The sequence below is a fragment of the Mesoplodon mirus genome (assembly GCF_964341445.2).
Source record: "Mesoplodon mirus genome assembly, chromosome: 10".
NCBI lineage: Eukaryota > Metazoa > Chordata > Mammalia > Artiodactyla > Ziphiidae > Mesoplodon > Mesoplodon mirus.
Window position 1 is genome coordinate 8981641 of NC_138986.1, and position 499241 is coordinate 9480881.

Consider the following 499241-nt stretch of genomic DNA (forward strand, 5'->3'; position numbering starts at 1 on the left):
TCACACTTATCCTCAGTTATTTTTCTTCCAACATTAATTGAGCTCTCAGTGTGGGCCGGGCACACCTCTCAGCTCTAGAAACATGAGGTGAATACATGGGCAAGTCCCTGTCCTCCTGGGACTAGCCTTCTAGTGGAGGACACAGCCAGCGAATGAAGACTAACCAAATAATTACACAGTCATCACTGTGATGGGAAAGGAAGCGGATGGGTGCTGTGAGGTGTCTGTGACCAAGGGAGGGGAACCATGTATTCTGGGGCTCAGAGGAAGCTGGTCTGACCATCAGCCATCCGGCACAGGACACTCCTCCGCGTTCACCTCCAGGCTCCCCTCCTCTGAGCGCGCTGCTGTGTGGCGAGCTCCCTCGTTAAGCTCTGAAGGGAACATGTATCAGGGGAGGCCTGTATCAGCCTGAGCGTGAGTTCGTCCTCTGGCAGCTTCAACCCATTGGGCCCATTATTCCATTCTCAGGTCGTCCCCCCAGCTGTCCACTCAGGTTCATGCTCTCCAGTGAGGATAACCGGTAATTGCTGAGCACCTGCAAAGCCTAAGCCCTGAGCCAATGAATTCTCTTAACAACTTGATGACTTATCAGTGGTCATTGTCCTCATTTATAGCTAGGAAACTGAGGCCTGAAGACGTTACCTGATTCTCTCAGGAACCACTGATAAGAACCCAGCATGACCTGACCCCATTATGGGACCTCCAATGTTGGTGTATCATGCACTGATGAATGTGACAGGGATACAGTGACCAGATGAGGTCGGATGCAAATGGGCCGCCAGCTGCAGTCTCTCTAACCACAGAGACACTCAGATGCTAATGGACCACCATCTGTAGTCCCTAACCACAGAGACACTCAGCCCACATTTATCAACTCTGTTCTTATTTTAAAATCTTCTAAAATCCAGTTATGCTATGTCCACAGTATTCCCCAGTAATTTCATTTAATTGGGAAATTTGACCCATGGGTAAATGAGGATATATGTATTTGAAACCCTGCCTTGCTTCAGAAAGGATCAAGATGTTAGAAATAAGATTGGCCTGACACCACGTATTCTTAGAAAAACGCTGCTTATACCTAATGTTCACTTCATTTTCTAAGGGCCAACAAACCATCCTTTTAAATAATTTCCTTCTAGAACAGGACCAAAGTCAAGCCCACCAGTCTGCAGCTTGCTGACTTCCACTCACAGCTGTTTTTTGGAGTTGACCACAACAACTCAAGAGGCCCATCTGCAAATGCTGTGATACCCCAGGAAATCAGCTGTCTGTTCCAAGAGACGTGAACTCACTTCCCAATTCAGCAACTGACATTCGTCTAGCATTTTGTAGATACACTCTCGTGATTTCCTTGCCTATCTTATTAATAATAATCAGTAATGGCTAACACTGAGGACTCATGCTCCAGCTGAGCACTGAGTTAAGAAACAGAAACAGCTTATTCCAGTTCCCCCAGCCTACTGTCTTACCTGGGGCTGCCACAACAAAATGCAGAGCGAGTGGCTTACGCGATAGAAGTCCATTTCCTCACAGTTCTAGAGGCTAAAAGTCCAAGATCCAGGTTCTGGCCAATTTAGTTTCTGGTGAGGGCTCTCTTCCTGGCTTGCAGACAGCCACCCTCCTGCTGCATCCTCACCTGGCCTTGCCCTGGTGTGTGCTGGAGGGAAGAGAAAGAGCACGAGCTCTCCTGTCTCTTCTCACAAGGGCATAACCCTATCAGATCAGGGCCCACACTTACAATCTCACTGAACCGTAATTACTTCCTTGCTCCTAATACAGCCACGCTGGGGGTTACAACTTCAACATATGGACTCTGAGGGGATACAAACATTTGTTCCATAACCCTCCTAAGTGGAAGATTTCTTGAAAAGAAAAACTGACGTACATAGTACAGTGAATATGGAAGAATTCAGTGTCAACAACTCTAATTGCCTACTCTTTCTTCCAAGGCAGGAAAATCTCAGTCTTGACTTTCCCTTAAGCATGATGACAGTTGATGACAGTTCACGTTAGCAACATCTCTTGGCCTGTGGTTTTGACAGCTCCTGGACAGTCATGTGCTGCTGACTCAGCTTCCCTGCGATAAGCAGAGGCACTTCCGTGAGCGGCTCCGTTCTCTCCCCACGCTGCCTTCCCAGGACCACCACACCCCCATCATTTGAAGGAGGGCTCGCGCCTTCCCAGCCCACTTGTTGCATCACACGTGGGAACTTACTTCTCATTGTCTTATCTGCTCCTGAGAACTGATCATTAGAAGCAAGGGTCTATAGCAATCCCACTTACTGGGCATATACCCAGAGAAAACCATAATTCAAAAAGAGTCATGCACCCCAACGTTCATTGCAGCACTATTTACAATAGCCACGTCATGGAAGCAACCTACATGCCCATCGACTGACAAATGGATAAAGAAGATGTGGTACCTATATACAATGGAATATTACTCAGCCATAAAAAGGAACGAAACTGGGTCATTTGTAGAGCCGTGGATGAATCTAGAGACTGTCATTCCGAGTGAAGTAAGTCAGAAAGAGAAAAACAAATATTGTATATTAACACATATATGTGGAACCTAGAAAAATGGTACAGATGAACCGGTTTGCAGGGCAGACATTGAGACACAGATGTGGGGAACAAATGTATGGACACCAAGGGGGGAAAGCGGCGGGGCCGTGGGGGTGGTGGTGGTGGGATGAATTGGGAGATTGGGATTTACATATATACACTAATATGTATAAAATGGATAACTAATGAGAACCTGCTGTATAAAAGAATAAATAAAATAAAATTCAAAACATAAATAAATGGCAAAAAAAAAAAAAGAAGCAAGGGTCTAACTCTTATTGGCTCAACTGCTTTCCCTTGCTCATCAGTTCAGTAACGCCAGGATCACAGACGTTCTGCCCAGCACTTACTGACAATATAAGCTATTGCTTTTGCTTTCTTATCATTGTACGTGTTCCCATTATTTATTGTTGCATGACAAACTGCCCGGACATGTAGTAACTGTTGTAGTTATCTATTGCCACATAACAGATTACCCCAGGACTTTGTGGCTTGAAACAGCACGTATTATCTCTCAGTTTCTGGGGGTCGGGAATCTGGGTGCAGCTTAACTGGGTCCTTTGGCTCAGGCTCACTCACAGGCTGCAGACAAGGTGTCAGCCAGGGCTGAAGTTTCCTCAAGGCTCAGCTGGGGAAGGATCTGCCTCCAGGCTCACGTTATGGTTGCTGGCAGCACCTGGAGGTCCCACACAGTTCCTTGCCACGTGAGGCAGTGTACAACACGGTAGCTTTGCTTCCTCTGAGTGAGCATGTGAGGAGGACCAGAGAGAGTGAGAGCTCCATGGAAGTCAGTCCTTTGTCACCTAACCTCACAAGCCAGATCCCCTCCCTTTTGCTCCATCCTTTCCTTTGGAAGCAGATCACAGGTCCGCCCCACACTCAAGGGGTGGGGATCATGCAAGGGTGTGAATACCAGGACGTGGGGGTCAGTGGGAGCCATTGTAGACGGCTTGAAACAGCAGTTGGTTATCTCTCATGGTCTGTGTGTTGACTGAGCTCGGCTGGGCAGTTCTTGCTGGGGGTCTCTCTCGAGAATGCAGTCAGATGACATCTGGGGCTGCAGTCACGTGAAGGCTCAACTGTGTGGGACATTCAGAATGGCGTCTCCACTCTGGCGGAGGCATGTCTGGTGCTTCAGCTGGGATGGCTGGAAAGCTGGGGGCTGGCCAGACAGTCTTCCCTCCATGTGGCTTCTCCACACGGCTCGTTTGGGCTTCCTCACAATCTCAGGCAAGTCGGACTTCACACACGGTAGCTGGTTTCTCCTGGGACAGATGCTCTAAGACACGTAAGCAGAAGCTGCAGGGCTGCAATGATCTACCCTCAGGCGTCATTCAGCATCTCTACCACCACATTCTATTGGTAAAAAGAGAGCCAGAGCCAGCCCAGATCCAAGAGCAAAGGACAACAAAAGAGCATGAATCCTGGGAGGAGGGGCTCTTTGGGGTACCAGCTTTGGAGACTCGCTACCACAGTCTTGAAGTCCACAGACGAACATTTTTGCTTCATCTCTTTTCTTCATCTCCAAAGGTAAGATAACTATGCACAGAACTTCTGGAGTCACTTTTCAGTTTCCGACTGTGCTAAAGAGTTTACATTTATATTACCTCATTCTATCCTCTAAGCAACCATTCAAACAAACACACTCTTCTGCCGCCGTACCTGTTGGTACTTGCGATACTGAAGACTCGTGAGTCTGCGGGTGCCCAGCCCTGCTCTCACACACAGCTCAGCACAACCCTTACTCAGCGCCCCCAGGTGCTCCTATTCACCAGGAATTAGTGTCCGAACACCACACCCTTCTCTGCCTTTGGTAGTTTGAGAGTTTTAAGTATCAGTCCCAATTTGTTAAAGTGAAACGTGTCTTTTATTCTCGACCTCTGAGCAGTGCCATCCCACCACCATCTCCTGTGACTTCACTTTGCTGACCTTTATTTGTCCTCAGCTTTCCAGGGCCTGGCACCCAGCCTGGTACAGAAAGAAAACCGACACATGTACTGAACAAATGACCCCACTGGATTTGTGAGACGACTGGTAATACACCAGTGTGCCTTCTAATAGTTTAGAGAATGGGGTGCACCTTCCCATGGAAGGAAAGGGAAGGGGGTTACAGGGCAGTGAATGTATCCCTTGGAGGCAGATGTCTTCCGGCTTGAACAAATTGCTGGTCCTGGTTTTCCTGAGACTTTCCCGGGTTTAGTACTGAAAGTCGCCTGTCTGGGGACCCCTGAGTCCCAGGCAACCCAGGACAGTTGGTCACCCTACTTCCAGCCCGTAATTTTTTCTGAATGACTGGGCAATTATCTTAAGGTTTAAAGAACGTCTTAGCTTGGATCCCTCAAAAACAGACCCTGAGGCCAAAGTTTCCATGTTAACTTTGTGGGGAGCAGGTTCAGTCTCTGGGAAACAGGGAGGGGAGAGGATGAAGGGCTGCAGGGACACGGGAGGGTAAATTCAGGGAAGCGCGAGCTGCCCACAGCTTCCCGACCAGCACAGCTGGCGGCTCGGTCGTCCAGGATAGCTCGAGAGGGACACACAGACACCACCAGGGTAGCTCCGGAAAGGCGGACAGAAACTACCACGTCGGGAAGGAATCTGTTGGCTCTGTCCTGCCATCTGTCTCCCACGGGTCAGAGTCTGACCTACACACCCGGGTTATGTTCTGGGCCCCCACAAGTGGCCACCGGGGAGCCAGGGCCTGTGGGCACCAGTCCAGTCAGTGTGGGATGAACCAGCCTCCCTGCCAGTCAGCTCCCAGGGCTCCCTAGTCTGTGCGGTGGAGGAGGCATAGGGCTGGGAACCACATGAGCATTCACAGGATGGCCCAGGTGAGGAAGCGAGGTACGGGGCCACAGTGGCGGGGGGATGGGTGGATATTGGGCAGGGCCCGGCAGATCTGGGGACCTGTCAATGGGATCCAGTACGAAGAGGTGGCGAAGGCTGCGCTGTTGCAGATATTGGGGAAATGAGCAGCCTGCGAAAACCTAGCAGGATTGGGGGGCTTTGTTGAGGCCCCAGCTAAGGCCCACAACCTCATTTTTTTTTTTTTTTTTTTTTTTTTTGGCCACTCCAAGATGCAGGCGGAATCTTAGTTCCCCGACCAGGGATTGAACCCGTGCCCCCTGCAGTGGAAGTGCGGAGTCTTAACCACTGGACCGCCAGGGCAGTCCCCCGTGATCTCATATTAATGGTGACTTCCCTTAATGCCTGCCCGGTAGCGGTTTCCTCCTGCAACTGAGCAATGTAAGCACAGAGAAGAGATTTGGGTATTGACCAAAGACTGGGGGCTCCCAGGCAGCTGAGACAAAAGGACAGAGAAGCAAAGTAGTTTAGGACAATGGGCCTCAAAATTTGCTGAAGTCAAAATCACTTGGGGGAGCTTTAAAAAGTCCTAGTGCCCAGGCATCAGTCATTTTTAAGGCTCTCTAAAGGATTCCAATGTACAGCAAATTTGATAACCAGGGGTTTGGGGCATTGGGAAGACAGATTAAAAAGATGGATCTATGCTGAATCAGTTTCAGCTCCTTCTTGAGATCCAGTTTCATTTTTGCTCTTTGGTTTTGTAAATTCTCTCTGTATCTTTGTAATAAATTCCTTCCTTTTGGCTGAAATTAATACTTGTAACCAATAATATTAAACGCTACAGTACCATATCTCTATAAAGTGACAATTCATGCCTCTCAGTGTCCCTGACATTGCTCTCAACAAGGAGAACTGCAGCCAGGTTATCATTCTTATTTCAGCAAAAGGAACGGTAGTTGAGTTTGCATGTCACCCTGAACAAGCTGAAGATGGCCCACTGTTGGGAGAATGCCCGGTCTGGAGCTCCTGGATCATTCACCCCTGGGCCATAGGCATGCTTGTCCTTTCCAAATTGACTTTTAAGTAATCGTTGTTGGCCTGAATGTGAACTCGAGGGCTCTCTTCACTCAAGAGCATGGGGTTACACCTCAGAAACACTGCCGTCATCACACTGGACAGATCAACCAGGGGAGGCTGTAATCATCTTCACGTAGAAACATAATCCCATTTTCAGGTCCTCAGGGACTTGATGGTTAGATTTCAACATGACTTTGTTAGCTGCACTGCCCCACAAACAAATACAGTTAATGGGCGCTCTCCCAGCCACGTGGGTGAATTAAGAAGAACTGAATGTGCACAGCGGTCCCGGCTTGCAGCAGCATTGTTTCCAGGTTTGCTTTGGTCCCGTCATTCCCTAGGAGACAGAGGGGGCGGGCAATGCCTCACTCGCCCACGTTCCCCCCATTCTGGGCACAGCACATTTGGGGGGCCTGGCTCACCCCCAGAAAGCCAGGCTTCCAGCAGGGAACCACCCACCACCCAAGCCACGTCCTACACACCGAACCAAGCTGCTCAAGGAAGGGCCATGATTGCAAGGTAGGGTAAATGCTGAGTGAGCAGTCCCAGGCATGCATGGGGCCATCCAGATGCAGGTCGGGGGTCACTGGCCTACAGAAATCCTCTGCTTTGCCTTTGAATATACAGAACAAGGGGATTTATCCTGACTTCCTAGGTGCGGCCTAAGCCACACAGCTCAAGTCGATATGGAGAAGTTGAGGGAGAGGGATGTAGAAGGAACGCTGGTATGGAAAAGTCCAAGTGGGCGTGGCAGTGCCCTGCAGTCCCGCCCAGGGAACCCCGAGCATAAAGCTGTGGCTTCCGAAAATCCCGCCTCCTGGTGCGTTTCCTTAAGAGACGTGCCAGAGAGAAGAGCATCCTCAGGTGAAAGGCAGACCGTTCACACATTTCTTTCATTGCTGTTTAGATTCCAATTAGTTATTTTTTCTTAAGTTATGGGAGCAGGTAAGGTATTAACAAAAGATTTCATTTCAGGATAGGGAAGGAAGTGCTACAAACTAGTTGCTATTAAAGAAAGGGCCTTGAGGGGTTTTGCCTTGTGGGGATTCTCCCTTGAGAACCACGGCCCAAAGGCCACGGGACTGTTCTTATTGAATGCAGAGCAGGGACAGGACTAGGGAAAGAGAATGAGCGCGCTGGAAGAAGGAGGGAGGAGCATTCCAGAGTGGGGAGGCGCAAGCGTGTGTGTGCCCCAGTCACCTCTGCTGCCGACCCCGGCCGTGACAGCCCAGCTCACGCACACGGGACTCCCAGTGGACAGCGCATCTACAGAGCCTGGGGCCCTGCCTTCTCTGGCTCGACCTGGAGTCTCTCCTGGCAGACTGGTCACTTGCAGGCTGACTCTCACTTCTAGGGTGACGAGCTGGCTCGATTTTCCTGGGACTGAGGGGTTTCCTAGGATATTGGACTTTCAGGGCTAAAGCCAGGACAGTTTGGTCTCCCTACCTCTAACCCAACAGCTCCTGGGCAGGCTGGGTTCCTCCCATACTAGAGGCCTGGGCCAGAGCTGTGTCCTCTGCCCACATCCCACACCCTCCTCTGCCCCAGCGCACACACGTACACATACCACACACACATACACACACACACACACACACACACACACACACACCCCTTTCCCAGCCTGAAACTGATAAACCTCAGGCAGTTCGGGTGACACAGAGAAGACTGTAGACACCTCTGCTGGGGAGACTGTCACTGGGCCACCCCCTTCAGACCCACAGCTGTCTTGGTTTTAGAGCTGGGAGGAATCTGAGATGATTCCACAAGATGCACAGACCTGATGCCAAGATGGCAGCAATGGATCCAAGTCAGGATTCAGTCCTCCTGACAGTTGTTCATCAAACATTCCGCTGCTAGTTTAGAAAGTATTTGCAGAGAGGAACCTAGATCCACAGCCCTCTGTCAATCGTGCCCCTCACAAAAGACTCAGAAGTCCTAACCCCCAGTGCCTGTGAAGGTGGCCTTTTCTCAAATGGGGTCTTTGCAGATGATCAAGGTAAGATGAGGTCAGAGTGGGTCCTGGTCCAACACGGCTGGTGTCCTTATAATGAAGGGAAATTTGGATGCGAGACAGACATGAAGAGAAGGAAGACGATGTGAAGACAGACAGCCATCTATGAGCCAAGGGACACGCAGGGCCACCAGAATCTAGGAGAAAGGCCTGGAACGGGTCCTCCCTCCCAGCCCTCAGAAGAAACAAACCTGCCGGCATCTTGATATCAGAATTCTGGCCTCCAGAACTGTGAGACCATAAATGTCTGTTGTTTAAGCCCCCTAGTTTGTGGTATTTTGTCACGGTGGCCCTGGAAACTCATCCAGAGCCCCAGCTTTCATCTTTCAGGCACAAGGCATGCTTCACGCTTTGGATGTCCTGCCCAGCTTGGAGGCCTGTTCTCATCTGGCAAATGATGCTCTTTCTGCTGTAAGAGCTGAGTCATCACTGCAGCCAAAGAAAGGCTGGGGCCCCAGAGAACGGCTGGGCTGCTCACGCCTGCTCTGCTTCCTAGGGAATGAGTACCTTTCTCGTTTCTTCTTGGTTCAGAGCAAGATGTAGCATTAAAGGAAAAAGCACGGAACAACCCTGTCGCGTGGGCCATAGCCCAGCTCACGTTAAGATACACATACAAATAATGAAGCTGGGGTGAACCACCAGGAAGAGCTCTGATAAGCACACAGCACCTCCGTTGTTGAATTCTAGATGCAGTACAAATACAAGCAGCCCGTTCAAGGCATTTTGGACTTCCCTTAAGCACAGAGTTGTGCCACCTGGACACACCAAGTGATGAATGAACAAAGCACCATGAAATGGGACTGGTGGGTATTGTGGGTCCAAGGAGGCGACCACTCCCCTGGGGAGTGTGTTTCAAGCCTGGGCCTAATTATACCTCAGCATGCCTCAGTGATGGGGACACAGTAGACAAATGTTCAGCAGAGAAGTGCCAGCTAAGAAAGTGAGAAGTAAGGAACAGGGTGCATACACAGCACAGGGATAAGGCTGCACACCACCCAGCAAGCTGCCCCTCTCTCAGGCCTCCTGGGGTTGTACTCAAAGCACCTGATGGAAACCTGTACTCTGTAGAAAGGAATCATTTTTCCAATATTAAAGAAAAGGGTGCTTAGCCCTGCAGCTAAGAAGGTACCCTTATGAGTTTGGAAAGCCATAACCAAGGTGCAGAGCCTAAGGGTGAGGGACAAAATGGCAGTGATATGACAGTGGGAGACGTCGCCCAGGGCTGGCTAGGGAGAGACGGGTTGGTGCAGCTGTGTCAGGATCCCCTCGCTGGGACACAGCCCCAGGGCCTTCATGCATCAGGTGTCAGCCAGGATCCTGGTGATGCTTAAAAGAAGAGCATCAGTGCAGTGTTTACCAGACGAACTGCCCGACCCATCTCTTAGTTTTAATGTTTTAATTGGCATTTCCCTGTTTCCAGAGTTGGAGCATTTCTTCACATGCCTTTTGGGTTTCCTAATCCGTACACTCTCTGTTCTGATGTTTTGCCCATTTTTGGATATTCTGCCATGTCGTGGTGGTGGTGATGGTGTAGGATTTCTTCATATATTCTAAATAGAAGTTCCAGGGACTTCCCTGGTGGCCAGTGCTTAAGACTCCATGCTCCTGATGCAGGGGGCCTGGGTTCGATCCCTGGTCAGGGAACTAGATCCCTCATGCCACAACTAAGAGCCCACATGCCGCAACTAAAAGAGCCCGCATGCTGCAACTAAAGATCCCACACGCCGCAACTAGAGATCCCACATGCCACAACTAAGACCTGGCGTAGCCAAGTAAATAAATAAATATTTTAATAAATAACTACTAACAAACTAAGTAAATAGTGGCTCCATATAAAGAATAGACCTTGAGAAAGAGAAATTTTTAAAAAATCCCATTTATTATTGCATCAAAAAGAATAAAATAGGGGCTTCCCTGGTGGTGCAGTGGTTAAGAGTCCGCCTGCCGATGCAGGGGACACGGGTTCGTGCCCCGGTCCGGGAAGATCCCACATGCCACGGAGCGGCTGGGCCCGTGAGCCATGGCCGCTGAGCCTGCGCGTCCAGAGCCTGTGCTCCGCAACGGGAGAGGCCACAACAGTGAGAGGCCCGCGTATCGCAAAAAAAAAAAGAAGAAAAAAAAAAGACGAAAATAGGGCTTCCCTGGTGGCGCAGTGGTTGAGAGTCCGCTTGCCGATGCACGGGACACAGGTTCGTGCCCTGGTCCAGGAAGATCCCACATGCCGCAGAGCGGCTGGGCCCATGAGCCATGGCCGTTGAGCCTGCGCGTCCGGAGCCTGTGCTCTGCAACGGGAGAGGCCACAACAGCGAGAGGCCCACATACCACAAAAAAAAAAAAAAAAGAATAAAATACCTAGGAATAAACCATTCTAAGAAGGCAAAAGGCCTGTACTCTGAAAACGATAAGACATTGATGAAAGAAATCGAAGATGACACAAACAGATGGAGAGATACACCATGCTCTTGGATTGGAAGAATCAATATTGTCAAAATGACTATATTACCCAAGGCAATCTACAGATTCAATGCAACCCCTATCAAATTACCAGTGGCATTTTTCACAGAACTAGAACAAAAATTCTTAGAATTTGCATGGAGACACAAAAGACCCCGAATAGCCAAAGCAATCTTGAGAAAGAAAAACGGAGCTGGAGGAATCAGGCTCCTTGACTGCATTAACTAAATATTTTCTAATGTAGTTTAATAATTTTCCACTATATATTTTTAGTTAATTTCCTATGTTATATTGAGTGGTTGCTCTAGGGCAACCAATGCCCAGCAGGTTCTTCTCAGTTTTACTGGGAGCTCACATGGGACTCTTCAGTTAATCATTTCTACCTTTAAAAACTAGGGCAGGGCTTCCCTGGTGGCGCAGTGGTTGAGAGTCTGCCTGCCGATGCAGGGGACACGGGTTCATGCCCCGGTCCGGGAAGATCCCACATGCCACGGAGCGGCTGGGCCCATGAGCCATGGCCACTGAGCCTGCACGTCCGGAGCCTGTGCTCCGCAACGGGAGAGGCCACAACAGTGAGAGGCCCACATACCACAAAAAAAAAAAAAAAACTAGGGCAAAATATGGCTGCTTGTAATTAGTGGAACCTCTTCTGTTTGCTCATTCATGTTTTTCATGCAGCAGTTATCAGTTGAGCACCCATTATGAGATGGACTTTGTATCAGGTGCTCATAACATAGAGATGGGTAAGATGTGGTCCTGCCTTCATGGCGTTTGCAAGGCCCTGGGAGAGGTAGATGATGAGAGGTGATCCCAATATGGTGGGTATGAGCTGTTACAGAATGCTGGAAGAGTATAAGAAGTGGGAACTGCCCAGACTGGACCGGGCAATGGGGTAGGGAGAGACTAGGGCCACAGTGAAAGGAGGTGCAGGTTGTCTACTGCTCAAAGACACCAGCCAAGGGGCCAGGTGAAACCCAGCTTATACAACCAAGATGGACTTGAGACCGTGTCAGCCTGCAGCGTAAGAGTCATAATGAGAGGCTTTAGGAAGGAGATTGCACCTGAGTTCGGCCTTAAGGGATAAGTAGAAGTGATCCAACCGTAGGAGAAGAAGGGCAGAGTGAGAAGAAAGAGCTAAGGTAGAACACGAGCCTGCTCCCAGTTTAAATGGGAGGGTTTTGGAAAGCCTGTGACTCAGTACCATCAGGCATCGGGGCATCTGTTAAAATGCAGATTCCTAGGACACATGTCTTTACTAATTCAGAATCCCTGGGGGGTAGGACCTAGGAATCCTCATTTATTAAACAAGTTCCATGGTAGCTCTTAGACACATTAAAGTTTGAGAGCCCCTGACCTAACCCAGCACCTTAGAATTTAGCTTCATGCTGCCTTTGCTGTTATACTGACCCTGGGTTGCCCTAATAAGACTCCTCATACATTTTTTTTTCAGACCAAGTTCTCAAAATGGGGCTTCTACTTTATTCCTTTTTCTTTCCCACCTTTGGATCCAGCTCTAATAACTGGAATTTTGTTTTATTCTCTTTGCTTGAGACCCTGACTTGGAAACCTTCTAGTAGCTCCAGGCCTTTGTAAATGGAGGTAGAAATGTCAAAAGCTTTGCAACTCAAAATGTGGTCCACAGACAGGCAGCATTGGCATCACCTGAGAGCTTGCTGGAAATGCAGAATCTCAGCCCAGAGCCTGAATCAGAATCTGCACTGAACAAGGCCCCTGGGTACGTCCTAGTTGGAAGAATGAAAGAAGATAATACAGGCTTTGTTCATGTCAGCCCTCTCTTCTATGAAGACTGGAGTCCTTTCTTTGAGACTCAGCCCAGGAGGGTGGGAACCATCAGGGACGCAGGCCTCATGCCTTTCCTGCTGCCAGACACACCACGGGGCCTCCAAACCCAACCTTTTCCTGGTCGTCAGCCTGTGGTCTCTCCCATGCTCCATAGAACCTGCCCTCTGACCACTGGATTGGACTTTCTATCAGCACCCAGCAGTTCTAATTCCACACCCCAGTCCCCCCTACTCCCCCAGCATACCCAAGCTGACCACAACTGAATGTTCCATCCTAAGAATCAGTGCTCTGTTGGGGGCTGTATAGATCTTTTTTTCTGAGTAATTTTAAATCTGAAATCGTCTATCGCAGTGGTTAGAGACGAGGACTGTGAGGGCATACAGACTTGAGTTTGAATTCTGGCCATAAAAAGTAACCTTGGACAAGTTACTTGGTCTTCTAGACCTAACGGGGTTGTTGGGAAAATTATATAAGATGATACATATAACCTCTTAGCCCAGGGCTTGATACATAGTGAGTCTACAATAGCAGGGTAGCAATTTTAATATCTGACAATATATAGTTCAAGGGACAAAGAAGGGCATTGTAGACTAGCAAAAGGGACAACAGGGCAAGAAGAGATGTCCATTATAAACATATATGTACCCAACAATACAGCCTCAAAATACATCATCCTCTGGTTGTGGGATTAGAGGAATAGCTAATGAGACGATGACAGACTCAAGATTAGAAATGGTGCCCAAAGGCTGAAGGGGGGAAAAAACGGTGAATGCAGTCTTGGGCCATGTGAATAGAAACCCCATGTCTGGATCAAGGGAGGCGTGATACTCCTCTTTCTGTGCAGGGCAGACCATCGCTCAGAGGGATGGGTTCTGGATGCCATGCATTAAGTGGGGCTGTGACAACCCAGGACATTACTTCCCCCTCCCAGTCCACATTCCCTTTCTTATGGTAACATCATCTCCTTTTTTAAAAAACTAATTAATTAATTAATTAATTTTTGGCTGCACTGGGTCTTCGCTGCTGCACGTGGGCTTTCTCTAGTTGCAGTGAGCGGGGGCTACTCTTCATTGCAGTGCGCGGGCTTCTCATTGTGGTGGCTTCTCTTGTTGTGGAGCACAGGCTCTAGGTGCACGGGCTTCAGTAGTTGTGGCATTCAGGCTCAGTAGTTGTGGTGCACGGGTTTAGTTGCTCCACGGCATGTGGGATCTTCCCACACTAGGGCTTGAACCTGTGTCCCCTGCATTGGCAGGTGGATTCTTAACCACTGCGCCACCAGGGAAGCCCCGTTTAGTGCTGCTAATCATAGTGCCATGGTCTTGGGGAAAAGTAGGGTCCATTCTGAGCTCAAACAGTAAACAGAGACTCTGCCTAAGAAGCTTTGAGGGGTTTCTCTGGTGGCGCAGTAGTTGGGAGTCCACCTGCCAACACAGGGGATATGGGTTTGAGCCCTGGTTCGGGAAGATCCCACATGCCACAGAGCAACTAAGCCCGTGCACCACAACTACTGAGCCTGCACTCTAGAGCCTGTGAGCCACAACTACTGAAGCCCACACGCCTAGAGCCTGTGCTCCGCAACAAGAGAAGCCACCGCGATGAGAAGCCCGCACACCGCAACAAAGGTTAGCCCCGCTCGCCACAACTAGAGAAAGCCCACGGGCAGCAACGAAGACCCAATGCAGCCAAAAATAAATAAATAAATTTATAAAAAATAAAATTAAGAAAAAAGCTTTGAGACCATGTAGAGGACAAGGTGCAAGAGGCGAACATGAGAGAAGGGCATGTCTGGAGCCCCTGGAGGGACAAAAGAGCTCTAAAAGACAGTCCCACCTCCAGGCGGCAAATCCTTCAGGATCACACAGTGAGGGCCTGAAAGGGGCCACTGGATTTGAAGCTTCGAGGTCACCAGGGACCTGGGCAAGAGCAGCGCCAGGACGGGTGTGGCGCGTTCCAGGGTTTCCAGGCAGATCAAGAAAGAGACAGGACCACAAGGTGGCAGTGCTGCACAACAAGCTTTGTCGGGTGACACTTGGACAGGTTGAACGCAGGGAGGTCCCTCTCAGCAGGAGGACCCGCCTCCCCCAGACAGCGGTCAGGGCCACTACTCAGAGGAGGAGAGGGCAGGGAACCCCCAGAGGAGAGGGGATCAGAGAGGGGGCTTGTGTGTTCGGGTGGCGTTGCTCAGCAGCAGGGTGGGGAGACGGGGGTCAGACGACTCCCAAGGGAAACCATGATTCAGGGTCTTTTTTTTTTTTTTGTGGTACGCGGGCCTCTCACTGTTGTGGCCTCTCCCGTTGCGGAGCACAGGCTCTGGACGCGCAGGCTCAGCGGCCATGGCTTACGGGCCCAGCCGCTCCACGGCATGTGGGATCTTCCCGGACCGGGGCACGAACCCGTGTCCCCTGCATCGGCAGGCGGACTCTCAACCACTGTGCCACCAGGGAAGCCCTCAGGGTCTTTTTATAGCCACAGGGTTTGTCATACCAATGGCTATATCTATGGCTAGCAGATGTTGGTGCAGTTTCACAGGTGTGCAAAGCAGGGACTCTGAATGGCTAAAAATATGCTTCTTTGGGCTATATTTAAAATAATTGTGAGAATTTGATTTGGGTGCCAGTGGGAGGGAGTTAGGCATCTTCTATGAAATAAGTGAAAAAGGAAACAACATGGGAGCCAACGTGCTGGGACCATCTTTAATCCATTTATAGAAAAACACGGTGGGTGGGGGCAGAAGCCAGGCCAACATATGCTGGAGGAGAAGACGTGGTTGCTTCCAAAGGAGGCCGGGCTGAGGGGAGTCTGCTTGTTTAAGCAGATGGGAAGGACTCGGAGTGGAACGGAGGCAGGCCTGAGCACGACGGGGGATAACTGACGGGGGAAGACCCTCGAGCAGGGAGAGGGGAGCCTGGGGAAGAGCAGCGGTCGTGGGGATGGAGTGCTGGTCGGGGGGCTGCACGGAGACACGCGGGGGGTGCCCGGGGGTAGCTGACCTGCCCTGGCGTCCGCCACCGGCCCCTCACACATGTGTTTGCTCCGGTCTGTGGCCCGTGGCCCACCTGGGGCCTGCATCTTGTCCCAGATAGAAAACAACAGTGCCAGCCTCGCCATTGAGCCAGATTTGTACCCAATTCTAAGTTCTCAAGCATGTAAGCTTAATGAAATGATTTTTCTATCTTTGAAATGATGGAGACAGAGAAGCTTTTTTTTTTTTTTTTTTTTTTTTTTGCCAATGCACTGTGTGGCTTGTGGGATCTTAGCTCCCCAACCAGGGACTGAACCCATGCCCTTGGCCATGAAAACACAAAGTCTTAACCACTGGACCACTGGGGAGTTCCCCAGAGAAGCTGGTTCTAATAACACAGTCTCATCAAGGACACTTATTATTTCCTCCCATCAAAAAAGAAACAAAAACAGAGAGAGACATCAATACTCAATAGTCACAGAGTTGCTCCAGGAAGCTGAAAACAAGGAGAAAGTCAGCCTGCTGAAACATTTACATTCACATCAGTACCAATGGGACAGGGTGGAGACACGCAAGTTTGCCTTAAATAGAAAGAAAAATGGTTCTCAGGCCTTTAAACCTGACTGCAGCCTGCCCAGATGTATTGATTCAACAAGGAAGGTTGGTCAGCCTAGGAGCATGGTAAAGGGAGAATCAGCCAGCGTAATGGTTGACAGCAGCCACTGAGTTTGTGTAGGGGAGAGGGAGCCTTGACTAACAACTCCCAATACTCCTGTCCGATGGCAAGTCCGTCCCATTGAGGAGACGGGTACGCCAGGCTCTCTCAGCCTGATGCTCATAAACCTTCCCCTCACGCACATGGGTTCTCCATCCCGGCTGAGAATCAGCCCAGGCCAATTAAGTCAGAGTCCTTGATGGTGGGGCCTGGGCCTCTGTATCTTTAAAAGCTCCCCCAGATGATTACAATGTGTGGCCATCATTGAGAAGCCCTGATCTGACTAGTTCCCCTGGCTCTGACTCCATGCCCACCATTGCCTGTGTTCTCATGGGTCTGCATCGGCCAGTTAAACTGGCATTCTGATTCTGCACATTAATCCAGAGCTTGGTTAATGTGAAGGCTTCACTGAAAGCTGGTTTTCTCTCAATGTGCTGGCGAAATTAAGCCAGCAGGACTGAGGGTCAGCCCCAGAGCCCTGATGAATCCACTGACATGATGAAATGTTGCTTCCAGAAGCCTCGTGGGTGAGGACACCCTGGGGCATCACCTCACTGGTCAAGAAAACTCAAGTCCAACTTGCTCGCTCCTATATATATATATATATATATATATATATATATATATATTTTCGGTACGCGGGCCTCTCACTGCGGTGGCCTCTCCCATTGTGGAGCACAGGCTCCGGACGCGCAGGCTCAGCGGCCATGGCTCACGGGCCTAGCGGCTCCGCGGCATGTGGGATCCTCCCGGACCGGGGCACGAGCCCGTGTCCCCTGCATCGGCAGGCAGACTCCCAACCGCTGCGCCACCAGGGAAGCCCTCGCTCCTATATTTTACACAGATAAAGTAATAACCCAGGAAACAAAGGATGGATCCTCAAAATGGCCAAACACAAATTCTCTGAGCGCCGAGCTCTAAAGGATCACATCCATTATCCTTCATGTTTCTTTAGCCCTTTATCCTGTATGTCATGGACATAGTTGATCGCCTACCCAGCATCCATTCCCCACATCTTCCTCCGAACAGAACCCCAGTTGGGTCTGGCTATTTACCCCTCCTCCCTTGAAGACCTATGCCTTAGGAGAGCTGGCTCCCCCTCAGCTCCTGGGGCACTCTGCTTTTCTTAAGTCTAATGCCATCCTCTTCGCCAGCCTGTGTTCAAGAAAGGACAAGTGGCCCGATCTAGTCAGTGAGACACAGGAGCTGGTGTTGTTTAAAGCTTTCTAATGAAGCATAACACACACACAGCAAAGTACACGTCATGTGTACAGCTTGATAACTGTTCACAGACTGAGTATCCCTGTGGAACCACCACCAGAAAACCCTCTTCTACCCCCTTCCAGTCACTGTCCCCTCAAGGATAACCACTATCCTGATTTCCAACAGTGTAGAGTCATTTTACCCGTTTCATACTTCTTTATATAAATGGAATCAAACAGTGTGTATTCTTTGTTTCTGGCCTCTTTTGCTTGCATTAGGTGTGTGTGAGATTCACTCTTGTGTGTAGTTGCTAGTTGTTTACTTTTATTGTTGTATCCTACTCCATTATGGAACAAGCCAAATTTATCCATTCTACTGTTGATGAGTATTTGGCCGCCTTCCAGTTCAGGAGTATTACAAATTGCACTGCTATGAACATTTTAGTGCATGTCCATTGACAGACATGTGTACGCATGTCTGTAGAGTACATACCTAAGAGGAGTTGCTGGGCCAAAAGACATGTGTATGCTCAATGTTAGTAGATACTGCAAACTATTTTCCACGGTGATTGTACTAATCTGCCCCCTGTCTGCAGTGCGGGAAAGTTCCATGTCCTTGTTAACACATGTCTGTCTTCATTGGTACCATTTGGTGGGGATATAGAAGAGGTTCTAGGAGTTTTGCTGTGGGCTTCAAGTTGATCCTCCTCTTTTAGAGAGCTGTAGAAAGCCAGCCAGTTCTCCCCATGAATATGAATGAGAAGAAATAGCCCAAAGGATTACTAGGGGCCAAGCACAGCCAATTGCTACCAAGTAAAAAAAGAGAGGACTTGGTGACATCATTAAGCTGCTGGATCAACAACTCAATCCTCTTGCTTATTGTTTAGGCCTGTTGCTTTGGTTTTTCCATTGTCTGTATTGGAAAGCATCTGTAGTGTTACCTTCAAATAGCACTTGAGTCTCACAACATCCTTGCTTCATTTTTCTGATGAACCAATCCTCAGTGAAATTCAGTAGTGTTGGGATTTCAGATGCCCAGCTTCCTGTTTTATCACCCACACCATGCATTGCCCCCTTTCCTAGCAGGCAATACAACTGTCGTCTCCCATTTTGTGAAAATGACTGTGAGTCCTTTGACGACACGGCTGCCATTTTTCAGTGATACCAAGTTATGTAGCTAAGATGCAGATAGACAGACCACCTAATGGAGGGGCCAACCATCTTTTGAAAACAGAGCATTAGCAGCTGTCTCCTTTCTATGCCCTGTTATGAGGAAACTGTCAGCTACATGAAGTGAATCCTTGGTCTTCCAGGGAAGAATGGACTGGTGACTTTTCGTCATAAATCACTAATGAGGAAATGAAGATGGTGAGAAGAGCAGGAGCAAAAGTTATAGTAGCAAGTTCATCCTCCAGCTAGACACACGCAGGGGCTGTGACTACCAGCTTCCCAACTTAGAAACCCAAGAGTATTTCACCTAGGTTTGTAAAGGTACACTCCACTGATATAGAAATTCAAGGGAGCAGTGGAAGATAGTTCAGTGACCTGAAACACCTCCTCACTATAAAACAGTCTTTGTGATTCAGCCTAACCGCTCTGCCGACTGACACACAAGATTGTAAAGCACTCTGCAGTTAACTTATTCTCAGGCCAGGGGGAGGGGGCAGAAATCAACACTGTTCCCTTCCATCCATAGTGGTGAATTCAGGGTCTTCAAGATCCAACTCAATGAATGAAGTTGCTCCTGGAGCAAAGATTCAAATGCTTGAGTAGGACGGGCAACCAAACTGCTCGTGTCACTTCCCCACTTAAACCCTCTGATGGCTTCACTTTGGAATTCTAATGAAACCCGTATATTCCTTAGTCTTCAAGGCGCTACGTGACTTGGCCCTGCCTCTCTCTGACCATTGTGCTCCAAACATGCTGGTCTTCTGCCTGTTCCTTGACCATACCGTGTTTTTATGGCCTCAAGGGGCTTTGCACTTCCTCTTCCTCTTCTGGAACTTGCCTCCCCAGATCACTGTCTAGTGGGCAACTCATTCTTCCCCTCTCAGATTTGACCTTCTCAAAAGGCCTTCCTTGACCGCCTTCTCTGGAGTAGCACCCCATCACTCTATCATGTCACCTGGGTTATTCTCTTGCTAACACCCACTGCAGTCTGTACTCACGTGTCAATTACCTATAAGCCCCATGACACCAGGGACCCGTACTGCCAGGTCTCCTTGGGGGCTGGATTAGCTAGATCGTGAGGCTCATCTAAATGCTACTCCATATGATCTTGAGATCACCTGTTTCAAGATGGGCTTTCCCGCTCAGTAATTTTGTAACAAATATATTGGTCAGCAATATGTTGCTGATTAGCCCCTGGGAAGCCATTAGGCTTTTGAAAAAAATCTGATGATAAGCGTGATACATGTTCTTGTGAGTACGTACACACATAGGATTTTTAGTCTAGGATGGACTGTACAAAAATGACTACTACCACTTCAAAGATAGCTGTGCAACACACCTGCCATCCTTAAGCACGGGGTGAGTGAATCGTCCCTAGAACCCTCACCTTAAACAAACCTTCTGGTTCAAGCTTCCCATTTTACTGATGAGGAAGCTTGAAGTGCAGAGTTAGCAATTAAGTTTCTCAGGGTCATAGAGCTAGGTAGTAACAAAGTCAATCTAGGCTCCAGTCTCCAGACTCCTGCAGGGTCCTTTCCTCACACCGCAACACAGCAGATAAGTCCAGCCATTGGCAACGGATACACTTTCCCATCAGAACAGCAAAACGCAGGGGGGAAGCTGCGGGTGCCCTGCCCGCAGGCAAGGGACTGCAGGTCCTCACAGCTCTCCCTCTGGCTGCAGAAGAGGGAGACAGAGAGGAACGAAGACAAGCCCAAACCAACAGCTCCTTGGGGTGCTGACACACGGCTTCCCCCAGCATCTTCCCCTTGGTGCCGCTCAGCCCTGAGGCCATCTGCCCCCAATCCTCAGCAGCAGCCCAGCCTCAGAGATTCCCACCGAAGCCCAGGGGCCTGAGTACCTCAGGGGAGAGGCCAAGGCCCTCGCTGCCCACGCTCGAGGGCGAGTGGTGTCTGCCCAAACCAGGTCTCAGCAAGGCCTGAGCGAAGAGCGCGGCGCGGTAGGCATGGGGGGTGAGGGTGGAGGGGGTGACAGGAAGGGAAGGGAGAGAGAGGGAGGAGCAAAGCAGGGACTGAAGCCCCGCGGGTCCCTGTCTCAGGATTTGAGAACCTCGGCTCAGCTTTCCAGGGAATGGAAAACAGCTCTTCGCCTCGGCTCCCTGGATCTGTCCTTGACCCTCGGCGTCCGAGCCAGAGCGCAGCAGCCAAGCCCCGCCGGCCTGCCGCCCCCTCCCCGCCCCTCCCCGGGGCTCCGCGCCCGCCTGGAGGAGAGGGCGGCCGAGGGCAGGACCCCGCCCGGCCCGGGAGCGCAGGCAGGCCGGTAGCGCAGGCCGGGTCGGGCCGGGCCGGGCCAAGCGCGGCGTGGGCGGGGCTGCTTTCCAAAGCCGGGCTCTGCTGCCGCCCGCCCCGCAGTCCGGCCCGCCCCTACCTGTAGTAGCGGTCATCTCTGAAAGGTGTGAGGTCCTCCTTCAGCTCCCGGTACGCCTCCTGGAGCCGCTTGCACAGGTGCTTGAGCTCGCTGCAGAGCGGGGGCTCGAAGGCGGGGTACTCGGCATCCATGCCCGCGCCGCGCCCGCCGGAGCCGGACGCCGCCGTCCTCGCGAGCCCCGGCGTCCCCTTCTCCCGCCGCTCCGCCCTTTGTACGGCTTCCTTCGCACCCTCTCTCTTGCCAGCTGCGGGGATCGGGGCTACCGGCGGGGCGGGACCGAGGGGGAGGTGCGAGGGGGCGCGGAGGAAGGGGGCGCCCGGCGCGCTCAGGGCGCCAGCGCTACGACGCTGGGAGGCGGCCCCAGGGAGGGTGGGGATGGAGGTCCCCGCCCCGCCGAGGGGGGGCCTGAGGAGGGGAGGGCGCCGCGCCCATCAGCCGCCGCCCAGCGAGCGGGGAGGAGAGGGCGGGCTGGGGGTGGCGGAGCCCAGCACAAGGTTGTCTGCAGCCCAGGACAAAAATGCGAAGGGCCGCCCTTGCTACTGCTCCTGTTGGGAAAGGGAAGAAACTGGACAGGGGAACAGAAAGGAAAATGGGGCTTGGGGACGGACCGAGAGCCCTCTCTCGCTGGGAAGGTCAAAGGCTGGCGCGGGGTCTCGCGTTCAGCACCACGGACAGCTCCCGGAATGCTTTTCCTTCTTCCTGGGTTCCCCTTGACCTGATGCAAAAACATTTTAAACGACACCCATTACGGTTATATCTTAATGAATATCTTTTAATGATAAAGGAATGTGTCCAAATGAGATGCCTTTTCCCATACGTTCTATAGCCACCGAAAATAAAAAATAAAGTCTGGGCAAAGGAGTTTCATCCATCCTCTCTACAAAGCTCAACACAAGTGTGTCAGATGAAACTCACAAGTCAACACCTCCTCCATGGGACTACTTATCCAAAGATGGTGTCACCTCCTCTTGTGAATTTCCCCAATAACAGGTGGAGAAACAGTTGTTCCAGATGATGTCAGTGTGCTTCCACATGAATTCAGGACAGGTTTCCATGCGAGGTTGGTTGTGTATGCAGTAGAGGAGCCTTTACAAATGTATGTTTTGGGGGTCCAACTTACCCTATTGAATCTAAATTATAGAATATGGTTCGCAGGAATCTGTATTTTTCAAAGCTCCTCAGGTGAGTCTAATGATCACTCACGTTTAGATAGTCTCAGGATTCCTGTATGTCCTGCTACTTTTACCTATGTTCTAATTTCACCCACTCTTCCTTGCTCTTTGTTTTTTATCATCATGTTTTATTTCCTCCCTCCCCGTGCATTTTGGAGCAACTTTTTTGTCGGCTGGCCAAGCTGTCCACTCAGGTCTTGCAAATATTCCTGTAACTTCTGATCATCCTGCACTGTGCACAGTTAGGTTTTAGTCCTAATTCAATAATGTGAGCATTGTATTTAACCATCTCAGGAGGACAAAGAATGGAGCTAAGATAAGATCTTTCAGGACACACACATGCAGATTTGTTTTCTGTAATGTGGTAGAGATTATGAGACCAGCATATGCCATATTTCAATTATTTTATGACTGGCTACAGAGAGCTTATCACTAGGGGAAATATTAACTAACCTCAGAGATATCCCAGAGCACTTAAAAATTCTCCAGGAATCCTCCTCTAGCTTCTCCAGCCTAAGCTTCGACCCCCGCCCCGACTTTGAACTACTGTAGCCCCTAGAGGACAATGCAAGTCTTCTGGCTCTAGCACCGTGGGGTACTCATCTACCTCGTTACTTCTTTTACCACAAAGAGCTGGAAATGCTAGATAAAATAGCACACATACGCAGGTGCGTGTACATATGTAACAACTGCGTAAAATGTTACACACACTTGAGCCAGGTAGTATACTGTAATTTTTTTCCCTCTTCTGTACATGTCCTCTAGAATTAATAATTATATTTTACTGCTTAGTTTTCTATGTACTGATTTTTATTTCAACCTCAGGTCCCCAAACAATTGTCTAATTAATTCCCCTCTTAAGCTATTCAGGCACAAGATGCATTCTATCAGTTTCATCTTTGCAAAATCTCATCTTGGCCTTCTGACCAGCCGTGAACTGGTTGTCCTGTGCCTGGTGCATAGCTGTCATCTAAGCCATCTCTTTACCATCAACCTGGGAATTCTCTCCCCTCTGTTCTTTGGATCCAATGTCTCTCTCTTTATTGGAGGAACATATCTTCTAGAAGACATCTGAGAAAGGAGCCATGGAATGCAATTTTTTGAGGTCTTAAATGTAGAAAAATGTCATTCGTTTACCCTTACACTTTCTTGATAGTGTAGCTAGGGACAGAACTCTAGGTTGGAAATAATTTTCCCTCTAAATTTTGAAGGCATTTCTCCATTGTCTCTCAGATTCCAATGCTTCTACTGAGAAGTCTGAAGCCATGAGAAATCCTGATCCTTTTTATATCATTTTTTTTTCTCACTGAAAGCATATAGAAGCTTCATTTTGTCCATAGTATGATGACATTTCAAGATTATGTGGGGCTGTTCTTATCCATTGGACTGGACTTTTAGAGCGATTTTTCCCGCTAGCAATCCAAGTACTTCAGTTTGGGGAAATTTTCTTGATTGTTTCCTTGATAATGTTCTTCCCTCTGTTTTCTTTATTCTTTCTTTCTGAACTCCTATTAGTTGGAAGTGGTCATGCCGAACTGTTCCTCTAATTTCTTTACCAGTTTTCATTTCTTTTTCTATTTATTCTGCTTTTATTCAACATTGTATTCCAATCTTTCTGTTAAGATTTTTGTTTCTATCAATACTATGATCCTTTTAATTTCTAAGAGCTTTGATTAGTTCACTATTACTTCTTAAAGAACATCCTATTCTTGTTTCATGGATGCAATGTCTTCCCTCCTTCCCTCTACTCTCCTCCCTCCTCCTCCTCCCCTTCTTCTTCTTTCTTCGCCTTCTCCTTCTCCTTCTTATCTTTCTCTCTCTCTCCCTCCTTCTCTCTCAATATTAATGACAGGTTAAAAATATGTCCTTCCCCTTTTATAATCCACTTTCTCCAAGTTGCTCTTTACTCCTTGGTTGTGTCTCTATCTTTCATATCAGAAGTTTTCTTCAGATGTCCAGTGATTTGGTTTAAGGCTCCCATTTAAGAGTGGAACACTAACATGTTTGGAAGCTGTGTGTGTGTGTGTGTGTGTGTGTGTGTATTTATGGAGGGAGGGGGCTTTGCTGTACATAATATGGCTGAGCTATTTCCTTGACGAACTCCTGCTGTCATTATGGTTAGGTCTTTCCTCTGAGATTGGAATCCGAAGGGCACCCTTTTGGACTGTGACTGCACAACTTCTCCCACCAAGGAACAGAATCCATTTCCTCTTACCTTGAATCTGGGCTGGGTCTGTAATTTGCTTGGACAAGTAAAATGAGTTGTGAGTTACACTGAATGTCTTCTGGCTGTAGGCTCAAGAAGTGCTGTACCTTCTGTTTTCAGCCTCTTGAAAGCCGGCCTGTGTATGCCAGTCTGAGCTTTCCTGCTGGAGAGAACCTGTGGAGAGAGACCTAGAAGATGTGAACTACAGAGAGAAGAACTGAGATGCTCCTGCTAACAGCCAGCACCAGCTGCCAGACGTGTGAGCAAGGCCATCTTGAACGTTCCAGCCCCAGCCCAGCTCTCAACTCAAGGCAGCCACATGAGTAACACCAATGACCAACATATGGAACAGAAGAAATGCCCACCTGAGCCCAGACAGAATCATGACAAAATCATGATACGCTGATGTTTTGAGATACTTCATTTTGCCACAACAGAAAACTAACACAATCAATCCTGTTTTGTAGAGAAGGATTCTTTCATTTCTTACTGGAAGGTGAAGGTCTGGTTGCCAGTATTCTGGGGGCAGAATGGAGGAGGAAGGATGGGAAAGGTCCTTATGCATTTGATGTTCATATTTACTTCATCCCCCTTGTTTTGGCAATCAATTGCTGTGCTGCAAAATTAGTGGCTTAAAATAACAGTCATGTATTTACTCACAATATTGCAGTCTGAGCAAAGCTTAGCAAAGACAGTTTGTGCTTGTTCCATATGACATCAGCCAGGGTGGCTCCTCCAGCTGGAGGATCCAGTTCCATGATGGCTCACTCACATGGCTGGTCATCTGATGCTGGGAGCTCAGCTGAGCTGCTGGCAAAGGGCCTGACTCTCTTCCATGTAGGCCTCTCCATGAAGCTGCTTGGGCTTCCTCACAGTATGGCAGTAGGTTCTCAGAAGGAGATAGTGTAGGCAGACAGGGCTTCTTAATGCCAGTGCTTGGAAGTCCCAGGACAGCACTTTCTTTGTATCCTACAGGTTGAAGCAGTAGAGACCCAGCCCAGATTAATGGAATTAACAGGACTCAACCTCTTGATGGGAGCTGCTTCAAGCCCATATAGGGAGGAGGGGAACTGTTTGGGGCTATCTTTGAAGGTTAGCTTCTATACCCCTGTTTTCAGCACAGTTTCCCTGCCTGTGATTTTGCCCAGTATGTCCCAGTCCAGATACTCTCAATTTCATAGTCTCTAGGGAATCAACCTCTAGTTTCCCACCAATGTTGGGGAGTGGAAGTTGCCTACTGGCACAGAGTGGAGATAGATTTGGGAATTTAACTGCTTATCAGATGTTCAATCTATCTTCCTGTTTTTTTTTAATTGAGGTATAACATACATAACATTATGCAATTTTAAGTGAATACATTATCCAACTTTTACATATATATTCATCCATGTAACCACTAAGAACATGAAGATACAGGACATTTCCAACCCCCCAGAAGGCTCTGTCTTGTCTTTTCCCTGCCACTTCCTCTACCAGTGGTAACCACTATTCTGGCTTTTATCATTATAAATATATTTTGCCTATTTTTGAATATTATATAGAATCATACAGTATGCATTCTTCTGTTTCACTTTTGTTAGCTGAATATTATGTTCTATTTTTAAATGTTTTTTCATGCAGTGTTTTGTGGTTTTGGTTTCTTTGTTTTTGCTATACAGCATGCCAGCGTATAGGTACAGTGTAATTTATCCGTTTTTGGTCATTCTGATTATGAACTTTCTTGTATTTTGGGGGGAGGGGCATAAGCACTCATTTTACTTCGGTTTATACCTAGTGAAATCACTGGATTATAGATTACACATATATTTGGCTTTAGTAGATACGGTCAAACTGTTTTCCAAAGTGATTGTGACATTTTACATTCCCACCAACAATGTGTAGGAGTTCCAGTTGCACCACGTCCTTACTACTCTCAATTTCGAGTTTTTTACTTGCAGCCATTCTAGTGGTCTGTAGTGAGCCATCATGATTTTTGCCCCATCTTCACTCTCACTTTTTTTTGTTGTTGTTGGCCGCGTTGGGTCTTCGTTGCTGCACGCGGGCTTTCTCTAGTTGCCGCGAGTGGGGGCTACTCTTCGTTGTGGTGCGTGGGCTTCTTATTGCGGTGGCTTCTCTTGTTGTGGAGCACAGGCTCTAGGCTCTCGGGTTCAGCAGTTGTGGCTCATGGGCTCTAGAGCGCAGGCTCAGTAGTTGTGACGCACGGGCTTAGTTGCTCCGCGGCATGTGGGATCTTCCTGGACCAGGGCTCAAACCCATGTCCCCTGCATTGGCAGGCGGATTCCTAACCACTGTGCCACCAGGGAAGCCCCTTCACTCTCATTTCTAAAGAAGGTGATTCTGCCGCTGGTTCCCAAAATGCTTGAGGAATCTATGGTGCAGATTGGGTTGTTTTCTGGCTTTCCTCATTGCAGGCTAAGTATATAAGGCTTTCCATATCTGCTCATTGGCTTTATGATTTGCAAAATTTTGTTGTTATTATCTTCTCCCCCATTCTCCCTGTCCTTGAGGGTGTATTAATTTTTTTAAAAATCCCTTTACTGTTGTTTTAGTGGAGTTTCAGGGGTTTTGTGGGGTTTTAGCAAAAGTAATGTATGTTCAATCCTCCACCTTCATTTTCTGGACCACGTCTTATTAACAGTGTTATGCTGGTGCTCAGCTCAGATAGGTACTTAATACATGTTTGTTGAATGCCCTCAAATTATCCCTTCTACACTTTCACTTGTTAAAAGGACCATTATCTTATTGTGATGCTCTTATGCAACTGCAAGAAAGCAAGAATGTTCATTCAATTGCGGCTAAGAGCACAGGTTCTAATCAGAAAGATGAGTGACTATACCACTTTTTTAGTAATGTGAGTTTGGGCTGAATACTTACTATCTCTAAGTTTTGGTCCCTTTCATGTGTACAAAAAGGATGATAATGCAGGCTGCCTCATGAGTCTGTGGGAAAGATTATGTAGAGCACGTAATACACGCCTGGTCCACAGTAAATTCTCAGTAATGGGTTAACACCCCTGGAGCATTTACATATTTCCTCCCCCCAAGAGTACTGATATCCATTCTTTCTCATTATAGAAACTTATGTAACAAACAGAAGCTTAGCTAAGAAAATGAAAATCATCCATGTATTCACCACTGACAATCACTGTAAACATTTTGATATACTTCTCTTACAATACGTGTAATACATTAAATTACTGTCCAAGTCCCTTTAGTGATTGCCCCAATGTTCAATTTTTTTTTTTTTTTTTTTGGCCAAGCCATGAGGCTTGCGGGATCTTGGTTCCCGGACCTGGGCCTTCAGTGAAAGCGCAGAGTCCTCACCACTGGGCCGCCAGGGAATTCCCCCAATGTTCAATTTTTAAAGATCAAGATGTTAATGAGATTTTGAAAAGATCTGAAGCCAGCAACTTTTTATACCTTTTCTAAGTGAAATACATTGTTCATGTACACGAAATTTGACTGAATATACAGTTTGTAAATCTTTGTTTTTGATGCCTCTTTAAAAGGTGTTGGTAGCAAAAGAGGAGAAATACCCCTTAAAGTTAACCCTTTGCATCCCTGTCTTTTGAAATATGAAACCATGAGACCTCAGAGTGAACTGCATTTCATACAGGGTTCCTTACGGTTACTGGCTTGTTTATTTGTGGATTAGATTTTAAAGGGCATTGTTTCTTCTGAGAACATAAGAGACTCTGCAAAGAATCATCAAATCAAAAATACCCTTCAGGGCTTCCCTGGTGGCGCAGTGGTTGAGAGTCCGCCTGCCGATGCAGGGGACACTGGTTCGTGCCCCGGTCCGGGAAGCTCTCACATGCCGCGGAGCGGCTGGGCCCGTGAGCCATGGCCGCTGAGCCTGCGCATCCGGAGCCTGTGCTCCGCAGCAGGAGAGGCCACAACAGTGAGAGGCCCGCGTACCGCAAAAAAAAAACCCCAAAAACAAAAAACTCTTCAGATCATTTTCATCCTCTGAGTGAAATACAATAAAGGAAAGCCATAAGAAAGTCCAGCTAGAAGATGAGATGAGGAGGACTATAAATATGCTCGGTATAGTTTATTACTGCACAAGCACAAAGAGCAACGCGCACTCCTTTCTCTGCTCCTCTAAGAAACCACACAGTACGTTTCTTGTTTTTCTGGCTCTTAGTTGAGATATTCCCTGGATACACTGTTAAGGGTAGTTTTTTTTTAATTTATTCATTTATTTAATTTTGGCTGCGTTGGGTCTTCGCTGCTGCACGCGGGCTTTCTCTAGTTGTGGCTAGTGGTGGCTTCTTTTGTTGCGGAGCACAGGCTCTAGGCGCGCGGGCTTCAGTAGTTGTGGCTCGCGGGCTCTAGAGCGCAGGCTCAGGCGTTGTGGCGCACGGGCCTAGTTGCTCCGCGGCATGTGGGATCTTCCTGGACCAGGGCTCAAACCCGCGTCCCCTGCACTGGCAGGCAGATTCTTAACCATGTGCCACCAGGGAAGCCCCAGTGGTAGTTTTATTACCAACAACTATCATAATAGACCCATTTCCTAGTGTGTGCTAGACACTGTGGTAAGCATGTGACGGCACTGTCTCACTCAGTTATCTCAACAGTTTTATGAGGTGGTGCATGAGGTTCTCCAAAGAAATAGAAACAACAGGAACCAACAGAATATATATATTTATTATGAGGAATTGGCTCATGTGATTATGGAGGCTGAGAACTCCCACAACTGCCTTCTGCAAGCTGGAGACCTGGGAAAGCTGCTGGTGTAATTCCAGTCCAAGTCCAAAGGCCTTAGAACCAGGAAAGCCTATGGTTTAAGTCCCAGTCTGAGGACCACAGAAGATGAGAGGCCCCAGCTCAAACAGTGAGGCAGATAAAAAGGGGGTAAATTCCTTCTTCCTCTGACTTTTGTCCTATTCAAGCCCTCAGTGGGTTGAATGATACCCACCTACGTTGGGAAGGGGGCAATTTACTTTACCGAGTCCACCAATTCAAGGGCTAATCTCATCCAGAAACATTCTCATAGACACACTCAGAAATAATGTTTGATATGGGCACCCGATGGCCAGTCGACCTGACACATAAAATTAACTGTCATAGGTGGCTACTTTTATTATTGACATTTTGAAGTAACCGAAGCTTAGAGGGATTGAGTATCTGCTCATAATTCCACAGCAAGTAATAGGAGCTGTATTTGATCCCAGATGTGTCTGACTGCAGAGATTTCACTTTTACTCAATACGTGGTACAGCCTCTACTGAGGCACCCCACTGGAGACCAGTTGTATTTGGAGAATGAGCTACTGCAGTTCCATTAAGAAACAGCTCTGTTTCCCTGATTTCATATAGCACCATCACACACCCCATTGAAGATACACCCTATATTTAAGGACAAGTGAGGCTGAAATGTTTAGAGTCCTGTTACAGTTGTGATGGTAATGATCATGCATACATATTCCTCTGCCGATCTCATGCCAGTGCCTCCCACTGGCCAAACAAACCTGATAGGAAGCCAGGGATCGAGGTTGCTGAGTGATGCAGTCCATCGGTGTCGGTCGCCTGGGACTCAGAACTAGACAGAGAAGGCACAGGATCTGGGCAGGAGAGCAAAGACAGTCACTAGCACATGCTGCTTCTAGACCTTTCCTCCAAGGTCAGTGAGCGCTCGATGGTAGAGACTAAATATGACTGACAAGGATAAAATCCAGCCCCGGGACCAGCTTTGGCTCAGACGGAAGGTCGGTAGCTGAGCCAGGACAGCACTGAGAGGTCACGGGGACAGCTATGTTTCCATTTCTTGAATGTTTTTGGTTTTTATGTTAATTAAAATCTGTTCTTATCTTTGTATTCTTTTCTTTTTTTAAATTTCTGTTATTTTTCCAATGTCCGAAGATGTATATTTTGCTAATTTTCAGTTTTTGTTCTTATGTAAAAATAAGCATTTAAGGCTACAAATGTAACTCCAAGTACCGTGTTCATGGCATTTCATTTACGATTCATTTTCATACAGTTCTTCTCTAGTCTCTGGATTACTTAGAATGCATTTCAAAATTTCAAATATCTGGACAATTTTGTCTCTTTATATTGATTTATACCTTAAGTGCATTGTGTTCCAGAAACATAGTCTATACGGTGCTGATTCTTTGAATTTTGTCGATACTTGCTTTATGGTCTCCTATGCGATCAATTTTTATAAATGTTCCACTTTAGTTTCAAAAGACTTTGTACGCTCTAGTTGTTGGGTGCCAAGTTTTACTTCTGTCCGTGAGCCTAGGCTTTGAGTGTTAGATCCATCTACAATGAAAAGAACTGTATTGTAAGCTCCCGCCACAGTGGTGAAGCTGTCAATGAATCCCTGTAGTTCCATCCATTTTTGCTTTATATATATCTTGAGGCTATTTAAAAACTTTCATTATGGAAATTTTCACACATACTCAAAAGGAGTCTAGTTTAATGAATTCCCTTACTCACTCCCCATCCACGTATCCATCGTCTCTCGCCCAGCCTGAGTTACCAGTGCCATTCTTGTTTCATCTGATCTCCCTACCATTTTTGCTGTTGGGATATATTAAAGCAAATCCCTGATACAACGTTTCTACTTCAGTGTTTTTCTCTCATAAGGACTTACAGCATATAAACAAAGTGTGTTGCACCTATGAGGAAAGAATTGCTTGACCCTAGCGAGCTGAACCTACGTGGTTTTCAGGTTTTCGTTTGAGAAGCTGACCCCTTCTCTAGTTCAGTCTTTCCTCGTAAACAGAGTCAAGGTGCGGCAGCTGCAGTGATGTCCTGTATTCAGTGGGTGCTCAGTAAGTGTTTGTGGCAACTACTTACCCACTGAGATCTTTAGGAATGGTCTTGGGAAGTGTGGCTTGCTCAACAGCTAGCAATCCTCAAGGGTAACATACTTTGGAAAGGCCCCAAAGTCTTGATGTTATCCTTGTCCTTTTCCTGTCATGCTGAGCACTTGGTAGAGGCTAAGCGGGACTCTTGGCAGTTTTGGGAAATGGGAGTATTAGGGTAAAAGTGCTGACTCTTTCAAATGCTACCTTTAGGCAAATCAGGCTTGCAGCCAAACTTTTCAATTTACACTGGAATTTTGCTGGATGAGAATTTTGCTTAGGATGAGTGGTCTCACAGATGGGTCTTAGATATGTCCTGTTTATTACAGAGATTTTACGTATACTGAACACCCACCCTGTTCCAGGTACTTTACAAGGCACTGGGCACTCTCATGGGGTCCGCAGTGTAGACAGGACATGAACTGTTATATATTCATCCTAACCCACATGTGAGTACAATGGGACATGTGCTCTGAAGGAACTTAACAAAATACTTGATCTAGAATAGAGCAAGGGAAGGCTTCACTGCAAACCTGGTCTTGAAAGAGCTCTGAAGGGTGAGCTGAGTTAAAGGGGAAGCTGGGTGGGTAAGGGAAGCCGTGGCAGGCAGTGAGATGAGCTTGGGCAAGGGCGTGGTGAGAAGCGTGCGGAGAGGTACTGGGCTCCAGAACACAGAGCTGAGGCTGGAAGAGTAGTCAGAGCAGGTGAGGGGTTTGGTGTTTATCCTAATGATAAGGATGGTGATGCAACATTCCGAGCACTTCACATTGCTCACTCATTTAATCCTCAAAACTACCCTATCCAGTGGGCACTATATTATCTTCTTTCTGCAGGTGGGGAAACAGATCCAGAGCTGCTGTGTAATCTTGCCCTGTTACCCAGCTAGTGGGCAACACACCCAAGCAGGCTGGATCTAGAGCTGATGCCTCTCACCACCACGCCTGACCACCGTTAGGGGATTTTAAGCTGAGAAATGATATAAAAACAGGGATTAAAAAAAAATCACCCTGGTTACTGAGTTCAGAGTGGTCCAGGGGAAGAAGAAGCCAGAAGACCAGTTAGGAGGCTCCAGAAGTCTAGGTGGAAGGTCACGAGGGCTTCAGCAGGGTCGAGGCTGCAGAGGTGGAGTAGTGGGAGGGCTCCAGAGCCCTGGGAGGAGAGGTGGATGGGACCTGGTGGTGTACCACCGTGGGAGGAGGAAGACAGGAGTGCACCAGGCTGGCTGCACAGCTGGGAGCCCTTCTACTGGTTCCAGAACACTAAGGCCTTGGGTGGAGGGGATGAGCTGACCTGGGAGAGGAGGGATTCAGCAGGGTCTCGCTGGGACCGCGCACTCTGTGAGGCAGGACTGGGCTTCTCTTATTCACCCTGGGATTTCCTGTCTCAACAGGAATCATGGTGACTGGCACATAGTAGGCACTTCATTAATATTTGCTGAATTAATGGAGGAAAAAAAATCTATGTCTTGAACCCACCAGCTGAATAACTTCTGGTGAAGCACTTAGCCTCCTTAGGTTCAACAACCCCTACATTGCCATGCGATCTGAGGCCGGGCTTGCTCTGTACTCTGAAAAACAACGCACACAAGTGACGTGCTGGAGTCGGCTCTTACTGGCTCGTGATGGTTCTATTTTCAGGAATCTGGGGAACTTATTGTTAAACCCAGTCATTTATTAAACATTAAGTTGCTACTTACTGCGCATTTCTTTCTAACTCCCACATTCGACGACACGTTGGTTGCTTGAAATTGGCTCTGGTGGGAATATTTACACCATGAAAATCAGCAAAAAGCCATAAATCAGGAATTAACTTGGTTTTGTTTATTGCTTCAAGGCTAAGCTCTAGACTTAAGAAAGTCATAGAGACAATGTTGATAATGCAGTTTAACTTGAAAAAGTTATCATGTCAGTAGCCATTACACTGTGAATAGCACCAAAAAATTGAGGAAATTTTCTGCCAGTATTCAGAAATTATGATCCTATTTATCACAGAAATTGCTCATGTCATTAATGTCCGGGTAAAGTTCTGGCGACGCACTGAGCACACATCTTTGTTGTTTCACGTTTGTCTTGCTCATAAATGTAAATGAAGGCATCAACCAACATTCATGTCAGAACTACACTCGTTTGTCAGCTGTAACCATAGGTTGGCTATGGATACAAGTGTTTGGCAAAAATCCACAGAAGCATTCCGTGAGATGCAAATGGCTATACGGAATTATAATAGAGCGTTGTACATTTTATTATTTGTAATTGTGTGCTATGCATTCTTTATATTGTGGCAATTTACAATGCTTATGTAGGTATATTTATGCATTCAGGATTTTGTTCGTGTCTGGAGACTCGGCTGTTAAACATTTGCCAGCAGGTCAGTGCACTCAACCCTGAGCTGAAAGTACTCTTCTCTGAGAGAGGGTAACTCGAAGGAGACAAGGCCCAAGCGCCAGAGGACCTGCAGGGGCAGAGGGGGAGGTAACCCTGCTGGTCCAGCAGCAGGACATGGGCAGGCTGGATGATTTAAAAAGGAGTATATGGAAAAGTCGGAGTTCTGATAAAGCTGTTGATACTGACAGTTTATACGTACCACCCCTTCTACTGAGAGGCTTGCAGGGATGGTGAGTCAATCAGTAGTGAAATTCTCCATGAATTTCTGAGGACACGCTGGCTTTAATATTCATGCGCTGCTGAGCTCTCTCGAAGTTGCTACGCCTCCCCACTCTCCACCTGCCACCCCTGTGGGATTCAGAATCCATCTTCCTCCCCAGGGTGGTATTACTATTTAAAGGCGGGAGAATTCTTAGTCAAACATTTCAGAAGCAGGTGGCCTGGTGATGAGCAGCACAGCCCTGCTTCGGGAGAGCACAGCTTCCCTAACTAACCTCTGTCAGTGAAGAGAATCGCTGCCCCAACCCTGCCACAGAAAACACGAAGCTTTCAAGAACTCACGGTGAGTACTGCAGGGGCTGTTTTCGTGTTCCTTGGGGGTGAATCAAGGCAATAAAATAAAACTGAGGTTTGTGATAAAATGTGACTGTAACTAGGCTATGATCTGCAGGGTATTTCCTAATTACCTTCCTCACGTAACCTCCAGTGGCTCCCAAGATGTTTATCCCCTTATGATGATTTCCGAATGTGCCTATAGGCCAGCATGCCATTTCCATGCTTGCGTGATCAAATTAGAAACTGCGCAAGATGCATCCTGCATGTTTTCTGGACAGCATTTCTTACGTACTTAAAAATATAATTGTGCAATTGTAAGGTATTTTTATTCATGTAAGTTAGTTTACTGTTCATTGGGGGTAGGTTGATTTCATTCTCATGATAAAATTCAGGAAAACTGGAAATATGCTTTCTTAAACTGAGAGACCGAATAGATAAATCAACAGCGGCCAGACCACATACAAACACTCTGACCTGCCTGCAACCTGCAGTAAGCACCCCAGAAGCCTGTCTGCCCGAAGTCAGACTTACAGGAAGTCACACTGCCCTCTCCAGCTACAATCCCGGAACCCCAACCATCACCCCTGTGACAACTGGCCCCAAACAGTCAGAACTTGACTAATAACTGACAGTTCCCCTAATTTTTGTCCCTGCTTCTAACTTAGGACCAGCCAGAGAAAGCCAATATGCACCCCTAACCAATCACGGATCCCAGGCTTCTAGTCAGCCGCCTCCAGCTTCCCCGCAGCCTTCATCAGGACACACCTGAAGCTGTCCCTTTCTTCACTAAGAAGCTTTCCCACTCCTCTGCCTGCCTTTGAGTCCCTGCCAATCTCAGCGATGGTGGCTGACTCCCTTGCTCCAGCAAGCTCTGAATAAGTAGGCTTTGCTTGTCACCATTTGGTCGGTCTTTACTTCCATAAAAGTGAGACAACAAGGAACTTCCAGATCATCTTGAGGCAACCCTGACTCCTGGGCTGTCTCCCTGGAATCAAGGGGCACAATTCAGTATCTCCCTAGTGGCCCTTTCGGGGCCCTCAGCACCAGGCCTCCCCTAGGGAGGTCCTCACCAGGGGCTTGGGACTCTCCCAGGAACACACAGTGAGGCCCAGACCCCCTCCCACTTAGGCCATCCCCAGGTGGCCACCAGCTGTCCCCCTCCCATTTAGGTAGGGCCCAGGTGGATGCCAGCCTTCAGGGGCCCCTAGGGGACATGATTTGCTCTTTCAGATCAGATGAATATTCTCAGCCCTTGGCTTGTTTTTGGCAATTGAAGTGACAAGAAGTCTTTTTGTAAGAGTTTAGAAGAGACATTTACTGTTGTAAATCACCTACACAGCCAGCTGAAGTTCTATTTATGACCGCATTTCTGGATATGAACTCCCAACCCCTGGAGAGCACAGACCTTAGGGTGTAATGTACTGGCTTCAACCCAGATGAATGCTTGGTTGACCCTAAGTGGTTCTCTTCTCTAAACTGAGTGAAAGATGATGTCTAGGGCCCCCGGTGAAACTAGAGAACAGAAATCTGGAAATACCAATTAGGGACAGAAGATGAGGTAGGTCAGAATGAGTCTGACGTCCTCAATCTCAGCTACCTTAGGAAAGACTGTATTTGTCTGAGTTAGAACTGCAAACTCAACAAGCTAAATATTTGCATCTTGGTGGGCTGTAATGGGCAAGGGCTCATTTCTGTTTCCAACAGCTCTGCAGAAACAAAACAACACTCTGCACATTTGCAGCTCAGCAAACACACTTCACACTTGAACAAGGGTCTCTTGCCTACTTGAGCAGAAGCCAAGTAGATCTTTTATTCTAGCAGAAGAGGGAGAAAAGAAACCTGCCTTAAGTTTTCAGTAAAATTCACAAAAGCACAGAATTCTGAACTCGGGAAGAATTCGGAGAGCGTCCACTCCAATTTCCCTAATCCTACCTACTCCTTGGGCCATTGGTCCTACAAGACGCTCCCTTAAAATAGGATTCTGAGGGCAAAAGAGTTCGGTATTTCCTCCTCTTGGTGGCCCACCATGCACAACACATTAGCATACTGATGTTTCTAGAAAATCCTACAGTAAAGGAACATGTTTTCCTTTCATCAGTGTGTACAATTACTGGGGAAGTATGGCCCACGCCTGGGGAATACTGACTTAGTCCCGTCTCCTCGTCTATTAGTTAGGTTATGCAATCTGGTGACAGACCCAGGATAAGCTCCTTCATCCCCCAGCTTGCAGAGCAGGGCCCCTCACCCTACGCCACGCTGCCTCTCCACAAGGCCTGGGACAGTGACACACCCAACCAGGTATTCTCACTGATCTAGAACCCGTTCACAGATAATACAGTCTTGTCACTACTCATTGAAAGAGTGCTGTGACCCAGCCTTTACCAAGGACTTTCCATTCAAGTCTGGTCTCAGTTATAACTCTGCCATCCAAGGGTGCACATAGGCATTCGTTAAGGACATGAATATTTTGTAAGTGGTAAATGAAATCTGAATTGTTTCCAAGAAAAATGCCTGGGTTTTAATGCTGGAATCCTGCTGATTGGCCCCATCCCTTACCTGTAACCTTGGAGCTCCAAAGTTGCACGGCATGGAGCCTCTCCCAGTGGAGCCGGCCAGGCACCAGGTCTGGGCAGGGCTGAAGCGTTTAGGAGCCCAGGCCCCTGGGAGAGCACTTCACTGCTTCTGTGACAAGAGGGAACAAAGCCTGGAACACTTCATAGCACAAAGCAGCCTAAAGGAGACCTCTGTGTAGGAAGGTTTGGGTCAGGCCCCTGCCTCTTCTACCTCATGCAGCTCTTTGTCTGGCCCACGTGGGAGGTTTGAAGATCAACTCTTTTCTCCCCTTAGGAGGGTGGCTGGTGTGGAAAATTCTGGGCGTACTGTCCTTTCTGGTTCTTCTCTTTGGGCAGAGTCCCTTTCTCCCACACCCAAGCAGGTCTTTCTACTAGCAGCTCTGATGAAAAGTCAGCTGTCCTGCAGAGTGGCTTCTCTTTGAATTTTAACTCACTGAGTTTCTTGTCACTTCTGAGACGTCCTGGTCAGGGGTCTGGACAAGATGAACCTGGGTCTTTGGAGCATCACATCCCTCTTGGGAAGCTGACCATCAAGGAGAAAGTAAGTGAAGGGCAAATGTTGAGGACAGCTCTCAGCCTCGCCCTGGGCTCTGGGTCTGGGCATCATTTCCCCGGGGAGGGCGGCTTTCCACCGCCGGGGCTTGGAGGCGGGGAGGTGTCAGTGCTGTTGTTCTCTGTCATTTATGAAGCTTCACAGGAGCCCTTTTCAAAGAGGAGTGGTGATTTGGCTGCTCTGAGATTTGCTCCTGGCTTTCTCTCAACACTGCCTGGCTTGGAGCCAAGTCACTTAGGAATTTCTACCTGATTTCCCCATCTCTAAACTGGGACCAAACCTTCCCACAAAGGGCTGTGAAGAGGGATTTATGATGCCACGAGGGCGTACTTTCCCACTGTGGTTTGCAAAACTTGCTGTTTTTATGGGGTTGCGTTGTTGGTGTCATTTTTACCTTTGCTTTGGTTTTGGGTACTAATACACAGCCAGACAGCCTTGGGTTGCACCAGTTAGACAGGAGACCTTTAGCTACCTAAAGTTAGCTGAGTCTCTACAGTGCACTGAGAATTAAAAAAAAAAGTACCAGGCTCCAAATAAAAGTCTCTTGGTACGGATGCACTTGTATCTGGCTAGTTTTAAAAAATTATTATGCTTTCAAGTACAGGTTTACCAGTTCTTCTTTCCACACAGATCACATTTTTCAAGCATGAACTTGAGAGACCAACATCATGAAAACACAACATTAAGCGACAGGCTGGCGTGCCCCGTGCTGCAATCCCCGTGGAGGGCAGGTCGCTGCAGGGACCCCATCAGAAGGAGGAGTGTCACCGTCACTGCTTCTAGCCGCTGGCGGGCAGAATCCACCCAGTGAGTTACACGCCAGGAACCAAGCAGGTTTGGGGAATGTGACGCTCTCAAGAGGTGGGTGTGATCTAGTCTGAGGGCTTTCTGGGGACACTGGCGAAGAAACCTGGCCGATCCCCTCAAAGTCTGTTGCACTCACTCTCTCCGCCTCCCAGGAGTTCAGTACCTGCCAGGAGGTATGGGTGTTGGAAAAGAGGATGCTTATGAACTCATCCCATGGGAGGGGAGCCCTGAAGCAAGGGTGAGACCCACTGGGGTGGAGCTCATGGGAACAGAAGGAAACAGAAGGGCTAGCGGAGAGGAGGCCAACGCCACGTGGCTAAGCCGGGGCAGAAATCCTGAGGGTTCAGCAAATCCAACGTTCTGCAGTTTTTAGAGCAACTAGCCTCCTCCGTTGGCTTGGGATCCGGGTCAACAAATGAACCCTTTGGCATTGACGGGACCTTCTCCCACGCTGCTGGACACCAATCCTCGGCTGGGGCTGGTTATTCTAACGGAATGAGTGGAGACAATCTCTTCCTGTCAGAGAAATGTTTTCTCTTATGATTTAAAACCAAGGAGTCAAGCTTCAGGACTGGCAAGAAACCATAATCCCGGGACTTAAGAGCCTCCTGTGGTCAGTACAGGCTCTTGAGGGATGTGTGACCGGGACTCACAGGACCCCGGGGGGCTCCAGCACAGAAAGAAATGAGTCACTCGAGGACAATCCTGCTTACAGCGGGAATCCATCACACGCTTGTGTCTCAAGCACTGTGGTGTCTGGGTCACTCACCTTACCAGGAGAGAAAGAAAAAGTAACACTGGTAAAGCCCAGGTTTCCGTGATACCAGACGTGAAAAGAACAGGATTCAAGGATGCAAGGATTTCTCCTCTTGCAACAGGGACTGCACCACTACTGGGTCGATGCAACACTGTGACAGGCGGTTCATGGCGGGCCCTCAAGGTGACACCTAGGGAGGGAGGCAGGCAACACCGAATTAATCCACGTGAAAGGAGAAACCACAAGACCGTCTGAACAAGCTGGAGGCCCAACTAAAAAAACACGCAGCGACCCCTGGTTCCCCGCACACACACGGGAATGGTGTCAGGACTGGCCACCTCTTCCTACTTTGAAGAAGAGTGGAAGAGAACTCGTGAGCTTCTCTCTGCACCCTGACGGCTGAAGACGGGGTAAATGACTAAGGTAACCGGCTTGACTAAGAGAAGGCAACTTGATCAGCAGTTTGAGATACTGCTATGCGGCCAGCCTTTAATATCCAAACTCCCCCCATTTTTTTTTGGTGGGGGAGGGCAGAGGAGGGAAGGAGCATATGCAGTGAAAATGCTGCATCATCATGGGACTTAGAAAGTGCCTTCAACAGAGCAAGAGCTAAATGGCACATGGGCTACCGGAATTTCGGATTAATCAACCAAAGGCACAGATATTTCACATGGCAAAGACAAAAATGGTACGCAAAGTGTGTGCACGCTGTCCTGAAGGTGGCTGAGGTTTAAGAAATTCCTCAGGCTTATTTATCCTTAAGATAAACTCAATTAAGTTCTCTGCTATAGTTTTATAATTTCCCACAGAGCTTTCACTTTGCCTCAACAGCAAGGTTTCAAGGAACAAGGCTTGAAACTGCACTGAAAGCTCCCATCCCTGTGCAAGGGAAGCTTCAAGAGAGTGGCTTTAAGGTCACCTAAAGCACAGAGAACGCACTCCCTATAGAGGGAAGCAATGTGGAAAGCAGGAAACTAAGAAAAGGGAAAGCAGAAGGGATGAGGTATAACTATTTTCACACCTGACTCAGTTTCCTGCTGGGGTCCTGCTTCTGTGCTGGTGTACCTGTTATCACTTGAAGCTATCGTTCTAACAGGAACTTCAAGCAGATTGAAGAAATGAGCCCATTCTTCACGTGGATGGTTTCACCTTCCTTAGTGGATTGAGCAACTCTTTCTAAGATACACAAAGAAACAAATCCACACAGACCTGCTCCTTCAGGATGCCTGGGTGAGTTAACTGTTCTATCTTCTGACAACTCAAGAAAGAGCTGTCGACAGGGTGAGCTCCCCTGCTGAGGGGCGAGGGTGGCCCACCTCCACTGCCTCTTTTCAAGGGGGATGACTAAGTGTAAGTGGTTCAGAGCTCATCACAGGCAAGTCATTACGAAACACCAGAGTGAGAAGCTGGGAATAAACTAGGCCTATTCATTAATGTGACCTAGAAATCTTCAATTCTATTTCAGGATCATTTTTTTTTTGTCTATGGAATCCAGGAATCATTTCAACCTCTCAATGCTTCAATTTTCTTCTGAAAGGAAAGGAAGGCAAAAGGTAACCACTTTATAGTAGAGTTTGGAGATTTACCTGTGCATTCTTGAAAAACTGCAATGCAGTCTCCATGAGGCAGTCATTTCTCTTCTACAATGAGTTTTGGGGACCAGGATGTGAGAGCTAAATTGATTCCCTCTTAACACTACCGGGAAAAGAATACTGAACAGCAGAATAAAAATAGAATGCATCCTTTTCAAAATAAGTCTGTAGAAGGAAAGGGATTTGCCAAGTTTTCTTACTTAAAAAATAAATCACTTCTGGAGACACCAACTCACACTGAACAGCCCCAAAGCTGACCTTGGGGCTGGGCTGGTGGAGAAGGTAACCCCACTCCTATACATGGTCCTTAGCACCAACCAACACAGCCTGGCTGTTAGGGTCTTGGTCCCTTGATTTTGGGGGGAGGGGAGGAGGGGGCTTGTTCCCGATCAGGTTTCCCTGCTACCTGATTTAAGTGATGAAGATACAAGGAATGTTAACTTGAAGTTCACAGACTTTCACAGTAAAACGAGATATATTTAGATTCTCATACGAACTTCGGGTTAGCTTCGTATGGTTATTCCTGTTTAAAGCACAGATTCATAGTCCTATGATTATTTTAAAACTTAATTAATGGTAAGAATTTCTTAGAGATGATAGTAGTTTTTGGTTCTCTTTCTCCCAAAGCCTGAGTGACTTCATGTCTATTTTTGATCTCTGAAAAAAACAAGCGGGGGTTCTGTAAATGCACATGGGAACTACGGTGTGTACAGATGCGCCTCCCATGACCCCCAGTCCCTGCCTCCCTCCCATGGTCAGAGGGAGTTCTAGGCTGGAGCAAGGAGGTGCACTAAGACCCATTAGTAATAACAACAATTAACAGTTATATTAGCACTTGTACTGGAACTGCTCAAAACCCGGTTTTATTAAGTTTGCTACAAATTAAAAAAGGTGTCGATGGGTCTAGCACCTCAGATCTTGTAGGTGCTATGACAGAAGCACCGTGAATCGGATCCTCTTTTTCTTGGATGGATCATGAACATTTGTGTAATCAGAATACACTGAATGATATGGACCAAAGTTCAATGTTTCTACCATGACAGCGTTCACTGCAGCACTGTTTACAATAGCCAGGACATGGACGCAAACTAAATGTCCATCGCCAGAGGAATGGGTAAAGACGACGTGGTACACTCAGGGAGATCAGCTTGGTGCTTTGTGACCACCTAGAGGGGTGGGATAGGGAGGGAGGGAGGGAGGGAGACGCAAGAGGCAGGGAACAACAACAACAGAAAAGGATGTGGTACATATATACAATGGAATATCACTCAGCCATAAAAAGGAACGAAATTGGGTCATTTGGAGAGACGTGGCTGGACCTAGAGACTGTCATACAGAGTGAAGTAAGTCAGAAAGAGAAAAACAAATACCGTATATTAACGCACATATGTGGAATCTAAAAAAATGGCATAGATGATCTTAGCAGAAATAGAGACACAGATGGGTCCTCTTTGAAAAAGCAAGGAAAAATAAAACAGAAACAAACACAAACTCAAACCAACTCATCAGGAAAACAGCACAACCTCTGACCTCTCAGAAAGAGCAATGATGATAAAGATCTCAGGTGTCAAAGCAACCCCTGGCAGTAACCCAGGGATCGGAGAAGCAGCTAGAGGGTGGGTCATGCCAATGGAGAGCGGTGATTTCTTCTCAAAGGGCTCAAGACCGCATCTGAATTCTGCACACAAGTAACTGATTTTTTTTTTGATCTGTAAAATTTTATTAAGCAATAGATGACAACTCTTACAACTTCAAATCATCAGGAAAAAATTAAGGAGATTAATCCATCTCAGTAATAAAGACAGAAAATACTTCGGACATACCACGCCATTTTGAATGCAAACCATTAATGCCTTCTAGAATACCTCCTGCACAATCTAATACACAAAATACATAAGAAGAGAGGAAATAAGGGTGAGCTCATTAGAATGCAAATCAGAAATCTCAACAGATCTTGCTTGGAAAGTAAAACAAAGCAGGATGCTGAGTTTAAAAGCAAACCAACCTGAGAGGGGTCAGGCACACACAGCAGCGTGCCCCTCCCGAGGCAGGGACAAGAACATGCTGGTGGTCTGGGTTGGTCTGGGACCTGTGCACCTGCAACGCACACTTACAGTTGGGGGGGGGGAAGGAAAAAGAAAATGCCAGTAGTAATAAACTCAGAAATCATATCAAATGTACAGTGCCAAAATAATGCATTTATAAACAAATGCAAAAACAATACCCCTTTGGTAAATAATACAGTGCCTTTTTCAGTCAAACGCATAACCCATGCTTTTCTACAGCACGAAAAAAATTTTATCTACAATAAACGAGATCCTAGAACCGCCCCACTCCCCTTTAAAAGAACATATAAACAGAAAATACAGGTACAAGTAAAGTTACAAGAAAATTGCACAAAGCCAAAGAAATGAAAACCACAACCTTTCAGAGCTTCATCAGCCAGAGACAAGGAAATACACATAAGGTGAAGAGTTTTGAGTTGTGTGCTATAACAAAATTCCAGGAACTCAAACAACATTTGGACACATTTTGTTTCAGCTAAATTTGCTCACAACCACTGACTTGGCCAAACGATAGATGGCCCACATGGGGACACAACGGGTTCCTTCTCGAGAAAACCTTCTGAACACAAAGCTCGTGCTACACTGCACAGCACACTCAAGAACTCAAGCCAGCCTAGGCATATACTCCTTTGTTCTTTTTTCAACTCACTCTTCAGGGCAAAGTGGTGACTTACTTTAGGGCTGTTCTCTGGGGTGTCCACCAAGCAGGGCACACTCATGGGGAGGCTTCTCTGTCTTACCTGGAATCGGTGTTTTTGTATAATTTTACAAGAAAAACATGATTCCAAATGCATTCGTTTCTAGAGGTGAACCTTCCAAAGATATTATTTTAAATGCACTGGTTTACATTCAGTAGGTAGCTCATTAATACAGGGAAAAAAATATTTCTCTACAAAGGGCAATGTTTTGAAACCGTCCTTCCAAGTTTGTAAAATGGAATTGATGAAACCGTTACATTTCGGGCCCTCAAGCCATTCGAGCTGGTCGACAGGAGTTTAGAAAATTGTCCAGGCCGTCCTTTCTTTTACAGACAGACAAATGGAGGCCCACGGTCACCCTCCAGCTTTGTGGCAGAGCCGGCTTGATCCCGGGGTCTCCTGACTTTCGTCTATGATTACACGTCTTCCCACGCCCTCGTGGGGCACTCGATGAGGAAGCAACAGCCGTGGATGAAAACACTGCAAACCCTCTGACCTATCCTGCCACGAGAGCTCTTTTCCTGCCTTCTTGGTACCGGTTTTTCTTAGGATATACATACGTTCAATGGGTATGCTATACTCAAAGCTGTGCCTTTGGTTTGATGAGGTAAAACCAAATTTAAAACTGGTTCTCATGTTTAACATACTGCTTCCCTCAAAAAGGCATGGCTTCTGTATGTGGTTGGCTATTTACTGGGCTAATGTTTTTAACTTTAGAGATTCACTGAGGTATCTTAATATTCATAAGTTGCTATTAATGAACACTAAATATGTAGAATTCTGCTGCTTAAAGTACTGACTTTGGTAGCATTTAATAAATTGAGACTGACCGAATGGAAGCAATTTTTAAAGTAAGTGAAAACGTCACCATTAAGTGAAAAGACATGCGTCGCCACGGCTGCAGACGCCTGTCTGACTGGACTGGGGACTACGTCTTCCTTCAGGCCGGGGCCGCAGAGCTGGGCGACCGCCGCTCATCCAGAGGCGGATCCAAGATGGAGGCCTTTGTTCCCAGGTGGGGAAAAGGTCCTTTGGGGAGTGAGCTAAGAATTTAGTAAGTTTAGTTAATTATTTGTGACACATACTCACTTTCTCTTCACACATGCATCTGTAGTCTTCATTCCAAGGATTTCCCTCTGTATTTTGCTCTTATTAAGAAAAGTTCTAAAATGTGGTCTTTACATGTCAAAAACCAGTCAGAACTTGAAGAACTGAAACTTACCACTATAATTCCTTTTTTGTGCTACCCTCATTCTCTTAAGTCTCATTTCATTTCACCTTTTAGTTTCATTAAAAAGAAAGTTTTCAACAGAAGGGGAAATAATATTTTAGGATACGTTATCTCAAATAAATCTCCTTTTATATAATTGATACCACAAAATGAAAAAAAAAAGAATTGCTTTTAAAGGATTAATAGGAATTTTTCCCAATTAGAAAAAGTTACAAATTGTCCAGTAAAAAAACCTTCTATCGGGCTTCCCTGGTGGCGCAGTGGTTGAGAGTCCGCCTGCCGATGCAGGGGATATGGGTTCGTGCCCCAGTCTGGGAAGATCCCACATGCCGCAGAGCGGCTGGGCCCGTGAGCCATGGCCGCTGAGCCTGCACTTCCGGAGCCTGTGCTCCGCAACGGGAGAGGCCGCAACAGTGAGAGGCCCGCGGACAGCAAAAAAAAAAAACAACAAAAAAAAAACAAAAAAAACCCCTTCTATCATATCCTTTTTATTTCTTGCAGCAAAATATACTGCCACCAAATAAGTCATTACAAACATACTATTTTTCTAAATAAATAATAAAGTGGGCATAACTCACCAGAACACAGTAACAAAATAATTCCTACGAACACTATGAAAGCAAGATAAATAATTAACTTTTGGACAATAAAACAGGGGAACTGCATTTAAATTATTTAGAAATAGGCTATAACCATTATTGCACAGCTGATAATAAGCACTGAAACATCATGTTAAGCTACAGAAACTCATATAAAAGAATTATATAATTCTGAATACATTGCTAAATTCTTTCTGGAAAAATTTACCCACCAAAGAATCCGGTTCAATATTTTAAAATATAAAATGGGAAGCTCTCGTATTAGCTGGGAGATGTCCTTCACCATATTTGAAACCTCACCTGTGTTTCTTCTGGGTCTGAAGAAAATGGTAAGTGATGTCATCTTGCATTGGGCCTGTTTCTTTTCTAATTTTTAAACTAAAACAGAAGATTAAAAACAAAAAAAAAATTTTTTTTAAAAATACGTTTCTGCAGTATCTTCCACCTGTTTGTTTTCAAACAAAATCCAAATTTAGGACCCTAAACTGGTAGACAGTTCTTGTGTTCCTGCCCTAAACAACATCACAGATCAGTAACTGAAAACTATGAACTGGGTCTCATTATCAGGGCTGAATATTGCCCTCTGTGGAGGGGGAGGTGGGAAAAGATAATCTCTGGATTTTTTGTTGTTGTTGTTGAAATTAACAAAGAATAGTCAACCAACTACATTAAGTACTTGCAACTTTAACCACGTTCTCCCAGTGGTTTATCTCCTCAGTAAACAGTCTGTACAGTTAATAAACTTTTTTTTTTCTAGAAAAGCTTGTGGGGCTCTTGTCAAAAGAGTTGATTATAACTCTTACTTTTCATACCCTGGCAAATGCCTAACATTTCTTTTGCTACATTTCTAATCTGTTGGAAAACATCTCTAGCCACTGAGTTTTAATATAGCCCCAAAGAGGAAAGGAGTGCTTTCACATCAGTGTTGTCAGCATTTTTAGAAAGAGCAAGTACAGAACAGTGTTACGTGATGCGGAAGACACCGTCTCTGGCACGGTTCCCAGGTTCAAAAATGAGAGGGGAGAGGGAGTGAAGCCCACTTCTCAGCAGCAGGTCTCTTAACGAGCCACCACCGCAGCCCAGAAAATTGCTGCCCCACACCACACTACTCAGGGATCTTTCTCCCGAAGTCAAGCAGACTGAATGATCACTGAACCAACGGAATTTTGACATATTAGGAAGCCAGTGGAGGCTTCAGTGTAAACCTCCTCTGAAGAGGAGCGTGGCCCCTGTACTGCGTCAAGTCACACGACATGAGCCACCCACGTGAACACCTGCAGGAGATCCTTCCTCGCCCGTCATCCTTTCCCTACGAGCTCACGAGCAAATCGTATTTATACCTGGTAATAGCACCCCCGTAAAAAGCCTACTTTTATTAGTCAAACACAGTGCATTTGCCAAAATACCCCTCATTAATCAAGTCACCTCTGGGGGAATAACATAACATGTGAACTGAAGGTCCCCCCGCAAGAGAACCTGTACCTTCAGGACTTTTTGGTTGTTTTCCTTAACAAGTGTTTGTATTTACACTAGCAGTCACGTTGGAGGAGTAGTAAAAGCTAGACGTCGTGCGGGACGAAAACAATGCGCACCCCTAGTCTAGAAGGGCAGCGGGCGAGAAGGCAGTCTCACCCTCCTTCTGAAGGGCCCCTTGTCCCGTCGCCAACATAAGCAAACCCAGTAGGACATTCCCACGGCGACCTGAACACCACCAGGTAGGTGCCTTGCACCCTTTGCTTGCAGACACCGCTCTCCTGTATTTTACTTTCGTCTAAAAAAATGAGAAGAAAAAAAAAATAAAGGATAATAAAAACCCAAACAAACAACAACGAAAGGTCAGTGCCCTCCCCTGGGCCTGACAGACGTTTCCAGTTTTGCCCTCGTCTTCTGGTCCCCCAGGCACCAGGCCGTGCAGGCTCCTCCAGCGTCTGCGATCAGACCGCTTTCTCCTCCCCACACCAGTCTCTTCACTTGAGGCGCTGGGTCACGTTGGCCAGGGCGACCGCAAAGGCCTGCACAGCGGAGAAGGGGTTCTGGAAGTCCAGGATGTATGCGTTGCCGTCAATCCGTCCAAACTGCATCACCTGGGGCGAGGGTGGGGCGGCGAAGCAAAGACGTTAGAGGAAAACCTCCTTGCGGCTCCTGACAGAAGCAGACAGCGCGGCCTGTGAGATATTTCTGCCAACAAAAGCGACTCTGAAAAGCTTATCAATCTAACTATGAGTTTGTCAGAAATAAACAGATGGAGGAACGTGTTAAATCGTGCACTGGGGAGGCCACAGGCAAAATTCAGAGCGTGGAAAGCTCCTCGGGTCAAAGGAAGTGGTTTCTCCACCAAGAAACAGAAGGAGAAAGAAAAAGTAGAGAAAAAAATCTACAGGCTAAAAGAGGCTTAAGAGAACCACCACCTGTGATCTGTCAGATGTCACACTGCTCAGAGAGGGACCAAGCAGAGCACACGTGGTCCCCCCTTGCACTCCACCTCCTGCACCTGCTTTCCTGTCACCCCAGTGCTTACTGTGACCACACTGTATCATGTTATTATATGATGTTACACATATTTAATTGTTCATGGTCTTTCTTCCATTTTTGTAAACTCCAGGAGGACAGAGATCTCCCTCTGTTTTCCTCAGTGCTCTGAATTTCAGCACTCAGAACTGGGGTTCCCAAACTCTCTGTAAAGGGCTGATGATAAAACATTTTAGACTTTGTAGGTCACATGGACTTTGCCACAGCTACTGAACCTCTGTTGCAGGGCAAAAGCAGCGCAGACAGTACTGAAATAATGGGCAAGGCTGTGTTCCAATAAAACTTTATTTATATAACAAGGCTGCAGGCTGGATGGGCCTGTAGGCCGTGATTTCCCAACTCCTGGCCAAGAGGACTGCCAGGCATAGAGCAAGAGCAAGTGCTCAATAATCATTTCTTGAGCGAATTAATGACGTTAAATATGAGCGGTGAAGGGAATTCCCGGGATGGTGGAGAAGGGTAGCCCCAGAACGACAGCTATGCAGTGGGACCACAGCAACAATTCCAGGTTGGCGCAGGAAGAACTGACAGACTACGCAAAGTGCTCAAGTGCACCAAGAGGAGATGGATGTTCTGCCAGAGGACTGGGGAAGGGCTTAATAACAGAAACGCAGAAAGACAAGCAAATGAAAACTGGGTAATTTTTACGTCTCGGGTAAAAAGCCTACACGATAAAAAAGAAACTGTAATTAAACCCTAACACATGGCTCAGAAATGAACCACCTTCAGTGGCACGACGAGGGGACCAACGACTACTGATTTACCTGCGAAAAGGGGGGAAGGGAAAGTTCATATGTCGGGGGGCGTTGGGGTGAAGAAAATGAACCCTCATGGTGCTCAGGAAGAAGTCAGTACATGATGCCCCAAACTGAAAACTCAAGAGACAGAAGTAGGAATGTGTTCTTCACAAGTACGGTGGCAAACACCAGAAGCAGCACACAGAGTCAGCTGTTAGAGCTGCCCTCTGGAGCAGCTGTGGGCAGTGGGCAGGTGCCTGCTATTTCCCGCATGGGTCTCACAGAACCATCTGACTTCAAAAAATCAGGACATGTGTTACTTTGGGGAGAAATAAAGAAAAGAGAGCAACAGGCATGCTGAAAATTACAAGCCCGACCGGCCCCAGCTAAGAGTCATCAGCCGTTTCCCACATTTCCCATCTGGCCTTCTGAAAAACGCTCCCCAAGGCCAAAGTCCAGAGACCTGTCAGGACCAGAAAGCGGCACTCTGGCCACACCCCAGCACATGGCTTCTTACCTGCCGCCCCTCCAGCTCGATCTGGAAGTTCTTTGCCGACTCCTGGGTCACCCGCCCCCCGAAGTCCAGCTGGTACACCTGGGTGGCCTCGTTCCAGAGAGGCTGCTTGTTGGCCATGACGTACACGAAGCCCTGGCTGCCCAGCCGCCCGTCCTCCTTCTCGCTGGCTTTCCGGCACTTGAACTCCTCCAGCTCGCTGGCCGCCCTCAGGCTCCTCTTGCTCTTCCAGCCCTTCTTGCTGCCCTGGCTCTGGTTCATCAGCTCGTCCCCGCTGATGAACAGCTCCGGCTCGCTCTCCGAACTGTCCTGGAACTCATTTGTCTTATTCAACTTCTTCGACTTCACCTGGTCTTTCTGACTCTTCACTTTCTTCTTCTCTCTCCCCAGGCGGGGGCTGGAGATCAGGGAATTAAAATCACTCAAAGTCCGAGCCTCCTTCTTCACTTTGCCTTCAGTGATGGCCTGAACGTTTCCCTCCTCGGCCCGGCTGTCCAGCCGCTTCCGGTTCTTCTTTCCGAACTTCTCCGTCCGCTGGGGGACTGGGCTCTCCGTCAGGGAGAGGACTTCCTGGAAGTTGTCTGCGGTCTCTACCATCACCTCAGTACCCAGGTGGGTTTGGAGGTCCGTGGGCGGCGGGGACACGAGGGGCTTCTCCACCACCAAGTGCGCCTTGGGGGGGAGAGCGCCCTGGGGGCTCTGCACGGGCGGGCACGCGCTGTAGGAATTCCAGGGGTGCAAGGCGATGGGTGGCAGTTGGAAACTCGAGCAGGCGCTGCTTCCCGGGTACATGGGGGGCAGGGGGCAGTAGGGGAGGCCGGGCGGGTAGGCCGTTTGAAGAACCACCGCGGACTCCTGTTGTGCAAACTGTGCTGGGGCCAGAGCGTCTTTCGGGGAGCAGGGAGCCTGCACCCCCGTCAAAGGGGAGGTGTTATAGCCTCCCGGATAGGGCACTCCCGTGCCATAGCCCGTCTGGAAAGTGGCTGAAGGGCTGGCGGGAGGCTTGGGGGAGACGAAGGGCACTCGGGACACATCCAGGTGCTGGCTCTGACCTACCATCAGAGGGGGCAGCTTCAGGGGGTTGGGCACCGCGGTCTGTGCTGTCCTCTCCTGAGGAACCCAAACATCCTCCCCCAGCACGGGGTCCCACTGGTAGGGGGGTGGCCGCTTCACGGCCACGGCGGCTTCGCTCAGCGCGGGGTGCCTCAGCGGCTTCTCGGCCTGACAGTGCTGGGCCAGCGCCTCGTCCTCGGTGAAGGCCGAGTTGACGTAGTCGGCGCGCTCGCGGGCGCCCTCGCCCGCGCTCAGGAGGCTGTAGGACGACTGGGAGGTCAGCGGGGAGGTGCTGGCCGCGTGCGCCAGGCCGGCGCCCGGCTGCGCCCCCGCGCCCGGCTCCGGCCTCCCCGCCACGCCCGCGCCGCTGCACTGGCTGCAGGTGTACAGGGCGGGCGGGGGCCGTGCCGGGAACTGCGCCGCGCCCTTGGGCCTGGGCGGGTGCGGCGGCGGCCGCGGGGGCTCGGCCAGCGGCGCCGCCCTGAGCGCCGCCTCGCGGTTGTTCCTGCGTAGCGTGGCGTGGATGAGGCCGCCGTCGGGTCTCTGCCCCGCGCCGCGGCCGGGGGCGCCCAGCGGGCAGGCGAGGTCCGGGTAGGGGGGCGGGTCCCCCGGGGGGATGGAGTAGCGCGGGACCGTCAGGCGGTTCAGGGTGGCGCTGGTGCAGGGCTGCGGGACCTTCTTCTCGGTGGCGGTGAGCCTCAGCGTGGCCGAGCTGCCCGGGCCCGGGAGCGCGTAGGCGTTCTGGGAGCAGAGCATGCGCGTCCGGGGCCGGCACACCTCCTCCACGTTGCCGCTGCTGTCGAAGGTGGTGATCCTCTCGTAGCCCAGGGGCGGCTGGTAGTGCGCCGCCGTGGGGTAGGGCGAGAAGTCGCCCTTCTTCAAGCACGTGTCCAGCGGGGGCGGCGGGGGCGGCGGCGGGGGCGGCGCCGCGGTGGTGGGGGCCGCGGGGATGGTTCCCGGGTAGGGGGGTGGGGGGTTCATCTTGGCCACCTGGACCTCCTGGGGGGCGCTGAACACCACCGCGTCCCCCTCGGTGGCCAACTGGGGCACCGGCCGCAGGGCCTTGGCTGGCTTCTGCAGGTGCTCGTGGTCTCGGTCCCCGTGGTCCAGCACAGACAGCTGGATGGCCCCCTGTGCTGGCGGTGGCAGGGACAGCTGAGGCGGGTTGGGGATGACGCGGCTTATCTCCACGCCCCCGAAGATCACCTGGCCAGGGCTGGAGTAGCGGCTGGCCACGGGGTACTGGGCGGCGCTGTCGCTTGCGTGCTCGGCTGCGCCCACGGCTGCGGTCTGATTGGTCAGGACGTCCAGCTGCACATTCTGGTTGGCCAGCAGGGACTGCACCAGCCCGATGCTCTGCGTGGGGGACATCGCTTGAGCCGAGCTGTGGATGGGGGCGATGGGGATGTTCACGGTGCAAGGTGGGTTGTTCTCGGGCACACCAGATGCTCCTGTCACTGAAAGGAAATTAGAAAGATGAACTGCTTACAAACAAAACACTGCCATGAAACTGGGTCAGAAGAAGCAACACATCTCTACTCATCCAGTCCTTCTGCATACAGAATGCAGTCGCTACAGAGGAAAGTGTTTGCTTAGGGAAAGCTGGACAGTTCACACAAGTTACACAACACTTCCCTAAATGTTTCTAGAAGGACACACGGGCAATCCCGATGGGTTCTTCAGGGCAGCCTGCAGTCGTCTGTAAGCTAAGGGCACTGCCAGAGCTTTTCAATAAATACCTCTGAACCTGCTGAATTTGGTACCATGTACCTGAATGGCACCATGGCAAACGATTAAGTGTTTAAAAGATGCTTTTAACTTGTGATATTCATAAAAAGCCCACTCTTTTGTGCAAGAAGAGGGCCCTGGTACAGTATGAAACTCCACTGAGGACTCAGTGCCTAGGCTTCTTTTGAGTGGATTCATCCAGGGTCACGGACTGGTTAGTGTGGGAAGTGTCATGCAGCAGGTGTGTGTCTGGAGATTTGTACAGCAATTAAGTTTCTGTAAATAGAACCATGTGAAATGCAGTAGAGAAACCAATGAAAAGACTCTTCTAGCAAATCTGCATATGAGGGGAAGGGTCATTTCCTAATTTAGCTGCTTTTTAGCATTTCAAATGGTATATAAGGTGAGCCCCATTGAATAAACCCTGTAAATATATCCTATCTGTACACAGTAGGGATTTAATAAAGTGTATATTTGAGCGATGATCTGCAGACCACGTGCACATGCTCAGAGCCACTGTCTGAACTGCCCTGTCTGAAGTGCTCACCGAGCATGGCAAGCTGACTCACGTGGGCCTCTAAGTGCTGTGTGGCAACTAGTATCCGAGCAGGAAATAGAATTTAACAGGCTAACTGCAGAGGCTGGCTGACCTTTCACCAGAACTTCAGAATGAAACCAGCTGGTTCATGAAAAGCTAAGCCCGCCCTCAGCGCCTGCAACAGACTCTCCCCTTCCCGGGGGTCCTCTCGTGAGAGGTAACTATCTCCTGCCTGCACGAATCTGGGCCCTGTCCCAAGTTTTCTACTATTCCTGTTCAGCTTCCTCTTCCAGATGTTCTCTCCTCGGTATGGAACACTGACGGCAGGTGTCTTCCCCGCTGAACGAGACGAGAGTCTCTGTCGCGTCAGGAAGCACTGAGTTTAAACTCTGAGACCAAACGTTCCCTCCTCCACAGGGAACCACAGACGATAACAACAGCTGAGCGTTAGAGAGAGCTCTATCAGTCACGTTCTGGGAGAACGGAAGGTGATAAGGAGAAAGTGTAAAAGATACTCCCAGATCCAAGGCTGTGAACTAGCAGGGCACAGGCTACACGCTGAAGGGTGTTCAGCCTCACCAAACCGCAGGCTAACACGGTCGCAAGACCGTGCCCATCAGGACTGCGTGAGTCCAGAACACCTGCTCCACCCGTGAGGAGAGGTAAACCGTCAGAGGACCAAAGGCGGCTACTGTCAGAAAGCACAGTCATTTTACAGGTAAAAACCTGGGCTGAGAGAAGGCAGACAACTCCCTCACGTTCAGAGCCTGAGCTGGGATCAGTGTCCAGCCCAGCCCATCCCATGGCGAGACTAGAGCCCCTCTGCTTGAGAATGACCAGGTACAGGAAAAGTCAGCGGCACATGCAGGGTTCCTCTGGCTCAGAAACCAGAGACTTTCAGAACCGTGCTTGGTTTTAAGTAGAGGAATCTCTGTGTTTATAAAATTGTTGCAGGTGGACATTTTTTGAGAATAGTCACAGACAATAATTGGGAGACTAATTAGAATTCATTCTAGTCTGTTAATCGAAATAGGACCCCCTGACTAGAAAGCACTTAAATTAACCTAAGATGCTATAGATACTTCAAAATCTGTAAACTGGGATTTTAAAACCTTGTACCAGATTTTACTTTTAACTCACACCGGGCTTCTATTCTATGCATGGAGACCTGCACTGCACTTAAGAGAGAGATGTTGAAATGCACAGGTTTCCTGCCCGGGAGACGGGGCAGGTTTGAGAAACCGGGCTTCGTGGGCACAGGGTCATCTGCGTGACGTCATTCTCTAAGCAGGGACTGAGAGGACGAGGGCCGGCCTAGGGTCCGTGAGACAGGGTTTCGCTTCTGATTTCTGACTGGTCCCGTTAACTTCTCTTTATCCAGGCACGGGACTGGGAGGCTCACCGTGAGGGTGAGACGAGGCGGTGGCAGCGCTCACAGCCACCTCCGCCTCAAGCGTCCTTTTTGCTCTGGCAGCTCCTCTCCTCCCCGGACTAGTGACAGTATGTGGCCTTTCTGCCGTGACACCTCACGTGCCTTCCACCCTTACTGGGGCAGCAGGCACGGGCTGACGTGCGGTCATCCCCAACTTACTGCCGCTCTGCCCCCAACACGACCCGCCAAGAGAGGGTGTGGGCTCGTGACAAACCAGCTGACGTGCGTGAACACACCTGGTAAATCATCTTCATCTTCACTGAAAACATTTGCGTTGAAGACAGGTAAATTAACAAAGTCCATGGAAATCTTCCGAACCTCCGGGAGATAGATGGTCATCTGCCGCGGCTGGAGATGCAGGAGGCTGGTTTTGTAGATTACTGGTGGGGAGGAGGAGGAAAGCACAGTCAACAGAGACACGGCAGAGGACAGCCAGGGCGCCAGCAGCGTCCCTCACGGGGAGAGAGATGGGGCTGCGGTGTCCCTGCGCTCAGAAGACAGATCTGTGCGGGCGGGCTGAGAGCCTGAGGGCAGCTGCGCGCGTCTCCCCCTGGCGCTCGACCCGCCACCCCGGACACAGTGCATATTCGGTGACAACAAATTCTCGGTCTAGCCCGGCCACTCTGCCAGTGGTTTGTCTACAGAACCACACATTTCAAATGTTAAAAACTTACACTCTTTTTTTGGAATGAGCTGGGTATGATAAATATATTTTTAAAAAATCTCACTTGCAGTCAGAAGGATAATTTAGTGAAAATAGTTGTGATAACCAGAGTGCCGAGCTCAGGGGTATCTCGGGCAATCAAGGAGCTGTTTGAAGGCAACTATGACAGAAGGGATGACGTGTCTCAGGTAGGAATAAAATGCTGCTTTTATTCAGGACTGAATTCTTATCTTACTGACTTTCTATTTCAATTTCATGACCAGGATAGACACGGGGAACTGCCACATGCTTTCTTTAAATACTAAGGTTTACTTTGATTAATGGGGACATTTAAGAGAAGGCCTAGACTGCAACTAAAATATTTAGAGACAAAATAAGCTGAAAAAAATAATGAATCTGAATTTAAGTTTCATGGTAGATTAGAATCAGGATGAAATTGCCCCGTCAACTTTCTGTTTATACTCTTTCCTGTGACATATGCAGAGGTGCTTTAATTATTACTATTTTAAGTTTTGTGTTAAGATAAGCCAAACCCTATCTCCACAGCTGTCACCTCCAACAGCCTGGTGGCTGACTGGCCAGCAGCCCCAGGGCGCAGTAGACTTTCTTTTTTGAAGCACCTCTGTAAAGTGCGTACTTGGACTGGCGTGGGCTAAGATGATTTTTCCAACCCAGCAGTCCTTACAGGTCTTTTTCATCTCCCTTGCCCACAGAAGAGAATATGAATTTCGGCTTAAAAACTCTGGATGGCCATATAGCTTAAGAATTAATGCATTAAAGTGCTATTCTTTGTCATTCAGATTGACAAAGAGAAATAAAATTAAAAATCTCAGGAGGGATTAAGAAATAACATCAGTTGTCTCCAGAGGGGAGGAAAAAAAAACTAGGTGGCTGGGGGTGAGGACGAGACAGCTTAACTATACTCCTTTAAATCTTTTGAATTTATTCCATATTTTTAAAATTAAGAAATGTAAAAAATTAAAAATAGAAAATTTCACAGGCCAGATCATTCTAATAGAAACAAATTATTATCCAATTATCCAATATAAAGTAACCAACAGCACTCACTTTTTTTTTTTCTTTTAATAACCACAGGCCAGGCCATACAGACGTCTTGCTTTCCATCCACCCTGGTAAGCTTACCAGAGTATTTAATAGGGTGCCCATATGTAATATACTTTCTAAAATCCAAGAGTTAATTCCTTCTCTCTAGTAGAATCAAATGGAAAATTCTCTTCGCTTGACGTATGGTACTAGCTAAAACCCTCTTTTTTAAAAGGTCAGTGACTAGGACAGTGATTTCACCGCTGTCATACAGAAGGCTTTGGTCCCGGGCACTCAGACTCCTCACACTGCAGCAGCACGGGCCTCAGAAGCACTCACGGGCCCTCCCATCTTAAGGTCTCGTTGATCTGCTCGTGGACCCACTCAACGTCCAAGAAATAGGGCAGGCAGAATGAAAAGATCCAGTAAGTAAATTCTCACTTTCATTCTTTTTTCAATGTTTATAGTCAGCAGATGGCTAAGTTCTCAGCTTACTGACATGGGGATGATCACAACCCTCACACAGTGGTATCAGAACCCCCGTGTACACCAGGAGCACACTGCTGAATTACTGAAGAACAGGCTTTTGTGGTCTTCAGAGGGTGTCCAGGTTGTGGAAGATACCCTAAGAGATTTCTTTGCATTATGTACAGGGATGGTCTACTCTTATTTCCTAAGTCAGTTTTATATTTTACCTTTATTCCTCCTCTTCTTTAAGCTGAGTAACTTCAAAAAGAAAAATCCACCTGCAGCTCTACCTAATAAGCCTCTGAAGATACATACACAGCAACATATCTTTTAACGTCTGCTTTGCAAGAATCATTTATTTTAAAGGATCTGTGTTTGAGACAGCTCTAATAGGCAGATTCAGAATTTAAAAAACATTTTTTTTAGTAGGCTACACAGAGCACATTCAAGATGGGGCCACCAGCCGTAGGCTGGCCAAGGCGGCCTTCTGGAGAGGTGTGTGCATGTCAAATGATCAGGCCACCCCACAAGGTGGGGGACAACACAGCCGCTCAGCCCATACAGGGCTGTGCCATCAGGAGGAAGCCACTTGGAAAAGGACCTCTGTCGTTTCCCTCCCTCACTGTCCCAGAGTAAGCGGCACGTTAGTGCTACTCACCCAAGTCGGGCACCGAGGAGGACGCGCACTCCGGGTTCTTGCCCAGCCCTGTCCTCCGCTGGTTCCATTTTCCCCGAGGTCTCAAGCTTCCAACAGACAGGATATTTATCTGGTACTTCGAAATGAAGTCTACAAAGACTTACCACTAAGAACTGTACTAACAGTCAGCCAACGTGTTCTAATAGCCTCCAATGCTCTCTTCTCGACTTTCTTCAGAAGTTTCTTTTGCCTCAAGAACCTAAAGACACTGGTACCGAAATCTGCCCACGGTAAAAGGCCAGAAATCAAAATAACCAGAAACCTATCAGAGCTTTTGGTTATGTCTGTCATTTTTATCGTCAGGGCTTATAGAAAACAATGAAAGCGCCGCTGGCACACACACACACAAACCAATTAGAGCAATAATTCTAACGTTTACAAAATCATGGTGCTAACTTGGAGGGTAAACTTTGGAGGTAAAGTACATGCTGATCTTTTGGTGTCATAAGAGCTCGTGTTTTACTTTAGGCCACTGGAGGTCGAAATTGATTTCTCAGCCTGAGTTCCGACTGGGATGCATGCAGTACTTACCTGCACCGAGGTTGGTTGGCAGGAAAGCAGCCAAGCCCACGATCTTAAATTTGGTTCCCCAGATATTAGACGTGACCTGAGCAAGATAGTTGTGCTGTGGGGAGGAAAAAAAGAAGAAAAACCACCATCTCTTTCCATATTTTCTATCAATCACTTAAGAAGTAAGAATGCCAACACTTTTTGCTTAAAAAGTCACTGGTGGGCACTGACATAGATATTCATTCTCTGTATCATTCCACCGTTTTCAATACCAGACGCCGACTACAGCATGCCAGGCCCTGTTTTTAAGTGGTGGCTCACGGGCTGTGATTCTCGGGTCTGGGAGTGAGGGGCGGATGGTGTCCCAGTGTGCCCGTGTGCGGGTAGCTTAGAAAGGTCACAGAAGTGACGTGGGCACATTTTTCTTCACCTCTCCTTTTGCCTCAGTCACTGATCTATTACACAAGGTACCAAGCTCTGACTCCATTCTTAGCCTTGATATTTCTCCCAGAAATATCAGTTGCATTGATACCACTGTCCTGAGACCACCCAATTGTTTTTTCATTCAATTAAATTTCAAAAAACTTAAAAAGTTATTACTGTGCTCAAACCACACATATGTGTAGGGTGTGTGTGTACGCATGTGCAAGGGCAATAATAAAGACGAGTAAAATCTAGCTCCTCAAGAAAAGGGAACCCTCCAACACTGTTGGTAGAAATGCAAACTGGTGCAGCCACTGTGGGAAACAGTATGGAGGTTGCTCAAAAAACTAAAAATAGAACTACCATATGATTCAGCAATTCTATTTCTGGGTATTGTTCTGAAAATGAAACTCCCAAGACACTAATTTGAAAAGATATGTGCACCCCAAAGTTCATAGCAGTATTATTTAAAATAATCAAGATGTGGAAGCAACCTAATTACCCATCAATAGATGAATGGATAAAGAAGCTGTGGTATACACACATACACACGCACACACACACACTGGAATATGACTCAGCCATAACACAGAATGAAATCTTGCCATTTGTAACAACATGGATAGACCTAGAGGGTATATGCTAAGTGAAATAAGACAGAGAAAGGCAAATACTGTATGATTTCACTTATATGTGGACTGTAAAAAACAAACCAAATGAACAAATACAACAAAACAGAAACAGACTCATGGAGAACAAACAGGTGGTTGCCAGAGGGGAGGGTGGGGGGATGAGTGAAACAGGTGAGGGAGATTAAGAGCTACAATTCCAGTTACAAAATAAATAAATCACAGGGATGAAATGTACAGCATGGAGACTACAGTCAATAATATTGTAGTAACTTTGTATGGTGACAGTAACTAGATTTATCATAGTGACCATTTTGAAATGTATAAAAGTATCAAATCACTACATTGTACACCTGGAACTAACATAGTGTTGTAGGTCAATTACACTTAAACCTCCCCCCGCCCCCCCCCCCACACATACACACACAAGAGAGCTCATAAGCTAATGGAGGAGATCAGGCTTGTAATTATTTGCAGACAGAGAGTCACTGAGCAATGTTATAAGGGAGCTGTAAACAACATGCTTTGGGGTTACTCTGGCTGAGTCCCGGAAGGAAGGCTTCGGCATGGAGGTGAACTTATGTCTGGAAGCGTCAAGGCAGAAACAAGGGGGAGGAGACGAGAGGATGGGCCCGTCGACCCGGAGATGGAGACGCAGGCAGAACAAAGGCACAAAGGTGGGAAGCGGCCAGTCAACAATATGGGGCTGCGGCCCCCGGGGTGAGGGGGGCCAGGAGGGAGACAGGCAGGCCAGACTGAGGGGCCGCAGCCGGGGCTGGGCTCCCGCAGACACTGGGAGTCACCGAGGGGTCAGGAGCGGTTTGAGGGAGCAGAGGTGGACATGAGGATATGTCTCGAGCAGAGCTGCCTGGGAGAAGGTTCTCGTGGCAGCAGCAGGGATGCCCGAGGTGGGAGGGAGGCCCAGCGGGATGAAGGGGTGGCAGGGGCACCGAGGGGGCAACCAGGGCTCTTCTCCAGGGCGCCCGGGTCGGGCACTGCCGTCCCAGGCACGGAGACGGTCCCGAGGGCTGAGCCGCAGTCATGTACGCACGAGGAGGGGCGCGTGGCGGGGCTCAAGACACTACCTGAGCGATGTCTTCAAAGGGAAACTCCCTCCGCGTCAGGCTGGGCGAGCCGATGGACGGCTTGCGCATGGGCAGGCGAGGGGACCGGGATATCTCCTGAGCCGCACGCGACAGCTTGGGGGACTTCCGGGCCTCAAGGTTGATCCTGCAGAGAGGAGGCCACGGGTCAGGCGCCCACCGGCGCTCCCGGCCCCTCCTCACTTTCTAGCAGCCCCCCCCGTGGTGTCACTCTCTCAGAGGCTGGGACCTTAATTTAATCAAGTCCCTCCCACCTGCTTTTGCCCTGCGGACATGAGGAAAGAAGGCCGAGTCGTATATCAAACAGCACATGTTTAAAGTACACTGCGCTTAGATGAAGCGATTCATTTGTAAGGAACCCCTGAGAATTAACGTTCACTTCCTATTGACGAAGAGTATGTTTAGAAATGCCTTCTGCCGGGGGTTTACAAAATTAGTCCTGGGGAAAATGGTGGGTGGGAAGAGTTATTCCTCACCTTAAGACCACAATGATTTCACAGCTCCTAATACATAACGTTTGGGATTCAACAGACTTATCTAGCATTTCACCACCTGCAATATTTAAATTAGATCCGTAGATCTAAAGTTTGTCTTCACTTCCTATGCTTATGACATGGGGAACATACGTGTTTAATGCCAATCTACCCCGAAGAGAGTATTATAAAAATGAACATGGTAAGGTTGATGGCGTTCTATGAAGGAAAACCATTGAGCCTCACATATACTGCTTGAGAGCTTGACAAGATATCTAGGGCTGAGGGGGACAGAGCTGGTTACATCTCCGCGCGAGGACAACCAGCCTGGCTGCTGTGTGTAGGGGACTCAACGCTGGGAAGGACGGAAGGAAGGAGGACCAGCTCTGGAGACTGCCACACCCAGGAACTTCAAATGGACATTTACACATGAGGGATTTGACTACTTATGTGTTAAATGGCCTCTCTGCTTAAGCAATGGGAAAAGCAGAAACACTGCAGAAGTGTAGGAAAGTTCATAATCTAATTTGCAAATTAACAAGCTTAGAATAAAGATGAAAAAAGAAATCAATCAGGTTGCTAGAGCAAATGGATATCTACATGGGAAAAAAACCCAAACATTTACCCCTGACTCATATATACACAAAAATTAATCTGTGGTATAAAATTAATCTGAGAGCGAAATGTGAAAGCTAAAACTTTACAAAGCATCCCGAAGAGAACAGAAGAATGTCTTCATGACCTTAGGGGAGACAAAGATTTCCTAAACAGGACAAAAAAAAAAAAAAGCACTAATCATAAAAGAAGAAATTCAGATATTAGATTATATGATAATCCATATATCTGCCAAAGGACTCATAGTTAGAAAACACAAAAGAAGATACCCAAATGGCCAAGAAACATATGAAAACTTGCTCAGCATCATTAATCACCGGAGATAACTAGGATTAAACTATTGGGTTGGCCACAAAGTTTGTTCGGGTTTCCATAAGATCATATGGAAAAACCCAAATGAATTTTTTGGCCAACCCAATACAACCAAATACCACTTCCCACCCACCAGAATGCATACAATTTTTTAAGTGACCTTCAACTGCAGGTAAGAATGGAAGCAGTGAGAACTCTCATACACTGCTGGTGGGAATTCAAAATGGTACAGGCACCTAGGAATACTGTTTGGCAGTTTCCCATGAAGTTAAACATATGTCTACCCCATGGCCCTGCAACTCCCCTCCTAAGTATATACCTGGGGTAAACAAGTGCATATGTCCCCAGAAAGTCTTGTATAAGAACGTCTACAGTGGTTTTTATTCATAATAGCTCCAAACTGGAAACTACCAAATATCCATCAATTGGTAAATGGAATACATTATAGTATATTCGTAACAAGGGAATTTCATAGAGCAAAAAAGAGAAACTGTTGATATATGCAACGACATGCATGAATCAAAATCATTATGTTGAGCAAAAAAGCCAAAAAAAAAAAAAAGAGCATGTATTGTTTGACGTCATCTATAGGAAGTTCAAGAACAAGCAAAACCAACCTACGGCAACAGAATTCAGAACGGCGATTACTCTAGGGACCAGGTATCAAACAGGAAGGGCCCAGGGAACTCTCCAGGGTGAGGGAAACCTCATCTTCAACTGGGTGGTGGATACATTGGTTTATCAACTACACCGTGCTTATGTGTTTAAGATCGGGCGGGAATCTATCTATGTGAATTATACCTTGGTTTTGCACAGCATCACACAGGGATCTTAGTGAAGATCTGGTCCACCCTTTAACTTCCATAGATAAGGAAGGTGGTGTCCACGTCAGGGAGCCAGGATAGGGCACGTGGGGTTCTTATCTACAACACCATAGGCCCTTCCACCTCCTCTCAGCTTTCTGCCACTCCTTAGGACAAACTTTAGGATCTAATTTTTCTTAGTTCACTATTTCTTCCCTATTACAGAATTATAGGCATGTAATTTTGCACTTTCTTTAACACATTACATACACTGTAAAAACATTTTTCTTACCTTTCTCAAACTGGAAGGTAAAACAAGCTCCCTGGCTATGGCCACCCCATGCCACCCACCATTGGTGCTAACCACCCCTGGAAGTTCTGCGGGTTTAGCAGACTTCCTCCTGGATGTCTTTTTCTATCCCAAAGGCAAGGATGAAGGAAGCTGTGGTTACTGCAGGCAGATCTTCCAGATGAAAGGCGACGACGCCCTCTGGCTGTGCTCTTCAGCTGCTGGTTTCAGTGGGACCTTCGGAGACACAAAAAAGGGAGCGCACCCCTAAAGACCGAAATTACCTTGGGAGTTTGGGTGATTTGCTAGCTCGGGAGATTTTGGGAGACTTCTTGGCAGCCCAGTCATCACTCAGTTCAATGTCACTGGAGTCTGAGCAGTTGCAGCTGTCAATCATCGTGGAAATCAAGCTGTTTCCATAGATTTCATCTGGTAAGACACCAACCAGCAAAATTTAGGGGAGTAATGTCAATTAGACCCTAACAATGGTCATTACTAGAAACCAGAGGACAGACTGACTAACAGCCATCAGTTTAAGTCTAGAGGTTGAAACAGAAAGGAGCAGGACATTGTTTTCCATCTACCTTTTTATGCTCTTACATCTCCTAAGCAAAAGTAGGCACTTACTTCTACTGCTGTCAAAACGGGCATGAATTTTAATGCCTCTGGATCATACAAAACAGTCTGGCCCTGTTTACTGTGCGGAAGGCTGGAGCCAAAACGGCTGTGCTGTTGTACCTCATGACACACCAGGCAGCCATCTGGGGCCACACAGTCTTGCGGCTGCCCCGGAACCCATGCCAAGCAAGGGGTTTGCTGACTCAGTGACTCCCCTGAGGGCCTGCTGCTGACCTGGGACCTAGGAAGACCCCTGTTGGTTCCAGGCCTGCTCTGGGCTAAGACCCACGTCGGGTCTGTTTCAGGGACTCCCAGAAGTTTACGTCTGGATGCCAGGTGGTCTTGGAAGTGCCACAAGGTTGCCGGTGGGCCTTGGCTTTTCCACCTGCCCGAGCTGCTGGCTTGCTTCGAGCAATGGCTGGAAGGAGACCCATGCAGTAGAACATTCGGCGGTAGCTGTGGGCTCCGCTGAGGTGCCTGTATGGGGGCCAGTTGGCCATCAGGCAGAAGATGATGTGCACAGACCAGGCTGTCATGAAACCGCAGAGTAGATGAAGTCACGTTTAACATCCTCCCCAAATCCCTTCTCCTTTGCTGCCTTCCTCACCCCCTCACGCCCCTCACCCCACAAAACCCAGCTCTGCCCTCACTGGAAATACCCCGTTCTTCAGAATCACTTTGCTGACAAAGCCTCATCCCTCCAGGCTCCAAGAGCCTTGCCAGGTAATAGAAAAAGGCGCATGAACTAATTTATAGAACGTGAGTGATCAGATCGTTCAAAAGGGCTGTTTATACTGGAAAGGAAGAGTCTGTTAATCCAAACTCGGCGCTAAGTTTCTGAGCATGTGGAGATGACATCTGTGAACAGGGGCCTCTCTGAGGCCACAGGAGGCAAAGCAGAACAACTCGGCAGGGAGGCTGCTGACGCCCAGCCCGTCACTACCTCACCCCCTTAAACTGCTGCCTGAATCAGGAGGCACAGCTCTGGCACCCAGCAAGCCACAGTGCTGTGCATCTGAGTTCCACCACGCCCCGAGCGGTGCTTTCTATAACTTCCTTTATAATTAATCGCAAATTATTCCTGGATCAAAGGAAGTGTGGCCATGATTCAAACAGGCATGTGAGCTCACAGAACACTTTCACGTGTTCATGAGCACAGAGCCAGTCCACAGACCTGAGCAAGTTCAGTAACACAACTCAACACTGCCCTACACTTGTTAACCACTGCTATATACCATACCATTTGCTCGTTTCCTTCACTGAAGTCTTAGTCTGTTTGGGCTGCTGTAATAGAATACCACATACTGTGTGCCTTATAAACAACAGAAATTACTGTCTTGCAGTTTTAGAGGCTGGAAGTCCAAGGTCAGGGTACCAACATGGCTGGGTTCTGGTCATGCCCTCTTCGGGACTATACACTGCTGACTTCTCACCGTGTCCTCACGTGGCAGAAGGGGCCAGGGATCCTCCTGCAGGCTCTTTTATAAGGCACTAATCTCATGATTATAAAGGCTCTGCCCTCATGACCTAATCACCTCCCAAAGGCCCCATCTCCTAATACCATCTCACTGGGTGTCAGAATTTCAACACCTGAATCCTTTTTTGGATGGGGGCACAAACATTCGTAACTACTTTATTAGCTGTCTCCCTAGTGTGTAATTTCGCCATAAAAAATAATGAAAAATGAAAGGGGAACATTAGAAAGGACATAATAAAACATGAGAAGTGAGTAACAAAATTATAAAGACTTTATTGTGAAATACAAAATATGTGAATGCATTTAAGATGTGTATTGATTCATGGCAACACTGTGCAAATAACTGATTTTATTTTGTACGTTGTACCTAAGCACTTGTCTTCCAGGTCTTTTGTTCATAAGTTTTTTTTTTTTTTTTGCTTGTTTATTTGTCTCATTTGACACTGCACTTTTTTTTTTCTTGCCAAATTCTTCCTTCATTAACAGAGATACGTTGGGACTTCCCTGGCGGTCCAGTGGTTAAGAACCCACCCTTCCACTGCAGAGGGCACAGGTTCAATCCTTGGTAGGGGAACTAAGATCCCGCATGCGGCATGGTGCGGCCAAAAAAAAAAAAAAAAAAGAGAGAGAGAAACCGGTTTCCAAATACTAGACTGCGTATTTGTGGCTGAGCTTTGTGTTGCGCTGGGAAAGCCCCTACACTGTTGTTCGTGTTCTCGGCATACGGTCCCATGTCCGCTGATAGATGTTCCAAAGTTCTACGAGAAACATGGGTTCAGCTCTGCACCTTTGAGGCCCTCGGCTTCCTTCTCCTCCAATGTAGTGTGTTTCAAAACAAGAAACCAACTCTCAGGGCAAATCATCGTCATCTGTCAGCCCAATAAAGCCATCAGTAACGTCGCTAACTGGCAGAAATGCTAGTACATTTCAACCAGCCGAAACCAAACTGTCAAACCAAAGTGTCAATCAGTTATTTTATTTTTCACAGCAAAGGTGTCTACGGCAAGAGGTTTGTGGCAAAAACGCCGGGCATGGGCTTAAACAACAGAAATTTATTTTCTCAGTTTGGGAGGCTGGAAGTCCAAGATAAAGGTGCCTGCAAGGTCAGGTTCTGGTGACAGCTCTCTTCCTTTCTTGCCGATGGTCCCCTCTGTACTGTGTCCTCACAAGGACTTTCCTCAGTGCGTGCATGTAGTGGCGGGGGGGAGAGAAAGAGAGAGATATCTCTTCTTTCCCTTCGTCTTACAAGGCCACCAGTCTCACTGGATCAGGGGCCCACACTTACAACAGCCTCGTTCAACCTTACTTACCCCTAAGAGCCCAAACTCCAGAGTCCACAGCATCCCACCCCTGCTGCCCCGCTCAGATTCATGGCAAGCTCCCATGCAAAATACACTCATCCCATCCAAACAGCCCCCAAAGTCTTATTACCTCATACCAGTATCAACACTCTTATCTAAAGCCCAAGGTCTCATGTAAATATCATCTAAATCAGATGTGGGTGGAACTCAAGGTACAATTCACACTGAGGCAAAATCCCTTTCCGGCTGTGAACCAGTGAAAGCAGACAAGTTATGCACATCCAAAATACAGTTGTGGGACAGGCACAGGAGAGGGATTCCTATTCCAAAAGGGAGGAGAAAAAGGAAAGAAAGAAAGGGTGATGGGTCCTAAGCAAGTCCAAAACCTAGTAAGGGGAATTCCATTAGATCTTAAGTCTCAAGAAAAATCCCCTTTGGTTCAATACTCTGTGTCACCTCCGTGGTACGCTGGGCTGGGGTTCAAGGCTCTGGGCTGAGGCCGTCTTGCCTGCTGAGACCGAGGCAGTGGCCCTGCTGACCTCTGAATCGCCGCTGGGGTCATTTTCCCTCTTGAAGAACAGAGTACGTTCCTACAAACAGCTCTCATCCCATCCTGGCGAATCCAAGATGTCCAACAGCCTGCCTTCATCTCGTCCTGGGTGGAAAGGCTGAGAATTTTCCAGATCTTCAAGTTCTGGTTCCTTTGTACTTAACAATTCCTTCTTCAATTCGTCTTCCCCTTTCTCGTTTTATTCTAAGCAGTCTGGACGAGCCAAGCCACTCCTTCCAAACCACTTAGAAATCTCCTGGGGTAAAGATCCAGTTTCACCGGCTGGCAAGTTCTGTCTTCCACAAAACACCAGCACACACTTCAGCCGTGCTCCCTGACGCTTTGTAACGAGTCACTTTCCTCCGGTTTCCAGTAACAGGCTCCCCACTCTGCGCAGCCTTTACCAGAGCTTGCCCTCACTTCCGTATTTCCAAGGTGTCCCTCAGAACTCCTCCAGCCTCCACCCAGGACCCAGCGCCAAAGCTGCTTCCACATCTTCGGGTATCTGTTCCAGCAGCACCCCACTTCTCAGTACTACAGTCTGTATTAGTCAGGGTTCTCCACACACGTACAGGAAAAGGGAGCGAGAGGAGGGGAAGTGGCTTGTGTGGTAATGTTGGCTGAGAAGTCCCAAGGTCAGGGGGCCAGCACGGCCGTGTCCTTGGCTTGCAGACCCACAGCTTCTCACTATGTGCTCCCATGGCCTCTCCTTGGTGTGTGCACATGCCGGGGGTGGAGGGGAGCGTGCGCACGAGAGAGAGAGAGAGAGAGAGAGAGAGAGAGAGAGAGAGCTCTCCCTCCTCATCTTCTTAGAAAGCTATCAATCCTATCGGATTAGGAGCCCACCGTTATGACAGCGTTAACTACCTCCTAAAAGCCCTGTCTCCAAAATACAGTAACACTGGGTTAGGGCTTGAACAAGTGAATTTGGGGGGCACACAGTTCAGTCCATCACAAGCTCTAAGGATTCCTTTTGAGAACTGGTGGATTTTTGCTAAAAAAATTATTGGGATTCATGTTATCTATTATAAAAACATACCGCGGTAATTTTGAGGAACACATCTGTTAAGTTGCTTGGAGAACATCTACAACAGTGGATCACAAACGTTAGAACATAACAATCACCTGCACATCCATTAATTTGCAGATTTCTAGGCTTCCCTCCAGACCCGCTGAGTTAATCTAAGGGGCAAGCCCAGGAATCTGTATTTAAGTAAGTATTCCAGGTGACTTACAGGGAGGCGGCCCATGGACCACATGTGAGAAACAATGATGTGGAGGTTTGAAAGAGTTAATCCGCTTCTCACGATGAGAAACTCCTGGCTTCTCCTTGTCAGGGAGCTTTTCCTCCTCTGCACCCGTTTACAGTCACCATTCAGCTGGCAATTAGTCATATTCTGCCTGTGACACATCTTCTATTTTTGTCTCAAGGTATTTAAATCTTGACTTTTTAAATGAACTTTTCGAGTGTTGTCTTGCCGTCCAAAAGGGATTATAAACTCCTTGAAAGCAGAGACGCCCTGGCGTTGCTTCACAGCTACAGGAGATTCAAGGACCGTGTACAAAGTAGGCACCAAACACACCTTATTGAATCACTTTGCTTTACAACTTTTAACTTCTTTTAACTACAAAAATAAAACACCTCCTCCCCCCAACCCCAGCTTCTGTCCTGTTCTTCAGCAGGGAATTCATGCACCCGGGGAACAGAAGCAAGCTCTGCACTCAAGTTCCCCTGAAGATGTCACCTGAGCATAGGCTCTATGAAGTCACGTGCCCGGGAGGACCCCAGGAGGCAAGAGCAACCGTGAGAAGCCGGGACGTGTGTGCCGCTCAGCCCTGCTTCACACGTCCCCTCGTCAGCCACGCTCATCGTCAACATCCGTCTTTTTTCCCGTCCCCTGAAACACATCTTCCTTCCAAGTTCATGTCCACTGCTCGCCTGCTTTCCTCACTTTGCCTCCTGCCTCCACGGCCTCCTCACCAGCCTCGACTCCTTCTAATTGCTCTCCCTGCTCCTGAAGACAAAGGAACTGACTAAGGTAAGTACGGCTGTACTGCTTTCAATGTTATACAGTAACATTGGTAGCAGAATGTTGCCACAGATGCTGAGTGAATAAAGAAAAGAAGACAGAGGTGGATTGACGATATAAAACACTAGAGGGGCAAGGAGGCTGAGAAAGCCCACTGCACTGTGACACTAGGATGACTCTAGTCGTCCCACGACCTGTGGCTCTGGGGACATAATGAGGGGCAGAGCCCAGTCTAATGGGCGGGAGCATGAGTGGGAGACGGGAAGTGGAGAGAATAATGATGAACTAATGGAAACAAACCCAATTCAGCTCGTGTCATTTCAAGGTCAGGTGCGTGCCAGGCCCTGGGGGTACCACGATGACTCAGTTCCCTCCCCGCAGGCCCCCGGGATTCGGGGGCCAGACGGAGCCCCGGTGTGACAACCACCGCGGGCCCTGAGGGACACGGCGACGGGCAAGACTCCACAGGGAGGCGGCAGCACCTTCGGGCCGGCAGGTCTTGCTGGTGGGGACACGCAGGCCATGCCAGTCACCAGGTGGGGGCCCCGGGCTAGCACACACGGCACCAACACAAAGAACACCGTTCCTCCCGGAGGCTCCCAGAGGGACGTACGCAGAGAGCACCTGGACACGCCCCCGAGTCATGAGAACCAGTCTAGGAGGGTTTCTGGAAGGCAGGGGTGGTTCCTCCCCTGAGGCTCCCAGAGGGAAGTACGCAGAGAGCACCTGGACACGCCCCCGAGTCATGAGGACCAGTCTAGGAGGGTTTCTGGAAGGCAGGGGTGGTTCCTCCCCTGAGGCTCCCAGAGGGAAGTACGCAGAGAGCACCTGGACACGCCCCCGAGTCATGAGGACCAGTCTAGGAGGGTTTCTGGAAGGCAGGGGTGGTTCCTCCCCCGAGGCTCCCAGAGGGAAGTACGCAGAGAGCACCTGGACACGCCCCCGAGTCATGAGGACCAGTCTAGGAGGGTTTCTGGAAGGCAGGGGTGGTTCCTCCCGGAGGCTCCCAGAGGGACGTACGCAGAGAGCACCTGGACACGCCCCCGAGTCATGAGAACCAGTCTAGGAGGGTTTCTGGAAGGCAGGGGTGGTTCCTCCCCTGAGGCTCCCAGAGGGAAGTACGCAGAGAGCACCTGGACACGCCCCCGAGTCATGAGGACCAGTCTAGGAGGGTTTCTGGAAGGCAGGGGTGGTTCCTCCCCCGAGGCTCCCAGAGGGAAGTACGCAGAGAGCACCTGGACACGCCCCCGAGTCATGAGGACCAGTCTAGGAGGGTTTCTGGAAGGCAGGGGTGGTTCCTCCCCCGAGGCTCCCAGAGGGAAGTACGCAGAGAGCACCTGGACACACCCCCGAGTCATGAGGACCAGTCTAGGAGGGTTTCTGGAAGGCAGGGGTGGTTCCTCCCCTGAGGCTCCCAGAGGGAAGTACGCAGAGAGCACCTGGACACACCCCCGAGTCATGAGGACCAGTCTAGGAGGGTTTCTGGAAGGCAGGGGTGGTTCCTCCCCTGAGGCTCCCAGAGGGAAGTACGCAGAGAGCACCTGGACACACCCCCGAGTCATGAGGACCAGTCTAGGAGGGTTTCTGGAAGGCAGGGGTGGTTCCTCCCCTGAGGCTCCCAGAGGGAAGTACGCAGAGAGCACCTGGACACGCCCCCGAGTCATGAGGACCAGTCTAGGAGGGTTTCTGGAAGGCAGGGGTGGTTCCTCCCCCGAGGCTCCCAGAGGGAAGTACGCAGAGAGCACCTGGACACGCCCCCGAGTCATGAGGACCAGTCTAGGAGGGTTTCTGGAAGGCAGGGGTGGTTCCTCCCCCGAGGCTCCCAGAGGGAAGTACGCAGAGAGCACCTGGACACACCCCCGAGTCATGAGGACCAGTCTAGGAGGGTTTCTGGAAGGCAGGGGTGGTTCCTCCCCCGAGGCTCCCAGAGGGACGTACGCAGAGAGCACCTGGACACGCCCCCGAGTCATGAGGACCAGTCTAGGAGGGTTTCTGGAAGGCAGGGGTGGTTCCTCCCCTGAGGCTCCCAGAGGGAAGTAAGCAGAGAGCACCTGGACACGCCCCCGAGTCATGAGGACCAGTCTAGGAGGGTTTCTGGAAGGCAGGGGTGGTTCCTCCCCCGAGGCTCCCAGAGGGAAGTACGCAGAGAGCACCTGGACACGCCCCCGAGTCATGAGGACCAGTCTAGGAGGGTTTCTGGAAGGCAGGGGTGGTTCCTCCCCCGAGGCTCCCAGAGGGACGTACGCAGAGAGCACCTGGACACGCCCCCGAGTCATGAGGACCAGTCTAGGAGGGTTTCTGGAAGGCAGGGGTGGTTCCTCCCCTGAGGCTCCCAGAGGGAAGTAAGCAGAGAGCACCTGGACACGCCCCCGAGTCATGAGGACCAGTCTAGGAGGGTTTCTGGAAGGCAGGGGTGGTTCCTCCCCCGAGGCTCCCAGAGGGAAGTACGCAGAGAGCACCTGGACACGCCCCCGAGTCATGAGGACCAGTCTAGGAGGGTTTCTGGAAGGCAGGGGTGGTTCCTCCCCCGAGGCTCCCAGAGGGACGTACGCAGAGAGCACCTGGACACGCCCCCGAGTCATGAGGACCAGTCTAGGAGGGTTTCTGGAAGGCAGGGGTGGTTCCTCCCCCGAGGCTCCCAGAGGGACGTACGCAGAGAGCACCTGGACACACCCCCGAGTCATGAGGACCAGTCTAGGAGGGTTTCTGGAAGGCAGGGGTGGTTCCTCCCCCGAGGCTCCCAGAGGGACGTACGCAGAGAGCACCTGGACACACCCCCGAGTCATGAGGACCAGTCTAGGAGGGTTTCTGGAAGGCAGGGGTGGTTCACCGTGCCAAAATCTCTATGGGTGAACAGGCAGCTTTCCTTGGAGGTCGGCTAAAAGGCAGTTAACGGTGGATTAGAGAGAAGCAGAAGCCAGGTGCTGGCGGGAGGCTGGGGGGCGGCTGAAGGTCTGACAACCCCAGCTCTATCGTTCCCTCTGGGGGGCGGAGACATCACCTCACTACTACTTTCCGACGGCCTCCACAGCACACCCTTCGTGTGAACACCTGATGAGTAAGCGACAGAGGAAGTCACCATTCCCAGAAGGCCTATGCCAGCTTCCCCGGACTGGAGCCCGCGCTGCCTCTACAGCCCCGGCCACACGGAAGCGTACAAAACGCTGTTAAAAACCCATCAGAAAGCACATTAAGAGAGTCATTAACTTTAACGGGATTTTGGAAATGGAGCAGCTTCAGGGATGCTCCTGGCCAGCCCAGACAGGCTCACGTTTCATCCACAGGCTCCCCCTCCGCACAGCTCGCCAGGAAGGCTATTCCACAACCACACCCGACAGGGCTTCAGTGCCTCTGGGGGAGGGGGCCCCACCTGATCTGCCATCTGTCCGCGGGTCCATGATGACGAACTCGGGCCGCAACTTGCTGATGCGCCGCCCCTTGAGGATGGGCACAAGCCCGCCCAGGTGCTCCAGGTAGAGCGTGTAGCAGGGGCCGCCGACCTCGGGGTCGTCCTCTGTGCGCTTCATGGTGCAGTGCAGACGCTCGCTGCCGGTCGACGGGTAGCTGACGAAGTCTCGCATGTTGCTGGGGTCTGGAATTGGGGGCTGGAGGCAGGACACAGAAGGAAGACAGTGTGGGCACCACGGGTACTCTGCACCGGCTGCAGCTCAGGAAGGGTTTACTATGTGCCGTGAAACAGGGACTCGCAGCGCTGGGTGTGTGTCAGAATGCCAGTGGTTAGGACTCGGCGCTTTCACTGCTGGGGCCCAGGTTCAATCCCTGGTCAGGGAACTGAGATCCCACAAGCCGCATGGTATGACCAAAGAAAAAAAAAGAATCTCCTGGGGGCTTTTAAAAAATACCTAAGCCAGGATCCCACCTCAGACAATGAAAATGGAATCTCCAGGGGATAAGCCTGGGCATGTGCATTTTCTAAAAACTCCCCCAAGTGATTTCAATGTGCAGCCAGGGTTGAGAATCACTATTGCAAAACCAAGATTGTAAACCAACTAGAAAAAAAGCATCATAACAGGTTCTAAAACTCTGATGTTTCAGAAAAAACACTCCCACTGAGAACACACTAGTTTCTGGGTTACAACCCGTATAAAGGACAGCTGACAGCGAGTGCCGGCGGGGTCAGCTTCCTCAGCACAGTGGTGAGAAAGCAGGCCCGAGGACTGAACTGGGCTCAATCCTGATCACTCTCCTAACTATCGATGGACCGAGTTACCTGACTGCTAGGAACACGTTTCCCGCTGTCTCAAGTGGCAACAATGGCGGCATCTGCCCGCAAGTCAGGACTGAACGGACGGACTGACCGTCGGGAGGCCACAGCAGTCAGGCTCGGGACACTGCCTTTACCACAAGAAAGCTCACATCCATCACACAAGGCGAGTCCCCCATGGACACTAACGCTAGGGACAGACAGCACACGAGGAGGACCACGGCAGAACGCTGGGGAGCCGCACGACTTCTGTGGTCCTGCTCTGGGCCTCTCGCCCGTCTCCCTGCCTCCGCCCTCCTCCCGGCGGTCCTTCCGGGGCAGGCAGGCAGGCAGGCAGCAGGGTGAAGAAGGAGGAGGCGGCAGGCTTTACCTTGATGGTGGGGATGAAGGCAGTGGAGAGGTAGGAGCAAAGGCGGGGGGGCAGGGTCAGCTTGCTGACGTCCTTGTCCTCTCGCAGGGCGCTGGCAATGGCCTGCTGGCACAGCAGCTGCAGGCTGGACACCCGGTGCTCCACACGTACCACGTACAGGGCCGGTCCTGACGCCATCAGCAGCCGAGAGTCCCGGTGTCCCCAGCAGATGGAGATGATAGGGCGCTGCCGGGAAGGAAAGGGAGACTATGTGTAAACTTTTGCTCTTGTGAAAAGCAAAGAAAGATCACGCTCTCTGTGTCAAGCAAAATAAAATGATCTAACAGATTTTTAGAATGTTGGTTTTAAAAAGCACAATCGAGGATATTAAATCCTACATTATAAAAAGTCGGTATTTTCAGGCTTTCCCTGGTGGTGCAGTGGTTAAGGATCCACCTGCCAATGCAGGGCACACAGGTTCGAGCCCTGATCTGGGAAGATCCCACATGCCGTGGAGCAACTAAGCCCGTGCGCCACAACTACTGAGCCTGCGCTCTAGAACCCGCGAGCCACAACTACTGAGCCCGTACGCCCAGAGCCCGTGCTCCACAACAAGAGAAGCCACCGCAATGAGAAGCCCGCGCACTGCAACGAAGAGCAGCCCCCGCTTGCCGCAACTAGAGAAAGCCCGTGCGCAGCAACAAAGATCCAACGCAGCCAAAAATAAAATTAATTAATTAAGGAAAAAAAAAAGTCAGTATTTTCATTGAAAAGTAGTTAGATCCCAAGGCCGGAGCACAAAGCACCGGAATAGTGTTACCAAGTTCTTTTACATGTATTATCTCATTTAATTTGGTGACATAAAACCTAACTTAGCTCCATATAATGACATCTCTGCCAGGAGATGCAAACAGCCTGGGGTACACAGTAACCCGTATTCCTTACTGAGGCTCTGGCTACCTGGATCCTCAGGTAACAGGGGTAGTTTCCAAGGCTTGCAGAGGTAGGGAGGAGGTAGACCAGATGGCCCTTCCCTTCTGTCCCTATAAGGAATGTTTCAGAGTCAGATCAACATTGGATTTGAGTCACAAGCTCATGACCCAGGGAATAATACAAGTCTTGTACTTTCTCATGAGTAAAAAGGGGGCTGTGAGGATTAAAGGAGATGAAAGAAATCAGAGTGCTTCTGGGACTCATCACAGGCGATAACCCACAGATATTCTATCACTGTTATTCTCAGCCATCCTTGAGCTGACGGAGCAGGAAAGGGGAGAGAGAGGGACACAGTTCCTGTGGCAGCTGCTCTAGGGGTTTGTGGCCATTATTTGCTTTGAAGAGGCAGGCTGGAATCCAAATATGCAAGTTAGAAACTGGTTGCACTGGAAAAAAAAATCCAAAGCTCAGGGGTGCCATCTAGGAAAGATCAACCAAGGAAGAAAGAAAGAGGTGGAGGGTTGTGATGGAGAAGCAGCAGAGAATTTGTTCATTCTGATCCAGACAGATGGAGTTCTCATTTAATGAAGCCTTGAGGGGTTTCGAAGATCAGAAGTGGGGATACCAGATCTTTTATACAAAACAGGAAGAGAACTTTCACAACACTTTAGTGACAAGCATTAAGATAAAAGAAACACATGAAGACACTTGCTTGAAATAGCCTCCAGGGTCAGCTAATTCTGGCTTCGAATTCAAAACAAAAATGCAAGGCTGAAGATAACTCATCTTTCATTTCCATCATGGCGAGGCCGGGCAGCCGATGGGTAGGACCACAGCCGCAGTCCCCTGGAGGAGGATCATAGGGCCTGGAGCTCAGTCTGGGGGCTTCAGAGTACTTCCAAGAAGGGCCTCTTTATAAAAGGATCCCTCACAGGGGGTAGACCCCACAGAGGAAACTGTTAGGTTAGAGCAAGACATCATCACTGCCGAAGACACGGCAGACGACACATAAAAAATATACGAAGAGGGCTTCCCTGGTGCCACAGTGGTTGAGAGTCCGCCTGCCGATGCAGGGGATGCGGGTTCGTGCCCCGGTCCGGGAAGATCCCACATGCCGCGGAGCGGCTGGGCCCGTGAGCCATGGCCGCTGAGCCTGTGCATCCAGAGCCTGTGCTCCGCAACGGGAGAGGCCACAACAGTGAGAGGCCCGCGTACCACACACACACAATATATATACACGAAGAGAGCTTCTTCAGTATGACCAACCCCCATAAGTGCAGTTTAGGACAAAGCTCTATTGGTAGCATAATCATGCTTGATCTTAAAGCTGTAAACCGCCCTGGCCAACCCCCAAGTCTCCAAAGATAATATTTACAACCTACAGCTCAAATAATGAAGAACCGTTTCCAATTAGCACAATCTGACTTGGTTGGAACAGGCTGCAAAAATACCAGACACTTCTTTCTTCCAATTTTCCATGAGTTTTGAATCCATCTACCTGATGTCCCACTGGTCACAATGCAAGAACATATATGTTCATCCTCTCTTCCCCTCCCTCCTCCTGGTTTGCTTTTCATAGTAATTACCTCTGTGTTAACAGCTTATTACATGTTTTGGGAGGGTCTTCTATAAGATTATCATTATGATAAGTATGTTATCTCATAGCTTTGTAAAAAGGAATTAAACCATTTTATAGACTTTCAAGTCTATAAACAGATAAAAATCCTATCTGTTATAATTACTGGTATAATCACTATCCATCTTAACAAAAATTAACAATCAGGTCTTAAAAACTTACTACATTCCAGTAGCACATTAAGGTATCTTAATAAGCACCCATACTATCTCATTTAATCCTCTCAACTCTGCCACACAGGCATCATTATTCCCAGTGAACATATGTGGAAACTGAGACTAAGAGAGCTACGTAACTCACAGCTGATCAACAGGAGAGCACATTCTCACCCATCCCCCACCCCCACTGCTTATGCTCATCTTACTACAACGCGCTGCCTCTCTGTCAATCACAAATACAGTCATGAACCCAGATTCTCCCCACAGTTCTCCCCTTAATCCGCTTGGTCAAGGCTATTTTACTCAGAAACAGACCCAACAACGGATGTGTAGAAAAGGCAAACAGACAAGAGGAGAAACGAGCTGCATAAACCACAAGTGTTTCACAATTTGTATGGAAACACAAAAGACCCCGAATAGCCAAAGCAATCTTGAGAACGAAAAATGGAGCTGGAGGAATCAGGCTCCCTGACTTCAGACTGTACTACAAAGCTACAGTAATCAAGACAGTATGGTACTGGCACAAAAACAGAAAGATAGATCAATGGAACAGGATAGAAAGCCCAGAGATAAACCCACGGACATATGGTCACCTTATCTTTGATAAAGGAGGCAGGAATGTACAGTGGAGAAAGGACAGTCTCTTCAATAAGTGGTGCTGGGAAAACTGGATAGGGACATGTAAAAGTATGAGATTAGATCACTCCCTAACACCATACACAAAAATAACCTCAAAATGGATTAAAGACCTAAATGTAAGGCCAGACACTATCAAACTCTTAGAGGAAAACATAGGCAGAACACTCTATGACATAAATCACAGCAAGATCCTTTTTGACCCACCTCCTAGAGAAATGGAAATAAAGACAAAAATAAACACATGGGACCTAATGAAACTTCAAAGCTTTTGCACAGCAAAGGAAACCATAAACAAGACCAAAAGACAACCCTCAGAATGGGAGAAAATATTTGTAAATGAAGCAACTGACAAAGGATTAATCTCCAAAATTTATAAGCAGCTCATGCAGCTCAATAACAAAAAAACAAACAACCCAATCCAAAAATGGGCAGAAGACCTAAATAGACATTTCTCCACAGAAGATATACAGACTGCCAACAAACACATGAAAGGATGCTCAACATCATCAATCATTAGAGAAATGTAAATCAAAACTACAATGAGATATCATCTCACACCAGTCAGAATGGCCATCATCAAAAAATCTAGAAACAATAAATGCTGGAGAGGGTGTGGAGAAAAGGGAACACTCTTGCACTGCTGGTGGGAATGTGAATTGGTACAGCCACTATGGAGAACAGTATGGAGGTTCCTTAAAAAACTACAAATAGAACTACCATATGACCCAGCAATCCCACTACTGGACATATACCCTGAGAAAACCATAATTCAAAAAGAGACATGTACCAAAATGTTCATAGCAGCCCTATTTACAATAGCCCGGAGATGGAAACAACCTAAGTGTCCATCATCGGATGAATGGGTAAAGAAGATGTGGCACATATATACAATGGAATATTACTCAGCCATAAAAAGAAACGAAATTGAGCTATTTGTAATGAGGTGGATGGACCTAGAGTCTGTCATACAGAGTGAAGTAAGTCAGAAAGAGAAAGACAAATACTCTATGCTGACACATATATATGGAATTTAAGAAAAAAAAATGTCATGAAGAACATAGGGGTAAGACAGGAATAAAGACACAGACCTACTAGAGAATGGACTTGAGGATATGGGGAGGGGGAAGGGTAAGCTGTGACAAAATGAAAGAGCGGCATGGACATATATACACTACCAAACGTAAGGTAGATAGCTAGTGGGAAGCAGCCGCATAGCACAGGGAGATCAGCTTGGTGCTTTGTGACCGCCTGGAGGGGTGGGATAGGGAGGGTGGGAGGGAGACGCAAAAGGGAGGGGATATGGGAACATATGTATATGTATAACTGATTAAATTTGTTATAAAGCAAAAAATAAAAAAAAATAAAAAATAAAATTGTGGATATAAAATGAATCTTCAAAAATCAATAACCTTTGCTTATACTAGTGCCAGACAGCTTAAAAATAAAAAGTCAGGGAAAAATGCTATTTGCAATAATAATATAAAATGTTAAATTCCTGCACATTCATTTAACTTGAGATGCACAATGCTTAAAGAAAATTGTAAAACTCTGTTAAGAGAAATAAAGAAAATTTGAATAAAAAACTACAAGTGGACAATGACCGGAATAACTCATTATGGCAGAAAAGAGCCCCCAGGTCACGTGGGCCTGCAGTGCTGCCGGGTGAGCGTGAAGCAGCAGGAGGCGGAGGAAGGGCTGTGCCCTCCACACCCGGCATCGCGACATGAGGAAAACTGAGAATTCTCAGCAAGGAGGAGTGAAGGGACTGAAAACTAGAAGCGGGAACAAAGACCTGGAATGATTGGCCTGGAGAAGGGATGCCCGCAGGGTCTCAAAGGACCTGTTATCTGGAGCAAGGTGACCAGGAAACCCCCTTTTCTAAGAGCAGGACAAGAGCACTACCACTAGGAATTTATAGTACAGTCTAGTATGGTACAGCATTCACTTACTTGCCCAAGTCAGTGATGATTTATTTATTTCAGCAAAGGGGGAAATCACACTCATTTAATTTATTTTTACAGCATATGCCCCACGTAAGATAATAAAGGAGCGAAATAAATACTGGTGCCTTTTCCATAATAAATCTTAAAGCTGTATTAGAAAAGTAAGGAAAAATTTACAACTAGTGAAAGCTGATGCTCTTGTCTGAAGATTCTGAGGTATCACTGACATGGGGAAATTGACTGTCATAGTTACCACTGAGTCTGAGGCCAGGAAGTAGGGCCATGACCTCTCAGGATCCCTGTAAGTCCCGTAAGCCCGTAGGAAGTCCTACTACCTGGGATCCAATGCACAGCATGGTGATTACAGTTAACAATACTGTACAGATACTTAGAAGTTACTAAGAGAGAAGATCTTATATGTTCTCACCACAGAAAAGAAATGGTAATTAGGTGACATGAGGGAGCTGAGAGCCGACTTCACGGCAGTAATCACACCGTCACATATACGTATAGCAAATCCAGACGCTGTAGACCTCAAACTTACAAAGTGTCCATATCAAATATATCGTAATAAAACTGGAAATAAATAAACAAGAAAATTAACACACATAACAAAATCCTTTTATACCTTGTTTATACTTGTATAGTTTTTTACACGTCATCTTACTTTTTACAAGTCTCACTTCGTGCTGGTGCTCATCTTCCTGTTCTGTTTACTGGCGATCCAGCCTGCAAAGCCCTCAGTACAAGCATGCTGTTTTCTCAGAAAGGACAGGAATCAAGGCGGTGGTAAACACACGTGCCCGCAGACACAGGGTAGGGGCGTCCCGATTCAGCGGCCCCGGCCCCTGGGACCCGCCGCTGCAGGTAGAACAGGAATCCCCTGCTCGCTGCCCCCGGCAGAGCGCGTCCAAGCGCATCTTCCCCAGGCACGTCCCACCCACCAGGATGAGCTGCAGCGGAAGAGAACCGTGTCCAACATTCTCTTCCAGCGAACCTGGGAACACGCGAGGGTGCACACAGACGCGACCTCCGCAGATGAATGTTTTTGTTTTTGAACAGCTGCCATCTGCTGGGGAGAAACTCAGTTGTAAATGTGTGGACTTCATCGCTTTCTCAAATTGCACAAAATGACTATTTTTAGAACCGATGGCTAGAACTTAATTTGTGTAGGTATTCGGCACGTAAATCTAAGGCAAAAGGGTAAGACAACGAGCTGCATTTCGGGGAGTATCCATGTGGCGGGAACCTGGTGCTTTGGTGAGTTTGCTGGCCCGATGCCAGGTGTCCCTGGGCCGGAGAGGTACGGGAGGAGCGGCCAATGGACAGTCAGGCTGTCCCTCTCTCTGTGTCAGACGCCAGCCACTTACGAGGAAAGCAGGTCAGTCTGCTCACCCTACTTCCTCTGCCACAGCATCATGGAAGGTTAACGGCCTGTTTCAACCCCTTACGGCACGCGAAGAGACGCTGAATACCTCGCGACCTCATCTCCTGCTGCTACACGATCCGTGCCGTGCATCCGTCCGATCACGTACTCGCCTTCTGAGCTGTCAATCGGTCAGTCAGTAAATCCCTGTCAAATGTGTGTAGTGGGCCAGACACATGCTGGCCGTTTGGGGATTGACACGGAATAAAAGAAGCTCCCTGCCTTCACAGAGCTGATGCTCCGAGGAGGGAGGGGGAGAGAGAAGTGCCTCAGGCTCTGTGACAGGGACGGACTAGCTGATGGTGTCAGCCAGTGAAGAATGCTACGAGGTAACAACAGTAGGATACGGGGGGCTAGAGACAGAACAACTGGATCGTGTCAGACTGGGGAGCAGAGAAAGCTTCCGTGCAGGAAGTTTCAGCAGAGGCCTGAGATGAGCGAGTCGGTGACGCCTGTGGCCGGACTTGAAAGCTTCCTCACCACACCACCGTTTCTGTGTGCAGCAGTGCGCTGCGTGAAGTCCTCGAAAAATTTAAAAGGGAATAAAAAGCAGGGTGTCCTTTCCATGTTAAAGATAAGCTATTCAAGCAGGATTAGAGTCAAGAGACAACAAAAGGGTCAAACCAGCCACACTGGCCCAAGAGAGAGAAAAAGAGGCCATCCGGGTACGCAGCTGCTGGCTGATGGAGCCCCGGGATGAGGAGTGAGACCCCGGGAATGTCAGAGGGGTCTCCTGTCTCCCAATAGCTTTCCCTTCTTTCTGAGCTCCCCTAGGAAGAAGGTGGGGATCTCTGTCTTAGAGGAAATGCACTTCAAGTGTTTCACAGCCCCTGGTAGAAGGGGGTGTTTAATGTTTGTACAGGCGAGTACACAGGAGGAAAGCCTTCCAGCAGAGTTCACTTTTAAACAGACCAAGGTGGTGACTGTTCACCGTAAAACTGTGTTGGCTGGAGCCGTGGGCAATTTTGAATATTAAGTTACAATGATCTGGCCACCAACTAAGCTGCAGTAATAAAAGCTAGCTCAGGATTCAGTCGCCCAAATCTCCGGTTTGGAAGAACATGCCGTTCTTGTATTTTATAAGCAAACAGCCCAGAAGGGACTTTCTCAGCTCCTTACAGCAAACAATGGGAAAAGCACACCTATGGCAGCTTTGAGAGAACAGGTACGATTAATTCTCAACAAAAAAAAGGCAAACATAGTTTTGCTAACGAGTTCTCCTTCAAGAGCACGGAAGTCTATGACCGTAAATGCGCTCTCTCACTTGATTTTTCGGTTCCCACACTTACCATCTTCCTCTTTTAATTTTTTACCCAAATATCTTACATCAACACCTGAACCTTACAGAATATAAGGCAACTCCACCAACTTGCCTTTAATGCAAAAAAAGTTCATAAAGCTAAAACACACACACAAACCAACCAACCCACCCAAAAAACCCAACCCTCCAACCAAATAAAAAACACAAAGACCTGAATTACTGAAGCCTGTGAACTTCAGTCAGTGGTGCTAACCCTCAAAATCTGTGGTCAGAGGATCAGATATGCAATTACATGTAGATGGTTACAGATAGTACCTAGTGTGATCGACTCTAGACTTTTAAATTACGACAGGAAGGAAAAGAAAATAAATTACAGTGTATTTCCTTCTAGGAGCTTCGGCCACAGGCATTGCTGTTATGAGTAACTCAGGAGAATCAGTTTTAAAGTGAGGCTGCCGCAAGTTCGTGCTGGGCAACGGCTTTGTACGCGATAACCTACAATCTCATTAACCTGGAAATAAATTATCCAATCTAAACTGCATTTAGTTCTTTTTATAAACAGCCCAATAAATTGCCTAACTTCCTTCCTGCTATAAAAATGTTCCTGCCTTTGGACAACTTGAATAGCATAGTACAGACAACATGTGATTCTAGAATCATCACAGACAACAGTTAAGTTGGTGCTACACATATAATCAGTATTGTACTTGTTTTTAATAGCATCATTATTTAACTTTATATTATTGAGGCGATTTTTCCAATGGTTAAAACAGACCCTCAAGTGAAAAAAGAGTCAACAATTTATTAAAATGCTGAGACACTGTGTGAATATCTTTCTCCAAAGGAAGGTGAGCCAAGCCCCTCTTATCCCTGAGCCTCAAATGGTTTAAATTCAGGACCTATGTTAATTTTATGGGATAGTTGATGAGAACTTCTGCAATGGTTAAGGCCCTCGAGCTTCTACTACATTCTAAGCACAGTGAAGGTCAGAAAAATGAACAAACCGTGGTCTTTGACTTTAAGAAAACAAGGCAAATAAATAGAAAAGTGTAATACATGCCAGAGGTATTAAGCAATGCCCTGGCAGTAGGGTAACAATTACTGTGAAAACAAGGTAATCTCTCCTTCAATCCCAACTCCATAGGGACTCCAGTATCTGCGTTCATTTTGCCACACACCGTGGCCTCATGCTAATGGCCCCAACCCTGCTCCACTTTAGCTCTTCCTGGGCTCGCCTCATCACCTAGAACTACTTCACTTCTAAAACAGGAATCTGCACTTCCTATCCAAGCGCAGCTTCCCATCCTGTGTTTATCACTCCTTCCTGAACATGCCTTACTACGACTTTATATTACCTGCCAGTCTCAGGTCACAGAGCAGATGCGACCCACCAAGGTTCCCTGGCTGCCCATTTCTCTACCATCCTTCGCAGTTCCCTGAATTCCTCCCAGTTTTGGTCTCTCTGCTACACGAATCTCTCCAATTCCTCATTTCAGGCAGCCTGTACCACTTCTGCCTCTCGGGGTTGCAGAGGCGGCCTGGGCAACGTTGACTCTCACTTTAAAACCACACTGTCCTGCTCTGGCCAGGGCCTGATTTCAGCTTGTTACCTTGAAGGGCTCCCGCATCATGGTCTATGGACTAGCACCCAGAGCTTTGAGCTCAGGGCCAGCTGCATAGGAGCCCCTCAAAATATGTTTGCTGGGTGCTTGAACAAATGAACAAACAAATACGCTTATCTGCCCGCAGAAGATATTACACTGTCAAAAGATACACTTAAATCCTATAACAACTCAGCAACAAAAAAACCTAGCAATCCAATTAGGAAATGGGCAAGGGTCTCGAATGGACCTTTTCCCAAGGAAGATATACAGATGGCCAACAGGTACAGGAAAAGATGCTCAACGTAACTAATCTTCAGGGATATACAAATCAAAACCACAATGGGATAACACCTCATACCCGTTTGGACGGCCATCATCAGAAACCCAGAGAATAACGAGTGCTGGCGAGGACGCGGAGAGGCTGGAATCTTTGTGCACTGCTGCTGTGAACGTAAGAAGGTGCAGCCGCCGTGAAACAGTATGGCAGCTCTTGAAAACGTCAGACACAGAATTACCATATAACCTAGCAATTCGACTTCTGGGCATTTATCCAAAAGAACTGAAAGCAGCAACTCAAAGAGATATTCGTATATCCCTGTTCGCAGCAGCATTATTCATAACAGCCAAAAGCTGGAAGGAAACCAAACATCCACTGATGGATGAATGGATAAACAAGATGTAGTGTACACATACAATGGCATATTATTCAGCCTTAAAAAGGAATGAAATTCTGACACAGGCTACGATGTGGATGAACCTCGAGGACATTATGCTAAGGGAAGTCAGCCAGACACAAAGAGACAAACACTGTATGGTTCCACTTATATGAGGTACGTAGAACAGTCAAATTCATAGAAACAAGAAGGTATAGACAGTTTCGGTTCTGCAAGATGAAAAAATTCTGGAGATTGGTTACAAAATAATGTAATACACTTAAAAATGGTTAAGACAGTAAATTTTATGTTATGTGTATTTTACTACAATTAAAAAAACATACATTGGGGCTTCCCTGGTGGCGCAGTGGTTGAGAGTACGCCTGCCGATGCAGGGGACACGGGTTTGTGCCCCGGTCCGGGAGGATCCCACATGCCGCGGAGCGGCTGGGCCCGTGAGCCATGGCCGCTGAGCCTGCGCGTCCGGAGCCTGTGCTCCACAACGGGAGAGGCCACAACAGTGAGAGGCCCACGTACCGCAAAAAAAAAGATACATTTAAATAATTAATGCCTGCACCTAATTACAAATTTCCCCAAATCTGGTATACCTGTCTCTCTGATGAGCTGGGTAAGGTTAGGACATAAGTCCCTAGTTTATTATCACCCCCATCAACCGTCAACTCACTCTCAGATTACACTCCACTCCACTCCACTGTAGTGGAATTCTGCCTCCACCGTAACTGATCCAGGCCAGAAATGAGGCGGTCTAATACTTTCTGGGAAATAAAAACTAGTAGAAAGGGGCCCACATGTGCACACTTTCTTAAACACCTTTAAGCTTTTTTACTTTCTGTTTAACAATAATTTAGTTTAACTGTAGAAGTACATTACTGGCATAACAAACAAAATCAGAGTAAATAAATGTAAATTCAGCATTTACTTCTCTGCAAGTTTCTGATTTTTACTTCAGAATGATGATAAACACCAGCTCACTCTGCTCACTCACTGTGCACTCGTTTGGGAATGGAAATGGGTGTATTTTGGTTAACAGGCAAAAACTTCTTTTTCCCTTACTTCTTCTGGTCTATACCCCATAATTTAATTCAGGTCAACAAAAGATTAAAATCTGTCAAAGGTAACCACAGTGAGTAGAATCAGCTCACGAGCATTTAATGGAGGCTGGGTGCAAACTAACACACCAGAGGCACAGCCGGCTGTCTGGCACACATCCTCACCTGCACAGGCGTGTCCAGTGTAAAGATGTGCTCCCCGCGAACATTGTAGAACTTGACCATGGCACCCTTCAGAAGAGGGCCATTGGGAAGGTCGCTGAGCTGGGTCGGGCGCTCCATGCCAGCGACTGCCAGGAGGTCTCCCTGCGTGCACCACTGGGCCACCACCTCTGAAATCAGAAAGAGGAAAATGGTCAGCACGAGGGTGGGACCCTTGCTTTCCTGCAAAGATGCTCTGGCTTGGTCAGAGTCTGAATTCATGTCTGAACTATTTTTCCTTGAAAGATAACAGAGTGTGCACCCCAAGATATGTCACATTGGCATGAGAATTACGTAGAGCTGAAGGCAATGGAGAAGAAGCAGATAGAAGAAAAGCTCTCTCCCTTCCCCCTACTTGCCTGAAAGCAGGACATAAATCTGTGAGGGTGTCTACCCGTCCCCCACCCGGAAGGGCAGAAATGAACCGCTGGTGGCAACTCTAGACCACTATCAACACCAGGGGACTCTGCATAACAGACTTCACTAACTGGCCTTTATCTTCCGTTAGCTCCCCCTTATATTTACCTTCCCACAATTTGCTGTCCTAGAAACTTCAAGTCTTCTCCTTGTCTTGTCACTTCTCCAAAAAAATGTACTGTTCTTTTGTTAACATGCTATCTAAACCCTTTGAGCTACTCATCTCTGTGCTTCCACAGGTAAACACAGTGCACGTGTTGTTAAACTTCTGTGTGTTTTTCTCTGGTCAATCAGTTTTTTGTCAGTCTAACTTACAGGGCCTGGTCTGAGAGCCTAAGATGGGTAGAGGGGAAATAGCCTTTCCCCCCGCTCCCCGCTACATCCTCAAGAAAGAGGAAAGTCACAGTAAAGGGTAAAAACCCCAAGTGAGGTGAACCAATTTACAGTTCACTGTGTGAAAAACAGAATTCCCCGAAGTTGGGATACTCAGCAGATTTTTCTTCAAGGCAGAACTTCCTCAGCAAACATCAGCGAGGCAAAATCCCCCCAACCCCACGAATCTGCAATGAAAATGGAGTTGACAGGGGTGGCAAAGAGGGCTGGCCATGGAGACCACGAGGGGCCCAGCACTGTAAGTTCTTGTGCACATGACACAGATTACAGTGTTGGTGACAAGCTGGGGAATACCAGGAGTCACCTTTCTTCACTTGCAAAGTTCTCTGATGATGTTTCTTCAAGACAGTAAAAAGGAAATACTAGACCCTTTTGGTCTACAGATCTTCCTTGGCTTACAACAGGGTTACGTCTGGATAAACCCATTGTAAATTGGAAATGCATTTAATACACCTAACCTTCCGGACATCATAGCTTAGCCTCACCCACCTTAAATGTGCTCAGAATGCCTACATTAGCCTACAGTTGGGCAAAACCATCTAACACAAAGCCTATTTTATAATAAGTGTTGAATATCTCACATAATTCACTGAATACTGTACCAAAAGTGAAAAACAACGTGTCCAGGTACAGAGTGGTTTTAAGTGTATCGGTTTTTGACCCTCGTGATCGCGGGCTGCCTGGGAGCTGCACTCGCTGCCGCTGCCCAGCATCATGAGAGAGGATGGGGTTGCATATCACTAGCCTGGGAAAAGATCCAAATTCCAAATTCAAAATACTGTTTCTACCAAACGCATATCGCTTTTGCACCGTCATAAAGTTGAAAAACCCCAGGTTGAACCACAGTAAGTCAGGGACCGTCTGCACCTTGCGAGTCAAAGGACCGACGTGTCCGTGATGGGACAGGTTACCGTAGATGGAAGAAGCTGTGGCAAGCCATCTTTGACAGCACCTGGCGACCTCTTCCCAATATTTACTAACATATCCCATAAAGTGGTGGACAAAAATAAATAAATTTTCAAAAAACGACTGCTGTCCATACCACACGTAAGACTGAAATATTCTGAAACCAAGACAGGAGAAACTGCCTACATGCAGCACCTACTGGATGACACCAATTTACTGAAACGTCACCTAACTTTCTGAAATTGGGAAGACAGTGCAAAAGCATCTCGCGTCATGAGGGCATAAATGATTGAAAACATTTTGAGATTGGACTGAGATTGCTAGTTAGGTCATCACAAGAATGCTAAATTTGCCTGTATTTTTAGGATAAAACTCAAGTCAAGAGCTTTCACATTTGGGAGGGGTACTTTGGGTCGCCTCCCCAAGTCACCTCACCTTCATGTTCCCATTCCTCTCATGCCCATTGTGGGAATGTGTTAGAAGGGTTGCTCCAATATAATTTAGTTTGATAGAGAACAAAAGAATACATCCAAGGAATAAAAAATAAAGTTTCCATAGGCAGTTTCCAAGATGGTGAAAAATTTGAAAAACTCACCCTACAAAGAATACAAAGGAACTGAGTGGTAATTATGATATTTTCAGTCCCGATCAGACACTTGGTAGAGAACGAAGTTCAGGACGGCAGAACTAGAGGCAGGTACTGATGCAACTAATAAACATGGTTAAAAGGTTTAAAAACAGAATTTTAGAAGAACAAAAGTAGAGCCTGGATCACTAAATATATGAGAGAATTTATGATGACTACCTTTTTGTTTTAGCTCCATGAAAGACAGAAAATTCAGAAAAGAATTTACAGAAAAGTCCAAGGAATTTAAGTTCATCATCATCGTAAAAAGAAAATTACTCAGCTCCTAACGGGTCCATTTGTGATAATAAAGGAGGACGTCTACATGTCCCTCTGGAATTTATAGGCTAAATAATTCCTTACAATTATAGTTTTGAAACAGCAAATGGGACACTTAAACGAGGGAGTTTAACTTGTTTCCAAGAATATCCAATAGTTCTGAAACAGAATTAAGTGCTTGTGGGGTGTGCAGGCAGGTACGATGCATTCCCGCCAATCAACAGTTAAGTATGTGGACTTGATTCTACGTATCCCAGGCATTCCTGAACAATTCAGACAAGAAGCAACATGGCCAGGGCTCTGGTCTGATGGCCAGTTTCGAAGGACAGCATCAAGCTGAACTGAAGGTTCCGGTTTGCCTCCCCACCGCCGGGCCCCGCAATGGCTCCCATTCAGATTACAGCAGGTCCCTTAACCTCGAGGACCAGAAGTAGCCCTGGAATTTCTAAACTGCACCATTCAACCCTGAAGAGACAGAACTGTTTTTTCCAAAGAACTCATCAGAGGCACACGACTCAGAGCCCTGCGAATGCTTACGGACGCCTATCTTCCCGACACAGCAATTCCTTAACGTCCCTCGGGAAGGCATCAGCCCCTGACCGCTGACCTTCACACCGAGGCCTCGGCTGTCGTGTGTCACCTGCTGCCGCTGGCACGGCAGCTGCTGCCGCCCAACACCCGCAGTGCTGGCTGGAGGCAAGCGGCCCACACCCGAGAGGGTCACTCCTGCCGTGGGGCGAGAAGCGCAGGTGAAGACGAAGGGGACTGTCAGGAATCCCTCCTCCAGGTGAGACTAGAAAGGAATCGACTTGTCAGCTAAGCAGAGGAGTGAACAGACTCCATTAAGCCCGGAAGAGGCCACTGCAGAGGCCGGGGGTCAACAGGCCTGGCTGTGACGCCCAGCTCGGAAGGCTGGCCGCTCGGGCTGATCCGTACCTTTCAGCCCCGACTGGATGACAGTAGGAGACAAGTCGTCATAGCTGTTCATCAAGCTGATGTCTCCTGAGGTGAAGCTGACGGTGAGCAGCGGCTTGATGTTCTGTACTGGGGTGGGATACGCCGCCGGACCATCTGCGGGGACAGAAGCGCCGAGTGAAAACGAGGCAACGAGCACGTGACCAGAATCCAGGCCCGCGTGCTGCAATCCTGCGGGGGGGCCTCGAAACTACCCCACAGTGCAGATCAGACTCTGGGCTGGGACATTACCAAGTGAGGCAACGCTGCACAGCACTCAGGAACTACACAAAGCCCCCTGGAATGAGAGGCGCTGGGGACCGCAGCCCCGAGGGCACCGAGCAGGGCTCCCTGGGCTCTGCATGCCGTGCTGAGAGCATGCGTGCAGAGTTTATTACGGCTTTACATGTTTCTGATGATGTGCAAACATAAATTATTTTAATGTCACGTAACGTATAAGGATGGTGGGAAGAGGGATGAAAACATTTTCTTAATCCTGGTCCAAGGTACAGAGAAAAGCTGCCTTTCAACACTGAACACACTTTCACTGAACATTATAGGAAGTGAGCAGCCACCATGAGCTCTCTGCTTTTACCGGAAGAGACCCAAGGTCGGATGTGGCTCACACCCAGTGCACAGCCAGCAGAAAGGAACTCTGCTTTGTGCGTGCGAGGAGACTGTGCATTAAGGAAGGAGCCGTGAGGGATGATGCTCTGTTTTCTCCCACCCAGGGCGGGCCAGCCTGACGTCTGCTCGCTCACCGTGCTCAGCCCTGCCTGTGGAGGATCCCCAGTTATGACTCTCCTTTGCTTCACTTTTAAGATGCTGCAGGTACCCACCTCTGTGCTCAAATTCCCTAGGCCACCAAGAAACACCCTGCTCTATCTGAAAGGCAAATCCCAGTCATCCTCCAAACTGGCCCTCTGCTTCTGAAGAGGGTGACAGGTTAGAGTAGTAGCCAGGAACTGCGTTCTGCTCTTAGACTTACTCTGGACTTGCTTTATCAACTTGGTCTCTGGATCTTGTTTCTTCCCCTAATAAATATGGATAAGCAAATATGCATTCAATCTAGCAAAGTTCTGTTTTAAAAGGATGCTGAGTCCAATGCTGAAAGACACTGGCTTCATCACCACGAGGTGGAGGAAGGATGAGCACTTCGCTCAAGGCTGGGGCCCCACGAGGTGATGGATTTCCAGGAGTGAAGAACGCTCTCCCGCCCGAGACCCACCAATCCTGAAACACTACCGCCAATCTACACTTTTTTCACAGGGTCTGAAACAATCTTTCATTACCGGTCTGAACACTGCCTTCTCCCTAACTGCATGAATGGCTATGTATATGTGTACGTCTCTGGGAAGCATGACACTTTATCACGTCTGGGACAAGAGGGAGAAGACTCCAAGTACCAGTGAGGGCAGATGCTGATGGGGGAGAAAGTTAAAAATACTCTCCCTGGACCAGCCCTTCACAGGCTGAACATGCCCACAGTCACAGGGAAGGGTAGAAACTGTCCAGCGGGTGCCTTTAGCCCATTAAGGGCACTCAGCCAGCAGTGTGAGCACAGCTGCCCGGAAGTCCCGCGGCAGGTGACCACGGGAGTCTTTTCCTTCCACTATTCATAACATATTCTCCTTTTAAAAAAAGAGTTTGGAGCAGGGGATGGGACACTGGGGAAGAGCCAGAGCCCTGAGTGGGCCAGCGCTGAGGGCTGACATCGGTGATGGCCAGCGTCGACACCAAAGGCTTCTGCTTTGGGGGCTAAGACACACTGCAAGGGGTGAAGGAAGCTGGAACCTGGAATTATCCCCACCAAGGGTCTGAAACAATCTTTCATTACTGGTCCAAATGTTAAAAAACTCCGACGTCATCTACTCTAATCTAACGTCACTGTGAGGCTTGGGGGCGGGGGGTGAGCGCGGCAGGTTCACCTGAACTGAGGAAGCGCAGACCTTCTGCCTGAAATAAAAAAGACAGGGGCATGGATACCAGCCCAGTGTACTGGCCTTCACTACGGGCAGAGCTAATCCTTTCCCCACACAACTAAAGCTAGGGGCTTTAATAACGTTAGGGATTTGAAACACCACAGATTAGGGTATAAGAACAGCACAGCATTTTTCATCTTCAGCTCTCTCTCACTAAGCAGCTAAGTCCCACGACACCCCAGGGACAGGGAAATGGCCATAAGTCTTGTTTTATATCCAGAAAAACCTAAGCCAATGGAGCTTCATCAACCTGACCAGTGATTCTGCAAAAAGGGATGGCAGAGAGAAGACGGTCCAACCAAGAACAGAGATTAGGCCAGTTCTGCCTTGCACTTCCATTGAGAACCCTGCCCAGTAGGTTAGGGAGCCGTGCGCACGGCGGGCCTGTTCCTTCCCCTGCGGATGGGTTCATTCTCCTTCCACACTCTTGTCCCCACAGAGCCCGCGAGCTACCTTGGGGCGGGGAGTAGTCATCGGAGTCGGTGTCACTCTCACTGCTGTCCTCCACTAGGAAGGCGGGGTAGTTCCAAGACATGCTGAGGATGCCGTCTGACTCGTGCAGGAGGACGTGGGCCAGCATCCTGCCATGGCAGTCCATGACGATCACCTGCCCGTCAGCCGTGCCAAACAGCACCTGCAACCAAGGACCAGGACTCGTGATGGACGGGGAGAAAGGTCTGTGGTTTCTGGCAAACCTCACCACCTTGACTTGTCCACCAAGACTAAAGAAAGAGACCAGGTAAGCAACCGAGGAAATACACAAAGCAGGAAGTGGCAGAAACCTAGCTGGCTATTACTGGAAGAATTTTAGTCCTCTATTAGTGAAATGTGACTAATGCTACAATAAATATATTCCTTATGTTATGTGGATGTTTTCAAACACCAGCAAAAGCACTGTTTCACCTTTTGTGGGTTGTTTTTCTTTGTTTTGTTTTTTTGGTTGAAGGAGGAGGGCTAAGAAGAGAATAATATTCTCTTATTTTTCTTAAAAAAAAAAAGCAGCAGCAGAGTTTCATTGTTAAAAATCTCTTAAAGAAAAACTTTAAGTGTATGTAAGCATGTTTGTCTCAGGTTCTATTTCACTGAGACTAATAATGGTGTTGATGTATTTAAGTAATAAGGTTATAATGAATTCGTGGTATTAATACATTCATTAAGTGCTTACTTTGGGCCAAGCACTGTTCTAACCAGTTTACCTCATCAACTGTCAAAACAATCCTGGGAGGTAAGTGCCAGCACTGCTGTCATGGAGCTGAGACAGGCCTGACGCCTTGTGTGCTGAGGGCCGCTCCTAGGGCCCCCCCCAGTCACCCGGCCTGCAGGCAGACACACGGCCAGGGCTAAAGCACAAGCAGGCAGAGGGAGACTGGACGGTGGTGGACGCCCTCCATCAGAGCGGCAGAGGAGCTGCTCGTGGCTGCTCAAAAGCCCCCCCGACGGGTGTCATCCCACTGGATGACCCCGAGGGGACCCTTGGGGCCTGGGAAGCAGGACCTCCCTGAGGAGTACACCTGTTATCTCCTGCTCTGTGTGCTAGGCTCTGCAGTTTCTGTGTCTGCCGGCATTGAAATCTTTGTATCTTTTTTGTCTAATGACATCTGTCTATCCACCAACAACTTATTGGGAGAACCATACCAGGATCTACACAAAGGGAAAGTTATTTAAGACTTCCAGGTCCATACTTCTTTTTGCTTTTTAGATTTTGACACTGAGCTCCTTGAGGGCCAAGACCGTCCACAGCTGTACCCCTGGCACCTAACAGAGCTTTAGGTACAGTGGGCACTCAATAAGTATTTACGGTTACATGAGTGAATTAAAGTCAGTGACAATCAAAAGGCAATTATCCTGATGATTACGAGAGATTAATTGCAAGGGAAGATGTATTTCATTTCAGCAGTAATATGCTCACAGAATTTAGAGCTGTTTTAGATAAACCAATTGTCCATCAAATATTCCTTTGGGGCTCCCCTGGTGGCGCAGTGGTTGAGAGTCCGCCTGCCAATGCAGGGGACACGGGTTCGTGCCCCGGTCTGGGAAGATCCCACATGCCACAGAGCGGCTAGGCCCTTGAGCCATGGCCACTGAGCCTGCGCGTCTGGAGCCTGTGCTCCTCAACGGGAGAGGCCACAACGGTGAGAGGCCTGTGTACCGCAAAAAAAAAAAAAAAAAAATCCTTTAAACACGATCTACATTTTTAATGATTGTAAACTTAAATAAAAAAGAAGCTAAAACAGTTTTCCCCCAAGGCCAGTGATGAATCATCATCGAACGCTGCTTAAAGGAAAAAACAGATAAGACGTAATAGGAACACAGTAAAAATCATTTTAGAAAAAGCTGAATTCTTGGCTGCCAACAGAGAAAATAAACAGTATCCACCAGCATGTCCACAAAGACCTCATGCGACACGGGCTGAGAGAGGCAGACACTGGAGCGGTGGGTCAGAGCCACTGAAGCCCTGGCAGAGGCAGACGCTGAATATGCTTCCTGAGCAGTCTGCAGTGAAGATAAATATGGAACGTGACCTCCTGTAACTTCAACTGAAATGTACAATTTACATATTTCAGAAGAAGAAGACGTGTGGGAACCCCACTGTAAGGCAACATCCCAGGACGCAGGCTTTCCTCTCCCCTTTCCGCATCCTCACCCGTTCGTTCAAGCACGTCTGAAGTGCAGCCCTGTACCACGGTGTACGTGAAGGGGTTATTTCATCACCTGTGACTCTGGTTCTCCTAGACGTAGCTCGTTAGCAGGCAAGAGCAAACAATTATTCTTCTCAAGTGCCAGGATTACAACGTATCAACCCCACACAAGTTCCCAGACCCCTCCTGTTATGGCTCCCACAGTCTCCACTGGCACCATCACCACTATCCTCATATCTTACCGTGTGATTATTTGATTGGTCTGACTCCCATGCTAGACTGTAAGCTTTTGAGGACATGGACTATGTCTGCTCTGATCGCTGCAACCTCCTCAGGGCCTGTCATATCAGATGACACATGGCAGGGTTTGTGAAGGGAAGGAGGAAATGAAGCATCTTTTGAGTAACACTCACATTTTTCCATTTTGGAGAAGAACAGACACCATCTAATTCCTGAATAAAGGCCTGGTGGCTTAATGAGTTTTCAGTGTTCAACATCACAGTAAAGCAAAAGAGGACAAAGAAAACCAGCCTCCAAATCCCCCATCATTAATCGACTCCGACTACATCTCTCTTGAGAGATAATGCACTGTTAAGAGCAGAGAGAAGGAAAAAGGCAACCCTAACAGTCGGGTTGTCAAGCAGTGACGGAGGAAGTTACTCTGTTTTGGAACAAGTGTGTCAGATAACTGAAGAACACTGATATGACATAAAATCAGATTTTCAAAAATCTCCTCTATTACAAGTTCTTTTCATGCTTATTCATTTCCAGTAAGATAAAGCTTCTATGAGCCAAGGACTTCAAGGGAACAAGACAGAAAAGTCTAATACTAATAAATACACACACTGGCAAACGCATCCGTCTCTGCAGCTTCCACCCCGATTCTGGTGCTCTGGACGGAATGGTGCCGGCTCCTCTTTCCCAGGCTCTGTCTCCTCTTTTAGGCTTGGCCCCAGACCTCCTCCCCTTTCTAGGAGGCCAGAGTCACATCCACAGCCTCAAGGACCCCATTCAGGGCTGGCTTCCTGCCCAGGCCATTCCCCTAAGCTCCAGACTCACAGGTCCAACTGCCTGCCCGCCGCCTACCCCTGGATGTGTCAAAGGCCAGGCCCTTCGGAATCAACATGTCCCAGATGAGATTCATAACCTCACCCATCCCCTGACCCACACACACAGCAGGTCCTCTGCCAGCAAAGACTGTGGCTTTATCTCCAGTGTCCAGTACGGTGTCTGATACGTTACAGGTGCTCAGACGAGGCTTTTGGGACCCGCTACACAGAATTAACCTCACTCTAACCATGGCTCCCACAACACTCTGTTTTTGCATGTCTGTCTTTCCCATTAAACCATGAGGTTCTTGAGGGCAGGTCTGCACCCCCAGGTTCTCCCATGCTGCCTGTCACAAGCGGATGCTCAGTGACTATCAGCAAACAAATTTCTGCCCAAAGCTTTGGCCTTTGCCCAAATTTTCCTACAAATGAAGCAACAACTTCTTTCCTTTCTTCTTTAAACTAAACCAGTGCTTAAATCCTCCCATAAAATTGGCCTCCAAAACACTTTCAGTTATGGATGATATAAATTTCTGTCTCATATTTTTCCTGCTGTTTTCTCTACTGGACTGCAGGCTTCACAGAGGGGCAGGGACAATGCTCCCTCTGTAATGGGTACACTAAGAACCAAAGAAGGTGGTAGAAACCTGCTAGTCCTCAGGCCACACCAGTTCAACGGCGGTCCCTCAGGGATAGGGGACACTATTGCAGGGCAGTGTTTAGTATCAATGCAATGTTTAAAAAATTGTGGTATCCACATATAATCTCTCCATTTAAATGTACTCCATTCTAAACTATTTTTAGATGTAATTATTTTAAAATGTAACACAATTATCACCAGCAGTTAAAAACGAACCAAGCCACAGACCAAAGGAGGTAGGAAGAAGACAGCAAATCATTCAAAAGATTTATGTTTTGAAACCAGTGATGACATATATCACCAGTGATTTTACCTTTGGAGACTGGTACGCATCTAAATTCTCGAATAAAGACCATATTAGGAGATTTCAACTATAAAAATATGTATTCTACAACTGTTCACCTTTTTTGTAGTAGAATTTAACCAGTAGCATTGGAACTAGCTACAAAAGGAATTGACTTTGCCTCATTTATTTTCTTTTGTGATTTAAAGCTGGGGGAGACGATAACAAAGTGATTACAAATGCCTACTACAGGTAGGCCTTATTTTATTATACTTTGCAGATACTGTGTTTTTTATAAATTAAAGGTCTGTGGCTACCCTGTGCCAAGCAAGTGCCAGTTTCCCAATAGGATTTGCTCACTTTGTGTATCTGTGTCATATTTTGGTAATTCTCACAGTATTTCAAACTTTTTCATTATTATATTTTTTAGAGTGATCTGTGATCAGTGACCTTTGAGGTTACTATTGTAATTATTTTGGGGCATCACAAACCATGTCCATATAAGATGGCAAACGTAACTGATTATTTAAATGGCAACAAAGGATCTAGAATATGACATAAACTTAGTTGATAAAGCAGGGTTTGAGAGAACTGACTCTGACTTTGACAGAAGTTCTACTGTGCGTAGAATGCTATCAAACAGCACTGCATGCTACAGAGACATGGTTCATGAAGGAAGAGTCATGATGGGGCAGACGTCACTGCTGTGTCACGTTAAGAACTGCCACGGCCACCCCAGCCTTAGCAGCCACCACCTGACCAGCCAGCAGCCACCAACACGGAGACAAGGCCGTCCACCAGCCAAAAGGTTACGACTCACGCAGAGGATCGTTAGCATTTTTTAGCAATAAAGTCTTTTTAGGGCTTCCCTGGTGGCCCAGTGGTTGAGAATCTGCCTGCCAATGCAGGGGACACGGGTTCGAGCCCTGGTCTGGGAAGATCCCACCTGCCGCGGAGCAACTGGGCCCGTGAGCCACAACTACAGAGCCTGCGCATCTGGAGCTTGTGCTCCGCAACGAGAGGCCACGACAGTGAGAGAGGCCCACGCACCGCAATGAAGAGTGGCCCCCGCTTGCCGCAACTAGAGAAAGCCCTTGCACAGAAATGAAGACCCAACACAGCCAAAAATAAAAATTAATTAATTAATTAAAAAAAAAGTTTTTTAAAATTAGGGTATGTACATTGTTCTTTTAGACATAATGCTATTGCACACTTAACAGACCACGGTATAGTGTAAACGTAAGTTTTATATGCACTGGGAAACCTAAAAATTTGTGTGACTCACTTTATTGCAGTGGTCTGGAACCAAGCCCACAACATCCCTGAGATACGCCTGCAGTAACTTCAGCTCCGTTGGTGGCAAACGTCTAAATGCACTACTGTGGAGGGAGGAGTGACGGGACAGGCTGTGATGTCCCTTTGCTCTTTAGAAGGAACCTTCTGTCCTGAGATGCCACCAAAGTAAAACTTTTGTTTTGAAAAGACCTCCCTGTTGGGTTTCAGAACACTAGCTTGTAAATGTGCTTCAAGGCCAGATTTGAGTATTTTGCAACTAAGGAAATAGTCACTGAAATCAGACAGTTGTAAAGGACAGAACTGCTCAGCTGATTAACAGAGTATTTCCTGGTTCAAAAAAAAAGATAAAATATAATTTCACAATTGACTATAACATGCATTTCTAAAACGGACACTTTAAGACTTATTCTGATAAATATGGGAAAGAAATCTCACCCAAAATATCTATAATAAAAATTTGTATCTTTGGTCTAAACATGTAATTTTGAAGTCATTTCATCTCCTCACTGCAGAATAACAGCTTATAAACTAACCCATAAAGATGAGAGACTATGCTAAGTTCAAAGATTTTCAGAGAAGGAGATATTCTATCTGCCTCAGGTACTGAATTTAATGTTAGATAATTCCCATTGCTAGAACATTCTCCCCCAAATCTTTCAGGCTCCATTTTAAAGTTTATTCACCCTTTTAAGACACCTACACATGATTTCTGGGGGTGTGTGGGGGGAATAGAATGACTAGAGGACTAATTTAAAAACAGGATACCTTCAGAAGGATACACAGGTAACTGGAAACACCAATTACCTCTGGGGAACAGAAGTGGGTGGCTTGAGGATAGTGGGGAAAATGGAACTTTTCATCATATATCCTTTTGAACATTTAGAATTATATACCATGTGAATATACTATTAAAATATATTTACTACACAGGGAATGAGGTAGAGAGAAAAGTTTCAGGAACACAGCTCCATATCAGATCTCTGGAGTGGGGTGAAAACACCCAGGCCACTCACCACGTGGTCCTTGGATTGGGAAGGAGGTGCTAGGTGACGCTGAAGTCTGCTTAACCTGTTTGGTGAAGACAGTCTTAAATCTTCTGGGGACAACATCCTTTCCTTTGCAAAGAACTCAGAACTGGGAGTTGGCTGGCTAGGGGTCTGGCTCTATTTTGACTCCTAAATACTTATGTAACTTCGAATTGATCATTTACCTTCCTGAGTATTTGTTCTCCTCTGTCATCTAAAAAAGGTATATTAGATGAGCTCTCAAATCCTCTCCTGTTTCAAAATGCTCCATATCTTTGAAACACGTCTAAATATATTTCTCATTATACGGAAATAGTAATCTCCTCCTGTGGCTACTAATAAACTTCTTCAACGAAAGGGCTCAGAGGAAAGGGCTCAGATTTCCTGGTCTGAGGAGAGTGACAGTCTTCTGACTCAATGGTAGCTGTCAGGGTACACGGTGATGAGGGCAGTGAAGCCGGACACTAGTCAAGGAGGTAAGGACAGATGTTTACCCAGTAACGACTCCTGCAGTAAGGAGCTGAACTCAGCTTCCACTAGTGCAGACGTGACTGGGCATCTTAAAGGGAGAAGGAGAGCGCGGCGAGGGAGGCGGGGGCTACAGCAGAGCCAGGGAAGAGGAAATTTTACCAGAAGTGGGAGGTGGGGACTGTCAATGTCATTAGGCCATCTGGGTTCTGCTAGTTAAGGTCCAGAGACTGGGAGACAGGGGCCCTACTTTCAGGTGCTGTAATTCTTTTGGCAGCCTCGGGCTTTCCCAGGTGAGAACATCGGGAGGCTGGAGTTGTCATCTTTAGCTACACAGCCTTGCGTGGACAGAAACTATGCTAGTGTTTGTTCAAGACAGAGAGAGAGAGAGAACGAAACACTTGTGATGCGAATCTAGTTGGACAGGCCACGGTTGAGGCCCAGTCGAGAAGAGGCTTCGGTGGGGCCTGCCTAGAATTTAGTCAGGAGCGTGTCTGTCACTCTCAGTGACACACATCGCCTCCCTCTAAAATGACACCAGGATGTATTCAGTGCCAATGGCAGGGCTGTCAGAGCAGCAAGGCATCCGAGGTTTAGGAATGCCAAAGGGAACCCTGGGAAGCTCAATCCTGTAGTGCAGCCGTCCGGACAAAGATCGCCATTCTTGCAAGGGCTCTGCGTCAGAACCAAGGCCACTGCCATGCCGTGGTATTAATATAAGCATATGAAGAAAATATAACACTAAACTGACAAGAAATGGACTTTAAAATAATTTAGACTACCAATTAAAAAAAATACATATCTTTTTAAAAAAACTGTGGTAAGAATACTTAATACGAGATCTACACTCATAAATTTTTAAGTGTACAATACAGTTTTAAGTGTACAATCTCATTCACCATAGGCAAAACGCTGTGCAAAAGGTCTCTAGAACTTGTTAATCTCGCATAACTGAAACTTTATAGCAACTGAACTGCAATTCCCTGTTCTCCCCTCCCTCCAGCCCTGGGCAACCACAATTTTACTCTCTGCTTCTATGCGTTTGATTATTTTAGATACCTCATATACATGAGATCATGAAGTATTTGGACTTTAGTGACTGGATCATTTCACTTCGCATAATGTCCTCAAGGTTTTTTCATATATTATTTACCCTTCCTTTTTAAGACAGTATTTCATTGTATGTGTATATTTCATTGTAAGAATATATGACATTTTCTTTATCTTTTCATTCACTGATGGACATTTAGGTTGTTTCCACATCTTGGCTATGGTGAACAATGCTGCAGTGAACATGGCTGTGCAAATACCTCTTTGAGACCCTGTTTTCAATTCTTTTGAATACACAGCCACAAGCGGGATTGCTGGGTCATATGGTAGTTCTATTTTTAATTTTTTGAGGAACTTCCGTATCTGCAACATTTTACATTCTCACTACAGTGTACAAGGGTTCCAGTTCCTCCACATCCTTGCCAACACATTTTTTTCTTTTTTTAAATAACAGCCATCCTAACAGGTATAAGGTGATATCGGACAGTGGTTTCGATTTGTATTTCCTGATGATTAGTCATGTTGAGCATCTTTCATATACTTGTTGGTCAATGTAAGTATTCTTTGGAGAGACGACTATTCAAGTCCTCTGCCCATTTTTTATTCTGGCTTTTCTCTTTTGTTTTTTTATACTTTATTAATTTTTCATTATTTTTAATTTTTTTTGCTATTGAGTGGAAGGAGTTCTTTATATATTTTGGATACTACTTACCACATATATGGTTTGCAAATATTTTCTCCCATTCCACAGGTCACCTTTTCACTCTGTTAATTGTTTTCTACGCTGTGCAGAAACTTCTTAGTTTGGTATAGCCCTACTTCGCTAATTTTGCTTTTGCGGCCTATGCTTTTGGGATCATATCCAAGAAATCATTGCCAAGACCAATGTCATGAAGTGTCCCTTATGTCTTCTTCTAGGAGTTTTACAGTGTCAGATCTTGTGTTTAAATCTTTAATCCATTTTTTAGTTGATTTCTGTATATGGTATAAGGGTCCAATTTTATCCTTTTGCATGTGGATATCCAGTTTCCTAGAACCATGTATTGAAGAGACTACCCTTTCTTCATTGTATATTCCTGGCACCCTTGCTGAAGATCAGTTGACTACATATGGGTTAAATTTCTGTTCCACTGGTCTCTATGCCATTCGTGTTTATGCCAGTACCATAGTGTTATATTTGGTATAGCATTGTAATGTATTTTGAAATCAGGAAGTGTGATTCCTTCAGCTTTGTTCTTTTTCACAACATTGTTTTGGTTAGTCCAGGACCTTTGTGGCTTCATCTGAATTTTAGAATTTTCTCCCTATCTCTGTATAAAATGCCATTGGGATTTTGATAAGGATTGCACTGAATCTGTAAATAGATTTGAGCAGTATGGACACCTTAACCATAATAAGTCTTCCCGTCCATGAACACGGGATGTCTTTCCATTTATTGGTGTCATCTTTAATTTCTTTCCTCAATGTTTGATAGTTTTCAGTGTACAAGTCTTTCACCTCCTTGATCTAGTTTATTCCTAAGTATTTGATTCCATTGGATGCAATTGTAAATGGATTGTTTTCTTCATTTCCTTTTCAGATACTTCATTGCTAGTATATAAAAATGCAACTGATTTCTGTACACTGATTTTTGGATCCTGCAGTTTTACTGAATTCATTTATTCTAACAGGTTTTTTGTGTATGTGTAGTCTTTAGGGTTTTCTACATATAAAACTATGTCATGACTTCTATTTGAATGCCTTTTCTTTGTTTTTCTCGCCTAACTTCCCTAAGACTTCTAGTATTTTGTCAAATAAAAGTAAAGAGAGCAGGTATCATCTTGTTCCTGATTGCAGAGCAAAAGTTTTCAGTTTTTCACCACTGAGTATGATATTAGCTGTGGAATTTTCATGTATGGTCTTCATTATGTGGAATTAATTTCCTTCTATTCCTCGTTTAGAGTTTTCTTATCCTGAAATGGTGTTGGATTTTGTCAAATGCTCTTTTTCTGCATCTACTGAGAACATGGTTCTTATCCTATATTCTGTTAATGTGGTGTATCACATTAATTGACTTATATGTTGAACATCCTTGCATCCCAGGGATAAATCCCACTTGACTGTTGTGTAAGATCCTTTTAATGTGCTGTTTAATTCAGTTTGCTAGTATTTTGTGGAAGATTTTTGCGTCTATGTTCATCAGGGATATTGGTCTGTAATTTTCGTTTCTTATAGTGTCTTTGTCCGGCTTTGGTACCAGGGTGATGGTGGCCAGATACTATAAAACTCTTAGAGGAACACATAGGCAGAACCCTCCTTGACATAAGGAGAATAATCACAGAAATATCTTTTTCGATTCATCTCCCAGAGTGATGGAATAAAAACAAAAATAAACAAATAAAATAAAAAATAAACTCAAAAGCTTTTGCGCAGTAAAGGAAACCACAAACGAAACAAAAAGACAACCCACAGAATGGGAGAAAATATTCACAAATGATGCTACCAACAAGGGATTAGTCTCCAAAATTTACAAACAGCGCATGCAGCTCAATATCCAAAAAACAAACAACCCAGTCAAAAAATGGGCAGAAGACCTAAATAGACATTTCTTCAAAGAAAACATACAGATGGTCAAGAGGCACATGAAAAGATGCTCAGCATCGCTAATCATTAGAGAAATGCAAATCAGAACTACAATGAGGTATCACTTCACACCAGTCAGAATGGCTATCATCAAAAAATCTACAAACAATAAATGCTGGAGAGGGTATGGAGAAAGGGAACCCCCCCTACACTGTTGGTGGGAATGTAAATCGGTACAGCCCCTATGGAGAACAGTATGGAGGTTCCTTAAAAAACTAAAAATAGAGCTACCATATGATCCAGCAATCCCATTCTTGGGCATGTTCTCTGGAGAAAAACATGGTTTGAAAGGATACATGCACCTCAATGTTCATTGCAGCACCCTTTGCAATAGCCAAGACTGAAAAAAAAAAGATACAAATGAACTTATTTACAAAATAGAAACAGACTCACAGACTTAGATAATGAACTTATGGTTACCAGCACCGAAGGGTGGTGGTGGGTGGGGGGAGGGAAAGATTGTGAGTTTGGGATTGACATGTAGACACTGCTATGTTAAAAAAAAATTAAGAAAAAAATTAAGTTCATTAAAGTAAAAAAAAAAATTCTTTTTACCCAGTTTTGTTTCTTTCCTCACATAAAAATAGCAAACAGTATGTGACACGCTATACTATGTATACAATTATTATTCAAATAAAACTGATATGGTATTTAAAATGAAAAAAGTAAACACGTCTGTTAGGTCCACTTGGTTTACAGTGTTGTTAAAGCTCACTGTTTCTCTACGGATTTTCTGTCTGGTTGTTCTATCCAGTATTGAGAGTGGAGTAGTGAAGTCTCCTACCATTACTGTATTGCTGTCCATTTCTCCTTTCAGTTCTGTCAATGTTTGTTTTACATAATAATTTAGTATTTTATATGTTTAGGTGCTCTAATGTTGTACGCATATGTTTATAATTGTTATTTCTCACTGGTTAATTGACCCTTTTGTCTTTATGTTTTTCCTTATCTCTTGTGACAGATCTTGACTCAACGTCTATTTTGTCTGATATAATTATAGTCACCCTTGTTCTCTTTGGTTATCGTTTGCATGGAATATCTTTTGCCATCCCTTCACTTTCATCCTAGATACGATCTTAAATCTAAAGTGAGCCTCCTATAGGCAGCATATAGTTGTATCTTGTTTGTTTTCATCCATTCAACTACTTTGTGTCTTTTTATCAGGGAGCTTAATCTATTTACATTTAGAGTAATTATTGATAGGGAAGGACTTATTACTGCCAGTTTGTTAACTGTTTTCTGTCAGTCTTTTAGTTCTTCGGCCCCTCGTTTCCTCTCTTGTTGTCTTCCTTTGTGTTTCATTGATTTTTTTGTATTCATATGCTTTGATTCCTTTCTCTTTTTCTTTTGCGTATCTTCTATAGGTATTTTCTTTGGTTACTATGGGGCTTACATAAAAGAAATGATAGTTACTCTACCTTTAATTCTCCCCTCCCACTGCATTTTATGTTACTGATGTCACAATTTATATATTTTTTATATTGTGCATCCACTGGCATAGTTTTATAATTATAGTTATTTTTAATAGTTGTCTTTTAACTTTTATTATACTTAAAAGTGATATATCCATCACCATTACAGTAACAAAATAGTCTGTATTTGTCTATACCTTTATTAGTGAGTTTTGTACTTTCATACTGTTGTTTATCATCCTTCCATGTCAAGTTAAAGAACCCCCTTTAGCATTTCTTGTAAGGTAGGTCTAGTGGTGATGAACTACCTCAACTTTTGTGGGTCTGGGAAAGCCTTTGTCTCTCCATCACTTGTCAAGTACAGTTTTGCAAGGTATAGCATTCTTAATCGGCAGGTTTTTTTTCATTCAGCACTTTGAATATATAGTCACACCCCCTCCTGGACTGAAAGTGTTATGGTGGTTTCCTTACATGAGACAAGTTGCTTTTTTTCTGGCTGATTTCAAAATTCTCTTTGCCTTTGGACTTTTGACAATTAGATTATAACGTATCTCAGTGTGGATTTCTGAGTTCATCTTATTGGGGATCCATGAGGAGCCCTGAACCTGGATGTCCATTTCATTCCCCAGATTTGGGAAGTTTTCAGCCACTATTTCTTTGAATAAACAGTCTGCCCCTCTCTCTCTCTTTTCTTCTGAGACTGCCATAATACATATATTGGTCCATGTGATGGTATCCCACAAGTCCCTCAAGCTTTCTTCATGCTCTCACTCTTTTTTCCTCCTCTGACTTGATAATTTCCAATGACCCATCTTCAAGTTTCCTGATTATTTCCACTGCTTCATCTAATCTGCTGCTGAAACCCTCCAGTGTATTCTTCATTTCAGTTGTTGTACACCTCAGCTACTTAATTTCTAATTTTTAAAAAACATCTGAAAGCCTCGCTTGGTTCATGCTTTATTCTCTTGAACTCACTGAGCATCTTTATGACTGCTGTTTAGAATTCTCTGTCAGATAAATTATATATCTCCATTTCCTTGGGGTCAGTTTCTGGAGATTTATCTTGCTAGTCCAAACCACTGTCTTTGTTCTTAGTGGCCCCAAGGTGTATAGAGTATGCTGGGTCAGTGCTCTAATTCAGAAGCCAGCCCCTTGGGCAGCCCTCAGGAAATCTGAATATTGGATACATGGTACAACTCTCCCCACCCCCCAGCCCACCACCCAAAGTAGAAGCTGGAATCTGGGTTTTTTTTTTCACCAGCTCACTCTGTGTTGGGCCAGGAGGAGGGGCTGTGTTGAGTGATAGTTCAAACTGCCACCTCCGTTCTCAGTGGCCCCGGTGTTCAATCAGCCCTTTGAGACAGGTGAGACAGAAGCCAGTGGCTTAGGCTACACCCAGGAAAAAAAAAACAGAATATCAGATGTACGACCCAGTTCTTTCCTTCTCTTCCCAGGGAGAAGCTGGGAGTTTTCTCCCAATCATATGGCACTTTGCCAGGGGTAGTGATTATGGCAAGAGGGTATCTCAAATTTTCCTAACAATTCTGATGTGGCTGGTTTCACACACACTTGGGGTGCAGAAGCCTCTCAACTGGTTTCTGGATTTCTCACAAAGGGAACTGGTCTGTGTATTATTGATTTGGTGTGACTGTTGAAGAAAGGAGGGTCCAGAGCTTGCTATTGTGCCATTCTGCTAACATCACGGCTGCCCAACATAGTCTTTAAAGGGTGTATTTAATAACAGCCATTGTACACAAATAAGTGCCTCCCATCTTTCATTCTTAACCTAAATTGCCAAATGTAAATTTCAAGGAAGATTTTCTATTTAGCATATTTTATAATTTACCTAGACTGAGTGTTCTATATAGTGATCCAACAGTCATCTGAGTCTGGAGATAACGAAGAGCAATTTAATTTTTTTTTTTTTTTTTTTTTTTTTTTTTTTTTTTTTCCTTTTTGCGGTATGCGGGCCTCTCACTGTTGTGGCCTCTCCCGTTGCGGAGCACAGGCTCCGGATGCGCAGGCCCAGCGGCCATGGCTCACGGGCCCAGCCGCTCCGCGGCATATGGGATCCTCCCAGACCGGGGCACGAACCCGTATCCCCTGCAACGGCAGGCGGACTCTCAACCACTGCGCCACCAGGGAGGCCCTAATTTTTAAATGACTTAATTGCCAATGTCACTCAACCAAAACAGCGCAAAACAGTACAAACAGTAGTCTCACCTGTTTTTGCTAAAGAAATCTATTTTCTCCTATGAAGAGCTTAACAGAATATCCAGAACACACACGTACAAACAAAATCCAAAAAAATTTAAACGGTATTCACAGTAGTATAAAGAGAGCCATAATGGGTGGGAGGCCATCTCCTGATTCCCTTTCCTGAGTATGTTTCCATTATTTTTCCATAATTGTTACTCACATCCTCCTTGCCTATTTTGGCAAGAAGCATTCCTATATATGTTCAGTTCAAGGCTTTAAATAAAGATGAGCTTCCCTTGTGCAGTACTTTTTTAGTACATGCACCACTAAAAAGTCATGGGAAAATCTAATGGGAAGAGAGGGAAGAGAATCACTTTTCCCACTGGTTTAGATTAAATCTGATTTCAAAGCTATGTTTCCACAAGCCACTACGCAGGAGCCCTACTCCACAGGTCCTTTAACCTACTTACAGTTCCCTTGCGACTGAGGGTCTTCAGAATAAGAATGGTTCGCTGAGTTGTTACTCTAGTGAGTTTGTGGATTAAAAATAATAATAGTAATAAATAATTTGAGTACAAGAGCTTGTGTAAGAGATTTCCATGTTCTTCTCTCACCGTGTTAGCACAATGGCTTTCCAGTCTTTCCAGGGAAGCTAAGACCTATACAGTTCCTGTAATTACTACCTAAGAGGACTAGATGCGGTCTCACTGGAGGAGGTGGGAGCAGCACTGTGGGGGGCAGTCGGCTGAGTCACTCCAAAACCCAGCACTTACACAGGCCGCAGAGCAGAATATTTTCTTATGGTGAAGAAAAAACTCCTTGCAAATAACAAACTGTGACTTCTTTTTATTTTGGTTTTGTTAAGTCTGATTTTTTTTCTATCAACGATCGGGCCTCATCTATGAGAAAGTCATTTCCTGTATGTCAAATATCAGTAAATTACTTTTCATTTATAAAACTATGATGGCAACATCACATTTTTAGCTGAGAAAGTAAAGATTTACATTGCTTTTTAAAGTTTCCTTTATAAACCATTTCCTATCTTACAGTGCAAGACAAAGAAAAACTTCAGAATGAACACCCATCTTCTTGATGTAACAGATGCCCTCCTCCATTAGCCATGGCTAATCCAAGCCCCAGACAAATCATTTACTTTAATCTGACAAGACCTTCTTCAAAGTAAAGATAAGAGGTGGTATGACAGATAACAGCACTGTGGTTATGGAAGGAAATCCCACATTTTGAAGAGATTTATATTGAAATAAGTATGGGTGAAAGGACATGCTATCTGGGATTTGTCTTAAATATAGCACAGAAAAAAAAGAATAAAGGGATAAAACAGCAAATGTGGTAAAATATCTGGGTTCTTTATTTATTTTTGACGTTACTGAATTTTTTATAATCAAAGTTTTAGAATTTATAAAATTAAAAAACCCTACAGAATCATTTATTACTTAAAATACTTGGAGGGAGCCAGCAAATCTACTTGAGCTCTATGTTGGTACTTCATAACCTTATATTTCAGAATTAAATGAATAATTACTCTTTTCAACCGACGAATGTGTTAAAGCTTTAAGCGTATATTAGTACCATAACAGTTCCTTTTTCACCAATTCATATCTCTGGAAAGATGCTGTATAGTAATGATTTAAATTTTTTTATTTTTAAAATTATCTGAACTAAATGAATTAATCCTGCACTGAAATGTCCCCTTTAACGATCCTGCTACACCACTCCAGTCCTGACTCCAAATGAGACATAAAGGTCGTGTTTCTTACGAAGCGTGTACGTAAACACAGCTGTCATGTCATAGATGTCACAGAGGCACAAAGGGTACTTGTAGTGATTTTTCCTGTTGTTGTCGTCCACGTCACGGCACCGACTGCATTTGAAGCTGTAAAACCGCCGGTGGATCACCGATCACATCAGCAGACACCAGATACTGCATCAGGAGGGACCACAGTTTGTGAAAAACTTACTGTCAGCCAATGAGAGGAGGCTTGGAATCTACCATTCGTATCCAAAAGCAAAAAGAATAAACCTCTCTTCCTCGGTTAAAAACAACAAAAACAATGAAACAACACACCGGGATGGAGGCCAGAGGAGAAGAGTTCACCCCGCTCCCACGTGCGTGTGCTAAGACTTGAAAACTGGAAAGCCTTCTCTTGGGGCTGTTTAAGACGTACCAACCCCAGACCCCTTCTAGTTTATTTGAAATCATGGCTTGAAGTGTCTAAGAAAATATTAAGTCTATTTAAGTATTGAAGGCTTCCTCTGAAAAAGGTTTTAGTACGTAGTACCAGGTTTTAAGCTTTAGTATATAAACAAACATTACCTCTACTCGTGGAAAACTAAAGTCTGGACATTTAGCAAAAAGATGTATTAGGTAAAGAATTCCCATTTCACACCAAACTGCCTTCTAAACGAGGGCAATTTCTACAGAATATTCTTTTAAATAGGAAAGATTTCCTTACGTGGATACTTTAAGTATAATTATGATTACAAAAACTCAGTTCACCTACATTTTAAAATCTAGTATATAAAGTGAAGAATACCTGTATTTCTTTAGGGCTATTAACATCAGTAGCAAACACTTAAATATTCCAGCTATGTGACAAATGTTTGTTTCCTAACAGAACATTCCAAACGAGAAACCACTGGTTATTCATTATAATTGAAGGTCAAGCATAATATGTGTCTACTGAAATAATCGGTTTCACTTGTAAGACTGTGTCTGTAAATCCTTTGGAGCAGAAAATTTGTTTTCATAGTCTACTTCTCTCTCTTCTATTGTACAGGACCGTTCTCCTGTTTTTGAAGTTCATCATCATCACACAATAACCTCTGCTGTATAATTTAATCATAGTTTGTATCTGTCGTTGCCTGGATAAACTCTACAAAGTAATTATCAGTACTTCCAAATTTTACGAAGAAGAAGTATTTGCCTTTATGATTTTTAAAAATATTGACCTGTGTCCTCATTAAAGGAAAAGAGCCTTAAAGTGTCCCTCCTATGGCTACAGACTTCCTGAATGTAATTCCAGGATGTTCTTCATGAATTTTTATCGGGAATGATGTCACCAAGCTGGTGAAATTGTCGTTCCTGACTTTGCTCCCCTGCACCAGAAGAATAACTAATAACTGTTCACCATACCACTGAGAGAATCCTAGTGAGGCTAAGTACCCCCCTGCACCATGGAGACCAAGGTCTGCAATATGGTAACAGTGGTGCATAATTCACTTACAACTAAAGTTAAAAAAATGAATATACGCCATAGGCACACTGGGGAAAGAGGAGAATTTCAGAATATTGACACTGAAAAGTCTGTTGGCTCAGGATAAAAAAATTCTCATTACTGTGAAGAAGAGATGGAAGAGAGGGAAAAAGAGGGGTCAGATATGACACAGGAAGAAAAAAGGAAAAAACTCTTAGGGCGGGGTGGTCTGTGAAGACGTCATCAATCCTAACCCGCTGTCCTCAGGCGGCACTGCAGGGACACCATGCCAGGAAATGGAAACATGTAATCTTGCAAAGGCCTTCATCCAAGGAAACCACGCGGATTTTCTTGGTACTATATCCTAATAGCTAATAATTGTCACGGAGTTGAATTTTCTATACCGTGAATCAAGATGAAGCTGACAATTCATATTCAGAAACTGTTTTTGGATTTGAGTAGGAAGAAGAATCCAGCGATTAGGATCCTCACTCAAACTGCTTTCTAAAGGAGGGATAACCACACAGCCTAAAAAATTAAGAAAAAAACCAACAACGCCCCACCCCACCCCTCAATCCAACCAGCCTTAACTAATGAAAGATTCCACACAAGTGCCAGGAGATGTGAAAAACCAAAAATTAGGCTTTTCTGTATGAAACAGTTATGAATGAAAAACGAATGCTGGGCCCTCCCCGGACAGCCTATGTGGGGCAAACCAAGAATTCCTCTCATGACTGTGTGGCACCTGAGGACGGGAGGAAATATGGCAATTCCTTAGGCGAGGATAAGGACTTAATCACCACCAGGCGGGGGGGGGAGGCCGGCGCTCCTAGAGAAGGCGCTCTTCCCGCACTCACTGCATGACTGTACTACCGCCGCACAGGGAACAATGAGGCGTGGCCCCTGCCCTCACATCTGGTAAGAAAGGAAATATGCAACCAACAGTTACAACACAACGTGGAAAATGTTACGAAATGTGCTCTTGGGATACAGGAGGTGCTCCTGGAACACTCCAGAGAGTCTAATTAGCTCTGCCTGGGCTGGAGTGGAGGAAGGTGGCAGGGAGCAGACTGGACAGAGGAGGTGATGTTTGAGTCGACCCTTCAAGGATGACTGGAAATTGACTGGACAGACAAGGGGCAAGGGCAGAAGGAACAGCACGCTCAAAAGTAGGAAAGCAGGGGCTTCCCTGGTGGCGCAGTGGTTGAGAGTCCGCCTGCCGATGCAGGGGACACGGGTTCGTGCCCCGGTCCGGGAGGATCCCACATGCCACGGAGCGGCTGGGCCCGTGAGCCATGGCCACTGAGCCTGCACGTCCGGAGCCAGTGCTCCACAGTGGGAGAGGCCACAACAGTGAGAGGCCCGCGTACAACAACAACAAAAAAAAAAAAGAAAAGAAAAGAAAAAGTAGGAAAGCAATGTGAGCTTATGAAATCAAACCAGTCCACTAGGGCGAGTGTGAACGGGAGAGCGGGGGCAGAGAGAAGCCTAGAAAGGTACGAGGGGTTGCCTGATGGCTGAACACCTTCCCGAACCCCACTCAATTGAGGGTAATGAGCGTGAAACTCTAACAGAGAACTGGAGAGAAGAGGTCAGTGGAGAGAAGAGGTCAGCAGACAGAGAAGTCAACACTTAGAAGCTGACAGCACATGGGCACGTGGTAAGTGACAGAGTAGACCAGAGCGAGCTGAAGCCCAAAGCTACATCAGGAAACACAAGAGTAAGCTGACTACGGTCACCTCCCCGGAGTGGACTGGTTGGAAGTCTTGAAAAGGAATGGTTAGCCCCCCGCATCTCCTCTCCTACCCAGGCAGGCGGGTATGCATCTTACTCTCTATGAAGGGGCTGAACAGAAGGCCAGACACAGCTCAGGGGCCTAGAGTGAAAAACCCAGCAACTAAATGCTAAAAGCGAGCCCACTTCAGCCACCGGGTAAGGCCCACAGGCAGCCAGCCTCCAACACTGACACGGTCAGGAAGAAGATTGCTCAAAGACAGACTCTGATGTCCAGATGGGTCTTCCAAGTAGAAGGACAGGTCCACTAATTACCCCATTCCACAGGTTTCCAGGTACTTTTTAGTACCTCTTAAATATGAGCAGACAACCAAGGATCACCAGACATTTGAGAAAAGCATCTAATATGAAAAAGAGAAGCCAAAACAAAACCAGAAAGAACCTGGAGGAGAAAGACAATGAAGAATACAAAAGAATATTTCAAAACTTCAAATCAGGGCTTCCCTGGTGGCGCAGTGGTTGAGAGTCCGCCTGCCGATGCAGGGGACACGGATTCGTGCCCCGGTCCAGGAGGATCCCACATGCTGCGGAGCGGCTGGGCCCGTGAGCCATGGCCGCTGAGTCTGCGCGTCCAGAGCCTGTGCTCCGCAATGGGAGAGGCCACAGCGGTGAGCGTACCGCAAAAAAACAAACAAACAAACAAAAAAAACACTTCAAATCAATATCCTCACGTTGTTTTGTTCTCCATGAGATAAGAATAAAATGATTTTTTAAAAGAACAATCAGAAAAAAAAACAAAAAGAGCTCCTAATCATTAAAAATGTGATAGCGTTAATTTTTTAAAAGTCAAAGAAAACTTGGAGGATATAGCTCAGGATATCACCCAGAAAACAAGATTAGGCAAAGAAAAGAAACAGGGAGAGAAAAGATATTAAAATCAAAGCATCAACCTAAAAGAACGTCATCTGAATAATAAGATTTCCAGAAAGAGAAAAGGAAATATCACAGAACTAAGACAAGTCCTTGGAGGCGAAGGAGAAGTTGGAAAATGACCACCATGTCCCAGCCAAACAGGTGAGAGAGACAAAGCACAGCATCTTGAAACATACAACACCCTGAAGACACGTTCCACCAACATGAGGGGACAAACCACAAAACTAAAGGTGCTCGTCCCAGAAACAGGAGGGATGAGGGAACGGGCGCTCAGGATGCCAGGTGTGCTGCAGGCCAAGGGCAACCGGTCCAGGCCGGAGCAGGCGGCTGAGGGCCCAGGGAGGGGCAGCGCCAGGGAACACGTGAGTCGGATGCACCACTTGGGGTGGGGGAGCATTTCAGAGGAGATTTTCCATTTTTTTGGAGAGCAGAGGGATTAGTTTGTGATTGGTACACAGAAAACTAAGGAAATAAATAAAGCAACTTTACTAATTCTGGAAAAAGCAAAAGACTGCATGAGGAAGGCAGTGCTATCCTGGTTCTTCTGTGTACGAGTCGTGCCTTCAGCGAGAAGACAGAGCACACTGGGAGGATGGGAGGTGGGGGGCAGGCAGCCGTGGAAGGGGCCTTCGGAGAGAGCCAAGTCCTCATCTCCCACGTGCAAAGTCAGCAGAGAATACCTGAGTCCAAAAAATGATCAAGATCTGGTACATAAGCCCGTAACTCAGAAATGCGGAGGGAAACACAAGCAAAGTGCTGGCCACAGGGAGCAGGGATCTGGGAGCGGGAGGGGCGGCGCACGGAGCTGAAAGGTGCTTGTGTTTTGTGGTTTTTAAAAAACATTCATTATAAACCCAGTAGTACTATTTGACTTGTAAAAACTACAGCTCTTTAATAAAAATTAGTAAAAATAAATAGGAAAGGAAGTTAGAGAGGAAGCAGACTGTGCAGAGAGGGAGCAGATTCCCATCCCAACATCCCACCTAAAACTAACGGAAGTGGGGCTGCCCCGGGCTCTGCTGGCTGCTCTCCGCCCCCTCCTCCCCGGGCGGAGGCCACCCCCAGCCCCAGGAAGGCAGATGCACACAGCTCCGTGAGGAATGCGCGCCGTGTGCAAGCCACTGCGGGAGCCAAGGGGAACCTTCGGGTAACTTCGACGAGCTGAAGAGCCACTCACTCCCTCACTGGACATGAACCAGGAAAAAGGCGGCCCAGTTGGCAGAAGCAGCCATCAGACACGACAGAAGGAAGCAGCCAAGGGCCGAAGCTGCAGAAGAGGAGCGGTGGGAAGAACCTCGGAGCCCCCAGGTCACCCAGCCCTACTCCAGAATTCTAGGTACGTGGAGCCGTACCTACCTTCACTGACGTTAGCCTGAGCACAGTCAGCTGCCACTTTTAAATACAAACAAATCAATTCCCGGCCCTAAAGTATTTAGGAAGTGGAGTCAATAGGGTTTAGTGACTAAGTAGAGGGCGCAGCTAAGGAAGAGGGAAAGTCAAGCACAGCTCCCAGTCGGGGGTGTAAGTGATCAGCAATTAGAGGAGCGGGGCAGGGATGAGGACGGACCAGAGAGTGCGGAGCCCACGGGATTCCAGTGGGGTCTGAGGGCAGCCAGGGCTCAGGGTGAAGGACCAGAGGGAGACATGAGCATAGCACAGAGCTGGGGAGCCTGAGGTGCACACGTGGCAGTGGAAGAAATCGCCCCAAGGACAGGAAAAAAGGGGGAAGGCCAAGGTTGGAAGCCCAGAAAGCGTGGAAGGAGCACGGGAGCCTGAGGTGGCAGTGCCAGCACAGGGCAGCTGGGGAAGGTTTCCAGGAGCGGGCGAGGGGCGGCACTGGGAAGGGGAAGACGAGGCTGGGACAGGGGCTGGATCTGGCCAGCAGCGACCAGAGAGCACGAAGGCTGGACGTGTGGACTGGGGCCGAAGGGGCCGAGCAGTGGGGCAGCAGCCAAGGGAAGCCGCGGGCTGCTTGGAGGACAGCCTTCACCCGAGGCAGGAGCCCAGAGAGAAGATGCTCCAAGACTCCGGGGACCCAGGGGGCAGGCAACCTGAGTAGAAAGTGTGGGGAAGTGGCAAGAAAGGCCGGCAGGCCAGGACTGGGTTTAGTGGGAAGGACCACTGGCTCGGGGAGGGAGGCTGCAAACGCCGGGCCTGAATGAGTCCTGTTTGATCAGGGGCTGCACTGACTGTGTGCAAACAGGAGTCGCTAACGTGCCTCACGTGCACATGGCTTTGACGCCCGAGATCCCTTAAAATGAATCCAAACACGGCTGGCGCACCCAGACCATGCACGTGCCTCTCGTGGGAGCTGTGACAGAGAAGCGGCAACTGGGACAAAAATGGGACAAGGCCAGCAGCCTGAGAAGTCCTTTGCAGAGCCCCTGGTCCCCACCGCAGAGGGATGCTTCTGGGAGCCGCCTTCTTGGAGTTCTCCCTGGAAGGGCAGAAGGGAAAGGAGGGAGAGTTTTCTTCTTGTGCTCAGAACTTTAACCACAAAATCCTTCTCCATCTAACCTAAGTTCATCAGATGTAAGTCTGAGGCTTTTTCCTCTGTTCTGCTCCTGTGGACACGGATCCACCAGCTGCTCACCGTCCTCCTGGGACAGCAGTGCCAACTCCTAGACACATGCTGGTGGAAACACGTCTCAAGTTCTCCACAGCCAGCTGAAAGGCTGTGACAGTGAACTGATACTCAGCTAAGACTCAAAGCAAGCTGGATGCATATCTGTAAATGTTCATGTCTGAAGAGGCACAGTGTTCACCCAGACCCCCCAGAAAAAATGAGGAAAATATATGACAAACAGGAAAGTGGCTAGATTTCAAACTCACTGCTTGTAAAACTGTACTGCTTACATTTTGAAGAGTTAACAGGAAGCAGCCTGAAATCCCATTACGATCAGAACTGTCTCAAGATGTGAGGAGGCGTCCTGGAGGCTGTTTTACTCTACATCAAGGGCAGAAGGTTCTCCAGGAGAAGAGAAGAGATGTAGTCGGCTTCTTGCAGCCCACACCTGAGACTGTCCCAATGTCAGAGCTCAGGGCATTAATTACATTACAAACGTTATACTGTCTTCACACTCTTTTCTCATCAATACTTTTCAAACTAAGCAAAAGATACGAAAGAATGACAGAGACGGAGGGAGGAATGTCTCAGTTCAAACATGACCCATAGAGCGTCCCACACACCTCTTCCCTGTGTTAAATTCCTCCAAGGTCTGCAATCTTTTTTTAAAGGCAATGAATGGAGCACTTTCCTCAAATGAAATCCCACCTGCTGGCCCTCAATACAGAACCATAAAAACAGCCATCCAGACAGAGGTGTGGGCCAGGAGCCCAACCATCTGCAGAGTTGCTCTGGGGTCCTGCCGACAGGCCTAGGGAACCCAGTCGCAGCTGCAGCCCACCTTGCTTCCGTCCCCCGCTCGACACCATGCTGTCTGCCACCTGGGCAACCATGTTGGACGCAGCACAAGGCGCTTGTGGGCCTGCCTCCTCCAGTGGCCCAAGGCCCGCAAAGGCAGGTGCTGAATCTCACACACTGTGTCCCCAGCCTCTCTGGGTCCCATGCCTGTCACACTCCAGGTGTGCAGTCTGCTGGGGACACTGGCCAGCACAACTCAGGGGGGACTGTGACATGAGCCTCACAGTTCCATCACTCCAGGTGAGGGAAGAATGTGAAGCCGAGACTTCCTCTGACACATTCTTAACTGCGTTCGCATGTGTTCCCTCATCTGATCATTACAAAAGCCCTGGGAATTAGGCAGGAAATAATTCACACCCCTTGTCACAGAGGAGGAAACTGAAGCAGGGAGAGGTTAAGTGTGTGTGCAAGGTCACTCACTGGGCCACGGCACGCATCTCTGAGCAGACTGCAGGGGCAGTAAAATCCTACAAAACTAAAATGCTGTAACAAATAAATCCAAGTGCTTCACACAGAAACACACATGTGCGACTGGATACTAAGATGCCTTTGGGGGATGGGGAGGGAAGAAACTCAAGAGCTGAGACTACTACCTCTGTAATTCTCAGAATACTGATTTTGAGAAGAGAAAAAAGTACGGAGCATTTTTACTTGAAAAAAAATGGAAACATGAAATATATAGTGACAAGAAGTAAACAATTCATTAAAAAAAAGAAAAACAAAAAAGGTTCCCCCCAAAAGTTATGGTTTCATATTATACCATTCGATTTTACCAAAATGAAACTGAAATCTCGAGTATAAAATGTTCTGGCATTTTATGGATTCTCCTGTACTTGGAAAACACAAGTTTTACATTTATAAAGGTTTTAACTAACTAGTCAACCCTTATATTAAAAAATGAATTATCAATATATAATTTTATTAGGTTATTATACATCATTTTATCATGAACGTAAAATAGGCGCCTTAAAGACAAACTTGAAATTAGGTTTTAAAAATGACCCAGAGGCTCACCATAAAATAACCACCTACATGCGGCATTTTGATTAATTTCCTTCCAGTTAGTTTGACAATGTGGGTAGTTTCCTTCAGTTGTTTTATGATGTGGTAATCACACCACATACACCATTTCGTATCCTGGTTTTTCTCCTTAACATTATATCATAAGAGCTCTTTCAGATTATTACATCATCTTTATAACCACGATCTCTAATTTCCTGAACCACTATATGATCCTTTAAGTGGTTATACACCACAGTTTACTTAACCAGTCTTCTATTTTCGTACTAGTAGGCTGTTGCCAAATTTTTACTATCATAAATAATGCTTTAACGACCACAACTTTTATTTTCTTCCCATTTTGTCTCTTTTAGATAAATTCCTAAAGCATATTACCAGGTCAAAGCAGATGATAATTTTTTAGACTTGCTTAAAAATTGTATCAAATCTTTGCTACCCTAAAGATCGAATGCATATTATTACCAGCAATGAATGAAAATACTTATTTGATTAAACCGTTACGAATGATCAATAAAATCATCGGTATCATTTTCTTTGTTAATAAGTGAAAATATACCCTCTCACTATGCTATTTCGCATTTTTTCCCTGAGAGTACATACTTTCCCACCATGATTACTGACTAGTTGAACTTTTGTGAACGATTTATGTCCATTATCCATTTATCAATTGGCTATTTATGTAGATTTTAAAGTAAATTTGTATGAGTATTTTCTATAATTAAACTGTTAACTCAGTATTCACAGTATCGGTGGGGAATGTTATTTCCCCAATCTATTAACACATGAAATTTTGGTATTAATTTTTACCTGGACAAGCTCAGTGTTCTTTCCCTTTGTCATTCTTTACCAGCCTTTGAGCCAGCTCTCATCCCCACCTCCCCCCCGCATTAGTACTGAACACTTTTCCCCCACAGCTCACGTAGTTTTAACATAACACATCACGTTCAAGAGGCGTTCGTTACCTGTTGGTCATCGGGCGTCCATATGCCACATGTGATTTGACTTTCCAAGTTGATCTCAGATGACCAGTGTCTTTGTCCACTGACAGAACCAACCAGGACAAACCCATCTCGATACGAAATAAGTGCTTGAGTCCCATCGTGGCTCCACGTGAAATCACTCACCTTTGGGACACACAGATAAAGGGAGTCAATTTGTAATCTGAAAGGGAAAGGACTTTTATCAAAGACTAGACGTAGTCCTTACCTTAGCCTTTGGCGAAGATCGAGATGGCCTTAAAGAGACAATATAATATGTTGTTGCATGTATTTTAACAGTAATGCATAAAACACATTACTTGAAAAGCATATGCCAGCGTGGAGGTGCTAAGTGCTTCACACGTGGTAATTCATTAAGCCCGTGGTACTACCTCCCACAGCGGGGAGAAGTACCTTCTCCTTGGTCTCACAGAGCTGGCGAGGGGCAGAACCAAGAATGATCAAGGGTTGTGCGGCGCCAGCATCCTTGCTTTTAGACACTGTTCTACGGCCTGCCCCTTACAGTACTAATTCTCCATCAGTGTCTCGTGGTCACTTATCAAGATAGTAAAGCTCTCAGTTTCTGATTATATACGTTTCTCAGTCTTGCTAACAACATTCCCACAATCAAAATGAGAAATAATCTCTAACCGGAACACATTACTTATACTTGGGTGTTGAGTTCTATCAAATGCACTTATTGCATTTATTCCAAGGACCACATGTTTTTCCTCGTTTAATCTATTACTGCAGCAAATTACTTCCATGGATTTCCCAGTTTTGTGCCATCCTTATATACCTAGAAGAAGCCCAACTTCGAGGTCAAGTATTGTCCTTTACACATACAGTTGAAGTTGATTACGTGTTTGGGATTTTCACATCTGTATTCACGAGTGAGGCAAACTTGTGATTTCATTTTTTATAACATCTTTGTTTGAATTTATCAGGGTTAATGCTGACCTCTCAGAATGAGTTAGAGGGTAGTCCCTTTTCTTCCACGGCCAGGAAGAATTTGTATAAACTGGGCCGAACTGTTGCTTCAAAGTTTGGTGGAACATGCCTGTGAAACCATCTGGCTTTGCACTTTTTTGTGGGATGATTTTTAATCATTGCTTCAATTTATTTAATAGTGTTAGCAGCAGGCAAGCTTCTCTTTTTACTTCTTCTTGAGTCAGTTCTATTAAAATATTTTTTTAGGAATTTGTCCAGTTCATGTAAGTTCTCAAAACTGTTGGCAAGTAGTTGTTAATACTACTTATTATCCTTTTAAATATCACCTTTAGTGAGCTATAATTTACACGCAATAAATAAAGTTCCCCTTGGCAGTCAATTCCCTGTCCTCGCCCTGGGTCTGAGGCAACCAGTGACCCAACTTCTGTAACTAGATGCTTATTCTAGGAATTTCGCATGAATAGAACCACCCAGTATGTTCACTTTTCTTTATGATCGCTTCTACTCAGTATAATAATTTTGAGAGTATTCTGGTTTCTTGTGTGCATCAGTAGTTCACTCCTTTTTATAGATGAGTAATATTCCGTGGCATAAATATACCATAATTTATTCATCTCCCCAAAGGGTTGGGCATTTGGGCTGTTTCCAGTATTTGCTTATTACAAAATTGCTATGAGTATTCACGTGCAAGACTTTTTGTAGGCACGTGCTTTCATTTTTCTTGAGTAAATACCTAGGAATGGAATTAACTGCTGGGTCATATGGTAAGTGTATGTTTAAATGCATAAGAAATTACCAAGCTTTTCCAAAGTGGCTAAACCATTTCACATTCCCATCAACAATATATGTGAGTAGGTCCACACCTCACCAGCACTCGGCGTTGCCAGTCTTTTTTATTCTAGCTATCCTAGTAGGTGTGTAGTGGTAGCACACAGGACGCTGTGCTTTTAATTTGCGTTTCCCCAATGACGAATATGCTGAGCATCATTTCATGTGTTTACTGATCATATGCACATCATCTTTTGGAACCTTTCTATTCACATCCCTTGCCATATATATCTACTTGTATATCCGTTCACGTTCACCTATTCATTATATACGTAAATACACACACACATACACATATGTATACAGATATATAGAAGTTTCCGACCTTCTTATTGTGTTGTAAAAATTCTAGATACTATCCTTTATCAGAACATGTGCTGCAAATGATTTCTCCCATTCTGTAACTTGCCTTTTCATTTGCTTAAGGATATCTTTCAAAAAGTAAGTTTTAAATTTTGATCAAGTCCAATATCAAGTTCTTTCTCTTACGTTTCATGCTTTTTGTATCCAGTCCAAGAAATCTTTACCTAACCCAAGATGGCAAACCCAAACTTGCCAGAAGAAGTGTACAGCTTTTTACATTTATGTCTATGATTCATTTAATTTTTGCACAGGGTGTATGGTAAGAATCAAGGTTCTACTTTTTAAATTTTAAATGCAGATATTCAATTGCTTCTGCACCATTTGTCAAAAAGACTATTCTCTGGATGTCAAATAGACTTATCGTGGTGATCATTTCCCAGTAGATACAAATTTTTTTTGTTGTACACCTGAAACCAGTATGTTATATGTCAATTATACCTCAATTAAAAAAAAATGATTCTTCCCCCACTGAATTACCTAGGTATCTTTTATTTACCTTTGACTACCTTGTAATCTCTACCTTATCTACAGTTATGCTCAACTTTTCATTCATAAAATTATTTTAGGTTTCATCTTTCTTCTCTTACTCAAGGCTTGCCAGCAGTTTGTCTACTTCATTAATTTTTTGCCAAAGAACAAATTTTTGAATATGTTGATCTCCTCTATTGTATAATTTTTTCGCTATTGCATTAATTTCTACTTTTATTTAAATTATATTTTCTTTCTCCTTTTACTGGATTTACTCTGTTCATTTGATCAGAGTTTTATTCCTTTCTAATATACATAAATTAAGGATATATATTCTCTTTTTAAAAAAAAATAGTTTATTTATTTATTTATTTATCTTCGGCTGCATGGGGTCTTCATTGCTGCATGCAGGCTTTCTCTAGTTACGGCGAGCGGGGGCTACTCTTCGTTGCGGTGCGCGGGCTTCTCACTGCGGTGGCTTCTCTTGTTGCGGAGCATGGGCTCTAGGCACGTGGGCTTCAGTAGTTGTGGCTCGTGGGCTCTAGAGCTCAGGCTCAGCAGTTGTGGTGCACAGGCTTAGTTGCTCTGCGGCATGTGGGATCTTCTCGGAGCAGGGCTCGACCCCATGTCCCCTGCACTGCCAGGCGGATTCTTAACCACTGTGACACTAGGGAAGACCCTAGGATATATATTTTCTTATATCACCACTTTAATCCTGTCTCACAAGTTTTGATATGTAGACAGTCCGTTATCATTCAGATCTAAGATTTTATAAATGTCCATTAAATTTGTTCTTTAACCCATGAACTATTTAAAAATGCATTTAAAAATGACCAAATATCCAAATATTTGGTCAGCAATTTTTTTTCTTTTCTTTTTTTTCTGGCCATGCTGCATGGCTTCTGGGATCTTAGTACCCTGACCAGGGACTGAACCTGGGCCCCGGCAGTGAAAGGGCTGAGTCCTAACCACTGGACCGCCAGGGAATTCCCACCAATTTCTTAAATTTATGATTTGTTATTAACTTCTAACCCATTCAGAAATCATGGTCCATAATCATGAGAGTTACCAATGGAAATTTGTTTAGGTTTTATGAATGCCCTAAAACACAGGCTGGCAAACTATGGCCAGTGGGCCAAATCTATTTGCCACCTATTTTTGTACAGTCCACAAACTATGGTTTTAAATGGTTAGGAAAAAATTTCAAGAAGAATGATACTTTGTTGTATGTGAAATTATATAAAATTCAAATTTTAGCATCCATAAATAAACTTTTTAACTTTATCAACATAAAGTTTTCTGGTTTTCTTTTCTTTCTTGTTAGTACTTATGTAATATCCTCAATTTTCACTCCTAGTCCACAAAGCCTAAAATATGTACTATCTTGCCCCTTCACAGAAAAAGTCTGTGAAACCTCAGAACATGATCAATTTTTGTAAACATTCTGTGTGTGTCTGAGAAAAATGTATGTTCTCTACTTGGTGGATTCAGTAACTACAAGTGTCCATTAGGTCAAGCTTGTTAACTGTGTTGCTCAGATCTTCTATATCTTTGCTGATTTTTTTTGTTGTTGAAACTTCTCGGTATATCAATGAATTTATCAGTTTTTACTTTCAGTTCTGGCAATTTCCTTCATATATTTTGATGCTATTATTAATAAGTGCATACATATTTAAAGTATCATCTTGGTAAACTACAGCTTTTATCACTATGTGGTAGCACTCTATAAATGAAACATTACTTTCTATCTTTAACTCTATTTTATCTGAAAGTAACAGTTGCTACTTCAGCTTTCTTTTTCCCTGGATATTTGCTCAATATATCTTTTTCACCTTTTTTCTTTAAACTTGTATATATCCTTAAGTTTTAGGTGTGGCTCCTAATAGCATATAGCTATGTTTTTAAAAACGTAATCTGTCAAGCATCATCTTGATCGGTGAAGTCAGTCCATTTACATTTATTCTAATTATTGTCATATTTGGTCCTGTTTCTATCACCTTAATTTACTTTTTCAGTTTGTACTACCTTTTAAATCTTTTCTAACTTAAAAAAATGGATTATCTATCATCTTCACTGTTGCTTATACTTGGAAATGTTCACCTTCATTGAATTTGTAATGTTACTGGACTTTTCACACTTCAGGTAGTAATAAAACAAATGAACAAACACCAAAAGCACATGAACTTCTTGCTGTTTTCCCAGCAGGGGTTATAGGTTATCAGTGGTCAGCACGTCCCCCTCATGACAATGGCATGGGTGTGTGAGACAGCTCCTGGACAGCTGTTCTGAAGGTAGTGGAAAAAGCTGTTTGTTTTTCAACTCGGAATCTTGGTTTCTCTGACCTTATGTTTCAACCAGTTACGTTACCTAGTTTTTCTTAAGAACTGAAAAGATTTTTTTTTTTTACAGACAATACATTAATTCTGCAATAAACTGTAAAAGTCCTTTCACTTTGCAAAGATAATGCTACTTATTTACATGGGTTTTAACTTATTTATCTTTGTGCTAAAGGAAGAACATCTTACTAGAGCGCGAAAACGTATAGCCAGTGACAAGATGCTTCTCCAAGGCACCACCCATCTTACAGTCACAAAAAATGATAAGAGGATGTTTACATGATCTAATTGTGTTTATTAAATTAGGTTGGCATAGAGTGATAAGACTACACCAAAATTGGAAAAACAAAACCCGGGGAACTGAGTCCCTAGTGCTGTTAAGGAAATAAGCAGAAAGCCCTCTGCTGTGGTCTGTCCGATGCGAGGGGCCGTGGCACTCCTGCCCCACATTCAGGGCTCTCTCGACATGACTGACCAAAGCTGAGGAGCAGCCTGGACGGCCCGCCGCCCAAGACAGCCTTTCCTCTGACGGTCCGAGGCCTGTGCCTGGCACAGCCGGCCTGTGACCAATGCTATGAAATAATGCAGGCACTGTTCCAGACTCAGTTTTGAAATAAGGGACTCATAATCATTTCCTGAAAAAAAGAGTGTTAAAGATTCACTTGGCTTCTGCCAAATGTCTGATTACTTCATGACAATGAAAGGCATGCTATATAACAAAGATCACCTGTCACCTCTTCCACAGAGTATCACTTCAAGGACGCTCCTCCTCCAGGCACAGAACTGTCCCTCCTGCCCCCAGACACGGCTCCCGGCGCACGGACCCTCCGCCCCCTCCACCAGTGAGCCATCCTCACCGGCGCGTGACGCTTCTCATACAAGACACGACTCCAACACAATTAAAAGCAGCCATATCTCCCCCAAATGCAAGTGCTTAACGATAACAATTGCTCAATGGATTCTGAGGTCTGTAGAATCAGAGTGGCAAACAGCAAAGCTATATGAAGATCTGGATCAGATCACAAGATACAGTGATTACTCTGGTCGAACCTGAAAGGAACAGGCTTTTGGGAGATTCTAGGTGCTTCCAGATGTTCTATGGTCCATGTAAGCTCATTCACTTCCAGGTCTGAATTCATCCATTCTTGTTTCTAACACTCTTTTTTTTTTTGCGCCAAACTCTCAATGGAAAGAAAGGCTGAGGGTATATGGCGGTGGCGGAGGCCACACGGCTCTGACATGGAGGTGACAGATGTCTCCCTCCTCAGAGGAGCTGCCGTCAGCAGGAGACGGTGGGGCAGCACCACCAGACTGGGGGGCCGGACTCGCCCATGGCAGCGCAGCCTGCGCTCTCTGGACGGACCATGAGTACATGCATTTCTGCTAACGAGAAAACAGCGTATTGCCTGGGAACGAGACAGAGTTCCCGACTCAAGCCTGGGTTCAAATTCTGGCTTTACAAACCACGAACTAATTCCCTGGGTGAGTTACTCCACCTCCCTGAGCTGGGGTTTTTCTTCCATTAACTGAGAGTAACAACAGCTTCCCAACAGGGCTCCTGTGCAGGTGAGGGACGACACCTGGAAAAGGCCAGCACTGAGTGCCATTCTGTACGAGGAACACTCTGTGAGACCTCTTGCCGGCCAAGGTCTGAAGGCATGTCTCCCGTGATCACTGGGCCTTGCTAGGGCAAGGCTTCACTCTGGTGGTGGGGGGACAAGGGCACTGTAAAGACCCTCATGGGCAAGTTCAGAAGCGCCTCTGCTTCACGGGAAGCTGTCAACAGCTGCTGCCTCAAGGCCTGAAGCTGCTCTTTGGTGATGACATTGTGGCAACGACGTAAGGGCAGGTACGCCCTGTGGTTGGCGGCTATGGGTGCTGGCACCTCATAAGTGCTTCAGGCACCATCACAACTTGTGGGGACAACCATCACGTGCAGACAGTGTCACAGCATTTTCCACATTTAATCTGTTTTTTTTGGTGGGGGGCCATACCACGCAGCTTGCAGGATCTCAGTTCCCTGACCGGGGACTGAACCCGAGCCATGGTAGCAAAAGCCTGGAATCCTAACCACTGGGCTACCAGGGAACTCCCTTCCGTGTGTAATCTTCTGTAATTCTCCCAAGTGATCCGTGGAGGCAGGCACCATTAAACTCCCTGTGTACAGATGAGGAAACTGAGGCACAGAAGTAAAGTATGTCTTACTGAAGCGTCTTGGACTGAGATGCTGACTCCAGAGCTCACGCTCTTGACCACAGTGTCCACCTTCTAGGTGACGTGAACTTCTTATGGGCATGGAGGTTTCCACATCTGTGGCTCAATTTCAAGGTTAGTTACTAGTGACGGTGTAGGCGGCACCTCTTCCTTTTTCCACTCACGGCGGAATATAGGAAACCAGTAAGGCCTTACCAGAGCCAGTCAAAATTATTACACTGACCCTACCAAATAAATAAACTCACACAAAACAGTATGTTCTGTTTGCACCCAGAGGTAGGTTTGCCTTCTGTGATGACATCTTACAAAGTTCCTCAGCCTAACAGTAACTGCTAGTAAGAGCTTCATTCCCTGCAATTTTATGTCCCCTCACCGGTCTGCATCTTTCGAAGTTGGAGAGCTCGTAGCTTATTTAAGCAACAGATGGGAGGAGAGAGGGTGAGAATTCATTTCCTTAGGAATGTATAGAAAGGCAGTCACAGGGGAACCACCCCGGAGAGGCAAACAGACTAAGAAACCCCTTGTCAATAAAGGTTCCCCCAGCACTCGGGCCTGTCAAATCCTTGGCACGGGACCCGTGTCCTTAAACACACGAGACAGGAGCTCCACGCAGCCGTCCTCGCAGGGAGGGAGAGCCAGGGCCATACCATCAGCCACAGGAACCCACGAAGTGGTTTTTAAAATAGCACAGCTCGGCAGGGTGTCCCTGGAGCAACTGTTTTCCTCAGAGCAGCGACAAATTGGTACCAGAAAGGGAGAGCTGAGCGATGACAACAGGTGGCCCCGCTAATTGAAACCTGACCAAAGGGAGTGTTCAAAACTTGGCTTGGGGAGTAGGCTGTGAGAACGGTCATGTGGAGCTCCCCGTGAGAGAACTAGGAAGATGACAACATGGGAAAATACCTTCCACAGGGCAGCAAAGAAGCGCTACGCCAGGAGCGCTTCATTAAATCGGAATTTAACAGGTAATCACAACACTGAGTGGTGAAAAACGACTTCACAGGTTTAATTAAAGCTTAAGACCTGGAGTGTTCTCACAACAGCCGCCGCAGAGTGGAAGAGAAGGAAGGATGATCCTTCCCTCGCTCTAGTGATGTACTCAACGGGCAGCACGAGAAGCAGGATGCTGGTCTCATTCACTTGCCCTCTGCCCTTCCCTGGAGGAGTGTCCTGCCCGCTCACCTGGGCCCCTCGGTCGTTGACCAGCTCCACAGACCACCGCCCTTCGTACTGGATCCACACGAATATCCCGCCATCCGCGTCGCACGTGGCCAGCTTCTGGTACGGCTCGTTCCACCTCACCAACACGACCTAGGAAACGAGCAAGAAGACATTTACTGCAGAGAAGGAGCCCGTGGGCCGCGATCACGTCTACGAAGTTATCAGACCCAGAACTAACTAGAACGCACGGACAAAGGCAAGGACTCAGGGAGGATCGGGGTGGGGAGTCCAGCAGAGAGGACACACGGCAGCGCCTCAGGGGACCAGGCCCACGTGACATGGCCTCCTGACAAACAGCAGCCACCTGGGCAAACCACGAACCACAGTGCTGCAGCGCCCGTCGCCGTGACCACAGAGCGGGCCCAGAGCCCACCCGTACCCGGCCCTGCCTCCACAGTGCCAGGCTCGCTCGCCTGAGGGCCCTGGGCGGCGGGGAAACGATTTCCTCGAAACCTGTGTGTACCTGAGTCAGGGCACTATTTGCTTGGTACAGATGGAAGAAAGGGTGCGGCCTACTTAATCTCATTTTCTCCCAAAGTGAAATTTTCTGTACCTTTGCCAGGCTACATTATTTCCAAGTAGTTCAGCATCTAAGCATGCCAATTTGGAAAAAAATACACAGTTGAAATATCTAAGCTGTTCAGGATTTATCACAGAGGAAATATGAAGAAATTATAAGCTTCGAAATGGATGAGTATGAGAACTTAATTTTTAAATTTGAAAAATCCTGAACATGGACCATCATTTTCAACTTTCTCAACTACCACTCGTTCACGTAAAAGGTGGCCGCTGGTAGGTGGTCTGTGGGATGAGCCCTCACAGAGTCCAGTAAAACCTGCAAGGGCACAGGGCTATGACGTGGTCCCAGGAGGCACAAAACCAGTGCTGGGCTCCCCACAGGGAATGCTTCTGAAGGTCACCTGGCCCGCCCGCGCTGGTGACCGTGATCGTTTCCTTCATTCAGCTCGTACTCATCAGATCCACGCTGCATGCTGCCGCATGACCAACGCAGAGGTGGAGAAGACGGGGCCTGCCCTCGGCAAGCGCAAAGTCCAGCTGGGAGCCAGAACAGCCATGGATACGTGGACACGTACGGATGTATGTCAGTCAAGTGAGGGCCGTTAGTAACTAGCAAGAGCACCCCTGCTGCTCATACGATGCGAACCCCGTCCCCTCCCAGGATTTCGTGCCTCATAAGCTAACAGCCCTCGTGAATACGGGGCACCGGTGCATATGGTCCCCAAGTTCCACTTATGTTCTAAACCACTGACTCCATGCGGCTGAGGCCAAGGACAGACCGTCACGGGCCTCCAAAAGCACAGCTTCCTCCTCACGTCCACCTGCGTCCAAACCACAGACCGACACAGAAGCCCTGCCCCTTCTCAAAGTTGTACCATGGGCACCAGAGAGCCAGGAGAGGCCTCCCAGCCTTGATCCACCACACTTGGTGGTATCAGCATTTGCTGCAAGATGCATACTAAAATCCTCAAATTGTCCAAGAGGAAATTACTACCCACTTAAAATGTAAGGATACTGTAGCTCTTTTTAAAACTGGGCATCAAGAGCTGAAAGGCTGAAATCTTTTGAGACCTGGCAGTTGTTGGCCAAATCTAAGCTAGTCAATGGCCCGCCTGCAAAACGGATGCAAGTTCCACGGATGTGGACACGCCAGCTGCCGGCAGCCCCACCTAGCTTTTGTCCGTCCACTGGGACTGCCTGTCCCTCTCTGGTCACTGCTCTGCAGGTGCCATGCTCACACCACCTGCTATAACCACAGGTTTACGTGCACCCTCCTCCCCCTGAGCTGGGCCACCGGAGGAAAAGGGCAGAGGCATGTTCACCCCTGAACAATGACACACAGGAATGCTGAGCATATCAGGCCAAACAGCCACACGTAAGTTACGATTCTCATTCAGTTATGCTTTGAAAACTACTTCAAGTAGGTTACTTTCGACTCCCAAAGGCATTTTAACAAGAGCTAATACTGAAAGACTGCCTATTACAAACCGTTAGGTTGTGAGGATAGAAAGTTAGGAAATCTTTGTCCCTGTGGAGTTCAGTTCACTAAACAGACATAATATCCTGCTCTATATGCAAGTACAGAGTTGTGAACATACACAGGAGGGGGCCTCAAAACAGGCGGACGGGAGGGCAACAAATCCAGATTCATTTTTTTAAAGTCTAGCTTTAAAAATTCTGTATTTAAATTACTGATCTAATTTAAAAAAATAGTAAAACCAACACAATAAAAGTCTTTAAATGCACCGCACAGAATGTGTCATAAAATTTAGAATTTCCAAGTAGCCAATAAAAGCCAATTTCATAAACTTCTTTCGGACCCAACAACAATCGGCCTGAGCAGTGCCGCCCACGATGTGCTGCAGTTTGGTCCCTAAAGACACCTGCATCGCCTAAGCCCAGAATCACTAATGCACTTCAGGATGGCTACAAGAGGGCGGAATATGACAAAAGAGAACATTTATTTCCTAAGTTAAATACAGTGAACATTCATCTACTATGACCTTCCTTATAAAATAATATTTGATGACAAGGCGTCACATTTCAGAGAACAGAGGTTTGTCACATTTTCTATACTTTGTCTTTTTCCTTTAACAACCATCGCCACACATGATCGCATATTTAGTTATTATCAGTAACAAAACCTCTCTTCTTCATGAAGACAGCCTGCAAGTCGCAGCATGACACAAACACAAAAGAGCAGAGGCAAAAAAATATTTTAAAGTTATTTCTAACGTTAAAAATGTCTTGGTCTTAGGACAACATAGGAGTAGTTGTTGGAGAAACGAAGAGTTCACAGACTCAGTGTCATCTTTTCGTAATTCTTGATCCGTTGAGATGCAGCAGTAAACAGAAGAGCAGTCCCCATACACACACTTCTTGGCTGTGAGTATAACCGGTATAACTGAATATAGGTGGGTTGCTCCCCTAAATTAGAGAGAGAAATCTTTCCAGTGATCCTTGGTTTAAAAATAAAGTTAAACTGCGATGTTGTTTCCCTGGCTTAGTTTTCTCATTTCCGCTCTTGTCTGCGATTCGGAGCTGCTGTCTTATCTCCCGGCCGCTTATTTCCTGTTCTGCGAATCCCTCCAGTCTGCCTGGCAATGTCAGGACATACCAGAGTGCTGAGGAATTACCAAGCAGGGGCCAGCTGGGTTCTCAGTTGCCCAGATGACGTGGCAGGGTGCTCAGCAGCTGCCCAGGCATTCTAAGGCAGAGCTTTCCTTCCCTTTTAAAGGAAAATGGGGCTCCTGTTTGCTTTGGGCACAAAAGAACTTCAGCATTTAACATGTTAGCTGAAGTATGTGTTCCTCTACAGGCAGAGGCTAAGCCAAGTTTTGACCCAGGTCTTTGATTATTCCCCCAAAATGCCAGCCTGTCACCCTCTCCAATGTAAGGTTTCTATCATTTTATAGCTATTCTTATCAATAAATACTTATTAAGTACAATTAACGGTAGAGAAATCTACACTAAAAATACAGTGCAGGTCTGCTGAAGGCCTATTTGGGCTGTACTCTAATGCCCTCAATAAGTCACTTCACCTCCTACTTCTAGAACTATTTTTAGGCAGAACAAAACTCTAGTGCCAGTTAATCCAAGGCACCAGTTCATCCAAGAATGTTCATCGTTTGAGGCAGGAACCCTTCAAATGGTGTTGTTAGATATAATTTCTATTTTATAGATATATACAGGAAACCGCCGCAGTGAACAAGCAGTATCACCAATGTTCAGAAATATTTCCCTCAACCCTAAAAGAATGTAATTTGGATACATGCTAAATACAAACAGTTCAAGTTATAAATCCCTGTAAGTGATTATTACCACTGAGTTCTTCTTATTCTGTAATTTATTAAGCGAAACAGCACTAACTTCACTTGTACAAGAAAAACAAAATGAGTGCCAACTGAATTTTACATACATTCAGTTCTTTTGTAACAAAGAACCAAAAGCACCCTGAAACAGAGGCTGGAAGAAATTCAATGTGGACAACGGCTTCATGCCCACCAGCATGACGGTCCCGTGAGGTCCAGAGCTCAGCCCCGGCTGCACCGCTCACCAGCTGCATGGCCTTGGGCACCCTGTTGACCCGCTTGGGTCCCTTTTCCTCATCTGCAACGGGGGTAACAGCAGCAATCCTTCTAGAGCTATTGTGAAAACTATGATGAGAAAGGACCTTAGAGCAGCACCAGGCACACAGCAATGTCCCCCTACCCAATTCTGGTGCACACATTCATGCCCTGCACACCATCTCTGGTTCTCACCAGCCTGACGATTTCTTTGCATCCGTATTCCTGAAGCCCAGTACGACGCCAGGCACACAGCAGCACTCCACAAATCTTTCTAACTTAAAATATTCCTGAAGGACGATTAACCATATTTCTTTAGAATTTTACACTGTTCTCTTTCAACACTAAGATGTGTAAAACTAGTCCAAGTGAGATTTGGGGCAGGGCGGGGGGGCGTCAACAGTTGTACTGAGACAAAACTGACATACCATACAACCCATCTAAAAAGTAAAACTCAGTGGTTTTTGTATCATTTATAGAGCTGTGCGATCATCACAGTAAATTTTAGAACATCTTCATCAGCCTCCAATACTCCCTTCAGCCCTAGACAATCACTGATCTTCTGTCGGTTCATATTTGCCTATTCTGGACACTGCATATAAATGCAATCATACAATATGTGGCCTTTTGTGCCTGGCTTCTTTCACTCGGCATAATGTTTTCAAGGTTTATCCATGTTGGAGCATGTGCCAGAACTTACTTCCTTTATATGGTCAAATAATATTCCACTGTATGGATATACCACATTTTGTTTATCCATTCAGTTGATAAATATCTGGGTTGTTTCCACCTTTTGGCTATTATGAATAATACTGCTATGAACATTTGTGTATGAGTTTTTATTTTCTTGGGTATATGCCTAGGAGTGGAGTTGCTGAGTCAAATGATAATTCTACATTTAACTTTTTGAGGAACTGCCAGATTGTCTTCCAAAGTGGCTGCTCCAGGGCCTCCCTGGTGGCGCGGTGGTTGAGAGTCCGCCTGCCGATGCAGGGGATACGGGTTCGTGCCCCGGTCTGGGAGGATCCCATATGCCGCGGAGCAGCTGGGCCCGTGAGCCATGGCCGCTGAGCCTGCGCGTCCGGAGCCTGTGCTCCGCAACGGGAGAGGCCGCAACAGTGAGAGGCCCGCGTACAGCAAAAAAAAAAAAAAAAAAAAAAAAAAAAAAAAAAAAAAAACTATCACAAAGTGGCTGCTCCAATGTACATTCCCAGCAACAATGTATGAGGTTCCAGTTTCTTCACATTCTCTCCAACACTTGCTATTATGTCTTTTTGATTATAGCCATCCTAGTGGGTGTGAAGTGGTTTTGATTTGCATTTCCCTGATGGCTAATGGTTTTGAGCATCTTTGCAAGTGCTTACTGGGAATTTGTTTACCTTTTTTGAAGAAATGTCTATTCAGATCCTGTGCCCCTTTTTAATTGGGTTGCCTTTTTTATTAGTGAGTTGCAAGAGTTTCTCTTCCTAAGCCTTTTGAAACACTCTGTTTGAGGGAAACTTTAGCTTTTATTTCCACATAATCTAATATATTTCTCTCATTTACATGTTCACAGATCCAGTCTTCATTCATTCATTCATTCATTCAATTCAATATGCTGATAAGAACTCCATGAAGGAAATGGTTCAGGGACAATAAAGGAATTCAGAAAACATGGGACTATGGTTTTCTAAGCCCTAGGCCAGGGACCGGGGTGCTGCTACGTGGCTCTAAACCTGAATCTGAATTTGTCTGGGGGTGATTTCCGCAGTCCTGGCTCCCCAAGACGCTTCTCAGGAAACTCACAGCTACACACTCCTTCCTGATGTTTCCCAAACCTTCTTGTTGGAAAATAATACATCTTCTTTCCGGGGAGAGTTTATATTATCAGGCAGGACTGAGTTAGGGAAAAAAGAACTCTATCAAGTCTCCTGATACGAATGCAAGATTACCGTGCCTAGCCTTCTCATCTACTAGGTGGCAGCGAGAGTCTTCCACTAAAGCAATATATAAAATGCACTGAATGGCTTCATCCAGAAGTACAGTCTGTAGGAAACCCAACAGTCAGTACCTGCATCTCCTGGCCATCTTCTGACGTGTGCATATCTCAAAACCAGTGCACTGAACACTCCCTGTGACTCCCACTTGCATCCTCCTCTGTCCCATCTCCGCTGCCACCTCCCAAGCAGAATTTTACTGGAAAGTATGTTCAGTCACAAACACTGTTCCCCGAGGTTACAGACCACCTTACCAGGGCAAAGCATGTGTTCTCCGTCGTCACCTCCCACTTATTCTCGCACAAATACCCTTGGTATAGACAACGGTTACTGGCTTTAGCCAACTGAGAGCTGACACGACCACGCAGTCTCACAGATGAGGATGGGGGCAGCCAGCGTGAGGTCACGCAGAACGCTCGAGGTAGGTCCGCTCCAGGCCAGAGCCCCAGTCTCCTCGCTCCAGTCCAGGGCACTTGGTCTCCGCAACCAAACCGGCCCGGGGCCATCAATCCCTCAGTGCCACCAAGGCGCTGCTCACGGGACACACACAGATAGAGCAGACGCCCTGCCCTCAAGGAGCGCCTGGGGGAGCTTGGAGAAGCTGCCTCACGTCTTCTTTCTTACTCCTGCTGTCAGACTTCTGTGATTCAGAAATATTCTGAAAAACAGCTGTACCGACAAACTCTAATTCTGACAGAAGAAAACAAAAATCATATACTAAAGAGAAATAAACTAAAACGTTAGCGGTGGTGAAGTAAAGGGATTTTCATCAGAATTTTTCTACGTTTTCTGATTTTCCCACAATGAATGTATTTCCAGCTTCACCTATTTCTGTAGCAAGGAATTTGAACACTTTCTTTTCACAATAATAATAATAAATCAAGAGCCTGAAAGTCATTTTCACATACATTAGCTTATTTAATCTTCACAGATATCTTAGGAGGAGGTATTACCGTTATTCTAACCTCCCATTTCACAGATTTAAAAAGTGGAGCTGAGAGAAGGTACAAATATTTCCATAGCCTTTTTTAAAAAACTTAAAAAAGAGTTTTCACAATATTTATGGCAGATATAACAGTTTAAAGAAAAATTCACCTGAAGTATTGTCCTCATTCTGCAAAAATAAAATAAAATAAAATTAAAAATTAAAAAATTAAAAAAAGGAAAGGGAAAGGAAAAGAAAGACAAAGGCCGCACGTCCACTATTTTCACAGTAGGAAGAGCACATCTTTGTGTTGTTCAGCCTTCCAGTCTGGTGAGCCTGACTGGAAGCAAACAAAGAGAACTCAGGTGCCAACAGCTGTAAATAAAGCAGATTACCTGAAGCACCAAAAGAGTAGAATCAGGCAGGCACAAATTAGAAATTAAAATATTCTGAATAAAAAGCATTAATCAGCAAAGGTCACTAATTTCTTAAAGTCATTACTGTCTGTTAGCAAATGATACTTTGTCCGCCTTGGATTTAGATCTGATTGTTCTGTGGGGGTAGCAGGGATCCCAGCTAAAACCAAGATCTTCACGTGGACCGCACCAGAGGTATGCAGTGGTAATTGAAGCCAACAAATACGTTAGGGTCCACTATATAACTCATACATTTTATTTCTTCTTGAATTTCTTAAAATCTCTTCCCAGTCTCTAAAATAAAAACAGAAAAGCGTAAACTGAACTGTCAACCCACCACGTTCACGGGGTTTAGACTTCCGAGAAAGCATCATCGATCCTTTTTTAGTCGTCTTAACTTGTTATCGCAGCCCCTGCTAAATCAAATTTATAATTCAAAATGTTCCATTCTAAAACCAGGGAGTTAACCTCCTATATCTGTAAGGAAATGGATAGACTACAAAACACATCTGATTCTCAAAAGGGCCTGACACCTGGAGCAGGCATTATCATCTTCACTTCATAGAAAAGGAAACTGAGGTTCAGGGAGGTTCACTTGCCCCAAGTACCCAACGGGCAAGAGGCGGAGCTCAGGGGCCGGGAACCAGGCACCTCCATTCCTAGTCCAGTGTGTTTTCCTACCTATCGATACAAAGTGAAGTAAGGCAGAATCATGTCATGATCCTATTGGGGGGGGGCGGGGAGGAAAACACCTATTCACCCTGGGAAACCTACTGTATTTGTGAAGGAGGCTCCATTTGTTTTTTAATTAGAAAGCTGTAGTCTCTAGTCTAGAATTTTTGACTATCCAAAATGAGCTATGAAAAATATTGAGAAAACTAGAAAAAAATCTTGGGGCAGAACCAGGAGACACAAGCTCAAATTATAAGCCCAATGTTTACTGTGAAAGAGAACTTTCTAACAAGGAGCACGGCCAATCACTGGAAGGGGCTGTCTTCAAAAGGCACCTGGAACACTGGAAAGGGTTTCAAAAAGAGGCCGGACAGCCAACTGCCAAGGGTACCTGGAAGCAACTCATCTAACCAGTTGTGTGTGTCTGGGGGTGCTTCTGGATTAGAACTAGAGGACCTCCACATCACCATCCATCCAACTCCAAGATGACAAAATCAAAATTAAACGCGGCCTTAGTATCAGTGATGCTATGGCTATTTGAATTAAAAATTTATATATTAAATATTATAGTAATCTTGTCAACCAGGTGTGTACTTTAGTCGTTTACATTTAATCTAGCAGATTAATTTTCCAGATGCTCCTCTTCAATTCTCAGAGCAGTTAAGACAGCAGGATTCTCAACATCCTGCTCTTTAAAACCGCTACCTCTCAGGCACCACCTCTGATCGGTAGCCAAGTCTGCCAGGCTACCAACTGAAGACAGAACCTCAGCTCATCTCCCAACAAGCTGACTCTCAGCCCAGCCTAAAGCACGCCGCTCAGCTCCAAGGGAGCAGGGCGGAGCCGGAACCGAGAAGCCCTTCTCACTGACAACAGAAAACCCAAGTTCCACTCTGGTCTCTCACACCCTGCATCTTCATTTTGTCTGAGAAAGTAAATTGGCCTAGACCATTTCTAAAGATACTTCCAGCTCTAATATTTTGAAACATTGGATTCTATTTGGTCAAGTACTAAGCAAATACAGCCTAGTCACTCCTAAGTACAATATCCTGCAAAACTTAAACACATTTACCACCCAAGAAAAAAAATCTAGCACGTGGATCATGACATAACACCTGGTAGGAGGGTGGGTAGCTGATGGGAGTTGAGTGAATGTGTTACAATAATTCAATTCAGAGTTAGGAGCTAAATAAAAATTTCCTCCTAAGCACTCATAATTTTAAAAACCTGAGAGATGTTACTTTTTAGGTAATTAGTTCAAGAGTTACATACAGATTGAGTTCTATGTATAGTGATAGTTAATTTTATGTGTCAAATTGATTGGGCCCCTTTTGGATTTCGGAGGCAACGTGCTCCTAACCTGGATGTGATACTCTGGCCTATCTACCTAGTGACCCGAAAAGCTGCCGATTTTGAGTGGGGCCCAGAACAAGAGGAGGCTCCTCACGGGTCAGGCCACCATGGGAGCTGTTCTCCGCTCGGGTCACGTGATCCGGCAGGTCCAGTGGTGCCTGAAGCACCAGCGGCAGAAAGGGAGGCTGTTTGGAGCCTCTGGTGGATGAATCTCAGCGCACGCCCTGAGGGTTTAGGAGCAAAGCCCTGCCGTCCTCCACAGACAACCACTCTCCTTTTGAGAAACAGCTCTTGGCCTGACACAGACTGAATGCTTAACCACGGACCAAAAAGTCACCATGCGACCTGAGCTGCCCATCAGGACCTGGGTGTTACCTGGAAGGAATGTGATTGGAAAACTGGTGACAAAGAAATCTGGGGAAGAAGTATGTGGCTAGACCTCTATGAATGGGCAAAAAAGGTGAAGATGTTTGTGTCCCATGTGAATGCTCGCCAAAGGGTGACCTCACCAAAGCGTGACCTCAGCAGAAGAGGATCCAAATCAACACGTGGAGAGAATAATCCATTCTATGGATCGGTATCCACCCGTCATTGCCCAGCGGGCTCGTGAACAAAGGGGCCACGGCGGCAGGGATGGAGGTGACACATGGGCTGGGCAACGTGGACGTCACGCACCAAGGCCGACCTGGCTACGGCCACCGCCGAGTGCCCAACCTGCCAGCAGCAGAGATCAGCACTGAGCCCGGCATCACACCCTTCCCCGCGGCCATCAGCCAGCGACCTGGCGGCAGGCTGATCACACTGGACCACTTCCATCGTGGAAGGGGCAGTGTCCTGTCCTGACTGCAACAGACCCTCTGGGTATGGATTTGGCGTCCAATTACGTGGAGCCAGTTCTCCCATAGCCGGTATACACAGGTCCAGGAATCCAGGGGTGGAAATGGGCACCACTACTACCCCAGGCGACCCGCTAGCAAAATGTGTGCCTGCTGTCCCCACAGCCCGACGCTCCGCTGGCCTAGAGGGCTGAGTTCCACAGGGAGGAATGCTTCCACCTGGAGACACTGCGCTGGAATTAACTCCGCCACCCAGCTACCGTGAGCTCCTCATGCCTCGGAGTCGACAGGCAAAGCAGGGGGCTCCTGCGCGGGCCGGGGTGACTGCCCTGACCCCTACTCCACGCTGGAGGCAGGGAGGAGTATGTCCTACTGTTTCCGTTTCTCGGGAGAACCCCAATCAACACACTGCCTGACGTTAGAATTGCAAAGATTTTTTGTTTTAAATTTCTGATTGCTCCGCATTTGGTGCAACATTAAAGCATTAAGTTAAAATATCTTACAATTTTTCTCAAATATTCATGTACGATTTTCCCTGTTCATCTTCCTTCTAGTCGTGTAAATATACGCTAAGTAAAATTCAGACATTACAGAAGTGTGTAAGTAGAAAAGGAACATTCCTTGAGACGCTGTACTTCTGAAACCACTGTCTTAACTACTGGGCGCACATTCCTTCAGATTCACACTTTCCCTTCGCTGGTGACCAGACCTGCACGACTCCTTAATCCAAGTCACTGTGGGTCTGTCCTCCTCTTTCTAACAGCTAAGTTCCTCACATCGCCTCACAACAATTCCATTTCCTGTCATCATCTCTGCACACACTAGTATCTTGTTTTCGAGCAATTTCTCACTTCTGAACTCTGTATTTAAACTGAACCACAAAATCATGGGCAGAGGGAACACCCAGCGTCCCCCTCTTGTTCCCACATCACAAGACCCTGGGGCCCGGGAAGAGCAGCTCCTTAAGACAGCCCGTGTTAACCAGCCAGGACTTCCTGCAGGAAAGTGAGGAGCCACCCCTCGATGACACCACTGACTGATCTTCACCACAGTCCTTGGATTGTCCTCCTAAAGGACTGTCCCACCAGAGAGCTCCTCGGGGCTCCTGGAACTGACACAGTTTTCAGTTAGATGAGAGACGGCCACAGGGAAGAGCTTCCCAACGTTCTCAACTGGCAGCAGTGTGAGGGCACGAGGCAGCCCTGCTGATGGCTCAGCCTGGGGGCACAGAGGGACCAGAGCGCACGTGAGGACTGGCTTCACCACATGCGAGCCACAGCTGAGCTGACCGCCCGTGGGGAGCTCTTCCTGCCCGAGTACCCGGTGCCCCTGCTTTGCCGCGCCCCCCACCCCCGTTCTCAGTTACTCCACACGTTGCCGAATCCCCAGTGCGGCGTGTACCACACTGGGCCGTAACCTTCGGTATCTCAGTGCCAGGCACCGTCCCAACCCCGAGCGTAGTGCCTGATTGTTGTGTGGACTGAATTGAAGTGAAAAAGCAGAGAGCTCACAGATGGAATCACAGATTGGTGTTTTGTTTTGTTATTGAAATATAGTTGACTTACAATGTTGTGCTAGTTTCAGGTATACAGCAAAGTGATTCAGTTATATTCTTCTCCCTTATAGGTTATTACAAAATACTGAGTATAGTTCCCTGTGCTATAGTGTAGGTCCTTGTTGGTTATCCATTTTATATATAGGAGTGTGTATATGTTAATCCCAAATTCCTAATTTATCCCTCCCCCCATTTTTTCCTTTTAATCAGTTGGCAGTTAGCATTGACCATGGTTATTCTTTCAAAATTATAATATTTGTATCACAAAAATTGAGTAAAGAATGGATGTCTGTGAGAAAACAGAAACGAAGATGGTGCAGTTCTGTACAGAAAACCATAGTCATATTAAAATTAGCTGAACTTTCTCTTACTTCTCAGTTAAAGGGAGGGAGACCAGTAATTTAAAAATTATTGTTGGAGAATCCTTGGTTGCACTGCACTGTACATTTGGTTGCATTTCAATTTTTTAAAGCATGGTTATTAGGAAGACAATACCATATGGAAGGTATGAATCATCTATGGGAGGTCAACTCAGAACTAGTTTTAGGCGATGTTTGTGCTTTTGAAGCTCAAAGCAGCACCAAAGAATTCTAATTAACTTGTCCTCATAACATCCCTGGGAAACGTCACAACTTTCTCAGAAGTCGGGGAGCATTTTCACATAAGACAACATATATCAAAGTTTTATCTAAGACCTTTCCATGACTTATCTATAAGCCAGCACGAAGATTCAGGCTCTTAAAAATCAGTCCAGAATACCACACTGCTTTTGAGTGATTAATTTCAACCACATTGAGGTATAGATTGAACCACTTTTACAAAAACCAGATGGTCATTGAGAATTATGAAGAAGTCATATCCATCTAAGAAAGAAAAAAGAAACAAACAAAAGAACAGAGAAAGGAGGTGTAGTCTCCACCTACTAGGGTGATTCCAGAGAACAGTAAAAGTTAGAAGACAGCACTCTACGCGAGACAAGTGAGAAAGTCAGGCTCAGGTAAGCTACAGACCGGGTGATGAGTCTCTAAGTTGCGGAGAGCTGACTATCTGCTGACTGCTTGGAAGGCCCCGCCCAGACCCTCTGACCAAGGCTCCACCACACACGGGTCCCTTCAGCGCCTCCAAATGAAAGGGCCCAGCACAGCTCCATCTCTGGCACTCACCACTGTCTGACATATTCTGTTTACTTCTTTTTTTAAGTATTTTAAAATTAATTAATTAATTAATTAATTGGCTGCTTTGGGTCTGTTGCTGCATGTGGGCTTTCTCTAGTTGCGGCGAGCGGGGGCTACTCTTTGTTGTGGTGCATGGGCTTCTCACTGCGGTGGCTTCTCTTGTTGCAGAGCACGGGCTCTAGGCGCACGGGTTTCAGTAGTTGTGGCACACGGGCTCAATAGTTGTGGCTCACGGGCTCTAGAGCACAGGATCAGTAGTTGTGGCACACGGGCTTAGCTGCTCCGCAGCATGTGGGATCTTCCCAGACCAGGGATCGAACCTGTGTCCCCTGCATTGGCAGGCGGATTCTTAACCACTGTGCCACCAGGGAAGTCCCTCTTCTGTTTACTTATTGGGTTGTGGGACACTTTACACTTACAACCCAGAACATGTGCAACAGATGAAAGTAAGCAGCATAGGCAAACATTCACTGCATTCTATGCGAACAACTGGTCAGCCTGAACTACACCTACCTGCCGGTTTTCTCTTCTCAATTGAAAGGCCTTACTGAGACCTTATTTTCTGCTTACTTATTTCAATACACAGCTGAGAACACCATGTTGTCCCATCGAAGACTCCATGTTAAGAAATGAAATGTCATTATTCTCTTAAGTTATATGATACACAAATACACAAAATAAACACAACTTATAGGAGGGAAAAACCCAGCTGAGTTTCTTAGCAAATTGTTTTATGACTCTTTCACACTTTGAAAGGCTAGAAATGAAATTCTGTGTTACCAAAACTATTACCAGGATGATTTACGTCATTTCCAACCATGCAATTATTAACAAAAAGTACTGGGGTGGCTAGCCTATAGAATTAATAGGCAAATGACAGTGGGCTTACACCCCAATTAAAATGTACAAGACATAGTAAAGGACCCTGAGGCACTTCTTACACTTAGCGGGCATTTGCCCCATGCCAGACACCATGCTGGAGCCTGAGAGACAGCCGAGGCTGGCACTTGGCTCACACGCCCGAGAGGCTCTCAGGACAGGGAGACAGGCAGGTAAGTAACTGTACAACCATGGGCTAAGCAAGGTGCCAGAAACACTGTGCAGAGAGAACGCGTGGGGAGGCTTCCTTAGCCACAGATCCCTGCAGGAAAGACATTCTCAGGTGTCTCCAAACCCCCAGGGCCAGGGGCGGTTAGCATTCCCTGCTAAAACACTAATTATCTAGAATTCCTTCAACAAGCAAGAGACTTCCCTTCTGCCCAGTACTCCCTTTCAGAATGAAAACCGGGGTGGGCTTTTTGACAGCTACAAACAAAAAATTATAATTATATATTCCCTAATATATTTAGCATTTAAGATTTCCCCTTCAAAATATTTCTCAGTGTTAATTTTCTGTGCAAATGTGCTTCTGCAGTATAACCTCCCATTCATTGGATCTCAGTCAATAGCCTGAAATACCTGAAATGTACTTTCAATCCTTTTTAAACCTAAATTCCGCTTTAGCAACTCGTAATTTGCATTTAGCTCTATGTTCCTATTTATTAAAGCTCAACTTTTTTCCATCTTGCTGAAAGATCCACTGCTCTACACATTTCTGGAGAAAACGTTCTTTGTGAAGGGAATCATCAAAGGCAACGGTGGCCAAAGAATTCAGCCACTATTTTACTAACCTGTAAAAACAAGAGTCAATTCTACTCCATCGTGAGTACTGTTCACCAAAAATGGGACACACGCCTTGCCAGCCTCTGGGTGAGTCACACAATCTCCCTGAGCCTCAGTCTGCACATCTATAAACAGAGGCATCAGCACCTAACTGACAGGACTGCTGCAAGAGTCATCTGGAGAGCAGAATAATTACCATTCATTCTGGACTCACCAGCTGCTTGGTCCTTCACACACAGCACCTCATTTAATCCTCATGCCAAAGCACTATTGGGTATGGAGGACCATCCCCACCGCAAAGATGAGGAAACTGCGGTTTAGAGGTGCTCAGCAGTTTGTCCCAAATCTCGCAGCAACTGGGAAGAGAGCCAGGGATAACCCTGGTCAGTCAGACCCCAAAGCCTGTCTTAACCTCTAAACTGCCCTCCTTCCTGTTAGAGACGATGCAAGTACAACCCGGGGGCCAGTGCCCAGACAGAACAAGCCCCATAAACAGCATCCACATTAGTGGCTGCTATTAAGTAGCACATTGTTTTTTAACGTTGGTGAGAAATCCTCAGCCAGGAGAGCGGCCTGGGCACCATATCCCACCCTGTGTTCTCGTGATCAGACCAACCCAAGTGGTTCCCTTCCTTTCAAGTCCCCAAGTGCACACGTGCCCCAGCCTGGATCACATCACCTGCACTCGCTCGTTCCCTCCCATCTGCTCTGCAATCCCACCCAACATTCCTCAGGGAGAAAACACGCAGCCCCGGAAGCTGATCTGCGCCCTCTGCCCCATTTCTCTGCTGCTGCAGGGGTGAAGCTGGACCCCGTGCTGAGTCTGGCTCGGCTTGCCCCACGCCACCTACTCTCTCTCTCCTGAGAGCCTTTTCAGTAAACTGTTCAAACAAGAATCCCCATCTCAGGCTCTGCTTCAAGGGCACCCAGCTCACCAAAGACGCTCTGTTAAGTCTGGAAAAATGAGACTGATGAGAAACTTGGTGTTACCACGGCCAGTGGTTCTCAAAGTCTAGTCCCAGGTTCACCAACACAGAACAACCTGGGAACCTGTGAGAAATGCAAATTCTTAGGCTGCCACAAACCAAGTGAATCAGAAATTCTGGGGTGGGGCCCACCATCTGTGTCTTGGCAAGCCCTCCAGGAGATTCCAATGAAACCAGTTTGGGAGCTTATATGCGCCGCGAATGCAGGGCAGCAGTGATACCCGTTTAGTGGAAGATGCTTCCGCTCCAGGTGCTGCAAAAGCAAACCCAGCTCCTACCAGATGCCCCAGGGAGGGCGCTCCCGAGAGGTCTGAGCAGCAGGAAGACACACACACGCAGGAGGAAGGCAACAGGGAGAGAGGTCCTTTGTACATATTCGGTACATATTTATTTCTTCAGCAGAAGCCAGAAAGGCAAGATTCACTGTGTAAAACTTTTGGTAAGAGCAAGGGATTGACTTGGAAAAGGGAGGCCATTTGTAGAGTTACACTTTATATAAAGTCAAGAGAAATCTGAGCCTTTACATTTGTGAGGCTGAAACTTACTGCTGTCCTGTGGAACCCTGACTGACTGTCCTGGGGAGACTGCAGAGTCACATCACGGACACCCGACCATTTTGAACATGAGGTCATTTTTCAAGAGGACAGAAACCATCATCGACCAAAGGCTGTAGTGAAGAATAGTACACTGCCATTACAAGGTACAGAGAGCTGTGGTCTTGACTAGGACACGGCAATCACTGAGTGCCACTGCCACCCGAGGAAGCCTCCACGTCTGAGGACCGGATCAGAGCTCCAACAGGCAGACCCTGTAACCTCCTCCAACTGACCTGGCAGCTTAGCACAGGTGCCCCAAGGTGTACACAAGGCAATCCACCGGGAGGCGGGGAGAAAATACTTTTCCTTGTAACTATTTGAAGTTAAAGTAAACAAAATGTTATCAATATTTAACATATGAACTATAGTGGGGCCCTCTAGTCCCAAACCCGGAAAGGTTACCCAGGTCAGGTACGACAGGCCAGGCCCCAGAGGAGGAGGGGAAGCTGTGCGGCGCTGTTGCCGCCCTAGGTACGCGCACAGACGCACACCCAGGGCTGCGTTTCTGAGTGTGCACCCAGCTTACCTAAGCCAACCTCACAAAGAGGACGACCAGTTTTAAAAAGACATTGCCAAGAAAACGAAGGTGAAGATAAAACGAATTATGCAAGCACAAGGGAAAACAAGAAAATGGTAGGACTGACATCTTTCCTACTGTCAGAATGGGTTCTTCACCAGTGACAAAAGTACAAGGCTGATCCAGACAGACCTGACAAGACATGGCCTGCATGTGTGTATTAAACCTATATAAATGTTAAATATGTATATATGTATAAACATACATATATTTCAAATTATCAAGAAAGAAATTACCAAGATGACCGTTGTAGATATTGATTTACAAGGACAACTGTGAATCACCAGAGGACCTTCTAGGCACTGTACCTTCAGACATTAACGACGGAATGAATCTATCAGATTGGCAAGACATTTAAAGTTACTACTTACTTCACTGACATCGCATGCGTTCACAATTTCTCTTTTGTGTTTATAAGGTGCACACTTTTTATTGGTATAGTAGCATATAATATGTAAGTAAATATGCCATCTACTGGAGTACGTGCTTTTTTTTTTTTTAACTGATGGGGATTGGAGGTGCTTGTTCAAGGAAAGTTTGTAGCTCATGCTAAGGTATAAAAAATACCTTAACATTATTTCACGTCAGTAAATTTTAAAAAGGTTTATAGATAAAATTCTTTAATTTGATAAACTTTATCAAAATGGTAACTCTGTAAAATGATAACATCGTTAAATTTCATGTTTATCAGTAAACACTTTATCTTGTTAAATGTGATTTGTAGCATACAGTTCTGAGGTTAACAGACTGTTAAGCAATGGCTATAAAATGCTAGCACCTTCTCTTCTGAGTACTGGAATCTGAAAGCCCGGTCAGAATTACCCCAAGTGTCAGAACATCAGCGACCCCAGGCCCAGGGAATTAGCATCTGCATGTCAACAGGCATCTCACATGCGTGTTTAAGTCCGCGAGGCAGCGCCCTACAGGACTAAACGTCCACATCGCCAGCTCTGTGGTCACATAAGATGCTGGGACACCCACTCAGCATCCGGAAAAACCACCCAGGTGAAAGCTGCTAATAAAGGAGCACATTTAAGCCCACAAGGTCATTCCTTGCCAAGCATCAACCCTTCCTGTCTTTTCTCCTTTCTCCTGTTACTTCAGCAGTCCAAGGACAAACTGCCAGCCTTTCAGATTCCCAGCAAACTAAGGATTACTCTGAACAGCTCCCAAACTGAGGCAGAGGAAGACATCTTTTTCAAAAGTGAACACTGGTGCCCGTGAGAGAAAGGTGCCAGCAAAGGCTCACACCCACACCTGCACACACCTACACACACACATCGAGGGTGTTCTCTACTTAGAAACCCCGACTGACAGGTGGATGGTAGAAACTGCCAGACTCATGAACACACGGCCACCACTCAGATGCAGCCACAGCAACGACCTGTGTTACCAAAACAGAACATACCAGTCACTGAGAGGTCACGATGGCTTTGTAATTTTGTTAAGGCATTTAAAAGTAAGAAAACTCGGGCTTCCCTGGTGGCACAGTGGTTGGGAGTCCGCCTGCCGATGCAGGGGACATGGGTTCGTGCCCCGGTCCGGGAAGATCCCACATGCCGCAGAGCGGCTGGGCCCGTGAGCCATGGCCGCTGAGCCTGTGCGTCCGGAGCCTGTGCTCCGCAACGGGAGAGGCCACAGCAGTGAGAGGCCCGCGTACTGCAAAAAAAAAAAAAAAAAAGTAAGAAAACTCATAATGGAGAAGAATCTGAAAAAATATATATAGAGAGAACTGAATCACTTTGCTGTATACCTGAAACTAACAACACTGTAAATCAACTATACTCCAATTAAAGAAAACTCAACATCAGCTGTACACTAATGGAAAATGGTTTTGCAGAGTCTACACAGGCGGTTTCACGAGTGAAAAGTGTTTTGCTTGGGGTGTGGGCAGCATATTAAACTGTGGCTACAGCTGCCCCTCAGCGAAAGGCACTCTTCCTACGCAGGACGGGGGCAGCGTCATTTGCATAATGTGGGTCAGCGCTGCAGGAATCACCGTCTGGCCTCGTGGTGAAGAGGCAGCCCTCAAGAGCCTCGGGGGCCAGGCACTGGGCCGACCACCACTGGAGCTGAGGATGCCGGCGCCGGGTCCCCGCGGTCACACTGGGGTCGTGAGCTGCCATCCAGGAGAGAAGCCTGCCTGCCGTGAGCCTGGTTTGGAGAAGTGGTGAAAGCTTCCCCACATGTGGTGTTTACCAGGGGTAACTGGTTGACTTCCCAGATCAGATGGACTAAGGACGTCACGCTCCACAGGGCCAGCCGCTCTAGGACCTGGTGAGGAAGGTGGGAAGCCTTTGGCTGTGCGTCCGGGCACTAGCTACCTGTTAGGTCATCACCCTGATGGGGTTCAGGACACACTTCCCCAACACATGCACACGCTGGCATGCTGGATATTTTACATGGAAGGAATCTGAGAAACGGCAGGAGCGGGAAGGGCTCGGACCTTGCCCTCATCCTTCTCCCCTGAAGCAGGTCACTGACCCTCATGTGAGAGGTGGCCTCCCTGTGCCCCGAGGGAAGGAGCACCATCGTCTCCGAAGATGGAGGGACGTGAGAGGACTGGACGGACAAGCCTCGCTAAGCTCCCCCAGTTCCCTGCACTCAGCCTCAGCCCTGCTGTCCTTTCATGTTCCCACCGCTTCCCAGTCCGCGTCAAACCCAGCACGAAACACTCAGGCTTAACCACACCTTCACGGCTCGTTTCCTCAGGAAGGCTCTCGTGCCATGTAACGCTTATATTAAATAAATGTGTACACTTTGCTCTTGCTCATCTGTCTTTTAGTTAAGAGGCCCAGCTGAGAAGGTAAGACGGGTAGAGAGATTTATACGCCCCCTCGACCCACGAGACTGCTGGAGCCCGAGGCAGGAAGGCCCGTGCGAACCTAACGCTGGGTGGTTTTCTGGGACTGGATCTGCCCTCGCCACCCTGCAGAACATCTGTTATCTATCTTTCTAACTCTATTTTGACTTTCAAAGTTTCACGACATATGAAAAAATAGGAGGTCATCAGTATACTTCATACACCAAAATGAACCTATTCTCAATAAGCTAGGAGGCTAGGATTGCCAACCTAACAGAAGTAGTATTACAGTTCCACCTGGGCCCAGGGACAGGTGAACTGGTTCTGCAGGTGAGGACAAGGGCCAAGGCCACAAATCAATCAAGAGGGGGCCGCGTCTTGCTGCAATAACAAATAATGCCCCGAATCTCACAGGCTTAAAATCGCACAGGTTTCTTTCTTGGTTATGCTTCACACCCGTGAGGGTGAGTCCGAGATTGCTCCACACTGTCTTCACCGGGGGACCTGGGCTGATGGAGCTTCTAGTGCCTGTTCCATCGTCACCGGCACTGCAGGGAAAGGGGCTGTGGAGAATCAAGCAGGCCTTTTCAAGGTTCTGCACGTATTTCATTGGCCAAGGTGAATGAACTGAAAACACCTAACTTGAAGGGAAGGAGAAGTGCAATCCTGCACGTCCCTGGAGAAGTCAGGGCACCGGCGTGGGGACCGCAGCCAGGTTCCAAGAGGCACTTCTGACTCTGACCTGGTTACTCTGAGACTCAAGCGCCCACCGTCAAGGCAAACGTTTCCATAAAGGCTGTCAAACAACAGCATCCTTGCTCCCAGGTTCTCCTAGGACCGCTTCCTGAACGTCCCTCCAGCTGCTCTCCACGTGGCTGTCAGCTGCTAACACCTGAAGTTCATCTTATTGTTGAAAATCCCTCTTGCAGAGCAAACGCATCCAAGCCACATCAGTTAATCCCATCATGGCCCATTTTCCTCAATCCCTGGTTAATGTCCTGTGAAGCTGAAGCCTTACCACACCTCCAGCTGCCCTCCCACAGATTAGACAGAAAGCAGGCTCGGCCAGTTTCTCCAGGGTTCTGGTTGCCTCGGCTTAAGAAAAAGGCATGTACATTTCTTGTAGGGAAGTTAAAACAAGTAAGTTAAAAAAAAAACCTCTCCCACTTATGACTACTTAAGTGAAACATCTTAAGTTATATCACAACGTTTGTGTATGTGTATAAAGAAAAGCCATCTAGGAGATGGGATTATAAAAGTTTTTTTTTTTTTTTTTTTTTGCGGTACGCGGGCCTCTCACTGTTGTGGCCTCTCCCGTTGCGGAGCACAGGCTCCGGACGCGCAGGCTCAGCGGCCACGGCTCACGGGCCCAGCCGCTCCACGACACATGGGATCTTCCCGGACCGGGGCACGAACCCGTGTCCCCTGCGTCGGCAGGCGGACTCTCAACCACTGCGCCACCAGGGAAGCCCTGACTCTGCCTTTTTAAAGTATTGCACCTGATGTAAAGAAAGCAACGTTGACTACCACAGTACTTACTTGACTTGTAAAACTGGACCTCTGTCTCAAAGAAGGCATATGCAGAGCTAAGCTTTCTGTAAAGGTTTCTTCATAGTCTGACCGAATTGCCTAAAAGTAAGGATAATTTTTGCCAAGAACATGCAAGTGATGAAGTCAGCATGAGGGCAAGACAAAAGGGAGGAAAGAAGCAGAGCTCTGCTCTTGACACGACAGCTGTGACGGGACGGGCTGGAGGGAGAGGCACTACCGCGAACAGCGGTGACAACAGCAGCTACGTTCGCCAGGGCCGACACCCCGCTCGGCTCTCTGCTAACAGCATGACATGCATTTCCTCACCGAACTCTGAGCACTACTTCACCAGGGAGAACTACTTTTATCCAGACTTTCTGTGACGAGAAAACGGAGGCGCAGGAAGACCTGCTTTGCTCAAGGTCTCAGCTGCTGCAGGCCGGGCCACGCTGTGAAGTCGGGGATCTGAGTCAAGGGCCAGCTCTGTATACCTCACCCGCGTCACACTTCAGATCAACTCCAGGAGGACGGAGCAGAGAACGGAAATATCAAACAACAGCACATTCAGCGTAAAACAGAATTGTACAGGTGTAACATCTTTGAAAACTGACAATTTTCTAAGCTTTGAAGCAACAGAAGAAAAATCAAAGAAAAACAGGAGACTCAACTATAGAAACACCCACATGCTCCTGTCAGGTCTGAGTGGACACCCCACTTCTGTGTGTCCAGCAACTCCTCATCCACCCCGTGTGCTGGTGCCAGGACTGCCCATCATTGTGTCTTCCTGCCAGTTGGCTGGGACGACCAGGACTCAGGCCGCCAACCAGGGCTTCCAGGCGGCTGCTGATGTCACAGCTCCAGGGGTAGAGGGTCTACTTTTCACCAGGTGCTATGAGCCATTGAGGTCATGGAAGCTGGGGGCTATCAGAAACCACCTCCTGTGGAAGAAGCTGATGAGTGAATACAATCAACACATGGAGAAAGCAGAGCTGAAGACACCACCTGATGTGTGGACCGATAGACATCCAAGCCAGACCAACCCAGGGCATTTCAGTCATAAGAGGCAATAAATTCTGTGTTTGGGGCTAGTTAAAGTCAGACTTAGGCAACTGGCAACCAAAAAAGATATAACTAATGCTAACTGAGATTGCTAAATTAGTAACTTTAAAAGGTTAAAACAAACTAGGAAAAATGTGTCTATCAAATACAATAAAGGATTAAGAACAGAAAATGCTAAATAAATAAATAACAGGAAATGCTCAGTTTCCCTAGTGAGCAAAGAAATGCAAATGTAAACAGATAGATACAGTGGTAGTGTGGGACGGTGGATGACTTACCCTTTGTCATCCAATCCCGACACACCCCCTTCCTTATCTGCCTCTGCTGATTTCCAAGGCTCCCCCTGACCTCCCCTGTAGTCAGGACTGGTCATATATCATAGCTCTGGCCAATGAGATGTGAGCGGAAAGCAGCCGAAGCCACCCTACCCTGCTTTCTCTTGCCTTATACTCTAATGCGGTGGAGCAAACTGCAGCAGTCATCTTATGGCCATGAGGAAAAGGCTAAGAGAATGGCAGAGATGCTGCTTCAGGCTTTTAAAAAAAACCAGCAGCAGCCACTTGCCTCTGGGCTTTCTATTATGTGATTCAAAATCCTATTTCTATAAGCTACAGTCAGGCATATGTTGTTACTTCATTCAACGTATTACTGAGTGCCCACCACATTCCAGGCACTATCCTAGGCGCTAGGAATACAGAGTGAGCAAAGCAGAAAGGGCCTGGCCTTGTGGAGCTTCCTTACAGCCCAGAGGAAAGCACATCTAAGCCCTACAGACAGCATTAAGCATCTATTCTTAAGCAAAACTAACAACCACCACAAAAGGTCACTGTGAACTACAACATCCAAGGCTGGTAAAGTCACAATAAAACTACCATCGGACTCCAAGACAGCCTGGTTCACACTGGAAAGCAAGCAGACCACGTGCATCAAAGTAGCCCACTCTCACTCCTAGCTCGTTCTCCTTAACCCAAGGATTCCATGTTTTTCACACCACGTATGGAAATACATTTGGAAGCCCCTGCCATTCAGTATTTCTGGTCTATTTTAAATTTTATCTTAGGGGAAACATGTAGTTGCTAAAAGAATATTTTTTTAAATACTTACCAAATTTGCTTCTTTATATTTAAATTTCCTCAACAAACCCTCATAAAGTATAGCCGATTCTAAACTGTTGCTAATGATTATTTGGCTTCCATCACAGCTCCCTGTGATCCTCTCCTGTGGGCATGATGAACTTTAAAAATGCAATTATTATAAGGAAACAGAAAATAAAAGCTAAAGACCTTGCTGTATACAAGGGCTGTATTTGTTATTCAATTTGCCAAGATATATCCATATTATTCCATTTCATAATAAAACACTTCCTTATGGTTTTTATTTTAAATTTTACAAAAGGAAATAAATACCAACTCTCATCCCCTACCTGCCCCCCAGACATAAATACATCCACAAACACTATACTATCTAAAGAAAGAAACCCGTACAATACTAAAGTTGTCTCCACGCTGCTATTTATTATTTCAAGTATTTCCATTTTATTCCTATTTTAAAATAAACATAGTACCCATACATAATAAAATAAATGTGCTAGTTGATGGAAATTCTTCACTCGAGTTTTTAATTTCCACAAAACCATTCCATAAACAGTGTGCTTCTTTCTATCATCTGACTTTTCAATTACTTGGTACACAGGCTGCGATCTTCTTAGATCTTCTGTTTGCTCCCTTTCCTGCTGTGATTTGATTTTCCCATCTGTTGCGCATAGTAACAACTTCTCCGTATCTAGGAAACTGTCACATAAACACCCTATAGATGTTCTCTAAAGACACTTCCAGTTACAAAATGTATCTGATGAAATGAAGTATAAAGATTGATAGGCCAAACAGAAGGGGTCAACCTTCTATTCAAATGAGGTTGAACACTTTGCAGGGTAAAGTTAACTGGAGAAAGAAGTCAACAGTACAATAATGTTTGTAGACAGTTGCAGCTAGGAGTCCTTACTGCAGTAACTGACAAATTGGAATCAGATTGTTATTTTTTTTAACTTGAAGATGTTAACAAATCAATAAGGAGAAAACAACCTAAACATCCACCAATACGTGGCTGAATAGTTAAATAAATAATGGCCAATCCATTCATTTGAATAACAATCTTTTTCTCTTTTTTTTTTCCTTTCTTTTTTTTTTAAAAAGTGTACTGATAAGAAAAGAAGTTCACATATAGTTACACAGAGAAAAAAGCAAGTTGCTGATCAGGTGTACCGTGATTCAACTCTGTTTTACAAAAACCCATGGACATGTTACGTGTCTTTCTGCCTATTCTTTTTTTTTTTTTTTTTTTTTGCGGTATGCGGGCCTCTCACTGTTGTGGCCTCTCCCGTTGCGGAGCACAGGCTCCGGACGCGCAGGCTCAGCGGCCATGGCTCACGGGCCCAGCCGCTCCGCGGCATTTGGGATCTTCCCGGACCGGGGCACGAACCCGTGTCCCCTGCATCGGCAGGCGGACTCTCAACCACTGCGCCACCAGGGAAGCCCTCTGCCTATTCTTGAATGCACAAAAAAATTCATGAAGAATACCAAACTGCTATCAATAGCTGCTTCCCCAGATACTGGAGAGCGTATTTCACTTCATGTATTTCTTTATTTCTCACTATGCAAATGAGTGACTTATGTTCTAAACATGTTTTAACACTATTCAAACCAAATAAAACTACCTAGCCTGGTTGCTTAGTCACGTGCACATCAATTTTTGTTCAACAACCTGAACTGGGCTATACTCTCCAACAGATACCCTAACCTTAAACCAAAGGCTCTTCCCATACTTGAGGTGTGAGGGGTACCACTGGGCTCTGGCCATCTTCTGGCCAAATCCATACTTATTAATAATAGAAATTTCATCAAAAGCATTGTTTGCCAACTCCAAGGAAAGAGGCACACCACACGATTCATATGGCCCTTTATAGCATTTTGCGATTAATTATATTAATTAAAACCTAAGAAATAATTTGTACAATACAATCCCCAAATCCACCACTATTGCTCTCCATTCAAAACATGTATTTTTATGTATATGGTAAGAAGTACAGGGGAAAACATGCTGTCTCACTTCTACCCTCAGCGAAAAGTTGCCTTTTACTGATTTCAGTTGTAGGTTTTAGTGAGAAAATTAAATCCTTTGCCTATTAAGACACTTTCAGCAAAACCTACCATAGCTGGCAAAACTATGACACTGTTTACTTTGGTCTCATGTATCTCCTTGAAACATGAATCAGCAAACACACATCATCCTGAGTTGGGACATTCCTCCTCAAACCTCAGATAAGGATCAGAGATCCTGAACCTGAACAGAGCGACAACAGACCTGTGCTCCTCTCGGTAAATACTGACAGCCACCATGGAAACGGCCCCGAGGTGGGAAGTGTCACCTTTGCTATCACCACAGAACTCAGAACAACTGTGATCCAGTCTAGTCTAGTCTGTGCTTTATAGTTCTTAGTAAGATTTCAGTTGTGACACTAACCATAATTTACAGAGTTAATTTACTTTTGACCATAATTTACAGAGTTCACTTTGATTACTTCAGGAAGATATTTTTTAATTTAAACTAAAAAAATTTGGGGGGCAGAAAAACTGTACCTTTTTTTTTTTTTTTTTTTTGGCAGTACGCGGGCCTCTCACTGTTGTGGCCTCTCCTGTTGCGGAGCACAGGCTCCGGACGTGCAGGCTCAGAGGCCATGGCTCACGGACCCAGCCGCTCCGCGGCATGTGGGATCTTCCCGGACCGGGGCACGAACCTGCGTCCCCTGCATTGGCAGGCGGACTCTCAACCACTGCACCAGCAGGGAAGCCAGAAAAACTGTACCTTTGATGGGGGCTTTCTTTGATTCATTAGAAAAGGAGTATATTATTTTTCTCTAAGAATCTTACATGACAGATGAGACCAAAGTTTATTACCAGTCTTCTATATAAACAAAATTTCAAGGTTTATTATTTGCTAGTTAAGCAGAGAAATTACTAAGTCCTATGACATATGAATTGGATGGAATTGGGCAATCTGCTAGAACAGATAGAAAACAGAAAATATGTGATTATTTATATTTACTCTAGCTAAACCATTTGAGATACCTGAATCTCTTAAAGCAGCAATTTTCTCTAAGCAACTATGTTATATGCACTAAAATAAGACAGCAGAACTGATTACAGAATTCAGTTTGGGGGGCTTCCCTGGTGGCGCAGTGGTTAAGAATCCGCTTGCCAATGCAGGGGACACGGGGTCGAGCCCTGCTCCGGGAAGATCCCACATGCCACGGAGCAACTAAGCCCGTGTGCCACAACTACTGAGCCTGCACTCTAGAGCCCGCGAGCCACAACTACTGAGCCCACGTGTCACAACTACTGAGCCTGCGTGCCACAACTACTGAGCCTGCACCCTAGAGCCTGTGAGCTACAACTACTGAAGGCCGTGCGCCTAGAGCCCATGCGCCGCAACGAGATGCTACCACAGTGAGAAGCCCACGCACCACAACGAAGAGTAGCCCCCGCTCGCCACAACTAGAGAAAGCCCATGCACAGCAACGAAGACCCAATGCAGCCAAAAATAAATAAATAAATAAATAAATAAATAAATTTTTTAAAATTCACTTTTGGGAGGAATGAGTTAGAGTTGCTCACATGCACATTCATGAATATGATTTAACTATGAAAACTAAGTTGAATTTGCAAAGATTCAATGAAGGCAGGTCACTTAGAAAGATTTCAGTTGAACTGAAGGTGATGCGACTGTCAAAAATCAGAGACAATAATCTAGAGAGAGCGCCCACTGTGAGCCTTCCCTTCCAAGTGGCTTTCGTTCTGCTCACAATAAACGGCTGTAAACATTACACCAAACATTCAAACTTTAAACAGGTGAATTGTATGGTATGTGAATTAAAAAGAAAGAAGCCTGTGTGTGTGTGCATGTGTGTGTGTGTGTGTCTGTCTGTCTGTCTCAGGGTAAATGGGGAGGGGGGTAAGAAAGATAACCTGAAATCCCATCAGTATCTTTCTTGAGTAAAACATTGGCAGTGTGGTATTTCATGGCAAGTAGCACATGCCTTGGACAGTGGAAAAACCATCATGGAATCCATGTAGCGAACACATGGAAAAACTATTTACTGGTTAATTTGCTGCTCAGAAATTATGCTTTAAGTTAAAGTAAAACGTTTAAAGTAAAATGCATCATTTTTTAATCGACTCCTTATCTTACCCAACTTTTCTCTCTCTCTCTTTTTTCTCTTTTGGATTAACCAACCACCTGCCAGTCTCAATCCCTTCAAATAAGGACATCTACCAAGGCATGCTACGTTGGAGAACATCTTGAAGCTTTAAGATACATGTGTAACTGGCGGGTGCTCATTTAATATATAAGGCATATAGCAATTTTGATGTCCTACATGAGAAGTGATCTTCAAATTTCAATTTGCACTTTGGTATAATACAATGAACTTGCATTAAAAGCTTTAATTGACAACTATACAAACAGCTCCACATTTATTATGCGGCAGCATGATTCCCTCTCTGCTTTAGCCCCTACCTGCTCTCCCAACTGTACTGTACAGTTTCTTCCTGATTTTATCCTCTGCTTTTACAACATTTTCCTATTTTGATTACCTTCTCCAAATTTTCCCTAACCTGTTTATTTCTGTAATCACTTTGAGATGAGAGAAACAAACAGAAAATAAACTAATTCTTCCTCAATTTTCAAAGTTTTAAAAAACAGGTAACACTGTGTGCTGGATCCAATTCTAAGTACTTTCCAAGCTTTAACTCATTTAGTCCCCTTGACAACCCTATGAGACAGGAATGATAACTGTCCCCATTTTGCAAATAAAGATATAGAAAACAGAGACGTTTAGGAATTTGCCCAAGGTCATTCAGCTAATAAATGGTTACGTCAGATTTCTACTCCAGGCAGTCTGGCTTATGTCTGTGTGCTTAGATACCGCCTTTCTGAATAGGGACTGTCCTATCTGAACTTTGTAGCTATATTAACCTGTAGTCAAGGAATTAAGGGCTCCTTCTTATGCATGAAATAAGTTACGTCTGTAATATGTTATTTTGTTTTAAAAAAGAACTTTATATGCATTAAATTAGTAAAAAGATGGGTTTACTCCACTGTGTCTCTTAGCACCTATGAACACCTTATGCAGGTGTTGTTCTCTTGAAAGAGGGCTAGAGTACAAATCTCTTAGTAAATTTCACTGCGTCACCATGAAAGATTGGATGTTCTCCAAATTATATCTAATTAATGTTTTACTTTGTTAAATTTTGAAAATTCACTGCTTTATTAAGGTCTGAGCACTGATATTCCAAATTTATTATTGTAATTCAGAAATAAAACTTACAATTAATAGGGGCAGTGATATGACAATTGTGGCTAAGATTACATAAAATAATGTCTGGGGTGAATATTTCAGCTAGCCAACTGCAATCTTTATAATCAACATATTATACAGAGTATCTGTGAGCTTTCCTTCACCAATGTAAACTGAACTACATGGCACCATATTTGTTGGCAAGACGATTATGGGGAAGAAGGGAGAATCAAAATTAACACTGAATAAGGAACTTTACGTACCAAGCACTATAGTAAATGATACATATAATGTATAAATTATAATGTATATTTACATAGTGTATATATAATTATATGGGTGTACATATGTAGATACAATATATGTATATATGATATATGTGCATATTAGCTTAATCCTCACAACTCCTTGAGGCGGAGGTATCACCATTTCACAGAACAATCTGAGGTTAAAAGCTTACTCAGGTGACACATTTACTAAACTGAAAGGCAGGATTTGAAGCCAGAGTCTGCTGATCCCAGATCCCATGCTCTTTCTGCCACGTGGCATTGCTTGTTTTGATGGCATTGCTTGTTTTGACCAAAACCATCCCTTGTGGGCTATCATGTATAGTACAACCTAATTAAAGGTGAACTGGAAGCCCTAACTGCACAGGTGAGAGATAATAGCAGCCAGAGGCAACAGAAAGTCAGCAAGAACGGCCTTGGAATGTTTGCCTATAATGAACTGTCGTCATAAAATCATAAGCCCCTGATAATTTTACCAAGATCACCATTTTAGTGGGCGATGGAAGTGGAAGGCCAGTAGGTGCTCATGCACATTTTCTATTTTTCTTGGTAATTACTGAGTGACCTACTGAAATACGGCCTACATTCACAACAGCACCTCCTGAGGCAGGTGAGGGCATCTGCTTTCCAGATGAAAGCATCCATTTGTTTATTGTCGTCAACGGGCTCTTAACCCAATTAAAAGCCTAACTTTGGGGCTGGGTACTGGGAGATATAATCTGGAATTAATTTCAGAATTCCTAAAGCTACTGCTGGGAAGTTTTCCAAGCAGATCGTTTGATATTGCAGTCTCTTCATGTTAAACACTCTCCAAACATTTATAAGGTGAGCCCTTGACTACGTTCCAAAGCAATAAGGCCCGGGATGTCTTGCTCCTAGAGTCCTTCAGCGACAACCAACAAGGGCACATTCAGGTCCGATGCCAGATGGCTACGGAGTCAACTGCTCATCCTAGTTGGGGTGACAATGTCACTTTACCCCATCTTAGTCAGCCAGCTAATGGCCTGTCAAACAATTAAAATGCATGGCCTGAAGAAAGGATCAACCACTGCCAACTAAGGAGAAGATAGAAAGGTAAGAGCTAAACAAGCATATAGTTCTTATACTAAAAGTCACATTTTCAAAATTAAATTACTTCGTCATAATGTCTACTACATTCAGGGAATGAAAGAATTGGCTTCACATGCTAGTGTTCAGAATATTTGAGGTAATTTATTTTAAAGAAAGAATACTACAGTCATACAGAAGGTTAGGACAGAGCTCACGAACTTCACCAAAGTCTCCCCACCAACCCTACCAACCAGACTCAGCCGTCACTGCTAGACCCACCTCCTCTGTCCACAAGTCTTGTGATAGATAACGTTTGGTGCCGCAGTATGGATCCTCATCCATTTACTCCCTGCCAAATCCAGATATTTCTTTGCTCTCATTTTCTTCCAAAGCCTTATCCAAGCCACATCCAACTCCTACGAGACAGTCACCCCCTTTGGAACTCTTTAGAAGGGGGTTCACCGAGTGTGCTCATCTAGTCAGCCCTGCAGATCAGAACAAAGTCCCTTTGATGGTCCACAGTTCCCACCCTGACCCCACCCTCACCCCGTCCCAGTACATCCATGGGCCACGTTCCCAGGTTTTCACTCAAGCTCCACCTGCGCACTCAGGATGGCCAGGCTGTGCTCTCCTGGGTCCCTCGGGCCTTCCAAGTCCAGCTCAGCGCACACTCCTGGCTGGTGTGGGTTACTCAGTATCTGTCCATCCTATAATGCTAATGGTCCATTTCTTTTCACCTTTATAAGGTGCATCTCCAGACTAGTTGCCCACAGCCTTGAAAACAGGCACTACCCCAACCCAAACGATGTAAATCCACACCTTGGTAAAAATAGCTGAAATATGTATAAAATTGCTGTGTGTGCCACGTTTACTTGAATCGTTCCATTACAATACTCACAAGAGTACGCAGAAGTCAATATAATCATTCCCGTGTTACAGGCAGGGAACGGGATACAAGATTTCACAGACTTCACCAAGCCGTGTTCTCATCATCACTGGCACCTGCTGAACGCACCCCGGGAGGTGGTGTTACTCTGAACAGGAGTAAGGCCGGGGTGGGGGTGGGGGGGCGCCCAGGTCTGAAGTCACAGGACTGGGTCTGAATCTAGCTTCTACACCTTAAAGGCCATGGGACTTTGAGGCAGGTGTTGAGCAGAATGGTCCAGGGCAAGATGGGTTCTATTTAGTCCCAGACCCAACAAACTGTGCCAAACTGCTCCAGCAAATACTTCTCACGACGCACTGGGGGCTCAATCAGCTGTGTGACCTTGATTCTTCTCATTCCACTTTCAGCACCGCCCCCTCTGCCTCTGAGGACCTCCTTTTTGATTTCCCAAGATTAATGGTATTTATTACGGTATTTGACTCACTTATGTGAAAAGGACATTGCTCTAATTAATGTGTCAATCTTTGCTGTAATGACACCTCAACTTCTCACACAAATGCCAGAGTTCCTCTCCAAAGTCTCAAGGCACACACAGGGGCGCAGTCAATGATGGAACTTCCATTCATCCAGGCCTCCCTGGTGGCATGTCCTGCACCACAGTACAGAAATGGCTCATCTCATCCTCACTGCGGGCCTCTGAGGTAGAGCTTATCTGTTCATCAACATCGGAGGTAAGAACCTAGCTCAGGGCTTCCCTGGTGGCACAGTGGTTGGGAGTCCGCCTGCCGACGCAGGGGACGTGGGTTCGTGCCCCGGTCCGGGAGGATCCCACATGCCGGCTGGGCCCGTGAGCCACGGCTGCTGAGCCTGCGCGTCCGGAGCCTGTGCTCTGCAGCGGGAGAGGCCACAACAGTGAGAGGCCTGCACACCGCAAAAAAAAAAAAAAAAAAAAAAAAAAAAAAAAAAAAACCTAGCTCAGAGATTCATTGTAATTCCACCAAAAAGAAACTAGTAAGGAATGGCAGACCAAGGATTCAACTCCCAGTCTGCTGGGCTCCAAAGCTCTTTCTCACCCATTCTACCGCCTGGAGGAATATGGCAAACGGAGAGGGGAAAAAAGAGGGATCCTGTCATCCTCGTGCAGGGAGAGGTCTACCGTGCTGAAGGGACAGGGGAAGGCCCCAGAACTTCACAGGGCACTGAAACCTCCACTTCTCAAGGTTCAGTGGGCACAGGAGGCCACGGACAGAGTCCCAGACTAAACAGATAGAGAGAAAATGCCCAAGCCGCAGAGCAGCCAGTCAGCCAGATGCAGCCTCAGAAATCTGTTTCTGAAAGTTTTGCTCCTGACCGTCAGTTCAGTACCAAAGAGTACGCTGACGCCTCCGGAGGCTTCTGAAGAACACGGGAGACGGCACCCAGGTATCAGGCCAGAGCGACGCACCCACCGCCATCGCTGCCTCCTGCCGCTGCTCTTCCAGCTGGCACGTGTGGCCCTAAGTGTCCACTATGCCGACACCAGAGATAAAAAAGCGCCTACCTGAAAAGGGTTTCCTGTCTGGGGAGGAAGACAAAATAATCGCGTTGCACGTAATGAAATGACAAATCCAAGCAAACACAGATTATTGATATTAAGAGAGAATTCATTCTACTTGGAGTTTCATGAAGAAAAGTTAAATATTCATAATTTGAGCTTTTAGAAAGATAAATGAAACTCTACTATTGTCATTATTAAAGAATAAGTATGCCTGAATTGGTCTTGGTAGCAGTTTACATCTTCAGCTCAGAATGCAGGGTTCGTCCCACACAGCAAGTCACAAATTCAGTCACGTTACCCCCGCGTTGTACAATATGCCCCGCGGCTCTAATGAACATCGAGTCCGTAGCAGAAGAAGAAAGTAGGAAGCAGCGCCCTACATTTGGAATACGGGTCAACAATCAATTATCCACAATTCTGAGCTCTAGAAATCTCTGAAAATCCGATGTTTTTCACTAACTCATTTGATGATAAAACCTAAGCTGACTTATTACTTGACCACAAATCATGTTCTGAACTGGCACATGGCTCAGTTAGGCCTTTATTCATCCATTTAGGGAGCTGTGCTGAAATACTATGTTTGGTTACAGTGTTACCCAGCCCTGCGAGGAATCTTTCACACTCTACGGTATGTGCGTCCGATACCTTCTAAAATTCAAAATATTCAGAATTCAAGAACAGAGTCTCAGATAAAATTATGGTGCTGTATTTGCTTTCAGAAGCATAGAGGAAGTAAGAAATCAAAGAAACACTACTTTTCACCGGCAAGTAAAAAGTACCTATCTTCCTGCCTGCAGACATTCCCCCAAATCACTAAGAATCAGAGCAAAACTTACAAACGAGTCACAGTGTGCCACACTCTGGTCAGGAAACCCTCTCCGGCTCCGCCCCCACCCCCAACCCCACCCCGCCCCGCCGTTACAGGGCTCTGAAAGGCCCTCCACCTGGCACACCCAGTGGGCCACTGCCTGGGCCGCATCCATCTTCCTCACCAGACAAGAGCACAGCTGTCGTTGTCGTCTTTCTGTCTGGGGCCCAGCAGAGTGCCTGGGCTCTTACCCAACAGAAATTCATCTGTGTAGCCCCTGAGTCACCCCAACTCTAGATACAAACCACCCTTACCGAGCTGCCCTGCCCTCAGCAATGCTGAGCAACACCTGGGCCGCCGTGTTCCTCCTGGCACCCTGCTTTGCTTGAAAACTGTGAGATAGAACCAAAACTGAGCTATTTAAGGCCTGGCTGCTGAACACAGAAAGGCCGTTTGGGGGCTGAGAAACATCTGTTCAGCACAACTGTTTCCTAACTCTACGTTATTGCCAAAGCAAGGGGATGTGTGGTCCGGAAGGTGGTGAGGGGCTGTGCAGAGCCTGTACCCTCTGTGAGGGTCTCGTAAGTGTGCTCCATTCTCACCAGATCACAGTTTTCATATATAAGATAGAGTAAAATTAAAAACTATCGGCTGGGACTTCCCTGGCAGTCCAGTGGTTAAGACTGCGAACTCCCAATGCAAGGGGCGCAGGTTCGATCCCTGGTCTGGGAACTAAGATACCCCATGCCACAGGGCATGGCCAAAAATAAAAACAATTAATTAAAAAATAAAAGGGCTTCCCAGGTGGCGCAGTGGTTGAGAGTCTGCCTGCCGATGCAGGGGACACGGGTTCGTGCCCCGGTCCGGGAAGATCCCACATGCCGCAGAGCGGCTGGGCCCATGAGCCAGGGCCGCTGAGCCTGCGCATCCGGAGCCTGTGATCCGCGACGGGAGAGGTCACAACAGTGAGAGGCCCGCGTACCGCAAAAAAAAAATAAATAAAATAAAATAAAAATAAAAAACTGTCTGCTGACAAGACCTTAAGGTAAACAAAACCAGGAAGCTTGTCCTTTTTAATCTTCACACTCCTCTTAAGATCAAGGAGGTATGTGTAAATCCTCCCTATCTTTAAGGTTTTAAATCATAACTATCACCAAGTCCTGTTCACTTTTCTTTTAAATAACTCTCGAATCTCCTGCTCTCCACTCCTACTGCCACCACCCTAACCCAGTCCCTAATCATCTATTACAGCACCCCTAGGTGATCTCATCCAATCTAGTGGGGTTTTTTTTTTAAAGTGGCTTTAAATACCAGTTATACAGAACTAACCCCCAATTTTTATCTGCAGCCTGAATCTCCTCCCTGAATTCCAGATTCCTTTATGAACCTGCCCACCTGACATCACTGCTTGGATTGATAGCCAAGGCATCTCAAGCTGAAGCTCAAAGCATTAAGTCCTGAATTCTTACCCCAAATGTGGTACTCAATCTTTACTACCCCAGTAAATGGCAACTCTATCCTTCCAACTGATCAGGCCAGAAAGCTTTGAGTCCTCTATCTCACGCCTCAAATGTGATTCGTTGGCAAATCCTGTCACTTCTACCAGAATCCACTCTCACCATCATCACATGTGCCACCAGCCTGTCTCTCTCCTAGGAGACTCCTGCAGCCCTCACTATCTCCCTGTTCCACTCCAGTCCTCCTACGGCCTCTAGACAGCACTCAGATTTCTGCCCTCCTCCCTTTTAGGGCAAAATCGTTCTCATGGCTCCTCCTGTCACCCTGGGAAGATGATTCCATAAAGCTCTCTCTTGCCCCCTGATTTTTCCAGGTCCAAATTTCCAGTTAAATACAAGTTCGGTTGTGCTTGGATAAGCCACTGTCACCTCTAACTCAACATTTCCAAACTGAACTTATCCTTCCCCCCAGAACCGGGTCCCCCACCCCAATCACTCAATGTTTATATATGACATCACCATATCCTAAGGTAGAAACCCTACAGTTACTCAGGTCTCAATGCACTGGAATGTATTTCTGTCATAACACTTGGGGCAGATTATAAAAATGGTCACAATTCATCCTCTTCCCCTTTGCACTGTGACTCTGCAGCTACTCCACCCATCAGGAGTCAGAACCTAGTCTCCATCCCTTGAACCAGGCTTGCTCTGTGACTGTGGCCAACAGAAGGCCGCAGAAGAGAGGATGTGCCAGTCCCAGGTCTAGGCCTCAGAAGACCCTGCACACTTCTGCTTTCTCTCTCTTGGAATCCTGCCCAGTTGCCATGAAAGAAAGCCCAGGCCAACCTGGATGCCTGCTGGATGAAGAAGGACGTGTGGCCTGGTTGCCCCTGTCATTCCACAGGACAGCCTACCAACCCGCAGAGCAGAGCTAGCTAGCTGACTGGTGGCTGGCCGCAGATGCGTGGCTAGTGTGGCTAGTCTGGCCGAGCACAGAAGAGCCGCCTCGCTCAGCCCAGCCAACCGCTTACGCACAGAAGCTTGTTCTAAATAAACAGCTGTTGTTTTCAATACTTTGTTTTGAAACGCTTTGTTATGCTACAATAAATAACCATTATAGAACTTAATTTGATGCATTAAAACGGAACATATTAACACGTCCTAGCTCACAGAAGGCCCTCAATAGATGTGTGTCGCATTCCCAAATGTGGTTACCTGGAGGTTGGCCTCCCGCTCCATTTGGCTCTTCAAAGGCGCAGGTCCCATCATGTTTTCTCTCTGTGTTCTCAGCACCCAACACGGTGTACAGCACAAGTGCAGAGGCTCAAGATATAGGCTAAATGAATGTCAAGTGACGATCTGAAAAATGTGCACTTCCAGGGTGAATTCCTTTCACATTTAAAACAACAGAAAACCTTACAATTAAACGTAGGCAAGCTACTTAACTTTTCTAAGCATCTGTTTCCTCATCAATTAAAAAAAAAAGAGGAGATAAGAGTACCCTCCTCACATAAGAATTCTGAGTTTAAATTCAATAATTCACGTTATATCCTTAGCATAATACCTGGCACATGAAAAGTCATATGTATGTGTATTAATGTTACGCACTTGCTTTTCTCTTTTCAAGTGAACTATAAGTTACTTAGTAACAGTGATGTTACTTTGTGCTTTTTTTTATTCCCATCCTGCATAACACAGCTGAGCATGGAGTAGACACTGATAAATACTTCAGCAACAGATTGACTTCAAACTCTACACAAGAAGCTCAAATGGCTTCCCACTGCCTATTAAAATTTCAACTACTCTCATGCAGCAGCAATAAAAAAAATCCTACTACCTCTTCCATCCCATACTATATAATATCACATACTCTCTCATTAGAAAGGCATTCAGATGTGAGCAACAGAAACCTCAGAAACAGTGTCTCAGACAAACAGGAGTTTTTCTCTTCCATGAAACAGAAGCCTGGAGGCAAACAGGTGTTGTCACTTGTCCGGGGCTGTCTAAAGTTCCTACAATGAACTGAATGTGTGCCCCCCCAAAAATCACATACTGGAATCCTAACCCCTAAAGACATGGTATTAGGAGGTGGGGCCTTTGGGAGATGACTAGGCCATGAAAGTAGAACTTCATGAATGGGATTTGTGCCCTTATTAAAAGGACCCCCAAAAAACGCACCCCAAAGAACCTCACCCCCCCAGGGGCTTCCCTGGTGGCTCAGTGGTTAAGAATCCACCTGCCAGTGCAGGGGACATGGGTTCGAGCCCTGGTCCGGGAAGATCCCACATGCTGCGGAGCCACTAAGCCTGTGCGCCCCAACTACTGAGCCTGCGCTCTACAGCCCGCGAGCCAGAACTACTGAGCCCACGTGCCGCAACTACTGAAGCCTGCGTGCCTAGGGCCCGTGCCCCGCAACAAAGAGAAGCCACCGCAATGAGAAGCCTGTGCACCACAATGAAGAATAGCCCCTGCTCGCTGCAACTAGAGAAAGCCCATGTGCGGCAATGAAGACCCAATGCAGCCATACAAATAAATAAAATTAAAAAAAAAAAAAAAGAACCTCACCCACTTTCTGCCAAGTGAGGTTACAAGAAGTTGGTAGTCTACAACTTGGAAGAGGAGGGTGACCAGAACCCAACCATGCTGGCACACAGATCTCATACCTCCAGCCTTCAGAACTGTGACAAATAAACTTCTGTTATTTATAAGCCACCCAGTCTATGGTACTTTGTTACAGCACCCGAAACGACAGACAGTGCCAGAGCCAACCACTCTGATTCCCTTGGCCCTTCCCTCATGGTCACAAGATGGCTGCCACAGCTCCTGGCATAACAACCACATCCGGCAGGGTAAACATGAGGCAGTGACAGTCATGTCTGCTTCTGTTACATGGAAAACAAAGGTTTTCCCAGGGCTTCCAGCCAACTCCTCCATATGTCTCACTGACATCCCACAAGAGAGGCCGAGAAAGTGAACAGGCTCTGTGGTTGTGACAGGTTGCATTTCCCAAAGATGGCCACACTAATATACCCCATTCCACATGCTCTCCTTAAACAGACACTGAAACTCCCCCTTTGAGACACAGGATCCAAGTTCCTTCCTCTTGAATCTGGGTGGGGTTCTGTGACAGAGCAGGTGATGCCGGTGACTGTCAAGGCTAAGTCAGAGGCGGTGATACAGCCTCCACCTGGACTTCCCCTTTTCCTGGACGTATGTCTCTGGGGCCCTGAGGCTCTGTGTGAATAGTCGGGCTGAAGAGACCATGCAGACAGACCCCCCCAAGGTGGGGGGCTGAGGAGGGCTTTCCAGATGACCACAGCCCAAGCCCCTCACCACTGGACTGAGGCCTCCCATCAGACCCTGATTCAGAACTGCCTGACGGGGCTGCTCCTGAGTGCTGGATTCACAGAAACTGTGATAGATTATACACGATTACTACTGTTTTAAGCCCCTGAGTTTTGGGGTGATTTGTTATGCATCAGTGCAGACAACTAAAACAGTGGGGGGCAGGCAATAAAAAAGGGGCTTAGGAAAGGGCGCTGTCCTTCCAGCTGCAGCCCTCACTTCCCCAGATCCCGTAGCTACTTCTGGCCTCCGTGCCTCTGCTCTTGCCTCACCTGGAGCTGCAGCCCCAGCCAGCACAAGCAGACACGGCCTCACATCCTCAGGACAGGGCCCCACCTCACACTTCCACAGTGATCTCTCTGTCCATAACAGACATTTTAAAAATTTAATTACATTCAGTCACATTCTTTTTCCCCATTATACTGGCTTCTTGGATCTAGTAGGAGTTCTGGTTCATGGAGATGCCAACGTATAACTGCACTATGTACATTCGTTTACTCCTTACCAGGTAAGGAGTAGAAGTTTAATAAGTTCTTGCTGAATGAAATTGAGCATCCTGTGTTTCACGCTATGCCCAGTGTCTCTCCACCGCTTAGTGCTGGGCTGTGTGTCCTCTTCTTCTCCCACCCTCCCTTCTCCACACTCCTCAGCTCCTTTCAGTTGTCCCGTTATCTTGGAACTGTGGGCCTGTCTCCTCACCAAACCACTTCGTTACTAAGGGAATGACCGTACTGTATTCCGCTTTTTATTCCCAGCACCAAATGCTGACATACGGCAGGTATTCAACAAACATTTGATGAGTGGAGGAAAAAGGAACACATACTGAATTGCTAACAACTAATAAAAAAGGAAGGGCTTAAATTTTAAAAAATAACCCTCCCATTTAATTGCTTAAATTATGACTGAGAACCTGACTTTTTTTTAAACACTTAGTTTAGGTAAGCATAGCAAGGCTACTACTTTAAGGACAGAAATAAAACCCTGATAACTCTATAAACACACCAAGAAGCATCCTTAATAAGCTACTTTGGGAAAATGTTACATTTCAGACCTATTTTAAAACAAAAATATAATGAGTCCTAGGAGGTAACACTCGTGAATAAATTCACTGCTTTAGAGCTGAAACCTGGAACTCATAATGACGGCTGGGACAGTATGATGTTTCCTACACTCATATTAGTATTGTTGGAATGGGCAATGCACCCTATAAACAACTTTAACCACTTCTAAGAAATTGAGTGAAACCGTAAATATTTGGAGTTATATGGAGAACTTAAGGGATAAACCCTGTCACCTAAGGCAGCAGCAGGCTGAAAGCCAGACTCCTGACCTCCTCCTTGGTCCGTGTGACAGCTCCCATGATAGAATCCAAAATTGGAGAACGGATCCTAAAAGACTAACAAGGTAGTATCTTCTCTGAATTTCGTAATTCTTCTCCCATTTCTTTCCATTTTTGGAAAATCAATGTAAACCACAAAATACCACTCATATTTGCAATACATCCACACTACCAGTTCATTCCTGGAAAATGTCTACTCTTTACTTCTAATCAGCGTTTGCATCTAAGCAGGCCTCTGCATTGTTATGTTATTAATAGTATCCTAATGGCACTATTAAAACAAGTCCAGAAACAGTCTGTGCAACCAAGATTCCCAAGCAGCAGGATGTGTCAGCCCAGAGATTCACAGTTTGCAGGTGTGAAGTATCTCACAGAAGAAAGGAAAAGAAGCCTTTCTCATGGTCCTCTCTGAACAACTGCACAGGCTGTTCTCCTCCAGTAAGATCGCTTGGTTTTTCCACCCACATGGAACCTACCTAGTCTTTGAGGACCAGTTTGGTCCTCAATCCCTCTCTCCAGGGACTGGAACACAGTAGGGGCTCAATAAACATCTGATGAATGCATCAACATGAAAAATAACTTTAAAACACATGCCACAGTACTTGGCAGTTGGTAAATAATTATCAGGAATAAATCCTAAAGAAAAATCTGTGTGGCCTGAGAAAGTTAAAGGCAGCTTCTTGGAGGAATTAACCACTCAGGAACCTGGGGATGCCATAACCTGTTTATTCCAAATGTCCTTTCCTTGAAAAGCATGAATTTCATTAAGAAGGTATTACCAAGAGGAGATGAACTCCATAACTGTAAGTAGAACCAACCAAACTGTTTTTCAAGAAGTCCCCATACCGTCCAGCTGGGCGCGGCGTTTAAGTCTGGCTCAAGGGTAAAGCCTTCAGGACAAAGGACGGCTTCTTCAGCGCTCCCCTTGGCTTTCTCAACGTGTCGCTCATCAAAGGGACCGTCCACTTGGGAGGCGAGACAGGAGGTGGTGAACAGCGTCAGTGCCCACACCTGCTAACTGGGTGCCTGGAGCAGGTCACCTCACCACCCCGTGCCCTGGCTCCCCTGCACCTGCCTCGGAGGCTGCTAAGAGGACTCAGTAGGTTAGTGTATGCAGAGCATTTCGCACAGTGCCTGGGACACAGTGAGAGCTGTGTACGTATAAACCATTACTCCTGTTGTAACTCCTCTTACCACTGTGGACAGATTCTACGCTTGCTTCAAAGAACTCCGTCTTTAAGAACCTGACTTACCATTTAGTTATGGTCAAGCTCCCACCCTACTCTACTCACTACCTATTTGAATCTTCAGGTTCTTTCCCTCTGAGCAGTTCTTTCTCTCGGGCAAGCTGACCAGACCTTGCTCACTATTAGTGGTGCCTGCTGGCGGAGTGCTAGCAACAGTTTCCATTATTACTGCGTGAAAATAATCTAAATATCAGCTTGATTTCCTGGTTCCTTATATTTATGCCTAATGTTTTCTGACTGATCTGCTATATGCTATGTGCTACTTTTTCAGAATGTGAAAGCAGTGAAGCAGCAAAAACAAAACCATATACTGTGTATGTTATATTTGCTGGTAACAAAAAAGATGACACTTCAGAAATACGGTGTCGGGGATGAGATAATCACATAAAAGCCCTAAGCGGAAAAAAGGTCAAGATTATTGCAGATAGGGGCCATGAGCTCCCTATGCATTAGAAACATTTTTATTTTAAAAATCAGGTTAGCTGGAGGGTATAAAATGCTTGTCATTTCAGGGTTCATTTCTATCATTACGAACAATGATCAATCATTACTGAAGCACTCCAGGGCCTTTGCAATTATCTCACTCTACTCAAATTCTCAAAATAGAAACTGATTTTAATTCTATTTAATCCTCTAAAAATATGCCACACGGCACTTTTAGGAGAGTACTGAGATGTCAGAAAACTAACAATGATATTTCTGCTATTATATAATCCAATGAGTTCTGTGGTTCAATGCTAACAACCTAAAACAACACATTTCCATCCCTATAGTCGCTTGTTCTGATTTTTCTGCCTTGGAGGACCTGGTAGTCAAAATCATCATGACGTCATGAGGTGCTGTCTTCCGGAGACCTGATCAGTCTTTGACATTCATTATTGTTGAGTTCCTGTTTTTTTTTTTTTTTTAAGTCACCCAACATAGCTTTCTTTTTTTTTTTAAAGAGCAGCAGATAGAATGGAATTGTATCTTTTTAAATTCGAAAACAACAGGGAATTCAAATCAACTCTGAAACCTGAGCAGAGCTAGTGTTTCCCGGCTGCGATACCCCAAAGAGACCTGTGTTTTATCTTGACACAGTGTTTGGCCTTGAGCAGACGCAGAGTGTACCTGTGCCAGACCTGCGAGCTAAGTCCCTGTTAGAGTCTCTCGTGCAGCCTCCACTCCACCTCAGAGCAAGTTAGTAGTAAAATGTGACTAAATATTCCAAAATGACCAACGTGCCAGGCACCACACTTCGTATTAATAGATACGTGTCATTTAATCAACCAGTGATCCTGAAATTCAAATGCTATTCCACTGTACCAGCTGGGATTTTGTTTTCTCACATATGTGACAAGAAACTAACTAAAGCCAGAACGTGAATTTATTGGCCTGAGTACGTGAAGAGCCTAGTCATCAGCTGGGGCAGAACGAGCTGCCGGGGTCGCCTGATCCCACCTGTGGCGCCAGGCTCCATGCTTTCCTCCTTGTCGGCTTTATCTTTGGTTCTTAGGGCTAGAATGTAGATGACTGCTATTCCAAACCTCACACCTTTTGTTCAGTCAAGTCCAGTGGGGAAGAACAAGAATTTCATCCTTGGATGTGCTAACAAAAGTCTCTCTACCTCTCACTGACTATGTCAAGGTCATGACCCAATTCCTGAGCCAATCACCGTAGATGGGGGAACCATAAAGCCTAGCTCCAGGTCATGGAACCACCTGCAGCTGCATTGGAACCCTAGCAAGAACCCCAGTAGGGGTGCCATAAAGGGTGCATGGATACTAGATGTCAAAAACAACAGATGTCTACTATATTCTCCTTTCCCCTCTTCTGAGAAAACTGAGCCTTGAAGATAAATTAATTCCCTAAGATAAGAGCTATTATCTGACTCCACCAAGTCTTGTTACCAAGCACAAATTACCACAACTAGAGGCAACCATGGTTACCATTTTCTTGCATAATATCTTCTGAAGATAGTCTATGCATATAGAAGTATACATGTATGACTTTCCAAAACCAAACTACAGCAACATCTGCTCTGTACTTTGCTTTAAAAAACATACTCAGCTCCCACCTTTGAAAGTCTCAAGTGAAGCTGTCCCGACACAAGATGCAACAGAGTTATCCACCCAGGTGGTCTCACTCCACTCCTGCCCTGGCCTCCTATGGCAGAGGCCAACTTGGAGCCTCTTAATATTGTCTCCTCCCTTGTAAAATGACATTTCATCACAAGCCATTATAACAAAATAAAAGCTGCACAAAATAAGAGTTACCTTGAGGATAAAATCATGGCCTTTCAAAGAAGCTCTATTTGTATTCTTAAAATTGATTCTAATAAGATATAAAGGGAGACATTTCTTGCAATCTGGCACCATTACCTCCTACAGTGGCTCTCTGGCACTGTAAACTTCTAAAAAGTCCCTTCAAAACAGATAAAACTACATCACAGCACGATTATGATTACACAGAGGCCAAGAAGCATATGATATTGATTCTTTACACCATACTGAGTGAATAAGTAATCTGCTAAATACTGTACAAATACTGCAAAGATAAAAACGTATTTAAAATTTAACTTTTTGCGGGCTTCCCTGGTGGCGCAGTGGTTGAGAGTCTGCCTGCCGATGCAGGGGACATGGGTTCGTGCCCTGGTCCGGGAGGATCCCACATGCCGCGGAGCAGCTGGGCCCGTGAGCCATGGCCGCTGAGCCTGCGCGACCGGAGCCTGTGCTCCGCAACGGGAGAGGCCGCAACAGTGAGAGGCCCGCGTACCGCCAAAAAAAAAAAAAAATTTTAACTATTTGCTTGTCCCACAAGAGGCAACTGTATAATTTTTATATACTTAAAAAAAGAGATTGTGTGCATATACGTTTTAATGAAAATGGTACTGACATACACACTATGCCCTAGTCATGCACCCTGAAGTTGTTTTTATAATGGTGATGTGAGGATCTATTCCTCTTTGGGGACCAAGGCTCTGTACTCAGAAAACTGAAAGGAATTAACTGGCCAACCCAGGGGCTGAAGCAATACTCTGCTCTCTCCAACAGAGTGTTTTAACCAAATGGGCTAATTATTAGCCCAATTCACAAATGCCATTAAAGACTATTAGGGATGGGTTTCTGATATGCTTTCAACATAAGACAAAAGGCATATAGGATACTGTTTAAAAGGGCTAAGAACACTACACTGAATCTAGCAGTTAAACTAAAGAGTACAACTCAAAAAAAACCAAACAAACAAGAGTACAACTCAATTCTGTTATTAACCATTTTAGCATTAATGATCATAACTTCTCATGCAAAAAATTCTAATCATTTTATATAGATAGGTTTTTACTTTACAGACAAACTAACCAAGAGGCAATAGAATTTCCAACAAAGGAAATTCATGGATAGCTCAAAGTTCCACTTGAGATCTGACAGGTCACTTCTGATGCCAGTTTTGAGGTCCCGATGTTCAGGTAGCACTGGTGTGTGTCAAAAAAGGTGGGGGCCATGTGAGAAGTCGGCCTGGGCATCAGGTCACAGCAGCACCACTCTCTCCTCCTGGGCTCCACTCAGGAGCCCATTTCTCCCCTCTGTTCTAACTACTTCCTTGCCTTTCTTCCTAATTAATGGCAGGCCCTCACCCCATTCTTCTCGTAGCACCTGGTTCCCTAAAAACTGCAGTCATCTGCAATTCTTTCTTCTGCTTAGATGGTTAGCAATAGAAGAATCACTGAGAACCACTGGACTGGGATCAAATTTACATTTCCTCAGCACTTCTGCTTGCCAAATTTAATATGCTATTTGTAAAAGTTTAAAACTATTAGGTCTAATTTTTAAATTTAACCATAAATGGTTAAAGACTATTTTTTATTAAAGTGGAGGGGGGTTTTGGTTTGTGTTTGGCCTTCTTGTAGGTCTATTTTTTAAAATAGATTCTACACTTCCAGTTTTAAACAAATACCATATGGTTGCTTCCTTGCTAAGTTATTTATTTTTCGAAAAATGTTAACTGCAATTTTGGCAGTTTTTCATTAAACATTATTCTTAAAACATAAACAAACAGCTCTACCAATCCTCCATCAAGAGAAAGACTTCAGAAGCTTGTACAAAAGTAAATGCCGCCTCCTTCTGACTGACAATGACCCCCAATTAATTAAAGGTAATTAATTGCATTTAATTACCTTAAATGTAAATGGATTAAATGCCCCAACCAAAAAGTCACAGACTGGCTGGATGGATACAAAAACAAGACCGATATATATGCTGTCTACAAGAGACCCACTTCAGACCTAGAGACACATACAGACTGAAAGTGAAGGGATGGAAAAAGATATTCCATGCAAATGGAAATCAAAAGAAAGCTAGAGTAGCAATACTCGTATCAGATAAAATAGACTTTAAAATAAAGACAATATATTACAAGAGACAAAGAAGGACACTACATAATGATCAAAGGACCAATCCAAGAAGAAGGTAAAACAATTATAAATGTTTATGCACCCAACAGAGGAGCACCTCAATACACAAGGCAAATGCTAACAACCATGAAAGGAGAAATCGACAGTAACACAATAATAGTAGGGGACTTTAACACCCCACTTACACCAATGGATAGATTATCCAAACAGAAAATAAATAAGGAAACACAAGCTTTAACTGACACAATAGATCAGATAGATCTAATTGATATTTATAGAACATTCCACCCCAAACTGCTAGAATACACTTTCTTCTCAAGCGCACACGGAACATTCTCCAGGAAAGATCACATCTTGGGTCACAAATCAAGCCTCGGAAAATTTAAGAAAATGGAAACCGTATCAATCATCTTTTCTGACTACAACGCTATGAGACTGGAAATCAGTTACAGGAAAAAAAAACCTGTAAAAAACACAAATACACAGAGGCTAAACAGTGCACTACTAAATAACCAAGAGATCACTGAAGAAATCAAAGAAGAAATAAAAAAATACATAGAAACGAATGACAACGAAAACACAAGGACCCAAAACCTATGGGACGCAGCAAAAGCAGTTCTAAGAGGGAAGTTTACAGCAATTCAATCTCACCTTAAGAAACAAGAAAAAATCTCAAATAAACAATCTAACCACCCCCCCCCAAAAAAAAAACCTAACCCTACACTTAAAACAACTAGAGAAAGAAGAACAAAGAAAACCCAAAGTCAGTAGAAGAAAAGAAATCATAAAGATCAGAGCAGAAATAAATGAAATAGAAACAAAGAAAACAATAGCAAAGATCAATAGAACTAAAAGCTGGTTCCTTGAGAAGATAAACAAAATTGATAAATCCTTAGCCAGACTCATCAAGGAAAAAAGGGAGAGGACGCAAATCAATAAAATTAAAAATGAAAAAGGAGAAATCACAACTGACACTGCAGAAATACAAAGGATTATAAGAGACTACTACAAACAACTATATGCCAATAAACTGGACACCCATGAAGAAATGGACAAATTCTTGGAAAGGTACAATTTTCCAACACTGAACCAGGAAGAATTAGAAACTATAAACAGACCTATCACAAGTAATGAAATTGAAACTGTAATTAAAAATCTTCCAACAAACAAAAGTCCAGGACCAAAATGGCTTCACAGCCGAATTCTATCAAACATTTAGAGAAGAGCTAACACCAATCCTTCCCAAACTCTTCCAAAAAATTGCAGAGGGAGAAACACTCCCAACTTCGTTCTATGAAGCCACCATCATCCTGATACCAAAACCAGAACAAGATATCACAAAAAAACAGAAAATCATAGAACAATATCACTGATGAACACAGATGCAAAAATCCCGAACAAAATACTAGCAAACAGGGCTTCCCTGGTGGTGCAATGGTTGAGAATCTGCCTGCCAATGCAGGGACACGGGTTCGGGCCCTGGTCTGGGAAGATCGACATGCCGCAGAGCAACAAAGCCCGTGAGCCACAGCTACTGAGCTTGCACGTCTGGAGCTTGTGCTCCGCAACAAGAGAGGCCGCGACAGTGAGAGGCCCACGCACCGCAATGAAGAGTGGCTCCCGCTCGCCGCAACTAGAGAAAGCCCTCGCACAGAAACGAAGACCCAACACAGCCAAAAAATAAATAAATAAATAAATAAAAATTTAAAAAATAAAATACTAGCAAACAGAATCCAACAACACATTAAAAGGATCATACACCATGATCAAGTGGGGTTTATCCCAGGGATACAAGGATTCTTCAATATATGCAAATCAATCAATGTGATATACCACATTAACAAATTAAGGAATAAAAACCACATAATCATAGAATTACCATATGATCCAGCAATCCCACTACTGGGAATATACCCAGACAAAACCATAATTCAAAAAGATACATGCACCCCAATGTTCACTGCAACACTATTTACAACAGCCAGGTCATGGAAGCAACCTAAATGCCCACAGACAGACAAATGGATAAAGAAGATGTGGTACACATATACAATGGAATAGTACTCAGCCATAAAAAGGAACGAAATTGGGTCATTTGTAGAGACGTGAATGGATCTAGAGACTGTCATACAGAGTAAAGTAAGTCAGAAGAGAAAAACAAATATCGTATATTAACGCATATATGTAGGACTTAGAAAAATGGTACAGATGAACCGGTTTGCAGGGCAGAAATAGAGACACAGATGTAGAGAACAAACGTATGGACACCAAGGGGGGAAAGTGGTGGAGGGGGGTGGTGGTGTTGGTGTCGGGATGAATTGGGAGACTGGGATTGACATATATGTATACCAATATGTATAAAATAGATAACTAATAAGAACCTGCAGTATAAATAAATAAATAAAGATAAAATTCAAAAAAACCCATATGATCATCTCAACAGATGCAGAAAAAGCTTTTGACAAAATTCAACACCCATTTATGATAAAAACTCTCCAGAAAATGGGCACAGAGGGAACGTACCTCAATATACTAAAGGCCACAGATGACAAACTCACAGCCAACATCATTCTCAATGGTGAAAAACTGAAACCATTTCCTCTAAGATCAGGAAGAAGACAAGGTTGCCCACTCTCACTGCTATTATTCAACATAGTTTTGACAGTTTTAGCCACAGCAATCAGAGAAGAAAAAGAAATAAAAGGAATCTAAATCGGAAAACAAGAAGTAAGACTGTCATTGTTTGCAGATGACATGATACTATACATAGAGAATCCTAAACATGCTACCAGAAAACTACTAGAGCTAATCAATGAATGTGGTAAAGTAGCAGGATACAAAATTAATGCACAGAAATCTCTTGCATTCCTATACACTAATGATGAAAAATCTGAAAGAGAAATTAAGGAAACACTCCCATTTACCACTGCAACAAAAAGAATAAAATACCTAGGAACAAACCTGCTTAAGGGGGTGAAAGACTTGTACTCAGAAAACTATAAAACACCGGTGAAAGAAATCAAAGGTGACATAAACAGATGGAGAAATATATCATGTTCTTGGATTGGAAGAATCAATATTGTGAAAATGACTATACTACCCAAAGCAACCTTCAGATTCAATGCAACCACTATCAAACTACCAATGGCATTCTTCACAGAATTAGAACAAATAATCTTACCATTCGTATGGAAACACAAAAGACCCCAAATAGCCAAAGCACTCTTGAGAAAGAAAAATGGATCTGGAGGAATCAGCCTCCCTGACTTCAAACTACACCACAAAGCTACAGTAATCAAGACAGTACGGTACTGGCACAAAAACAAATATAGATCAATGGTACAAGACAGAATGCCCAGAGATAAACCCACACACATATGGGCACCTAATTTATGACAAGGGAGGCAAGAACATACAATGCAGAAAGGACAGCCTCTTCAATAAGTCGTGTGGGACAGCTACATGTAAAAGAATGAAATTAGAAGACTCCCTAACACCATACACAAAAATAAACTCGAGGGGCTTCCCTGGTGGTGCAGTGGTTGAGAGTCTGCCTGCCGATGCAGGGGACACGGGTTCGTGCCCCAATCCGGGAAGATCCCACATGCCGCAGAGCAGCTGGGCCCATGAGCCATGGCCGCTGAACCTGTGCGTCCAGAGCCTGTGCTCCCCAACTGGAGAGGCCACAACAGCGAGAGGCCCGCGTACCACCAAAAAATAAAAAAATAAATAAATAAATAAACTCCAAATGGATTAAAGACCTAAATGGACACTATAAAACAGAGAAAAAGACAGGAAAAACACTCTTTGACATAAAGCACAGCAAGATCTTTTTTGACCCACCTCCTAGAGTAATGGAAATAAAAACAAAAATAAACAAATGGGACTTAATTAAACTTAAAAGCTTTTGCAAAGCAAAGGAAACCATAAACAAGACAAAAAGACAGCCCTCAGAATAGGAGAAAAAATTTGCAAATGCAGCAACAGACAAAGGATTAATCTCCAAAATATACAAACGGCTCATGCAGCTCAATACCAAAAAAACAAACAATCCAGTTAAAAAAATGGGCAGAAGACCTAAACAGGCATTTCACCAAGGAAGACATACCGATGGCCAAGAGGCACATGAAAAGATGCTCAACATCACTAATTATTAGAGAAATGCAAATCAAAACTACAATGAGGTATCACCTCACGCCAGTCAGAATGGCCATTATCAAAAAAGCTAGAAACAATTAATGCTGGAGAGGGTGTGGTGAAAAGGGAACCCTCTTGCACTGTTGGTGGGAATGTAAATTGATACAGCCACTATGGAAAATAGTATGGAGGTTCCATAAAAAACTAAACAGAACTAGCATATGACCCAGCAATCCCACTACTGGGCATACACCCTGAGAAAACCATAATTCAAAAAGAGACATGTACCAAAATGTTCATTGCAGCACTATTTACAATAGCCAGGTCATGGAAGCAACCTAAGTGTCCATCAACAGATGAATGGATAAAGAAGATGTGGCACATATATACAATGGAATATTACTCAGCCATAAAAAGAAACGAAATTGAGTTATCTGTAATGAGGTGGATGGACCCAGAGTCTGTCATACAGAGTGAAGTAAGTCAGAAAGAGAAAAACAAATACCGTATGCTAACGCAGATATATGGAATCTAAAAACAAACAAAAAAAAATGGTACTGATGAACCTAGTTGCAGGGCAGGAACAAAGAGGGAGACATAGAGAATGGACTTGAGGACATGGGGTGGGAGGGGGAACCTGGGGCGAAACGAGAGTGGCATGGACATATACACACTACCGAGTGTAAAACAGTCAGCTAGTGGGAAGCAGCAGCATAGTACAGGGAGATTGGCTCGGTGCTTTGCCATGACCTGGGAGGGTGGGAGGGAGGCTCAAGAGGGAGGGGATATGGGGACATGTGTATGCATATGCCTGATTCACTTTGTTGTACAACAGAAACTAACACAGTATTGTGAAGCAATTATACTCCGATGAAGATCTAGTTAAAAAAGAAAAAAAAAAAGACTGACAAATATTCAACCATCAGAAAAAGATACTCCTGACAAAATGAAAACTTGGCAAACTGAAAAGGACTCTAATATAAATGTGTTCAAACCTTCAAAGAGATACAGAAGAAAAATAACCCCCCCAAATTTTTGGAACCAAAATCAGTCAGATAATGGATCTAGAGATAGATTTGAAAACAAAAGTCTATTGGAAATCCTGGAAATGAAAAAAAAAACAAAAAGGTCTTGATTAAAAACTCAGTAGATGGGTGAAACTCAACACCAGGCACAAAGAGAAAACTAGCAAACTGAAGTTTGCTCAGAGTGGAGAAAAAGAGATAAAGTACATACAGAGAAGTTAAGTAACACAATAGGGAGACAGGGAAACACATCTAACAGTATTTCCAGAAATAAAGCTGGAAGGAATGGTGGGAAGCAGTGTTAGAAATAATGCCAAAAATTTTCCAGAATTGAAGACATGAATCTTGATACTGAAAGCCCACAGCGAGTGCCAAGCAGACTGGATAAAAATAAATCTCCTAGATGAATTATAGTGAGGCTGAAAAACATCAAGGAAAAAAAGGAATCTTGAAAAACAGATTGAAAAACAGTGGGGAAAAAAATAAAGAGTTAAAAGAGTGATAATTAGACTGGCAGCAGACTTCTCAATAACAACAATAAATTCTATGTAGAAAGCAATAAATTCACATTTTCAGTTTTGAGGGAAAACCATTGTTAACCTAGAATCTATAAGGAGGAAGAGTGAGAGTGAAATAAAGACTTTTTTTCTGAAACATGAAGACTCAGTTTACCTTCTACAGACAGTTACTATAAAAACTAATGAAGAATATACATTCAACAAAAATAATTTTAAAAACTGAAAGGTAATACAAGAAGCTAAGAGAGAAAATAAAAGATTTATTTTAGGTTTCATAACTAATTAATGGCTGAGACAAATAAGAACCCTGGTACGTTGACTGCCAGTTTAGTATTATTTCCTCTCAACTCATTTTTTTTGCCTCTTAATTTTTCAGTTCTAAAAACCCCAAGTTGACAGCTCCTAAATATGAGCAAAATACTTTTCACAACATTTAGATTTTTATTTCTCCTTTCTAAATTTAAAAACTTCCCTGGAGTATAATCATAAGGAGGAGGAATTCCAGAAGAAGTTATTTACTAGTCATTTAACTTACTCTGCATTTCCTTGGTCAAATTACCTGGCCCTTAACAATTCATTCCATTTCCTCTATATTTAACACAAAATCATGATTTTTTTCACCTAATTTTAAAATGTGAAGTTTTGATAAATAGTTCATAATTGTCTTTGATTTGTATGCAAATGAAGAGAAATTCTGTCTATGTTGCATGTTCCTTTTAATATGACCCTAATTATTTTGCTATTTTAATATGCTTTTTTTTTTTTTTTTTGCAGTACGTGGGCCTCTCACTGCTGTGGCCTCTCCCATTGTGGAGCACAGGCTCAGTGGCCATGGCTCACGGGCCCAGCTGCTCCGCAGCATGTGGGGTCTTCCCAGACCGGGGCACGAACCCGTGTCCCCTGCAACAGCAGGCAGACTCTCAACCACTGCGCCACCAGGGAAGCCCTAATATGCATTTATTAAAGTGGGTTTTGCAAATACCAACTGTGTACTGACTTAATGAAAACAAAACACATGTGACTATCATATCCTTAATTCAAAGCGAAATAGGAGTTGAAATAACAATAGATAAAAATCTAGCTGGCACTCTAGGTGAATAAAAAAATAGATGCCCTCAAAGACGTAACAGGACTTCACATAGAAACATCGGTTCCTGTGCGCAACCCTTGGTACATTCACACTCTCCCTAATAAAGTCATCCCACAGGGCTTCCCTGGTGGCGCAGTGGTTGAGAGTCCGCCTGCCGATGCGGGGGACACGGGTTCGTGCCCCGGGCCGGGAGGATCACACATGCAGTGGAGCGGCTGGGCCCGTGAGCCATGGCCGCTGAGCCTGCGCGTCCGGAGCCTGTGCTCCGCAACGGGAGAGGCCGCAACAGTGAGAGGCCCGCGAACCGCAAAAAAAAAAATAAAATAAAATAAAGTCATCCCACAATCTCCACATCTGGACCCCAGAGCAACTGTCGGCCTATTTTAGGCTCTGTAAATCATTCGTAACCTTGTACAGACAGCCAGCAAGAGGAGGGTCAATAGTTTTTCATGTGATAAAACAGGCAATAAAGGGAGTATTAATTTCAGAAGTGTAGAGCTGGAAAACACACCCTGACCCTAATACAGAGACTGTGACTTTGAGTCTGACTTGAAGGTTCACTTCAAGACCCTTTCTGTGTACCGGCTCAGTGCAGATATAGACAATCTTCAACCCCAGGCAACGAGACCTCAGAGAAGTGTAAAAACAATTATGAAAATCCCTCAGTGTTGGCAAGTCAGGCCTGGGCAGACACCAAGTGCTGTCCGTCTGCCTTGCTGTTAGTGACTGCAACAGCATCAGACCGCACGGGAACAAGCTCGGTGCTTCCTATAAAGGATCACTTGGCAGGACACACTGGAAGCCAGTCTGTGGTCAGAGTCAGTACAAACAACCAGAAGAGTGTGTGTTCATATCCCTGGGCAAGAGCTGGTGCTACTCAACCGCTATTTTTAGACACAGGACAGTTATGCAACAGCACTATTTCAATGATGCTACGGGACCTTCTCTGTGGAATCCAATAAAACTAATCTCAAACCGATCTTTCAACTACCAGAGAAGTTTTCAAAGCTGCAGAGCTTGAGTATTCTCGAGGCAAAACCAATAAGCTACCTAAACCTTTCATGTTGATGACTGGGAAATGCTCTAAGCCATAAGGAGAGGTAGATGGAACAGACAGACTCACCTGTAAGTTAACCTCTACAATTAGGAGGAAGTTGGTAGTATTTGGAGGAGTACACACTCTTTGTTAGAAAGAAAAGGTGCAATGGAAGTGGTGAGAGAGAGCAGCTCTCCATGTGCCACGAGACTTCCCTTCAGGGAGAAAAACTCACACTTTACTCCATACATTTATACAGCATCCAGGTTTCTACAGTGAGAATGTACACGTATTAATTTCAAAAAGAAAATAAGCCACTTGCACCTCTAAAAGTCAAAAACACTTAAAAAGCTAACAGATTTGAGGAACAAGCTATAAGACAGGGATTCACTTCTAATTAAATGAAATATAACACGAATCCACCATTTCAGGAAAAACTAAGGAAAAGCCAAACAGTCTGGCACGTTGATCAAATAGGCTTTTAAGGTTCTCTTTCAGGGACGCATCTCTCTCAATGCTAAGGATCGACATATGCTATTTCTAAACAGTGAAAAACACTCTACTCATAGGTTTTTAAAAGAAAAAAACGTCATGAAACAAACTACAATTAAACACCGCTCTGTTCAAGCCATCAGTGGGTGTGGACACACCCCTGGCAGCAACACTTCTCTGCTCCCAACTCCAACAGCCCCAACTCATTGAGAGGGAAAGGCAAGACCAAGGACGAGGAGAGGGAAACTGGAACGGCGCTGCTGCAGGGCGCCTGGACCCGCCAGAAGTGACTGCATATCAACTTTAAGTATACTGTGACAAATCCAGAAATGAACGTTATAATCCTTAGAGCAACCGTTAAAAAACCCCCAAATATACAGCAAAGAAACAACCGAAAACCACAAGTTAAAAGAACATAGGAAAAAAATTTGGTTAACACAAAAGGCGACAGGAAAGGAGGATCAGAAGAATCGAAAAAGGAAAAAAGGAGGTAAAGACAAATAGAAAAAAAGCAAAATAGCAGCCCTAAGTCCGACTGTACCAATAATTTCATGAAATGTAATTCTGCAACATAAATGCAGTCACGGGCTAATTTCTGATGGGAAAATGACAACATGGGCTGCATCTTTTGCTAGACTTCTTTATCGCGGAGGGAGTCACTTGCTCAGAGTCTATTTGACCTGCTAAGAGCCTGTGAGAGAGTAATCTTATACTCTTCCATCTCCCAGCATTCAGTAAATGTATGAGCAGCAAATATCTGTCCAATAAACATTACTGGATTTCTTTCTTCCCCCTCTACCTAATGTTCTGGTTATTGCTACTCACTCATTTTGTAATAGGACCCAATTCTTCATAAATGTCACATCTTGGTTGCTGCCACTGCAGGCCAACCATATTTTTAAATCAATCTTCTACATCACTCAGAAAAATAGCATCAACTTGGAAGAATGATTCTTAAGGCACATGCTATATAATAAGAATCCTCTTGGGCAGACACTAATAATCTCATTAGAGGCTGCAAACCCAGAAGAAGGTGAATTGAGGGTCTGTCAGTTCTTGCAGGTTTCTGTTTCCCTCGGACCCTGCCAAGCACTCCAAGATGGACAAATGGACACCAAGAATGACAAGGGTGCACAGGAGCAAAACGCAGAGATGCACCCTGACCGGCATGAAGACTGTAATTCCTGTTATGTATGATTACCCTAACCTCACACTTTTTGAGGAAAAGGGGGCAGGGCACAAAAAAGCTTCAATTGCTTTAGTTTACCAAAATCACAACGGTAACTTTAACCCTTAGTCCAGTGGAGCCAAATAATCAGCGAGTCCCCAGGGCCAGATGAAATGAAGCAAAGGACAAGAACTGAATAGAAACCAAAAGGTAATCTGTCGGGGTCAGGCCCACAGAGAAGTTCATCACATAATAAGCAAAAGTATAAACCTTCTGTGCCAAGGTCTATTTAACTAAGAAGACAGGACAAATTCTGGGCATTTAAAACTTTTTAACTTACCAGTTAAAGATCGTCTTATCTGCCTTTGATATACCTACGAAGGAACAGAGCAATAATTACCAAAGAAAGATGTTGTTCCTTTTAAAAGAAGAGGGAGTATCGCCCCCACTTCCATGGGCATGCACCTCCTCTGTAAACAGTGAGACGCCCATTTTCTCTCAGTTTAGTTCTAGGTAAATGAGGGAGGGGAGGGCGGATGGCACAAAGCTACACAAATAAAAACAATAAACTGGGGCAGAATCTTCCTATGAAAAGCTATGTTATAACACAAGCACACCACACCTTACCCCTAAGTTAACATCAGAGCAGCTGAACTGAAGAGAAACGTGCACGTATGAACCCAGCTCCGACAACTTAGACCAGCACCTGCTTCCAGCCCGGCCAGGCCCTCCCAGGCCCCAGCCAACACCAGCTGCCTGTCTCCTCACATCCCTTGCAAGGGCCATGGGCTGGCATCACTTGTTTTCCATTCTTCAATTAGGGAACCCCTTCATTGCCTATCAAGACCCAGCTCAAATGTCCTGCTTTTGAAAGTGTTCTCTGACATCGTCAGAGATGATGCCTCAGTTATCACAGTGCTTTAGTCCTTCACTTACTCTAGAATTTTTCATGGTTTGTATATTACTAGCCTACAAGCATGTCTTCTACTGTCAAGTAAGAGCCCTGTGAGTACAGAACCATTTCTCATACAGGCCTTTTTTTTTTAAACATCTTTATTGGAGTATAATTGCTTTACAATGGTGCGTTAGTTTCTGCTTTATAACAAAGTGAATCAGTTATACATATACATATGTCCCCATATCTCTTCCCTCTTGCGTCTCCCTCCCTCCCACCCTCCCTATCCCACCCTTCTAGGTGGTCACAAAGCACAGAGCTGATCTCCCTGTGCTATGTGGCTGCTTCCCACTAGCTATCTACCTTACGTTTGGTAGTGTATATATGTCCATGCCACTCTCTCACTTTGTCACAGCTTACCCTTCCCCCTCCCCATATCCTCAAGTGCATTCTCTAGTAGGTCTGTGACATAAATCACAGCAAGATCCTTTTTGACCCACCTCCTAGAGAAATGGAAATAAAAACAAAAATAAACAAATGGGACCTAATGAAACTTAAAAGCTTTTGCACAGCAAAGGAAACCATAAACAAGACCAAAAGACAACCCTCAGAATGGGAGAAAATATTTGCAAATGAAGCAACTGACACAGGATTAATCTCCAAAATTTACAAGCAGCTCATGCAGCTCAATAACAAAAAAACAAACAACCCAATCCAAAAATGGGCAGAAGACCTAAATAGACATTTCTCCAAAGAAGATATACAGATTGCCAACAAACACATGAAAGAATGCTCAACATCACTAATCATTAGAGAAACACAGGCTTTTTTATACCCTTTGCTAAGGACGTGTTGACTAGCCTTACAGAGGACACCTGTTTTACTGCAAGAACCAGTAAGTTCATTTGTTATTCCTTGTTAGAATGACACTGAGAAAGGCTTCACCCTCAAGTTCTCTATGTAAAACAGATGCTAACTGCCTAATAAGTAAGGCATAAGTCCATGTGAGTCAGCAAGTTTTTCCCAAATGGACCAACTCAATTAAATAAAGCGACATCATCACGAGGATTGATGGATTCGGATTTTTTAAATTAATAAAATACCTTCGTAAGGCAAGAGCAGAGCATTCTGAGCACAATTCTGACACAGTGATGACAAAGCACACTTAACATTTACACAAAGAATCACTTTTGCCCCAAAGAAGACTTCATACAGCTCTATCATTATCTTATTTAAACAGAGTCTTTAGTTTAAAAAATTGTCGGAGTTTCTCAGACACAATCGCTCTCTGCTCCCCCACCTGCACCTGCGCCCCCCCATGCTGTTCTGAGGAGGAGACTCTGAGAAACAGGTCTTTGGGTGGCATAGGAAAGGCGGAAAGGCTGAAAGGCTGAAAGTCAAGGTCTTCTCTGGACTTACAGCAACATGAAAAACTAACATTTGCGTGGCGCTTTAAATTTTTCAAAGCATTTTGCTTAAACCCTCTTATTTAATGCCCAGGGCATTCCAATGTGGTGGGCGGGACAGACATAATCACGACCCAGCTCCCAGAGGTGGACACTAGATGCAGAAGGTGAAGTGATATGCCCAACCTCACCTCCTTACTTACATTGGATCTTTAGAAACCCATGCTTTCTGAATTTAGCACATAACTGAGGTCCTAAGTTTTACAAAGAAATCAAGAGGTTAGAGTCCAGTAAGCAGCAAAGGTGGACGTGAAAGCTCTCCTCCTTGCTTCACCCAACAAACTCAGCAACTGGAAAAGGCCAGGCACGTGGGAGTCCCTGGTAAAACTGGGCCATGCAGCGCTCACAGCAGGGCAGGGCCAGGCCTCGAACCAGAGAAACATTTTTGGTTCCAGAAAACATTTCCTTTTCTGGGCACAGGATCACAGAGAAAGGTGGAGCTCTCCTGCCAGTAAAGACAACAGCAGAAACCACAGCACTTTCTCCACTAAGCTAATGGAATTGCTGGCATCTGGGGTCCTGTGAGCTTGTTGTGGTCATTGCTACACAGGATCTCAGAGGTGCTTTATACACCAACATGGGTCCTGGGAAAGAGAATGTTCTCAGGGTGGTCCTCCAACCAGAAGCTAAGGTTTGCATTTCAAATGTCTGTTAGAAGACAGCACAAGTGACTCTCGCCTGATGGCTCAGATGTAAGCCTGACATAAGCCTTCTGCCAATTCTGCCAGGGAACACCAACTGCTACTCCTTCAGCCTATTTTCATTAAAGAAAGCATATTCTTGGGGCATGAGGGGTAGTGTTGAAGGTGGTCAAAATGAACGTAAGTTCTGGGAGATCTGATGCACAGCATGGTAACTATAGTTAAAAGCACCACAGCACAGGGAGATCAGCTCAGTGCTTTGTGACCACCTAGACGGGTGGGATAGGGAGGGTGAGAGGGAGACGCAAGAGGGAGGGGATATGGGGATATATGTATGTACATGGCTGATTCACTTTGTTGTACTACAGAAACTAATACACTATTGTGAAGCAATTATACTCCAATAAAGATGTATTAAAAAACAAAAACTGTGTTGTACGTTTGGAAGTTGTTAAGTGAGCAGATCTTAGAAGTTCTCACCACCAAAAAAAACCCTGTAACTAAGTGAGGTGAACGAAGTGTTCGTTAATCTTATTGTCATGATCATTTCACAATATATACATGAAACCAGTACATTATATACCTTAAACTCAATATACATGTCAATTATATCTCAATAAAGCTGGGGGTCGGGGGAGAACATACTCTCCTCAGGCAAAAGGCTCTCATTTCTAGTCAAACAAAACCTTTATTCGGGGCTTCCCTGGTGGCGCAGTGGTTGAGAGTCTGCCTGTCGATGCAGGGGACGCGGGTTCGTGCCCCGGTCCGGGAAGATCCCACATGCCGTGGAGCGGCTGGGCCCGTGAGCCATGGCCGCTGAGCCTGCGCGTCCGGAGCCTGTGCTCCGCAACGGGAGAGGCCACAGCGGTGAGAGGCCCGCGTACCGCAAAAAAACAAAACAAAACAAAACAAAAAACACCTTTATTCGGAGAGGCACAAAGTCAATTACAAACACGACCCCTACCAGTCTCACGTCCAGTGCGTGGTGGTTACAGATGGGGAGGGGGCAAAGGGCCCAGGACACGTCCTCCTGGACGGCGCCGGGGGCTGCAGACGGAGACGACCTTCTGCAGCACATAAGGCAATGCCCCTTAGGAACCAGATTAAAGGGAATGTTAATCTGGCTACCTAGTCGCCTTTTGTCTTAGCGAGAGAAACCTGTGTTTCTTTAGGGCTGGGCACGGCTGGAGAAACGACAGCCCGTCCAGTCCGAACCCCGGCAGTTTCTAATCTGCAGGCTTAATTCCTCTCAGCAGCCCTGTGCTCCTCCGGGGTCACGTCCCACTCCCACTTCCTAGGCAGCTATTCCAAAGCTGCTCCACGCCCCTTCAGCCAGCTTCTCCACCCTGCTCCCCAAGAGGAAACGGGTCCATCTGCATCCAACCTCCCCTCTCCTAATGTACCCCACCCATTCACTCAGCCCCCAGACAACCACTGACCTGCCTTCTGACACTACAGATTGGATCTGTCTCTGCTACACTTTCACGCAAATGGAATCACGCACTATACATGCAGTTATCTGTGTCTGGCTTCTTTCACTCAGTATAATGTTCCTGAGATTCATCCATGATGTTGTGTGTATAAATTTGAACCTGAATTTTTAATACATATCCTACCTGATCCTCAAATGCAACATGTCCCAAAATGAAGTCTACACTGTTTATCTCAGTCAATCACATCCATTTATAAATTTGGGAGTCATCCTGGGTCCCACCCTACTTGCCATCCACATCAAACCTGTCAGCAACCCCGTAATCTGATCTCCCCCATTCTTTCAAATGTGCCCTCTTCATTCCCACTGCCCTGGCCTGAGCACGCCTTCATGCCTAGGTCGCTGCAGCAGCCCAAAGTCCCAGCTCCCAGTGCCTCTCCCCCTGCAATTCAGAACCTACGCTGCACAAGCAGAGTCTGCGTAAACGCAAATGCTTCCATCCTTCAGCTGCATCCCACCATCAACGGCACGACGTGATCCCTCACTCGGGACCTTGGGCAGACTCTCAACCACTGCGCCACCAGGGAAGCCCGACACCATGGCTATTCTGAGGTCAGATAATTCCCTCACTCGGTACACAAGGTCCCACCCCGTCCGCTTCCTCTCATGCTACGCTGACCCTTGGACAAATAAATGAGTCTCCTCACAGACCTCTGTTTACCCTTCGAAACTGCTTACAGTTCATCTGGTCTGAACCGTCCCCTGAAGAATTCCCTCACCGTCTCCTCACAGCTTCCAACACCTTGTACACACCTCTACCCAACTACTTCACTGTATGGGAATTTTTACTTATATGTGACAATGAGCATCTTGAGGACAAATATTTTATCCTTCATTCACACTTGACGACAAGTGGCCTCAACAATTATTGGGGGTTTTTTTTAATAAGCCGTGAAACAAGAAAAAACTGACACTCTACTAAGCCTGCCCGTTAGACACACTCCAGATCTGTCAGAGGACAGAGTTTTGTACCTGTTCCCAGTGATACCAGTCAGCGAACATGGTAACAGAAAATGTCGGTACCAGAGCGCGAACCCACGGCCGCACTCGCTCAGTGATGCAGTTGGACGTTCTCCAGATGCCTCAGAGAGGAACTAAAACACGTTAAGACACATAAAAGGTACTCACACTGTAGCTGCCGGCCTCCCTAGTTCACTCGTTCCTTCTGCCAACTAACAATTATTAAATCCCTTTTCCCGAGAAGAAGTGCAAATACTGGGGGAAATGAAGACATAATCATCTAATAAAATCCCTAATATACAGTGGTTGTATAATTACCCCCCAAATTCCAGAGGTGCTCCTTAGCAAAGAGTGGTGGTGGAGAACCCTGATGGGCATTCAGGGTAAGGACACAGCATCTTCTGGGTCAACGGAAATGCTCCCTGAAGATTCCGGAGCCTATTCCCACAGCGACCACTGCAGCTACTTCAGAGAGGATGTTGTTCTCTGACATCTTTAACAAGCGCCCACATTAACAAACACACACAAAAAAACAAACAAAAAACACTTGAGAGAATCTCAAAGTCAAAGGCTTTACTTGGGAGGTTTTTACTGTTAGAGAATTCATAGTATTTCAACCTCCAGGAAAAAAAAGAAATGGTAGGGACTTTAAGAGTGATCTATTCTCAGAGATCTAAACTTTAAAGACAGGAGATACAAGTAGTACTGTATTTGAAGATATCAACTAACAAGCAATCCAGCAATTTAACACTCTCATTACCTGTCTCTCCACAAACAGCACCCAATAAAAGAGATGTCTGAACTAATTAAAGAAGATGTAAACTTATAGCTGGAAGTTGGAAAGGCATTTTCAGGTAGAGTAAAAAAAAGAACACGTTGAGAATTTTACTACGCAGACTGCTTTCAATTTATGAAGAGCACGTACTAAAATATATATACATACTGAATATGTTTATTGTTCTATGGCTCCAAATTTTTGAGAAATTATACATAGCTATAGGACCGAAATGAAATTGTAAAGCAATTATAATTTGCAGTAAGAGCAATTTGGGGGAATTACCTTAAAGTAGGACATAAGCAATCTATTTAAAGAAAATTATAAAACTCTAATGGGAGATAAAGACAAATGGAGAGATACTGGAGGATTCTAACTGGAATTCTAAATACAGCAATGGAGACATGGCCCCATTTAATACACAGGTTTAAAGCATTATCAAACGCGATGAAAACTACCGGCAGAGCCACAGGAGGTGGGAATGACAGGAGCAGACGCATTACTGGAGCCAAGCCGTCTGGGAGGCAGACAGACCACACACCACAGATCAACATCAATCCCATGTAACGATTTCTGGCTGGCTCATCCTTACTTGGGTTTGGGTTTTTTTTCATAACTAGAACCTGCTCTCTGCAGCCCTGACGATCATGAATTTTCTTAAAATGACACTAAAATTTGTCAGAAAAATTAAGTTGGCACAAATACAAAAGAACATTTTGAAAGGAAAAATATCTTATTTGCCTTTCCTTTGTTATTTAAATCATGATAAATACTTAGAAGGGATTTACGTATCTATTTTAACTGTAAAACAAAGTTAAATGTGATTGTTAAAGATATGAAGGGTGTGATTAAAGATAAAATCTTTTTTTAATTTAAAAACTATTTTACGGACCTCCCTGGTGACACAGTGGTTAAGAATCCGCGTGCCAATGCAGGGAACACAGGTTTGAGCCCTGGTCCAGGAAGATCCCACATGCCGCGGAGCAGCTGGGCCCACGTGTCACAACTACTGAGCCTGCGCCTTAGAGCCCGCAAGCCACAACTACCGAAGCCCGTAAGCCACAACTACTGAAGCCCGTGTGCCACAACTACTGAGCCCACGTGCCACAACTACTAAAGCCCACACACCTAGAGCCCATGCTCCACAACAAGAGAAGCCACCGCAGTAGAAGCCAGCGCACTGCAACAAAGAGTGGCCCCCGCTCAACGCAATTAGAGAAACCCACGTGCAGCAGCAAAGACCCAATGCAGCCATAAATAAATAAATAATATTTTAAATAAAGAAAAATTAAATTAAAATAAAAATATTTTAATGGGTGGAGAAAAGTAATAAAATACAACATACAAAAATTCACTATGTCTGAAAAGTTAAAGAATCAATATTAGTCCATATAGATGGCAAGTTGATATTATTTTTAAATTTCAACCTAATTAATAAATGAAAATATAAAACCAAAACCCATAATATACTACTTTACCCCTTAGTTATCCAAAAAAAAAAAAAAACATTATGCCTCCATATGATCTAGAACTTCTAGACTCCAGAAGTCTTAAAAAAAAATCTGGTGTTCATCATTTTGCCAATCCTTTTGGAAAAAAATCTTGGAATATACAACAAAAATTTTAAATTACTCAAGTCATTAATCTTATTAATCTCACTTTTGAAACTGTATCTCCAGAAACTAATCCCAAAGGAATTTCTACAAAGAGTGTGTTAACACTATTTACTCTAAGGAAAACTTGAAAATATTTTTTAAATGCACCCAACGAGGAAATGATTAAACGAATCGCAGTACAGCCATATGAAAAGATGTTACTTAACTATCACAAATGACAAAATTCAGTTGGGCCAACGCAAACAATCCCTGAATTACACGGGGTAGCTAAGTCTGGGGGACCCTAAATACCACACTAGGTCACAGTTATAAAGGAGAGCACATCTACCAAGAGTTCTTCCTAGGAAACGCCACCAACACTTCCTCATCTCCTAAGAACACGACACGTGTGACCATAAGCTGTAAATGAAACAACACAGTTTTCAGCAGCCTTACTGTGACAGCTGTGACAGCGGCCTTACTCTCACTGCTACTGGTTCCCCCGAGCAGGCTGCTGAGCCTTCTCCACGCAGAAGCTGAAACTCACTAAGTCGTGCTCAGCCTGGGCCCCAAGAACAGACCCGACACGGCGCTGAAAAAGTAGGTGCAAATGCCAGCGTGAGCACATCTGGGTCCATGGGGCTGAGCAGCAGGCCAAGACAGTGACAGAACCGGCCTAAGCAAGCATCTGTTCTTCACCTCACTCTCAGGAGCCTGAATAAGTGCAAGCATGTGTGGCTCGGTACCAGAGAATGAGTCCATACCCCTGAGTTCTGTGACAGGCCCCAGACACGGTGAAAGACCACAACATAAAGTCATGCATATAGCCAGCCTTCCCAAATGACACTTGAGACATTTATATTCAGGGTTATGCTGTTTAAATGACCAAGTGTTAGAAACAGCATCTCAGCAGGGAAAGGGGCCCTAAGTTTACTGTATAAAACATAAACGTTTAAATGAGAGCAAATCAAGAACACCCAAGTATGAGTTTGCATTTGATGAGATAAACAATTTAGAGAACACTTCTAGATTCTTAATCAGGGAGGTAATATAATACAAACGTTCTGTCAGAAAAATCTAATCGTAATAGGCAAGAAAGCTAGAGAAGGGATAACTCATGACTCAGTGGTCAGGACAGGCCTCTCTGAGGAAGCAACCTTAAACAAGGTGGAACCTAAGTGCAAGACAGCACTAAGCAGGCAGGCGGCGGACGTGGCTCAGCTCGGCCCCAGGGCTGTAGAGGGAGGTCAGCGGCAGGACTGCACCTCAGGGAGGCAGGAGGAAGCAGGCGCTAAACAGGCAGATGGGTGACGGGATCACCTAATGCTCAGAAATGTGATTCTGGCCGCGTGTGGACTAAAGGGACGTCCGGAGGAGAAGCAAGTGAGCAGCTACGTCAGCGCAGTTCCGGAAGGGTTAGCAGCAGAACGAGAAGAAGTGACTGGATTAGGAATGTATGCACAACATTTCAGATTTCTATATTTATAGCTATGTATATGTTAATGGATCATGCATTACTTTTTAAATAAGAAAGTTCCCATATATATGAAATATGCAGATCTCTATTTTTCAATTATAATGCAATAAAATGCAATGAACTAAAAAACTATACTTAAGATAATATTTCTTTAATGATTCAAAAGACACTTTGGAATATTGTAATGCCTTAGGATCATATGATCAATATCAACTACCCTTGCAGGGCAGGAGAATAGGATTTCCAATTTGTTAAAAGCTATATAAACTATATTTTATTGTAATGGCTTATTTCAGAAAAAAGTAAAACAAAAAATTATTTGCCAGAAGGAAAAAAAAAAAAAAACCCTGACATTTTTACATTCTGGAATTTCATAATAAACTTTATCCTGCACGTCTGCTACAGCTATGGTCATATTTTACATCCAAATTTTGATATGCACACATTAAGGTTAAAGTTCAATGTCAAGTTAGCACATAGCAAAGATCAGAGAATTATGAATTATAATGATTCCAGTCATGAGGGAAGAGCAGAAATGTAAGCCCGATTTCTATTTTAGGAAAGAAGTAGCTGAAGGGGGTTTGCTTTAGCAAAAGCTGAAACTCTAGACCAATCTTAAATCATTAAATACTCTGCCTAGGACTTCCCTGGTGGCACAGTGGTTAAGAATCCGCCTGCCAATGAAGGGGACACGGGTTCGAGCCCTGCTCCGGGAAGATCTCACATGCTGTGGAGCAACTAAGCCCGTGCGCCACAACTACTGAGCCTGAGCTCTAGAGCCCACGAGCCACAACTACTGAAGCCCATGTGCCTAGAGCCCGTGCTCCGCAACAAGAGAAGCCACTACAACGAGAAGCCCATGCACTGCAAAGAAGAGTAGCCCCCGCTCGCCGCAACTAGAGAAAGCCCATGCACAGCAACAAAGACCCAACGCAGCCACATAAATAAATAAATTAATTAAATAAAAATACTGCCTAAATGAACCTTTAGAACCCAAAATATTGGACCTTTTAGTACTAAAAGAAGCCCAGGTATGAAATTACACATGCTTTTTATATTCGGAAAGCTAAACAAAAGTGATAGGAATGATTCACATACTTAATTTTATCATGATTTTCTCTATGTACTTCATTTTATTACTATTTTCATTTGAAGTCAAACTACCTGTCCTGACAGACTAAAAAAAGAAAGAAAAAGAAAAAAGGAAGCCAGTGAAGAGCCTTTAGTCTTTTCTTCATCATGCTCCCCCTCCCAGCATTAACTTGACTTGTGTTTTGTTTGGTTAGAAACACAACAAAAAGAAAAAGCATACGTACAATGATTTAACCAGGTAAAGTTTGGAGAAGCTAGATCACATCATTTCGGACCCAGTTTCCATCAGAATCTGACTTCTATTCTAGCTCAACCCCTTGACAGGAACCACAGCAAACCTCACCTTTGGAGTCAGAGCTCCTCCCGCCTTCACAGACAAAGCATAAAGCTCAAACTCCCTCACAAACAGCTCCAAGGTAAGCACAGCTATATGAGCGCAACCTACGCACTCCTCCTAGGTCAGCTGTGTGTGGGCCTCAGGCCATCACAGAGAAACTCCCTGTCCCGCTGCTTCCCCTGCTGCAGCGGGTCCATCTTCCCCCATCACCTGGGGCTGGTCTGGAGGAAGTGGGCCTGGCAGCAGACACGTGGTTTTATGCGTTTGCACAGCAAACCACCAGATTGATGATTTTATCAGATGACAATTGTGAAGAAGTATCCCCCAATTTAAGTTTTGGTCCCAAAACATACTGCTTATTTTTCATCCCACTGTTCACTACAGGAAGCCTAGCGGTTACCATTTATTGAGCATCTTCTCAGGGTCAAACACTATACCGGATACTTTATACATGAGATAAATATACACAGTCCTATTTAATCCTCACAAGAGCCCAATAGGCTTTTCAAATCCCTGCTTCGTAGCTAAGGAATCAGGGTAGACTACACAGCTAGTACAGGACAGAACCAAGAGTTGCTGCAAGGTCCATCTGACTCCAGATCCTAAGTTCTTTATACCACGGTGTCATTCATCCAACCCTTCAAAAGGTCAGCATTATGGGCAACTGAGCACAGGGACTTGCACTTTCACTGAGGAGTATCAAATACAAAATCTAAAATATGTATTATATAATTCGTTATTTCATTATTCTAGAAACCCTACACGCTTAAGATACCAAGCTGGCTATGCAGTTACTTCCCTGAATGAATCAGCCGTACAGAGCTATTTTCCTCCACTGACAATCCAGGCTATATGAACAAAACACTAGTTTTTCAGGATTCAGATCTAAAGTGTACAAACGAACCACAAAGGTAAGATGTGAGGCTCATGGTGATGTAAACTCTGTAAATTAATGTTTTCAAAGTGCAGCAGTCTCTCTACGTGTTTGCAAAACAGAGCCAGCCTTGGGCTTCCCTGGTGGCGCAGTGGTTGAGAGTCCGCCTGCCGATGCAGGGGACAAGGGTTCGTGCCCGGTCCGGGAAGATCCCACATGCCGCGGAGCGGCTGGGCCCGTGAGCCATGGCCGCTGAGCCTGCGCGTCCGGAGCCTGCGCTCCGCAACGGGAGAGGCCACAACAGTGAGAGGCCGGCGTACCGCAAAAAAAAAAAAAACCGAAACAGGCAGCCTTAAAATTCCTTAACTCTCCCGGCTGACTGTGTGCCGTCTCCAGCAGCTCAGCCACCCCTCAAAGGCTCTAACTCAGACAATGCAAACCAGAGGAGCCCGACGCGCACACACCCCTGGACACGACAGAAGACAAGGAGTCCTACGCCTACCGAGTGGCACGATTAGCGATGGGTGACCACAGAGTCACCAAGCGCTCAAGTGGGAGGCCCTCAGAACGGACACCACGTATCCTGGTGATGAAAGAAAGAAGGCAGGTCCTGAGGAGGAACTCCCAAGGAAAGGTCAGAGGCAGGAGCAGGACAGCACATCCACAGGAAGCGCAGGCCCAGTGCTGTTGCGGTGGATGGTTTGGGGAATGAGTCCAGGCTACCTCCCTTCCCGCCTGAGGCTGTGTGCGTGCCTTCGCCTGCCCCGACTTGCCCCACATGCACACACACAGGAGTGGGGAAGGACACTCAGAAACTCAGGGACAAACTTAAGAAAATACAACTAAATTAATGGGGCCTTAATTCAGTAAACATGATCTGTACTCACTAGTTATGAGTAGCCCTAACACTACTATTCGAGGTTTGCTGAATATAATGGCTAAATAAATATAAAGCAATTCTGATAAACGCCCTTCCCGGAAAAATAACATTTTCACTAGTCACCAAATTACCAAAGTTACAGTACACACCACCAAATGAAATTACACATCTCTGAGCATGCCTGCTAGTGGCCACTGAAGCAGCGTCTTGCGGGGGACCGCCAGAGAACAAGCAGCTGCCCCCAGGCACCAGGTCAGACCACACTCCTGCTTCTGTCCTCACGGTGAGCTCCACTCAGTGCCCAGGAGCAGATGGACCTCAAATGCACTCAACGGGCCACTGGACTGACGTTCCCTGAACTCTGCAATCCTCTCAGGAAGTCCTCCAGGTGAGTGTAAGGATGCTCGCCCAGCTGAGCTCTGGGTCCCCTCTCAGGAAGTCCTCCAGCTGAACATGGGGAATGCTCGCCCACCCAGGAATGCTTCCACCTGCATGAGAAGAGCAATCCTCAGGGGCTCCACAGAGGGCAGGCAGCAGACGAGGTGAGACAGGGCTCCCCCAGCCAGGAGGAACCTTGGTCATAATCACGGCCGACCTCAAAGCCATGCTGTCCATGACATGTTCTGTGATCACCCCTCCACCCCCCAAAGTCCCCTCTGCCATCACAGGGGCAGTGATTCAGGTCCCTGTGCAGACCTCACGGTGCAGCCCACTTGCCTCTCTCTGACTAAAGGTGCAACATAGGTGGCTGACCCACTATCACAATACTGAACCAGCCCTTATTCAATGGAAACATAGGATGTTCACCGTTGCAGGGAACGCGGGATGAGAGGTCACTGCCCCGGCAGCCTGGGAGCAGTTCACGGTTCAGCCAGTCCTCTTCCAGCAGAGACCTGGCTGAAGAGAAAGAGCCGACAGGCACTGACTCAACCGGTTTGCTGCCCGAGAATGTCCAAAACAAGGTTAACTGCCATGTTCCTTCACCATATTATGCGTCCTTAAAACATGTAATTTTAAGGGTGCGTTTTTGACTGTTGTTATTTGTTACACTTTAAAGTAAGATTTACACTGCCGTGTTCCTGCCGGGCGCACCCACGGCAGCCTGTGTTTCCCTTCTCAGAGCGCCACCGCCCTTTACAGTCATTGCTGTTGAAATTCCGTCTCCCTCCACTAGGCTGTAAGGTAGACAGTGGTTACTGCTGACTCCATTCCCTCCCTGCTTCTAGGGCAGAGCCTGGATTTCCCCCCTGGGACCACTATTCCCTACTCTCAGCCGTCGTGCTAGAGATGGGACAACTCTCTCCATCTGGCTCAGGCCTGGCCAATCGGAGCATTGCCTCACTTTGGCCACAGCGACTGGTTCAGGTTTGGGCACATGAGTAAGTCCACGTTAGTAAGAGTCAAACCCAACGTTTCACTGGGGAAGAGCGGTCTCTCTTTTTCATCAGAGTGAGAACTAGGAGATTATTAGCTTAGGTTGCCAAGGGCAACCATGTCGAATGAGCCTGCCTGCGAAGCCCACATAGAAGCAGAGAGATGGAGAGTCACCAGGTCCCGATGGCTCAAGCCACTATTCACACCTGATTATCTCTTGGATGTTCTTAGTCCCATGAGCCAGCACATTCTTTTCACTAATTGCTTAAGCCAATACGAGTAGGTTTTCTGTGCCTCCAACCAAACATATAATAATTAATAAAACCTATGTTCATCCTGTTCACCCCTATCACCACAGCAGTTAGTATGGCAGCTAGCACACAGAAGATGCTTAATATTTTTTCAAATGAGCTGAATAAAAACCTAGTGTCAAAATATTTCACATGGGTATTTTTTATATATATAATTTATTATTTTTTTCTTTCCTCTCTCTCTTTTTTCTTTTTAGCCACACCGCACAGCTTACGGAATCTCAGTTCCCCAACCAGGGATTGATGCCGGGTCACAGCAGTGAAAGCCTGGAATCCTAACCACTATGCCACCAGGGAACTCCCTACATGGGCATTTTTACCTTTTAAAATGTCAACAGTAAAACAACTGCCACAATTCACTTTCACTAGGAAAAGAAAAAAAAGAAAAGTTGACTTTACAGACATAATCCACACTGGAAAAGAAGCCTTCCAGTTACAGTAATTACTATAAATCCATGGAACTTAAAAGAATTTTATATTACACAAAACTCTTGGCATTTCCTTCCTGATTAAGCTAACTCTATGATAACCACTGACTGTTGTATGGCAACATGAATTGTTTTGTACCTTTGATCATTACAAAAGGAACATGGGCTACCTCAAGTGAACATCTGGCTCTGGGTCACAACTTTGAAAATATAATTGGCTTTTTTTTCCACATAAGAGAAATAAGATAGCTGCTCAACAATAGGGCCAAATGTTCTTAATAAATGTCATTCCAACTGGGAATGGATTTTCTTTTTAATAATTAAATTCTCCATTCTTCAGACATGAAGGAAATCCCATTTTACAAGTGAAACAGCAGAATATAAGCTGGGGGGCAGGGGGAACTAATACTGAATGTGGTTTCAGTATAAATTCATTACCATATTGTTTTTCAAGGCACTAGGATGGATCTGCAAGGATCAAGCAACACTTTCACCCAACCTTTCTGCACCCAACAATGAACTTTCATGATCGCCGGCCATAATTACGAAAGGGTACAACGTAGGACCGTGAAACAAAGACAGCTTACTGGTCTATATGGTAATAAACCTGAAACATTAAGGCCTACCTCAATGTTACTAAGCCCCGAGAATTGATTATCCTTCTAAAACTAAGCCACACCAAGAAGAAATACACTATTTACCTTTTAGTTTAAGGTGCTAACGCCAAGTCCCCATTCCCATGGAGCTTACACTCAAACAGAAATGACAAAATGTCAAGTACCAATCTACTTATCTGACCAATACTCTTAAGACCAAGAATGTTCAAAAAGAAAATTTTAGAAAGAAGTGAATGGTTAAAAAAAAAAAAAAAGACGAAGACTCAAAAGTGCTTAGCAGTTTGGGGACTATATTACAAGCAGGAAATAAAAGACACTAGAAGAATTTAGAACCTTGGAGCTGGGAAGGTTCTTGAAGACCACCTGATTTTAAGATAAAGAAAATTAAAAGAAAGTACCGGCCGACAGTCATACATCAGTGACTGTCAGCAGAACAGAACCCAGGACTCCCTCCCACTGGTTCCATCCATCATGGATCACACGGGCAGTTTCAGACACCAGGGCTCAGCATCTACTCATTGCTGCTTCCTGGCCCCCGTTTTCATACTTCACTGTAAGAAAACGAATCACTACAACATTATTTTCACTTATTCAGTAACAGAGGGAACCTGCCCTCTCCCAGCCTCTGGACTGCTGGGAGCTCATTTGCTGAGGCGGCCTTTCACACAAATCTCTCCAGAGAAAGGGATGTGAGGACTGATTTCTGCACCCGCCCACCCAGAGGTAATCACCATCCTAAGCCTCTGCTCAGTGGGGGTCACGAAGGATGGCTAAGAAATGTCATGGCCTGTAACTGCTCTCCAGATGACCTCGGCACTATGCTAAGACAAACACAGCTCTAAGACGTCGATAAGACTTGGCAAGATGCTCTAGGAAATCAGGAAATAACCTTAAACGAAAGGACCCAGTTAACAAACAAGAATCTCAGAAACGAGTGGATTGGTCTTAGGGACTAACTCAAAATAGATGAAGAATACAAAGAGTTTAAAAAATGAGTTACATTCTCAATTCTGTCACTGACTGAAATTCTAACTTGACCTGAATGGTTCTCTCTGTTCTTTAGTTTATCTGTTTGCAGAAGCAGTTCAAAACCCAACTGCCTGGCAGGTCCGAGAGTTCATAATTACCATTTGTCCTGCTGTAAGGAGGCCATAGATGACAGATTCCACAGCAAGTACAAAGAATGTGTTGATTTCTTTGAGTAGTACTCTGTTACAACTATTCTCCTGAACCTATAGAAAATATGGGTGAATTTCTCTATAACAGAGGTATATAAAAAGGCTTTCTAACTATGACTCAAAATCCAGATGCAATAAAAGACTGATAAATTTGACTAATTTTTTTTAAACTTTTGTATGGTAAAAAATATAATAAGAAAAGTTAAAAGATCAATAACAAACTGGGAGAAAACATCTGCAATATATATTACAAATAAAAAACTAATATCCCCAATACACCAAAAACTTTTAAAATGTAAAGGTGGCAAAGTAATCAAAAATCCTATGGAAAAATGGACAATGTGACTAGACAACCCATAAGACATAAAAGTGACCCTTAAATATTTAAAAAGATGTTCGAATTCACTCATAATAAAGGATATCCAAATCAAAACTATACTGAGTTACCATTTCTCATCTAGAAAATTGGCAAAATTTTTAAAGCTTGAAAATACTTTTTCTGGTGGAAATGCAAAGTGGGTCAATCATCATGGAAAGGAGTCTGGCAATATCCAACAAAACTACTTATGTTTTCACACTTGAACACAGCAATCCCACTTCTAAGAACTTATCCTGAAGATACCTCCAACAATACAAAAATACAGGACTTTCCTGGTGGTCCAGCGGGTAAGACTCGGTGCTCCCAATGAAGGGGCCCGGGTTTGATCCCTGGTCAGGGAACTAGATCCCCCATGCATGCCACAACTAAGAGTCTGCAGGTCACAACTAATAAGTCCACATGCTGCAACTAAGGCCCGGCACATCCAAATAAATAAATACATATTTTAAAAAATATATGAAAATATGTATGTACAAGTTATTCACTGCAGCATTAGTTATAATTACAAACTACAGAAAATTCTCTAAATATTCAAACTTGGACACTGTCCAAATAAACTCTGGTACCTTCACACAGTGGAGCACCATGGGCTATAAAAAAAAAGATGAGGACACTCTGCATGAGCTGACATAGAGCCACTTCCAGATGCTAAGTAGAAAAGCAAAAGTACAAAAAAGCATATATATACACCTAACTCTAATACAATGTTGCCAATTATATCTCAATAAAACAGGAGAAAAAACAAATATAATATGCTCTCTTCTGTTGTGTCAGAAAGTAGAGGCACCCCCCAATGACTGGAGTGCATCAAAAGGACACACCAGCTTGAAGGGGCTTCCACTGGCCAAACGTGGAACAATTTGAGCAAAACTGGGTCTCAGCAATTAAGTACAATGAGCACTGGAGAAAAAAATTGAAATCCATAAGTTCATACTGGTAACATGTAAATGAACGGATGAATGGGGAGAATGGGGAGCTCCTGCTTACACAGAACGTCCACTGGGAACACTCTGTGGACGGAGTGCTGCAGCTGGAAATCAGCAGTTCGCAGCCATCATAATAAAAACTGGCTGAAGCAAGAATCATTAATGGATGATGAACCTATGGAGAACATCCTGATAAGGAACAGGCTATCTGCGTGGTTTTCAAGTGTCCTCCCGTAAAGTGTCTGTCAAATGCAAGGGGAAAACATGGTAACTACACAGCAGGGAAACTGGACAACACTTTCGCCAGGTGATCAAAATTAACATCAGCAAGGAGGGGCCAATAGACACTATGAGCCTCCACATAGTATCTGAGAAGAAGGCAACATCCAGCATCACTTACAGGGTGTTCAGCTGGGGACAATTAACCTGAATTAAACCCCAAATGCAGAAACATTCTATTAGAGATGGGGAAGGGTATTCTTCTAAAATGCCAATGACATGGGAAAAAAAAAAAGACTGACGAACTGTTCCTGATTAAAGGGTCTAAACATACATAATAACTAAATGCAATCTGTGAGCCTAAATTAGATTCTGTACTGGAGAAAAAATTTTGACAAAAACTGGAATATACTGCAGAGCAACTAAGCCTGTGTGCCACAACTACTGAGCCTGCAAGCCACAACTACTGAAGCCGGCGCGCCTAGAGCCCGTGCTCCACAACAAGAGAAGCCACAGCAATGAGAAGCCCGCGCACTGCTGGGAAGAGTAGCCCTGCTCACCGCAACTAGAGAAAGCCCGCACGCAGCAACAAAGACCCAACGCAGCCAAAAATAAATAAATAAATATAGAAAAAAAAAAGAACAATTATATACTCAGAATTTTAACCCAGCTCTGAAAACTACCTGTCTGGGAGACCAAGCATCGGTCTGATATGACTTTTGGATGTATCACGATACAGGAGGCATACTGTAATAAATGACTCAAACGCTCTCCTACAGAACTGCTGACATTTCAAGATTCCTCACGGAAACCGAAAACGGAGATAGATAATCACAATCTATTTTATTCACACAATTGTTTTTATTGTAATTAAATCGGTTGTAAAATCAGAAGAAATTCCTTATTTAGTGTAGGAAGAACCAAGGTCATCTGAGGTGATGCATTTTTGCAGACAGTTGGGAAGCAAGTCTGTTGTATCCCTACTCTCACACACACGGTGCTTTGGCTGTGTGATAATTCATGAAAGGAGAAAACAAGTACAGAATTTTAAAGTCAAATAAGATTTTCTCTTTGACTTGTGAATTATAATTGGCCAATCTCTAGCAGCTGCCTCTTAGAAACTGTATTTTCTAAATGTTAATAGGCCCCAAGTTAGCAATAAATATGAACATTTAGTGGGGAAAAAAGGAATATAGACAGTAAATTAAAGCATCGAATCAATGTTATCAATAAATCTTCTGAAGGTGATAACTGTACTATTGTGGTTATATGAGAGAATGTCCTTATTCTTAGGATTTATACACTTAAGTATATCAGGGTAAAAGAATCAAGAAATATATTCTCAAATGGTTTGGGAGGGGAGAAACACACACACACACACACACGTGCGCGCGCGCACACACACACACACACACACACGCCAGCCCAAGTTAACAACAGGTCAATCTGTGGAAAGACTGAGTGTTTAACTTTCTCGCAACTTTTATGTATGTTTGAAATTATTTCCAAATAAAAAGGTTTTAGGACCTTGGACAAAAGGCCTTTTAAGTCATACATTAATAAGCTCTCTGGGGTAAGCATGCAGCTCTGCCATAATCCTCAAAAAGAAGCAGAATCGTCCAAAACGACACAGTTCAATACGGTAGCCATGAGCCACATGTGGCAACTGAGCACTTGAGATGTGGCTAATTCAAATTGAGACGTGCCAACTTTCAAGGACTTAACATGAAAAAGAATATAAATTATCCCATTAAGAGTTTTTATACTGATTACATATTGAAATGATATTTTAGACATATTGGGTTACATAAAATATATTATTAAATAAATTTCACCTTTTTACTTTATAATGTAGCTACTAGAAAATTTTAAGTTACACATGTAGCTCATATTGTATTTCTCTTACAATGCTGATCTAAAATATAATAATACTTTTTTTTGAAAAGAGGTGTTTGTTGATCTCTTAAACAAGTATTTCATTACTAGAGAAAAATGTCAAGGAACATTACAGATTCTGACTCCCCTAAGCTGATTTCAATCTTGGAAATAAAGTAGATAATTAGGTTTTTTTAAGGCATAATTAAGGGAAAAGAAAAATTTAAGGCCTAGGAGACAAGAAAGAGCTCTCTGGTCATGTTGTTTAAGTAATTGCCTGATTAGCCACAAATCCCATCTGTAGCAAATTTCCTGAAGAGGAGAAAAAATAAAATCTAAACTCATGAAAATACTGAGCGAATGGGAAGACAATAGATGGTTTTCACACTTCTGTTTTCAAACTCTGTATGAATAACATCAAGTTCCCAAATCCTAAACATTAACTTATAGAATCTTATAAACAAAGCCTTTAAACAGTTACTTCTGCTACCAAGGAGTTTATGAAATAAACTTGACTGACAACAATGTTACTTACAACATTACTTATTTTTCCGTTTTAAGGTTCTGACTGACAAACTCTTCCTTAACTCTAAAGGTTTAAGAAGGACATGAAGAGGAGAACTGAGCTAAGACAGACAAAACTGGTTTTTGTTTGAAACACTACTTAGGGATTATACACAGGGAGGAGAAAGGAAGGTCGGGCACGAGCTTAAACAGGATTATTTCAGGATAACGAAAGGTCCCTGGGACAGAGACAACTTCCTCTGTATTTTAGTTATCCAAATCTAACTAGGCCAAGTGGAGAAAACAACAAATGTCAGTAAGAATTCTATACAACAGCAACAATGAGGGAGAGAAACCAAACGTAGGCTGCCAGAAGGTACGATAAGAACACCCAGCAGTATAGTCTTGGGCAACGTGCATAGGTGTGTTTGTTTTGGAAGTTTGGAGTCAAGCAGGTGGACGGAACCAATTAGAATCACCGAACTGACTCACAGCACAGGATCCCGGGCTCTCTCTCCTGACCCACACTCTCCCCACCCACCCCAGACCATATCCCAGAAAGATGACTTCGATCAACTCTAGACAAAAATCTCCTACTAGAATACGATACCTGCTGCCAGCGCACATGGATCCATTTCTGCGTTATGTCTAACAGCCTCCCTGCCGAAGGACCAGCAGATGCGCCATGCACCCCCGAGGCCACGAGTCAGGCCCCGTGGCCTCAGACAGAAGCTGACAGCATGAATGAGCTCTGCTTAAGACGAAGTCAAGAGTGCCTTGCAGATAAGGAACCAACACAGATGAGGCGCCCGTAGTCCCAGGATCCCAAACCTATAATAAAACTACCGGCACAAGCCCAGCCTCCCTCACAGCTGGGACACTCCCATCCTGCTCCTAACCCCTCACCTGCTTCCCACCTCACACTCCATTCCCGTGTTTTGCCGTCATGAGGCCAACTCCTGCAGTCTCAGAAAAGAGGCCATGGCTCCACTGTTCTAGCTTCAGAAGGAAATGCAGATGGGTGAAACACCCAAGGATGACAGTGAGTCTAACAATAATTAATAAGAACTAAGACTTAAAGAGCTCTTCTATGTGCATTGTCTGTGGGTCACATCTTTCAGTCACCACAACCACTTTAGGTGGCAGGTGTTATGTTCCCTTAGAGACAATGCAACCACAGCACACAGACGGTTAAGTCCTTGTCCCAAATCACACCGAAAGGGGGTCAACTCAAACCCAAGCAGTCTGGCTCAAGAATCCATAGGTTCAGCTATTAATAAATCATGAACACAGATTCCACAGTTCAGGAAGTATTTCTTTGCCCAGGACTTCAGTAACAATCTCATTCTCATTTGCTCTCATTCTGACATCATGAAGCTTGAAGCTGCTTCCCTAAGAGGCTACTACCAAAAAAATTATTGTCCTGTACCCACATCCCTCTCTCACTCTCTCTAGCAAAAATACACCCAAAAGATAGCTTGCCATGAGTCTAAAAGACTTTCAGATATGATCATTTATTTTTATTAAGAGAAAAAAATTAGACAAACCCAATTGCTAGAGGAAAAAAATGAACAATGCCATTATTTTGACAAATTCTATTTTCTTAATAAAATATAATAATATTATAGTCTGGGTTTTGTTTAGGGAAAATAAATCTGCATTTAATGCCTTTAAGAATCTTTAAAAAATATCTTAACAGGAGATTTCAGATTTAAGATGGCAAAATAAAGATGATCCTATTCCATCTCTTAGAAATCACCTCAAAACAAGGAGCATGAAAACACACACAAAAGCCATCTTCGAGGTGCCCTGACCACAGCATGTGAAGACAGAAAATGGATAAGGAACGTGGCAACTGGCTTCACAAAACAGAGGAAGGCCAAACAGGGTGCCTGCAGAGAGGTGCCTGGGAGAAGGAAGCCCGGAAAGGCTCAGGAATGAGGCTCGGGGACTGTGAGAGGTGCAGGCGGGGCTGAAGCCAGAGGGCCGGGGTGAGCACATTAGCGCAGGCACCCACGCAGCCAGATGACGCTCCCGACCCCGGAGCTGTCAGAGACGTCGCCAGGCAATTCTCACCGCAGCGTCAGAGCCTGAAGGCTTAATCCCCTGGCAGAGTGAACCACAGAAAGCAGTCTCGGGGACACTGGGCACAGGTCTGAGGCCTGACAACTGGGCATTTTCCGAGAGGTTCAGAGTGTGGAATCTATCTTCCCCCACCCCTAGGAGCTTCTAATCTAGATTCTGTCTCTATGAATTTGACCATTGGAGGTAACTCCCATAAATGGAATCATAAAAAAAAAAAAAAGTGTGTGGAATCTGCGGGGCTCCAGGCTCAGTCTCAGCTCCATCAATTAGCAAAGGTGCATCACCTTAGGCAAGCTGCTCAGCATCTCGGCACCTCAGTTTCCTCATCTATAAGATGATGATAATAAATAGGTTCAAAGTCCTAGAGCCGATGCCAGGATTAAACGAGGTAAAGCTCTAACAGTGGGGCCAGTACACAGCAAGCACTCAACAAGTGTCAGCTCCTCCTCCTGCCCCTCTACTTCTACTATCACTACCTCTCCCCCAGCACACACACACACGCACACACACCCCCTCCTCAGGCTCTCAGAATGCTGACGGCAGGAGTAAATTCACAGGCATGCAACCGGAAGGGCCTTATGTCGAGAAACTGAACCACCCCAGTGAATATGCTTGGCTGCTGACCTTTAGCAGTCAGCAACAAAACAGTTGATTCTCCCCCAGATTATTCCACAATAAAGCCCATCAGCTGAAATACCCGCCCCCCCCCACCGCCCATACACACAGAGGTGACAAAAAGCTTTCTAATACATTACTTCTAAACATCATCATGAAGTTTCAGAATATCTGGGATAATGAGCAGATGTCAGGTTTTTTTAAAGGCCACATATAACTGACTTAGAATAATAATATAATAATAGCCAATTTTACCAAGTCCTCATGATGTACTAGGCACTGTTGAAAATGCTTTACATATAGTAACTCATTTAATCCTTCCAACAAACACATTTCACAAATGAGAAGATTATGGTACAAAGAAATTAAACAATACCCTTAAAGTCACAACACTACTGAGCGATAAAGCTGGGGCTCAAACTGAGTCCAGCTTCAGGGCCTGAACTCTTAACTATTATGCTTCTCAGTAATAACTCTGCAACTTTGTAGACTATGGGAAAATGCCTTCAAAATTCTGAAGGAACCAACCTAGAAATATATACCTAGCCAAACTATGAATCAAGAGTAAAGGCAAAATTGAGGTATTTTCAGACATACAAGTCTTAAAATTTATGATTTACGAATTCTGGTTTAGGAAATTCTGACCTAAAGATCCAAAAACATGCCTATTTCTGCCTCTTTGATAGAACAGTTCTCTGCTCAAAATAAGAATTCGTAAGACACATTTAAAAGAGCTGCTTCTCAAATACCTTCAGTTTGTAAGTGGCTACACTCGCGTCTCACTCATAACTCTGTTTCTCTGCTCATTATGGTTCACCTCTTCTTGAAGCAGTGTCTTACAGAAGGAAAAACACACACGCATGAATTCAAATCCCACATCTGTCATTGTCATCATCTAGCTCTATACTTCAGACAACTTCCATAACATCTCTGATCCTCACATTCTTCAACTGTATACCAGGGATAATAAAACAAAGCTGTAGAGAGTTGTTCTGAGGGTTAAACAAAACAGTGGACATAAAGCACATAAAAAATCGTGGCCATATAATATGTGGCAACTGTCATCAGCAGTAGCAACATTATTTCCTTGCAAACCATATCCATTCTCCTGACACGCAGGTCATCTGGGCAGGAATGGCTCTTCTTTCATCACTGTGGAGCCGAAGTCCAGCAGTTTCCAGCCTAGCGTGGCCCCTCAAGTATTTACAGAACCCAAAATGAGTAAGTAAATAAAGTATGAAATACTTTAACATCACCATTTATATACACTGCATTCACTATTTTCAGAGTCCTTTCAAAGGCAGAAATGAAAGACAACAGACTTGACATAGATATTAGCAGTAGTACTCTGTGGATATTTACTTTCCTGTATCTGAATGTTCAACTTCTTAATTGCTAAGAATATAGCTGGCTTCATAGGGTTCCACTGCTCAGTGTGCTACCATAGCTTACAGTATGATTGCAGATCAGGAGAACTATATAAAATCATGAGTTTAATTATGGAAATAAAAATTAATAGAAACTTATGTGATTAGGCTAATAAAATGTTCTTCAAAAAAAAGACAGAAGTCCTTTCAAAAATATACTCTCATAGATTCTCACGACAACTCTGAAAGAAAGAAATTACTATTTCAACTTAACCATGAGTAAAATAAGGACATGAACAGCTTGGACACACCAGCTAGTTAAGTGGTAGAGCTAGAACTTCTTGGAATAGAGATATAGAAAAACAGGAACAGAGCGGGGAGCGGAATAGGCCATCACCACAGGAAGTAAATCACCATCCTCCCTTCCATCTATCACTGTGATACCCTAGTGGGTGACCACAAATCTACCAAAAGTCACTTTTTGTGAAGAATTCAGAAGGAAGATAAAAGATTCCCTGTGTCTTCTCACTGGCTTTAATCCAAAATTTGTCAAATTTTCTCTCTGGAATTAGTGTATGACCCCTTAAATATGTTGAATCCTGTACAAATGTTTATAAATCAAAAGCAGTTTTCAAATCTCTTTTAAGTTTAAGAAAGCTGACCATCACCATGCACAGTGATGCAAAAACAAGCCCAGGCTCGGCAATCCACCCGGAGCCCTGGGGCTTCCAGAAAGGAGGGTGAACTAGACACACCATGGAGCATAACAGAAACCTGAGATTCAACTACAAGGGGAGATCATTCTTATAATCCAGAAATTCTCATTCTTTTCAGAATTGTGACCTATGTCATACAGTATTTTTAGGAAAGAGAAAAGAAAACTAAAGTACATGAGATATAAATTAGAATACTTTTACAACACTTGAGAAACTAAATATACCCTGGTAAGCAGAGCCCTCCACAATGGGTTAACAACAGAGTTTAAGGCAAAAGATCTGTGAGTAGGCCTGTACAGCATGGTGTGAAGGAGACAGGAAGGCATGTTTCAGACATCACTTGGAAGTCGAATACAGTGGGAGGCCTTGCTGATAACTGGATCTGGGAAAAAGGAAAGGGCAGGGAGGTTGCTGCGCGTACAGCATACAGTGTGACTCACTGGCCAGCCATGGGGCCATCTCCTGATATGGAGGAAACAGATGGAGGCTAAAGGGGCAGTGGGAAAAGGAGTTCTCTCTTAGAGGGCCTACAGTTTGAGAAGCCTAGTGACTGATGTCCAATTCTGTATCTCATATAACAAACCGAAGAACAGAATCTGGAACTAGAAGGTGATGGCAGGTGGAAGATATAAATTCGGAAATCATCAGCATATAGGTAGATTTAGCACCGACTTGGAGAGGTTATCTAGAAACAGAGGCATGCCTGGGGCCCTCCAACATTTATTAACAATGAGGTGAAAATAGGCAGAGCCAGCAACAAGGGTGGAAAGTAGAGGCCAGGTAGATAAGAGGAAAATCAGGAGAGCCTGGTGTCCTGGAAAGCAAGAGAAAATAACGTTTCAACTCCACTGAATGCTTCCAAGACAGCAAGTGCCATAAAGTGGCCTACGGGTTTAGCAACGTGTGGTCATTGGGAATGTGACCATCTCAGTGGAGTGGTGGGAAAAGAAGCCCCACTGAAGTGGGCTAACAAGTTAAAGGAAATTAAAATAAACGAATGACATTTTAAATAGTAGGAGGTGAGGAAATTACGACACGAGAACAGATAATCTTCACTAAGTTCACCAATCTACACAAGCAGGTAACTGTAATAAGGCATTACCAGGGTAAGCACAGAGGTTTGTTCGGTGTACAGTGTACAGCCTGGGGTGAGGAGTGCGGGGGGGCGAGCAGAGGGTCAGAAAAAGCTTCTCAGAGAAGAAGTAACCAGATCCCAGAATCCAGGAGACACCCTTCCTACAGCGGATGTGTCCCTGTAATGAAACAAATCCCACCAAACACGCATGAATGCCTGTCCGCACTTAAGTGAAGAAAATCTCATTAAATGAAGAATCACTGACTAACTTGCATGTCATCAATAATAACCGTAATGAATTGTTTTCTAGAAGAAAAACATTCCCAAGTTTTTCAGCTGTGAAACAGCAGATCACGAGACCTGACATGCGCAGTTTGGTCATCCCATGGCCAGAAGACAGTAAAATTCTGTGACAGTTCTTGACTAGAGTTTTTAGGGTATGTCAGGGTGGGGGCAGGGGGACTTGGCTCCTCGAGTGGAAGGGCAGTGAAGATTAGGTAACTAAGCAATGGACAGAGATGACTTAAACATCAGCCTTCCTGAAAATGAAAAAACATAAAACTCTTCAGAGGCTGCTTTTCACGATTCCCTTAAAGGAAGATACAGGCTCATAATCATGTACTCAAAATCCTTGCAGCTAGGTAAGTTTTGAAATTCAGAGTTTTTGAAATTTTAGGTCTGAAAACAGGAGACACCATCAATATATAACACCCCCAGGAGTGTCTGGGCAGCACCCATAATAAAACATAAATATTTCTGCAGCTGACATGGCAGGATGATGACAAAAAATAGCCTCACATCAGTTCATGTCTTGCCATTAAATGAGTCATGTGAAAACTTTCCATTTTCAGAGCCCTTAGATTTCACAACTGTGGATAAGGGACTGAGAACTTACACCTAACACAAGTTTTAAGAAAATAAAGTTACACTGAAGGAGAATGGCAGAGCTCTGGGATCCAATTCCAGCTCTCCTCCATACGAGCTGTATGAACCTAGGCAAACCAGTTAGCATCCATAAACCTTAGCTTTCTGACCTGTAAAATAGGAAAGTGATATCTATCCCTAAGTCTACTGTGAAAACCACATGAAGTAGTTAGGTTGCAAGGCACCTGGTACTATGTGTCTGGCCCTTAGCAGTAGAATGACTAAACATCCCAGTTTGCCTGTGACTTTTCCAGTTTTAGCACTGACAGTCACACATGCTGGGAAACCAGGATGGCTGGTCACCCTACTTGGCAGGCACTCAATAAATAGGAACTATTCTAATGTTAAGAATAGAAATTAGCACAGGAAATGATTACAGTATCGTGTAATAAACCATAATGGAAAAAAATATGAAAAAGTATGTATGTATATATAACTGAATCACTTTGCTGTACATCAGGAACTAACACAATATTGTAAATCAACTATACTTCAATTAAAAAAAAAGAACAATAGATGGAGAGATGTACCATGTTCTTGGATTGGAAGAATCAACATTGTGAAAATGACTCTACTACCCAAAGCAATCTACAGATTCAATGCAATCCCTATCAAACTACCACTGGCATTTTTCACAGAACTAGAACAAAAAATTTCAAAATTTGTATGGAAACACAAAAGACCCCGAATAGCCAAAGCAATCTTGAGAACGAAAAATGGAGCTGGAGGAATCAGGCTCCCTGACTTCAGACTATACTACAAAGCTACAGTAATCAAGACAGTATGGTACTGGCACAAAAACAGAAAGATAGATCAATGGAACAGGAAAGAAAGCCCAGAGTTAAACCCACGGACATATGGTCACCTTATCTTTGATAAAGGAGGCAGGAATGTACAGTGGAGAAAGGACAGTCTCTTCAATAAGTGGTGCTGGGAAAACTGGATAGGGACATGTAAAAGTATGAGATTAGATCACTCCCTAACACCATACACAAAAATAAGCTCAAAATGGATTAAAGACCTAAATGTAAGGCCAGACACTATCAAACTCTTAGAGGAAAACATAGGCAGGACACTCTATGACATCAATCACAGCAAGATCCTTTTGGACCCACCTCCTAGAGAAATGGAAATAAAGACAAAAATAAACACATGGGACCTAATGAAACTTCAAAGCTTTTGCACAGCAAAGGAAACCATAAACAAGACCAAAAGACAACCCTCAGAATGGGAGAAAATATTTGCAAATGAAGCAACTGACAAAGGATTAATCTCCAAAATTTATAAGCAGCTCATGCAGCTCAATAACAAAAAAACAAACAACCCAATCCAAAAATGGGCAGAAGACCTAAATAGACATTTCTCCAAAGAAGATATACAGACTGCCAACAAACACATGAAAGGATGCTCAACATCTTTACTCATTAGAGAAATGCAAATCAAAACTACAATGAGATATCATCTCACACCAGTCAGAATGGCCATCATCAAAAAATCTAGAAACAATAAATGCTGGAGAGGGTGTGGAAAAAAGGGAACACTCTTGCACTGCTGGTGGGAATGTGAATTGGTACAGCCGCTATGGAGAACGGTATGGAGGTTCCTTAAAAAACTACAAATAGAACTACCATATGACCCAGCAATCCCACTACTAGGCATATACCCTGAGAAAACCATAATTCAAAAAGAGACATGTACCAAAATGTTCATAGCAGCCCTATTTACAATAGCCCGGAGATGGAAACAACCTAAGTGTCCATCATCGGATGAATGGATAAAGAAGATGTGGCACATATATACAATGGAATATTACTCAGCCATAAAAAGAAATGAAATTGAGCTATTTGTAATGAGGTGGATAGACCTAGAGTCTGTCATACAGAGTGAAGTAAGTCAGAAAGAGAAAGACAAATACTGTATGCTAACACATATATATGGAATTTAAGAAAAAAAAATGTCAGGAAGAACATAGGGTTAAGACAGGAATAAAGACACAGACCTACTAGAGAATGGACTTGAGGATATGGGGAGGGGGAAGGGTAAGCTGTGACAAAGTGAAAGAGCGGCATGGACATATATACACTACCAAACGTAAGGTAGATAGCTAGTGGGAAGCAGCCGCATAGCTCAGGGAGATCAGCTCGGTGCTTTGTGACCGCCTGGAGGGGTGGGATAGGGAGGATGGGAGGGAGACGCAAAAGGGAGGGGATATGGAAACATATGTATATGTATAACTGATTAAATTTGTTATAAAGCAAAATAATAATAATAATAATAAAAAATAAATAAAAATGAATCACAGAGCTAAATGCAACAGTCAAAACTATTAAACTTCTATAAGAAAATATAGCAGAAAATTTGCTAATAAACTTTTAATTTTTAACACTGAAAAAAAAAAAAAGAACAGAAATTAAAAGTAAAAATACAAAATGGAAAAATCACATGAAATAGTTTCAGTAGTGAAATATCCATGTCACTAAGAATTATAATCACCTCTTTTGTGGTAGGCACAATTCTAAAACAGCAGCCCCTGGTGTGCACACCCTACACGATTCCCTCACCTGGAGTGTGGGCAGGTCTGACCTAATCAGATGTGCCCTTTTTCAGAGATGGAAAGTCAGACTCCAAGCTACAGTAGATGCTCTCCTGCTGGCCTTTAAGATGCAAATGGCCATGTTGTGGAGAGGGCCATGTGGCAGGAGTGGTGGGCGGCCTCTAGGAGCGGAGGGCTTCAGTCCTACAACCACAAGGAACTGATTTCTGCCAACAACCTGAACGCATCTGAGGGGTACCCCAGCTTCAGAGGAGCTCACAGTCCCTGATGCCACCATGAAACCCCATGCAGAGGACCCAGGCCAGGCTTCAAACCTACAGAACTGTGAGATAAGAAGTGGGTGTTGGGACTTCCCTAGTGGCACAGTGGTTGAGAGTCCGCCTGCCGATGCAGGGGACACGGGTTCGTGCCCCGGTCCAGGAAGATCCCACATGCCGCGTAACGGCTGGGCCCGTGAGCTGTGGCCGCTGAACCTGCACGCATCCAGAGCCTGTGCTCTGCAACGGAGAGGCCTGCATACCGCAAAAAAAAAAAAAAAAAAAAAGAAGTGGGTGTTGTGAGCCACCAAGTCCATGGTGATTTGTTACACAGCATTAGAAAAATATCTCTTATCCCAGGGATGCAAGGATTCTTCAATATTCGCAAATCAATCAATGTGATACACCACGCTAACAAACTGAGGAATAAAAACCATATGATCATCTCAATAGATGCAGAAAAAGCTTCTGACAAAATTCAACACTCATTTACAGTAAAAACTCTCCAGAAAATGGGCACAGAGGGAACCTACCTCAACATAATAAAGGCGATATATGACAAACCCACAACAAGCATCATACTCAATGGTGAAAAACTAAAAGCATTTCCACTAAGAGTAGGAACAAGACAAGGATGTCCACTCTTGCCACTATTATTCAACACAGTTTTGGAAGTCCTAGCCATGGCAATCAGAGAAGAAAAAGAAATAAAAGGAATACAAACTGGAAAGGAAGAAGTAAAACTGTCACTATTTGCCGATGACATGATACTACACATAGAAAATCCTACAGATGCCACCAGAAAACTACTAGAACTAATCAGTGAATTTGGTAAGGTTGCAGGGTACAAAATTAATGCACAGAAATCTCTGGCATTCCTATATACCAACAACAAAAAATCAGAAAGAGAAATTAAGGAAACACTCCCATTTACCATCTCAACAAAAAGAATAAAATATCTAGGAACAAACCTGCCTAAGGGGGTGAAAGACTTGTACTCAGAAAACTATAAAACACTGATGAAAGAAATCAAAGATGACATAAACAGATGGAGAAATGTACCATGTTCTTGGATTGGAAGAATCAATACTGTGAAAATGACTATACTACCCAAAGCAATCTACAGATGGAATGCAGTCCCTATTAAACTACCAATGGCATTCTTCACAGAATTAGAACAAAAAATTTTACAATTCGGATGGAAACACAAAAGACCCCGAACAGTCAAAGCAATCTTGAGAAAGAAAAACGGAGTTGGAGGAATCAGCCTCCCCAACTTCAAACTGTACCACAAAGCTACAGTAATCAAGACAGTATGGTACTGGCACAAAAAGAGAAATATAGATCAATGGCACAGGATAGAATGCCCAGAGATAAACCCATGCACATATGGGCACCTAGTTTACGACAAGGGACAATGCAGAAAGGACAGCCTCTTCAATAAGTGGTGCTGGGAAAACTGGACAGCTACATGTGAAAGAATGAAATTAGAACACTCCCTAACACCATACACAAAAATAAACTCCAAATGGATTAAAGACTTAAATGTAAGACCAGACACTATAAAACTCTTAGAGGAAAACATAGGAAAAACACTCTTTGACATAAAGCACAGCAAGATCTTTTCTGACCCATCTCCTACAGTAATGGAAATAAAAACAAAAATAAACAAATGGGACTTAATTAAACTTAAAGGCTTTTGCACAGCAAAGGAAACCACAAACAAGACAAAAAGACAACCCTCAGAATGGGAGAAAAGATTTGCAAATGAAACAACAGACAAAGGATTAATCTCTAAAATATACAAACGGCTCATGCAGCTCAATGTCAAAAAAACAAACAATCCAGTTAAAAAAATGGGCAGAAGACCTAAACAGACATTTCTCCAAGGAAGACATACCGATGGCCAAGAGGCACATGAAAAGATGCTCAACATCACTAATTATTAGAGAAATGCAAATCAAAACTACAATGAGGTATCACCTCACACTGGTCAGAATGGCCATCATCAAAAAATCTAGAAACAATAAATGCTGGAGAGGGTGTGGAGAAAAGGGAACACTCTTGCACTGCTGGTGGAAATGTGAATTGATACAGCCACTATGGAGAACAGTATGGAAGTTCCTTAAAAAACTAAAAACAGAACTACCATACAACCCAGCAATCCCACTAGTGGGCATATACCCTGAGAAAACCATAATTCAAAAAGAGTCATGTACCAAAATGTTCACTGCAGCAGTATTTCCAATAGTCAGGACATGGAAGCAACCTAAGTGTCCATCATCGGATGAATGGATAAAGAAGATGTGGCGCATATATACAATGGAATATTACTCAGCCATAAACAGAAGTGAAATTGAGTTATTTGTAGTGAGGTGGATGGACCTAGAATCCGTCATAGAAAGTGAAGTCAGTCAGAGAGAGAAAAACAAATACCGTATTCTAACGTATATATATGGAATCTTAAAAAAAAATGGTACTGATGAACCTAGTTGCAGGGCAGGAATAAAGAGGCAGACATAGAAAATGGACTTGAGGACATGGGGTGGGAGGGGAAGCTGGGGTGAAGTGAGAGTAGCATCGACATATATACGCTACCGAATGGAAAATAGTTAGCTGGTGGGAAACAGCAGCATAGCACAGGGAGATCAGCTCGGTGCTTTGCGATGACCTAGGGGGGTGGGATAGGGAGGATGGGAGGGAAGCTCAAGAGGGAGGGGATATGGGGACACGTGTATGTATCTGGCTGATTTGCTTTGTTGTGCAACAGAAACTGACACAGTATCGTGAAGCAAGTATACTCCAACAAAGATCTATTTAAAAGAAAAAGAAAAATATGTCTTTTAAGAGAGCATCCAGTTCAAAATTACAGGGGTGTGTGTGTGTGTGTGTGTGTGTGTGTGTGTGTGTGTGTAGTAAGGACAGAAGGATCTGTAAACAGAAATTCCTTGCATAAAACTACCTTTTTTAATATGAAAAGTTCAAATCCAAAAGAAGTTTTTACACAACTGAAACTTTTCATACATTGACGGTAGGGGCATCAAACGTCACAATCACTTTGGAAAACTGTTCCTGGCGATTCCTGTTAAACCTGTTAAATTCCTGTTAAATGCACGCCCGCTCTGCAACCTGGAAACCTGTCATGAGCGCGCAGACCCACAAGAAGGCACGCACACGAAAGTTCAGAGCAGGTTTCACCACAACAGCGAGAAACTGGACGCATTCCAAATGCCCACCATTTGAAGAATGGAGGAATGGAAAAACTGTGGTGTCCTCCTTCAGTGGAAAACTAACACCAGTTAAAAGAACAAACTAACAGCACACATGACAGGGATGAATCTCACAGACACCATGTTGAGTGAAAGAAGCCAGACACAAAGAGAATAAAATGAATGATTCCACTGACATGAAGTTCAAGCACAGGCACAACTGACGTGTGATGACAGAGCCAGAGTCTGGGTCACCTCTCAGTGGGCTGTGGGGCCTGGGAAGGGGCAGCAGGTACCTGTGAGAGGTCCTGGAAATGTTCTACACCCTGATCTGGGGGAAGGTTACACGGGTGACTGCGTACGTAAATAATCACTGAGACGGACGTATGCGTACGGTTAATGCACTTTACTGTACGCTACCCTTCAAAAATATTCTTCCCCTTTACAACGACTAACCAAAAACCATCCAGTGACAATTTAAGGTGGATTCCTCATAAGAAACTAGTCAACAGTGAAGCATGAATATGGTTAACACGCTACGCAAGTACAACTCTTCTTGTAAACACACTGCTCACTAAATGCTGGTTGAAGGAATTTCAAAGATAATGACCGTGGTTATGTTTCAGAAGCCCAGAGGAATCTATATGCATGTATACATAGCATAATGTCCTCAACAGAATATACCCCATAGATGTTGAAAACCATGACTCTTGTCCAATTACTCCTTTCACCTCTGTCCAATTAATTCCTTTGTTTACCTCCCAGTACAAGAATACAAGCTAGGTGTTACACCATCATAAAGCATGCAGATGTGAACTGTGCACAGCCAAGACAGAACCACTTCCATGGCCTGCACTGCCCATCTGACACTGGGGCAGTGACTCTTTGCCATGGATACAGGCGACCATAAAGGCTCAGAGCGTGACAGGCAGGTTAGGATCGTCTCATCCAACCTCACACCTGGTCAGAAAGCCGCCTTGGTGCCCCTGCCAGGGGGCAGCCCACCCACCACAGGGAGAGGAGGACAAGGGACGCTGGAGAGGTGACACAGCCCGCCGGGAACTGTGTCTCCGACTGGGGGACACACACAAGACAGGGTTCACGTTTGAAAAGTCTCCCTCAGCAGCAAGTCTGAGAAACTGGAATCCATGCAGGATGGGCTCAGATCCATGGCTAGTGACCAGACCAAAAGTGAAACAGAAGCCCGCTCACCTCGCTATTGTGGCCCCGAAGGTTGAAGTTGATTCTCTGCGGAGTGTTCCTGTCCCGGCGGCAGTGGCTGGAGGTGAAGGTCACGCCAACAACGCCACGCCCGTTGCCCGTGGCCAGCCAGCCCTCCTCGTAGTAGCGCCTCCTGCACACGGGCTTCTCCTTCTCACTCTTGGGGACACGGCCCTTCCAGGACAGGCAGAGGATGTTGGAGTCACTGCACAGGACAGGCCCATGCTCCACCGCTGCATACATACTTTTTTTTGAAGAACCGTTTTACTTAAAAAGTAATGCTGAATGCTGAAAAACTGCTTTCACTGACAGATCGATGTTATTTTTGTGGTTGGCTTGCGCTGTTTTCCCTGACCCCCTTTTAAGACTGACCCGGTTCTAATTAGAAGGTCAGTATTTTATAAAGATCCACCAAATGCATAGTGAAAAAATTCCTCTATAAAAGATGACGGCAGTCAGCTAAGAAAAGGTAATGCTTAAAAACAACGTGGGGTCCATTTTTATTTTCAAGTCCTCAGAGGAAGAGGGGGCTGACCCTTTGGAGAAAGAGCATCGTTAACAAGTGGTGATAAAGAAACTGAGTGTTCTTCTTTTCACTCAACTTGGTTCTTCTTATTCAGCCTGAGATTCCAGTTTAGTGTAATGTGATTCCAGAGACAAAGGGCTGCAAATACATAGATTTCAAGTAACTTAAGGCTTTAAGAATCCCTCGAGCTGGAATCTTCTCTTCAAAAGCTCAGATGCAGAGACAGAATACATGGGGATCATCTTCCTTCTGAAGCCACCCTCTGGCTTGTTTTCTCAACTAGACAAATCTCTGCTGCTAAAGCTGAAAAAGATTGCATAAAGGGAAAAAAAAGGCACACAAACCGTGCAAAACAGACCAGAGTTTGTGCAGACAGCAGTCCAAATTTTAGGAGAAAAAAGGACTCTTTCCCCACTGTTCAGAACCAGAAACCTCCAACTTCAGAGCCCAACCTGGCTTCCCAGCAGGTGGCTGTGTCCCCAGGGAGGGCCCTTCTGCAGGCTGACGCACCCCTCGGTGCCATAGAGGCGGGCGAGAAAGCCCCTTCCCTCAGCAGAGCCAGAAGGCTCTAAAGCTCTCACAGGAGGGAGTCTGAGTGTGGGCCCCCGGCGAATCCTAAATACTCCTGCAGGCAAACGGGAGCCAAGCTGGGCTGCAGGCTGCGTCTCCTCCCTTCCTACCCTAGTCACTTCTCCCCTTTCCGCTCGTAAAGATTACATACTTTTCCATCTTGAAGGAAAACAACTAATCTCAGAATTAAGTCCATCAAGTAGCCTTCCTCTTATATACAAAGATTCCTGGACTCGACATGGAAGAGAATCCCTTAAAACGGAAACACAGGTGAGAGTCAGCTTCTTCCCCACTGTCTCCCTACGGAGTGACCACGTTCGGCTGACGGGCACTTTCCTGATAACCTCCAGAGACCGTCTCCAAACGCCACGTGTACAGTCCAAGGAAAGAAGCTTTACTCGGATGCTCCTTGATAATTATTTTGTAATTATCAGTTTCAACTGCTACCTTAAGGTATTATCCTATAGGTATAGGAAAGGAAAAGGGAAGTAATAAATTAAAATTTCTGGAATACAGTTAACAGAAAAAAGGCAAAGGAATCAGTTCACTGTTCAAACTTGTCCCATCATACCCTAACTGGCTTTCCTCCAGTCATAACCACACAGTAAGAGCCACTCTTCAGTCCAGAATTTTCTCCTCTGTCCAAATCACCAGACCCACTGAAAAATAAAGTGCAAAAAGCACTGCATGCTCCCATCTGCAATGCTTGAAATCACACTTCTCCCTCAGTCACCTTCTCACTTAGTTCCTTCTTTAAACTGGAGAGGTATTTTTGAGGCTTGATCTGTGCAAGTTTTTTTTTTCTTCTTTTTGCAAACCTTCTTTACCCGTGAAGACCATATGGAAAACTGGCCATTAGTGATGTATTTTTCTCCCCGGGCTCCCAAGCCCAGTGGTGTCAAGTTGCTCCATCTGATTCTTAAATTAATTTTCATCAGTTGTAAAACTCTTCAAGTGCACACAAGAATGAGCCTGCCTTCTCGTGTAAATGTGTATGTACAGAAAGAAGGTTTTAAATATACATAGACATACACTCTTCAGCTGGCACACAAGACGTCTGTTTTCCCAGTCGTTTCAGGAACCATGGGATTAATCACAGCTTGAAGGCCCTGGAGTCTTAAAAATCTGTAAAACAAAATAGGACATAAAAAAAAGAACTTTAAAATACTGAACAATAAAGGTTCTAATACACCTTTTTGCATGAACATATGAATATCATGTAAGAACATAATAATCACTGTAACTGAAATCAGAGACCCATCTGGACACTTACATGTATCAAATGGAGCAACCGATTGGTCAAATCTGAATAGTAAAAGGGGGCTCCTTGCCAGCTTACAGACAACACGCAACATGAGGAGGCTGAGCGCCAGGTACCATTTACTAAATCTGCCAGCAGCTGTGCATAGTGAATGAAATAACACCTAAGACTGTCCTTCCTAGGACTCTGAGCCCTGAAGGTGCACCTTTACCATCCAGAGGTCATCACCCTGAGTTAAGCAGGCATCTTCAAAAAGGAGACAGAAGAGACTCAGGCAAGTTATCTGAAATGATGTTTTCACTCTCAGTAAAAAATAATCCCTGAAGACACAAGGCAGCAAAGGCCTTTAACTGCCAGCAGGCCACAGAGCAAAAGGCACAGCTGTCTTCTCGGCTTTTACAGCGTCTACTGGCAATACAGGCCTAGAGAAGCTACCTGCAGCAAACCCATCCCCTCCTCCTTCCTGCTGCCTTCAGTCCAGGCCCACAACACATCTGCAAAGACACTGGACAACTTGATCCCTAACATCCCCACGCCACCCCACCTTCCAGAGGACCCTCAGAGCGATCTTTCTAAAATTCAAGGCTGCCCCAAGAGCCTGGACTGTTCTCGCCCCGCCCAGGCAGTCCCCCACCCCCACCCCACCCCTGAGAGCTAGCTGAAACGGACAGCCCAGCCCCACCCCCCAAATACCTGACACTGAAGGTCAAGGGTTGGGCCTCAGTATCTGCATTTCCAACAAGCTCCTGAGAGACGCTAACACCGCTGGTCTGGGACCAGCGTTGAGAACCACTGGCCTATGAGATCGAGTCCCAGCAAGACCCCTTAGGATGTGATTTCAACCTGTCCTCTTCTGCCACAGCCTCCACGTCCAGCCTGTGCTGCAGCCGTCGCCCTCTGGCCACTCCGTGAACCATGTCCCCAAGTACTGAGTCCCTCCTCTCCTTCATGTCTCCACACCTGCTGCTCCTTTGCCCAGCCAGCCCACACCGCCTCTAACACCCGCCGAACATGCCCTCTCCCGTGAAGCTTCCCAGAGACTCCATACTAACCCGTGCAACAGTCTTCCTCTCGCTGCGTCTAGAGGCTGGGAGCCTACCCTTCTCGTCCCTGGCAAGGAGCTTAGCAGAAACAAGTTACTCAGTAGAAGTCTGTAAGAGGATGCAGGCAGGAGCAAGGCAGCAGCTACAGATAATTTCCTGGAGATACCCTAATTCAGATGAGTCACAGGACATATACTTCCTATGTGTCTAAAATCAAAACAAATTCTCTCAGGAAGCACTTGTACCCGAGGGGAAAAAGTGAAAACAAATGCTATAAAATTCAAATTATGCCATGTTCTTCCTCCTGAGATTCTAATGTCACTGTAAAATACTCCCTTAGTCCCTGCCCTGGCCTGGGGACAGCACCACAGAGGAGAAAAGCAAAAGCAACTTCTCGAGACCCAGCAATATATACACAGGGTTTAAACGATTTAAGAGCATAGTCCACGATTACTGAAGCGCCCACACTAAACACGACAGTGTAAACCATCAGCTCCCTCACACCGGCCTGGAGGGAGAGGGGTCTGTAACGTCAAAATTATTTTCAAAATAAAACTAAGACGTTATTTGTCTTCTTCACTGCATTGACAATTTCCATCAACGGTGCGAAAGCAACAGTGGGTCAAACTGCCAGCTGTGTGACACGAAACAAGGCCCAGCACCAGCCAGCACCAGTGCTCTTCAGCTTTTTTTAAATGCCAGCTTCACTTAAGAATATTCTCGGGCTTCCCTGGTGGCGCAGTGGTTGAGAGTCCGCCTGCCGATGCAGGGGACACGGGTTCGTGCCCCGGTCCGGGAGGATCCCACATGCCGCGGAGCGGCTGGGCCCGTGAGCCATGGCCGCTGAGCCTGCGCGTCCGGAGCCTGTGCTCCGCAACGGGAGATGCTGCAACAGTGAGAGGCCCGTGTACCACAAAAAAAAAAAAAAAAAAAGAATATTCTTGGGACTTCGCTGGTGGTCCAGCAGTTAAGACTCTGCGCTCCCAGAGTCTTAACAGGGGGACCCAGGTTCGATCCCTGGTCAGGGAACTAGATCCTACATGCCGCAACTAAAGATCCCGCACGCCGCAACTAAGACCCAGCGCAGCCAAATAAATAAATAAATATTAAAAACGAAAAAAGTTCTTCATGCAGCCGTAAACATTATTAATTTATTAAATCTCACCTCTCGAGGACGTGGTTTTTAATATTCTGTGTTTCAAACAGTAAATACACACAGCACTTCTGCTGACGACGGCCCTACAGTGGTGATCCTGAGGAAAAGCACCTGTGCTCTAGTTTAAGTTATGGGCGGAGCAAACCGCTGTTTCACGACATGCCGTGTTTACTGGAAAGAATGAATGACAAAGTATGGTCATTCCGGCTTGGGTCTTGGGCAGACATTTTTCTCCAATGTGAACAAAGTGAGCTGTCACTTTAAAGAAAACAACTGATGGTATTTGTTGCTGATAATAAAAGTAGAGCTTTCAAGTTAAAATTAGAATTGTGGGAAAACCAGCATCTATCACTATGAGCTTGATAGCTCCCCAAGATTTAAAGACACTCTGCAAGCAACAGAAGGTGATATTAATAAATGTGAATTTTCTACAGTATATTTCATAGTGTGTCAATACTTGGAAGATCCCATAATTTGCTGAAGCAATATTCTTCAAATGACCAGTGAATGATGATACCAATGATGCTCGACAGAGCCATTCAAAGTGCAAGAAAGACAAATGGATTTTAATATAACCAAGTACAAAAAAGTCACTGATATATTTAAAACTCCACATTGCTACTAACCTTTAAGAAACTACCACTTGTTGAGTTTTAGTACAGTATCAAAGAAAAATATTCATGATTAGCTGAAAAGACTATTAAAATACTCTTCCCTTTTCCAGCTACATATCTGTGTAAGGTCAGATTTTCTTCAGACATTTCAACAAAAACAAAATATTGTAACATTGAATGCAGAAGCATATATGGGAATTCAACTATCTTTTCAATAAGTCAGACATTAAAGATATTTTACCAAAATGTAAAATAATGCTACTCTTCTCAGTAATTTTTTTAGTCAGAAAATAGTCATTTTTCATTTAAAATATATTATTTATAACATTTATAGGTTTATTGTTTTTAAATGAATTAGTAATTTTTTTTAATTTCTCAGTTTTAATTTCTAATATGGTAAATATCAAGAGCTAACACCCACATAATCAAAAGCTCTTTTCGGACTTCAATAATTTTTGAGAATACAAAGGGGCCCTAAAACCAGAAAGGTTAAAAATCACTGACATATGCTAATGCTAACTCTCCAGAATATAAGCCTTAAATAACTGTTGAAATAAAGTATGTAGGATAAATTTCCATAGTAAAAGCACAGACAAAAGTGTTTCATTTTATATATGCTGCTAATGGTTTTTAATCAAACTTTTAAAATTACAGAATGCCATGTATGCTAGACAAAATAAGGCAGATCATTTAAGGAAAAATGACATGCTCCTTTATTATTTCTCAAATGGATAATGGATACAAAAATCTAACAACAAAAAAACTCCTATCATAGCCTCCTAATTACTGAAAGGCTGGTGCCTATCTTAGTGCTACCGTTAATAGAACTAAGTGATGTTGGATACTTCCCTTCTGTCTTATTTTCTCATGAGGATGAGAAAATAAGGCTCTAACTGATTAACTAGTTTCTGAGGGAAGATGACTGTCAAATCAACACTAGTAAAGGGGTTTGGTATAAAAAGATTAAAAAGCAACTGTTCAACTGAAAGCAGGGACTCGGAACAGATATTTGCACATCCATGTTCAAAGCAGCACTATTCACAATAGCCAAAAGGTGGAAGGAACCCAAGTGTCCTCAGACAGATGAATGAGTAAACAAAATGTGGAAAAACATACAATATTATTCAGCCTTAAAAAAACTGAAATTCTGTCTGACACATGCTGCAACATGGATGAACCTTGAAGACATTATGCTGAGTGGAATAAGCCAGACACAGAAGGACAAATACATGTAAGTATGATTCCACTTATATGAAGTATCTAGAGTAGCCAACTTCATAGAGACAGAGGAAATGGTGGCTGTGAGGGGCTGGGGGCGGGGAGACGGGGGAGTCATTATTGAATGGGTACAGAGTTGCAGTTTGGGATGATGAAAAAATTTTGGAGATGGACAGTGGTGACGGCTGCATAATAATGTGAATGTATTTCTATTAAGGCCGTTGAATTGTACACTTCCAAATGATAAAAATGGTAAATTCTGTTACATATATCTCACCTCAATTTTTAAAATCAGGTGAGAAAAGCAACTATTCATACAAAGTTTTCTGATAATAGACTGAAGGTAAATACTCAGTTTGGCATTATGATGTTTTTTACCCTAAAACTGTAATGCAGGCCCATGAGCCATCCTTGGAGGCTTTCATTAGGAATAAACAATGCTATCCTCTGAGTTCTGGCCCAAACCTGCTTCTGTTAATTGCAGCTTATTTTCAGACTATTCCGATAGTAAATCACTGAAAAATATATTCTATTCTATCTATCAATTCTATTGTAATCTGCTTTTAGAAGATTACAATCTTAAAGCAAATAATACATGTGCCTGATTGAATTAATAACCGGACAGCGATCTAGGGGACAGTAGACGTGTACGATGCCTCACACGCTGACTTCCCATACTATCCAGTTCTAACGGCAAATTAGGAGCCCGAGAATTTGGGAAACTACAACTTAGGGACAGAATTGTACATCATCAAGAAAATTCTGTACTAATCACAGGCGCTCCTGGATGAATCAACCAACAAATGTTAACGGAACATCTATTATGCAGGAGGCCCCTGTGCTGCACTCGCTGCCCGTCTTGCCCCCGGTTAGATATTCTGTTTTCTAACTAAAGTTATTTCACTACAGGTTATTCTGTTTTATCTGATTCCTACTTTCCACCAACATGGATAAAATTTACTATTGGGGGGAATAAAAATGCATTTGTCACTTGTTTTAGTTGTCACCTGAAAGGGGAGAGGGGGTTGGAAACTATGCCTGGGGAGGGCGCACACAGAGGTACTGCTGGGACGCTAGCCATATTCCATATACTCCATGTCTTGATCTGGGTGGTAGTTATGGGGTGTTCACTCCATAATTATTCTTTACTACACCTCTATGTCTGACATATTCTTCTACATGGATGGTACATCTCACAATAAGCAGGTTTAACGCACTGTGAACTATATTAGGCATCAGTTCTTTGGGGTTTTTTGATAATTTAAATCAATTATTAAGAGAGTTTTTTTAGTTATTATATCCAACCTTAATGAGTAGTCTCTCAATCTAGAAAATCCCAATAAACTATCAAAAATACTTTTTTAGTTCTCAAGCTAAGAAAGTATCCACAAAGAAAAAACATATTAAGAGTAACAAATGGATATAAGAGAATTTCAGAATAAAGCTCTATTTCTTTCTAAAGGGTAAAAATGTATACAGTAGTTAGGCAGAGGACTGAGATGAGAAGCGGAAAGTAGATTTTAGGAAAAAATACATAGATGTTGTTAGATGAATGCAAAACAGGAAAAAAAAACAAAGTAGAAACTTTTGAATAAAATATTCCCAACACTCTAAGCTTTTGACTACAGAGTTGTTTGCGGGTTTGAGAGAAGAAAAGGAAATAAACATGAGTTTTGCTGATTGGCGATGTAAATTAAGCACACCCCAGGGTCTGCTCCCGGACAGCTGCCTGCTGTCCTGGGCTCAGCTCCACGGCAGGGTGGAGGGAGGGTAGCTGCCGCCGCACTGGGGCTCCCCTGATGCCTCCTTTCCACAGACAACAACAGGTCCTGAATTCCACATTTCTTTTTTTTTTTTTTTTTTTTTTTAGTTTCTGCTTTATAACAAAGTGAATCAGTCATACATATTTGAGGAAAGTAACTACACTGACCTGCCTCTAATTACAGTCACTCCTTTCCCTGGGGAATTTTCCACAACCCACAAACGTCAAGGGAGTTCTAACTGGTTCCTAATTAGTTTCAATAGCTGCCTGGAGGCTAGTTCAAATCTACCTTCCAAGACTGCCTTTAAAGGTAGGGATACTCTCAGATGGACCTAGAGAGTATTACGCTTAGTGAAATAAGTCAGACAGAGAAAGACAAATACGGTGTATGTTATCACTTATAAGCAGAATCTAAAAAATAAAACAATTGAATGTGTATAACAAAACAGAAACAGACTCACAGATATAGAAAACAAACTATTTACCAGTGGGGAGAGGTAAGGGGGAGGGACAAAAGAAGGGTAGGGGACTATGAGGTACAAACTACTATGTATAAAATAGATAAGCAATAAGGATATATTGTACAGCTCAGGGAAATACAGCCATTATTTTATAACTTTATATGGAATACAGTCTATAAAAATACTGAATCACTATGCTGTACACCTGAAACTAATATAATATTATAAAACAACCATACTTATTTTTTTAAAAAATCAATGTCAACCAGCCTAGGGGGCAGGAAGAGAGGGCGAGAAGGTCGGGACACTCCCAGCAATCAAATGTCACTTGGCTACTACCTACATATGCAGGGAAACAACTACACACATGAAACATCTACAACACCACTGCAAAGCTAATGGAGTTTAATAATGATTTAATATATTTTATCGTGGTATTCTCTAGCTCTTAATTCTCAAAACATGCTTGTGAGATAATAACTAAAGACACGTATGCATGGTTATACCCAGGCTTATTCAAAAGATGCAATTTTACTACAATTGTGTGAGTGTCACATCACTTTCCTGTTGACTGTAAATCTTAGAGACACTTCCCACAGAAAAGCTGTCTTATTCCGAACAGCACGAGCTCCTTCAGATGCTCGTAGCACACAGAAGCACTGCCCAGACTCACATGGCAAGGGTCTTCTCTGCTCATAATACAGCTATTTTTCAGTATAATCCACCGTACCTACCAAACCACAAACACCCGAACTCCACTTTTTATCTCACCTGCAGTACCCACCAGTAATGCATTTAATGAAGTCTTCAACACTGTATTAAGTATGGTTCAGAGTCCCAAACAGTCGTCTACGAAAAAGGGAAACTAAATGCTGACTGAATGAGGTTCTCTTCACAAACCGCCAAGTGGTCACCGACACCAACCATTCAGATCTGGGCCTTCTGAAAGCCTGAGGCCGCCAGGCACTGCAGCCCATTAGAGTGAAAGAATTTAGGGAGAGGGCTGTGGTCCACTGCTGTGCTCAGAGAACAGCAAAGAAATACATTCTCAGGGAAGGTTACTCCTATTTACTTTCTGTGCCTGATTTCTACAGCCAGTTCTAAGAACATGAACATCTAATTATCTGTACAGAGACAGGAGAGCATGGAGGCTGCAAGACCAACAGATTGATTACAAGTTTAAAAGAGTGGGAGCTAGATACGTCTGAGAATGAATCCACACTGGAAACTTAGATGTTAAAATACTGTGGTGAGCTTCCAGGTGTCCGCTCCTCTGGTGAGATGGGGCCGGGAAACGCTCTCCTCAGCTCCTTGCCTGGGTGGGCAAGGCAGGCTCTAAGGCTGGCGGAAATCCTCGTTTGAGGGTCCCACCGAGTTCCCTGGTCAGAGTGCTGCACCTGAGCGGAGCGGCCGCTCGGGACTACTGCTCAGGCGCTGCAGAAAGCCTTCTTCGATCCTGACATGTTATCACTTTGGGACCATTGGCCAGGTGCTCCTGACTTGGCCACATGAAGGCTCAGACTGTCCCAGTCTCTGAAGTGAAGAGAACCAACATGACTAGCATCTCTCTCACCACCATGAATGCAACATATTTCAATGAAGGGTATCAGGAGGACGTCTACAGATCCCAGACTGGCATGTGCAGGTTCTGAGGCACAGTGGGATAGCCTCGTGTATCTGGGTGGCCTCTGGAGACAGCTGTGACAGAGCTACAACAGGGCAGTGGCCGACACTCAACTCACAGCCCATCTTCTCGAGCCAGGTGGCTGACAGGGTCTCGGTGCTCCGACCGGGTGTCAGGCCTGAGCCTGAGGGGGGAGAGCCAAGTTCAGGGCTTTGGTCCACCAGAGACCTCCCGGCCCCACGTAATATCAACTGGCGAGAGCTCTCCAAGAGATCTCCGTCTCAACGCTAAAACCCAGCTCCACTCAACGGCCAGCAAGCTCCAGTGGTGGACATGCCATGCCAAACAACTAGCAAGACAGGAACACAACCTCACCCATTAGCAGAGAGGCTGCCTAAAATCATAATAAGTTCACAGACACCCCAAAACACACCACCGGACACGGTCCTGCCAGGAAGCCTAAACAACCCACTGAACCAACCTTATCCACTGGGGGCAGACACCAAAAACAACGGGACTATGAACCTGCAGCCTGCGAAAAGGAGATCCCAAACACACTAAGGCAAGCAAAATATGAAGACAGAGAAATACACAGCAGATGAAGGAGCAAGGTAAAAACCCACCAGACCAAACAAATGAAGAGAAAATAGGCAGTCTACCTGAAAAAGAATTCAGAGTAATGATAGTAAAGATGATCCAAAATCTTGGAAACAGAATGGAGAAAATATAAGAAACATTTAACAAGGACCTAGAAGAACTAAAGAGCAAACAAACAATGATGAACAACACAATAAATGGAATTAAAAATTATCTAGAAGGAATCAATAGCAGAATAACTGAGGCAGAAGAACAGATAAGTGACCTGGAAGATAAAATAGGAAGATAAAATAGTGGAAGTAACTACTGCAGAGCACAATAAAGAAAAAAGATTGAAAACAATTGAGGACAGTCTCAGAGACCTCAGGGACAAGATTAAACACACCAACATTCGAATTATAAGGGTCCCAGAAGAAGAAGAGGAAAAGAAAGGGACTGAGAAAATATTTGAAGAGATTATAGTTGAAAACTTCCTTAATATGGGAAAGGAAATAGTTAATCAAGTCCAGGAAGCGCAGAGAGTCCCATACAGGATAAATCCAAGGAGAAAAACGCCAAGACACATATTAATCACACTATCAAAAATTAAATACAAAAAAAATATTAAAAGCAGCAAGGGAAAAGCAACAAAAAACATACAAGGGAATCCCCATAAGATTAACAGCTGATCTTTCAGCAGAAACTCTGCAAGCCAGAAGGGATTGGCAGGACATATTTAAAGTGATGAAAGGGGAACACCTACAACCAAGATTACTCTACCCAGCAAGGATCTCATTCAGATTCGACAGAGAAATTAAAACCTTTACAGACAAGCAAAAGCTAAGAGAGTTCAGCACCACCAAACCAGCTTTACAACAAATGCTAAAGGAACTTCTCTAGGCAGGAAACACAAGAGAAGGAAAAGACCTACAATAACAAACCCAAAACAATTAAGAAAATGGGAATAGAAACATACATATCAATAATTACACCTTAAATGTAAATGGATTAAATGCTCCAACCAAAAGACACAGACTGGCTGAATGGATACAAAACCAAGACCCATATATATGCTGTCTACAAGAGACCCACTTCAGACTTAAGTACACATACACACTGAAAGTGAGGGGATGGAAAAAGATACTCCATGCAAATGGAAATCAAAAGAAAGCTGGAGTAACAATTCTCATATCAGACAAAATAGACTTTAAAATAAAGACTATTACAAGAGACAAAGAAGGACACTACATAATGATCAAGGGATCGATCCAAGAAGAAGATATAACAATTGTAAATATTTATGCACCCAATGTAGGAGCACCTCAATACATAAGGCAAATGTTAACAGACATAAAAGGGGAAATCGACAGTAACACAATCATAGTAGGGGACTTTAACACCCCACTTTCACCAATGGACAGATCATCCGAAATGAAAATAAATAAGGAAACACAAGCTTTAAATGACACATTAAACAAGATGGACTTAATTGATATTTATAGGACACTCCATCCAAAAACAACAGAATACACCTTCTTCTCAAGTGCCCATGGAACATTCTCCAGGATAGATCATACCTTGGGTCACAAATCAAGCCTTGGTAAACTTAAGAAAATTGAAATCATATCAAGTATCTTTTCTGACCACAACACTATAAGACTAGATATCAATTACAGAAAAAAAACTGTAAAAAATACAAACATATTGAGGCTAAACAATACACTATTAAATAACCAAGAGATCACTGAAGAAGTCAAACAGGAAATAAAAAAATACCTAGAAACAAATCACAATGAAAACACAATGACCCAAAACCTATGGGATGCAGCAAAAGCAGTTCTAAGAGGGAAGCTTATAGCAATACAATCCTACCTCAAGAAACAAGAAAAATCTCAAACAAACAACCTAACCTTACACCTAAAGCAATCAGAGAAAGAAGAACAAAAAATCCCTCCAAGTCAACAGAAGGAAAGAAATCATAAAGATCAGATCAGAAATAAATGAAAAAGAAATTAAGGAAACGACAGCAAAGATCAATAAAACTAAAAGCTGATTCTTTGAGAAGATAAACAAAATTGATAAACCTTTAGCCAGACTCATCAAGAAAAAACAGGAGAAGACTCAAGTCAATAGAATTAGAAATGAAAAAGGAGAAGTAACAACTGACACTGCAGAAATACAAAGGATCATGAGAGATTACTACAAGCAACTCTATGCCAATAAAATGGACAACCTGGAAGAAATGGAGAAATACTTAGAAAACCACACCCTTCCAAGACTGAACCAGGAAGAAATAGAAAATATAAACAGACCAATCACAAGCACTGATATTGAAACGGTGATTAAAAATCTTCCAACAAACAAAAGCCCAGGACCAGATGGCTTCACAGGCGAATTCTATCAAACATTTAGAGAAGAGCTAACACCTATCCTTCTCAAACTCTTCCAAAATAGAGCAGAGGGAGGAACACTCCCAAACTCATTCTACTAGGCCACCATCACCCTGATACCAAAACCAGACAAAGATGTCACAAAAAAAGAAAACTACAGGCCAATATCACTGATGAACATAGATGCAAAAATCCTCAACAAATACTAGCAAACAGAATCCAACAGCACATTAAAAGGATCATACACCATGATCAAGTGGGGTTTACCCCACGAATGCAAGGATTCTTCAATATATGCAAATTGATCAATGTGATAAACCATAATCACAAACTGAAGAAGAAAAACCATATGATCATCTCAATAAATGCAGAAAAAGCTTTCAACAAAATTCAACACCTATTTATGATAAAAACGCTCCAGAAAGTAGGCATAGAGGGAACTTACCTCAACATAATAAAGGCCATATGTGACAAATCCATAGCCAACATCGTTCTCAATGGTGAAAAACTGAAACCATTTCCACTGAGATCAGGAACAAGACAAGGTTGCCCACTCTCACCACTATCATTCAAACATAGTCTTGGAAGTTTTAGCCACAGCAATCAGAGAAGAAAGAGAAATCAAAGGAATCCAAATCGGAAAGAAGAAGTAAAACTGTCACTGTTTGCAGATGACATGACACTATCCATAGAGAATCCTACTAGAGCTAATCAATGAATTTGGTAAAGCAGCAGGATACAAAATTAGTGCACAGAAATCTCTTGCATTCTTATACACTAATGATGAAAAACCTGAAAGAGAAATTTAGGAAACAATCCCATTTACCACTGCAAGGAAAAAAATAAGATACCTAGGAATAAACCTACCTAAGGAGACAAAAGACCTGTATGAAGAAATCTATAAGACACTGATGAAAGAAACTAAAGATGATACAGACAGATGGAGAGATATACCATGTTCTTGGATTGGAAGAATCAACATTGTGAAAATGACTATACTACCCAAAACAATCTATAGATTCAATGCAATCCCTATCAAACTACCAAATGCATTTTTCACAGAACTAGAACAGAAAATTTCACAATTTGTATGGAAACACAAAAGATCCCAAATAGCCAAAGCAATCTGGAGAAAGAAAAACGGAGCTGGAGGAATCAGGCTCCCTGACTTCAGACTATACTACAAAGCTACAGTAATCACAAAGACAGTATGGTACTGGCACAAAAACAGAAATATAGATCAATGGAACAGGATAGGAAGCCCAGATAAACCCACACACATATGGTCACCTTATCTTTGATAAAGGAGGCAAGAATACACAATGGAGAAAAGACAGTCTGTTCAATAAGTGGTGCTGGGAAAACTGGACAGCTACAAGTAAAAGAATGAAATTAGAACACTCCCTAACACCATACACAAAAATAAACTCAAAATGGATTAAAGACCTAAATATAAGGCCAGACACTATAAAACTCTTAGAGGAAAACATAGGCAGAACACTCTATGACATAAATCACAACAAGATCCTTTTTGACCCACCTCCTAGAGAAATGGAAATAGAAACAAAAATAAACAAATGGGACCTAATGAAACTTCAAAGCTTTTGCAGAGCAAAGGAAACCATAAACAAGACCAAAAGACAACCCTCAAAATGGGAGAAAATATTTGCAAATGAAGCAACTGACAAAGGATTAATCTCCAAAATACAGAAGCAGCTCATGCAGCTCCATATCAGAAAAACAAACAACCCAATCCAAAAATGGGCAGAAGACCTAAATAGACATTTCTCCAAAGAAGATATACAGATTGCCAGCCAACAAACACATGAAAGAATGCTCAACATCACTAATCATTAGAGAAATGCAAATCAAAACTACAATGAGGTATCACCTCACCTGGTCAGAATGGTCATCATCAAAAAATCTACAAATAATAAATGCTGGAGAAAGTGTGGAGAAAAGGGAACACTCTTGCACTGTTGGTGGGAATGTAAAGTGACACAGCCACTATGGAGAACAGTATGGAGGTTCCTTAAAAAACTAAAAACAGAACTACCATACGACCCAGCAAGCCCACTACTGGGCATATACCCTAAGAAAACCGTAATTCAACATTAGTCATGTACCACAATGTTCATTGCAGCTCTATTTACAATAGCCAGGACATGGAAGCAACCTAAGTGTCCATCGACAGATGAATGGATAAAGAAGATGTGGCACATATATACAATGGAATATTACTCAGCCATAAAAAGAAATGAAATTGAGTTATTTGTAGTGAGGTGGATGGACCTAGAGTCTGTCACACAGAGTGAAGTAAGTCAGAAAGAGAAAAACACTGAATGCTAATGCATATATATGGAATGTAAAAACATGGTACTGATGAACCTAGTGGCAGGGCAGAAATAAAGACACAGATGTAGAGAATGGACTTGAGGACACAGGAGGGGAAGGGGAAGCTTGGATAAAGTGAGAGTAGCATTGACACATATACACTACCAAATGGAAAACAGCTAGTGGGAAGCAGCCACATAGCACAGGGAGATCAGCTTGGAGCTTTGTGTCCACCTAGAGGGGTGGGATAGGGAGGGTGGGAGGGAGACGCAAGAGGGAGGGGAGGATATGGGGATATGTGTAAATGTATGGCTGACTCACTTTGTTATACAGCAGAAGCTAACTCAGCATTGCAAGGCAATTATACTCCAATAAAGATATTGAAAAAAAATCAAAAAACAAAATGAAACAAAAAATACTGTCGTGCTATATACAGGACTCACTGGTTTCAAAAGTCATGTGCCTTAACTAGAAAAGGAGAGCATCTCATTTATCAAAGTGACAAGGACTGAAAGAAATAATCATTCCTAGTGTCTCGTAGTGTGTAGAGAAATGTGAGACCAATGTGGTGATATAATTCAAAAGACTTATAATGTTACAAACAGTTTGATTCAGCAATTCTACTTCTGGAAATTTATCATAAGGAAATAATCTTGGATTGTGCAAAGATTTAGCTATAAGGGTTTCCACCACAGCATTTTTATAAGGAAAAATCTTAAATAACCTTTATGTTCAAACAGGATACTGGTTCAATAAATGCTGGTACACACATAAAGCAGAAAAAGTATGCAACCACCAGCAATTATATTGTAGGCTACTTGGGAGTGACACGGTAACATGTTCTGAATACCAAAAGGAAAAAGTGAAATTACAGGTTAAGCTCCCAGGATGCTCCGAAGGGCCTGCCCACTACTATGTAACTAGATCTTGAGTAAATTACAACAAACATAGTTTGTGCTGGAGTCGCAGGAAAGCATGAGAAATATCTTGAGGAAGGCGCGCGCACACACACACACACACACACACACACAAAGGAGAAAACCGGAATTATCCAGCAAATGCAGACATAAGATACATATTTGTTCAGAACTGCTGGACAAATGCTGATATAAGCAGTGGAATCAGAATTGGGTGCCGAACTGTCCCAGTTTCCTCAGAACTGTGTCAGTTTTAGCACTGAAGGTCCCACATCCCAGGAAACTCCTCAGTCCTGAGCAAACCAGACAGCGGGTCACGCTATCAGGTATCCAAACTCTGGTCCAACCTCAAAGTGGATAGACTGAACCTGAATGGCACGTTCAGCAGGGCCCACGGAGAAAACTAAAGCTGCTCCAAACTCCCAGCATAACGGTGCTGGGGTGGAGTAAGTGCACACCTTGTCTTCAGAAAACATTCCCAACTGGGACCCAGGGAAACCTGAACTGTAAATGATGAACTGTCGGAGGCCCAGAGTGAGCAAGTCTGAAAGATAAAAGCCTCAGGGGGACCCACTTTGGTGAGTTTTACCTCCAGGAGCTCAGCAGGTCCTCACAGTAACCCTCGCTTCTGGCAGGGGAAAAGCAATCATTTCGAAATACAGCAGAGCATTCCACTCTTCTTAACAGGGTCTGCCCTCAAGAAAAACAATTTAAGCAGGGCCTAACAAATCAGTATTTCATAAGAGCAGAAGTGACCTGGGAGCAGAGACACACCCAACTCCAGCCCACTCCGGCCAACCTGTCCCAACTAAAAGGGGGCGGGGAAACTGAGAAAAATACATGAGGATGGCCCAGAGGCAAAGGCGCACCACAAGACTGAGACCCGGAGTTCTGGGGATGTCACGTACAGCATGGGGATTATGGTTAACGACACTCTATTATATACCTGACAGTTGCTAAGAGGGTAAATCTTAAATGTCACCACAAAAAAGAAATGCTAATTATGAGAGGTGATGGAGGTGTTAAGTAACCCTACTATGGTAATCATTTTGCAATATGTAAGTGTATCGAGTCATTGCTGTACACCTTAAACTTACACAATGTTATATGTCAATTATGGTCCAATAATGTTGGAAGAAAAAATAAAGAAACTCAGGGAAAAAAAGGGGGAGAAGGGGCACAGGGAACCTTTTGGAAGTGATGGAACTGCTCCGTATGTTGATATGGTAGTGGTTACACAACTGTTAATGCGTCTCAAAATGCACAGAACTGTACACTACAAGGGGTGAATTTACTGTATGCAAGTTACATATTCATTTTGAAAAACAGTGGCTGGCACAGAATAAATGCTACACGGTGTTAGTGATTATTATTAATGTTGCTACTGTTATGTACCAGGCTCTAAGCTGGGTGCTAAAAAGACAAGAGTGAGCAAGTAGAGATGTGGTCCTACCTTCAAGGAGCCTACAGTTCAGTGATGAAGATCAGACATTAATCAAATGATTATGCCTCTGACAAAAGCTACAAAGGACTGGTGCACGGTGTTCTGAAAGCTGCAACCTGAAGGAAGAGTAGATGTGAAATCCACAATGTCAGGGATAGTGGAGGTAAGGGGAGGATTCCAAGCAAATGGAGAGCACGTGCTCAGACCATGGCTAAGACCAAGAGAATACAGTGCTCTGGAGAAACTCAGAAGAGTGCTACTATGAGAACTCTTTACACACAAAACCACAGTGAGATATCACCTCACACTCATTAGGAGGGTTAGTATAGAAAAAAACATTGACAAGGATGTGGAGAAATTGGAACCCTTATGTACTGCTGACAGGACTGCAAAATGGTATAGCTGCTATGGAATATGGAGTCTCCTCAAAAAAAAAAAAATACAACCATATGATCTAGCAATTCCACTTCCGGATATACACCCAGAAGAACTGAAAGCAGGATCTTGAAGAGATGTTTGCACACCGATGTTCACAGCAACATTATTTACAACTGCCAAGAGGTGGAAGCAAAGCAAGTGCCCATCATCAGATGAATAAATAAACAAAATGTGGTACATACATACAAAAACATATTATTTAGCCTTAAAAAGGAAAGAAATTCTGACACACACTACAACGTGGATGAACATTGAGAACGTTATGCCAAGTGAAATAAGCCAGTCACAAAAAGACAAATACTGTGTACTCCATTTATATGACCTATCTAGAAGTAGTCAAATCCGTAGAAACAGAGAACAGTCACTGCCAGGAGTTATGGGGCGGGAGGAATGGGGAGTCATTGTTTAACAGGTACAGAGTTTTGGTTTTACAAGATGAAGTTCTGGAGATTGATCATAAAACAGTGTGAATGTACTTAACATTATGGAACTGTACACTAGAAATGGTTAAGATGGTAAGTTTCATGTTATACATTTTTTACAATAAAAAAAAAACTTATGTTCACACACACACACACACACACAGCTGAGACATAATCACAGGACTATAGAACGCCTCTCCCAACCCCACACCTTAACCACCACATTACTAAAGGCCCACTTACAGCAGTTCCTTTTAACCAGTACATCATGTCCAGGTATAAAGAAAAACTTACAAGATATACTAAAAAGGCAGAAAACACAGTTTAAACAGACAGAGCAAGCATCATATCAAGACAGAGAAACGGCAGAGATGTTGGAATTATCATACCAGGAATTTAAAAGGACTATGATTAATATGCTAAGGGCTCTAATGGATAAAGCAGACAGAGTGAAAGAACATATGGCAATGTAAGCAGAGAGATGGAAATTCTAAGAAAGAACCAAAAAGAAGTACTAGAGATCAAAAACACTAATAAAAATGAAGAATGCCTTTGACAGACTTCTTAGTAGACTGGACATGGCTGAAGTAAGAATCTCTGGCCTTGAGGATATCTCAGTAGAAACCTCCAAAACTGAAAAGCAAACAGAAAAAAATATTGGAAAAAACAAAATATCCAAGAACTAAGGGACAACTACCAAACTGTAACATACATGTAATAGGAATAGCAGAAAGAGAAGAAAGACAGAAAGAACAGTAGAAATGTTTGAAACATTAATGACTGATTTTCCCCCAAATTACTGTCAGAAAACAAAACCCACATGCAGGAAGTTCAGAGAACACCAAGCAGGATAAATTGCAAAAAAAAAAAAAAAAAAAAAAAAAAAAACCCATACATAGGCATCATTTTCAAACTACAGAATATCAAATATAAAAAAAAAATCCTGAAAGAAGCCAGAGGGAAAAAAACACCTTAAATATAGAGGAGGAAAGATAAAAATTACATCTGACTTCTCGTCAGAAACCATGCAAACAAGAAGAGAATGGAATTAAATGTTTAAAGTGTTGAGGAAAAAACCACCAACCTAGAATTCTATACCCTGTATAATTAGCCCTCAAAAATGAAAGACAAAGACTTTCTCAGACAAACAAAAACTGAGGACAGTTGCCAACAGTAAACATACCTTAAAAGTAATGTTAAAAAAAAGCTCCTTAGAGAGAAGAAAATGATACAGGTCAGAAACCCAGATTTACAAAAGGAAGAGCATCAAAGAAGGAATAGTGAAAGTAAAATAGAAACTTATTTTTCTTATTCTTGATCTAACAGAAACAGTTGATTCAACTATTATAGTAATACCAACGACATATTCAATTATGTATGCGTGTGCTACCTGTATGCTTATGTATGCTTATTTATAAGTGAAAAGAATGACAGCAATGATATAAGGGATAGGAGCGAAGAATTAGCATTATTTTGTTATTATAAGGTACTTAAAATATCTGCAAAGCAGTATGTTACTTTAAAGTGGACTTGGATTAGCTGTAAATGTACATGGCAAACTCCAGGGCAACCACTAAAAATAGTGAGAAAAAAAGTATGCTAAGAGGGGACAGAAAATGGAATCATATAAAATGCACGATTAAAACCACAGAAAGGGGCTTCCCTGGTGGCGCAGTGGTTAAGAATCCACCTGCCTATGCAAGGGATAAGGGTTCAACCCCTGGCCCAGGAAGATCCCACATGCCACGGAGCAACTAAGCCCATGTGCCACAATTACTGAGCATGAGCTCTAGCGCCCACAAGCCACAACTACTGAGCCCACATGTCACAACTACTGAGCCCACATGCTACAACTACTGAAGCCCACGCGTCTAGAGCCTGTGCTCTGCAACAAGAGAACCCACGACAATGAGAAGCCTGCGCACAGGAACGAACAGTAGCCCCCACTCACCACAACTAGAGAAAGCCCGCGCACAGCAACGAAGACCCAACACAGACAAAAATAAATAAATAAAACCACAGAAAGCAGAAAAGGAGTGAAAGACCAAACAAACAAACAAAAAACAGGATCAAGGGCAACAAACAGAAAACAGTAATAAACATGCTAAATATTAACCCAACTATACCAATAATCATTGTGACTATCAATGGTCTAAAAGCACCAAATAAAAGACAGGGATTGTCAGAGTGGATCAAACAATACCCAACTATATGCTGCCTACAAGAAACCCACTTTAGGGCTTCCCTGGTGGTGCAGTGGTTGAGAGTCCGCCTGCCGATGCAGGTAACACGGGTTTGTGCCCCGGTCCAGGAAGATCCCACATGCCGCGGAGCGGCTGGGCCCGTGAGCCATGGCTACTGAGCCTGCGCGTCCGGAGCCTGTGCTCTGCAACGGGAGAGGCCACAACAGTGAGAGGCCCGCGTACCGCAAAAAAAAAAAAAAAAAAGAAACCCACTTTAAATATAAAGACACATGGAGGTATGGGTGTGGGTCTCCGCCTGGTCCTTAAGCACCTTGGCCTTGGACGAGACGTCCTCAGTTTCTTCCTGTGCAAAGAAAAGTATTGGCTCCAATGAGCTCTACATACGTCTCCCCTGCTCGAGATTCAACAGTTCTTTTTCGAGGCAGGCGGGATTCAGTTTGCTTCTTGTTCTGGACAGGTAGGGAGTTGAGGAAGATGGCGGAAGAGTAAGACACGGAGATCACCTTCCTCCCCGCAGATACATCAGAAATACATCTACACATGGAACAACTCCTACAGAACATCTACTGAACGCTGACAGAAGACCTCAGACTTCCCAAAAGGCAAGAAACTCCCCACGTACCTGGGTAGGGTAAAAGAAAAAAAGAATAAACAGAGACAAAAGGATAGGGACGGGACCTGCACCCGTGGGAATGAGCCGTGAAGGAGGAAAGGTTTCCACACACTAGAAAGCCCCTTCGCGGGTGGAGACTGCGGGTGGCGGAGGGGGGAAGCCTCAGAGACACGGAGGAGAGCGCAGCAACAGGGGTGCGGAGGGCAAAGCGGAGAGATTCCCGCAGCACAGAGGCTCGGTGCCGACCGGCACTCACAAGCCCGAGAGGCTTGTCTGCTCACCGGCCGGGGAGGGCGGGGCTGGGAGCTGAGGCTCGGGCTTCTGTCGGAGCGCAGGGAGAGGACTGGCGGCGTGAAAACAGTCTGAAGGCGTTAGTGCACCACGGCTAGCCGGGAGGGAGTCCGGGGAAAAACTCTGGAGCTGCCGAAGAGGCAAGAGACTTTTTCTTGCCTCTGTGTTTCCTGGTGGACGAGGAGAGGGGATTAAGAGCACTGCTTAAAAGAGCTCCAGAGACGGGCGCGAGCCGCCGCTATCAGCGCAGACCCCAGAGACGGGCATGGGACGCTAAGGCTGCTGCCGCCACCAAGAAGCCTGTGTGCAAGCACAGGTCACTCTCCGCACCGCCCCTCCCGGGAGCCTGTGAAGCCCGCCACTGCCAGGGTCCCGTGATCCAGGGACAACTTCCCCGGGAGAGCGCACGGCGCGCCTCAGGGTGGTGTAACGTCACGCCGTCTCTGACGCCGCAGGCTCACCCCGCCTCCGTACCCCTCCCTCCCCCCGGCCTGAGTGAGCCAGAGCCCCCGAATCAACTTCTCCTTTAACCTCGTCCTGTCTGAGCGAAGAACAGACGCACGCAGGCGACCTACACACAGAGGCGGAGCCAAACCCAAAGCTGAACCCCGGAAGCTGTGTGAACAAAGAAGAGAAAGGGGAATCTCTCCCAGCAGCCTCAGGAGCAGTGGATTAAATCTCCACAATCAACTTGATGTACCCTGCATCTGTGGAATACCTGAATAGACAACGAATCATCCCAAATTGAGGAGGTGGATTTTGAGAGCAAGATATATTATTTTTTCCCCTTTTCCTCTTTTTGTGAGTGTGTATGTGTATGCTTCTGTGTGAGATTTTATCTGTATAGCTTTGCTTTCACCATTTGTCCTAGGGTTCTGTCCGTCCATTTTTTTTCTTTTTAAAACTTTTTCAATAATTATTTTTTATTTTTAATTTTATAACTATATTTTATTTTACCTTTATTTTATTTTATCCTCTTTCTTTCTTTCTACTTTTTCTCCCTTTTATTCTGAGCCGTGTGGATGAAAGGCTCTTGGTGCTGCAGCCAGGAGTCAATGCTGTGTCTCTGACGTGGGAGAGGCAACTTCAGGACACTGGTCCACAAGAGACCTCCCAGCTCCACTTAATATCAAACGGCGAAAATCTCCCAGAGATCTCCATCTCAACACCAGCACCCAGCTTCACTCAACGACCAGCAAGCTACAGTGCTGGACACCCTATGCCAAACAACTAGCAAGACAGGAACACAACCCCACCCACTAGCAGAGAGGCTGCCTAAAATCATAATGAGGCCACAGACACCCCCAAACACGCCACCAGACGTGGACCTGCCCACCAGAAAGACAAGATCCAGCCTCATCCACCAGAACACAGGCACTAGTCCCCTCCACCAGGAAGCCTACACAACCCACTGAACCAACTATAGCCACTGGGGACAGACCCAAAAAAACAATGGGAACTACGAACCTGCAGCCTGCAAAAAGGAGAACCCAAACACAGTAAGATAAGCAAAACGAGAAGACAGAAAAACACACAGCAGATGAAGAAGCAAGGTAAAAACTCACCAGACCTAACAAATGAAGAGGAAATAGGCAGTCTACCTGAAAAAGAATTCAGAGTAATGATAGAAAAGATGATCCAAAACCTTGGAAATAGAACACAGAAAATGCAAGAAACATTTCACAAGGACCTAGAAGAACTAAAGAGGAAACAAGCAACGATGAACAACACAATAAATGAAATTAAAAATACTCTAGAAGGGATCAATAGCAGAATAACTGAGGCAGAAGAACGGATAAGTGACCTGGAAGATAACAGTGGAAATAACCACTGCAGAGCAGAATAAAGAAAAAAGAATAAAAAGAACTGAGGACAGTCTAAGAGACCTCTGGGACAAGACTAAACGCACCAACATTCGAATTATAGGGGTCCCAGAAGAAGAAGAGAAAAAGAAAGGGACTGAGAAAATATTTGAAGAGATTATAGTTGAAAACTTCCTTAATATGGGAAAGGAAATAGTTAATCAAGTCCAGGAAGCACAGAGAGTCCCATACAGGATAAATCCAAGGAGAAAAACGCCAAGACACATATTAATCACACTATCAAAAATTAAATACAAAGACAACATATTAAAAGCAGCAAGGGCGACTTCCGGGTAAGATGGCGGAAGAGTAAGACGCGGAGATCACCTTCCTCCCCACGGATACACCAGAAATACAGCTACACGTGGAACAACTCCTACAGAACGCCTACTGAACGCTGGCAGAAGACCCCAGACCTCCCAAAAGGCAAGAAACTCCCCACATACCTGGGTAGGGCAAAGCGGAGAGATTCCCGCACAGAGGATCGGTGCCGAGCGGCACTCACCAGCCCGAGAGGCTTGTCTACTCGCCCGCCGGGGCACGCAGTGCTGGAAGCTGAGGCTCGGGCTTCGGTCAGAGCGCAGGGAGAGGACTGGGGCTGGCGGCGAGAACTCAGCCTGAAGGGGGCTAATGTGCCACAGCTAGCCGGGAGGGAGTCCGGGAAAACTCTAGAGCTGCCGAAGAGGCAAGAGACTTTTTCTTCCCTCTTGGTTTCCTGGTGCGCGAGGAGAGGGGATTAAGAGCGCTGCTTAAAGGGGCTCCACGGACGGGCGCGAGTCGCGACTGAAAGCGCGGAGCCCAGTGACAGGCGTGGGACGCTGGGGCTGCTGCTGCCGCCGCCAAGAAGCCTGTGTGCGAGCGCAGGTCACTGCCCACACCGCCCTTCCGGGAGCCTGTGCAGCCCGCCACTGCCGGAGTCCCGGGATCCAGGGGCGGCTTCCCTGGGAGAACGCACGGCGCGCCTCGGGCTGGTGCAACGTCACGCCGACCTCTGCCGCTGCAGGCTCGCCCCGCACTCCATGCCCCTCCCTCCCTCCTGGCCTGAGTGAGCAAGAGTCCCCGAAGAGGCTGCCCCTTTAACCCTGTCCTATCTGAGCGAAGAACAGACGCCCTCCGGCGACCTACACGCAGAGGCGGGGCCAAATCCAAAGCTGAGACCTAGGAGCTGTGAGAACAAAGAAGAGAAAGGGAAACCTCTCCCAGCAGCCTCAGAAGCAGCGGATTAAAGCTCCACAATCAACTTGATGTACCCTGCATCTGTGGAATACATGAATAGACAACACATCATCCCAAATTGAGGAGCCAGGAGTCAGTGCTGTGCCTCTGAGGTGGGAGAGCCAACTTCAGGACACTGGTCCACAAGAGACCTCCCAGCTCCACATAATATCAAACGGCGAAAATCTTCCAGAGATCTCCATCTCAACACCAGCACCCAGCTTCACTCAACGACCAGCAGGCTACAGTGCTGGACACCCTAAGCCAAACAACTAGCAAGACAGGAACACAACGCCACCCATTAGCAGAGAGGTGGCCTAAACTCATAAAAAGTCCACAGACACCCCAAAACACACCACCAGACGTGGACCTGCCCACCAGAAAGACAAGATCCAGCCTCATCCACCAGAACACAGGCACTAGTCCCCTCCACCAGGAAGCCTACACAACCCACTAAACCAACCTTAGCCACTGGGGACAGACACCAAAAACAACAGGAACTACGAACCTGCAGCCTGCAAAAAGGAGACCCCAAACACAGTAACATAAGCAAAATGAGAAGACAGAAAAACACACAGCAGGAGAAGGAGCAAGATAAAAACCCACCAGACCTAACAAATGAAGAGGTAATAGGCACTCTACCTGAAAAAGAATTCAGAATAATGATGGTAAAGATGATCCAAGATTCTATTTCCCAGATCCAAAATCTTGGAAATAGAATAGACAAAATGCAAGAAACAGTTAACAAGGACCTAGAAGAACTAAAGATGAATCAAGCATCGATTAAAAACACAATACATGAAATAAAAAATACTCTAGATGGGATCAATAGCAGAATAACTGAGGCAGAAGAACGGATAAGTGAGGTGGAAGATAAAATAGTGGAAATAACTGCTGCAGAGCAAAATAAAGAAAAAAGAATGAAAAGAACAGAGGACAGTCTCAGAGACCTCTGGGACAACATTAAACGCACCAACATTCGAATTATAGGGGTTCCAGAAGAAGAAGAGAAAAAGAAAGGGACTGAGAAAATATTTGAAGAGATTATAGTTGAAAACTTCCCTAATATGGGAAAGGAAATAGTTAATCAAGTCCAGGAGGCACAGAGAGTCCCATACAGAATAAATCCAAGGAGAAATACGCCAAGACACATATTAATCAAACTGTCAAAAATTAAACACAAAGAAATCATATTAAAAGCAGCAAGGCAAAAACAACAAATAACACACAAGGGAATCCCCATCAGGATAACAGCTGATCTCTCAGCAGAAACTCTACAAGCCAGAAGGGAGTGGCAGGACATACTTAAAGTGATGAAGGAGAAAAACCTGCAACCAAGATTACTCTACCCAGCAAGGATCTCATTCAGATTTGATGGAGAAATTAAAACGTTTACAGACAAGCAAAAGCTGAGAGAGTTCAGCACCACCAAACCAGCTTTGCAACAAATGCTAAAGGAACTTCTCTAGGCAAGAAACACAACAGAAGGAAAAGACCTACAATAATGAACCCAAAACAATTAAGAAAATGGGAATAGGAACATACATATCGATAATTACCTTAAATGTAAATGGACTAAATGCTCCCACCAAAAGACACAGAGTGGCTGAATGGATACAAAAACAAGACCCATCTATATGCTGTCTACAAGAGACCCACTTCAGACCTAGAGACACATACAGACTGAAAGTAAGGGGATGGAAAAAGATATTCCATGCAAATGGAAACCAAAAGAAAGCTGGAGTAGCAATTCTCATATCAGACAAAATAGACTTTAAAATAAGGACTACTAGAAGAGACAAAGAAGGACACTACATAATGATCAAGGGATCGATCCAAGAAGAAGATATAACAATTGTAAATATTTATGCACCCAACATAGGAGCACCTCAATACATAAGGCAAATACTAACAGCCATAAAAGGAGAAATCGACAGTAACACACTCATAGTAGGGGACTTTAACACCCCACTTTCACCAATGGACAGATCATCCAAAATTAAAATAAATAAGGAAACACAAGCTTTAAATGATACATTAAACAAGATGGACTTAATTGATATTTATAGGACATTCCATCCAAAAACAACAGAATACACATTTTTCTCAAGTGCTCATGGAACATTCTCCAGGATAGATCATATCTTGGGTCACAAATCAAGCCTTGGTAAATTTAAGAAAATTGAAATTGTATCAAGTATCTTTTCCGACCACAATGCTATGAGACTAGATATCAATTACAGGAAAAGAGCTGTAAAAAATACAAACACATGGAGGCTAAACAATACACTACTTAATAACGAAGTGATCACTGAAGAAATCAAAGAGGAAATTAAAAAATACCTAGAAACAAATGACAATGGAGACACGACGACCCAAAACCTATGGGATGCAGCAAAAGCAGTTCTAAGAGGGAAGTTTATAGCAATACAATCCCACCTTAAGAAACAGGAAACATCTCGAATAAACAACCTAACCTTGCACCTAAAGCAATTAGAGAAAGAAGAACAAAAACATCCCAAAGTTAGCAGAAGGAAAGAAATCATAAAAATCGGATCAGAAATAAATGAAAAAGAAATGAAGGTAACGATAGCAAAGATCAATAAAACTAAAAGCTGGTTCTTTGAGAAGATTAACAAAATTGATAAACCATTAGCCAGACTCATCAAGAAAAAAAGGGAGAAGACTCAAATCAATAGAATTAGAAATGAAAAAGGAGAAGTAACAACTGACACTGCAGAAATACAAAAGATCATGAGAGATTACTACAAGCAACTCTATGCCAATAAAACGGACAACCTGGAAGAAATGGACAAATTCTTAGAAAAGCACAACCTGCCGAGACTGAATCAGGAAGAAATAGAATATATGAACAGACCAATCACAAGCACTGAAATTGAAACTGTGATAAAAAATCTTCCAACAAACAAAAGCCCAGGACCAGATGGCTTCACAGGCGAATTCTATCAAGCATTTAGAGAAGAGCTAACACCTGTCCTTCTGAAACTCTTCCAAAATATAGCAGAGGGAGGAACACTCCCAAACTCATTCTACGAGGCCACCATCACGTTGATACCAAAACCAGGCAAGGATGTCACAAAGAAAGAAAACTACAGGCCAATATCACTGATGAACATAGATGCAAAAATCCTCAACAAAATCCTAGCAAACAGAATCAAACAGCACATTAAAAGGATCATACACCATGATCAAGTGGGGTTTATTCCAGGAATGCAAGGATTCTTCAATATACGCAAATCAATCAACGTGATACACCATATTAACAAACTGAAGGAGAAAAACCATATGATCATCTCAATAGATGCAGAGAAAGCTTTCGACAAAATTCAACACCCATTTATGATAAAAACCCTGCAGAAAGTAGGCATAGAGGGAACTTTCCTCAACATAATAAAGGCCATATATGACAAACCCACAGCCAGCATCGTCCTCAATGGTGAAAAACTGAAACCATTTCCACTAAGATCAGGAACTAGACAAGGTTGCCCACTTTCACCACTCTTATTCAACCTAGTTTTGGAAGTTTTAGCCACAGCAATCAGAGAAGAAAAGGAAATAAAAGGAATCCAAATTGGAAAAGAAGAAGTAAAGCTGTCACTGTTTGCAGATGACATGATACTATACATAGAGAATCCTAAAGATGCTACCAGAAAACTACTAGAGTTAATCAATGAATTTGGTAAAGTTGCAGGATACAAAATTAATGCACAGAAATCTCTGGCATTCCTATATACTGATGATGAAAAATCTGAAAGAGAAATCAAGGAAACACTCCCATTTACCATTGCAACAAAAAGAATAAAATATCTAGGAATAAACCTACCTAAGGAGACAAAAGACCTGTATGCAGAAAATTATAAGACACTGATGAAAGAAATTAAAGATGATACAAATAGATGGAGAGATGTACCATGTTCTTGGATTGGAAGAATCAACATTGTGAAAATGACTCTACTACCCAAAGCAATCTACAGGTTCAATGCAATCCCTATCAAACTACCACTGGCATTTTTCACAGAACTAGAACAAAAAATTTCACAATTTGTATGGAAACACAAAAGACCCCGAATAGCCAAAGCAATCTTGAGAACGAAAAATGGAGCTGGAGGAATCAGGCTCCCTGACTTCAGACTATACTACAAAGCTACAGTAATCAAGACAGTATGGTACTGGCACAAAAACAGAAAGATAGATCAATGGAACAGGATAGAAAGCCCAGAGTTAAACCCACGGACATATGGTCACCTTATCTTTGATAAAGGAGGCAGGAATGTACAGTGGAGAAAGGACAGTCTCTTCAATAAGTGGTGCTGGGAAAACTGGATAGGGACATGTAAAACTATGAGATTAGATCATTCCCTAACACCATACACAAAAATAAGCTCAAAATGGATTAAAGACCTAAATGTAAGGCCAGACACTATCAAACTCTTAGAGGAAAACATAGGCAGAACACTCTATGACATAAATCACAGCAAGATCCTTTTTGACCCACCTCCTAGAGAAATGGAAATAAAGACAAAAATAAACACATGGGACCTAATGAAACTTAAAAGCTTTTGCACAGCAAAGGAAATCATAAACAAGACCAAAAGACAACCCTCAGAATGGGAGAAAATATTTGCCAATGAAGCAACTGACAAAGGATTAATCTCCAAAATTTATAAGCAGCTCATGCAGCTCAATAACAAAAAAACAAACAACCCAATCCAAAAATGGGCAGAAGACCTAAATAGACATTTCTCCACAGAAGATATACAGACTGCCAACAAACACATGAAAGGATGCTCAACATCTTTACTCATTAGAGAAATGCAAATCAAAACTACAATGAGATATCATCTCACACCAGTCAGAATGGCCATCATCAAAAAATCTAGAAACAATAAATGCTGGAGAGGGTGTGGAAAAAAGGGAACACTCTTGCACTGCTGGTGGGAATGTGAATTGGTACAGCCACTATGGAGAACGGTATGGAGGTTCCTTAAAAAACTACAAATAGAACTACCATATGACCCAGCAATCCCACTACTGGGCATATACCCTGAGAAAACCATAATTCAAAAAGAGACATGTACCAAAATGTTCATAGCAGCCCTATTTACAATAGCCCGGAGATGGAAACAACCTAAGTGTCTATCATCGGATGAATGGATAAAGAAGATGTGGCACATATATACAATGGAATATTACTCAGCCATAAAAAGAAATGAAATTGAGCTATTTGTAATGAGGTGGATAGACCTAGAGTCTGTCATACAGAGTGAAGTAAGTCAGAAAGAGAAAGACAAATACTGTATGCTAACACATATATATGGAATTTAAGAAAAAAAAATGTCATGAAGAACATAGGGGTAAGACAGGAATAAAGACACAGACCTACTAGAGAATGGACTTGAGGATATGGGGAGGGGGAAGGGTAAGCTGTGACAAAGTGAAAGAGCGGCATGGACATATATACACTACCAAACGTGAGGTAAATAGCTAGTGGGAAGCAGCCGCATAGCACAGGGAGATCAGCTTGGTACTTTGTGACCGCCTGGAGGGGTGGGATAGGGAGGGTGGGAGGGAGACGCAAAAGGGAGGGGATATGGAAACATATGTATATGTATAACTGATTAAATTTGTTATAAAGCAAAAAAATAAAATAAAATAAAATTAAAAAAAAAAAAAAAAAAAAAAAAAGATAAAAGCAGCAAGGGAAAACACAAATAACACACAAGGGAATCCCCATAAGGTTAACAGCTGATCTTTCAGCAGAAACTCTGCAAGCCAGAAGGGAGTGGTGGGACACATTTAAAGCGATGCAGGAGAAAAACCTACAACCAAGATTACTCTACCCAGCAAGGATCTCATTCAGATTTGATGGAGAAATTAAAACCTTTACAGACAAGCAAAAGCTGAGAGAGTTCCGCACCACCAAACCAGCTTTACAACAAATGCTAAAGGAATTTCTCTAGGCAGGAAACACAAGAGAAGGAAAAGACCTACAATAACAAAACCCAAAACAATTAAGAAAATGGGAATAGGAACATACATATCAATAATTACACCTTAAATGTAAATGGATTAAATGCTCCAACCAAAAGACACAGACTGGCTGAATGGATACAAAACCAAGACCCATATATACGCTGTCTACAAGAGACCCACTTCAGACCTAAGGACACATACACACTGAAAGTGAGGGGATGGAAAAAGATACTCCACACAAATGGAAATCAAAAGAAAGCTGGAGTAGCAATTCTCATATCAGAAAAAATAGACTTTAAAATAAACACTATTACAAGAGACAAAGAAGGACACTACATAACGATCAAGGGATCGATCCAAGAAGAAGATATAACACTTGTAAATACTTATGCACCCAACACAGGAGCACCTCAATACATAAGGCAAATGTTAACAGCCATAAAAGGGGAAATCGACAGTAACACAATCATAATAAGGGACTTTAACACCCCATGTTCACCAATGGACAGATCATCCAAAGTGAAAATAAATAAGGAAACACAAGCTTTAAATGATATATTACACAAGATGGACTTAACTGATATTTATATGACATTCCATTCAAAAACAACAGCATACACATTTTTCTCAAGTGTTCATGGAACATTCTACAGGATAGATCATACCCTGGGTCACAAATAAAGCCCTGGTAAATTTAAGAAAACTGAAATCGTATCAAGTATCTTTTCCGACCACAACGCTATAAGACTAGGTATCAATTACAGGAAAAGATCTGTAAAAAAATACAAACACATGAGGCTAAACAATACACTACTTAATAACGAAGTGATCACTGAAGAAATCAAAGAGGAAATTAAAAAATACCTAGAAACAAATGACAATGGAGACACGACTACACAAAACCTATGGAATGCAGCAAAAGCAGTTCTAAGAGATAAGTTTATAGCAATACAATCCTACCTTAAGAAACAGGAAACATCTCAAATAAACAACTTAACCTTGCACCTAAAGCAGTTACAGAAAGAATAACAAAAAAACCCCTAAGCTAGCAGAAGGAAAGAAATCATAAAGATCAGCTCAGAAATAAATGAAAAAGAAATGAAGGAAACGATAGCAAAGATCAATAAAACTAAAAGCTGGTTCTCTGAGAAGATAAACAAAATTCATAAAGCATTAGCCAGACTCATCAAGAAAAAAAGGGAGAAGACTCAAATCAATAGAATTAGAAATGAAAAAGGAGAAGTAACAACTGACACTGCAGAAATACAAAGGATCATGAGAGATTACTACAAGCAACTTTATGCCAGTAAAAGGGACAACGTGGAAGAAATGGACAAATTCTTAGAAATGCACAACCTGCCAAGAATGAAGCAGGAAGAAATAGAAAATATAAACAGACCAATCACAAGCACTGGTATTGAAACGGTGATTAAAAATCTTCCAACAAACAAAAGCCCAGGACCAGGTGGCTTCACAGGCAAATTCTATCAAACATTTAGAGAAGAGCTAACACCTATCCTTCTCAAACTCTTCCAGAATATAGCAGAGGGAGGAACACTCCCAAACTCATTCTATGACGCCACCATCACCCTGACACCAAAACCAGACAAAGATGTCACAAAGAAAGAAAACTACAGGCCAGTAACACTGATGAACATAGATGCAAAAATCCTCAACAAAATACTAGCAAACAGAATCCAACAGCACATTAAAAGGATCATACGACATGATCAAGTGGGGTTTATTCCAGGAATGCAAGGATTCTTCAATATACACAAATCAAACAACATGATACACCATATTAACAAAGTGAAGGAGAAAAACCATATGATCATCTCAATAGATGCAGAGAAAGCTTTCGATAAAATTCAACACCCATTTATGATAAAAACCCTGCAGAAAGTAGGCAGAGGGAACTTTCCTCAACATAATAAAGGCCATGTATGACAAACCCACAGCCAACATCTTCCTCAATGGTGAAAAACTGAAACCATTTCCACTAACATAAGGAACAAGACAAGGTTGCCCACTCTCGCCACTATTATTCAACACAGTTTTGGAAGTTTTAGCCACAGCTATCAGAGAAGAAAAAGAAATAAAAGGAATACAAATCAGAAAAGAAGAAGTAAAGCTGTCACTGTTTGCAGATGACATGATACTCTACATAGAGAATCCTAAAGATGCTACCAGAAAACTACTAGAGCTAATCAATGAATTAGGTAAAGTAGCAGGATACAAAATTAATGCACAGAAATCTCTGGCATTCCTATACACTAATGATGAAAAATCTGAAAGTGAAATCAAGAAAACACTCCCATTTACCAGTGCAACAAAAAGAATAAAATATCTAGGAATAAACCTACCTAAGGAGACAAAAGACCTGTATGCAGAAAATTATAAGACACTGATGAAAGAAATTAAAGATGATACAAATAGATGGAAAGATATACCATGTTCTTGGATTGGAAGAATCAACATTGTGAAAATGACTCTACTCCCCAAAGCAATCTACAGATTCAATGCAATTCCTATCAAACTACCACTGGTATTTTTCACAGAACTAAAACAAAAAATTTCACAATTTGTATGGAAACATAAAATACCCCAAATAGCCAAAGCAATCTTGAGAACGAAAAGTGGAGCTGGAGGAATCAGGCTCCCTGACTTCAGACTATACTACAAAGCTACAGTAATCAAGACAGTATGGTACTGGCACAAAAACAGAAATATAGATCAATGGAACAGGATAGGAAGCCCAGAGATAAACCCACGCATATATGGTCACCTTATCTTTGATAAAAGAGGCAAGAATATACAGTGGAGAAAAGACAGCCTCTTCAATAAGTGGTGCTGGGAAAACTGGACAGGTACATGTAAAAGTATGAGATTAGAACACTCCCTAACACCATACACAAAAATAAGCTCAAAATGGATTAAAGACCTAAATGTAAGGCCAGAAACTATCAAACTCTTAGAGGAAAACATAGGCAGAACACTCTATGATATAAATCACAGCAAGATCCTTTCTGACCCACCTCCTAGAGAAATGGAAATAAAAACAAAAATAAACAAATGGGGGCTTCCCTTGTGGTGCAGTGGTGGAGAGTCCACCTGCCAATGCAGGTGACACGGGTTCATGCCCCGGTCCGGGAAGATCCCACATGCCACAGAGCAGCTGGGCCCGTAAGCCATGGCCGCTGAGCCTGCACATCCAGAGCTGGGCGAGGCCACAACAGTGAGAGGCCCACGTACCATAAGTAAGTAAGTAAGTAAGTACGTACGTACGTACGTACATATGTACGTACGTAAGTAAATAAACAAACAAACAAACAAACAAACGGGACCTAATGAAACTTCAAAGCTTTTGCACAGCAAAGGAAACCATAAACAAGACCAAAAGACAACCCTCAGAATGGGAGAAAATATTTGCAAATGAAGCAACTGACAAAGGATTAATCTCCAAAATTTATAAGCAGCTCATGCAGCTCAATAGCAAAAAAACAAACAACCCAATCCAAAAATGGGCAGAAGACTTAAATAGGCATTTCTCCACAGAAGATATACAGACTGCCAACAAACACATGAAAGAATGCTCAACATCATCAATCATTAGAGAAATGCAAATCAAAACTACAATGAGATATCATCTCACACCAGTCAGAATGGCCATCATCAAAAAATCTACAAACAGTAAATGCTGGAGAGGGTGTGGAAAAAAGGGAACACTCTTGCACTGCTGGTGGGAATGTGAATTGGTACAGCCGCTATGGAGAACGGTATGGAGGTTCCTTAAAAAACTACAAATAGAACTACCATATGACCCAGCAATCCCACTACTGGGCATATACCCTGAGAAAACCATAATTCAAAAAGAGACATGTACCAAAATGTTCATAGCAGCTCTATTCACAATAGCCCGGAGATGGAAACAACCTAAGTGTCCATCATCGGATGAATGGATAAAGAAGATGTGGCACATATATACAATGGAATATTACTCAGCCATAAAAAGAAACGAAATTGAGCTATTTGTAATGAGGTGGATAGACCTAGAGTCTGTCATACAGAGTGAAGTAACTCAGAAAGAGAAAGACAAATACTGTATGCTAACACATATATATGGAATTTAAGAAAAAAAAATGTCATGAAGAACCTAGGGGTAAAACAGGAATAAAGACACAGACCTACTTGAGAATGGACTTGAGGATATGGGGAGGGGGAAGGGTAAGCTGTGATAAAGCGAGAGAGAGGCATGGACATATATACACTACCAAATGTAAGGTAGATTGATAGTGGGAAGCAGCCGCGTAGCACAGGGAGATCAGCTCCGTGCTTTGTGACCGCCTGGAGGGGTGGGATAGGGAGGGTGGGAGGGAGGGAGACGCAAGAGGGAAGGGATGTGGGAACAGATGTATATGTATAACTGATGCACTTTGTTATAAAGCAGAAACTAATACACCATTGTGAAGCAATTATACTCCAATAAAGTTGTAAAAAAAAATCTAGAAACAATAAATGCTGGAGAGGGTGTGGAGAAAAGGGAACACTCTTGCACTGTTGGTGGGAATGTAAATTGATGCAGCCACTATGGAGAACAGTATGGAGGTTCCTTAAGAAACTAAAAACAGAACTACCATACGACCCAGCAAGCCCACTACTGGGCATATACCCTGAGAAAACCATAATTCAGAAAGAGTCATGTACCAATATGTTCATTGCAGCTCTATTTACAATAGCCAGGACATGGAAGCAACTTAAGTGACCATTAACAGATGGATGGATAAAGAAGATGTGGCACATATATACAATAGAATATTACTCAGCCATAAAAACGAAATTGAGTTATTTGTAGTGAGGTGGGTGTACCTAGAGTCTGTCACACAGAGTGAAGTAAGTCTGAAAGAGAAAACAAATACCGTATGCTAACACATATATATGGAATCTAAGAAAAAAAATGGTCATGAAGAACCTAGGGGTAAGATGTGAATAAAGACACAGACCTACTAGAGAATGGACTTGAGGATATGGGGAGGGGGAAGGGTAAGCTGGGACAAAGCGAGAGAGAGGCATGGACATATATACACCACCAAACGTAAAATAGATAGCTAGTGGGAAGAAGCCACATAGTACAGGGAGATCAGCTCGGTGCTTTGTGACCACCTGGATAGGTGGGATAGGGTGGGTGGGAGGGATGGAGACCCAAGAGGGAAGAGATATGGGGACATACGTATATGTATAACTGGTTCACTCTGTTATAAAGCAGAAACTAACACACCATTGTAAAGCAATTATACTCCAATAAAGATGTTAAAAAAAAAAGACAGGTAAATAAAAAAAAAAAATATATATATATATATATATAGAGAGAGAGAGAGAGAGAGAGACACATATAGATTAAAAGCTACATCTACTGAGAAAGATATACCAGGCTAACACAAATTTAAAAAGTGGGAGAACCGATATTAATTTCAGACACAGCAGACTTCAGAATAAGGAAAATTATCAGGGATAAATAATGGCTTTACATAATGATAAAGGAGTCAATTCCCCAAGAAGACGTAATACTCCTTAATGCGTACGTACCTAACAAGAGAGCATCAAATTACTTGAGGCAAAACGTGACAGCACTGCAAGGAAAAAGAGATGAGTCTGCTATCACAGTTGGAGTCCTCAACACCCCTCTCTCAGAAATGGACAGATCCAACAAGCAGAAAACCCAGAACAATATAGTTGAACTCACCAGATTAGGAAGGAAGAAATAAAATAATTAGTTAAATGTTTAAAGGAATAAAAAAGGAAGCAATAAGACACTATCTAAATTGACCAGAGAGAGACAAAAGGAAAGCCTAATCACTAAAACAGAATGCAATATATGAGACATCAGCCAAAAAAGGAATTAATGAACTGGATCTAACAGCTCAAGAAATCTCCCATGAAAGCTTCTGTAGTACAGAGGCACCAGGAGATATAAATATAAAGGAAAGATTAAGAGAAAAGGAGGACAGATCTAAGTGGAATTCCAAAAGAAAGTACAAAGAATATGAAAAAGAAATATCTGAAGACATAATGACAGAATGTGCCAGAACTGATGAAAGATCCACAGATACAAGAAGCACTACACACACACACACACACACACACACACACACACACACACACACACACACACACACACACACCAAGGCAGATAAATAAAAAACAAATCCACACCTGAGTACATTTTAGCAAAACACAGAGCCAAGGAGACAGGGACTTACAGAGCAATGACAGGCTGAGAACAGACATCTCAACAGCAACAATGGCAGAGATCAATGAACTAAGATCTTCAAAGCACTGACAGAAAATACAGAATTCTATTCTGGATATGTAACACAGAACTATATACCCAGAAAAACTGTCTTTTAAGAATTAAAAGTTAAATAACAAAGATGATTAAAAAGGGCAAAAGCTAAATTTTAAAACCAGCTGAACTCACAAAATAACTTCTAAAGAATATTTTGCAGGTAGGAGAATGACTCAGAAGGAAAGTCTAAGAAGAAGAAACAATGAAAAAAGAAATTGTTAAACACGTAGGTAAAATTAAACACTGTCTTTTCAAAAAAGAACAGTAACAGCAGACACTTACACAGCACCTGCTAACCACCAGATACAGTTCTCAATGCTCTACAGGTACTGCATTTCTCATTCAAAACCCCTGGTCTCAGGAAAAAAGTCCTTTTACTGTCCATACTTTACAGATGAGGAAACTGAGGCACAGGGAAGTTAAGCACTTTGCCCAACTTTACTCATCTGGTAAGTGGCAGAGCTGGGGTTCAAACAGGCTGTAGGTTTCTAGCCCCTGTGATTAACCACTGACCTGTGTCTATTTGAAGGAGGAAATAGAAAACTAAAAAAAGAAAAAAAAAGAAAATTTGGTGAAAAGAAGACTGATCAGAGCTATACTCCAAGGCCCTTATAATGTTCAGCAAGTTAAAACACTAGTTAACTTTACACTTGATTAGCTTAGGTAAGCATGGTGAATTGTAAAGGGCCATCTCTGAAAGACCAGAAACAAAGTATACAACAGCCCAGTCACAAGACAGAAAAAATGGAGGAGGTGGGAGTGGATTCAAATCAGTCCTCTGAAAAGGGGAAAACGAAACAAAAAGCAGAATAAATGAAAACAAGAGACAGAAGTTAAATGCAAATATATTAGTCATCACAGCACATCAATGATTAAAAGACCTAGTCTTGCCAGTTCAAAGAGTATCAGATTACACCAAAGGGAAAAAAACCCAGAAAAACAGTTAAATGCTTTCACAAGAGACATACCCAAAACCTAAGATCAAGTTAAGAATGAAAATAAAACGATTTTAAAGTGAGAGAGTGGCGTAGACATACATACATTACCAAACGTAAAATAGATAGCTAGGGGGAAGCAGCCACATAGCACAGGGAGATGAGCTCGGTGCTTTGTGACCTCCTAGAGGGGTGGGATTGGGAGGGTGGGAGGGAGGGAGATGCAAGAGGGAAGAGATATGGGGACATATGTATATGTATAGCTGATTCACTTTGTTATAAAGCAGAAACTAACACACCATTGTAAAGCAATTATACTCCAATAAAGATGTTAAAAAATAATAATAATTAAAAAAAGGAAAAGGATTTTAAAAAGAAGATACGTTATGTATATAGAAATGAAAAGAAAGCTAGGGTTACTCTATTAACATCAAACAAAATACATTTTAAGGCAAAAGTAGTTAACATGGAGCAAAGAAGAGAGCTAGCCACAGAGTGATCAACAGTTCCATTCACCGGGTGCACATCACAACTCTAACCTGATAAAACTCAAAATGAAATAACGCTGAAATACACAAAGCAAAAAGTGATGGGGAGAAATTAGTTATCCACCATCAAAATACAAGAGTTCAATTAGCTCTCTCAATTACGTATAAATCAAGCTGGGGGAAAAAAAGTAAACATTTAGAAGATGTTAATTGCACAATTAACAAACTTGGCCTTAATGAATGAATACAGAATCTTGTATCCTATTCAGAGAATGCATATTCTTCTCAAGCACAAAAGAACATTAAAAAAAAATTACCATGTAAAGTTGAGTCTCAACATATTTTAAAGAATAAGTGTCGGGCCTCCCTGGTGGCGCAGTGGTTGAGAGTCCGCCTGCCGATGCAGGGGATACGGGTTCGTGCCCCGGTCTGGGAGGATCCCATATGCCGTGGAGCGGCTGGGCCCGTGGGCCATGGCCGCTGGGCCTGCGCCTCCGGAGCCTGTGCTCCACAACGGGAGAGGCCACAACAGTGAGAGGCCCGCATACCGCAAAAAAAAAAAAAAAAAAAAAGAATAAGTGTCAAAGAAATATGACTACAAAGCTAATAAGTTAAAAGCAATTACACAGGGCTTCCCTGGTGGTGCAGTGCTTAAAAATCCACCTGCCAATGTAGGGGACATAGGTTCAAGCCCTGGTCTGGGAAGATTCCACATGCCATGGAGCAACTAAGCCTGTGTGCCACAACTACTGAGCCCATGGGCCGCAACTACTGAAGCCCATGCACCTAGGGCCCGTGCTCCGCAGCGAGAGGCCACCGCAATAAGAAGCCTGCACACCACAACTAACAGTAACCCCCGCTCGCCACAACTAAGACCCAACTAAGAGAGAGCCCGCACGCAGCAACAAAGACCCAATGCGGCCAAAAAAAAAAAAAAAAACAAACCCTAGAAGTAATTACACATATGATCATGAAACTATATATTGGAAAATTTTAAACAAACACATTTCTAAATAACTTATAAAACAAAGAAGACATTATAATGGAAAATGTAAAATACTCAATGTGAATTAAAATACTACATGCCAAAACTTGTCATCTACAGAAAAAGCAGTGTTTTGTGGGAAATTTATTTCCTTAAATGCTTACAATAGAAAAGAAAAAATGTTACAAATTAAGAAGATAAATGTTCATTTTAAAAGTACAGCATAAACCAAAGGACAGTAAAGGAGATAATAAAGATAAGAAGAGAAATTCATAAAAGAGAAAAAATAACATTAGAGAGGCTAAGCAAAGTCAAATGTTGACCCTTCAAAAAAAGTAATGAAAGACACAAACCTCTGGCTAGACAGATGAAGAAAAGGGAAGCACAAATAAACAATACTGGGAATGAGAAGGGGGGTAAAACTATAGATGCAGTGAAGATTAAAAAGATAAAAGAATACCATCAACAATTGAACGCTTAAATATTTGATAACATGAAATGAACAAATTCCTAGGAAACATAATTTAATAAAACTAATTCAAGAAGAAAGATAAAAGTCTAAGCTGTGCTATAAACATTAAAGAAAATGACTCAGTAGTTTAAAATCATCCCACAAAGAAAACATCAAGTCCAGATATTTTCCAGATAAGTTCCACCAACATTCAAGGAAGACACCACTGCAGTATTACACAAACTCATCCAGAGAAGAGAAAAAGTGGTAACACCCACAACTAATTCTATGAGGCTATTATACTTTGATACCAAAACCAGATATGGAGAGCACAGGAATAAAAATTAAAGGCAACCTGGTGGCACAGTGGTTAACAATCCACCTGCCAACGCAGGGGACATGGGTTTGACCCCTGGTCCAGGAAGATCCCACATGCCATGGAGCAACTAAGCCCATGCGCCACAACCACTGAGCCTGCGCTCTAGAGCCCACAAGCCACAACTACTGAAGCCCGCGCACCTAGAGCCCGTGCTCCGCAACAAGAGAAGCCACCACAATGAGAAGTCCGTGCACTGCAACGAAGAGTAGCCCCCGCTCGCCGCAACTAGAGAAAGCCCACGTGCAGCAATGAAGACCCAACACAGCCAAAAATAAATAAATAAATAAATTTTTTAAAAAGAGGCTCAGGGCTTCCCTGGTGGCGCAGTGGTTGAGAGTCCGCCTGCCGATGCAGGGGACGTGGGTTCGTGCCCCAGTCAGGGAAGATCCCACATGCCGCGGAGTGGCTGGGCCCGTGAGCCATGGCCGCTGAGCCTGCGCGTCCAGAGCCTGTGCTCCGCAACGGGAGAGGCCACAACAGTGAGAGGCCCACGTACCACAAAAAAAAAATAATAAAAAATAAATAAAATAAAAAAGGGGCTCAAATGGATCGCTGAAATGCAGCCAGCAGCTGAACAAGAACAGAGTCCTGGCTATTGTCCAGCCTCAGTTGGGTTCTATGGGAGGGATAACTTCCAAGTGATTCCTTCTTGGTTCCAATGGTGAGCAGGAATGCTGACCCGCAGCCAACAGATGGACAGGGCAGACACAGAGAGCACGCCCGACTGTCCATCGAGGCCGTGTCCTGGGGCAGAGGGCAGGGCAGGAAGGCAGGGGACCAGAGCTGACTGATGGCCCAGTGCCCATCCAAGTGGACACATTTCCAATCCTAAACATGTGCTCAGGACTACACAGAAATGGCTGTGGGGTATACAATAACTTCCAATACACAGAGAGTCCGAGCTTGGTGAGCAGCACTTACACACGTGCCTGGCCCTGAATGAATGAGTAGTCTTGGACTCAAAAGGACACTGCAGCAGGAAGCCAGGTGGGAATCATCTTATCCGTCAGGGATAGAGAGAAGAATACAGATGTCTACATCATAAGCAGCCAGCTAAAGTATTTTCTTACTTTGCCAAAACTCTCACATTATGACCATAATGACTTTTTTGGACAGAAATATTTTCATTTCCTCATAACAATGGCATTACATGCTTAATCAAGCAACAATAAACAAATATTATAAAACCTCTACCAAGTAACCAGCCTGAGACTAGATAATACAAAATTAATATAAAAATACAAGATCTGGTCCCTGACCTTAAACAGTTCACAGTCTAACTAATGGAAGCAAAACTCACAAACATGAAATAATCAGAGAACAATTAAGGGTGAAAGTGTGGGACTCTGTACAGGCTTGAACAGTCTAAGATCTCATGGAGTCAAACCAGTAGTAAAAAAGCATTTAGCCTGAAAGTCAGGAGAACTGAGTCCGTACCATGTGTGACCATCAGTGGCACAGGAAAGGAAGAATAGGTGTATTTGTGGCAGGTGACGTGTAGGTTAACCTTTCATCATGATAGCACCCAAGAGGTAGGTATTATCCCCATTCTACAGACAAGGAATCTGAGGTTCATACCTTGGGCAGGTTACTTAACCACAGTGGTCTCAGTTTTTTCACTTGTAAAATAAAGGTCTTCAAACTGGGGACGAACAAGCACCAGAGTTTCCTGGAAGTGACTCAGAAACCTGAAGTGGGCAGGACTCTGGGGCAAAGGTACCAAAGCCTCGCCTCGGGTCAACAGCAACGCCCACTTCCCCACAGAATATTTTGCTGTTATAACCTCAGCACTGAGAAGCGCACCTACTATACAATGACTGATAGATAAAAATTCGAGGAATGAATGGATGAACCAAGGGCACATCACAATGGGCTCCAAGGTGACTCTCCTTTGGTGGCTCATTGCCTTATACATCTAGTTTTTTTTGTTTGTCCGTATTTCAGAGCTCTTAAGCAGTGGGTTGAGGGTGGCATTCTTCCAGAGGGGATTTGTGTTTACTTCTGCCAAGCCCTTGGGCACTTCCAACCCAGATGCACTGAGATGAGCTTCCCATCTTGGGTTTTTCCAGACCGTGCAGGTGGCATAAATTCAAATCCCAAATCCAACAAGATTCAAAAGAGACTTTTTTTAAAGCTAAGAAGACACCTCCTCCTCCCTTTGCTAATGGATGTTCCCACCCCACGCATACTCCCAGCCTAGCCCTTCAAAGAGGTTCAGATGAAACTGTCTCCCTGAAATCCAGGTCCCCAGAATCAGCAGAAGTCCTCTCACTGTCATGTCCCACTCTGGTTTTAGCCCCTCTCTCTCTCTCTCTCTCTCTCTTAGAAACGTTTACTCCTCTTTATCTTTTTCCCCACCTGTGGGTTTCTCACTTTCTTATAATAAAGATAATAAAAGGGTGTTTGTTTTATTTTCTCCAGTATTTCTAATGGAAATGTTTCTAGCAGGAAGGTTTCCATAACATCTGGTCAGCTTCCATTTCCAGGAGAGGTTCACACACTACCACCTACCACCTTCCAACGTGGGTTTAGAAATCATCCCTAAGGTGAGCAAGAGCTGAAACAAGGGGAGCAGTCAAAGCAGGATATGCCCAGAGCAGGCAAAGGAAACGTGCAAGCCCGCGTGAGAGGTAGCTAGGGCTGGCTGGGGAAGAGCAGGACACAGGGCGGGGCGCAAAAGCCCTGGAGGGCAGAAGACAAAAAGCAGGCGCTTACTTCATAATGATAAGGAGACCCATGTGAACTTCAGAAATTAGTTCTGAGGATGACCGGAAGAAAAAGAAAACAATGTTTATCTTTACGGGTACTTCCACCAGTTGAAAAGGACAATTTGGGAATATAACTCTATCGTTTGTATATATAACTTATCAAAAAAATTGAAGACAAGCACACAGATCTAAAGTTAAATCAATTCAAGTAGAGGATATGGCATAGGAAACCCCATGTACAGGAAATGAGATAAATGAAGTGGATGTTCCATTATTGGAAACAAGTTATCAGCTGTGTTATGCTGCTGTGAAATCATAAGATTCACAGCACAAGCCAAACCTTGTCACATTCCATACTAAGGTGCTGCTTTACAAAGGAATTTGGTTATAAAGACTGGGGAGTAAGTGGACCATCACCAAGGGCTTGGAAATGCTTATTATTTTAATTCAATTATTACTGAATGTAGTCAAGCATAATGCTTCAAGATTTGTTTATTATTTCTTTTTTTGTAATAACCATACATGGGAGATAATCACAATTAGCAAAAGGAAGCTCAAAGAAGCTGGATGAAGATCCAGTGTCACACCACCACATCTTAGCACTTACAGGCACACAACTCTGTAGCTTTTCACATAATATAACGTTCTGTATATGAAATAGCTGAAAGAATTCAAAACTGAGAAAAAGCTGGTAAGAAATGGGGTTCATCAAGGAAAGCGCCTGTGTCCCTATAGGACCCAGATACCTGCTTCCCACAGGCGCTGTTACAGTAACACTAACAAGAATGAAAAGTGTCAGGGAAAATTCAGTTAATTCATAGGCTGAGTAAGTGTGCAAATAAAACATGAGAAAATGAAGTGCAGAATTTAAATCTCCACTATCATGCTCTCTAATCACTGGAGCAACCCTTCTTCCCAGAAAACAGCATTACCTCAAACAAAAGAGAAGACACTGGGAAGCAGGAAAAAGGATAATGATCCAAATCTTCCCTTAAACCGCATTTCAATTAAGGGCAATAATCACTGCTGGAGATAATGAACGTAAGTCTTGGGTTCGGGCAATGATTTATATCACCCAGGTTCTCAGAAGGGATTCAGAGTCATTTAACAAAAGCTTAAGCTTTCAGAAGAAACAGATCAGTTCTGTTTCCTTCAAGTTCTTATACCACAACCTTAAGATCTTAAGTAAAATATTATTAGTATACCTAAATATGGAAATACTAAGCCTGGCCCAGGACTAAACAAGAAAGAAAAGTCGACTGGAGTCAGCAGGAAAAGAAGGCTGTAGTACAACAGGCGTAATAAACTCAAAGCAAGTACTTAATGAATAATGAACACGCACCGTTCTTTTAATGAGTATATTAAAAGCACAAATCTCTCCAGAAAGAATTTAAAGCACCTGATTAAAAAGTGCATACAAAATAAAATCAGATTATTTATCACCTTAAAACAGTTTTAAAGGAAAAAAGTTAAGAAAAAGGAGACAGAAAAAATGTCAACACTGAGCACAAAAATCTTGGCCTTAAGTATGCCTGCAACCAGGGCAGAAGGAGACTCAGGATGGCTTACATAAATCTTATTATCAGAAATGAGGAAACTGTCTATTACCCAGGAAAGAAACATTTTCCCTATTACTGTATTCTGAAAAAATTTCAATATCAAAGCACTATAGAATGGCCATCAGATGATGGAAAAGATAATGTCTGTAACAATCTCACACAAATGTAGAAGAGGATTTACAATTATTTTCTATAGTGAAATACGAATTAAAAACTTAACGTTAATAGGTAACGGCAGCTTTTTGAGGGCTAGGGTACTGTGGTCTGAAATGTGCTATGAGGTGAACAGAGAATGTGTCCGTCCTAAAAAGGACGTCTAAAAAGCATGACTTTTTTTTTTAAACATCTTTATTGGAGTATAATTGCTTTACAATGGTGTGTTAGTTTCTGCTTTATAACAAAGTGAACCAGCTATACATGTACATATATCCCCATATCTCCTTTCTCTTGCATCTCCCTCTCACCCTCCCTATCCCACCCCTCTAGGTGGTCACAAAGCACCGAGTTGATCTCCCTGTGCTATGTGGCTGCTTCCCACTAGCTATTTTACATTTGGTAGTGTATATATGTCCATGCCACTCTCTCACTTTGTCCCAGCTTACCCTTCCCCCTCCCTGTGTCCTCAAGTCCATTCTCTACGTCTGCGCCTTTATTCCTGTCCTGCCCCTAGGTTCATCAGAACCTTTTTTTTTTTTTTAGATTCCATATATATGTGTTAGCATACGGTATTTGTCTTTCTCTTTCTGACTTACTTCACTCTGTATGACAGACTCTAGGTCCAACCACCTCACTACAAATAACTCAATTTCATTTCTTTTTATGGCTGAGTAATATTCCATTGTATATATGTGCCACATCTTCTTTATCCATTCATCTGTCGATGGGCACTTAGTGCTTCCATGTCCTGGCTATTGTAAAGAGAGCTGCAATGAACACTGTGGTACATGACTCTTTTTGAATTATGGTTTTCTCAGGGTATATGTCCAGTAGTGGGACTGCTGGGTCGTATGGTAGTTCTGTTTTTAGTTTTTTAAGGAACCTCTATACTGTTCTCCATAGTGGCTGTATCAATTTACATTCTCACCAACAGTGCAGGAGGGTTCCCTTTTCTTCACACCCTCTCCATCATTTATTGTTTGTAGATTTTTATTTTTTTTTTTGCGGTACACGGGCCTCTCACTGTTGTGGCCTCTCCCGTTGTGGAGCACGGGCTCCGGACGCACAGGCTCAGCAGCCATGGCTCACGGGCCCAGCCGCTCCACGGCATGTGGGATCTTCCCGGACCGGGGCACGAACCCATGTCCCCTGCATCGGCAGGCGGACTCTCAACCACTGCGCCACCAGGGAAGCCCTGTTTGTAGATTTTTTGATGATGGCCATTCTGACTGGTGTGAGGTGATACCTCACTGTAGTTTTGATTTGCATTTCTCTAATGATTAGTGATGTTGAGCATCCTTTCATGTGTTTGTTGGCAATCTGTGTATGTTCTTTGGAGAAATGTCTATTTAGGTCTTCTGCCCATTTTTGGTTTGGGTTGTTTGTTTTTTTGATATTGAGCTGAGTGAGTTCCTTGTAAATTTTGGAGATTAATCCTTTGTCCGTTGCTTCATTTGCAAATATTTTCTCCCATTCTGAGGGTACCACGCACATATGGTCACCTTATTTTTGATAAAGGAGGCAAGGATATACAATGGAGAAAAGACAGCCTCTTCAATAAGTGGTGCTGGGAAAACAGGACAGCTACGTGTAATTAGAACACTCCCTAACACCATACACAAAAATAAACTCCAAATGGATTAAAGACCTAAGTGTTAAGGCCAGACACTATAAAACTCTTAGAGGAAAACATAGGCAGAACACTCTATGACATAAATCACAGCAAGGTCCTTTTTGACCCACCTCCTAGAGTAATGGAAATAAAAACAAAAATAAACAAATGGGACCTAATGGAACTTAAAAGCTTTTGCACAGCAAAGGAAACCATCAACAAAAGCATGACTCTTAATCAGACTAGTTACAAATTAAGATAAGGGCCCTAAGGCTCACACTCCATCTCCCCGCTTCCCTCTGTCACCTGTGAAGTGCCGCCACTTCAGTCCTCATCCCTTTGCGCTGATGGAAGGATTAAACGCCAGGATGGGAAAAAAAGACCCCACTATTTAGGCTGGTTCTGTAAATAAGGATATTAAAGCAAGGACTTCAGCCCAGGGAGCCCAAAGTCTCAATTAACTCTCTCAGATACCAGTGAAATGCATGGAAACTAGTGACGAAATTCCATTTCTTTCTCCTGCCTTTTTGAATATCCTTCCCAGAACATTCCCAAGCTGAGGCAGCTAGCTCTACCAGGCCCTATGTGATGATCCATATCCCTCCCAGCCACTCACCCAAAAACTTGGGAGAACGAAAGATTCAAAGTGGCTCTTTTTTCTCAGATATAACATAAGGTATCTGCTATTTCTTCCTAAATAAAATATTTTAAGAATAAAAATCAACTAAATTTATTTATCCATACATCTGTCCCTCTATTAGTTCACTGAACAAACACCTGCAGACTAAGTGCCGCCTGTCGTATCAGCAAACAAAGGACGTGGCAGCCATCAAGCCATCAGCCACTACAGGCTCCCCCTTTTCCCCTCCTTCCCACAGTGAGTCCTGAGGGAACTCAGGATGGATACTTGCCCCAGATAGCTAAGGTGCACATCAAAGGAATGTTTTCAATGAGCCCAGACTCCTGCACCTTCTCATACATAGAAAAGTGCTAAATTCATTAATTTGAGATGTCTGGTTTTCTTTAATTAACACTAGTATTTTGATGTTCCCACTACTTGGGGGTTTTTTGGGGGGTTTTTTTTTTGCAGTACGCGGGCCTCTCACTGTTGTGGCCTCTCCCATTGCGGAGCACAGGCTCCGACGCGCAGGCTCAGCGGCCATGGCTCACGGGCCCAGCCGCTCCGTGGCATGTGGGATCCTCCTGGACCGGGGCACGAACCCGTGTCCCCTGCATTGGCAGGAGGACTCTCAACCACCGCGCCACCCGGGAAGCCCCCACTACTCAGTTTTTGTTGCACAAACCCCTATATATTCCGGCTCCTCCCATACCCTTGGGAGCAGTTCTCCTCAGAGCAATCTGAGAGGCTGTCTTCTGGCTTCAGCCCTCAGAAAATCAGCCGAATAATACATAATTCTCAACTTCTAGGCTGTGCATTTCTTTTCAGTCGACAACGTGAGCACCTTACACCCCAGCCTCTGTGCTAAGCAGTGAAGAAACTATCAATAAAACACATCCCTGACTTTCTAATTTAGATGACAAATGACAGTGTTTCCCTCTCCCAATTTAAATGGTTAAAATGTGTACTGCACGATAAGAATGCACCTTTCAAATAGCATTAGAATGTAAGACTGTCTCCTGCAAACCCGATAATGGGTCGGGGACTCAAATACAAAATCACCCGACTAGGGCCACTGGGCAGCTGGGACAGCTGGGCTCTCAGCTCTGTGCCCGCAGCCAGCAGGCACTGTGCCAAGAGCTTTCCTGGCTACAGAGGCACTGAGGCAGCCATTTGAGGGGGAGATCAGATCGTGCAGGGACTCTTCCTGACCATGGTTTTCTCCTTTGGTGTGAAGCAGTTTTTAATCTCACTGAAGAATTTCTGTAAGAAACTAATCTTCACTGTAAAAATAAAATCTACATTCAGGCAGCCACTTACTCCAAGAAGCTAAGAAAATGGGTTCCTGGTGAAGGAAAATGAACAAATGTTAAATAACCAGGGAAGATAAGGTAATAAATGACCAGTGGAAAGTATTAAAAATAAAAAAGCAATACCAAGAAAAAAAAAAGATACAATGGCATAAAAGCGTAGTACCGTGCACTTGGCATGGCTTCAATTATTCATTTTATAATGTATAACCATTCCTTTTTTTAAATGCATTCATAACACATTGGGCTTGCTACCACAAGATTAATGTTGTACCACAGTTCTAATTAAAATTCACACCAAGGCCTACCTCTCAACAACAAACATTGAAGATGATCTATAAAAGGAAATGAAGAGAGAATATATTTTTAAAATATGCCATTTTCTCACTTACTGAATTATCCATTTTGACTCCCCAGTTACTGAGAAAGCCAGACCCTTACATCTACCGTGATGCATCTCCTGTCTATCCACACGACTAATGCCTCAACATTCAGCCTGCTCATAAAGAGGCATCTCCTGATTTCAAACACCATTTTGAAGCAACAGCCCTATGTTCTAGAGAATGACTTTCTAGGTAGAGAGGTTCACATGCTAATTCCAAGCCAAGCAAGTATCCAGTGTTCACAGTTGTCTGCTGCATCTGAGAACTTTTTGGAAGAGAACGAAGAGGTCTACTTGCTGTATGTCTCAGCAAGATCATAGGGTAGCCCATACCATTCCAGGGGCAGGGGAAGGAGACAGGCCAGGGACACTGTCCCAGTTATGCTAGTGTCAAATGACTAGGCTGGGAGAGGGAGATTCTTCGTTTCTTCCCTTTTTTAACATAATTATCTGAAGTTAAATACTGATGAAGTCATTTGAAACTTGTTTTTCCATAGTTTGAGCCATATATTAAATGAAGACTTTCCTCACTGATGTATATAGAATATCATATACTTAGGCTAGGAATCATTTTCTAAACACATTACTACCAAACTCTGTATTATTATCTTCCCACGACATTAAGATTAGATTATAACAGGGACTTCCCTGGTGGTCCAGTGGTAAAGAACCTGCCTTCCAATGCAGGGGACGCAGGTTCGATCCTCGGTTGGGGAACTAAGATCCCACGTGCCGCGGGGTAACTAAGCCCGCGTGCCACAACTACAGAGCCCACACGCTCTGGAGCCCGCGTGCCACACTAGAGAGAGAAAACCCACATGCCACAACTAGAGAGAAGCCCGCGCGCTGCAACGAAGAGCCCACGAGCCACAACAAAAGATCCTGCATGCCGCAACGAAGATCCCACGTGCCGCAGCTAAGACCTGACGCAGCCAAAAATAAAATAAATAAAATAAATAAATAAATATTTTTAAAAAGAAGACAATAGAAAAATAAACTTAAAAAAAGGTTAGATTATAACAGAGAAAGGGAAAGAACATCTTCTATCATACCTGAGCTAAAGCATGGATATATACTAATGCAGTTTATGTGTAAATTTAACAGTATCTTTCTAAAGTTTCAACTAGATGGTAGAAAACAAACACAAGACTTAAACTCTGAACAATTATTAATTGTTCTACATTATTAAAAACTATGCCCAGTCTTCTGGACCACACCCCCTCCCAGAGTCTGTGTAAAGGAAGGCTAAACCTCAGCTACACGACTCCCTAATACAGAGACTGTGACTTGGGTCTGTATCACCTAACATAGTGCCCTGTAGACAGTAGACCCTCCAGAAGTATTTGTTCAATTAGATGTTTAAAGGGGGGAAAATGATGATCAAATAAATACTTACTAGCATCTATTAAAAAATAAAATAGGTAAAATGATCAAAAGAAATTTTCACTCCTATCAGAGCAACTGTTCTTCTAAACCCATGATGTAAAAATTTTCTCAGCCAAAAAGTATTATCAAAGTAACATCCTAGGAAAGAGTTAAGCATATGTCCATAAAATTAAGCATTTCAATCAATTCAATCAACATGAGCATAAACACCATCTTTTAGTTCTAATAATAAAAACATATTTTGGAAATGCTGGATCATTTTACATTCAAAACAAGAGGCAAAAAAAAAAACCCAGTACTTTACTCTACATTGCCCCCTCCAAACACTCCAAAATGTACTATATCAAAACAACTGAAGGGAGAGATCAGGGGCTGGACTTGGCTCTTTCTTTATGAAGCTGTATTGTCAATAAAATTCGCTATACCATCCACCAAGACTGGACACCTTGAAGAGTCTGAAAGGAGCTGTGAAAACAGACTCTACCCTTCCCCCAGAACTTCATCTAAAGCAAATACAGTGCAGTCCACTTGATTGACAATCGGCAGATTTAAGATCCCTTGAAGTTGTCACTCCACAACTGGGATGATGAATTTAGCAGGAGAGGGAGGGAGCCCACAGCTGCCTCTGCCTCTTGCTGAGAAGGCCCCAGTATCAAGGAAGTGGAGGGACTTACAGGAATTAGGAGACAGGGGCTGAAAGGATGATCTCTGAGTGAAGAAAGCAGAGCTGCCTCAAGCCAAGCTTGAGATGCCCCACAGAGCCCACAAAGATTACTGCTGTCAGAAAAAGAAAATGAGGGATGTATCTGGCACCCACACACCGGGAACTTCCGTAGGAAGGAGCGAGTGGCTTCAGGATACGCGCATCACTGACGCACACGCTCCGCAGCTGAGACTCATCCGAGGTGTACTGTGTAAGATCTACTGCTCGACGTGCACAGCAACAGCTTCCACACGAAAGCCAGAAGTTACCCTCCAGGCCACCAAGAGGTCAGAGCCACTGAGCCTAGTGTGACAGGAGAAACAAGATCCTCCTACGCAGCCCACCCTGAGCTCCCCCAGACCAGGACGGCGGCAGCAGAGGACCGGGAGGAGGCGCTGATGCAGCCTGTGTGGCCCAGGCCGGTCCCCTCTTCTGTTGGCCCTGCTGCAAACTTCCCCGTTAGCCCACACTCTACGCGGTTACGGTCTTTGTGAGTGGATTGTTCTGAACTCTGAATAAACGATCCTGACGAAGTGAAGTCAACATCATCACTGCTACGCAGGCAAGTCCATACGTCCCGCACCCCACAGTGGACTGGGGCTAACACACCAGCACCTGCCCCCGCACGCTTGACCGTCCACGAAGCCGTCTCCCTTCCCTGACCCTCCCTGGCTGCGGGGCGGTTACAGGCGGCATTCAGGACCAAGGGGAGCCAGGCTAAAGAACAGCTGCGGATTCTAACAGCTCAGGCGCCATCGCCACAACAGAAACACCCTGGGGCGTGTGCAGAGAAAGTGCTGCTTTACACCCATCACTTCCCAGTTATTCCAAATGAAAAACAAAAGGGTGCCGTGGGAAGGGGACCCGAAGGCTGTTACCTGTGTAAATTGTGAGCTCAGGACCAGAGAACAGCTGAAGCAGTCGTTAATCAGGGTCGTGTTTACTCTTCCACCGTCAACTAAGAACATGTTTTTGCTGCTTCAGAGGAAGGGTCTCCCCAGGTCATTGCAGCCACTACTGCTGCTCAGGAAGAGGTGAGTGCCCCGGTCTGGGAGTCCGGACGCCGGCACACTCCTACACCTCCCACGGGGCCCACCGCATCCCGTACCCTCACAGGTTGTCAGTTCTTAGGAAGTTTCAGGGTCTTCGACAAGCTGATCGCTTACTGTCCTCCACAACAGAACTACAAGCAAGGCTGTAATTAATTTGCTAACAGTTACTGCCTGTTTACTAATATTAGCCCAAATTCCATCTTTTTGCTTAACTACAGGAATTCTCAAAAGGCACATTTCCTTGGACCCCATCCTGGGAGAATGCATTACTAACGAAACTCACAGAACTTGCCGCTAAAGTGACATGCACATTTAAGGTCATTCTAGAAGAATCCCCAGGGACAGTGACCTGGAGCTGCCAAGGGACAGAGCGGGCACCCAGACAGAGCGAAGAGAGGTCATGGCTGTGGGAGAACCCGAGCTGCAGGGAGGGGACGGGGGTCTGTCGCAGGCAGGCCCAGCTCACCTGGTGAGAGCCCCCACCTGGCTCCCTTCCCCCGGCCACAAAGTGCCCGAGGCTTCGGCAGCAGTGGTGCCACAAGGTTCAGACCCTGTGGTGCATGAGGAAGCTGGTGGGACGTCGGGACCCTGGCGCCTGCGCCCCCCGAGACAGAAGCACACGAGCAGCTGAAGCGAGAGGGGGGCTGTGCCCCAGGCTCCGGGAGAGGCAGCTCTGCTGGGCTCAGGACACACTTGCACCCGGAAAAAGCCAGCTTCCTAAGGCAGCCAAAGTTCAATCTGCGTTTCTTTCTTCCAACAAACACTTGTTACGCTCTAGGCCCTTAGGGAGCTTACATCCTTACGGAGAAACAGCGGCAAAAGGGCAGAGATACGGAAGTTAGGGCCACGGGTGATGCGTGCCGAGCGAGGGGCTCTCCGGAGCAGCAGGGAGGACGGGCCTGGGGAGAGACTGCAGTGGAGGCTGGACAAGGCCGGCGGCGGGTGGGAGCTTCCCAGCCAAGCGGATGCCGTGCCAGGGCCCAGAGGCAGCAAGGACTCTGACAGACACGAGGACATGAAAAAGACTGGGGCGGGGGGCAGGGGGAGTGGAGACCAAGGGCATAAGCAAGGTCTAGGGGGCCCTGAGGGCCACAGAAAGGAGTGCACGTGTACTTCTGAGCACAGTGGGAGCCCCTGCCGAGCTTTCCGCAGCGGGCGGAAATGTCCTGGTTTTCAGGCTCAGGCCAGAGCGGCTGCTGTGTGGAGGAGCCCTGCAGGGGACAGAGAGAAAGCAGAAAGCACAGGCAGGGGTTGTGGCCGCCGTCCAGGGCGAGCCCACAGTGGCTAAACTACAACACTCACCAGACAGAGGAAGAGGAGCACGACTGGAAACAGGTGTGGAGGGGCAGGATCAACAGAAATTCTGACACACTGGATGTGGGAGAGGAAACGGAGGAAGTGCCTCCCGTCTGTGAAATGGGGACAGTCACAGTAAGAAACAGCACCAGCGCAGAGCGCGTGCTCAGTCTCTGCCAGACTGTATTTCCAGCTCCACACGTACGAGCTGGGGGACCTGGAGTGTGGCAGGAAGAACGGAATCTCTCTGTGTTTCAGTTTCCGACATTATCTGTCAACGAAGGATAGTAAGAGTACCTACCTCAGTGACTTGAGAATTCCATGAGTCAGTACTTACAACACGCTTACAACAGTGCCTGGTATATGCTAGGAGCTAAATCATCTATTCTCATTACGACTACTACTACCATCACCTACCTCGTGGTACTGCTGTTAGAACAAAACAGATTGAGTTAATTCATGCAATGCCTGTGAGGAAGTACCTGGCACATAATAAATTCTCAATAAATGTCAGCTCTTACTATTATCATCATGGATGATTCCCAGTTGGTGGTGGCAATAACTGAAGAGCAGGATGGGGGAGAGGGGTGCTATGAACAGGTCCAGAGGACCTACGGAAGAGGTTCCATTGGGCGTGTTAAGTTTGCAGTGTCTGTGAAACATCCAAATGTCAAGGTCAAGTAAGTAGCCGGACACATGAATCTGAACCTCAGAGGAGAAGACTGGACTAGAAGTATTAATTTAAGAATCATCCACATCAAGATGAGTTAACTACAAAAACTGGTCAGTCAGTGAGGGAGAGAATGAAGATGAAGGAGAAAAGAGGGTCTAGTGGTAAACCCTATGGAACCCCAACACTCCAGGTCAGACCAAGGTGGAGAAGCCAGTGGGGAGACTGAGAAAGAAGAGTCAAGAGGAGGAGGAAAGCCAACAGAGAGTGGAGTCTTAACAACATAGCAAGAAGGTCAGCTGGGACGTCAGGGTGGATGAAGACACTGGATGTGGCCCTGTGGAGGTTACGCCAGTGATTCTGACGATGGCATTTTTAACATCTTATGTGTTCACTTCAACTCTACCTAACTTCCATTTACGCTATCTATAAACGAAAATGCGTTCCAAAGGCCATGTACAGTGAAAAAAACTTAACCCTGCAGTCAAAAGACTGAAGTCCACTCCAGTGAGGTCTTGGGTAAGTCCCTAAACAAGGGTGTCCGTTCTCTCCTTAGGTAAAATGGCAAGGTTGGACCAGATTCCCAAACACAGGTCATGAGTATCCTAAGCATCTAAACCCCACTAATCAAAATCCATTAGCTATTCTTCAATATTTAAAACATGTACTGATCACTTCCCAGCCTTCTGGCTAAGACAAAGTGTGTGGACAAAAAACACCGCCTGCCATATCAGTAAACAAAGGATGTTGCCGGCATCAAGCCAGCGGCCACCACATCCACTGCAGCCACCCCCAAATGGAAAAAAGCAGGGGATTCCAGATGGAGAAAAGCAGGATACTGGCTGTAGATGGTTAAGGTGCATTCCAAAGGAATGATGTCAATGAGCCCATACTCTGGAATCTTCCCATACAAAGTGCTAAATTCATTAACTTGAGGTGTCTGGTTTTCTTTAATTAACAGCAATCCTTTGATGTTTGAACTACCTGGTTTTTGTTGCAAAAACCCCTATATACCCTGATTCCTCTCTTACCCTTTGGAGCAGTCCCTCAAAGCTTTTTGAGAGGCTGTCTTCCGGGCTTAAGTCCTCAGTTTTGTCTGCCAAATAAAGCAAAATTCTCAACTTTTAGGTTGTGCATTTTATTTTCAGTCCACAAATGTAAAACACATACTGAGAGCTAGGCATCTACCTAAGATAAAGTTATACAAACTAAACTGTCACATTTCTTTGTTTTGGGGTAAAATTATAACTGGGTATGGAAACACCTGTAAACCTGGGAAGCAGCAGTGTTTAAGAAGGGGGACTCCATCACTTACTCCTCAGGGCGTGACTGCAGACAGCTGTGTCATTTAACCACTCAAAAGTCTCAGCCTCGGGGCTTCCCTGGTGGCGCAGTGGTTGAGGGTCCGCCTGCCGATGCAGGGGACGCGGGTTCGTGCCCCGGTCCGGAGGATCCCACGTGCCGTGGAACGGCTGGGCCTGCGCATCCGGAGCCTGTGCTCTGCAACAGGAGAGGCCGCGGCGGTAAGAGGCCTGCGAACCGCACACACACACACAAAAGTCTCAGCCTCCCCATCCGTAAGATCTTGGCAGGAACTCCCTGTTGGCTTTCCTCTTCCCTCCTGACTGCTCTTTCTCTGTCTCCATTGCTGGTTCCTCCACCCTGGCCTGACCTGGAATGTTTGGGTTCCACAGGGCTCATTGTTAAGTACCTAATGAGTAAGAACTATTAATACCATTATCTTAGACTGAGCAAAAGTTCTTAGCTATTAATCAGATTAGTCATTTCTGGGGACAAAGAGGGAAAATAATGAAAAGAAGAATATAATGGTGAAAACGATGGTGACCACTGGTGACTCCCAACTCAAACATTCTTATTCTGGGTTCCTGAAATACATCTGCCATCCTATCACATGAAACTCAGCATCTTACTGTAATTAAAATCTAGTAGGGAGGGACTCCCCTGGTGGTGCAGCGGTTAAGAATCTGCCTGCCAATGCAGGGGACACAGGTTCGAGCCCTGCTCCGGGAAGATCCCCCATGCCGTGGAGCAATTAAGCCCGTGTGCCACAACTACTGAGCCTGCGCTCTAGAGCCCGCGAGCCGCAACTACTGAGCCTGCGTGCCACACCTACTGAAGCCCGTGCGCCACACCTACTGAAGCCCGTGCACCTAGAGCCCATGCTCCACAACAAGAGAAGCCACCGCAATGAGAAGCCCATGCACCACAACGAAGAGCAGCCCCCGCTCGCCACAACTAAAGAAAGCCTGTGTGCAGCAATGAAGACCCAACGCAGCCAAAAATAAATAAATGAATAAATAAATTTATGTTTTCAAAAAATCTAGTGGGGAAAGCTTTGCTCCCCCCCTGACTGTAACCTCCCCAAGGGCAGCATCCACATCTGACTCAGAGATAGCAATTATGAGCTAATCTCTTGGTATTCAACCCCTTTACTCCTAAATTCCACTCCTAAATTTCTAATTTAAAAATTAAAGATTCTAACATTATTTCTGCAAATACTTTTAAGGTCTCCACTGCTCAGGTGCCCTAATCAATCCTTTCAAGGAGCTCCCCCCACCACCAACCCTTTACACACGCCCTTTACCTCACCTTAAACGCAATCCTACAGATTCCCAAATGTAGCCTTCCAATAAGCTCTCCCTGGCACAGATTCATTCTCAGTGCTTTCTAACTTTAAAATCCAACTTTTCAGTACTTTTTGTTTTCCTTTGGGAGGATAGTTATACCTGAATCAAAGCTCCCTTTCAAAATTTCTAAAGGGCAATACAATAAAAAAAAAAAAAGTCTCTCTCAGCTAAGAGACAAGGCGTATGTGGGTGAGATATTTCTCTGTCCGTCCTCCTCACCAATGCCTCAGGACACAACCCTGAGGAAGCTGGACCAAAACAGCTACCCACCTGAGAAGGGTTCAAATGCTTTCGTGATTACCACATGATAAGCAACAACTGAAAACAAAATAACATAGGACAGAGCAGAAACTACTACAAAACTGCTTACATTAAATAAACCTATTACAGCCTATGTCTACAATAAGCTGGCATATAAACCGAGATAAAAGTGAAGGCAGCCTCGAAAGACGCCACATTTAGGCACAATAGAGGCTGAGGTAAAAATTACCTCTAATTCAGGAGACATTTCATCAGTGAAGGATCCAGAATTTCAGGAAGAAATTCTGAAAGCTTAGGAAGACTTTAAAAAGGGCAAGCATCAAATCAATAGCTGATGTGTGTTAATCTTAGCTGCAAGAGTCCAAAGTGAGATATGAAATGAGGAAAGCAGCCGAGGAACACCCAAACAAGAAACAAGAAACGAGGTGGTGGTCACTGGGTACCCACCACCCAGGCCCAGACACTCAGGGGGAGCCAGCACTGAGAACTTTAGTGAAATCCAGTTCCTGCCCTGAGGAGCTCCCCGCATGGTCGGAGAAGATGGGCGAAACACGTAAACTTCTACGTTACAAGATATAAGCTATAACCAAGGGCCAGCAAGTGCACTGGGGCAGAGCTGAGAGCACTGTGACTGAATGACGAATCCTGGAAACATAAAGCCAGTGTAGGATCTTAAGAAGATGGTGCAATAGCAAAGCAAAAAAAAAAAAAAAAAAAAAAAAAGAGCTTAACCATAGGTCAAAGCAAGGAGAATATACTGACAAGACTGTCCAGATAATGACATGGAAGCAAACCAAGTGTCCATCAACAGATAAATGGATAAGCAAAATGTGGTATATACATATGATGGGATGTTAGTCTTAAAAAAGAAAGGAAATTCTGACACATGCTATAACTTGGAGGAGCCTTGAGGACACTGTGCTAAGTGACATTAGCCAGTCCCCAAAAGACAAGTACTGTCTGATTCCTTATATGAACTATTTAGGTCAGTCAAAGAGAGGGAAGGTGGAATGGTGGTTGACAGGGGCTTGGGGGAGGATGCTGTTTAATGGGTACAGAGTTTCAGTTTCACAAAATGGAAAGTTATAAAGATGGACGGTGGTAACAGCTGCACAACATTATAAACGTTTTTAACACCACTGAACTGTAACTTAAAAATGATTAAGATGGGGGCTTCCCTGGTGGCGCAGTGGCTGAGAGTCCGCCTGCCGATGCAGGGGACGCGGGTTCGTGCCCCAGTCCGGGAAGATCCCACATGCCGCGGAGCGGCTGGGCCCGTGAGCCATGGCCGCTGAGCCTGCGCGTCCGGAGCCTGTGCTCCGCAACGGGAGAGGCCACAGCAGTGAGAGGCCCGCATACCGCAAAACAAAACAAACAAAAAAAATGATTAAGATGGTAAATTCTATGTTAGATATATTTTATAAGAAAAAATTTTTAGAATATCCCAATAACAAGGACTTTATGATAATCTAGGACAAAACGAAACCAGGGTTCTAGAGACATAGTAGAGGGATTCAGATCTGAGTGGCAATTTCAAGGGGGGATAAATCAAATTATACTGCCTAGGTAAGGAAAAAGCCTTAATGCTACAGATTAGAATTAACATATTCAATAGATATGAATGCTCTATATTTGGCACTTGCTATCTAACTTCATAATAACTAGCCTTTTCAAAAACTAAGATTTTTTTTCTACATACACATGTATACACACTCACACTAGAATGGGCTTCAGGAATACAGAATAAAGGGAACAAACCCTTCAATACCACGATGGCAGTCCAGAGGCAGCAGAAGTACACCTCCAGAGTCAGACTGCCAGGATGTGCAGCCTGGGTCACACTCCCAACCTCGGTGACCTGTATGAGCCTCAGTTTCCTATGAAGAAGGATTGCTGGGACGATTAAATAAATATATACAAAGTACTTTAATTACCTGCCTGTCACATAGTTATAGTTGCTCAAAAAAATGCTAGACATTGCTGTTGTAATGTTATTTATATTATACCCACTAAGCAATTAAAAAACTGGAATAAAGTAAATTATTAACAAGATATGTAAAAACAACCATCATTCACCCTGATTTCAATTAGAAAATTAGGGACAAAGAATCGGAGTGGCGGGGGAGTAAAACTTATCTCTGATTAAAAGTAAAGACTACCAAAATTGTGGCCAATTCTTGCTGAATGGCCTTAGTATGTTCATAACCCACTGGGGAGAGAAGAGGCAAGGAGCAAGAATGATTTCTGCATTTCTAAGAGCCCTCTTCGCATCTTCCTCTACATTCAAAGCCACTCTGTAAGACAGTAAAATCCCTACTTCACAAATGATTAAACCAAGACTCAAAGAGTTTAAGTTAAGCTTATCAAAAATCATTGGGCTATTAGTCACAGAGCTATGATTTGATATCTGACTCCAAGACCCGTACTTTCTCCACCGAACTGTGTTGCCAGTAATTTCCACTCCACACCCAAGCTGCTCTGGAATAGGGAGGGAAAGCTCTGTATAAGTATTTGGTGAGAACAAAATGATGTATGAATAAAGGCCAACTCTGACTGTTCTCATGGACTCCAGAATGTCTAGAGGAAATAACCAATGACCAAACTCAAATTTAATGTTAAAATGACAGAACGACAGATCAGAAAGAGCTCTGGCAATACCCTGGGCACTCAACACTGGTGAGGCTGCAGGTGACAGGTGCACTCCAGTACTGGCCCCCGTTTCCAGAAGGCGACTGGGCAATACGCAGACCGTGATTAAAACCAACGGTGCTAACGTTTGGCTAATGTGAGGTGTTGTTCAACATCACTCTAAAAATTCCAAGAAGTGTATTATGACAGGGGGAAAAAAAGTCATATAAAAATGGAAAGAGCAAAAAATCCTTATTTATAAATAATTTTCCATTTGCAAAACACACAGAATTGAATGAAATTAGTACTATTAAGAGAGTTCAGTAAAATGGGAAAACAAAACACACAAGAATAAATTCAAAGTGATGAATGAGCCTATGTGTTTACCATAGTCCCTCTCTCAAATTCCCTTAAAATGATCAAACAAATATAAAAGTACCACAAGAATTTTTTGCAGAAAACAGACAGGCACTACTGACAGGCCCTTGAGGAATTTCTAAAAGACATGGAGCAGATAGGTTTAGACTGATAGAAAAGTAACAAAGAGCCTTAATTCAGCCAGGCAAAGGCAAGCACACCACTGAAGGGTTTTAGGCAACGTCTGGCCAAAGAATGGCTGTCTACACTGGGTCAGTGAGACCGCACAGGCCTTCTTATTGCATCCATGGGCAGGGGAACGACACTCCAGGTCACAGTGGATGCCACAGCAATGAGCTGCCTGGGAAAGGGTGAAGATCAGCCTTGCAAAGAAGTGAAGCTCCCCAGTGATCGGAGGACTTACTGTTAGACGGCCGCAAACTGTACGCAGAGGCCTAATGTAGCAGCAGCTGATGCAGGAGGGAGGGCAGGATATCAAACTGAAGACCCTCTTCTGGAACGCTCTTAGGGCCTACCCTCCTCTCAGTCTAACAACTATCTAAAAAGCAAGGGAACCCAATGCCGGCTTCTCTTACCACTTAGCTGCTTTGGTTTTCTAACTGTTTGACGTGGTGGTATGACAACCTGGGTGTAAGATCTCTGAGGTCAAGAATCACATCTTTCACTCCAGCTCTGTATTCACAGACATGCCAAAGATTGATAACAATAAAAACAGGAACAAAGATACCAATTGTTCCCCAACATGACCACTCGGTCTTGTAAAAATTATAGTTTCACCACTGGACTAATTCTCAAAGATCTGATCATCTTTTCATCAGCCCATAGACTCTTCTTGAATATTGTCCTGAAATCAGTTCTTCAACTACTGAAACATCAATCATCTCTGACATCTGTAAACCACTGCACCATGCCCTCTCACTGAGGAGGCATTCTACTGACTGATGTAATAAGAATTCTTTAGATGGCCCTTCCTCATTAAAACTAAGGCATATTCAATAAAATGCAGAGTAATGCTTTTATTTTTAGCATACACCTAAATTATTTTCATCCAAAAGTTTAGCCTAAATTCTAGCTCAGTAAATCACAAACAAAACAGAACATAAGTATTTGTATAATCATTGCAAAGAAACAACCCAGAAGGATTAAAAAAAAGTACGATGATATTTACTACCTCTTTACTTTAAAACAGCCCACAAATGGAAGCAACCCAAACAACAAACACTGAAGAATATCATTATATGATTTATCTACTTGGTGGGATATTATACAGTCCTCAAAAATGTGTAATTACCCATGTGTCCATCAACAGATGAATGGATAAAGAAAATGTGGCATATACATACCATGGGATATTGTTCAGTCTTAAAAAGGAAGGAAATTTCTGACACACGCTACGACATGGATGAAACTTGAAGACATCATGCTAAATGAAATAAGCCAGTCACAAAAGGGCAAACACTATGTGATTTCATTATAAGTGAATATAATGAGGTAACTAGAGTAGTCACACTCATACAGACAGAAAGTAAAAGGGTGGCTGCCAGGAGTGGGGAATGGGGAATGACTGTTTAACGGGTACGGAGTTTCAGTCTGGGAAGACAAAAAGTTCTAGAGGCGGATGGTGGAGATGGCTGCACAATAAGGTGAATGTCCTTCAGGCCACTGACCTGCACACTTTAAAAATGGTTAAAAGAGTAAATTGTATGTTATATATTTTGTCGCAATAAAAAGGTATAGTTATGAAGACTATATAGGAACATGAAAAATGTTTGTGCTATGTTCAATTTTCAAAAGCATACAAAGGTGTTTGTAGGAGAATTCAAAATAATGCTATGCGGGCTTCCCTGGTGGCGCAGTGGTTGAGAGTCCGCCTGCCGATGCAGGGGACGCGGGTTCGTGCCCCGGTCCGGGAAGATCCCACATGCCACAGAGCAGCTGGGCCCGTGAGCCATGGCCGCTGAGCCTGCGCGTCCGGAGCCTGTGCTCCGCAACGGGAGAGGCCACAACAGTGAGAGGCCCGCGTACCGCAAAAAAAAAGAAAGAAAAAAATAATAATAATGCTATGCTTAAGAGTTATAATAAGGGTGGAGACCGCAGGTGGTTTTCCACCGTTTTGTAAATGTACTGTAAAATACTGCTGCTTTTTATGCCTGCACTTGTAAAGACACTAAGTATAACACCAAAGGAGCGAAGCTCAGGTGTCCGTAACCACAGAGCTCCCTCGTGTGCCACTCCTTTCTCCATTCACACAATCCTAAACTTGGGGCACAAGAAAGGTTTATATATGCTTAATATCTGGGGGCTGTGCAATGACCTAACAACTGCTGGGGAGCTCTCGGCACACAGAGAGGATTTAATTTTAATCAAACAGTTTTCCTCTTATCCTCATTTTCAAAGTTTAAGAAGAAAACTGGCCTTACTTGAGCCAAAATTTTCTATCAACATAATTTCCTTCTTAGTCATTACTTTTAAGCCGCCTTAACTTTTTTGTGGGAGAAGGCTGGGCTCTAAATAAGTAAGTAAATAAAGTTATCATCAAATACAATTTCTTTTAAAAAGGAGGGTCAGAAAAAGTGAAATGGGAAAAGCATCTGAGCAGGAATTGGAGGAGGAGCTCTGGTCCGCTGTGCTGGGTAGTGGCGGGGACACGCCAGGGGTGCACAGCTGCTCGCAGACTGCTCCCCATCCGTAAGCGGAGAGTCGATTTGCTGCGCTCTTTACCACCTTTGCTGACAACACTATAAAGATCAAAGGTGACAACGTTTATAAAAATGCTCTGAGGAATGTAACGTGCTGTATAAACTAAAAGGTGGTGCCTTATCAAATTTACAATACTAGTTTGATTTTTTCTGGGTTGTCATAAGGCACCACATGAAATCGGCCCCCTCATATGTGCTTTTCTGTTTTTCTATTATTACTTCTAACTTCTGTCGTTCTGAGAGCACCAAGTCTCCCCAATCCTCAGAGCTCCCCAGCTCTGCATTTCTGAGAGAGAAGGACGGTTCAAGGCATTCTATTTAAGACAAGACATGTCAGAGGCATCCCCCACGGTATGTAGAAAGAGGCCTGCACAAGGAGAGAAAGGTCATGTGGAACAAAGGGCTTCCCATAACCCACATGCAGTACTCCCAGGTTCCATCCAACAGCGGGGCTCTTTCAGCACTATTTTAGAATGCCAGTGGCTTCTAAATCCTTTAAAGCAGAAATAAATGTTTCCTATCCTTCTGAGGGTAGGAAATCTAGTACAGTGAGGGGCATGTCAGATAGAGCAGCCTTCCAGAGGGTGTCATCTTCCACTACGTCAATATTTACTCAGGTGCTAACCATGCCCTTCCCCTCAAGGCCGGTGATACTCATACTTCCACACAACCCACATTTTCTGAGGAGGGAAACTGAGTTTTTAATTTTAAATACACTAATAAGTCAAATAGGTAATAAACCACCTTTACGACTGATGTGCAAATACAATAGATCCTACACATTTGACAACATGACCAATTCCCAAATTCTCAAATGGCACTAATTCCCAGAACTGTCAGACTGCTCTTTTTCTTGCAATCACTAAGGGATACTTTCAAACCTGCTTGGATTATTGCATACAGCTTCACAATTCAGACACAGTGTTCAATCCCAATTTAATTCCAACTCACAGAGGAATTCTCAAATTCATACAGGGGATCCATGGGTGCAACCAAACAACTAAAAGAGGAACCGCTGTCGTTCATAACATCAGAAGTCGGTGGAATGTTCAATCTGCCAGTAAGCCAGTGACCCCGACAAGATAATGACGGCAAGGAAGGACAATCCACTGGTACGCTTTGATCTAGGTAAATGGGATACAGGAAGATTCAAATTCATAAGGTTAAAATTACTGCATTTTAGAAAAAGATTGACAAAAGGATTCCTTCTGATAGCAAGCAGTCAGGGCCTTAACCACTGACTCCCCTTGTGTATTTAAAATATAATTTAATTAAAAATATTTTATTTATACTCAAGTTTTCAGGAATTTATCTCCCACATCAAGCTACCCTGCTGAATTAAACTTTGGCCGCAATTTCTCTGAGTTCAAACAATGCTGACATAAAAATAGGCTATAATTTATTTCACTAAAAAAGAAATTTAATTTTTAAAAAGGTAATTCCAGAATTTGTTTGGCAGGTTCACCTTCTCATTTACTGGATTTTTTGTTGGTAGTGGAGATGGCAGCACTTTGTTCTGATTTCGTTTGGGGTTTCATTGTTCTGTTTAATTTCTAATGCAAAGCTTATTAGGTGCTTTCACAGCCTGGTTCCACCTTCTATGACCACTCATCAGTTCTTCCCAGGAAATTCTGGATCAGAGAAAATAGTCTGTAGACACCTGGATCATAACAATGAAGAACATGGGTGTCGGCAGCCACGTTGTGCCACATGGACCAGGGAGTAGAGAATGCTGGTCTGGAACAAAGAACTCGAAGCACTGAAGGAAGCTAAGAGATGGGGACAGAGAGAAGGAAAGAGCTTCCCAGGCCCATCCACAGAGTGTTCCAGTCTCTGGCTCCTGGCCTGAAGCCCAGCTGTGTCCCTGCAGAGATTTTAGGACACAGCCCAGAATCCTTCCAATAAATTGCCTTTAGCGTATAAACGAGTTCAGTTAGGTCTCTCTAACTTATAACCAGGAGTCCCCTAACTAACAGAGGGCTCTGTGGTCCTTTCTGTTGATTGTTTTGAAGGAGGCAAGCTAGAAACCTGCAGGTGGTAGATGGAACCCAGCAGGGTCTGCACGTCAGAGAGGCAGGCAGCACCTCAGAACCTGATGCAGTGGCAGGGGTTGAACAGGGTGACTCCAACCTCACACATGCTCAGCAGGCCACCTGAGGGCAGCTCCTCTAGTTAACCTACCAAGTAATGCTAGGTTAGAAGGGAAGTGAGCTAGTCTCTATTCCACACCCTTGCTTTACAGTAGAATGCAGGAGAGGCAGAGCAGCTTTCAGGGCACCGTCAAACAGCATTGTGGGGCTTCCCTGGTGGCGCAGGGGTTGAGAGTCCGCCTGCCGATGCAGGGGACACGGGTTCGTGCCCTGGTCCGGGAAGATCCCACATGCCGCGGAGCGGCTGGGCCCATGAGCCATGGCTGCTGAGCCTGTGCGTCTGGAGCCTGTGCTCCGCAACGGGAGAGGCCACAACAGTGAGAGGCCCACGTACCACACACACACAAAAAGCATTGTGCCTGGAGGGCAGAGCTTCCCAGGTTCAAGAACAGCAAACCAAACCCCGAGCAACGGGGGCACGGCCCGTCTATCCCACCAAGTCAACTCCCATGCGGAAAGGAAGCAAATCCCAGCTTAAAAACCAAAGGGACATCAATCAGACAGAGCATGCTGATGATTTTTTTATACATATATTTGGTAAACAGAGAAGCATCCACTATTTTTACTTGGTTAAAACATGACCCATCATGATAGTCACACAACAGCATAAATGTACTTAATGCCACCGAACTGTATACATTATAAATAGCTACAATGGTAAATTTTGTTATGTACATTTTCCCACAATTTAAAACAACAAAAAAACATGATACATCAAGAGTCACAGAGACTGAGCCCCCCACCCTGCGACAAACACCATGCACGGTGTTACCTGAGATAGTCGTGTCAATAATGTGTCCCCTTGCCATGGGCAACTCAGTACAGAACCGGGGTGACGTGAGTGGCCGTTTGGGTGGGTACAAGAGAGCTGCGGTTTGGGGGAGGTGGGAGCGGGGGGCTGCTGAACCCAGGCAGCCACGTCCTGAAACCAGTAGTGATGAAAAGCCACTCCACAGTCTATCTCCCCTACCTCCTAATACCTGATCAGCACAGTCTCAGCATTACTAATTCCTAAGTATTTCAACATGAACTCCTCAGAAGTCACTGCTGGTTTCCTATCCGCCACAAACAGATGGCGACCCAGAAGAGTCCTGTTCCCATTATGCCGACCTGGCGGGAGGCTCACCTGCCACCACCTGAAACACGGATCCCTCCCACCTGCACACAGAAGGCTCCCAAACACAACTCAAATCCCGCCCAGATGCCCACTGATCAGCATCCTTAAAAGCATGGGGGGGAGTCTCATTACAACTCCACTAATTAATAAACATAGGGAGGGACCACATCGCATCCTAATATGATTACAGGAGACTGCAGCTTTCGTTGCAGTTCCACTCTGCAGCTCAGGCTGGTTCCCGGCCTGATTACACTGGGATGGAATCCAGTTTTCTAATATATCCATATGTATGAGAATCAGAGCAGATCTTATTACATCAAACCTGGAGGAAAACCTCTGGAGATGCTAAAAGTTCAATTTCAGCCACATTAATATATCCTTAAAATTTTATTTACAATGAAACTATCTATCCTGTTTTTGTAACGCCAACACAGATCTCTTAGCTGCAATTTTTTAACTTAAATAATCAAACACTAAGAGAACGAGACTGTTCACAAATTACACCTGAATTAGAAAACATGAAAGCTGCCTCTGTGCATGGATATGTACATACGTGTACACACACACACACACACACACACACACTGGCAAGGAGGAAGAAAAGGAAAAGTAGATTGGTTACTTCACCAGATTCCAAGCAGAGGTGTTCTTTCATGTTTCGTGGACGTCCCTGACAATCACCAGGGCCTTCACCACTGACTGATCCTTGCCTGCTCAGCAAATCCAACGGGCCTCTTTGGAATGTTAAGCCAAGGTTTTCTGTAGCAGAGGCAGCTTAAATTAACTACAGCTCAGTGTTCTCCTGCCACTCTCCAGTCATGAAACCCTTCAGTGGTTCTGCTCCTGCAACAGAGACCAAACTCCTTGAACACGGGACACAAGGCCCAGCACGAAAAGGCACCTCTTGCACCAAGGCCTCTGCGTTTCCTCAGGGAAGCCCTCTCTGACCTTCTGACCAGATCAAATCCCACCTTTATACCCGGTATTTCTCCTTCGTGGTATGAATGAATGAACGAGTTAGCATGTCTTTCAGTGCACGTCACAGATAATCTCAACTCCGGTTGCCTTAGACAACAGGGAAATTTATTTCACACGGTACGTCCAAAGGCAGGTGCGTGGAAGGCTCCGAGGAGTTCTCGCTGCTCTTTTCTCAGCTGTGTCCTCTCCCCTGCACCAGCTTCACGTTCAGATTGTAGCAAGGCGGCTGTAACGACTCCAGGCACCACATCCAGACAGGACTGTACTCAGAGGAAAAGGACTCTCTTTCCTAGTGTTGTCATTTTAAGACTGAGAAGTGTTCCAGAACCCCTGGCAGACCAGAACTAGGTCTCTTGCTTATCCCTATAGCAGTCACCGACGGTGAGTGGGACCTGCGTGACTGGCTGAAACAGATCAGGACTTACCCCTGTGCTGGGGATGGATCGCCTTCCCCACAGCACATGCAGACGGGGAGGGTATCTAAACAAAACCCCAATTCCATGACCAAGGGAAGAAAGGATGTTAGAAATGCACTCAACAGGGTCGGCTAGTTATCAATCTGGGATACGTGCTGGTTGTTGCCAAGAGAAAACCCCATTAGCTTCACCCACATGCACCTATAAAACCAGCAGCAGCAGCTTGGACGGGAGGCCACAGGGCAAACGAGGGGGTAAGAGAAAAGATGCAGGACTTACGATCAGCAGGTGCAGACTCAAGTCCCAAGACGTCTGTTTAACAGTTACGTGACCGTGGGCAAACCCCCGACCTCAGCTTTCTCATAAAATAAAAAAATACAGCCTTGACATAATGTGCAAGGTTACTGTGAAGACCAGATAAAACGGCAGATGTGGAAAAAGGCTTTATAAAAACAATGATTATAACTAAAACTTGTAATGTAAAAAGTCACAAGCCACCAAGAAAAACTCCTCAAAAAAAAAAGTTGTCTCTGTCTGGCCAAACTGAAGCAGGTATAATCTACTAATGGATCTCTGCTTTAAAAATTATATTTCTATTGATTTACTTGTGACTTGGTTGCAGGCTTTCCAATATGATCTACCGATTCTCTCGGAGTTGAGGTGGAACAGAACAACTCTATAGAAACTGTCTTAGGGGTCTGTAGAAAGCCAACCCAGGGTCCTCTTCACTTTTTCATTGATCCCCCCTCCTCAGGCATGCACAGCAATCATATTCTCACTGCCTTCTAAATCAAAAGGCAGGGTGGTGGTGTTTTACAAGTCAGAAAAGGCTAAGAAAACCTAAGTGTTTTCAGTTAGGAGAGGAGAGACTGATTTGAACGCACAAGTAGAAGCCAGTGGGTACCCACGAGACAGCTCAGCCCAACTCACGTGAACGTGTGTGAGTCGTGATGCCTACAGATAACAAGTGCAGAGGTATCTAAGGCCTCCCTGCTAATGCTATTTCTATCAGGCAGTGTGGGCACAGAGCCACCCAACAAGGCTTGTGTTCTACCTAATTTCCCAGCTGCCCGCCCCACCTCTTACTTCATTCATCTTTCTCCACTTACTGTGGGGTAGAGATGGGCAAGCGAGCCACAGAGAGTCTCAAACCCATCTAAAGAGTAAGATATGCGTTCATCTACGCCAACCACATTTTTTCTCATTAGATACATCACCCTTCATTTGGGCAATAAAGTTAGAAGACTGGCCGTGCCTAGTACCCTGATTCTAGAGGATGAAAGCAGTGATGTTCTGGGCTTACTTTGATGTCTAGGAACTTAAAACGCTTCCTCACAATGAGGGTGCCTTTCTCTCCGAGACTTAAAAATCAACAACATATGATTTTCCACTCCGGTCCAGGCAGAAGAACCAGGTAACAGTGTGAGAGCAAAGACATGTTAGGGAGTTACAATGCAGGGAAAACGGAGGCAGCAACGGGCAGTCTGGACAGTTTGAGAGGTACTTCTCTGCCCAAGTTCCCTGTGGTCGCACACATGCAGAACAGTGCCACTCCCAAGACACGCTTCCAAGGGGCAGGTGTGTCTAATAAGACCGATGATCAAGAATATTTTCCATCTAAATCATGTGTATGTATGAAAGAATTCTGTAAACCATAAAGCTGCCATGTCCCACACCACTGCAGTGTCTCGAGCTCAGCTTCCCCACAGAGCACGTTGCCATGTGTGGTCCTGCCTCTTCACAACCCACCCCACTTAATGCAATGTAGTGCCCTGGGGAAGGACATCAGTGAAACCGGTGCAATCAGAAGGAAGTCTAGAGTTTAGTTAATGACAACGTATCAATGTTAATTTCTTAGTCTCGACAAATGTCCTATAGTTTTGTAGGATAACATCAAAGTGGGGGAAGGGTTGGAGGAACTCTCTGTACGGAATATCTTTGTACCTTCTGTAAATCCAAAACTATTCTAATATACGAAGCTTATTTTTAAAAGTTTAGGGCTTCCCTGGTGGCGCAGTGGTTGGGAGTCCGCCTGCCAAGGCAGGGGACGTGGGTTCGTGCCCCAGTCCGGGAAGATCCCGCATGCCGCGGAGCGGCTGGGCCCGTGAGCCATGGCTGCTGAGCCTGCGCGTCCGGAGCCTGTGCTCCACAACGGGAGAGGCCTGCGTACCGAAAAAAAAAAAAAGTTTAAAACACCTGTCTGCTTAAAAAAGGAAAAAAAAAAAAAAAAGAAGGGGAAAAAAACACACTGCATGGGAAAAGACTTTCTAAGCAAACCATCAGAGTAGAAACTATGGAAAAAAGATTGAAAGACTTGACTACATAGAAAATTTAAACTTTTATACATAAAATATGCCATGAACAGAGTTGGAGTTGAAAGGCAACCAAGAAACTGGGAAAATATTTATAATATACATGCGAGAAAAGGGGTTGATATACATAACACAGCAAACTTCATAGTTTTTAAAAAAGGCCACATGCCTAGGTACTCCATCTGCTACAACTGCTTTCACACATTTCAAATCTGTACGTCCAAACTCGAATTCAGTCCCCTTAAACCACGTTTCTTCCCATTCCACCCACTGCCTCTGACGGCCCCCCACACCTGGGGGCTCTGCTAGAGAAAGCAGAGCTTCAGTGCAGCCTTCCCCACAGCTGCTAACCCTGTTCAATTTGTTGGACACTGCTAACCAAAGTCTCCTTCTAGAATCTAGGACTCTTTTCTTCTTTATGAGCGCAATATGTCAAGCTTACCTACTTGATGCCCACAATAGTGAAAACAGGTCAAACCACAACCAGAAGTGGGAATCCTGAGAAAAGGCTAAGGTGTGCAAACACCTCGCAGGTCAAAACCAGATTCAAATTTCAGCACCAGCCAATCAGAAAAAAAGGAATCAGAAAAGCACTCACCACAGGTGGGCAGTCGCCTCCCACCTGGAGCGCCATTTACCTGGATTTCTAGAGAGATGCACCTATTCAAAGAAAAAGCACCTTCTTAAAATAAAATAGTTACAACTAACTCAGCAGTTTATATTAGAACCAACCTATCTTAGTAATTTTTTGGTTGTTGTTATTTCTGTGCTTTTAAATTTAGAAGAGGACCAGAGAATCTGAAGAAAGAATATACTTCTTTCAAGGTGTCCCCATATATGTAGAGTTTATATTATGTCAGAGTTAGAATTATACTAAGAATTAATATTAGTCATATTATCATAATAAAATTAAGAAGCAAAAAGAACATTGAAGTTCCACACATAAAACAATATAGAAGTCAAAAGATAAAATATTTTTCACACAGGATAGTGTGACCATGATTAAAACCACTAGATAAAAATTCAGGAGCTAAAAGTTTGCATCCCAGTTGATTACATTCTTCCATTAACCTTAGGCAGACTTTCTGTTGCCCTACTTACCTGGAGTTTCCTATGCTACAAGATAGTAGTTTATGTTTTAAAATAACTCTAAGTACTTAAGACAGTACTTAAGGCCAAGTAGACACAAAACGAAGAATAGAATTAAACCCAATCTTAACTTCTTGAAGCTCATTCATGATCTAATTTGTGAATAACTCCAGACTCCCCAGCATGCTCCCTTCCTCAGACATCTCACCTTGGGTCCACCTTACTGCTCATTAGCAACAAAGGAGGTTTAACTCAAACCAATTGTGCTTGTCATTAACCATCTAGTAAAAGGTTTGAAGTAACTGGCTTAAACTGACCTCCAGTGATTATTGGTATAGTTCACGTGACAGTGCTTACCCCTCTCCCACAAGTTTCAGCTGTCTTACATACACCAGAGAAATAGCTCAATTCCGCAAAGCCAAGTACACGCACATCCTTCTATGTCACATGAAAGAGAAAAACTTCACCATCTGAACACGGGTGAAGGACGGCCCAGGAGATTCCATTTCTATGACTATTAACAGCAGAGATAACCGTTGTTTGCAAATCACAGACAGCAAAGAAAGGGAAGACAATGGGATATCCCAAGGCTCTCAGAATTAAAAACGATACACCATTTCTGAACCATGGGTTAATCCTGAGACTTCTCTACTTATTTACAATAAACTTATTACATTAAATTCATAGGAGACTGATGTCAAAGCACCTCATAAACATTATTGCTTCTATGAATACCTCTGTGAAGAAAAGCATTTGTAGCCTAGGAGGGACCTACAATGGTACTTAATGTTTCTCTATCCCATTTCTTGCACATAAATACACCTAAGTACAAGTCCTATTCACTGCACTGTATCACGAAATTTTTCAAAACAACGTTAATTAGTTGATCAAAAACTTACATAAATCTATTCCATACAGCAATGTGATTGTGCAGCTTGTTAATGGTCCAGAAAAGATTCGGTGCTGATTAGTTAAAATTAAAGGTTGACATAATTAGATAAAACTGAATTATGGTGATAACCTGTGGACTTCAGGTATCAGCACTTCGCTCTCCACTGAAAACAGAGACCTGGCTGTCGGAGCTGTGAGAATGGTGAGGAGGAAGCAGGTGCAAAATCAAACACAAACAGGACGCCATAAATCCAGAAAGGCTGGGAAGTGATGCTCCAGTTAGCTATGACGGATGGACTGTGGGCGGGACCCCGATCCCACACTACTTAATTTATCCCCAAGTCCCTCAAAATCAAAGCTGGGTGAGGAGACAACGTGTGTGCCACTTCCATTCTCACTTTGTCACAGTATTAAAAATTACTACTACTGGAATAAGATAAGCAAACTGTGAGCTTTCTTTTACTAAGAGTTGCTGTATTTTATTCCAAGCATTTCAATTATTACAGAGTTTATTTCATCATTCAGATATCAGAAAATTCTGAAAAGTTAACATCCTACAAAGGAAACACAGACTGGGTTTCTCATTTCCTGGGAACAGACGGCAAGCACAAAAACAAGAAGGGTTCCAACTATTTGGAGGCCCTGGAAAATGTGACCTGGGTTTAGCCACATTCATCCACCTAGCTGTCCCCATGAGCCAACCTCCTTAAACTTCTTTCTTTTAGGTAAGTTAAATCCAGGAATGACTTCTTGAAGGCATTCTTGTGTAACATGACATATGTTAATACATACACTTCCTGATGATTTAACACAGTAACTATGGCCACCTGAAATGTCAGCTCTGGTGTCCAGGGTTTTCATCCACAGTATCAGGCTAACTTCTTATCACACATGTTTTGATATTCTAACCACTGGAGCTGAATTTGTCCATCTGGTTTGTGGCTAAGGGGACTGTCTGAAGCTTAAGAAACTGATTTACATGTGAAGATAATCCTGCATAATCTCAGCACATGGTAACGTCACTACTGATCAGCTTTTCTGGAATATTAAAACTGTCCCAGTACTAACCAGCCTGTCCTCATGGAGGACCTCTGGCACTCTGACACAATGCCATGTGTTTCCCCAGGACGGTATCATATACTCTTAAAAGCCAAAGATGAAGGAAAGGTTCGTAGGGGGCCAACAACATGGTACTCAAAGTATGTTCTACACAAGACTCTTCATTTCTCTTGCCAGAGACTGAAAATTACACACACACACACGTGCACACACACACACACCAGGTGTAACGGCCTCCGAAATTTAAACTAATCTTCCGTTGCTGATTGCAAGAAACTGGTCAAAGAAACATTCAGTTAGGATGAAAAAATTCTGAACCCAGTGATATTTGCCTCTATCAAAGGAGAATTTGAAAACACTGAGCAACAGTTTTAGAAAGTAGATACCAAAGAGCCTGAAGAACCAAGTGTCCCACACAGTAACTAGCTTGGGATCAACAGGTGAGACTTAAGATGAGAGGCTGAGACTGTCATAAAAATTATTCACGAAAAAGGCCAACTTCTTAGCCTTAACCAGACACGAACAGATCTGACACAAGAAAAACTATAACCCAGTGGCTCTACTATGCCCATTCCAAACTGGGAGAAAATGTCCAAGTATTAAGACTACCGAAAAAAGAAACAGCAGAAATAATTGTAACAACATAATAACTTATATTATGCATTTCCAAATCCTTTCACATCCATTAAGGTCTAAATTAAGTCTTTAATTTTTAAAAAGTGAGAAACTGTGAATCTTAAGTTGTAGTGTGTGTTATCTTTCTCAAAGCTCTTTCACATCCATTTTGACTCTAACTGTGCTTTTGATTAGAAATAATACCAGTGAGAAAGATGTTCAAGTGAGTCTGTATTATCTGCACAGCACCTCTGCACACCTACAGAATAATTTTCTACACTCTACAGCCTACTACGCCATTACTAGGAGGCTTTCCATAAACACTACTTTTCCATTCTATTCTTAAAATACTCTTTCTCTCAAAGGTGGGTATCCTTGTCACCACACAAGCGCAAAGACTTCTATTTCTACTTACTGACATCAGAGAAATATATTTGATTCTGAATTAACCACATTTAAAGGGAAAATAGCATAATTTTTACAATCCAAGAATAATCCAAAATTTTAATTTTGACCCATTTTCTATGAAAGCCAGAAATCAAATAGAGTTGACCCACTGGTATAGGTCCTAACATGCCAAAAACAGAAGTTAAAAGGAAAAGAAAGCCCAAGTTTATCAGAGTCTGTAGTAATTTATGGAGATGCAGTAATTAATTCAATGTTTATGAGCAAAGAATGTATTTAATTTTAACTGAATGTGTAGCGGGCATCTATCGCCTTGTCTTCCTGGAATGTCTTCCCTTTCCTTAGTTAAAAGCACCCCAACTCACCTTGTGATTCCTCCATTCTATATCTTTGTGGGACTGTCAACTGAGAGCAATCCTACACACACACACACACACACACACACACACACACACACACACACACACACACACACACACACACACACACACACACACACACACACACACACACACACACACACACACACACACACACAGCCAAAGGGCAAATTACCTAACAAGGCCAATCATAGTCTCTCCCCAGGAAAACTAAATCTTCCGACACAAGAATGAAATCAGTGGGTGCTGTCTTCAAGACATGGCACCTGAAACAGACTGTCCATTAGGCGGTTCCTGAAGCCTTGCTCCTCGAAGGTCTGATTCTTGGCCTCCAAAGCCTAGTCGTTCAGCATTTTCTATGCCTATATTATATGTAATTGCTATGCCTACAGTTCTATAACCTCTCTTTTTCACTCAATAATATATAATGGGCATCTTTCCAGATTGGTTAATATAGATTTATATCATTATTTTCAATGGCTGTATGCAAAGAAGGTACCCCAATCTATTTAATCAATTCCTTACTTAAGGTTATTTACTAAATAACTGTATATAGTAAATAGTTCTTTACTGTATACATATATCTTTGCTAACTTTTCCTACTATTTTTTAGGATAAGTTCCTAAATGTGGGCTTGCTGGGTTAAAGGCTATGCAAATTTTACGTTTTGACACATAACAGTAGCTATTTAGAATAAGTGCATTGGACTTCCCTGGTGGCGTAGTGGTTAGGAATCTGCCTGCCAATGCAGGGGACAAGGGTTCCATCCCTGCTCTGGGAAGATCCCACATGCCATGGAGCAACTAAGCCCGCGAGCCGCAACCACTAAGCCTGTGCTCTAGAGCCCGCGAGCCACAACTACTGAAGCCCGCACGCTCTAGGGCCCGCGTGCCGCAACTACTGAGACCCGCGCACCTGGAGCCCGTGCTCCACAGCAAGAGGGGCCACCATAATGAGAGTCCCACACGGCTCAACGAAGAGTGGTCCCTGCTCACCGCAACTAGAGAGAGCCCACATGCAGCAACGAAGACCCAACACAGCCAAAAAAAAAAAAAAAAAATTAGAATAAGTGCATCAATTTACACCTCTACTGAGACCAAAGAGTATACATGTCCCTTCATCTTCACCAGCACTGGGAATTACTATCATCCTTATTCCCACTCCAAACTGGTAAATGCCCAAATATTAAGACTACCAAGAGAAGGGATACCCGAAGTAATCATAATAACATAATACTTTATATCAAGCTTTACCAAATTGTTTCACATCTAGTAAGGTCTAAATTGAGTTTAAATTACATTGCCAATATAATCATTGAAATATGGTGTCTTAGTTGGCTCAGGCTGCCATTAAAAAATACCACAGTCTGGGGTGGCTTAAACAACAGAAATTTATTTCTCACCATTCTGGAGGCTGAAAACTCCAAGATTAAGATGCCAACAAGGCAGATTTCTTTTGTGACCTCTCATCTTGGCTTGTAAGTGGTTGCCATCTAGCTATGTGCTCACATGACCCCTTCTTTGTGCATGGTGAGGGGCGGGGAGGGAAGTGTTTTGGAAGGGGTCGGTGAGCTCTCTGGTGTCTGTCTCTTCTGATGAGGGTACTAATCCCATCATGAAGGCTCCACCCTACCCCTAATTACCTCTGTAAGGCCCCATCTCCAAATACCATCACATTGGGGGATAGGGCTTCAACATAAGAATTTGGGGGAGAGACATTCGGTTCATAACAAATGGTATCTTATTTTTGCTTTTAAGTTCATTTCTTCAATTACTAGTAAAATTGAATATTTTAATATATTTATTGGTCATTTACTTTCCCTTTTATTTTTCTTTTAAAAATGGTCTATGGGCCTCCCTGGTGGCGCAGTGGTTGGGAGTCCGCCTGCCGATGCGGGGGATGCGGGTTCGTGCCCCGGTCTGGGGGGATCCCATATGCCGTGGAGTGGCTGGGCCCGTGAGCCGTGGCCGCTGGGCCTGCACGTCCGGAGCCTGTGCTCCGCGGCGGGGGAGGCCACAACAGTGAGAGGCCCGCATACCGCAAAAAGAAGAAAAAAAAAAAAAAAAAATGGTCTGTTCTGTTTCCAAACCTGGAACAGGAAGGCTATAGGATGAGCCTGGAACATCTTGTCACACCAGAAAGCAAGGAAGCTACTATAGGCTACTAGAGCTGTGTCATAAGGACTCAGAGCCAAACTGAATAAGTCTATCTGCCCAAAGATATGGCAATTTGAGCATCAAAAGGACAATAATTGAAATGGACTGAAACACATCATATATGCTAAAACAGAAGAGTTCATAAAGGTCCTCAAAAAGAAAAAAAAAAAAAAAAAAAAAGGAAAGAAAAGACCCTAGCTCCATTACCATTGGAAGATGGTAGGGAACCAACTCATGATTTTGGAGAGTGGCAAATAAAGGGACAGAATCAAACATTCCTATACAATGTATACCTCAAGGTGAGTCCTTCGTGCTCTTCCATACAGCAAAATATACCACCATTATAACATTAGCTGAGAAAAAAAAACATCGTCTGCATCAGCTGCAAATTTCAGAAAGATGTACCATATGTCACTATCCACGTGGAAGGGAAATTAAAGGACCCAGAAAGGATATAACATACATATTAGTTTCATCCCCTATGATTCCCATATTTTTTTAAGGTACTGTGCATTCTGTTGGTGGGAATGTAAATTGATACAGCCACTATGGAGAACAGTATGGAGGTTCCTTAAAAAACTAAAAATAGAATTACCATATGACCCAGCAATCCCACTACTGAGCATATACCCAGAGAAAACCTTAATTCAGAAAGACACATACACCCCAATGTTCATTGCAGCACTATTTACAATAGCCAGGTCATGGAAGAAACCTAAGTGTCCATCGACAGACGAATGCATAAAGAAGATGTGGTACATATATACAATGGAATATTACTCAGCCATAAAAAGGAACGAAACTGGGTCATTTGTAGAGACATGGATGGACCTAGAGACTGTCATACAGAGTGAAGTAAGTCAGAAAGAGAAAAACAAATATTGTATATTAAGACATACATGGGAACCTAGAAAAATGGTACAGATGAACCAGTTTGCAAGGCAGAAATAGAGACAGAGATGTAGAGAACAAACGTATGGACACCAAGGGGGGAAAGTTGGGGCGGGGGGGGCAGGGGATGAATTGGGAGACTGGGGTTGACATATATACACTGATATGTATAAAATAGATAACTAATAAGAACCTGCTGTATAAAAAATAAATAAATAAAATTTTTAAAAAGGTACTGTGCATTAAAAAATTAAAAAAAATTTAAAAATAACTAATTTGATTTTCTGTTTTAATTAAACAAATCATAATTAAATAATTTGCAGTAAGAGCTCTTGATCATCATGAGATTACCTCAGTTGCTAACACTTAGTATGTTAAAATTTAGAACCTTTATAAACAAAATGTAATATATACATACAATGGAATATTATTCAGCCTTAAAAAGGAAGCAAATTCTGAAACATGCTACAACATGGATGAACCTTGAAAACATGGGAAGTGAAATAAGCCAGTCACAAAAGGACAAATACTGTATGATCCCACTTATATGAGGGACCTAAAGTAGTCAAATTCATGGAGATAGAAGTAGAAAGGTGGTGGTCAGGAGTGTGTGTGGGGGGGAGGAGGACAGAATGGGAAGTTATTGTTTAATGGATACAAAGTTTCAGTTCAGGAACATGAAACGCTTCTGGAGACGGATGGTGGTGACGGATGGTGGTGATGGTTGCATAACAATGTGAATGTACTTAATGTCACTGAACTGTACACTTAAAAATGGTTAACATGGTAACTTTTACGTTATGTATATTTTATCATAAAAAACTTAGTATTTTAATATGTTAAAATTTAGTTGACTAAATTAACATTATCCCGACCAAATTAAAAGAAATGCGACATTTCAATTACATATTCCCTGCAGTCTCACTAAGGACAAATGTACAATTTGGGAAAAGCTTTTGGTAATACTGAAAATACTTCACAGGGTAGGAACCAATAGAAACCAATGCAATAACTAAATCAAGACATTTCATAACAGAAGTTTTACTCTTTTTTTTTTTTTTTTTTTTCGGTACGCGGGCCTCTCACTGTTGTGGCCTCTCCCGTTGCGGAGCACAGGCTCCGGACGCACAGGCTCAGCGGCCACGGCTCACGGGCCCAGCCACTCCGCGGCATGTGGGATCTTCCCGGACCGGGGCACGAACCCGCGTCCCCTGCATCGGCAGGCGGACTCTCAACCACTGCACCACCAGGGAAGCCCTTACTCAATTTTTTAATGCATTTGATGAATCACATGCATAGTTGGGTCACTCAATCTATCTTCAATCTTTCTCCATCCACAGGACAGAACAGGAAACAGATAAATGATACTGTAAATGCAGTGGAACAGATGAAGAACAATGTCCTAGCTTAGCCCTGCACATGAAAAGCACTCAACAAACATTCCGGAAATTCAGATACTCAGTGAACCTGCAATGAAACCAAAAGATAACTGGGGCTTTGCATTCTGTGCTCCACACTACCCAGTGAGAGGGCTGACCTGCAGCCTGAAGGAAGGCCGCTGTCTCTTTATTGTGCTTTCATCACTGGGGATCTCAGCATCAGTGTTGGATGGTTCAATATAAAACAGGTTTCATGAACCACATATCCTTTTATGGCTTAAAAAAGTTTTTTTCCATGCAGGGTTTTGGTGGGGAAAATGTAAGTAATCAAACTACTACTCATATAGCTCCCTATGAAAACTAGAAAGTTCAATATGATACACACATCTTTTCTAAATGAAAAGTTGGTTTTAAAATAGTAGTAAATACATTACTATTTCTCGGGCACAGGAAGTTAACTCGGGCTTTCTATTCTTCTCCCATGTCATAAAGCTTCACTATGTTAAAAAAAAATTTTCCCTATATGATCCCTCTAACTCAGTACTACATACTTCCAACTCTAGAGGTCAACACCTCCCCCATCACAGGAAAACACTGCTACTTTCACAGCCCTTACTAAAATAGAGCACTTAAAATTCTCCAAAGAAATTCACATCCTCTAGCAACTCTCTCACACAAATTAAGTACTATGCTTAAACGCTAGATTTAGCTATTCACAATTTATTCATATACTCATTTCCACAACAGTAAACTACCAAGAAATAGAAAGGGACGGCTGAGTCCCAATCTGACTGTGGCTATCATTGTACAATGTTGAGATCAGCTTCCAAACTGCCCCACCAGATCACCAGGAGTCCAGGCAGTTGCCTCTGGTTTGCAGCGTGGCTATGTGCAAGGAGCCCTGTCACTTTCCATCCATCACAACCCCAAATCCCAGCAATCAGTGCTGCAGGGCCTGGGGATGAGCATCCTCCAGGACCACAGCACCATTCCCGGTGGCCTTGCCTGCAAGAACTAAACTCCAAGAAATGCAAACCTGAGACACAGACAGAGAGGCACAAAGAAAGGGACTCCCAAATGGGTTTTTACATTCTTCAAAACTTTAGAAATAAATTATTTTCCCTGTGCTTTTTTAAGAACCTGCCTACTGGGTATCCTTAAGGTGCTGCTAAACTACTGCAAAATACAAAGAGGAGGACAATCCCCAAATAGAGAAATCCAGGGCAGAGCTCCCTGTAAGGGGAGCTGACTGTCCACCAGGGGAGAAGTGTTAGAAGACTTTCTGATCACCATGGCAATTTAGCAGATAAGTCACATCCATCCCCGACAGAACTGTGTCACCCTTATTTCCTCCCACAAAGCTAGATGAACCTCATCTTTCCAACCTTAAAGTGGTGTGACAAGAAAAAGTAGACACCTCTCTCTACTAATTGCCCGAGCCGGTCAAACTTCAGACGCAGCATCATGCACTTTGTTTTTAAGCAGAGAGAAAAGAGGAAGGGTTGGCATTCTGAGCGGAATCCCCGTGATTTGCCAGAGGAAACAGCACAGACCAAACAGCAGAAGCGCCAGCATTTCCATGCAGCTGCCACGACAGGTGACCGGGCCGCTTTGCAGACACCCCGCTCGCTCGGGGGTTTCACGGAGGTGGGGCGGCAGGAAGGCCAGGCGGGAGGGGGACAGCCTGGAGGACAAGAAGGTGGGCAGAGGCCAGGAGGGAAATCCACTCCATCCAGACGCCGGGGAGGAAGAGGAGGAGCACAGTTTCCCCCGGGAAACCGTTTTTTTCTGTCTCCACAATTAAGGTGGTTTTCTGTCTCCACAATTAAGGGGTTTTCTGTCTCCACAATTAAGGGAAAAAAAATGGCTCCAAGCCAAACGCCTCCTGATTTACACACAGACACACATACACTCACGCGCGCGCGCGCACACCAAGCTCCTCTATCGCCCCATTTTCTTAGACACTGAAACAAAAGACTAAAACCGCTAAACGGCAGCAAGCGCCGCCCGGAGCCGGGTGTCGGCCACCGTCTCCTCACCGCGCCCTCAGGAAAGCCCACCCAAGGGGGCTCGCCCGCCGCACCCCGCCCGAGCCCCGGCCGGGGGCCGCCCGTCGCACCCCCGCCCGCGCCCGGCAGAGGGGCCTGGCCGGGCTGGGGGCCCGAGCGCCCGCCCCGAGGGGACAGGCGCCCGGCCCGGCTCCGGAGGGCGCTCCGGCCGGCGGTCGGGCCCGCCACCTCCTCCACGGGAGGGCGACAGCGCCGGGGCCGGGACGGCGGTGACAAGAGCCTGGCTCCCGCCTCACCTCCGGGCGCCGGTGGCGGCGGCCCCGCGCTCCTCCGCGCCTCTCTGCCTCCGCCTCCAGCAGCCCCGCGCCGCCGCCGCCGCCGCCGCCGCCGCCGCCGCCTCCCCCAGTGTCTCCGCGGAGTCTCCGCCTCCCTCGGCCGCCGCCACCGCCGCCGCCGCCGCCGCCGCCGCTGGGCCCGGCTGTGCGCCACGTGACCGCGCCACGTGACCCGGCGCGGCTGGCAGGCGCCTCCCCAGCCAGCCTCGCGCCCTCGCGCCCCCGGGGACCCGCGCCCCGGCCGTTGACGCCCGCTGGCTCCGGACTGGGGTCGCGGCCCCCGCCACCCTCGCCTCGCGCTCTGCCGCGGCCCGAGCTGCTGCCGCGCTCGTCACCTGCCTGCTGCCACGCGCGAAACCCCCAACTCAACAGACCCTCCAGCCACTGCACACTCGCGAGCACTCCCTCAACGCGCACACACAACCGCCGAACACCCACTCGTGCGCCCACCCGTTCTCACGCACGTGTCACACACACGCACGTGTCACACACGCGCACCCCGCAGTCTTCGTCCCTCGGGGCAACTACACAGACTGGACAACAGTGAAAACAGTAACTAGTCCGGTCTGAACCCCGCTCCCTTGAGGAATCCTTCCTACCCGGTAATGTAATGATTTGTGTGCGGTCCGAACTTAATTTGAGTCGGAAGTGGATATCACACTCTGAAGTTGAAAGTCTCTAGAAAGCGCACGTTGCTTGTAGTGTGAACCACCGTATGTCTCCATGAAGACAGTCACTGAAGTGTCTTTGATGGTGATGATCTGATCTCAGATATATCGTATCTTTTTCAGTTGGTCTTATGGGGAAAGGACTGGATAGCGTCATTTTAACTCACACAGAGGAACAAGAATTCACAGCCTTTCCCCCCCCCCCATTAAATTGATGTCCTTCTAGGAACAGAAACTTTATGCATCCGTCCTTCATTTTCCATCACGTACCCAGAAATGACACTGCTGATTGTGTGACTGTTTACGTATGTGTATTTTTTGAAAAATGGACAAGAGCAGCACCCTTTCTTGATTTGAGGCATAACACGCCCTATATATTTAAGTATAGCAGCTAATCTTTGCAGGTGTTCTGCACTTTTTTCTGTTTTGCCTATTTGCCAAAATTTTCACATCAGCTTCGGCTTCAGAGTTAAGAATTCTGGCTTCCGTGAATTTCTGGTTGTCAGAAAGAAAATAAAAGAGATGGACTAGAGTCTTTTAAATCCTGAAATTACATACCTACAATTTCACAAATGTTGGCAAGTGCTGCCTAGATTGTTTTAATTTTTAAGAAGTTTTTAAACGATAATTATTTGCCTCATTAACGTATGCACATAAGTATAATGTGTTCAAGAGAAGTATTAATATGAGCGTTATTGAATCGCATTTTATAACATCTCTAAAATTAATTTTGACACCTTTCAGAAGTAAAACTACATTCAAGTCTTAGAGTACTTTAAACATAAAAGATAACCCTCCCTCATTTCAATGTAATGAATATTTTGCTTCAACTGCATTAACTGGGATCAGCAATCAGGACCTGGAGCAAATTTTGAAAAATCTGACCTGACTGTTAGACCTTAAAGAGTTAGTAAACTGATGAAAGATGAAAATATGCAGTTGAAGAACTTTTCTTGACCTAACAAATGCAATGGATATAACAGCCTAAAAATGATTTAACAAATACCATTAAGACTGAACAACGTCGGCGTTCTTTCTTCTGCAAAATGAAAAAATATTAACCTTGAAACCACTCTTCTCTTAATACCATAGTTTTCCTTATAGCTCACATGTGCAAACTCTTTTTTATTCAAGCACTGTTTGGCACAAATGCAGCCAACTCTCAGCAAAACTGCAAAGGCTCTCAGGCCTGTCTTCCACCTCTGCAGTTTCCCACAGCGTGAGCGGTGGTGTGAATGGTCTCCGAAGCAAGTATCTTCATTGAAGTCCTGCTTCTACCACTTAGGAACAAGTGATAACAAGAACAACATACCTGGGCTTCCCTGGTGGCGCAGTGGTTGAGAGTCTGCCTGCTGATGCAGGCGACACGGGTTCGTGCCCCGGTCCGGGAAGATCCCACATGCCATGGAGCGGCTAGGCCCGTGAGCCATGGCTGCTGAGCCCGTGCGTCCGGAGCCTGTGCTCCGCAACGGGAGAGGCCACAACAGTGAGAGGCCCGCATACTGGAAACAAACAAACAAACAAACAAACAAACAAAAGAACAACATACCTAACACCACTTCTTTAACAGTACATTCAAATAACAATATCTACCTCACAGGGCTGCTGAAAGAATGAAATGAAATAATTTATGTAAAGCACTGAGTATAGTGCCTGATACGTAATAGGTACTCAACCAAAAATAAGAGCTCCGGTGTATTAAATGCTTGCCATGAGCCAAATGCTGTGCCTTGCTGGTTCTTACTTTTACTGTTCTTTCTGTTCCCTGTTACTCAGGGTGGGTGCCCTTCATCGCCTGCCGTACCTCCACCAACCCCTTCCCTATTCCCTTCTCTCTGCCTTTTCAGGATGAAAATGGTTTCCTTAAGACATTTTAACTTGAAGGCTCATTTACAGAAATCTATTGAATCAGTTGTGAATCAGCATTTTAAGCTTAAAAAAAACCTTTCAAATTATGAAATAAAAATTGCCTATAATTTAGAAATCTGAGGCAACTGCAGGCCATTAAGAAGGAGATTTGGCAATGAGGACCCTACCACTGGCCTTTGAAACCCCCCTGGTCCAACAATTCTAATTTTGTTGTGTTTAAAGTACATCGTTGTCTTGGGCAAACTTTTTTTTTTTTTTTGGCGAGGTCCTAAAACTGCCTCACTCTTGAAGGAGGAGGAGTGAGTGGAGAGCAGCGCCCCCCACCCCACCCCCAGCTTCTTCCAGGCTCAGTGTCAGGGCCATGACAGGCCAGCCACGGTCCGGAGGCCTCGGAGGTGAAGGTGCCAAGAGCGCAGAGAAGATGGAATCGTGGCCTCACCTGGGGCTGGCCAGGGGCAGCTGCGCGCGCAGCCGGGGCGGGGCTGGAACCAGCTTGGTCTCAAACCTCACAAGGTTGGCTGCCCTCCAGGAAGCTGCTGGGGATGAGAGTCGTGGAGCTGAAAGCCGAGGGCTGTCGTGTTGGGACTGAAGATGATCAGGGTGTAAGTCTCGTAGCCAAAACATAATACAGCAGAAACGACTTTACTCCAATATCAAACGCCTTAAACACTTGCGTCTCAGCTGTTACTCTGTCATATATAACCTGTTTGTTATATCTTCTTTTTGTCTTTGCTTTAGCCACCACATGGAAGAACTAGTTGGAACTTGGGAAGAACAGACATCGTCACAAGGCCCAGGGTTATCATCCGTACCATCACTTGGTGACTGGGTGAGTTTGGACACATACTCCACCTCTCCGATCTTCACTGCTCAGCCTGTAAAAGGCGGAGGGGTTGTTGGTCCCTGATCCTTCCCCATGCTAAAACTCTTTTACTCTTTCAATGAGATTTGTTAATAGAGAGAAATGCATAGGACCCCTTCCTAACCTGTGGCTTCTCTATAGTTTGGAATATTCATAACAACCCACTGTCAGGAATATTTCATTTAACTTGGCCGAGCTAAAGTGAAGGACAAGATGAACTGCCAGGGGGTGGAGGCTTGGCTGCACGTAATTGTAGACCTCAGTGGACTTGTTAAAGTATAAAGTGCCAAAATGAGTTTGCAAAGCGTAGACCTCCCCCGTAACATTTAGTTTCTCCATGTCAAATTCACCCAATTTACATTTCTTAAGCTAGGAAAGCTGTAGAAGAAGAAAGAAAGAGCATTTTAAAATCAAATTTCTGTCTCTACCCCATCCTTTCCTTTTCTGTCCCTCCTCCCTCACTCACCCTTTTCTTCCCTTGACCATGAATCCAAAATATACTTGGTCACCAGTATGAAGTCACTAACAGGACCAATGTTCAAGTATTTCTCCATTTTGCAGGCGTCTACCATAAATTTTCTGAGGCTATAAGTACAGCAAACACGGTTGGACCAACCACCGTTCTCCCCTCTTGCTTGCTAACAAACCCCAGTGTGTTAAGCTGTCCACGTCCTCCACTGATCGGTGCTCCCGGAAGCCTGGCCACTGCCCACCCCCATCCGGGTCTCAGCCACCGGTTCTCACAGTGGATCCCAGGCCAGCCACAGCAGCACCTGGGAATTGTTAGAAACACACATTCTTAGCCTCCACCTCAAACTTTCTGATGGAAACCCTCATGTTGGGGGCTGAGCATCCTGTGTTTTAACACACTCCACAGGTGATTCTGACCCACACGGAAGAATCACTGGTATAAACCAATCTTGACAATTCTATTCTCTTTTCTTAGAAATAGGCAAGTGATCCTGTTCTGGTCAATTAAACCTGAGTGATAGTCTGCAAGGGAAGCCTTTTGAAAACAGCTTTTTAGCTCCTAAAAAAAATATGAGGACATTTTCCCGGGAAAGTTGTGGGACTGATTTCTTAAAAATACTAAGATGTCATTTGCATTTTCACTCGCATTCTCTCATGAATGTACATTAGTCTTATCCAGAGGTTACATGCTGTGCAATATCACAACAGATTGGGTGCAGAAGTAGATATGAGAACCCACTTGTTCTCTATTAAGAAAGACATTACAGGGCTTCCCTGGTGGTGCAGTGGTTAAGAATCCCCCGCCAATGCAGGGGACACGGGTCCGAGCCCTGGTCTGGAAAGATTCCACATGCCATGGAACAGCTAAGCCTGTGCGCCACAACTACTGAGCCTGTGCTCCAGAGCCCGCGAGCCACAACTACTGAAGCCCACGCCATGGAGCCCGTGCTCCGCAACAAGAGAAGCCACCACAATGAGAAGCCCGCGCACCACAATGAAGAGAGTAGCTGCCCACTCACCGCAACTAGAGAAAGCCTGCGCGCAGCAACGAAGACCCAACGCAGCCAAAAATAAATAAATAAATAAAATTTTAAAAAAGCCATTACAGAGATTTGTAAAAAAAAAGTAAAACAATGCCACTCTTCCCACTAGATTTCTTTGTTTTGGAAAACATAGTTGTTTTTTCATTTAAAAATGTGTGATTTATATTAACATAAAGATGTACTATTGTTATAAACTAATATTTTTTTAAGTTTCTCAGTTTTAATTTATAAAATGGTAAACATCGATAGATATAACCCATATAATTATATTTTAAAAGCTCTTTGGGGCCCTTAATTCTTAAGAACGTAAAGGATGAAGTCCTGAGAAAGTCCGAAGGCTCCTCCTCTAGGCGAGGATGCAGTGTCTGGGGCTGCTGCTGCCATCTTGTGGCCACCAGAGGCATCAGCTCACGCAGCCAGGACAGCATGGTAGCGAGAACTGGTCTGTGAGGCCACTCTGACCCTCTGAAGACCCAACCCTGTATGTATTCTACAGTCTTTCACTATCTTGAACTTCCTGTTCTCTGAGATGATAAATCCCCTTCTTGCTTAAGCAGTTTTAGGTCGGGTTTCCTCTTACTAGCTGAAAAATCTCCCCAACCGTTGTAATTTACATTTAGCTCTGAGGACCTCAGTGACGTTTACATCCATTTTGCTTATGTTTCCATAAACAAATCAGTGACATTACTTACAAAATGAAGACAGTGAAGCCCCGAGACAAAAATTGAATAGAGAATAAAATGTGATAAAGTTGTCATTCATGAAAGTTAACAGAAATGATCAGCACTCTAAATAGCCAAATCAGTGAAAATATACTAGAACCCACACACATTTAGGAAAATAAATCTCTGGTTAAGACTATGTACTTAAACCATTACAGTCTCTGTTTTGTAAAATCGATAACTTCTATGTAAATGCTAGCCATTTTCAGTTTAGCTCCATAAAAAGCTTAGATTCTGTAACTGATAATTCTGAGAATCAGAGACTGATGAAAGTGATGTTTACCAATAAGACCAATGAATACAAATATGAAGTCATACCTATATAATTAAGCATTGCTCCAAAGAGAATCACTTATTAGATACTCAATAACTTTTGTTATATAAAAAAATTAGAAGGAGAGAAGCTCTGAAAGATTTAAGTATTTATGTACTGTTTAAGAACCAGGCTACAAAAGAGATGCATCCCAGCAACATTACATTGAAATAGGCAAGTGATCCCCATTGCTTACATTGAAGTAACCTTACTCACACCTGCAAAATAATGCAAGAGTTTGGGATAGCATCGCAGAGGTGGCTAGTTGTCTGCCCTAAGATAAGGCTGTAACTAGGAAGTCTCTGCCTGGCCAGGGACAACATTTCCCAGCACCCCTCTCTACCTAATTGGGGCCATATGACTGCTGCTTGCCAATGCAATGTGAGAAGAAGTAACATGTGTCACTTCTGGCCACAGCAGTTAAGAAATGGGTGTGCTTCTCCACCCTAACTCTTCCCCTGGCTGCCAGCTCAACACAAAGAACTTGAGGCCCCAGGGAACAAAGCCACCAGATGGAAAGGGCCTGGATTTCTGAATCTCTCACGATGGAGAGCTGACTGCCAACAAGAAATACCTACGTGGGACTGCTAAAGGAGTACAAAATAAATTTCATTTTGTTAAGCTTCTGAAAACTGCAGCTAATATTAACATAGATGCTCGGCTATCTTGAACTGTTGAAGCTCTAAGTAGACATCAGAGCATTTTTTTACTTTAGGAGGAAAAAGAGCAAGTCTCATGGTTTACTATTGTATCCCCATCTCCAGTGCCTAGAACGGTAGCAGGTAGTGATTAAATATGTGATGACTAAATGAATGAATGAATGAACAAGTTGATGGGTGGATGATGCATGAATAAGTTGTGTTCATGTGGAAACTGTAATAGTTTGGAAAAAAATAACACTAAGTATTTGTGGGAAATGTTCACGTTAACTAGTATTTATTTCTGGATATTTTGAGTAAAGGAATAACTGGAGGTATTAAAGAATAAATAGACTGGGCAACCACTTGGCAGGGGTGTGAGATGTGATAGAGAAAGTTCAGCTTGGAAAGGTGATTGGACGATGAGTTTTATCTTGCTATTCTCTGATCTTTTAAATGAGTGATTAGATATATTAGGTAAAGATTCTGTATTTATCTATTTTAATATGAGTACTAGTTTAAGTCTTTTAATTATTATTTTAAGAAGTAAAAGTATATGAGATGAGAAATCATTATAAATTAAGTACATATAATTATAGGCAAGCTACCCTACAGGAAACCATCAGCTTCTGGAGTTCTGGCCTTGCAACCCTAAACAGCTACAGTGACAATTATGAATATCAACTGGTAGGACAGTAAGAAAATATTTGGTTTTGATATTAGTTTTAAGAAAAACTTAAACCTTTTTTTGGTTTTTGGCTGTGTTGCACGGCTTGCAGGATCTCAGTTCCCCGACCAGGGGTTGAACCCTGGCCACGGACAGTGAAAGCCTGGAATCCTAATCACTAGGTCACCAGGGGACCCCCGAAAAATTTAAATCTTATATGAAAATTTTTAAAGGATGAGAGAAAAAAATATACATTAAAAAAATATATTTATGTAGGCTGTGAAGGGTCTTAGTTGCAGCACACTGGATCTTCATTGCAGCATGTGGGATCTTTAGTTGCGGCATGTGGGCTTCTTAGTTGCGGCATGTGGACTCTTAGTTGCAGCATGCATGCAGGATCTAGTTCCCCAACCAGGGATCGAACCCAGGCCCCCTGCATTGGGAGCGTGGAGGCTTACCCACTGGACCACCAGGGAAGTCCTGAGAAAATATGCATTGATATTCATTTCTCTAAAGAAGAATTCTAAATATTAATTTTATTTGTCTTAATAAGGTTGAAAGATGGAATAGGTAGTTGGCTTGGAGAAATAAGAGAACACAAAGTCCACAGATTGGATAGTTTTCCTAGAAATTATTCTATTAAAATATATATATTTGTGATATATAAATATGATCAATATAATATATATTCAATATAATTATAATAATTTAATATTATATATAGACACACACATATATACATATATATATTTGTCTTAAATGGTACATACTTTCTGCTAACCTTCCAGAATCTCCTGAACAAAAGAAGAGATGCTGTGGAGTAGACTTGTTGCTTAGCAACCTGAGATTATGAGACATGTCCTCTTTCACTGACTTGATTTTATTTTATTTTTTTTTTTTTTTTTTTTTTTGCGGTACGCGGGCCTCTCACTGTTGTGACCTCTCCCGTTGCGGAGCACAAGCTCCGGACGCACAGGCTCAGTGGCCATGGCTCACGGGCCCAGCCGCTCCATGGCATGTGGGATCTGCCCGGACCGGGGCACAAACCCGTGTCCCCTGCAGTGGCAGGCGGACTCTCAACCACTGCGCCACCAGGGAAGCCCCATTGACTTGATTTTAAATCAGGCTCTTCAAGGGCAACTATGAGATAAATGACAAAAATGTAAGAACTCATAATGCTAGCATAATGCGATGATCGTTAGGAACAAACTACGTATGTTGTCCCCATATTAGGATATTGAGGTTAGTTTGGAAAATACTAATTTTACTCTGGAATATTCTCTCTTTTCCCTGTAGTGATTATACTTATTTAAAACGGCTCTTGCTAAAGTGGAACTATCTGAAGAGTTAGTTGAATATGTTAATTAGCTCGAATGTGTTGATTATTTCACAGTGTATAGCTATATCAAATCATCAAATTGTACACCATAAATACATACAACTTAATTATCAAATATACCTCAATAAAAACAAAAATATCACACTTCTAAAGACTACATAGGTTAAGAAGTCAAAATAAAATAGGAAAAATATTTTGAATTTAATAAAAATTAAAACATAACTACAAAAAATGGCTCTTGCTGATGAAGGCGTGTTTCTCCAGAATCTCTGTGTGGGGCTTTGTTTTTTGTTTTTGTTTTTGTTTTAATAGTAAAAGGAGTGTGGAAACATAAGGATAAATTTGAGGTCTGAGGCCAAGAAAGCATCTGTAAAGTTTTCTATACAGTGGTCTTAAAGGAAGGAAATATATATAAGTATATATATATATATATATATATATATATATATAAGTATATATATATAAATATATATAAATATATATATATATATATAAATATATATATATATATATATATATATACTGTTTGAAATCCTCAAATGTGGATGTTTATAAAGTAGGAAATTATGCTTTTTTGGCAAAACAAGATAATTGCATTATTTCTCTGGTAGAAATTAAATCTGAAATCCAAATCGAGTTCATTTATTCCAATGTACTGCCTCTAAGAAGAAAAAAATGTAGTTTGCAGCAGTATTTTATTTCACTGACGTGACACAGGGATCAAGGAAGGACAAATTCTAGGCCATGGAAGGTCTGGATCCTCAAAGCAGAGATAATACATGTCTGTGCTTTTAAAACTCTTGGTCAGGGCTCCTCCTACTGGAATAACTTATTCAGTACCATGATATCAGACTCCTGGTCAAGATTCAAATTTTTGTTTATTTATTTATGTATTATTTATTTTTGGCTGCACTGGGTCTTTGTTGCTGCGTGCGGGCTTTCTCAAGTTGCGTCAAGCAGGAGCTACTCTTCGTTGAGGTGCGCAGGCTTCTCATTGCGGTAGCTTCTCTTGTTGCAGAGCACGGGCTCTAGGCGCTTGGGCTTCAGTAGTTGTGGCACGTGGGCTCAGTAGTTGTGGTGCACAGGCTTAGTTGCTCCACAGCATGTGGGATCTTCCTGGACCAGGGCTCGAACCCATGACCACTGCATTGCCAGGCGGATTCTTAACCACTGTGCCACCAGGGAAGTCCTAAGATTCAAATTTTTAACAAACCTAACACAGTGTTGCATATTCAATAAGTCACAAATTCTTTTTTTTGTGGCAGGGAGAAAAATTTCATATTAAGTGCTGATTTAAAAGGTCCATATCACATCTTCCATTTACCCCATAGTTGATGTTTACATTGAGACTTTGGTTAACATTTACATGGGACTTATGACCTGTCTGGCAGTATTCTAAGTACTTACATATAGCTATTCATTTAATTCTCACAACAACTATATGAGAGAGGACTGCTATCATCTTCATTTCATGGTTGAGGAAACTGAGATACATGGATGGCTCTAGGTCACTGATATTTTTCATGCTATTGGAAATGGCATATCTAAAATTTCATTTTTCAATTTTTCATTGCTAGTACGTAGAAAAATGTTTTCTGTTTATTGATCTAGCATCCTATGACTTTGCTAAATTGTCTTTTTTTAAGATTTCATAAGGTTTTCAACATACATAACCATGTTGTCTGTTAATACAACAGTTGTACTTATTCCTTTACAACTTGCATGCCTGTTATTTCTTTTTCTTACTAATTGCACCAGCTAGGATTTCCAGTATAATGTTGAGTAGGAATGGTAAAAGTGGATATTCTTGCTTGTTCCCAATTTTAGAATGGAAGCATGCAGTCTTTGCTATTATATGTCAATTGTAGTTAAGTCAATAGATGCATTTATCAGATTGAGGACATTCCCATATTTTCCTGGTTTGTAGAGAGTTTTTATCATGAATAAGTGTTAAATTTTATCAAATACTTTTTGCATATATTTGATGATCATATGGTTTTTCCTCTGCATTCTGCTAATGTAGTGAGTTATGAGTTACACTGATTGTTTTTCTTAGTTCCCCGGCCAGGGATCAAACCTGGGCCCCAGCCATGAAAGCACCAAGTCCTAGCCACTGGACCACCAGAGAATTTCCAACACTGATAAATTTTCAAATGTTGTTCAATTGGTCATGATGTATTATTCTCATTATATATTACTGGTTATATATATATTTATTTATTTTATACATATATCATATGTATAAATATGCTTGTTTTATATTGCTAGATTCCACTAATATTTTTAAAGGATTTTTGTGTCTATTCTCATGAAAGATTTTAATTGATCGTTTTTGTTGTAATATTTGTCCTGGTTTGGTGTCAGGGTTATGTTAGCCTCATAAAATGAGATGGGAAGTGTTCTCTACTATTTTCTCAAAGAGTGTGTGTACGAAGGGTGTTATTTATTCCTTAAATGTTTAATAGAACTTCAACTGGGCCTAGAGTTTTATCTGTGGAATCATTTTGATTAAACATTCAATTTTCTCAGTAGTATTGGGCTGTTTAGCTTTCATATTTTATCTGGTGTTGGTTTTGATACATCACATTTTTTCAAGAAATTTGCATATTTCACCTACATTTTCAAATTGATTGGCATAATGTTCTTTGTAATTTTCTTTATTAAGCTTTCAATGTCTGTAGGATCTGTAATGATATTCCCTCTTTCACTCCTGATATTTCTCATTTGTTTCCTCTCTTTTTTTATCCATTGAAGTTTATTAAAACTTGTTTTATGAGCCAGCATATGCTCTATCTTGGTGAATGTTGTGTACATACTTAAAAAGAATGTGTATTCTGCTTTTGTTGGGTGAAGTGTTCTGTAAATAACAAACAGATTGAGAGTGTTATTCAAATCTTCTGTATCCTTTCTTCTTTTTAAAAATTTATTTATTTTATTTATTTATTTTTGGCTGCATTGGGTCTTTGTTGCTGCATGCAGGCTTTCTCTAGCTGTAGTGAGTGGGACCTACTCTTCACTGCGGTGTGCGGGCTTCTCGTGGTGGCTTCTGTTGTTGCAGAGCACAAGCTCTAGGCATGAAGCCTTCAGTAGTTGTGGTGCGTGGGCTCGGTAGTTGTGGTGCGTGGGCTTAGTTGCTCTGCAGCATGTGGGATCTTTCTGGACCAGGGCTCAAACCCGTGTCCCCTGCATTAGCAGGTGGATTCTTAACCACTGTGCCACCAGGGAAGCCCCCTTACTCATCTTATACTTTCTTTACTTCAACTCTAGAATCAGCCATTTCTCCAAGGAACTTTTTAGTATAGGATAGCATTTAGAAACCAAGATCTGGTGCTTTTGCTATGAGGATGTCATTGCTTCTAGGCTGTTTCCGGAGACAGATAGGAAATTCTCTACATACATCTGTAACTATTTCTAGAACTATGTAGATGTATATAATATATACATATCATGAGTTTATATCCTATTTCCAATTCCAATCCAACATTCCTGTCCTCTGGTTTCCATTGTTTCTGAAGATGTATATAATAAATATTTTTCCCCCTCTGGCTACTTAAATTATTTTCCTTTATCTTTGGTTTCAGCATTTTGACTATATTGTGCATACGTATGACTTTTCTTTGCACCTATCCTGCTTGGAGTTCCTTGAAACTCTTAGATCTGTGAGTTGATGTCCTCCATCAATTTTTGAAAATTCTCAGCCCTTCTGTGCTCGAATATTTCTTCTGCACAATTTTCCCCTTCCTCTCCTTCTCATTCTCCTTTACACATCTGTTAAACCAGTTGATATTGTTTTGCAGATCTTACGGGCTCTGTTCCTTTTTTCTTTAATTCTTTTTCTCTTAGTATCTCAGCCTAGAAACATCCTATTAACCTGTATTCATGTTAATGGATCCTTTCCTCTGTTGTATTCAGTTTTCTGTTAACCCATTGAATTTTAGTTTCTGATATTAAAAAAATTTTTTTAGCATTTCCACTTTTGTAGTTACCATCTCTTTGCTGTATATCCCCATTTGTCCATGCATGTTGTCCATTTTTTTACTTGATCTTTTAACATATTTATTTATTTATTTATTTATTTATTTTTTATTTATGGCTGCGTTGGGTCTTCGTTTCTGTGCGAGGGCTTTCTCTAGTTGTGGCAAGTGGGGGCCACTCCTCATCGCGGTGCGCGGGCCTCTCACTATTGCGGCCTCTCTTGTTGTGGAGCATAGGCTCCAGACGCGCAGGCTCAGTAACTGTGGCTCACAGGGCCAGCTGCTCCATGGCATGTGGGATCTTCCCAGACCAGGGCTCGAACCCGTGTGTCCTGCATTGGCAGGCGGACTCTCAACCACTGCGCCACCAGGGAAGCCCTTAACATATTTATGATAATATATTTAAGTTCTCTATCTGATAATTCTAACATTCAGGCATTTCTATGTCTATTTCTATTCATCATTTCTTCTCTTGACAATGAGCCACATGTCCTTGCTTCTTTACATGTGTTGTAACATCTGTCACATTTTCATTTACATGTGTCATATTGTATGATTGATAGTATGAGCAAAAGAACAACAGAGACTGAAATAAAAAATATTCAGTCCCAGAAAGGGATATGCCCTTCTCCTGTCATGCCACTAATGAGGGAGGAGACTGAGTGAAAATAATCTGTAGCTGAGCTAGGTCTGGGCTTTGTTGCAGCTTTGGTTAGATTTTCCATTATCTTCAATGTTTTGAGATCAGAATTAGGACTTTCCTTTTGATAGGGTTTGTAATCCAAGCACGAGTGAGACTCCAGAGATCTGTTCATGCTTTGCAACTCAGCCAGTGGCTCCCTGAACTGCAGATCTGTGTGCTTTATAGTTAAATAATAGCCTGGCTGCTAGCTTTGCGGCTGCTAGAGGGTTCTCTTTTTTCTCAAGTCCTGTTCCTGGCTCTCTGTGTTTGGGAGGTCTCTTTTCATCCTGCTGCCCTAAGCCCAATTTTTCACAAGGCCACTATACTGTACCTGGTGAAGGCCAGAGAGGGATTGCTTTCTGCTCTCCTGCTTGCCCCCAGACTTTGGAGGATCACAGGAGTTCACTAGGCACAGGCCCAGATGCTTCAGCAGGATCTTTCTCAGGTCTCCTGCCCTGCCCCAGCCTCCAACATACTACCCTTTTGCACTTTGGTGAAGGCCTGTGGAAGACAGCTGGCAAACGGGTGCAGACTTGCTGGATGACTGGAGCTCAATCCATCATGCCAGCCCCCACATGGCCATCAAGTTTATGAAAAGTTAGGCTGATTTCTCCATACCTCCATCCATAGCAGGTTCCTCCTGCTCATGTCACTACGCAGAGAGTGAAAGTGGTTGTAGATCTCTTCTGTCCTAGGAAGGGCTCATCACTTTCCGGAATTTAGTTCATTTAGGTTTCTTTGTTACCTCAGCTGCCTGATGAGTTTATGAAACAAATGATTCTTTTTACCTTAGCTATAGCTTCTCCTCATTGTTCGAGTGAGAGTGAGGTTGTCTTACAACTTTTACTAAGTGGAACTAGAAGTTAAAATATGTTTTTAATCTTGAAATTTTGTTTGATCTGAAAAGTTTATGATACAAATTTTTACTTTGAATTAATATATATGTGTATATATAATATATAATATTCAGATTAAAACTTTGCCCATAAAAGAATCTTTTGTTAAAATACAAGAAGTCCTTGTTCCTACGTCCTTATTGTCCAAACCTTTCACATCATTAGAGAAGCAAAGGGATGCACCCACTGGAGCAGGGGAATAAAAATGAGGCAAAGGTCCAAAGCTCCTGGCTGTGTGGAGCCAGTGATACCATAAGAGAAGGAGTGGGGTCAGGGGAGCAAGCTGTGGGTTGTTGTGTTGTCTAGGACTTTGCTCCATAAACCCCTGTCTTCATATGCTACCCCTTGATTAAGAACACAGGATCCAACTTGCTGATAGACAACACCTATCGTTCTGTGCCCTGAACTGGTATCATTCCACGTTGCTTTTTTCTCTTTTGTGGCTGAATGTAAGATGTGTACTATAAATCTTCATCTCTCATGTTTTTGGCTAAAATATTTTAATAGCTATTTCCTATCTCTGTCTCTGTATTTGCAGCTCACACTACTTATTGTCCCCATAGACAACATTAATTTATCATATCTTTATTTTCGCTCAACATGAAAGGATTAAAATAGAAATGAAAGGTTTAAAGGGACACCTAGTTTTGGGCCAGTATGGGAGACAACATTATAAAATAAGTTCACCCAAATTTATAAGAAAAATATCAAGACCCCCCAAAAGATAAATAAGCAAAGAACATGCCAATTAATTCATAAGAGGGAGTAGTCAAAGCTATAGCTACGTCCCATACAAATGTCCAAATTTCTATTGCCACACCATGTTTTCCCTCCTGAATAGTAAACCATGTAACCTAGTGCCCTTGGATCTCTCCACCTGCATGGACTCAACTTCTACATTCCAAAGTCAACCACATCTCCCTCCCTAACCCTCTTCTCTTGCTTCTCTTGGTGAATGGGTTAACAAATCCTCTCTCTCTCCTCCCAACCACAACCACTTACTAGCTCCTGTCAACTCAACCTGCTAGATGCCTTTTTCTCTTTTCCATCTCCATTGCAACCTCAATAGTTGAGACCCCCTTATTTTTCACTTGGTATGTTGAGACAACTTCTTACCCAGATCTTCTGCCTTTGGTCCACTCCCGCTCCAGTTCACACTCCTTCCAACTGTTCCTTTAGGCCTTCTAAACAGATCCCAGATATTCATTTATCAAAATAAATGAAGACAAATCATGAAATTATTTTGCTTAAAACTTTTCTGGGGCTTCCCATTGCCTCCAGGATGAAATGCAGATACTCCATCAGAAAACTACAAAGTTCTACGCGATCTGTTCTCCTGCCATTCTCCCAAACACACCGTCTGTACTCTAGCCTTATTAAATAGCTTGTAGCTCTTCGAATGTGGCACACTGTTGCACACCTCCGTTGCTTTGCCCATGTTGTTGTTTCTGCCTGAAATCCCTCTCCTGTCCCGTTTCCTGACGAACTACTCATCCTTAAGTTTCAGTATGAATGTCACCTCCTCTGTGAAGTTTCAGGCAGAATTAGATGTTCCCACCTCTTTCACATGGCATGCTATAATTACTTACGTTTTCTGTATTTATCACGTTGACCTCTCTTTCCTGCACTGGAATCTGAGCTCTGTGGCAGCAAGGATATTGTGTCTATCTCCCCACACCCTAACCAGCACCTAATGCAACACTTGGTTGAATAATGAAATGAAGACATTCTGGTCAGGGTACTGTGGAACTGGTACACTTAGACACTGCTGATGGCACTTTCAGTTGGTACCATCATTTTAGAAAGCAATTTTAGAAACATATATGAAGGACCATAAAAATATTGATATTCTTTAACCCAGTGAATCTACATCTAGGAATCTTTCTTAAGGAAATAATCCAAAACTTTTTGTACAAGTTATTCATCACTGTATTACTTAGATACTCAAAATACTGGAAACCACCTAAATTCCAGCAATAGGAAGATGGCTAAGTAAATTATGACATATCAAGACAAAGTGCGGTCATTAAAATTTGTGATTTTTAGGGAAATACTGGGCAACATAGAAAACTGCTTATATTACACCACTGGACACTGCAATTACAGTTGCCCCAGGACGTAGCTAAGACTTAGGTCTGCTTCCAGGATTGTCTGCAACAGGCAGAACTAATCAACTTCAGTAACTTGAGTCCAAACCGAAATCCTTCAAAGGGAGCTGAAAGTCAGAATCCAGAGAAACTAGGCACAATTGCTAAGTTCAAAAAGAACAATGCAATCTTTTTTCTTTTTTAAAAAAGGCATTTAAAAAACTTAATTAATTTATTTATATTTTATTTTTGGCTGTGTTAGGCCTTCATTGACGTGTGCAGGCTTTCTCTAGTTGCGGTGAACGGAGGCTACTCTTCATTGCAGTGCACGGGCTTCTCATTGTGGTGGCTTCTTTTGTTGCAGAGCACGGGCTCTAGGCGCGCAGGCTTCAGTAGTTGTGGCACGTGGGCTCCAGAGTGCAGGCTCAGTAGTTGTGGCACACGGGCTTAGTTGCTCCGCGGCATGTGGGATCTTCCCAGACCAGGACTCCAACCTGTGACCCCTGCATGGCAGGCGGATTCTTAACCACTGTGCCATCAGGGAAGTCCCAGAACAAAGCAATCTTGAAAAAGAGAACCAGTGGTTGCAATGAAGGCAGAGTGGGTAAAAACAGGAGAGTTTGTGTACTTGCTGTGAAAGCTGTTGGTCTTCTGAGGCCCTGAAGTTGAAATGAGTTAAAGCACAGGGTCAAGGCAAACAGCAATTAAGTAAGACAATATATGCATAAGGGAAAAAGGACCCAAATTCCACCCTCTGGGTTCAAGGCACGGAGGGAATGGTTCTGGATTATACCATTTAAAGAAAGTAGAGTTCATGGTGAGCTGGGTTCTGGATTGAACCAAATGGTAATTCTCTGCAGGTCTCCAGGTCTGAAGAAGCACTGGGCTATGTGGGAGAAAGCAAGTTGGCAACCAGGAGGTGGAGGGTGTGTGTGTCACAAGCTGGGATGGGAACCTAAGTTGTTGACTGCCTGGGCTGTCAACTGAGCCAGGGGACATCCACAGAGCTGTAGAGCACACCTGAGATTTGCCTGAGATACACCAAAAGGCTAATTTTGGGGTGACGATGGTGAGGTGTTGGCTAATATTTTAAAATTTTTTCTGTAATATGATATACAGCTTTTAAAAGAACAAAATTAACATTTAAAAAGAAGAAGTGGACAGCTAATGATTCTAGATGTCTAGATGATGCAGTAACAGGCTAAATCCTGTCCTAGTGTAGTGTAAGATCAGCAAATGGAGCGGTTTACTTGACTGGCATAGCCTGCGGGAGCTCGAGTGATCTGGTAGGCAGGAGTCAGCTGCCCTGCCACCCTGTCACAGCGTCATTTCTTTTCTGTGCTGTGGGTTTCCAGGTCACTGCTTACTGTGACATCCTGCTGACAGGGTAAGCGAGGGCTGAAGTCCTGTGGAAGGAGAGGTGTCTTTTTCTTCACCCAAAGGCCCTGACCAGTAGCAAAGCCAGTACCTGCCACCTTTTTCTGAGTTGCACAAAGGCACTGGACAGGGCAGTTCTGTGCTTCCCATCTGCAAAGTGGGGCATCTCAGAACCCGTATTTCTTTTACTAATAGAAATTTGACCCTATTTCTTGTGAAGTAATGACAGTAACACAGTACAAGTAACACAGCGTGTATCATACTAAGATGATAAACAGCCACACAATGCGTGCTGGGAAGACCCTCACCTGATCCCTTATCTGCTGCCCCTCTGACTGCCCAAGTGGGTGTTCGAATCCTCTCTCCCTGGCCCCAGGCTGGCTCCTTCAGGGTAGTTCTTCTCCACCTTCAATGTGTGTAAGAATCATCTGGGAAACTCTAATATTAGAGTGTGATCCTGATTCAGCAAGTTTGGAGTGCATTGTCAGGTGTGGCCGATGCTGCTCGTCTGTGCACCACCGTGGTTTATCGGGGCTCCAGACATCTGGGGCAGAGGCTGGAAAGGAACTGGGGGCTCCCCAAAGTCTGGTTGCTGGAGGAAGAGGGTACTTCCCCCGTGGGGGCCTCTGCTTCTCAGAGCAGACTACGGACTCATATTTGGGGCATCACAGAACACTAGTGTAGCAGCCACCCAAACTTGGCTTTCCAGGGAGGAAGAGGCCCCTGCGGTGGTGAATCTGAGGCTCCTGGCTTTACAAGGAGGGAGGGAGGAAGGTGCACAGGGGGAGGGGGAGAGAAAGCGTTCTGCTCATCAGATTAAGGTTGCAGAGTTTGGGGGCTTTGGAAGTGCTGAGGATTCCTAGGAAGGGGTGCTCGCCTGGAGACCACAAGAGAGAAGAAGACCAGACACTTCCTGTCCCCGAGGAATAATTATTTAAAAATAACCCCACTGCCTAACTTCTTGCACACTTGGAAGCCCTTCTACAGGGCCTGTCAACCTGGCAATGTGTGGACCTCGAGGTCAGCTGTCAGAGCTAATATTGAGCTTGTTGTACGAGCTAACGTGCTAAGCTGCTGCTGTTCTTCCCAAACAGAAGTGTCATGGGAAGAAATAACACGCTATATTTTGGGGGACGGCAGAATAATCACCAAACAGAATAAACTTCTATTTTTCTTACAAACTTTATTAAGTACCTAATTGGACCTAATCTGGGTTTTAAGGAAAAAAAACATTAAGATGTACAAAGGCGTTATATTTTCCCACATTATGCCTTCATTGTATTATTCCCTCTGCATTAATCCTTCCTAAGGATACTATTTAGAAAATGTGACCTGTTCACTTCATCAGAATTAGAATCCTAAGCCTGTGTTAATATTTTTGGCTGGACCTGCTTCATATTGAATACTCTTCCTTTCCGGCTTCTGCTAGCCTTCTATTTTCATTTTAGAATTTCCAATACTGATATATAAACCAAAATATCAATTTTAACAGGCATTCTGAATGGACAGATAGGATATGGGACACAACATTCCCTCTTGAAGTCAAGAGTAAGAAGCAGGGAAAGTTGGTCCTCGGCTAGAAGGAAGATGTGCTTGGAGAGGGGCTGGAAGGTCTCTGGTTCTAGCTTATTTGTGAAGCTCAGCTCCATCCCTGTCCTTGGGTTTTGTGAGTCACCTTGATAATAAATTCTGCTTTTTTTTTTTTTTAAAGAAGATGTTGGGGGTAGGAGTTTATTAATTAATTAATTTATTTTTGCTGTGTTGGGTCTTCGTTTCTGTGCGAGGGCTTTCTCTAGTTGTGGCAAGCGGGGGCCACTCTTCATTGCGGTGCATGGGCCTCTCACTATCGTGGCCTCTCTTGTTGCGGAGCACAGGTTCCAGACGCACAGAGCTCAGTAGTTGTGGCTCACGGGCCTAGTTGCTCCGCGGCATGTGGGATCCTCCCAGACCAGGGCTCAAACTCGTGTCCCCTGCATTAGCAGGCAGATTCTCAACCACTGCGCCACCAGGAAAGCCCATAAATTCCGCTTTTTTTGCTTAATCTAACTGAATTGTATTTCTGTTAATTAGAACTAAAAGAGACTAAATTTATATGCTGGTGAGGAAACTTTCAAGTTGTTCAGTGCTTACTATGTGTCATGTGCTGTAGCAATGCATGCTTTATCTTATTTAATCCTTAAAAATAACCCCATTAGGGAGGTATTATCATGATTATTATTACCTGCATTTTATGGATAAAACCACCAAGATTTAGAAATATTTAGTAATTTGTCCCAAATCACCATCTATTAAATGGCAAAACTGAGATTCAAACAGAACTTTTGATACAAAAACCTATGCTATTAACCACTATGCTATACTTTATAGTTTATTGAAACAAATATAGGCATATTATGTACTAGAACAAAATATTCACATTGTAAAACTTCAAGGATGGAAATCTTCAAGGATATACAAAAGCAGACAAAACTGTAAGTCCCACTGATCCATGGCCCAGCTTCAACGTTTACCAACGTTTTGCCAATCTTGGCTCATCCACCCCACCCCACTCTCACCTTCTAACTATGGTTAATGTCTTACAATCTTACACTAACAGGGTACACTTGTCACAACTGAAAAATCAAGATTGGTACATTTTATTAACTAAACTGCAGGCTTTACACAGATTTTCTTAGGTTTTACCTAATGTCCCTTTCCTGTTTCCTGATCCCATCAGGGATACTGCTTCACATTTAGTCATGGTGTCTCCTTAGTCTCTCCTGGTCTCTAAGTTTCTCAGTCTTGCCTCGTTTTTCTTGGCCTTGATGGTTTTGAAGAGTGCTGATCAGGTATTTTGTAGCATTTCCTTAAATTTGTGTTTGTCTGATGCTCTTCTCATGGTAAGCCTGGGGTTATAGTTTTTAAGGAAGAAAACCACAGAGGTGATGTGCCCGTCTCATCACATATAGGGGGTACATGGTGTCAACATGACTTTATTTCTGATGTTAATCCTGACTACCTGGCTAAGGCAATATTTTCCAGGTTTCTCCATGTACAGTTACTTTTTCACCCTGTCCAAATCTGTTCTTTGGAATCAAGTCACTAAGTACAACCCACACTCATGATAGGGAATCAGCTCCACCTGGACTGGGCAGTACCTATATAAATTTTGATTTCTTCTGTAAGAAAGGCCCCAAGTGATTTTAAAAGCTGAGAATCACCCATCTAAGCCAGTTATGATTATTCCGTTCTTCTTTGCCAGTAAGTGGTCTAGGGATGGACATGCGTGACAATTCTAGGAAAGATTTTTCTCCATGATAAAAAAAAAATTATACCAGGAGGAAGCTCTTCCTTGTTTCTGCAGGCAAGTGGAGCCTTCCTTTCCTTGTGTGGGTTGCTGCTATGAGCATGCAATCCTTGGAGTGGCAGCCACCATCTTGTGGCCATGAGGCGATAAGCCAGGGACAGAAAGCCAGTTATTGGGATGGCAGAGTTAGAAGAAGGCTGAAACCCTTGAAACTACCTCCAGCTTTCATGTTATATGGACGATTACTTCTTTGCTGTTTATGTCACTTAGTTGCTGTTCTGTTACTTGAAGTCAAATGCATTTCCAATTGATGCAGGTGCCTCATCCTTCTTTTACAACTGTAGCTATCCTCCACATCTAGGACTTGTATCCTCCACATCTTACGCATTTTAAATGAGTAAGCAAAGGACTAAATGAAGAAGCTATTATAATAACCATAAAATATCAATGTCTTTAATGCCAGTATACTTGGCAATTAGATTCTATACTTCTATTTCTTCTCTCAAACAAATACAATAGAGTTGTATGCATTCTGCCACTGGGGGGAAAATTTATTAGTATGACTAGTGGACAGCGGTAAAAATTTTTGATATTTATCAAGTTCAAATTGAAGTTTAATACACATGTATTTATTAATTTTTAGGAGTTATTAATTAACCAAAATATTGCTAGTATGATTGAGGCAAATAATGTAATGCCTACCATATAGCAATGAGAATGAAAAAACTATTATATTATGCAACAGCATGGACGAATCTCACAAGTATAATGCTGAGTAATAGATGCCAGACACACACATACATGTTTCATGATTATATTGATATAAAATTTAAAAATAAGCAAAACTAATCACTGGTCAAAGTCAGGACAGTGTTTACCCTTGAGTGGGTAGTGACAGAAAGGCATTTCTATGAAAGGGCTTCTAGGATGGTGATAATTTCCTTCTTCCTGATCGTGGTGCTGGTTATAGAGGTATATTCAATTTGTGGCAGTTCAGAGATTTGTACATTTATGACATGCACTTTTCTGTATGTATGTTATACTTCAATAAAGTTTGCTTTAAAAATTCATCCTGGGCTTCCCTGGTGGCGCAGTGGTTGAGAATCTGCCTGCTAATGCAGAGCCCTGGTCTGGGAAGATCCCACATGCCACGGAGCAACTAGGCCCGTGAGCCACAACTACTGAGCCTGCGCGTCTGGAGCCTGTGCTCCGCAACAAGAGAGGCCACGATAGTGAACGGCTTGCGCACCACGATGAAGAGTGGCCCCCACTTGCCGCAGCTAGAGAAAATCCTCACACAGAAACAAATACCCAACACAGCCAAAAATAAATAAATTAATTAATTAAATTAAAAAAAAATTCACCTTGAAAATGTCTATCTCTAGCATCTTATTGATAAACTTTGGGAGCAGATAAACCTCTTCAGCAACGCTTATTTACAAACAGCACAAAATGGTTCACTACTTGTAGTAAAATTTAGACTGGGGTGGAAGGGACTAGCTTATTGCGGGAAGTCCCCAATTTATGAATGTCTTTGTATGTATAATAGCTCACTTGTAATTCAGTTGTTACAAACAATATTTTCCCATAGGTTCAGTGTTAGAATAACGGTTAGGGTAAATGCCGACTGATCAGAATAATGAAGTGGATATGCTATATATTTCCCATTAAATACAAGCATATAATTACCCCTGTTACACATACACAAGACTGAAACAACTTTCAAAAATAAATATAAAAAGATAAAAACATAATTGTGATTAAATTCCATTTTAAATCCATCAGATTAGTAAAAGTAAAGTGTTAGCAAGGATGTAGAGAAATAGGAATTTTCACATATTGTTGGTCAGTGCTAACTGATTCAACTATTTTGGAGAATAATCTGGCAAGATTTCTTTAAGTTGAATATGTGCCTAACCTCTGACTCGATAACTCCATTTCTGGGAAATAATGTAAAAGAACACTTGTACAGGTGCAGGAGGACAGATATATTATATATGTGTGTGTATGCATATATAAAAAAAGATGTTTACTGCAGCATTGTTCCTAACATTTGGAAACACCTAAATGTCCATCAAAAAAGGAAGAGACATGTAAATTGTATGTATTCATAACTGAACAGTAAATAATAGCTATAATGAATGAACTGAAACCACATGTATAATGTGGATCTCAAAATTAGTGTGAGAAGAATTATAGAATGATGGTTTTCATCATGATACCATTTATGTATCATGTATGTATAAAAACGATAGTAGATATCTTTTATGGATACTTACTAAGTAACAAAGAAATGTAAATGATGATACATCAGCTTCCTGTTGTACTCGTATTTGGGGAGTAAAAAAGAGGACTGTGACTGAGGAAGAGCACACAAGGGGATTCAATTCTGTACTGTTTTATTTCTTTAAAAAAATCAGAATCAAATATGAATGTTAACACTTACTAGGACATATATTGTTATATGATTCAATATATTTGTGTGTGTTTGGATGCTTTCATACAAAGAATAAAAGAAATGAGGAATTTGGAATGAAGGAAAAGTCAGGATATGAAATTAAAAGCCTCAGCTAAAGTAACGCACTGAGATGCATATTATAAGATCTATATAGTTTCCAGGGACAGTTAGCTAATTAGTTCTTTAGCAGTATCTGCAAGATTAAAAAACAAAATAAAGCAATAAAATAGTTTAGGAGGAATGCACCTTTGCTCTTGCACAGTATTGAGAGGTTTCTCCTCTTCTGGGTCTTCAGTTATCGTGGGATAGAGCTTTGGCACTCAAAAGTGCAAACTGCCAAAGAGTAGCATTGACGCCACCTGGGAGCTTGTTAGAAACGCAGAATGTCAGGCCCCAGCCCAGACCTGCTCAATGAGAATTTGCATTTTAACAAGACTGCCAGATGGCACACTGAGGTCTGAAAAGCCCTCATACAGAAGCAGCAGCTCTCAATAGCATATCTCTCTAGATCATGACCAAAATAATTTTATTCTGGAAAATTTTCAGAGTAGCTTTTGAACCAATCACCTAGGACAGCCATAGTTAAAGCTTTAAACACTCAAAGAACATTTAACTTTTAGACAAAGGTAGCTTCTACTAAAATTTCCAAGATGTATTAATTGCAAATTGTAGCTGTAAATACCATATGATGTAATGGTTTTATAAGACTGAAACATTTCCTATGGGAAGTTCATCAAGATTTCTGTGATTTTTTCATGTCACTAAATCAATTTTGTTTACACATCTTTCATGGTCCTGCCTCTGCTCTCCCTGCTTTTCTGAACGAGAAACTCAACTCCTCTTCTTAATTTAACAAAATATATATTATATACATCCAGAGACCTTGTGGTAAGTGCAGATGTTATTGAGGGTTTTGGGGAGACAGAAGAGTGACTATTATAATTACATAAACAGGTTAAAGTTGAATATTGGAGTTCCCCCTCAGCAAGACGCTTCCTGAGAACTGATATACTGACATAGCTTAATAGTTTGTTTCACTAAAAAAATTCTGCCACATGTAAATGTAAATAATGACTAAAATATCTTGCAGTGAATTTATATTTAACCAATTAAGAATGCTGCCTTTACTTTCCTCAATCCAGCCAAAGGATCTAAACCAAAGGAACTACCATCAATAAGTAAGATTCTGCAACTACTCCGGGAATCTAATTAGTGGATTTTAACAAAAGCTGGTTCCTTGTTGGATAGGCCCAGCCATTTCCTTGGCAGTAAAAGGAAACAGCTGTGCTGGGTGATTAGCCTACTGAAAACCAAATGAGACATAAAAACAAAACCTCCTACCCAAAGTCTCTTTCATACACACTGGCCAGGGGCTCTCAGCTCTGACTGCATTAGACACACCACGGAAGGGAGCCTTTAAAAAATGCTGAACTTGGGTCCCATGCCAGAACAATTACATCTGAATAAGGGAGGAGGGGGGCACAAAGGACAGGTATCGGTATTTTTTTAAAGCTCCCCATGTAGTTCTATTCTGCTCAAGAAAGCAGAAGAAAAACCTTCCTCTGAAATAGAAGTTCTGCTTCAAGTTTTTAACAAACAAAAGGTCGTGAAAGATTAAGTGAAAAAGCCATACAGACTGAAAGTGAGGGGATGGAAAAAGATGTTCCATGCAAATGGAAATCAAAAGAAAGCTGGAGTAGCAATTCTCATATCAGACAAAATAGACTTTAAAATAAAGACTATTACAAGAGACAAAGAAGGACACTACACTACATAATGTTCAAGGGATCAATCCAAAAAGAAGATATAACAATTGTAAATATTTATTCACCCAACATAGGAGCACCTCAATACATAAGGCAAATGCTAACAGCCATAAAAGGGGAAATCAACAGTAACACAACCATAGTAGGGGACTTTTAACACCCCACTTTCACCAATGGACAGATCATCCAAAATGAAAATAAATAAATAAACACAAGCTTCAAATGATACATTAAACAAGATGGACTTAATTGATATTTATAGGACATTCCATCCAAAAACAACAGAATACACTCTCTTCTCAAGCACTCATGGAACATTCTCCAAGATAGATCATATCCTGGGTCACAAATCAAGCCTTGGTAAATTGAAGAAAACTGAAAACGTATCAAGTATCATTTCTGACCACAACCCTATGAGACTAGATATCAATAAAGGAAAAAAACTGTAAAAAACACAAACATATGGAGGCTAAACAATACACTACTAAATAACCAAGAGATCACTGAAGAAAACAAAGAGGAAATCAAAATATACCTAGAAACAAATGACAATGAAAACACAATGACCCGAAACCTACAGGATTCAGCAAAAGCAGTTCTAAGAGGGAAGCTTATAGCAATACAATCCTAGCTCAAGAAACAAGAAACATCTCAAATAAACAACCTAACCTTACACCTAAAGCAATTAGAGAAAGAAGAACAAAAATATAAACAGACCAATCACAAGCACTGAAATTGAGACAGACTGTGATTAAAAACCCTCCAACAAACAAAAGCCCAGGACCAGATGGCTTCACAGGCAAATTCTATCAAACATTTAGAGAAGAGCTAACACCTATCCTTCTCAAATTCTTCCAAAATATACCAGAGGGAGGAACACTCCCAAACTCATTCTATGAGGCCACCGTCACCCTGATACCAAAACCAGACAAAGATGTCACAAAGAAAGAAAACTACAGGCCAAAATCACTGATGAACATAGAAGCAAAAATCCTCAACAAAATACTAGCAAACAGAATCCAACAACACATTAAAAGGATCATACACCATGATCCAGTGGCGTTTATCCCAGGAATGCAAGGATTTTTCAATATATGCAAATCAATCAATGTGATAAACCATATTAACAAACTGAAGGAGAAAAACCATATGATCATCTCAATAGATACAGAAAAAGCTTTCAACAAAATTCAACACCCATTAATGATAAAAACTCTCCAGAAAGTAGGCACAGAGGGAACTTACCTCAACATATAATAAAGGTCATATATGACAAACCCACAGCAAACATCTTTTGCAAAGGTGAAAAACTGAAAGCATTTCCTCTAAGATCAGGAACAAGACAAGGTTGTCCACTCTCACCACTATTATTCAACATAGTTTTGACAGTTTTAGCCACAGCAGTCAGAGAAGAAAAAGAAATAAAAGGAATACATATTGGAAAAGAAGAAGTAAAGCTGTCACTGTTTGCAGATGACACAATACTATACATACAGAATCCTAAAGATGCTACCAGAAAACTACTAGAGCCAATCAATGAATTTGGTAAAGTAGCAAAATACAAAATTAATGCACAGAAATCTCTTGCATTCCTGTACACTAATGATGAAAAATCTGAAAGAGAAACTAAGGAAACACTCCCATTTACCACTGCAACAAAAAAAATAAAATACCTAGGAATAAACCTACCTAAGGAGACAAAAGACCTGTATGCAGAAAACTATAAGACACTGATGAAAGAAATTAAAGATGATACAAACAGATGGAGAGATATACCATGTTCTTGGACTGGAAGAATCAATATTGTGAAAATGACTATACTACCCAAAGCAATCTACAGATTCAATGCAATCCCTATCAAACTACCACTGGCATTTTTCACAGAACTAGAACAAAGAATTTCACAATTTGTATGGAAACACAAAAGACCCCGAATAGCCAAGGCAATCTTGAGAATGAAAAACGGACATGGAGGAATAAGGCTCCCAGACTTCAGACTATACTACAAAACTACAGTAATCAAGACAATATGGTATTGGCACAAAAACAGAAATATAGATCAATGGAACAGGATGAAAGCCCAGAGATAAACCCATGCACATATGGTCACCTTATTTTTGATAAAGGAGGCAAGAATATACAATGGAGAAAAGACAGTCTGTCCGATAAGTGGTGCTGGGAAAACTGGACAGGGACATGTAAAAGTATGAGATTAGATCACTCCCTAACACCATACACAAAAATAAGCTCAAAATGGATTAACGACCTAAATATAAGGCCAGACAATATAAAACTCTTAGAGGAAAACATAGGCAGAACACTCTATGACATAAATCACAGCAAGATCCTTTTTGACCCACCTCCTAGAGAAAGGGAAATAAAAACAAAAATAAACAAATGGGACCTAATGAAACTTAAAAGCTTTTGCACAGCAAAGGAAACCATAAACAAGACCAAAAGACAACCCTCAGAATCGGAGAAAATATTTGCAAACAAAGCAACTGACAAAGGATTAATCTCCAAAATATAGAAGCAGCTCATGCAGCTCAATATCAAAAAAACAAACAACCCAATCCAAAAATGGGCAGAAGATTTAAATAGACATTTCTCCCAAGAAGATATACAGATTGCCAACAAACACATGAAAGAATGCTCAACATCATTAATTAGAGAAATGCAAATCAAAACTACAATGAGATATCATCCCACACCAGTCAGAATGGCCATCATCAAAAAGTCTACAAACAATAAATGCTGGAGAGGGTGTGGAGAAAAGGGAACCCTCTTGCATTGTTGGTGGGAATGTAAATTGATATAGCCACTATGGAGAACAGTATGGAGGTTCCTTAAAAAACTCAAAATAGAACTAACATAGACCCAGCAATCCCACTACTGGGCATATACCCTGAGAAAACCATAATTCAAAAAGAGTCATGTACCACAGTGTTCATTGCAGCTGTATTTATAATAGCCAGGACATGGAAGCAACCTAAGTGTCCGTCGACAGACGAATGGATAAAGGAGATGTGGCACATATATACAATGGAGTATTACTTAGCCATAAAAAGAAATGAAATTGAGTTATGTGTAGTGAGGTGGATGGAACTTGAGTGTGTCATACAGAGTGAAGTAAGTCAGAAAGAGAAAAACAAATACGTATGCTAACACATATATATGGAAATTAAAAAAAAATGGTTCTGAAGAAACTAGGGGAAGGACAGGAATGAAGATGAAGACGTAGAGAATAGACTTGAGGACATGGGGAGGGGGAAGGGTAAGCTGGGACGAAGTGAGAGAGTGGCATGGACATATATACACTACCAAATGTAAAACAGCTAGTGGGAAGCAGCCGCATAGCACAGGGAGAGCAGCTTGGTGCTTTGTGACCACCTGGGGGTGGGATAGGGAGGGTGGGAGGGAGACTCAAGAGGGAGGAGATATGGGGATATATGTATATGTATAGCTTATTCACTTTATTATAAAGCAGAAACTAACACACCATAGTAAAGCAATTATACTCCAATAAAGATGTTAAAAAAAAAAAGATTAAGTGAAAAAGCAAGTGTAAAAGCAGTGTGATCTCACTGGGATGGGAGAGTGGAGACCATTTTTTATACTCTCAGAAAAAGGTTTGAAGATTGTCATCAAAATTTTAATTGTGGTTATTCCTGAATGGTGGGATTGTGGACGAGTTCTATTTTTCTTCTTTTGCTCCCTTTTCCAGTCTACCTGCAATGAAAGTGTATTGCTCATAAAAAAGGTAACTTCAGTTAAAAATAAAGATACCAGTGGACCTTATCTTCATTAAACAGGCTATGACAAGGAATAGTTTAAAAAGTATAAGTAACCAAAAATGCAGCAGCCAAGATAAAGTATAAGTTGGAAGCTGCAGGAAATAGGTTTTCCATAAAGTAAAATCGAGTTTAGGTTTTCATTAAAGTAAAATCAAGTTTAGTGACAAATTTGAAAAGCATTCCTGGAACAGAGAATAAAAGCAATGAAAATGATGAGAAAACAACAAGTATTAATCATGGAGAATCAATTAATAAATAGGTGTTTCTAAAGAAAACAAACAGAATAGAGGTATGAAAGTTGTAACAGAAAATCTGTTCATTTAAAAACTTAGAGAATCCTCCACAACATAAATAAACAAACCACCTGAATTTTGAGAGCTCAGGAAGACACACATATTCGAGGCAAAATTAACAAGGGATATACACCTTAGTTAACTTTTAAAATTTCTAAGAAATAATAAACACTATAGAGGAACAAAACAAAAACAAACAAAAAGGATGGAGGGAGGGATTGGTTAAGAATGAAAGCCAACTAGAAAAAGGACATTGGGTAAGAAAGAGAGGAGTTCAAAGAAACTCCTGCAAACCAAGTGGAAAAAGTTATTCAAAAGAATAAAATCCAAACTGGACTCAGTAAATGCCTGAGGATGATGAGAAAAATGGCTCAGTTTTAATAGAAATGGATTGTGACCCAGGAATTCTATATAAGACTAATCATCGTTTAAGAATGGAGAGAGGAATGGTCTCAGAAAAGCTAACTATTCAGGTATTTCCTGACAATGTTGCTCAGAGACAGTTTTGAGATCAGTGAAGGTAGGGGGTCCCTGTTAAAGTACCTAATATTCTTTTACAAGGTATTCCCCTCCTCCCCCAGCTGCTTGTTCTCACTGGACTGTGATCATGCAAAACAAAACAAAATATGTGTGTGTGTGCTGAAATGTCTTTTTTCTCCCTTTTTCATTGTGCTCTTCTAGATTCAAGGTAACTAAATTTCAGAACCATCTGCTTTACATATTTTAACTTACAATCCACACAATTTTTGAGGATAACTATTCCTGTTTTCACAGATCAAGGCTCAGAGGCACAGAAAAACTGAATGACGTGTACAAGATCCCAGAGCTAGCAAGCAGGGAGCTGACATTTGGACCCAGGCAGTCTGGACTCAGTCAGGCTCTTCATCACTTTTCTATAATGAGAACAGTGTTTTTCAAAAGCTTATCCAATAATCTTACCAACAGATCTTTTCATGATCTCTGCTACAAATGAAGCAGAGTTATGCACACTTGAGCATATTTATTGACTAGATTTGCAAGCTGCACCATTTCTTCATCTTTAAAACATACCCTTTTCCTATCTGTTAAGATGGTTAAGAGGTAGAATGATCCCAGGATACTAGTTAAATCAGAAGGCATTATATCAAAGGTTTTATTTAGTTTCTTTAGAGCTAAGTGAGGTTTAATGTGTAACTACAAAACAGAGTAAGCACATTATTTACCATCTTTCCAGCAAAGAAGTACAATTATGTCAAATCACCTCTATTATACATAATGTTAAGAGCAATATAATCGTTAATAATTTTGACTGCCACCTATAGTGTTTATCAGAAATAAAAGCGAGTAGCCTTTGTTGCTTATTATCAGTAATGTTTAGTTAGTGTTCATCAAAACTGATGTCTCAATAAACATTTTTACATTAACTCTTATTCATACTTAGGATGCCAGGAATTTTAAAATTATCACATTAAATTTCACAAGGAAATTGGGGTTCAAAGAATACAGAAGTTTTGACCTTATATGGTATTACAAAAAAAACCTTTCTCAAGAAGTTAGTATAATTCTAAATATCACAATTTTAGTACATGGATATTTGTGACTGGTCAACTATCTCTCATAAATTAAAATATGACTCTTTTATGCAATTAGGAAAATTTAAGTTAATACTACCTTTTCATAGTATTAAGGACTTTGTTAAAAATAAAAAGACAGTAGTAACTTTCTCCAGTACCCAGCAGCCAACATATCTTGTTCTAGACATCTGAAGTGTGCTAAATTGAATAATGTCAAGCAGATTCCAAGCAGCAGAGCCTGGAGAAAATGTCACTTGGATATTTCCTGTTCTCTCCTAGCTTCTCTCATAGTTGGATGAGCCAACTCAGTGGCTCCAAGTGCGGCTCCCAGCACCACACTGTCCCATCTTTCTAATGTACTTCCAGAGAAAGATATCGAACATTTGCCCTAACTCAACTTTTAAACAATAAGGGCTAATGAAATAAAGATTTTCCTTCACTTAACACTCTTTGTACTCACTGTCCAGTGGTCTTTCCAGTACCTTTTAAACTCTGAGATTGTAAGAAAAATTTTCTCTAAGTTTAATGTTAAAAGGTATTAGGTGACAAACGCTTAAGGCATGTTAGAAATTGATTTAGACATACCTGAAATACAAGAGTCAGTAACATTTCAGTACAGCTGGAAATCCTAAAGAAGTGTACTGTATTCAGCAAGTTTTAGTACCAGATGTACCAATAACTCATCAAAATTGTTTGCATTGTTATGTGAAAATCAAAATTGGGTGGTTTGAGTTACATGGGTGGGAACCATGATAAATATACATATGGACATTTCCAGCTTTAGGGAACGCATGTGTAAGTAAGTGACTATGGTACACAGATGCTCTGAATAAACACACCATAAGGAGGCAGGTAAAGTGGGTTTGATACACTTCCACCTAACATCATGAAAGTTATCTTTTCTCTTGGAAAATTCCCACCATAAGAACCCATCCTGTACCACTATCTTCAGGAAGAGAAGCAAAGCCCTCATCAGTGTTATTGTTTCTGCCTCGATCAACCATAGAACTAGATGCAACACATCTTAACCTCCCCCACGATTGACTTTGCTTCTATCTGTTCCTACCTTTCTTTTTTAGACAAATTTAAACAGGGATTCTCATAGGGAATAAGGCCCAAGGAAAACTGACTTCTTAATAAAAGAGCACTTGCCTTGATGGGAAAATGTGAGCAACAAAGTCTGAACAAGGAAAGATGAAAGCTGCAAAGCAGCATGTACCTTTCCCATTTGGTTGTTTCTAACCCTCTGTGCTTTTAAAAAACTGTATTTTTAGGAAATGTAAACTGCAGTTTACGTTAATGTTACAGGGTTCTCTTCCACACCTTCTTCACCAACAGAGCTGGCTGGCATGCAGATACTATTTGTAAGGTATAAATATTAGTAAAGTTCGCACCTTGGCATATTTATCTAAACGGTCCGTCTGTGAAGTTTCTAGTTGAAACAAAACAAACCATACCTACACTACCAAACCCCCAATTACTAATACGAATAAGCAAAGATAAATATCTAGGTGGTATGTAGGTTAGACTGATGATTTAAAAGCATATTCCATTATATTCTTAATGTATTAAATTGGCATTAAGAGGTAGGAAAACCAATTACATTTATATTTTAATAAAGGTTAATAAAAGCCAAATCACAGCCAACTGTTAAAGCCTTTTTTTTTTTTTAATTCTAGGGTACACACACTGAAAAAAACAGAACAAGAAAGTCAGTTCAGGGGCTTTCTTATGAACAAATGATATCACAGTCTTCCCTGTCACATGCTTCCGAGCAATTCTGTAAATCTAATCAGTCACATAAGACATCGAATGGTGAGTCTCTCACATTTGTTACTTTTAATTCCTAAGTGGTTATTATCTAATATTTTCACTTCTGGGTAAGAGAAAAGGCATTTTGGTCCATTAATTCACCTACTCGCTCCTGGAGGACATTAACCAACTCTGCTATTACGAAGATGTGAGTGTCATCAATGTCTTGAATGATGAACTTCTTCCCTAGGGCATTTGACTCATCCAAGTACAGCAGAAATTGCTTCATGGCAGGGTCACTGTCGAGATAAACACATGATGATGAGACACCTTACTGTCAAGTTACCAGAGATCTGAACAATTAGAATTCAGCATGGAGAGTTTTAGGATAAGTTTAAAAGTTCTAAACTGTTAACCAATTCTTCACTCCTTCTCTGCCTCAAGTGTTGATGATTAACAGACACAGCTTCATTTCAGAACTGTTACTGCAAGTTTAGAAGAGGCCAATGATGAGATTTTAAAAGAATAATTTGTCACCGACGAGTGAAAAAGTAAAGCAGTGTTCACAGCTTTGTAATTAATAGGGACTCGAAGCACAGCCCTGTTAACTGATTTTAAAAATGCCAACGATAGTCTTTGGCTTGCAGTAAATATTCAACTTTTTCCCCCTTCCTTAAAATTCTGAACCTCCTAACATTCAGAATCTTTAAAGGAAATTCTAACCAAATCTCTTTGAGAACAGTGAGTTCAAAAAGAGATTTAAATTCAATTCTATTTATTTGTGGGTTTTAGTTTGGAATGAATAGGACAGCCATAAGGGAAAGAGATAAAATTTCCTAGATTTATAGAAATGAGTCTTTTTTATAAAAACCTGAATTACAACAAAGGCACACTTTAGATCTAATATAATATACAATACTGTGTTCAGCAAAAGATGAATATAAAAATGTCAAGTTGCATACAGATATTTTTAATTCTTAGAGAAAACATAATCTTACACAATCTTTTGCTTTCTTGAGGGATGTCAACATCAATTACAAAGATAACAATTTAATTCAAAAGAGGTCAGTGTAATTTACTGAAAACCATACACATTTTATTTCTTTCAAGTACAAACATAGGTACAAGTGAAGCTAACAAAGTAAAGGATTTATTTCAATAGCTAAATGAGTATGGTTCATGGTATATATTAACTATGAATAAAGTCAAGCCTTCCTGAAAAAATTATTGTCTTAATTACTTTCAACAGCTTACCTTTAAAATAATTTTATTAACAATTTACGATGCTATAAAATAATGTGAATAAATAACTAGGTCTGCCTGTGTCAGAAATGACATATTTTTTTTTTGCGCTACGCGGGCCTCTCACTGTTGTGGCCTCTCCCGTTGCGGAGCACAGGCTCCGGACGCGCAGGCTCAGCGGCCATGGCTCACGGGCCCAGCCGCTCCGCGGCATGTGGGATCCTCCCGGACCGGGGCACGAACCCGTGTCCCCTGCATCGGCAGGCGGACTCTCAACCACTGCGCCACCAGGGAAGCCCAGAAATGACACATTTTAAATTTAGTTTCTAGTATGTTTGTTATCTTAGGTTCAGAAAAGTTAGGTTCTATTGATCCACTTGTTTGGCAAAATTCAGTTAAATTCTATAGTTGCAGTATTAGAATGACCATACTAATGTGGGAAATTGATTTGTTCAGAAGTGGTAAACTTGCTCTTTTAAGTTTTATTCACTTGTTCAATAAATTGAATACCCATCATGTGCCTGGTGCTACTCTCGTCTGGGGGATTCAGCAGTGAAGAAAATTTACATTCTAGTGGTAACACTATGACAAACACACAGAAAAACAAAGGAAGCGAATGAGAAATGGCAGTGACGACAGTGATATGATCTTGCAAGTTTAAGCAGGGGACTCAGGGGAGGCCTTACTGAGCAGGTGATATCTGAATACACATCAGAAGGAGGTAGTGAGCAAACCATGAAGTGACGTGGGGTAGAACATCCTACGCAGAGTGAACGGCAAGGCCACAGAGCTGGAGAGGGGAAAGTGGAGGGGAGAGCAGTGGGATATGGGTTAGAACTCCATCTTGATTTAACTTACAAAATGACTTTAATTTTAAATGTAAGGATCATACTGGCTGCTGGGTTGAGAAGAGGCTGGTGGGTGGTGGAGGCAATGGTGGAAACAGGGAGACCAGTTAGGAGGTGACTGCAGTAATCTTGACAAGACATAATGATTTGGACCTAGGTGGTACCAGGGAAGTTGAGCAGTGGCTGAACTCTAGACATACACCAAATGTAAAGCCCACATAACTTGCTGAGACTGGACTTGAGCTTTGAGAGGAATTAAGGAGACGCCAAGATTTCTGGTCTAAGCAAATGAAGGGATGGAGTTGTATTTCACTGAGATGAGGAACACAGAAGAACAGGTGTGTAGTTAAGATCGAGAGTCTGGTTTTAGGCAAGTTACATGTGAGATGCCACCCAAGTGCAGAAGTTGAGCAGGAAGCTGGATGTACAATTCTGGATTTCAGCAGTGAAGTCCAGAATGAGGAGTAAGTCAGTCGTCAATGTATAGATGGCATTTAAAGCCATGACAAAGGAGTGAGCACAGCTACAGAGGAGAGTCCAAGGACCAAGCCCTGGATACCCCAATGTCAAAAGGTTAGGAAGAAAAGGATGAACCAGCAAAGCAGCCTAAAAAATGACCACTGAGGTCGGAAGAAAACTTGAAAGAGTACTGGAAGCTAAGTAAATGAAGGATCTCCAGGAAGAGGAAGAGATCAGCTGGGCCAAATGTTGTTAAGAGGAATAGCAAGAGAAGGACTGAGAACTGACTACTGGGTTCAGAAAGTTACTGGACCTTCCCAAGAGCAGCTTCAGGACGATGACTACAGAGGACAGGGCCTGACTGGAGTGGTTTTCAGACTGAGAGGAGTGAAATTGGAGAAAGTGAATACGTACATATCTTCTGAGAAATCCTGCTACAAAGAGCAGGAAAAGCAAGTGGGAGCTGGAGAGGGATGTGGAAGCAAGAGTTTCTGCCCCACAGGGCCGCCCACCTGGGGAGGGGTAGTGTTACAGCATGGTTGTAGTTCTGCTGGGAATGATCTAGTAGAGAAAGAAAAGTGGATAAAGCGGGAGAAAAAGAGGAAAACTGCTTAAAAGGTGTCTTTAAATAGGCCAGGGAGGCTGGGATCCGGTTCCCAAGGAGGGAGGCTGGCTTGAGACAAAAGAATAGACAAGTCACTCACAGTAAGTGTGAGGAAGGGAAGAGTATATGGGCCCAGGTCCATGTGATAAAGACTTGTGGACGTTCTCTTCTGATTGCTTCCATTTTCCCAGTGAAACGACGAACAAAGAAATCAGCTGAAGTGAGGACAGGGACGTTTTCTGAGCTAAGAGAAGGTGAAGGTATGGAATACCATATTCCACCCATTCTAAGAAGCACGTTCCCCCCACATCTTAACATCTCCAAAACTGGGATGGGTCTTACATTTAATGGCTTGTTACAGTACAACCAGCAGTGATTTTTCTTATAGGAACATAAAATATTGCTAAGTTTTAAAACTGATGAAATCTAACAGCTTTATTAGGAAAGTGGGACAATAAATGGACTAGGAAATTTAGCCAGTTTGCAGGCTAGCATTAAGGCTCACATGAATTTAATAGTCATGAATTTAAAGTGAGACCAATCAGTATGTTTGTATGATTTCTCCAGCCATTAGAGTTGTGGAGGTAAAGGTTCAGAACAGGTAGAGAGCCGGATTGAACCCGACCTGGTTGGTGTGACTGAGAGGGGCAGGGAGTTGAGTGTCTTTAAGAGAACGAGTATACTGATGGACTGGGTATGGAGGAAAGCGAGGATGCTGGGATGAGTCAGGATGGAAATGCTGGGAGAATCAACAGACTGCAGGTCTGGTAGAATCAAAGGAATTATAGAGCTAGGGTATTAGAGGGAGTGAACTGGAAAGAGGAGGTAGTGGTCAGAGTTAGATGCCTAAAACGGAGATTCTGAAGAGATGGCAGTGTTGGTAGGGATGCGGGTAGGTGTGACAATGTGAATGAATGACTGTGACAGGACAGAGAAAAGCTCATTGGAAGAAGAGGTCAGGGAACTGAGAGGCCAGAGTACTGAAAGGACTATACGTACGAAATCGTTAAGAATTTGTGGAGAACTCTTAAAGAGTGACAAGTAGCCTTCAAAGAATAACTTTCAAGGAAAGACTCAGATGTTTGTAGCTGGTTACAAAGAGGAGGATTAGTGGGTGGTCTTGTCAGATTCAGAACTGGGGGGTTTCTGTGGAAGACGGAGAGAGGATTTCTGGAAGTGGCAATGAGGAACAAGGTAGATACCCATCCCATTTCTTGGCCCAGTGGTACAAGAGGTATTAGAGAAAAGTCAGCATAGCAGGCTCAGGGGAAAACTAGGTTTTTATTATGACAACAACAAAAAAGGGGTATTGGGGGAAGATAGAGGGAAAGTTCTGAGAAAAGGCTGAGGATGTAAGGGATTCTGCTGCTATCTTACTAGGTTCTAAGGGCAAAGCGGGACATGATGGGGTAGGGGTGAATTTAAAAATTGATGGAGGGACTTCCCTGGTGGCACAGCGGTTAAGAATCCACCTGCCAGGGACTGCCCTGGTAGTCCAGTGGTTAAGAATCCACCTTCCAAAGAAGGGAACATGGGTTCAATCCCTGGTCGGGGAACTAAGATCCCACATGCCACGGGGCAACTAAGCCCAAGTGCTGCAACTAGAGAGCCCATGCACTGTGGAGCCCGCGTGCCGCAACTAAGACTCGACGCAGCCAAAAATAAATAAATAAATACTTAAATACTTAAAAAAAAAAAGAATCCACCTGCCAATGCAGGCGACACGGGTTCAAGCCCTGGTCTGGGAGGATCCCACATGCCATGGAGCAACTAAGCCCGTGTGCCACAACTACTGAGCCTGCACTCTAGAGCCTGCAACCTACAACTACTGAGCCCGTGTGTTGCAACTACTGAAGCCCACATGCCTAGAGCCTGGGTTCCACAACAAGAGAAGCCACTGCAAGGAGAAGCCCGCGCATCGCAATGAAGAGTAGCCCCCGCTCACAGCAACTAGAGAAAGTCCATGTGCAGTAACGAAGACCCAATGCAGCCAAGAATAAATAAAAATTTAAAAAAAAAGTTTAAAGTTGATGGATAGAGACATAAGGTAATACGTGTCAAAGGAATGAGGGATGACCTGGAAGTCTGTAGCTTTTTGGGTGACTGAAAACAAGAAAAGTAGGAATACAGGGCCTGGGAACGAGAGTCTAAAGGCTGATAATGACATGAAAGGCAACAACTGCCAGTGAAGAATGGGAGAGACAATAGGGGTCTTTTTTCAAAAAATACATTTATTTATTTATTTATTTTTGGCTGTGTTGGGTCTTTGTTGCTGCGTGCGGGCTTTCTCTAGTTGTGGCGAGCAGGGGCTACTCTTTGTTGCGGTGCATGGGCTTCTCATTGCAGTGGCTTCTCTTGTTGCGGAGCACAGGCTTCTAGGCACACAGGCTTCAGTAATTGTGACACATGGGCTCTATAGAGCGCAGGCTCAGTAGTTGTGGCATGTGGGCTCAGTAGTTGTGGCTCACGGGCCTAGATGTTCCACGGCATGTGGGATCTTCCCAGACCAGGGCTCGAACCCGTGTCCCCTGCATTAGCAGGCGGATTCTTAACCACTGCGCCACCAGGGAAGTCCCAGGGGTCTTGGGACTTCCCTGGTGGTCCAGTGGGTAAGACTCTGTGCTCCCAATGCAGGGGGCCCGGGTTCGATCCCTGGTCAGGGAACTAGATCCCACATGCATGCCGCAACTAAGACCCGGTGCAGCCAAAATTAAAAAACAAACAAAACAAAAATACAACCAAGAAAGATAATGTAATGGTCACAGATTTAAGCAGATACTGAGGATGTTAAAATTTACATTTGCAGTAACTCCCTAATTTTGGCAAGTACACAATAAAAATTTATGTAAGAAATTTTTGTAAAGCAACAACACCCTGTACATTGAGAAATTTCACTGAGGTAAACAATTTTATCAGTCATTAATATGCAGGCTGTGAAACATAAAAAGAGTTTAAAGAGCAATTCTAGAAAGAATCTGGGGGTAATGAAGCAGGCTGAACGGGGTTCTTTCAGATATTACATAACTGAAAATGGGGAGGCCCATAGGACAGGGAAACAAAGCTTCAGCTTCTTTAAAACTATCGTTTTCCTGCTCAAACAGGTTCTTTTGAACAGGTTCCTGCTCTCAAAGGTTTCTTTTCGAAACCTCAGTTGTTTCCCTATATTGCTCCGTGTCTATACAAATAAAAGGGGGTTGGGTGGGACAGGAGTGGAGAATAAAAGGAGAGCAATTTAAGGGTAGACAGGTGTGGCGGACAGAAAAAAACCCTCTGCCTTAGTGCTTTACAACCACCCTGCTTGCTCCCTTCCCTGCAAGGAGGGACTTGCCTTTGTCTCTCGTGTGGTGCCCACTTTACCCTCACAACCTTTATTGTGCTGAACTGTCTTAGACCCCACAAGAATTTCAATACTTTCTACAAAAATCACACACTCAAAGAGGTTGCTTAGAAAGATATACTTTAGGTGACAGGACAAATGTTAGTTTTTTATATTAACCCTTTAATATAAATTTTGGGTTTAAGTGGAACAATAATGACAAAAAACAAGGACATTATAAAATCTGCTGTCCAAATGTGATACATTATCTTGTTACTGTTTGAGCGCAGTGTGTTCACAGATGACACCAATTTACTCTAGTAATTGGCTGCTACAAGGAGGTATTAGAGATAGCAAGGGTTAAGTGGTTATGAGGACTTTTATCTCCAGAAACTCTCTAAATAAAGTTACATACTTTCAATTAAGTAAAAGCTGAATAACTGAAACCAAGAAGTGCCAGGGGACTCACACCTGTGCTTTTAACCAACAGGTCAGTGATTTCAAAATTTTTACCATTTGCATACTACCCTTGCCATTTTAGCCATCTCTTGTAACATCTGCACTACATATTATTCAATTTTTTTCTTTAAATTGCCTTTAAATCAACTAACTTTTCACCTTAACCTCATCTGGTACAAAATTACCAGTCATCTTGACGTTAGTTTTATTTTTTTCTCAGATAAGTTAAGATGGCCATAGAAAAAGTATTTCTGGGGCTTCCCTGGTGGCGCAGTGGTTCAGAGTCCGCCTGCCGATGCAGGGGACACGGGTTCGTGCCCCGGTCTGGGAAGATCCCACATGCTGCGGAGCCGCTGGGCCCGTGAGCCATGGCTGCTGAGCCTATGCGTCTGGAGCCTGTGCTCTGCAACGGGAGAGGCCACGGCAGTGAGAGGCCCGCATACCGCAAAAAAAAAAAAAAAAAAAAAAAAAAAAAAAAAAAAAAGCTACTCTGGTTGGGGGTGGGGAAGGATAAATAAGAAGGCTGGGATTAACATATACACACTACTATATACAAAATACTGAATAGATAATCAACAAGGACCTACTGTATAGCACAGGGAACTCTACTCAATATTCTGTAATAACCTATATGGGAGAAGAATCTGAAAAATAGATACATGTATAACTACATGTATCTATCACTATGTATCTAATCACTTTACGGTACCCCTGAAACTAATACAACATTGTAAATCAATTATTTTATATACAATAAAATTTAAAAAGTAAAAAATAAAAGCTACTCTGATATAACTTGCCAAAAAGGAGGCCTAGTGTATGAACCTTTTCTGTACTGAAACTTGAATTCAATTTATCAAGAACCTCTTCTTATCCACTGATTCTCACTGTGGTAGTAGAGCTCTAAAGGAACACTAATGAACTGGAATTTAGGGTGAGGTTACACTCCTTGGTTCAATTTTATTAACAAAATTCTTTCAGTAAACAAATATTTACTAAGCACCTCTATATGTATCTCAGGCACTGTTCTGGGTGCCCAAGAAACTTCAGTGAATGCAGCCCGGCAAAGAATAAGAAGCAAAGGCTCACAAAAGATATATAAATGCTGTGAAAGAACAGGACAGCAGTTAGACTGGTTTTGCCTTAGTTCTTACTTGCTTTTCATATATAATAGAGGTTTGGAAGCCAAACCCATAAGGACAAGACTGGTCTAATAATACCTATTTCTCCAGATTCTTTGCTGTTGTGCTATAAACTGGCTGGAATTTGCAGCTGTACAACAAATCTTCCTTGCTGAAGCACTTGCCAAACCAACTGTGATAAATGTCACACCAGAGGTCTGCTCTAGCACCTGGAATTGGACGCAGACATTTGTTGAGCATATGCTGCTTGCTTCAGTGACTGCTACGGTTGGCTAGATTCGGTAAAACTCTTGGTGTGAGGCTGGCAGTCGACAGTGGTGGATCCCAACAAAGAGGAAATTTTCACCAATCTCATTTTGACATAAAAATACAAAAAACTTTAGATTGTGGTATTTGATAAGCCTTGGGAGGAGAGAACCTTATTATATCCAAGTACTTTGATTTTTCAATTCACTGATAGTTGAGCCTAAATGGCCAACATTATACTCTGGTTTATTTGCTTTTTTAATGTAGATGTGTATTCCAATACACCTAAATGCTGCATATAATCTATGGATATTATGTGATAAGAAATTGACTTATACTGATACTGTATTATTAACAATCTTCTCTTTGGAATCAAATATAGACATGAGGGAAACTGAAGGACTTTAGTTACCAACATCCCAACATGTGCACCTACACATGAAGGAGGACCCACAGGCCCTGGCCATGCCCTTTATGAATCTATTACTGCTTAGGCCTGGAGTCTTCTTGGAAGATCTGTATCTTTGGGAAGACAGTTACCTTTTTGAAAAATTGTGCAGGCTACACTTTAGACTTCACTTTGAAGGGAAAAATTAGTTTTGCAAGGATAGTATCCATCCGCAAAATAAAATTTAAGTACACTGTAGTCTTGCTGCAAAACCATTCTCCATAGGGGAACTGATTGTCAAACTTAAGCTGATTAAGTGTTTCTCAAACTTAAAATGCACCGTGTCAAGATCCTTTTTTATGTACAATTCTGATTTAGTAGATATGGGGTGAGGTCTGAAAACTTTCATTTCTAACAAGCTCCAGATGCTGTTGCTGCTAGTCTGGAGAATACATGGAAAAGCAAGGTGTTTAGCACGCAGGCAGAATTCAGAGGCTGGTAACAAGCAAACTAGCAGAGAGCTTGCCGGATCAGGAAAGAAAACTAAACCTCAGTTCCTCTTACAAATCTGTACTCTTTGTTCTTACGGCTAAACTGAAAGTCTACCACCGAAATTTTGAGTTTCCCAAAGTTTTGCTTCTTAAAATGCAGCCTAGTATTATTTTAAAAAAATAGGTGTAATAAATCCCAACCATCATTCCAAAAGGATTATTTTGGAACTAGACTAAATTATTCCAAGGATATTCTCGAATAGGTAACAGTGACAAAGAAAAAAATGGATGTGGGACGGGATTAGGGAGAGTAGCAAGGGGAGTGAAACTCTGTGATAAAGGAGTCATCACACATCATTAGGGAAGGAAATAAATGGTGTTGGACAATTATTCAGCTACTTGACCAAAAAAAAAGGCAGCTAATTTATATCTTCACCTCATAATATGCCCCTCCTCTCAATAAATTCTAGATGAATGAAACTCAAAATATCAATGAAAATAAAAATATGAAAACCCTAGGACAGAGGTGAATATTGATCAAATCCAGAATGAAGATTAACTTTAGAAAAATCATAAGAAGCAAAAGGGAAAAAACTGATAGCCGACACTGTGTGTGTGTATCCTCTGTGTTAAAAATAACGTTAAAAGACCAACCGGGGGATTCCCTGGTGGCGCAATGGTTAAGAATCCGCCTGCTAATGCAGGGGACACGTGTTTGAGCCCTGGTCCGGGAAGATCCCACATGCCGCGGAGCAGCTAAGTCCGTGCGCCACAACTACTGAGCCTGCGCTCTACGGCCCGCGAGCCACACCTACTGAAGCCCACACACCTAGAGCCCGTGCTCCACAACAAGAGAAGCCACCGCAACGAAGAGTAGCCCCGGCTCGCTGCAACTAGAGAAAGCCCGCGTGCAGCAACAAAGACCCAACTCGGCAATCAATCAATCAATCAATCAATCAAATTAAAAAAAAAAGACCAACCAGGAAAATGTTTCTATTAATTATGACAAACTAATAAGAAAAATAAAATACAAAAATTAGCTTAGAAGTGTTTTCCAAAAGACAACAGCATAGCATGCTTAGAATTTCTGGGATCTCAATCCACCTCTTGGCTTTCCCAAGTGAACACCTCTCTCCTCTCTAGCGGTTTATTTTTATCAACATACATTCTAGTCTCTCACTTTAAAACAATGAAAGTAACAAGAACCAGAGTTCCGTAACATATCCTTCTTCAGCTACCGACCCATTTCTTTATTCCTTTGCTCATTATCACAACAAAACTCCTCCACATGGTCTCTACTTCCTTGCCCCCCTTTCCCTTCCCAAAGTACTCCAATCTGGCATCTATGCCACCTCTCCATTAAAAAGCTCTCATAAAAAACCGATGACCTCCAGTGTGTCTTCATCTTACCCCACCTCTCATCAGCACTTGACACAGCCCACTCGCTTTCATCAACCATTCCCTTAGTTTCCCTCCTACTTCACTGGCTTCACTGACAATACAATTTATTGTTTTGTCTTTTTTCATACTAGAGCTTCAAAATCCAATGTGTATTTTAGTACCTGGCGAAATGCTTTGGGTATAGAGTTAAGAAATTAATTTCACCTGTTTCATTTTACTTTTTAGTGTGGCTACTAGAAAATTTAAGACTACATATGTGGCTCACATTATATTTCTACTGGACAGTGCTGCTCTAAATGCCAGAGATTCCTAGGGTTTGGTCTTGCTCCTCCCCCAGCCTTGCCATCACAGAAACAGTACGGTCATCCACATAATGGCTCATATTAGAGGCAGAGAAATGTAGACAGTAGTGATTTCAAACAATGGGAGTGTCCACTGGGCAGGATTCCCCGATGAGACAGAATTGTTTGGTGGGGCAAACAAACAAGTGGAGACTGAGCAAGACTGGTCCAACAGTTCAGATTTTCAGACTAGGGATAATTAAGCCCTACATTAGCTTTGAGGAGCTCAGCTCTGCCCATAGTTTCTAGTTTCTCCTTTGGAATGTGTGCCTAGTTTAAGAAACCTTCAACTCGCTCTCTTGTTTTTTTCTCTTTTTAAAGACCAAAGTTTGTGTGACTTAGGCAGACCCTAAAATTCTAGTCAATCCCTGACGATTTGAGAATACAAGCACTGTTCCCTTAAAGAGGGTTAATGTAACAAACATGTTGCCACTGACCAAAACTTCTTGGAAATAATGCCAATTACATCAACAGAAACATTGAAATCTGGCACCCGGAAGAAACTTAGCAACAAAATCTGTCCCACTTGACGAACTGGGAAACTGGGAGATTGGGATTGACATATATACGCTAATATGTATAAAATGGATAATAAGAACCTGCTGTATAAAAAAATAAATAAAATTCTAAAAATCCAAAAAAACCCACCATCTGTCCCACTTGTTATTAAGTAAGAAAAATGCAGTTGAGAAAGCTGAAAAACTTGATTCATTCAAATCTTAAGAACAAAAGAAAAAAATGGACTTTGGAAGGGATACATATACAAATCAAGGTTCAATGTGCAGATTTAAAATTTGTTAAGTATCAAAACTACTAACCATTCTATAAGCACTCCTTTCAAGACGTTGACCATCTTTTCCCAGTCAGAAGGTGCAGGTGACCTTAAAAATGCTAATAAAAGGATAAGGTGACAAAATACAAAAGCATCAACCTCAATATCCTTTGGTGATTTACTTCTGAAAAGAGGCAAAAAATTAAATGCCAAGACTAAACATAGGTCTATGAAAGACGTAAAGCTAACATTAGGAAAACATACAGATATTCTGATCTTTTAGCAAAATTAAAGTGAGTCTATTTGGAATATTATCAATGCATAAATCTTACTTGCAAACAAATTCTGCCCGCTGTCAATCCTAATGAAAGCATGGGCCCTAACTCCACAGTGTGCCCAATCCAGGTTTAAAACATGTCCACTAATCAAAAGATTTCTTTTCCTACTCAGGAGTATGATAAAAGGTAATATCCTTGGAGACAGGAATCACAGGATGGTAGCTCTGAAAGGGGTCTTAAAAATTACATGGTGAGTCCGACCACCTCGTTTTACAGATGAAATGGAGCGAAGAGATTAAGCCGCAGCTCCCGGCCAAAAAAAAAAAAAAAAAAAAAAGTATAATCCGTGTCTCCAGATCTTGTGTTCCTCTGCCAAATAAAATATGTTCCCCAATGATGTGCGCTTGAAGGAAAAGAAACCACTCAGCGCATGCGAAGTTAACCCTTCTTAAATTTCTACACGTGGGTACCGGGCAATGCCTCCCCGAAGGAAATCCACCGTTCAATTCCCGCGGGGCAGCCGCCCGGCCTCGTCAGAAAGGGCCCAGAAAGGGGGCAGAACACCGCCCTATACCCCCGCACCTGAAAGACAGGCTTCTGAGACTTTCCCCCTCCTCCTCTTTTTCTTCGAGACCCCCTCGACCTTCCAGGCACTCCACTCTCCCCTCCTGCGCCAAGAGCCAACGCCACGAACCTCCGCCCACAGATCCAGCAGCACTTGAGCGTCACCGACAGAGTGCGCTTGCGCCGGTTACGTCATCGCGACAGCGACGGTCTCGTGGGTGGAGCACGCCGGCGGGAGGCGGGGCGCGGACTGGGCTGAGGGGGCGGGGCGGCGTGCGGTGAGGGCGGGGTCACGTGCAGCCAGCGGCTGGTCGGGGACGCGCGCGGGCTGGGAGCGGCGGAGAGTGGTGGTCTCCCTGCTGACCTCGTCCCGGGTGAACAGCTCGGGGCTTGCTGAGTCCGCGTGCCGGCAGGTAGGAAGGGAAGGCTGGGCTCGTGGGGGCGGGCTGGGGCCCTGGCGAAGCCCGGCACGGCGGGGAGTGGGGAGGGCGGCGACGGGGCGCGGCCCCTGACTGACCCGCTGACCCGCCGCTGGGCGTGAGGTGAGGGCCTCTCTCGCAGCCTCGGCAGCCCTACTCTTCTTTCCCGGTTGCCGCTCTTCTCTATTTACAATGCAAGGCCTAAAGAGCACCTGCCGGTACCATTAGCCCGGCGCGGTGGTCACGGCAAGACGATGAAAATGAGGAGGAAACAGTCTCCTCGTTTAAATCCGAACCTTTCAGACGGCAGCGCCTAGCTGTGACCCGAAAGGTTGAATAGATTGAATGCTGATAGGTCCTCCAAGCCCGGTAATTGTCATATTAAAGTGAAAGACCCAGAGTAAAGTAAAATTACTCTCTTCCCCAAATTCGGATCTGTGGTCTAATGGAGCTGTCTCTTTCTCCAATTGGTTTTACCAATGGAGAAATGAGGTTCTTGCTTTCTGTTCCTTAGATGAAATTGTACTTCTCTAATTGTGTGTTCATGTGATTTACGAACCTAGCTCTTCCATTTATTTCCCTCTTCCTGTGCTTCAAATCTTTCCCGTCCGGTTGGTTTCCATGTTGTTGTGCAAGCTCGCTCCCTCTCTCTTTAATCTGACCCAGGTGTAGTTCTTCCCAAGTATATTTTCTTGTTTTTCCTTCTTGAATGCATTCTCCTCCTTGACGGTCTCATCACTTCCATCACATCAAACCTCCATTCTTGTGCTCCAGGTGCTGGCCTGATGCCTGCACATAAATGACCCGTGAGAACTCTAAACACCACCTCTCAAACTGAACTAGTTTTCACTCCACCCTCACTTCAAAATCTGCTTTTCTTCCTGTATTTTTCCAGATCATCCAGATTTAAGACCTCATTTATTTATTCAGCAGACATTTTGCGCAATTATGTGTTGCACAGACCCTATTCTAGAGACTGGGGATACAATGGTGAACAAGCAACTAATTATAGTGGGGGAGAGGAACACTAAAAATCAGTTAACAAGAAGGTTAACTGATGTGAAGTTATAAAGAATGACTGGGAGGGCTTCTTTGGTTAGGAGGTCATCAGAAATGGCCTTTAGTTCAAGCAGATTTCTGAGTAAAACAGTAACTTCTACACAACAGCAATAACTAACTAGGAATTTTAATAATAAAAAAGATACTATTCATAACTGTATTAAAAACTGAAGGTATCTGGAAATAAATCAGACTAAAGCTGCATAGTCCTTTAAGGAGAAAATTATAATGCTCTCCTGAAACACATAAAAGAAGACCCCGGTAAATGGAGAGATATACCATATTCATGGATAGGAAGACTCAGTATCATAAAGATGTCAGTTTTCTCCAATTCTACAGATTCACTGCAATTCCAATTAAAATTGCTGTATAGTTTTTCATGGAACTTGACATGCTGAACCTAACATGTATATGAAAAGGCAAAGCACCCAGAATTCCTAACTCAATTTTGAAGAAAAATAAAGTCTCTTCCTCCCAGATATCAAAACAATATAAAGCCATGATAATTGAGACTACTGTCTTAATTACTGGTATTGGTTTAGGGACAGGAAAGTAGACTCATGGAACAGAATAGAGAGCTTAGAAACACGTCTGCATACATATGGAAGCTAAGTATAAGGTTAGCTTTGGTAAGCTTTGGTATTACAAAAGCACAAAGTATTCAATAAATGATGCTGAGATATGTGATATCCACATAGATTGAAGACAAAATTAGATTCCTACTTCACACCATTCACAATAGTAATTTCCAAATGGATTGAAGACCTAAGTGTGAAAGACACACAAGAAAAATATTTAGAAAAAAATAGGAAATATAGGAGGCTATGTTGTCTCTAGGAAAGATTTCTTTTTTGTTTGTTTTATTTGGGTTAAATACATGTAACATAAAATTTACCATTTTAACCACTTTTTTTTTTTTTTTTTGCGGTATGCGGGCCTCTCACTGTTGTGGCCTCCCCCGTTGCGGAGCACAGGCTCCGGACGCGCAGGCCCAGCGGCCATGGCTCACGGGCCCAGCCGCTCCGCGGCATATGGGATCCTCCCAGACCGGGGCACGAACCCGTATCCCCTGCATCGGCAGGCGGACTCTCAACCACTGTGCCACCAGGGAGGCCCCATTTTAACCACTTTTAGGTGTACAGTTCAGTGATATTCATGTTATCATGCAACCATTACTACTACCTATCTGCAGAACTTTTTCATCTCTGGGAAGGATTTTTTAAGCTACAAAAGCACCATTGAGGATGCCATTGCAAATGAGAGATGATGGTGACTTGCACTAGAGTAGTAACAGTGAGGATGGAAAATGTGGCAGGATTTGGGATATATTTTGATGGCAGAGAACAAGAATTGTGCGTGGTTTGGATACGAGGTGAGGGGAAAGCAAGGAATCAGGGGCACCATATGTGTTTTTTGCTTGAGCTCTGAGGTAGATCATTCACCATTTATCATAAAAAACCGTTTACTATTTGTTTGGTGCTGATGAGGAGAATGAGAGGAGGAAGAGTTCAGGGAGAAAAAATAAAGAATTCTGTTTTGGACAGTTAAGTTTGAAAGGCCTGTTTTACCTCCAAGTGGAAATGTTCCAGTAGCTGTTGGATACATGAGTCTGGAAAGATTGTGGCTGGAGGTACCACTTTGGGATCACTAGCATATAGATATTTAAAACTGTGATGTGTTAGAATTGGATTTGGCTTCATTACATAGAAAATATAATAATGGCTTAAATATGCATATGATTCTATAGGTAGGCAGGCCGTGGATGGTCTGGCAGCAGCTCTGTGACCATCAGGGATTCAGACTCCTCTTTTTTGCTGTTCTGCCATCCTTAGCATGCTACCTCATGATTGAGATGACTGCTTTAATTCCAAATGCCACCTGCTCATAGCAAGAGGGAAGCTTGATGAAAGGCACATACTTTTCTCTTTAAGGACACTTCTCAGGTGTTGCCTATGACACATCCACTTACAACCCATTAACCAGTTCTTAATCAGTGACACACTAACAAGAAGGAAAGATAGGTGATGTAGTCTTTATTCAGCTGTGTGCCCAGTGTTTTATAGAGTTAAACATATATCTGCACTGTGACCCAGCAATTCCACTCCTAGATATTTACCCAAGAGAAATGAAAATATATGTCTACAAAATGACTTGTATCAGACCGCTTGTGGTAGGCAGAATACCGGTGCCCCAAAGATGTCCATGCCCAAATCCCTGGAACCTGTGAATATGTTACATTACAAGGAAAAGGGGACTTTGCAGATGGAATTAAGGTTACAGATTTTAGGGTAGGGAGATTACTTTAGATGTTCTGGGAGAGCCTAATATAATCACACAGACCCTTTAAAGTGGAAGAGGAAAGCAGAAGAGTCAGAGATGTGGCAGTGTGAGAAGGATAAGCTGTTGCTGGTTCTCAGATGTAAGGGGCTACCTGCAAAGACTAGAGGGAGGGCTCTGAGAGTGAAGGGTGGCACTCAGACAACAACTAGCAAGGAAAGAAGGACCTCAGTCCTGCAGCTGCATAGAATTGAATTCTGCCAACAGCCTGAATGAGCGTGGCAGTGCAGTCTCCCTCAGAGCTTTCAATAAGTGATATAGCCCAGCTAACACCTTGGTTTCAGCCTATGAGACTTAGATAAATTTAATCTAAAATGGTGTATAGGAATCTGCATTTTAATAATCTGCAGATAATGTTAGGGTGACATTTAGAGAAACACTGGTTTATATGCTGATCTTCAATAACTTCATCCAAAATTATGGTTTCAATTAATAATATGTGTTGATGACATAAATCTATATCTATAGTGTAGACCTCTCTGCCGAGCCCACATAGTTTAATGGACATCTTTCATGAATATTTTACAAGAACCTTCATCTCAGCATGTTGAAATTGGGAATTCATCCTTTCCCTCAAATCCATTTCTCTTCTTGTATTTTTCTATTTTGGTAAATGTTATCCCTTATATACTCAGTAATCCAAACCAGAAACTGAGAATCATAATTGCCTCTTCCCTTTTACCCATTCCTCTCCATCTCTCACCCAGTTGTTTATCAGATTCTTTTCTCTTATTAATCTCCTTAAGTCTGTTTTTTCTTGATTATTCTCAGAGCCACTGCCTTAATTCAAGTACATGTTTCTCCTTGATTATTGTTAAAAGCCTCCCTATTGGTTCTCCCCATCTCTACTTTAGCTCTCCTCCAACCTATTTTCAATCTTGTCAAGTTTTCTAAAAAAATTTTTTAATCTTCTATTTCTTAAAGTTAATCTCCTGTTAGCTTCCGTAACTCAGGGTAAGCTTCATACTCCTTAATTTAGCTAAAAAGGACTTTCGTGATTGACTGGCCCCTGCCTTCAAACACTCCTCTGTTAGTAATCAACAAAATGACTTGACATAACATCAGTAAGGAAGAAAACACCTGAAAAGCACCATCAACTCGCTTGACCTAATAGTCATTTGTAGGTCCCTCTACCCAGCAACAACAGAATATACATTCTTTTCAAGTGAGTATGGAATATTCATCAAGAGAGACCATATTCTGTGTCATAAAGCAAGCCAAGATTTAAAAGAATTGAAAGTATACAAAGCCTGTTCTCCAACCACAATGGAATTAAACTAAAAATCAATAACAAAGATACCTGGAAATTCCCAAATATTTGGACATTAAATAAGATACTTCTAAATATCCCATGGGTCAAAGAGGAAGTCACAGTGCAATTAGAAAATATTTTTAATTGAATGAAAGAAAAAAACAGCATATCAAAATGTGAAGGATGCAGTCAAATCAATACTTGGAAATTTTTAGCATTAAATATTTACATTAGCAAAAAGGAAATTTTAGGTTAGTGATCTAAGCTTCAATTTTAAGAAACTTGAGAAAAAAGAGCCATTTGAAATCAAAATAAGCACAATGCAGAGACTATTAAAAGCACAAAGTAATGAAATTGATCATGGAAAAACAGGAGAGTAATTCAATGAAACTAAAACCTGTGTCTTTGAAAATATCAATGAAATTGAGAAATCTCTAGCTAGACTGGCTGAAAAAAGAAGAGAGAAGAGACACGGATATAGAGAACAAATATATGGATACCAAGGGGGAGAAAGCAGAGGGGTGGGGGAGGTGGTGGGATGAATTGGGAGATATTGGGATTGATATATATACAGTAATATGTATAAAATAGATGACTAATAAGAACCTGCTGTATGGCACAGGGAACTCTACTCTGCTGTACAGTAGAAACTAACACATTGTAAAACAACTATACTCCAATAAAAAACAAGAAAATGGTGAGAAAAAAAAAAGACACAAATCGTCAAAACTCAGGAATGAAAGAGAGCATGTCACTTTATACCCTAAGACCTTAAAAAGATAATGTGGGAATCCTACTTAAAACTTTTTAAGGAAGAAAGAATACAGTTCTACATAAACTCTTCCAGAACATAAAAGAAGATGGGACACTTGCCTACTTATTTTATGAGACCAGCAATACCTTGATGTGAAAACCAAAGACATCACAAGAAAACTAGATATTAGTATCTCTTGTGAACATAGACACAAAAAATATTAACAAAATACTAGCAGGGGCTTCCCTAGTGGCGCAGTGGTTAAGAATCCACCTGCCAATGCAGGGGACATGGGTTTGAGCCCTGGTCCGGGAAGATTCCACATGCCATGGAGCAACTAAGCCTGTGTGCCCCAACTACTGAGCCTGTGCTCTGGAGCCTGTGAACCACAACTACTGAAGCCTGCGTGCCACAGCTTCTGAGCCCACGTGCCACAACTACTAAAGCCCACACGCTCTAGGGCCTGCATGCCGCAACTGCTGAGCCTGCATGCCTAGAGCCTGTGCTCTGCAACAAGAGAAGCCACCACAATGAGAAACCTGCACACTGCAACAAAGAGTAACCCCTACTCGCTGCAACCAGAGAAAGCACATGCACAGCAGCAAAGACCCAATGCAGCCAAAATATATATATATATTTTATCACTTTTTCCTCTGAAACTGAGAGGCAAACCTGTAGCACTCTTGATAGACAACTTAGGACCACTAATTTGCTAGAGATCAGTATATTAAGAAACACTGATGTGGACAATGGGGAATTATTGAAAGATTTGAAGCAGGGGAATAATGTGCTCAGATTTAAGAAGTTACTTTTACTTCCAGGCAGCATCTTCTGCTCCTTCCATACACATGAAACTTTTAGTTAGGATGCAGTGAAAGAACTTGGAATTGTGAGAAGGAAGAGGAGAGGAAACTCAGGAAAAGTTGTAGCACTGAGAGAAAGCTTGAAGCAAGTTACTGGATTATCAGAAACTGATAAGAGACCTTAATTACTTGGACCTTATGTGCAACAGAGTTAAAGTCAGCCTAGCTTAAAGGTGATTGTCTTGAAGATGTACACATTCAAGGAAATAGGGACTAGCAGATTTCTTCCATTAGACTATAGAAACAGCATGAAAACTTTCTTTTACCATGAGCATTACAGAGTGGAAGTTGGAACTCTGATTAAAACCGCTTATGGTTGTGGGGTTTGAATTCACACTGTCCTCATAGTGCTGGGAGCCCAGGTTGAGAAATCCAGAAATTTGTAATACCTGTCATACTTTGCCCAAGAAAGTTTAAAACTGTGCTGTGTACACAGTTGGCCCAGAGCTCATAGGACTCCCACAGAAAATATTCCCACTGAAGATGAGCTCTCAATCAAAGATTACAAAGCATATAGAGAAACCACTGTGAAGGATAGCCAGCCCTAATTATTAGAAATAGTGGTCCAGGGCCTCCCTGGTGGCGCAGTGGTTGAGAGTCCGCCTGCCGATGCAGGGGATACGGGTTCGTGCCCCGGTCTGGGAGGATCCCATATGCCGCGGAGCGGCTGGGCCCGTGAGCCATGGCCGCTAAGCCTGTGCGTCCGGAGCCTGTGCTCCGCAACGGGAGAGGCCACAACAGTGAGAGGCCCGCGTACTGCAAAAAAAAAAAAAAAAAGAAATAGTGGTCCAACAGAGAAACTTTAAAATAAGTATGTTTCAAGTGTAAAAGGAAGGTTTAGAAACCACATGTACCAGTTAGCTTTTTGCTGCACTGTAAACTATGCCAAAGCTCAGTTACTAAAACAACCATTTTATTATTGCTTATAAGTCTAAGGGTTGAATATGGGTTTTGTAGGGTCAGCTAGGGGCTAGTTAGCTAGAGATTACCTCATATGCCTGTCAGTTGGTGCTGGCTGTCAGTTTGTACTGGTGTTTGGGCAAATGGGGATATTCGGCAGCATTTCTCTTTTCATTCAGCAGAGTAAGCTGGGCATCTTTTCATGGTGGTGGTCACACAGTTCCCAAGAGCAGCAAAGACAGAAGCCTCAGTGTGCAAGTGCTTCTCAAGTCTCTGACTGCATCATGTTTCTGTTGGCTTATGGCCAAAGTCAGTTGTAAGGCCAGTCCCTAGTCAGTATGGGAAGGCACTAGCAAGGAACATTCACACAGGAAAAGGAATAACTTATGGCCATTTTTACAATCTGTCATAATTTAAGACAGAAACAGAATAGTGTGTAAAAAGAGCAGGCAAGTGTGAAAGTAAGCCAAATAGAAGTTTTAGAAATAAAAGAAAGTAACTGAAATAATCAGTAGATAGATTGAATGGCAAGCTAAATACAGCTAAATAAAGGATGAATTGGAAGATAGATTTGAGGAAACAATCCATAATGCATGTCAGGGACAGAAAAAGGTAGAAAATATGGAAGAAACTGATATTTGGAGTATAGAGTAAGAAAGTCATACATCTAATAGGAGTACCAGAAGGAAAAAATAGAATGGAGCACACCAAATCCTGAGCAGTATATGTAAAAACAAACCCATACACAGACATAAAATAGGGACATTTAAGAACATCAGAAACAAAAGATCTTAAAACTGGTGGATGAAATAAAATAATTATTATAATGATAAATAATATTTATTGAGCACTTAACTTGGAATAGGCACTATTTTGTGTGTTTTACATGTATCAACTCATATAATATTTATAATAACCCTTTAAAGTAGTCCTATTGCTACTGCCATTTTGTAGATGAGGAAAGTGAGGCACAGAGAGGTTAGTTAGCCCATAATCATATGTCTAGTTGTGTTTTAAAATGTACTCAGGATTTCTTTTTAATCATGGATGGTAAGGTGACACAAAGACAGCTGCCTTGAAAGAAGAGTTTAGTGTTGTTTCCAAGAGGAGGGGATGTGCCATGCCATGCACAGCCACATAGGGAAACATTAGGGTTCCTCAGTGTAGAAGGAGTTAGAAGGAAACCATGGTCCAGAGCCTTTGTTGTGATTTTCATGGGAAGGAATGGATAAGACAGGATAGGCAAGCTGAACAAGTTTAGGGTTGGATAGATTGAATAATTTTGGCAGCCTCTGGGCTGTAGGGGAGGTCCCTAGTTGTCTGATACCTGGCCCTGGGTTGATTCAGGGTAAGGGGAATATTGGCATGGTGTATGATAAATAAAGGAGGCATTGCAGAGTAGAGACTAAGGATTGGTTGGTTTGCATGTGAAAGGTGTGCTCAGAAGCAAACTTCTTCACAGTTTCTAAGAATTAGCTAACCCTGGAAGGGGAAGTCACCTCCTGGGTCCTCAAGGCCCCAAGATGTCAGAGCATCATAAAAGACACAACTAATATAGGTTGTTGGTGGAACTGGATTTGAAACTAGGCAGTGTGGTTCTACAGAGAATATTATAAAGCTCTTTATACTTTGCCTGCAAAGAAACAAAAAGTAGACTTACAACAGATTTCTTATGAGCATCAATAAATATCAGATGAAATGTCACTAGAAGTAGCATGAATATGCTTAAGGAAACCTACTGTTAATTTAGAATTCTAAACCCAGCTAACTATATTTTAGGACAGAGTGAAATGTAAAATATTAATTTATTTATTTTTATTGAGGTACAGTTGATTTACAGTAAATATTTGTTTCAGGTGTACAAGATAATGATTCAATTTTTTTGAATTTTACTTTATTTTTTTATACAGCAGGTTCTTATTAGTTATCCATTTTATACATATTAACTTATATATGTCAATCCCAATCTCCCAATTCATCACACCACCACCATAACCCCACAACTTTCCCCCCTTGGTGTCCATATGTTTGTTCTCTACATCTTTGTCTCTATTTCTGCCCTGCAAACTGGTTCATCCATACCATTTTTCTAGGTTCCACATATATGCATTAATATACAATATTTGTTTTTCTCTTTCTGACTTACTTCACTCTGTATGACAGTCTCTAGATTCATCCACATCTCTACAAATGACCCAATTTCGTTCCTTTTTATGGCTGAGTACTATTCCATTGTATATATGTACCACATCTTCTTTACCCATTCGTCTGTCGATGGGCATTTAGGTTGCTTCCATGACCTGGCTATTGTAAATAGTGCTGCAGTGAACATGGAGTACATGTGTCATTTTGAATTATGGTTTTCTCTGGGTATATGCCCAGTAGTGGGATTGCTGGGTCACATGGTAATTCTATTTTTAGTTTTTTAAGGAACCTCCATACTGTTCTCCATAGTGGCTGTATCAATTTATATTCCCACCAACAGTGCAAGAGGCTTCCCTTTTCTCCACACCCTCTCCAGCATTTATTGTGTGTAGATTTTCTGATGATGCCCATTCTAACTGGTATGAGGTGATACCTCATTGTAGTTTTGATTTGCATTTCTCTGATAATTAGTCATGTTGAGCAGCTTTTCATGTTCTTCTTGGCCATCTGTATGTCTTCTTTGGAGAAGTGTTACATTTAGGTCTCTAATACATTTTGAGTTTATTTTTGTGTATGGTGTTAAGGAGTGTTCTAATTTCATTCTTTTACATGTAGCTGTCCAGTTTTCCCAGCACCACTTATTGAAGAGACTGTCTTTTCTCCATTGTATATCCTTGCCTACTTTGTCATAGATTACTTGACCATAAGTGCGTGGGTTTATCTCTGGGCTTTCTATCCTGTTCCACTGATCTATATTTCTATTTTTGGGCCAGTACTATATTGTCTTGATTGCTGTAGCTTTGTAGTATAGTCAGAAGTCAAGGAGTCTGATTCCTCCAGCTCCGTTTTTTTCCCTCAAGACCGCTTTGGCTATTCAGGGTCTTTTGTGTCTTCCCTCCCTGTTGGTTGTTTGGCCTGAGGCGACCCAGTATTGGAGCCTACCTGGCTCTTTGATGTGGCTAATGGCAGGCTTTGGGAGGGCTCACGCCAAGGAGTACTTCCCAGAACTTCTGCTGCCAGTGTCCTTGTCCCCACAGTGAGCCACAGCCACCCCCCGCCTCTGCAGGAGACCCTCCAACACTAGCAGGTAGGTCTGCTTCAGTCTCCTATGGGGTCACTGCTCCTTCCCCTGGTCCCGATGCACATACTACTTTGTGTGTGCCCTCCAAGAGTGGAGTCTGTTTCCCCCAGTCCTGTCGAAGTCCTGCAATGAAATCCCACTAGTCTTCAAAGTCTGATTCTCTAGGAATTCCTCCTCCTGTTACCTGACCCCCAGGTTGGGAAGCCTGACGTGGGGCTCAGAACCTTCACTTCAGTGGGTGGACTTCTGTGGTATAACTGTTCTCCAGTTTGTGAGTCACCCACCCAGCAGTTCTGGGATTTGATTTTATTGTGGTTGTGCCCCTTCTACCGTCTCATTGTGGCTTCTTCTTTGTCTGTGGATGTGGGGTCTCTTTTTTGGTGCGTTCCAGTGTCTTCCTGTCGATGATGGTTCAGCGGTTAGTTGTGATTCTGTGCTCTCGAAAGAGGGAGTGAGCACACGTCCTTCTACTCCGCTAACTTGAACCAGTCTCAATGATTCAAAAAATTTTAGAGGATATTGCACGTATAGTTATAAAATATTGGCTATAATCATAATCCCTGTGCTGCACTGTATATACTTGTAGCTTATTTATTTTATATGTGGTAGTTTGTACCTCTTAATCCCCTACCCCTACATTGCCTCTCCATATTCCCTCTCCCCACTGGTAACCACTAGTTTATTTTCTATACCTGTAAGTCTCTTTTTTATTACATTCACTAGTTTGTTTTATTTTTTAGATTCTACATATAAGTGAGAACATGCAGTATTTGTCTTTCTGTGTCTGATTTATTTCACTAAGCATAATACCCTCCAGGTCCATCCATGTTGTTGCAAATGGCAAAATTTCATTCTTTTTTAAGGCTGAATGTTATTCCATTGTATATATATACCACATCTTCTTTATCCATTCATCTGTTGATGGACGCTTAGGTTGCTTCTGTATCTTGGCTATTGTAAACAATGCTGCTATGAACATTGGGGTGCATGTATCTTTTTGAATTAGCATTTTAGTTTTATTTGGATATATACCCAGGAGTGTAATTGATGGATCATATGATAGTTCTGTTCTTAGGGGTTTTTTTTTTAAATTTATTTATTTATATATTTATTTGATTGCACCAGGTCTTAGTTGCAGCAGGCAGGCTCCTTAGTTGCTGCTCACCGGCTCCTTAGGCGCAGCCCGTGTGCTCCTTAGTTGAGGCAGGTGGGCTTCTTAATTGTGGCATGCATGTGGGATCTAGTTCCCTGACCAGGGATCGAACCCGACCCCCCTGTATTGGGAGCATGGAGTCTTAATCACTGCACCACCAGGGAAGCCCCTATTTTAGTTTTTGAGCAACGTCCTGACTGTTTCGACAGTAGCTGCACCAATCTACATTCTCACCAACAGTGTATGAGGGTTCCCTTTTCTCTACTTCCTTGCCAGCATTTATTATTTGTGTTCTTTTTGACGATAGCCATTCTGACAGGTGTGAGATGATATCTCATTGTGGTTTTTATTTACATTTCTCTCATAATTAGTGATGTTGAGAATTTTTTTACATGCCTGTTGGCCACCTGTGTGTCTCTTATGGAAGAAATGTCTATTCATGTATTCTGCATTCTTTAATTGGGTGTTTTAAAATGTTGAGCTGTGTATATATTTTGGATATTTTAACCTCTTATAGGTCATATGATTTGCAAATATTTTCGTCCATTCGGTAGGTTGTCTTTTCATTTTGTTGATGTTTTCCTTTGCCGTGCAAAGGCTTTTATGTTTAATCAGGTCCCAATTGTTTGTTTTTGCTTTTGTTTCCTTTGCCTTAGGGGACAGATTCAAAAAAACTATTGCTACAATTTATGTCAAAGAGTATTCCATCAGTGTTTTCTTCTACGGGTTTTATGGTTTCAAGTCTTACATTTAGGTCTTTAATCCATTTTGGGTTTATTTTTGTATATGATGTTAGAAAACGTTCAAATTTAATTCATTTACAGGTAGTTGTCCAGTTTTCTCAGTGCCAATTATTGAAGAGACTGTCTTTTTCCCATTGTATATTCTTGCCTCTTTTACCATAGGTTAATTGACCGTAAGTGTGTGGGTTTATTTCTGGGCCCCGTATTCTGTTCCGTTGATCTATATGTCTCTTTTGTGCCAGTACCATACTGCTTTGATTACTGTAGCTTTGTAGTATAGTCTGAAGTCAGGGATATGATTCCTCCAGGTCTGTTTTTCTTTCTCCAGATTGTTTTGGCTATTTGGGGTCTGTTTTGTTTCCATACAATTTTTAAATTATTTGATCTAGTTCTGTGAATAATGCCATTTGTATTTTGATAGGGATTTGATTGAATTTGTAGATTGCCTTGGGTAGTATGATCATTTTAACAATATTAATTCTTCCAGTCCATGAATATGGTATATCTTTCCATCTGTTTGTGTAATCTTATGTTTCTTTCATTAGTGTCTTACAGTTTTCTAAGTACAGGTCTTTTACCTCCTAGGTTTATTCCTAGGTTTTGAATTCTTTTTGATGCTATTGTAAATGGGATTGTCTCCGTAATATCTCTTTCTGACAGTTCCTTGTTAGTGGATAGAAATGCAACAGATTTCTGTATATTAATTTTGTATCCTGCAGCTTTATTGAATTCATTAATGAGCTCTAGTAGGCATCTTAGGAATTTCTATGTCTGAAGCATCATTTTATCTGTGAACAGTGACAGTTTTACTTCTTCCCTTTTAATTTCGATTCCCTTTATTTCTTTTTCTTATCTCTTTCTGTGGCTAGAACTTCCAAAACTATGTTGAATAAAAGTGGAGAAAGCAGGCATCCTTGTATTGTTCCTGATCTTAGAGGAAATGTTGAGATATGTTCCCTCTATACCCAGTTTCTGGAGATTTTTTTTTTTTAATCATAAATAGATGTTGAATTTTGTCAGAAGCTTTTTCTGCATCTATTGAGATGATCATATCATTTTTATTCTTCAGTTTGTTAATGTGATGTATCACATTGATTGATTTGTGGGTATTGAAAAATCCTTGCCTCCCTGGGATAAATGCCACTTGATCATGGTGTATGACCTTTTTAATGTACTGTTGGATTTGGTTTCCTAATATTTTGTTGAGAATTTTTGCATCTGTGTTCATTGGTGTTATTGGTCTGTAACATTATTGTTTTGTGATATCTTTGGTTTTGGTATCAGGGTGATGCTGGCCTTGTAGCATGAGTTGGGAAACATTCCTTCCTCTGCAGTTTTTTGCAATAGTTTGAAAGGGTAGGTGTTAACTCTTCTCTAAATTTTTGGTAGAATTCACCTGTGAAGCTACCTGGTCCTGGACTTTTGTTCATTGAGAGTTTTTTTGAAAAAATTACTGATTCAGTTTCATTACTGGTAATTGGTCTGTCCATATTTTCTATTTCTTCCTGGTTCAATCTTGGGAATTTGTCTGTTTCTTCTAGGTTGTCCATTTTATTGACATATAGTTGTTCATAGTAGTCTCTTATGATCCTTTGTATTTCTGCGGTGTCAGTTGTAGCGTCTGACTTCTGATTTTATTGATTTGGATCCTCTTTTTTTCTTGATGAGTCTAGCTAAAGGTTTATTGATTTTGTTTAGCTTTTCTAAGAACCAGCTCTTAGTTTCATTGATCTTTTCTATTATTTTCTTAGTCTGTATTTCACTTAAATCTGCTCTGATCTTTATGATTTCTTTCCTTCTACTAAGTTTGGGTTTTGTTTGTTCTTCTTTTTCTAGTTCCTTTAGGTGTAAGGTTAGGTTGTTCATTTGTTTTCTTTCTTGTTTCCTGTGGTAATCTTGTATTGCTATAAACTTCCCTCTTAGAATTGCTTTTGCTGCATTTCATGGATTTTGGATCATTGTATTTTTGGTTTCATTAGTCTCCAGGTATTTTTCTGGTTTCCTCTTTGATTCCTTCAGCGATCCATTGGTTGTTTAGTAGCATATTGTTTAGCCTCCACACACTTGTGGAGGTTTTATGCAGTTTTTTTCTTGTAGTTGACTTTTTTCTTTTAATAAATTTATTTAGTTATTTATTTTTGGCTGTGTTGGGTCTTTGTTGCTGCACGTGGGATTTTTCTAGTTGTGGCGAGCGGGGGCTACTTTTCATTGAGGTGCGTGGGCTTTTTCTAATTGTGGCGAGCAGGGGCTGCTCTTCGTTGAGGTGCACGGGCTTCTGATTCCAGTGGCTTTTCTTGTTGTGGAGCATGGGCTCTAGGCGCACGAGCTTCAGTAGTTGTAGCTTGTGTGGGCTCTAGAGTGCAGGCTCAGTAGTTGTGGCGCACGGGCTTAGTTGCTCTGTGGCATGTGGGATCTTCCCGGACCAGGGCTTGAACCCGTGTTCTCTGCATTGGCGGGCATATTTTTAACCACTGCACCACCAGGGAAGTCCCTTGTAGTTGATTTCTAGTCTCATAGAGTTGTGGTCAGAAAAGATGCTTGATCTTTTTAAAAATTCACTGAAGCTTGTTTTCTGGCCTGGCATGTGATCTATCCTGGTTAATGTTCCATGTATACTTGGAAAGAATGTGCATTCTCCTGCTTTTGGATGGAATGTTTTATATATGTATACATAGTCCGTCTGGTGTAATGTGTCATTTAAGGCCAGTATTTCCTTATTGATCTTCTGTCTGGATGATCTCTCTATTGATGGAAGTGGGGTGTTGAAGTCCCCTACTATTATTACTGCTGATTTCTCCCTTTATGTCTGTTAATATTTGCTTTGTGTATGTAAATGCTCCTATGTTGGGTGCATATATATTTATAATTGTTAAATGTTCTTGATTGGTTCCCTTATCCATTATGTAATGTCCTTCTTTGTCTCCTGTAACAGTCTTTGTTTTAAAGTCTATTTTGTCTCATATAAATATTGTTACCCTGGCTTTCTTTTCTTTCCATTTGCATGGAATACCTTTTTCTATCCCCTCACTTTCAGTCTTTGCATGTCTTTAGATATGCCATGAGTCTCTTGTAGGCAACATATATACGGGTCTTGTTTTTGAATCCACTCATCCGCTCTGTGTCTTTTGATGGGACCACATAGTTCATTTACAGTTCAAGTAATTATTGATATGTATGTCTTTATTGCCATTTTGGTAATTGTTTTTAGCTTGTTTTTTGTAGTTGTTTTTTGTTCCTTTCTTATTCTCTTCTTGTTATTTGATGACTGTCTTTAGTGTTTTGCTTGGATTCCTTTCTCTTTTTTTGTGTGTGTATTATAGATTTTTGGTTTGTTATCATGTGGTTTATGTATAACAATCTATATATAAGGTGTGATTGTTTCAAGTTGCTGATCTCTTCAAGAGATGTGCCTCTGATTAAGCACAGGGCTCGAACCCATGTCCCCTGCATTGGCAGGCAGATTCTTAACCACTGCGCCACCAGGGAAGTCCAGGGAAGGGGTTTTAAAGGCAAGGTGAGGGAGGGGGCCCTGGGGAATGTGATCAGCTTGTGCACAATTTTCTGTTTGGTAGGTGGTGAGGTAACCAGGTGACGCCCCAGGGCTTAATCATAGGCTCCTGTGCCTATGATTACTGTTTTTTTGTTTGTTTGTTTTTTTGCGGTACGGGGGCCTCTCACTGCCGCGGCCTGTCCCGCTGTGGAGCACAGGCTCCGGACGCGCAGGCTCAGCGGCCGTGGCTCATGGGCCCAGCTGCTCCGCGGCATGCGGGATCCTCCTGGACCAGGGCACAAACCCGTGTCCCCTGCATCGGCAGGTGGACTCCCAACCACTGCGCCACCAGGGAAGCCCTGATTACTGTTTTTGACATCATATTTTACATCCAATTGTTTTGTGTATCCCTTAACTGCTTATTGTGGATCCAGAGGATTTTACTACTTTTGTTTTTTAACCTTCCTGTAGCTTTGTGTGTGGATGATCTGCTGCCTTTACTGTATATTTGTCTATACCAATGAGCTTTTTCCTTTCGTAATTTTAATGTTTCTAGTTGTGGAGTTTTCTTTTTCGCTTAGAGAAGTCACTTTAACATTTTTTGTAAAGTTGGTTTATATTTTCTGGTTATTATATTATATTTCTCCTGCCTCTGTGGGAGATTCTCCAAGATCAGCAGGTAGGTCTGACCCAGGCTCCCTTCAAATTACTGCTTCTGCCCTGGGTCCCAGAGGGCATGAGATTTTGTGTGTGCTGTTTAAGTGTGTGTTACTGAACCAAACTTGGGTCCACTCGCCTCACATACAGTGAACCTAGTCTGCTGGCCCAGGTTGTGGTGAAGGAAAGTACAGCATTTATTGCGAGATACCAAGAAAGTAGTACAGGCGCCTCTAATGGTCAGAAGACCCTAACTCTGTGATGGCTCTCAGGGAAGGTTTTTTGGGTTGGTTTGTTTTTTTAAATTAATTAATTAATTAATTAATTTCTGGCTGTGTTGAGTCTTTGTTGCTGTGCACAGGCTTTCTCTAGTTGCGGCGAGCGGGGGCTACTCTTCATTGTAATGCGTGGGCTTCTCATTGCAGTGCTTTCTCTTACTGTGGAGCGCAGGCTCTAGGCATGTGGGCTTCAGTAGTTGTGGCACGTGGGCTCAGTAGTTGTGGTGCACAGGCTTAGTTGCTCCATGGCATGTGGGATCTTCCTGTACCAGGGCTTGAACCTGTGTCCCCTGCATTGGCAGGCAGATTTTTAACCACTGCGCCACGAGTGAAGTCCAGGGAAGGGGTTTTAAAGGCAAGGTGAGGGAGATGGCCCTGGGGAATGTGATCAGCTTGTGCACAATTTTCTGTTTGGTAGGTGGTGAGGTGAGCAGGTGATGCCCCAGGGCTTAACATTAAAATTTCTTTTTCTTAGCTTGCTATATCCTTCTCTTACAGTAACACTTCTGTAAGAAAAATGAGAGAATGACTGTCAGAAAGAGAGCAGCCTTCTCTTTTTTTTTTTTTTTTGCGGTATGCGGGCCTCTCACTGTTGTGGCCTCTCCCGTTGCGGAGCACAGGCTCTGGACACGCAGGCCCAGCGGCCATGGCTCACGGGCCCAGCCGCTCCGCGGCATATGGGATCCTCCCAGACCGGGGCACGAACCCGTATCCCCTGCATCGGCAGGCGGACTCTCAACCACTGCGCCACCAGGGAGGCCCTGGCCTTCTCTTTAATGTAATAAAAATTTCCCACAGACTGGAAAAGAAGAAAACCAACCGATGATTCCTGAACAGTGTTTGCATAGTCTCTTGTTCGTTGCACTATTCTCTTTTCTCCCTTGTCTATGATTATCTGTACTCAGTGGAATTCTCTAGCACTCTCTTGCAAGACCTGATGGACTAGTTCAGATTTTCCCTCCAATCTGTCCTCAGGCCAGCTGTCCTCAACTTACACAGTAGAGTGGGGGGTGGGGGGCTAGTTCCAGTTCCTGTACATATAGTCACCTACATCAGTGTTACCATACATTTATTTTTTTACATTAGTTTCCTGACTGTACCATAATTGCACCAAATTCCTGTGTCATTCATACTAAAGGTGTTATCGTTACAATACCCATCAGATAGAACGCCTGTCTCGTTACTGACTCTTTCTCAGCGGAACATTCCTTTTCCAATATACCATATGTTATCTTTTTTTTTTTTTCGGTACACGGGCCTCTCACTGTTGTGGCCTCTCCCGTCGCGGAGCACAGGCTCTGGACACGCAGGCTCAGCAGCCATGGCTCACGGGCCCAGCCGCTCCGCGGCATGTGGGATCTTCCCGGACAGGGGCACGAACCTGTGTCCCCTGCATTGGCAGGCGGACTCTCAACCACTGCACCACCAGGGAAGCCCACCATATGTTGTATGGGGGGTCTTTTTTGTAGGCCAAGTCAGAGTGGTCTCTGAGTCCCACTGGTTTTGAGGGCAGAACCAAATGTTGCTTTTCAAAGTGCAGCTCAACATGGAGACTGGTGTCCAAATGTGGGGCACAGTTTCTTTATTCACCAGGGCCCAGTGGCTTCCCATAGGCAGTATGTGCTGTCTCTGGAAAATGTTCCTGTCCCCTTTGCCTACCAGTTGTACTACCTGATATAGCCCCTTTTTATTAATCCAGGGAGCTGAGGCCGTCAAGGCGCAGTGGTGTAACTTACAGTTACTGCTCAAAATATCCCATCGCCCAGGGTGGGGCCATAGGTTTTCCAAAGCTTGGCTTTCTGGCTTTCTGCACCCCAGTATAGTGGACCATTGCTTACCTGCCACTTTGGCTTCCAATTGGATCAGCATGCTCAACAAGCTTTGCTGGGTGTATACATAGGCCTGTTCCCAGAGGTGGTACTTGGCCTTTTTGCCATTATTTTCTAGGTCTAAATGAGAGTGTGAAAGAAATGGGTACTTCATTTCCAGAGTAGTGTAATTATAGTGAAGGAGTAAAGTAACTTTATCTTGAGAAGGAGTCAGAACTAGCCTCCAGATCAAACAAAGGCAGGGTTTTGGTACACAGATAGTATGACTTTCCTCCAGCAACAGAAAAATTACAGTTCATACCTTAATGTAAGGAGCCATCTGCTTTGTTTCTTACTGTTTCTTCTAAAGAGGACTTCCAGATCTGTTAATGGCTTTCAGCAGCAGTTTTCTCCTTTATTGTGGTGATGGGCATGAGAGAGTGCCCCTTCACTTGGGAGTGTATCCAAAGCTTAATTAACATCTTCAAGTTTAACAGAAGAGTTAGTTACTAGCAAAACCTGATAAGGCCCCATCCACTGGGGTTGTGGTTGGTTTTCTGGGAGTACTTCTTTCCAGGTTTTTCAAAGCTCCCTGTTCCCCAGGTTTTATCTGATGATGGGGGAAATCTGTAGGGTACTTCATCCTGTTACTGGAAAATCTATGGATAGCATTCAAAACTAATTCCAGTGTTTGTACATACCTCATAGTATCTAATTCTTTTACTTCTGATCAGAAATTTGTCTGCCTAGCAACTCAGAATAGAGGAATGGTCTCTCGTACAGTATCTCATAAGGACTCAATTGGAGTCTGCTTCTAGGGGCCACCCTCATTCTAAACAGTGCAAATGACAATATTTTGTCCCATGTTAAATCAGTTTTTTGACAGATTTTGTCTGTAGTCCTTTCAAAGTATAATTCCTGTTCTCCATTTTCCCAGTTGACTAGGATCTCCAGGATGCATGTCAATTCCATTTTATTCCAGGCTGCTCTGAAACCCCTTGTGTACTACTGTTAACAAAAGCTCATCTGTTGTCACTCTGAATTGAGCTGGAGGGTCCAAACCTGGGAATTATTTCTTTAAGTAAGGACTTCATTCCCTCAGAAGCCCTTTCTGTCTGACACAGGAGTGCTTTCACTCGGCCTGTAAAAGTGTCTACCATTACCAGTAGATAATGAAAGTTTCCTTTAGTCTTGGGCATAACCATGAAATCCACCTGCCAGTCTTTCCCTGGGCTTCCCCCCTCACCACCACCCACCTCCTGAATTCCATATGAGGGGGAGGGGGCCTATTTCTGGTGTTATTTTTAACACAAGTCAAGTACTTCTGTGTAACCCTTTGAACAGTCCTGGACATAATAGGTCCTTGAATAAAATCTTGTATCCATTATAGGGTGGCATCCCTCCCATAGTGGGTGTTCTGATGGAAAGAGCTAAGCACTTCTTCCATTAAGCTTTCAGGAATCAAAACCTTTACTTGGTTATTAACCAGCCACATTCTGGCTTCCAAATGGGTAGGGTTGAATCCCTTTTTATACAACATAGTTAACAAGCTTGATATAATGGATTTACTAAATTTTGCCCATAACGAAGAGTAAGTTTATATGATACATTTATAAATATTGATTGCAACTAGGTAACAAAACAAGTCTCCGTAATTCCAAAGAATCTATGTCGTATAGCACAATAAAAAGATAATCTTTAGAAATTTTGTATGTTTAGAGACTAAAAACAAACTAATCCGTGGATTAGAGAAAATCACAGTGGAAGTATCAGGACTTGTGAAATTGAAGTAAAGCAAAACTTAGAGGGGAATTTATGGTCTTAAATGCATTTATGAAACAGCAGGAAATGTTCATAATATGTTAAATATTACTGAAGAAGTTGCAAAAAGAACAGAGTGAATCCAAAGAAAGAAAGAAGAAAATAGTGAAGAGCAGAAATAGAAAACAAAACAAAATAAAATAGAGATGCTGAGCAAAAGCACTAGATGATAAAAATTAATAAATGATTTTTTTCTATTAATAAGCTTTAAGAAGACTGCTCAAAAGTAAAAAAGAAGAGGCACAAATAATGCTAGGAACAAAAAAACGTAGGCAATTTTGGGATAAAGAGATCATAGGAATAGCATGAACAGCTTTATGCTAATGATTTTGAAAACTTAAATGCCCATTTTCTTGAAAAATAGATATTATCAAGACTAATTCAAGAAAAAAGAAAATCTAAACTAGTAATTTTAAAAACAAGTGACTCTGAGACTCCCCTGGTAGTGCAGTGGTTAAGAATCTGCCTGCTAATGCAAGGGAGACAGGTTCGAACCCTGGTCCAGCAAGACCCCACATGCTGCAGAGCAACTAAACCCGTGCACCACAGCTACCGAGCCTGTGTTCTAGAGCCACAAGCCACAACTACTGAGCCCACGCACCTAGAGCCCGTACTCCACAACAAGAGAAGCCACCACAATGAGAAGCCTGCGCACCACAAGGAAGAGTAGCACCAGCTCGCCACAACTAGAGAAAGGCCGCACACAGCAACGAAGACCCAATGCAGCCATAAACAAACAAACAAATAAATAAATAAAAGTAAAAATAAGGGACTCTAAAAAAGAGGCACATTAGCAACCAAATGCAATATGTGGACCTTGTTTAGATCCTAATTCTAACAGACCAATAGTGCAAAACAAAAGTTTATGAAATAATTGAAACATTTGTTGGATATTTGATGATACTAAGGAATTTTTTTTCAAGGGGGACATAATGATGGTTACTTTTTTTTTTAACCATCAATAACATTCTACAGTATTTACAGGTTATATATTACATGACATTATGGATTTGCTTCAAAATAATTGAGTGTTATGGTGGTGGAAAAGTGAATGTGGCTTACAGTATAGATTTCACTATTCAGCCACTAACCATGTGGGTATTTAAATTAAAATTAATTGAAATTTCAGTTCCTCAGTCACATTAGCATATTTTCACACTAGTGGTTCAGATATAGGAAATGTCTATCATGCAGAAGTTCTATTGGATAGATCAGGTATAGATGAAACAAGATTGACCATGTGTTGACAATTTTTGAAGCTGAGTGATGGGGTTGAGTTTATTATTCTGTCTCTATTTGTATACATTTGAAATTTTCCATGAAAGGAAGAAACAAAGAAAAACCATGCATGACCTTTGTGGAGAAAATTACAAAAGATCTAAAAGAAGAATTGAAGATACACTTTTCATGAATGAAGGCACTCCACATGATACCAGTTCTCCCCAAATTAATCTGTGAATTCAATTCAGTTCCAATAAAAAACCCAATAGCGAGGGCAAACATCAGAAGCAAGAAGAACTACAATCCTGCAGCCTGTGGAACAAACACCACATTCACAAAAAGATAGATAAGATGAAAAGGCAGAGAGCTATGTACCAGATGAAGGAACAAAATGAAACCCCAGAAAAACAACTAAATGAAGTGGAGATAGGCAACCTTCCAGAAAAAGAATTCAGAAAAATGATAGTGAACGTGATCCAGGACCTCGGAAAAAGATGGAGGCAAAGATCGAGAAGGTGCAAGAAGTGTTTAACAGAGACCTAGAAGAATTAAAAAACAAACAGAGATGAACAATACAATAACTGAAATGAAAAATACACTAGATGGAATCAATAGCAGAATAACTGAGGCAGAAGAACGGAAAAGTGACCTGGAAGACAGAACAGTGGAATTCACTGCCACGGAACAAAATAAAGAAAAAAGAATGAAAAGGAATGAAGACAACCTAAGAGACCTCTGGGACAACATTAAACGCAACAACATTTGCATTATAGGGGTCCCAGAATGAGAAGAGAGAGAGAAAGGAACCAAGAAAATATTTGAAGAGATTATAGTTGAAAAATTCCCTAACATGGCAAAGGAAATAGCCACCCAAGTCCAGGAAGCGCAGAGAGTCCCATACAGGATAAACCCAAAGAGAAACACGCCGAGACACATAGTAATCAAATTGGCAAAAATTAAAGACAAAGAAAAATTATTGAAAGCGGCAAGGGAAAACCAACAAATAACATAAAAGGGAACTCCCATAAGGTTAACAGCTGATTTCTCAGCAGAAACTCTACAAGCCAGAAGGGAGTGGCATGACATATTTAAAGTGATGAAAGGGAAGAACCTACAACCAAGATTACTCTACCCAGCAAGGATATCATTCAGATTCGATGGAGAAATCAAAAGCTCTCCAGACAATCAAAAGCTAAGAGAATTCATCACCACCAAACCAGCTCTACAACAAGTGCTAAAGGAACTTCTCAAAGTGGGAAACACAAGAGAAGAAAATGACCTACAAAAGCAAACCCAAAACAATTAAGAAAATGGTAATAGGAACATACATATCGATAATTACTTTAAAAGTGAGTGGATTAAATGCTCCAACCAAAAGACACAGCCTCGCTGAATGGATACACAAACAAGACCCTCTATATGCTGTTTGCAAGACACCCACTTCAGATCTAGGGACACATACAGACTGAAAGTGAGGGGATGGAAAAAGACATTCCATGCAAAAGGAGATCAAAAGAAAGCTGGAGTAGCAATACTCATATCAGATAAAATAGACTTTAAAATAAAGAATGTTACAAGAGGCAAGGAAGGACGCTACATAATGATCAAGGGATCAATCCAAGAAGAAGACATAACAATTATATATGCACCCAACATAGGAGCACCTCAATACATAAGGCAACTGCCAAGAGCTATAAAAGAGAAAATTGACAGTAACACAGTAATAGTGGGGGACTTTAACACCTCACTTACACCAACGGGCAGATCATCCAAACAGAAAATTAATAAGGAAACACAAGCTTTAAATGACACAATAGATGAGATAGATTTAATTGATATTTATAGGACATTCCATCCAAAAACAGCAGATTACACTTTCTTCTCAAGTGCACATGGAACATTCTCCAGGATAGATCATACCTTGGGTCACAAATCAAGCCTCAGTGAATTTCAGAAAATTGAAATCATATCAAGCATCTTTTCTGAACACAATGCTATGAGATTAGAAATCAGTTACAAGGAAAACAACGTAAAAAACACAAACACATGGAGGCTAAACAGTACGTTACTAAATAACCAAGAGATCACTGAAGAAAACAAAGAGGAAATCAAAAAATACCTAGAGACAAATGACAATGAAAATACGATGATCCAAAACCTATGGGATGCAGCAAAAGCAGTTCTAAGAGGGAAGTTTATAGCAATACAAGCCTACCTCAAGAAACAAGAAACATCTCAAATAAACAATCTAATCTTACACCTAAAGGAATTAGAGAAAAAAGAACAAACAAAACCCAAAGTTAGCAGGAGGAAAGAAATCATAAAGATCAGAGCAGAAATAAATAGAAGCAAAGAAAACAATAACAAAGATCAATAAAACTAAAGGCCGGTTCTCTGAGAAGATAAACAAAGTTGATAAACCATTAGCCAAACTCATCAAGAAAAATAGGGAGAGGATTCAAATCAATAAAATTAGAAATGAAAAAGGAGAAGTCACAACAGGCACCACAGAAATACAAAGCATCCTAAGAGACAATCACAAGCAACTCTATGCCAATAAAGTGGACAAACTGGAAGAAATGGACAAATCCTTAGAAAGGTATAACCTTCCAAGACTGAAGCAGGAAGAAATAGAAAATATGACCAGACCAATCACAGGTAATGAAATTGAAACTGTGATTAAATATCTTCCAACAAACAAAAGTCCAGGACCAGGTGGCTTCAGAGGTGAATTTTGTCAAACATTTAGACAAGAGCTAACACCCATCCTTCTCAAACTCTTCCAAAAAATTGCAGAGGAAGGAACACTCCCAAACTCATTCTATGAGGCTACCATCACCCTGATACCAAAACCAGACAAAGATACTACAAAAAGAGAAAATTACAGACCAATATCACTGATGAATATGGATGCAAAAATTCTCAACAAAATACCAGCAAACAAAATCCAACAACACATTAAAAGGATCACACACCCTGATCAAGTGGGATTTATCCCAGGGATGCAAGGATTCTTCGATATACGCAAATCAATCAATGTGATACACCATATTAACAAATTGAAGGATAAAAACCATATGATCATCTCAATAGATGCAGAAAAGGCTTTTGACAAAATTCAAAACCCATTTATCATAAAAACTCTCCAGAATGTGGGCATAGAGATAACCTACCTCAACATAATAAAGGCCATATATGACAAACCGACAGCAAACATCATTCTCAATGGTGAAAAACTGAAAGCATTTCCTCTCAGATCAGGAACAAGACAAGGATGTCCACTCTCACCACTGTTATTCAACGTAGTTTTGGAAGTCCTAGCCATGGCAATCAGAGAAGAAAAAGAAATAAAAAGAATACAAATTGGAAAAGAAGAAGTAAAACTGTTACTGTTTGCACATGACATGATACTATACATAGAGAATCCTAAAGATGCCACCAGAAAACTACTAGAGCTAATCAGTGAATTTGGTAAAGTTGCAGGATACAAAATAAATGCACAGAAATCTCTTGCATTCCTATACACTAATGATGGAAAATCTGAAAGGGAAATTAAGGAAACACTCCTATTTACCACTGCAACAAAAAGAATAAAATACCTAGGAATAAACCTACGTAGAGAGACAAAAGACCTGTATGCAGAAAACTATAAGACACTGATGAAAGAAATTAAAGATGATACAAACAGATGGAGAGATATTCCATGTTCTTGGATTGGAACAATCAATACTGTGAAAATGACTATACTACCCAAAGCAATCTACAGATTGAATGCAATCCCTATCAAATTACCAATGGCATTTTTTACAGAACTAGAACAAAAAATCTTAAAATTTGTATGGCAACACAAAAGACCCTGAATAGCCAAAGCGATCTTGAGGGGGGAAAAAAACAGAGCTGGAGGAATCAGACTCCCTGACTTCAGACTATACTACAAAGCTACAGCAATCAAGACAATATGGTACTGGCACAAAAACAGAAATATAGATCAATGGAACAGGATAGAAAGCCCAGAGATAAACCCACGCACCTGTGCTCAACTAATCTACGACAAAGGATGCAAGGATATAGGATGGAGAAAAGACAGTCTCTTCAATAAGTGGTGCTGGGAAAACTGGACAGCTACATGTAAAAGAATGAAGTTAGAACTCTCCCTAACACCATACACAAAAATACACTCAAAATGGATTAGAGACCTAAATGTAAGACCGGACACTATAAAATTCTTAGAGGAAAACATAGGAAGAACACTCTCTGACATAAATCACAGCAAGATCTTTTTTGATCCACCTCCTAGAGTAATGGAAATAAAAACAAAAATAAACAAATGGGACCTAATGAAACTTAAAAGCTTTTGCAAAGCAAAGGAAACTACAAACAAGACGAAAAGACAACCCTCAGAATGGGAGAAAATGTTTGCAAACCAGTCAACGGACAAAGGTTTAATCTCCAAAATATATAAACAGCTCATGCAGCTCAATATTAAAAAAAGCAAACAACCCAATCAAAAAATGGGCAGGGGCTTCCCTGGTGGTGCAGTGGTTGAGAGTCCGCCTGCTGATGCAGGGGACACGGGTTTGTGCCCTGGTCCAGGAAGGTCCCACATGCCGCGGAGTGTCTGGGCTCGTGAGCCATGGCCGCTGAGCCTGCGCATCTGGAGCCTGTGCTCCGCAATGGGAGAGGCCACAACAGTGAGAGGCCCGCGTACCGCAAAAAAAAAAAAAAAAAAAAAAATGGGCAGAAGACTTAGACATTTCTCCAAAGAAGACATACAGATGGCCAAGAAGCACATGAAAAGGTGCTTAACATCACTAATTATTAGAGAAATGCAAATCAAAACTACAATGAGGTATCACCTCACACCAGTTAGAATGTCCCTCATCAGAAAATCTACACACAACTGCTGGAGAGGGTGTGGAGAAAGGGGAACCCTCTTGCACTGTTGGAGGGAATGTAAATGGATACAGCCACTATGGAGAACAGTATGGAGGTTCCTTAAAAAACTAAAAAAAAAATTACTATATGACCCAGCAATCCCACTACTGGGCATATACCCAGAGAAAACCATAATTCAAAAAGACACATGCACCCTGATGTTCATTGCAGCGCTGTTTACAATAACCAGGTCATTGAAGCAACCTAAATGCCTATCGACAGACGAATGGATAAAGAAGATGTGGTACATATATACAATGGAATAGTACTCAACCATCAAAAGGAACAAAATTGGGTCATTTATAAAGTCGTGGATGAATCTAGGGACTGTCATACAGAGTGAAGTAAGTCAGAAAGAGAAAAACAACTATTGTATATTAATGCATATATGTGGAACCTAGAAAAATGGTACAGATGAACCAGTTTGCAGGGCAGAAATTGATACACAGACATAGAGAACAAACGTTTGGACACCAAGGGGCAAAGCGGCGGGGGGGTGTTGGTGTTGGTGTGATGAATTGGGAGATTGCGATTGACATATAAGCACTAATATGTATAAAATGGATAACTAATGAGAACCTGCTGTATAAAAAAATAAGTAAAATAAAATTTAAAAATTAAAAAAATTAAAAATGTAAAAGATTGCCAAAAAAAAAAATTTCCCAATAGCCAAGATAATCAGGCCAAGAATGGGGGCAGGGGTACTCACTCTAAAACCTATCAAGGCTTATTTTAAAGGTATAATAGTTAAGAAAGGTGTTACATTATTGATGCAGGGTTAGACAAATGTGTTAGCGGAACAAAATTCTCCAGAAATGGACCCTAGGTAGATTAGACCTTGGTGTAGGGGAAAGTCATTTGGGATCAATGGGGAAACTATGGTTTAGTAATAAATGGTCTTGGGATATTTGATTTCTAGAGTATGATGATTTGACTTTAGACATCCTGGGTTTTAGGTGTTTGTGGTGCTTCAGGGTGCAAATATGCATTAGGCAGTTGAATATATGTGCTTAGCAGAGAGACTTGAATTAGTTATAGAGACTTGGGAATCAAAAGCTTACAGGTAAAGCTTTGTGATGAAAACACTGAAATTACTTAGCACGAGAATATAACATGAGGAAAAAAGAAGAGCACAGATGGAACCCACTGAAACACTAATATTTAAGGGCTGGGTAGAGGCAGCAGAGACAACTGTAAGCTCAGTAAGAGCAGGGAGTTGTGCTGCTTTATTCACATCTCAGGTTTCCATCCCTGACAGGTGGTAGGTGCTCAATAACTGAATAACTGTTTGTTGAATGAGTAATGGGATGGAGCAGCCAGTAAATAGGGGGATCAAACTAGAAAACCAGGTGTCATAGTAGCTAGAGGAGACAAGGAGGGAGTAGTCAAATGCTTTAGACAAAGACAGTAAGATGGTGACTGAAAAGTGGATTTAGCAGCAAAGATGTCACTGACTGGTGACCTTGGGGAGGGCTGTTTCAGGGCTGGAGGAAGACACACTGGCAAAAGAATCTTGGGAAAGGGAGGTGAGAGAAGTGGCAATACTGGAGGGCACTTGGGTAGACTGAGGGTTTCCTTTTTTTTTTTTTTTTCCAATTGTTCGTTTTTGTTTCGTTTTTGTGTTTTGATGGGAGAACATTGGACATCCAGTATTTAGGCGGGAAGAGTAGAAAGAGCTGATAGAGAGGGAGTGTGTGAGGATTAAGAAGAGAAAGACAGATAATGAATCAGGGTCCACATGGAAGGGAAAAAAATGATATCTAGAACATAGGTGGTACATTTCCCTTTGAAAAAGGGATGAGACCTTTTCCTCAGAAACAGGAAAGAACAGTGCAGATAAAAATCCATTTGGAATCTGGAAAAGGTGATGCAGAGAAAGATATGAAAGTCGGCCAGCATAGATTTCCTGTTATATTAAGAAGCTTAGGCTTGAGGGTGCCATACTTGCATGGGCCCCTGCGAGTGCTAGGAGTTACTAGGAGTTGTAATGTCTTAGGGAGGGAGGAACACCAGAGTGTAATCCTGAAGTATTTCTATGTAAGCATTTCTGACAAATTAGCTAATGAAAGCCCAGAAGAAAGGTATCAATATTTCTAAGGCTCCAGTAATTTATTGTGATATCTTTTCTCATTCTAAATCACTTTCATTTTAGTACGTAATTTGATATTTGTGGATTTGTGGTTTTTTTTTTTTTTTTAAGGAACCTCCCCTCTCCCCACTATTTGGATAAATGTTGATTCCTTCAATACCTGGATCAATCCCTGCTTGTAGGTATGGGGGCAGAAGTTAAGGGACTTCAGAGTTGTAATTTTCTGAGTGAAATAAGAGACAAGATCATTTGAAAAGGATGCAGGTAGGGTAGGACGCTTGGCAGAGTATGTGGATGTTTAGAGCAGTCATCATGGGGGTGAGAAGAGAACTGATTAAGGACAGCCCAGGTCATTCTGAGAGCACACTCCCAGTTTGCCTTTTGTCCCCCTGCCCCCAGTTTTGGCTGTCCAAGCGTAAGAACAGAGAAAACACATGTTTCAGGTTGGGGTTGCAGGATAGTAGAAGGAGGAGGGGTCTGGTATGTTGAGGAAGCAGGTAGGGAGGTTGAAGTGATGCGCCCTGGAGTTGAGGCTGGGTGGGGAAGGAAGTACAACCATGGGACGGATGCTCACCCCCGGAAAGCAAGGATGGATGGTGTGTTGAGGCTGGAGAGCAGTGAACTGGGAATAGTCAAGACGCTGAGAGAGTTGAAAGAGAGTTAGAGTGAGTTTATTCTGGAAAAATCTGGAAGAGCCAGTGATGTCATTGGAGGAAATCTAGAGGGAAATAAGATGAGGAAGGATATTTCCACTATACTCATTCATATCCAAGACTTGGTGGGAGGGGAACCTGCTGGCGGGTGGTTTGTTTAAGTTAATACCGTGAAGGTTTTTAGGCCAGAGAAGTAATAGTAAACAATATTCGTATAATGTTTTATAGTTGACCACTTTCATGGTAGATGTTGGGATGAAGGAAGCAGTAGATTTTTGCTCTGCATTTTTGTTTTAGTCAAAAGTTTTCATGTAGTAACTAAAATGAAAATCTATACATAAACTTAGTTTACATTGCATTCTGCCTTGGTTTTATAAGCACCTACTTCGTTGCTGTCTCTGTATCATTTTTACCATTATCCTGTGTCTCAGAGAAGTAGCAGCAACCCTTTAAACAGTGAGAAAATAAGATACAATGACCTTTAAAACAGTGACCTTTACAAGCTTCTGTTGCCTAAACTAGTTTGCTTAGTCATCAATTGAGGTACTAGAATTACAAGAAAAAATGTTTAAGCGTTTTATTTTGTGTTATTGCTAACAGATTTTCTTACACATGTACACCAAGCAGTTTTCCCCTTAATCCCTGTAAAGCTGCCAGAAGTTTTTAATGTATTAAACCAAAGACCATTTCTCACATGAGTTCCTCAAGGCATCTTCTTTCTTTTCTCTTATTGCAAAAGAAAAAAGAAGAAAGAAACGTCTCATCCAAAGACAATCTACGATTCTAGAATACTGAGTTGTTTTAGAAACCATCGCATCATATTTAGATCATCTTTACTCAGTTGATGAAATAGTTGAGCAAAAGGATAGTGATTAAATAGTTGGGCAACATCTCCTTCTTTGACAGGATGCCAACAAGTAACGATTAAATTTCAAAGATTTTAAACAATGTTGGGTACCCTCTTGAAGGCCTTGGAGAAAAGCTAAACACTTCTATGGGTCCTAAGTATATCTTCCATTCAGAGCTACTTTTCATTTCTGTAGGGACTTCAGTCACTAAAGATAAATATATCTATCTATATGCATATATATATTTTTAGAAGGCATTAAAATTTTTTTGATTCCTATATTGATATTCTGATTAATAATCTCTTTTCCTGTTTCCTACTAATCATTGTTCACAGTTGGACACGTTGAAGAATAATCATCAAGGTACTAGCAAAATACTATTCTAATAGTATTTTAAATTTTTAAGGGAGAAATTTTTTTCTTTAATTGAAAACTTTTTTTCCAGGTCTTGAAAAATCTAACTCTGTGGGCAGTCTACTGTGATTGTGACATGTTCTTATAGTTAAGAGAAATGTTTTTAATTACATGCTAAATTAAACGTGTTATCATTGTTCTAAGTACACAGAATGTCCCTGGCTGCTTATTGCGTCATCTGTTGCAGAAGAATGGGAACCTCAACTCCTCCACCAAAAAGCAACACATACTGGAGAGATGTCAGTGAGTACAGTTTAAACAACAATATCTTCTTGTAGAAACAGTGATAGGATTGTGGTTAAGTTTCCAGGGTTGTCCACAAAAACTTATTTAATCCATGATAAATCTCAAAGTTGTTTATGTCTTTTCTGTACTAAAGGTTCACCCCAAATTTGTATGCCCAGAGCCATGCCTACTCCTTTTTCTTGGGAATCTTTTCCCCTCCCCTATGTTTCCTGTCAGATTCATACTCATCCTTTTAAACTCAAGTGTCACTGCATTCTTATTCAGCAGCCATTTATTCAGCTTCTGTAAAACATGGTGCCAGGCACATGTATTAGGTTCTGGGAATTCAGTGGTGAACCAGGAAGATGTTTTGCTTGCCCTACAGGAACTTAGGATCTAGCACTAATCTACTGTCTTTATTTGTAAATCTTTATTTACATTACTTTTACTAATCTTTATTTGTAAAATGAGAATATTGGCCTAGGCCATCTTTCACTCATTCTACTGTGTGCCAGGTACTATTACTAGGCCCTGAGGATACAGCATTGAATAAGATGAAGTCTCTGTCCTCATGGAGCTTCCTTTTGATCAGTAAGAAAGATCAGTTTTTAGGATAGATCCTTTTCATCTAGAAGATTCTGTGATTTTGTATTTTAAAAATAAAAAGAGGAGTGGGACAGAGAAGGGAGCTTTTCTTCCCTCATCATTTCTAGCAAAACACACTCAAGAGTAGTAAATACACTTTGAGGTTGGAGAAAAGGCTGTGAGTCTGTATTCTGTTTCCAGGGCTTAGTGAAAAAGAAACATCCGAGTAAGAAGAAACAGATAGCAGCAGTGTAGGAGGAAATAAACTGGCTGTTCCTGGGGAAGTCCAGGAAGCCATCTTGGAATGAAGAAGGTCCCAGAGGGGTTGCACAGTCAAGAAGCTCTGTGTGTCGCAACTCTCGATCTCATCCCTGCAGATTTTCTGGAACTGTCTTCTTTCCTGTTCTGGAACCACTGGGTCCTAGAGTTTGGGAGGAATTTCCATCTCCCTTGGCTGATGCATAGGGAAGTTGATGGAGGAAAGTTCCTTATCCCTCCGTAGGGAGGAGAAATGTGTTCTTGGCAGCATAAGTTGAAGGTCTGAACAAAGGGCTACCTACCTCTATACATCCAACAAATTATAGGTTACATAGATATTTATGAGCTGCCTGCAGTCCCTAACCATCATGGGTAATATATTAGTTAACATGGTGTTCAGTACATATAACAGAAACTAGACTATAATGGCTTAAATTAATAAGGTTTTCATTTTTCTTACATAACAGGAAGTCAAGATGGAGACAATTTAGGGCAGGAACCACAGTTTAGCAATTCTCTCATCTTCCTGCTCTATTATCTTATTGTCCTCATGATAACAAGTTGTTGCTGAATCCCAGGACATCAAGAAGGCAGAAAGACCAAAAGCCATGTTATGAGGCTTTGTCTTTTTATTTGGGGAGGGATCTCTCCCTATAGACTTCCATCTATATGTTTATATAGATGTATTATATATCTCTCTATATATGGGTATATATATATTGGCTACAGCTGTGTTGCACAGCCTGCAGAGGAGTCTTTAGGTAGTAATCAGGTATCTTTGAATATCTTTAGCTAGTAAAGAAATTTGAATATCTTTAGGTAGTAATCAGGTTGTGTTAGTAAGAATCAAGGAAATTTGAATATCTTTAGGTAGTAATCAGGTTGCGTTAGTAAGAATTAAGGGGCTTATGTGTATTGAATAGACAGCTAGCTGTGTCTACAACTAGGACTTTTTTTTAATATTAAAAAAAATGTTTGCCAAGTTCCAAACAAAAAATTTTAAATAAACCTGTAGAAACTAACCTATATATATATACATATATATATATATATATATATATATATTTTTTTTTTTTTTTTTCGGCACGCGGGCCTCTCACCGTTGTGGCCTCTCCCGTTGCGGAGCACAGGCTCTGGACGCGCAGGCTCAGCGGCCATGGCTCACGAGCCCAGCCACTCCGCGGTACGTGGGATCTTCCCGGACCAGGGCACGAACCCGTGTCCCCTGCATCGGCAGGCGGACTCTCAACCACTGCACCACCAGGGAAGTCCTAACCTATATTTTTTTGAAAGATTTTTTTGATGTGGACCATTTTTAAAGTCTTTATTGAATTTGTTACAGTATTGCTTCTGTTTTATGTTTTGGTTTTTTGGCTGCGAGGCATGTGGGATCTTAGCTCCCTGAACAGGTATCAAACCCGCACCCCCTGCATTGGAAGGAGAAGCCTTAACCACTGGACCACCAGGGAAGTCCCTAACCTATGTTTTAAACAGGACTACCTATATATGGCACTGAACCACCAATTATAACATAATTTCTTTGGGAAGAATCATTTTGTGTCCCACTTCACAAACATAATCCCTTAATGTAGTCTTAGGTAGTGATATGGCGAATTCTTCCCATTCCTTTATTTAAGTGGCTGTGAACTAAAAAAAAGTCAGGACGGTTAGCTCCCTGGACATTGCGTTCAGTGAAAGCGCTTTAGGCCTGGTAGTATCAGCAGTGCAGCAAAACGAGGGTTTCTTACTGATTTAGTGTGGAGGGTGGCAGACTAAGAAGAGGTGCAGGAAGGGGAGAATTAGTATGAAATACAGATTATATTTTGGACTCAGTGCCTATTGGTTCATTTTTTGTATCTGGGAATAGGAAGCCATGTGTTGATAGTAAATGATTATATTGATGGAAAGATATCAGGTTTTCCAATCGATATTCATCACATTGACTTTTTTTTTCCCTTTCTTTTTGAAGGAAATATAATAAAGTTTACTGGATCACTTATTTTAGGGTAAGTGTCAACTGTGAAGTATTAACTGGCTTTATGATACTACTGTTTGAAATCTCAGTGGAAGTGATTTACAGGTAGCATGGGGCAGTGAAAGGGTATAGATTTTGGAATCTATAAACATGTGGATTCATCACTGGTTAATCACAGGTTCTACCACTTCAGTGTTGTCTTGATCCAGTTACTCTAACTCCTGAGGAGTGTTTTGTCTTGGATCGAGGTGTACGATGGGGTTTCTACCCACCTGGCACTGTTTCTCTGAGGGAAGCACTTGGCATGTACAGAGCAGGCACTCACTAATTAGCTTTCACACACCTAAAATCACATCTTGTGTTAGGTTATAAAGAGGGTGAAGAAGGTAAAAATAAACTATAGTCAGAATTACTTTTGAACATCCTTTAAGTCACCATAGAGCTCTTATGAAAAGAAATTGAGGTTGACTGAGAAAACTAATAGATTGACACTCTCATCTCATGCTGTTTCAGAGACACATGCTTAATGAATGGAGTGACTATCTTCCCCAAAATCGTTATTTTTCATTCTCTTTTCTTTCCTTTTTTTGGGGGGTGACGGAGGATATATATGTTAAATTTATGTCTAATACTGTTCTAGTGTTTTTGTTAATAATATTCTTTTTCATTAGTATAAATATAAAATCAACTCTTAGATGCTAAAATGATAAAGGAGATATATTTGGCATTTTATCCAAATACGTACATTTCTCCATGACATTGTAAGACAAAACATATTTAGATGATTTTTTCTTTTGATTCATTCCAGGCAAAAGATAAATGTATATTCTTTTCTATAATGCAATTTCTTTGTTTATATCACAGTTATATTCAGGAATATAGTGAAAATTAAGCACAATTTCTGGTACAGAATTTTGGCTTTCATGGAAAGCATGATAAAAATACTGAATAGATTTGTTCTTTTTGGCTGCTCAGATAGATTCCCCAGGAGAGCTGATGATTCTTGAGAGCGTTCTCTCTATTCTTCTGGTACTGGCCAGTGTCTGGCCTTTCTGTCTTACTTGCTTTTGCTTTAGGGTGGGAAGCTCAGAAAAAGACTTCATAAAACTGTTGTTTCTAAGTTGTGAATCTAGACAGAGTGCAGCCTTTGTGTCTGGATTTACTGTAGGTCAATCTGATTAGGGGGAAAGTCCTTCATTTTAGGATACACAACATTGTATTTCACTTTTTTTTTCTTTCCAGTTTTCTTTCTTTTTTTTTTTTTTTTTTGACTGCACCGTGCAGCTAACAGGATTTTAATTCCCCAAACAGGGTTGAACCTGGGCCCTTGGCAGTGAAAGTGCGGAGTCCTAACCACTGCACGGAATTACAGTGCAGTAATACAGGAATTCCCTGTATTTCACTTAAAAAAAAAAAATACATTTATTTATTTATTTTTGGCTGCATTGGGTCTTCTTTGCTGCGCGTGGGCTTTCTCTAGTTGTGGCGAGCAGGGGCTACTCTTCCTTGAGGTGCGCGGGGCTTCTTATTGCAGTGGCTCCTCCTGTTGTGGAGCACGAGCTCTAGGCACACGGCCGTCAGTAGCCATGACTTGCGGGCTCTAGAGCACAGGCTCAGTAGTTGTGGCGCACGGGCTTACTTGCCCTGCGGTATGTGGGATCTTCCCAGACCAGCGTTCGAACCCGTGTCCCCTGCGTTGGCAGACGGATTCTTAACCACTGCGTCCCCTGTATTTCAGTTTTAATATTTGATTTTAGGTATAACTCTCAGGAGAAATTTTCATATGCTGGTGATAAGGAGTACAAATTGGCTAATCTTTAAAAAAAAACAGTTTGGCATTATTTAGTAAAGTTGAACAATATATATACTTTCAGAAAGTCTGTAATTTTACTTCTAGATATGTATGCTAGAGGAACATATACACATGCATACAGTGTAGATGTATATATACAGTGTGTAACAGTATTATTTGTAATAGACTCAAGCTATTGATAGAAATTCCCTAAATTGCCTGTCTGTGGTAGAACGAATAAATAAGTTGTAGTATAGCTATACAATGGATGAATCACATACCATGTGAAAATATAAATGCATGAACTCCAGATACATGTAACAACATGGATGAATCTCACAAACAGAAGGTGAACTAAAGAATACATACAGTGTGGTTTCATTCCTGTGAAGTTCACAGACAGACAAAACTAAGCCCCATTGTTTAAAGGTTCATGTTTAGGTGGTGAACTATAAAGAATAGCAAGGATATTACTATAATAAGACCCAGAATAATAGCTATAGAGATGAGAGAGTGGGTCAGGATCAGAAAGGGATGCACTGTGGGCTTCTGGGTACTGTTAATGTTTTGGTTTTTTTGCCTGGGTATGGTATTGCAGCTATTTATTATTATTTGTAAGCTGAAATGTGTGTATACATTTATACATATATATGTATAATGTATGTTATATGCACATTACTGCATATACGTTATGTTTCCCAATAAAAAAGAAAAAGTTCTACAAGAAGCTTAATTTAAAAAAGTGGCTCCTGTGTTATATTTAGATCATATATTTATGATGAATTTTTTGTTTCTTTTTAAGAGGTTCTTTATTTATTACATATGAAGTTCTGGCCTTGAAGAAGTCTTTGACATTAGATACTCAAGTGGTAGAAAGAGAAAAAATGAAGTCATATATATATGTGCACACAGTTTCTTTAGATAAAAGAGAAAATCACGGTAAGTTTATGGTAAAGTAATCCCATCTTCATGAAAAATGGAAGCTACTTATTGAATTTAAAAATGAGTATTTAGGAATGTAAATTGGTACAAACACTACGGAAAACAGTATTGAGATTCCTTAAAAATTTAAAAATAGAACTACAATAGAACCAACAATGCCACTCCTGGGTATTTATCCAAAAAAAATTCTAAAAGATTATGCACCCCTCTATTCACAGCAGCATTATTTACAATAGTCAAGGTATGAAAGCAACCTAAGTGCCCATCAGTAGATGAATGGATAAAGAGGATGTGGTACATATATACAATGGAATATTACTCAGCCATAAAAAGGAATGAAACCTTGCCATTTGTAACAACATGGATAAACCCAGAGGATATTATGCTAAGTGAAATAAGTCAGAGAAGGACAAATGCTGTATTATTTCACATATATGTGGAATCTAAAAATAAAACATGAATAAACATAACAAAACAGAAACAGAATCGTTTCTACAGAGAACAAACAGGTGGTTGCCAGAGGGGTGGGATGAGGGGAGGAGAGAAATAGGTGAGGGCGATTAAGAGGTACAGAGTTCTGGTTACAAAATAAATGAGTTATGGGTATGAAGTGTGGGGAATGTGGTCCATAATTATGCAGTACCTTTGTATGGTAACAGATAGTAACTGGACTGAGCGTGGTGATCATTTTGAAATGTATAGAAATATGGAATCACTGTGTTGTATACCAGGAACTAACACAGTGTTGTAGGTCATTATACTTCAAAAACGAACTCATAGAAACAGATCGGGTTTGTGGTTACCAGAGGTGGGGCATGTGGAGGAAAGGGAGTTGGATGAAGGTGGTCAAAATGTACAAACTTGCAGTTATAAGGTAAATAAGTACTAGGGATGTCATGTATAACATTAATAAATATAAATGTAAACATAATTAACACTGCTGTATGTTATATATGAAAGTTGTTAAGAGAGTGAATCCTAAGAAGTTCTCATTACAAAGAAAAAGAAACATTTTTTTTCTTTGATTTTGTATCCATATGAGATGATAGATGTTCACTAAACTTGTTGTGGTAATCATTTCATGATATTTGTAAGTCAAATCATTATGCTGTTTACCTTAAAGTTATACAGAGCTGTATGTCAACTGTATTTCAGGAAAACTGGAAGAAAAAAACTATAAAAAATTAAAAAATGAGTATTTAAAGCACAATATTAATAAAATAGGTTCAGCTAACTCTACAAATCACCAAACCCTATGAGAACCAAGTTCCTAAAGAATTAATTGAAGATAAAATTTTGGACTTTCATATTTAACCCACATTTGCAGCTCTCCTATAACTAAGTCAGATGAAGACTAGCCAGCTTTTTTAGTCTAAACTTGGAGTTCCTCACAGGCTGGTCCTCAGTTTAGCAAGCATAAAAACATGATTTTGTCACTTAGCGCAGAGGTATTTTTGCTCTAAGGCATTTATTCATGCACACTAAACTCATGAGATGGATTCACAAGTATGAATACCAACTTATTTACAGAGGGAAAAAATCTGTCGTTAAGGCTGGAAAACCTGTCTTTACTAGTCAGAACACTCCCCTTCTCCATATTTTGGTCACATGGAAACCCAATTAGTAATCAGACGATTGCTTGTTGAACATGAGATTTTAGGGCCGAGGAGTATCTTTTCATCAGGATATGGGTAGCTTGGTGAGTCATCACACTAGATTTACAGCTGCCTGTTCTACACTGTCAGCCAGAATAACCATGCCTGTGAGCACTTTACATTCCCTGAGTGGGCAGGTTCTGCTGCTCCCCTGTCTACAGCTATATGTATCACCACTCTCTCCTGTTTGTGTTTATTGTTATGTCACCTTCCTGTTTCAACGTGCTTTTATGGTGTGTTACAATTTCAATTACACAGATAATTTTTATAGCATATAATTTACCTATATAGTAAAGCTTAATCTCATTAGTAAGGTATGTCTAAATTTCACTTTGAGAGTGGTATTTTTAAGTGACATTTTCCTGAATGTAGTTAATCCTATGTTGTATATGAGGCTTTTTGTTAGTTTTAGTTAGTGTTTTTGCTTTTGTTTTGTTTTTACTTTCTCCCTGACTAGGAAAGCAGTGGTTTTTTGGGGATCTAGAGTTCTTTGTTCCCATAATGGTTTTAGTTGCTTTAAATAGTGACAGTAAAAAGAGAAAGTTGCTGTTTTACAAGACCAGTGCTCTAACCCCTGAGCTATGGAGCCGATGCTGTTTTATATTTTCTTTTTGAAAAAATTGGGGTTTAGTTTATACATTTTTTTCTTTGAAGTATTGGAGCATAGCATTAAGAGTACCTACTTGGTTTTATTTAAATTTGTAATCATTTTAGGAATCACCTACCAGGCAAGAAAAGAGCTTCACAAAGCAGTAAGAAAAGTATTGGCAACATCAGCCAGGATATTACAGGGTCCATTTGCTGGTAAGTATCACATATTTAACTGAGGCTCCTTATCAGTAGTCTGAAAGTCATTCGATGATCAACCTGAGATTTTTTTTCCCATTTCTTATACTAACATTTATTATAGCTATGGAAAATTGAGGAACATTATTCTCTTGGGCTATATTTAAGGGCTTGATGCCTTGGACTCTTTTCTTCCTTCTATCTTTATGGATGCATTGTTGTTAGATAGTTGTAAATAAATATTGAGACTCTCTTGATGAATATTTCAAAATTTAAAATTTGTTAGAAAATCACTCCCATGCTTTCTCATAATGAGAATATTGCATCAAAAATGTAGATTTCACAATCAGGCAAATCTGCATTGTGAAGCTAGCTATAAAAGAGCTGACCTGATCTCTTTAAAAAGTTGGCATCATGAAAAAAAAAAAGGTGGGAAAACTTTCTAGAATTAAGATACTAAAGAGACTTAATCAAATCCTGTTTTTTAAAAAGCAGCTCTAAAGATATTTTGAGGGCAATTAGAAAAATTTGAATATGGAATTGGACTGAATTTTAGATGATTTGGAAGATTTTTGTTAGTATTCTTGGGTGTTAAAATGGCATTGTGATTATATAGGAGAATGCAGGCTTATTAGGAGATGCATGTTGAACTATGAAAGGGTGGAATGTCATTATTTCTGCACCTTTCTTTCACATAGTTCAGAAATAAATACACATCCTGGGGAATTCCTGGCAGTCCAGTGGTTAGGACTTCACACTTTCACTGCTGAGGGCCCAGGTTCGATCTCTGGTTGGGAAACTAAGATCCCACAAGCTGTGTGGCATGGCAAAAAAAAAAAAAAAAAAAAAAAAAAATACACACACATCCATATAGATTAAGCAAATATGGCAAAATAATAACATTTATTAAATCTAGTTGCGGTAAGCATGTGGATGTCAATGTATTATTCTTTTAATCTATCCCATATGTTTGATATTTCTCATAATAGAAAGTTTTTTAGGGAAAAGGAGCCAAAAAAAAAAGATCTCATTGTGAAAGCAACATAATATATAAAACAAGAGCACATACAAAATATACGTAGCAAATAAAACAAAATAATATGACAGAACTGAGAACAAACCTATCAGTCATTATCAACACCTGGAGACGGATATAACTTTCCTATTGTAGATTTCAAATATTTGTAAATTACTGTCTTAAATGTGAGGATGAAAATGTTGTTTTAACTGTCCATATTGTCTTTTTTTTTTTTAACAAAGACACCTTTAGTACAATTGACATAGAAGATCACGAATGTGCTGTGTGGCTACTCCTGAGGAAGAGTCAGTCCGATGACAGAGCAGCACGACTGCAGGCTGTGCAGGAAATGTCAGAGACCCATCACTGGCATGGTAATGAAACCATCTGAACACGTGGCACACCATCAGCTAGCTCTTGATTTCTGATGTAAAAGAGAAGGGAAGGAGATATTAAGGAAGGAAAATAATTCAGGAAATATTAATATATGTAAAAAATATTTTCAAAAAAATTTAAAAGAAACTCTAGTGATAGAGAAAGTGTAAAACCTGAGAGAAAGTGTAAAACCTGCTGGCCTGGTAGTCATATTGTGTTTGGTAAGAACACCCTCAAAACTGAGGTAGATATATTTGTATAACTTTCTACCAGAATGAACTTTTACTTGATTGGAGAAACTCTTGATTCTGATAGTTATGGCCTAATGTGTCTGTGGTTTTTTTTGGTTCCTATTTAATAAAATATATTTTAATTGCTGGCTGCATCAAAGTTATATTTGCATTCACTTTGACAGTCTGTTTGTCTTTAATACTAATACTTGGTTAAATGTGCCTAATTTTCATGTGTATATTTGTTTTTTAAGGAAGATTTTAAATATTTAGTTGTATTTAAAATCACAAGTTCTGCAGTAAAAGTACATGAGCAAGAGATCAGATCTGCTCTGAGTACAGGGACTAAAGTACACTTTGTTAGTAGAGTCATCTTGTAAAAATGGGTAAACAAATAAGAATAATGTTTTCAAAGAAAAATTTAGTCTCAGAATAAGATCTCTGTCTTCATACAAGTTAATTAGTTTGATTGAGTGGTGGCTATAATAATTTATAATAATTTGTAATGTAAAAATAAGCTTCTTTAATACGAGTGGAGACTTAGAATAAAAATCTGTTTCAAAATCTGCCTTCCAGGACTCCATTTCAGACTTCTGCTGTATCAGAAAAATCACAGTTGGAGCCCTGGCATGTAGATTTTTTTAAAGTTCCCCACTTGATTCTAAAGAGCTCACCCAAGTTATATAGTGCTGTTATTTAAAAATGTCTCTTTCAGTGGCTGCAGTTTATTTTTGATACATGTCCTTAATCCATTTGGGATGCTATAACAAAATACCTTAGACCGGGTAGCTTATAAACAACAGAAATTTATTTCTCACAGTTTTCTGGAAGCTGGGAAATATAAGATCAGGGTGCCAGCAGATCCTGTGTCTGGTGAGGATTGAGGGAGCTTTCTGGGGTCTCTTTTATAAGAGCACTAATCCCAGTCATGAGGGTGCCACCATCCTGACCTAATCACCTCACAGAGGTGCTACCTCCAAATACTATGACATTGGGGATTAGGTTTCAACACATGAATTTGGAAGGGACGCAAACAGTGTATAGCAATACATAAAGAATGGAATGGTGAAATCATGAAGGCTAAAACAAAGTACTACTGTCTGGAACCTCAGATTATTCATGGGCTTCATGGAATGTCAAAGCACCATATAGGTACCAGGGGATGACAGATTTAAATGGAACTCAGGTTTTTTGAGTAGTGATCAAAATAGCTTTTGGATGATGGAATTTTTTTTTTTTAAGAAGTTAAATTGGTTCTGACCTATCAGTTTTCACATTTGAGGTTTATTTTTTTCAAAAAGGTTAGTTTGATTGTGATATACCTAGATATATGTTGAGAATTATGAGATCAGTCATGGAAATGTTGGATATTTAGCTTACTGGTATTGTAAATGCAGTTGCAGTTAAAAAAAATTGGGGAAATTTTGAATTACAAACTTGTAGTTTAAAAGTTAAGTTGTTAATTTAACCTTTGAAATAACCATAAGCTAATTTGGGTGCTCGCAATATACTTTTACAATAGATTACCAGTATAGGATAATTGCTCAAGCCTGTGATCTGAGAACTCTTATTGGTCTGGCACGAAGCAAAGATAGTGATCTTCGCTTTTTTCTCCACCCACCTCCTTTGCCATCTTTAAAAGAAGTAAGTAAATAAAATAATCCAGTGAGTAAAAAATGTTTAATATATCATCTTCACTTTGGGTGCAAAATAACCATTCAAAAAGCAGTTTGTTGATTACTTGTCACAAGCAGGTAAACTAGGGTGTAAACCTGCAATTGTAGCTTCCATTCCAAGATTTCTTGATTCCACAGGAGGTGCTGTTTCTCCTAAATTATTTTCCCCTATGTGGAGTTGGGAGTCTCTATGCACCAGAGGGTGGCTTCTTAGCATATCAGCATCCATAAATTGTTCCTTTGTTCTAAAGTTGCCATAGAACAGTTTTTCTCAACCTCAACACTACTGACATTTTGGGCCAAATAATTCTTTGTCGTTGGAAGCTGTTCTGTACACTGTAGCAGCACCCCTGGCATCTACTCATTGGATGACGGCACCCCCAAGTTGTAACAGCCAAAAATGTCTCAGATATCGCTGAATAGTTCCTGGGGCGCAAAGCAGCCTCTGGAGAACTACTACACACAGATATTAATGTACTAATATACATGGATATTAATTGTTAACTACTAATATAGATATGAGAGCATGTTCCTTGAGTGCTTTTCTCAGACTTTTCTAGAAAATGAAAATCTGAAAACTTGCAATCCGTTTTTGAAAAATAGAAAAACAAATGATTCTAGATATTAGTTATTAGAAAAAATCAGGTAGGAGTAAGTTCTGCATCTTAAAAAGCCAGCTTTAGTTAGAAAGAATGTAATAATTCATTTTGAGTCAAGATGTGAAGTAGACTATGAGGTGAAAATCTTGAGCTATGCTTTGCAATAGGTCTTTCAGATTGAGTTAGCAGACATGAAAGTATAGAATTCAAAATTAAATGATCCTCTGCTAACCAGGGTGGTGACTGTTTTCAAGACTAAAAGCACTGATTCACCTCTCCTGTTTTGTTTTGGCTTTGATTCTTTGGGTACTTTTGTTATACTCAATTGTTCAGTTTAATTATGAAGAATTTATTTTCCTTTATTTCAGGATTCTTCCATTGAAGAAGAGCTCAGACAGTTGCTGGCTTCTTTACCTCAAACAGACCTAGATGAGTGCATCCAGTATTTTACATCTTTGGCTCTGAGTGAAAGCAGTCAAAGTCTAGCTGCTCAGAAGGTTAGCTCATTTATTCATTCAGTAAATATTTTTGAGGGCCCACTTTTCCAAGATATTGTGCCAGGGGCTCGCACTAAGAACTTCAGAACAGTCTTTTATCCATGAACTGAACAAACATCCTGATTCCTGGTTGTGTGCCACACAGTGGGCTAGGTGTTCAGGATAATGGGAGACAGGTAAATAAACAAAGTCACAGAGTGTGTAAGAGAGACACAGGTTACTCCAAGAGCCCATCAATCACTCTGTTTAAAAGACCATTTTAAAAAGGCTTCATAGGAAGTACTCTGAAGTCGCATCTTGAAGAACGAATAGTAATTGACAAGGCTTTAAAATATTACCTCTATGTTGGTGATGCCTAAACTCAATCTCTCTAGCCCTGTGTTCTCATCTAAGCTCTAGATTTGGATATTCAACCTCCTTCTTGACGTCTCTACTTGGATGTGTAATAGGCATCCCAACTTTACATGCCAAACCCACCCACCCTCTGCAAAGCTCTTCCTCCTCTAGTCTTTTTCATTTCAGTAGAGGGCAGAGTACCCCCCTAGTTGCTTAAGCTAAAGCCTAGGAATTCTTGCTTCCTTTCTTCCAGTTTCACCTAATCAGCAGTTACTGTGAGCTGTTCCTTCAAGTATACCCTGAATCCCTTTGTCTCACCACCTTCACTGTAGCCACTGACTCCTGGCCACCATCATCTCTTCTTCGTAGTGTCCTGTTCTTTCATCTTGCTTTCTCTTCTTCCTTTCATTTAGAAATAATTTGAGAGTCTCTTTCACAATTTTTTATTATTTCAGTTTATTGGGGGTTAATTCCTGTTTGTGGTGGCACAGACTCCTCCTTATGTTATATTGTAGATTAACATGTGTTAATCATTTTTACTGTGAGCTTATCTTTAGCCAGATTGTTTTCTATGGGAGTCCCAAGCACCTCAGATTCTAAATTTATCTCTACAGAGCAGTTTTTGTGTTTGCTTCTTTTGGATACCCTAGGAGTTCACTGTTAGGGACTAGTTTTTTATATTGATTCCTTAGTATGGAACTTCTGTAGCACATAGGTAGTATAAATTCAGATATATCTATGGATGGCAGAGTCTTAGGATTGTGATTTCTCACTCAAAGCCCCAAGCAGAAACAGGCTTCTTGTTGCTTTCATGGGCTGCTGGGCAGAGTTTTTCTAGACTCTCTTATAGACAAGGAGGCAATCTTTCCAAGGTTCTGCCTTTATATAGGGATCTCAAATCTAGCTCCCATAGCATGTGAGACTCAAAACCACATCTTCTGCACTGAACAAGTGTTAAAAGCCCATCCTGAGGTGCCTGCAGGAATTTTACATCATCAGCTATGTGCTTATCGCTTCTGCTGAATGTTCTGTTTTCAATTCTAGCACCCAAGTGTTTCCCTTTATTTATTTTTATTTTCTTTAGAGCTTGACTTTGTTTAATTTTTTTTTAAGATTTATTTATTGTTTATTTTATTTATTTTTGGCTGCATCGGGTCTTAGTTGCGGCACGCGGGATCTTTGTTGAGGCATGCAGGATCTCTCATTGAGGTGCGTGGGCTTCTTCTCTAGTTGTGGCGTGCGGGTTTTCTCTTCTCTCGTTGTGGCACTCAGGCTCCAGGGCGCATGGGCTCTGTAGTTTGTGGCATGTGGGCTCTAGCTGAGGCGCACGAGCTCAGTAGTTGTGGCACGCGGGCTTAGTTGCACCGCAGCATGTGGGATCTTAGTTTCCTGACCAGGGATCGAACCCGTGTCCCCTGCATTGTAAGGCGGATTCTTTACCACTGGACCACCAGGGAAGTCCCTGAGCTTGACTTTGTTTTAAAATAGCTTTTGTTATATTTTATTAAACATGTTTGTCATGGGAGGTGTTCACCATGTCAACTAAAGAAAAACACACAACCTAAAGTTGTGAGTTATGTTTTATTCGGGGGACCTTACTTAGGACTGTAGCCCAGGAAACAGCGTCTCATATAACTCTGCGGAACTGCTCCAAAGAGGTCAGGGAGGAGCCAGAAATATTGAGTTTTTGTTGGGAAAAAAAGCCACATAGTTGAACATCATAGATTACTGCTAATCACAGAGAACAGACATCTCAAGTTAATGGTTTTATGTAGGGGAAGATGCAAGAATCTGGGCTCACTGAAATTATTCCTTAGGTATGTACCTTAACTATCTAGGGCCAGTATCAAGCACAGAATGTTTCACGTTTCCCTCCACACTGAATTCCCCTCAGGCACACAGCAGGTGGGGGTGCTGCCGTGGCTGAAGGCTTGATGGCGGGCGCCATTGTTTGTTTTCTGTAATGGCAGGCTACGTTCTTTGTCCACAACTGGAAGCCAAGTTCACCATCTTGCTGGATCCAGAAAGCTTCCTTATCGCGTCTCCATCACCTCTGTGAGCTACAGACTCTATCCTCCAATTTACCTCTCCAGTTCTGTGTCCTCACAGCCGCCAGAGTGATGTTTTTAAAAACACAAGTTAGATCCAGTCATACTCCTGCTTGAAGCCGTCCAAATGGCTTCCCATTACATGTTAAGTCTGAGCCCTTTACTTTTTGTGATCCAGACATGGACTGGCCCTTGTTTACTGGTGTGTCTGCCCCTGGGGGTGGTGAGAGGATTGACAGGAAGGTGCCACTAGGCACAGTTACAGAGTGTAAAGTTTGTTTGGTGGCAAGGAGTCTGAAAACTGAAGGAAACCATGCATTAAGTGAGGAAGGCACGGCGTCTGCAGTGTCATCAGAGCTCTCAGAGTGCTCCACAGGGAAGCTCCACTCCTTTGGAATAAGGCTGCCTTCAGACGGGAAAAGGCGCCCCTTCTGATGGAGGTGTTGGTGTTCTCTCCCCACATCTCTTACTCCCATTGACTAGATGTAAATACCTGGCAGACAACTACCCACACATAGCAGAGGGCTTCTGAGTGAATCAAAGCAGCGTCCTAGGCGTAGCATCCTAAACAGACTCCAACTCCGGCCCGCCTGAGGGTGATTACTGAATGCCATTATTCTTGTGGTACCATTTCAGCAAGACTTTTGTCTTCGTAAAATATCTCTTATATCTCTAAGAGAAATCAAAACAAATTATAATCACTATTACTATAATAACTAATCAACTCAGTGAGGAGAAAGTATTTTATCAGTAAAACAAATCATAGTATTTTATATTCTTTTACCAGTTGAATTGCCAACTAAAAATTGGCACTCTCCATCTGCCTCTACAAGGATTAAGTCACTGGCCACTGCAGCCACTGACCATCAACACACCCTGAAGGGAGTTCAGGGCAGAGATCGGGAATGAGGTGCTCGGTGCTCTGGGAAAAACTGGCAGAACAGGCCTTCAGATAGTTAGACATTTTCAGGAGAAGGTTTTATGAGCCCAAGTTCTTGCATCTCCTCGTATCTAGAAAAGCACTGAGATCATTAGTGGTGACAGCTGCTCCTCGTGACGAGCAGCAAGCCTCTGACAACGTGTGCTTGACAGCACGTCCCCCCTTCTCTAAACTCATACATAATACTGACCTTGCCCCCTGACCTCTGTGGAGCAGTTCCTCTGAGCTGTCTGAGACGCTGTCTCCTTGGGCTGTAGTCCTCATTTTGCCCCAAATAAAACGTAACTCACAACTCTCACGTTGTTCATTTCTTTCAGTCAACAGAATGATTTGTCTTTTCCTCACCTCTGTTTTTATGAGAAATTAGGGACACATCAGTAGATATGACTTCTCTAGTATACTTTTTATAATTTCTCCTTTCAACCATGTCTTGGAGTCGTTCCAGTGAAGTGTAGTCATTTTCCTTTTGATGCTCAGAGCGCCACTGCCTGGCCACCAGAACCTGTTCCTTAGGCTGACCTCATTATCCTTTTAAATTTCATTCCCAGGGTGGCTGTGAGAGCACCCTTGTTTTCTGAGAGTAAGATGTCCCTGGCTCTTCTTGATTCTCCTGCCCTACTACGAGCGCCAGCTGCTCCTGCACGGCCTCCCACCCCCTGCCCTCTCCCAGAGCCGTCACGCACTTCTCTCCTCGCTCCTGTGCCAGAGCTCCTGGAACCTGGCCTGATGTTCCTCACTGTCAGCACAGACCATGTTCTGCTCATTACTATTCAGTTACCATCCCTCTGACTTCTAGAGTGTTCTGTCGCCTTCTACAGTGCTTCCTTACCTTTTGCTAAGTGAAGAGGAGAGTGGTTGAATACACTCTGCCACTTCTTTTCTGCCCAGAAGTCATGGCCTCAGCCTGCAGTTTAAAGAAGGAGCACATCTTTAGTTAGTTTAATATTGAAATAAATGCTTAGTTTCAATCCTGAGGTCCCATCTCATCAGATCAGTAAGCAGCTCCATCGTAGTTACTCTTATTTCCCCACCCCCTCCCCAGTTTAGTCAGGCTCTGGATTTTTTTTATATGCCAGTAAGTTGGGGATGAAGGAGTGGGAGGGGCATCCATCTGGCTTTTAGTGATCTGATCAGTTTATGACACACCTGTCCCGTGATAATCCCCAGGCTCCCTTCAAATGGAGTGAGCTGCTTCTGTACAAAACTGCTCACGTGAAGAGCTTCCTCTGGGCTTTAGCAGATAGCCTACAGTTATGATCGGGTTTAGAGCAGGGCTTCTTAATCTCTGTACACCCAAAGGTGCATCCCTTTGGTGATTGGTAAAGTCTATGAACTCATTTCTAGATGCATAAAATACAATTCATAGCATTACATGGGAAACCAATTATACTGAAAGACTGTTATCAAAATAAAAAATTTGTAACATAATTAATATATGTACTTCAATTTCAAACTTAAAGAATTGCAACAATAATACATTTCACTAGATTTGCCAGTTATTCATATTTTATCCCATTTGTTTTATCATTCCCCATTTACTCTCCCTCTTTCTATAGATATATTTTTATATGTCTATTTACACACATCTGCTGTTTCCACCCTGAACCTTTTGAGAGTTAGGTGCAGTGTCGATTTTAGGTCACCAGTGTGAGAATGTGCAGTTGGCATGCAAAGGAACGAGGAGCATAATGTTCTTTCCAGGTAGCTGCAGCAAGTGGTGGGGAAGTAGCTGCGCTTTCTGTTGTTGAGAGTCACACAGACTGCTGCTGTTTCTGTGGTTTATTGTCTGTGTTTATAATTGAATACAATGAAAAAATTTAGTTCAGTGTTAGGAAAATAGAGATGTAATTTTTTCCCAGCCAAGCTTACATCCTCTCTCCCCTGAATTCTATCTACCCAGACCCTTAAGGATGACCTGGGTTACAAACTCATGCTTTAGAATGAACGTCATTTACGCTGTTAGTTTGCACAAGTTGCAGAGCTCTAAGGTTGTAACTTTTTACGAAGAAACACAGAGATTAGCTCTCACACATATTAAAACAAAGGGGCCCACAACCACAACTAGAAGCAGTATCAAAACTCCCCATCCTCCCTGCTCCCCACCCACCCTGGCAATGATTTGCCTTCCCTCCTTTTATTCTTTCTGTTCATTGGGAGAGCTGGGTCAGTGAGAGTGAAAGTACTTCTCCCACATCTGTCACCTCCTTCCACATCTAAAGCCTTGGTAGCTATCCAAGATCTGCCTGGGAATTTGTTGACTGCAGTTCTGGTGGGAGGTCAGGGGATGGGCCAGGGTGGTCCTTGGTCTTCTACTATCCCAGATATTACTATCAAGATTGCTCCTACTTTGATGTCAGGATCCGGGTTTCAGTCTTGTTTTGGTTTTTGTTACCATCTGGACACTCCCCATCAGTCAGCCTGTCTCCAGTTTCAACATCGGTTAGAGGACCTCAGGTGAATGTGACCTAGAGCCTAAGGATGCAGAAGTTTGGACATTTTAGATTATGATTTCTTTTTGATCTAATGTAGCAAACTGCCTGGAGTCAAGAGAACAGTGGGTATGGTGCATTGAAATCATTTCCCATCGTAAAGCTTTTATGGTCTTGGCTAAGGACAATCCAGCTAAAATCTTGCATTTCTAGTATTATCATCTTCCCTTGTAATTTCCCAGAGTCTCTCTGAAATCAGCTAAGCCATTAAGGTCTGAAGTCCTTGCATCAAGACACTTCTAACATCCATCTGCATAAGTATAGCAATGGGTTGTGATTGAGAGGAAGATGCCAATAGATGGGGTTTAAGGATGGGAGATTTCTTTAATGCCAGAGGATGTGGAAACCTACAGAGATGCTTACACAAAACAGGAGACTATGCAGCTTGCTTTCAGAGGGATGGACAGGCTTCCAAGGTTCTGCAAGTTCCTCATGATGTACAGCCGCGCAGATCAGGGATTCCTTCTGTTGGGATGAACCCATCATGGTCATCTGCGAACTCCCTGTACCTTCCCTCCTTCCGACTTTGGTTATGGGTAAATCTGCTCATCAAGTGTAAGTAACAGAGACAAAGCAAACCCAGCTCATTTCTAAGTGTTTGTAGGAGAATAGATAATTATTTTCAGACATTGCATCTCTTAGCAGGCCTCAGCATCAGCTTGCCTGACTCTGTTTCTTTACCACCTTTCTGACCTTCCCCTCCCCTCCCTCCCTCATGCACACTGTGCTCCAGCCACACTGGCCTTTTCTTTCCATTCCTTAAACTTGCTCATTGTGTATCTACTTGTGTTCCCTCTGCCTGGACTGCTTTGCCACCGGCCTGTCCCATGGCTGCCTCCTTCTTGTCCCTCAGATCTCTGCTTGTCAGCTCCTCAGACAGACCTTCCTCTTTATCTCAAATGTTTATTGCATTTATTGCCCTTCATAGCATTTTTCCCATTCTGTAACTATTTTATATATTTATTTGCTTGCTTATTTCTGTTTTTCTCTTCTGTTTTTCTCTTTCTTCTTCTGATTTCTCTTATAATCTCCCCAGTACCAAGTACAGTACCTCGGACACAATATGCTCTCAATAAATATTTATTGAATAATGAATGGATGAATCATGACATTGCTAAAAGAGCCAGCTGTACACAAACTTATATATACTTAAATAACTGGCATATTTCTGTTGTGAATCAAAGCATTTTTGTATGACAAAGAAAAAACAGAGATAGCTCTAAGGGTTATGTTTAATTGGAAGGTAGATTATATGGTAAGAAAATACCTATTATGTATTAAATTATTTGGCTGGTATAAACCTGTTGAAATGGATTTGAAAAATACCACGTTAACTCATAGTAGTGTTGTGTCTCTGAGTATCATAAGAAAATGATACATAAAAAGCTTTGTTGGGCCTCCCTGGTGGCGCAGTGGTTGAGAGTCCGCCTGCCGATGCAGGGGATGCGGGTTCGTGCCCCGGTCTGGGGGGATCCCATGTGCCGCGGAGCGGCTGGGCCCGTGAGCCATGGCCGCTGGGCCTGCGCGTCCGGAGCCTGTGCTCCGCGGCGGGAGAGGCCACGGCAGTGAGAGGCCCGCATACCGCAAAAAGGAAAAAAAAAAAAAAAAAAAAAAAAAAAAAAAAAGCTTTGTTATATACCTGTAATTAATATACAATATGGATATAAGTTCTTTACTAACTTGATTAGTTGACATTTCCTTTTATGCTTTTATTATTATTGTCTCCTTTTCATTTTTATGCTTACCCATTATTATTATTTTTAACATTGTCACTTTCTCCACCTCTTCCTATGGATTTCTTTGATCCTTAAGAAATTGTTTTTCAGTATATCTTAATCCAGTGATAAAGAAGCAGTACCCATGTATATTGACTTTTGTGTTAGGAGTTAGAAAATACTTTGTATGACCACACTATGGATTTATACATTTTATTTATTCCTTTTTCCTTATGCTTCTTACTGCCACACAATTTGCCAGTTCACAAATAACTTAAAGCTTTGCCAACAAGGATAAAATGGGAACTGCACTCTTATATCCCACTTTAAAAATGATCAGGAAAAATGAAAATCCTGGATCGTTTTTCTCTTCCTTCTCCCTGTTCTTTCCTTGGAACACTTAGGTTGGAAAGAGGTCAGGTGATTTGAAGGTGTGATGTAAGGAGAGGGGTTTGGGGGAGGCAGGTTGTGGTGGTAGGTTTTTAAGAAAAATTTCCCACCCCCCAAAGCCCACCAGTCCACCCTCTACCCTTATCTCTGCTGGAGGAGGCAAGGACTGTCAATGAGTTAGCCCTTCCCAATCCTCCATTTATTTTATTTTATTATTTTAAAATTTTATTTATTTAATTTATTTTTGGCTGCATTGGGTCTTTGTTGCTGCATGTGGGCTTTCTCTAGTTGCGGTGAGCGGGTGCTACTCTTCATTGCGGTGCGGTGGCTTCTCTTACTGCGGAGCACAGGATCTAGGCGCGCGGGCTTCAGTAGTTGTGGCTCATGGGCTCTAGAGTGCAGGCTCAGCAGTTGTGGCGCACGCGGGCTTAGTTGCTCCGCGGCATGTGGTTTCGTCCCGGACCAGGGCTCGAACCTGTGTCCCCTGCATTGGCAGATGGATTCTTAACCACTGCGCCACCATGGAAGCCCCCAATCCTCCATTTAAGTAGCATGAATCTTTGAGATCCAAGCATGTTTAAAATCAGTAAAAAAGAAGATTATTGTATCAGAGAAGACAGCATGAATAAGAATTAGAGTGGCCAAACATTTTGAACATTTACTAGGTTTACTGAACCATGAACCCTATAAATTAACTCAGAATGCAGAAACTTATGGACTGTATTTCCTACAGGAAACACTGGGCTTTATATATACATTTTTGAAAGACACTACCTTGTAGTTGTCCTCTTTTGCCAGCAGGTGGTCTGTGTGCACACAATTACGACCTCTAGTTCAAATACAAAGCGCTTCAAAAGAAGATACAGTAATAAATCTTCCTTGTATCTCCCCACCCCAGTATACACATGTAGTTAACACACTTTTTTACGCAAATGGTAGCATATGGTACGCACTCTCTGCTCCTTCTTTTTCTCACCTAAGGGTTTAACTTAGAGACTGATGTATATCAATATATGAAGAGACTCACATAGCATTCCATTGTATAATTGTACCATCCTTTATTTAACCAACCCTCTATTGAAGGACATTAGGGAGCTTCAATCTTTTGTTCTTACAAACAGAGCTGCAATGAACAAACTTGTACCTATATCACTTTGCCAGTGTGTGAGTGTCCTGTAGGATAAATTGTTGAAGGGCATGGGCACTTGTAATTTTGACAGCTGTCGCTAAATTGTCCTCCATAGAAGTAGCCCGTTGATATTACCAGCAGCAGGGTAATGAGAACGTCTTATTTCCCCACCTGTCTGATAGATGTAAAATATCCTTTCTTATCTATTTTAGAGGCATTATATTTCTTTTCCTAAGAACTGTTTATGATTGTTGCTCATTTTTCTATAGCCTTGTTGGTATTTTCTCACTGATTTTTAGGAGATTATTGCATGTTACTGATCTGTGGTAATAGTTGAAATTTTCTTTTCCCCATTTATTCTTACGTTTTAATATCTATTAAGACTAGTCCCCGCTACTCTTCTGTTTCATAATTTTCCTAACTCTTCTGTTTATTCTTCCATGTGAACTTGAATTTCAACTTAAGGAAAATTAAAAGCGCTCTCTCTTGTTTTTCTGGCCGTGCCGCGCGGCCAGGGACTGAACCCGACCAGGGCCTGAACCCAAGCCATGGCAGCAAAAGCTCTGAGTCCTAACCACTGGACCGCCAGGGAATTCCCTTTTTTTTTTTTTTTAATTAAAAGCTCTCTGATAATTGTTATCATTGTCTTTATTTTAAATTTTTCCAGTAATGCCTTTTCTGTTATTTTCATTGATAGATTTTTAAATAGACTCAACTGGCATAATCTGACACTAGAACATTTGTTCAGCTCTGGGCTTTTCTTACTGGGTAAAGATTTATGTGTTAGTCTCTGTACTTTCAGATAAGAGGACACAGAGGAAAGAATTGAGAAAGTCTCAAAGACTGCTCTCTTCTAAGAATAATTCCACATGTTTTCTAGTCTAGCAACAGTTTGCATAATGAAAGTTCCCTGCAAGTTTCCAGAATATTTTGAGTCTTACATATTAGTTCGTTCTAATACTGTATATAGTACAGAGATTTTTTTTTGTCAAACAAAAAATATTAGACACTTTTTTCACTAAGAATTTTAATTATCTCACTTTCAGGGTGGTTTATGGTGTTTTGGAGGAAATGGACTTCCTTATGCTGAAAGTTTTGGAGAAGTTCCTTCAGCTACAGTGGAAATGTTCTGTTTGGAAGCTTTAGTAAAACATTCTGAGGTAATTTACATTTTCAAAATATGGTTTACTTTTTATGATCACAGTGAAAAAATTATATATGTTGGTTCATTCAAGGGAAATAATTCTCATTTTTTATAAAAGAAAAAAAAGCTTTTCACTTGTTTTTAAATCTCTGCTTTTTTCTCAATTGTCAGAATTGATAATCATGATTTAGCAACAAACATGAATTTCACTTTTGCTAAGTATTTCTAAAAATGGATTTAATCTTAATTGCACATAAAGCAACCTGTTGTCTAAATATGGCATTTACCTTTGTGTTATGCTGTCTTGCATTACCTTTCTCAGATAATTTTTACAAGTAATATTACCAGGGAGTTAATTTCCAGTAAAATATCTGCAAAAGATGTGTTAAGATAGAAAAAAAGTAAATACTTGGAAAAAGTATTTACTTGACCGTAGTCTTGATTTTTAACCATAGCATACATATGTCAATGATGTAAAAATTTTTTTGGCATTATGACAACTTTTCTATCATCATAGTTTGATTTTAAAAAGAAAAAAGCAACAAACTTTGTGGTGCTCAAACATCAGTGCATAAAAATCATCCAGGAAGCATATTAAAAATGCACATTCCTGCTCACCTCTAGCAATTGTAATTTAGTAGATGTGAGGTGGAGTCCAGGAGTTTGCATTTGTAACAGGCATCCCTTGTGAGGCCGATGTAGTTGGTTCACCCCACATCATGAGAAACACCATCCTAGAGGTTCTAAACGCTCCAGTTTAATTGGGAACCATTAGACATGGCACAAAAGCATGGTGCTCTCTGGTCATCTCAGTTCCCACGGGTGGAGTTAGGAATCGAGCACAAAGCAGAGTCATTAGTGTGGTAACACACTAAAAAGGGAATGTGGGAAAGTAAGCTTGATTTTTTGTGACTTATGACTGATTTCTGAATCAATAGGTACATCTGCAGTAGAATGTCCAGTGCATGGAATGTAATAGTTACCTTTCCAGAAACTTTTCAACATATTACCTATCTCACTTGATACATGTCTAAAAGGCATACTTTTTAAATGCATATAAAATGTGGTAAAATTTTATAAAAATTTAGTGAGTGAAAATCATTGCATATACATGACATGATATCACATAAGTGATAAAACTAAGTGCTGGGGAGAGGTAAGGCTGTGCTGGTGACGCTGGCAGACTGTAATGGCTTGTTGGTCAGTTATGTCACCTTACCTTAATGTATATATTTCCTTTGGCTTTCTTTTCTTTCTTTCCTCCATTAAAAATTCACATCCCTCTTTCTTTCTTTTTAATTTTTACTTGATCTTCCTCTTTAAAAAAAAATTCCAGCTCTTGAATTTGAGGAGAGTCCCATAGCTGTGGGCTTGTGTGGGGTAGTAGTAGGGCCAGAGATGTTGCTTATCTCTATATGGGAGTTCTTATAGGCAGAAGCAAAATCTGCCACTTACACAGGGGGATTATTTCCTGTTATCAGGTGCAGATTTCTCAAGGGTAGAGAACCTTTTAAGGTAGTTTCAAGCCAATCAAAGTATCAGTATAAATTGAAACAATTCTGTAATAACGACATTGTGGTTACATCCGAGAACTAAGCAGAATAACTTTAAGGATAAAAATGTCACAAGTCCTAGTGGCCTTAATTTTTCAGTGATTTTAAAGCACTTCCCACACAGATATGGGTTTGCTTATTTATTTGAGCTGAGAGTTTTGGGGGGGGGTCTCTCTGGGTCTCTTCCTTGAGCAGGAGCCACCTGGCTGCCCACCAGCATGCTGTGTCACCTGGTTAGTGAATCTGTGCAACATAAAGTGAGCTTTCATTAATTTATTGTGCTAGATACCCACACATTGTGATAAAATTGAAGCAAATGGAGGCTTACAACTACTGCAGAGGCTGTACCAACTTCACAAGGACTGTCCTAAAGTACAGAGAAATATAATGCGTATCCTTGGAAATATGGCTTTGAATGAACATCTTCATTCTACTATAGTTCGCTCAGGTAACAACTTTACATACCGAGTATTATGGATCCAGTCCTTTGTTCTTCTCCCACCTCCACCCCTCATTCATGCTACGCTAATTTTTCAATAGGCTTAAGACTTTGCTTAGGGTTAGTTTTGGGTCCTTAGAGCATGTCATTTTAGAAGGGCAAGGAATTGCTTGAGACATGGATAGTCCACACCTAAGCTCATCAGTGTGTGGACAGTCACAGGAGAGCAGTTTTTGCCATGATGACCATCTAATTGTTTATATTATCTTTTATATGATCTGGTTAACCAAGAGGCACAGTAAGACTAAAAAGAAGTCTACTGTGTAATTGATTTTCCCCCTTGCAACTAATAAACCGCCGGTGGGGAGGTACTTTAGATGAAAATTCCTGCCTGATCCAGTCTTTATCATGATGGTTGCACAACGATGATTTTCCAACTGCAGCATCCCTTCCTCGTTTACTTTTCAGCATCTGGCATTCTACTGTAAGCAAGAGTTCTTCCCTCTCCTTCCTTCTCACTTTCCTTCCTTTCTTCCCTCTCCTCCCTCCTTTCCTTCTCTCTCCCTCCCTCCCTATCAGTATGCACACATGGTTTCCTATTTTTTTAATAGTTTACAACTTATTACTGTCCTTAATAATTTGATGCCAGATTGTCTCAGCTTTGGTTAGTAGGAGCCTGGCAAATTGGCTCCTGTGTCCTTTGATATGCCCACATCATTTTGGGAGGAATTCCTTACTTTCCAGTATAACAAGATGTTCTAGGCTCATTTGTTCAAAGAATCCTATTTCCTTTTAGTAGAGAATGATTTTTAGAGACCAAGATCTGGGTACTGTCTAGATGTGCTTATTGCTCCTGGGGTGTCTTTGCTTCTGGGCTCTTTCAGTGGAAAAAGCAGGGTGATATATACAAATATATGTATGCATATACACAAATAAATATACATACCTGTGTGCACATATACATGCATATGTTCAACAATATTTATTAGAAACGATGAATTTACATTTTTTTCTTGTATCGCTCTTTTTTTTTTTTTTTTTTGAATTTACATTTAAGAGTGTCTTGATCAGCAGAAGTTTTTAACTTGCTGAAATCTGATTCGGGGATCAGCAGACTTTTCTATAAAGGACCACTTACTGTATTGGTTTAATTTGTTCCTCTTTTTTTATGGATTATTAAGGTAGAAACTTAGATCACTGATTTTAACCTTTTTTCTTGTTTCAGTTAATCTATTACTGTGTAACAGACCACCCTAAAACTCACTGGTTAAAACAGCAGCCATATATTTTGTTCATGAATCTGAAATTTGGGCAAGATTCAGTAGGGAGGGCCCTTATGTGCTATATGCAGCATCAGCTGGGCAGCTCAGCTGTGAGATGGAGGATACATTTTGAAGATTGCTCGTGCACATGGCTTGCAAATTGGTACTGGTTCTCAGCTGGGAGCTCAGCCGGGGCTGGGGGCATTGGCTTCTTTCAACACTCGCCTTGGGCTTCCTTAAAGCCTGATGGCTGGGTTCCAAGGGCAAATGTTCCAAGAGAGAGACAGGTATAAACTCTTTTGCCTTTTTTTTTTTTTTTTTTTTTTTCGGTACGCGGGCCTCTCACTGCTGTGGCCTCTCCCGTTGCGGAGCACAGGCTCTGGACGTGCAGGCCCAGCGGCCATGGCTCACGGGCCCAGCCGCTCCGCGGCACGTGGGATCCCCCCAGACCGGGGCACGAACCCACGTCCCCTGCATCGGCAGGCGGACTCTCAACCACTGCGCCACCAGGGAAGCCCTCTTTTGCCTTTTATAATCAAGCACTGGAAGTAAGTTTTGCATGATCTGTTGATTAAAAGTTAGTCACTAAGGCTAGCTCATATTTGAGGAGAAGGGATTTAGAAGGGGTTTAGACCCATCACCTCTTGATGAGAATGAATGGTGTCAGAAGGATTTGAAGACATGTTTTAAAGTCATTACAGTTATTTTCTAATATAGGTATTTAGAGCTGTAAATTTCCTCTAACCTGCTTTAGATGCATCCCTCAAATTTTGGATATATTGTATTTTCATCATTATTCAGTTTGAAATATTTTCTAATTTCCCTTATGGTTTCTTCTTTGGCTCATGGGTTACTTAAAAGTGTGCTGCATAACTTACAAATATTAATGGCTTTCTAGATATCGTATGTCTTTGATTTCTAGTTTAATATTCCATGCATTCAAAGAACACACTCTGTAAGATTTTAGTTTTTGGAAATGTGACACTTATTTGATGGCCCATTTTATGGTCTATCTTGGTGAATGTTCTGTGTGTACTTGAAACGAAGGAATATTCTGTAGTTGTTGGATGATGTGTTTTATACATAACAGTTCAACCAAGTTGGTTGATCATATTATTCAAATCTTCTCCAGATCTTTACCGAGTTTTGTCTAGTTTAATGAATTACTGAGACATGTTAAATTCTTCAACTGTGATTGTGAATTTGTTTCTCCTTTAATTCTATCAGATTTTTCTTCCTGGTGAAATGTTCATTTTTTTATTATTAAGTATTGTCTCTATCACTGGTAATACTCCTTTTCTTCAAGTCTGCTTTGTCAGGTATTAAAATAGCCATACTGGCTATTTTTTTTTATGCTTGCTGTTTGCATTGCATATCTTTTGTCTTTTTCCCTTCTTTTGCTTTCATTTTTCTGTGACTAAAAATAAGTACATCTCTAAGACAGCACATACTTGCATCTTTTTTAAGAAGTTCAGCTTGATAATCCCTTTTAATTGAAGTGTTTTGTCTCTTTAGCTCTAATGTAATTATTGATATTGTTTGGTTGTGTCTGTTGTCTTGCTCTTGCAATTTGTCCCCTCTCTGGTTTTTGTTTCTTTTTTTCTCCTGTACAGTCTATCTTAAATTCGTATTATACCATTTTGTATATAACGTGAGAGTCTCACAACAGTATAATTCAGTTTATACCCTCTGCCATCCTTTGTGGTATTGTCATAATTATAGACCATAATATGGTATAGACCACATATGTTACAGACCTCACAATATATTGTTGTTATTTTTAACAGTCAAGTGATATTTAAAGAACATAAGAAAACTTTTTATTTACATGTTTATAATATACAGCGCTCTTTTTTTTTTTTTGGTGTGTTAGTTTCTGCTTTATAACAAAGTGCATCAGTTATACATATACATACGTTCCCGTATCTCTTCCCTCTTGCGACTCCCTCCCTCCCACCCTCCCTATCCCACACCTCTAGGTGGTCACAAAGCACCGAGCTGATCTCCCTGTGCTATGTGGCTGCTTCCCACTAGCTAGCTATTTTACGTTTGGTAGTGTATATATGTATATGTCCATGCCACTCTCACTTTGTCACAGCTTACCCTTCCCCCTCCCCATATCCTCAGGTCCATTCTCTAGTAGGTCTGTGTCTTTATTCCTGTCTTACCCCTAGGTTCTTCATGACATTTTTTTTTCTTAAATTCCATATATATGTGTTAGCATATGGTATTTGTCTTTCTCTTTGTGACTTACTTCACTCTGTATGACAGACTCTAGGTCCGTCCACCTCATTACAAATAGCTCAATTTTGTTTCTTTTTATGTCTGAGTAATATTCCATTGTATATATTTGCCACATCTTCTTTATCCATTCATCCAATGATGGACACTTAGGTTGTTTCCATCTCCTGGCTATTGTAAATAGAGCTGCAGTGAACATTTTGGTACATGTCTCTTTTTGAATTATGGTTTTTTCAGGGTATATGCCCAGTAGTGGGATTGCTGGGTCATATGGTAGTTCTATTTTTAGTTTTTTAAGGAAACTCCATACTGTTCTCCATAGTGGCTGTACCAATTCACATTCCCACCAGCAGTGCAAGAGTGTTCCCTTTTCTCCACACCCTCTCCAGCATTTATTGTTTCTAGATTTCTTGATGATGGCCATTCTGACTGGTGTGAGATGATATCTCGTTGTAGTTTTGATTTGCATTTCTCTAATGATTAATGATGTTGAGCATTCTTTCATGTGTTTGTTGGCAGTCTGTATATCTTCTTTGGAGAAATGTCTATTTAGATCTTCTGCCCATTTTTGGATTGGGTTGTTTTTTTGTTATTGAGCTGCATGAGCTGCTTGTAAATTTTGGAGATTAATCCTTTGTCTGTTGCTTCATTTGCAAATATTTTCTCCCATTCTGAGGGTTGTCTTTTGGTCTTGTTTATGGTTTCCTTTGCTGTGCAAAAGCTTGGAAGTTTCATTAGGTCCCATTTGTTTATTTTTGGTTTTATTTCCATTTCTCTAGGAGGTGGGTCAAAAAGGATCTTGCTATGATTTATGTCATAGAGTGTTCTGCCTATGTTTTCCTCTCATCTTCCTTCTTTTCTATCTAAATTTGTGTCTGATATTATTTCACTTCAACCTAAAGACCTGGATCTGCTGCCAACAAATTCTGTCACCTTTCATTTTCTGAAAATGTCTTGACTTTGTCTTTATTTTATTATCCAGGGAAAGGGTATTTTCCATGGATAAAGAGTACTTTCTTGACAGTGTGTTACTTTTTTCTGTCAGCACTTAAAAAATATCATTCCATTCTCTCTATTTTTTTTTGACCCAAGCCGAACATCAACCTTTTATTGATAACAAAGCAGCAGTTTGGAGGCATGTTTCCAAGACACCAAGAGCAGGCTTCTGTCCCCATGTTCTGTGTGTGTGTGTGTGTGTTGTCTGATGAGAAGTCTCTTCTTATGCCCGCTTTTCTTCTCTTATATGAAATGTGTCTTTTTTCCTGTCTTCTTTTTAGATTGTGTCTTTTTTCCTGTCTTCTTTTTAGATTGTCAGCAGCTTGACTATGAAGTGCCTAGTCTATTTTTATATTTATCTTGCTTGGGGTCTACTGAGCTGACTGAATCTGTGAGTTGATGTTTTTCATCAAATTTGGAAACTTTCCAGCTTGTCTATCTTTAGCTATTCTTTTTTTTTTTTTTTTTTTTTTTTTTTTTTTGCTGTACGCGGGCCTCTCACTGCTGCGGCCTCTCCCGTTGCGGAGCACAGGCTCCGGACACACAGGCTCCGCGGCCATGGCTCGCGGGCCCAGCCGCTGCGCGGCATGCGGGATCTTCCGGGATAGGGGCACGAACCCGTGTCCCCTGCATCGGCAGGCGGACTCTCAACCACTGCGCCACCAGGGAAGCCCTAGCTATTCTTTTTTTGTCCCTTTTTCTCTCTTCTTTCCTCTTGGGACTTCAATTATGTATATTAAATCTCTTGATTCTGTTCCACAGGTCATTGAGACTCTGTCCATGTCTTTCCAAAAAGTTTTTTTCTCTGTGCTTTACCTTTCTTTTTTTAATGTATTTTTTAATTGAGGTATAGCTGAAGTTTCAGATATACAACATACTAATTCACAATTTTTAAGGATAATACTTCATTTATAGTTATTGTAAAATATCAGCTATATTCCCTATGCTGTACAATATATCCTTGTAGCTTATTTATCTTATACATAGTAATTTGTACCTCTTAATTTCATATCCCTATCTTGCCCCTCCCCCCTTCCCTCTCTCCACTGGTAACTGCTAGTTTGTTCTCTGTATCCATAAGTCTCTTTTTTGTTACGTTTGCTAGTTTATTTTTTAGGTGCCACATATAAGTGTTATCATACAGTGTTTGTCTTTCTGTTGTATCATACAGTGTTTGTCTGTTGTCTGACTAATTTCACTAAGCATAGTACCCTCCAAGTCCATCCATGTTGTTGCAAATGGCAGAATTTCGCTCTTTTTATGGCTGAGTAGTACTCCATTGTGTGTGTGTGTGTATATAATACACACACACACACACACACACACACACACACACTATATCTTCTTTACCCAGTCATCTACTGCTGGACATTTAGGTTGCTTCCATATCTTGGCTATTGTAAACAGTGCTTCTATGAACATTGGGGTGCATGTATCTTTTCAAATTAGTGTTTTAGTTTTATTTGGATATATACCCAGGAATGGAATTGTGGGGTCATAATCTAATTCTGTTTATAGTTTCTGAGGAACCTCCATACTGTTTTTCACAGTGGCTGCACCAATTTACATTCCCACCAACAATTTAGAAGCGTTCCCTTTTCTCCACATCCCTGCCAGTATTTGTTAGCCGTGTTCTTTTTGATGGTAGCCATTCTGACAGGTGTGAAGTGATAATCTCATTGTGGTTTTGATTTGCATTTCCCAGTGTTGAGCATTGTTTCATGTACCTGTTGGCCACCTGTACGTCTTCTTTGGAAAAATGTCTATTCATGTCTTCTGCCCATTTTATTTTTTTTTTATTTTTTTATAACAAATTTAATCAGTTATACATATACATATGTTTCCATAACCCCTCCCTTTTGCGTCTCCCTCCCACCCTCCCTATCCCACCCCTCCAGGCGGTCACAAAGTACCGAGCTGACCTCCCTGTGCTATGCGGCTGCTTCCCACTAGCTATCTACCTCACGTTTGGTAGTGTATATATGTCCATGCCGCTCTTTCACTTTGTCACATCTTCTGCCCATTTTAAAATCAGGTTATTTTGGGTTTTTTTGATGTTGAGTTTTATGAGCTGTTTATATATTTTGGATATTAACCCCTTATGGGTCATATCGTTTGCAAATATTTTCTTCCATTCAGTAGGTTGTCTTTTCATTTTGTTGATGGTTTCCTTTGCTGTGCAAAAGCTTTTAAGTTTAATTAGGTCCTATTTGTTTATTTTTGCTTTTGTTTCCTTTGCCTTAGGGGACAGGTCCAAAAAAATATTGCTATGATTTATGTCAAAGAGTATTCCACCTATGTTTTCTTCTAGGGATTTTATGGTTTCAAGTCTTACATTTAGGTCTTTAATCCATTTTGAGTTTATTTTTGTATATGGTGTAAGAAAATGTTCTAATTTCATCCTTTTACATGTAGCTGTCCAGTTTCCCAGCACCACTTATTGAAGAGACTGTCTTTTCTCCATTGAGTATTCTTGCCCCCTCTGTTGTAGATTAATTGACCGTAAGTGTGTGGGTTTATTTCTGGGCTCTCTGTTCTGTTCCATTGATCTGTATGTCTCTTTTTGTGCCAGTACCATACTGTTTTGATTAATGTAGCTTTGTAGTAAAGTCTGAAGTCAGGGAGCATGGCTTCTCCAGCTCTGTTTATTTTTCTCAAGATTGTTTTGGCTATTCAGGGTCTTTTGTGTTTCAATACAAATTTTTAAATTATTTGATCTAGTTCTGTGAAAAATGCCATTGGTATTTTGATAGGGATTGGATTGAATGTGTAGATTGCCTTGGGCAGTATGGTCATTTAAACAATATGAATTCCTCCAATCCATGAACACAGTATATCTTTCCGTCTGTATGTGTCATCTACAGTTTCTTTCATCAGTGTCTTTTTTTTTTTTTTTTTTTTTTTTTTTTGCGGTATGCGGGCCTCTCACTGCTGCGGCCTCTCCCGCTGCGGAGCACAGGCTCCGGACGTGCAGGCCCAGCGGCCACGGCCCACGGGCCCAGCCGCTCCGCGGCATATGGGACCCTCCCGGACCGGGGCACGAACCCGTATCCCCTGCATTGGCAGGCGGACTCCCAGCCACTGCGCCACCAGGGAGGCCCCATCAGTGTCTTATATATAGTTTTCCGAGTACATGTATTTTACCTCCTTAGGTAGGTTTATTTCTAGGTATTTTATACTTTTTGATGCAGTGGTAAATGGTAAGTGGTAAGTGGTAAATCCTTAATTTCTCTGACAGTTCATTGTTAGTGTATAGAATGCAACAGATTTTTGTATATTAATTTTGTATCCTGCAGCTTTATTGAATTCATTGTTGAACTCTAGTAGTTTTTTTGGTGGCACCTTAGGATTTTTTTATGTATAAAGTATCAAGTCATCTGCAAACAATGACAGTTTTACTTCTTCCTTTCCAATATGAATTCCTTTTAATTCTTTTTCTTATCTGATTGGTGTGACTAGGACTTCCTAAACTATGTTGAATAAAAGTGGAGAGAGTGGGAATCCTTGTCTTGTTCCTAATCTTAGAGGAAATGCTTTCAGCTTTTCTCCATTGAGTATGATGTTAGATGTGGACTTGTCATATATGGCCTTTATTATGTTGAGGTATGTTCCCTCTATACCCATTTTTTGGAGTTTTTATCATAAATGGATGTTGAATTATTTTTATTATTTTTTTAAATAAATTTATTTATTTATTTTTGGCTGCGTTGGGTCTTGTTGCACATGGGCTTCTCATTGCGGTACTTCTCTTGTTGCGGAGCACGGGCTCTAGGCATGTGGGCTCTAGAGCACAGGCTCAGTAGTTGTGGCACACGGGCTTAGTTGCTCTGTGGCATGTGGGATCTTCCTGGACCAGGGATCGAACCCATGTCCCCTGCATTGGCAGGTGGATACTTAACCACTGCACCACCAGGGAAGTCCCCTGGCTGTTGAATTCTGTCAGTAGCTTTTTCTTCATCTTTTGAGATGATCATATGGTTTTTATTCTTTAGTTTGTTAATGTGGTGTATCACACTGATAGATTTGAAGATATTGAACCATCTTTGCATCTCTGGGATAAATTACATTTGATACATGGTGTATGATCCTTTTAAGGAGTCATCAAATTCAGCTTACTAATATTTTGTTGAGAATTTTTGCTTCTATGTTCATCAGTGATATTGGTCTGTAATTTTATTTTTTTGTGATATCTTTGTCTGGTTTTGGTATCAGGGTGATGCTGGCCTTTTTGCATGAGTTCAGAAGCGTTCCTTCCTCTGCAATTTTTTGGAACAGAATGAGCAGGATAGGTGTTAATGCTTCTCTAAATGTTTGGTAGAATTCACTTGTGAAGCCATCTGGTCCCGGACTTTCGTTTGTTGGAAGTTTTTTTTTTTATTACTGATTCAATTTCATTATTGGTAACTGGTCTGTGTACATGGCTCAAGTATAAAATCAAGTCACAGGCCAGTAGGAATAGTATAATTCCATTTAGGCAAAAAAAAGAGAAAAAAGCATATGGAGGTATAGTGTATATGTATAAATTATAGGTATGTAACTGAATTTTTTAAAAAGTTTGGAAGGGTGTCCACCAGACTTTTAACTTTGATTACTTCTGAGGATATAAGTGGGAATTGGGAAATGATGGGAGTGCTAAAGTGGGATGTTCATTATTAAGTGCTATTTTTGTTTGTTTATTTTTACAATTAAAATGTATTCAGAAGTTATGTAATTAAAAAACAGTAAATATTTAAGAAAGACACAAGTTTTCCAAGGAGCATTAGGTGAAGCATCTCAGGCATTGTAAAAATACTTTGGCAACTAAAAAATGCCGTAGAAATGGCTTGTGCCATGCTTTCTCTTGTGTCTCCTTTCTTGTGACTCCATTAAAAATAAAGCCATATTTTTGGGCTTCCCTGGTGGCGCAGTGGTTGGGAGTCCGCCTGCTGATGCGGGGGACACGGGTTCGTGCCCCGGTCCGGGAGGATCCCACATGCCACGGAGCGGCTGGTCCCGTGAGCCATGGCCACTGGGCCTGCGCGTCCGGAGCCTGTGCTCCGCAGCGGGAGAGGCCACAGCGGTGAGAGGCCCGCGTACTGAAAAAAAAATAATAAATAAATAAAGCCATATTTTTGTACATACCAATAACATACTTGTATATTTCTATAGGTAGAATTTTAAAACAATTATTATAAAGCATTCTATAACAGATTTTGAAGAGGGATTTTCTAATATTACAAATTAGAGTATTGTTAAAGAATTATTGGGTCTGAAATTTCTTTTGGATTATTAAATAATGGCCTCCTATCATCACAGTGATTCTCAACACTTTTGCCACAGAAAGTGGGAGGATGACATGAGGACAAGCTGCTCTCTATTGAGCACCTGCTGAGCTTGGAAATGGCAGTTTTTATATAGATTAATTTATTAGAACCTTCCTTCAGGTCAAATGAGCCACGCAACTTGACTGAGTTTCCATAGCAAGTAAGCAAGGGACAGAAATTTGAGCTCAAGTCTCTCTGACCTCAAAGCCCATATTTTGTTTTATTTTAAATTAAATAATACATGAATAGACTCTCATTGTAAATACTTCGGAGAACACAGATACAGCAAAAAATTAAACCCAGCTTTATACAGAGCCCTCCACAACCCCAACTCCCTCCTAAGAGGCAGTGACTTTAATAGTTTGGTGCCTCTTTCTAGATCTTTGTGTGTTTGTGTGTGTGTGTGTGTATGCATGTGCAAGCATAAACTTTGCCCTCATATTTATGTTCATAAAGCAATACACTGTTTTAAATAACAAAAACATAAAAAACAAATGAAATTGTACCGCACAAAGTATTTCTTTGTCTCCCTTTAAGAAATAGTTTTTCCAAACTGTTACATATAGAATGGATAAACAAGTTACTACTGTATAGCACAGGGAATTATACCCAATATCCTGAGATAAACCATAATGGAAAAGAATATGAAAAAGAATGTATATGTAGGTGTAACTGAGTCACTTTGCTGCACCGCAGAAATTAACACAACATTGTAAATCAACTAGACTTCAATTAAAAAAATGAGTTTTTCCTTCCTGAACCTCAGGTTTTATAAGATTTTTGTCTGTCAAACACGTTCATTATTAAGAAACTACTCACTCATGTGTATTATTAAGGGCTGCTAATATGACTGCCAATCAGAATGAGATAACTAGTGTTAACTCACTGAGTTTAATAATTTTTGCTAAAGCAAAATATGACATTTTCTTACCATTTATGGCCTCATCTCTAGTAATTACAACTTCTGTTAGATTTTCTAAATAAAGAAAATGGCTCTTAACCTTCGTTGAGATCCCTAAGGAGCACCTGGCTGGGGACATCATGGCATTGTGTTGTGGGACCCAGGGGGCCTTAGGGAAGAATGTAATTGGGTAGTAGGGCTTTTTCTCGCAGACAGATGCTGAGATTTGCCTTCCTCCCATCATTTTCAGCCTGAAACCTCTCAACAGTCTGAGACGGATTAGTGCTGGTGTTTAGGGAATATGTTCTTTTCACCAGGCTGGGTTTCCATACTGGTAGAAGCAATAAAGTCCCACCACATTATGGAGGCCTCACACGCCGCCAGAACCCTGGCTAATCTAGACCGAGAGACTGTGCAAGATAAGTACCAGGACGGCGTGTACGTGCTGCACCCCCAGTACCGCACAAGGTAAGGCCGGGTAGAGCCGCTTTGTCCCTGTGGGGACGTAATGCTTCAAGGGCTTAATATTCTAACTTCTTTCTGCATAATTTAGATAAGTGAAATACCTTACAAATAAGTCAAATACCTTATTTACTGAAACAGTTTGCCCCTAATAACCTCAGAAGAATTGCAAGCTGTCGTGAAAGTATGGAACTAGCTAAATTACCAGGGTTATTTTATACCAGCGGCTTACCTTCAGGAAGGCTGCATTCACCTTTTATAATGTGTCTCACGTAAACTCTGTAATGCATATTTCTTCTTTGTTTCATTACATTTTTCATGTAAATCTAAGTTATTAACTGATTAGGGTTGTAGAGGTTGATCTGGATGAGAAGGAGCTAGGACCTTATTATATGCAGGCAACCAAATCAGCCTGGGCCTAGAACTCAAGGGACTAGAGAAAGCTTAGGCGACGTTATAAAAGCATGTATCGGAAGGAATAAGTTGTCATAAATTTGACTCATACTCCTTCTTAAGGTTATTTCTTTTGTTTGTTTTCTTAAGGTTATTTCTGGTTAGTATTTCCAGTTGTATCATTGCTAAGACAATAAATATAGAAAGGACCACAATGAAAAAACTACACATTTCTTAGATTTTTGTCAGGTACTTTAATACCTCAGAAAATAGCAAGAACTTTTTTTAACTTGAAAAATAGATTTCCTGGTTAATTCTAATTTGTAAATAAAATAATATGGTAATGTATTTTATGTGTTACATAATTGGGTGTGTATTATAAATAGCTTGCAAGTAATATACTATTGCAATTTTTTTAAATGTCATATACAAAGAAAGACTATGTTACTTTAAAATCTCATTTGCTCTGTTTCTGATAAACATTATTTTCCTTGATAAAAACAACCTCTTTCATGCATACTGAGTTTGAAACTACACTAGCATATGATTTAATTTCTTAAATACTTTTATTGATTTGTGTAATATTCTCATGGAACTCTTTGGAGGGTAATCTATGACATGTCACTTCATTGACCGCTAAGCGCATTACAGTTGATTTTGGTTGGTCTGCCTGCCTAGCTGTGTTTCCATCCTTTCAGAGAGAGCAGTGAGAACACTGCATATGTCTTTGCCAGAACTCCTTTAGGCTCCTCAGCAAACCCGTGCTTATAAAGCTTGCCTTAATTAAGTTTATTTTATGTCATATAAACCTGCTAAAATAAGCACCATCCAAAGAGAGTGCTGTCTAGATTCTTCTCACAGTAATAATGCATTTTTTCTGCTTCTTTTAAAAACTCTCTCCCCTGTTAGTCAGCCCATTAAAGCAGATGTCCTGTTTATTCATGGCCTTATGGGAGCAGCATTCAAAACGTGGCGCCAGCAGGACAATGATCGGGATTTAACTGAAAAGGTTTCAGAGGATGAAACCAAGTATACAACATGTTGGCCCAAGGTAAGGAAGCAGCTACCTCTGGTAGGCCACCCTTATCCTGACACACTGCTGTGTCACCGGCCTTTAGAGTCCTCATTGTGACGTGCTTTTCTCTTTTTACTGGGATTTTTTTTCCATGCAGTTTTCTTTTCCTTAGGGACACTTAGAATATGTTACATGAACAACTGGGCTTATCACTCTGTGTTGTATAATTTAGGGTACATTCTATGACTCTAAAAGAGTATTCTGTTAAGTAAAAAACGGGCAAAGGGCAAGGGCCAGTAATAGTTCACTTCCGATAAAAATATAATTCAAAAAATATATATATATATAATTCAATCAATAATATATTAATAACAGCTGGCTAGTTCTGTGATTTTAATAATTATAAAAATAGAAAGACTTTGAAGAAGTCATTCTGCTTTGGATTTCTCTGACATTATTTCTTCTAAAGAGCCTAAACGTTGGCATTAATTTACTGAATGAAATTTATCTAAAGCTCAGTGAAAACTGATGCTGTAAATATGTGTAAATAGTTCCTGGGGCTTTGTCCCACTGCTCCTTATCCACCTTCACAAGGGCTTACCAGCAGAAAGAGTGGTTGGCACTCTTTCTCTGGTGACACTGAAATATGGAGATGATGATAAACCTCGGATCCACAGAGACAGAACTGTAACTGTAATTAGTATCTGAGTTCTCAGGTCAAATGTAATTAGTATCTGAGTTCTCAGGTCAAATCTCTAACCTCCGTCACACTCTTCTGTCTGTCCTGAGATCATAGCTTTCTATTAAATGCTTTCAAAAAGCCAATTTGATCTAGACTCCAACAACAGGCCCTGCTTTTGGCTATAGCAGATTAAAATTGAGAATATTCTCTTGAAACCTGCATAGACCTTATGCAATATCACCTTATGAGCAGAGATACAAAAAGATAAAATGCTGGAGTTATTTTTCTAGTCACCTTTACACTTTACTCCAATGCAGTCTTTTAGTAGTTGTCAGTATTACCAGGGTCCTTTAGTTACGAATTTCAATTGCTAGGAAATAAGTGGAACAGTGGAAATTCATATCTTCCCTTTTGTACCTTTTATTTTACGTAGTCGTGGTTAGCAAGAGACTGTCCCGCTCTCCGAATTATATCTGTGGAGTATGACACCAGCCTTAGCGACTGGAGAGCAAGGTGCCCTATGGAAAGGTAACGCGGGAAGGGTCCAGGCCACAAGTGGGCCCTCTGGGAAGGAGGGGGGTTTTATCTTTGAGGCCACAGACAGGATTTTCTTATGGAAAACTAACCTAACCTTTCTTCTCTTCCTTAGAGAGGAAGTTAGCTATAAATAATGAAACTGTATAAGGCTTAGATATAGTGTCAATGTTGGGCTCCTAACGTGGTTCACTTAAAACTATTCTCATAGTAAGGACCATGGATTCGAGAGCAAAGTTTCCTTAATTCCTGGAAGTAAACATGGGGCTTTTGGCTTTTGTGTTCACAAGCATACCACCTAAAGGAAGCCAAGAGCGATGCTGAGCAATGTAGGCTCATGTCACTTGTACGTCGTATGTGCCAATTGTATGTACAGGAGAGAGCACTCAATTTCTGGGCTTCAGGGCCTAGACTATAGCCAGTTCTGCCTTTGACTCACTAACCATCTTAGGTCATTAAACTGGTCTGGGAGGTCTGGACTACAAATGGAGGGAGTTGGTCTGATCTGTGTCATCAAACTGTTATATATGCATGACCCCCACCTAGGTGCCAGAGGAATGGTGCTGAGGGTCAGCAGGCAAGACCCCAGGGCTCCTTCCCCAGGTCACCCAGAGGAGCTTGCATAAACCTTTATTTCGAAGAAAGGATTCTCCACATACACAGTAAAACTACCAGACCAGACAGCTTTAGAGTTCCCTTTTAGTTTGAAAATTACTTATTTGAAGTCTTGATTCTAATAGCTTTGTGCTGTTTCTAAGTAACAAACCAAAATGATGAAAGCTTAGTGTTTGTAACATAAATACAAGTAGAACTAAACAGCAATGACAGCTGACTCCACAGGTGAACTCACAAAGGACAGCATGGTCTCCGCTGATCCTTGTCAGGCCACCTAATGAGGAGGGACGCACACCCTAAGTGGTGGGGGCAATGGGGTGAGACCCAAGTTTGACCCGTGAAAATTGCCCGGTACGTTTTAGATGCCTAAACAATGCTTGTTTCATAAATATTCCCACCTATGCCAGTGTGACTAAGTTAGAAATGGGGAATGAGCAATTGCAGGAATCAACCGGAGAGAATAGAGGTATTCCTGACTCCAAATTGTAGCATGTAGAATTGGTCCAATAAACAAAAGATCTTGCCTTAAAAAGTGGATAGCAAAATTGGGGCAGGGGGAATCAATAGCCTCCTGTCATACCCGCTGTTTTCATTTTGTTCAGAAAGTCCATTGCGTTCAGGAGCAACGAACTTCTGAGGAAGCTCAGAGCTGCTGGTGTGGGGGATCGGCCAATGATTTGGGTATCACACAGCATGGGAGGCAAGTATGTTTCATTGTTGCCAAGTGAGCATTGTGAGGTTGTCAGCCATGCGAGCTCTCTGTTTTGTTTATCGGTAGCCCTTTTCCCCCCTAAATTAATGTTTTTGGCTATGGCTCCTTCCATGCTATTTGTTTTTCTAACAGGGGACAACTAGTAAAAACCCATACAAAAAGAAAATGAGATTGACAACTTAATGCTTTCATTAAGCACTAAGCTTGATAATGAGTAAATATCAGAAGCTGTCCATGGCGTACGTAAGCCCAACTTGTAAATATCTCTCAGCGTTCCTGGCTGGTCCCAGGGCCCGCCCCCTTTCTTCCCTGTTTCTCCAGCCACCGCAGAGTCCATCACTGCCCCTGTGCCCACAGCCCCAGCCCCCTGCATGCCTGCTTACCCCTCGCCCAAGCCTGCAGAAGTGGTGGTGTGATCACAGGTGTCCCCTCTTTGGTCCCAGTGCTGGCTTCCTAAGCCACATCCCCTGCTTCTCCCAACCCACTCCCAGTCCAGTGCTAAATGTTCACCATCCGCCTTGCAGAGGGCCTTTCAGCAGCCCTTGGCCTAGTTTATCTGATGAAATGCCCAGGACTGCTGACTCTTGAGTCTGGGCTTTTTGCTGAGAGAAAGGTGGATGTAGCTCTTTGTATCCTCAGAGACCGACTGTTACCATCCATGTTACCTTTGTGTTTCCCTATCAGCTCCAAGCCCAGGTTGGGGGACAGAAAAGAAGGTGCCTTCCTAGGTGCATTTTCCCACAGCAGCTTTGTTTTCTCCCCAGTGGATATGTGAAGACTATGTGTTTTTTAAATATTAGTGCTGTCCTAACGGAGTGGTCGTTAGTGGGCTGCTGTGGGTCGGTGGGGAGGCTGGCTGCTGCATATGCACTTCATTGATGGACACCCAACATGCAGTGCCTCTCTTCTCTGGGAGAGCGCATCCTGTGATGTAACATTCGCTTTACAAATGAGTCTCTAGAATCTTACCTGTTCGTAGTCTTGTGCTATATATTTTAGAGGATTGGGAGCATTACTAAGTGTTAATATTTTAAGGCCCTGTTTGTTGGGCTACAGAGAATTATTGTTTAAACTTTTTTAAAGAAAGCATCTCTTTTTCTGTATTTCTTGTTTGCCTTTTTTTTTTTAATAAGGAAAGGGAAATAGCTTATGCCTTGTTTTTCTTCTCTATGGCTAGGTCTTCTTGTCAAAAAGATGCTATTGGAAGCCTCTAAGAAGCCAGAAATGAGTACTATTATAAACAATACCAGAGGAATAATTTTTTATAGCGTCCCTCATCATGGATCCCACCTGGCTGAATACTCTGTTAATATTCGCTATCTTCTCTTTCCCTCTTTGGAAGTCAAAGAACTCAGCAAGGGTAATACTTTTTTTCTAAAGGGAATTGGCATTGTACTAACACCAGTTATACAGGAGAAGGAGGAAAACAGTTTTGACTAACAGTTTTAACTTGGCTGTATTACCTCATTTTACTATTTGTACGTCAATTGTGTTTAGACTATCATGGAAACTTTTTAGTTTGGGGTTAATTTTTCTTTGATACGTTCCCTTTTTGTTCTTAAGCCATTATCTGCTTAAGAAATATAACAATAATTTTAACACTATCTTAAATAGTTAAAATTTTTAAAGTTACATAATGTTTTTGCATTAAGTATTATTCCAAATAACCAAAGAACTGCTCTTTTCCACAAGTTTGGAAAAATCATCAACTGTTAAAATATACACGAGCTTTACAGATACTCATATTAATTATAAGGCACTATATTTGTTTGGGGTTAATAAGCATCTTCTCTTTCTCTGGAACACCTGTTAATCAGCATTTTGGGACCCCTGGCTTGAGCTTTAGTATACCATTGTCTTTTTGCTCATATGTTCTTTGTTCTGCTTTATGGAGAGTAATTGGACTTTATCTTCAAACCTTTTGTTGAATTTGATTTTTTTGCAGTCAGATTTTATCTTCCATAAGCTCTTTCTTGTTCTGTGATCCATTTTCTTTTGAAATCATTCTAAAGATACTAATTAGAGGTGTTTTTTTTTAAAAAAGTGTCTTCTGTGCCCAGGTTTTCTGTTTGCTCACCTGGTCTGTCTCTCTTAGGTGGTAGGCTTTCCTCTAAGACCTGGTGCTTCTTGGTCACCCTTTGATACTTGAGGATGGGGGACAGGAAGGGGATGGGTGCTCTGTGATTATAGACAGGCTCTGTTGATGGGAGGCTGTGCTTCAGAGTGGATGTGGAAGTGCCAGCCAGCACACCGGGGGAATCCCTCAGTCCCACACACCAAACTGCCCTGGGTACTGCTTCTGGTCAGCCAGCAATGTGAGAAAACTCTCCCGCTGACACTGGCCTCTAAGTTCTAGATTGGTTTTAGCCCTTTTCCTTCATCTTAATGGCTTCTTAGGAAGAAGAGAAAATAAGCCACTGTCTTGAATCAGAACCCTAATTTCCTCTCTAAATTTGGAAGGTTGATGCATTTTATTATGAACTAGATAAATAGATCTTGTTACAATCTCGCTCTCTATAATTTTACAGATTCTCCTGCACTTAAAACACTACAGGATGACTTTCTGGAGTTTGCAAAAGATAAAAACTTCCAGGTGCTGAGTTTTGTAGAAACACTACCAACCTACATTGGTAGCATGATTAAACTCCACGTGGTGCCCCTGGAATCAGCAGGTATTCACTCTTTTAAAACTTGTTTGTCCTTAGTTTCCTGGTTGGTGGTAATCATAAACGTCAACTTCTATATCCAGTTTCTCAGTTTTAGGAGACAGTTTTAGGAAGATTTAGATTCTGTTATTCTTTTAAGCCACAGATTAAAACTTCTCTGCAAACATTTAACCTTGGCATTCCCCTTCTCTCCTTTTATTTATCTGATTAGACAGCAAAGGTTAATTGGCTAACTCTGCGTTAGCTCTCAACAGTGAAATCTGCTGCATTAAAGTAAGAATACAGAGCTTTTCTATCAGCTAGATTAAAAGGAGCATTTCATTTAACAGATTGATAGCCGCCTGCAGGAACCTTAAAGAAATCAGCTAAAGGTGTGGAAGCTTAGTAAATAACTGGAAGATACATGCGGAATATTCAAGCAACAGAGATTTTGAAGGAAAAAACTAGTGTTAAAGTTCAGTGTCTTCCTCATCCTGGGACTGAGGGAAATGACCAGTACCTGCTACTGCAGAGCGCTGTAGTCTACTGCAGGCTCTGTGAGGGCAGAGCCCGAATCTCAGTTCTCCTTATAGCCTCCTGTGTTACTCTGAGCATAGTAAATAGCCCATTCATTTCACCCCCTGAAATCCTTTCCCCTCAACCTGGCGAACTCTTTAGTTTGCTTGTCAGACCCTTTTCTGATCACTTCAGGGGCTGGGTCACGTGCTGTCCTGGTAGCACTCCGCCATTACTGAGAGCTCTGGGCAGCCAGGCATGGTGCGTGTCTGGAACACCTGCCAGATGGTTCTTCTGTCTGCATAACAAGTTTTGTCCTACTTCATTATTATCTATATAAAATGAAAAAGGCTTGATATCCTATAGTGGAATCTGAAGAGACTTTACCTTAAAGCAATATGCCATAGGGTGAGGAACTGCTGTTTGGTAGTTGAAGAGTTCAAAGAACCTGAAGAGTTGAAAGAACATTGGCTAGTTTTTGGGTTTTTTTTTTAAGATGACTTTGGGAGCCTTTGGGAGCTTAAAGCAAAATTAATATTGTGGACCAGCTGCTGGTAGTGACATAGCCTTTTCATAATTCTGTCCACCCTTTCTTCTGTGTCACCAGGTGGCCTGTCTTCCTTCATAACCACCAGCTGCACTTCCTCACCTGGCTGGCCTCACTAGTACCTCCTGTCACTTCCATCTAGGTGGACTTGGTTAGGCTGAAACATCAAAAACTCAACCCGATCTCTCAAGCACCACATCATCTCCTTTGAGCATGGAGGGTCGGGTATAGAAGGGATTCATGTGAGACGTTCCCATTCGTTTCATCAGGGCAAGGGAGCTCATTATCAAGTTTCTAATATTAGCTCTAGAAATAGAAATGGTTCAGAGAAGTGTGGAATAACTTAGTAATAACCTGCAGTGTGTAAACGTTTTGAAGGTGACAGTGCTCAGGCTCTGTTCACTATTGAATCAGGAAATAGCACACACACAGAATTTATGAGAAAAGCATAAAATTATAATTACACCTACTGAGACTCCATTCTCACGTGATTAGTCAAATGCAGTTTAGTTACAGTCAAACTAAGTTCCTTTATCTCTTAAAAAGAGGTTCTCTATCACATCCAAATCAACATTTACAACTACCCATTTGGCCTCTTTCACTGTTGACAGGGGGCAGCTTATATTTTTACTTAAATTTTATTGACATTTTTGTTTTCTTCAGATCTAGGCATTGGAGATCTAATTCCTGTGGATGTTAACCATTTGAACATTTGTAAGCCAAAGAAAAAGGATGCTTTTTTGTACCAACGTACCTTACAATTCATCCGTGACACTTTAGCCAAAGACCTGGGAAACTGACAATTGTCTTCTTCTGTTTTCACACATGAACACAGTGCAAGAAACGTGGTGTTCTCTCTTTTTAAGCTCTACGCAATCATGCAAATGTAGTCATTATGGCATTAATGTGGCCTGGAGTATGTTGCAGGCAACAGAATATTGTTCTGTAAAACAAACCCAGAAGTGGCAATCAAAGAAAGAAGGGCTAGACTGGATTCTTCTGATTTAAAACACTTCCATATGTGCCAGTTTATGTTTTGCAATGTTGCCCCTGGTGAGAGGGAGCAAGCTGCTATGGCTAAAGGATGTGATCTGTGACTCTTGTCATCTGTGACTGTCCCTGGCTCATGCTGGGAGCAGCACTGATGGCTTCTGAAGGGAGAGCCGTCACCAGTTTACCACAGAAATGCCTGCTGGAGGGTGCCTAAAATGGAGAGAGAATGAACTAGAACATAAAGACTCTGTTTTGGGTCAGGGTTTCCATGTGCTGTAAATTTTTAAAACTTGTCAGTGTAAACTTTTGTGTAACATGTTAGCTTTGTTACATGCCTTGTCATCCATGGGTCATTTCCTTGTAAGTTTTTATTTTCATATTGCTGAGAACAAATATTTCTCTTTTTAAAAAATTTCTAGCCTATAATAATTCTTTCCAGACTGTAGCTACCTATACTTTTAATTTTTCCCAGATAATAAGAAATCCATTATTGATCAGAGTGTGAAATAAAACTATTCTAAGCTATTATATATATATTAGCAATATTTAATATCAAGATTCTCAGATTCTTTTTAGCTAAATAAAGTATACCGTTATTTCTTGCTCATTAGGAAATGGTATTAATTGGTCTCCAGCATGTGAGAAATAGGAAATCATACTGATGACTTTTTTAAAATAACAGCATTACTGAGATATAATTCACATACCATAAAAGTCACCCTTTTAAATGCACAGCTCATTGAGTTTTAGTGTGTTTACAGAGCTGTGCAACCATCACCAGTATCTGATTTCAGAACATTTCATCATCCCTCCAGATACCCCACACCCATTAGCAGTCACTCCTCCTCTCCCCTCCCCCAGCCCCTGGTAAACGCTAATCTTCTTCCTGTCTCTATGGATCTGCCTATTATGGACATTTCATATAAATGACAAGTTTTTTAAAATTTACAACACGTGGCCTTCTGTGTCTGGCTTCTTTCTCTTGGCATAATGTTCTGAAGGTTCTTCCATGGCGTAGCATGTATACATGCAGTAGGACTTTGTTCCTTTTTATGGCCAAATGATATCCCATTGTATGGACGTACCCCATTTGTTTATCCACTCATCAGTTGAGGGACATTTAAGTTCTTTCAGTGTCGGGGCTGTTACAAATAATGCTGCTGTTAACGTTCACGTACAGGTTTGTGTGTGGACATGTTGTCCATTCTCTTGGGTATATACTAGGAGTGGAACCGCTGGGTCGCGTTAAGCTTATGTCTTCCATTTTGAACATGATGGACATTTGTAAATGGGGTAGTCAAAGCTAAAAGGAGTACAGCATCTGAAGGGTAAACTGGGGGCATCAGTGAACCTTAACAACATCTAATTGTTTAATTATGCAGAAACCTAACAAGTGACTTAACTACTTGTTTTATGTAGCTACAGAGTGTGCTAGTTAGCTATCAACAATAAACTCTAGCTAATGGGATCACGTGGGGAGAGGGGCGTAGATAGGCTTGGTTCGTTTTCTTTTTTCCATGAACTATGGCAGATGTACCATGGCTGGAATATCTGTTCATTAACTCAGAGTAATGAGATGAAACCCCACTTCGTAAAATCTCAATATAGCCATTATAGCTGTGCTTTAAAAATAAGGTCTGGGAGAGAGATCCAGTGTACTTCTGAATGACTATAGCTTTTCAGGAAAGTCACTTACCATTTATGTTCGTTCTGTTTATGAAATGGATATGATGTATACAGATTCACTTCATCAGTCCTGTAAGATTTAAGTCAATAATGTTTTTAAAATAATCATCACCTGAAAAACTCTAAGAACACAAAGTATGAAAACATATACATTTGAAATAATTTTAAACTTAGACCATCAGTAAAATGGTTCTCCTAGTTCAATCAGCCTTGTTTAAATATCCTTTCTGGAAAAAATTTCAAATGAAGCTTCCTATTACCTTTCCCCTCCTGGGAAAAGTCTCTTTAAATGATCTATCCAGGAAGGAAATAAACAGAATACAGGTGTTAGCAGACTACTGAAAGCAAGCTGTAAATAAAATTCAGATGAAAAATGAATTATCCTTATCTATAAGCCCCTTACTTCTTTCTGATTACGTTGTCAATCCTAAAAGTTAAGGGCACCGAGTCCCCCCTTTACTCCAGTGTTAAAAAATCACCATAGAGAGAGAGTCAGACTACAAACGGAGGATCATGATGCCTTTCTTGACTCCATCTCAACCATTCACCCAAGGTCACAGCAACAGGCATAATATGGTGGAGGACGTGGCCCTCTGCTCAGGTCGGGGCGCCCATGGTAGTGGATGCCAGCACTGGTTTCCTGTTGTTGAGAAAGACAGCACAGTCACAGAGAGACGTGCATATCTCTTTTGAGCTTGGCTCATAATTTACAGTGCCCCTCAAAGTATTTCTAATTCCTAAAATTTGACTTTTAGGCATACCCTCCTGAATTTTCATCTCTTTGTAATATTAAATATGTTAATGTATGGTTTGGCTTTTATTGACATTTGGTATAAAAATTATGTCCATGAAAAAAATTTAAACATGTTCAATAAATGCAATTTTAATGTACTCAGTAAAACTGATTGCACCCTTATATTAGATGTTGAACACTCCCCAAAGCTAATCACTTAAAATCTATTAGAAATTTATTGTATAATTATAAATTGCCTTAATAAAGCAGAAGACATAAAAAGGCAGTTTAATAACCAGGAAGTTTCCAAATTTAGAAAAAGCCATTCTTGTAAAAATTCCAGTTCTTAATCCGCTTTTAGCTTGGCCTTGGAGTTTAGAAACAGTGTCATGGAATTCAATACCTGGTTCCAAAGTTTGGAAACACTAAGCTTACTAGAACCTTTGATTTTTAATTTAATCCAAACTATTTCAGGATTGTTAAAGCTAATTTATAATGAAAGCTGGATACGCACTGATTCCTAGGATCATTAGAGAGTGCTGGATATGACTGTAATCTCTGAGCATAAAAAGCTTTGGGTATGTATACATCTAGATAGGTTTTAGAATATTTTGACATCTGGGATTACCAGATTAAAACATTTTTGAGAGTTCTGGACCAGGACGGTGACATAGGAGGCTCCTGAACTCCACAGACACCAAATTTACAGCTACACACGGAACAGTTCCCTCAGAGAGAAGTTCAGAAACTAGCTGAGCAACTCTTACGCGTTGGGTGAACGAGAAAATGCCCATGTTGAAATGGATGAGAAAGACTGAGACATACTGTCACCGTAAATCTCACCCTTGGCACAGTGAGATACAATCAGGAGGGAACACACAACCCCCAGCTTCTGCCTGAGTGAAGGGTTTGGGCCCAACGTCCAGTGCCCCAACTTTCAAGTCTTCCACCTGAAGGATGGACCGCCCCCCAAAAAACACCTAGCTTTGAAAGCCAACAGGGCTTGCGTCCACAAGACCCATAAGACTATAGCAAAGAAAGAAACAGTTCTAAATGGGCTTGCAAGGACTCACAGTGGCTCTCCCCACAGGGCTCAGCACAAGGGCAGCAAACAGAAATGCCCATCTCCCAGCCTTTTCCTGAAAGATGCCCATTTGCTTATCTTAAAAGCTGCGGCCTGAGAGTCAGGCTTCTAATTTAGCACACATCTAGAGGATGACTGTGATCTTCCCTGGGGACCAGGGAGGCTGGTGGTTCTGTCTCTGCGTTCTCCCTCTTGCCCACTCGAAGTTGTTGGTGTCTTCCTGGAAGGAGCTTCAACACATCCCTGGTGCCCTGACTTTTGTGGCTGTTACCCAGGGTGTGCACCTCTTGATTACTTGCCTCTGATGGCCAGCAAGCCTTGTGTTTGTGGATCCCACAGGACTGTACAAAGGAACGGTTCCATCCCCCTATTGCTCAGCACAGAGGGAACAGACAGAAACACCCATCTTCTAGTCTTTCCCTGGAAGGGTCTATTTGTATACTTGAAAAGCTGCTGCCTGAGGGTCCAGTTTCCAATCAGCCTGCATCTAGGTACTGACTGAGAATGTTCCCTTTGGAACACTGAGAGGTCTTAGCAGAACCTCAACTCCCGGGAGCCACTAAGAACAAAGAAGGCAGTTCAGACAGTCACAGAGTTTGAGAGATAACCAAGAGCTTGATGGGCTGAATCCTAGGTTCATCTCCTACATGAGACCACTCTGTCAAGACTGGGGACTTCCCTGGTGGCACAGTGGTTAAGAATCCGCCTGCCAGTGCAGGGGACACGGGTTCAATCCCTGGTCTGGGAAGATCCCACATGCTGCAGAGCAAGTAAGCCCGTGCGCCACAACTACTGAGCCTGCACTCTAGAGCCTGCGAGCCACAACTACTGAGCCCATGTGCTGCAACTACTGAGCCTGCGCACCCTAGAGCCCACGTGCTGTAGGGCCCACGTGCCACAACTACTGAGCCTGTGTGTCACAACTACTGAGCCCATGCCCTAGAACCCGCGTGCCACAACTACTGAGCCCATGCGCTGCAACTACTGAAGCCCACACGCTCTAGGGCCCATGTGCCACAACTACTGAAGCAAGCCCATGTGCCCTAGAGCCCACACGCCACAACTACTGAAGCCCGCATGCTGCAACTACTGAAGCCTGTGCACCTAGAGCCCATGCTCCACAACAAGAGAAGCCACTGCAGTGAGAAGCCCGTGCACTGCAATGAAGAGTAGCCCCTGCTCACCACAACTAGAGAAAGCCTGCATGTAATGAAGACCCCCCCCCAAAAAAAGACTGGGAGAGGTGGCTATTTTATCTAATGCACAGAAGCCAACACAGAGAGTCAAGGAAAATGAAGAAACAGAGGAATATGTTGCAAACAAAAGAATAAGATGAAACTCCAAAAACAGACCTTAATGAAATGGAGATAAATAAGTTCCAAATAATGGTCATAAAGATGCTCATCATGGTCAGGAGAGTAATGCATGAATAACGTGAGAATTTCAGCCAAAACATAGAAAATATAAGAAAGAATCAATCGGAAATCACAGAGCTGAAGAATACTGAACTGAAAAATGTAATAGAGGGGTTCAATGGCAGACCAGATCATGGGGAAGAAAGGATCAGCAAACTCAAAAAGACAGCAGTGGAATGCATCCAGAGGACAAAAAAAAAAAAAAAGGAATGAAAAAGAATGAAGACAGCTTAAGGGACCTATGGGATATCATCAAGCAGACTTGATACTTGCATTATAGAGGTTCCAGAAGGAGAAGAGAGAAAAAAGGGTCAGAAAGCTTATTCAAAGAAATAAAGGGTAAAATCTTTCCTAAGCAGGAATCCCAAAGGGTTCCAAATAAAATTAATTTAAAGAGACCCACAAACTTTGCTGTACACTGGAAACTAACACAACATTGTAAATCAACTATACTCCAATAAAAATTTTTAGAAAAACAAAAAAACAAAGCCCCAGGGAATTCCCTGGCAGTCCAGTGGTTAAGATTCTGTGCTTCCACTGCATGGGGCACAGGTTCAATCCCTGGTCAGGGAACTAAGAACCCACAAGCCGCACGGCAGGGCCAAAAAAAAAAAGAGCCCCACGCTGAGACACATTATAATTAAACTGTCAAAACAAGGAGAGAATCTTAAAAGCAGCAAGAGAAAAACAACTTGTTACGTACAAGAGAACCCCATAAGACTACCAGCAGATATTCTGCAGGACTTTTGCAGGCCAGAGAGGAGTGACACAATATATTACAAGTGCTGAAAGAAACCAAGAATACTCTACCTGGCAAAGTTGTTCTTCAGAGTGGAAGAAGGATGGAGTTTTTCAGAAAAGCAAAAGCTGAAGGAGTTCATCACTACCAGACCAGACTTACGAGGAATGTTAAAGGGACTTCTTCATGCTGAAATGAAAGGACACTATTTAGTAACAGGAAAACATATGAAAGCATAAGTCTCACTAGTAAATGTAAATACAGATGGTCCCGACTCACAATGGTTCAACCTAATGATTTTTCGATTTTATGATGGTGCAAAAGTGGTGTGCATTCAGTAGAAACCGTACTTCAAATTTTGATCTTTTCCTGGGCTACCAATATATGGTACGATACTCTTATCAGCCACATGATCACAAGGGTAAACAACTGATACACTTAAAACCGTTCTGTACCCATACAATCATTCTGTTTTTTACTTTCAGTATTCCATAAATTACATGAGATATTCAACACTTTATTATAACATAGGCTTTGTGTTAGATGATTTTGCCCAACTGTAGGCTAATGTAAGTGTTGTGAGCCTACATTTAAGGTAGGCTAGGCTAAGTTATGATTTTTAGCAGGTTAGGTGTTTTAAATGCATTTTCAAATTACAATATTTTCAATTTACGATGGATTTATCAGGGTGTAACCCCATCGTACATTGACCCATGGCCATGTCGGCCTGCTACTAAGTAAGAGGCATTCCTATTACAGATCAAGGAGGACTGGAGAAAGAAAGCACAGATCTGTACAGGGTTGCACTGCAGTTGTCAATCTGAGTGTTCTCAATTTGGTCATCATAAAAAAATGGGGAGAAGGATATTCCTGGACTCATTAATACTACTGTATCTTGTCACCTGGGGCCCAAAAGAGTTGGTGGAATCCAGAAACTTTTCAGTCTCTCTAAAGAGGATAGCGTTTGCCCATATGTTGAGAGAAAGCCCTTAAACAAAGAAGGTGAGAAACCTGGGACCAAAGCACCCAAGATTCAGTGTCTTGTTACTCCACATGTTGTGCAACACACACACTGGTGTACTGCTCTGAAGAAACAGTGTACTAAGGAAAATAAGGAAGAGGCTGCAGAATATGCTATGCCTTTGGCCAAGAGAATGAAGGAAGCCAAAGCAAAACGCCAGGAACAGATTGCCAAGAGATGGAGGCTGATGTCTCTGAGAGTTTTGACCTCTAAGTCTTGGGTCCAGTCAAAAATGCAGTGTTCTAAGAGTAATCAATAAGATCAGACATCAGAAGAAAATTGTATGGAACCACAAAAGACCCTGAATAGCCATAGCAATTTTGAAAAAAAAAAAGCTGTAGGCATCACTCTTCCTGATTTCAAACTACATTTCAAAGCTATAGTAATCAAAACACTGTGGTTTGGCATAAAAGCAGACAATAGATCAATGGAACAGAATATAGAGCACAGAAACAAACTCATGCACATATGGTCAATTAATTTATGACAAAGGAGCCAAGAATACACAGTGGGAAAAGGATGGTTGGGAAAACTGGACAGCCACATGCAAAAGAATAAAACTGGACCACTGTCTTACACCACACATAAAAATCAACTAAAAATTGATTAAAGACTTGAACTTAAGACCTGAAACCATAAACCTCCTAGAAGGGAACAAAGGTAAGCCCCTTGACACCAGTCTTGGCAATGATTTTTTAGATTTGACTGTAAAAACAAAGGCAACAAAAACAAAAATAAGCAAGTAGGACTACATCAAACTAAAAAGCTTCTGCACAGCAAAAGAAACCATCAACAAAATGAAAAGGCAACCTACAGAAAGGGAGAAAATATTTGCAAATCTTATATTTGATAAGGGGTTAATATTTTAAAACTATAAAGAATTCAGCTCAATAGCAAAAATCAAACAATATGATTTAAAAATGGGCAGAGGAACTGAATATTTTTCCAAACAAGATATACAATGGCCAACAGGTACATGAAAAAGTGCTTAACATCACTAATCATCAGGGAAATACAAATCAAAACCACAATGAGATACCCCAATACATCTGTTAGAATGGTAATCATCAAAAAGACAAAGGATATCAAGTGTTGGTAAGGATGTAGAGAAAAGGGAACCCTGCACACTGTTGGTGGGAATGTAAATTGTTGCAGCCACTATGGAAACCAGTATGGAGGTTCCTCAAAAAATTATAAAAAGAACTACCGTATGATTCAGCAATCCCACTTCTAGGTATATATCCAAAGGAAAGGCAAACAGGATATCGAACAGATATCTGCACTCCCATGTTAATTGCTACATTATTCACAATAGCCAAGGTATGGAACCTAAGTGTCCATCAATGGATGAAGGGATAAAGAAGGTGTAGTATATACATACAGTGGAATATTTTTCAGCCATGAGAAAGAAGGAAACCCTGCCATTTGCAACATGGTTGGAACTTGAGAGCATTGTGCTAAGTGAAATAAGCCAGACAGAGAAAGACAAATACTGCATAGTACCACTTATATGTGGAATCTGGAAAAAAAAAAAAAAAAGTCAAACACATAGAAAGAGTGGTTGCCAGGGCCTGGGTGAGGGGCAGGATGGGAAGTGGGGAGAGGTTCATAAAAGGGTACAAAAACTTTAAGTTTTAAGTTGAATAAGGTCTGAGGATCTAATGTAAAACATGGTGAAATGGTGGCTCTTGTTGATAACACTATATTCTATTGTATAATTGAAATTAGCAGAGTATAAAACTTAAATATTCTTATCAAAAAAAGAAAAGAAAAAGAAAAAATGTGTGAGGTGATTGATGTGTTAGTTAACTAGATGGGAAGTATTCTTCCACAATATATACATATATCAAATCATCACAATGTACACTTTAAATATCTTAGTTTTATATACCTCAATGAAGCTAAATTTTTAAAATTTTAATTAAAAAAATTTAACATATTGAAAGCTTCTAAGAATTTTATTCTGTTTATTCTCCCTCAAGTCCATTTCTCCTGTTTCTGTTTCAGGTAATTCATTACATTTCATTCAAGCAGGACCTTTTTCAGTAGTTTTGACTTCTCCTCCCCACATATGATTAATTACCAAATGCTGTCCACTCTGCTCCAAAGGTCCCAGAATCCTTTTCCATTTCTACTGCCCAGACTCCAGTTCAGATGTTCACATTTGGCCTGGACTGTAATACCCTCCTAATTGGTTCCTTATTCTAATGATAAAACAGAACTGTAATTCAGTGAATACATTTTGAGTACTTACACACCAAGTGTTGCTTTATATAAGAATACAAGGTAGCTTTATTAGCCATATTTCAGAGATAGGAAAACCAAGCATTAAAAAAAAATTCATAAAACTGGCCCGAAGTCTCAAAGCTACTGAGCATTAAGGTTAAACCCAGGTTTTATTTTAAAATCTATGCATATGCATTGCAATATAGTCACAGAAAGTTTCTAACATTAACTTTAAAAACTGACAAAAAGGGACTTCCCTGGTGGCACAGTGGTTAAGAATCCACCTTCCAATGCAGGGGACACGGGTTCGAGCCCTGGTCTGGGAAGATCCCACATGCTGCGGAGCAATTAAGCCCATGCGCCACAACTACTGAGCCTGTGCTCTAGAGTCTGCGAGCCACAGATACTGAAGCCTGTGTGCCTAGAGCCTGTGCTCTGCAACAAGAGAAGCCACCGCAACGAGAAGGCTGTGCACCACCACGAAGAACAGCCCCCGCTCACTGCAACTAGAGAAAGCCCGCACAGAGCAATGAAGACCCAACACAGCCAAAAATAAATAAATAAATAAATTTACAAAAAGAAAAAGAAAAAAAAAAATAGAAGGTTGAAATATCTTCAGAAATACGAAAATATTCAGTGACTTAGATTTTAGAAAGTGCCAAAAATAGCTTCTCAAAAGAAGGCTGAAATTAGATTAGCTACAACCAAAGATAATTAGTGAACTGGAAGAGAGGTCACAAAAATTTATCCAGAATTCAGCACAGAGAGACAAAAAAGATGGAAAATACAGAAGACTAAGGATATTGTCAAGTAAGATGATAACAAATTCTATGTTTCATTTGAGTACCAAAAGGAGAAGAGAAAAAGCATGTCCCAGAGGCAATATCTGAAGAGATAATGGTTAAAAAGTTTCCAGAACTGATGAAAGGCACCAATCCACAGATTCAAAAAGTTCAACTAATTCAAAGCAGAGCAAATAAAAATAAATTCACATCTATACACAGCATAGTGAAACTGCAGAAAAGCCAACACAGGAGGAAAACCTTAAAAGTAGAGTAAAAAAAGTGTAAAGGAGTAACAGTTAAGATTGCTACTGTTGAGAAGTCATCAGTCAATGGAAGCTAGAAGAACACCTGCAGTATTGCCAAAAACCACTCCCACCCTAGAATAATACATTCAGTAAAGATAATGTCATTTAAAATATTAAGATAAAATAGATCTTTTATATAAATTAAAACTGTACCACCAGCAGATCTTCATTCATGGAAATGTTAAGGGATGTACTTCAGGTAGAAGGTAAATGAGTGATCTAGCCAGAGGTGCTGAGATTCAAGAAATGCAGAGTGAAAGAAGAGGCAACTATTTGGATAAAATAAACGAACACTGATTGTATAAAACAATAATAGTGTCTTGAGTAGGTGTTAAAATATATAAAATTAAAATACACAGTAACTACAGTTGGGATGGTATAAATGGAGTTAAAGTTTTCCAAAGTCATCACATTATTCAGGAGGAAGGTAAAAATAATGATTAAATTCTGGAAGTGTAATGTTAATACATGTTATAATTTCTAAAATAACCAATAAAAATGTAACCAACAAAAATAGGGTATAATGACTTCCAAATTAGGAGAGGACAAAAAGAAGAATGATAAAAATTCAAAAGAAGGCATGAAAAGATGGGAAAAGAAACAAGAAACAGTAAAAAGAGAAAGCATAAGATTGGATGTTAAATTTAAGCCCAAATATAGCAATTACTACATTAAATGTAATGGACTAAATACCCTAGTTAGAAGATAAATATGCCAGGCTAGATAAGAAAACAACACTCAATTATATGCTGTTTATAAGAGACCATCTAAAGCATGAGGGCACCAAGAGCTTCAAAATAGAATAAAAACTATAGACACAGTTTACTTTCCTGGTGAACTCTACCAAAAATTTAAGGAGAAAATTATGTCAATGTTATCATATTCTTTCAGTTAATAGAAAAGAGTGTACTCCCCAACTCTTGAGGTTAGTGTAACTTGGATACCTAAACCATACAAAGTCAGGACAAAAAAGAGAAAGTTACAGGCCAATCTCACTTAATAATATAGTTGCAAAAATCTTAAACAAAAATATTGACAAACTAAGTGCAGCAATATTTTAAAAGGTAATCTGTCCAAGTTGGATTTATACCAAGAATGCAAGGTTGTTTAGCATTGGAGAATTGATCAGTGTAATTTGCCATATTAACAAACAAAAGGAGAAAAAAAATCATTTCAGTACACGTAGAAAATGTCTTTGATAAAATTTAACCACCATTCATGAAAAAGATAAATTTAGTAATCCAGAAAGAGAATTTTCTTAATATAGTAAAGGGTGTCTAAAGAACAAAAAACAATAAACATCATACTTAATGGCAAAAATATTAACATTTTCCCTTAGAGAAGAAGAGTAACACAAGAACGCCTATTACCAATGTTTTTATTTAACGTTGTAATAAATGTCCTAGCCAGCTCTGTAAGGCAAGAAAAAGACATAAAACTTACAAGGATGGGAAAGGAAGAAACAAAACTCATTATTTGCAGGTAACTGTCTACAAAGAAAATCCAAAGAATCCACATACACCATATTTTATCAATTTAAAGACATTAAATACATTTAACATCTCTGTGGGTGGGCTACATCTCACAATAGATGAGTCATAATTAAGTTGGAAGCCTTCTGGCTTAGGCTGTTCAGGCTGCTATAACAAACCACCACAGACTGGGTGGCGTATAAACAACAAACATTTATTTCTCACAGTTCTGGAGGCTGGAGGTCCAACAACAAGACAACAGCATTGTCACGTTCTGGTGAGGGCCCTCTTCTTGTTTCACAGCTGGGACCTTCTCACTGTGTCCTCACATGGTGAAAGGGGTGAGGGATCTCAAGGGGTCTCTTTTATAAGAACAGTAATCCCACTCGTTAGGGCTCTATCCTCATGACTTAGAACGTCCCAAAGGCTCCACCTCCTAACACTGTCATCTTTAGGGGTTAAATTTTCAGCATATGAGTTTTGGGAGGAAACAAACATTCAGACCATAGCACTTTCTTAGGACCTATGTGGGAAAAGAATCAAGAAAAGAGTGGATATATGTATAACTCATTCACTTTGCTATACAACAGAAACTAACACAACACTGTAAAAAAAACTATACTCCAATAAAAATTAATTTAAAAAAATAGCATGTAAATTATCTCATAATTGATGGTATATTGAAATACAGTAAATTGTTAGATTTTTATGACAGTTTATATAAAAGCAAGGTTGTTTGATGCAGTCAATACACAAAAAACTTATATTTAAGTATACTAGCAAAAAATAGCAAATGAATTTTAAAGTAAGAATTATTGTTAACTGTTAGATAAAACCATGGTATTAAGGTTATAAAAGAAAATATTATTTAGAGATAAGAAAGTAGGAGTCAAATATCATGATAGCAGAATTTTAAAAAATATTTCAGCAGGGCTTCCCTGGTGGGGCAGTGGTTGAGAGTCCGCCTGCCGATGCAGGGGACACGGGTTCGTGCCCCGGTCTGGGAAGATCCCACATGCCGCGGAGCGGCTGGGCCTGTGAGCCATGGCCGCTAAGCCTGCGCGTCCGGAGCCTGTGCTCCGCAACGGGACAGGCCACAGCAGTGAGAGGCCCGCGTACCACAAAAAAAAAAAAAAAAAAAAAAAAAATTTCAGCAAAGGAAATAAATAAACCAAATATAGCAAAATGTTAAATTACTATTAAATCCTGGTGATGGATATATGAGAGTTCAAATTATTCACTCTGATTTCATGTATGTTTGAAAATTTTTAAAAGTTAAAAACTTTGAGAAACATTAATGGAATACTTAAGTGGAGAAATATACCATGTTCTTAGACTAAAGGGTCAGTACTGTAAAGATGTCCATTCTATTTCATGAAGTCCCAGTAAAAAATTCCAATAGGTTTTAGTTTTTAAACAGGACTTGATGAATTGATTCCAAAATTTTTATATGAAAATGCTAAGGATCAAGAATAGAAGGGCTTGTTTTACCAGATATCAAAGAAATAATACAACATGATATTGACACAGATTGACAGGTAGACCAGTGGCACAAGAGGAGAGAGCCCAGGAAGCAGAGACTCTGTAATGGCAGTGTGAGCAGCTAAGGAAACCTCTCCCCCAGAGAAAGAGATCTATTAAACTAGTCAAAGGTAGCAAAGACAATCATTCAAATGTCTAGAGATTGATCAAAAGACAACAAATTGAGAAGCCTTTTATTCAACAAAATCTAAGGATTCTCAGTAAGAACAATGGGAGGCCACTATATTAGAGTTAGAACTAGAGCCTGCACCCATCCCCTGACAGAAGTGCCTTCCAGAAAGACCTGTTCCATTGGGGGACAGTGGAACGAACACATGGTATGTCACACACCACACACTTTTTTACCCTACAACTAAAAAACATTTTTATTTTGTATTGATGAAATCACTAGAAAACTCAATCCTGCACTTGACCATGGAGCAAACCTCAATAAATTTTAAAAAGTAGATGTTTATCTAGGCCATATTCTCAGGTCATAATCCAATAAAATTAGGAGGAAACAATTTTAAAATGCCAGACAAACTCTTAACTATTGGAAAATTGCACAGTCTTCCTTGAATCAAAGAGAAACTAAAAGCAAATTACAGTCCAGAGATGAATGAAATAGACTATTTCATGCTAATATGTGTAGGGTGCAGTTAAAGTTACAATCAGGGGAAAATATATAACTTTAAATGTCTTTATTGTTAAGCAAGACTAAAAATAATGAAACCCAGTGCTAGCTTTAATTAAGAAATTAGGAAAATGACAAAACTAAACAAAAAGTAGAAAAGGATGCAAATTAAAGATAAATTGAAGTTAATGAAAAATGTTTTAAAAACCAACAAAATAAAAATTAACAATAGAAAGGATATACAAATACCAATGTTGTTATTTGAAAATGTCAAAAAAAAACTGGGTAACACCTTGAGAAACCCAATTAAGAAAGAGAGAGCAATGGTTTGTTATTTAATAAATGGTACAGTATAACTATCACTGAGGAGGATGTTGGACCCCCTACCTCACACCATTTATAAATGATGTTCCAGATGCTCTGAAATACTGCTATTAGCCCAGGCAAAGTCTGTAATCTTAAGCACGCTACACTCAGATTTATTTAGGTCTTTTTGCCACTTACTACTTCTATTATCTACATAAACAGATAAAAATCCTAACAATAAAATCCTAAACTGTCATTTAAGGTGCTCTGAAATTCTTTCCCATCAGCTCATTCTTTCCATGTACATACATCCACTTTGCTACATGTCATATTCTTAATCCTCTTCTCTCAAATCTCCCCTGGTCCTCTGTTCACAATTAATCACTCTCTCATTTGTAGTCTCCTACCTCATGGAGATAGAGCTGATTATATAACTGCCAACAGTTTGCCTTGTATGAGGATGAGTTTCAATCCATGACCTTGGGAAAGGAAGGTACTGTAACCAGCCGTTTCCTTCTTCCGTATCCAACTCCCAGGCACTCAGATTAAATGAATTCAATATAGTCCTTACTGGTCAGGAAGGACTGGGCATCTTTATGATGTGGAGATTGTCAGTATATTCTTATTGCTGAAAGAAATCAGAGAACATTTATGACCTAAATTTTGTCTATTAATTAGCTAAGAACAAACCTAGACAGAACTGGAAGATTGTTTACTCCTTTCTCCAGTCTTCTATGAAGTAATGTACTCAAGCCACCCCAGCAATCTAAGTTTGCTATAAGATCCTATAGAAAATGAATCCCAGCATCTCTCAGCATTATAGCATAAAGTTATTGTATATGTTATGGCTGTGGTCCCTGCTAGCAGCCTTCAACTCATAAATTCTGAACCAAATTATTACTTTTATGTTGCTTCAACTTAATTTGATGGTTGAAAAAAGAAACAAAACCAAAACCTCAGAGGAATAACTAGTAATTGCATTTCATCCAGAATAAAAGGCTAGCTTTGGAAGATATCCCAAGGTTCTCTTCATATCTGAAAAGAAATAAGCCACATTTAAAAAAAAGATAAAACATTTAATGTTTTTTTTTTTTACAATTTCAGTACAAATTATCACTTCAAATAAACATTAGGGTTTTTATTCATTGCTAGTCATCCAGTAAGATCCAATAAGTAATTTCTGCAGTCCTTTCTAATAGAATTACTTCATTATAAAGCAAATGTTTTAATACATTACCTTGCTTATACACAGGTCAGGAGAATTTTAAGTGTCGTGAACTTCAACAACTTTAAACTTTCACAGGACTTTCTTGGGAAGGTGTCCTTGTTTCAATAATTTACTGGAACAAATTTTTTTAAATTGGCAAGAAGTCCAGGAAGATTATACTGTAAAAAGAGAATCTAATTGGGGTCAGGGAGACAATGCCGAATTGTAAAGTCTGTGCCTAAAATACTGTGGTGGACTGTAACACCTTACACAACAGTAATGAAGTAAACTGCAAGGTCACAATAAAAAGGCTGGTGTGGGAACATCAAAGAAAGATTAAAAATAAAAACCACGGAATGAAATCCCCAGGATGGCAGCTGCTCATTGTCGAGATTATTCAACCAACTCTACTGCTAACCTAGGAAAGATACCCACTGTTAAGCACTGATTTAAAAAATAAGGCAATTCCAATTGTCTTTAAAAAAAAAAAAAATGAACGTTAAGTACAAGAACCTTACATATTATCAACTCAAAATCCAGTCTCTGTTATTCATTAAACCTCAACAGCCATGAGCAAATAATATTCATTTCTTAATGTTAAACTACTTGTAATTTTTCCTGTGACCTGCCTCAATACAGTTCTGTGTGTTAATACTTACTGTCAGATTCTTAAGAACTATTTGTGTGATGAACACCTATCTTAAATGAAATTCTGTTCTGTGTACCATTTATTGGCTATTTGCTATCTAGAACAAAAAAGAAACCTGAAAATTAAGCATTGGAAGCAACTTTTGTGGTGCTTACTTTCCCCCTGCTTTTCTGACTCACTGTTACATAGATATGCCTTCAAATTCACCTCCTTTTTAGTAGGAAAAGAGGTTATGGAGCAAAGAGTGTTTAAATTAAGAAATCTTCAATTCCATTCCCAACTATGCCCTTTAGAAGTGACGCGAATCCTGGTAAATGATTTACCTTTCCAGAGCCTCTTACCCATCTTGCCTCCTTTCTCCTCCTAACGCTTTCAAGGATCGCACTGTTTACTTCTTGCATTTCTCAGAGAGGTAAAAATGATATAAAGCATGTAAGTGCTAGAGAAGGTGTCCTAATCAGCTAAGGCTAAAAACACCATCTTTTACTACTGGTTAACTACTCATATTATCTATTTATCTCTATGGGTCACTAATATCTTTTTCTTTTATTAGTTTTCAGATGAAATGAGATAGTTTTGTTTTTGTATAATCTGTAATGTATCTTGATAGTGGCAATGAGAGTTATTTCTGAAATCCCAGGGGTCTGATCAGTAAAAGGAGCCTGCCATCCTAACCATTAGCTCTGAGTACAGGAATTCCCTGGTCACATTAGGGATAACACAGAACCATTGCTGTATGATTCTATGACATGAAAGACTCCTAAACATAGTAGGTGGCACACTGAGATTTTGCCAGTAAATTTCTTATCAGCAAAACTATGATATCTGCTCCAAGTGAGTTCTAGGCCTTATAACATTCTTTTAAAAATGTAAAGCAGTATGGTGATGTCTTTTTTAAAGACTGAATAGGTAAGAAGTGGGGTTGGAAATGTACAGGAAAAAAAACTAATAAAAATATAGATAAGCTGGGGCTTCCCTGGTGGCGCAGTGGTTGAGAGTCCGCCTGCCGATGCAGGGGACACGGGTTCGTGCCCTGGTCCGGGAAGATCCCACATGCCGCAGAGCGGCTGGGCCCGTGAGCCATGGCCCCTGAGACTGCGCGTCCGGAGCCTGTGCTCTGCAACGGGAGAGACCACAACAGTGAGAGGCCCGTGTACCGCCAAAAAAAAAAAAAAAAAAAGGAATATAGATAAGCTAACTCAGAATATCCTGAGGTTTCTTACATATGGGGACATGTGGTAACTTTCCTTCCTGAAGCCACAGCTAGGTAGACCAGACTAAAACAAATATTCTTCAAATTATAATAATGAAAATCAGTACTTGTACGTACCAGTATGAGTTTTCACACTTTGTGCTTTTTCTGAATATGGAATACAAGGAGAAAAAGAAAGCCATGAGGTTTTATTTAATAGGGAATAGAGAGTGTGTAAAAACTGGTAGCACACCAGAGCTCAGGACTGTAGCAATTTATGGGACATGCAAAGTCTAAGACATGGTACAGGAGACTTAGGCAGTTGGAGCTCAGGTGAAGCTAATGGTATATGCTCCAGAACTAAAGCAGGGAATGACGCCATCTCCCCCAGGACGCACACATAATCACGGCTAATACACATGTACATAAATAAACACAAGGGCTCCCAGGAATGTACAGTCTAATTTTTGGTGGACCTATTTGCTGCTTCCTACTCTGATATCTTTTTTAACCTGGTGTCAGCAGCCAGGTACAGATCTTAATGGTCCCAACCACCTTTTAGTGGAATCCTTACATTATGCATCAACCTTCAGGTGGGTCACCAAAAAGTTATTCCAAATCTGTAAAATACAAACAATATTAAAAAAAAAAAACTCACCACATACAAACATAACTTGAACAATCGTTTAAAATTCAGTGGGAGGGAAATTCTTGAGCATTATCGGCTAGATTCTCTTTCCTAAAATCCATATACTGAATCTACCCAGAGGTTTCTCACACCCTGAGAGGAAACTTAACATGCACGAGTCTGGAATAAAACATATTTTGGTGGCTGAATAATAATCTTACTGAATAAGAGACAATTTTTGTAAACTACACAAGAGTATCAATGTTTCTTCAGTGTGCCTTTAACTAGATGTCTATTTCAACTGGGGAGTTGAGACCAATGGGCTTTCCCCTGTAAAGGTGAGGCCAGGGGGAGAAGGCACACATCCTGTGGGAGAGCTGCTGTTGGAGTTTCCCAGTCATGTTTTCGCCAGTGGGTCAAACACCTGCAGCACCGTCCTCTCGTCCTTGTCACTGGCTGTCACCCAGTGACCGAAGTCTTTTTCTCTGTGCTCCAGTGGCAGCTCCTGGGCAGGTGAGGCACTGACTTGCTGGGGGGCTGTGTGTGCTCTTCTGAGGTTCCTGTTCCCCGAGTCCAGGGGGTCAGGGCTCTTGGGAAGGCAGGAGTTATTGAACAGGTTACGGTGGTGGAGAAGGCTCCAGAAGGGATCCTGATAATCCTGATAATCACCGAGGAGGGGGGCGGCCTCTGGCTTCGTGTCCTTGGTGCCATCAGCCTCAGGGCTTGCAGGTGATGAAAGGCCAAGGAAAGCCGGCTGGGGGAAGAGCGCGCCCCCAGCAGGCAGGGGTGCGGGGGGACAGTCGCTGCTGGGGCTGCTGCAGGGGGGCCCCTGGAGAAGCTGGCAGTTGCTCTGCAGCACCTGCAGGTGCAAGGCCGCCGGCGCCGACTTCTTCCTCCGCGGGGGCACCTGGGGCACGAGGGGCGGGGCCTCCGGAGGGGGCGGGGCGGCCGCGGTCGGGGCCTCGTCCGGCGCTGGCTTCCCGGAGGCAGCGGCACCTTTCCCGGGCTGAAGTGTTCTCGGTTTGGGAACGGGAGGGACTGTCGCTACAGGAGGGGTGTCGAGGCTCGTCTCCGGGGGCCCGATTGTAAAATGGACGGCCTGATGCCCAAACTGTTCTTCTGGTGACGCGGGCTAAGAAAAGGCACGACAAAGAGCGTCAATAAGCAGCCCGCCCCGGGAAGCTGGGAATCAGAGCACACAGACGCTGTCCACAGGCGAACAGAGGAGGGGACAAGCGGACATTCTAGCAAATTCAGGATTTGAGAATGTCTGGGATGCGGGAGCGTGACCAGGCAGGACGGAGCATGGGAGAAACACACGTATCAAGGAGGACCAGCAGGTCCGATGAAATATGAGTGGGAACTTTCAAACCAGGGCCACCGTGAATAATCTGAAACAAGTTTCTGTTACCTAGGAAACGGGGTGATGCTCTTCCTTTCTTAACAGCAAACCTCTCTGAAAACTTTTCTTCGAGGCCGCAGCTTTGATAATTCAGTCTGTACCACACTAAGGTGAAGGAGCTTATGTCACGGCATTAAACAATAGAAGGACTAATGGGTATACTTGCTCCTTGAATCTTTGATATTTAAATAAAGAAGAATGGAAATTTTCATACAGGAACTTCACTTCCTTGGTTCTGATTCAAAAAGATCACAAAGAAAACAAATGCACGAGGCCAGAGGAAACTCTTGTACACACACGGCTGTCGGTAGCTTAAGCGTCCGCATTTCAGTACTTCCACTGGTTCTTTAGGAAACTAGCTGCAAAAACGACCCTTTCTCCGACAGCCTTTTACTGCAGCTCCTGTGCTGTGGGTGGGGAAACTGAATCCATTTCTACCCCTGGCTTTGAAGACAAAGCGAGAATAGAGAAGAGGAGGAAAGAGGTCTGTTGTGTAAGGAGGCGTGGAAAATAGGCAGATGAATGTGCAGACGTGGGACAGCGAGCAACCCAGAAAACACAAAGCAGGCTCTGTAAGGACCACGCGCCCAAACCACGCTCATGCTTTCTACAGGTGGAAAAGCAGCCATTCTGTAATGACCAGCCAAGGGATTACCAGGAGTCCGTGACTAGCACACTGAGCTCAAACGGAAGATCCAGATGTCTCTAGAGGTGCCAGTCTTTGGGCTGCTACTGTCCTGACAAACTCATGTCTTTGAAGCAGCAAGCAAGGCTGAGAAGCTTGAGAGCGAGAGCAAAAAACAATCTGCAAGAAAAGTGGCAAGAAAAGCTGTCGAGCCTCCAGGGTCCGGGGCCGCACAAGCGCTTGTCAACAAACATGGCCAGTCCAGGAACCGGTGATTGTTTTTCTAATGCAGATAAAAATCTGTACAAGTCAAACCGTGGGCATAGGACACAGACCACACACAAATGGGAATCATTGGGACGCTTGGAATAAAGCACCCCATGGTGGTTCGGTTTGGGAACTGAAATGGAACATTTGGGCAGTGTGATACTGCCAAGCTGTTCCTGACTCGGTGAGAAATTCCCAATGTTTCTGCTCAGCTTGAGCCAAGAAGCAGCAGGGATGCGAAGAAGAAAGCGATTGCTGGGCATTTTCCTCAAGGATGGGGCTGTGTCCGGGACTCGTGAACATGTATAAAGAGACCAGACCCATCGGAGACGTAATTCTTATCTAACAAGACATTTGAGCAACCCAGGAGCAACAGGCTTGTGCAACCAGGTTCTTACCTTTCCTGTCCTCCTCAAGGTTGGCTTCTTGATGGCAGGAACTCTGGGTGCGGGCCGACGGGGCAGGAGTGGGGCCACCCCCGCTGTGGGCTCTGGTTTGGAGGATCCCTGGTCCCTCAAGGCTGTGGCATTTAGGGCTTCTCCTGGGGCACCTGAAACATACAATTGCATGGCTAAAGTGTAAAGGACAAGGCATCGAATTATCCTTATTCTAAGGATAATTTACTAATGCAATGTATTTCTTTGCTATCTAAAAATAAATCTTTGAAGGTTGTCAGGACCAACCACTAGGTTTGGCCCCCAGCTTCTCATTCTCACCTTCTCAACAGGGATGGTGATCTAGGGTCTGTGGAGGGGAGGCTCAGTGACGCCCTGACATCACGTGCAAAGTTTAACGTGTCCCTGTGCTTCTCAGGGTAGATGATGCAAAACTCAAAACCTCAGCAGGGCCCGTGACCAAGAAAATGTTAAGTTGGGACCCTGGGTAGATTTCAAACCTCAAACCTCTGCATCTATAGACTTTAAAAAAAAAAAAAAAAAAAACTTTACTGCAATATAATTCACATACCGTAAAATCTACGCTTTTTAAGGATATAATTTGGTGGTCATTAGTGTAGTCACAAAGTTGTACAACTATCACCACTATCTAATCACCGGAATATCTTCCATCACCCCAAAAAGAAACCCCACACATTCCCATAGCAGTCACTCCCCACACCCTCCTCTCTCCAGCCTCTGGAAACCACTATAACTTTCTCTCTGTATAGATTTGACTATTCTGGACACTGCACATAAATGGAACCACACAATACACGGCCTTTTGTGTTTGGTTTCTTTCACTTAGCACACTAGTTTCATGATTCACCCATGATATAGCATGTGTTAGTTCTTCATTCTTTCTATGGCTGAATAATATTCCATGGTATGGATATACCCCATTTTATCCATTCATCAGTTGATGGACACTTGGGTTGTTACATCCATACAATTTGAGTTATTTTTTTTAATAAAAAAGAAACCATGGTGTTATCCTACAAAAGTGTTTCTCAGCCTCTTAATCCATGCCCTCCTTAAACGTTGTTTGGGAATTCCAAATAAATTAAATACCTGGACTATAAGCAAATCAGGCAACTCTAACTGCATCTGGCTTTTCAGAGGGCATAATTCTCCCTCTTCAAAAGAGATTCTAGTATAAAATCGCAACAAAAAACCAAAAAATGTTAATAACCAGTGATTTTGAATGCATAGAGGAGATTTCAAGTTAAAACTTGGTTAACATGGGTTAAGTGACGTAACGGCAACACAAAGTTAACAGGCAGTACGGCAGAGAAGGGGGCCCTGCCTGACACTGTCCCTGCCTGAAAGAATCTACAATTGCTGGCGATTTAAAAAAACAGATGTTTTGCCTGAAAGAGAACGCCTACCTACCTAGCTCTTTTTACAGAGCCAGCAGAATGAGTTAGTGCCCGGAGCACCAACCTCTTCTAAAACTCGTTTTTGTTTATTTCAGTCTCTCCCTTAAGTGCACTTAATAATCTTGGGATGATTTTTACATACTTACTGAATTTTAAATATATAGTTTTAAATGGACAATAAGTCTTAGTAGCTGAATTTTATAAAATGTTGCTAAAGGGTACTTTCATTGAATACTACCTCCAGAAAAAAGAGTGTTTTTCTCTTCTAGGCCCCTTGTAGTAGGAAGATGAAAAGAAAAGCAGAATTGGCAGGAGAGCCCCAGGGGAACACCCACCTCCTCTGGCTTCCAGGAGACATCGGATTGCTGCTTCCGCCTCCTGAGCGTTGGTAGTTTTGATCTGCTTGACGTTATAAGGCTTACTTATCCCAGTCCTAGCTTTGGGCTTGAGGACAAGATCAGGAAAAAAAGCATATTAGCACAGGTAGGAAACAGCCTCACCTGGTGAGTTCTCTGCCTACCGATCTGTACAGGAGCGTCAAGTTGACAGAGCTCCTTCAGATGGGGATTAAAACACAACTTCAACCCAAACTGCATCCCTCAAGCCTCTTCCCCCCGCCCAGCACTCACATATCAAGCGTGGCGGGAACACAATAAAGTTTAGACGACCCTCGTCTCCTAAACTGGACGATTCCAGGATTTTGCAATGTGAACAAACCATCCTCTATCTTTATTTCAATAACCAGGTAAAAGCCAGAAAGCATAGTCAGAAGCCACTCCTTCCACGGTCCAGCGGAGTCATTAAAACACTTTTCCAGATGTTTTCTCAGAAGTGCTCTTTCTACCTCTTTGCTTTTCTGCCTCTTAACTGAGACCTCTGGGTCGCCTTTGAGAACCTGCTTTCATCACTACAAACCACTGAGGTCGAGTCAACCGCCTACTCCTGCAGTGACCGTGACCGTCGGCTGGCCCAGCTCTACACGCTCTCCTGGGACACGTCAGCTTCCACCCAGCCCCCCGCTGCACCTCCCCCCTCCCTCACCTCTAGTCCATTGACCTTCACCTACCGGCTTCTTTAGATCTCACAGCCATCCTCCAGAACTCCCCGCCTCCAAAACCCTACACGACTGTTATGATTACTAATGTCCCTACTGCGTTATTTGGGCCCCATTAGATCTCTTTTTAGCCTCTTCTCTCAAGACAACTGATCTGAACTTCTCTTATTTCCCCTTCTGTCAGCCCCTGCTCTATACACCAAGGTCAAAGGCAAGCAGCGGAAGGGAGAGAAACAGGTGGGTCTGGAAACCAACAGTCCCTCCCTGAAGGGGCACTTGGGAGTTTTCATCAAACGTGATTTTCTCTCTCACGCTCTGTACGACCATTTAAAAACCCTATAAAGGGCCTGGTACTAAGTTATGGGGTTTGGGGATGAATGGTGGACAGGCAGAGGGTTAAAGAGGCAGACACGTATATATTCACTGAAAAGAGGTGATCCTGCATCATGTTAGGGGCTGAGGATGAACCACGGGGCAAATCTCTTGGGTTTGAAATGCTGACCCATTTCGCTATGATCTGAATACAGGAGAACTCACTGCTTGCTGAGGTGCTCCTGGCAGAAGTTTTGCTGTCTGCAAAATCGAATACTGCCCGTGGGTGCCAGAGGAGATGGACACATCCGAGGCTGACTTTTTCACCATTAAACCAGCTGTAAAGACCAAGGAGGGCAGAGTCTCAATCTCAGTGAAGTCGCAGCTGCTTCGATGCAAATTCCCAGCCAGCTGAGAGCAAGGTCACAGTTAGGGCCTGAGTACATCCATGGCCTTTGGGGATTCAGAGGCGCTACTGAGTTTCTCTTGTGATTCTCTAATGACTTGGGCTTATTAATATAGATCCTGTGGAGAGGCACTGTTTGAATGAAAATTTTAATCTAACATCCTGGGGGACTTAAATCTGATATAAACTCTGATCAATCATTTTTAAGTGGTTTAAAATACACTACTATTATTAGGACCAAATTTTAAAAATACTTTGTGGGCAAAATCTAACAAAAAAAATCCCAAAGCAGGGGAATAAGCTAGATTAAATAATACCTGCAGCCATTAACAAGTCATGTTTTAGAACAACAGTTAATACAGAGACATTAGATGAAACACAAATGACCAAACAAAATGGACACTAATTCTGTAAAAAAAAAAAAAAAAAAAAGAAAAGAAAAGAAGAAAAAAAAAAGAAAAATTGTGTATAGAGGACTTCCCTGGTGGTGCAGTGGTTGAGAGTCTGCCTGCCAACACAGGGGACGTGGGTTCGAGCCCTGCTCTCGAAGATCCCACATGCCACAGAGCAACAAAGCCCATGCGCCACAACTACTGAGCCCGCGCGTCTAGAGCCCGTGCTCCACAACAACAGAAGCCACCGCAATGAGAAGCCCGCGCACCACAACAAAGAGTAGCCCCCGCTCACCGCAACTAGAGAAAGCCCGTGCGCAGCAACGAAGACCCAACTCAGCCAAAAATAAATAAATAAATAAATAAATAAAAATTTTAATTGTGGGTAGATATAGATATATCTAATTGGAAAAAGGATGGAAATCTTTTGGTTAACAACTATTATCTCTAGGTAGGTGAAATTAAAACTTTTATTGTTTAGATTTATCTCTTTGTAAATCTCTACAATAATATAGGACATAAATTTGTTTTTTATTTATTTAATATTTTCTTTTCTGAGTATCAACTCAGAAAAATACGCTTAACAAGTCATATGTTTCTGGCTTGCCATTGATTACTATTGTAATCAAGATGAACCCAATTCTGAAAGTACAGTCTTAGAAAAATGTTTACCGTCACACTGGGGGGGCGGGGGAGGGAGGAGAAGTGAACAGTGGAGGTAAACAGAAACTGATCAAAAGCATGGCATGACTTTATTTCAGATGGCTAAGGAATGGCTCACGGACAAAGCACTGCTTTTTTTGAGGAGCCAGGAAGAAAAGTGCTATCCTGAGACCCGGGCTAGGAAGTGCTGTTCTCAGCAGGCTCGGGCTCACAGACGGGACGGCTCCTGCTTAGAGGTGGGCGTGTGGTCACCTTATGGGTCAGAGCACCTGGGCTTACTCGAGTCCTCATATGCAGAGAGAGGGTGGGCAGCAGTCCAGGAGAGAAGATGTGGAAAGAAGCCACGGGGGGTGGGGGAGGAAGGAGCTCAAAATGTCCCTAGCTTGTCTGTGGCCCCAATGTTTCCATCCCATAAGGTTTCAGACCGAAAGCAGCTTAAAGCAAAAGCACAGCCTCGGGAGGACGAAGAACAGCTTTATAAAGGACTCACGTGATTTGCCGTGAGAAACATAGCTATCTCTGATATCCAACTTGCCATGGATTTAAGACAAAAAGGAGCCCGAGGAGGGGAAGAAAGCACTGTGGAAACTCAAAGGCTAGATTTCGAGCCGTTTGTGCAGTAGCAGGAAGCACGCAGTTATTCCCAGCAGGCATCGTGGTGAGCGGAAAGCGAAGTCTTACTTGGAGGGGGGGGTCTCTGCGGTGGGTGAGGCGCCCGAGGCCTATTGGGAACCGACAGAGACCGACTCGGAGAGCGGTGGCGGAAGTCCCCAACTGCTTCCAGCTCCTGCTTTAACGCCACCAGGTCAGCATCATCTGGAGGACATGGCAGGGCGTGAGTCAGATGAGTCAGACTCAGGTCTGCAGGGACCCGGCAGTGGCAGGAACTCCTCCCACAGGACAGCTTCAGGGTCCCTCTCTGCTGGCATGGGGGACGGGGGGAGGGGACCCAATGCCTGCTTGGAACTTTCAGTGAACCGCGGACAAGGTGTGCTGTCCAGACACGAGAGACACTGAAATATTTTAAAGTGTAGGCATGCTTCCTTCTGAAATAATCCACAAGACTTCCACACAGAGTAGAGAGTTGAAAACCAGAGCCCCTCATTCTGAAACAGGACGAGAGTTCTGGACTTGAGAATATTTTCACTTCTCTGCCAGCAGGGCAGCCTGCCAATCCCTTGCCAAGGTTCAGCATGGAGCATCCCTGCTCATTCAAGCCCCAAATCCTACAGCCCATGCCAGCTACTGCCCAGGCATTCGCCATCCTGACTCACCCTGCAAAATCCTTCTAAGGCTAAGAGGGGTGTGGGGAGCTGACGGCTTCTGTTTTATTACATGTACATTTATTACACTTAAACTCAGGACGATTGTAGGTCTTCTCTCCCACACTACAACACACTCTGATTCATCTTATTCTGGCTCATACCCCATCCCTCAAATCCAATAACTCAACCTCATGTGTCTCTGGCGTTCTGTTGGGACAGGCAGGATTTCTCCTTCTGAAGGGAGTGCCTGGACGCCCTATAGCACTGAGGAGATGTTCCCTTGACGTCCACCAGGGGGCAAGGCTGCTCACAGGTGAGAGCCCCATGCTGCTCGATTAATTCTTCATTCCAAGGGGCACATCTGCCCAGCCCTTGAGAGGATGCCTGAATGATGGCCACCCTGGAGAATAGGACTGCTTCTTGTCTCAAGAGCACATCCCTCCAGCCATTTTCACTCCAGGGCAGGAGCCCTCTGGACGTGCAACGTGCAGAACCCCCTGGATTCGCTGATGAATCCAGTCCCCAAACCTGGATATGCATTCCCAATCACCTGCGGAGCTTCATGAGTTGCCAGATTTCCAGGGTCCCAGCCCACACCTGCCAAACCCACATCTCTATGACGGGGCTCAGCAACCTGTAAGTTTAAAAGCCCCCTCTGGTTCAATGAAGCCAGGCTACTGACCGGGTTTGGGACCAAATACAGTCAAAAAGGCTTGGGGGTTCTTTGTACCTGTCCCAGAGAAGTACCTTTTCTGGGAAGCATCTTATTGTCAACTCTGTTCTCTGTTCTCAGCCGCAGCTCAAAGGGTCCTGACACGTGGCTAAGCCCCTGCACCTGCTCTCCTCCAAGGGGGAGACACAGTGTCCAGCAGCTGGAAGGCACTCGTGGCTACGGCTGAAACTGAGCTGAAGAGTCTGATGCGGAATATGAACTACTCTAATTATCTAGGGACCTGGAGTTCAATCCCAATGACTTTCAGTCCCTCTTAAGTCTAAAATGACATAATGATGCTAAGGTGTAATATTACTGTATAATAATATAACGCTATATGAATATAACCAGACACCAGCAACTCAGGACATAGATATTGAATATGTCTCTTATGGGATTGAATCAGAGAAGTTTTGGAGAGGGACAAAAATCACAAATGTAAAAACAGTTCAGAGCTATGACAATTTAAATTGCACAGAGGAAACTAATGATCATGAATCCGGTATGTTACAGGGGTACCAGTTGTTGGAAAAAAATTAAATCACTAGAGGAAATCAGTGTGGTGGCAGCTGGATTCCTTCTCAGAGCCCAGTTTTCACCCCTTGCTCTGACCTCTTTTACCCCTTTGCTCGTGGGCCATGCGTACTTGATGGCGGCATTATGTGATGCCCAGCTGCTGAGAGAGTGACCGCTATACCAGAGGTGATTTAGAAAAGGAAGGTCCAAGCTACCTCTGTAGGTTGGATGCTGCTTCTTTTTGGTGAGTGCTGGTGACCGGCTGGGAGGCGCCACTGCCATGGAGCTGGGGGCATCGGCGAGCTCGTCTCCCCCGGCTTCACTATCTGAGACCACAGGCTGACTCAGCTCATCCACCAAATAGTCTTCGTCGTCTTCGAGAATATCCCCTTGGAGAAGGACATGTCACAGCAAACAGTTAGGGGGAAAGGGCCTAGTCTTTTATCTGTGGGTCTGTTTCAACGCCGAGGCCTACGGCTTGTGTCAGGACACCTGAGGCATAGCCACCAGCAGCCCAGGGCACCCACGTGGCAGCAGAGCTGGGACCCCAAGTCCATGGATGCCTGAGACACAGGACAAGCCCACAGCCCTGACATCCTCCAAACTGTCTGCAGTGTAATGTTAGACGCCTCCCATCTTACTTGTCATTGTGTGCATCACTCGACATGTGAATACCACCCAACTCTGGCACGGAGAGTAAGCCTGAACTTAAGCACCCTCTCTGACCTTCCCGAGGGTGGGTCTTAGAACGGATCCTGAGGCTCTTGTGTGGGCTGCTGGGAGAACGTCTCTCCTGCCCGCCTCACCCTACGCACCGGGAAGTCCTCACTCGCAGGATGACTCACCTTCTGACTCATAGTCTAGACTCGTGAAGTCGAAGTTTTCCTCCAGCAGACAGGAGTTGGCGGTGGGGGACACGGAGGCCACGCTGTCCCGCTTTCCAATGATCTCCTCTTGCAAACCTTTCAGCCAGTCCTTGGTCTTCGGTCTAATCTTCACAGCTCTGCCTTTCACCTGTGAGGACAGAGAGGCCACCTGTGAATAAGCTCAGACGTCAGACCCTCTGACCCCAAAGTGCTTCTCGCTCAAACGCATGCATCGGGAGCCTGGCCCACCTTCACTTTTGCCAAGAAAGGCCAAGGGTCTAGACCTCAGGCAGGCCCAGCACAGCTCACATGTGGCCTGAAGAAAAGTTAACTGTCACTTTTCATTCCATGTGAACTTAAAACCAGGATATTATCAAAACGGAAACTACCTATGAGCTGCATGTCTCAAACCACATGCTCTGAAGTGAAGGATCACAACACTCCCATGGGAGGGTGTGAGTGCAGACAGACCCAGCAACACAGGGGGAGCTGGGCTCCAAAACGTGCGCTTTCTCCCCAGTTTTACGAGGAGCCAGGGCTGCAGAGTAGACGCCTCGACGAAGCTACCAGAATCAGATGCCGGAATGAAGAGGCCCAGCTCCCGCCCTCCTGTGGCGTCTACACCCGCAGACCCGGCCATGTGAAAGCACAAGAAGCCCACGGGGACAAGCTGCCCCACTCCCCGGGTGACCAAGCACAACTCACCTTCATTCCGTCCACATCCAGGACGCTGAGCGCCGAGTGACTGTCTGCAAAAGTCACCAGCATCTGCCCTTGGTTGATCCTGGGAGAAATGAGATTTGCCAGGTCAGCCCCGGGAGCGCGCCCTCCAGCGAGGCGCGCACCAGCCCCGCCATGCGCGCGTCCCTACCTGACAAGCAGGATCGTCCCGTAACTGCCCAAGGTCTGCATGAGCTCCATGCGCACGTCCTCGGGAAACTCGTTTTTCTCTTCGGAGGTTGGCGACTGAAGGTTGACGACGACGGTGGCGTCCCGGGGGCCCTGGAAAGAGGACACTTCCTGGAACACCCTGTCCCGAGCACCCACATCGACTTCTTGCACTTCCACCTCCACGATGGCCAGCACGGGTCTGCGTCAGACACGGAGGGAAGACGGGGCACCGTTAACTCGGGACAAGACAGCCCCCAGCCCCGTCCCGACTCCACTGTCAACAGTAAACCTACACCATGACACAGCCTGTGTGTGTGGCCCCCTCCCCCTGCCATGGTCCCCGGAACTAAGCTCTCCGGTCCCGGCGTTTCAGTCTGTCTTTCCCCAACCTTATTCTCTTGGCATTTCTATCTAAGGATGATGTGAGAGAAAACCACAACAGCCACGAGTAAAGCTTCTTTACGTGCAGCCCCAGGACTGCCAAGGATGCAGAGAAGAGGGGATTCTCCCTGGGCTAGGGGTTCAAGCTTTTTGGGGGGCTGTTTGGCAACTTGTGTTAGGAAACTCAAAAATGTTGATCTTTCGACCAATGACTCTCAATTCTAGAACTTTGCTCTAAGGAAATGACCAGACGGTCAAAGATTTATACACGAGGTTGATCATTACAGCGCTGCTGATGGAAGGGACAAAGGGGAAACAATCTAACTGTCCCAGGATAGGGAAAGCGTTAGGTTGCGATGCAGCCACACGACCATATGCCATGCGCTCGTTAAGAATAATGTTGTAGAAATCTATCTGACATACACAAAAAAACACATCAGCAGGAAATAACGCAAACCTTGTTGTAATTTTTATACAGGGGTGGGTTTACCCTACAAAAAATTTAGAAAATCCTTTCTTATGAAGATTATGTAATCTTATTGAAGACGTACAATATTAGGTGGAAACAAAGCATAATACAAAATAGCATATAATACAGTGGCAACCTTTAAAACCAGGGAACATTGAAAAAATTAAGAGATATGGGTGGTAAATCAGTAGTATCCCCCCAAATTCATATTAGTATTATTAGATTTTTTTTTGCCTCTAGAAGCAAAAAAAAGAGGGAGAAAAATCTGACACAGGAATATGCGCTGAGGGTTTTTTAAAACTTTCTGTGGGAGAAAAACTTTCCCGAGGAGCCTCATGTGTTAGAAGCGGAGCATCTCTGATGAAAGTGGGTGCGGACACGGGAAGGCAGCCTCACTCACTCAGAAATGAAAAGGGACCAATCACTGACACACCAGCAACTGGAAGAAGCCCCAGAGAATCCTGCCAAGTGAAAAAAGCCAGTCCCCCAATTCTGTTCCATTTTATAACATTCTTGCAATGACCGAATGCTGGAAAAGGAGAGGAGAGGAGTGGTTGACGGGGGTTAGGGAGGGGTGTGGGGAGGGAAAGGAGGGTCCCCGTGGTGACAGACGTTCTGTCCCGACCACATCGACGTCAATATCTGGGTGGGACACTGCGCTGTAGGTTACAGGGTCTTAGCGCTGTGGGGAGCTGGGTAAAGGGTGCACAGGATCCCTACATTATTCCCTGTAACTGCAAGCGAGTCTGTAACTACCTCCTAGTAAAAAGCTTAATTAAAAAAATTAATGTATACTCAGCCATAAAAAGAAACGAAGTTGAGTTATTTGTAGTGAGGTGGATGGACCTAGAGTCTGTCATAGAGTGAACTAAGTCAGAAAGAGAAAAACAAATACCGTATGCTAACACATATATATGGAATTTAAGGAAAAAAATGTATGAAGAGCCTAGGGGTAAAGACACAGACCTACTAGAGAATGGACTTGAGGATATGGGGAGGGGGAAGGGTAAGCTGTGACAAAGCGAGAGAGCGGCATGGACATATATACACTACCAAACGTAAGGTAGATAGTGGGAAGCAGCCGCATAGCACAGGGAGATCAGCTCGGTGCTTTGTGACCCCCTAGAGGGATGGAATAGGGAGGGTGGGAGGGACGGAGACACAAGAGGGAAGAGATATGGGGACATATGTATATGTATAACTGATTCACTTTGTTATAAAGCAGAAACTAACACACCATTGTAAAGCAATTATACTCCAATAAGGATGTTAAAAAAAAAAAAACTAATGTAGCGAGTAAGAAAGCAAATGATAACAGTTCACATAACATAATCCTAATTTTCTTATCCACATTTAAACATCTATAAGCTTGCGTGCACGTGAGCACACACTACACACACAGGTTAATATTTTGGTGCAAAATGTACGTGGAAAATGCAGTGGAAAGACACATAACGAACTGTCACCAGACATGGTCTCAGAGCATGCGACTATGGATGATTTGTCTGTGCATATTTCCCCTAATTGTCAAGAACCAAGATGTTCTGGTTTTGTAATTAGAAAACTCAATAAATGTCTAAGATGCGTCTCAAACCAGGATGCTCAGATCCGCACTGCCCAGTCTTCCCAGCTAAGTAAATGCTACTTCATCCTTGTAGCTGCTCAGGCCAAAAACTCTGGAGTCACCCTCACCTCGTCTCTCTCACACCTACACCCACTCCATCAGCCGGTTCTGCTGGCTCCACTTTCAAAACCTATCCAGAACCCACCACGGCTCACCATGGCAACCCACGGCCACCCTGGCCCAAAGCCACCCCGTCCCTAGCTTCCTCCCTGCCTCCCTCCTTCCACGCTGGCCCCGCTGGAGTTTCTTCAGGTGACTCTGTTCTAACCTGGCCACGCAATGCCACGGTGCTCACAGCGAAACCCAACGTCCTTTTTACGGCCCACAGGGTTCCACGCGGCTGATTCCTGCTCATCTCACCTCGTTTCCTGTGACCCTTCCCCCCTCCAGCCTCTCTATTCTCCGAACTCCTAGATGTTCACTCCACACTCCTGCTCTGGAATGCTCTCTCCCTGATACCCACATGGCTCACACTCTCCTTTCCTTCAGGTCTCGGCTCCAAGGTCACCAGAGGCACCTTCCCTGAACACTGGGTATATAATAGCACCAACCCCTTGACTGACCCCAGCCACTACTTTTTTTTTCATTCATGGCACTTCTGTTTCTTGTCTGTCTGTCCTCACTAGAAAATTCCTTGAGCGCGTGATGGTATCCCCTGTTTTGTTCACTGCTTATCCTCAGCGCCAGGAACAGGGCCTATATATCAATATAAGGCCCCCCCAATAAATACTGGTTAAAGGAATGCTTCTAAATATACTCACTGAACTAGCAAACCTGAAAGTCATCCATCTGTAGATGTCCCCACGCTCACTTCTAGGTATGTATTTGCCACAGCAGCTTTCTCAAGAAATCAGAAGCATCGAAAGATTTCGACCTAGTGGTTGACCAATCGCTCACCACCAACTCTCTTTCTTAATTTCTTTTCTTGTAAAAGTTGAAACGGACATGATAGTTTTGGTAGCAGCCGTGGGAAGGTCAAATGCCATCTTCTGTCTTTAAAGATGTTCTACAAGAATAACCTCCCTCTGAGGCCAGTCCCGGTGCGCGCCGAGCTGACAGGCCTCTGCTGCTGTGCTCCACCCTTAATCCACAACGCACTAGGCCAAAGCAACAGCTCAGAGCATCAAAAACCCTGAATGCAACACTGTAAAACCTTATGGTGTTTGCAACAATGAAACACTGGAAAAAATATTCATCGGTAGATGAACGGGTAAATTGCGTGGATATATTTAGCGGAATACCGGACAGCGATTACAAATGGAAGAGTCAGATCCCTAATAATGACGTGACTGTATCTCAAAAATGGTAAGTAACAAATAAAGCAAGTTGCACAATGACATAATGTATCAGAATTTAAAAGACATAGAATACCACAGGTTGTGTCTTTGCAATTTTCATAAACGATGTTACCTGTGACATGGAGAAATGACAAAATGTTAACAGTGATTAATTCTTAGTGGCAAGTACACAGCTACTTGTCATACTGTTCTCTGCTCTTTACTGTGTGTCACACACGCATTCGGATGGGGAAGGCAGGTCCGTTCTCTGCGGGGAGCAGCCAACCCTGCCTTCCTCAGCAGAGGATGTGCCCACGGCAGCCAGGACCATACCTGTGGTCAGACGCTTGCAGCTCTGCTCGGCCGTAATACTTGAGGGCACCAGGAGACCAGGCATGTCTGACTTTGGTGTCAGCGTCCAGATCATTGTCTAGAAGGTTGAGCTCTCCAGCTACTCACGGGGATTCCAATCAAGAGACACACATACAACACAAAATTGTATCAACATTCATGATTGCCGATTACAGACACGTGCACCAGGGAGCTGCATCCCGGACCACCTCCTGTCTCAGACTCAGTCGTTCTAACCCCCTGGGCTTGAAACCCTGTCAAAGTGGCCTTGGGACCTGGGGTAAAAACTCCTCCCCAGCGGGCAAACTGGGTGAGAACACAGAAATCGCTGCTGCAGGGATTCTGCCTCAGGCCCATGGGAAACAGGAGACCTGCAGCTCTTCGTACAGCAGGAGATGCAGAGACTAAGAACCTGAAGGCATCCGGCCTCTTGCATAGATGTCCACAAAAGTGATCTGAACAAAAATGCATCTTCTCAATCTGCAGGTGAGATTTCTGGGCTTTGAAATCTCAGCATCCGTCTCACCAGAAAAGCTTAGTTGTTTATGTGTTAGTTTATAGGCATTCGAATTTTAAACAAACTGCACTTCCTAGCTGGGTATCAATAACTGTTCAAAACATGATAGACCACTAATTGATTAAAAAAAAACAAAAACAAAACAAAACTCTCATCTTTCCTGGGTCTTGCTCATATTTGATTTGGAATTGGGGCTTTAAGCAGATAAGAGTTCGGCTGAACAAAAGGGCTGGAAAAAAGGCATGAGTGTGAGAGGCAGAAGCGCCAGAGAGGAAGAGCTGTAGCCTCTCTCCTCATCCCTGCCGGGAACAAAAGGTGGCAGGGTGGTGTAGGGGGACAGCCGTGAGGCAGGGATTGGGGGAGCCAGGAGCAGAGTCTCTAGAAAGAAGCCAGAGGGGAGCTCCCCCAAAATACAACTCCCAAAGCTTAGGGCTAACATCTGGGATGACTTTTGAGTAGTTCTGGGTTATCAAGAGAATTGTTATTTATATAACAAAGAGTGCTGGACTATAGAAAATTGATCTTCCTTCTATGGTACTGATCACTTGCCCTCTTCCAGCTCTGAAAGCGCACACATCTCAGGCACCTGTTCTGTCAAAAGGATGCCTCTTCCTCCACCACAGGACCCTGTCCGTCCAAGCCGGGGTGCGGCATTTGTCACTTGTGTCATAGGCAGCAGAGCCAACATCATACTTGTAGGTGGGTCCAAAGTCAATGGTGCCTTCGTGAAAGTCTTTAAAAATCTGTTGGGAGAAGAAGTCACAGGATCATCTTAGTTCTCCTAGATCGTGTACATTACATGCAAATAGAAGGCACGTTCCAGAGTGTTTTTTATTCCTAAAGTAACAGAAGCTGTATCATATTTGCAAATATGTCAAAAACTGGACATATATGTGCCTTTTAATTGGCAAAAAAAAATGATGATTGTCACTTTGCTCTGCTGACTTACACACCATTGGGTCTCCCCCCAACCTCAGCACCCGATCTGTCACACGCCTGCTTGTCAGCGCCCGGGTGACACTGACAGGCACAGGCCGAGGGGAACGCCTGGCCCAGCCCCGGCAAGGCCTTCATCCATATTTGTTAACAAAAGCAATTGGGTAAAAAGCAGCCCAGAACTGAAGTCCGGCCCTCCTCCGTCTTCACTTAGCCCTGGTCCAGCCCTGATGCTTCGGGAAGACCCAGGAACAGACAGTCACTCAGCGCCGGAGGGGAAGGATGTGGAGAATATCGACAGGAGGAAGGAAGAAAGACCCTTTGCAGGAAGGAGTGGTGTGGCTACTCTGCCCTCTGGCCACCTCCAGAGACCCATGTCACTGAGGGAGGACGACAGGAAACCTCGAGGCACATCCAGATCTCACTGCAGGGGGAGCCTTAACCTCCCTGCCTGCACCATCTAACCCGCTGCATTTTCACCAGGGAAATGGAATTTAGCTGTGCCTCCCTCCCCTCAGCCTGTCCTGCTAGGAAGCAAACAGGCACCAAAACAACAAATAGTTTCAGGTGGGAGAGAAGATAAATTCTGAGTCATGTGGAGGCCAGCGAGTGTGACCCTGAAGAAGTGAGGACAGATACTATGGCTGAATCCTCCCTATTACATCATGGCCTAAGGAGGCACTACAAGACCACACCAGGTCAGGGAGGGGAAGTCTCATCGGGAGCATGACAGTCTTGGGCTCTGTCATGCCTCTGTTTACTGACTATGTGACCTTGGACACAGTGTTTGACCTTGGCCTCAGTCTTCTTATCTACAAAATGGGTGTAATACCTAATCTGTAGGATGGTCTTGAGGATTATGTGTACAAATTGGCGTGTAAAGTGTATTAGATCTTGTTAGTGTATTAAATTAATTCATTTGTTAGTATGTTCACTAACAAGAAACAGAGATATCACCAAAATAAAATGTTTTGAGCAGAATCTAGCATGTCACTTGCTGGTTTAGTGTACCTGACACACAGCCGTCCCTACGAGCATCACCCTGAGTGCAGGGTACGTGGACTGTGTACATCACACCCACCAGCCTCACCGGCCATGTGCTCAGATGCTGACATGGGGCTGTCTGAAGCAGCTTGGACTCAGCTTGTGCGAAGGAGGAAGGGATAGCTGACCCCCCCCTCCAACCACAGAGCGTGGCAGAGAGGCTCCTGTCGCCCTGAGCTCCTGCGGTGGCTTACGTGTGTCCAGTGTCCTTTCATAGAGCAATGGCCCCTCTGGGCATGAGAAGACACAGATCCTGACCGTGGCCACCGAAAGGAGGAACAGGACGTGAGTGCAGATGGACGCTCACGTTTCTCTAACTTCTTACGCCAGACACCTTTTTCTTACCATTATCAGAATCAGTTAAATTCACGCATGAAGCTTAATTCGCGAATGCTAGCGTGTACATTTAGCAGAAGCTATTCCATGTTGGAGCAGGTGTTAAAAACTATTTTAAAAGCACAACTTACTTTTCCACTTGATTTCTGTAGCTGTAGCTGATCAAATTCCAGGAGCTTCTTCCAGTCTTGGCGTTTAACAAAATAGAAGACTTCTTCGTAAGTGAGATCAATGCGGTAGTTGAAATCGCCGCACCAAAACACATAATCGTGAGAAAAAATGTTTCTTCCCTAAGTCATAAAAAAAAAAAAAAAAAAAAAAAGATGATTCGGCCCATTGCAAGGAAGGTGGGAGAAGGGAGAAAACTAAACTCACCGTACAGATGATAAGCAGATGTGTTTTTCTTAAAATGTTACTTACGAAGAAAAGTCTGCTAGAGCATCTCATTTTTCACTAATCCCATAAACTTACTGAGGCACTTTCACATGGCTTAATTTTCAAATTTTGAAGTGTTTTCGAGTGGTTTGGAGAAAGCTCCAACTCTAACAGAGGGAGCATGACTACCAATATTGGTATTTACTCTGCCGAGTGGATCTCAGCCATCAGGATGTACCCCTGCTTTGTTATGTCTGTATCCTAAGAAGAATTGCCCATTCAGTGTTATGAGAATGAGGTTTAAGAAAATAAGTATAAATGCTCAGGACACACAACTTCGTAAAACCTGGCGGATTTCATACACTTTCATCCTGTGATCCTCCACCTCTCTCGCTCCCCCTCCCCCATCTCGCCCAGGGCAGCCCTGGAGAGCTGTGGCATCTTCCCCTCCCTTCCCCAGGAATCACAACAATAGCAACATGGTATCAGCTGTCTGCAATGCTGGGCTCTGTCCTGGGGCACACTGTGCTCCCGGCAGCCCTGTGAAGCACACACGAAGGGCTCTCTGACAGATTAAAAAACAATGTTCAGACACTTTGCTGAAGGGTACACCGCTAGAACATGAGAAAGACATGAACTCAGATCTGCCAAGCTCCAAAATCTGCTTCCGTTATACAAAGGGCTGAACTTGTCACAGCCAAATAAATGTGCAGAGCAGCACTGCCTAATAGAGCACTCCGTGGTGATGGAAGTGTTCTCTACCCGTGCTGTCCAAAACAGGAGCCACCAGCCACACGTAGCCATCGAACACCTGAAATGTGGCCAGTGTGACCCAGGGATTTTTAGTTTTATTTAATGTTAGTTATTTTACATTTAAATAGCTACTTGTGGCTAGTGGCTACTCTACTGAACAGGTACAGAGTATTAACTTATAGGTACCGTCAATATTTCTGTTGAAATGAGCTGTAGTATAAACCCTTTAATTATTTTAAATGTGTCCCATGTTTGCTACTTTGAAACAGCACTTTTTAAGTGAGAAGGGTTGGACTTTTCTTTTTTAACTACATAGACCCACAAAGAAAATATTAGCCCTACATAATCTGGAAAACGACAATTGCAAATTTCCCCACTCATTTATTTTTTAATCCAAGAAATAAAAACTCCAACAAGGATTACAGCACTTCTTAATGAAAACTAAGGAATTTTTGCCTCGAGGGCAGCCCAGTGAACAGGATGTCAGTTTTAAGGGACCTGGCCTCACATGGAAGAGCTCCGTGACCCAGCCAACCTTGTCTCAGGCACGAGCAGAATGTGTGGCAGGGACGGCTAAAGTCTACCCTCACTGCTGGGAAACAGGTGCCTGCACCAGGCTGAAGGTGTGCGGGACCATCATCTTTGCACAGAAAGGAAAACATTCCAATCTGAATTCGAAAAGATCCCCCGGTTTCAGAATGAAAACCTCTGGACCACCACTAGAGGGCGGCACGACGCACAGTATTGGCAACCGCAAGACCATACCAGGATCCAGAGCTCCTGAGCCAAGAAGTCACTGGTTTCAGAAACGTGTATTCTCTTCTGAGCCACAACGGAATGTATGTGTGAGTCTCAAGAAAACCAAGTCTTATACTGGTTGGATTCAAATGTTCTTCACCAACTTGGACAAAGAATGGACGCACTGGTTTTCTTTCCCCATTCCGTACAGTTGAATTAGAATAAGAAAACGCAGGGCACATCAGGACATTCAGGAAACGCACAGAGATACAGGAGGCAGAATACTCCTGGGCCGGACTCCCTGCTCACCGCTACTGCAGCCCCCTGGTCATTTCCCCGCCACCAGTGCTGAGCCCCCAGGGGCAGGGGCCCTCCTACGGTCGTATCGCCACCGCCTGCCCATATCAGCAGCTCAGAAAACCGTGTGTGGGGCTGACCCGGGCAGGGGGGCCTCGCACGCCACTGCCTCGCTGCTCACCATCGGGAAGCTCAGCCTCTGGGTGATCTCCCTGTAGTCCTCGTTCCTCTCCTTCACCTGGGACTGCCCGGCCGTCAGGTGGCTGCATATGAAGCAGAAGCTGCTGCTGTGGAACTGGAAGCGGATGGCCACGGCGCCCTTGTTCCCCGCCTTTCCCCCCATGCCCGTCTTCACTGTGTCAATCGCCACGTCCCTGGAACAGAGAATGCACACGCGGGGGGCCTCTCAGTGGCTCCGAAGGAAAAGCACGAGCAGCTTTGCTACACAGAAGATCCAGGCGGCAGCGCAAGGCCTGCGGATCTGAGAGCCTCAAAAGCATCAGCTCAGAGGCTGGTTCATCCCATCTTCAGCAGCCAAGCCGCACAGGGACAGCGGGACTGCCATCAGCTCCGCATCACTCCTGACCCTCCTCTCATCGTGGGCAGCTGCCCCGTGGGAGGGGCTGGAGCATCCTCTCCACGGCCCCAGCCCCGAGGTGCTCACATAAGCACCCCACAAAGCAGCATGGAGCTGAATCACCTCCACCCCGGCCCTCCGCTGCCGGTCTCGCTGCTGCGGCAGAAGCAGCATGGAGTTCCCCGCCCCCAACCCCATCCCACACGGCTCTTCTGCAAAGTACAGGGGGTGCCATCAGGTGATCAACACATTTTAGAAAACAGGAACCATCCAGTTATCTATGCTGGGCTGGGCGGGTGGTCTCCAAGCAGACGCCTGGCATTAAAATGCCAACTTACAATGCACACAGGTGAGTGCGTAGGTCCACAGGACCAGGGGCCGAAGCCTCCACCTGCTCCCTGGGACTGTCACCCAACAGACAAGGTATGGGGAGAACCTGCCAACAGTGTGCGAGCTTGAGGCTAAAGGGACACAGGTGTTGGGGCCTTAGTTGGCACCTGGGAAATCCGGAGCCCCTCAGCATCATGTTCTATCTCTGACCTCTACCCTAACCTCACCTTTACTCTGACCGTGACTGACTTTTACCCACTCACTGTGGACACTGCCAGACTGTTGCAGCAAACAACTGGGGGACAAAGACTTTAACATTTCCCAAAGGTCATAGAAGAGGATTATGAGCACAGAGCGCAGTCTTGCTCTCCAAGTATCTCTTTGTCTGGTATCGGCAAAGAGAAAGACCAGAGGACATTCCGACAACGTGAATGAGACCAGGGAGCAATGACACGGTGTTCCTCCCAAACCTTAAAACCCCCATGCACGCACACATGCACACACACATGCACACACACACAGACACGCTTTTCCTAAGCTTTTTCCCTTTCTGACATTCACAAGCTGTCTCTTTGGAGACCCCACAATGGGGTGACATTGGTAGAGGCCTTCTGCCCACACATCTTATTTAGAATTCTTTTAAAAAGAGACAAAAGAATTGGCATTTCCTGATGAGTTACCCAGCTCTTGGTCAGAGGTTTCCTGTCTTACATTTCAGCAAGGAATCCTTTTCCTTGTGCAAAACTGAGCCTGGGTGACAACGATCATGAAACACTCTTTCTAAAAGGGTCCAGCTTCCTGAGCTAGAAGGTTCCCACTGTGGCTTTTTAAATGCTACACAATATTCTATTCAGCTTGGTTTTTCCTTGGGGGTTTTGTTCCATTTATCTAAAATAATGGCAGGTCCCGATTCCTGTTGCAGGAAGGGGGTGGGGGGAAGGAAGTCAGAATCCAACAATCCCGTGTTCCCCCAGATGTTCGTAAGCCAAATGTTCTTACCTGATGAAGGGGACGTGGTACGGACGTACAAAGATATAAAGACAGACGCCGACCAGCTGTGCCGAAGTCAAGAGAATATACCTATGGGAGCGTGAGATGGCTTTCTGAAGCTGCTCACCCCACATCTTCCTGTTGGTGGTACTGGAGAAGAGGATGATGCTGTTTAGCGTGAGCTGGAAGCAGGCTCTCCCTCCTATCAACTCCTCTCGCCCTGAGTTGGTTCTTTATTGACGTCACGCTGCCTGCGCTCCTGCATTAGTGCCATGTGAGCCTTAATCCCTGCAATGGGCTATCCGCGTATTTCTGGTTGTGTTGTACACACCAAACACGTGCCCCACCCAACCCCTGCCACCTGAACCCCAGCACAGGGCCCTGCTCATAAGACCTCCATAGAACCAGGTTTTATTATTTGTTCAGAAAGTGCCTTGAAATGGACCAGGAAAGAAACAGCCCAGCTGACCTCGCACCAAATGTTAATCCAGTGGTTTTCTTTCCTTTCTTTCTTTCTTACACTCGCACACAGGAAACGTGAGTCAGCCGCCGCCCAGCCCGGCCCATGCCCTCGGGGCTCACACACGCCAGCTCGCAGCACCCATGGAGCACAGAGCCTAACCCACCCTTCCTTCTATTTCCTTAATCAGCAAAGAGAGAGGAAGGGAGAGGCGTATGTCCGTGAGGACGCAGCGGGAGCACAGTCAGAAGTGCAGAGGCTCCCGGCTCAGGATCCCACCCCTCCACGCCTGGCCGCCTACCTGGCGTTGACGATGTTCCCTGCGCTCAGTTCCACCATCTCTTCAAACCCCACGGCAAACATGTCAGCTGGGCTGCAGTCATCTGCAGAACAAGCAGAAGACGAGGGAAGTCAGACCCATGGAGGCTTGTGCTGGCCCACGGCCTGGTGGCCCCTGCAGACCACGTGGTGAGCTCCACGCACCCACCTCCCTCCAGCTCCCACTGCACCCACGGCTCTTCCCCGGCTACATCCTGGAAACGTCACTAACCTCTCCAAACTCTGCTGCTTGCTCTGCAAAAGGGACGGTAGCGGCCACCTCCCAGGGTGGTCGTAAAGCGTAAATCGGAGAACACGTGTAGAGTGCCTGGACCGGTAACTTCCACACGCAACAGACCCCCCGCCCCCCAACCAGACCCTAAGTTGCCAGGGGGCAGCACTGGCTCATACTTGTTTGTATCCCTCAGTACTTTTCACAGCGCTGGGCCAGCCTTGCCGAGATCATGTCTGACCGTGGTCCTGTCCCAGGGCACTGTTGTTCTGGTAGTCAAAGAGGACATCCAGCCCTGCTTGGGACCCGCTCTGATGAAATCTGCCCCAGACATGCCCGTTTTACAGGGAGCACAGCGAGCAGACGTGTTGGGCATCCCGTTCTCTCTTTGCCCCTTTTAACAGGGAAGCTTAGGTTAATAGAAGCCCTGAAGCCACCTGCTGCCTGCCTCCAGATGTGTCCTGACGCTCAGCTGCCTGAGGCATCCCAGCGACTCCGAACAAGGTACTCAAGCTACCCGGCCCCCAACCCCCTGCCACATGCGGACAGTGCACACAGAGCGGGGACGGGGCTCTGGGCACCAGTCCCGGACAGCTGTTGATCAAGGTACATAAGCAGAGCTGGCCCCGCCCTCTGCCGCATGTCAACAGGCAGGGAACCGGACCACGAGTCTTTCCAGAATCCAAGTGAGAGGGAAAAAGCAAAGCCCCTACATAAACGCTGACTGGAGAAAAAGTACGTGTTCCAGTCCTGAGTTCTCAGGCCATTAAATATTACCTTGCACGATATAAGACAAAAGGTGAGGTATCAACCTTGGAATTGTTTTATTCTTAAAAGGTAGACAGGGAATTCCCTGGCGGTCCAGTGGTTAGGACTCCACACTTTCGCTGCCGAGGGCCTGGGTTCGATCCCTGGTCGGGGAACTAAGATCCCGCAAGCCGCGGCCAAAAAAAAAAAAAAAAAAACACGTGTCTGTGGTCTAACCTTCCACGGAGCTTTCTAAACATTCCAAGGAGCAAGAAGGCCAAATACCCAACTTCCCAAGTCCACCTGCGGACGAGGCGAGACGGCGGACAGGGCTGGGGGTCTGCACCTGCCTGTCCCGGCCACACTCACCCTGGGATCCAGAGACTCCGGAAAACACGGGCGCGTCCAGCAGCCAGTCAGCCAGCTCGGCAGTGCCCAGCAGGTTGCTCCTGAACTGCTTCCCTCCATTCACGTTCCAGGTGCCCACGGCGACGCGCACCGGCTTGAAATTTGTGAACTCCGACTGGCGCTCCGACATGGCTCGCAGGATCCTGGGAGTCACTGCTGGGGGCACAGAAAGGCCATGTTTGCACCCCAATCCCCATGCACCCCCCCCCAGAAACACGGCCAGGCTCTCTGTCAGAGGGGGATGCACAATCCCATCTATATGGACCAGTGGATGCTCCTTATAAAGGTGCTAAGAGGCTAAAAACCACCCACGAACACTTTCCTGTGGCACTTCTGCCCTAATGTCCCCTCCGCACCCTTCCCGCAACAGAGCCACAGAGGCTGTGACATCAGATCACAGGGAATCTCATCTTCGGTGGTCACGCCACGATTACTTGGGAATTTAATCAAGGGGACACTGCAACTTTCCATATTAAATATATACACACGGAACTTTAAAGGTCTGACACCCATTTTTGCATTTTCCACCTACCAATCTGCATGCCTGAAATATTTTGTTTTACCTCAGACTTAAGCCTTTAAGAAATCATTCCTCTGAGCCAAGTCCATCCTCTAGAGAAGCCAAAACATAGTCCATTTTTTAAACTAGGGACTCAGCCTAAATATCCATCACATTTACTTTGCTATGAAATAAGATAAGACTCACTGTACTACTCAGAGCTTCTTTCCACATTAATGAGTGGGCCTTGTTTCCAGGGCTGACAAAATGTCACCTTGGCTACCAGAAGCCAAATAGGAGTTCCCCCCAATGATGGAAGAAAAAAAGTAGAAAAGGGGTAAGAAGTCATTTTAAGCATGGGCAAACTAATTTTTCAAAAACACCCAAAATTTCTAAACCAAGAGTTATACATTTTTATAAGGAAAAATGCTGGGTCTCTCCTTCTTTTCCATGAGCCCTCTAATGTTTACAGGCTCTGCGGGATAAGATGCCACTAAAATTTTCCCAAAGAAACCTCTAGCTCACTTATATGTGGACTCTTACACACACACACACACACAATGAACTCATAGATGCAGAGAACAGTTGTCAGAAGTTGGGCTGTGGGTGTGGCGAGGTGGGTGAAGGTGGTCAAAAGGTAGAAACTTCCTGTTAAATAAGTCCTGGGAATATAATGTACAGCGTGGTGACTACAGTTAACAATACTGTGTTGTATATTTGAAAGGTGTTAAGAGAGTAGTTCTTTTTTTTTTTTTGCGGTACGTGGGCCTCCCACTGCTGTGGCCTCTCCCGTTGCGGAGCACAGGCTCCGGACGTGCAGGCTCAGCGGCCATGGCTCACGGGCCCAGCCGCTCCGCGGCATGTGGGATCCTCCTGGACCGGGGCACGAACCCGCGTCCCCTGCATCGGCAGGTGGACTCTCAACCACTGCACCACCAGGGAAGCCCGAGAGTAGTTCTTAAAAGTTCTCATCACAAGAGAAAGAATTGTAACTCTGTGTGGTGATGATGTTAACTAGACTTTCTGTGGTGACGATTTTGAAACATATACAAATATCAAATCATTATGTTGTACACCTGAAACGAATGTAATGCTATATATCAACTATATCTCAAGTAAAGAAGAAAGAAAAAAAGAAACCTCTAGCTATTGAGGGAATCATGACAGTCTTGCCCCTGAGAGTGGAAGGTGTCCTCATCCCTGGGAGATTTCTACAGGGTCCTGGGGCCAGAATAGAAACAGGAGGCCACCCTCATGGAAGACTCGCCACAAATGACACCCCTTTCAAGCTGAGAAAGATTCCTGGATGAGTTAACACGCAAAGACATCGACTCTGACCCCAGGGGACCCCTCTCTACTTCTCCCCGCCTCTCGGTTTGGAAATGGTGCAAATTAAGTAGAAGAGTGGGCTCTCACGTGAGTCCAGAAAGCACCGGGAACCACAGTGACAGCTGGTACTGCGGACACATTCTTATCTTCTGTATATTGTGGTGTCTGACCTTCTGGCTGGAGAAAGACTGCCCCTCCCGGGGCTAAGTCAGCTCTCAGACTCAGCCAGAGCCTGTTACACGCAAACAAGCCACCCAGAGCCGTACCTCCTCCTTCTGGCCGGCACACCCCGGCGGTGATGTTCCTCTGCCTTAATCATCCTAGGACCAGGTCCCATCCAACTAGAGCCCATCCCTGGCCCAAAGCCCCCACGGTTACTCAAACTAGCCAGTCCTACACCTTGCCCAGCCTTCCCTACGGAAACCCCAATAAAGGCTGTGGCCTAAGTGCCCTTCTGGCTCCTGACCACCCTGGCGTTTTCCATGTGGTCCCGAGTGGCATTTCTAGACCTGTGAGTGTATTAACTTTGTCTTTTCCTGAGCCTCTCCTCTGCCTCCTCGTGTGGCTGCACCCGGCTGAGCATCTCCTAAGACACGAAACACGGCGGCAAACTGCTTAGATCAGCTGGTTAGACCATGAGACTGATCACGCTGGGGCCGTAATAGAAACAGGAGGCCACCCTCATGGAAGACTCCCCGCAAATGAGGGTTGGCAACGGGACCAAGAACACTTTCAAGCTGAGAAGGATTCCTGGATGGGTTAACATTCAAAGACACGGACACTTTGAGAACAGTCAAGGGTCAGATCTGAGCACAGAAGCTCCCTCCTGCTGCCCTGCAGCTCAGGGGGCGCCTGCCACCCACCATCTGGGATGACGTGAGGGGTGGGAAGGCTGGCTAGCACCCCCAACCACCGCCCTCTGGATGGCAGGGCAGCCAGACACCTCCCCAGGCAGAGCGGGAGCCCCTCACCCAGCAGGGCCTGGTTGTCCAGCAGCATCCTTCCTTTGTCCGCAGACTCTTCAGTGTAGACGTCCCCGACCAGCAGCAGCTTGATGGCCTCCTGCTTCACCCCGTCGAAGAAGTTGGACTGGATTGTGCGAGACACAGACCGGGCCCCGTCCTTCAGCTTCCCCACCTGCCACGGGCCGGACGACAGGCCGTGAGAGGGGCCCCTACGGGCACCCCCTGCCCCCCGTCCCCCGCGGCCTGCCCCTACCTTGGCCTTCCCTTCCAGGGCCCGGCTGCCCGTGAACATCTTGCTCAGGCTGTGCCCGTTCAGAGACCACATGGCTTTGAAGGACTCCACGAAGCGGTCGGCAATGGGCTTTGAATTCAGCCCTAGGCTCTCAAGCTGCAGGTGGAGGACCTGGGAGACGAGGGGACGGTGGTCACCAACTTCTCACCCGGAAGCTGCCCCACAGACGCCCAGGGAACACCACCAGGCGCCATCCCCGCGAGTTCCTACTCAGAGGGTTGCCGTGGGTGACTCTGTGCCCCCCAGAGGACAAGGCACCCTCGCAGCAGAGAATGGGGCTTCTACAGCTCACCCAACTTTATCTATACTTCACCCAGCCCTCCTCTGACACCCTCCCCCCTCCCTCCCCCATACCACCCGCAAACAGGACAGCAAGGGATGGATGGCAGGCGGCGCGGACCCCACTCCTCCTCCCGGCAGTCAGCCAGGAGAGGCCACCCAGGCAGCAGACCACAGGCTTCAAACTCCCTCCCAGGCTTCAAACCCAGCCTCATCTCAGGCGGTTCCACCCTGCCTTCCTCTAAGGGAACATTCACAATAATCACTGCCCACGGCTACCGTTTCTCCTTTGGGCCACGGTAGCACCTTTGGGCTACCATGTCTGGGGTGCATTCCAAAGTGTGTGAAAGCGTGCCTGTGATAGGCCAAAGGCATCTCACGGCATCGCAAGCCAGCTACCCAGGGAGACCACTCTCTAGATGCCGGACACATCACTGTCCCCTCCCCTCAATGGGAACGTCAGCCCAGTGAGACCTCCCTCATCTTGCCGACAGGGTGCTGAGCCCAGCCCGTCCCCCTGAAGGCACAGGACACAGATGGCCCGAGAGACACACCTCGAGGGCGATGAAGCTCTGCACCGTGTTGGTTCGGTCCAGGCAGTCGAGACAGTTCATCCGCAAAGTGCCTTTCTGAAAACTTCGGGAAACAACACACACAAGTTACAAGTGCTGCTGGAAGGAGCACTGGCCATGGCACAATGGCCCATCTGACTGCAGGCCCCCAAGGAACCTCGTCCCGAGAAAGAACCCCTCACCTCCTCCCTGGTAGGCTGCCTGGTAGAGCCCACCCGGGCGGCCCAAAGCCTCCAGAGTTACTCAGCCCGGTGGATCCTAAGCTGTTTGTCTTTCCCACGGAAACCCTAGCGGAGGCTCCGCAACGGTACACGGCGCGGTGGGTCCCAGCACTGCTGCAGTGGTGGCCGAGCCCAGAGCGTGCTCTCGGCGGCCTGCACACCAGGGCCGTCACAAAGACAGTCAAATCCCGTTATCACCATGGTTACGTTCTAGAAAGTTTCGTGAACTGTTAGCGAATCCAACTGTTAGCAAAGCAGCAAACGCTGAGTCACTGCTCCTGGGGGCCTATGTTCCCGTGAGCCTCTGTTCATGGATTTTCATCAACTAATCAATATATAACCTTGTGTTATGTGTGTCTCTGTTTAAAGAGACCTACTTTAATATATATTGTTGATTCATCCACAATCAAGTCTTGGCCATCAGCGCTATAACTCGTGCCTGAACGAAACTTCTCGAACACACGCACTCTCTCCGTGAGGCACATCACACCCTTTTTGGGCTTAGGACCCTGGACAGCACTTAGCACCACACCTGGGGGGCATTTTAAATAGTGAAACCTCCGACAAGATGCACAAAAGAGCGAAAATGTGGCACCAAGCAGACGGCACGGGAACACCTGTTTGCAGGGTGAGTTGGAACAAGAAGGCCGAACGGGGGCCTGGCTCCACCTCCGCCGGGAACACGCACGGCAGGCGCCTCGGATTTCTCACTGTTCTGGGCAGGTCTGGTGAACGACCGTGAATGCTCCAAGAGTTTGATTTGGGGTCACAAATAAACTTTAGCAAGTGGGCAAATCTGCAAACATGGAATCTGTGAATAATGAGCATTAACTGTACTGACTTGCGGAAACTGGACTTCCTTCTCCTCCGCTCTGGGCAGGGAATCCGCGTCCCAGTTCCCTTAGGCAATCGGGTTTATGCCAGCTGCCCCCCTTCACTCTTTCTAATTTTCATCACAGCTCGGATGATAAGTTATACGGTCACCGTGGCTCCACCATTTAACCCGGTCCCCGCCATCAGTACATTTTGCCAGAAAACCATGATTTATCATCTGCTCACAAAATTCACAAGCATCTCCGATTGTGGGAAGGGAAAGGAGAAGGCCAGAACCCAAGGTGCCCGATACCAGCGAGCCTGCGGCCCCAGAAACTGCAAGCGTAGGAGCAGCGAGGGAGGGAACGTTCCCGGCAGAGCCCCTGCCACTCGGCAGCTCACCCGGCAGGAGGACGAGACGCAGGCGAGACTCACCGTGGACTTACGTTCTTTCCCCTGGCGAACACATCAAAGTCATCCCAGTGCAGCTTCAACTGTGGCCTCAGCAGGTTCTCCAATTTCTCTAGCTTCCCGCCTTTGGCAAACTGATGGAAGTCAAAGTTGATCATAGGCGTGTCGCCGGCGTGGCAAGAAGCCCAGAGCAGCTTCTGAAAGGGGAGGGAGAGGGTGGCAGGGCACCTGAGCGGCCAGCTGCGTCACTCGACACCGGGCAGGGCTTGGCTTGAAGGCTTACGGTGGACCCGGTTCTTTACCAGCCCCGACCCGGATCGGGCAGCACAGAACAAACACCCTGGGGACAAAACCACAAAGAGCATCTCGCCTGCAAAAGGGCAGAAGGTCCACCTTGGACAAAAGACAGCCAGAGTGGGCGTGGCTCCCCGGGGCAGCCCAGGGCCCTGCACCAACATCACTGCCCAGAGGGCTCTCTGGAGGATGCCCACGGGGAAGGACCGCTCTGTTCTGCAGGCACCCGCGTGCCACAGGCACACCAGGTACAGGGCAGCGCAGCAGGCTGCGGAGCTCATAATCCAGCTCCTGTTGCCCTGGTAACCAGTCCCATCCTGAAGAGCCAAGACTCCGGGAGGGCGTGCTCAGAAGCGGCCAAGTACCTCGGCAAGTCCTCCAGGCCGCCCAGTGAGGGGAGGCGCAGCCCAGTGAAACTCCAGGGAGGGGGAGACAGGGGCTCAGGGCCCACTCGGGCGCGGGTCCAGCATGTGAGCTGAAGGCGGAGCCAGACGTGAGGAAGCACGGCCAGGGTGCCGGGCAGGCGTGGTGCCCTGGCAGAAGTCTGCCTTCCACACCAGAAGCCTCAGCCAGCAACTCCTCAGCACTCTCACCAGGCAGCCCCGGGGCAAAGGATGAACCACTGCCTTCCCAGGGCACCCAACCTCAGACCGCCAACCACACCCTCCTGTGTGGCTTCAGGTCAGACTTGTCCAGCATTGGCCCAGCCAGAGTCTAGTGACTCTGAAGGACTAGAAGGGCTTCGGGCCATCTGGTCCCGAGGACTCTGAGCGCCCATCCCTCCTGCGCTGGAATGCAAATCAACGCACAGCTGCCGTCATCAAGAAGGTCTTGTTGGGAAGTAGTCAGCCAAGCTGAAGCATTCACCCTTGGTGGCTTCATGATCTGGAGCAAGTGCCTGGTCCCCTGTGGCCTGATAACCACGGGTCACACGCCGGCTGCCTGTGCGTGGACCTCAGCATGGCAGAGCTGGCAGGCTGAGGGAGCTCCTTCTATGTGATACCCCAGTTGGGACCATGACCCAGGTCTCTCCAGGTAAGGTCCACCTCTTACCTCCTACCTGCCTAGGAGTCTGGTCTCCCCTGCTGGGCCAGAGGCCTGCAGTCATCTCCTGCCTTTCCAGCACAGGGGCCCACCAGCTGATGGGGGCGTGCTGAGGACACCTTCTCCCCAGAATCAAGGCATAAAGGGGAAAAATTCTTGAGGGTTTTTTTTTTTTCCTTCTTCTTCCTTAAAATAAGCTGCCAACACGGCTGCCCAGATGGGTGGCAGTGGAGATACTTCTCGAGCTTGTTGCCAATAGCAACAAACCAAACAGGAAAAGCAGGTCTGGCCAAGTGAAACTGGCCACCAGAAAGTCAGCTCCAAGCACATGGCTTTCCTAAACAGGGAGAAATGAGCACCCAGCTGGATTCAGCTTCTACTGGCCAGGGGCCAGGACCACAGGGAACACTCTTCCCGTGAAGTGAGGTGTGACTTCAAACTCTCTCCATAAGGGGCTTTCTTGAGCTCTGAACAACCACAGGGTTTTTTTCCCATTCAGCAGGGAACATGGGCTGCTGGGTAAGGACTGTGGAGGCCCACAGCCCACCGCTCAGTCTACAGTAGACTGAATACACGTGGGAGCACTAGGAACGGAGAGATGCAGGCGAGGTGGGCGGAGTCTTTTGCTCACTGCTCCCTCCTCGTCCAGGGTTTCTCCATGCATCTCCCTTGAACGTGTGCCGGACGCTGCGGGGAGCCCACAGAAAGCTGGACACAGGAAGCAGCTTTCAGGGGCAGCCCAGACAAGGATGGATGACTTGAAGGCTCCAAGTTCACAGGAGGACATTATCTAGGGTTGCTTGCTTTAAACCGAGCAGGGGCTCTGAAGAGCCACTTAGGCACAAGTGCCCTGCGGGTGTCTGTGTGAACGTGCCAGAAGGTGCTGGCCAGCAGCTGGGCCGGACCAACAAGGGAAGAGGGAACTCCGGCTCCCTGAGCAGGTCGGGGATGCGCGGGGTGAAGCCCAAACATACGTGTGCACGTGCATGTGTGTGTGCGCATTCACGCGTGTATGTCCGTCCAAGAGAGCCAGGGAAAGGCCTGGCCATCCCGAGTGGTCGATGCCCCAGTGGGGAGCAGTGGAGGAAATGCAACTGGAGATGGGAGATGCTTTGTTTTCATTTTGAGCAAATTCTCCCAACCATTGCTTTACAAAAATTAAACTGCATTTGTCAGTAGCCCAAATCACCTAATGCTGAAGCTCTGATGGAGAAAGTCTCCCCCAGCATGGGGAAAGCAGGGCTGTTGTCCCCAGTCCCCATGGAAGCCCGCCCTGAGCAGGGGCCCCTCGGCTCCCTCATTCCCTGCCCCCCAGGCGGGGAAGCCAGTTACCTTGAAGGCTCTGTTGAGCACCTCCTCTCCGCCTCTGCTCCCCAGCAGGTTCACGACCACTTGCTTCCCATACTGCTCCTTGAGAAGCACCATGTGCCTGCAACAGAGCAGGGCCGCGCGTGATGCCATGTCCCCGCGACACACACTGACGGCCCCGCCCTCGAGGGGACCTGCCAGGCACTGGAGGTTCTGGATGAGCTGTTCCCCACGAAAGGCACTGGCCAAGAGTACACAGCATATCAGACTTCTAAACACACGTGGTATCAGGTGGAGGATATGCTGGACTTTCTGTAAAGTCCTCCATTAGATCCAGAACAGCTAATCTGGCCTTTCATTAACAGAGCCTTATAACTGTGACGTACGTATCTCTGAAGTTAATCCACTTCACTTGGTACCTTCTCAGAACTAGAAAAACTGGTAGGAGAGGCATCAACCTCAGGGCCCAATGTTTTCATCTAAGTGCTGCATTTCATGATGTTTAACCTCAACCGGAAGGTATAATGAAATTTCAGTTTTTAGGAAAATTCTTTGTATACCAGAGACTATTTTTAAATACAGATATTGAAATAGCAGGGAGAGACTCTAATATTTGTCTTTTACCAGCAGCTTTTGCAAAGTAACTTTATAAGTTTAATACTGTTAGAAATATTTAAATGTAGTTTTTTTAAAAGGGAAAATACACAATGCAAAAAGCAAATGTAAAATTAATTTAATACTGCAATCTTAACATCTAAAACGAGAAAAAAATAACACACCACAGTGTTAAAAGTGGTAGAATTTTATGTGATTTTAAGTTCTTTCCTTCTTTAAACATTTTTTGTATTTTCCAAATTTCTACAATAACACGTTTGTCTCATAAATGGAATTTTTTTAAAGTTAATTATCACAAAAGAACCATTTTTAGCCCAATAAGAGAAAAAGGGACTCTCTTACTAACTCGGAGGGACAGCACCGCATAGAGGAATATGGATCCTGAAGTGGGAAGTTTATGTCCCTCTGCAGACAGCGGAAGACGAGCCGCCCGAGGGCTCCGCCCCCACGAAGAATTCTCCAGGGCCATGCTCCTGGCAGCCCTGTCCTGTCTGCAGTCCCTCCCAGGGGGAGGATGCAGGGCTGGATCAAATCTGGGAGATCAGGGCCTCCTCACAGCCATAGGCTGTGCACGGCCCCTGGAGCCATGCTATGTGGAAGCCCCGGGGGAAGGTGCCGAAGAAATAACATGCAGTGGCCTGGCCCCTCCGGCTCTTTTGGTTCCTCCTTCCCGGAGAAGGTGCATCCTGGCCTGAGGTCTGACAGGTGCAGACAGAGCAGGCCCTGCTCAGGTGGGGAGTCTGAGCTGCTCAGCGCTGAGTGTGCCCTGTGTGTAACATGCTAATTAGGGGGGCACAGGTGGGCTGGTGTCACCAACCTTAAGGTAAATAAGAAGGCTGCAAGCAAATTTAAAGTCCAAATGAAGCTTCAGCTAGAATGATTCAAACATTTAAAAAAATTACTTTGAGGACTTCCCTGGTGGCACAGTGGTTAAGAATCCACCTGCCAATGCAGGGGACACAGGTTCGAGCCCTGGTCCGGGAAGATCCCACATGCCGCGGAGCAACTAAGCCCATGCATCACAACTACTGAGCCTGCGCTCTAGAGCCCACAAGCCACAACTACTGAAGCCCGCGCACCTAGAGCCCGTGCTCCGCAGCAAGAGAAGCCACTGCAATGGGAAGCCCGCACACCGCAACGAAGAATAGCCCCTGCTCACCTCAACAAGAGAAAGCCGCATGCAGCAATGAAGACCCAACGCAGCCAAAAGTAAATAAATAATAAAGTAAATTTTAAAAAAATTACTTTGAGAAGTATTTTATACCCATTAAGATTATTTTAAAATTAACATTTAGAGTAAAAAAACAAATATTTTAAAAAGCTATTAACTATTTCAAGTACAAATTACCAAGAGTTCAGGTTAGCGATGGCTTTTCTTAAGCGAGTTGTAAAACAGTAAGTGTGTAATGATCCAATTTGTGTTTTAAAAAATGAACTATGGGGACTTTCCTGGTGGCACATTGGTTAAGAATCCGCCCGCCAATGCAGGGGACACGGGTTCGATCCCTGGGTCCGGGAAGATCCCACATACCGTGGAGTGACTAAGCCCGTGCATCACGACTACTGAGCCTGCGAGCCACAACTACTGAGCCCACACGCCACAACTACTGAAGCCCGTGCGCCTTGAGCCTGTGTTCCGCAACAAGAGAAGCCACTGCAATGAGAAGCCTGCACACCGCAACTAAGAGTAGCCCCCGCTTGCCTCAACTAGAGAAAGCCCATGCGCAGCAATGAAGACCCAATGAAGCAAAAAAAAAAAAAAAAAAAAAAAGAACTATGTATAAGTCAGAATTTTTTCTAGAACGATATGTAGAAAACTAACAGTGGGAATTGGGAGTTAGGGTACTTCTAATTCTTCCTTTATACCTTTCCACACTGTGACTTTTTAAAGCCTGGGAATATGTTACCTTAAAAACACAAACAAACCAGCTTAGAAATATCCTATAGTTTAGATGATCCCTTATTAACCAGGACAAATAGATAAAGCTTCAATGCAGAAGGAACTGATAAGATAAAATAATTGCAAAGTGTTACCTGAGCATTTATGAATGAACCTTCAGGGAAAACTGAGAGCAAGTAAAAATTCCATTTTGTAAGCTGCCTTTTTGTATAAAGAACCAAAGTAAAAGGCAGATTCAGATTCCAGATTTGGGGTCTCCCGTTTCCCATGGCACCCTGGCTCCTGTGCTACTGTCTGATGGGAGGAAGGACAACAGACTTAGGATGCAGCCGGACGACCTACCTGTCGAAAGCAGGGGCGTTGGCTTCCAAGCCTCTGTTGAGTCTCAGATGATGGGAACCCACCTAAATCAAAGAGAAAGGACACCGGTGACTCCTCCCGCCCTGCGAACCCAGTACACGCTGGCCTTCCCATTCGCCCTCTTGCTGCCAGCCAGGCCACAAGCAGCAGCCACTCGGCCCCTCCATGGCCCATTTACAGCTCAGGACGGCCGGGCCCTGAACGCAGGTCCTGCAGCCTGAGTCTGGCTCTGCTTCAGCCCCGTCCTAACGGCAGCATGGACCACGTGGGCTGGGTTCTTCTACAAACAGAAGACAAACTTCAGGGTAAGACCACGAGGCCCACATCAGATCCACAAACCCTTCTGTGGTGCAGAGGTGAGGCTAAGCCAACCGGGAGAAAGAAACCGCTTCCGGCCTCTTCTGCAACTCCAGGGATCTTGACTGCCCCTAAAATCTGAGCTGTCATAACTACCTGCAAACGACTTTGCCTTATTGTTTAGAACTACCTATTTGACACTGGAAGCTTAAAAAACAAACTTAAAACTACTTATTGTTATTGCCTGAGGGGACTCTCTCTGGACAGATCTGGGACAATCTGAACATCGAATAATATAAGGACACAGGGAGGGTGGGAGGGAGGGAGACACAAGAGGGAAGAGATATGGGGACATATGTATATGTATAGCTGATTCACTTTGTTATAAAGCAGAAACTAACACACCATCGTAAAGCAATTATACTCCAATAAAGATGTTAAAAAATAAATAAATAATGTAAGGACAGCAGTGGATTATAACCTGATGAATAAAATAGGAATCCATGAATCTATGCAGATGAGAGCTGGATGGATGGGTGGATGAGTGGATGGACAGATGGATGGGTGGGCAGGTGCATGGGTAGGTGGTTGCTTGGGTAGATGGCTAGCCGGGGGGCACGTGTGGGACAGGGAGAAGAGAGGGTTCTTCCTTACAGAAAACACCAACTGATAAACATGGAGGGAGTGGTGGAAAATCATCATCTTATATCAATCATAGTAAAACATTATTCAGCAAAAATCATCCACTGGCCATAAATCTTGGGGGAAAATTTGATGAGGAGTAGGATACTTGCATGGTCTCAAAGTGTCTCCATAAATCACTTGTTAGTTGAAAAGTAAAACATATTAAGCATAAGTGGAGAAACTGAAGAACACCTTACCCAAGTTATCAAAACTAATACCACTAATGAGGGGCCGAGGGACACTGGGGACTTCCAGATGGGAAGGACCTCTGAGAAGGACATGGTTGATCGGCGTTCTGGCCAGGGGTCAGTACCCTGAGCTTGATCATAATGCAATACCAGGAAACTCCCAAATGGGGAACAGTCAATTTACAGAAAAAGAAGACCTACATTCTCCAAAAACATCAACTTCAGGAAAGACAGAAAGGCAGAGGAACTGGTCCAGATTAAAGGAGACTGGAAATGTGAGAACTAAATGCAGATGGGATGCTGGCCTGGATCCTGGACTGAAGGGGAAAAGGAGCCACGATGGACACTAATTACTGAGAAAACTGATAAACCTGGAATATGGGCTGCAGATCTGATTAAAGCCCTGTGTCCACGTTAAATTTCCTGAATGTGTACCTACCCTGTGGTGACGTAAGAGAATATATGTGCTCCTTGGGAAAACATCCTGAAACATTAACAAGTAAATAGACTAAATAGATGTATGCAACCTACTCTCAAGGGATTCAGAAATAAATAAAGCATAGGTGTGTGTGGCAAGATGTTAACATTTAGTGAATCCGGGTAATGATGTGTAAGAGTCCTTTCCGCTGTTCTTACGACTTTTCTGTAGGTCTGAAATTATTTCAAGATAAAAAGTTTCTTCAAATGTACTGCTCAGTTTTGCTTGGTATTGAAGGTTGTAGAAGTGGTGTCCTTGGATTCATCCATATCATCAGATGTAGATATGACTGAACACGTGAGAAGCGTTATTTTATGACCCTTAACATCGCAGATAATACATGTGTCCCTCTCCATACGTGAGGAAAGTACCCACCTAGAAACCTAGTGTCTCAGCAATAGATTTAGAAATTACTGGGATTAGGTTTGTCCACATAAATGACTCTACAAATAGTCTGTAGTCCCTTTTGGTCCTCAGAAGCGTTGGTCACGAAGGAAATGAGCCAGTAAACTAAGGCATCAAAAGGCATCGAAAAGGAGGCATCTTGCTCTTAACTGTGGGTGTTCCTAGGAAAGTCTGAACCCAAACACCTTCATTTTGTGTGTATTCTGCCCTCCTCTCCTGATGGCCATTGACGCCTGGCTGACGAAATGCCAGTTACTTAACCCCCAAAACCATCACAGCCCCTGAGTTCCCAGAAGACAGCCATGTCCTGCACCCGAGGCAAGTCAGCTCCTGTCTTTCTTCTGAACTTACAAGGAAGGTGCCGGTGGAAAGTGAGTCCACGCTCCTCCAGCCACCCTCTGAGGGGTCTCTGAGCGCCGGGGGCCACTTGCTCCACGTCTGCCTGTCAGTCACCGCAAGAAATCCCCCCTGGCTTCAGGGAGAAGCTACGGCTGTTTTTAGACTCACTCCCATGGGAGCAAGTAAGAAAATGGTTCAGGCCTCAGAAGCTTGATCTCTGGCTCTAAACTTCCCCTGTGATAAAAGTTACCTAAGTCCCGTCACGAACTGCATAACCCGTGCAGGCCTGAGTTAGTGAGCCTGACACCTCGGGTCCACATGGCACTGGGTGCTATGGAGACGGCAAAGGGATGGGAGACCCTGAATTCCCGTCCCTGGCTGACTACCACCAACTGGGTCACTGTGCCAAGACCCCGAAACACACTTAAGTGTTTCTAACGAGTCTGCACAAGTGCAAATGAATTTGATGGAAACTGTGCCCCTTCAGGCTGAGAACCAGCAGCGTAACAGGGTGAGGTGCAGCAGGCCGTCTACTGCATCAGCAGGACTCGGGGAAGCTGGGGGCCAGACAGGAAGCAGCAGCCCACAGCAGGAGAGGACACGGCCCAGCCCCGGGACAGGGCACGGCCCTTCGGATGCCTCTGCCCTTTCCCCCTCACCCAGACTCTCTGGTGGACAGGGCAAGGCAAGCCCCTTGTAGGCACGTTCCCATCCCCACAGCAGTCAATCCAACGTCACTGCTGATGACACTAAGGGCACCACCCACAGTGAATGACCAGAGCAGTAAACGGGCAGAAAGGATCCCTGACTCCAGTGGTTCTCAAAGTGTGGTCCCCGGACCGGCAGCATCAGTGAGCCCTGAGAGCTCGATAGAAATGCAGATTTGAGGGCCCACCTCAGACCTACTGAATGGAGGTCTCCGGGGGTGGGGCCAGGAATCTGTGTCTTAACACGTCCCCGGGTGACTCCTGCACAAGGTGGGTCACATAGGCACACACACGCCCCCCACGCTACAGTCTGAGAGGGGCTGCTTTCTACCTACTCATCGTCCTCGTTCCCTTTTTGCTGGGGGTTTGAATGCCTGTGAGGGGACAAGGCAGCGGGACGAGAGCAGCCCAGGGGTCTGTGTCTACACCCCCACACAGGGCGCCCTGCCCACAGCCATGTCCCCCCACCTCCTCAGTGGACGGGGCATGCGCAGAAGGGGGGCCTCGGACACTCTCCGCGAGGTCATTCGTCCATCAGCTCGACAACCCGTTAGTCCAGCTGCCTAAGGCCGCACGTCCCGACACTGACCCGAACCTCTCCTCTCTGGCGTCACCTAGTCCTGAGGCCACAGTCAGGGCCTCAGGGAGCAGCTTCACGCGGGGCTGAAATGAAACCACTGCTGGCTCCGGCACATAGGAACTGACCGCGCTGCTTTTTTTTAGTCTCCCTCCTCCCCTGGCCAGGTGGACACTCGGCCACTCACTCCTGTCTGGTCCCTAAAGTCAGAGGTTCAATCCTAAAGACTCCAGGCTGAGCCTGAGGGAGTGGCTGGAAGAATAATGCCTGGCTGAGTCCACGCAGAGCCTCCCTGAGCACCTGAGAGGGTCCCAGGACCACAGACGGCATCTCCGAACCTCTCCCTCCCCCTCCACGGCCTCCCCTAGTTAAAGCCGCCAGCATCTCTGATCTGGATCCACGGCCTCCCCTAGTTAAAGCCGCCAGCATCTCTGATCTGTATCCATGCCACCGTCCTACCTGGTGTCCTTACCTTTCATCTTCTTCCTCCAAACTCCAAAGCTTACTGAGGCCTCATCACCCGCCCCTGGAACCCTTTAGTGCAGCGTCCAGAGCATGCAGAGCCAGCTCCTTCCGGCTCACAAGCCACGGTATGCACACCTCTTCCCGGCTCCAATTTCAAGCTGTTGGCTTGAAATCAGCTCTGATAGGAGTATTTACACCACAGAAATGGGCAAATGCTACAAACCAAAACTTCTCCCTCCTGGCCCTAAAAAAACTGTTTTACCAGCAGAACCTTGAGTGATCCTCAAGCCTCTGCACACGGGAGTCATCTAAGGGTCTTCAAAACGGTACCGATGCCTGCTCCCACCTGCAGGCGTGCTGATGTGACTGGGATGGCATGCACCCCGAGTGCCAGGAAGTTTATGAGCTGCCCAGGTGATTCTAATGTGCAGCAGTTTGGGCACCACTGGGGTAAACTTCAAACTCCTTAGCGTAACACACAAAGCCCGTGTTCATCTGGGCCTCGCCAGCCTCTCCAGCCTCACCTTTCACCACAACCCCTGTCCCCCATGCCCGGGCTGCAGGCAGCAGAGCCAGCACAGGTCCCCAGATGTGCTCTGATGCAGCGGTTGTAACACCTGTATCTGTGGTTCCCTCTGCAGGCTGCCTTCCTGGCCTGGGTGATTCCACCCAGTCCCTCTCCGGCCAGTTCAGACACCCACCCCCGCAGCCTGAGTGGACTGTCCGTCCCCAGAGCTGCCACAGGGATCTCAGCCTTCCTCTCCCCCAGCTCTATTCGTACAACACTGCCATGTCCTGTCACCTCCACCCCGAAGTCGGGGGCAACATCTGATGTCAGGTGCCTGCCTGTACCAGGTGCTTGACCAGCGTCTGTGGGATGAATAAATGGCTTCCCCCGGGGTGTGTATGAGGGCTGGGAAGTGGAAGAGCCTAGGAGACTGGGGTTCGTGCCGCACGTGAACGCAAAAAGGTGAGGACGCTGTCACTGCACCGCATGGTGTCCTCGTGGGGCCTTCACGGGAAACTCCTACTCCGCCCGCAGGACGCAAAGAGCCGTGCTTCTCCTGATGCAAATGCAACTTGTGCTTTCTGTCTCTTAGATGCTATAACTTACGTTATTAATACCATTAACAGCCACCATTTTTAGTACTTTTTAGATTCTAGGTACTGAGCTAAATTCTAATACATACTATGATATTTAATCCTCTCCATAACCCTACGAGATTGGTATTGTCAATCCCATTTTACAGAAGAGTAAACTAAGGCGATTTATAATCTGCACAACCTATTAACAAGATAAAGATGAACTGCTAAAGGTACATGGTTGCTGGAAATGCAGTCAGGAGTTTGTAATGAAGGCCCTATGCCCGTGATCACGTGCAGACAAAGCATCATCCCAAGGTCCTCTCTGCGCACCCCCGCGCCCCAACCCCAGCGGGGCTCATCCATTCCCTTGGGGTAACTGCAAAAGGGCGAAGGTGCAACACTGCAACTTAAAAAGCAAGCTATTTACCCCAAAATCTTTGCACTTTTCATCTAACCTAAGTGAAGAAGGAGGGGGAATTTTTCAAAATAGAGAAAAACAACCAGGATTGATCATCAGGCTTGCTATTGATAGTTCAGGTAGGGTGACTCAAAGTTGCCCTCCTGTGCCCTAGGAAGCTGACCTCATCTCTCTTTGATGATGGATAGTATTTAGAGGATAAACACGGGTATTAAACCCAAAGGTTAGCAAATCCTTAAGATTCATGAACGCTAAAGCCTTTTGAAACTTATTTTGAAGAAACCACGGAGGCTGTGGAAGAGGCTTAACAAGTGTTATGAGTCTAAAAGATGCTACAGCTACAGAAAAGCAAGCCACCCAAGGTCCATGGATGCTGACCCAAGTCAGACTGGGGGACAGTTGTTCCAATGCAGGGTCAGGCTGTGTCTGGAGCACCAGAGGAGTCAAGCTGGAGACCAAAATTAAAGAGGGGACTGACAAGTTTTGTTTTGTTTTTACAAGAGGGAGACCAGAGTGTGGAGAGTCCTAGAAATAAGACAGAAATGGCCAAAGGAAGGCCCTGGAGAAGACGAAATGGAGAAAGGGAACCACGAAGGTTCCTGAAGGTCTGAGAATTCAGACTTCGTGTGGCACATCCCCTGAACACCCTGGAGAGACAGACTGTGTGCAAAGCAAGGAGAAACTAGCTAATAATAATAATAAATAAATAATAATAATAATAATAATGGAGCCATCCCAAACTGGGTGAGAGGGTAAAACAGATGAATTTCAAAGGGTCCTTCCCAAATTCTAATACTCTATCATGACCATCTCCCAGTTTGGGGGTTTCTTACAAATCAAAGGAAAACTCCAAATCTAAAGAAACTCAAGTTTCAAAACCCCTTTTAGAATGTCCAGAATAGGCAAATTAGAGAGACAGAAAGTAGAAGAACAGTTGCCCAGGCCTCGGGGAGGGCTGGGAGGGAACGGGGAGTGACCACTGATGGGTCCACGGTTTTCTTAGTGGTGATGAAAGTGTTCTAAAATTAGATTTGGTGATGGTTACACAACTCTGTGAATGCATTAAAAACCATAGAATTGTACACTTTACATGGGTGAGGTTTACGTATGCAAATTATATCTCAATAGAGCTGTTTAAAAACAAAGCTCTCTTGGGCTGGCCTCCAGAGGAGTTCTCCACCCATCCTCAGGGGTGCACCTCTCTGCCACCACTTAATGCCATCAGCTGCTGCACACGTCTTAGCTGTTCCTTTCTCTTGGAAACACTGAATGTTAATAGAGCTTTTGCCCACAGAACTGAGACACTCATCCACCCGTCTCACCTAAGGGCTGACAAGGTTCCTTTCCACGGCTTCCAACTGCACGATGACAACATGAGGACAAAGTGCCCACGGCTGAGGCTGGGTCAGGTCAAGGGCGGGTGAGACCCAGCGCGTCAAATACTCCAAGAGCCTGGCAGGTGGCCCTGGGCCTCTTTAGCCACCGGCTGGTGACCCAGCCACCATCACACAGAGCGCTCGGGAAGGAGAGCCAAGGCGACGCAGGCCCGGGCACAGGGGTCTCCTGAGGGCACCAACGTCCCCTCCAGCCAGGTGGGAAGACCGGGATCGGTGTGGAGGAATCTCAGGTCCCCTTGGCCGTGACCCTCCCAGGTAGGAAAGCACTGTTCCCCTCCACCAACGACAGACGTGCTCTTGGACCCACACCCTGAACTCGTCCCAGGAGACAGAAGGCCAAATACCTCTGGCTCTGGCCAGGGCCCTGTTGGGACGGCAAGGAGTATTTTTAGAAATCACACGAAAGCTCCCGTGCAGTTCGCACGCGGTCCCACAACAAGCACCTCCAAACGCCGGACCTGCCGCACGGCCGCTGGGGCCCCCAAAACCTTTCAAAGCTTTCCGGGAGAGTCGCAACTCCCTAAAGACATCTCAGGCCACGCTCTCAACACACTGAACTTGGGTCTAAGTGAAGGTACCTGCAATCACATGATGTGGTCCACTTACTTGCAAAGACCTTCCACCTCCCCAGTGTCATCAGTGAGCTCGAGATCGGAAAATCACACAACATATATGTCTCTGGGTACAACACCACACCCACACACACCCACCCACACCCACCCACACACACCCACACACACACACACACACACTGTGACAACTCAGCTCAATCCAACTGGGCTGGGGAAAAAGACCAGAAACTGTGCCATGAAAGAAATATGACTAAAAGAAACAACTCACAGCCGTTCAGAAGAGAAGAGTGGGTGAACAATGACACACGTGAACAGGCTTTTTTTATTACCTACCTGAAGCCCTGGCTGCTCCCAAAACAGCGGAACGGAGCCTCTGATCTGAACAAAAGACGACACTCCATCATCCATGTAAATCGCCTGCACCACAAGGAGACAGAAAGGGAAAGGTATTCTTCAATGAAACCGAATGTCCTGGGGCCGGGTAACGGGATCCGGCTGCCTGAGACCCGACACCAGCCAGAGCGAAGGGTGACGGCGGGCTTGAGCGCCCTCTGCCCCTCTCCCAGCCTGGCCGAGCTGCTCCCCGCCCCTCAGGCCGGCCGGCGCTCACAGGCTTGCTCCGCTGCCCCCCAGCCTCCGAGGAGGAGGGCGCGGGTGGATGGAAACCCCACAACCGGACCGACCTCCCCGAAGAGCCCAGCAGTCCCCTCCCCACCAATTTTAGGAACAGAAGCAAATGGGCTCTGGGATTTAACTAAGACCTTCCTGGGAGCCCTCTAATGTCACCCTGTCAACTGGCGAAGTAGCAGACAGCGACTGGAAAGGGACTGGAGGAAATGAAATGAACCAGCTGTAGCCCAAAGCCCTAGTTAGCTGCACTCGTCGGTCCTGCACCTGACAACGCAAGTCAAGACTTGACCTGAACTCACAGTTGGTCCTGGCCCTACACCACTGTGTTCTTGAACGTGTCAGGGAGTCCACACACACACACACACACGGCCTCCACAAACTTCCAGGGTGACAGTACCTGCACAGACACAGACCATCCTTTACAAGTTAAAGAATGTATCTCCTTCCTACCCCACACACAGTTCTTTCAGGCTGTACCAACTCCTCATCCGTCTGCAGGCCCCTATTGACGCTCTAGTGCCAGGGAGGTCTAAAGGGACAAAAAGTACAGTCCCGAGCGTCACGAGGGTGAGGGCTGCGGCAGCTATCAGATGCTGCCCTTTATCTGAGTAACTCTACCCTGGCCTGGCAGGGCTGGCCCCAGGCGATTGCTACTGGCCCTTTCCATTTCTTACCGGCCTGCTCCCTTACAGGGTAGCTTTCCATGCGGCTAGATCACGCTCAGATCACACATGCATTAGTAATTCTGCAGTGGAGGACCTGAACATTAGACCTGAAGGTTCCCTGAACTTCAGGAATGACATGAGCCTGGGAGTTACAATGTTGAGCTGAAACTCTATCCTTTAATCTCCAAAGGAAAAAAATGTACTGGGTGAAGAACTCGTCTGTTTCCAGATACTGATCACCAGCAAATTGGTTACGCTCCATTATGCTACTGACAAAAGCAGAAGAGAGTAGCAGGCTATTTAAGCTACCGCAGGGAGCACTGGCTCCAGCGAGATTAAATGTATACAGCCTCTCTGCCTCTGTTCAGATGGCTGAGAATCACCAATTCAGCCAATATCTCTATGTAAAGACAACTCGTAACAGTGCCCAGGACCTGACAGAAGCTAAGGAACGATTACCCTTCACTTCACTTAATACGCGCTAAAAGCAGTTCTTCCAGCATTAGACCACGCCCCTCTTGAGCTGGAACTTAACACAGAACCAGCTTCAGAAAAACACCGACAAGCAGTCCCAGCACTCCGGACCCCACCCCGGGGGCAGAAAGAAGAGATGCCTCCAAATTTCTCCATTCCTCCTCCCGCATGAAAATATTCTAGTTCTGTGCCCATCCTATCATCAGGGACACCCACCTACCCAAGGTGGTAGGACAACCCCGATCATCACACAGTAGTGATGGAGTTAAGGTGCTTTCCTTTCTGGCGAAAGAACACAGGTTTTAAAACTAGTGGGAGCTTCAACACCTGGCCTGACCTCACGGAGGTAGTTTTAACAGAGGGCACCTGGGGGCCCTGGGGGAGGAGAGACAGGATGGAGAGTGAACGCAGGTCAGCGCGTGAGCTCCGGGACCCCACCGACCCGGGTCCCACTCCCCTCTGCCCAGCGGGGTGACCCCAGCTCTGTTCCTTAACTACCTCCTGCCTCGGTTTCCCTCTCTCAACGGAGTTAGCGTCACCTGATCAGAGGGGTGACGTGCCCTGAAGCAAAGGAGGGAGCATTCTGGAGCCCAGGGCGGTCACTCCTTCCCGTTCAGGTTGGAAGCCTCCTGCCCCACAGAACATGGGAACAGGGCTCAGGCCGCGGGCAGGAGAGGGAATCTAGGAGGGGAGACAGAAGTGGGAGGGAAACGCAGAGCAGGAGGGGCTTCAGGAAGGGGGAGCCACCGCGGAGTGTGGCTCGAGGCCAGGCCTGGCACCGCCGGACCTGGCACCGGAGCGCCCCCCTTTCACAGAGTGGGGGAGCAGCAGCCCAACAACCTTAACGAGAAAGGGACAAAGCAGGAAGACTTGCCACTGGACAGAGACACTTTTCTCCAAAAGGCTTTTTGCTGAACTTCTGGTCCAGGATGAGGTATTTGCAAACCAATTCCTTCCAGGTCTGCATTCTCGGGAGGACACTCACGGTCATCCTAACCTCCCTGATGAATCAGTGGCCTTATCTTCAGGAGCCAAATCTTTATCTTTTGTTTTCTTTGGGTAAATGAGGGGACTTTCTGTGCCGAGAGTCATGGCGGCAGAGCCAGCTCACCAGGTGGGACTCCCCGCAGAGCCGAAAAGACTCCCGACTCCGCCCAGGGAGGCCAAGATGCCGTCCCCACCTGCGCACACGTGCACCTACGCAACACAAACGCACACACAACATATACGTGTGCGCACACGAGCAAATACACAACACACATATGCCTGCATGCCCACACAAAACTCCCCTACCCACAAACGTGCACACATACACAGCCTGCCTTGGAGGAGAAAGACTGTTCTCTTAGGGAAAAACATAAAAGCAAGGCAGGAGTGGATGGTTTGAAAACACCTCCCTTTTCTGACTCCCTGAGAGTTAGTCGCCACGTCAGGGATCCAGCCTGCCCCATCTCGCCCCATCGCTTGTCTGAATGACAGAGGCAAGCAGCCCGTCAGCCACCTCGTGCCTCTGCTACAGGACCTCCCCTCCCCAGTGGCTAAGGTCTCAGTCCCTTAGCAGAGGGCACAGGCCGGAGGGGACCTGCAGGCAACACAAGAGGGGCCAAGCTGCCCCAGGCAATGCTCCTTCCTGCCGCGGGCTCAGTACCAATGTCCTCAAGTCGCTGCCTGCACCCTCAGGTGCGGACATGAGGTTTCAGATCCTGCCGTTTCTCTAAATGCCAGGTCACGAAGCAGGCAACGCCTTGTCTTCCTCTCCCTCCGTGGTTCCCCACTTCCCAGGGTCCTCCTGCAAGACTCCCCACCTCCCAGGGTCCTCCTGCAAGACTCCCCACCTCCCAGGGTCCTCCTGCAAGACCCCCCACCTCCCGGCGTCCTCCTCCAAGACCCCCCACTTCCCGGCGTCCTCCTGCAAGACTCCCCACCTCCCAGGGTCCTCCTGCAAGACTCCCCACCTCCCAGGGTCCTCCTGCAAGACTCCCCACCTCCCAGGGTCCTCCTGCAAGACTCCCCACCTCCCAGGGTCCTCCTGCAAGACTCCCCACCTCCCAGGGTCCTCCTGCAAGACTCCCCACCTCCCGGCGTCCTCCTGCAATTCTCCCCACCTCCCAGGGTCCTCCTGCAAGACTCTCCACCTCCCGGCGTCCTCCTCCAAGACCCCCCACCTCCCGGCGTCCTCCTCCAAGACTCCCCACCTCCCAGCGTCCTCCTCCAAGACTCCCCACCTCCCAGGGTCCTCCTCCAAGACTCCCCGCCTTGCAGGGTCCTCCGCTAGCACACAGGCCTCTCCCTGCCCTCACTTGCTCTGCTGTCTTTCCTTCTCTCTCCAGGTAGGAGGCTCACAGCTGAGCACGGACCACTCACCGTGGGAAGCACCCCCGAGGGCCAGCTGGTCTCTCTCCTACCTGCTGTGACCCCACCCTGCAGGCTCCTGATCAGACTCAGCCGAGGGGCTCAGGATGTGCATCTGTGTTGCCGACGAGGACACCCCTGGATCGGCTCTAGGAAACGACCCCTCCCCTGGGGTCACCTTCTCCTCCACACGCCAGGGCGGTCACGCTGTTTGGGGGCCCCGCTGGCGCGAATCGTCCGGCTCCCCCCCTCCAGTGGTGGAGAGCACGGTGTCCGTGGGGAGCAGCCTGAAACGCACGCGCCCCCACGAGGAAGTGCTTTGGGTGCAAGCCCACGACCTTCTGCCCCATGTGTGTCTGTGAAAACGAAATCACCGTGGGGCTCACTTGCAGCCTCTGGGTCCCGGCAGGACAGCAGCTGGTGATGTCTGTCTGTCAGCTCATCCGCTGCTCCCGGGAGCAAGGTCGGGGCGAGAGCCTCATCCAGAGAGCAGCCCGGAGGAGGAAACGAAGGAAAAACACAAACCCGGAAGCCCATAAAGCTCACAGGAGCCAAGAAACCCCTCCCCGAGCCCGAGAAGGGAGGCAGGTGCCGGCAATTTAAGTAACAGCGTGGGCGGCAGGAGCGGGGGGCAGGGCGCTGCGGGCTCCAAGGGCTCGCGGGCGGCCGCGCGCTGCTGGAGGAGACAGGGTCCCTGCCTCCGAGCCCGAGCACGGACACGGGGCAGGCAGGACACAAGCACAAGTCACCAGGCACACTTAGAACAACCAGAGCAGGGGCCCAACCCTAGTCTGCAGAAAAATGAGAAGAGCAAGGACAACGGGGAGGCTGTTAATAAAGCTAAGTGTACTGCAGTTAAAGCACAGCCCTAACCTGTTAATGTCAGAGTATTTCCTTGTGTTGGATTGAATCGCGGCCCCCCTCAAAGATATGTTGAAGGGGCTTCCCTGGTGGCGCAGTGGTTGAGAGTCTGCCTGCCGATGCAGGGGACACGGGTTCGTGCCCCGGTCCGGGAGGATCCCACATGCCGCGGAGCGGCTGGGCCCGTGAGCCATGGCCGCTGAGCCTGCGCGTCCGGAGCCTGTGCTCCGCAACGGGAGAGGCCACAACAGTGAGAGGCCCGCGTACCACAAAAAAAAAAAAAAAAAAAGATATGTTGAAGGCCTAACCTCCAGCACCTGGGAATGTGACCTTACTTGGAGATAAGAGCCATTGCAGATGCAATTAGTTAAGAAAGGTCAGGTTGGAGTAGGATGGGCCCTGAGTCCAATATGCCTGGTGTCCTTATGTAAAGGGGAGAAACACACACACAGGGAGAAGATGCCACGTGGTGCTGGAGACAGATGGGACCGACGCTGCCACAGCCGGTCGTCGAAGCTGCCAGCGGGAAGGCTCCTCCCCCAGAGGCTTCAGAAGGATCGCGGCGCTGGGCACGCCTTGATCTCGGGCTCTGGCCTCCAGGACTAGGGGACAATACATTTCAGGCCTTTTCAGCCCTCCCCCACTCCCGTCATTGGCCGTGCTCGTTACAGCAGGAACATAGGAATGTAGGAATCTACTACATCCTCTTACACTTTCAGTGTTAAAATGTCTTGTCATTTAGGAACAGACAGTGATAAGGAGGCCAGCTGCTGTTTCAATGACTTACTTGACAAGACACAGTAGATGGGACCCCAATTTTTAAAAAACTGGTTGAAATCCAAAAACATCTCAGGAGCACTAAACAAGGTACTCTCTGCCCAAGGGCGGGATGGGGAACGAGGCGAAGGCTGAACCGCAGGGGCTCGCCCCAGGGCTGCCCGCTGGAAACCTCCTAAATCCCGCTCAGCTACCAGGTTCAGGGTCTCTGGTATTTTGATTTGTCCAAAAATGCTTTGCATCTTTGGCCCCCACTTCCCAGCACAGCGCTCAGCCTGTGGCAGGTGAAAAGTAATTAAGATCTGTGGAATGAACTGAATGGTGCAAAGCCTAATACCACAAGGATAAAGACCGGGATGGAACACGGTGAGGAAGGCCCCCATTCGGGGGCCGCGTTTTCTCTGTCATTTTTAACCAGCCGCGTCTATGTCCAGGAGAGCTGCAAGTCACAGGCAAGAAACTGCCCCTCTGCTCATCTTCAGGCTGCTGACTGACAGCCCCCTACTCACCATCTGACCCCCAGAGGACCCTCCCCGCTCTGTGCCCTCCGAAAGCCCAGGCAGGTCCAGCTCACACACCGAAGGCAAGTGCTCAAATCTGTGCTGAATTAAACTGGCTAAAGTCCTGGTAGGAAACACCTGTCGCAGCTGCAGCCGTAAGTGGGGATGCAAAGTCTCATCACCACTAAATAAACACGGGCTGTTTGCAGCTTGACACCCACGGCAATACTACACCTGTGCCTTTCATGGGCTTTCCTTTGATTTATTCTATTTGTTAGTCTACACGGTGGTATTATCCTACCGTGTAGGATAATATCGCATGTTAGCATGTTCGCAAAAAAATCGCCTGTTAGCAAAATAATAATAATAATAATAATAAATAAAGCAGTTGTAAGACAGCATCTCTGGGAATGAGAACAGAATTTAGGGGGGGAAAAAGTCAATGAGAAATTAAGCAGAAGGTTCTATTCCACGGAGCTGAAAGCAACGGCTGCCTCACATGCAGACTTCACAACTCCCAGCTGCTAAGACTTGCTTCCAGGAGGAAGCTTCAGTGGATCGAGAATGAAAAATAACTTCCTTCTCTCATCCTGCCATTATTCATCTACTTACTTTTGTCTTAAAAAGATTTCAAACCCTATTGGTTCATTTGTCAGCTGCTCTCTGAAAAACCGCCACCCTTCGTGATATCACGGCAAAAATTCTTTTTTCTTTTTAGCTGAAAATACCCCTGGGTAAGCAACACTTTTCCAGCGTGAGAAGAGAATCAAAAAAGATACAGCACGCAGGGACTTCCCTGGTGGCACAGTGGTTAAGAATCCACCTGCCAATGCAGGGGACACGGGTTTGAGCCCTGGTCCGGGAAGATCCCACATGCCGCGGAGCAACTAAGCCCGTGAGCCACAAACTACTGAGCCCATGTGCCACAACTACTGAAGCCCACGCGCCTAGAGCCCGTGCTCCACAACAAGAAAAGCCACCGCCATGAGAAGCGTGCGCACCGCAGCGAAGAGTAGCCCCCGCTCACCACAACTAGAGAAAGCCCGCATGCAGCAACGAAGACCCAACGCAGCCATAAATACATAAATAGATAGATAGATAGATAGAAAGAAAAGATACAGCATGCAAACCCGAGGCCACATTTGCAGACAGAGCCCCAGGGACACACTCTGTGCTCCTGGGAGAGGGAGGAGCCACATTCATGAGAAACTGCCTCTGGCGCCCCCGCCTCCAAGGGAAACAAGTTTGCACAGGTTCCTCTGCTCTGAACCAGCGGGGGCCACGGGCCGGCCTGGGCACTGACCTGCTCCGTCTCCACGAAGTTGGACACGTGGCCGTCGTCGTTCACGCCTCGGGTGTGGAAGCGAGCGCCGGCGCGCTCGCAGCTGATACGGGAGATGAGGCAGGCCTTGGCCTGCTTGTGAGAGGCGTACACCGTGCGCACGGCCACCACCCCGCAGATGGCCTTCAGCAGCCAGTCACGGCAGCGCACCTGGTGCCGCCGCAGGGGCACGTGCAACAGCTGGTTCCTGCAAAACAGAGCCCCACAGCGGCTCAGGCCGCCGCACATCCTCGAGGAAACACCGTGCCCAGAGCAAGTCGGGGAGGTGCCATGGGGCTGCTTTCCCGCACTGCACACCCCCCATGAACTCCACACTCGGGACACACAGCCCGGGACGTTCCTGTGCTTTAGAGACACGCCAAACGGCAGGGCCACGGAGACACGTGCAGCAGGAAAGGGCTAGGAGTCCTTTCCTGAAGCTACTCCCAGGCGTCAGTATCAGTGAATGGAATCCAGGTACAGGTGTGGGTCAGTCACAGGCCTTTCAGGGAATCTCAGAGAAGCCTCTGTTTACACTGGTGGCCTCTGCAGTTTTTGATAATAAATCCCATCAGTAAAAATTTAATCATGTTTTATGATGAAAGGATAGTGATAAGTGATAAACTGAAAAATCATAAAAATAATTAAAAATATGCATGCTTACATGTTTACTTATATTCAGATCCCACAAGGTGAATGTAATGAGAGCATTACAAAGCAATGGATAATAAATAAACGGGATGAGATGAACATAAAACCTAATGAAAGTTCTAGTACTTCCTCCCCATACCCAGTGGATTGTTCTGGGTCTCTGGCATCCACGATAACCATGGGGATAACAGCCAACGTTTATCAAGGGCACCGAGCACCGTTCTAAGTGCTTTGGGATGGATCAACTCACTTCATCCTGGAAACAGCCCTATGTACCAGGTGTTATCATTCACCCCATTTTACAGATGAAGAAACTGAGGCACAGAAGAGAAGTACTTGCCCAAGGTCACGGTGCCAGTAAGCGGCAGCGTGGAGTTGGAGCTCTGCTCTTCACCCCGAGCCTCTCCTGCTGAAGGCCCTACCTTGACAGCTGCACCTGTGCATGGCCACGCCCTGCTCTCATCTCTCGCTCGGCCTCCCCAGCGCCCACTGGCGCTTACCAAGCAGGTAAGTGGTTGCTCTGAGAAGTGGGGCTCGGAGGGTGTGCACGGGCCTCAGGCTTCTTCCGGGCTCCACACGGTTCACCCAGGGGACCCAAGCAGTGCCATTCTGAGGCCCCTAACACGCTCCCCAGGAGGCAGGAACCACCACAGGGTAGCAAGCTAATCTAGATCACAATGCCCTATTTGTTTAAAAAAGGCAGCACTGTTCCTGCCCTAAGCAGCTCTCTCATTTCTGGAGAAGGGTGCTGTGAGCTCTGACGTCTCTGGCGGCTTCTCCAAGTGGCAAGAAGCAGCCACTCCCTGCTCTCAGACCAGCCTCCCTGACGTGACCGCGTGGGCACTAAGGGACACCCTCCCCCGCAGGAGCAGGGCCGTGCCTGACCTCTCACACCAGGGAGCTGGTCTGCCTAAAGAATGATGAGCATGAAGCATTACTTTACAAAAACACCTTCCCCTCTTCTGAAACCCTCTCTAAAATTCAGATGATAAACCATCTATAGTAACCCACACATGAAATCAGCATCAAGGGAAGGCCTCCAGAATATTCCAGCGTCTTCCAGCCCCACAGCTATGGCTGCCATCAGTCACTAGGGGTCAGGAGAAGGAACCGTTTGCCAAACAGACAACTCTAAATAATCCTGTTTGTGGTCACACTGGCCTAACCCCCTGTGGGAGGACAGCTCATATCCTTGAAGGAAGAAACCCAAACCTATAAAGGAAAACAGCTTGCGTCTCCTTCCAGGACTGGATGGTACTAGGAAGCAACGATCGGTGGGGAACAGTAACCAGCCCAGAAAAATGCCTTCACCCTGCTGTACACCAGCCACGTTCAGCGTTGGCCCCATCTGACTCCAGATGTGGGTTCAGACCTTGAACACTGCACCCCAAATGGTGGGTTCAGGCCATCAAGCCCGTGACCACACAAGCTGGGGCTGACTCAGCTGTGGTCAGCTCCATGGGTGCCGCCCTGAGCCCAAACACCACGCCCTGGAGTGTGGGATGGCCCAGCAGCCTAGCACCCTCCAGAGCTCAAGACAGTCTAGTGTCCACGTGGGGCCTCCCCCTTCCCAAGCTTCTCTCAGCCTTCACTCTGTGATTCTCTGCTTTGTCTTCGTGGATCTCAAATCTCCAACCACAGAGCTGGCATCAGGAGGCCTGGAAAGAGCAGGTACAAAGGGCAATCCAGATTCTCCAGGCATCCAACAAACGTTACAGCCTCTGAGACCTCTAGCCTCTGCTCATCAGACAGTCCCAGCTGAAAATGAGCCCCCGGCCTGACAAAGACCCCTCGTAACCCACAGCCCCTGTGTCCCTGAGCTTGGCTGCCTTCAGGGGCACATGCACCTGCAAAATGGAACTAGTGATTCACAGACACACCATCCCCTGGGCCTGTTACTCAGAGTGTGGTCCTCAAACCAGCAGCACTGGCGTCACCATTGGCTCCTTGCTAGAAATGCCGAGTCTCGGGCCCCAGCCCAGCCCTGCTCAGTCAAAATCTGCATTTTAACAAGATCAGCAGGAGATTCACATGCTTGAAGTTTGAGCACGCATCTGCCCCCCAAACTCAACAAAACCAGAGAACCTAAGAAGATTTGGTGGGGCAGGGAGTATGGGGACACATGGAAGGACAGGGTGAAACCCCTTTCTCCAAATGGAAGTCAGGAATTCACTTGTGGGAGTCCCAAGCACCAAGGTAAGTACACTTATCTGGTGGTGGAAACCTATGACCTCCTTTGTTTGGGTAAGGGAGGGATGCATAAATAAAGGGCACAAAGAAGCCTCATCAGTCCTGACTCAGGGCTAGAAACTGGTGTTGCCCCAAAGGCCAACACTGGAATCTAGGAACGCCTCATTATGTGAGGTGTATTGGAACAATATCTACAGCAGGATTTTCATCACTTTTGCTTCTGACTCTCATCTCATCTCATCTCATCTGGTAAATCTGAGGGGAACAGCTCCATTGCATGTGAATCACTGTACCCACCGGCTCTTTCACAGGACTGGTGAGGGTCATGACCCCTGGAGCACAAAAAGGGAGATAATTTACATATTTATAGGGTCATCCACACCTAGCTAGTCCCTGAAGGAGCGCCCAGATGACCCTAAACATACAGAAACCCAACCACTCTTGCCTGGGCTTCAGGTCTGTCTTATCACACTACTGCACACCACCTTGGCAGGATGACTCAGTTTTGCCGTTGATACAACTGGTTTGGCTTTGTGATTAACAGCATGGGATCTGGAGCCAGATGCCTGGGTTCAAATTCCCTCTGTTATTCAAGCCTCTGTCTCCTTACCTGTAAAATGGGGATAACAGACCCTACCTCATTGGTTACTATGCGGATTATGTGAGTTATGACCCCCAGAGAACTTAGAACAGTGCTTTATAAATGTCGGTGGTAAATGTCTGTACGCTGGAGGATAACCAGGAGAACTGAGGGGACCAGGGGCCAGGGAAGCACTGAGCACAGCCCAGGCACTTAGGAGAAACCGGCAGATGCTGGCACTTATGCTCTTTATTTATGGAGCAGATTTTCCTTCCTAAATCTGCATTAAACCATGTTGAACACCCTCCCTGACCCCTGGTGGGGAGTGGGGCTTGTTTTCCTCTCATTGTGCGGAGAGTGAGCGGGCACAGATCACAGCTCTCATAGGTGACCCACATGCCGGGGGTGATGCAAAGTAGAGATCAAGGATGCAGGCGCCCATCAGAGCCCGCCCTCCATGTAAGCTGGGGGCAGGAGAGTCCGGGCCCCAGGGCCTCACCAGAAGAAGGAGTTGCCCCACTCGGAGCTGTCATCGCCCTGTTTCTGTGCCCGGACAGTGAGGTCAAAGCAAGACCCATCATTGGGCCACGAGAAATAGAAGACCCCTGAGTTGAGGATCTTCCTCAAGGCTGTGAGGCGGTCCTCCTCCTTGGCCTCTTCCTGAAGTGGGTAAAAGTCGGTGGCGGTGATTTTGTAGATTTCGGCCTCTGGAACTCTGCCCACAGATGTGCAGCCCGTCACCAAAACCAGGAAGCTCAGGGAGGTGCCACCTGGAAGGGAGTGAGACATGGGGGCTGAGGATCACGGGCGGTAGAGCGGCGGGTGATGGGCAGCCGGGCTTTCAGCTGCAACCACGCAACTTCCTGTTCTCGCCTTCGCATCCCCCAGACCTCGCCTTCCTAAACTCCGTGGCTCAGGGGTCCGCCCTGTCACCTGAGCCTGAAGCCTGGAGCCGTGGTTCCAGAGCCCGGCTCCTGTCCAGCAGCGGCAGTGTCACCTGCAGCCTGTTAGAAATGTGAATTCTCGGCACCACCCAGGCCTCTGGGGCCGGGCCAGCAGGCTGCGCTTACCAAGCCCAGGTGGTCCCGCTGCCCTCCAGAGTCTAAGGATATGCCTGCCTGGAGCCTTCCCAGCCCCACACCTCAAGCCTCTCAAATCCACCCTCCCCACGAGTCCTCAGGGCCCCAGCCGGAGTCAGTCCTCCAAGCTCCATCGCTGCAGCGGCCTCCCAAACCCACTTGATCGCAGACCTCCCTCCTTTGCTGAAATCCTTCCAGGCTCCCACTTGCCCACAGGGCTGAAGTGGGAACATCTGGGACCTCCGAGCCGCCCCTGCCCACCTCCTGCCCCTTCCCACACACAGCGCCCAGGGTCCAGCAGCTTTTACAGGCCGTCTCTGCAGCTCCTCAGATGCGCCCTTGCACCCCTGGGCCTCTGCCAGCGAGGCCTTCCTCAGCTCCCTCCCCAGTCACCTTCCCACCCTCAGCCTCTAGACCAGCAAGAGCCTTCCCAACGCCTCTACCCAGCCCCATTCCCAGGAGAACTCCTCTCCACCCTTCTGGGGTCAGGTCGGCAGCACCTCCTCCAGGGAGGCTTCCCTGCTCTCCCAAGACACTGCTAGGTGTCCCTTCTAAGGGCTGAGTGGTAGCCCTCGTCACACACAAAGCTAACAGCCTCCTTCCCTGCGTGTGTCCCCCAGTAGATTGGGGGTTCCTTAGGGGCAGGGCTCTGTTTGGTTGTCATATCCCAGCATCTCATCCTGGCATTGCATACGGCAAGTGTTTGATGAACACTTCCTACATAGGCCAATGAGAGAGCAGCTCGAGCCTCCCCTCCCCCGGTGAAAGGTTACCCCAACCAGTGCGGACCCCACTGCCAGGAGGAGGATACACCCCTCTCCGGGGATGCCACCACACCATCCGTGGCTGTTTTCTGTTCCAAGGCAATGCTTTACTCTGGGGACACTGGGGACACTGCCCCATAGTCCTCTTTTCCAGGAGAAGGCCCAGGAGATAACTTGGGTAACTAGCCTTTAGGGGCTGGTGTGATTCTGGTCCAGAGCACACTCCTCCCATCTTACTGAGGTTTAAAGGACCCGATTCCACCAAGATCTACTCCAAATGTTCAGTGGTCATTATCTGGAGCGATGGTAGTCAGCGTCCTTAGACCTCTGGACACTTTGCTGAGACCCCTAAGACTACCAATTCCACTGCTCACTTATGCTGGACTCCTTCCTCACACTGAATGGGAAGGAGTCCTGCTGGGGGTCGGGTAACATCTGGTTTTTATTAAAGAATGCTTCATTTGATAAATAGGTCGCCACTCGTACCAGGCCTACGGGGGTTGGGGTCACATACAACAGGCAACCATACTGGCTCGTAGCCCACATCTCCAGTCACATGATCAGGAAATCATTTTGAAACAACAAGAATAAGGCAGTTATGCTGTGGACAGTGACAGGTGTCAGGGGGCTGAGTTTCTTAAGTAGAACAGGCGTCGTTTCTGGAAGACAGGTGGGGTTTATGTGGGGGTGACATCCTCAAATTTCAGCCTGACAAATACAAATACTACCTCAGCCTGTGCCAGTACCAATGCCCAGGCATTCCATCTGCCTCTTCCGATGGGCTCAGCACGGGGTGAAGCAGAGTTCGAGAACTGTCCCCTCGCAGTGGCCAGAGGACAGCCCGGTGGTCTAGGCTGCGAGCCCAAGATCAGACTCTGGAGGGGGCGGGTTCCAGGGGAGGCGTGGGAAATTCTACTTCATACCTCTCCATCCGAGTCGTGAAGTGGGCTTCTGGCACCACTTCCTCAACAGCCTCTGCGTCGGGGGACCGAGTCCCTGGCAGGAGTTCCAGGGCGCTCCGAAGGCAGCACGCACTTCCCGCACAGGGCAGTGGCCCGGGGGAGGCGTGGGGCGGGCGTGCAGCTGCAGGCATGAAAAGGCTCTTGAAATATATGAGAGCAAAGGGAAGGGGCCGCCGCCACCGAGGCATCGGGCTCCCGAGTCCTGGGACGAGGGGCTCAGGAGAGGGTGAAGAGTAAGAAGAGCCACCACGTGGGAGCACGTTGGAAGCAGATGCTTTAGTGACAGTTAATCCTGAGGGCGATGCTTACCGTGTGCCAGGCACCATTCCACAAACTTCCTCCCAGCACCCCCATTAGGGAGGTACCATTTGTAGCCCCATTCAAAGGAAGGGAGACAGGGGCACAGGGAGGGTGAGTAGCCTGCCCGAGGTGGCACAGCAGGGAGGTGGGATTCGAATCCACTTTCTCGCTATCCCACCCGGGCAAGTTACTCAAGCCAAGTCTGGTTCCAGAGCCGGTGCTCTTAACCATGTCCTTGCAGAAGGACGGCCAAGCTGCCTACCAGCGCTGCTATTTTACACAAGAGACTGTCCCCGGGGAGCTGAATCACCCGCCCAGTGCACAGCTGGTCTGTGTTGGACCAAGATGCAAACGTGGGTCTCACCTTGGCCCAGGCTCCATCTAGCCATAAGGTCCAGCAGCCTTCAACAGCTTCCGCTGTTGTCTAAGAATTGTGGCTGACCAATGCTCTAGCTCATTTTCAAATTGACACCAGAAGTGTTCATTATTAGTTTAAATGGTTGTGAGTGATATATTTTCCAGCATGTGCTAAATACTGACATGTAAAAGTAAAACCGTTGTGGGCCTCTTTACCAGCATCCAGTGGAATCTAGATGGTGATTCACACTCATCATCACCTATTGTTTAAAGGAATCCATGAACAAGATCTTCTTTAACAGATGGGATTTTTTTCTCCTATTTCCAGTCCACTTTCCCCACAGAACTTCATCCTAATGTAACATTTTGTGCTTCACCTGATCATATTGTACAGCAATTGGATTCCGAAGCTCCAAGTCTCTAAAAAGAGTTTCTTCTGGCTTGAGTTATCACTGCAATGATTTTTAGTACATGATTGGTCAAACAATGTAAACAAAACATTTTTGTTAAATAATTGTTTAATAGAAAAAGTAAAGATTTGTTGGAAAGGCTTCTCTTAATGGGATGGATGGGACTTAACAGTTCATGGATAAATATTATTTATTGATGGAATGAAACTATCAATAGATTTTATATCAATTCTAGTTCTATTTTCCATTTTTATAGCAGTGAACACTAAGAGACCTCGTTTACATTAAAAAATAGGTGGGAACAGAAAGGGCTTCATTATAGAAATGTCACTCAACCCTTCAAAATCCTTCTGAGCTACACATTACGAAAAAAGAAATCACAATAATCTATCAACAAAATTACTGTTAATGCTGTCAGCTGATGCCCCAATTACTTCTTCCATTTTGTGGAAAGCAAACAATTGACTATCATCTGGCTTGTCAACAAATTTGTTACCTAGTCACTGAGGTGACTGACTTCCTCAACGGCTGACAGTATTCTGAACTGTCCCTTTGTCTGGCATCCTAGAGGCATTTACTTCTGAAGCAGCCCACCACGATGAGGCAGGGGAAAGGTAAGAGGGCAGACAGGTGGTTGTGGATGCAACAGAGAGGGTGAGAAACCAGCCCCTCATCACAAGACATTTTTAGGCAAACCGAATACTGGAAGGAGTGGAGGGCTTGGAAACTGTTCTCCTCAGATCTAACCACGTCCTGCACCGTGGACAGTCTCTGTGACCCCCAGAAGAACAGCCCTAGGCCTCCGTCCCTCCAGGAGGGGGACCTGCCTGGCCTGCTCAGCCTGGCAGGGGTCACTCCAGCCCTGGCATCACCCCATCTACCCATCTGTGTAACAGCCCCTGTGCTCTCATGCACTGCAGGAGACAGGGGTTGGGGGTGGTACCGTGAGGATGGTGTTAGCCTGCGATCCCACACGGAAGGCATCTCTAGGGGTAAAAGTGAGGCCGGTGGGACGCGCCACCCCCCCCCCACCCCAGTGTGTGAGAAATCCCCTCTGCCGTCACCTTGAGCATGGGATCCAAGCTGTGCTTCCAGTAACCCAGGATCAATTTTCTCACGGCCCAGAAGTAAACTGGGCCTGGGACGGGGGTGGGGATGTCTCAGAAGTCATTAGTCAAGGCTGAGTCCAAGGGCTTGAAACCAGTTAGGGCCTTGTAGCAAGGCAAAGACAAAAGCCAGGCTGGCCTTGGCCTCAGAAGACGGGGCTCTGAGCTCTGCACGCCTCCCATGGCCTCTGGGGCCTCAGACAAGTCCCAGGCCCTCTCTGGGCACCAGATGGGCTCCCCGTCCCTTCCAGCTCCAACACTCTGGTTCCAGCGCTCTGGCCCAAGCAAGACCATGCCTGGGTGAGAGGTTGCCGGCCAGAGTCAGGTGAGGAGGGGGTGAGGGCAAGAAATGGGTCACAGGCCAAAAAGACACGCCACAACCAGAAGAGGTCACACCCGCACACAGAGGCAGCCTGAGTGTGCAGCGTGGGGCAACGGAATGCAACCAACTCGATAGATATACTTGTTCACGGGGACAGGGCTTCAGTTTGGGAAGATGGAAAACGTTCAAGAGACGGATGGTGGTGATGGTTGCACAACAATGTGAATGCCACTGACCTGTACGCTTAAAACTGCTTAAAATGGTAAATTTCATCTTATGTATATTTTACCACAATTTAAAAAAGCCTCCAAAACCTCAATATCAATGTAGAAATCCTCTCCCTCAAAACCCTGCTCCAAGTCAGAGCTGCCCAGGAGAAACCCCGACCCCTGCAGTGCCAGGGTCCGAGCCTCATCTGTGGCCACCTGTCGCCCATCATCTGGCTGGGAAGGGCGGGCGCTGGAGTCACGATGAGTCAGGGGCAGACACAATGGTTCATTCAGGGACGATGCTGGGCATTTCTGTGTTGGGTTTTCTCTGTGTTCGCTCGGCCTTGGAGTTCTCTCCCCAGCCAGGTGCGTACTGATCTCAACCCTGGGTGCCTACAAACTGTCTTACCTACTCGTCTGCTGGTAGAGGATACTCTCAGGTCCGTGAACATGGGACTTAGGGAGCCTAGGCTTCCCCAGCTGTGAAGTGATGAGCTGTGGCCAAAGGAGCCCGGAGCTCCCGCCCCTGCCCCTTACCAACGAGCTCAGAATTCTAATTATCTGTATCCACCTGCTCATCTCAAGTACCTCTTTACCCTTCCCTGCCAAGAAGATGAGAGCAGTGCAGGCAACGGTGTGCTGGCAGCTTTCACCAGCTCCCGGGAGCCAGCTGTGCACATCACACCCCAATTCCACACTGGCCTGAAGTCAGCCACGGTGGGTGCATTTACACCACAGAAATTGGCAAACGCGACCTGTCAGGGATTTCCCCCCAGAGAGCTGGAAGTCAAACAGCGGTACAGCACACCACTGGGTATAAGTATTAAAATAAATTATTACAACTGACGGCCATCCCCTTTCAAGACTTGCTGGAGGACACTGCCTTCCCCGAATCTCAAAGGCTCAGAGAGACTCAAAATTCCCTCTCCAGAGACGTTCCATTCTGCGGTGACTGCCCAGAGAAGTCAGCCCTCGGCTGGCCTGTGCAGACTAACCACCACCAGCAGTCATCGACCTGAAGGCACTCAGCCTGGGCCACACACCTAGTTCTCCCAGAAAGACCCACCCCCTGCAGGACAGCCTCCCCCAACATTCAGTACCCAAGTTCAGTCCATGTTCATTCTCTCACATAAGGCCCTTCAGAACTATGTAAGATAGACTTGAGGCAGTTTTCCTGCTTTTAGAGGAAATTAGAGATTAAATTAACTCAGGTCAGTCTGTTGAGAAGCCGAAACTAGATTTGAGGAGGGCTGCCTGGCGGAAGGTTTACAGGACTGGCATGTACAGTTTCACAGGCTGTGCACTGCACAACTCCAGGAGACGCAATTCGTGAGAGACCTCAATTTCTTCAACCCCTGAGGCTATGAAATAGGGAGGCCTTGAGAGCTTAGGTGAAAAGGGAGTTAAATCCCTATAATCATTGGGATAAATTCTTTCCATAGCTATACTCTCACTTTCTATGCTTTGTACTGTCTATGTGTCAGGAAGCCCAGCTCCGGGGCTTATTGGGGGGCTCCACCCCCTTCCTGCTGCCATTTCAGAGAGGAAGGAGGGCCTTTGGCTTCTCCACGAAAATCTACGAACCTGTATATGTTTCTTACTTTCTAACATAAAAGGCTATTTTCACTGAGGTAGATTGAAACTGAACAACTGCCCCAAGTTAAGAGCCTGAGGGGAAGTCTCTTTGTACAGAGGCCTTCAGCCTAAGGAAATCAAAAGGGGCGGCCGACTCCCACTCGGGCTGGTTGTCTCGGGAGCAAATGAAAGTTGGAATTTCACTCTGTGCTGCTGACACCCTCCACAGGTGGGGAAAAAAACAAAACAGACCATAGTCCTGGGGTGGGGCCTTGCAGTGGGAAAAGAAATTCAAGTTAAAGCCGAACACTCCTCAGTGCAGCCAAACGGAATTTGAAAAACTCGATGACAAGGCCCAATCCTTCCATCCTTCAGATACCCTGGGCACTTTCAGAAACGTGTTGAGAAAGGCCAAATAATCCTGACATTCCAAAAGTCAAACGCACTCTCACTATGCTCAGGGAGCCTTCACAGCCCACCCTGCAGGGTGACACTGGTGGGCAGGCCTGAGGGTACTCAGAGGACACCAGAAATGGGGGCTGGGGACCAGAGGCTGTGCTCACTCACCCCTCAGGGGAGGGTGGAGGGCTGCAGGCGGGGAGGAGGGCCTTGTCCAGGGCAGCTTTAGGAGTTGGTCACCTCTCTCCACTCCCTGCCCCGGGATAAGCCTGCTGCAGCTGGGCACCCGCAGACACCCTGGCTCACTCTGACAATGTCTCTGGGGGCTGCCACCCTTCCCAGTTAGGACCAGTTCCCTGGACCTGATCTCAAATCATAGCCCAGGAAGAAAAGCTTTGCCCTGGGATGTGGGGAAGGTACTGCTTTCCTGGCCTTGAAATCTCAGCCTTTCTGCTGCTTCCAGGACAGAACAGCCTGGTGGTTGAAGGAAGCCCCTGCAGCCAGAAAGTAAGAGTTTAAAACCCAGTCGCCACTTGAGGACTGCCCGACTTTGGGCTAGTGACATATGAGAAATGGACCATTAATTTATGTACAAGAAGAATGTTGCCAAGTATAACTAAGATGCCAACAACTGTAACATATCTTAAATGTCCAGGTGTTGTAATATAAAACATGTGTCACAGAATAGATGGAATCCAACCCTTAGGCTCTCTGCCAGTAACAGTCCCTACCTCACAGGTTGTTGGGAGAGCTGCGTTAATAAATTAAAACAGTTAAAACGGTGCTAGCACAGAGTAGGCACCATGTAAGGTTAGCTGTCATCCTCATATCCTCGTGACTGAGGAAAGGCCACAGGAATTTTTCATAACCTCAGAAAAAAAACTGCTGCAGGGGAAAAAAATCTATAGAAACCCTTGGCAGGGAGCACATCTTCATGAAAAAAGCAAGGGTCTGGAGGCAGCTAATCCAGGTTTGAATCCTACCTAAGCTTCTCAGGCAAGTTTCTTTTACCCTCTGAGTCTGTTTCCTTTACTGAAAACGAGGATAAAGATACCGTATCCCACTGACTTGTTTTTAGGATTAAAGAATCTAATGTATACTTAGCCATTGGCACAAAATAGACATTTAATAAATGCATTTTGTCATGTGGGTACCGAATGCTTTTCCTAAACACTATTGGGAGATGATCAATGTCATCATCATAGTTCAGAAAAAAAAAATCCCACTAAAGAAAAGACCAGAAAAGTAATGGCAAACAACAGGGCTCTTCTGTCAGCTTTCAAAATCCTCGATCCAGGAAAACAGCTGCTCCGTGGATGTGGAAATGCACGCGCTCAACTCGGGAAGAGCCTGCGTTTGGTAAACTCACAGCCTGCTCTGGTCTTGGCCCCATAAGTCCTCGGGGACACTCAGCCGTAAATTAGGCAGCTGAGAGGGGAGGAAGGACACGGGGGCTGCAGCCCCAGAAGTGCACCAGGGCTCCCAAGAGGTCCAGGAGCGCAGAGGTGAGCCAGGGGTCCCACACGGAGGCGGTGACACCCCACCCCAGCCTACGGCTCAGCCCCTCGAGTGTCACACCGAGCAGGATGCCCACTTGCTCCTGTGATTCTCTGTCCCTTCTAGTCACACTACGCAGCCCAGGTCTGAAGCTCTTTCCCTTGTTCTCGCTCACACCCACCCTTGGTGCCCGACGGTCAGGTGCTGGTGGCTTCTCTCTCCTTGCCAACAACGCGCCGTCCCAGCCCCTCTCCCCCAAGACACACCCAGCAAGTCCAGGGGCTCCGGGCCTCTGACCGCCACCCCATCTGGAACACAGATCTCTTGTAAACAACAAACAAGCCCCTGGGTTGACCCCTCCACCTCCAGACCAGGCCGGAAAACCTTAGATCCTGGTGGGCACACGATGAAGGTGAGCTTCCTCTGCATCCAGGGCAGGAAGCAGCACTGGCAGGTGAGGACCAGGCTGCGCTCACCTGGACCTCCTCCCCAGCCCAGAGGAGCTGGCTCAGCGAAAGAAACATTTGAAAAGATGATAACAGTTAAAATAAAACGCCTAAATCCCACAGTCTTTCCACACTAACGTAAGAGAGGCTCTGCCCGGCACCAGAAATCTATCTAGCCAGGGGGGTCTGACAGCCGCTGCCCCTCGGAGTGGGTACTCACCGGACTTCAACCTGAGCTCCCCCAGGCAGCCGTAAGCATCAGTGAGCTTTCCATACTGGCCTTTAATGACCTCCTTTTCTTCGGGAGCTGGGGAAGAAACACAGCACAGACAGCGTCAGCCGAGCCTCCTGTTGCAGTTCATTCACTGCAGCTTCCAGTGCAGCTCCCACCCACTCGCAAAAGAAAACGCAGAGACAATAGCTCGGCCCCAAGTAATATTTGTGGAGGTTTGAGGATCAGCAAATCACTGAGCTGCAGTAACTTAGACCTTCCCACCAAAAGCTTGCTCTGTGGAAGCTCCAACAGCTGCCTGCGGGCTGGAGAGCCAGAGGGGAGTCCCCGGCTGGCAGAGGTGTGAGGGTTCGAGCCCAGGGGCAGTTGCTGCAGGCCGGCCCCGTCCCTCTGCACCACAGTCCACATGCTCAGAGACAGCAGTGAGTCACTGCTCCCTGATGGGGAGGACCTTCCTTCTTAACTATCGTCCACTGGAGGCTGCCCCCAGGGACCAGCTAACACGTGGGGGCTGAGCAGGAGGCCTGGGGGCAGTGAATCCCAAGGCAGGCTGATGAACAGAGGCCCCGGGTCTTCAGCAGTTACTGGAAACGCCCAGGGCGAGACCCAGGCTGGTGCAAAAGCAAAGGAAGAAAAACTGACAGAGAAAGACTGTTAGAAGCAGGGAGCCCTTGACCTTGACGATGATGCCACAGACGCCATCGGAGATGGCGCTGGCTGTTACAGGGGCCAGGCCTTTGTACCCCTTTCTCAGAAAAATGTTTCTAAATGCACAGAACAAAACATAAACCTGGATGAATCCTCAAACAAGGACCTGGCAAATACCATTAGGGAGACTTACTAGGGAAGCAGTCACTCAGCCTCAACTGAATTCATCTACTGAGTTGGCCAAAAAGTCCGTTCGGGCTTTTCCATAACATGAAAACCCAAACGGACTTTTTGGCCAATCCAATAACACAAGGGCTCTCCATCTGGGGAGACAGGGGAAGGCCTGGGCAGATACCGGAGCTTCACGGATAGCTTCTGGGGGAATCTGTATGATCTCTAAAATCGTACGCAAAATTTTTGATGTATATTTTTATGAGGCTAAGATCTATAATTTTCATCAGAATCTCCAAGGAGTTATATGGTTAAGTTATATGGTTAAGAACCAGTTTAATAAATGACATTTTCCTCCAACAGTCGTGTGAATTCTTCTAATTGATTAGGGGTTTTTTTGGTGGTGCGGGGGGGGATCAGGGAGAAGAGTAACCTGAAGGTAGTTACCATAGCCCTGCCGACTCCATCGACTTGCCTCAGAGGGTGCGGGACGGCTGGGAGGCGGTGGTATATGTATTAGTCTCCACCGCTGCGGTAACAAATGACCGACCACAGACTCAGGGGCCCAAGACAACACAAATTTGTGATCTTATAATTCTGCTTGTCCGAAGTCTCTGAAATGGGTTTCACTGGGTTAAAATCAAGATGTCAAAAGGATGGGGTTGCTTCTGGAGGCCCTAGAGAAGAAGCCATTTCCCTGCCTGTTCCAGCTTCTAGAGTCACCTGCATCCTTTGGCTCCTGGCTGCTTTCTCACTCTCTGAAGCCAGCAATCGCATCACCCTGATCTCTGCTTCCATCTTCATACTTCATTCTCTCTCCTTCTCCTGCCTCCCTCTTCCATCTGTTAAGGACCGTTGTGAGTACACTGGGCCCCCAGATAACCCCAAACAATCTCCCAACTCAAGGCCCTCAACTTAATCACATCTGCAAAGCCCCTTCTGCCACGTGGGGTAACATTCACAGGAACTGGGGATTAGGATGTGGACATCCGAGGGGCCCCAGATGGATACAACCCAGTTCCTGGAGCCCATGGGTCTTTAGCTCCCACGCTGATGATAATGAGGACGCGGCACCCTCTCCATCCCCGGGTCTGCTCTCTGCCCAGGGTGGTGACAAACCCGCCATTAAGGGACGGGCCCTGTGCCCTGTGCCATGGAGCCCTCCTGGAAGTGGCCTGCTCCCTGCTCTAGGACAGGTGAAGCTCTAGGACAGGTAAAGCCTGTGAAATCCCAACCCCACAGGTGGAAGCGAACTGCCCCCTGCAGGCCCTGTTCAGGGCCACACATGGTGTCTCCCAGTCTAACCAGGGAGCGGTAAACAGGAAGCTCCTGGTCCTCACCTCGGTGGACAAGTTGCTCAATGCAAGAGAATAATTCTGACATGAAGAAGTCATATTTTAACCCTCAGAGCTTTACAAAGCCTTTGAACAGAACCCTGAAGCCGGAGTAGCATCTAGGTCTCACTTTGCTGACCCTAAAACAAGGCGGTCTTTGTGCATTCATGCACCTCTGCAAATAGACCCGCCCGAATAAACAAAACCCCGGGAAACTGCCAGCCAAAGTAATGTGGTCAAATCCACACATCAGAGGTGGGAACAGGGCTTCAGGAGAAGCTGTGGAAACAGACTGACCCCTTGCCCTGCTGGATCACAGAGGACAAGCCCACACACCACGTCCCCCGCCCCCGCGCCGGGAAAATTAAACAAACACAAACAAAAACGACTTTTCATCCTATTTTAAAAACAAACAAGCACAACACCACGGGGCCACTTTGCCCCATTCGAATCCTGTAAATGATTGACTCCTGAATATATAATCAACACCATCATCCCCGACGTTCACACGTGCTAACTCACGGCAGGTCACGACCTTATGCACGTGACAGCCTTGGGAGAAGATGCTCTTGCTCCACCACAAACAGACTGATGGTAAACAAACCAGGTGGCCTAAAACATCGAAACTTCCTCAGCTCTCGGTTCTGGGGCCTGGAAGTCTGGAAACAAGGTGTCAGCGGGCCACACTTCCTCTGAAGGCCCCAGGGGAGGGTCCTCCCGCCTTGTCCTGGCTTGTGGCGGTGGCCATCGATCTTGGCCTTCCTCGGCTTGCAGCTGCGTCACTCCAACCCCTGCCTGCATCGTCACGTGGCTGTCTTCTCCCTGTGTGGCTCTGTGTCTCTCTCCTCTTGTAAGGACACCCATCGCACCGGATTTGGGGCCCCCTCCAGGATGACCTCAACTCAACCTAACTAATTACACCTGCAATGACCCTATTTCCAAATAAGGTCACATTCCGGGGTACCCCCTCTTTTTGTTTTTTTTTTTTTTTTGCGGTACGCGGGCCTCTCACTGCTGCGGCCTCTCCCGTTGCGGAGCACAGGCTCCGGACGTGCAGGCTCAGCGGCCATGGCTCACGGGCCCAGCCGCTCCGCGGCACGTGGTATCTTCCCGGACCGGGGCACGAACCCGTGTCCCCCACATGGGCAGGCGGACTCCCAACCACTGCGCCACCAGGAAGCCCCGGGGTACCCTCTTAAAGCCTAGACTCCCGGCAAACCGTCTCTCCTTTTCTCCACGCCCTCCTCTCCGAGGCCCCTTCTGACCCCTGCAATGTGGAAGCAGGATGCGTCCCATCCCTGTGACGCAGGCCCACCTCCAGCACTCCCAGAGGCCTGGCCTCCCGGGCAGCCTGCTCCGAAACTGCCCAACATGCCACCTGCCCCAAATAACTGTTTCCTCACTTAGTGTCCAAGGAAGAAGAAATCCATTTTGCTCTTCAAAAGGGAGCTCACAAATCAAGTATGTACAAGCCCTCAGGCAGGTAATGAATGAATGAAGCTGCTGGAGGGGCCATGGGCGACCAGAGGACACGCGCCCCTTCTGATGGGGGCACACGGTCCGTTCCCACCCTTTTACCCTAGGAGGACAGGCCAGCCCAGTGCCAGCAAGCCTCCAGGTTTTCAAGAGAAGTAGGATACTTCTGACTTTTCAGTGCTGGCAACCAGTCCAGATTTATTTTAAGCATCGTGTGGGCCGCACACCTCTGCAGACCGTATTTGATCTGCCCGTTGGCAACTTCTGTCCTTCCTTACTTAATGTCTCAAAAATAGACTGTGCCTGTTTTCCACACTTCTTTGCATTTCCGGTAGGTTTTTCCATGTGAGAATGTTTTTGCTTCCCCCACCCACATCCCCCTCCCCCCCGCCACTGGCCATGACTTTCCAGAAAGTCCTCTCGTTTACACTCCCACCTTCGTCCTCGTCCACCTCCTGCCCAGGGATTCAGCCGTTCATTCAGTGGGCATGTATCTGAGAGCCAAATGCGGCTGGCACTGTCCCAGGCACAGGGACCCAGCAGGGATCCAAACAGACCTAAATCCACCTACACCAGAGTCAGCCGAGGCAGACACTGGGCAGTGGCAAAGAAGGGACACATGTCATGAACAATGAGTGATGACCGTGGAGGCCAACCCGCTGGGGCTGGGAGCCGGGAGCTGTGGCACTGACGAGGCTGCCGCAAAGGTGGTGGAGCGGCAGCAC

At 44.1% G+C, this 499241-nt stretch overlaps 4 protein-coding genes and 1 pseudogene across 13 annotated transcripts in view; 2 read left to right on the forward strand and 3 right to left on the reverse strand.

The window, feature by feature from the left end:
- Positions 1 to 46682: 46682 nt before the first annotated feature.
- TULP4 (TUB like protein 4) lies at positions 46683 to 293445 on the reverse strand. 3 transcript variants are annotated; one of them, XM_082634188.1, is made up of 15 exons: positions 293134 to 293445; positions 212399 to 214628; positions 123681 to 123809; positions 115324 to 115485; positions 89806 to 89986; positions 87353 to 87487; positions 83761 to 83927; positions 72294 to 72518; positions 71069 to 71303; positions 62007 to 62151; positions 59213 to 59357; positions 57097 to 57190; positions 53929 to 54072; positions 48945 to 51451; positions 46683 to 47245 (listed from the first exon to the last, which is right to left on the reverse strand). In XM_082634188.1, exons 2-15 carry the CDS (start codon positions 212648 to 212650, stop codon positions 47129 to 47131), a joined length of 4638 nt encoding a protein of 1545 aa, XP_082490314.1. In that variant the 5' UTR covers positions 212651 to 214628; positions 293134 to 293445; the 3' UTR covers positions 46683 to 47128. The 3 variants fall into 3 exon arrangements, with proteins under 3 accessions (XP_082490314.1, XP_082490315.1, XP_082490316.1); XM_082634189.1 differs by lacking the exon at positions 293134 to 293445 and adding an exon at positions 234237 to 234391; XM_082634190.1 differs by lacking the exons at positions 212399 to 214628; positions 293134 to 293445 and adding an exon at positions 126536 to 126662.
- Positions 293446 to 323417: 29972 nt separating this feature from the next.
- Positions 323418 to 338435, reverse strand: GTF2H5 (general transcription factor IIH subunit 5). 2 transcript variants are annotated; one of them, XM_082634236.1, is made up of 3 exons: positions 338364 to 338435; positions 337438 to 337510; positions 323418 to 325981 (listed from the first exon to the last, which is right to left on the reverse strand). In XM_082634236.1, the coding sequence occupies exons 2-3, from the start codon at positions 337470 to 337472 to the stop codon at positions 325801 to 325803; spliced, it is 216 nt and encodes a 71-aa protein (XP_082490362.1). In that variant the 5' UTR covers positions 337473 to 337510; positions 338364 to 338435; the 3' UTR covers positions 323418 to 325800. The 2 variants fall into 2 exon arrangements, with proteins under 2 accessions (XP_082490362.1, XP_082490361.1); XM_082634235.1 differs by lacking the exon at positions 338364 to 338435 and adding an exon at positions 338252 to 338357 and having other exon boundaries at positions 323419 to 325981.
- Positions 338436 to 338532: 97 nt separating this feature from the next.
- SERAC1 (serine active site containing 1) lies at positions 338533 to 415463 on the forward strand. 2 transcript variants are annotated; one of them, XM_082634233.1, is made up of 17 exons: positions 338533 to 338646; positions 369298 to 369396; positions 372191 to 372227; positions 374791 to 374927; positions 377300 to 377389; positions 378632 to 378763; positions 380517 to 380638; positions 381638 to 381766; positions 391860 to 391973; positions 393796 to 393958; positions 404970 to 405120; positions 406417 to 406558; positions 407638 to 407732; positions 408956 to 409053; positions 410243 to 410425; positions 411594 to 411737; positions 413437 to 415463. In XM_082634233.1, the coding sequence occupies exons 2-17, from the start codon at positions 369306 to 369308 to the stop codon at positions 413571 to 413573; spliced, it is 1965 nt and encodes a 654-aa protein (XP_082490359.1). In that variant the 5' UTR covers positions 338533 to 338646; positions 369298 to 369305; the 3' UTR covers positions 413574 to 415463. The 2 variants fall into 2 exon arrangements, with proteins under 2 accessions (XP_082490359.1, XP_082490360.1); XM_082634234.1 differs by lacking the exons at positions 372191 to 372227; positions 374791 to 374927.
- Positions 415464 to 420126: 4663 nt separating this feature from the next.
- Positions 420127 to 422332, forward strand: LOC309811469 (small ribosomal subunit protein eS6-like; annotated as a pseudogene). Its single transcript has one exon. The product of its transcript is annotated as a small ribosomal subunit protein eS6-like (transcript).
- An 8607-nt stretch (positions 422333 to 430939) lies between these two features.
- SYNJ2 (synaptojanin 2) overlaps positions 430940 to 499241 on the reverse strand; it is a 98479-nt gene continuing 30177 nt past the window's right edge. Inside the window, exons 2-27 of one of the 5 annotated variants that reach the window (XM_082634376.1) lie at positions 494876 to 494962; positions 485729 to 485999; positions 481791 to 482016; positions 474562 to 474645; positions 466598 to 466659; positions 463765 to 463861; positions 461119 to 461291; positions 459632 to 459713; positions 458760 to 458909; positions 458513 to 458630; positions 455675 to 455869; positions 454310 to 454391; positions 453558 to 453698; positions 451833 to 452025; positions 449620 to 449778; positions 447759 to 447915; positions 446638 to 446755; positions 442534 to 442752; positions 442368 to 442446; positions 441642 to 441810; positions 441012 to 441185; positions 438985 to 439119; positions 437068 to 437180; positions 435812 to 435920; positions 434062 to 434213; positions 430940 to 432501 (exon numbers count right to left, since the gene is read on the reverse strand). In XM_082634376.1, coding sequence (XP_082490502.1) covers positions 431767 to 432501; positions 434062 to 434213; positions 435812 to 435920; positions 437068 to 437180; positions 438985 to 439119; positions 441012 to 441185; positions 441642 to 441810; positions 442368 to 442446; positions 442534 to 442752; positions 446638 to 446755; positions 447759 to 447915; positions 449620 to 449778; positions 451833 to 452025; positions 453558 to 453698; positions 454310 to 454391; positions 455675 to 455869; positions 458513 to 458630; positions 458760 to 458909; positions 459632 to 459713; positions 461119 to 461291; positions 463765 to 463861; positions 466598 to 466659; positions 474562 to 474645; positions 481791 to 482016; positions 485729 to 485999; positions 494876 to 494962 — 4280 coding nt within the window. In that variant the 3' untranslated portion in view covers positions 430940 to 431766. Of the gene's footprint in view, positions 432502 to 434061; positions 434214 to 435811; positions 435921 to 437067; positions 437181 to 438984; positions 439120 to 441011; positions 441186 to 441641; positions 441811 to 442367; positions 442447 to 442533; positions 442753 to 446637; positions 446756 to 447758; positions 447916 to 449619; positions 449779 to 451832; positions 452026 to 453557; positions 453699 to 454309; positions 454392 to 455674; positions 455870 to 458512; positions 458679 to 458759; positions 458910 to 459631; positions 459714 to 461118; positions 461292 to 463764; positions 463862 to 466597; positions 466660 to 474561; positions 474646 to 478361; positions 478580 to 481790; positions 482017 to 485728; positions 486000 to 494875; positions 494963 to 499241 lie in introns of those variants that run through there. The other 4 variants (XM_082634375.1, XM_082634377.1, XM_082634374.1 and 1 more) reach the window with 4 other exon arrangements.

Coding starts and splice junctions, on each gene's coding strand:
- TULP4 (XM_082634188.1), bottom strand. CDS start 212,650: ATGTATGCAGCGGTGGAGCATGGGCCTGTCCTGTGCAGTGACTCCAAC. Junction 89,987..115,323: donor GGACGCCCGATGACCAACAG/GTAACGAACGCC, acceptor CCTTGGTTGCAG/GTGCTGTTTGGCACGGCTGA. Junction 57,191..59,212: donor CCTTTGAAGACATCGCTCAG/GTAGTGTCTTGA, acceptor TCCTCCCCACAG/CACAACTATCTTGCTCAGGT.
- GTF2H5 (XM_082634236.1), bottom strand. CDS start 337,472: ATGGTCAACGTCTTGAAAGGAGTGCTTATAGAATG. Junction 325,982..337,437: donor AAAGGAGTGCTTATAGAATG/GTTAGTAGTTTT, acceptor TTATCTCGACAG/TGACCCTGCCATGAAGCAAT.
- SERAC1 (XM_082634233.1), top strand. CDS start 369,306: ATGTCCCTGGCTGCTTATTGCGTCATCTGTTGCAGAAGAATGGGAACC. Junction 380,639..381,637: donor CTTTGCCATCTTTAAAAGAA/GTAAGTAAATAA, acceptor CCTTTATTTCAG/GATTCTTCCATTGAAGAAGA. Junction 411,738..413,436: donor GGTGCCCCTGGAATCAGCAG/GTATTCACTCTT, acceptor TGTTTTCTTCAG/ATCTAGGCATTGGAGATCTA.